Raw genomic sequence first — 505,244 nt, forward strand, 5'->3', positions numbered from 1 at the left:
TTCAGCCCAACAGGTGGCTGATGCTGAAAGTAACTCTGGTACCAGCTATGCAACATTTCAAAATTAGTAGCATTACCTGTTGAATGTGCAGAATCAGTTTCCTACTACAAGGCAGCAAGAAGCAAAGGTTGTAATTGACTAATTGGATGCCTACACTGTGCTTGCTGAGGTGTGAAAGCTGGACAGACTTCTCCTAGAAGATTAAATCCTTGGAGATTTGAGGATAAGTCAGAGAGATAAGCCGTTAGAGGCAGATGTTGAATATCTTATTAATCTATTTTGTGGAGTCTCTGGACAATTTTCATTTTATGTGAAAAAATTTTTTAAGAGGACGTATTTATCATTGTACCACAATTTTGGGAGCAGGCCATCCTATGTCCACCCAGAGGGAAATTAGTTTTAAAAAATTGTGGCATATCCATACAAGGAATACTATGTATCCATCACAAAAGATGATATAGCACTATATTAATTGAAGTGGGAGAACCCCCAAGACTTATATTTGACTTATATCAATTATATATATATAATACTATTTGTAAAAAAATTAGTTACATATTCTTATGAATATATAGAGTTCTAGAAGTAAGCTTAACAAAATTTGATGGTGATTGGCTCTAGGTAGTGAGACTAGATAATTTTTGGTTTCTTTTTCATACTTTCCTGTATTATTTAAATTTTTTACAAATTTTCTATAATGAACATGTTTTTATTTTTTATTTTTTTGTGTGAGAAAGATCAGCCCTGAGCTAACATCCGATGCCAATCCTCCTCTTTTTTTGCTGAGGAAGATTGGCCCTGGGCTAACATCCATGCCCAGCTTCCTCTACTTTATATGGGACGCTGCCGCAGCATGGCTTGACAAGCGGTGCGTGGGTGCGCACCGGGGATCTGGGCCTGTGAACCCCTGGCCGCCAAAGTGGAGCGCTCTCGCTTAACCACTGTGCCACTGGGCCGGCCCCATGAACATGTTTTATCTTTATGAAATATCTTTTTTAAAAATGGAAACTGACCAGAGAAGTTATAAATAATAATAATGGTAATAATAATAATAACAGCTTACTATGTGCCAGAAACTATGCTAAGTGTTTTCTATGCATTATCTGATTTAATTCTCACAACAACCCTATGGGATTACTATCCTGTTTTGCAATATTGAGCAAACTGAGACTTGAATAGTTTAAGTAAATTGCCCATAATCATAGGGTTAGTAAGTGGTGCGGCTAGGATTAAAGCCCAAATACCCTGGCTGCAGAGCTAGGGTCTCTCTGGTTCAATCTGCAGGGCAGTTGGATCTCTGGAGCTAACAGAGGAATTCACCAGCTTCTTAAACACAATCCACTTTCAACTCTACCAGTCATAACTCCAAGGCCATTTTCTCTTTTACATTTCCAGAAACAAGCACTAAATACCATAAAAATAACCAGTGCCAAAGTCACTACCAACTAGAGACAGAAAACTCTCTGTGGTATTCTGATGCATTGGCAGACCCAGTGAAGTATGCCTTCTAGTATTGGAGGGTACCCTGGAAGGGTACCCTCCTCTTGAATGTGGGCTGGCCCTTTGACTTACTTTAACCAATAGAGTATGATGAAAGCACCAGTTCTGGGCCTAAGTCTTAAGAAGGCCTAGTAGCTTCCACGTTTGCCCTTTTGGGAGCCCTGATCCAACATGTAAGAAGTCTGGCTACTCTGGTGGGGAGATTATGTGGAAAGGTCACATAGAGAGGGAGAGAATTTGAGACTACAGGGAGAGAGAGGCCCAGTCATTCCAGCTGAACCAGCTCCCTGCTGATGCTACCACCAACAGTAAGGCCAGCAGAAGAATGGCCAGGCTAATCCCAGCTCAGATTGTAGAACAGTGAGCAAATAAAATGGTGGTTGTTTTAAGCTTACATTTTGGGTTGGTTTGACACACAATAGATAATGAAAACACCTCCTCAGCTTTCCTTGAGCGACTACTGGTACACTCAGTTCTTCACAAAGCTGAGTCTCTATTCTTTACTCCCTCTCTCTCAATGTTATGGCAATAGTTTGCCAGAAGCTTCCACTTGTATTACTAGGACCTAGGCAAGCTTTTTAATAGAAAGAGATACCCGGGGTGGGGATGGGGGGGGGGAGGTCCAGAGGCTCACTTTAGCCCTAGTTTTGTTACTAGTTGTATGCCTTTTGAAAATCATTTACCTTTTTGTCTTAATTTTAAAATGGGGAGACTAATGCTCACTCTACTTACCAGAGGGGAAAAATTAGTATAACCGAGTTGAAGACAAAAATGAAATGCATTTAACAGAGCTTCCAGCTCAAGAAGCAGATGAGGAAATACAAAGAACGTGGACTGATGTCACCTGGGTGTTAAGATTTTGAACATATAATTTGATATTTCTGACCTCCAGTTCTTTCTCTATCTCTTCTACTCTTTTTTACCTCACAGGTTTATCTGTGATGATTAAATGAGGCATCGCTTGAGGAGAGAGCAGTTGCACAATAAACGCTAATTGCCAGCCATCAAATCCAAAGGTCCCCCCCATCCCCGCCATCCTCGTATTCCCCAACCAACTCCAGAGAGTGTGATTTAGTACGTCTGGACGAGGCCCAGAAAGCTGCATTTTTTTTTTTTTTTGGTAATCCACATTTCCAAAAAACCAGTTCCCTAGCAGATTTTAATACAGGTGACCTCACGCAAAGGACTCCACTTGCTCCCTCCGCACCTCCTCCCTCTGTCACAAGGAGTCCGCAAACTCCAGATATCGCGACAGTTTCTTCTTTCTTCAGAATCTGCCACAGGTCGCGCGAGAGTGGCTTGTCCAATCACGAGGCTGGATGGCTGGCCAAGATGGCGGCGCGCTGAGAGCGTAACATCTGCGTTTCTAGGCGCTTCGCGCTGCGGGTGGTTTAAGATTCTAGGGCTGTAGAGGCCCACTCCAGACTGGTCGTCTGGCAGGAACTTTGACCGTACAGGTGAGTAACTTAACCTCTCTCACGCAGGTTGCTAGTTCACTTAAGCCATGTATCACCCAGATCCCTCATTGTCGGGTTTTGGGCCCACGAGGTGTTGATTTCTGGGTTCACGGAGAGAGACCCTTTGGGTGGGTGGGCGTCTGTATATGCGCGCGCGCGGGAGTAGTGGTGGGGCAGGTGGGAGGAGTTGGCGAATAGATTGGAGACTAGTATTGAAGTAGGAAAGACCCCAGGGGCTGAGGTGGTTTAGAGAGATCCGAAACTGAGGCAGGAAGACAATTGAGTGGGTAAAATGAGGGTGTGGAAGAGATGGAGAACTGGCAGTGGCGGGACTAAAGGAAAAAGTGGGATTTATGAGGGAAGGCGACGAGAGAAAACGGGGATTGGAGTGGGAGGGATCTGTGCAGAAGGAATTCGAAGTTCTGAAAGTGGAGTTTAGGCTATTTTGTCTTAAGATAATTGGTAGTTGAAGAGGATTATTAAGGATCAGGAGAAACCAAGGAAACAGCAGCATGAAGATGGGAAAGATCAAAGAAAGGCGAAGAGTCAGCTTCAAGGATCTACTACTTTGGCTTTCTGGACTGATTCCGGTAACCCGGAAGGAAAAGCTCCAGCCCTAGGGCTGAGCCTTTTTGAGAGTCAAGATGGGGACTGTTTACCAAGAATGAGGGTGCTGTGTTTCTATGGCCTGGACGATGAAAAGAGTTCCAGCATGCCTTCAATCAACAAATACTTACTGAGTGCCCCAGGTCCTATTTTAGGCGCTGGAATATTGCAGTGAACAAGACAGACAAAATGTTTTCCCTCATGAAGCTTATTGGCAGGGCAGATTAAAAGAAATAAGTAAAATATGTGGAATGTCAGATGGGTAAGCTCTATATAGAAGACTGAAGCTAGTAAAGAGAACAAGGAGTGTGTTCACTCACTGCACTTTTAAGTGGAGGTACTCAGGAAAGGCATCAGTGAGAAGGTGACATTTAATCAAAGACCTAAACAAAGCTACGGGACCTTGTGTATCTTTCTGGGGGAAGAGCAGTTCGTGTAGACCAAACAGCAAGGTCAAAAGCTGTGAGACAGGAGTGTGCCAGACTTGATGGAGAAACAAGGAGGCCAGTGTGGGTAGAGCAGAATGAGCCAGGAAGAGAAAAGTAGATTAGGTTAGAGAGAAGTGGGGAGTGACAGTGCTGATGCCAGGTAAGAGTTGACACTTAGTTAAATTCTGAGAAATGGGATCGATTTAGCTAAGAACCCATTGCTTATATTAGGAGTTTGGTTGGCAAAGAAGTGGCTTTATTGACTCATTCTGCATCTGTTTTGACCAGAACGTTTGAGTAATGTAGGAAATGAATCTGCCATATCTGTAATTTAATTTGTTCCACATGTGTTCAGAGTGTCATGTGTGTACAGTGATGTCAGCTATGTAGTCTTTAGAACCTTTTTTTTGGGTGAGGAAGATTGGCCCTGAGCTAACATCTGTGCCAGTCTTCCTCTATTTTGTATGTGGGATGCCACCACAGCGTGGCTTGATGGAGCAGTGTGTGGGTCCGGGCCCAGGATCCAAACCCGTGAACCCCGGGCTGCTGAAGCGGAGCGGGTGAGCTTAACCACTACGCCACGGTGCCGGCCCCAGTCTTTAGAATCTTTTTTTTTTTTTTAAAGATTTTTTTTATTTATTTATTTTTCCCCCAAAGCCCCAGTAGATAGTTGTATGTCATAGCTGCACATCCTTCTAGTTGCTGTATGTGGGACGCGGTCTCAGCATGGCCGGAGAAGCAGCACGTCGGTGCGAGCCCGGGATCCGAACCCGGGTCGCCAGCACTGGAGCGCGCTCACTTAACCACCAAGCCACGGGGCCGGCCCCCAGTCTTTAGAATCTTAATGTGTTGCAGAGCCCTGGCATATCATTGTCTCTTGAAATTGCTTATAGAGTAGCTCTATTTTTCTGTTGCTTACCAGAATCACAAGAAAGAAAAGCATTTTCCTTTTTACTGTTTTCTTGGGGACTGACACCTATCCTAGTTTTATTCTTCCTTTTTTCCTAATGGTCTGTAAAGGGTATGTTAATGTTAGGGAATTAAAACTTTTATATACTGAGTTTCTGTGATAATGTGAGGGGCAAAAGGTGGTAATTTAGTGTGCTGAAAAACTTCCAAGTGACTTAATTCCCCCAAATTCTAAATTGTTCATTTACTCAACAAATGTGTATTGTATGCTAGTTGCTGGGGGGTACAATGAAGAATAAGAAGGATGTGGTTGCAGCCTGATGTCTGTGTGACAAATGTAAACTAAAGATCTCTGAAGGAGGGGCTGGCCCAGCGGCGTAGCGGTTAAGTTCAGGCATTCTGCTTTGGCAGCCTGGGGTTCTCTGGTTCAGTTCCCGGGCGTGGACCTAGGCACTGCTCATCAAGCCATGCTGAGGTGGTGTCCCACATAGAAGAACTAGAAGGACGTACAACTGGGATATACAACTATGTACTGGGGCTTTGGAGAGAAAAAAGGAAAAAAAAAAAAAAAGAGGAAGATTGGCAACAGATGTTAGCTCAGGCCCAAGCTGCCTCAAAAAAAAAAAAAAAAAAAAAAGATCTCTGAAGGAAAAGCCCAGAGTGCTTGGAAAGCATATAGAGTGGGCATCTGATTGGATGTGTGGTGTCAGAGAAAGCATACCTGAGAAAGTGATGCTTAGGGTATGATTTGAAGGACTAGTGGGCCTTCATGAGGTGAAGGGATGGTGGCGAGTGTAAGAATAGCAGATGGTAGGACCACCATGATGCAGCAGAGAAAATGAAAGAAGACCAGTATGTCTGGAGCATGGTGCAGGAAGGGGAAAGTGGCAACAAATGAGGTTGGAGGGATAGGCAGGGCCTAGATTATGTATAGCTTTAGGAGGCCACTGAAGGGATTTAGCAAGGAATGTTCAGATTCGCATGGATGGGGGGCTGGGGGGCGACGACAGACATGACACAGACAGTTGTCTGCTGGATGAAAAGTGGATTGCAAGGGCAAGAGTGGTTATAGAGAGATCAGTTAGAAGCTATTATAATAATCCAAGAAAGAGATGATAATGAACTGGGGTAGAGAGGTGGAGTTGTGAAGGGTGAAAAATGGATAGGGTCAAGTAATAATTAGGAGATAGAGACTATTCAGGACATGGCATGTTTGGGATGGGGGATGAGAGGCAAAGAAGGTTCTAAAGATTTCTGGATTGTGTGCCACAAGAAAGAGTGGTATCTTTCAGGGAAATAGGGAAGATTAGAAGAGGACTAGTTTGGGGTGGGTCGAAATGATTTAATTTTGGACATGTTGTGCATGGAGTACTTTTGAGCCATTCAAGTGAGAGGTCTGGTGGGCAGTTGGATGTTACTATTTGGAAAGGTGTGGGATGAAGACAATTCTTTTATGAAAATAGTTGTTAAATTTCCAGTCTCAAAAAAACCTTCTGAAATAGAGTGTTAACAGATTTGTTACTGTGTAAAGTTACATCTCTAACAAAGCTGCAAAGGAAAGGTGCTTGTTGCTAAGAGACTTTAATAGGGGATATGACTTGAGTGGGGAGGTCAGGGAAGGAAAGACCTGCCTGAAGAAGAGATGCTTCAACTGTGATCCTAAGGATGAGTAGGAATTCATCAGGTGAAGAGGGGAAGGAAAGAACATTATAGAAGAAAGGAGTAACCCGCATAAAGACCCTATTGCCAGAGTGGAGGGATAGGAAGAAGAACAAGGGAGGTGTCTTAAGCTGATGGTGAAAAAATAGATAAGGCCACACCATGCTGGGCCTTATGTGTATGCTAAAGTCATGGTTTTTGTTTTTATCCTAAGAGTAGGGTTTTGAGCAAGTGGGCATAGGAAGAGGACATAATGAGATTTGCGTTTAGAAATGAACACTGCAATGTGGAAAAAGGAATGGAGAGAATAAAAGTAGATTCAGGGAGACCAATTTAGAGGCTGTTCTAGCAGTCTAGGTAACTTGTGCTGGGCTGATACTGGTGGAGATAGGGAAAAATAGATGGATTTGAGAGGTATTTAGCAGGTAAAATCCACATGACTGTTGATTTCTTGGGATATAAGAGGGATAGAGAACTATCAGGTGTCTCCTAGGTTTCTGGCTTACATAGTACTGTTTAGATGAATGCTCATTATAAAAAAAGTGGAAAATACAAAATGATATGAAGAAGAAAATAAAAATCACCTACCACTCAGAGATATACGTTAAAATATTTTTTTAATTTCCAGCAACTTAAAAGTTTACTAAACCACTGCAATGGTTTTTTTCCACTTTTTATTTCTTGCTGTCAATGCGTTAACTTTTTTCCTCTTCGTAATCTGGAAGAAGACAAAATTATGTTTGTTTTCATTTGGTTTTGGCTACCTAGGAATGACAAGACAAATTTATATAAGAAGTTGGAAAAGAAGATATTTTTTGAAACTTTAGTGATTTTATGGTGAACTACCAAATATTTAATCCATGTAAGGCTACTGTAAAAGTTAACCTCTGACTATAAAATTCTTTGCCAGTGGATTATACTGCCTTTTGTCACTTTGATATTTTAGTTTCTAATTTTCTTCCCCTAGTTTAAAAAAAAAAAAGATTCATCATACGTTGTGTACGTTTTTTAAATTGCAGTAAGATATACATAGCATAAAATTTACTGTTTTAAACTTTTTTAAGTTTACTATTCGGTGGCATTAAGTATATTCACAATGTTATGCAACCATCACCGCTATCCATTCCTAGAAGTTTTTCTTCATTCTAAGCAGAAACCATATATTCATTAAATAATAACTCATCATTCCTCCCTCCCCTCAAGCTCTGGTAACCTCTATTCTACTCAGTCTGTATGAATTTGCCTATTGTTGGTACCTCATAAAAGTGGGATAATACAATATTTGTCCTTTTGAGTGGGTCTTATTTTCCTTAGCTAATGTTTTTAAGGTTCATCCATGTTGTAGCATGTATCAGAATTTCATTCCTTTTTATGGCTGAGTAATATTCACTAGTGTGTATATACCATGTTTTGTTTATCTCTTCCTCTGTTAATGGACACTTGGGTTGCTTCCACCTTTTGGCTCTTGTGAATAATGCTGCTTTGAGCATTGGTGTGCAAGTACGTGTGTGAATCCCTGCTTTCAGTTCTTTTGGGCATATACCTAGGAGTGGACTTGCTGGATTGTTTGGTAATTCTGTGTTTAACTTTTTAAAGAACCGCCAAACTGTTTTCCATGGCAGTTGTACCATTTCACATTCCCACCTGCAGTGCATGAGGGCTCCAGTTTCTTCACATCCTTGCCAACACTTGTTTTCTTTTTTGTTTGTTTGTTTTTGGTGAGGAAGATTAGCCCTGAGCTAATGTTTGCTGCCAATCCTCCTCTTTTTGCTGAGGAAGATTGGCCCTGAGCCAACATCTCTGTCCATCCTCCTCCACTTTTATATGTGGGGTGCCTGCCACAGCATGGCCTGATAAGCGGTGTGCAGGTCCGCGCCCGGGATCTGAGCCCGAGAACCCTGGGCCACCAAAGCAGAGTGTGCAAACCCAACCACCACACTGCTGTCTTTTCTTTTAATTTTTTAGTAATAGCCATCCTAATGGGTATGAAGTGATATCTTATTGTGGTTTTGATTTACATTTCCCTAATGACTAATAATGTTGAGCATCTTTTCATGTGCTTATTTGTTGTGTACATTTTAAAAATATAACTTCTACTTTCTCGATTGGTAAAGATGTGTTGGCTGTAACTATTTACTTGGCAACCACAGCTTTTCCCCATTAATGTTTTTTAAACTAAATATGCTGATTTTTTCCCTTTTTTTTCTTTTTAGAGATGGCTCTGAGTAAATCAATGCATGTAAGAAATAGATACAAGGACAAACCTCCTGACTTTGCATATCTGGCATCTAAATATCCAGATTTTAAGCAGCATGTTCAGGTAAATCTGAGTGGAAGAGTGAGGTAAGTAACAGATGAAGAATTCTTGATACTGTATTATTCTAGTGTAATCTGAATGGACACAATGTAGTGGAAAGCCTACTGGACTGACAGAAGACCTGAATACTAATCCTAGACGTTTCCTTAAACTTCTCATCTGACCTTGGACAAATCACTTAACTTCTCTGGGTTTCAGCTTTTTAATCTATAAAATGAGAGGATTGGACTGAATGCTGTTAAGTTTCCTTCTGGCTTAAAAAAAACCTCTTGATGTCCAAATTATTGCTTTAGACAATTATTGCAGAGATCCCAGAGTAACTGCAGAAACATGATTGTGCTCTAAAACTTGGTGACTGGTGAGAGTCTGAAGTCCTTATTTTAAGCGTGTGTTTATTTTGATGTGAGGTAGGAAAATGATAACTACGCCATCAAAACTGATTTCATAGATATTATTACTTAGGATGTCACTAAATTTAAGTTAAAAAGTTAATTACTAAAAATTAAGAAAATAATAGTATGAGTGCCTCAGGAAATGGCAAAGATTGTGATAATGGTATGATAATATCTGATGTGTGTGTTATACCCTTGAGAAGGAAATCTTTGACTGCATTCCTAAACTCTTTGGGAGTTACAGAGGAGATTAGAAATTCCAAGCCTTCCTGGGGAAAGGTGTGGTGATTTAACTATGGGGAGGAGGAGGAGCAGGATTTGTAGAGAAGAGGGAAGGTAAGGAATAATAAGACCATAGGGTTTGAGGCATTTTGCTGACCTCTTCCTTCCTCCTAGCCAGTCTCCTTATGGCTTTAGAAATGGAAGCCCTACAGTAGTACTTAACCTGGGGACCAAAATACCTAGAAATCATATAAAAGTGTTTTTTTTTTTTTTTTTTTTTTTTGCTGAGGAAGATTCGCCCTGAGCTAACATCTGTTGCCAATCTTCCTCTTTTTGCTTGAGGAAGAGTTGCCCTGAGCTAACATCTGTTGCCAATCTTCCTCTTTTTGTTTGAGGATGATTTGCCCTGAGCTAACATCTGTGCCAGTCTTCCTCTATTTTTTATGTGGGTCGCCGCTACAGCATGGCTGCCGACGATTGGTATAGGTCTGCACCTGGGATCCGAACCCGGGCTGCTGAAGTGGAGCGTGTCGAACTTAACCACTAGGCCATGGGGCCGACCCCAAAAGATTTTTTTTTTTTTAATTAATTAATTTATTTTTTGTGAGGAAGATCAGCCCTGAGCTAACATCCATGCCAATCCTCCTTTTTTTGCTGAGGAAGACTGGCCCTGGGCTAACATCGTGCCCATCTTCCTCCACTTGATGTGGGACGCCGCCACAGCATGGCCTGACAAGCGGTGTGTCAGTAGGCACCCAGGATCTGAACCCAGGCTGCTAGCTGTGGAGCACGCACACTTAACCGCTACGCCATGGGGCCGGCCCCCTCAAAAGATTTTTTAAAATATATTTACATTCATTTTTCTGGGAGATAATCCTTAGTTTATCAGATTCTCAAGGGGATCTGTGATGCACACGCACACACACCCTGCCCCTAGTATGCAAAGGTTAAGATCAAATGCCCTAGAACTGTGGTTTCCAAGCTTTTTTGTCTATTCCACTCAGTATAAAGTTGAGCAAAGCCCCATGTATGAATGCTTATACTACTTACTGTGTTACTGTATTAGGCATATTAGAAAACATACTTCAAAATAGAAATTAAAAATATACTTAAATAAGAGTTCTAATATTTTCTTTGTATTCTCTAAAGAATCATCTTTGGCACCTTACTTTGGAGATCAACCTAGAGAAATTGAATTGGTATTTCTCTTTGTTTAGATCATCCTTACCATTGTTCTCAGATCTTTGTTTCATAGTTATATATGTGGGGGTATTTCTTTATCCTAGTAGCTTTAGCACAGATACAGTTTGCTATTCTTTGTTTTCTCTCTATACCTATTATTGTACTTAATTGTTTAACAAATACCTATTGATTGACCGTTTTGTGCCAAGTTCTGGGAAAGACATAATAAACAAGAAAGGCATCGTCACTGCCATATTTGGAGTTTACACACTAGTGGGGGAAGTGGATAGATAAACAAGCAGTTAACCTTTCAGAGTGGCAGAATCTGTGGGGTGTACAGTGGAATCACATAGAAGGGAGACCTGACTCCCAATTTTGACATTTAGAGAGTCTTTTGAAACAGAAGTGGTGTCTTGGTTGTGTTCTGAAGAATGAGTAGGAGTTAGCCAGGTGGAAAGACAGATGTTAATAGGAAGAGGGAGCAGCATGTGCAAAGAGCACTGAGTAGTAGAGGAACTGGAAAAGTTGAACATGCCTGGGCCGGCCACGTGGCTTAGCGGTTAAGTGCGTGTGCTCCGCTGCTGGCGGCCCAGGTTCGGATCCCGGGCGCGCACCGACGCACCGCTTCTCTGGCCATGCTGAGGCCGCGTCCCACATACAGCAACTAGAAGGATGTGCAACTATGACATACAACTATCTACTGGGGCTTTGGGGGAAATAAATAAATTAATTAATTAATTAAAAAAAAAAAAGTTGAACATGCCTAGGATGTGGTGGACAAAAGACAGGAGATGAGGCTGGGGAGGATTATGCTTGCAGTACTCTATAATCCCTTATAAGGAGTTTGGAATTTATCTTAAGAACATGGTGTGGAGAGTTCTTGTATCTTCAGAGTTACCCATCCCCTTCCTCATCTGCTAAAGTTTTAAAGCAGGGGAATAACGTGTTCAGAATTGCGTTTCAACTGATGTGTTCTAGGAGCATTGTGGAGGATGGAGTGCAGTGAGAATTAAGGCTAGAGATTTGGAGAACTAAGTGGGAAATGGTTTCAGTAATCCAAATTAGACATATTGGTGGCCTAACTAGGTAGAGGCAGGAGGGATATAGATCACTGGGTGAATCTGAGAGAAATTCATGAATAGAATTAGCAGGACATGGTGGAAATTAAGTATGAGCCAAATATGGTGCTTGGGCTTCCAACTTAGCAGGAGGATAGATGGTAGTGCCCTTTACTGCAGTAGGGAACAAGGGGGAATGAGCTGGTTTGAGGGAGATGATACTTTCAGTTTTGAGCATGTTGAATCTGAGAAGTCTATGGGATATTCAAGTAGGATATTTTGTAGGCAATTGAAAATGGGAGTCTGAAGAGAGGGACACAGCAGTTCTGTGGGGGTGGTGTTAGTGAAGGCCTCGGGTCTTTGAACTGAATACTGAAGGATGAGTAGAAGTGGAGAAAGAATTCCAAGTATATAGAACAGAATTTCGTGAAACATATGGTAAGTTTGCAGAATAGCATGTAGATGGGGCTGAAGTGGGTTAGGGTAACAGCTTGGAGCATAACCAAAGATGAGACTGAAAGGAAAACAAAGAATAGGGTACAAAGAGCCTTTCATAGTATGCAAATCAGAATGGACTTGATTGCTCAGACATTGAGGAACCAGAGGAAGATTTTCAAGATGGTTAGGATTTTTAAGATGGTTTAAGATTTATATATTTTAAAAAAATCACTCAACAGACCAAACAGATCTGTTATTACAACATATCTGAATGGATTAAAGGTGTCTGGCAAATAGTAGATATTCAGTAAATATTTGTTGAATGCATGAGAATAATTCCTCTATAAAATCTAACTATATGCCATTTACAAATGGCATACCTAAAACAAAATTATAGGTAAATGAAAAATAAAAGGGTGGGCAAAAATATACTAGGCAAATGAGAGTTCTCTTCAAATCAAAAAAAGTAAAATAGAAGGCAAAAAAGCATCAAATTGGAAAAAGAGGACTGGTTTATGTTGATGAAAAAAATAATTTTCAATGAAGATTAAAAAAAAGATGACTTTTAGCATTTTGAAAAATATAACAGAAATATCTCTTAAAAAGCATTTAACATAATTTGGAGACATTTTTCTTTGTATTTCTAACCAAGTAGACAAAAATAAACAGAGCAGTTGTTACTGAGCCCTAAAGGACTGGTGACCCGCAAGTGGGTCCTTTTGCCTGGAGCCTGTCGCACAAATAAAGTGAGACCAGGTTCAAAATAGCAGAGCAGAAACTTGACTCATTGATCAATGAATGGAGGAGGCAGAGCTCGTACTCTAAAATACCTTCTCCCCGAAGGGAAGGTAAGCAAGGTTTTTATGGGATGTGAAGGGGGAGGTGTCTTTGTGTCATCGCTTGGAGAAGGGCCACTTGGGGCATGCGCAGATCTTCCCTTCTTGCACATTGCACCTTTTGCACACCTTTCCTTTTGTACATGGCACCCCATCGCCATGTTAGACTTTTCTGGTTTGGACTGGTTCTGCTGTTTGGCCATCTGGCATTGTTTTGCCTTGGTTCCTATAAGCGAGCACAACTTAAAGCATTAGACATGAAAAATGTTTTAGGGACTTCTCTGGGTGACCACAGTGACCTTGGGGACTTTCAGAGGATCCATAAATACTTTGAAGACAATTAGATAAGAATTCTTTTTTATGTGTGTTCTTTTTCTTCAGGAGATAGGGTTCAGAGCTTTAACCTATAATTTAGAACTTCACTTTATTTATTTATTTATTTTTATTTTTTATTTTTGTGAGGAAGATCAGCCCTGAGCTAACATCTATGCCAATCCTCCTCTTTTTGCTGAGGAAGACTGGCCCTGAGCTAACATCCGTGCCCATCTTCCTCCACTTTATATGGGACGCCGCCGCAGCATGGCCTGACAAGTGGTGTGTCTGTGCGTGCTCGGGATCTGAACCCAGGCCGCCAGCAGCGGAGCGCGCGCATTTAACCACTAGGCCACAGGGCCAGCCCCTAGAACTTCACTTTTAAAAGGGTCGTTGACCCAAAAAAAGTTAGGTACTGCTGATAGTCTAAGTAATCAATGAGTTTGATTTAATGATATATTTTGAACTTTTTAACCTATAAATATAAATGCACGTTCTTTTAAAATAACTTGCACAGGCTTCTGACACTAAGAAATAGACTGAGCTGGAACTCTCTCTGGCTCAGGGTCTACTGTTTCCCTTATTTATTAAGAGTTATAAATATTAGAAAGAAAAAGAATTATAATTTTACAGATGGCTTGATTATTGTCTACCTGAAAAAAAATATCAGAATCACCTAGAGAATATTCAAATAACAAGATTTCTGGATAAAATATACATATAAATATTTTAAATATATATATTAAAAAACATAAGAAAATTGATAGGTTTTCAAATACTAATTGGAAAATACAGTTGCAAGAAAAGATCCCATCCACAATAACAAAGGGTAATAGGGAGAAACTTGGCAAAGAAATATGTAAAGATCTATGTGGATAAAACAACAGAATTACCCTCAGGGGTCTGGGGGAAGACACTGAATCTAGGGATACACTGTGTTTCTGAATGGGGAGACTTGATATAATAAAAATGTCGATTCTTCCCCCAATCAAAATCCCTATAAGTTTTTTGGGACAGAAAGTGACATAATGTTTCTTTAGTTCAAATAAAAGATACTCAAGGCAAATGTTATAAATGGGTAGTGGAAAAGTAAAAGAGTGTAAACTTTCCCAGATAGGTAGTGGAAAGGTAAAAGAGTGTAAACTTTCCCAGATAGGTATTTAAACATATTGTAAAGTTAGAGTAGTCATGCACTGCACAACAACATTTTGGCCAACGATGGACCGCATGTACAATGGTGGTCCTGTAAGATTAGCACCATACAGCCTAGGTGTGTAGTAGGCTAGACCGTCTACGTTTGTGCAAGTACACTCTATGATGTTTGCACAACGATGAAATTGCCTAATGATGCATTTCTCAGAACATATCCCCATCATTAATTGATGCATGACTGTAATTAAAACGTTAGTATTGCAGTATTGCAATACTAGTATTGCAGCAAGAAAGGGCCATCACTTGTCCAACACAAAATGGCATTTGGAAACACACCTAATTCTAAACAGCAGAACAATTGCATGTGCACATTAAATAGTAGGATGATTCCTGCCTGTCATTCTACTCAATAATGTACCTCCCAGAGACAGGGTAAAGTGGGCAGGGTGAATCTTCCTTTCTTAATCAGTCTTGACTCCTGTGTGTTTCTCATAATGTGGATATCTCACAGTGCTATGAATGATTAAAGGGATTTTGCAGTGTAATTTTGACCATACTGGATTTTCACTTTATGTGCTTACTTTACAACCTGACTCCCAACTAAGATACCACCCCACCATGTAGACTATAGTGTAAAATAAGGGTAGCATTTCGGATTGTTAGGGGTAGGGGCAGACAATAATGGATTTTTTTTTTTCAATAATGGATATTTTTTTTCTTTTTTGGTGAGGAAGATTGGCTCTGAGTTAACATCTGTTGCCAATCCTCTTTTTGCTGAGGAAGATTGACCCAGAGCTAACACCTGTGCCCATCTTCCTCCATTTTGTTTAATGTTTCTATTTTTTTAAGTACTAGAAAAAAATATAAGTGAATGTCTGTATAACTTTGGGTGTAGAAATGGTCTTTCTAAGCATACTCTAAGGGTGGAATTCATAAAAGAAAAGATGGATGGATTCAGCTACATGAGAAGTAAAAACTCTGGGGCTGGCCCGGTGGTGCAAGCGGTTAAGTGCACGCGCTCCGCTGCGGCGGCCTGGGGTTCGCCGGTTCCGATCCCGGGCACACACCGACGCACCGCTTGGCAAGCCATGCTGTGGCGGCGTCCCATATAAAGTGGAGGAAGATGGGCATGGATGTTAGCCCAGGGCCAGTCTTCCTCAGCAAAAAAAGACGAGGATTGGCAGATGTTAGCACAGGGCTGATCTTCCTCACACAGAAAAAAAAAAGGTAAAAACTTCGTATCAGGAAATACTAAAAATAAAGATGACAACACGATATAAATATTTACAGCATATAGCAAAACATTAGTCTTAACGTAAGGAACTCTTAGAAGACAATAAGAAAAAGGCAAAAACTTTAATAGATAAGGTTAAGGATAAAAACAGGCAATTCACAAAAGAAGAAAGATAAATGGACCAAATTAGCAAAAATAAAATATACAATATCCATCAACGGCAAAAATGTTGTCAGGTGGGCATAGTAATAAAATGCTGGTAAGAATTGTAGCCTTGAAAGTTCTAAAAAGCATACTTAAGTGAAATAATGTATGTTTGAGGATGTTTATCCCAAGACTGTTTATAATGAGGAAAATTGGGAATAATCTCAATGTCCAATATGTAGGTTGTTACAGTGCAGTTCCATACAATGAAGTACCATGTAGCCTATGGAATGCATGTTGCAGATTATAAAACATGATAATTTTGTTTCATACTAAAATCAAAATATCTGTGCTGATATGCTGTGCATAGAAAGGGACTAAAAAGTTACGAGCTGTGATGTTCAAAGTGGTTGTTTTTGTAATAGGCAAAAGTAACTTAAAAATTTTCTGCAGGGAAAAACAAATTTTATGGAGGGATGAGAAGAGGGTGAGGCAAGCTTGAGGAGAGCCTCTTATTTCTTTAAAGATGGGAGCAATGTACGTTATTTATAGTTGGCAATACAGGAACTATACAGCGTATTTAGAAGGGATCTGTGATAGATGTAGGAGAGAGGAGATGTACTTTCTTTTTAGTGTAGATGAGCTAGCTACTCCTAGACATCATCCTCCTTCCTGCTTACTCAGGTAAGAGTTGTTGATGATTGCATTGTTAGAATGTTCTTTATTTATATAATGGCTTTTTATTTAATTCTGTGAGATGTATGAAAAAGAATGGCCAAAATAGAAACCCAGCTAATGATGGAAAAGGAATATCAGACAAAACATTAGATCTGAGATGGATTGAAATGTCATTTATTTGCTCAGTTCTTAAATGCTCTCTTAAGGGAAGCAGGGTATGGTACGGACAGCAGGGGTGCTTCTGAGTCGGTCACCCTAAGGACCAGTCTTGAGCGTTCCTCGTAACAGCTGTGAAGTTTTAGATAATTTTCTTAGCTTTACTGAGACTGAATTTCCTCTTCTAAAAAGGAGGGCTAAGGGGCTGGCCCAGTGGGGTGGCAGTTACGTTCACACACTCTGCTTCGGCAGCCCGGGGTTTGCAGGTTCGGATCCTGGGTGCAGACCAATGCGCCGCTTGTCAAGCCATGCTGTGGTGGCGTCCCATATAAAGTAGAGGAAGATGGGCACGGATGTTAGCCTAGGGCCAATCTTCCTTACAAAAAAAAAAAGAGGGCTAAAAGGACATACTTTGGATGGTTGTCATAAAGGTTAGCAATAATGCATGTAAAGTGACTGGCACATTGTAGACAGTAAATGGTAGATACTCTTGTTATTAAACGTGGTATAATTGGTATAATTAATAAAGTGGCAAGGATTGCTAGTGTGATCTCTCTCTTTTTCTTCCCTGCACTCGTCACTGCTTTGTTGTAATCATATCTGACCATTGCAATTAGATTTTAGTTTGTGCTTTTTCACAGTAACCAGCCCCGTAGGGACATCTTGCAATTTACTTGAGCCCTGTCAGTTGAGTTTGAATAGAATGTGACACTTAACTGATTTGTTTTTAAACCAAAGACCCAGCATTGAAGAGCTGTGTCATACTTTGTGACTCTACCATTTTTAGCACCTCACTGAAGATGTAATGAATAGAAACCAATGTTGGAGTATGATTGGGAGGCTTCAGCCTTTGTTACATCAGGTTCAGCCTCTACAGTGTTAGAATGATTGTTATTTGGGTCACGGAATCTATCTTGGCAAACTCCATCTATAATGGTAATACTGTATTCATCAGTAGCAGAGCAGGAGTCATTCTGGGGAAATTGGACATGAGCCTGTTGACAATAGGCTATTTTGTGAAGCTGGATGTGTTAAACAAAAAACAAAGACTAATGGAATAAATTGCTAATTTCCACGTGAGAGCTAATTTTAGTTCCTTTGCCTTCCTGTGATCTCAGAAATGAGAATGAAAAAAGATCTTGCCTGTTTTCAGGATTTTTGAACGTCCCAGGGTGCTAAAAGTGACCTGGATATTTAACTAGTGAAGACGGATGACTAGACTTTGCCCTACAAAAGGATTTCCAACACTCAGATTAGTGTCTGTATTTTCTTGGAAGTAAGAAAACAAGCACTCATTTTGCTAACAAAGTTTAAGAATCAGCTCTTCACTGATTTTTCAGTTCATTTTCTTCAATTAGACTAGCCTCTGCTTGATGTCTTTTACTTTTTGGTGATTAGGATGTAGTTCCTTATTAATCAATTGTGTGCTGTAGTCCATCAAAGTGAAAACATACGTATATTTTTTTGAATAACAAGAATTGTTTATATAAACAACAACTCTGTTTGAAGGCACTAAGAAAACATTAATTATATTGCTTTCTCTTGCTCTAAATGTTTCATGAAGCTGTGTAATTAATGCTCAAGCTGCAGTACTATCTTTTGGTGATTGTTGTCACCGTAGGAAATATCCCGGTTTGGTCTCCGGCAGAATTGGCCCCTTTCATGAAAAACAAGTACTCTGGGGCTGGCCCCGTGGCTTAGCGGTTAAGTGTGCGCGCTCTGCTGCTGGCAGCCCAGGTTCGGATCCCGGGCGCGCACCGACACACCGCTTCTCCGGCCGTGCTGAGGCCGCGTCCCACATACAGCAACTAGAAGGAAGTGCAACTATGACATACAACTATCTACTGGGGCTTTGGGGGAAAAAATAAATAAATAAAATTATAAAAAAAAAAACAAATACTCTGGTACGAAAGACCTGTTTTCTTTTTTTGAAAAAGGAATTGTTTTTTATTATACAATGAGATATTAGTAAAAATTACATAACTTTGTCAAAGTTAAATTATAGGTTAAATCCCTATAAGTCACTAATTAACAACTGTTTAATCTCCTCTCAGCAATGACTAATCCAACTCACATCAAAACAAATAATGTTTTGTTATTTTAGAGCACATTATAGAGCCCTTAATGAGAAAATTACAGAAACATAGCCTTCCTAACCACATTTATAGTGGTAATGTTGCATACATCAAAGAAAAAACCCACTGTCCTTCCACTCCCAAAGATCAAATTACTTTGCCTGTGTTCCTTTCTAAGCCCTTGTCCTTATGCTTATATGGCAATTTTTAAATTTTTATTTATTTATTTTTTGGTGAGGAAGATTAGCCCTGAGCTAACGTCTGTCGCCAGTCCTCCTCTTTTTGCTGAGGAAGACTGGCCCTGAGCTAACATCCATGCCCATCTTCCTCCACTTTATATGAGACGCTGCCACAGCATGGCTTGACAAGCTGTGCATCAGTGCGTGCCTGGGATCCGAACCCCGGGCTGCTGCAGCAGAGCGTGCACACTTAACCATTATGCCATCGGGCCGGCCCCAGCAATATATATATATATATCTCTATATTTTTTTTACTATATATGCATGCTTTTTAAAACTATATATACATACTTTTTTCCTTACCCCCACTTGACATTATATTATAAGCATTTCCATAGAGTTATAAAATGCTTACTGTTATGAAGGTGGTATTATGTAAAATGTATTCAAATAAACCAAAAATATGAGAATGAAAGTCCCACCGCTACTCATCTACCCACCATTTCCACATCCAGAGGTGGTTCTTACCCTTCCGAACTGTTTTCTGTGCAGATACGTGTGTACAGGGTGTTTTTTGTTTTGTTTTAGTTTTAGTTTTACTAGGATATGATTATAATGTACATATGTGCTTTTACTCAAAGTTGTGGGGTTTTTTTTTAGTTTAATATATCAAGGAGCCCTCTTTCTACCAGACTGTGTGGATCAGTTCAGTCTTACTCCTTTTAATGACTGCAGAGTATTCTCTTGTGTGGATGTATTATAGCTCATTCAGCCAACTCCCTGTTGATTACTTTTCTGTAATGCAAAACTTAAATTTATTTAACTGTTTCTCTTACTATTGGACTTATTTATTTAAGTTTCACTGAATTTAGGATAAGTCACTGGGCTTTGCTAGAAAATTGCAGTTCTCTTAACTGTACTTGGAAAGGTTAGAAAGGTATTTGGATGACTAGGTTTTTCTTGCCTGTCATTTGCTCTTTAGCTAGCATAGGGATCTGCATTTAAGAGATCAACTTGATTGATCAAGGTAGTTTCTTACTATTTTGCAAGTAGTATTTTAGGTTCTTTGGTTAATTTAAAGTTATCAGTAATGGTCATTTCTACTGTTCCAGGATCTTTGTTTTTGTATGATATTACTATCTATTTGCTTATTTGACCCATGGGGGTATTATAGTTAAAAAAAAAAAATTCTTAAACTCAGTCATAGATAGGTATGAGTTGGTGGAAAACACTACAAAAGACCATGGGTTTGTTTTTTGTTTCTGTTCAACAACCAATTATTATTATTACTATTACGCTTATTATATTCTAATTCAATTAAGTATTCCATCTGTGTTTTGGATCCCATACCCTCCCCTCATCTCAGGAACTTTACATAGTCCAGTATTCATTTTCTTAAATATTTAATCTCTCTCTTTGTCAACTAGCTTCTTCTATTTTGACTTTTTTAAAAATTGAGATATAATTCATATACTATAAAATCACCATTGTATTTTATTTTATTTTATTTTTTATCTTATTTTTTGTGAGGAACATCAGCCCTGAGCTAACATCCATGCTAATCCTCCTCTTTTTGCTGAGGAAGACCGGCTCTGAGCTAACATCTATTGCTAATCCTCCTCCTTTTTTTTTTTTCCCTTTTTCTCCCCAAAGCCGCAGTAGATAGTTGTATGTTATAGTTGCACATCCTGCTAGTTGCTGTATGTGGGACGCCGCCTCAGCATGGCCCGGCAAGTGGTGCGTCAGTGCACACCCGGGATCCAAACCCAGGCCGCTGGTAGTGGAGCACGTGCACTTAACCGCTAAGCCACGGGGCCGGCCCCTATCATAACTTATTAAAAATTCTAACCCATTCCATATAACTCAGTTGAGCAAGGTAGTGCTCAAAGAGAGTGAAACATTTTTGTACTTCATCTTTAAAAGTGGTGTGGAGTAGCCAAGTACCCCAAATTTCTTTGTAATTCCACTAATTTACAATAGAAGGTGCAGCCTGTCAGTGTGTGAGTTGTATAAGGCTTGCAGTTGTTTATTGCTGACATAGATTTTAAGAGTCGGGGAATTTCATATAAAATTGTGGGTTGCTGGTTTCATTTGAAAATTTTAGAGATCTGGCAAAACTGGGCTGGCAAACCCACTTGACGTTAATTACCTAGAACTAAACGGTGGTCATACCCTTTGAAATGGTCATTTATGTCATCTGGCATAGTGCTACTAAAAATGTGGCTGTTGAACTGGCTGCTCGGCCACAAACTATTTGTTATTGTCCACAGAAATAAGGACCTTACACCACATGTTTAGTTCAGCAGACATTTTCTTGGTTGCATGACTTTCTTCAGTGTGTTGATTTGCATTCCAGCACAAGCTCTATATCTTGTCAGGGACCGCCATTTTGAGTAGCACCTTGTAAATATTTGAATTTGCAATCCCTGATTTTCACAATTTACTTCAAAATGCCAGTGCAAAATAACATTCAGAAGTTGTAGGACAGTAATTATGTCAGTATGTACTGTTCTTAGGTAATACTGTTCATCAAGTTTATTTTATAAGGTATCTTGGTTATTAAGTTTCTTTGATAGAAAAATTCTGAAGTTTCTCATTTCAGATTTTAAGGCGTTTTTTTTTAAGGGTGGATTTTATTTTATTTTATTATTTTTTTTGTGAGGAAGATCAGCCCTGAGCTAATAATATCCGTGCTAATCCTGCTCTTTTTGCTGAGGAAGACTGGCTCTGAGCTAACATCTATTGCCAATCCTCCTCTTTTTCTTTTTTCCCCCAAAGCCCCAGTAGATAGTTGTATGTCATAGTTGCACATCCTTCTAGTTGCTGTATGTGGGACGCCACCTCAGCATGGCCGGAGAAGCGGTGCGTCGGTGCGTGCCCGGGATCTGAACCTGGGTCGCCGATAGCGGAGCGCGTGCACTTAACTGCTAAGCCACGGGGCCGGCCCTAAGGCTTTGAACATAAACATTATATTGGGATGTTTTCCTTTTGTGTATTTTAGCAATGTAGTTTAGAAACAGATTGGGCTACTGTTATAGAATAAAGAATGTGAATTTCTTTGAATGCCTTAGTGTGGTACTCAGATGTGAGCTTCTTTCCATGTGTAAAAATGGATTCTCAATTGCTCTGTCATTGAAGGAAATGGAGTTGGCCCGTCTTTTTCACACACTTGACTGATTTCACAGGAGTGAAATACAATGTTCTTGTTAGAATTAAAAATAAAGTCTTTATAGATTTAATACCTTTTTATTGCTACATCATTTATATTGTTAAAGCTGAGTTTGTACTGCTTTTAATTGAGGAAGAAATACAATCGTAGTGCAGGTCCTTTTTTTTTTTTAATGTGAAAATTGATTGAGGCAATTGCTGTGCGATTGAGTGAAGCCGAAATGTGTTCATGGTTGCTTGCCCATGGATTAACTCTTTTATCATCCCCCACAAATGACAGAATTAATATATATCTACTTCTGATGTCTAGGAATAGACTTAATACCCTTTTAAATAGGCTTAATATATTTTAATGAGACTTTTTAGTGCTAGTGTATATTTATACAATAAACTTCCACTTCCACTGTTTTATAGAAACTGGTTTTAGCTTTAAAAGATCACCAATCCCTACCTAAATGTAAAGTCAGTCACTTTTTTTTTTTTTGGTGAAGAGATCAACCCTGTGCTAACATCTGCCAATCCTCCTCTTTTTTTTTTTTTTTTTTGCTGAGGAAGACTGGCCCTGGGCTAACATCCGTGCCCATCTTCCTCTACTTTATATGGGGCACCACCACAGCATGGCCTGACAAGCGGTGCGTTGGTGCGCACCCAGGATCTGAACCTGCGAACCCCAGGCCGCCGAAGCAGAGCACGCACACTTAACCGCTTGTGCCACCGGGCCAGCCCCTAATTGTCATTCTTCTGTAAGAAGGAGCTGTCCCTTCTCCTGCATTTATTTATCCATTTGTATAAGTATGGACTTACTTATTCTTTTTTCCTTGGGCTATAATCCCTTGCTGACATTCTTCATTCAGGTTGTCCCAGATTTGGCCAATGGGAGCCCCTTCAAGCTGGTTCGTGGCCTTTTCTTTTTTTTTTTCCCTGCTGAGGAAGCTTAGCCCTGAGCTAACATCTCTGCCAGTCTTCTTCTATTTTGTATGTAGGTCACCACCACAGCATGGCTGACAAGTGGTGTGGGTCTGTGCCCGGGATCCGAACCTGTGAACCTGGGCTGCCAAAGCAGAGTGCGTGAAACTTTAACCACTAGGTCACAGGGCCAGCCTCTGGCCCCGTGTCCTTTTGATTTCTCCTCATCTTTCTTTGAGCCTATCTTATTTTCTAAAACGTTCCAGGCTCATCTTATACTTTCCCTGTTCCACATGGAACCACCATTTATCCAAGCAACTCTGATTCCTTTTGGTGGAGAGTGATATTTGGAAACCAAGATCTGGAATGCTAGGTGTGCTCATTGCTATGGGAGTGTCATTGCTTTTAGGCCCTTATTGTATCTCTTGAGATTCCGCTATAGCAATCCTCTTTCTGTTTGCTGTAGGTTATATTAAAGTTTCATTCTTAATCTCTTCCATTTTTTTCCCTATAAATTTATGCCCTGAAGCATTATTATTATTTTTTTTTTGTGAGGAAGATCAGCCCTGAGCTAACATCCATGCTAATCCTCCTCTTTTTGCTGAGGAAGACCGGCTCTGAGCTAACATCTATTGCCAATCCTCCTCCTTTTTTTCCCCCAAAGCCCCAGTAGATAGTTGTATGTTATAGTTGCAAAGCCTTCTAGTTGCTGTATGTGGGACGCAGCCTCAGTGTGGCTGGAGAAGCGGTGCGTCAGTGCGTGCCCGGGATCCGAACCTGGGCCGCCAGTGGCGGAGCACGCGCACTTAACCGCTGAGCCACGAGGCCGGCCCCCCTGAAGCATACTTTTTTTGTGTTTGTTTTCGTGAGGAAGATTGGCCCTGAGCTAACATCTGTGCCAGTCTTCCTCTATTTTTTGTATGTGGGATGCTGCCACAGCATGTCTTGATGAGTGGTGTGTAGGTCTGCACCTGGGATCCAAACCCGCAAACCCCGGGGCCGCCAAAGTGGAGCGTGCGAACTCAACCACTATGCCACAGGGCTGGTCTCCCCCCACCACCGAAGCATTCTTAAAGGTCACAAAAAATGGTTATTTTCAAGTACAGATTGCAGTTTTTGTATAGATAACAAACAAATCTATATTCCTGAAATCTAATCCTGCCCATCATCACTCTTTTCACAAGTTCTTTTACTTTGAAAGTTGTGTTTTTCTAAACAGTTGTTTGAAAGAGTAGATCATGTCATCTAATAATTGCTGGGTGTATATTCCTTAATATGTCTTCAATAATGTTCCTGCATGCATAGTATCATGCAGCAGAAGAATAAAGGATTTGTTATGGGGTCAGGCTGGAGGATGATGGAAATGTTTCCTGTTGTTTGGTTATTCTGTCTTCAGTAATTGTTTTGATTCTTCCATGTCTCCATAATTTGCTGTACAAATATTTAAGTTACTACCATTGTACTAGTGTGTAGTATTCTTCATAGAGCCATAAGATTTTACTTGGAGGACCCTTAGATTATTGTGTCCAATCCCTTAATTTTACAGTTGGAGAAACTGAGATCTAAGAACTGAAGTGACTTTAAGTCCATGGCTACTTGATTGCAGAACCAAGGTTAGAGTCCAGGTTTCTGAACTCCTATAGTAGAACATTTTTGCTATGGGTGATGGAGGACCTTGGGTCCATGGTACCTGCCTACAGTTTCCATGGTAGCCAGGTGGATAGAGCACTCTTCTTTCTGTCTTGGTACTCAAGCATCTGGGCATTGAGTTTTTCAAAATGATTGGTCATTTGATGAGCAAGAAAGGAACAGAAGAGAAGATGGGGCAGATCAGAAGTTGTTGAGGATGGCCAGCTGTCTGACCATACAACTTTAGGCCAGAATTCTGAGCAGACAGTTTCAAAGCTCTCCTTACCTTTCATAGTTCAGTTCCATCTGCTGGCTTTCTGCTCTGTCTTTTCATTACCCCATTTATAAATAAGATCTGTTGGTTTTCTTTTTAAGATTTTCAGCTTAGCAGCATTTTAACATCAAAATAGTTATATTGGTGCAAGTTTCTTAAAAAGTTAAACAAATATATCATAGAATCCATTCCTAAGTATCTACCCAAGAGAAATGAAAACACATCCATACAAAGACTTGTATGTGAATGGTTGTAGCAGCATTGTTCATAATAGCCAAAAAGTAGAAACAGTCCAACTGTCCATCAAGTGGCGAATGGATAAACAAACCACAAATGTGGTTATCCATATGATAAATAAACTACAACGTCATTATCCATACAATGGAATATTATTTGGCCATAAAAAGGAATGAGGTACTGATATGTGCTACACCATGGATGAACCTTGCAAGCATTGTGCTAAGTGAAAGAATCCAGATACAAAGACCACATATTACATGATTTCATTTGTATGAAATGTCCACAAAAGTCAAATCTATGGAGACAGAAGGTACATTAGTGGTTGCCTAGAGCTGAGGGTGGAAACGAGGAATGACTTGCAAATGGGCATGATGTTTCTTTTTTGGGGTGATTGAAGTGTTCTAAAATTGGATTGAGGTGATGGTTGCACAACTCCTAATATACAAAAAATTATTGAATTGTTTACTTACAGGTGACTTTTATAGTATGTAAAGTATACCTCAGTAAAGCTGCTAAAAATAGTTACATTTTAAATTTGATATCTGTAGTATTTGTTATTTTAAGTATCTTATCCTATTTTCATTATTAAACATTTTTTACTGCTTTCTTTCCATGTTTAAGTATGATTTTCAAAGAACGCTAATGTCAAATGATGTTAATGATAATAGTAAAAATAGCCAGCATTTATAAAATAGTTACTATGTACTGGACATTATGCTAAGTATGTTTCACAGATTATCTCACAGCAGCACTATAATATAGGTACCATTATCCCCATTTTACAGCTGGGGAGACAGTCTCATAGAGGTTAAAGAACTTGTCCAAAGTCACATAAGTAAGTAAAGAGATGATCAGGCGGGAATTGGAACAGAGGCATGCTTGTCTTCTATGCTCCCTGTATGAAAAATACAGTGGTTTCGGTGGAAATTTGTACTGCCTTTCATGTACTGTGACTGTGTTAAACACACAGTGTATGCCACTGTGCCAAGTGCTCTATATAGCTATTTATGTGTGATCTCCTAGGAAATTCAAATGGGTGTTTGGTATTGCCTGGCTGCCGTAGAGTTTTTACAGCTTAGCAAATCTTACTAATGAGTTTTACTTCTTTTTCTCCACTCCTCAGTCTTAATTTTAAAGATCCTGAAGCAGTCAGAGCTCTGACTTGTACTCTCCTGAGGGAAGATTTTGGACTTTCTATTGATATTCCGTTGGAGAGACTAATTCCCACAGTTCCCTTGAGACTCAACTATATTCATTGGGTGGAAGATCTGATTGGTCATCAGGATTCTGACAAAAGTACTCTCCGGAGAGGAATTGACATAGGTACGTGGTTTAAAATTCTTTTTTGGCTAAACATGTTTCATAAATTTTGCAAGGTCACATTCTTTGTAAACTTCTCTTCTGGGTCTTTCTTGCGTGAAAGAAGCTGCGGGTGGATATTATTGTTCTTATTTGCTACACTTGGGCTTTTTTGCCGTTGATTTCTCCTGAGAAGGGATTGTTAGCACCAAACGTAAGAGAAGTGCAGAAGGGAAGTGAAGCTCTTGTTTTCTTAGCTTTGCAGATTACCACCTTGATGCCTGTGTCTGTTGGGCATTATTTTTACTCTGAATTGTTTGGTATTAGTATAGTAGTCCCCATATTGGGATTTTGTGGTGATGGCTATTTAATAAAAGATCTTGTGGGCCTGAATAGTTTCAGGAATTTCTTGAGTGATTATTTGTAGAGGATAATTAATCCAAAATTAAAAGTAGGAAGAAAGTCATCAAGTTAAAGTAAGATATTCTCTTAATTGTAAACTTTTACAATGGAGAAGACTTTCAGTTTGGTTCATTTGGAAGAGTAAGTGGAGATACAGAAGGAAATGAAGCCAGGGTATGTTTTGCAATTATAAATGTATGTTTATCATAGCCAATGTTTTCATTTGCTAGGATTTAAAATTTGTTTTAATCCTTTGGCTTTTACTAGTCCTTCATGGGAAAAATGGAATTAAAAGCTCTGTAACTCTACTCCTAAATATAATATAGTTAATAGGAAACAATCTCTAGGTAGTAGTAAATGTTTAACTTTGACATTTGCATGCATTTCAGTCCTCATCATACACAACTTTTCAGCAGCATTTATCGACCCCTCCTTTAGCCTTTATTGCACTCTCCTCCGTTGGCTTCCATGACGCCAGACTCCTCTGCTTTTCCTCTTTCATTTCTAGTCATTCTTTTCCCCTTTTCAGGCTTACTTTCCTATATCTGGCCATTGAATGTTGAGCTCAGTCTTTAGCCCTTTTCTTTTTTTTTTTTTTTTTAAGATTTTATTTATTCAGTTTTTTCTCCCCAAAGCCCCAGTAGATAGTTGTATGTCATAGGTTCACATCCTTCTAGTTGCTGTACATGGGACTCGGCCTCGCGTTGCACGGAGAAGTGGTGCCTCGGGGCGCTCCCGGGATCCGAACCCGGGCCGCCAGCATCAGAGCGCGCGCACTTAACCGCTAAGCCACGGAGCCGGCCCTTTAGCCCTTTTCTTATGCAGCACCCTACCTCTAGGCAATTGCATCCACATCTATGACTTTATTTTTCACCTCCATACGAGTAACCTATAAATTTATGTATTCCTCCAACTTGGATTACTTTTCTTGAGCTCTAGTCCCATATGTTTCAGAAACTTGGATATCTCAGAAACATCTCAGACTTTGCCACATCCAAGACCAGACTCATATTCTTTTTTCCTGATCTTGGTCCTCTTCCTTTGTTTCTTACTTCAGTGAATCCACCACAATCCACCCTGTCACCCCTGATATTTACTTCTCCCCATTCTCATTGAGAATGTCTATCACCATTTCCTGTTGATTTTTCTTTCTCAAGTATTTCTTGTCATCTGCTTCTCTCCACTGCCACCATCCCAGTGCAAGTCTCCATCATCTCTCCTGGTCTACAGAATAGCTTCTCAGCTACTCTGTTCCATTCTGCAGAAAGTATGTATAAACCCATATCATCACATCTTTACCACTTTAATGGGTTCCTATTGCTTCTGTGATAAACACCCAAAACCTTGACTTGGCCTGTTAGAATTTCCATTGTCTGATCCCTGCCCTCTTCTGTAGGCCTCATCTTATGTGCTTCTCTTCCTTGCATTTGTCTTCAGTTCTTCTAATAAAGCATTATGACTCCAGGCCTTTGTACATATCCTTCCCTCTGCTGGGAACTTCCCCATCTTCACCTCGTTGATTCTTTTTTTTTTTTTTTTTTGTGAGGAAGATTAGCCCTGCGCTAACATCTGTTGCCAGTCCTCCTCTTTTTGCTGAGGAAGATTGGCCCTGGGCTAACATCCATGCCCATCTTCCTCTACTTTATACGGGATGCCACCACAGCGTGGCTTGACAAGTGGTGCATCCGTGCACGCCTGGGATCCGAACCCTGGGCCGCCGCAGCGGAGCGCACGCACTTAACTGCTACACCACTGGGCCGGCCCCTCATTAATTCTTATTTATACTGTAGTTGTCAACTCAAGCCTTATTTACCAGGAACATCTTCTCTGACCTTCCAGCATAAGACAAGTTCCTTGATTATGAGCTTTAGAAAACCATGTTTCTTCCTTCATGACATTTTTTTAGTTTTTAACTACACGTTCGCTTGTCTGATTAACTCATGTCTTTGTCTGCCACTAGGTTATAATCTCTGCCACTAGATTGTAAAGTGCAGAGCTTGTTCCTTTTTTGCTTACTATAATATCCCCAGGCCTAGCAAAGTTTCTGGCGCATAGTAGGTGTCCAGTAAATAACTTAATGAATGTTGATAGATAAATACATCATTCTTTCAACATTCAAAATTCTGACCACCCCACATGAGCTAAGCACTATGTAAAAATAATGGGATTTAACAAAAGATTCTGCCCTTTTATGTTCATGGCAGAAGATTGGCTATAGAAAGCTATTGGTTATAGAAAGCTTAAAAATGGGCTGGCCCCGTGGCTTAGCGGTTAAGTGCATGCGCTCCGCTGCTGGCAGGCCGGGTTCGGATCCTGGGCGCGCACCGATGCATTGCTTGTCAGGCCATGCTGTGACGGCGTCCCATATAAAGTGGAGGAAGATGGGCACGGATGTTAGCCCAGGGCCAGTCTTCCTCAGCAAAGAGAGAAGGATTGGCATGGATGTTAGCTCAGGGCTGATCTTCCTCACAAAAAAAAAAAAAAAAGCTTAAAAAGCTTGAGAGCCTATTTGGTGCTAATTTATTTTTATTATGCTCCAAACCTTCTAAAACAACACTTGGGGATATAGAAGTTTAATGGATTTTAGCTCTTCACAAGGGGCACTCTTGCTGAAATCACATTCGTTCTAATTAGGGTTTTATATAAATTCTTCCCCCAGACTCCATCAGTTTGCTCTAATTCTATGATTATACACTTTCCATTTTTATTTATCATTACAAGGATTATTGCCCGTTTTAAAATGTCTTTCAGCTTTCTGAGGGGATTAGGATGTCAGAATGCAAGTCTTTTGATCTTAAGAATTGAGAAACTCGGGCCGGCCCGGTGGCTTAGCGGTTAAGTGCACGCGCTCCGCTGCTGGCGGCCCGGGTTCGGATCCCGGGCGTGCACCGACGCACCGCTTCTCCGGCCATGCTGAGGCCGCGTCCCACATACAGCAACTGGTGGGATGTGCAGCTATGACATACAACTATCTGCTGGGGCTTTGGGGCAAAAATAAATAAATAAAATCTTTAAAAAAAAAAAAAAAAAGAATTGAGAAACTTGATTTTTTTGGCTGAGGACAGGTCTTGCTTTTACCAGTTTATTATCCTGGAGGTACCTGATTGTTGGGCAACTGAAAGAAAATGTACTTGTTTCTTTTTGCTTTTAAATGAAATTGAAGGGCCGGCCCCGTGGCTTAGCGGTTAAGTGCGCACGCTCCGCTGCTGGCGGCCCGGGTTCGGATCCCGGGCATGCATCGACGCACCGCTTCTCCGGCCATGCTGAGGCCGCGTCCCGCATGCAGCAACTAGAAGGATGTGCAGCTATGACATACAACTATCTACTGGGGCTTTGGGGGAAAAAATAAATAAATAAATAAAATTATAAAAAAAAAAAAATAAATGAAATTGAAGTGTGAAGAAAGAGGCAGCTGTGTGAGAACCAAGGGCCTGGATTTTTTTTTCCTGCATTGCTAAAAGTGCTACTTAAATTTCCTTATTCTGAGTGACTCTGGCTTACCAGAATGGCTAGCAGGGTCTAAATAATTGTGGCCTCAGAGAGGAGCTAAGTACCCTTTACCAACCCTTCCCTCACCATCTCACACATCCCCAAGGAGGTGTTTACCCAGTGGCATCAGGGCCGGGATGCTATTAGGTAAACATGATAGGAAGTGTAGCAATCGTTGTGACTGTCAAAGACTTAAATGTTCTGGCTGTCAGTTGTTGTCGTGTCTTTTACTATCCTGTTCATCCTGTTCAGAATACGTAGTGAAGAAGCAGTAAGATGAGCCTCAGTTCCCTGTGGGTTAGGAGTATCTCTAGCCTCCACCTCTTCCTGCCAAATCCTTAGAAGGCTAGATTGGCACCAAGATGTGGTCAGGGGGAAGCAGGCCTGGAGTGGCAGGTATAGGCTGACTGTACCTTCGGGAGGTACAGCCTTTGGGAGAAACTGGCTTTTTTTCTCTTGAGTATGCTCTTTAGAATCTTATTGGTCAGGATTAGTAAGTAGTTGTAAAAGCAGTATTTGTGGTTAGTGGTCCAATCCATGGATCGAGGTTCTACATACAAGTTTAGCATCAAACCCTGGTTGTCAGAGAGTGATTTTTGCCTGGAGCGTTTGCCTCTGGATATCTCCCTTGAAACTATGATAGGGCAAGCCAATGACTGATGTTTTGCATCTGGATCAAATGTCTTTCCATGTCTCCACCTCTAAGAAATTAATTTTCTCTTTAGTGTTTTTTCTTCTGGTTTCCTTCAAGTAACAATTTACAGATATGTGGGGAATTGGGCAGTTTAAGATCATAAAAATTTTATACTCTGTGTATTTTTTTCTGCTTTTGGGGAATGGGATGTACATTGATCTATTTTAAGATATTACTGTAGTGTTTTAACAGATAGCTTTGATTTATTTTAAGAAAATCAAGTTTTGTCTAAGATTTAAAATGAAGACTTTTTATAAAGTAAATTAAATTGAATTTTGACCATTTTCAGTTAATCAGTCATGTAGTCCTTGATCACCAGCGAATTATGCACACTTCATTTTACATACGATATACAAAAGAAGAGGACAGCAAGGTTTCTATGCTCTAGGAAATTTGAATCTAATTATGAGGTGAGACTAACATACATGCAATGACTCGATAACCCAGTAGCCACAGCGTGTATTTAATCAGGTACCAGCTTGTTCTTAAGGCTATATGAATTCTAAGAAGAGAAGCACTGTGTTTTTCTTGTTAGGCTCATTTCTCCCTCAGGTGTTTTCAATTTTCATTTTGCTAGGTACTGGGGCATCCTGCATCTATCCTTTACTTGGAACAACCTTAAATGGCTGGTATTTCCTTGCAACAGAAGTGGATGATATGTGTTTCAACTATGCAAAGAAAAATGTGGAACAGAATAACTTATCGGATCTTATAAAAGGTTAGCTCTACAGAATAAATATCCCTTTCAAGCTTATTAACCTTTCTGATTTAACATACCTAATTATCTTTTGCTTTAATATACAGACTTTGGTAATTTAAAAAAATCTGGTCCATTGTAATTGGGTTTGCTATTTTGTTATCCGAATTAACTCAGAAGAAATGTAGTAAATACAGTCGATCTTTGTAATTCCGTGGATTCTGTATTTGTGAATTTGCCTACTTGGGGTTATTTTTAACCTCAAAATCAATACTTGTGGTATTTTTGTGGTCATTCATAGACATGTGCAGAGCAGTAAAAAAATTTGAGTCACCCAATGTGCGTGTTCCCAGCTGAAGTTGCAGCGACGACGCTCTGCTGTCATTTCAACTCTCATGCTGTAAACAAATGTCCTTTTCATGATCTGTTTAGTGCCACATTTTTTGTGTTTTTTCATGGTGATTTTGCTGTTTAAAATGGTCTCTAAACATAGCGCTTAAGTGCTTTCTAGTGTTACTAAGTACAAGAAGGTTGTGATGTGCCTTACAGAGAAAATACATGTGTTAGATAAGCTTCATTCAAACATGAATTATAGTGCTCTTGGCTGTGAGTTCAATGTTCATGAATAGCAATATGTGTTAAATAAATAAAAAATATGTTTCTTTAAACAGAAACACACATAAAACAAGGTTATATATTGATTGGCTGACGACAGTGTTGTGACCAGAGGCTCATAGTTACCTAAGCCTATATTTGTAGGAGCTATTGGTTCAGTATTCACTAATTCAGTGTTTCTGGTGACTTTATAGAACATAACTCTTGTGAATAATGAGTATCAACTATATATGAAGTAACCGCATCAAGATGTTAAAAGGCTAAGAACCCTACTGTTGATTAAACTGTATCATCTTTTTTATTTCAGTGTGTGGAACTGTGCTACAAATAGTCAAATTGCCTTAGTGATCAGTTCCTTTCTCTTTTTGTGCTTATTGTATATATAAAGGGCTCTTCTTTTTTTTTTTTCATTAAAGGGACTTTATGTCTCTTTATGGAAGAAATAGGCTTTTATTACAAACACATCATTGTAAGGGGAGATACTAATATTGTTTATGTGTTTTTTATTTCTCCATTTCTGTATTACAAATTACTCTAAAATCTAGCAGTTTTAAACAATAAACATTTATTATCTCATAGTTTCTATGGGTCAGGAATTTGGGCATGGCCTAGCTGGGTGGTTCTGGTCCAGAGTCTTCCATGAGGTTGCAGTCATCTGAAGGATTGACTCGGGATAGAGATTTGCTTCCCAGATGGCTCACTTATGTGACTGTTGGCAGGAAGCCTTAGTTCATTGCTGTGTGGATCTCTCCTCAGGGCTTCTTGAGCATTCTTAGAGCATGTCAGCTGGCTTCTCCTAGAGCAGGTAATTCAAGAGATAGGACAAGGAGGAAGCCATATTGCTTTTTATGACCTAGCCTCAGAAGTGGCACCCTGTCACTTCCATCATATTCTATTCAATAAAAGCGAGTCACTGAGCAGCCTATACTCAAGGAGAGGGATATTAAACTTCACCTGAAGGGACTAGAGGTCCCTTCTGTAAAGGAATTTGGACACATTTGAAAACTACCACAGCATTAATAGTAGTTAACAGTTCCTATTTTTTCTCCTAGTGGTAAAAGTACCACAGAAGACACTCCTGATGGATGCTCTTAAAGAGGAATCTGAGATAATCTATGACTTTTGCATGTGCAACCCTCCCTTTTTTGCCAATCAGTTGGAAGCCAAGGTAAAATATCTTCTTTAAAGTAATTAAATATTTACTTAAGTTTTCCTTGTTTGCAAAGATGAGAGCAAAGAGCAACTTTTATCTTGTTTGGAAGCTGTATCAGGATGCCCTGGTATCAAGCATCTGAAAACCCAGTTCAGATTTTTTTTATTTGTTTGTTTGTTGAGGAGATCAGCCCTGTGCTAACATCTGCCAATCCTCTTCTTTTTTTACTGAGGAAGATTGGCCCTGGGCTAACATCTGTGCCCATCTTCCTCCACTTTATATGGGACGCTGCCACAGCATGGCTTGCCAAGCAGTGCGTCAGTGTGCGCCCGGGATCCGAACCGCTGAACCCCGGGCTGCTGCAGCAGAGTGCATGTGCTTAACTGCTTGCGCCACCGGGCCGGCCCCCCCCAATTCAGATTGACTTAACAACAAAGAAAGTTTATTGACTTACGTATCTGACAAATCCAGCGATAATATGGACTTCAGGAACAGCTTGATCAAGGAGTTCATAGTAGTATCAAGGCTGAGGCTGTGTTTTTCCAGGTTTCTTTTGGCTCTCACCTGGCCTTAGTTTTTATTCTCAGGCTGGTTTGCTTGTGGCAGAGTAATATTTGGGGAGGAGGAGAGGGTGGAGAGGGTGAGGAGAGAACTCTTTTCTTCTGAAAACCATTGAACATTTGGGTTTCTTCTGATTGGATCAACTTAAGTCACAGTCCACTCTTATATTGGGCTTATTGGCTTAGGGAGGAGATCACTGTTTTTACTGCCACCTGTCATTTGATAGTAAACAAATGTCCAATTTAGTCTTTCAACTTCTAATGGAAAATGTATTTGCTCAGGAATATGGAAAGAGAAACATTGGATGAAAACAACAACCTATTAAGAAACTCAATGCTATAAAATATTAATGACTTAACCTAAGTTTTCCTTCATCTGTTAAATTCCCTATTAATAGAAAGTGAAAACTGTTAATCAGAAGGAAATGAGGGGTTGTGTATGCTTACAACCTTGAGAGAATAAACTGTTTTAGAATCACTCAGATACCCTAGAGGTACCATTTACATGCTGTAAGTGTAAACCGTGGATTTTCCAAAGCGAACACTCCTGTAAACCAGCATCCAGATGAAGAAATAGAATATTACTAGCTCCAAAACTAAGTATCTTTTTATAACAGCTTTGTCGAGATGTAATTCACATACCATACAGTTCACCCACTTGAAGGGTAGAATTTAATTGTTTTTAGTATATTTACAGAGTTGTACAGCCATCACCACAGTCAATTTTAGAACATTTTCATCACCACCCCTAAAAGAATCCTATACCCATTAGCATTTACTCTCCATTTCCTTGCAGCCCCCTTAGTCCTAGGCAACCACAGTCTACTTTCTGTTTCTATGGATTTGCTGTTTTAGACATTTCATATAAATGGGATCATACAATAAATGGGCTTTTGTGACTGCCTTTTTCACTAAGCATAATATATTTTCAAGGTTCATCCATATTGTAGCATGGATCAATACTTCATTTCTTTTTATTGCTGAATAATATTCCATTGTATGGATATATCACTTTTTTTTGTGTGTGTGAGGAAGGCCAGCCCTGAGCTAACATCCATTGCCAGTCCTCCTCTTGTTGCTGAGGAAGACTGGCCCTGGGCTAACATCCATGCCCATCTTCCTCTACTTTATATGGGACATGGCCACAACATGGCTTGACAAGCAATGCATCGGTCCATGCCCGGGATTGAACCTGCAAACCCCTAGCCGCTGAAGCAGAGCTCGCGAACTTAACCACTGTGCCACCGGGCTGGCCCTGATATGTCACATTTTACTTATCCTTCATCAGTTGATGGACATTTGGGTTGTTTCCACTTTTTGGCTATTATAATAATTTGCTGTGAGCATTCTTGTACAAGTGTTTGTGTGGACATATGTTTTCATTTCTCTTGGGTATATGCCTAGGAGTGGAATTACTGGGTCATGTGGTCATTCTATGTTTAATTGTTTGAGACACTGCCAGACTGTTTTCCAAAGTGGCTGACCATTTTTCATTCCACCAGCAGCAGTGTATGAGGGTTCCAATTTCTCTACGTCCTTCTCAACACTTATTATTATCTGTCTTCTTGATTATAGCCATCCTAGTGGGTATGAAGTGGTATCTCACTGTGGTTTTGATGTGCATTTCCCTGATGGCTAATGGTATTGAACATCTTTTCATGTGCTTCTTGGCCATTTGTATATCTTCTTTGGAGAAATGTCTATTCAGATCCTTTGCCCATTTAAAAATTGTGTTATTTTTCTTTTTATTATTGTTGTAAGAATTCTTTTTGTATTCTAGACACAAGTCCCTTATTAGATATATTATTTGCAAACATTTTCTCCCATTCTGTCTTTTCACTTTCTGGATGGTGTCCTTTGCAACTCAAAAGTTTTTAATTTTGAGGAAGTCTGTTTTATCTATTTTTTTCTTTTGTTGCTTATGCTTTTGATGTCATAGCTAAGAAACCATTGCCTGATCCAAGGTCATGAAGATTTACTCATACATTTTCTTCTAAGAGTTTTAGCTTTTATATTTAGATCTTCGATCCATTTTCAGTTAATTTTTTAATATGGCATGAGGTAGGAGTGGATTAGATATTTAAATTTAAAAAGTGAGACCATAAAAGTACTAGAAGAAAACATTTATAAAGATTTATATAGTTTTTGGGTAGACTATTTTCTGTGCATGATACCAAGACGGAAAGCATAAAGAAAAAGTGATGGATTAGACTACGTTAAATGTAAAATTTTTCTATGTTTAATCACAGAGATGGAAGGTAGAAGACCCTGGGAAGGAATATTTGCATGAATGCAGTTGTTTAAAATGTAATATTGCAATGGCTATATGATTTTTAAATCCTAAATCTAGCATGATATTTGTAAACTGAAATTATGTCTAAGCATTCTTACTTAGAACTAGATTGCAGTCAAAGACTTCGTCTTAAGGTGTAAAAATTTTTCACCAGAGTTTTTTTGTTGTTGTTTAGGGAGTAAACTCTCGAAATCCTCGGAGGCCTCCACCTAGTTCTGTAAATACAGGAGGTATCACAGAGATCATGGCAGAAGGTGGTGAATTAGAGTTTGTTAAAAGGATCATCCATGACAGTTTACAACTTAAGAAAAGATTAAGGTAAGTTGGTTGTTCCAGTGTAGGAATGTTTCCCCCCCGTGTAATTCCAAAGGAACCATGTCACTTAGAGGAACCATAATCACAGTAGTCTGAAGAATAAACATATAAAAATTGAAAAGGTAGCAGATTCTACAGTCTGCAAAGACCCTGTTTCTGAGGATGCTCTCATGCCTTTAATTGATTTGTGTTTCCTGTAATCATCTATACCACATGGATAGAAAGGAGGAAAATACCATATGATTGTATTGCTCCCATTAGTATGGTACTATGATGGAACAAAACTGATTCAAATATGGCTTTTGATTAGAAAACAGGTGGGTTCAGATCTGTCCCATGAACCAGAATAAATTTGTTGCCTAGTCCTTGAAGCAATTTATGTTCTTGGAATCAGCCTCCCAAACAATGACAGATGTGAGGACTTTGAGCTGTCAAGAACTTAATGAAGGGAAACTGAGATCACTAACCATTTCCAGAGGAGAGTTAAGGCTATTCCTTTTTAACAGCTAATTTTGGACAACACACCTGTTGTTAAGCAGCGTAATTTACTCAAAAAGAGCTATTTGTCTCACTTGACTTCTCACCCTGCCAAGTGTTGTTGAAATGTTGGATAATGCTGTAGTTTAAAACTAAAAGGGCTTTCAATCCTAGGATTTAGCTTTGGGACATAGAGAAGATTATTTTAAAGATTTTATTTATTTATTTTTCCCCCCAAAGCCCCAGTCGATTGTTGTGTGTCATAGCTGCACATCCTTCTAGTTGCTGTATGTGGGACGCGGCCTCAGCATGGCCGGAGAAGCGGTGCGTCAGTGCGCACCCGGGATCTGAACCCAGGCCGCCAGCAGCGGAGCGCGCGCACTTAACCGCTAAGCCACGGGGCTGGCCCAAGGTTATTTTAAATTGTGGTAAAATACACATAACATAAAATTTACCATCTTAACAATTTTTAAAATGTACGCTTCAGTAGTGTTAAGTACATTTACATTGTTGTGCCACTGATCTCCAGAACTTTCGTATTGTATGGGCCGGCCCCATGGCTTAGCGGTTAAGTGCGTGCGCTCCGCTGCTGGTGGCCCGGGTGCGGATCCCAGGTGCGGATCCCAGGTGTGCGCTGACACACTGCTTCTCTGGCCATGCTGAGGCTGCGTCCCACATACAGCAACTAGAAGGATGTGCAGCTATGACATACAGCTATCTACTGGGGCTTTGGGGGAAAAAAATAAATATCCTTTAAAAAAAAAAAAAAAGAACTTTCGTATTGTAAAACTAAAACTCTATACCCATTAAACAACTCCCCATTCCCCTCTTCCTCCCAGTCCCTGACAAGCACCATTGTACTTTCTTACTCTATGAATTTGACTATTCTAGGTACCTTATGTAAGTGGAATCATGTATTATTTGTCTTTTTGTGGCTAGCTTCTTTCACTTAGCATTGTGTCCTCAATGTTCATTTATGTTATAGCATGTATCAGGATTTCCTTTCTTGTTAAGGCTGAATAATATTAATATTTCATTGTATGTGTATACCACATTTTGTGTGTTCATTCATCTGTTGGTAGACGCTTGGGTTGCTTCTATCTTTTGACTTTTGTGAATAATGTTACTATGAACATGGGTGTGCAAATGTCTCTTAAGACCTTGCTTTCAATTCTTTTGGGTATATACCCAGAATTGGAATTGCTAAATAGGGAAGTTTTTCTTTTTTCTTTTTCTTTCGGGTTTATAGGTGTTTAAAGCTGCTTATTTTAATAAAAGGCCAATTCCAAAATCAACAAATATCCTGATTTGTTAAATGTGAGTTTATTTAAATATTGTGGAAAGGAACTGGATTATTGAATGGTCTACCTCTCAGAAAATTTACACATCATTGAAGCCAAAGGTTAATCAATTTTTGCTTTAAATTGATTTCTTCAAAGACACATTAGGGTATGAAGAAGAAAGAGACTTAAGTTATACTGAGCATTGAGAAGAGTCTGAGTAAGTGAAATAAACTTAAAGTAACAGAACATTGAAACTCATGAAAACCAGTAACCAGAGCCTTGTGGCCATTTCAGTATTTGTTGGCTTTTGAGGGGACTGGAGCCAACCAGGAAAATGGAGAAGGTTGTTTTCAGGAGGCTTTTTAATCAGTAAACTTCTATTATTTCCAAAGTCTCATTTGAACTACAAAAATATGTTTTAAGGGAATACTATTCTAAGATAGAGAAATTGGTCAATATTCCAGGTGTGCCTGTACACACTATGGTAGCCCCTAAATTGAATGATAGGTGTATGTTTGCTAGGAAGGATAAATTGCTAAGGAGAATATCTCTGGAGAATTAATCATTTCAAGCGTGGTATCATAGATGGGAGACTTTACCCAGTTATGATTTATTTAAAAACAGTACAGCAGTCTTGTCTGCTCTGTTAGGACTCAGCCAGGTTGAGAGGGATGATAAAAAGCAAGGGAAGAAATGAAGTGATTTTTCTTGAAAAGAGAATAGACCAATGTTTTTTGAAAGGGTGCTCACAAATATTGTTTACAATTTCACATTGTGCTATGACAGCTTTCATTTGTACGTATCACCAGTTCATGCCCTCCTGCGTATTTTTATAGTTGACATAATGTTTATACCGCTGCGACTCTCAAACTTTAGAGTGCTATGAAAACTGCATGCTTTGAAGCTCAGAAAAATAAGGGATTAAAAACAAGTATTTTAATCCTACCATCTACTTCTTATCCCTCTCGAATGTTTTTCTTCCCGTTCCTGACAAAGTGCAGAAACTAAGCAGAATTTGTAAAATTATGGGGTGAAATAAGTTAAATTTGTTGGACTGATCTCAGTGATGGCACTCAAGATGCCTCACCTCCCTGTTACGATTCGTGCCTCACTTAAGTCACACTCAGCAGCAGTTGCAGTTTTGTTTTCTATCTTAGGGAAGATTGCAGCCGGGAGGCCCTTGGGAGGTAAAGGTATCTATACTCTTAGTTTTACAGATTAGAAACTTGAGACCCAGGTCTCCAGATTCTAGTCTAGTACTCTTTCCACCACCCCATGCAGCCTCTGCAGCCCAGCCTACCCCCAGACTTCTAAGTAGACACAGCCTTTCTACTGTTGATGAAGATTTACAGGTGCTTGTCATCCTTACCTTGCACTTTTTGTGCCTCTGACTTGAGCTTACTTAGTAGCATTTTCTTTTTTAGAGACTCACTCATCTGACCTTCTAAATAAATTGGCAGACTTTATCAGACTCCTCATGGCCTCAATTCTCCCTGGTCATTAGGTTTCTCATTGCTTATTAGGTCTATAGCTGATACCTGGTATGGCAATGATTTTATGATTTTCCCAGGAACCAGAGATCTATATCTTACAAAGTTCCAACTTAATACTGGTTTCACCCGTCTTCCCTCTTTGCTTTTTCCTTTCCATTCCCTACCCCCTGCCAGGTAGTGGATACTTCTTGGATTTGGGTGCAATCCATATTTGGTGATGGGGAATAAATTTAATTGTCTGGGCCCTTCGAATGTGATTCTTTGACTTAATCTTTTTTTTCTTTTTTTTGTGAGGAAGATCAGCCCTGAGCTAACATCCATGCTAATCCTCCTCTTTTTGCTGAGGAAGACTAGCTCTGAGCTAACATCTATTGCCAATTCTCCTCCTTTTTTTTTCCCCAAAGCCCCAGTAGATAGTTGTATGTCATAGTTGCACATCCTTCTAGTTGCTGTTTGTGGGATGCGGCCTCAGCATGGCTGGAGAAGCGGTGCGTCGGTGCGTGCCCGGGATCTGAACCCCGGCCGCCAGCAGCAGAGCGCACGCACTTAACCGCTAAGCCACGGGGCCAGCCCCTCTGTTTTGTTTTAAACTAGTGCTAGTATAATTATGTGGTGCTATGAGTGATGGTTGCAGGGAACAACTGTAGATTTTATAACTGAGCTTTTAGTTGATTCTCCAGCTGAAAGACTGACCAGTTCTATTACAAAGTTTGACTTGCCTTTATAAAAGGGTAAGCCACTTCATTTTCATTGTCTATAAGGTTGGGGTAATATCTTTTTGTGTGTGTGTGTGAGGAAGATTAGCTCTGGGAAGACTGGCCGTGGGCTAATATCTCTGCCATCTTCCTCTGCTTTATATGAGACGCCACCACAACATGGCTTGACAAGTGGTGCATTGATCACCTGTGAACCCTGGGCCGCCAAAGCCAAGAGCACAAACTTAACCACTGCACCACCGGGCCAGCCCAGGATAGTACCTTTTAAGGTTGTTCTGAGAATGAAGTGAAATTAACATGTTAATGTGGAGGTAGACTGTGAAGTGCTGTAAATGGTAGATATTATTACTATTATTTATAATCATGTTATCTCTTAAACTATATAACCACAATTACAGAAAGTTAGAAAATTGAGAAAACACTGATCCTAGCACTCTGACACAACTGTTAGCTTATTTTGGGTGCATTTCCAATCAGCCGCCCCTCTTTTATTCTCATGGTTGTAATTATAAATATAAAGAATTCTGTCTTCTGCTTTTATTTTTAACTTTACTTTTTTTTCATTCCTGTGTTTCTTTGTGGTTAATGGTATGCATAGCAGTAATTTTAAATAGCTTGACAACAGTCCATAATTAACTAATACCTTCTTATTGGACATTTCTTTTTTTCACTATTACAAAGAATGTACCACTTCTCTTATTTGTCACTAAACTACCATAGATAAGTCTATTGAAACTATTATTGTGGATAGCTGTTTTTGACCTCTGGTTTCGTCTTTGACTGGGACCCAAAGTAGGGCTACAAATCAATAAATGTTTTGCTGCAATGTACCAACTCACTACACAGATAGAGAAGAGAGAGATTTACTGGGGGTCAGATAGTATACTAGCTTGTTCTGTAGGTAGAACAGCATTGTTTAAATTAAAACTTGAAGGAGCATTTCTCAGTTGTGAGCTCCACTGGAGGCCGATGCTGGTATTTTGATTTTTTTTCTTCCTGCTAAGGTAGGAAGAAAGATAAGCAGCCTGAAAGATAAGGGGCTACTTTATTTATTTAAATTATTTTATTGAGCTCATATTGGTTTATAACTGTGTAATTTCAGGTGTACGTTATTACTTATCAGTTTCTGTATAGACTGCATCCTGCTCACCATCAATAGTCTCATTTTTATCCATCACCATACATATGTATCCCTTTCTCCTCGCCCCTGTTCCCCTTTGGTACCCGCTAATCTGTTCTCTTTATCCACGTGTTTATCTTCCACATATGAGTGAAATCATGCAGTGTTTGTTTTTCTCTGTCTGGCTTATTTCATTTAACATAATACCCTCAAGATCCATCCATGTTGTTGCAAATGGAACGATTTTGTCTTTTTTTTATGGGTGAGTAATATTCCGTTGTGTACATATACCACATCTTCTTTATCCATTCATCAGTAGATGGGCACTTGGGTTGCTTCCACGTCTTGGCTATTGTGAGTGATGCTGCAATAAACATAGGGGTGCATAAATCTCTTTGTATTGTTGATTTCAAGTTCTTTGAATAAATGCTCAGTAGTGGGATAGCTGGATCGTATGAAATATTTCTATCTTTAACTTTTTGAGAAATCTTCATACTGTTTTTCATAGTGGCTGCTCCAGTTTGCATTCCCACCAACAGTGTATGAAGGTTCCCTTTGTTCCACATCCTCTCCGACATTTGTTATTTTTTGTCTTGTTATAGCCGTTCTAACAGGTGTAAGGTGATATCTCGTAGTTTTGATTTGTACTTCCCTAATAATTAGTGATGTTGAATGTCTTTTCATGTGCCTGTTGGCCATCTGTATATCTTCTTTGGAAAAATGTCTGTTCATATCCTTTGCCCATTTTTTGATCGGGTTGTTTGTTTTTTAGTTGTTGAGTTATATGAGTTCTTTATATATTTTGGAAATTAACGTCTTATCAGATACATGATTTGCAGATATTTTCTCCCAGTTGGTGGGTTGTCTTTTTGTTTTGTTTATGGTTTCCTTTGCCAGTACCATGCTGTTTTGATTACTATTGCTTTGTAGTATATTTTGAAGTCAGGCATTTTGATGACTCCAGCTTTGTTCTTTTTTTTCAGGATTGCTTTGGTTCTTTGGGGTCTTTTGTTGTTCCATATAAATTTTAGGATTCTTTGTTCTATTTCCATGAAGAACATCATTGGGATTCTGATTAGGATTGCATTGAATCTGTAGATTGCTTTAAGTAATATGGACATTTTAACTATGTTTATTTTTCAAATCCCTGAGCATGGAATATCTTTCCATTTCTTTATGTCTCATATGATATCTTTTAATGAAATCTTATAATTTTCAGTGTATAGGTCTTTCACCTACTTGGTTAAATTTATTCCTAGATATTTTATTCTTTTTGTTGTGATTATAAATGGGATTGTATTCTTGACTTCTCTTTCTGCTAGTTTATTATTAGTGTATAACAATGCAACTGATTTTTTAAGTTGATTTTGTACCCTGCAACTTTGCTGTAGTTGTTGTTGATTATTTCTAATAGTTTTCTGGTGGATTCTTTAGGGTTTTCTATATATAGAATCATGTCGTTTGCAAACAGTGAGAGTTTTACTTCCTCCTTTCCGGTTTAGATCCCTTTTATTTCTTTTTGTTGCCTAATTGCTCTGGCCAAAACCTGCAGTACCATGTTGAATAGGAGTGGCAAGAGTGGGCACGCTTGTCTTGTTCCTGTTCTCAGAGGGATGGCTTTCAGTTTTTCACCATTAAGTATGATGTTGGCTGTGGGTTTGTCATATATGGCCTTTATTATGTTGAGGTACTTTCCTTCTGTACCCATTTTATTGAGATTTTTTAATCATAAATGGATATTGGATCTTGTTGAACGCTTTCTCTGCATGTGTTGAGATGATCATGCACTATTATTCTTCATTTCATTATTGTGGTGGATCACAATGATTGATTTCTGGATGTTGAATCATCCCTGCGTCCCTGGTATAAATCCCATTTGATCATGGTGTATGATCCTTTTAATGTATTGCTGTATTCGGTTTGTCAGTATTTTGTTGAGGATTTTTGCATCTGTGTTCATCAGCAATATTGGCCTGTAATTTTCCTTCTTTGTGTTGTCCTTGCTTGGTTTTAGGGTAATCAGGGTAGGGGAGTTGGCCTCATAGAATGAGTTAGGAAGCATTCCCTTGTCTTCAATTTTTTAGAATAGTTTGAGAAGGATAGGTATTAAATATTTTTTGAATGTTTAGTAGAATTCTCCAGAGAAGCCATCTGGTCCTGGACTTTTGTTTTTGGAAGGTTTTTGGTTGCTGTTTCTATCACTTTACTTGTGATTAGTCTATTCAGAGTCTCTATTTCTTCTTGATTCAGTTTTGGGAAGTTGTATGAGTCTAAGAATTTATCCATTTCTTCTAGGTTATCCAGTTTGTGGGCATATAGTTTTTCATAGTATTCTTTTGTAATCCTTTGTATTTCTCTGGTATCCCTTGTAATTTCTCATTTTTTATTTCTAATTTTATTTGTTTGAGCCTTCTCTCTTTTTTTCTTAGTGAGTCTGGCTAAGGGTTTGTCAGTTTTGTTTATCTTCTCAAAGAACCAGCTGTTAGTTTCATTGATCCTTTCTATTGTTTTTTATTTCATGTATTTCTGCTGTAATTTTTATTATTTCCTTCCTTCTGCTGAATTTTGGCTTTTTTTCTTTTTCTAGTTCTGTTAGGTGTAGTTTAAGATTACTTATTTGAGGATTTTCTTGTTTGTTGAGATAGGCCTGTATTGCTATAAATTTCCCTCTTAGTACTGCTTTTGCTGCATCCCATAAGAGTTGGTATGTTGTGTTTTCATTTTCATTTGTCTCCAAGTATTTTTTTTTTTTCTCCTTTGATTTCTTCATTGATCCAGTGGTTGGTCAGTAGCATGTGGTTTAGTCTTCACAGATTTGTGACTTTCCTAGCCTTTTTCTTGTAGTTGATTTCTAGTTTCATAGCATTGTGGTCAGAAAAGATGCTTGATATGATTTCAGTCTTCTTAAATCTGTTGAGGTTTGCCTTGTTTCCTAACGTATGGTCTCTCTTTGAGAATGTTCCATGAGTACTTGAGAAGAATGTGTATGCTGCTGTTTTTGGATGGAATGTTTTATATCTATCCATTAAGTCCATCTAGTCTAGTATTTCATTTAAGGCCAGTGTTTCCTTGTTAACTTTCTGTCTGGATGATCTATCCATTGATCTACTATGGTTGTGTTGTTGTCAATTTCTCCCTTTAGGACTGTTAATAGTTGTTTTATAAACTTTGGTGCTCCTGTGTTAGGTGCATATATATTCAAGTGTTATGTCCTCTTGGTGGAATGTCCTTGTTATCATTATATGCTGCCTCTCTTTGTCTCTCGTGTTTTATATCTTTTTTTGGTGTGTGTGTGTGTGTGAGGAGATCAGCCCTGTGCTAACATCTGCCAATTCTCCTCTTCTTTTGCTGAGCAAGACTGGCCCTGGGCTAACATCCATGCCCATCTTCCTCCACTTTGTATGGGAGGCCGTTACAGCATGGCTTGCCAAGCAGTGCGTCGCTGCACGCCTGGGATCTGAACTGGCAATCACCAGGCCACCGCAGCGGAGTGCACGCACTTAACTGCTTGCGCCACCAGGCCGGCCCCGATGTGTTTTATGTCTTGAAGTCTGCTTTGTTTGATGTGAGTATGGCAACACCTGCTTTCTTTCACTTGCCATTTGCTTGGAGTATTCTCTTCCATCCCTTCACTCTGAGCCTGTGTTTGTCTTTAGAGCTGAGATGTGTTTCCTGGAGGCAACATATTTTTGGGTTTTGTTTTTTAATCTGTCCAGCTACTTTGTGTCTTTGGTTGGAGAATTCAGTCCATTTACATTTACAGTGATTATTGCTATATGAGGGCTTAATACTGCCATTTTATCTCTTGTTTTCCAGTTGTTCTATATTTCCATTGTTTCTTTTCCCTTATATTTCTGACTGCCATTTCACTTTCATGGTTTTCTGTGATGGTTTTCTCAGTTTTATCTTTATTTGTGGTTTGTGGCTCTGCTCTGATTTTTTGTTTAGTGGTTACCATGAGGTTTATATAAAAGATCTCATAGATGAGATAGTCCATTTTCTGATAGCCTCTTAGCTCCATTAGCCTAAGCAGGTTTCACCCTAAGCAGGTTTCATCCCTTTCCTCTTCTCCTTCTGAGTTATTGTTGTCACAAATTATTCTGTTTTGTGTTGTGAGTTTATGACTAAATTGAAGTGTTTATAGTTATTTTTGATGCTTTCCTTCCCTTTATCTTTTATGTTATAGTTGTTTATTAACCTGTTCTGATACAGAACTACAATTTTCTGATTCTATCTGTCTATTTATCTCATTGCTCAAGGTTTTGTAAACCTTTGCTTTTTAGTTTCAGATGGGAGGGCTCCGTTCAACGTTACTTATAAGGCAGATCTAGTGGCAGTGAGCTCCTCGCATTTTGTTTATTTGGGAAAGCTTTTATTTCTCCATTGTGTCTGAAGGATAGTTTCACTGGATAGAGTATTCTTGGCTGAAAGTTTTTGTCTTTCAGTATTTTGAATATATCATTCCATTCTCTCCTAGCCTTTAAGGTTTCTGCTGAGAAATCCACCGAAAGCCTTGTAGGGGTTCCTTTGTCAGTTATTGCCTTCTGCCTTTCTGCCCTTAATGTTTCTTTGTCTTGACTTTTGACAGTTTTATAATATTATATTCCTTGGAGAAGGTCTTTTTTGCATTGATGTAATTAGGAGTTCTCTTGGCTTTATGTACTTGTAAGTCCAGTTCCTTCCCCAGGTTTGGAAAATTCTCAGCTATTATTTCTTTTTTCTTTTTTTTTTTTTTTTTTTGTGAGGAAGATCAGCCCTGAGCTGTGCTAATTCTCCTCTTTTTGCTAAGGAAGACCGGCTCTGAGCTAACATCTATTGCCAATCTTCCTCCTCCCCCCCCACCCCAAAGCCCCAGTAGATAGTTGTATGTCATAGTTGCACATCCTTCTAGTTGCTGTATGTGGGACGCAGCCTCAGCATGGCCGGAGAAGCGGTGCGTTGGTGCGCACCTAGGATCCGAACCCGGGCTGCCAGTAGCAGAGCACGCGCACTTAACCGCTAAGCCACCGGGCCGGCCCCTATTATTTCTTTGAATAAGCTCTGTACTCCTTTCTCCCTCTCTTCTCCCTCTGGAGTACCTATAATCTTTATGTTGCTTTTCCTAAATGAGTCAGATATTTCTTGAAGAATTTCTTCATTTTTTTAAAATCTAGGTCTCTCTTCTCCTCCACCTGAAACATTTCTATATTTCTATCCTCTAAATCACTAATTCTGTCCTCCATAACATCAGCTCTATTTTTTATGGTTTCTAGATTATTTTTTATCTCATTATTTGTGTTCTTTGTATCCAGAATTTCTGTTTGGTTTCTTTTTTAGAAAAAACATCTTCAGTCTCTGTGGTGAAGTATTCCTTCTGCTCATTAATTTTATTCCTGAGCTCATTGAAGTGTCTTTCTGAGTTTTCTTGTAACTTGTTGAGTTTCTTTGTGATGACTTTTTTCTTTTTTTTTGAGGAAGATTGGCCCTGGGCTAACATCTGCCAATCCTCCTCTTTTTGCTGAGAAAGACTGGCCCTGGGCTAACATCCATGCACGTCTTCCTCCACTTTATATGGGACCATGCCACAGCATGGCTTGACAAGCGGTGTGTTGGTGCGTGCCCAGGATCCAAACTGGCGAACCCCAGGCTGCCGCAGCGGAGTGTGCGCACTTAACTGCTTGTGCCATTGGGCCGGCCCCTTTATGATGACTATTTTGAATTCTCGGTCATTTAAATTGTAAATTTCTGTGACTTCAGGATTGGTTTCTGGAGACTTGTCACTTTCCTTCTTCTCTGAAGTGTTACTGTAGTTCTTCATGGTGTTTGATGAATTGATCCTTTGTCGGTGCATTTTTGGTAGTATCAGGTCACAGATTCTCCCTGCCACCACTGGAGTTGGGGGTAGGAGCTGTGTTTGCTGATCCTGCCCTGTCTGCTGGAAGTTGTGCTGGTAGCACTGCTCTGCATTTGCATGGGCTGGCCACAACCACTTGGCAGGTCACACACACACGTGGGGTCTCTGTGCTCTGCTGGCAGGTCACTCTTGTGCAGTTGGAGCCACTGCACTTGGCAGGGGACTGGCTGAGCTGCTGTGCTAAGTGGGAGAGGGGCAGAGTGTGGGCTGGCTCTGTGCTCATTGGTGGTTCAACTGAGCTGCTGCGCTTGGTGGGCAGGGCTCCTTCACAGGGGCTGAGCCACCACCACTTGGTGGAGAGCCTTCCCACGAGTGGGGCCACTGTGGCATGATGGGTGCTCCCACAGGCCGGGCTGCCACTCCTAAAGCATTGGTTTGGGGACCGTGCTGCCCCTGCCTCCTCTTAAAGTTTCAGCAGCAACTGTGAGAGGACTCACGATCTGGATTGCTGCCATTGGGGAAGGGGAGGGGTCTGCTCACCTAGTTCCATTGCTTCCTGGGGATCCAGTCCACCCACCTCAGCTGTATGGCTGCGTGGATCTCTCAGGTGTCCTGTTGTGCTGTGTAGGGAATCCTCTGTTGCTCAGTGGATGTCCGATTGGTTGTAACTTAGAGGGGAGAGGCAAAGGGACCAACTCACTCTGCCGTGATGCTGAGGTCACTGTCTGTCTACTTTTTTTTTTTTTTAAAGATTTTATTTATTTATTTTTTCCCCCCAAAGCCCCAGTAGATAGTTGTATGTCACAGCTGCACATCCATCCAGCTGCCGTATGTGGGACGCGGCCCCAGCGTGGCTGGAGAAGCGGTGCATCGGTGCGCGCCCAGGACCCGAACCCAGGCCGCCAGCAGCAGAGCGCACGCACTCAACTGCTAAGCCACGGGGCCGGCTCCTGTCTATTTTTTTTAATGAATTAGATTATGTGCATTTCATCACTTTAACTTAGATATCAAGTGTAGTTTAATTCCCTTTAAGGTTTGATATGGCAGAGTCTCATTGATTGGTGACTGTTCTAAAGTCTTAGGGAGAAAAAGTTGAATCCATTGGCTCATGCCATGAGTAGCTAGCTGTATCAACTTTTATGGCATTTCCATCTATAGTGGTAGTCACTAATTGGTTCAGCTTTAGGTGGTCAAAGAGCAAAGTTGTTAAAATCAACAAGCTGTGTATTTTTAGTACATCGGGCAGTATAAAAAGGAGTACCAAAGAATGAAAAGCTTTGGTCCCACTGCCTTGGAGAAGCTTGTTACAGTGTTTCTTGCACATGTAAAAGTGTATGTGGATAATTAAAATCACTTATTAATAAGAACACAGGCTAAAAGTTCATTTTTAGCCATGGAGATTTGGAATTTATGATAGTTTAAATGGCAAATTTTGAGACCAGGTGGACATAGGGCTGCTTTGGTCCGTATCTGGGGACATTTTAGTATGGTAATTTATTATAGGCAGCAAAGTGTTAGGTTCTACTACTTAGAGAAGCTTTTAGACTACGCTCATAGCTACTTACACCCCAAACCTCTGCTTCTATCTGTTTTTCTATGTTACACTTCTGTGTTATGGTTTTTTAAAAATTTTCTAGGGGCCGGCCCCATGGTGTAGCAGTTAAGTGCATGCACTCCGCTGCTGGCAGCCCGAGTTCAGATCCTGGGTGCGCACCGATGCACCGCTTGTCTGGCCATGCTGTGGCGGCGTCCCATGTAAAGTGGAGGAAGATGGGCATGGATGTTAGCCCGGAGCCAGTCTTCCTCAGCAAAAAGAGGAGGATTGGCATGGATGTTACCTCAGGGCTGATCTTCCTCACAAAAAAAAAAAAAAGTTTCTAAATAACCAGTCCCCACTAAAAAGAACCAGACCCCTTGGAGAAATGGGTGATTCCTGTGCTAGGTAAGGATGAGTATAAAATGAGCCTGGAATAGTTTATAATACCAAAAAAGTAAAGAGGTGCTCAAAAAATGCCATGTCAAAAGGACATAGGAACCAGCTCAAGCCAAATCTCAAACAATATGAGTTTCAGAATGAATAATGATGATAATGGATTATAACCCATTGAATAAAAATAAGCAAAGGAAATACATAAGAGTACTAGAGGAAAAGTTCTTCCTCACGGTAGAATCCAACTAATAAATGTAGAAGAAATAATAAAGTTAGAAAATCTACCATTTTGTAATCATTATAGTAATAATTGATTCATGGAAGAATCAGCTTTGGAAAATTTGAAGAGGAACGGGATATTTACGTAGTTTCAAAGTGTCTTCCCCGCAGATTACCTATAATATCAAAGAGAAATATGGTAACTTTACAGTAGAGAAACCTAGGGGATACCACCTTGACCAGGTGATCATCTCCTGATGTGAGGCACCTACAAGGACATAATAGCACCTCTGTGCTCTTCATGCCCAAAAATGTATAACCTAAATCTAACGATGAGGAAACTTCAGACAAACCAACTTGAGGGATTTTGTAAAACAATTCTTCAAAAATATTAAAGTCATGAAAGTAAAAGACTGAAGAACTGTTCCAGATTAAAAGAGACTAAAGAGACTTGACACAAATGAAATGCATGATCCTAGGTTGGATCTTTCATCAGGGGAGAAAATTGCCATGAAGGACATTATGGGGATAATTGGTGAAATTTGAATATGGACTGTGTTCCAAATAATAGTATTGTGTGAGTGTTAAATTTTCTCAATTTGATAATCTTTCTGTGGTTAAGAAAGAGAATGTTCTTGTTTTTAAAACATACATGCCAAAATATTTAGAGTTAAGGGGCATGATGATGTTTATATCTGACTCTCAAATGGTTTAGGAAAAAAACACATACAGAACAAGTAGGCAAATGGGGGAAAATGTTAATTGATGAATCTGGGTGAAGAGGATACTGGAATCATTTGTGTCATCTTGCAGCTCTTCCATATGTTTGAAATTATTTCAAAATAATTTTTCTTGAAATCTACTGTCTCAGAGGAATTACTAAAATGCTGTAATGAGTAGAGTGCTACTTTCATCATTAAAATAGAATAATGGGTTCAAAGTCTCTTGGGTAACTAGATCGTCCTTTTGTTCATTTTTTTTCTACTTGCAGTTTGATTAGTTGTCACGAGATACCTGGTGAGAGTAGTTAGGATCTAATGGATAGGCATTTTTTAAAGTGAAGCTAAAATAGAATTTTGAATATACCCAATTACTTCTTCTTTTTCTGTAAGAAATATAACTGAGGTAGAAAACAGTATATTGATGAGATTAAATCTTAAAAGATTTACAATACAGTATTCAGCTTGTAGCAAGGGTTAAAAGAAATATGAACTCTCCTAAGCCTATATTAAATACTAATGACATATTTAACTCTTACAAGGCTTATTTATCTAAATATTTGCTTTCCTTCATCTTCTGAGGGAATTCATAGTATCTTTTGTCTTTGTTCTGGGCCATTTCTTGCCTTCTGGTGACCCCCTGATCTAATCTGTTTAGGAGTGCTAATTTTAAAGGAAAGGTGTTTAATTAACCTATTTTATACTGTTACTATGTGACCACTAAGTGGTCTTAATTTCTTTTCTTACATGTGGTTCCTAACACACCAAAGGCTTTTAATTCCTGGTTAATGATTTCTCCATTCATACTGTCTTCTTAAAAGGAGCCTATCATTCTTATTCCAAACATTTTAAAACCACCAAATGAAATTGATTGATTATGCTGTAAATAAATTTACCCAGGTTTGTTTAAAGTGGTTTAGGCAGTACAATTGTTTCTTTGTATTTTCAAAGGGAAAAAGGATTGACTAAACAAAAATTGGGACAGTCACCTGTTATTGAACTCACAAACAATGAAATGAAATAAAATATTGGTTAATGCATGCTATTTCTAAAGCGATATAACAATTTTGTTATACTTTTGCAATTAATAAAATTTTCATTTATATTATTTAATATTAGGTTGAACCATATGAAATTGCCAGTCTTCAACAGTTTTTAACCTATAAAAATGGCTGTTTTATATAGTTTTAATCAAATGTGTGATTTTAGAGGCTCTTAAATTCACTTAGAATTTTAGTCACTTTAAAATTCACTTTCAGGGGCTGGCTCGGTGGCACAAGTGGTTAAGTGCGCGTGCTCTGCTGTGGTGGCCCGGGGTTCGCCGGTTCGGATCCTGGGTGCACACCGACGCACCGCTTGGCAAGCCATGCTGTGGTGGCATCCCATATAAAGTGGAGGAAGATGGGCACAGATGTTAGCCCAGGGCCAGTCTTCCTCAGCAAAAAAAGAGGAGGATTAGCAGATGTTAGCACAGGGCTGATCTTCCTCACCAAAAAAAAAAAAAAAAAATTCACCTTCATAGTAGCTGTTTTATGTATAAATAAAGTAAATATTGAATGCATCTGAAATTTCTCTTTGAACATAAGGCACGATTAGATGAATTCCAAATGAAATAGGAGTAATTATGATGCTGGAATATGTATTGCTAGTGTAACTAAGCTATGTTATAAAACACCAAGAAATATGCAAAAAAATTACTATATTGTTAACAATTCTTTATGTATATTTGAAGGTATAAGATAAATCTTATTTAGAAATTTATGTATTTAAATCAGTTTTATTGAGGTATAACTCGCATACAGCAAAATTCTCCAATTTTTCATGTACAATTTTGATGAGTTTCGACAAATGTGTACATTACCACAATCAAGATATCCAGCATTTCCATCACCATAAAAAGTTCCCTAGTGTCCCTTTTCAGTCTCTTCCCACCCTGTCCCAGCCTCTAGTGACCACTAATCATTCTGTCACAATAGTTTTGCCTATTCTAGACTTTCATATAAATAGAATCATACAGAATGTTTTCTTGTGTGTTTGGCATTGTATTGTAAATATTTTTAATTTTCTGTATGTTATGATTTTTTTTTCCCCGAAAGCCCCAGTAGATAGTTGTGTGTCATAGTTGCACATCCTTCTAGTTGCTGTATGTGGGACGCGGCCTCAGCGTGGCCGGAGAAGCGGTGCGTCGGTGCGCGCCCGGGATCCGAACCCAGGCCGCCAGTAGCGGAGCACGCACACTTAACCTCTAAGCCACGGGGCCGGCCCTGTTATGATGTTTTGACACCTGAAAAAACCTTTATCGGTAGAGAGAGACTGCCCTTTCCTGGGCTAGCCAGTGCTTAGAGATGGCAAAGGACCCAGCCTGAGCATGCCTTTGATATGCACCCTAACCAGTCCAGAACCATCCCTCCTCTATCTGGCCCTTACACCCCAGGAGGCAATATTCCTCTGTCCTAATCATCTCAGGGCCAGGTGCCAGGGAGCTAGGGACCACTCTATAGGCCAGAGCCCACTGAAATTATTCAAACTAGCTGATCTTAAACTGCTCACCCTGCTCCTTGCCTGTCCTGAGGAAACCCCAATAAAGGCTGTGGCCTAAACCTTCCCCTCACTCCTGTCATCTGCCTCCTGACCACCCTAACGTCCTTCCCATACGGCCCTACGTGGCAAGCCCTGCCTCCTGTCTCTAGGAGCTGAGTATAATAAAGTTTGTTTTTTCCCAAGCTTCTCCTCTGTCTCCTCCTACGGCTGCACCTGACTACTATCTCATACAAGAATACAAAACAGGCTTCTTTCATGTAGCATATCTATGCTTTGTATCAATAGTTTCTCCCTTTTTATTGCTAAGTAGTATGCTGTTATATGACTGTACCACAATATGTTAATCCATTCGCCAGTTGATGGACATTTGGGTCATTTCCAGGTTTTGGCTAGTATAGATAACACCGCTATGAACATTTGTATACAAGTCTTTGTGTGGACTTAAGTTTTCCTTTATCTTGATTAAATACCTAGGAGTAGGATTCCTGAGTCAAGTTGCCAGACTGTTTTCAAGTGGCTGTACTACTTTACATTCTCACCAGCAATTTATGAGAGTTCCGGTTGATGCCATTTGATATTGTCATTCTTTTAAAATTTATCCAGTCTGAGTATATAGTGTTATCTCCTTCTGGTTTTAAATTGCATATCCCTGATGACTAGTGATATGAAGCATCTTTGCATGTGCTTGTTGGTCATTCCTGTATTGCTCTCTTTTTTAAGAAAAGATAGACTATATTTCTTAGAGCATTTTTAGGTTCACAACAAAATTGGGCAGAAGTTACAGAGATTGCGCATAGACCCCTGGCCCCTACCCAAGCATAGCCTCCCCCATTATCAGTATCCCCCACCCTCAACAATTGTTGAGCCTACTTCAACACATCGTCGTCACTCAGCGTCAATAGTTTACCTTCAAGTTCACCCTTGATGGTGTACGTTCTGTGGGTTTGGACACATGCATATTTACATGTATCTGCCATTATGATATCACACATAATATTTCCACTGCTTTAAACATCCTTTGTGCTCCGCCTATTTACCCCTTTCCTCCAGCCTCTGATCTTTTTACTGTCTTCACATTTTGCCTTTTCCAGAATGCCATATAGTTGGAATCATACATAGCTTTTTTCAGATTGTCTTCTTTCACTTAGTAATATAAATTTGTTTCCTCCATGTCTTTTTTAAAATTTATTTATTTATTTATTTTTTCCCCCAAAGCCAGGAGATAGTTGTATGTCATAGCTGCACATCCTTCTAGTTGCTGTACGTGGGATGCAGCCTCAGCATGGCTGGAGAAGCGGTGCGTTGGTGCGCGCCGGGGATCCGAACCCGGGCCGCCAGCAGCGGAGCGTGTGCACTTAACCGCTAAGCCCCGGGGCCGGCCCTCCTCCATGTCTTTTCATGGCTTGATAGATCATTTCTTTTTAGTGCTGAATAATATTACATTGTATAAACCACAGTTTATTTATCTATTCATTACTGAAGGACATCTTAGTTGCTTCCAAATTTTGGCACTTATATGAATAAAGCTGCTTATAGACATCCATGTGCATTTTTTGGACATAAGTTTTCAGCCCCTTTGGGTAAATTCCAAGGAGTATGTTTGCTTGATCATATGGTAAGAGTATGTTTGGAAGACTGCCACACTGTCTTCCAAAATGGCTAGACCATTTTGCCTTTCCACTAGCAATGAATAAGCGTTCCTGTTGCTTGACATCGTTGCCAGCATTTGATGTTGTTGGTGTTCTGGATTTTGGCCATTCTAATAGGTATAGAGTGGTATCTCGTTGTTTTAATTTGCATTTCTTTGATGACATATGATATGGAGCATCTTTCCATATGCCTATTTGCTTTCTGTGTATCTTCTTTGGTGAGATATTTTATTAAGGTCTTTGGCCCATTTTTTTAATCAGGTTGGTTGTTTTCTAATTGTTGAGTTATAAGAGTTCTTTGTATATTTTGGATAACAGTCCTTTGTCAGATATGTGTTGTGCAAATATTTTCTCCCAGTCTGACTTGTCTTTTCTTTCCCCTGACATTATCTTTCTCAGAGCTTAGTGTTAAGTCCAGCTTACCACTTCCTTCTTTCATGGATCGTGCCTTCAATGTTAGCACCTAAAAAGTCATCACCAAAACCCAAGGTCGTCTAGATTTTCTCCTATATTATCTTCCAGGGGTTTTATAGTTTTGCATTTTATATTTAGGTCTATCATCCATTTTGAGTTAATTTTTGTGAATGATATAAGATTTGTATGTAGATTCGTTTTTTTGCTTGTGGATGTCCATTTTTCCAGCACCATTTGTTGAAAAGACTGTCTCTGCTCCATTTCATTTCTATTATTAGTAATTTGCATCCTCTGTCTTTTTTTCTTAGCCTGACTACAGGTTTATCAATTTTATTGATCTTTTCAAAGAACCAACTTTTGATTTCATTGATTTTTCTCTGTTGATTTCCTGCTTTCAATTTCACTGATTTCTGCTCTAAATTTATTTCTTCTTTTCTTCTGCTTGCTTTGGACTTAATTTGCTCTTCTTTTCTAGTTTCCCAAGATGGAAACTTAGGTGATTGATTTTAGGTCTTTTTCTGTAATGTATTCATTCAATGCTATAAATTTCCCTCTAAGCACTGCTTTCACTACACATATTTTAAGAAGTTGTGTTTTCATTTTTATTTAGTTCAAAATATTGTTTAATGTCTCTTGAGATTTCTTTGACCCATATGTTATTTAGAAGTGTGTTGTTTAAGCTCTAAGTATTTTGGGGTTTTCCAGCTGTTTTTCTGTTAGTGATTTCTAGTTTAATTCTGTTGTGGTCTGAGAGCACATATTGCATTGTATGATTTCTGTTCTGAAATTTCACATTTGTTAAGGTGTATTTTGTGGCCCAGAATATGGTCTATCGTGGTGAATATTCCATGTGAGCTTGAGAAGAATGTGTATTCTGCTATTGTTGGATGAGTAGTTTATAGATGTCAGTTATATCCAGCAGATTGATGGTAGTGTTGAGTTTAACTGTGTCCCTATTGATTTTCTGCCTGCTGAATCTGTTCATTCTGATAGAGGAGTGATGAAGTCTCCAACTCTAATAGTGGATTCATCCATTTCTCCTTGCAGTTCTATCAGTTTTTGCCTCAGGTGGTTTGACACTCTGTTGTTAGGTGCATACATGTTAAGGATTGTTATGTCTTCTTGGAGAATTGTCCCCTTTAGCGTTATGTAATGCCCCTCTTTATTGCTGATAACTTTCCTTGGTCTGAAGTCAGCTCTGTCTGAAATTAATATAGCTACTTTCTGCTTTCTTTTGATTAGTGTCAGCATAGTATATCTTTCTCCATCCATTTACTTTGCACGCGCACGCATGTGTGTGTGTGTGTGAGAGGAAGATTAGCCTTGAGCTAACACCTGTTGCCAGTCCTCCTCTTTTTTGCTGAGGAAGATTGGCCCTGGCCTAACATCCGTGCTCATCTTCCTCTACTTTATGGCCCTGGGCTAACATCCGTGCTCATCTTCCTCTACTTTATGTGGGACACCTGCCACAGCATGGCTTGATGAGTGGTGCATAGATCTGCACCAGGGATCTGAACCTGCAAACCCCGGGCTGCCAGAAGCAGAGCGTGGCGAACTTCACCACGCCAGCGGGCCGGCCCCTCTCCATCCATTTACTTTTAATCTATATGTGTCTTTATATTTATTTATTTTATTTTATTTTTAATTTTATTTATTTATTTTTCCCCCAAAGCCCCAGTAGCTAGTTGTATGTCACAGTTGCACATCCTTCTAGTTGCTGTATGTGGGACACGGCCTCAGCATGGCTGGAGAAGCAGTGCGTCGGTGCGTGCCCGGGATCCGAACCTGGGCCGCCAGCAGCGGAGCGCACGCACTTAACTGCTAAGCCACGGAGCCGGCCCTGTCTTTATATTTAAAGTGGGTTTCTTGTAGATAACATGTGATTGGGTTTTGTTTGTTGATCCACTCTGACAATCTCTTTTAATTTGTGCATTTAGACCATTGATATCAAAGTGATTCTTGATATACTTGGATGCATATCTACTATATTTGTTACTGTTTTCTATGTTGTTTTTTGTTTCTGTGCTTTGTCTTCCACTCTTTTCTGCCTTATTTGGTTTTAATTGAGTATTTTATATATTCCATTTTCTCTCCTTTATTAGCATATCTGTTATACTTTTTTAAACTTTTTTTAGTGGTTGCCCAAGAGCTTGCAACATATATTTACAGCTAATCCAAGTCTGTTTTCAAATAACACTATACCACTTCACGGTAGTGTGAATACCTTAATAATAACAAAATAATCTAATTCCTCCCTTGTGTCTTCTGTATCTTTGCTGTCATTCATTGCACATATACATGTGTATATAAGCATACATAATTTAGTACATTGTTGGTATTGTTACTTTGAACAAACTGTTATCCTTAGATCAATTAGGAATAAAAAAGTGTTTTTTTTTTTTTTTTTTTTACCTTCACTTATTTCTTCTCCTATGCTCTTCCTTTTTCATATAGATTTGAGTTTCTGACTTATATAATTTTTCTTCTTAGAACTTCTCTTAATATTCCTTGCAAGGCAGGTCAACTGGTAATTTTTCTTTGTCTGAGGAAGTGTTTATTTCTTCTTCACTTTTGAAGGATAATTTTGCAGGGTACAGAATTCTAGATGGGTGTTTTTTTTTCTCTCTCTCTCAACACTTTAAATATTTTACTCTACTTTCTTCTTGCTTGAATGGTTTCTTAAGAGAAGTTGGATGTAGTTCTTATCTTTGTTTCTCTATAGGTAAGGTGTTTTTCTTTTCCTATGGCTTCTTTCAGGGTTTTTTCTTTATTTCAATTTTCTATATTTTGAAAATCACATGCCTATGTGTAGTTTTTTTGGCATTTTTCTTGCTCATTGTTCTCTTAGCTTCCTGGATCTGTGGTTTTGTGTCTGACCTTAATTTGGAGGAAATTCTCAGTCATTATTATTTCTTCTGTTCTTTTCTGTCTTTCTTCTTTTCTTTCTTTTCCTTCTGGAATTCCCATTACACATGTTTTACACCTTTTGTAGTTGTTCCACAGTTCCTGGGTATTGTATTCTGTTTTTTTTTCTCCAGTGTTTTTTCTCTTTGTTTTTCAGTTTTGGCAGTTTCTGTTGGGATATCCTCAAGCTCAGAGATTCTCTCCTCAGCTGTGTCCAGTCTACTAATGAGCCCATCAAAGGCATTCTTCCTTTCCGTTACAGAGTTTTTGATCTCTAGTATTTCTTTTTGGTTCTTAGATTTTCCATCTCTCTGCTTACGTTGCCCATCTGTTCTTGCATGCTGTCTACTTTATGCATTAGAGCCCTTAGCATCTTTTTTTGTGTGTGTGTGAGGAAGATCAGCCCTGAGCTAACACCCATGCCAATCTTCCTCTTTTTCTGCTGAGGAAGAGTGGCCCTGGGCTAACATCCGTGCCCACCTTCCTCAACTTTATATGGGACGCCACCACAGCATGGCTTGACAAGCCATGTGTCAATGCGCGCCTGGGATCTGAACCTGGGCCGCCAACAGCGGAGCGCACGCGCTTAACCGCTACGCCATGGGGCCAGCCCCCCTTAGCATCTTAATCACAGTTGTTTTAAATTCCTGGTCTGATAACTCCAACGTCTTTGCCTGGTTTTGATACTTGCTCTGTCTCTTCAAACTGTGTTTTTTGCCTTTTAGTATGTCTTGTAATTTGTTTCTTGCTAGAAAGATGTTATGTGCTAGGTAAAAGGAACTTCTGTAAATAGGCCTTTAGTAATGTGGTGGTAAGGTGTGGGGGAGGGGAAGCATTCTATAGTCCTATGAGTAGGTCTCAATCTTCTAGTGAGCCTGTACCTCTGGATTGTGGACTTCATACACGCTTCTCAGATTTTCCCCCACTTTGGTGGGACAGGATGGCTAGTGTAGGTTAGAGTTGGATAATACCCTTCCTGTAGGTAAACTATACTCTGATAAAACCCCATCAAGTTAGGCTCTGGTTAACTAATTTCTCCTGAGGGCAGACCTTGTTAAGAAGAGAAGGATGCTCTGGCATATTTCAAAATGGTTCCTTCTTCTCTCCCCTTGCTGGAAGCACAAGGGAATTTTTCTCCCATATTCACTGTGAGAACCTGGTTAAGCTCCTGGAGGTGAAATTCACAAAAGTATGGGGGCCCTGGATGACTGGGTCCCCTGGAGTTTTTCTCTCTCAGACTTGTCAACGCTGAGTCTCCAGCAATTTGTCAGTTATGGTTCCGGTTTCCCTTCCTCAGCACTGGTTCCCTCGGAGGTTTTTGCTTGTGGGTTTCTGCTCTGGTAAGTTGTGATTCTTTCTGTTCACCTGTCAGTCTCTCCAATGTTAGAGGCAGTGGTTTGCCCTGTGAGTTGCTACGGTGATGGATCTAAGAAGAGTTGTTGATTTTGCAGGTTGTTCAGCTTTTTACTTGTTGTTAGGACAGAGTGATGACTTCCAGCTTCTTACATGTTGGACTAGAAACCAGAAGTCTCTATCTCTTTTTATCTGTTTATTAATCTTATTGAGTTGTAGGAGTTTTATATATATGCTGAATGCAAGTCTTTTATCAGATGTGTTTTGCAAATATTTTTTCCCAGTCCGTGGTTTGCCTTTTCATTTTTATAACCGCGTCTTTTGAAGAGCAAACCTTTGGTGCCGTTGTTAAAATCAACTGAGCATATAAGTGAGTCTATTTCTGGACTGTATTCCATTCTTTTGATCTTTATGTCTATATTTATGCCTTTACCATACTTTTTTGATTATTGTAACTTTATAATAAGTCTTGAAATCAGGTAGTGTAAGTCCTCCAATTTTGTTGTTCTTTTTCAAAATTTTTTTGGCTATTTGAGATATTTTGCATTTCCATATAAATTTTAGAATCATTCTGTCAATTTCTATGAAAAAGTCTACTGTGATTTTGGTTGGGATTGTGTTGAATTTATAGATCAAATTGGAAAGAAGTGATACCTTAACAGTGTTGAATCTTCCATTCCAACATGGTATATCTCTTGGTTTATTTAGATTTTAAAATTCTTTTAGCAGTGTTTCATAGTTTTCTTACACATATTATATTAACTTTATTCCTAAGTATTTTGTGTATTTTGATGCTATTGTAGTATTTTTAAATTTTAATTTCTAGTTGTGTATTGCTGCTATAAGGAAATATAGTTGATTTTATATTGAGCTTTTATCCTGTGAACTTGCTGAATTCATTTATTAATTCTAACAGCTTTTTCCTAGATTTTATAGTATTTTCTACATAGATGATCATGTCTTCTGTGAGTAAAGACAGTTTTCTTTCTTTCTTTTCAGTTCATATGCATTTTATTTTATCTTTTTCTCAGCTTATTTTACTGACTTAAAATCTCCAGTGGTACGATTTTGAATAGAAGTGGAGAGTGGACATCCTTGCCTCATTTCCAGTGTCAGGGGACTCCCATCATACTTGAGGCATTTTAAATGAGATTTAAAAGAACTATGATTCTCTTAACTGTTTTCTAGTCTAGTATGATTATTATACTCTGAGACTATATTTGTATGATTTTGATCCTTTAAAATTTTTCAAAGCTTGTTTTATGGCCCAGAAAGAATATGATGTCGAGGCCGGCCTGGTGGCACAAGCAGTTAAGTGTGCACACTCCGCTGCGGCGGCCCAGGGTTCGCCGGTTCGGATCCGGGCGCTCGCTGACTTGCCGCTTGTCAAGCTATGCTGTGGCGGCGTCCCATATAAAGTAGAGGAAGATGGGCATGGATGTTAGCCCAGGGCCAGTCTTCCTCAGCAAAAAAAAATAAAGAGGAGGATTGGCAGATGTTAGCTCAGGGCTGATCTTCCTCACGCACACACACACAAAATAATAAACAATACGATGTGTTTTGATGAATGTGCCATATGCACTTGAAAAGAAATGTGTTTTCTTCTGTGTTTTGGTTAGAGTTCTGCCTGAAGAACTTCCTTTAGCATTCCTTGTAATGCAGGTTGGTTGGTGATAAATGTTTTACTTCTTATTTTTTTTGAAAAATGTCTTTAATTTGCCTTCATTTTTGAAAGAATTTCAGAGTCAGGGCTTTTTCTTTCCGTGCTTTAAAGATTTATTCTGTTGTCTTCTGGCTTGTGTTCTTTTTTTTTTTAAGTTTTGTTTTGTTTTGCTTTGCTTGAGGAAGATTCACCCTGAGCTAACATCTGTGCCAATCTTCCTCTATTTTGTATGTGGGTCACCACCACAGCATGGCTGCCGATCAGTGGTATAGGTCAGTGCCCGGGAACTGACCCTGGGCTGCTAAAGTGGAATGTGCCGAACTTAACCACTAGGTCACAGGGCCAGCCCCTGGCGTGCATTATTTCTGATGAGAAGTCTGGTATTATTTATCTTTGTTCTTTTGAATAAAAAGTCTCTCTACCCCTTCCCTGCTTTAAAGATTCTCTCTTTATCTCTGATCTTCAGTAATTTGATTATGAGGTGCCTCCATACGGTTTTCTTTATGTTTCTTCTGTGTAGGGTTCATTGAACTTGTTGTGTATGTGTTTATGGTTTTTATCAATTTTGCAAAAATTTTGGCCTTTTTTTCACGTTTTTTGTCTCTCCTTCTCCTTTCTGAAATTCCAGTTGTATGTACTGCTTGATATTGTTAGAGTTTGAGTTCACAGGTCACTATTGCTGTGTATATTTCTTTCAGTTCCCCCCATCCCATATGCTTTATTTTGGATAATTTCTAGTGCTACATCTTCCAAATTCACAGATTTTTTCTTTTGCAGAGTCTAATATGCTATTAATCGCATCTAGTGAAGCTTTCATTTTAGATATTGTAATTTTCATGTCTAGAAGTTCCATTTGGGTAGTTTTTATATCTTCCCTCTTGCTCCTCATAGTGTCCGTGTTTTGTTATGGAGCATATTTCTTTTTTTAAAAATTGTTTTATTGAGTTCATAATGGTTTATAACATTGTGTAATTTCAGGTGTACATTATTATTTATCAGTTTCTGTATAGACTGCATCGAGTTCACCACGAGTAGTGTAATTTTTATCTGTCACCATACATATGTACCCCTTTACTCCTTTCTCCTTACCCCTTTCCCCTTTGTTACTCACTAATCTGTTCTCTTTATCCATGTGTTTGTTTATCTTCCACATATGAGTGAAATCATACAATGTTTGTCTTTCTCTGTCTGGCTTATTTCGCTCAACATAATACCCTCACGGTCCATCTATGTTGTTGCAAATGGGACGATTTTGTCTTTTTTTCATGGGTGAGTAGTATTCCATTGTGTACATATACCACATCTTTACCCATTTATCACTTGATGGGCACTTGGGTTGCTTCCACATCTTGGCTATTGTGAGTAATGCTGCAATGAACATAGGGGTGCATAAATCTCTTTGTATTGTTGATTTCAAGTTCTTTGAATAAATACCCAGTAGTAGGATTGCTGGATCATATGGTATTTCTATTTTTAATTTTTTGAGAAATCTCTGTACTGTTTTCCATAGTGGCTACACCAGTTTGCATTCCCACCAACAGTGTATGAAGGTTCCTTTTTCTCCACATCCTCTCCAACATTTGTTATTTTTTGTCTTGTTAATTCTGACAGGTGTAAGGTGATCTCATTGTAGTTTTGATTTATAGTGATGTTGAACATCTTTTCATGTGCTTGTTGGCCATCTGCATATCTTTGGAAAAATGTCTGTTCATGTCCTCTGCCCATTTTTTGATCAGGTTGTTTATTTTTTTGTTGTTGAGTTGTATGAGTTCTTTATATATTTTGGAAATTAACCCCTTGTCAGATATATGGTTTGCAAATATTTTCTCCCAGTTGGTGGGTTGTCTTTTGGTTTTGTTCATGGTTTCCTTTGCCTTGCAGAAGCTCTTTGTCTGATGTAGTCCCATTTGTTTTTTTCTTTTGTCTGCCATGCCTGAGTAGACATGATATTTAAAAAGATGCTGCTGAGACCAATGTCAAAGAGTGTACTGCCTATATTTTCTTCTAGGAGTTTTATGGTTTCAGGTCTTACATTCAAGTCTTTAATCCATTTTGAGTTAATTTTTGTGTATGGTGTAAGATAATGGTCTACTTTGATTCTTTCGCATGTGGCTGTCCAGTTTTCCCAACACCATTTATTGAAGAGACTTTCCTTTCTCCATTGTATGTTCTTGGCTCCTGTGTTGAAAATTAGCTGTCCAGAGATTTGTGGTTTTATTTCTGGGCTTTCAATTCTGTTCCATTGATCTGTGTGTCTGTTGTTGTCTCACTGCCATACTGTTTTGATTACTATTGCTTTGTAGTATATTTTGAAGTCAGGCATTTTGATGCGTCCAGCTTTGTTGTTTTTTCTCAGGATCGCTTTGGCTATTCATGGTCTTTCGTTGTTCCATATAAATTTTAGGATTCTTTTGTTCTATTCCCATGAAGAATGTCATTGGGATTGTACTGAGTCTATGGAGTGTATTTTTAATAGCTGTGTTAATGTCCTCATCTGCTAATTCTTTAATCTCTCTTATTTCTTGGTCTGTTTCTGATTGATTTTTTTATCCTGGTTGTGAGTCATTTTCTTGCCTCTTTTAATGTCTGGTAATTTTTTATTGGATGCTAGACATTGCAAATCTTATGTTTTGAGGTGCTGTGTTTAATTGTATTCTTTTAAAGAGTGTTGGACTTTCTTCTGAAGCTTACTTACGTTACTTGCGATCAATTTGAACCTTATGAGTCTTACTTTTAAGCTTCGTTAGGGTAAACATAGAACAACCTCTAGCTCTATTAGAAAGCAGTGTCCTTTCCAGGACTCTATTAAATGCCTCTTTTATTAACAAGGGCTTTCTGCTCTGGCTAGTAGAACCGCAAACTAGTGCCAGTTCTGTCTCAACTCCAGGATTTGTTCAGCTTACTGCTTCCTGGGAGTTCTTTCCCTAGCCTCATTGAGTTCCATGCCACACGTGCAGATGATTATTCTGCAAAATATTCCAGGAAACTCCTCTGCAGATGCCCAGAATTCTCTCTCTATGCTGCTCCTTTCTCTGTTGTATTTTGCTCTTCAAATCCTTACTGCCTCAGCCTCTCTGAACTCTAGCCTCTATCTCATCAATTCAGCAAGATTGTTGGGCTCTGTTTGAGTTTCTTTTCCCTGCATTGCAGCTTGGAAATTTCCTTCAGGCAGTAAGCTCTGGCACTTGTGTGGCTCACCTTATTTGTTTTTCTCTCTGAGATCATAGGTCTTCACTGCAGTTATCCAGTGTCTGAAAAACAATTGTTTCATGTATTTTGTCCAGTTTCCTAGTTGTTTATGGTGGAAGGGCAATTCCCATAGTAGTTAAACCTTCATAGGCTGAAGCAGAAGTCCTGTTTAAATTTTATACTTTGCAAACCTTTTAGAATAATTGGAAGAAATAAATTCTGTCCTTTCACCTTTTTTTTTTTTTTGATGAGGAATATTGGCCCTGAGCTGACATCTGTTGCCAATCTTCCCCTTTTTGCTGAGGAAGATTAGCCCTGAGCTTACATCTGTGCCCATCTTCCTCTATTTTGTACGTGGGATGCCACCACAGCATGGTTTGATGAGTGGTGTGTAGGTCTGCATCTGGGATCCGAACCTGGGAACCCCAGGCCGCCGAAGTGGAGCACGTGAACTTAACCACTACACCACTGGGCCGGCCTCAATCCTTTTACCTTTTAACTAGTTCACTCCATCTTCTCCACGCTCCCTCTTCTGGATTTGTATTTACTATGAAAGAAATTGATTTCATGTTCTGTTGAAACTCTAATGTAATATATATCCTTAAATTATTTGCATGTGAGGGCATCTCAAAATATAGGTTCATGTGGCCTCTCCGGTGGTGTAGTGGTTAAGTTGGCGTGCTCCGCTTTGGCGGCCCAGGGTTTGCAGTTTTGAATCCTGGGCACGGACCGACACACCATTCATCAGGCCACGCTGTGGCAGCATCGCATACACAAAAAAGAGGAAGATGGGCGCAGATGTTAGCTCAGGGCCAATCTCCCTCACCAAAAAAGAAGAAAAAGAAAAATTATGGGTTCACACTAGATTTTAAAATTTCTCTTTAAAGATTTTATTTATTTAATTTTTTCCCCCCAAAGCCCCAGTAGATAGTTGTATGTCATAGCTGCACATCCTTCTAGTTGCTGTATGTGGGACTCGGCCTCAGGATGGACGGAGAAGTGGTGCCTCGATGCGCACCCGGGATCCGAACCCGGGCCACCAGCATTGCAGCGCGCGCACTTAACCACCAAGCCACAGGGCCGGCCCTAAAATTTCTCTTAATATGGTGTAGGGGGGTGTTTATACTTTTTTTTAAATTGAGCTATAATTGACATACAACATATTAGTTTCAGGTATATATGTTTTTATTGTTATTTATTAACTAACTTCTGACCTAGAGCTAAATGGCCTTCATTCTGAGCATCGTAGATGAGACTCCTCTTTCACTCTCTTTCCAAATACATAGAGCCCTGAATCATTGGAGAGGCTAAGTGGGTTTTTGTGTTTTTTAAGTTGCTCTGGGCTTGTTTTTCTTCGCTGGATTTGTTCTTTGCCAAAATACATTATATACAATTCTTGTTATTGTCGCTTTTAACTTAATTCAATGTTTGTCTGCTACTGTTCTCATCTTGTTCACTTGAGTAATGCTTAATTTAAAAATGTAAGCAGTGTTTTACTTGTCTGATTTTTTTTTTCCTAGGTGGTATAGCTGTATGCTGGGAAAGAAATGCAGCCTTGCTCCTCTGAAGGAAGAACTTCGCATCCAAGGAGTAAGGCTTTGTCATTACTGTTCTAGTGTATCTCCTTTTTTTTTTTAAATTTTTTTGCTGGGAAAGATTCGCCCTGAGCTAACATCTGTTGCCAATCTTCCTCTCTTTTTTTTTTAACCCTCCCGAGAGCCCTAGTACGTAGTTGTATATTCTAGTTGTAAGTCCTTCTCATTCTGTGTGAGCTGCTGCCACAGCATGGCTCCTGACAGAGGAGTGGTGTGATTCCGCAGCTGGGAGCTGAACCCAGGCCGCTGAAGCGGAACTCACTGAAGTTTAACCACTAGGCCATCAGGGCTGGCTCTGTATCCACTTTTCTTTTTTTTTTTTTTTTAAAGATTTTATTTATTTATTTTTTTCCCCCCAAAGCCCCAGTAGATTGTTGTACGTCATAGTTGCACATCCTTCTAGTTGCTGTATGTGGGACGCAGCCTCAGCATGGCCGGAGAAGCGGTGCGTCGGTGCGCGCCCAGGATCCGAACCCAGGCCGCCAGCAGCGGAGCGCGCGCACTTAACCGCTAAGCCACGGGGCCGGCCCTGTATCCACTTTTGATGGTAGTTGGAGTATAGGATTTTCTTTTATACCTTGAAACTCTAAGTGTGGTTATTTTGTTTTATTTTTGCTTGTTTGTTTTTTAATTTTGTAATTTTGGGGCTAAAAGAGACTTTATATAAATAATTAAAATAATGCCTCCTTTAACAATTGTGACAGAGAAAAGGTGGGGAAAATAGGATAGGTAGAATAGCAGAGAGAAACTAAAAGTCAAAAAACCTGGTGTCTACCTATTACTGACCCTGCATCTGACTCCTTTATAATTGCGGAAACTGAAGGCTACATAGTAAGTTTAAGGGGCTTGTTCCAGGTCACGTCTAGTTATCAAAGAACAGCTAGATCCAGAACGATCCTCAGTCCAGTGTGCTTCCCACTATGGTGCAGTCCACATGAGTGCTGCCCCTTCTGTTTTGAAAAGCAGGTAGCAAATAAATATTCCCAGTTGATTGTGTTTTGGCATGAGTAAGCATGAGCAGGATGACTTTTCAGAGAAAGGGGTCAGATATGGCATCAGTGGTAGAAACCAAGCTTCTGATTTCTGGTTTCTCTCTGACATTCTACTCATCTTGTTTTCCCTACCACACCTTTTATTTTTTAAAATTGTAACAGCTGCAAAGTAGTTCCATTTTCTTTCCTAAAATCTGATGGGCAAAAGGGAGACTACACAGCTGTGTCTAGCCAGGCCTCGGTGAGTCTCTCTTTTAAAAAAGAAAACAAAAAACCGTTTGATTCATTTTACCAGTGATTCTCTGAAATCATGGTATTTCATGTGTTTTAGGTGTTTCATGTATTGGGACTTTCAAGCCAGAACTGTAAATTTTCTCTAATGTTTTATGGGAGGAAAAAACCCCATAACTTTGTTGAGAGATAATTTATTCATTGTTTATTAGGCAGCTGTGCATAATTGTTTTTGAATGGTAGTGTTTGTTAACTGATAAAAAGAAAGACCAACACATAATTTAACATGAGGCAGCAGCCAGAAACATTGGTAGAATGACTTTAATTTGATGAGATGCTATTTGTTGGTTTCAGGTTCCTAAAGTCACCTATACTGAATTCTGTCAAGGTCGGACAATGAGATGGGCTTTAGCTTGGAGTTTTTATGATGATGTAACAGTACCAGTAAGTAAAGACCTTGCTTCAGTTTCTCCAAATACCAGCACATGGTGGGTTTTAATAGGTCATAAATGAACTAAATCTGTACTGTCCTGTTTCCCTGAAGTTTGCCCCAAATGCTTGTATCATGTGGAGAGTGGTTGTAAACCAGACACAGTCCTGGAATGCTGACTCTGGTGACTGTGGAGCCTTTCTCTGTGGGTTTGTGCAACACAGTGATTCTTGCTCAACAAACATAAATGAATTGGAAATGCATCTTTTGTGAATTAAAAATTCAGGTATTGTAACCTGTTAGAAACACCTTGCGGGTATAATTATTCTGTTGGACATTCCTCAAGAAATGAAATTGAAGTCTGTTTATTTTCCTTTATCACTGCTGCTTTCCTAGAGTAGCTGTCTCCTGGGGTTCCTGGGTGAATATAGAAATTGCCATTTTGGGTTGCAGTCTTTGGGTGTGTAACACTTAGGATCTTCACTAGAATGATCCCCATCTTGGCTTTAAGATGAGCACTAGAATATTGATCAGTTTTGAAGCTGAGTGATCTGATGTTATCCTAGTCTTTCTGTTTTGTGTGTGCTTGAGCTTGAACATTTTCTGTAATAGAATGTTTTAAAAAATGATTTATTCCACAAACTTCTCTTTGTCCTCTCTGCTGCCTTACGTAAAGGAGAGAGGCTTATGAACTGGCTAGGAAGAATAATTTTTCTGGGCTGTACTGAGAGGTGGTAATAGTATACCATCTATTTGTTCTCACATTTCCTTCACAAGAGTAATTGACTTATTGTTGCCTGGAGCCTCCCGCCTTAAGTCTACGCACACGTTGCTTGGCGAGTGCTCCTTCTTCCCATAGTATTTGTGGAAGCCTACTACCTGGTCCTTCAGGACTCTAAACCCCTGTACATACAATATTCTTTTTCTGGGTGCTTCTCTCCCAAGGTCTTGGCTGCTCTTGGTCTCTAAAGTCATCTTAAATGTTGTTGTATCTATGAGCCTCTTTCCCTTCTCTCATAGGGCAGAGGAGTTAGAGACATGTGCAGAAGTACAAGGGGACAATTTGCAGATGGTTCTGAATACATGAGCTCAAATTTGAAACTGAGCCCATCCTTCCTGTGCTCTGCAGCTAGATGTGCTGCTGGGTTGAAATAAGTTTCCCAGTCAAGTTTGAATGGCCTGTCCAGTGGAAGCCTAGACTCGCCTCTGTACAATGCAATAGGGTATCTAGAGGTTAGTGTTTGAGATATTCACTAGTTAAAAAGATGTTTCTGCTTTTTTGACCTCCCTGAAGGGTTATCCTTTTGTTGTCTTCTAGAATACCAGGGCTTTCACACCAAATGGTTGAAATCATTAGTAGTACCCTAGGTTATCCCTGTGCAGACACTAACAGCTGCAAGAAAGTGGAACTGCACCTGTTTCCAAATGCTTTCTGTTTAACTTGCTTCCTACATTTGTTGGCAATGCAAGTGGAAGAGCTGATAATGAGCTCTGGCATTCTCCACGCCATCTCAGAGACGAGAGTCGCCCTTGCCCTCTTGGGTTAGTAGCTATTTCAGATCAGAGTATCAAAGAGCACTGTGTGTCTGTGTTAGCAAAATCAGCTTAATTTGAAAAGGAATCTTCTAAGCCTGCCTACCTCCCTCTCTGTCTTTTAGGCCATCCTTGAGCCCTGTTCATAGTTTTAGCCATCAAAGAATGCCTCTTGCTAAGGGCCTCAGGTTTCTCCCATGCAGTAGTGCTCATCCCTCCCTACCACTACCCCAGCCGAAAGCTGTTAATAATGAACTCCCAAGTGTTCCATTAGGTGCACTTAAACTGCTACAGGGAAAATGGCAATTTCTGATTTGTGGTAACCCAGCAACAGTTTCTTAGCAGTGGTTCCCTTGATCAGCAACTGCTTTCCCAGGGGTAACCCCAGAGCACTCATGAGGTGTTCAGTGGGCTGTCATCTTGGTTCTCCTTCCCTCTACCTGGACCTCTCCCCAACCTTTGGTTTTGAAATGCTCACCTGACTTTCTCCTTCTTGTTCCTGTTGTGGGTGGGGAGAGAGAAGGATGCTGCATTAGATGAGGAGAGGAAGCCAAGGACTAGAGCTAGTTAAAGCAGAAATATTGACCTACTTCCCCACCCCACCCCCATTCCTGCCTCTTTAGGGTAAATGTGCAAGTTACTATGGCAACTTCTGTTTTCACTTGTCTCAGGCCTACTAACTCCTTTCTATTGGTGCTGAATGCTAAAAAATTCTAATTCACTGCTGATTCAGGTGCCTACACTAAGCCCATTGCTCTTGTCTGGATTTATTTTAGCAACAAAAAGACAAGTTTTAGTGTTGATAGGATTTTTGTGAAGTCATTTCTGACTGATGATGACTATAAGGAAGCATCTTATAAGGACTGTTCTTGACAGAATTTTAACAAGCTGCTTAGAATGCCTCTTTGTCCCAGCTTCTCCTCTAACTGCTCAAGGTGTTATCCTAGCTTTGCTTTGCTTTGCTTTCAGAAGTTTGACACTTTTTAAAAGAAAAAGGAAAAATAATGTGGCTCTAGTAAGTTGTGCACTCTTGGTATGAGCATTGCCCAGGAACTATGGTTTTAAAAAATTATCCCCCTGCTTTTAAGATATTTCCTGAGACTTTCCTGTCTAGGGAGTAGTAACTAGAGGGCTTTTTGGAGAGCAGATGGAGGAAAGGGGTCAAATTAATTAGGTAGCCTTGCTAGTGTCAAGCTGGGGTCTCTTGACAGTACTCTACTTACTACTCCATAGGTTTTCAAACTAGTTCTAGGTAGATTAAGGATTCTGCGTAGGTGCCCCAGGGGATGATAGTTGGGGACAGGTGTCAGGTTGGCACTTTAGGCTTCAGTCTCATTATATCCAGAGCTGATCTGGTTTTGTCAATATTATGTATTGATTTTATTTCTTGTAAGGATTCTGCTGTTAAGAAGTGGTTTGAAAACCAGTACTAAACCAGGCTATACACTATGCTATAAAACAGATTTGATGTTTTAAACAAATTAGAGAGCTGACTTCTTGAGCAAAACCAAAGCTAGGGACCCTCTTTTTAGTTACAATCACGCGCCGTATAACTTTATCAACTTTAGACAGTTTCAATTGCCTTGATTCCGTTTCTGTTCAGATATAATTTTGTAAACTGTTTTTTAAAGAATTGAAATATACATGCTTTTATAAAAACATATCTGTTATACATTTATGTCTTAATGACTTATTTACCAGTGACCCAAATTCCCTACTGTGCTCACTCCCAATTACTAACCCCTCCATCTCTCAATATCCTACTGTGTACATGGTTGGTTTTGCCTGTTTGCCCTCTTTAGTATCTGCCTTCTTTCATGCAAATTATGTGTGTGGGATTCATCCATATTGTTGTGCAAAGGAGAGTTCATCCTTTGGAACAGTATTACTCTGTCGTATGAATATACTACAATTTATCCACTCTGCTATTTAGAGACATTTGAATTGTTTGCAGTGTGCAGGTATTATGAATAATGTTTCTGTGAACATTCTTGTACAGTAATTTTACATTTCAGTTGAGTATAAACCTAGGAGTGGAACTGCTGGGTCATGGGGAATGAGTAAGTTTAACCATAGTAAAGCTTCCTACAGGGGTTGTTTACACCCAGCAGTGTTGGATAGTATTAGCAGTTGCTCCACATCCTCACCAACACTTGATATTCTAACAGTTGTATTGTTGTGTTTCTAATTTGCATTTTTCTAATAACTAATGAAATTTAACATCTTTTTAGATATCTATTGACTATTTGGCTATGTTCTTTATGTCAAATGTCTGAAGCTCTTGCCTATTTTGCTACTAGATTTTCTGTCCTTTTTTTAAAAATTGATTTGTAGGCATTTTAAATATTTTCTGGAAATAGCCCCCCTTTAGTTGTGTATGTTACTAATATCATCTCCCAGACTATAGCTTTTGATGAACAAAACATTTGTAATTTTAATGTAGCCCAGTGTACCAGTCTTGTCAGTTGTGGTTAGTGTTTTTTGTGTCTTATTTAAGAAATCTTTCTTTACCTCAATCAAGGTCCTGAATATATTCTTCTATATTATTTTCTAGAAGCTTTATCATTTGATTTTTCACATTCAAAGAACTTTTTTTTTTTCTTTTTTATTATTATTTTTTTTGTGTGAGGAAGATCAGCCCTGAGCTAACATCCGTGTTAATCCTCCTCTTTTTGCTGAGGAAGACCGGCTCTGAGCTAACATCTACTGCCAATCCTCCTCCTTTTTTTTTCCCCAAAACCCCAGTAGGTAGTTGTATGTCATAGGTGCACATCCTTCTAGTTGCTGTATGTGGGACGCGGCCTCAGCATGGCCGGAGAAGCGGTGCATCGGTGCGTGCCTGGGATCTGAACCCCGGGCCGCCAGTAGTGGAGCGTGCGCACTTAACCGCTAAGCCACAGGGCTGGCCCTCAAACAACTTTTTAAGAAAACTTTTTATTATGGAAAATTTCAGATTTATAAAAAAACAGAAAGAATAGTTTAATGAATTCCCGTTTACCTGTCACCCACTTCAGCTATTGACAGTTCATGGCCATTCTTGTTCCATCTGTACTCCTGTGTACTCCTTTCCTCCTGCCCTCATTACGAAGCAAATCTCAAACAGTGTATTATTTCATCCATAACTATTTTCATATTTATCTCTATAAGGTAAAGCTTTTTTTAAAAAAATATAACCACCATATCATAATCACACCTAAAAAAAATTAACTAATTCCTTCATGTCAGCCAGTTGATCAAATTTTTATTGTCTCAAATGTTTTAAAGTTTGTCAAACTAGGGCCGGCCCTGTGGCTTGGTGGTTAAGTGCGCGCGCTGCGATGCTGGTGGCCCGGGTTCGGATCCCGGGTGTGCATCGAGGCACTACTTCTCTGTCCATCCTGAGGCCGAGTCCCACATACAGCAACTAAAAGGATGTGCAGCTATGACATACAACTATCTACTGGGGCTTTGGGGGGAAAAAAATAAAATAAATAAAATCTTTAAAAAAAAAAAAAAAAAAGTTTGTCAAACTAGAATCTTAATGTTTTATACATTGCAGTTGGTTGATATGTCCTTTAAATTGCTTTTTCTCTGTAGTATCCCCTCCTTCTCTCCTTCCCCTCTTCTCTCACTCCCTCCCTTTTAATTTGTTTGTTGAAGAAACTGGGATATTTGTCTTATTGAGTTTTTTACATCTGGACTTTTCTGAGTGAATCTGCATGGTGTTAACATGTTCCTTAGACCCTGTGTTTCCTGTAAATTGGTAGTTAGATCTAGAGGCTTGATCAGATACAGGCTTGATTTTGGGGAGGGGACGGGGCAGAGAGGGGCGAGACTGCTTTCTAGGAGGTGTTTGGTATACTTTCATCAGGAGGCACACAATGTTTAAATAGTTTTTTTTTTAATTAATTAATTTATTTCCCCCCCCCAAAGCCCCAGTAGATAGTTGTATGTCATAGCTGCACATCCTTCTAGTTGCTGTATGTGGGACGCGGCCTCAGCATGGCCGGAGAAGCAGTGCGTCGGTGCGCGCCTGGGATCCGAACCCGGGCCGCCAGCAGCGGAGCGCACACACTTAACAGCTAAGCCATGGACCGGCCCGAAAGGCACATAATGTTTGCTTGTGTCTTGTTGTAATGTGAGCAGTCATTGATGATCATTGCCTAGATCCATTAATTCATTTAGAGTTGCAAAATGTTACAGTTCTATCGTTCCTTCTTTATTTATTAGCTGAAGTACTTTCATAAAGAGAAACTTCCCCTTATCAATTATTTGGTTACCTTGAGGTACAGTTCCTCTGGTAAAGGTAGGATAAATGCTTGATTATTTTACTTTATTTTTCAGTTTTAAAAATAATGAGTTGGTGGTTCCCTAGCATCTCCCACAAATGACCAGAGAGAGTGGTTTGGGTTTTGTTTTTAGAGTGTTATGAACTCATGGGTTTATGCTTTCAGTATTTTTCAAGGTATTACATGTATTATCTTTATTGATGCACAGGTTGTGTCCCACCTTTGGCCATGGGGAGTTTATTCAACTTGACTCCTGAGTGCTCTTACCATGATCATTATAGTCTTTGGTCGCTTCCTTGCTTTCTAGTGTGACAAGTTGTTCCTGGCTCATTTTTCTTTCTGTCCCAGACCTGGAATCAGCCATTTCTCCAAGGACCTCTGGTTTATTTTAGTGGGAAATGGTATTTAGAGGTATTTATGGTCACTAAGTTGGTCATTGTTTCTAGGCTTTTTCAGTGGGTAAAGTTAGGAATTATTTTGTCTTTTTAAAGGTAAAATACATCCTAAATTCACGCTGATACTTTCTATTCATTTTCCACTTAACTTCATGAATTGTCCATCTGTATCTCCCATTCACAAATTCCATGCCAAAAATCTTAGTCCTCAACCATACTTATATAATTACTTATTTGTTTTGACCCACGATATATCACAACAGTCTCAAAATGAACATTACAATCAACAAAATGATTTGCAAAAATAGGTATTTTTTTCTTTTTTCATTTCTTTTGTCTTGGGGACTATCTCATGATGGATTCTAAAGTCATTTGGAATGTTTCCTCTTTGTGGATTTATGCCACCAAGTCCATACACAGTTAGGTTCATTTGTTTCATTTTGCTTTATATTTTTAGGAATTGCCCTTTTTTGTGTTAAATTTTGTTTTGTAATTGTAAAAGATATTTACATGGTTTCAAAATCAAATCTCAAAAAAAAAGTTATAGTCAGAAGTCTAGCTTCTTTCTCTTACCTTTTTTACCCTAATCCCTCACTTCTTCATAGATTACTATTTAAACGATTTTATAATTTATCCTTCCATTGTTTTTTTTTTTAAATATGAGGAAATACACATAAAGAGTTATAACCACCCCCTTCTTAGATAGGTAGCATTCTACATAAACTTTTCTTTCCTTTGCTTTTTCACTTTTACTGTTTTTACATATATCCTGGGGATGATTTCAGTTTTAAGCAGTAACCTGTCAGATTAAGATAATAGAAATGGGGGCCGGCCCGGTGGCTTAGCGGTTAAGTGCACGTGTGCCGCTTTGGCGGCCCGGGGTTCACAGGTTCAGATCCGGGGCACGCACTGACACACCGCTTGTTAAGCCATGCTGTGGTGGCGTCCCATATAACGTAGAGGAAGATGGGCACGGATGCTAGCCCAGGGTCAGTCTTCCTTAGCAAAAAGAGGACTGGCAACAGATGTTAGCTTGGGACTAATCTTCAAAAAAAAAATTAATTAATTAAAAAAGAAAAAACGATAATAGAAATGTCCGCTGCACTGTTCACAAGGAAGCTACACCCTTACTAAACAACAAAATATTCAGTCCACTTCATGGCAGCGTGAGAGAGTGGCTGTCCTTCCCAGCACACCTGCCGTCTGTATTCCAGCCAGGTGTCAGTGTTGGCCCCTTGGCTTTGTTTCTCCAAATAATGATGGCCTTTGCCGAATAACAGCTCACAGGTATTCTGCTTGTTCCTGAAGGACCTGGGGCAGTAGCCATCAGAGTGTGGTAGAGCAACAAAGACTCCAGTGCAGTGGCCAAGGGCACTCCTTTCCCCTCAAGACCATTCTAGAAGCTGCTTTGTCAAAACAAGGAGGCTGTGGCTTCATGCTCAGCAGATCTCTAGTGAATGACTCCCTTCTTTTCCTGCAGATGCTAGGGAGAACTTAATGATTTCATACAGGTTGTGGCTGCATTGGAAGTTTTTGTCTTAGCTATAGTTTTTTTTTTTTTTTTTTAAAGATTTTATTTATTTATTTTTTTCCCCCCAAAGCCCCAGTAGATAGTTGTATGTCACAGCTGCACATCCTTCTAGTTGCTGTATGTGGGACGCGGCCTCAGCATAGCCGGAGAAGTGGTGTGTCGGTGCGCGCCCGGGATCCGAACCCGGGCCGCCAGCAGCGGAGCGCGAGCACTTAACCGCTAAGCCACGGGGCCGGCGCTTAGCTATAGTTAACAGCAGAGCTTCGGCAGCGTAGCAGATGCTACACAGATTTGTGTCAAGTTATACCTAATTTGAAAGTCTCTTGACTGATTGCACCACTGAGATCTAGAAATTAAAGTAAGAGGATTTAGGAAATTTATAGACAGCCCTGCTAGGTAAAGCATATTTCAAAATTTAAAAACTGTTTTTGTCCAATTTATGGTTTCAATCTAATGTGTTTTTAACAGTGCAACAAAACAAGACTTGAAGCTCCTCCCCCTCTTGATTATTATTCATTGAGTCCTTGCAATTCAAAAGATACAAAACCTGTATCCTGTATGGGATTTACAACTCTGCACCAAACTTCTTTCACATTGTAGTTTCATCTGGGTAATATAGTAGTGCTTTTTCATTTTTTGCTGAGGAAGATTGGCCCTGAGCTAACATCTGTGCCAATCTTCCTCTATTTTGTATGTGGGTTGCCACCACAGCTTGGCTGCTGACAAGTGGCATAGGTCCACACCTGGGAACTGAACCCAAGTGTGCTGAACTTAACCACTAGGCCACAGGGCCAGCGTTTTCTAATCCAAAATCAGTTATAAATTCACCTTCTGGTTCTTTGCATTAAACTGAAATAGCCATTGTAAATGTTTGATTTTTTAATCACACTTTAAAATGTTGAATTATTTATGTTATCTTGCCTGCTAAACTAGATTATGACAGTTGATTGTAGCAGTCTTTAAATTATTATTTAAAATATTTGTGGTTTGAGATTACAACCATATTAGCAAAATCAGATCATTTTAGTTGGGGAAAAACAGACAGCTTCTGTTTACTAATGTTGTGTCAGAGTATAAAATTACCTACTACCAGGGACCCGTGGGGTTGAATTTAACTATTCATTTCTTAAGACCTGCTCTTGTAGTTTACTCTGGCCCTGCCTACTAAGAATTTCCCATACAAACAAGAGGAGGAGAGGAATGATTGCTATAAGCCAGGCTTAAGTTAGTCTTTAATCATTTAAAAACTTTTCTTGAGAATTTCTAGAGTATAAATTATCTGTCTCTTGAGTGCCTAGTTTCTATAATAGAGTGAAACTAAAACAATCCTGAGAATATGTTTGTGTGTGTGTGTATTAAAACAATTCAGTAAAACTCTTCAGATACCAGATTTGTTGACTGACCATTGTATATGGAAAACTGGGGCCAGGATGCAAGGTAAAGGAGCCATATTTGAGGTAGAGAAGTTTTCATTTTAGTCCTGGGATAACCGGGCAATAAATTGTCTATTTTGTTGTTTCTCACTCCCTCAGAACTTGGAAAGTGGATCCTTGATAGGGCTCTTGTTAGGTTTGGTGAGGATGCATTTTTCTCCTTTAAGTTCTAGAAGCGATGATGAGTCCATTTTGGAGAAAGAGTATTGCAGGCCGGCTCTACCTTGACAAATGAGAAGCACAGCAATATCTTCACTTTGGTGGTTGGTATTTATGAGCACAAATGATTACTGCTTCTGTCAGAAGAGATATGAGGTGCTGTTCTTTTAGGCATATTTGTAGATGACCTTTGGTGTGCTGGGTGGGCTGTCAGGGATGGCCCTGTTACAATGACCTCTCCATAGTATCAGCCTTGGGTGTTGGGACGTGGAATGGGGAATGTGATTCTTGTCTCCCTTCCTCCTCCTATACACTACCGTCTTTATTCCTCCCCAGCCTAATAAGCATATCTTAAGCTCTTTACTGCAAAGTGTTAGGCTCTCAGTAGACTGTAGAAATTATGTTTCTTATGCTGGGTGATTGAGTAATAGCAATACTACTGTCTTAATGTCAATGTGAATTTGTCTCATCTTGTCTGAAACATTAATTAAACAAGTTTAGACTCAGGGCTTAGAGTCCACTATTCATTTCTCAAGAGTAGGTTCTTACTCATACACACACCCTTTGTTTTTGGTCCTTTTCTTCTAAGCTTGTTTTCTAGTGTTCTTCAATTTCCATTTTTTATTAGTATATATTCAATATAAGGAGAAAATGTGGATTGTTTCTTAGAAATACCTTCTAAAAGTTTTCTAGCATAGAATAAACTGGCTGTTTTGTTGTGTATGTGTGGGGTATAGGGTTGCTGGTTAGTTCTCATAAGGCCCTACCCAGTCATTGGACCTTCCTGTGTGTGTCTGTGCACGTGTCTGTCGCTATTCCAGGTAGAAATGAAGGTAGCAGCAGCGCAGTTATCAGGGACTTCTTTTTGTAGGAAAAGATTTTCAAAGCTGACTTCAAAGGTGTTTTCCTTTTCTGAGCCTTTTTCCATATAATCCTCACCTGCTCATTTTGACCCTGATCTTAGAATTATCTTAATTTTTTAAAGTTTTGATAAATTTAGTCAACAAGCACAAGTTTGTCTCTTAAAATGAAGTGTCCATAATGTATCTGGTCTTAGCTAAGAGTCGTTTAAAAGAAAAAATTACTAAGTTTTTACTTTAAAGAAATTTTATTTTATTTATTTATTATTGAAGTATAGTTGACATACTAAAGAAATAAATTTTAAATACAGCAGTGTCATTTGGTTTTTAAAATGGAACTAGAGTCCCTCTAGTGGGTAGAGTGTTATTCACTTTCCAAGGTTGAAATAGAAAGATGGCAATCTTGAATTATGTGGAACCAGCTTTCAAGTGCACTGTTCTCGTAGGTGCTGGTCTTCCCTCTCCCCAGCTGATAGGCAGTGCTTAGCTAGCCACTGCTTCGCCCCAATGTTAGCCAAGATTCAGCAGTCTTCCTCTTCCGACCATGTGTTTCTACTGGCCCTGGTCATTCCTAGTATGTGATCTCGCAAGCTGTGGCTCACTGGGCGCTTTCTTTCAAGCCTCAGCAAGTACAAACTCAGAACACAGAAAAGTATAAAAAAGTATAAAAAGAACACAGTGCCCCCTAGGGTCATTGAGTTGCCATGAAAGAAATAATTGCACAGGCCTGTTTTGGGCACAACAGGTAGATTCAGGATATTTAGTAGTTGGAAGAGTTACAGACTGATAGCCAGACACAGGCAACATGGTATGGCAGAAAGAACCTGGTTCAAAACCTAACTTTGCAGTTATTAGCTTTGTGACCTTGATCTGGTTACATAGCCTCTCTGTATCTTAGTTTTCCTTTCTGTAAAATGGGGAGCGATAAACCTATTTTATAAGGTTAAGTATTAAAAATAAACATGCAAAAGCCTTTGTGTTTTCAGTGCTCTGTGTTTGATAGCAGAAGTCATGGAAATTTCCCTAGCTGAGTTCATTGTAATGCATAGGATTTAATTATTTGGATGACTTTCCCCTCTTCTCCCATGCCTTCTTTTTCTTTCAGTCCCCGCCAAGTAAGCGAAGAAAATTAGAGAAGCCAAGGAAACCCATTACATTTGTAGTGTTGGAGTCTGTGATGAAAGAATTATCCCTCAAAGCATCGTCTTTGGGCTCTGAGACAGTGGAAGGCATAGTAGTTGTGACGACATGGATTGAAAAAATTCTCACCGATCTGAAGGTACCTGGTTAAGCACACTGAAGAAGTACTGTTAATAATCTCTTTTTTTTAAAGGAGTTTTGAGAAAGGAAAGTAATTTCCTATAAAATTCTGTTTTTCCTCCAAATAGGTCCAGCATAAACGAGTTCCCTGTGGAAAGGAGGAAGTTAGCCTTTTCCTAACAGCTATAGAAAACTCCTGGATTCATATAAGGAGAAAGAAGAGAGAACGAGTGAGACAATTAAGAGAAGTTCCCCGAGCGCCTGAGGACGTCATCCAAGCCTTGGAAGAGAAAAAGTCCACCCCGAGAGAGTCTGGCAGTAGCCAGGATTTGGCCCAAAGCCCCCAGGAGAGTGCCCTGTGTGGGCCCGCTCTGGAGGAAGGCGAGTCTGCCACTGCTGAGGGCCATGGCCCAAACCAGGATTCGCCTTCCCAGGAAGAAAACTCAGAACCCGTGGAGGATGAAAGGAGCGAGAAAACAGGAGAGAGAGAGGTTTTAGAAAGTTGTAAAAGCTCTAGCAGTGGAGCCCAGGACCAAGAGGCTTCTGAGCAGCTCAGCAACCCAGTGTCTGAAAAAGGGGATCATCTCCAAGGAGTGGCTGGACAGTACCTGTTCAAGTGTTTGATAAACGTTAAGAAGGAGGTAGACGATGCCCTAGTTGAAATGCATTGGGTTGAGGGCCAGAACAGGGATTTGATGAACCAGCTTTGTACCTATATACGTAACCAAATTTTCAGGCTTGTTGCTAGTTAACTGCAAACTTCTTGCAGTTGGGAAAGTTCTGTAAAGCAGCTTGCTTTGGAGTGGCCTGTGGGGTGGCAAGAGGAATTCCATCATTGGCCCATTGGTCTATTATATGGATTGTCCTAAAAAACAGAAATAAATTAATCCATTTTTAAACACACACACACTCATCCCCCCTCCCCCCTTTTTTTTAAGTTATAGGGCATTGTAGTATGATAGTTCAGGAGGGAGAATTGTGGTTATCAGCACCAACAAAAAGCCATCAGTAAACTCATAAGGGATTTAAACCTGACTCCAACAAAAAGCCATCAGTAAACTCATAAGGGATTTAAACCTGACTCGAAGCTGATCACCTTAGCTTTAGACTGGTTCTCTGAGGCCAAAAGGATTATTTTTGGAGTCTGGTCTGGGTCAGAACTGAACAGAGCATCATGCTCTCTCTGTCACCCATGGCTGCGTCTTGAGGAGTGGTAGCTTTCTCACTCCCCATGTGGAGGCAGTACACCGGGGCACATAGGCCCTGTGGCTTCTTCTGGAGTCACCTTCAAGACCGAAGACTTTCTCTGGGTACATATGACTGATTACCCCTGTGTCAATCCTGAGAAAAGAACTGGCCTGATGGTAGGTGTGGGGGAGTCAAGGGGAGAGCTTAGTAATGCCAGCAAGAAGGGCTGATCTGGGGAGCACCTGGGAACATCACATTCCTAACTCATGTCTGTTTTGATGTTGCTTATTTCAGAAACAGAATTAGGTAAGCAAAACTCCCAGATGAGGCACAACAGAATGAAGCCATACCACTACCTCCAACCTGTTAAAAGTACTGTTTTGTAGCAGTTTCACTGGTGTATGATTTTTATTTATTTTGACATTTAAAGTGGAGCTTTGTTTTCTTTTTAATATGAGAGTATTCAGAATTGAAAACTGTCAATCCTGTTTGAATCTTGGGGTTGTGGAAGATATTTTCTTGGCTTTGAGTGGTTAAGCGATTGATTATAGAAATAAGAAATGGAGCAAGATAGTTATGTGCAGTAGGTTGCTTAAGAAAGTCTCATCTGTTGGCAGATAAGTTGTAGCTGATCAAATACTGCTTTTTGTGGGTTTCCTTGTAATCCCCTCTGTGCTTACCTGATAGCATTGGAGAATTCTGAGGCCAGGTAACCATGTTCTTAAAACATGTTTCTAATTGGAATGTCAGGGCTCAGCAGGAATGCCTCTGGAAAAGGAGTCTCTTTTTTTGTTCTCTTGGTGTCTCAGTTTCCCTCTACTTGACTTCCCTAGCTTGATTTTACACCAGTAGCTGAAGGTTCTATTTAGACGGGAATTTTGGAGTGTGGTGCCCGAGCTCCTTAACCATCTGCAAAGGAGACTGGGGCTGAGTAGTTAAGCCACGCTTTTGAAAGTTGGCTGTCGTTTAGGGCAGAAAACTGATGACCTTGGCAGATATTTTGGCAGCAGCTAGACCAGGGCCTCAGCAAAGATACAGGAAATGAAAATAGGACCATATTATACCTCCCTGTGGCGTTGGAGACAGAGCTGCAGAAGAGGACCTATTAACCAGTGTTCTTAATCTGGTCCATGGACTTATAGAGAATCTATAAACTTCCTGGATTATTTCCAAAACCTCTGTGAGCGTATGTGCATTTTTTTCCTGGAGAGAAGGGTCCCTGACTTAGAGGGCTCAGTAACCCACGGAGGATTGGGAACCATGATTCTAGTCCAGCCTCTCATTTGACAGGATGAGGAAACTGATGCCCAGGGTCACAAAGAGCCAAAATTCAATCCAGGGCCTTGGATTCCTCCCATCCAATAGTCTTCTCCTGTGCCTCCCACACCATCCCGCTGTACTTACCTCTGATGACACATTGGAATCATCATATGCTGGACCCAAACCTAGTTTCCATCTTGATAGAATTTTAAGATAATTGAGTTAGGTGGCAACTGTTCATTCAATAAATGGTCAATAAGTATTATTGTTGGCTTGTTTGTTTCATTTTAAAAGAGTAGCACATGCTCATAGATTTGGGAAAATGAAAGTAGAAAATAGCAACAGAATCACTCCTGTCTCAACCTTCTCAGACACAACCACTGTTGGTACTTTAGTGTTTCCTTCTAGTCTCTCTTTCTGTAGATGGGGTATGTGAGTGTGTGGGTTTAACTTGGGTTGAACTCATGCTGTGTATTCAGTTTTATATTGTGCTTTTTTTCATTTAATGTCTTCTAAGTATTTTTCTATATTATAACAGCATATTTATTTACACTCCTTGGCTGTTCAAAATGTATTTCAGGCACAGTATTAGGCTTTATTTAAGTCTAGTACTTAGAGATTCTGAGAGAATACTCTGTGTAACTGGAGACATAAAAGATGTGTCTTGTGTCTATATTGTTTCAGTGGCCCAGGTTTAAGGCTTGGTGTCATGGAGGAGGTTTTATAGGTGTGAAGTTAATGCTCTTAGAATTTAAGAAGTACATGATGAGAGAGCTTCCACACTAGAGCTGTTGAGTGCCTTCTTTGCATTTGGATGTCTTCATTTTCTTCTCTGAGAAGAATAGTTTATTTCTATCCAATGAGAGAACGTTGAAAATATTTTTAAAAGACATCTAAAAATTCTTTTAGTTATGCATATACTTTATAATTGTGTGATGTATGATAGCATACACCTCTGATATAGGTTATTGACCCATGTATCATAATATTGAGTGATATTTGCCTTAAGTGTGGGGAGGTGAAGTTCATGTTGATAGATTGGTATGGAATTAAATCTTTGTGGTATTATCTTAAATTCTGTTTTGGTCCCTGGCATTGGCTTCTGATCTCTTGATAACTAAAGTGAGAACACAGGCTGAACTTGTTTTCCAAGGGAGACTAAAGCTGCTTTTGTTCTTTGGAATCTGCTTTGCTTCCAACAGTTTGGTTCCTTTGCCCTGCATCCTTGCCCGACTCTTCACGCACCAGAGCATTGCTGCATGTCCTAGCAGGGTTGGCGTCTTGGGTGGAGGTTCAGCTAATCTTAAGGGTTCATGTTGATTACTTACAACTTTAATGTATATTTTTTAAAACATGAAACATCTCTTCTCTTGATGGGAGTCAAAGCTCATTATATGAGCACACCAGCTTTTAAGCTCTGACGAGTAATAAAACTGCAAGGTGTAGAAAAGATGCCACAGCCTGTGGAAGATTGGAGGCCTCTTAAAGGAAGGGAGTAGCCCCTCTCTCTTCCTGAAACCTCAGCATTTTCCTCCCTAGCCACACGGGGGCATCTTTAGCTCTTTTATCAGGTGCCTTAATGTCACTGTGGGAATGGATAAAATTGTGTCCTTGATATTTTCTTGGAGTATCCAGTTGCTACTCAGTTAAATATTTTTATGTAAACAAGTACGTTTTCACATAGATAAAATTTGAAAAATAAGAGTAGAAAGAAGAAAAAATGTACTACCCTATGGTCTTTTTATCTGGGCATAATCTTTTTATGTTTCTTGATGGTCCCAATTGACTATTTTTTCTTTTCTTTTCATCTGTCCTGCTACTCTAGAATATATCCAGGTTGGGTCATCTCTTTGGATCAACTTTTTATTGATATCTAGTTAATGGTGGTACTGAAGGATATGTTTAGTGATCTTAAATAGTCACTTTTCAAAAGCTGTGTATTCCAGGAAGAGTGATATAGACAGCTCTAAGAAAGAAGCTGTTTTCAATATTCTTTTGTCTTTTAATTCTTGTTTTGGTTTATCTGGTGGGCTGACTAGAATGCATGTAATGTGTTGTTTGTATTAAAAGTGGGCACAGTTGGTTCTGTATTGTGTATATTATATAGGTTAGTGGGCCTTCTTTCTCACAAGGGGTGTTTCTGTGTAGAAAATGTATATTACTAACCCTGGGATCTGTGTGGGCTCAAGGAGACGTTCTATCTACCCTTATTTTTATGGCGCAGGATCAGATGTTATGAGTGGCCACTCAACAGATCTGCGCATTAGCAGGATGCAAGTCCAGTTTGGAAAACTAAGGCGCCCTCTGGGAGAAGGAAAGTCTCAAAGGTACAGGAGTTTTACAGCCATCCAAGAGGTGCCCCTAGGAAAGGGACATGACCACGTCTTTTTTAGGGAAGTAGGAGCTCGGGAGATTTGGTTTGCTAAATGGCGCTAACCCCAGTGAAACCGAGAAGAGGCTTACTAGTGAGAATGGACTGGCTTCTGCCTCCTGGAGCAGGACATTGATCTTGAACCTTTCTAAGCACAAACCTCTTGGTGCTGGTGCCAGCATAGTATTAGAATATCCTGCATGGGGCTCACCCCACTAGCAGCAGGACCTCACACACATACCAGAGAGTTCCTGCTCTGCTCTGTGGAGACATTCAGATCCTCTGCTGTGACTCACCCAAATGACTAAAACAGCGGTTTATTTTTTTAATTGCTGGTTGGAACAGCTAATGCTCCCTTTTGGAGGCTGTGCTTTTACTCTGGGGAACTGTGTTGTGACTGAGTGAAGGCTTTGGCAGAATTGGCTTCTATATGATGTTCTCAAGAGGGCAAAGGATGTATAAATCCCAGATGCTTTTCCAGCCACCCTAGGGGAATGAAAAACAGAAGAGAGCACGGACCTCACGGTTCATCAGGCCTGGGTTTACGTTCCAGCTCCCCTTACAGGGTCAGTCAGTTTCACTAGGCCTTGGCTTCCTCATGCGAAAGATGAGGAGTTCTTGCTTCCGAGTTGTAGTTAAGTGAGAGAAGGACTGAAACACCTGGGAGGGTGCATAAACAAAGAGAAGGCTTCTCAACTTGCTCATCTCTTCTTCTTCTTTGAGTTTTCAATTTCTGGTCAGAAAATCTCCTACCAATAGACTCAAGTGAAAAAGCTGAGATCTTGAGTGTTTAACTGTAGGCGTAGAGTACCGCTTTTTGACCAAAAGCAAAATTCAAGCTTCCCTGTACTGGAGGGACAAACAAGGACCCAATATTGATTGGCCATCTTTTACATAAGTTGTCTCATTTAGTAATCCTGCCAAGTAGTGCGGTGTCCCTATGTGATAGCTTAAAGAAGTGGAAGCTCAGAGAGCGTAAGTGACTTGCCCTAAGGTTATTCACAGAGCTAAGTCAGAGTGGGGTTTGAACTCAGGTCCAAGTCTGGGATCTTGTACCAAATCTCAAGATCTGAAAGGAGCACTGCACTTGGGATGGAAATGGACCTCCAGGATCATTTGACCCACTTCTAGGGAAGGAGACTTCAAGTATATGACACAGGGAAGAGAGAAGAAGCATGTGTCTTTTAACCCGACTTCACCATTTAGCACTTTAAGGTAATATTATTTTCTAGCTTATGATCAATGAGCTTATAATTAGTTATTAATTTATGCTACCAAATCTTCAGAGAACTTTGTATTTGGCAGTAGCACAGATAATTAAGTAGTCAGTGAAACTGCAAAATAAAATGTCTAGTGCAAGCACATGTTGGATGAGAATCAATGTAAAATAAGTGATAATTAGGTAATGACTCTGACAATACTTAATTGTATAATAATGGAAGAAGGGTTTTATTTTTTAATATTTTAACAGGCAGCTCCAAATATTTCACTTACAGAACACAAAACTGATGTGCTTTTTGATCCTGCTGGAGAAGGTAGCAATTGTCAGAAAAACAGCAAGTCGTCTTCCCTAGGTAGGGTGAATGAACTCATGTCAATCCGGAGAAAAGAGAAGGCTGCCTGCCATCTGGTGGACCTATTCAGGGAGTGTGGCCCGAGAGTCTAGAAACTAGAGCCAGGGAATTCCCGGCTGGGGGACTTGGCCTGCTCAGCAGCCAGTCAGCCCCCAGGGAAATGGCAGCTTGTGCTACTGCTGTCCAAAAAGAGAGGGCTTTCGGGGAGCAGTGCTGAGCTGGACCCCCTCCTGCGGCAGTGGCTGAGGCTGGGGCCTGCTCCCATAGATTTGTGATTCCAGAGACTTGTTGTCTCTTGCTGGGAAGGGGGGATTCCCAGTCTGGTCTGACATAGGATCCTTCATTCAGATATGTTTGTCTCCGGATTCCTGCCTTCAAGGCCAAATGTGAGGCTTTATGGATCAGACTCTGGCCTGTGTTTCACTGAACTTTAGATGAGCACTAATAAGGGCTTTTTCATTCACAAAGGGAAGTATTTCATCATCTTGTGTACCAGGGGCTGGGCGAGAAGGAACAGAGCTCATACTCTGACTGAAAGGGTGAGCTTTTATTTAATTCCAGCTGGTTATTGCCATACAGAAATAGGTGCCCACTGTTGTTGGATTTTCTGATTTTTTGAGGGAAGCCAGAAATCCAGATTTATGAGAAACTGACAACTAATTCAATATTTTATAAAAACCTGGTAGACCATCAGTTTGTGACCTCTTCTACCACTGGCTGGTAGAACTGTCTAAATATTTGCTGCCTCCACTTTCCTAACTCTCATTTACTTCAGCTCCTGAAGTCTGGTTGCTGCCCACCCTCCTTTTTTCAAGTTTTCTCCTGTCAAAGGGAGAATCCCAAAGATTCTGTCCATGGTCCTTGTTTCCTCTTTCCTCCCACTTCTGGCTGACCTCATTACTCCCATGACTTCGCTTACTGCTCACCCATACATTCATCTTGCCCAAATCTAGACCTTTCCTGAACTTCCAACATCCACATACCTAGCCCACCTATTGGACATCTCTCCTGGGACCGTGGCTGTGTCAAACTCAACTTATTGTCTACACCTGCTTCTCTCCTATATTCTTGATCACCATCCCCTCAGCTGTCCAGATTAGAAATCGCTCCCAAATCCAGCCCAGCCTCTCCATCTGTGGTGCCACTGCCCTACTGCCGTTCCTCATCTCTCACCTGTACTGGAAGGGTAGCCTGAACCATTGCTGAGGAACTTCAGAGCTCAGCAGCAGAAAGAGCAGTTTTAGATAGGTTTGGGGAGGGGAAACGATAAAGAAAACTGCTTTGAGGGGTGAAACGGGAGAGCTTTTAGAAGATAAACTAGGATGGAAAGTAGACCCCTAGCAACAGGTCAAGTTAGTTGAGATCAAGAGATATGAGGCTCTTCCTGATAAAGCACAGGAGAACTTTTTTCCCCTTTAACTATTTCATTTTACAAAAGCAATGCATTTTCATTATAAGAAATTTAGAAAATAATGAATAAAAATTTATAATTCCACTAAAATGGAGTTATTTTACATTTTATCTTAGTATTTTTATATGCATATATATTTTTAAACAGCAAACGTGGGATCATATTGTATATTACTGTTTTATAATCTTTTTCATTTAACAGTATATTGTGATAAGTTTTCTCTGATTATAAAATTAATCTATGTGTCAGAAAACTTGTGAAAATAAAAATTACCAGTAATCACACTGCCCAAAGACAACGGCTGTTAATATTTTGGTTTATTGACAACTCTGCTTTCTTCAATGCCATATTGTGTTGCTTCACTAAACCAATTGTTCCTTGTTGGAAATTTAGATTTTCTGGTTTTCACTGTTGTAAATAATGCTTTAGTGAATATGTTTGTATAAAAATCTTTGTGTTTTCTTATTGTTTTAGGATAAATTTATATAAGAATTACTGAAGCAGAGGATCTGACTCTTTTAAAGGCTCTTCATATATATTGCCAGTTTGCTCACAAAACAGGTTGTGCTAGTTTAAGTTTCCACAAGTGCCTGTTTTTACCGCACCTTTGAAAGCACTAGAAGGCTAATTTTTAAAAATCCTTTATCAACTGACAGGAATATTTTCATTGTTTTAATTTTATTATGGTATTGGCAAGGTCAAGCATTTTCATATATTTATGCATATTTATGTTATATTATTTCATATATTTATTTTATAAAATTTAAATTATGTTCTATGTTCATTTTTCTATCCAAGTGTTCTTTTTGTTATTGAATTGCAAGGGCACATCTTGCCAATATTTCCCTCCGTTTTGTCATTTACCTTTTCCTTTTATTTATGGTGATTTTGTTTTGTTTATACAATTAGGAGCTTTTAGAGGGTTTATACAATCAAATCTGTCATACTGTTGCTTTATCTTTTATTTCTTTGCCTTTATGGGTAGAAACCTACTTTACCACCCTTGGAGCAGAAAAATGTTTGCCTCTATTTTATTATGGCTCTTTTGGGCAGTATTGTTTACATTTAACACTTGAATTTATGTTGGTGTGTGGTATGAGGTTTTAAGGACCTGTGTGTGACAAATGGTTCAGAGTTGTTCCAGAGCAACTCTTCTGAGAGATGACCAGTAAGCTCTAGCACTGCCATCTGAGGTGTCGGTGGGACAGGGACTCCAGCAGGCTGGGGGGCGGGGGTATATACTATCCCAGCCTCTAGCCTGGAAGTGGGGGGAGAGACAGAGGTTGGTATATGGCTCCCGGAGTGTCCCCAGCACTGCCCAGCACTCGCTATGGGCCCTGAGGCCTTGGCAAGGAATCTGGTTGTGGGCGTGGGTGCCCTGGATCTTGGTAGTCCAGTCAGTGACAAGCCACTGTTCTGGGCCTTACGTACTCCTCTGAGAGGGCATCAGTTACTAGCACAAGTAGCTGATCTCATGGGTTTTAAAGACTTGAACCTGCAGCCTTGCTTTTAGATGTAAGCTTGGATTGCTGTGACAGTAGACCTTAGTCCTTTCCGTGGGACACTGATTGCTTTCCGCTCTGCCCTGGGAGGGGCCTTCTCTGTCATCAAGATACCCCCACCCTCACTTGATCCATCTGGCTCTTGACTCACATTGCAAGACTCTGCCTCTCTCTCCTCATAACTTTGCCCAGTCTCCCTCCCATGACCTGAATTAATTTACTCTCATAAAGCCACCTCTTTTTTTCTTCAAAGGAATAACTGAAGTCCTCATCCTTTCCCGTGTGCCTTTCCACTTGGATCAGCTTCCTCCTTCCCAAGTCATCCACAGCCCCCATCTCTAGCTGCATAGCTTTGCTAGCCTCTTTGGTTTCTCAGGGAAGCTCAGCATGTGTGGCTCCTCCCTTTCTGCTTCTGAACTGCATTTCTTTCCTTATTACTCAGTGTCCACACCCAGGGCGGTTGCCTGGATAAAAATCTGCCCCTTTCCCCCAGTTACCTTTCCAGGCCAGACATAAGCACCCTGCGGAATGGCTATCTACCTAGGCCCAGTTAGAAGCATTTAATTCCTCAGAGTGGCCTGAGGCAGTACAGTGTCCTTTGAGGTTGTCTGGCCCCTGGATCCTAAGTCTGATTCTCTCCTTGCTTTCTCACTCATCTGCTAAGCTTCTTTATTGGGTACCACTAAGCAAAGTTAATGATTATTCCTCTCTTTAGCCAGAAGGGAAGAAGTTATCTCCCCATCATCAGCTTTTTCAGTGAGGTTTTCAAGGACTCTGGACCCAATTCCCCAGGCTGGGCCATCCCACACAGTCAGAGGAGAACCAGGCCACTTCTCATCCCAGCTGACACTAAGCAGCTTTGTGACCTTGGATAAGACGCCTTCTCTTGGGAGGTTGGACTAGGTGATCTCAACTCTTCCACCTGTGACATTGTGTGATGCAGTAAAGAGGGGAAAGTACACAAATGGGAGGGTGGAACTTAACTTGATTGTACCTGTTTTGTAGGTTCAGGAGAGGTCCTTTGACAACTTACTGGGAGTGGAGGAAGGTAGGTGAAGACTTGGGTGGAAACTTCAGCTCTGGGGAGTCCACTTGCTAATGACTGAATGAGTACCCTGTAGGATACACCTCTGTCAAAGCAATTCAAACTTGTGCTCATCATTCAGACTGGCCTCATCAGGAATCCAGTTTAGTTAGCTAACCTAGCCTTAAATTCACTTGATTTCTTCTTATCCCTTCTTAGAAAAATAAGATTATCTGGGAATCTAAGTTTGTAAAATGAGTATATCAGTACCTTTATGGGTCTTTGTGTAGTCGTATATGCCACATGGTGGTAGAGAGCAAAGCTGACCTTTTCTAGGTATTACTGTGAAGTTGAGTTCTGCTCTGTGATCTTTCACCCCACACTGACTTACGAAAGGTCACCTGATCTTGGCTACAAGGACACCTCGCCCAGTGCCTGGCACATGTTAGGCACACAATAAATATTTGTTAAGTGAATGTCATCTAGTGTGTCCCTAAGTGTACTAGCCTTCTGTCCCTTCCTCTTCATCTCATAGCTGACTTTCTCCATTTGGTCTTGTTTTAACTATGAGAGATGAAACACTCCCCAAAACCAGTTGCAAAAGTTGAGAAGTCAGGCCTGAAGGGTTAGGACATCTTCTGGGATGTAGTGAATACCTGTACTTTTGGCTTCACGCCCCTTCCTCATCTCATTACTTATACGTCATAGGGGTCAGGGAACTGATTTGCATAGCTCTTGGAGTTGTGTATATATGTAAAGCTTTGTTGAGGTGAATGGTGGCAGAATAGAAGACAGTCTCATTAGGGAATGTCTCTAGCTCAACATACTAAAAATTGAGGGGTTTGAACTGAGCTTTGGGGTGCACAAGACTTGAGAAAGACTGAAAATAGAAATCCTCTCATGAGAAAGCACACAATGATGGGTGGCCCAGCGTTCCTCCTGTCCCTAAGCACCTAGAAGCCACAAAGAAACTTTAGGAAGAACTTTTGGTTTGGATCATTCGCCAAACGTGCTAACCTTTCTGCTGAAACATCAAAAAGACTTCTTTTCTCTCTCCCTTGAATGAATACAACTATTGCCAGCTTCTACCCAAGTTCCACCCCCTTGGAAAAAGAAGCTGGGGCTAAAATGTTAAACAGCCCTCATATTCATTCCCTTCTCTTTTTATTCTCCCCACCCTACCCCATCGGTTTCTCCCATCCCCACTGTTCATTCCTCAACTGGGGAAACCTTGGTTGGTGAGAAATTCTGTTGGGCCGTTTTTAGGTTCGTGTAGGCAACAACAGGCCCAGAAAAAGCCTCCTTTCTAAACAGTTGCTTTTGCCTAACATCCCCTGGCTGCTGTCCCCACATGACCCAAATAAACAGATGATCATGTGAAGCCAGTAAGGCTGTTTTAAATAGCAAGATCTCCAGTAATCTCTGGAGCAGATGGGGTATTGGGAGCAAGAGAGAGGCTGGCACTTGAATCTGTGTCCACCCCACTTTTATCTCCTGCTTCCCCACCCTTGAAGGAAAAAGGGTCTTCAGAATACTTTTTGGGGCCAGCCAGGTAGTGTAGTGGTTAATTTCGCACGTTCTGCTTTGGTGGCCCGGGATTCCCTAGTTTGGATCCTGGGCGTGGCCCTACTCACCGCTCCTCAAGACATGCTGAGGCAGTGTCCCACATAGAAGAACTAGAAGGACCTACAACTAGGATATACAACTATGTACTGGGGCTTTGGAGAGAATAAAGAAAAGTAGGAAGATTGGCAACAGATGTTAGTTCAGGGCCAATCTTCCTTAAAAAAAAAAAAATACACTGCCTTTTAGATGGTTGCCTTCTTAATGTGATAGAGCTGGCCCCTGACAAGAAGAGTCAGAAAAACTTGACTTCAGCCTCTAGAAGAGACCAGGGATGTATGAGTGCCATGACACTTGAGGAAGGCAGAAGGGTACCGTTGGATGTAGCTATCTGAGCATCCTGGGCCACTGGGCAGAGTGGTACAGTGCTGACCTCAAACAAAATGAGAACTTGGTCAACAACATTATTTCAGGTCACTACTATATTTTATATATATATATATATATATGTATAGTTTAACACCCCCCCCACACACACACCCCTATATATTGCCTTTAAACTTCCCATTTACTTTGGTTGTGCAGTGGGCCAGGCTCGACCACACTTTTAGCAGGTGGCAGACACCTTAAAGGAAGCAATGTAGGGCCCGGCACAGATTCAGCCCTCCCAGGAAAAGGGCATTCATTGCGTGGAGAAGAACTGGGCTGTTGTGCTCTAACCCCCATTGCTTTCCAGCTTCACCATAAGCAAAGCCATTGGTGCCCCAGCATTTGGGTGTGTAATGGCCTCTCCATGCTCAGCTACACTTGCTGGGGCATTAATGTGCAAAGATCAGAGCCCTCTAGACTGGTGCTGGCAAACAACCTCCTTCTTCCTGTTCACTAGGTTCTTGATTTACAGGGTCTGTGCAGATTTTCTTTCCCTAGGATGCATTATGCCCTCAAAGGAAAGGAGCAAAGCCAGCAAGCATGCATTTGTACCAGCTTTCTATGCGTCTAGCTATCCTGGAGCTAGTCCCCCAAATAGGAACATACCCCCGAGGCCGCAGTGGGGATGGGATGAGATGGAATAGCGGGGTGGTGGGCCACTCAGCTATCCTCATAAAGGTTTGCCTTCTGGCTTTTTATGATGGTGAAGCCCAGGCCGCTGGATCCTGAACCCAATTGGCATTGTCCCCACTGAACGGTTAGCGAAGAAAGGAATCTGGGGCCAGGACTAAGCGGCTATAGGCCTGCTGTCATTGGGACAGCAGAGCTGGACATGCTCCAAGGTGCCCCAAATATGCCTTTGGCTGGCCTGTGCCTGTCACTACCAACTGCACCACTGGGGTTTGTGCGGCCTCCGCTAAAGAAGCAGAACAGCAGGGTTTCAGGTGAAGATTTTGGTGGCCTCCAATCATATGTTAAGTGTCAGACCCCCTCCCGTTTGGGCAGATTTATATTCCTCCATGCCTTTTCTTCTTATTGTGGGCCCTGCCCCAGAAGTGCCTTCAAAAGAGTCGTCCATGGGGTCAGGAATAAATGCTCCTCCCAGGGGCGAGGAGCAACTGGAATACTCGGAATACTGAGTGACCTTAGACAAATCCTTTCTCGTCTCTGGTCCTCTGTTTCCTTATCTGCAAAATGAGAGGATTTCGGCAAGCTGATCTCAAAGGTCTAACTTTCTGATTGTACCCCCTAGGCGCGCCCAAATACTAGCAGAAGAAGCCGCAGTGGGTAGCTCCAGCCCGGGGTCCCCGCCCTCGCGGCGAGCGCGGTGGAGGCCCCGCGCCCCGGCCCCGCCCCCGCGCCCCGCCCGCGGCCTCAGTCGCCCAGCCGCAGGGAGGGCGGGGCTTCCGCCCTCCACGTTGTTGTTCCCGATTTGGGTCACGCCCCCTTGGTCTGGGCTGTGGAGGCCTCGCCTTAACCGCCGCCGCCCCAGCCCTAGAGCAAAGGGTGGCCTTTAGGGTGACACAATTGGACTCTCCATCCACATCAGACACACGTGGACAAAGACAAGAGTTTAGGAGAAGGAAAGAGACAGATTTGGTTTTAAAGGAAGGGTGGTGAAAAGTAAAGGATAGGCCAGAGCACAACTGCGGAATTCCCTGTCAGCGTCCCACCCTCCGTTCACTCAGTGACCCCATCCGCACCCGCGAATGTGACCCTGCTAGACACTGGCCCTTTAAACAGAAGGCTGGCGGCGCGGGGTGTCCATGTGGAGCTGCTCCATGCCGTGTTGTCCTGCCCGCCCATTGGCCCGCGGCCCGGTGACGTCGCCTAATAGGATGCGAACGCACTGCGGGGGGAGGAACGGAGAAAAAATGCGGAATAGGATCGCCACTCCGCTCCTCCCGCCTGTTCTCGGGCAGCCTCCAGCCGACAGCTCCGCCCAGGGGCGGATCCCGGGGGAATTGCGATAGCCGGGTGGTTGCAGGAATTAGGTCACGTGTGGGTAGGGAGTGGAGACCCAGGGGTCAGGCCAGTCTCTACCATCCTAAGGTTTCCCTGACCTGGCATATCCTTATTTGAGCTAACTTAAGTCTTGAATTTTCCACCCTTCCTTCCTTCCAGCAGGACACATTTCGTTGTGAATGACCCAAACACGCAGCCGTTGCACAACTTGTGGCTTGCAACCGGGGCGGGGCGAGGCGGGAAAGCGGAAATGCAGGGCGCGAACCAAGCTCGAGCTTCTCCCACCCCCACCCAGGCCACGTGTGCGCGCGCGGTCTATAGGGGGCGGGCCAGCTCGTTCCGGACCCCGCCCCTCCCTTCGTGAGACGCCGCGGCCCTGCGGGCGGGGGCTCCGGTCCGGGCTTTGGCTGCGGCCCCGGTGTAGTAGCGGGGGCGGCGGCCGGGGGCAGCGCGGCTCCTTCCCTTGTTGTGTGTGTCGGTGCCTCCTCGCCATCTTGTTGCAAAGCCTTTTCTTGTCGGCGGGACTCCCGGGGCCCGCGGGGCGGGAGGCGTCAGAAGGGAGGGGGGGGGCAGGAGGGAGGCAGTGCCGCCTTTTTTTTTTTTGCATCAATTCTTTTTAATTTGCAAATTATATTTTGCAAATATTTTGGGAAACATTGATTTTTCTCCCTGTGCTCCCCCGTTCTTCTCTGCGGAGTGCGCTGCGCCGCCCAGCCCTGTCGCCCCCCGGAGGTGACCCCTCCCTCCTGCCTGCCCGCCAGCCTGACCTGTGCCCGGCTCGCGGGCCGCAGTCTCGGCCCCGGCGCGCCCCCGGCAGCTGTCGGCGCGATGAGCATAGAGACGCTACTGGAGGCGGCCCGCTTCCTGGAATGGCAAGCGCAGCAACAACAGAGAGCACGTGGTGAGCGGCCGGGCTGGGCCCCTGGGGCACCGGGAAAGGGGAGGCGAGCGACCCCGGTCCCCGAACGCACGCGAAACCATGGGCAGGACCCCCTCCTAAGCGGCCCGCGAAGACGGGCAGCGCAGGGCTCCGCGCAAGAGCCGCCGCCCGGGGAGGAGTGTTGTGGCCAGTGAAATTAATTAATGAATTCATTAACATGCAGCGAGGAACCTGGCTCCTGTGGGCGCCACCCCAGCTGCCTGCCACCCCTTGTGCATCTTTCGCGGGGGTCTTCTTTCCCGTGGGCCAGCGGTGCCCTGGGTAGCGCTGAGGATGTGTGAGCCGGGGGTGTGGGGTGAAGAATGGTGTTGCGTGGGGGTGGCAGACCCGCGTGTGCGTGCGTGTGTGCACGGGGGATGTGTGATGCGAGCCTCGAGGAAAGCGGATGAACGGACGTGTACACGGGGCGAGTGTATAGTGCACACGAGTGGGCGTGTGTGTAACGGAGTGGGGGGTGGGAATTACTCTACGCCGAGCAGCTCCCCGGCTTCCCTGGCCCTGTGGGGAGGGTGCGGGGGGCGCTCCCGGCAGAACTACGCGCCGCTTGGGGCGGAGGCGGCCTTTGCAGAATGAAATGACATCGCGTGTCTTATGATCCTGGCCAGCCCCGCCTGACCCCGCCTCCCAGACTGGGCTGGGTCCCGCGTCAAGGGTTTGGGCGAGAGCCGGGCTGATTGGGTGTCTGCAAAACGGTCTGCGGGTCGCTGGGGGCAGCCCCTGGGCCCCCCTTGCTGCGCCCCACTTTAGCCGGTGTGGAATGTGGCGTGTCTGCGCGTTCCAAACCCGCTCTCGGCTGGAATGTTGCGCGTGCCTGCGTTCCAAGCCCGTTGGTTACACCGGGTGGTGACGTGGATGGGCCCCGCCCCCGACCACGTGCACGGGGGACACTCCCGCTGGGGACGGAGCGGCTCGGCCCCTCCTCGCTGCCTCGCGCTTGGCCGGGGGCGGGGCCTGGGCGGGGCCGGCGAAGAGCCTTTCGCCGGGTTGGGCCCTGGCTCTGGCCGCTGGGCATCTCCCAGGGAGGGCTTTTGCCCTGCGAAGGAGGAGCCGAGCTCACCTGTCGGTTCTCCCTCCAACCTCCTGTTTTTGATACTGGGGCGAGGGAAACCCTCAGAATCGCAGAGCGACAGGACATTTAGAGCTTGCATATTCCCACTGACCCCCAAAACGTTCTTACCAGGACCTCCTGGCAACACCCCTGGCTTCATTGTGGAATGAACCAGGCTGAGAAGGGGCCAATTTTGGCGCTTCCTGGACAGAGGGGAGACGAAAATTTCAGATGCTCCTTATCCCCACACGCCCGTGTTAGTGTGGTCCCCAGCTTCAGAGTGCTGCAGAAATAGGGGCTGGGAGGAAAGACCTCCGTTTTGTGGACTGCTGCGAGGGCCTCAGCCCTGGATCGTTGTGTGCGCAGTAGTATCCGTAGACTCCTGTCTCCTCCAACCCAACCCTTCGGCCGGGTTGGTTGTGGTGGAGAGAGTGCTTCGCCCTCCTTTCCTTTCTTTCTGCCTATTGTTGCTTCAATGATGAGTCATGCAGGAGGTAGTAGTGTGTGTTGTGTGCGCGCGCGCGCGCGCCTGTAGCGTGTGCCGCCGCCGCGCTGGCTGGCGGGGGAAGCGGCAGCGGGCCAGGGGCGAGGAAGCGGCGGGTCCGTCGGCCTAGTCGGGTATAAAGGCCTCCCAAGGTCAAGATTCACTCGAAATATGTGAGACTGAGATGCTTGAGTTTTGCGGAACTGATGGGCTGGGACGTCAGCCCACGTGCCCCTCCCCCTTGCCTTCGGGATCCAGAGCAGGGTCAGGCGGTGGACAGTGCTGGTGGTGACCGTGAATGTCCTGCGTGCGGACCCAGCGACCTGGGGAGGAGGTGCACAAGATTTGGAGAGACTGAGTCACCTGCTGCCACCGTCAACACAATGCAATTCAGGAAGACCTATTGTGTCCCCACTGTGTACCAGGCACTGTGCTAGAGGTGAACAGGATTGACCCTGATGTTGCCCCAAGGGAACACTCACTTCATCCTCACTTTACCCGTAGGCTGGTTGGCCATATGAGGAAGGGGAGAAGACCCCCACTGTCATCTCTCCCACCTAAGTAAGTCCGGAGCTGAGCAGTAAGAAGTTCAGGGATAAGGTGTGCACTACCGTGAAGGAACCTGGGAAGGTTCTCTCCTAAGAAGTTGCAGAGCCCTGCTCCCTCCCTCAGGTGGTGAGAACTGGGGCAAGGAGCTGAGCTGAGGCCTAGGTTAGCTGCTGCCCAGTCACAGCTCCTTGTTGGTGGGGCAGGGGGTCTTAGGGGATGGATGGATCCTGGAAAGCCAGATCTACTCCAAAAACTCCAACAGATGGCTAGAGCTGGCCGCAGCAGTTTAATCTCCAGGATTCACTTTTTCTCCTTCTTGAGGTTCTGTCCTCTGGCTTGGGATGGGAATAATGGGAGAGAAGGGGGTGGTGTGTGACCCTGCTGACCAGAAGTGCTTTCCTGGGGTATGTACCCGATGAGCAGCTCTGAACAGGGGTCCTCTTGTCCATGCCCTGGCTCAACCTCAAGGGTCGGTTTCTGGTCCTACACAAGCCAGCTTACTCACACGATGAACCTGAGGGTGTGTGTGCACATGCATGTATGTGAGGGGAGGAGAAGAAAGGGCAAGGCATCCTGATGGTCGGCAGGAGGGCCTAGTCATTTCTAGCATCCAGGGGGGTGGCTTGTATGGGACCCTCCTCTATCTTGACTGGAGGCAGCTGGTGGGAGTGTCCACAGGCTCCTTACCTAGTCGCACCCTGGGCCTGCCTTACGTGCCAAGCTCCTGGTTAGCACGAAGGGGAGAATCTTCCTGAACATTTGGTGCCACCAGGTGTGAACTCCTTAGGCCCCAGCCCTGTACCAGCTGAGCCCCTGGGCCACAGTGGCTTGGGATGGCTGAAGGGAGCACAATGCCCATATTCTCCACTGTGTCCCCTGAATCACCCCAGAGGGGTCGTGCTCCATTCTCTGGGGGCAGAGCCCAGGGAAGGTGCCAAAGTGTGTGCATGTATGGGAGTGAGAGAGGGAGTGCACCCATGGGTGCAGAGAGCATTATTTTAAAGAGCCTAAACTCATCTTGCTCATGAGGGAGGTCCCCAAGTGACCACCAGCTTGCTTCCCCCACTTTGTTTCCTGGTCTTTCCAGGGCACGGGGACAGGGTCGCTGCTGGGTGGGGAATGAGTCAGAACCAGCGCCAGGAGGAGGCAGGAAGCTTTGGTGGGCGGGATGCCGCCTGGGGCATACCCTCCTCTTCACTACCAGTCAAGCTTTTTCGTGCTGATCCAGGTGTGATAGACCTTGGCCATTCACCTTGGTCCCTCCTGGCACCTGTGAGGCATACCTGCCTGGCTCTGGAAGAAAGAGGGTAGGTGAGAAGGTGGTTGCCACCTGGGTGAGCTTTGGAGTTGCTTTGAAATATGGGGAATATGATGTTTGCCTTCAATCTGGGTTCCCAGGGCACCTGTCCTTGGGGCCCTATCTGTCCCCCTGCTTATGGGAGAGTTGAACGCTTGCCCCAAGGCCAATGAAAATTTGAGTCCTGGATCAGTCAAAGGAATGGAGGTGGGGCTGTGTTGGGCCCTGAGCTCCTGGGCATTGTCTTGGGGAGGGGATGGGGGGAGGTGGGGATGGAGGGTGGCAACGGGGAGCAGACTGGGGATGTCCCAGGCTGGGCCTGAGGCGGCTCCCTAGCTGGAACTCAGCAGGCTTCTTTCCCAGTGTGGTCTGTGGGAAGCTGGAGCGCAGAGAGCTGGTTTTCTATGGGGCTATAACCTAAGCTAGTGCTGGCTGGAAAGGCCTGGGCGAGTAAGACCTCCCCTCATTGGAGCAGGCCTGCACCGGACTGGCAGCGTCCCTTCCTGAAGGGTGGGGGAGATACGGAAGAGGCCTGCGCTGCCCGCTCCAGCCCCTGAACTCAGGCTGCTGGGAAACCACTGAGTGCTTCCCCTCTCAGAACACTTCCCCCTCTACTTCCTCCTTGCTCTCCTCTGCGGGAGGAGGGCGCTCAGCTCAGAGCAGGCCTGGCTCACACTAGTTGTTGATTGGTCAAAGGGCCTTGAGGCCTCAGGTTTTCTGGGGCCCCTGAGCCCAAAAAACATGTCGGGGGTTGATGCCCTCCTCCCTCGGGGGCACTTAGCCAACCTCATACCCAGCCCCACCCCTTGTGGGGTGGCGTGTTTGGGGCGTGTCCACCTGCCAGTGCTGTCAGCTCTGTTAGTCAGCAGTGTGGCGAATCCGAGGCAGGGGGAGGGCTAGTTGACCAGACTGCTCCCTGGCCTGGGGGCTGCAGCGGCTCCCCAGGGCTCTGGCCCAGCCCTGTAGCCAGGGAACTGGAATGATGGGGCCTGGGAGAGGACGGGGCAGGTGGAGGTGGAGAGGGGCCCTCTCCCCTTCCCCTGTTCTCTGCCAGCTGCTGAGCAGGCCTCACCTTCCTGCAGGGCTTTCAGCAGAGACGCTGAACTGATGGTACGTGGTTGCCTGACCTCATGGCCCTTGTTCACCCCTGTTAAAAAGCCCAGCTTGGGCAGCGTGGCTTAGCAGTTGAGTGCGCGTGCTCTGCTACTGGCGGCCCAGGTTCGGATTCCGGGTGCGCACCAACGCACTGCTTCTCCGGCCATGCTGAGGCCGCATCCACATACAGCAACTAGAGGTTGTACAACTGACATACAACTATCTACTGGGGCTTTGGGGAAAAAAAAGGAGGAGGATTGGCAATAGATGTTAGCTCAGAGCCGGTCTTCCTCAGCAAAAAGAGAAAGATTAGCACGGATGTTAGCTCAGGGCTGATCTTCCTCACACACACACACAAAAAAAGCCCAGCTTTCCCTTCTGGCTGCCTCTTATCTTTCTAGTTTGTGCTGCTGGTGGTGGTGGTTGGGGAACAGGAGGGATTCTGGGGAAATTAGTTCTAGCATAACAAAGGGCAGAGAAGGACCAAGTGTGTTTTGTGTGGTCCCTCAGGAAACCAGAGGCATTGGGACCTAGCCTGGGAGTCCAGGGTCCTGGGCCTAGTTTCCTCATGTGTGAACTGAAGGTGATGTCCCTGCCCTGCCTGTGGTGTGGGGCTCTTGTGAGGATCCAGGCGTGTGTGTGTGTGTGGGTGGGTGTGTGGGTGGGTGTGTGTGTGGACACCTAGTGAGCATATGTTGGCACAGCAAGTACCGGGCACCCGCTGGGTGTCAGCAGACCGGGCTGGGTCTGGCTCCAGTTTTACCTGTGACTTGCTGTGTGACCCTCAACAAATCACTTTGCCTCTCTGAGCTAATTTAGCTCATCTGTGAAATGAAGGTACTGCCTGTCCTCCAGAAGGTACTTGGTAAATACTGTTGAAGGTCTTCCCCAAAAACTATGATCTGTCTGCTCCCCTCCATTCTCCTGTGGTGGCCTGGGAGGTCTTTTGTGGACTGGCCTCTGCCCACCTTATCTGTCACCCCGCTCCCTTCAGCCTTGTTGCTCCTGACCATGCCTGTTTATCCTCTGCCTAACTCCTCAACCTACAGGTTTGCCAGGCCTTCAGCATCCTCTCGGACAGCTCCTCTCCCCCAAGCCTGGACTGTTATCCCCTGTCATTTGTCCCTCCCTTCACCCCCCACACCCTGAGCTCCCCAAAGGCAGGGACCAGGTCTGTTTTATTTGTTCATCGCTGTGCCCCCAGCCCTTAGCCAGTGCCTGGCTGGGTGTGGATGGGTATTTGTGGTATGTCAGGCTGAGCAGGGCTGTCACTGAGCACTGACTGGGACAGGGTCAGAGGATGGGTTATGGTTGGAGGACAGGTGAAGCTGGGGCCAGGACTGTTGGCCCCACTGAGACATCCCTTGTGTTCTCTGCGTAGATGAGCAGGAGCGGCTTCGCTTGGAGCGGGAGCGGGAGCAGGAGCAGAAGAAGGCCAGCAGCCTGGCCAGGCTGGCCCATGCCCTGCCTGTGGAAGAACCCCGCATTGAGGCACCACCCCTGCCTCTGTCCCCCCCAGCACCCCCGCCAGCACCCCCACCCCCACTTGCCACCCCCACCCCACTGACTGTCATTCCTATTCCAGTAGTGACCAACTCCCCTCAGCCTCTGCCCCCACCACCACCACTGCCCCCCGCAGCCCAGCCTCTGCCCCTGGCACCTCGCCAGCCAGCTCTGGTTAGCACTCCTGGACTGAGCATTAAGGAGTCTGCCCCCCTGCCCACCAGGCCACAGGTGCCCACCCCTGCTCCCCTACTGCCGGACTCCAAGACCACTGTTCCGTCCACTGGCAGCCCCAAGCCTTTACAGCCCCTCCCCACACCTATCCTGACCATTGCACCACACCCTGGAGTCCAGCCCCAGCTGGCCTCCCAGCAGCCACCCCCACCCACTCTTGGGACGCTGAAGTTGGCACCAGCTGAAGAAGTCAAATCCAGCGAACAGAAGAAGAGGCCTGGGGGGTGAGTGAGGTGTGGCCGAGTCAGAGCTGGTGGGATGGACAGGAGAACTGCCCACCCCCTGGGCTATGTGTGCAAGAGAAAGTACCCTCCCAAGCCCAGCTTTCAGAGCCATACCCTACCTTCCCAACCTAGAAGCGCCCTCCTAGATTTGGACACATTCTCACTGTACCCCAGCCCCTCCCCACCCAGGAATGGGGAATGGCCATTGTCCTCTGTTGTTCTCAGGCTTGTGTGTTCTCTGACCCCCTCCACGCTTGGGGCTGATGGCATTTCCAGGCCTTTGGACAGGGTATTGGGTTATGGGCCTCTTGTGAGGGATGGGGTCAACTGGCTATTTCTCTGAGGCCCAGGAGCACTTCTGTCTCCTCACAGGTGGACAGGTGGGATGGAGAGTTAAAGGGGTTATGAATTATGAGCATACATGTGCCCTCCAGGGGATGTACGTGCCATGGCACAGGGCCAAAATCTCCCATTGGTGCTTTTATAGAGAGACAATGTCAGGGACAAAAAGCCTGTGGCATCTGGGGGATGGGGGCAGGGGGCAGGAAGGCTGCCTAATCGTGCTCTCCTCCCTGAGCCTCCTGTCTGTCTGGGTTTCAGGATCGGAACCAGAGAAGTCCACAACAAATTGGAGAAGAACAGGTGTGTGTGCGTGCCTGTGTGACTCTGGGCCCGCCCCGCCTGCTACGGGGACTGGTCCCACCCTTGGTCCTCAAGCTCTCCTGGGGCCTTCCCTCCCCGCCTCCAGCCCGTGCCCCCGCCCCCTGGCAGTGGCTGACCCGCGCTGCTACCTCTCCCCAGGAGGGCCCATCTGAAGGAATGCTTTGAGACCCTGAAGCGAAACATCCCCAACGTGGACGACAAGAAGACGTCGAATCTGAGCGTGCTGCGGACGGCGCTGCGGTACATCCAGGTATGGGGGAGGGAAGCTCGGCAGAGACGAGGCGGGCGGTGGCGGCGACCGCCGCAGAGCCAGCTTCCTCCCCGCTCCCGCCCGCCCTCCTCCCCTGGCAGCGGCCCCGCCCCGCCTTCGCCGGCTCCCCCGCCCTCCTCCACGCGGGCGCTGAGCACATGGCCCGGTGACGTCAGCGGGGCTCCCCGCCCGTAAAGGGGCGGGCGGACGGGCGCGCGTGCGCGGGCAGGGCTGCGGCGGCGGCGGCGGCGGCGGCGCTCCGGTCGGCCCACTCCCTCCCCTCCCCCGCCGGGCCGCCCCCGGAGTCTCGCCATCTGCCTGTCCCCCGCAGCTCGTTGTCAACCCGGCCCGCTCTACCGCCTGCTGCTGATAGCGCACCCGCGGGTGAGGAGGACCTAGAGCGGCCCCGGCGCCTCCACCCCGCCCGCAGTGCCTGGGCGGAACCCGGATTCGGCCCGAGAGTCTGTCGCCCTTGGCGGGGGGGGGCGGGGGGGGCCGAGGGCGAGGTGCGGTCCCCTGGGCGTGGCTCTTTCCACTCGGCGGCGCGCCGGTGAAGCCCCCTACTTCTACCCCAGAAGGATTCAGATCCTTCCAGTGAGCGCATTGAGGTGCCACGACGAGAGTTCGGGGGTTAAACTTCGGGGTTGGAGAAATGCGGCGGTCTGATTGGGTGACAAACAGCTCCAGGGTCACCGAACGTCTAAAAATTACCCTCTCTTTCCGTCAGGGTTTTAAAAAAAAAGCTTTTCCAAGGGGCCCTCCTGGTCGTGTGTCCCCGCCCCTTGAACACTGGCTCCGCTCTGCAGTACATGGCGGGCGCCCGCCAGATAAGACAGTTGCCATGACGGCCCAGTTTCGGTTTCCCTGGAAACCCGCGGAGGGTTCCGCGTGCCGGGAAGGAGGCTGTGGGGGCGGGGCGAGCGGCCACGCTCGGCTGCTGCTGCGGAGACGGAGTCGGAACGGAGCCGTTGGGCAGTGGGAGGCGCTTAGGGCTCCCTGCCGGCGGGGGCGGGGGGAGCCTCTGGGTCTCCCGGTCATGGCTCTCCGGAAGCTTGGGGGCTGGGCGGCGTCACGGCCCCGGCGGGAGGGGATGGCAAAGAGGGTCAAGCCCGCCTAGGAGCCAGCGAGGAGGCGCCAGCCCTCCTCCGGCCTCGACTGCGGGGTCACAGCCCTGAGGTAACCGGAGCCTGACTTGCTGGGGGGCGGAGGCGCTACCTCTCGACTGCTCCCAGCCGGCGGCTCCCTCCCTGCCTCCCGCGAACGCGCGCCCTTCCGCCCGCCTTCGGCGAGGGGGAGGGGCTGGCGCTTCTCCAGGTCGCTTCCCGGCACCGGGGAGGGGAGGGGCCGGGCCCGCGGATTGGCGGGGACGGGCGGGGGGCGGGGCTCCTGCGCGCGCGGAGGGAGGGTGCGGCCGGCGGGCAGTGACGCAGCAAAGCCGGGTCCGCGTGGGTGCGCGCGTGCTCCGGGCGGGGCGTGGCCTCGCGGCCAGAACGGCCCCGGAGGGGGTGGGGGAGGGTTCCCGGGAGGCTTATTTTTGGGATGTGTTTGCAGAACTTGGGCTTGAGTATAAGTTACTGGTCCTTCAGTCATATGCAATTATATGGCCGGGGAGCAAATGCCTGTCCAAATGCTGTGACATTTTCTTCAAATATCGGTTTCTTCTTATGTACTGCGATGAGGCTAACTGGAGAAAAAGAATAGTATCTTCGTCATAGGGATGTTAGGAGGATTGGTCCTCTATAAATATTAACTTATAGCAATTATTGGGAAGTAGGAAAGATGGAATGGCATGTTCCTCTTTATAGATACATACTTAGGGAGGGAGCCTTGCATGACGTTTGAATTTGAAAATAAATCAGAAATAGAGACCCAGTAGAACCAGTAGAGTCAGGACATGGGCCTGAGCTGAGTAGGAAGCAAGCTGGACCCTGGCTGTCCGTAAGAGATATTTGTCCTGGGGCTGGCAGTGGAAGCAGAAACAGTTGAAAACTTAAAGGCTCTCTATAAATCTTTAACTTCACTCACTCATTTATTGGTTCAGGTACTTTTGGAACACCCTTTGTCTGGTTCTGAGGATAAAGTGGGGAGGAAAGAAAAAAGTGTGTGTCTCTGTCCTCAGGTTTTGTCTTGCAGCAGATTATAAACAAACAAGACTAAGGACTATGCCATGTGAGTGTAATAGGGACCGGACACAGGATCTATTCTGGGGAGGTAGGGCAGTTGTTGCTGAGGAAGGGGCATTCAGGCTGAAACCTGAAGGTCTCAGGGTGACCAAGGCAAAGTGGAGGGCAGAGAGCCCAGCAAACAGCCCAAAGTTTCTCCAGCAGGATGAAGCAGGATGCATTTTTGGAAGTTAAAGATGGTGAGGAGGCTTGCCATGTAGAGATGGGGGGCAACAGGACCCTAGATGGGAGCTGAAAGGGAGGGAGTACGGGAGAGACCACATAGGGCGTGTAGACTGAGGGCTTTGGTTGTGTGCCAAGGCGCGGAGCTGTGGGAAGGCCGGAGCCCCCAGCCAGACCTAGAGTGGCTTGGAGGTAGTAAAGGCGTTAAGAAAGCCACAGTGAAGTGGACAGAAACAGGAAGAGGAGTAGGCAAGTATGAAACGGTGCATCCAGGTAGTCTTAGAAAGGAAATAGGTCTAAAATGAACTAATGTGGACTCAAGTTAGACCCTGGGAAAACTTTCCAGGGGCCTCTAGGCCTGTAGAAAACTGGGCTAGGTGAGAAGAGGAGGTTTTGGCCCCTGATATTCTCCCTCCTTGAGCCAGAAGTCGACCTTCCTTGCTAGGGAGTAGAGTTCAAGATGGCCGTTTCCAGCCCCTAGCAGCCAGGTTCGAGTCAGGGGTGCCTCACCACAGGCCGCATCATTGATGTGACCTCTTTTGATGTCATGTCCAGCACTGGCTTCTTGGGGTAGAGCCAGGTGAGAAACCAGACAGGTGTGTGCGCGTAAGGGGAGGGATCTCTCTGGCAGAAATATGGGGAGGAGCAGGTTAATCTCAAAGCCAGGATGATGGGGGGACTGTGTGTGGCCTGGGACTGGTGACAAGTGTAAAGCTACCAGGTTTCCGGCCAGTACAGAGCGTGGCTGTATCTGGGCTGTGTGTCGCAGGCATTAATGGTTTGAGGCATCTCTTAACCGGTGAGGTCAGAAATGCAGGGAGTTTGGGGCTGTAGGAGGGAGCATGGGAAAGTTGGTCCTAGTTGGTGTGTGGAGTTGAAGACGTTGCATGCTCAGGAGGGGCAGGTGAACAGTCAGGAAAGGCTGCTGGAAAACTGCCCGTAGGAAATGGGTAGGGGGAACTCAAGTCTAAAGAGTGACTGTGATTCTCCTGTGCTGAAGGGGAGAGGCAGGATAGAGGTGTGAACTCTCAGATCCTTCCCCTGGGGCTGAGGAAGACGTTGTGCATGGCTCTGGCCTGGCCTGGTAGGGTCAGGGGATACAGGCTAACTATAGAATGAACAGTCCTTGCCTTCGCTCACAGGGTTGGACAGGAACAGTGTGTGTTGAAGCGGAAAGACAAAACATAAGATGTTTAGTGGGTCACAGGAGCCAGTGCCTGATTTAGTACTATCTGACAGTCTCATTGAATGCTCAGGTGTGTGGTGCTGGTGCTCAGAAGGGCATGGGGTGGGGAAAGGCGGTGGGGGAGGTAGGGGCTCAGGTGTGGTTTTGGAGGATGAACAGATAAAACCTACAGGGGTGAGAAGGGGGATCTGAGTGTAAGCATCTGGACGGACAGCGCTTGGAGAGGAAAACTAAGACAAGCTGGGGAGTTTGGTGTGTGAAGAGCCAGTGGGCTGTGCACCTGGCTGTGACCAGCAAGCCTTGGAAGCCAGAAGCACAGGAGCAGGTCAGGTAAGGGACTCAGGAGGCAGCAGGGCAGCATTGTCCATGTTGTCTGGTGGACCCAGTGGTCATGACATGCCTGGGCCCAGGAGAAGCCGGCAACAAGGAGGCCTTCGAGACGTAGACGAGTTGGTTCAATAAAGTGTCAGAGTTGGGAGGTCATGGAGGACGGGAGAGACTTTTGGTGTGGAAGGGAGCTGAGAAATAGGACAAGAGCCGGCCTTTGGAGCTGCTAATAATAAGCCTCCTGCAGAGAGAAACTGGAGACCCTTCTGATAGGGCAGCAATGCCACAGTCTGGGAGGCGGGGCATCCAGCAACTACTTGAGGGGTCAACCTAAGTGGCGCAAGGTAGCCGGTGGCCCTGGAAGAGTTGAGGGAGGGATGACACTATGGATAAGGGAGCTCTTTCGTGGTGTTCTTAGGAAGGGGGTGGCATCAGTGTCGTGGGGGTGGCAGCAACCCTGGAACCTGTGGTGAGGGACAGAAGCTGCTCCAGGAGCGCTTGGTCTGAGTCAGTGGTGCTGTCCAGCACCCCAAGAGCCATTTCTCATTGCTGAGTGCAGCTCAGGTACTGGTGTGAAAGGAGGGGCACCTTCCAGGGCGTGGGCATTGTTCAGCAGCCTGGGGAGTCTGGAGAGCTACAGGCAGTATGAAAATAGAGTGCTGTGGAGAGGCGACACAGGTGGGTACCATGGGGGCCCAGGAGGTCAGAGAGGAGGTGCAGAGCCAGCAGCTACTGGGGACAAGATGGAGGCAGGTCAGGGAGATGAAACAGGCGGTCACAAAGTCTAGTGGGTCATCCTCCAAGGATATTGAAGTTAAGGAGACTAGTGAACGATGAAGTGGAGAGAAGGCCAGGATTGTTTGGGGTTCTTGGGGGAATAGGTTCCAAGGAGCATAGCTTGTGGTATCAGTGAGTGACAGAATGGTATGAATGGCGGTGGAGGCCTTGGGCACAACCTGAGAAGTCTGTGTTACCCTTTCTTTCCTTCTCTGCAGAATGGAGGGAGATGCTGCCAGGAGGGTGGATGGGGCAAGAGACGACGAAGCCCCTCAGGACAGAGTTGATGTGGGGATGGGGGAAGGGCTGACCTGGATCTGTCCTTTCTTTCAATGGCGCCTGCCTGAGAGCCTGCATTCCCCGGGATGCTGGGCCTCACTGGGCAGAGCCAGGACTGGGAGGCAGGTGTGGTCTCCAACAGCCACCATCAGCCTGGGCCCCCTGGTCACTGCAGACCTGCCGTGTGGGCCGGGTGATGTGGAGGCAGGTGTGGCTGTGGGGAGGTTTGTGGTACCATGGGCCCTGTGGCTGCTGCTCAGGGTATCCTGCTGTCCCTTGCCCTGTTCTCCAGTCCCTGAAGAGGAAGGAGAAGGAATATGAGCATGAGATGGAGCGGCTGGCCCGAGAGAAGATTGCCACGCAGCAGCGGCTGGCGGAGCTCAAGCACGAGCTGAGCCAGTGGATGGACGTGCTGGAGATCGACCGTGTGCTCCGGCAGACGGGCCAGCCCGAGGACGACCAGGCGTCCACCTCTACTGCCTCTGGTGAGCCCTGCCTGCCACCCACTCCATGTTGCCCCGCCCCTCAAATGACAGCTGCCTTGGCCAGACCTTTCTCTGCTGGAAAAGATGCCCCTCGTCCCAGCCTTATTATATCCCTAGACCCCAGGGACATCTACATCTCCAACTTGCTGTTTCCCAAGCCCTTCTCACCTGTCCCTGTGTCCCCCCACAGAGGGTGAGGACAACATAGACGAAGATATGGAGGAGGACCAGGCCAGCCTGGGGCCACCTAAGCTGAGCCATCGCCCCCACCCGGAGCTGCCGAAGCCACCACCCAGCACTACCCCCGTGCCTCTGCCTCCCCACCCACACTCCCACTCCCACCCTGTGGCCCTGTCTCCTGCCCACCTCCCTGGGCAGCAGCCACCACCACAGCAGAAGACACCTCTGCCAGCCCCTCCTCCCCCACCAGCTGCCCCTGCCCAGACGCTGGTGCCTGCTCCGGCCCACCTGGTGGCCGCAGCTGGGGGAGGCTCTACAGTCATCGCCCACACAGCCACCACCCACGCCTCAGTCATCCAGACTGTGAACCATGTTCTACAGGGTCCGGGTGGCAAGCACATCGCCCACATCGCCCCCTCGGCTCCCAGCCCTGCTGTGCAGCTGGCACCTGCCACACCCCCCATTGGCCACATCACAGTACACCCTGCCACCCTTAACCACGTGGCCCACCTTGGCTCCCAGCTGCCCCTGTACCCGCAGCCTGTGGCAGTGAGCCAGCCCGTGGCAGTGAGCCACATCGCCCATACTCTCTCGCACCAGCAAGTGAATGGCACAGCCGGGTTGGGGCCCCCAGCCACTGTCATGGCAAAGCCAGCTGTGGGGGCTCAGGTGGTGCACCACCCCCAGCTGGTGGGCCAGACAGTGCTCAACCCTGTGACCATGGTCACCATGCCCTCCTTCCCGGTCAGCACACTCAAGCTGGCTTGAGGATGAGGCCACTCAGAGGCCCCCAGTGGGGGCAGGGAGGGGGACCTGTCCCCCACTCTCCCACCCACCAGCTCCACACATTCCAGCCAGGCCCAGGCCCGCCCTGCCCACACCCACCCCCAGGCCTCCTAGGGGAAGTGGGTGCAGAGACTCTGAGCCAGGGGAGGGAGGGGCCACCCCAGGTAGCTGGGCGCAGGGCAGGGGGTTACCCCACTGCACTAGGACTTGATAAAGTGATGAGAGATGCTCTGGTGACCGTGCCGCCTGTGGGCCTGGTGCCAGCTCCAGTGCCGTCCCTGCCTCCCCACCTGTCCCTGAAACCAGTGCGATGTGGATGTGGTGTTCTCCAACTTTCCCCTACCCTGCCTGCCTCTCTGTGCTGCTGCTGCTATTGCTGTCTGGTGAAGTGGCTGAGCGCCTGGGCCCTCCCCTCCCGAGCCTCAGCCTTCTCTTCCCAGGCCTTTGGAGGGGAAAGAGGGAAGCAGAACTGAAGCAATTTGGCCCAGAAAGCTGAGGACTGTGGGGGCCCTGCTCTGAGTATAGGTGACAAATCTTAGGAAGTGGCTGGAGTCCCACCCAGACAGGTGGGTTCCCCAGCGTGGGGCTCTGGAACCCAGTTGCAATCACTGTGATTCGTCACAGCAGAAACTAGTTAACGATTCTCTGCCAACAGTAAGCAAAACCGAAGTTGTTGCCAAGCTCCCTGAGTCCGCCAGTCTTTGCCACTGGGCTCGTGACCTCACGAGAGCAGGCTGAGTGCGGGGGCAGGGCAGGAGGGGCTTGGCTGTGCCCATCCCCTCTTCCCCAGCCTGCATCTGGACTGAGGAGAAATGCTCTGGACCCCTGTCCCCATCCCTGGACATGGCTCTTGGCTTCCAGAAGGCAGAGAGGTGTGCTGTCTGGTGTTCACTCCCTTGGTTCCCTGCCCTCTGCTCAGGGCTGTGTACTCCCCTGAGGGACAGGTGCACCTGGGTGCCTCCTGCTGCCTGGGAGCATCTGGTCTGGGTTCCAGGATCCTGAAGCCACACTGTTGAGGCAATCAGGAAGTTAAAATCCAGCCCCTAACTCCTTCACAAACAGGCCCTGGGGACCAGTAGAGAGGGAGCAGGGCCCGATTACAGAGGAGGGCTGCGGCTTCTGCCCCAACTTCTGTCTCGAGTGTTATCTCTTTCTTTCCCCTGAACGTCCCCCTTTCTCTTGTGGGCTGTTCTGAGTGTACTCTGCTTGGTGGGGGCTGCTGTGTGCCACTGCCTTCCTCTGAGGAAAGGTCCTTAGTTGGGCCAAGTTCATGGCAGAGCTTGGGATGGGGAGGAGTGAGTGGGGGCCCTGTGTGTAGGGGATGCTGCTTTCCCTGCCTGTGTCTTGGCAGACTGCTTTGGCTTCTCTTTTTATGTAGGTATTTATTATAAGTGGCCTTGTGTCAGACACACTCAGTTACACGTGCACACTCCGCTCCCTGCCTGAACACACTCACCAATGGCCTTTCAGTGTGAGACGAGGATGCGAGTGTCCCTAAGTGTGAAGTTTGCATTGACAGGCTGGGAGTGGGGGAGTGTCCTGTGGGATACTGGGGAGGCTGGCAAAGGTCTTGAATAGATTTAGACACTTAAGAATTCCCTTTCAGTTCCTTCCTGGTGCTGGAAACCTCCCGGGGGACTGTTTTCTTCTCATTTGTCTCGCCTGTGGGTGGAGAAGGGGAAGGCCTATGGATGCCTCAGAGGCCTCTAGGAGGGAGGCCTGTAGCCACCCTAGGCAGAGCTCCCACCAAGCTTGCTGCCTCCCTGCGCCTGCAGCCACTGCCACCCGCCACCCTGGTTCTTGGGGGAGCCAGTTTCACTCTTCCCAGTGTGATTCCAATAGAAAAAGCAGAGAGACAGGCAGGCCTGGCACCCAGGGAACAGTCAGAGAAGCACTGGCAAACCCGCCCCTCCTCTCAGCTCTGTTCACCTCCCTGCATCCTGAGGCCATTCCAGAGATGAAACGGTTGTGTCAGCCAGTCGTCCCTCGGGCCTGCACAGATACCTCATCCGCCCGCCGCCCCTGCCCCTCCCAGCCCCCCATCAGTGGGGGCCTCTGAATCTAGTGCCGAATGACTATGTCCAGATTGGTGACGATGGGTGTTGTTTTGTTGTCGTTCGTGAACGCTGTGACGCTGTGTGCCCGAGAGGGCAGCTGCCGCCGCCCAGCCCTTCCTTGGGCATCTCCCCCGAGAGCTGTCAGGACCACATCTGTCTTCGCCTGTGGGACCTCCTGCCCCTCCCCTCCCTAGCCCTTCCAGCCTGGGGGACACGTATGCGCGTGCATACACACACACACATCTTACCTCTCATGCGTGTTTTACTTTTTGATGTTCAGAGTGACTCACTGGCTGGGAGTCTTTACCTCGAGGAGAGGGGGAGGTTGGTTCCTTGGGGGGCCAAAGAAGGGCAGGGAATGCCTGGAGAGGAATTGCGGGGTCACCATAACCCCTGCTGTCTCCAGGAACAGCTTCTTCCCCCATCCCAGGGTCCCACCCCCATCCCCCAAAGAGGTGGCCCTTGTTTACAGTGAGGACTCGGTCACTGTGTCTCCGTTTCCTGAAATATAAACCATAGCGACCCCAGACTGTAGAGATTTTTATGTGTTTGGATACATCTGCTGTGTGGGGGAAAAAAAAACTACAAAAACCCTAATTTTGTACATATTGTATTTTTACTATTGAACTGTATTCTAGTGGCTGTTCATGCTCCAAGACTTTAGGTATTGAGACATGAATACTATCCATGTAATAAGCACTTGCCTGGAATAAAATATAAAATTGAAATAAACCTGCACTGAAACCTGAGATGGAGCTGCCAGCCTGCAGCATCTGGGTCATTTTGTTGCAAAAGGAGGCAGAGACCTTTAGGGAAAGACACCTCCAGTGTCTTTTCCCTGTTGACGTTTGTGGGGAACAGGCCTCAAGTAGCTTCTGTGCTGGTCAATTTTAGAAAACGACTAGGGACCTTCCAGTTGTGATCCCAATGTTCAATCCTCAGGAAGCTCTGAGAACTGCAGTTCTGGTCTTCCTTATACTTTTGTAATACTTTATACTTCCTCAAACCATTTTTACAAACACTATCTTGTTTCATCTCTTAACAGCACAGTGAAGTAAATAAGAACCAGCCCTGTTCTGGCAGATAAGGAAACAGGTTTGAGGTAGCTGAGTGATTTGTTATGGTCACACACCTAGCCGGGGACTTGTGGAGCTGCAGTCAGATCTCTCAACTCTGCAGAGTCCCGTGTCCCCCCGCCCCCCTCCTTGAGCACGTGCCACCCTGCCCTGGGGCCTGTTGTAGAGTCAGGGATCCTGACCTCAAGAAAGTTCCAATGGGAAAAGGGGAGGATCTGTGCACAGAAGGGTGAGAGGCTTCCTGAGAGGGGATGTGCTTCTGGAGTTGTAGTTAGTTAGGTCATCTGGGGAGTCCATAGGCTGTCCTTTCAGGGAGAGGAACAAGAGGAGGAAGAGGTTGGAGGTCAGGGGTAAAAGAGCTATGTTCCAAACTGGGTCAGCAAATGTGGGCCTCCTGGAATACCTTTGTCCCTATAACTACATCTCTCCCCAGTTTACGGGAAGCCGGTCCTTTGGCAGGCTGTCTCAGGAGTGAGTTAGTGGGGAGGTGAGGGAGAATGAGTTAGCTGGGCCTAGCTATAGACCAGGCAGGCCACCTCATCTAATTCCCTGACACCTGCCCCTCTCCCAGCCCCAGCCAGGGGAACGGACTCAGCCTTTCTTCCTGGGGTGGGTCTGGGGATGCGAGGGGTTATTCTTAGGGACGGGAGTGGTGATCGAATGTCTTGGGGTCCCATTCTCTGAAGAAGAGCCAGCCTCCAGAAAGGCCAGATCCAGTGCCCCTCCCCATTGCCCCACAATCCCACTAGCCCCTTTCACTTGTGAGATGCTAGCTCCCTCTGCTGGTAGCTCCAGGAAGCGACAGGTCCCTTTCACTTTAGGGAAGGCCTAGGGTTAGGGTTACTATTTCCTGAGTGCCCAATGTCAGACACTGTGCCCAGCACTGGGGACAAAGATGAAGACACTACCCCTGGCAGTGACGTAGGTAGGTAGGCACTATATCATCTAAGGGCTATCACTGTATCTTAAGGGCAGGCAGAAACTCCCTTCTCTGCTCAGCTGGAGCTTGTAAAGAGAGGCCTGTGGTCAAGGTAAGAGAAAACAAAAATCCCAAGTAGGAATCCAGTGCTCCCATTTACCAGTTCCTGCTCTGTAAGAGAGAAAGACTCACTTCCAGGGTTGGAGGGTTCCCTGAAAATGGTGTTCATAGTGCCCTACTTGCACTTCCGGCTCCTGCTCTCCACACACACATTGTCCTTGGCAGACCCATCATTGTGGCTGTGGGATTCCCTCTGGTCTTAGAAGCCTAGCCAGGGACCTGGGGAGTGCCAGCACTTCTGGGTGGGGCAGGGAAGGAAGGGGTAGGTGTGTGAAGGAACCAGGCCATTTCCAGGCTAGTTTATCAGGGGCCTTTAGTAAACTTCTTTCAGGTGGAGTCATAGCACAGGGAATTCTGATGGTTCCAGGCAACACGATCAGCTAGGGGGTGGGTAGGTGTTCCCTTGAGGGGCTTATAAGGTTCCCTGGTCCCAGAGCTCCCTGGGTCAACTGGTTTCCTTGCCTGGACAGGTCTGAGTGAGTCGACAACAGGCCCTAATGCCCAGAAAGCTACACCAGACCACATGCTGGTGACTGGAGCCTCTACCTGGAGCCATGGATGATGGGGCAGTGGCCTTTTGGGGTGGGGAAAAGCAGGTGGGAACCTATTCTAGTCAGGCCCTTTCCCTGCCTCAACACGTCTGATCCCTCCTGATGTTCCCCCAACACCCCAGCCTGAAGCAGGCATCTCAAAGACAGTGCTCAGTGGGCAGGAGCCAAGGCCAGAGAGGCAGGGTCCTTCTCCACTGGCTGGAAGGGCGTGGTGGTCCTGCAGATTCCCAGTCAAGCTCCAGCTCATGACTATAGGCAGTCAGGAGGACAGGCAGGTGGGGGAAGGGGTGGGACAGGGACCTACACCCATCCAGAGGCTGGAGAGGCTACTGGTCAGTCTGAAATAGGACCGTTGGCTCTGGGGTGAGGTCCCCCCAAGGGCTCCCTCTGAGTACTTGGGGTCTGGCTATCACCCCCACCCCTGACCAGCCTACAGCCAAAGTCCCTCTCTCCTGGAAACTTTGGTTCTCTCTCTTCACCATCCTTGCCTTGTGGGGCTGGCCCCCTTTACCATTCGATTGTGGAGCTCACAGAATTCCCCAACACACAGTCACTCACTGTCCAGTGTCAGCCCACAAGCAGCCCCCAGAGCCTCAAGCATTGCCAAATGCTGTGTTTATTGGTCTGTTACACTGAAGAATATAGTTTCTGAGCCAAAAATCATATACACTCTGCTCCTCACAAAACCACTGAGTCACTAAGGCAGGCACACAATGGCCACCGTGCTTGGTGGAGGCCAAGGATTCATGGATGACGGGTGGGCAATGGGGCAGGCTGGCCCCCAAACAGGGGTGCAGTGCCCGGGGCAGAGGTGGGTTGGGGAGGCTGTGCTGGATGCAGAAGGGCTGCTGGGCCCTTTTTCATGTTTCCCAAATGCAGGAAGTCTCCAGACCTTAGTGACTGCTGGGCAGGCCCAGCCCCAGTGGCAGAATGGCCACCTGCCCCAGAGCCAAGCCTATCCTGCATGTGTGGAGGGGAGGGAAGGTACGGATGACAGAGAAAGCAGTGTGCCTGGGCCTGGGGTCAGGAGCTGGGCCCTTCCTAGCACCTCCATGAGGGAGGCTCCTCCCAGGGAGTTCCTAGCTCCCTAGGCCTCTCAGCATTCTGAGAAGCGTGTGGAAGGCAGAGCTAGCCTTGCTTCTCACCAGGGACAAAAAGGGGAGACCCAGGTAACCACCCCCACAGCCTGAGGGACTCAGCAGATGCCTGGGATAGGCAATGGGCTGCCCCCAAGCTCTGGGGCCCGTCCCTGAGAGGAGGCTGTGACAGGACTGCCTCCCTAAAGAATCACCCTGGGATTCCTTGAGAGCAAGTGCTCCCACCACATTCGAGATCATCCATCTGGTAAGTATCATTTATACACAGTTTGCAGGGATGCATCTAACGCATAAAGCAAGTACGGGGTGGCAGGAGTGAGACTGCAGACACACGCGGGTGCACTGTACGGACTGGGCGTGCGCGGGGTCACCCCAGGTGGCCAAAGGCGGTGGCAGTGCTGCTGAGGTGGGCTGTTCCCACCCAGGGCCCCCATCTTCTGACTGCCCCACAGTCTCAGGGGAGGGCCTGGAAGGTGGCCCAAGGTCTCCTGCGCCCAGGGCGCATGCCTGAACTGGCAGCAGTTCTGAACGCCCCAACTGGGGCTGCACGCACATGTGCTGGACCTGCAAAGGGATTCTCAGGAGAGCTACAGCAGAGTCCCCTTACCCCACATGACCCTTGCCAGGTAAGGCTTAGGCAACTACAGCCGTGCTAACTCTACAGGGCTCCAGGCTGACCTGGGAGAGGCCATGGGGAGCAGTCTAGGCTGAGGCTGCAGGGGGCAGTGGGGCTATTCCCAAGGCGTTTGAGTGGGGAGCAGAGTAGGTGTCCCCCAACGCAACCACTCCCTGAGGCCGATCCCTCCCATCCCAGCCCTGACCTGAAGGCATCCTGGCCCCTGACTTGCCCTGCAGGGCCAGCACTGCCCGGAGTCAGATCCCAGGCTCACAAGCACTTTGTTAGGAACACAGTTGGGCAGGCAGGGTCGGCTGGGGGTTGGGGCAGTCTTGGCTGCACCACCCCTGCATGCTCCCTGCAGGGGCCCAGGGGCCCAGGGGCCCGGAGCCCCGGCTCTGGCTGGCTGCTGCCTCCTGGCCACAGCCCTCACTTGTTCTCTATGAGCATCTGCACCTTGTGGACGAGGTCCCGGGCAATCCGCAGGATTTCCTGGGCGTCGTGACGCTCAGCCCGTTCTGGGGAAACATGGACAACAGTGGGGATGCCGGAGTGGAGGCAGCAGTCTGGGAGGAGCCCTGTGGCTGCCCACCCTGCTCCATTTCCACCTGCTGGACTCCTGACGTCTACTTACAGGCAACTCTCGGTATTTCTGAGAGTCCCTCCAACTCTGCTCAAGCCAAGAAAGGAGGCCCCCACACCCCTGCTGGGGTCAGCCAGGATGCTTGCACCAGTTCCTACCATTGAAGAACTTGATGATGTCGGTGAAGTCCATGTTGTTGTCACGGATAATCTCACGGTAGGCCTCCACCAGGGCCAGGGCGATGAACAGGACAAAGTGTTCCGATGAGATGTGCCGGGCTGCCCAGATCACCTCCCACACAGCAAACACATCCTCATACAGCAGCTCTGAGGACAGCAAGGGGCTAAGGCTGAGCCTGGCTGCCCACAGGCCTCTGGATGGAGCCATGTGTGGAGACAGAGCTCCAGGGGTCAAAATCATAGGATTCTCCCCATTACACAAAGCCCAGCCCAACGGAGAGGTTCCACGCCCTAGGCCAAACCCTTGCCCTTCTCCCTGGGAATTCCTGCACACTGGGCACTGGCAGACTCCACACCCGCACTCTTGTCAGCTAGAGCAGCTCTACTTTTATAGGCCTTGGTGCTTGGGAAGATTTGGCTTGAAAACAGTTCTGAAAACCATTGTGTCAGGGTGATTTTCAACCCTGGTGGCACTTTGGATTCACCTACGGAGCTTGAAAGTCATGGATGCCCAGGCAGCCCCACTTAGTAAGTCTGGGGCTGGATGGGGCCCAGGGCACTGGTGTGTCTAAAAAGCTGCCCAGGCGGTTCCAGTTAGAGCTGAGAACCACTGACTTTGGGGAAGAGGGATCTCCCGCAGCCCCTGACCCCAGCCCTACCATCCAACCTGCCTCCTACCTCTCTTAAAATCCAGCAGGAACCAGCGGTAACAGAAGTAGAAGTGGGTGTAGTCTCCGTTCTGATGCATCAGCTCAAACAGCTCTGAGTCCAGGATCTTGTGTGAGTGGAGAAAGGGAGCCGGACTGAACTGATGCTGCCTCTCCCGGCCGCCCCACCCTCCACCAGGCCCCTCTGCTGTGCCGCCCGGCTGCTGGGCAGCTGTACTCCAGTGCTCTCTCATCCCCTCGGGTGGAGACTGCACTCTACTGCCCTATCAGTCTCCCTGGGATGTACTTTTTGGAATTATACCATTTTCTGTGTTTGATTTCATCATCAACTGCATCACTCACCAGAACTTTCATGAGCACAAAGAGTCACATAGTGACATTGCTCCTCGATTTGTAACACTGAAGACAATGGTTTTTTTTAATGAAAGAATTAAGCTTATATGTAAAGGGCATTTTTGGAACGCTCTCTGGTCTCCTTGTGGATGATGGACAAGCCCAGCGGTGCCTGGTCACATGCCCACGGGCGGCTGCAGACCTCACCTGGATGAGGGAGCGCATGTTGGCAAAGTGGGTGTCCATGGCGCCCCCATTGGGGAAGTTCTGGCTCATCCTCTTCATGAGGTGGCTGAAACAGCTGTACGCCAGCTGATCTGAGGGGAGATGGGAGTGTGGCTGGCAGGGCAGGAGACCCCAATGCCTCACTTCACAGGGGGTGTCCTGTGGCCCAGAGGACAGGGCTGGCTTACATTCCCACCCTTCCAGACGTAGTGGTCTTCTTTTCCTTTCTCCAGCTTATGTCAGCCCAATCCCAATACCATTTTGGGAATACTCCCCACCACCCCTGCCCCCCCAGCCCTGTCCCTCACCATTGTCAAGGATGACCAGGAGAGGTGCCAGCAGGTCGCACATGCCCTGCACATAGCCCACGTCCAGGTGTTCCCACACGTAGCTGAAATGCCGGGGACACAGTCACTGTGGGTGTGCCCCATCCTCACCTCTCCCTGGGGATCCCTGGGCAGATAGCCCCTAGAGCAGCATGCTACCCAGAGGTCGGCCTTTCCACAACCCTAAAGCCCTAGGAGTACAATGGTGAACGCCACAGCCCCTGTCCTCCAGGCCCTCAGGAGTTCAGGGAAGGAGCCAATGAACAGGCCGTCACCACTTGGTATGCCGGGGTGAGGGAAATCAGCTAAGGCTTTCTGAAGAAGTATGGCCGAAGCTGGGTCTGAAGGACCTTTAAGAATGAAGGTGGGGTGGGGTGGGGTGGGGGGCATTGCAGGGAAAGTGTTCTAGACAGACGGAGCCGAGTGTGATGCAGTGCAGGGGAGAAGAGCAGGGCACCCATGGGACCTAACCATTCAGAGCAGGGTCCTTGCCCCCCACCCTGAGCCCTACCCCACAACAGCACCTGCACATGATGTCTCTGAGCCTCTCGAGGTTGGGGGGCGTGAAGTACCAGTAGTTGCGGTCACATCGCTGCACATCCTTGTCTATGCGGTGCAGATTTAAGGCCACGGTGTCCAGTAATTCTATCTGAAAGAGTGGAGGACCCTCAGGGGTGAGTTGGAGGCTGGAGGTGATGCCCACATAAAGGAATGCAGCAAAGGCAGGGAACCAAGGGACTCAGAGAACAGAATCCTCTGGGGATGCTGAAAAATAGGCTCAGTGTCCCCCTCCAGGATAATCAGGGCACCCCCACCTCCACCCACCAGCCTCTGTCCCCAAGCCTTGGGATGTCAGAAGGGCCCCTGGGGCCAGCTGAGAACAGTGCCTTGGGATCGTCCACATACAGTGTAGGCAGCAGCGCACACAGCCGCAAGCTCTTCCCCTGCCTCCAGCTCACTGGCCCGCGAGGTCTCCTGGTTGGGATCTTGGGGCTCGGAGAAAGCGTGGGCGGTAGGGACTGGCCCATCAGAGCCTTCTTCCCCACCACCATCCTCCTCCTCGAAGCCCACACTCTGCCCCTCATCTATGCTTGACTGGATGCCTGAGGCCACAGAGTAATTGCGAGAGGAAGGCAGTCCTGAGTCTGGAGAGTCAAACTCCACTGACTGCTGCTGTTCCACCATGGCGGTCCCCGGGGGCCCTGCTCCCGGTTCCTGCTCGGGCTCTGGTCTGGAATCTTCTGTGCCCGGGGGCCTTGGGGGCTCCAGGTCATCCACAGAGATAAACACCTGGTGAGGGTGAACAGAAAGTGGAGCTCACACCTGCACTCCAGCACCTTCCCTCGGCTCGCCATCTCCTTCCTGGGGTCAGAACAAGAGGGATGGAGAATTCTCCTCACATCCCCTACTCCCACCTCATGGCCTTTAACACTGCCTCCCCTGGGTGCCAAGCCTCCCTTCTGACCCAGCGGACCAGGTGGAGAGAAATCAGGCTCTGGGCAAACATGAAGACACCATCTTCAGCCCTACCCAGTCCCCCACCTCAGGCCTCTTCCTAGGGTATGAGAAAAAGTGTGAAGCACTCCAGGGCTTCCTGTGGCTGCTTGTGGGAAGAAGGGGAACCGGAGGCCTGGACACTCGATGGCCAGCGTGAGCTACGGGTAGTTCTACCACCTGAAGTCATGAGGCTGCCTCAGGTCAGGAGAGCTTTGTTAATGTCTCAGTGTGGCTGCTGGGCAGCCTGGGGGGACGGCAGCCCAGAGATGTTAGGAAAACAAGTTCTTCCTTATTTTCAGTACTGAATGTTCAGCAGAACAAGGCAGGAAACTTCTCTGGCAAGCACCTAATCAGTTATATTAGTTTCAGACAAGGTGAGAAGAGGTAAGAAGTGAAAGGAAACATTCTACTGATTGGAAACAGTCCATCACCCTGGACACGTCACAGGGAAAATAAGAAAGACATATACGGACCGTTTTCTTTTTCTTTTTCTATTTGGACTCTGGAAGGAAAGGGATACTAAAAGGAGTTTCCACTTTGGGCAAGAAGCATGAAGTGTTGGGTTAGCAGCAGGTAAGGCCACGATTCTATGGCAATCCAGAGCCTCAGAACAGTGCCAGCGAGGAAGGCCATTGCTGTCCATGAGCTAAGCAGGGGGGTGCTGGTACAGACTCAGGATTTTACCAAACACAAAGCCAGAGAGAAAGAGAATATGTTTACAAATAGGGGATTAAGGACAAAGCACATGGAGAGGAGAGTGTGCCTTACTAGTTATATTTCTTTAAGTCTTGCTCCAACTTGAGTTTTCTGTTAATATTAGTAAACATTTAGTAGACTAACAAGAATATACATGATCTAAAGAGGCAATTTTAAAGAAAAAACATAAGTTAATAAAAGAGCATCCTTAATCTGAAACTTCTTGTCAGTTCTGGTTGGGCCCAGCAGCCATGGTTCGGGACTTGCTATTCACCTAAAGGCAGGGCCAATGCCAGTAGAACTATGCAGGCTCTAAACTGATTCTGCACAGTCAGTTCTATAAGGTGATGGAAAACACCATGTGGGAGGGGAGATCTTGCCAGTAGATGCCAATGGAACCACTCTAAGTGCTCCCCTGGTCTCTGGCCAACAGCTCTTGGGAAGCCTCTACAATCAGAGGATAATCGAGCTGAGAGGAGACACTGAGACCCAGAGATGGGAAGAGAAGTTATTCTTCTCAGTAGTGGGCATGGGACTAGAACCTAGGGCCGCCTGTTCCTATCTGTAAGGTCTCTCTGTAAGGAGGGAGGGCTTTCCTAAATCACAATGAATGCATCTTTCCCTGCTGATCTATTAAAACAGAACACAATGTACTATCTCATTTTATTCCTGCAATACCCAGAGAAGGGGGCAGCAGGGGTATAATCATCCCATTTTTCAGTGGAAGAAAATGAGACACAGATACATTAAGCTATTCTCCCAGGGCTCCTGCCAGTGAGGACTAGAGGTCAGGCTGGTGCTCAGGACTCCCGCATATAAAATGCTGGCAGTCCCTGCCCCTGGCACCCCCAGGTCCCGTCTGGCTCACGTCATTGCTGATGGTGGAATCTCGGTGGATGAGGCGCTGCACGTGGCTGTCGATGCTGCTGCCTGAGGAGAACTTGGTGAGTGTCGCTGGGTGAGCCTCCCGCTCCCGCTGCCTCACCACCACCTCACAGGCCTTCCACTCCGCCAACACCTGCTGGTACCTCGCTGCCACTGCTGAGTCCACCTGTACTCAGACCACACCGTGACCATGGAGGGAGGGGTGCACCAGGCCCTCCTCTGTAGCTGTCCTCCTGGAACAGCTGAAGGCTAGGGTCAGGCCTAGGGGTAAGGACAGTGGGGCTGCTCTGCTAATATCTTCCTCTGCCACATTTCTTTCTGGCTGGGAAGGGGCTGAAGCTTCTGATAGGCCTGGCTCCCCATCTCCCTCTCTTCATGGGATCGGGCTCCCCTTACCTGCTCCATCTCCTTCTTGCTCATGCCAAACTTGTAGTGGCCAAGCAGAAAGGGCCAGACGTCCTTGCGGATCTCGTGCTCCACGCCTCCATAGTAAACTTGCCGTAGCAGCTCCAACTCTTTGTAGTTCTGAGGGACCCAGAGAGAAAGGACTGTGTAGCCCCTGCTGTCACTGCAGCCCAGCTGGGGGACCCCATCCCATGGAGAGCTGGGGCTGGGGACAGTGATTCAGTCACTCCGCTGAAGCCCAGCAAACCCTTCTTCGGGGTGTCACGTCCTCTTCACCCCAGATTACAACTGGATGAGATCTACTTCAACCCCCTTCCTTCTAGGGCAGGCAATGGAGCCCAGAGAGACAGAGATTTGCCCAAGGTTGCGGAGTAATGTGGAGAGCAGAATAGAACCAGTCCAGCCCCATCCCAATGAAACCCACAGGCCCAGCTGTCTGAGATCCTATCACGAAGTGAACCACTCCAAGGCCATCAGTCCCGGCCTGTCAACCATGACCCCTACTACATTTTATCTGAACGTCCATTTGGTCTATGGAAGCTGCTCCCAGAGCAAGCTGCTCTGCACCCATTGCTGTACCCGCAGCCCTTGACCCGGCCTCTGGCACCAGCCCCCGAGAGTGTGCACCTTTTCGTCCTTCTGATACTTGCTCCACACATCCTTGGTGAGGCCCCCTGAGGCCCCTGGGGGCCGGGCGGGTGAGATGATGTTGTGATGCACCAGCGCTGACAGGTGGGTCCGCACTGTGGACAGGTGGCGGCAGTACGCCAGCCCTGTGGGGCAGGGGGAGCCAGCAGGCTGCGACACGCGGTTCCCCGGGCTCCTGCCCCCGCCCCTCACAGCCCCACCTCACCCCACACTCACAGCCGTAGAAGGCCCGGGACACAATTTGCCTCTTCATGCTCTCACACAGTAGCCTGAGGGGCAACCTGTGGAAACAACCTGGCTCAGAAGGGAGGGGGCTGTGGCCCCTCTGGTGGGAGACAGTTGGGAAGGAAGGACATTCTGGCTTGGGGGCAGGTAAGGCGCTCGGAGTGGTGCAGGGAGCAGGATATACAGCCCAGGAGCACGTCAGTGGGCTCCCTGTCCCTGCCAGCCACTCTGGGTAGAGCTGCCAGGGGCCCAGCATGGCCCCCAACCACGCATGGAAACTTGGGCAACTAACTTCACTTCACATTAGTGCATCTTGGTTTTCTCCTGTGAAAATGGAGAGAACCATCTCAGGGTCATCAGAAATAACAGGTAAAAAATGAAGTAACAGGTAAAAGAGAGCAGCCAGCAAAAGCTTCAAGTGCTGGCACATGACCCTCACACAAACACCATTCACACACTGTTCCTGGCACATGGCAGATGCCCAGATCTGTTGCGTGTCCTCAGATGTACAGCCTGATGGAGGATCTATGTCCACACTGGGAAGGGGAGCTCACAAGTCCTGAGCACCTATCATGTGCCAGGCCCAGCTCTGGGTGCTCACGTGGGCTACAGACCTCATTTAGTCCTCACAGGTACCTTAGGAAGCAGGTAGTATCACCCCCATTTTACAGATAGGGAAACTGAGGCTTAGAAACATAGAAGCTCATAGAAACTCAGTAACTTGCCCAAGTCACACAGGTAGCAGAAGTGAAATTTGAACCCAGGTCTGTGCAATGTGAGGCCACCCTGTTAGGCAAGTGACACATGCATAAGGACAGACACATTCCCAGGGAGCTGGTGTTCTGGGCCCTCCCCACTCACCGGTCAGGGACACAGCTGCAGTGGCTGGGGGCTGCATATGGGGAGCTGCTGCTGGAGCAGGAGGGGCAAGAGGAGCCCTGGCTGCACAGGGGCTCCACGTGCCAGGCTGGCAGGCTGGGCCCAAAGCCCTGCATCTCGATCATGTCGCCAGCATCTGAGGGCAGGAAGGGGCCCATGGTCAGGGCTTGGCAGGCCTCCTCCTCCAAGCACCTTGCAGCATGTCCACCTCTGTGCCCAGGTGTGAGCTCTGAGCTATAGCGTGAAGTCACCCATTAGTGGGGAACCACAGGGGTGGTGCCTGCCTGGTCCAGAGCCCAGAGATGGAAACGGTGGAGAGGGAGGGTGCCTGACACTTCCCAGCCTCCACTCAGTCTTTCTGCATGTGATGAAACACTTTGACTGAGTCGTGGATGATTGAGTCTGTTCTCTCCATCTTGTTAACAGCAATGGAATAAACACTTGCTTTTCTAGAGGGAGGAGAAAGAAAGAGAAGAAACAAAAGCCTGAGCTCTCTAAATGCTGCCAGCTAGTGTGGCCTTCGAGGATTCAGCCTAGTCCTCTTGGGCAAACTCAGATTCGCAGGAAGGTGCCTGGAATGCTGCAAACTTTGAACCTTCCCGTGACAGGAGTCTCCACTGACCAAAGCCCCTGAGGGCCCTGAGCCACCTGTCCTGGCCCGCAGACCTCGCCTCTCTGAGGGTTCTAGACCTGGCGGCCAGTGGCTAAGGAGGAAGAGTGCTCCTTGTCCAGGCCAAATGCCCCTGCTGCCAGCTCGCGTGGGTTCTTCTTGAGTTCTCCATTCTCACTTAGCCTGACTGCACTCAGCACGGTGGCCGCCTACAAACACAGGTGAGCCGCAGGAAGGGCAAAATTCCCAGGGCTGCCAAGCCACTGTGGGGAGGGGGGTGGTGGCTGGGCGCGTGATTCCACCATCCAGAAGAATGTGCCCGGGTGCAGCCTCAGAAAACAGCTCCTTGGACACATCTACACCACCAGCAGACAGAGCCTTCTCAGCCAGCCCAGCTAGTCTAAATCAGAACTCAAAACCCTTGAGAGCCTCTAGGGCCCAAGTGGGGCAGGACATTGCTCACAGGGGACTCTGGCCAGTCCAGTGAGCCACAAAGATGAAGCACAGCGAAGGCAGCACGTGGAAGGACTAGGAGATGACACCAGGAGGGACAGAGAGTAAAGAAGAGTGAAGAAGAACAAGGAGACAGACTGTGTGTGTGAAGAGACTTCATTCAAGCAGTACTTTTTTCTGTGAATCTGGATCCTCGCCTGCTATGAGTCTAGAGCAGACCTAGGCCTGGGTTTTGCGGGAGCCAGACTCCAGCTCCGGGTGTGCCTTGGTGGGGAGGGCTGAGCCGAGCCCTCTCCAGTCCCCTCAGGGGCTGCCCCATCTTGGCCCCAGGGCTCTCTCCCCAGACCCACAGGTGGGATTTTTGTAGATATCTGGCCCTTCAGCTCCACCAGGAGGCAAATTAAGGGAACATACTTGGTGCGGCTCTGGGAGTGAGGGGTTGCAAGCCATGCCCGAGACTCTGGGAAGACGGAAGGGACAAATGCAGGTGGGGTGGGGCAGGAGCCCAGCTCATGCCCCTGCAGCAGGCAGGAGAGGTCAGTCGTGGGAGGCACCGGGGCGGGAGCAGCCCAGGCAGGCAGCAGGCAGCAGGTGGGCACGTGGCGGGGGTGACAGGTGCAGAGGGTGGGCACACAGGGAAACGAGCTCATGCCCAGAAAGCAGGGCCCAACCAAGGCAAGTCTCCTGGGTCAATGCTCTTCACCTTAATTCTCCAGGAAGGAGCTGAACCAGCCAGCCTTGACACTGCATCTCTGAACTAACCCAGTGCAGACAGCTGGAGCTCTGGAGTGACTGGGCAAGGGGCAGCAGGCTGGACAAGGGGTCTGCTGGGCCAGCTTTGACTCTGACTCTCTCCTCTGAGCATGAGGAAAGTTTGAAGCAAAACAATCAGGGTGGTTGAACCCCACAGCCCCTAAGACTCCGAGTGAAAGGTGCCTGGCCTGGAGCAGAATTAGAGTGAATAGCATCTCTGCTCTGTGGGGAGGCAGCAGGAAAAGGAGGGGACAGGGGGAAGGAGGAGAGTCTGGACACCCGCCACTTGGTTCACATGCGCAAGTCAAGCATGTTGCAGGCCTGAAAAGCAACAGCTAGCAGAACGGACTCCACAGTGTTGTCATTATGGACTGGAGTGGAGGGGCGGGCTCCCACAGCACCTTCCCAACCACTTGCTGTTCTGCTCATGCCTCTTCCCCTTTTTTCCCAAGTATTGGGGGCCCAGAGCCTGTATACTGGTTTGGTCTGGCCCCCAAGTTACCCAAGAGGATGCTCAGACAAGCCCTGAGGCTTCTGGATCCTGTGGGCCTAGAGGTTTCTCTGACCCTGGAGGCCTCAGCCCTAAGACTAGTCAGGGATGGACTTCCTATCGCCAAGTCTGCCAAGATAGGGGCTTTGCTGGGACCCCCCAGTCTCCAGCCTGACTACCAATTTGTGGGGTAAGAAGGGGCTCCCTGGCCCTCCTTGGACTTGGGCTTCCCACATATCAGCCCCAAGCCCAGGTTTGTAAGGAACCAGATGGCAGGCTGTGTGCAGGCAATAAACATCAGAATGAGGCTCCCCTGCAGGTCCTCCTGGAGGGGCTGGGAGGGAGGGAAGGCACAAGGGCAGGCATGTGGTGAGCAAGGGGGCAGCTGGCATGGTTGTGCTAGGTGTGTTCTAGGCCAGGGACTTGATTGCCAGGGACAAGGGAGACTCATTATTACTGGCTTGGTGGCTGGGCTCAAGAACCAGGCTCTTTGGCAGAACTTTGTGGAAGCATAAAGGAATGTTACATATTCTTAGACACCTCTGCAGGGGCAGGGAAAGCGGAGAAATTAATTCTGTGGCAAGGGAATGGGTGGGGATGGGGAAGTCCCCCTAAACTCCGAGAGAGCTGGCCTCAGCCCTTCCTGACCAATCTTCCCGTGAGCACACCAGCCTAGCCCTCGAGGGGCCCCTGGCTAATCACTCTCTCAAAAAGAGGGAGAGGTTCCCTCTCCACCAGCCTCGCTCTGTGCTAAGAAAGATGGGTGGTGAGCAAAGGAACAAACATTGAGGGGCAATGGGCACTGTGCTGTGCTGTTTACAATGAAGGGACTTCTGCAACCGTGGACTCAGGTCCGTGAGGGTGGGAACACACCTGTCTTATATCCTCGGCACAGATATTTCTAGATCTCATGCTCAAGCACCAGGTGGTACCTTCTGGAGCCCTCAGGCCTGCTGGGTAAACTGAACCCTGGGTCTCTTTCCATGGTAGTCCCAAACCCTCACCTGACCCACAGGACTCATTTGCATAAGCTGTCCAGCCCCTATCCCTGCCCAGGAAGGGCCTGGTACTTCTGTCCTGTTTCTGTTAAGTCAGGAGCCAGAGGCCCAGGACTCAGAGGCCAGTCTTCTCACCAACAGGAGAGAAAAAAAGAGACACTGTCTTGGGTTTGCCAGCATGACTCCTGGGAGTGGGAACAGGGCTTCAGAGAGCCACTTAGGTCCCCAAGAGGCAACCTGATAATCAGATCTTCTCACCAGTGCATCTTTTCCCTCTGAGGCATGAAGCTCTCTCCTTACAGACTCAATGGGGAGCCCAGAGCCACCTGCTGTTTGTACCATCCCCTCTTCTTACCAGCGCCTCCTTCTGCCCTCCCTGATCTGCCTCCTGATGGAAGGGAACCACCCTGGGTACAAGTCCCATAATGCCAACACTGCCGTTTGAGCCCCTGCGGTGGGTGGCAGGTGGGCCCAGGGGGTGAGGTTGGGGATGGGGGGAGTCAGGGAGAGGGGGAGGGATAAAAACCTTTCATCGGATTGGGAGCTGTGAGGTTCCGCGAGCAGATCATTGAGAGCATCGCGTGTAGTTTATCCTCCTCTTCCTCATCATCGTCCACCGAGGCAGCGCGGCTGGCCGCTAGGTGGTGGTAGTTAATAGTGACTGCTCAAAGAGAATAGCGAGAGAGGCAGAGGCATGAGGACCCTGCTCCCGGGCAGGAGGGACCGGACTCCCTCCTTATGGGGAGCAGACTGGAGTCTGGGTCATCTTGTAAGCCTGCAGGGCACAGAAAAGGGGAAGGGGGGACCTGAGAGTCTTTTGAAGATTTATTGGGGAAGAGTATGGAAGAAAATGAGGGGGCAGCAGCAGCTGCAGGGCTCCATTCTTTGCAGGAGGCCCTCTCTAGGAAGAACGGAAGAGAGAGAAGTGATGGGGGTAGTGAAAGACGGGACCAGTTGGTACAGACCAGCAGCTCAGGAGCTCCCCAGCCCTGGGCAAGGCTGGGCACGACTGCTGGCAGATAGATCCTGATCATTCTTCAGCTTGTGTCATGGTCAGGCTGGACCAAATCTGAAGATTACCCTAAATCCCTCCTTTCAGACTGTAAACCCAAACTTCTCCTCCAAGGGTTTCCCAGAGCTACTCTCTGAGAAGCCTGAGTCACGCGCTGGGTTTCAGGTCCTTAGTGCCCTGGCTTGCCCTCCAGGGAAGTGCGGTCCTTGAAGTGAAGTGACCAAAACTGGGAAATGCCAAGGCTTGAAGAGGGGAAGTGGAGACCGAATAATCTAAGCCGGGCAGCAGTCAGCGATTAAATACCAGGTTTGCAAACAGGTTCTGGTAAAAGACGTCTCTCCTAGTCAGGCAATCTGGGAGCAAAAGGGGAGCCCCCATGTCTTGTGCCCTCTAAGCCCCTTGGGGCCACTGTGCTATGGCTATGTGTTTGCAGTCTGGGTAATCTGGCAACTAATATGGAGACAACTTGTTGACAACTTACTGGCACAAGTTAGGCAATTTAGGGAGCAGGTTGTCTGGTTGGCAATAAATGCTCTGGACCGGCAAATTCCCTGACCTCATCCCAAAGGTCAGCAAGTCTGGCCCAGAGAAATCCATAGGGGGGAGCAGCAGCACTCCAACCAGAAAGGGCTCTCTGGCGTTGGCAGATACCTAGAGACAGGCCCCCTCAGGCCCAGGGGTGTGCATCCAGGCGGGGCAGGACCCACGAGAGCCAAGCCACCTTTCAGTCCCCTGGCCCCCAGAGTCCCCTGGGCAGCTGCAAGTCTCACCCTCTGCAGATGCACCCCCTACTCTAGCCAAAGCTCCTCTCATCACGAGCTGGTTTGAGGAGGGTTTGGCTCTAGGGGAGTCAGTAAACAGTTTGCACCATCCGTAAAGAAGCACTGATCCCACACCCAGGCTGCCTTGTGGAGGTCACGTGGCAGGCCGAGGAGAAATGGAGAGTTCTCCACCTTCTAGTTCTAGTCTTTCCACTTTTGTTTTTCCTGGGGCAGGGCATGAAAGGATGCCTAAGAGAATACCGTACAGTGACGCCTGGATCTGCTGAGCCAAGAGTCTTGGGGTGACAAGGTTGGGGGAAGACAGTGAAGTAGGAGAGAGGCAACTTTTCAGAGGGATGATTTGTGGGTAAAAGGTCCAGCTGAGGGGCTAAGTAATGAACCTCTCATCTGCACCTGGCCTGGTTGGTGGACCACCCCCACCACCACCACCCCTCCTGGGCGACGCTGCACTCCCCCACCTCCCTGAGCGTCTTTCTCTCCTCCTCCACGATGAAGTTTGGGACACTCACTGTGCTCGTGCCTGTGGCCAGGGTAAATGATCCGGAACACGTAGTCTGTGGCCCGCCCCATGCCCATCTCCTCCATGTCCACGGACCGCAGGCTGCTGCGCTTCCGTAGCTTGGGGAACACCTTCCCCTGTGGAGGGAGGGGTGGGTGGTCAGCCTGTCCAGGGCAGCGTCTGATCCAGGGTCCCACCCAAAGCTGTTCCTAGGAACTCTGTGTGGGGAAAGGGAGGGAGGTGGGCAGAGAACCCACCTCACATATCTCTTCATCCAGAGCCTCCCAAGCCCTGAGGTACCTTCCCCTGCTGGGTCCAGAGCGGGGGCTCTAGCTGTCCTCGAGGCAGAAGCCCATTCTCCAGGCAAGACAGAAAGGACAGCAGATGTCCTCCCTGTGGAAAGTGCAGCGGGGGCCTCTGGATGCCATCCTGGCTCACCAGTACGAGCGTGCCGCTGCTCTCTGGGGGGGTGAACGTGGGCGAGTGAGGCTGGGGCCTCCCTGAGACCTCTCAGCCATCACCATAGGCCAGTCGGCCAGGCCCCCAGGCTGGGTAGGAGCATGGGGACAATGGGAGGAGGACAAGAAGTCCATGCATGATGTGCAGCTGGGAGAAGGCAGTCTCTCTCCCCTCACCCCCGTGCCCAGGACAAGGAAGGCTCACTTTGCTGGTGGCAGTGGATGCAGACGATCTGACTGAAGGGCACAACCAGGGCATAGTCCCAGTAAACGCTAGAAGGGAACCAGATCAGTGTCACTGTATCCCAAGATCTGCCATCCCGCGTTCCTCATTTCCTGGCCCCAACACCCATGAAACTATCCTGAAATAGGATGGTCACAGTGAAGAAGTGACCTCTGGGCCCCGTGCTATCCTCATGGCACAGAGCCTGGCAGTCTCAGCTGCCTAGAGCTTGGCTCAGGCAAACCTTTCATGCCCAGGCCTGTCTTGATCTTAGAGAGCTTGGGAATCTCTCCAGGCAGACTCTCCCTGCAATTTTTGGCATCTGGATAAGCAGTGAGGCCTGCCTCCTGGAACAGGCTGGGTCTCTCCATCCCCCTGCCTGGGGTGCAAGACCCCACTCCCTTCCCTACCTCCTGGGAACGAGTCCCAAAGCCCCACCTCTTTTCCAGCTCGGAGTCCCCCAGAGTCCCGTTCATGAGCTGGTTGGGGGTCCACTTCAGAGTTAGGCTCTCTGCAGACTGGTGCAGGGAGAGGTAGCCAGGGACAGCCTCCATGTCCTCCTTCTGCAGGGAGGAGACACCAGACGACAGAGACGATGAGGGGCTGAGAGGCTCCCAGGGATGGACTATGGACAACGAGCTCCAGGTAGGAGCAGGAGGCCAAGCTAGGCCAGGCACGGGCTCCTGGACTGGGAGCTGGGCAGAAGCAGGGGAGAACACGAGCCATGCACAGATGTGGGCATCTTTCCCTGGCTGGCTTGGTGCCACTGGCTCTGTCCTGTTGGCTTCCTGGATGCCAGGTGCTCCAGCCATACCCAAGCTGGGCATTCACCCTGCCTGCTGGCTGCCATTCCTACCCCCGGATGACCTGGTTCTCAGCCAGAGCACATGCCAGTCTCGGCTCCTGCCAGCTCAAGGCTGGGCATGAGGCGTATGAAAGAGTGAAGTGGGGGGTGGGGCCCTTCTCCCCCTTCTCTCTGGTCAAGCCCCTGAGGAAAGGGATCGATGTGGCTGGAAGGTTCCAGTCCTGGGACCTTCAGAAGAGGGAGATGACGGGTGGGCATCAGGCTTTCCTACCGGCTGTACCAGCACGTTGTTCTTGCCATAGAGCAGCCGTGTCCTCGAGTTCTGGTGCAGGGACTCCACATACTCACGGGCACAGGCAGCCAGCCTGTCCTCTGCTGAGCTGCCACTTGAGTGCCGCTTTCGGATCTGCACAGCAAGTCACAGCTCAGCCCCCAGCCCTGGGAAATCGGCCTCGGGGGTTGAGAACCCTAAGCTTCCATGCAGACCCTCTCTAACTGACCCCAGGGGTCTGTCCTACTCCCAGTTTGCTCTCAGCCACGGACCAGCTGTGTGCTCCTGGCGTTGATACAAGTGCCAGTGTGGGGACACGGCTCTCCTGGGGTGGCCACTGCCGTGGGGCATCTCTAAAGCCCAGCCTGTGTTTGCAAGCAGCACAGAAGCCAGCTGCCCCTCCCTACAGGCCCACGGGCATAGCCTGGATGAACAAGAGGGCTGGGCAGAGGGACACCCACTCCTAGGGCGGGGCGCTTTGCAGGGGAGTCCTGGCGATTAGGGGGACCCCGGATACGGTGCCTCTGGACCAGCTCGTCAGCAGAGGGGTCAGTCCAGTAGTGATCGGCTGTCTTGAGCTTGGTGTACTCCAAGGCACAGGGTCCCACTGTGGAGACAGGGACAGCCAGCTCACGTGGTGCCCCCTCAGCACCTGCCCCTCCACCCCCACTGGCCCAGCACAGGCTCTCCGGCTCACCTAGAAGAGAGGCCAAGATGGGGCCAAACACAGGGTCTGCCAGTAACGCCTCCTTCTCGTAGTACTTGCTGCCAGGGGGAGAGAGACGGGGAACTCATTCCAGGGTGGTCAAGCCCACCATGTGGGAACGTCCCCACAAAGACCAAATCCATGCCAGTCACCAAGAAGAAATGAATCCACAAGGACTGAGCTTTGTGGGGTGCCTGGTGTGGTCTATGCTTTCAGAGTGCTACAGGGGGAGATGGGGCATGCCTACAGACTGTCATGGACAGTCCAGCATGCTGAGGGGTAGGCTGAAGGACTGTTCAGGAGGTGGGCCCCAGGGAGGGGCACTCACCTGCAGTTTTCCACCAGATACTGCACGACCCTGTCCAGCACTTTCTCAATGAGTGCTGTGCGTACCCATACGTGTTTGAAGGCCTGTGGGCTGAGGGCTGGGGCCTTCCCGCTGGCAGAGCCCTGTCTCCGCAGGGCCTCTTGGCTACCCCTTGAGGGTTTCCTGCAAAGACAGGGTGGGCTTCAGGAATGCAAGGGCCCAAGGGGTAAGTCCCGGACTGGTGGCGCTGGGAGCGGGGTTTGGTGCCACAAGACAAGAACCCAGAAGACTGGGCCGGCCCCGTGGCTTGGTGGTTAAGTGAGCGCGCTCCACTGCTGGCGACCCGGGTTCGGATCCCGGGCTCGCACCGACGCGCTGCTTCTCCGGCCATGCTGAGGCCGCGTCCCACATACAGCAACTAGAAGGATGTGCAGCTATGACACACAACTATCTACTGGGGCTTTGGGGGGAAAAAATAAATAAATAAAATCTTAAAAAAAAAAAAAAAAGAACCCAGAAGACTGACTTGAGATGGGGGCTGAAGGCAGGGGATAGGGCCTTATGCCCGAAAGAGGCCAACCCCCACCCTTAGGCTGGTCCCTCACTCAAGAGGCTCTGCAAGAAATGGGCCCAGGAAGCCAGCCTGGGATGCAGCAAATGCCAAGCGCAAAGAGCAGCAGGGAGGAAGGGGCTCAGCCCAGGGCTCACCTGCCCTCTACTTGTTGCTGCAGCTCCTGTACCTTGTGGCAAATCTCCCCAGCCACTGGGCACGTCTTCCCCACCTTGGTGAACAGGGCTGCCATCTTGTCACTGCGCAGGAAGCCGGCGGCACGGCGTCTCAGCTGATGCAGGAGGCAAGCCTCCACCGCACCTGGGCCACAAAGGGAAACAGCACCTGAGCCTGGGCAAGAGGCGGAAAGGGAGAGCACTCCTCTTCCTCATACCTATGGAGGGCAGAGGGGAAAGGGCAGGCCCTGACCCGTGCTAGGACTAGGGAGAGGGGTGTCATCTTAGGCAGGCCAGTGAGATATACCCTGACCTCCTTCCAAAATTCTCCCCATCCCCTGCTCCTGCCTAGGGTGGACCTGCGGGGGCTTTGACATGCCACGCTGTCCCTCTCCCTCTCCCTTACCAGGGTGTGTACACGCCTCCCATATGCGACATCACCCCTGGGGCCGTGAGGACCAAAGCTACCAGTTCCAGTTGGAATGGGTGGCTCCACCCCTGCCCAGGAGGGCAAGCATGGACAGCACCTACAGGACAGGGGACCAGGGAGCACACAGCCCAGCGGCCCTCCTGGAGAGCATGGATGATGTGATTGCTAAGGAACAGGGCTCTGGAGAAGGAGTTGAAGTATTGATGAAGCCATTGCAGAGATCAGGCCCGACAGTGGCCCGTGAACTAGTGATGAGCCTGTCAGCCAAGAGTGAGAGATTTCTATTTCCCATGCTCAGAGGGCTTCCCTTCACTCATTCCTGGTTTTAGGGGCTAGGGTTACTCTCTCCATCTGGATCCTGCTTACCACAGACAGACTCCACAGGAAGGAAAGAAAGGCTTATTGAGGGAGGGTAGGGAGGGGCCCTGGGCATATATAAACTCTAAAAATATCAGTGTGTATGGGCGTGGGGAGGAGGGGCTTGGCGACTATTGAGGCCAAGCTGACTGTTTTACAAGCGAGGGGGGAAAGGCCCAGAAAGGAGAAGGGGTTTGATCACAGAAACACAGAGGCAGAGCCAGCATTAGGATCCAGTGCCTTAAACCCTGGCAGAGCCCCTCTGACCTCCTCCAGGTGTGTTGGGGGGGTGTAGGTGGGAGGAGGTGCTCCTCTCACTTCACAGGTGCTCCTTTCACACAGAGAAAACAGTGCTGTGCTGGAGACCGGAAGTCAGGCAGAACAGCGTCTGAAAACTTGGGTAAGCGACTTAATGCTCTGAGCCTCCGACTGATCCTCTGTGAAATGGGGGATACTTCCTAGGACTGGTGTGAAACATTACACGAGACAAAGCATGGAAACCCCTCGCCCGGGGTCTGGCACGCAGGGGCACTTGATCCGTGTCGGTTCCTGGCTCCTTACCCCTTTTTCTCAAGCTCCTGTTCTACAGCTAACCTGTAAGGGCTGAGTTTTGCAAGACTCCTCTCCCTGCCAGGGAGAAGAGAAGACACATTGGAGACAGGAACACAGGCTGCCCCAGAGGGGGTGGAGATACCGTTCTCTTACAAACAGGGGAATCGAGGCCTCATCAAGTTTATTGTGACTAGTGTTGTTAGAATATGAAACCTGGACTTAGGAAATAACCACTGAAAACAGTTTCTCACCTGTTTTTTGCCTTCATTTGTAGTAACTGACAGGCAGTCACTGCTGTCCTGTAAGAGTTTTGTTTGGCCCTCTCTTGTACTGAAGTCAGGAAATTGGAGAGTCCCTGGGGCCAACCTGGACGCCAGCCAGCTTAGTGGGAGCATCGCAGGGGACCCCTCCCTCTCCTGGGAGCTCCCTGCTGGAGCTCTTCCCTGCTCAAGCCTCGGATGACTTTATTTTACCAGGCGCAGCCTTTCCTTCATGGCGTATTCACATGTCTGTGTGCACATGTGTACTCAGACAGACAGACCACATGTGTATGGGGCATGTGGGGGCATCTTTGCTTAAGTATCCACATACTCCCCTCCAAGACTATTTCCTTGGTTGGTCCCTGGAGATTTTGTATGGCCCTGGGGTATACAGGCAAGTGACACTTTTGTCCCAGTCTCTTGGTCCCAGGGCTGCTGCAGCTACAAGTCCACACCTGTAGGAAGGTGGTGACCATTTCCTGGGGTTGCACTCCTGATGCAGAGCAGGAGAGAAGCAGTGCTGAACAGGGCTAGAGTAGCAGCAGGTGGTGCCAGTCCTGCAGGGAATCATGTGCCTCGGTGATGTGACTAATTGCCGGGATAATGAGTCATTAGCCTTCCCACTTTCCCCAGGCAACTGCAAACGCAGCCAGGCTGGGGAATCTGGGAATGGCAGGCAGCTCCACTCCTGTCCCACTAGGCCTCACCCACCCTCCCAGGCAGCCCCTGAGCACAGGCATCGGGGTTCTCTGGGGTGAGTGGAGGCATTCCTCAGCAATTACTACAAGTAGGCAACACTGGGAGAAGCCCAAACAGCACACCCAGTCCCCCCTGCTCATCCCATGGCCCCTAAGTTCCTTTCTGTGAAATCCAGGCAAGGTGCCAGGTAATGCCTGGGGAAGGAGAGATCCCTCTCACCTCTCTACCTTCCAAGCAGAGTAAACGACCCTCTATGCCAGGTATTCTTAACCCAGTTCCCTGGGCTCCTTAGCCAGTGATTATTGAAACTACACTTGTCCTTCTCCATTCCCACAGGGCTGTCCCCCACAGAGAATCAGCACATGCAGTGAAAAATGTTATTGTGTGCAGTGTGTAGGCAAAATAATAATATAATAATAACATTAATAACAACTGAGAACTAATATCCTAAGAGGGTTTGTGGATGGGCTTCTGGGGCCCCAAGGACTCCCTGAAACGGCATACAAAATTGTTGGTATGCTCCAGCATGCTTAGGTGAGTGCTTTTCTGGATAGAAAATCCAAGGCTTTTAGCTTCTAAAAGGGCCACCTGACCCCAAAAACTTTAGAACCCCTGCTCTAAGGCTTTTGTTGAACAGAAACACAGACATTCCCACTGATCAAAACCCTGAGATGCAAATATAAAGACTCTCCTCCCTGCCCCTCACCAATATACAGTGACCACCACACAGAACCATCAGCAGAGCCATGGTTGCAGAGTCATCGGCAACAACGTCCAGCTCTCCTGCTGTCCTTGCTCCCCAGGAAGGGCCCCTCACACACTGTCAAGCACGCTTCCACAGGGAGAATTCTGCACAGAGGCCTGTGCCTCTTTTCCTCTCCTGACCGAAGGCCCAGAGCACCAGGCAGGAGACTCTAGGACTTTACTCCTCCTCCTGCCCCAGGAGGCCACCCTAACCCCATCCCCAGGGTGAAGGGCTATGGCGGGAGACGCCCATTATGCCTAAAGCGCTAAGTTAGCTGAACCCACCCTCCTCCTAACTAAGCTGTCTGGGCCCTGGTTCCCTAGCCATGAAGGCCTTAGGACCCCTTCCCAATGGCCCGGGCACCACCTGCAGCCCCTCTGGATGTACCAGAAGAGGGGTGAGACAGCCCTGACATCATTTGGCTCATTTCAAATGGGAAAAATGCATACTAATTAATAGAAATCAACACTGTTTTGGTCACTTGGGTGAATGAATCGAAACAGAAACAGAGACATGACTCCCCAAGCACGATCCTCTCACTCCCCACCCTATTCTTCTGGTGGCCTTTGGAGTTATGGTGCCAGATGCGCCCAGGGTACCCTTTCTACTTTGTCATCCCATCCCATTGACAGGAAGGCTCAGAGAACCACAACTCTGAGTGGACAGGAGTGGAACTAATTTAATTCTAGCACCTTGCTGAGGGCATCTCCCCAACCCCAAGAGGCCTGACACCATTTTCCCAGGGAAAAGCTGGGAAGTACAGGCCCAGACTAGCCCTGGGATTCTCCCTCACCAGCCTCTGACATGCCCTTAAAGTCTATTAAGTTATGGGACTTAACAAATGCTAAATGGGCTGGAGACCACAAGTGCTAATAGAATGTGAAAGGCCCTCCCCTCCCACAAACCCCTTCCACACTGATTTAACCATGCCAAGGAGTCCAATTTATTTTTATTTATTTATTTTTTTGTGAGGAAGATCAGCCCTGAGCTAACATCCATGCCAATCCTTTTTGCTGAGGAAGACCGGCTCCGAGCTAACATCTATTGCCAATCCTCCTCCTTTTTTTCCCCAAAGCCCCAGTAGATAGTTGCATGTCATAACGGCACATCCTTCTAGTTGCTGTATGTGGGACGCCGCCTCAGCATGGCCGGAGAAGTGGTGCGTCGGTGCGCGCCTAGAATCCGAACCCAGGCCGCCAGTAGCGGAGCGTGCGCACTTAACCGCTAAGCCACGGGGCCGGCCCCAAGAGTCCAATTTAGAATAGAGAAGACATTGGTAACTTAGAGATGGAAGGGACTTGGGAAGTTACTGAATCTTAGACCTTGCTGGAGGGAGGACTGATTGGTATCGCCCCATGGAGGCAATGTGGCACTATCTATCAACATTGCAAATAACCTGTGACCCAGGAACTCTTCTTCTGAGAATCTAGCCTACAGATATAACTGCAGAGTTACATAGTTATAACAGCAAAAGACTGGAAACCATCCACCTGTCCGTCAATAGGGGACAAGTTAAGTACATACGGTACATTCATACAGTAGAATATTATGCAACTGTGAAAAAGTATGAGGATGCTCTAGGAACTAATAATGGAAAGGTCTCCAAAAGCAAGATGCAGAACAGTATGATTGCATGATATCTTTTGATTACAAAAAGGGTGGTGTAAACAGATACAATTTTTTTATTAGTATAAAAAAACTCTGGAAGGATGCACAAAAAACAAAAGTGGAGGGCAAGTGGATGAGTAGGGGCAGGGAAAGGAGTGAGACTTTTCACTGTATACTTTTCATATAGTTTTAATTTTTGAACTAGGTGAATATATTACCAATTCAAAATAATAATAATAAAAGTAGGTGACCATCTAATCTGGAAACCACTATTCCATCATGAGATGATGCCAGAGACTCTCTCCAACCTGGGGGTGAATCAAAACTCACAAAACCCAGAAGAGCTGGGTCTGTCCATGGGCACCCCCTCCTTCCCTAGCTCCCTCAGCAAACAGGGTCTCCCAGTTGACCTGGCTCCCCACCTCGACAGGAGCATCTGGGCTCTGCCTAGAACAGCCATAGATGATATGAGCTAGGCAGGGAGCAGAGAAACAATTCAGTGGGCTGGGACAAGCTTACGTGCCTCAGGAGCCCACAACAATAGACTAAAGCCATGGCTGCCCAGGACACACAGCAGTGGTTGAGAAGGGTCCTCAATCAGCCAAGGGGGCCTCAGAAACAACCCTGGCTCTCACACGCATATCTATGTTTAAAGCTGTGCTCTGCAGCCAAGGGGCCTGGACAAGTCCAGCCTCCAGTTAGCTGGTAATAGGGGGACCCACTGAATGGCTTTCAGAGAACTAGGCCAGTTTGGCTGAGGTACAGGGACACAGCATCCAGAGTAAGCCCAGCCTGACACGAAGGCTAGGCCAAAGGCTCAGAGCCAGGAAGGGTTAGGAATGGGGGGAGTAGGTGTGGCAAGTGTCCCTTGCTCCACCACCACTGCCATCTGTGCAATGGGGGAGTTCAGCAGCAGCTGCCATAGAGAACCCAAGTGAGACAAGCGCTGGGTGGAGCAGCCAGCCACAGGTGGCCCCTTTTTGGTACTGGAGTTTTTGAGAACATTACTCAGAGCAGAATTTTTAAAAGCTGAATGCCTTGGATGGTGGAACCAAGACTCCAGGAGAGGAGCAGCCTCCCTGGAGATAAAGGAATGGGTGGGATAGGCAGCCTCTTTTTAAGTAGGAACTTCCTCCAATGGCTAACGAAGGAAGTTAATGTTTCGTCTGTACCGGATGAGGTGGGAAGAGCAAAGAGGCTAAGCCAGGCAGCATCCACCCTCTCCTCCCCACTTCCCTGGCCAGCTGTTTCCACCCAGGGATCTGTACCAGCTGCCTCCACTCGGAATAAGCATTTCTATGGTAACTAGGGTACGTTTTCTCTCAGCCTGCACTGGTGATACAGGCTGTTTGCTTCATCTTTGGGGGGGCATTCAGCTTTGTTCAACGTCCTAAAACAAGAAAGCACTACTCTGATATTCCAGAACCAAGGAGGTGAGAAAAATGAAATTCATACCACACATACCCATCTTCCTTGCCCACTGGGGATCCAGGGCAGGGCCTACATGCACAGTGCTCAGTGGCTTCCCAGGGAACCAGGCCAGTGCTGGCCTCACCAGCTTGGCAACGGACCCACTGTCCCCCAGAGTATATCTGGACACTGTGAGTCTACTGTTTGTTGACTGGAGCTGTCTCCATGAGGGCCAACTCCTCCTCAGTGCCTCACACCTCCAGGCTCCACTCTTAGGTAGACCTCATGAGTAGACCCATCCCTGGGCAGCACAGGCTTTGGAGCAAGACAGATGTGGGTTCAAACTCTGGCTCCTTTCTTTACTAGCTATTTGATTTTGTGCAAACCACTAAATTTCTCGGAGCTTCAGCTGCAATTGGGAAAAGAACAGCTCCCACTTCAATGGGTGCTGAGTGACTAAAAGCAACCACATATGCAGAGGTCCAAAATGCTCCTTGGTTACTGTCTGCACACTGAAAGTGATCATGAATGTTTGTGCCCTTCCTCTCTGCACTTGACCCCATGCCCTGCCTTCCCTCCGGTGCCTACAGATGACCTGGCTATGCTCCTCTCTAAGGCCACCCCTTCCACCTGCGCACTGGATTCCAGCCCCTTTCACCTCCCAAGGACATCGCTCTAGCAAACATGCTTTCTCTTTCCTCTATCTTTAATTTTTCCATATTAGATACTTCCCATTTGTACACAAACATTCTGCAATTTCTCTAGCTTAAAAAAATACCACCACCACCTCCTCCCTTGGCCCTACATCCTCACTCAGGTATTGAACCATTTGGCTGCTCCCCCTTATGTAAAATTTCTCAAGAAAGTTGTGTGTACTTGCTGTCTATCTCTTCCTCTTCCTATCCTCTCCTCCTCTTCTTCCTCCTCTTTTTAAAAACCATTTCATTATGGAAAATTCCAAATATATACAAAAGTAAAGAAGATGATATAATGAACCCCCATGTACCCATCACCCAACTTAAGCAATAATCGAGTCATGACCAATCCTGTTTCCGCTATACCACCTCTACCATCTTTTCCCTCATCCCTAGATTATTTTGAAGCAAATTTTAGATATCATATATTTTTATCTATAAATATTTCAATATGTATCTCTAAAAGATGACTTTTTTAGGGGGTCGGCCCTGTGGCTTAGCAGTTAAGTGCGCGCGCTCCACTACTGGCAGCCCAGGTTCGGATCCTGGGCGCGCACCAACACACCGCTTCTCCGGCCATGCTGGGGCCGCGTCCCACATACAGCAACTAGAAGGATGTGCAACCATGACATGCAACTATCTACTGGGGCTTTGGGGAAAAAAAGGAGGAGGATTGGCAATAGATGTTAGCTCAGAGCCGGTCTTCCTCAGCAAAAAGAGGAGGATTGGCATGGATGTTAGCTCAGGGCTGATCTTCCTCACATGCACATAAAAAAGTAAAAATAAAAGATGACTCTTTTAAAAACATGTACATAATACCTTTATTGCACCTACAAAATTAATAATAATTTCTCAATATTAACAAATTCCCTGATTGAGTTCTGGGAGTACAAATTTCTCTGATTGTCCAGACGCTCCAAGGAGGAAGTTCTAAGAGGCTTTATGGGGAAGGTTGTAAGATCACTTTCAAGAACAAAGTAGAATGTCACTGGTGGTGAGCATGGTAGTAACATTTATTGAGCACCCACTGCATACCTGGCTCCATGCTGTGTGCTTTACCTGCATCACCCTTTTAATCCTCACATCCACTTTCTGGGGTAGGTTCAGAGTTGCTGAATAACTGGTCATGGTCACACAGGTATGTGTACCCAGGTCTGTCGGACTGCAAAGTCTCCGCTATAGACCACCACCATATGCCCTCAGCCATGCCCCAAGACAAGCCGAGAGGAGCCAGTTCCCCAGAGGGCCTCCCCTCCTACTCAAGTCATTTCCGGATGGAAGGCAGAGGCCAGATGTCCTGGGAATGAGCTGTTCATTCAGTGCGGGTGGGAAGAAGAGAGAAGGAATCTTTTTCAGTGAAAAGAGACAGGCTAAAAACTGCCCGCGAGTCTTAATCTCAGAATGTGCTGAAATATCTCTGGCTGCAATATCCCAGGTGGGACACAATCCTTCCTTCCGTAGCACCTGCTTCTCTCCCAGCTCATTAGCATCTCCTTGCCATTCCCAGGAGGAGCTTACTGCAGCGACCTTCCCGGCTAATGAAAGCTGCTTAGCAATAGGAAGTGGGTTAATAAAGCCCTGATGTTGTTCCCAGACCCACAGACTCCACCCTCATCTCCATTACAGCTCATCCTCAGCCTGAAGCAACCCTCAGGTTGACCATCTGCGCAGGAGGGCAGGGAAGCTGGTGACTGAGGGGCAGGGCTGGCCCAGTCTGGCCTGGGCCCTGCCCCCAATACCTCCAGTGGGAGAGGAGACATTTAGGAGTCTGACGTAAATGTTCCTGCTCTGCCAGGCCAGGAACCTGTCTGTGGACCAGGAACCTCATAAACCTGCTCTGTCTACCAAAGGTTAAAATCCAACCTCAGCGCCCAATCAGAACACAGCAACCAGAAATACTGTGGAGGCAGACACTCCCAGACCTGAGCCAGAGGGGAGGGCAGGCCCAGAGAAACAGTGGCTTCTCCAGTGCTAATGAGTTGATGCCTAAATTACCTCAGACTCCTAGACAGGAAGAGAGCACTGTGCCCTCTAAAGCACATACACTACTACCACGAATGCAGAGTTCAAAGGTGAAACTTGGAACAATTTGCTGCTTAACCCTGACGTTGAAGGGCCCACAGCAAAAGTTAAAGCACCTTGCTCTCTGGGGGAGGGGATGGCAGGAGAGATCAGCCTACACCTGGGGGTTCAAGAAGCCACAGGGAAAACAGGAAGCATTAATTTCCTTCAGCAGTAAGTCTCCACATTAAAATAAAAGTTTCAAAGACCATATTATGGAGCAAAATGCAAACTTGACCTGACTTTTTAAGATAAAGAGGAGATATCAAAGAACCCTCCCCCACAGTGGTAGGTTTGGGCCCATTCTCCAACCCTACCCTCAGCCAGCGAGAGGAGCAGCCACACAGGTCCTGATCCTCCAGCTGGAGGGTTCGGAGGCGGCGGCCTCAGACAGCACCTCAGCCAGGCTCTGTGGTAGAACAGCACAGAAAGACCCCTCTCTGCCAGTGGGGTTTGCCAACAAAGCTTCCTCACGAGGTTTCCACCTGCGGGGCCTGACCAGCTTCTGGACAGATTGGTTTAGGAACAACCACAGCAAACACACAACAAATGCACATTTCTCCCCAGGCCTGGGAGTTTCACTTCTCCCTGTTGGTAAGGGGAGCATGGGTCTGGAGCAACTTTCCTGGGTTTGCCCAGGGCCAGGTTTTGATCCAGGGATTCTTCAGTTCTATTTCTTTTTTTTTTTTTTTTTAAAGATTTTATTTATTTTATTTTTTCCCCCCAAAGCCCCAGTAGATAGTTGTATGTCATAGCTGCACATCCTTCTAGTTGCTGTATGTGGGACTCGGCCTCAGGATGGACGGAGAAGTGGTGCCTCGATGCGTACCCGGGATCCGAACCCGGGCCACCAGCATTGCAGCGCGCGCACTTAACCACCAAGCCACAGGGCCGGCCCTTCAGTTCTATTTCTAAGGCTCTCCAGGAAGGTGCCGTTTCCAGTTCAAATGTCTGTATTCTAAGGAAGCTCAGAGAAGCTCATCTTGCCCAGGCCCTGCCCTCTTCAGTCAGCCCCGAGCCCTCCTCTGCCAAGAACAGAGGGGCCAGGGCAGAGCGGAGGGGCCCAGGACCCCCACACTCCCCAAAGCTCTAGGGAATGTGGTCACTCCACGGTTAATCTAGTCTCCACAGGCTTCACTCTGCGTCCAATCTCTCAGCACCTTCTCTGCACTCCCATTTTTCCCAGAACAAAGCTGAATTCTGGATGTGGCTAGGCCAGTTTAAGACTGGATTTACTTCAGACTAAAAATGCATTTCTGAACATTTTTCCGGGGGGTGAAGGAGACTGGCATATCAGAATCTCCAAAAGGCCAGAGGGGTGGAGTTTTCCATCAATACCTATCTATTTTTCCCTCTGCCTCCCCCCAGGAATCCCTAATTATGATTCCACTGTGTGATGCAGGTAAATGGCTGGCAGGCGGGAAAAAAGACTGATACTCACTGCTTTAAACCAACCTTATTTTGAGTCCAAATTGAGGTCTACCTCACCACTGAATACCAATTTTGACAAAGTGTAAGGATTCCTTTTCTGTGGGTCTCAGATGCCCCAGCTTGACTTAGTTTTATACTGCTGACAGCCCCTCCTGCTAACGCTCCCCTCAGTGACTGTGCATCAAGCCCAAGGCAGAGGCAGCAAAGTGGCAGAGGCCCGCAGACGCCTTTTGATCGGCCCACACATTTTTTTGTAATGGGAATTAGTTATCAGCATTTAAAAATTGGGAAATTTCATATCAAAACCCGGACTTCTGGCTTCTCTTAAAATAAAACAAAGGCCATGGCAAGCCTGGGTCGGCATTCCGGCAGGAGCTGAGTAGTGGCTGCCTCCTTCAAACAGGGCAAGTGCCATCCTGTTCATCCCAGTTCCCACCACTGCCTGCCGTCTCACACCCGGCCAGCTTCCCGTGTGGACCTTTCTCTTCTGACCCTGTGACATTTAAGTTTGCACTTGTGGACAAAGGCACCTCCTGAGATCAAGCAGAACAGCGCTCCTCTTGCTCCTGGGCTGACTTTAGAACCCTGGAGACTTGGGTCTATTTTATAGACCCTTGTTCTATTTCAGTAACTGAAACTGGCTGAAAGTAAAAGATGCATTCCTTTTGAGGATGATATCCCTGCCCACTGGAAGGAGCCTTGGGCTTCCAGGCAGGACAACAGCGAAAGCCCCACTGCTTCCTGGGGGGCCCCTGGACTGATCAGAGGAGAGCTGACAGCTTCTTCTCACCCTAATTGGCCTGAATGTGGGACACCCACAGCTTTTCTTTCTGCCTCTCTTCTCCCATTCCCCCATGGCCACCCATATGTGGCGACCATGCACAAGCTGTTTGCACGATTTTATTCTGTATTCTTTTTTTTGTGTGAGGAAGATCAGCCCTGAGCTAACATCCGTGCTAATCCTCCTCTTTTTTTGCTGAGGAAGACCGGCCCTGAGCTAACATCTATTGCCAATCCTCCTCCTTTTTTTTTTCCCCCCAAAGCCCCAGTAGATAGTTGTATGTCATAGCTACACATCCTTCTAGTTGCTGTATGTGGGACGCGGCCTCAGCACGGCCGGAGAAGCGGTGCGCAGGTACGCGCCCGGGATCCGAACCCAGGCCGCCAATAGCGGAGCACGCGCACTTAACCACTAAGCCACCGGGCCAGCCCTTATTCTGTTTTCTGTGCTTACTGTGTGTGCTCTGGACGAAGCCTAGCACTGAGCCATGCATAACTGGGCCACCAGCAGAGCCCTCCCGGTGACAAGGACAGAGAGTGGCTGACGTCAGGGGAACACAGCATAGGTGGAAAGGAGTAGAGTTCTAACATTCTTCAAAGCCACTTACTGCAAGACTAGTAGGCTTTTTACCTTAGCATAGGTTCTGCCCGAGAAAAGGCGAGATCCGATTGCTCCTTGTAAACCTGGGAATCATTACATCATCCCAAAGAACTGGGGAAATTAACTCAAAAGGGAAATTGTGGGAACTCAAATCCTGCAAACCTAGCTTCAGCCTCAACATCCAAAGGAGAAGGAAAGACAGACGTTTTCTTTTTTTTTTTTTTTTAAAGATTTTATTTATTCATTTTTTTCCCCCCAAAGCCCCAGTAGATAGTTGTATGTCATAGGTTCACATCCTTCTAGTTGCTGTACGTGGGACTCGGCCTCGGGTTGGACGGAGAAGTGGTGCCTTGGGGCGTGCCTGGGATCCGAACCCGGGCCGCCAGCATCAGAGCGCGCGCACTTAACCGCTAAGCCACGGAGCCGGCCCAAGACAGACGTTTTCTGAGCTCCTACAATGCTAGCAATGTTCACATGCACCATCTCAATCCCCACAAAAACTCCTTGAGGTGGGAATCACAAATCGAGGGTGACAAGAAGTTAAGAAACTTGTCCAAGATGACTTAAGAAGTAAGCAGAGCATCAGGATTCACTTGAATCCTCAGTCTGTCACTCAGGATCTGCTCACAGGCTGCCTCTCCCTGATCATCGTCTCTCACCTTTCTGCTTTATTTTCCTTCATAACTATTATCAAACCTGTTATTACAGGACATGTTTATGTATGCATTTGTTTTCTGTCTGTCACCCCATAGAATGTAAGCCCCTGGGGCAGAGACTCTGTCCGTTTTGCTACTGCTGTTTCCCCACCTGGAGAACAGTATCTGGCACCTGGTGGGCCCAGTATTTGTTGCTGGACTGAGAGAAAGGGCAGCTCTATCTGCCTCATCACACTACTGTCAAAAAGTGTCCCTTCCCTTATCTGCTCCTTTCATTCCTTCCTCTCAAAACACAATACACAACCTCCCTTCCACGAACCCCAAACACCAATCTCAGAGGTCAAGGAAAACAACATAGAGATGGCAAATGGCTCCTTGTCCCTTTAGAAAAGGAGTCGAAAGGAAGGTCAAATTCCTGGAAATCCAAGAAAACTCTGTTGTCTGTAGAGTTAGGCTTGCTCCTACAAAGACAAAAGTCTTCACCTTGACGAGGAACCTACGGTTTATTACCAACCTTCTCCTTCTAAGGTGGGAAGGCTTTGGCTACCCCTCCTACCCTACACTCATGCTATTTTGCAACCAATCAAGTGTTTGGAGAGTTGGGATGCTGGAGCAGCACAGGTGGCATTAATTAGAAAGTAGATGTGGCACAGAAAGCATCCAAAAAGCACAAACCATTCCCCAAAGTCAAAGCGAGGATAAACCAGAGCAGTGGTTCCCAAACCCGAATTACCCAGGGCAGTGGTTCTCAAAGTGTGGTCCCTGGACCAGCAGCACCAGCATGATTTGCGAACTTGTCAGAAACGCAAATTCTCAGGCCTACCTCAGACCTACTAGAATCAGAAATTCCAGGGTTGGGACCCAGGAATCAGAGTTTTAACAAGCCCTTCTGGTGACTCTGATGCACGCTAAAATTTGAGAACTACTGACCAAGAGAACTAAACATATATAGATTATTGGGCCCTGGAAATCCTCATTCACTAGATCTGAGATGGGGCCCAAGGCAATTTCGAAAGCTTCTGAGTTGATTCTGACTTGCAGCCAGATTTGAGAACTACTAAACCTGAGGACTCATCTTTTTCTGGCCCCAGGACAGTGTCCTCAGTTCTAAACCCACCTCCCACTATCGCCCAGTCACTCACTCACCACACAGAGCAATGATGTGGCTGCTATCTTCATGCACAAACTTCCTGGTGACAGCCTCCTCCATGATTTGCTTCACCTGAGGACAAATGGGCAGCACTGTTATTTAATTATTTATTTTTCTGTTCAAAGGCCTGTAGGCAAGTAAATAGCTTGGCTTTGCCCTCCTGGTCTGGGTTCAGATACTTTCAGAGTAGATGACAGGGATGGGAGGGGTTGGGAAGCAAAGCTTCTCCAGCACAGACAGCTCCAAGCATCTTGGAAAGGCAACCAGGAAAAAAAAAAACAACATAAACCCACCAACCAATCAATGCAGATGTTCCAGCCCAGGAAGAAGTGCCCTGCTGTGGAGAACAGGGATAGGATACTATTTGGTCATCTGTACTTAGCTGAAGAAGGGCTTCTGGGCAGATACACTGTGCTTTAAGGACAAATTGTCTCGGTACATGCTCTAGATAAACAACCTGCCCCTCTTTTTCTCCCTCCTCTCTGAGGTTAGGGGTAGGTCCATCCAGGCCTCAAGGACACTCTCTATATGCTTGCAAGCCCAGCCTTCTTCCTGTCTAGGTAAAACCCTGATGTTTTGGGTTCCTACCTGGATGTACAAGCTTCCAAATACCTTGTAAGGTGAACAGTCACATCTTTCTTTAAGAAAGCACTTTTTAAAAACAAAACTTTTTACTGATGTAAACATATAGAAAGAGTGTATATCATAATTATACAGTTAGATGAATTTTCACAAACTGAATATGCCTGTGAAACCAGCATCCAGATGAAGAAACACAATATGTGACCAGCACCCCAAAGTACCCCCAACCCTGTCCTGTTTCCTTTCAGCATTTCGGTAGTTTCCAATTTGAAGCTCTTATGAATAGTGCTGCTATGAACATTCTGGACATGTCTTTTGGTGAACACAGGTGCCCATTTCTTTGGATTTATACTTCTAGACAAGGAATTTCTGATGCATATAGTCTATTTACTAGGTTTTGCCAAACTGCTCTCCAAAGTGGTACCAATTTACACTCTCATTAGCAGTGTGTGAGGTTCTAGTTGCTACCCACTTAAGCCAAGCACTTTTGATGTCCTGGGGGAAGCTGCCAAGAGACAGATACTAATACTGGAGATTAAAGGGATGGATTACCTCAATACCAGTGTAAAATCTTACAGATAAAGTAACCCCGGGGCAGAGCTTGTCTTTGCCATTCTTTGGACAAGGCATGCAGTGCCCTGATGCTGCCCTTGCTCCCAAGGCCCTCACGTAGGACTGTAGTTTGGAGGACGGTAAAGTTTCTAAAGCCTGGGGAGGAAGAAGGAAGGACCAGGAGGCTCCTCCCTGCTGGAAACCGCTCATGGTTAGTGGTTAGGTAAAAGCGGATCAGATCGATCCTGCACTCTAAACTGTTAAAAGCTTCCTAGATTACTTCCCAAGGGGTGTTTGCATTAAACAGAGCATAACGTCACAGCTCAAAGACCTATAGGCATCTGAAGCAGGCTAGTGGGGCAGATTTTGGGGTCAGGAGAACCTATGGGTGCCTCTAGAATTATACCAGAGGTCCTTTGTGAAAGGCCAGCCTTGCCTACAACTACTTCCACTGTTTCTACTTGTTGGAGAGGAAAGGATATGTTTCTCTCTAAATCAAGTGCTGAAAGGGGAAGGGAACTAAGAGTTCAGAGCAAGTCAACCTTTGTCAGGTAGCATACATAGCTGTGGCATACTCTGGACATTTCTCATATTTGTTTAGCAATCATTCTTAGAGTAATACAGATAGCCTTCTAAGTACTGAAAAAAGAATCATTGTCATCTCAATCTTTCCTATCATCCTTGACCAACCCCAAATTTGGATCACATCAACAATCCTAGCACTGTTGGGGTATGCTTACTTCTTCGTTCTTGTTTATACTGTTCATATAAGTCTGTCACTAGACTGCTTGTTTCCTGAGGATAATCCCTGTGCTTTGAGATTTGAGATTTTTCTTTTCCATAGGGAGACCAGGGTTGGGTTTAAATGTTGATTCGATATACTCCTGGCCTAAAAAACTCTTTCTTGGCTGTTTCACAGCAAAAGCACAATGGAGCTTCTCACACAGCAGGAAAGGTGATGGCTTCAACCACTTCTTGCCAACAAGAGAGAAAAGAACAAATATTAGGGGACAGTAGCCAGGCCACAGTCAAGGCAGGAGAACCATCTAGAGCCTTCCAAGATTTTACGAGAACCCAGAGTCTTCTCTAATCCTGAAACTCTAGGAAGGGGTACAGGAATCAATATGGTAAACTTTTATATATGAGATAGATATTTTAGAGATGAAGAAATCAAGACTCAGAGGGATTAAGCAACTTATTCAAGGTCACACAGAGCTAGGTCCAGACTACTCCAAAGTTTATGCATTCCCACCAGACTTTGCAGTCTCCAAGATCAGCAGATTTATTTACCATAGTCATTGAGTGCCTACTGTGTGCCAGGCACTGGATAGAGAGTAGTGGACAAAACAGATGGGTTTCCTGCCTTCATCGAGTTTCCACATCTGGAGGATGACAGCCACAGAGGTGTGGGGGGGGGCGGGGAGGGAGTTCGTGGCTCCAAAGGCCTAATCTATTCTAATTCACTCTTCCGGTTTGAGCTCTCCAGCTCCCATATGGGGGTGAGTCATTCATATGGGCACCCCCTCCAATGAAACTGAAATAGGCTTTAGGATAGGGTCAAGGTAAAAGACACTAGTAGAGGGCACTCTTTTTCTCTGACATTAGGGGGGCCTCACTCAAAAGGGGAAAAAAAATCTGCGTCTTGAAAGCCATTCTCAAAAAACCCCTGGTGTCTGGGTAGAGAAGTGGGCGTGGAGGGAGAAGCAGTGAGGTGTGCAGCGAACCCTCCCGCAGCCGGGACTCAGTTCCCAGAAGAATACCGGAGGGGGGGGAGTGTAGGGCAAATGAAAGCTAAACCCCCAAATCACTCGTTTAGCACCGCAGGACGCCAGCGAGGGCCCCGCCCCCTCCCCAAGCGGCGCGGACAATGAATGGGCAGCCCTGGTTCTCTAGAAATCGCCGCCACCCCTCCCCCGACCTCGGTCTCCCAGCGCTGCTGCCGTCGCAGGGCGGGGAGCTGCGGGATCGCGGAGCAAACAAGCCTCGGAGCGCCGGCCTAGCCCCGCCGGCCGAGGGGAGCTGGCTGCCCCCTGATCCGAGGGAGGGCGGGGGCCGCAGCCAGTCCAGGACCCCGCCCCCGCCCGGGGGCCCACGAGCGCCCGCGCCCGGAGGTGGGCGCAGAGCTTCCCGTCTCCTGGGCCGCGCGCCCCGGGACGCGAGCCCCAGGGGGTCCTTGCCCGGACTTTACCTCCTTTTTCACGTTCCAGAGCAGTTTCTCTTTGACTGCGTCCTCTGCGCTGCCCATGGTGCGGCGGGTGGCGGCGAGGCGGCGCCGAGCGGCCCCCAAGCCCCCCGCACGCCCTCGCCGCCTCCGCGCCTCTCGGCTCAGTGCCCCACGCGCAAGGCGGAGCCCCCGCCCGCCGCACTCCCCGCCCGCCGCCGCCGCCGCAGCCACTGCCCGGTGCTCGGCTCCGCAGCCATTTTCCGAGCCCCGCACAGACGTCAGGCGGCTGGCCCGGCCCCTTCCCACAGCCGGGGGCGGGGGTTGGGGGGGGTGCGCTCAGCCACGGGGGGGATCGGGGCGGGGGGGAGGCTGCGCGCGCCTGGGGGCGGCGGGTCCCCGGGCGCACGCCACGCGGGCTGCTGTCATGGCAACGCGCCCGCTCCCGCCCCGAGGGCGCGAACTCGCATTGTGAGCGCCAGCAGCAGCCCTGCTCGGCGCTGGGTGGGGCCGGGAGCGCCCTGGACGCCGCGGCCGAGGGGAAAGTCGCTCGCGCAGGAGCTGGCCTCAATCCAGCTAGACGCCCCCTGATTTCCACCTGCTCGTTTTCCCGACGGGAACGGCCGGGGCCCTCTGCATCTCGAGTCTGGCCAACGGGAAGCCAGCGTTAGTCCCCTGGCTGAGAAAAGCCGGAACTCCATCGTTCCTCTAAGTCCCCCTGCCAGCTGGTCGCCCTCAGTTGCAAAGCTGGTGGGAAGAGGTTCTGCTGGCCCTGAGGGCTCGAGTGTCACGGCCAGCCCTCCCGCCCACCTAGGGTTCGCCACGTCGGGTCCGGCCCTTCTTGCTATGTGGGAGGTAGGGGCGCGAACGGGACCAGCGGGAACTCGTAACGGAGGACGTGAAGGGGAGAGAAGCGCCTTCCACACGATTCGCCTTGTAGACCTCGGCAGCCTCACACGAGAATTGAGGGAAAGGTTGCTCAAAGTGATAGAGAACACCTGCTGCTGCAAACTGAGGACTGCGTGCACAAATCTAGGAGAGAGGACGGGCTTAGCCCTCTTCTGCACGAATGGAGAATCTTCCATTCAACATCTTCCTAAGTGATGCAACTTGATAGCGCAAAAAATGAATATGCAGGGGAGCAAAACAGCCCTCCGGCAGCGAGAGCCCGAACCTCGAGTCTACAGTGGGCGTTTTAAAGCGCCCCCACCAAATACTGCCGCGTGGGAAAAGTTTACACCTCGGTTCTGCGGAGTCGCAGGCGCTGCGCTCTCAGACGTAGCTGGTAAGTATCCCCGCGAGAGGGCGCGGGAGCCCCGCCCCACCCCGGGGAGGGTCCGCCCCCCAAGGAGGAGACCGGAAGCCCTCGATCCGGCCCGGAAGTAGTGCTGACTTGGTACACGTGAGCGGCAGTATGGCGGCCCATCGCTCCGGCCCACTTAAGCAGCAGAATAAACCGCATAAAGGCGGGCGGCACCGGGGTCGGGGATCTGCGCAGCGGGACGGCAAAGGTGAGAAGCTAGGGTTGGAGGAAGGAGGGCTGTTTAGTCGATATTAACTGCTTTTTCCTCATGTCCAGACTGAGCTCCTACCTCCGGCCTGCACCCTGCGCTAAAGCTCTTTCTAAGGTGGGCGGACTGGGCTCCTCTTTCTTGATCTTCCTCTGAGGCCCAGCACAAGAGCCCTTTCTGATCTGCCCTCCAGGCCGTCTAGCGCTGAAAACCCTAAGCAAGAAGGTGAAAAAAGAGCTCAGCAGAGTAGATCAGAGGCATCGCGCCAGCCAGCTCCGAAAACAGAAGAAGGAGGCGGTGAGAGGAGCGGGGATTGGGGGATGGTGTGGCTTCACAACCGTTCTAGGCGGTTAATGCCTCGAACTAGAAAGTGTGGCCCCGGAAAGGGGCTTGGGATGGAGACTAATCCTAGAGCGTATGTCAGGCGTGCAAGTCTAGACTCGCGCTAGAGCATTCTTTGCCTTGGTCCGACCCCCCTGACATGCATATCGCCTTTTACAAGAGAGATGCTGGCTGCGAGGAGCATCCGTACCGTTGGAAATGCGATGCTGGAACGTAATACCGAAACATTGAGATGTTCTCTAATCCTTTGTACTCCCAGGTTCTGGCAGAGAAGAGACAGCTGGGCAGCAAGGATGGCTCACCTCATCAGGTACTGGTGGTGCCCCTGCACAACAGGATTTCTCTGACAGAGGCCTTTCGGCTGCTTCAGGATAGCGAGTCTGGAACAGTACACCTGAATAAATGGGGAAGCACCCATGGCTTTATGCTGTTATGCCCCCGCTTGAAACATCGGTGGTTTTTCACATCTGCAAGGCCAGGTTGGAGCATGCAACAATATTTTCTATCATTATGTTTTAAGTAGTAATATTTTTTGAGTATAATGTGCTGTTGCCAACCACCTCTTCCTACTGACTTTGTCTTCTTTCTCCAGGGGATCTGCACACTGTGTTAGACATGGCTAAAGTAGCTGATACCATCCTGTTTCTCCTTGATCCACTGGAAGGCTGGGACAGCACTGGGGATTACTGTCTTTCCTGCCTCTTTGCTCAAGGCCTTCCCACCTATAGTAAGTGAGTTGGGAGTATTGGAGGCCAGGAAAGGAAGTTAATTAGTGTTTATTGTGCACCTGTAGTTTGCCAGGCACTGTCTGTCACTTGATACAGGAATACAGCGGGTGGATTGTATTCAGCCGATGGTGGATTGTACATGTAGGCTTAAACTTGGTCCATTATTTACATATTACCTACTGAGGTGCCTTTTTATTTCTGGGCTGGCCTTTGCCCAGAGGAAGAAGAATATGAAGTTTGGTTTTACTGTGAAATTTCTTTAGGGTAGCTGAGCGTTGGTTTTCCCAGTGATCTCTGGCCTCACAACTGAACTGTTAGCTTGTTTGTGAACTGCAGGGGGCATTTTCATATAGTGAAGCAGCAGGTCAAGAAGCCCTTTCTCTTTTGCTTACAGCACTTGCTGTCCTGGGGGTTTCTGGCCTCCCACCGAAGAAACAAATAGATGCTAGAAAGAAGTTAAGTAAAGCAGTGGAGAAGCGCTTTCCTGATGACAAACTCCTCCTGTTAGACACTCAACAGGAGGCAGGAATGCTGCTCAGGCAGTTGGCTAACCAAAAGCAACGGCATCTTGCCTTTCGAGATCGGCGGGCCTACCTGCTTGCTCATGCTGCTGACTTTGTGCCTGGTGAAGAGAATAACTTGGTGGGCACCTTGAAAATCTCAGGCTATGTTCGTGGGCAGACTCTGAATGTAAATAGCTTGCTGCATATCGTTGGACATGGTGATTTCCAGATGAAACAGATAGATGCCCCTACGGACCCTTTCCCTTTAAATCCTAGAGTGATCAAATCTCAGAAGGACCCAGGCATGGCAATGGAGGTAAGATTGATGTCTTAAAGATTGTGAATTGTAGATAAGTGTGTAAGCTGGTGCAGGATGTGAACTAACTTGAGGAGACAGTAGTCTGCACACCTAGACTACTACTAGTCCCTGAAGGTGACTGCTAGTTTGAAGGCAGTAGTCTACAAATATGTTGATATATCACATATTTATCCAGCACTTTGTAGGTGCCTTGCACAGCAATTGGCTCTGAGTTTATAGAAGACACAAGATGCAGTCTCTTCCCTCGGACAACTTACTTAGGTCTGAAAAAAATGGCAAACACCTGTGGAATAAAGAATAAGAAAGTGTATTTGAGGTACAGACCTGCTGTGGAAGTTGAGAAAGTAGACAAGCAAGCTTCACAGGAGAGATCAGAGTTGAGCCAGGTCTTGGTAAGGGTGCATGTGATTTATGAGTTGGCGATGAAAGACTATCCTAGAAGATAGAGACAGTGTGAACCTAGACACAGTGATGGATCAGAGGGTTTCTTTGAACTCTGAAGAAATCAGCTTCATGGGAGTAAGATATGTAATAAACTGGTAGGAGTGGGACCAGATTATGAAAGGCTTCAAGAACGAAGCAGAGATATAGATTTCAAATGCTAGGAAATAGAACTATTTGAAAAATTTTGACAGGTTTGGCTTTCTGTTTCATTCTAGTTCATTCATCTTCTACTTGAGGACTATGTTATTTCTGGATCTTTCTGGTTACTATGTTAGAATTAGTAGATTTTTGGTTAATGTTTGACTGACCATCACCTGCTTTTGGTTATCAGATTTGTGCTATGGATGCTGTAGCTGATATGGAGGAAGACCTTAAGGTCCTAATGAAGGCAGACCCTGATAGACAAGAATCTTTGCAAACAGAGGTTATCCCAGATCCAATGGAGGGGGAACAGACCTGGCCCACTGAGGAGGAGCTGAATGAGGCAAATGGTTGGTATTGACAAACTTGTTTGTAATTCATCTGGCCTGGAATTATAGATTTTGTCTAGCTCCTCACAGTCAGGACCCTATAAGGAAGAGGGAGATGAAGATATATTTGGAAGTCTGTTAGCCCCAAATGCTGTGTGTTTGCGTTAAGCAACATACAGCATGAAGTGAAGTTTGTTATTTATTTATTTTTTCCCCCAAAGCCCCAGTAGATAGTTGTATGTCATAGCTGCACATCCTTCTAGTTGCTGTATGTGGGACGCGGCCTCAGCACGGCCAGAGAAGTGGTGCGTTGGTGCGCACCCGGGATCTGAACCCCGGGCCGCCAGTAGCAGAGCGCACGCACTTAACCGCCACAGGGCCGGCCCCTGAAGTGAAGTTTGGATGCAGCTTCACTCCATTTCTCGAATTACTTGTGTTATTGTTTTCTGATGAACAGTTAAACATCTTTGGGTTCATTGCAAGGTTTATTTAGCTGTGTAAGTATTGCTAGTTTTGAGGCAGCTGAATTAAATTTGGAAATAGTTTGTTCTAGTCATAGTGTGTACTAGATATTGGCAGCAATATCTAGTGTCTTGCCTAGATGAGAATACCTAGAGTAATAGGGGAACAGAGGTATATAATTTACTTAACTCATTTGGGTTTTATAGACTTCTTGAAGAAAAGTTCCAAGGTGGTAAAGAAGGTTCCCAAAGGAACGTCCAGTTACCAAGCTGAATGGATTTTGGATGAGGATGGTGAAAGTGGTGGGGAAGGAGATGAATATGATGATATAGAACATGAGGATTTTATGGAAGAGGAATCTCAGGTAAGGAAATGAGCCTTTAGGCCACTTCTGTGTACAGCCCTAAATGCAAGGCAAAGTGCAGTCCTGACTTTGAGAGGTGTGTGGTCAGTTTCTTAGAAATGACTTTGTAGTTGCTGGAAATGAGATTTATTTTATAACTGAGTCTCTATTAGAATTGCTATTGGGCACCCTTCAATAGCTCAGCTGGTAGAGCGGAAGACTATAGACTGGACTGGTGTAGACATCCTTAGGATTGATATTGGTTTGGACTAGCTGTCTAGTAAAGTTATTGTATTCTTAGCTTAATGGCCTTTAGGGTAGAGACAGGTGTGGGTTTCTCATGAAATTGTAATCTTTTATTCTACAGGATGAGAGTAGTGAAAAGGAAGAAGAGGAGGAATGTGAAACTATGACTATAGGAGAATCTGTGCGTGATGATCTGTATGATGAGAAAGTGGATGAAGAGGCAGAGGAAAAAATGTTGGAGAAATATAAACAAGAAAGAATGGAAGAGATGTTTCCAGATGAAGTAGATACCCCTCGTGACGTGGCTGCTAGAATTCGGTGAGTCAGCAAGTCTAAAATCAATCAATATATTTTTATTTAAAACTTAATGTGGCTCAGAACTATGTCAGTGTGATGCAAAAGAAGAAAAACACATTGTCCCTCCTCCTGAAGGGCTAACATTCTATATGGGAAGGTAAGACATACATATATACAGGAAACAGTAATATATAATCAAGTTGTAGACTGTGTGATGCAGACTAATACAGTACTTTGACTAATACAGTACTTTTTAACTAACACAATACAGTACTTTATCAAAGAGAAATAGTAAGGTTAAATTAGCAAATGCTTCCTATGAACTTATACTCAATTGAAAAACATAACATTTGGTGATTTTGGGGGAGTTTGGGTAGAACAGCAAGAATAAAAGCATGAAGATGTAGGTGATCATGTCTACTCTGGAGGTGAGTCTGACTAAAGCTAGAGTTTATTGTTGGATATTAGAGGTAAGGCTTTTATCAAGGACCTTGTTTGTGAGGTTAAAGAGTCACTCCCTGATAGGCACCAGGGAGCCACTTTAAATGCTTTGTTCTTTCTAAGTGAGAAGCTTGGGTTTGGTTCTGAAATACTGGTTATGAGCTGTTTTGGAGCGTGGTCTTGACTTAGGCTATTAGGTTATTTTGAGAGCGAGTGTTAAGAGTTCTTTAAAGCCTTAGCCATTTTAAATAGAGGCGCTTTTTTTTTTTTTTTTTTTTTGTGAGGAAGATCAGCCCTGAGCTAACATCTGCCAATCTTCCTCTTTTTTTTTTTTTTTTTTTTTTTTTTTTGCTGAGGAAGACTGGCCCTGGGCTAATATCCTTGCCCATCTTCCTCCACTTTATATCGGACGCCACCACAGCATGGCTTTACAAGCAGTGTATCAGTACGTGCCAGGATCCGAACTGGCGAACCCCGGGCCACCACAGCAGAGCACGTGCACTTAACCACTTGTGCCACTGGGCCAGCCCCAGCCTTAGCCATTTTAGAAATGATTTGAGTGAAAGGGTAAGTAGCACCATATAAATTTGACTATTAATTTATTTAAAATGTATATTCTAGATTTCAGAAATACAGAGGCCTCAAGAGCTTCCGGACATCTCCATGGGATCCTAAGGAAAACCTTCCTCAAGACTATGCTCGAATCTTTCAGTTTCAGAACTTTACTAGTACTAGGAGACGCATCTTTAAAGAGATTGAGGAAAAAGAGCTTGAAGGAGCTGAGGTATCTGCCTTCCTTTATCCATCCCTACAATTTGCTTTTGTTTGCCAAGGTGCCCCCTCCTTTACTCTTTCTGTTGACACGAATACCTTATTTAGTTTTGTGCTGCCCATAGCTGAGTTAGAGGAGCCACTGAGTCATTGACAAGAGTGATATTGGGAACAAAGAGGTATCGGAGATGTTTCTGAAAAAGTTTAATCTGGGTGGTTGAGGCATCTGTGAAAGGCAATTTTGAAGGGTGAGTGTTGACTTTAGGGTAGTATAAGAGTTTTAACGTATTTAGAGAAATGCTTCATCATTATTGAGACCTTAAGGGTAACTGTGTGATTGTTTTCTGCTTTCTTCTGCAGGTTGGCTGGTATGTCACACTTCATGTTTCTGAAGTACCTGTCTCAGTGGTTGAGTACGTCAAACGGGGAGCACCCTTGATTGCATTTTCTTTACTACCTCATGAACAGAAGGTCAGTCAGTGTCTTGTGGGAAATAGGGAGTTATGAAAATTTAAAACCAGTTTTGTCTGACAGTCTAAAATTTTGACTGACATTTTGCTCATTGGGATGCGAAAAATCTGCCTTTAGCATTAGGAATGAGAGGATGACAGAGAAGTCAATGATGGTTTTACCCAAAATGTCTGAACCTGTCTGAAGCATCTCAGTGATGCAGTCTCTGTGTGGTTCTGAGACTTCTCTGAGATAAGTATGTTTATCAGATAGATTTTAACCAAGGGTTGGCAGCCTTAAAAATAAAGAGCATTTATGCCAAGGTATAGATAGATCTCTTTTCTCTTGGTGGCCAGCAGTCATGTACGTTGGGGTGTAGGTGAGAGCTCTGGCATTTAATCAGTATAAGGATTGAGGAAGAAGGGGCTTTCATGAGTGTGGTTTTGAAGTGTGTGGTGAGTGAGTGACTTGAAGGCACTAACTTTGTGGCAGATGTTGAGTTCTTGCATATAGACATGGGAAGGTCAGCTAGTATAGAAGGGTATAAGAAAACTGAAAACCAGCCTATATTCAGCTTGAATGCTAGTTGTTGGTGGAGGTAAAAGAAGAATCTGTGTCTCATCATCTGCACTCCACCATAAATTAGCATTTTCAGTTCTTAGAGTGAATCTGAATCTTTTAGTTTGGTTTGCCTTCTTTCAGGTTTACCTGTTCTACTCCTAGATAGGAAGTTCTGTTTTTCTTACTTGGTCCCCAGATGTCAGTACTGAATATGGTGGTTAGCCGGCACCCTGGCAACACTGAACCTGTGAAAGCTAAAGAGGAGCTGATCTTCCACTGTGGGTTCAGGCGCTTCCGAGCCTCACCTTTGTTCTCTCAGCACACTGCAGGTAAGCAGTGGGGAAGCTTCTGGGTTCCTGTCTATCTTCTTGTCTTTTGTGGGGCTGTGACTTTTGGTCCGGGGGTGCAGAAAACCCAATTTCAAACTCAAGGTCTCTGGGTTAGAGGTATTTTCAGTACTCTGGCTGAGGAGCCAATGATGTTTGTATTCAAAATGTCTGAACCTGTCTGAAGCATCCCACTGATGCAACCTCTGTGTGGTGCTGAGGCTTCTCTGCCATGAGTATTTGTTCCAGAGTAGGTTTTTTTTGTTGTTGTTGTTGTTTATTTATTTATTTATTTATTTTATAATTTTATTTATTTATTTTTCCCCCCAAAGCCCCAGTAGATAGTTGTATGTTATAGTTGCACAACCTTCTAGTTGCTGTATGTGGGATGCAGCCTCAGCATGGCCGGAGAAGCGGTGCGTCGGCGTGCGCCCGGGATCGGAACCCGGGCCGCCAGCAGTGGAGTGTGCGCACTTAACCACTAAGCCACGGGGCTGGCCCCCAGAGTAGGTTTTGAATAGGAGTTGGTGGCTTTATAAAAATGGTGTGTCAAAGTGTGTAACCCTTGGCATCTGACGTGCAGTGTGGTAAAAGCTAGGGGTGGCCCACAGTGGGGTAAAGCAGAGGTGTGTGGCTTCTGAGATGTTGAGGCTGGATGAGAGTTTGGAAAGTGGAGACCAGGGACATTTTTGTGGCAAAAATGATTGTACTCCTACACATTAGGAGTGGGAAGATGTTTTGTACTAACTTGGGGCTTCTGAATATCACCTCCACACTCTCAGCAATGGCCGGAGGAAGATGATATATAATTTCTATTCTTACCAGCCATGCTAAGTGAGGGATTAACTTCTCTTTCCCTTAAAATATTTTATTTCCCTGTAACTTCAGTATTAAATGGGGGGAGGGGTTCACTAAAGGTAAAAATAGAAGCTCTAGATAGTCCTCAATATCAGAGGTCAGCAAAGTATGGCCCCTGGGCCAAATCTGTCCCACTACTTACTGTTGTTAAATGAAGTTTTGTTGGAACACAGTTGTGCTTTTTTTTTTTTTTTTTTTTAATGTCTGTGGCTGTTTTTGTGCTACAGTGACAGAGTTGAGTAGTTGGAACAGAGAGTGTATGGCCACAAAGTCTATAATATCTGTTATCTGGCCAATTATAGAAAATGTTTGTCAGTCCTCGCTCAAGACTAAGAGCTGTTGATTTAGTGGAGATATTCTCTATAAAGCACTGATTGTCAAATGAGGTAGGTTTGATGGGTATCAGAATCACCTGGAGAACTTTTTCAAACCCCAGATATAGTCCAAACGCTAAGATTCTGCCTCCAGGTGAAAAATCACTCTGACAGGATTGGGTTGTATCTTTCAGTTGTATTGAGGCAGGAAAATATTTTGAGAACTAGTAGGGTAAGGAGACACAAGTGCCTTAGGTTTAATAGTTGCAGTGATGCAGCTTTCACAGGCCTCTGGATTACCTATGGTTTCTCAAAATGTTTTGGTTTTTATTTTTTAATCCTTATTTTGGCAGCGGATAAACATAAATTTCAGAGATTCCTGACTGCTGATGTGGCCCTGGTGGTGACAGTATATGCCCCAATTACTTTTCCTCCTGCATCTGTGCTGCTTTTCAAACAGAATAGCAATGGTAAGTTGAGTTCAGAGGTGAGTAGACCTGTAGGTCCTTAATGGGTTTAACACTGTTTTCTGTATTTAGATTTCATACCATACCAAATGGTATGAAAAAGATAATGATGGTTTTCAAAATAGCCCTATCTCAGCCTTGCAGTGGGTCTAAGGCAGGAATGACAAATGGGGTTTTATCTTGCTTACAAACCTTAGCTAATCGGTAGAGGCTGCTCAGAGTGCTATATTTAGGATAGATTCTGGGGACAGGTTCAGCAGGAATATCATTTAATGATCTTTGCCATGGACCCAGGAGGGCAGCCTAGTACATCCCTATTTTAAGGTTTCACTAAGATCTTTCATAGGTCTTTAAATGGGCTGGAGCAATAAATGAAGGCTTTGGCCTGTAGACTCCTGAACAGCTGCTCTGCTTTTGCCCCTTAGGAATGCACAGTCTTATCGCCACAGGCCATCTATTGTCAGTGGATCCGGACAGAATGGTCATCAAGAGAGTTGTTCTGAGTGGTCATCCTTTCAAAATTTTTACTAAGATGGCAGTAGTACGCTACATGTTCTTCAATAGAGGTAGGTATGAAGGATGGGATCTGATTGCCTTTGTGGGGTGAAGGTTGAGTTTACATTTTGTGGGTAAATGTTTCATCTTGGTCTTCTATGTGTTTCATTCTAAGAGGATGTGCTGTGGTTTAAACCAGTGGAACTGAGGACAAAGTGGGGGCGCAGGGGACACATCAAGGAGCCTTTAGGTAAGAGAATGTGGGATTTGGGACCTTGCCTAGATTTCCCCAGTGCTACTAAATGACAATTGGTTTAGAAGACCACTGCTTTAAAATTTTCTATTTTAATTTGACCAGCTTGCTCTGTTTTCTTTCTAGGTACTCATGGCCACATGAAGTGCAGTTTTGATGGGAAGCTAAAATCTCAGGATACAGTACTGATGAACCTCTATAAACGAGTTTTCCCCAAATGGACTTATGATCCATATGTACCAGAACCAGTACCTTGGGTGAAAAGTGAGATTTCTTCAGGAGTGCCTGAAGCGGACATGGAATAATGGGTTCAGTGGGATTCTGTCTTATCGCTACTAGTTAGCACTCTAGGGATGGAAGCCTACAGGTTGTGAATGGGCAAAGTTTGTGTTTTCTATTTGAGCCTAGAGGGCTCCTGCTCTTTTTTGCTGAAGGCTTTTCTTGGCCTTGATAAGGTGTCTTCAGTTAAGTATGAATGTTTTTCTATTGCTGCTTAATCCAAAAAATTATTAAATCTTACTGAAATATCCACTCTCTGTTAGGATTTTGAAAGCTGTTTAAGAGGGGGAGATCGGAGGTTGACAGTGACTAGGAAACAAAATTTCCAATTGTCTAGAGACACTGAATCCCATCTCTTCATTTTGCATAAATTAAACAGAAACAGATTGATAAGGAGCTGGCCTTGCAGCCTGCTTCACCCAAGTTAGGGAGGTTATGTCTACATTTCCACCACTAAGCACAATACAAATGTTCTTTACTTCTGGGGAAACTGTTTGAAAATGCTGAGACAGCACAGCAGCCACTCCAACACCAGCTGTAGGTTCAATAAGCAGTTTCATCCTCTCCCATACCAGCTGGGTTGCATACTGTTGGTACAGAAGGAAGTAAGACTTAGTGAAATGGGAGAAGGGGAAAGAGCCTAGTTGGTTGGCCTTTAAAATTAAAGACCAGATGAGGATATACACTCAGCCTGAATTTTCTTAATTGCTATATGTATGTGCTTGCCAATGAAGGGCAGGGTTTTTTTTTATCCTAATTCTGCTTCTACTGTCAAGAGGGTTGTCTTAATACATCTAGGGCACCCTGCCACATGTCATAAAGTCATCTAGTCAAGTCCCCAGTGGGTGAGTTGCTACTAACAACAGAAGTTTCTTTTTTTTTTTTTTTTTTTTTTTTTTTTTTTTTTTTTTTAAAGATTTTATTTATTCAGTTTTTTCCCCCCAAAGCCCCAGTAGATAGTTGTATGTCATAGGTTCACATCCTTCTAGTTGCTGTACGTGGGACTCGGCCTCACGTTGGACGGAGAAGTGGTGCCTCAGGGCGCTCCCGGGATCCGAACCCGGGCCGCCAGCATCAGAGCGCGCGCACTTAACCGCTAAGCCACGGAGCCGGCCCAACAGAAGTTTCTTTTGCCTAAGAAGTTGCTCTGTTCTTTTATTTCCTTTCCCGTTGGAGCCTTACCTTAATTTCATCCTCTGTGACAGTGAAGACATCATCCACGAGGTCCCTTATAATAGGCCAGGTGTTTAAGCCAATGCTGGTTTTGACACCATCTGCTATGGTTTCTGGAGGATAGGGATTGGGGGTCAGTTCCCCTTTCAGTTTGGACTGGTAGCAGTCATCTGCATTCAAGGGTTCAGCAGCATATACCTTCACACTAGGTCTCAGAGCCTGGGAAGAGGAATATTAGACATCTTACAACTAGCCACAGCATTTTGCCTGCATGCCTGTAGTAAAATAGGTGGTACAGGTAACACATTGCCCAAGTAAAAGCCTTCCCTTTGATAGATATAATGAAAATATGACCTTCAGGCACTTTAAATTGTATGCCTTTACTGGCTTTCAGTTGCCTAGATCACATCTGGTTGTCCTGGTAACTGGGGAAAAGAGTAGCTCCGTACTTGGATAGTAGGTTGGTGAGATGGAATTCAGGGCGAGGGCTGTGAGCGTGCCACTCGTTGTAACTGCTTTTGTGCTGTAAAGTTGTCATGGATTAAGAAAAGGGTAGTGAGGCAGAGAAGGACCGTCCAGCTCAAGTGCCAAGGGATGATGGGAATGAATGGCAATTTGGGGGGAATGTTGAGCAAGTATCCACAATGTACTATGATGTAAAATAAAATACTCTATGCCTGAAGTGCAGAGTCCTCCAGAAGCTGTTTCTTACCTTGACTGTAATTGCTATTCCAGCAACCATTCCTCCTCCTCCTACAGGTACCACCAGTGCATCTACTAAGGGAACCTTGAGTGAAAAGAATATAAAGTATAATTAGGTCTGTTAATAACCAGTTTTAGGGGCTGGCCTGGTGGCGTAGTGGTTAAGTTCATGCGCTCTGCTTCGGCAGCCTAGGGTTCGCAGGTTCAGATCCCAGGCGTGGACCTACACACTGCTTATGAAGCCATGCTGTGGCAGCATCCCATGTATAACGTAGAGGAAGATGGGCACGGATGTTAGCCCAGGGCCAATCTTCCTCGGCAAAAAGAGGATTGGCTACAGATGTTAGCTCAATCTTCCTCACCAAAAAAAAAAGTAAATAACCAGTTTTATATGTACATATAAAATAATTGATTCTACAGCGAAACATCAGCTTTACCAGTAGCTAAACAAGACTAGGCTTTTACCTGGTTCAGCACTTCCATGGCAATTGTCCCTTGCCCAGCTATCACTGCAGGCTCCTGGTTGGGATGTACCATGATGCCTTCTGTTTCTTCCATAATTCTTTTTGTAACATTTTGTCTGGACTGAAAGAGTGCATTAATTTAGCTTACTTGATTTGTATTTAATAGAGTTCCCAACAAGTTAGAGTCAATCATTTAACACTTTATTGACCATCTACTTTTTTCAGACTTTGTTCAGGCACTTAGGATATAACTGAACTAAACAGTGTCTGTGCTCAAGGGAGTTATGTTTTAATATGGTGGGGAGGAGTGGGATATAAGTAAATATATGGTATGTCTAAGTGCTATGGAGAAAAATGAATTTATTTTATATATAGGGTGTTTAGGAAGGGCCTCTGGTAAAGTGGTATTTTAATAGATTTGAACAAGTCCTGTGGATCTCCAGAATATTTCAGGGATAAAGAGTAATAGCAAGTGCAAAGACTATGAAGTAAGAGTGCTTGGCCTCTTTCAGAAACTGCCAAGTTAGTGTGGTTGGCTTGGAGTGTTTGGGGGAAAGTAATAGTGGGAGATGGAGTCAGAAAGATAGGAATGGGCCAGTTCATCCAGGCCTTAGATGATTGTAAGAACTTTGGTTTCCATTGTGTATGAGATGGGAAACCATTGGAGGATTTTGAGCTGATGAGAGACAAGTTCTAACTTAATGGATGGCTCTGGTTGCTTTTTTGAAAACAGACTAGTGGGGCAAGAGTGGAAGCAGAGAGACCAGTTAGGAGGCTGCTGAATCTAGGTGAGAACTGATGTTGGTTTGGATTAGGGTGGTAGTGGTAGAGGCTGTTAGAAGTAGTTGGATTATAGAAATATTTTGAAAGTAGGACTAAGATTTGGAGGTGGGGTGTAAGAGAGTTATCAAAGATGACTCCAACAGTTTTTTGGGTAGCTAGGAGGATAAAAGTTGCCATTCACTGAGATGGGGAAGACTGGAAGAGGAACAGTATTGTGGGAGTAAGATCAGGAGTTTGGTTTTAGACATAGTGAGTTTGAGATACCTATTAAGACATCCAACTGGAAATATCAGGTAGCCTAGGATATACAAATTTGGGTTAAGGGCAAAGGTCAGGCCTGGAGTTAGAGTATAGGTGATAATTTTAAACAGACTAATGAGATCATCTGAGTGTGCGTAGCTAATGGAAAGGTTGGGCATGCTAACATTTAGAGATGAAGAGGAAACAATGGAGACGGAGAAGGAGCAGGCAATAAAGTAGGAAGAGAAGTTCAATTTGACAGTGAAAGCTGTTAAGGTACTGAACATTGCTCTCTTCCTTACCTCATCACTCTGTTCACTGTACACTATAGAGGCTCCATAGGCTTGTATTGCCAGTTTTTTACAGTTGGGAGCTGTTTGGGGCACCACAATATAAGCAGGAATCCCTGGGAGGGGGAAACAGGTTTAGTTAGTACGAATAAGGAGAAGTGAGGATAGAAAATTCTGTTCAGTTTGCTTGTAATCAGATACGGACTGGAGAATTTACTTCCCACAGCTATGACCAATCTCACTGAAAGTAAGGATGCTTTTCCATGCCTCTCTGATGATCCTACCCGGTACCCTGAGAAATTAATCAAGCACCTTCCAATTTGGCAGCATAGGCGAGAGCCTGGCCATGGTTTCCACTGCTGTGAGTAACAACAGCTTTGGGCTTCTCTTCTGAAGTGGCAGGAATCAAGCTTTTGATTGCATTAAGGGCACCACGAATCTGGAAAAGAGGGATGATGAATTCATGTATTTGATTAAAAGGTTTCTTTTCAAAAAACCAAACAGCTTTTCTAGATTTTCTCTTCCTAACACTGCACATCCAGTCCATCACTAAATCTTATTGATTCTAACTCCTAAATATCTCATGTGTGTCTTTGCCACTACCTTGATGAGGCTTCATTTCTCAACTTGTGTAATATCAAACTTCAATTGATCCTCTTTCAAGGATCATTCTCATCTAATATTTCCGCTAGATTATGAAAGTGATCTCTTAATAACAAATGTTACCTTTTTCATTGACTGCCTATTTTTGTAAGAAAAGTACAAATTCCCTACAAGTTACAGCCTTTCTGAAACACATTTACTGCCTCTATTATTGTTGTAGCCATCCTAAATTGCTTCTGGATTCCCTCTTACCAGTTTAGCTCACACTACTGTACTGCTGAGCATGCTGGTACCTCTACCTGTAGTTCTTTTCCCCCACTCCCTGATCTGGCTAAAAGCACTCACCCTGTAAAACTTGGGTCAAACATCACCTGGTTCAATTTCCTTGATCTACCAGGCAAAATTAGGCACTTTATTCTCTGTTCTTCCAAGGCAGTTTATAACTCTCTTACGACACTTCTCATCAACCTATTTGTTGTTTTGTTGAAAACCAGCTTGTTTTCCCCTGCAAGTGTGGATAATAGGGCAAGGCCTACTGTATATATGCCTAGTATAGTTAGTGAAAATAAATGCTTGATGTGTGATGAATGAAGAATAAACCATGGCAGAAGCAAAGGGCAAAAGAGAATGGGGTTTTTTGTTTTGTTTTGTTTTTTAAATATAAAAGCTCTCAGTTAATAGGCTGGGGAAAAGGTAGATTCTTGAAGTCCTAAAGCTATCACTTAGGTACTTTTTGTGTGTGTGTGAGGAAGATCAGCCCTAAGCTAACATCCATGCCAATCCTCTTTTTGCTGAGGAAGACCGGCTCTGAGCTAACATCTATTGCCAATCCTCCTCCTTTTTTCTTTTCCCCCAAAACCCCAGTAGATAGTTGTATGTCATAGTTGCACATCCTTCTTAGTTGCTGTATGTGGGACGCGGCCTCACCATGGCCGGAGAAGCGGTGCGTCGGTGTGCGCCCGGGATCCGAACCCAGGCCTCCAGTAGCGGAGTGCGCACACTTAACCGCTAAGCCACGGGGCCGGCCCTATCACTTAGGTACTAATGCCTATCTGGCACAGTACAAAGTGCAGCTTTCAGATTTTTACCTGGAAGGATCTTAAAGCTCAACTAATGGTCAGAAAATTCTGGTAATGAATCAATGCACAGAAAAGTCTATGCATAGGCAAGGCACTGACATATTTTGTAGAAAAAGATCTTATTATATGAGGGTTTAGCTTGGTTTAGATCTTTTATATTCATAATAAGTTATCAATGAATAGCAAGTTGACACAAAGTGAATGCTTAAATTTTGTTATATACAGGGTGATCACACTCGCTCATTTTGCCTTGCAACAGTCCAGGTTGATGTCTATTGTCTCAGTTTAATCATTAAACATTCCCCCTTTTATTCTCAAACATGTCCTAGTTTGGACAGTAAATTATATGATCACTCTAATTATAAGGAATTTTGAGATTGTGTAAAAGGGGCTCGTCAACACCAGAATGCGAAGTAACCAGGACTTGATCAAAGGAAAATTTCTACAACTCCTTCAGCTATAAAAAGACATTAATCTACCTACCCCACTGGGCGGTCAGGAAGATCAAATAAATTTGTATGTGAAAGGGGTTTGAAAAGATACATGATATACTATCAAAAGGCATTGTTACCTTAAAAGATCCAGTTTTCTGGAAGTGTTCACATTTGAAGAAAAGATTGCGCCCTGTTACTTGATTCAAAATGGAGCTTGTTAGCATTGGTGTAAGGTGGATAAAATCTCGAATGTTGATATGAGCTTTTTCAACATCAGCAAAGGAGATGCAGTACTGAGCACACATGGTTCTGAAACCCAGGAATAAGAAGTGGGTCAAGGCAAAGCCTGAGACAATGTGTTTAATGAAAAGATTTTGAAAATGCATAACAGACCCATAGAATGTATAACACCAAGAGTAAACCATAATGTAAACTATGGCCTTTGAGTGGTAATGATATGTCAATGTAGGTTCAGTTGTGACAAATGTACCACTCTGGTGGGGGATGATGATAATGGAGAAGGCTATGCATGTATTGGGGCAGGGGGCATATGGGAAATCTCTGTACCTTCCCATCAATTTTGCTGTGAACCTTAAACTGCTCTAAAAAAATAAAATCTTTAAAAAAAGGAAAATGCATAACACAGGAAAATAGACCTGGGGCTTGTGGTGTTAATGTGGGAACTGTCTCCATTATTGGGACTCCAGAATCTGTGCAGAGAAGGGAACTTGTCTTGAAGCTGAGTTTCTTAGTAAATACAAATTTTTCTCTGGTGAAGCTTTATAGGAAGTAACCGGTGGTGATTACGGAAGGTTTAAAGCTCACCTGTCACTTATACCATCCATCTCTTGGCAGCACTACCACTGGTCTCTACCTTTTCATCATTGTTGTGAAGCTTGAATGAACTGGATTCAAAAATCTAGAAATTTTTATTTTAAAAATTATTTAACAAGGAGAAAAAATTGCCTTCAATCCTATCATTTTAGTAAATTATGTTCATTTTCTATATTTCCCTCTGTTTTTTCGGTATACATACATTCTATGACAGTTAAAATCAAAGCAAACGTTTTGTTTATTCTTACTCCATTTGGCTCAGTTTCTTCAAAGTTTTTGTAATTATAATTTTCAATAACTGCATTATGCTTCCATTTTTCACTTTTTATTGTAGCATTGAAACATGAAGTTTCTTGGGGCCGGGCCGGTGGCTCAAGCGGTTAAGTGCACGTGCTCCACTGCGGCGGCCTGGGGTTCGCCAGTTCTTGCCCCACGCGCTGCTTGTCAAGCCATGCTGTGGCAGCATCCCACATAAAGTGGAGGAAGATGGGCACGGATGTTAGCCCAGGGCCAGTCTTCCTCAGCAAAAAAAGAGGAGGATTGGCAGATGTTAGCTCAGGGCTGATCTTCCTCACAAAAAACTAAAAAAAAAATAAACATGAAGTTTCTCATTATTTTTCCTTATTAACAAAAGTAACGCATGTTCAATAGAAAAACAGAATTTAATGTTTCCTCCCCAAGGACAATTGCTATCTAAGCTCTGGTGTTATATCTTTACAGGCCCACATATATATGCAGACCAAACTTTTTTGATAGGTTTCATAACTTGCTTTTTTCAGACAATATTATAAATATCTATGAATCTTTGCTTATCAATAGATATTATCCAACTTTTAAAATGGCTTAATAGTACTTCTTTTTAAAAATACCATAGTTTTACATAACTCCAGTGTTGAACATTTAGATTTTCTTTTTTGGGGGCGGGGAGCCATAATAAAGAATGATGTAATCAACAGCATTGTTGTAAGTTCTTTGTGTATCTCCATACATGCTTTGGGTAGATTCCTCCAAAAGGCATTTTGCATCAAAAGGCACACTTCTAAGACATTTGATACCCACAGCCAAACTGATCTCTAGAAGAGTTGTAGATTATATCAGTATACACTGCCAAAAGCAGTTTCCAAGGAATGCCCATTTTTCTTTACCATAAGGAATGCACATTTTCCTTTACCCTTGCTGCATCATTTTTATCTGTCACTTCAACGAAATATGTCTAGTAGTTTGAATTTACATTTAATTACTAGTGCTTGAAAACTTTTTCTATATATTTATTGGCCAACTTATTTTGTGAATCTTTAGCAAACCATTTACTGACTGAATCATCTTTTTCTTCTGAAATGCCATGTTTATCAAATATTAAATTTCTATTAATGCTTAGGGCTTTTCTGGACTTCACATTTTGTTCCATTGATCAGACTGCCAATTCCTTTTCCAGTTGTTCATTGTATTAATACATTCTTCCTTGATTACCTTTTCTAAAATTTATTGGCTTTTCTCACACATCAATTCTTCCACATTAACTTCAGAAATCCTTTATCAAGGTCGCCAGAAATTCCATTGTAAAATGTACAAATGAATTGGGGGCATAATTGACATTTAAAAATATTGAGTCTTCCCATCCACGAACATGGGTGTCTTTCAATTTAGTAGAGTCTTTTTGTTTTAGGTTTCCCAGTCAAGTTTTCATAGTTTGTGTCCTGTATAGATCTAATTAAATTTATGCCTAAGTACAATATATTTTCATTGCTTTTGAGATAAGGTATTTTTTTATGGGATTTTTAAATTGCTTACTGATGATGTAATGAAAGCTAATAATTTTTGTATATTTATCATGTAATAGGATACTTTACTGGATTATCTTGTTAGATCTAATAGTTTCATAGTTCATTCTCCAAACAATCATGCTACCTGCAAATAAAGATAATTTGTGTTTATCTTATAAATATACCTCTGCTATGTTTTTCAGTGCCACATAAATCTGAATTAATTTCAATAATTAATATTTTTTGGCAAAATCACCTAATTTAAAATTTCAAATTTATTAGTATAAAGTTGTACATATTAAGATTTCTAAGTATTCTTCATATCTATGGTATTCATTCATCATTTATTCATTCAATCAACAAATATTGAGCACCTTCTAAGTGTCAGATTCTGTTTGGCCTGGGGATATAGTGTTGGAAAAATAGACTTGTCCCTGCTCTCATAAAGTTTACAATATAGCGGAGAGATGTGTAATAAATAACCCAAAAATAAATATGTATTTATAAATATTGATAGGTGAAATTAAGGAAGTGTGTTATGACAGGATACTATAACGGGGGGCCTCATTTAGATCAGGGAAGGAGGTTAAGGCCTTCTATGGGGAAGTGAAATTTAAATTATGACCCATAAGATAAATGAGCAGAGTAGGGGGTGGGGAGTGTTTCAGGTACAGGGAATAATATGTGTGAAGGCTTTAAGGAGGAAGAGCTTGGCATATTCCAGGAACTAAAAGAAGGCTAATGTATCTGAAAATAGTAATCAAAGGGGAGTATAATAAGAGGTAAGGAAAGTGAAGTTGGCATAGTCTAGATCATAAGGGACCATGACTCATGGATTTTTTTCTTAAGAGCAATGGAATACCATTAGAGAATTCTGAGCAGGTAAGTGACATGTTAGAATTAATATTTTCAGAAGATCACTCCGGTTACATTGTAGTAAAATGAAAAGGAAAGAGATGAGTGGAATTAGGGGATCCAGCTAAGAAGTACTACAATTGTCCACATGAAAGACAACAGGGGCTTGGATGGCGAAAATGGTGGTAGAAAAAAATAATCATTCAAGATACATTTTTAGGGCTGGCCCCGTGGCTTAGCGGTGGAGTGTGCATGCTCCGCTGCTGGCGGCCCGGGTTCGGATACCCAGCGAGCACTGACCCACTGCTTCTCTGGCCATGCTGAGGCCGCGTCCCACATACAGCAACTAGAAGGATGTGCAGCTATGACATAGAACTACCTACTGGGGCTTTGGGGGAAAAAAATAAATAAATAAATAAAATTAAGATACATTTTGGAAAAACAAACCTGATTAAAAAATAGGCAAAGGACAGGGCTGGCCCAGTGGTGCAAGCCGTTAAGCGTGCGCGCTCCGCTGCGGCGGCCCGGGTTTGGCCGGTTGGGATCCCGGGTGTGCACCAACGCATCGCTTGGCAAGCCATGCTGTGGCAGCGTCCCATATAAAGTGGAGGAAGATGGGCACGGATGTTAGCCCAGGGCCAGTCTTCCTCAGCAAAAAGAGGAGGATTGGCAGATGTTAGCTCAGGGCCGATCCTCCTCAAAAAAAAAAAAAAAAGGCAAAGGACTTAAATAGATATTTCTCCAAAGAAGAAATACAAATGGCCAACAAGCACATGCAAAGATGCTCAACATCACTAATTAGGGACATGCAAATCAAAACTACAATGAGATACCACCTTACACCTATTAGGATGGCTACTATTAAAAAAACCAGAAAAACGGGCCAGCCCAGTGGGGCAGCGGTTAAGTTGCACACGCTCTGCTTCGGCAGCCCGGGGTTCGCAGGTTTGGATCCCAGGTGCGCACCGATGCACCACTTGTCAAGCCATGCTATGGCAGTGTCCCATGTAAAGTGGAGGAAGATGGGCACGGATATTAGCCCAGGGCCAATCTTCCTCAGCAAAAAGAGGAGGATTGGCATCAGATGTTAGCTCAGGGCTGATCTTCCTCACACACAAAAACAAACAAACAAAAAACCCAAAAAACAGAAAATAACAACAGTTGGCAAGGAATGGAGACACTGGAGCCATTGTACAGTGTTGGTGGAAATGTAAAATGGTACAACTGCTATGGAAAACAGTATGGTAGTTCCTAAAAAAATTACACTTAAAATTACCATATGATCCAGCAATTCCACTTCTGGGTATACACCCAAAAGAATTCAAAGAGGGTCTCAAAGATACATTTGTATATCCTTCATAGCAGCATTATTCACAATAGCCAAAAGGTGGAAGCAACCCATGTATCCATTCACACGTGGATAAACAAAATGTGGTATATACATACAATGGAATTTTTTTTTTTTTTTTTGGTGAGGAAGATCAGCCCTGAGCTAACATCCATGCTAATCTTCCTCTTTTTGCTGAGGAAGACCGGCTCTGAGCTAACATCTATTGCAAATCCTCCTCCTTTTCTTTTCCCCAAAGCCCCAGTAGATAGTTGTATGTCATAGTTGCACATCCTTCTAGTTGCTGTATGTGGGACGCAGCCTCAGCATGGCTGGAGAAGCGGTGCCTCGGTGTGCACCTGGGATCCAAACTCCGGGCCACCAGTAGCGGAGCATGCGCACTTAACCGCTAAGCCACGGGGCCGGCCCCATACAATGGAATTTAATTCAGTCTCTTTAGGAAGGAAATTCTGACACATGCTACAACATGGATGAATCTGGGGATATTATGCTAAGTGAAATAAGCCAGTCACAAAAAGAAAAATACTGTATGATTACACTTATGTGAGGTACCTATAGTAGCCTAATTCAGAAGGAAAATAGATGGTGGTTGTCAGAGCCTGAGGGGAGGAGGGAATGGGAAGGTGTTGTTTAATGGGTATAGTTTCAGTTTTGTAAGATGAGATCAGTTGCACAGCAATGTGAATGTATTTAACACTACTGAACTGTACACTTAAAAATGGTTATGAAAGTATATTTCATGTTATGTGTATTTTACTACAATTAAAAAAAACACACACAAACACAAAAGAGATACATTTTGGAGATTATAATTAGTTAGGTCCCTTGGTTGCCAGTAATAGAACCCCTATTTGAACTGGCTTAGGCACAAGATGGAGGTGATGAGATTTACTGGCTCATAGAATCCAAGGAAGAATTGAACCATGGGAAGGGCAGGAATATGGAGCTTCAGGAACAACTGGAATCAGAGATTTGAGATTTTCCAGGATTCTCTCATTGTTTCTCACCTCTGCTGCTTTCTGCACGTTGGCTTCACTCTTTTTCATTGCAGACCAGCTGGTTCCACATAGTAGGACATGTGGCTGCTGACAGCGCCTGTGTTTTTCACATTTTATGGCTTCCACACTGGAGAGGGATTTTCTTTCTTTCTTAGTTTAGTTAAAAAATTCTGGGTAAGGACTGATTGGACCATCTGGGCCAAGGACCAATGGCCAAGAGAGTGTGGTCATTTAAGACAAATACTATGCAACAGTCAGAAATAGTCACAGATATATGAAAAATAAACAGAATGATTTTTTTTTTGTGAGGAAGATCAGCCCTGAGCTAACATCCGTGCCAATCCTCCTCTTTTTTGCTGAGGAAGACTGGCCCTGGGCTAACATCTGTGTCCATCTTCCTCCATATGGGACGCTGCCACAGCATGGCCTGACAGGAGGTGCATTGGTGAGCGCCTGGGATCCGAACCCTGGCCGCCAGCAGGGGAGTACGCGCACTTAACTGCTACGCCACGGGGTTGGCCCCCAGAAAGATTTCTATAACATGGCATCAGTTATGTACATTAAAACACACATGCATAAAACAATACTATATACTATTCAAAGATACACCTATATCCAAGGACATATATCAAACACATTAGAGTGGCTACCTAAGGGAGGAAGGAAGGAACATGAGTGGGAATTGGAATGAAGGGAAAAAAAATGAGAACAGTCTTGTTGATGATAATGTGCACCAGATAGTATGAGTGCCTCAAATCTCTGCACCTGAGGGAAAAACAGGAGCAAACAGAGGGAGTGAGGGAGGAAAGAAAAAAAGGAGAGAGAAAGGACTTCTGAGTGAGAGTGAAGGGGAGTTTTCAAGAGAAAAGGAAGGGGAGAATATTGAGGTGATGAATTCCATTGATGCCCACTACTGAGACAGAAGAGACATATCCTGATATTGGATTGAATGTGGGGAGTGAGGGACATGGAGGCATCAAGGATAACTCTTGGCTTTTGAATTAGATGGTGGTATATATATATATATTTTTTTTTTTGCAAGGCGATCAGCCCTGTGCTAACATCTGCCAATCCTCCTCTTTTTTTGCTGAGGAAGACTGGCCCTGGGCTAACATCTGTGCCTGTCGTCCTCTACTTTATATGGGACGCCACCACAGCATGGCTTGCCAAGCAGTGCGTCCGTGTGCGCCCGGGATCCGAACCGGCGAACCCCAGGCCACTGCAGCGGAGCGCGTGCACTTAACTGCTTGCGCCACCAGGCCGGCCCCGATGGTGGTATATTTATTGAGAAATAAGACTGGCAAAGAAAAAAATACTTTAGGGGAAATTCAGAGATTTGCTGAGCTAAGTTCCAATTATTTATGAGACATCCAAGAGGATTTTTTTTCTTATTTGGGTTTGTTTTTTTATTTTTGCCAGAAATGTGTCTATTTTATTTCTGAAGAATGAGCTCTTCAATTTATTTATCAAGTACCGTTCCTTTGCTCTTATTAATTTCTGATTTTATCTTTATTTCTTCCTTCCATTTTCATTTTCTACCCTGCTGAATGCTTAGCGTATTAATCGTCATTCTTTTTTTTTTTTTTTTTTAAGATTTTATTTATTCATTTTTTTCCCCCCAAAGCCCCAGTAGACAGTTGTATGTCATAGGTTCACATCCTTCTAGTTGCTGTACGTGGGACTCGGCCTCGCGTTGGACGGAGAAGTGGTGCCTTGGGGCGTGCCCGGGATCCGAACCCGGGCCGCCAGCATCAGAGCGCGCGCACTTAACCGCTAAGCCATGGAGCCGGCCCAATCGTCATTCTTTTAAAATTAATGATAAAAGCACTTAAGGGTACAAATTTTCCTCTGAGTATTGCTTTAATGATACATCATAGGTTTTGTTATGCAATATCTTCATTAGTCTTTTTTGTGTGTGTGTGTGAGGAAGATCAGCCCTGAGCTAACACCTGCCAATCCTCCTCTTTTTGCTGAGGAAGACTGGCCCTGGGCTAACATCTGTGCCTATCTTCCTCCACTTTATATGGGACGCCGCCACAGCATGGCTTGACAAGCAGTGCATCGGTGCACGCCAGGGATCCAAACTGGGGAACCCCCGGCCACCGCAGCTGAGCGCACACATTTAACCGCTTGCGCCACCAGGCTGGCCCCTTCATTAACCTTAATTTCTAAAGAATCCACAATTTCAGGTTTGTTTACTTTTTTGAGCCATGAGTTACCTAAAATTGATGTTTTTTTATTAAGATTTTATTTATTCAGTTTTTTCCCCCCAAAGCCCCAGTAGATAGTTGTATGTCATAGGTTCACATCCTTCTAGTTGCTGTACGTGGGACTCGGCCTCACGTTGGACGGAGAAGTGGTGCCTCGGGGCGCTCCCGGGATCCGAACCCGGGCCGCCAGCATCAGAGCGCGCGCACTTAACCGCCAAGCCACGGAGCCCGCCCTAAAATTGATGTTTTAAAAAAACCTCCAAGTAGTTAGAATTTTTTGTTTATTTTTTTAATAATTTTATTTATTTTTTTTCCCCCAAAGCCCCAGTAGATAGTTGTATGTCATAGCTGCACATCCTTCTAGTTGCTGTATGTGGGATGCAGCCTCAGCATGGCCGGAGAAGCGCTGCGTCCGTTTGCACCTGGATTCGAACCCGGGCGGCCAGCAGCGGAGCCTGCCCACTTAACCGCTAAGCCACGGGGCCGGCCCATAGAATTTTTTGTTTAATATGTGGTTATTCATTTCTAGTTTTACTACTTTGTGCCCAGCAGCTGTGACCTGTACAAATTTTGTTTTTAGAAATTGAATTCCTCCCTCTCCCATTATCCAAATTTGCTTGTTTTTTGGATTACTCACATAATGTGACCAAATCCCTACTGTAAGAATTTAAAACATTGCAGAAATACAAAGACTTTTCACTCTCTACCATTAAATCTTCTCTTTTTGGGGGGGCCAGCCTGGCGGCATAGTGGTTGAGTTCATGCACTCCACTTCAGTGGCCCAGGGTTCACGGGTTTGGATCCTGGGCACAGACCTGCACACTGCTCATCAGGCCATGCTGTGGCAGCATCCCACATAGAAAATGAAGGAAAATCGGCACAGATGTTAGTTTACGGCCAATCTTCCTCACCACAAAAAAAGATCTCTTTTTCACAAAGATAATCACTTTAAAAAGTTTGGTATGTATTCTTCCACACTTTTTTTATGTATTTATATAGAAATTTACATATGCAATAAATGGTTTTGCTGCACTTAGATAGAACCATACTCTATATATTATTCTGCAACTGGCTTTTTATTTTTTTATTTTTACTTTTTTGTGAGGAAGATCAGCCCTGAGCTAACATCCATGCCAATCCTCTTTTTGCTGAGGAAGACCTGCCCTGAGCCAACATCTATTGCCAATCCTCCTCCTTTTTTTTTTCCCCCCAAAGTCCCAGCAGACAGTTGCATGTCATAGTTGCACATCCTTCCAGCTGCTGTACGTGGGACGCCACCTCAGCATGGCCGGACAAGCAGCGTGTTGGTGTGCGCCTGGGATCCGAACCCAGGCCGCCAGTAGCGGAGCGCGCACACTCAACCGCCAAGCCATGGGGCTGGCCCCTGCAACTGGCTTTAAAAAAAAAAATTAACAATATATCTTGAAGACTGTTCCATGTCAACATATTTTAATTCTTTAAACTCAGAAGCTTTCATTGTGATACAAAGTCTAAATATGGCTCTCTTTTCATTTATTTTTACCTGGTATTTCATGAACGCTTTAAAACTGAGGGTTGAATTTAAGCCTTAAATTCAAATTTTTCGATCAACTTAGTAAATTTTCTTCTATTATTTTTTTGATTATTGCTCCTCCTCAGTAAGTTCTGTTATCACTTTCTGGAACTCGTATTTGATTATTAGTTCTCTGGATCCATTCTCCATGTCTTCTATTGTTATCTCTCATAGTTTTTATCTAGTATATTTTCCCTCTGAGTTCTGATAAATTTTTTTTGAGCTGGGTTAACTTTTGGCGAATCTCATCTGCAGTTCACTGACGCTGTTGCAATAAGTTGGCAATCTCGTTTTTCCTCTATAAGCCAAGTTTTCTTCAGATTATTTTTCCATCTTTTTTTAAAAAAATTAATGCAACGTCCTCTCCAACTTCAATGTGAAAACGAATTAGTTTTTAACATTTCTTCCTACTTCTTTCACATCTCTTTTAAAGATTGTCATTTGCTCTGACCACTCAAATTACTCCCCTTCTTTTGAACCACTCAATCTTTTCACGCATCTATTGACTTCCTCCATCTGCTTAACCTTCTGGTGGCGAAGTGTCTGTCACATAAGAGAAACTGAATGAGTTCTGTCAGAGATTGTTCAAAGCTTTTAGGTCCAGTCTGAGGAATAATTCTTAATTATTCTTTGATGGTGTAGAGGTCCAAAAGACTGTGTGGGATTGGGAAGGAGCAAGAGGAGGAGGGAAATAGCCTTGGGGGAGGGAGTTTCACCACAGTTCTGAACGAGGGCTCACGAACAAGAAGTTAAAGTACCAGTCTTCTGATCCAGTTACATTGTAAAGATGGAAAAAAAAAAATCAACCTGAGATCCAGGGAAGTCAAGTAATTTTTCCAAGAATCTACAGTGATACAGAAATCCCCAAATCGACTTATAATACCTCCTGATTTACTTCCACACAACTCCTTCCCTCAGCAAGAGCCAATTATACTGGATTTCTTTTTTAAACGTCAGGAGGCGTGGAGATGTAGTCTGCCATAAAAGAAAAGACTTTGATACTCTGGTACTTAACAACCGTGTCACCCTGGGCAATTTACTACGGTTCTCTGGGATTCAGGTTCCTCATTTAAAAAAAAAAAAAATGGGGATAATAATAACTACTCTGACAAGATCTTCAAGGTCCCAAAGTAAAAGCCTGGGGCACTAGTCCCGGTCTGCGGCGGGAGACCCTGGCCTAAGGTGACTGGAGGAGGCCGGACTGTGGGGGTCTCCGTCAACCGAGCCCCAGACCAGCACCAGTGTCCTCGATGGCCACCACAGCAGCAACAGCAGCCACCGCCACGAACGCCAGCCTCGCCTGGCCTGGCTCGGCCTAGCCTCACCTCACCTCACACGCGCCGCGCCTCCAACTCCAGCCTCAGCTCACCTTCCCGACCACACCTCTGCGCACGCGCGGCGCCCGCCTCCCCCGCCCGGGCTCGCGCTCCGGCTCTTCCCCTCTCAAGCGGCCGAACGTGCGTTCAGCGCTGTTCCTCCCAGTGCGGCCACCGTCGTTTGGGGAGGAGGACGGGAGGGGGCGGGGAAAAGGGTGGGAGGTGGGCGAGCGCGCGCGTTGCCCGTCCGTCGTGGTTTCCTGGCTGCGCGCGGCGGTGGCGGAGAAGCTGCAGCTGTAGTAGCAGTCCCGAAGATGGCGGAGGGGTTGGAGCGTGTCCGGATCTCCGCGTCGGAGCTGCGGGGTATCCTGGCCACTCTGGCTCCGCAGGCCGGGAGCAGAGGTGAGTCGCGCCGCCCAGCTCCTGGGCCGGGCCTGCCCGCCCCGCCTCCCTCTCCTCCTCTGCCTCCTCCCCGCTCGGTCCGCTGCGCTCCGGAGCCCCCGCCCCTTCCCCCAACAGTGGGGGCGGGGGCCGAGGGCGGTCCCCTAGCCTCTCTCCCAACCCGAGGGCGGGTGTGGGGTCGGGCTCAGTCAGCTTTTGGCCCCGAGAGCTCAGCCTGAGTTCCTGCTTCTCCCCCCTTTCTGCCAACGAAGGTGACTGTTCCCTGTTGCCTTAGCCCTCTCAGACCAGCCCGTGGATTCCCAGCCTTCGGGAGACGCGGAAAGGAGTGGGCGCTGGGCTCTGGTGGAGGCCCCCGGTGTGTATCGTTCCCAGAGGAATCGTTCTCAGGCCTGCCCCGTCGTCTCCTTAGCGTTGGAGAGAAGGAACTGGGGAAATTGAGGAGAAAGATTTAACAGCTTGGGACTTCCTTGCTGAACTTTTTTTCCCCAAGGCAGGCTTCTGAAGGCTGCGCCTCTGGAGGGATCCAGGACTTTAGAGGGCTGACTCTACCCTCGTTTGGCCTTGGCATGTGTGGGAGCAGTGTTTATCAGAGAGAGTGCTCAACTTGCAAGTTGAAGTCTCCAGCCACACCAGGAAAGCTCCAAGGAAGAGTCTGGTGTCTCATCTCTCCTTCGTTAGGCTGTGGAGTTGTGTAGAATGGTAGCTATGCTTCTGCAGGCTTGTGGCCCAAGTCTGTGTAATTGGTTTTCGTCAGTCGAATTGGATTTTTCAGGTTGTTTTCTCTCTGCTCTGGAAAGTAGTAGCAGCTCTTCTCCCTCTGTCCCCTTCACCTAAGTTACAAAGGCTGCTGAGGGTGAGCTGTTCATACTTGAAGTAGTTTTTCAAACTTCGGAAAATATTGAAGTGGCATCTTAAACTTCAGGGTTGTTTTTGTTTCTGTTTTGTTACACTCATGGGTGTAAATCCTGGAGCATATGATCCTTGTTAGGGGCTTGTTTGCATTGGTGTTTCCAGAAAAATACTCGGATTTTATATAGCTTTCCATTTTGAGTACTCTATAATCTCACTAATTCCTGTCAGTTTCCCACTGAAATGTTTAATGGCTATTTGTGAGTAGTCTCTCCCCTTAATAGATAAAGGTAACAGATATAAAAAATAGATACTTGCCTATCTGTCACTCAGTAAGTACACGGAGCCTGGAGAGTGGTTCCCAAAGTCCTGTGCTCTTATTCTTGAGTGCCCCAGTCCTTGGTATTTTGACAGCATGTCACAATACTTCCATCATCTTCCAGGGAAAGCTCACTTATGGAACTTTTTCCTTCTCATAGTCCATCATCATAATAGCAGTTCGTCTCAGTATTCTAATGATGATAGTCAGAGAAGTTTTCCTTGGAATGACTCTGCTGGCTGCTCTTAGAGAGTTGGTGAGCATGAGTGGAGTTGAAGAATGTGAAAGGAATTGGTTCCTGTTTGCTTCAACAGGAGGTGTGTGATTGGGTAATTGGTATCCTAAAGAAGATTGTCCTGGCCAAGTTCAGAGACTGGAGTTGCAAATTTTTTCTCCAGAGATGTGCAGAACCGTGGATTGTTATGCGTACTGCTCTTTTTCTCCTTTATTTTTCTTCCCTGCTAGTATATTAAAAGGACTTAGCCACCCTGGAAAAACATTAGAGGCAGGAGAAGGAAAAGTTAAGATGGATCCAAGGGCTCTTTAGCACAGAACAGTCTAGTGCTGAAACGATTAAAGATCTTTTATTCTGAAAATGATAAGGTAGTTTGGGGTCTTGAGTATCTGAATATGACTTGGGTAACACAAGAGAGTATGATTTTTTTCCCCTGTTTCCCTAACCCAAGAGTAGGTAGCTCCAACACAGTTAAGTTCTTACCTTTGCCAGTTGCTGAACAAGTACTGTAAACCTAGTAGAATTTCTGCTTCTGCAAAATTTTTTTCCTTGTCTACCAATATTAGCATTTCGATGTGTAATTCTTAACTTTTGTTAGTTTACCAGAATGACAATTTTTTTTTCTTCGCTCCTCCTTTATTCTTTCCTTCCACCCTTTCCTCCTCAACACTTTCTTCAACATCACAGAAAATATGAAGGAGCCCAGGCAGCGCAAAGATAACAGGCGCCCAGATCTGGAAATCTATAAACCTGGCCTTTCTCGACTAAGGAACAAACCTAAAATCAAGGAACCCTCTGGGAATGATCAATTTAAGGATGAAATTGTTAATGACAGAGATTCTTCTGCTGTTGGAAGTGGTACACAGCTCACTAAAGATGTCTGTAAAGAACTGCACAACCAACAGCACAATGGTCCTTTAGACCCAGAAAATATTCGGGCACAGGAATCCTTTCCAAGGACTGCTGGACAAGAGGATCGAAGTCTAAGAATTATCAAGAGAACAAAGAAACCTGATATGCAGATCTATCAGCCTGGAAGGCGTTTGCACACTGTTACCAAAGAATCTAGCCGGGTGGATGAGGAAGAAATCCTCAACCAGGTAGAACAACTGAGAGTAGAGGAAGATGAGTCTAGGGGAAATGTGAAAGAGGAGGTTTTGAATAAACCAGACAAAGATGAGGCAGAAAAGAGCCTAAATGGTGACAGACTAAGGGCTGCAAAGGGAGAAAAAGGAAAGAGGGTTGATAAAGGGGAGGGGATGAAGAAAGTCAGTGATGACCCAGCACAAGGGAAGTCAGGTTCTGCCAAGCGCTACTCTCGCTCAGACAAACGAAGGAACCGCTACCGCACTTGCAGTACCAGCTCAGCTGGCAGCAACAACAGTGCTGAGGGGGCTGGCCTGACTGATAATGGATGTCGCCGCCGCCGCCAAGATCGAACCAAGGAGAGGCCACGACTGAAGAAGCAAGTATCTATGTCCTCAACTGACTCCTTAGATGAGGACAGAATTGATGAGCCTGATGGGCCCAGGAGGTGCTCAGAAAGGAAAAAACATTTAGATAGAAGCTGGTCTGGCCGTGGAGAGGGAGAGCAGAAAAGCAGTGGTAAAGAAAATCGAGGCACTCTTCGTGTTACTTTTGATGCAGAAACCATGAACAAAGATTCTTGCATGCTGAGGTCAGCCAGGGAGGATGTGGATAGGATAAAGCCTGACAAAGGCTTGAGCAGTGGGGGCAAAGGCTGTGAGAAGCAGGAGTCCAAAAACCTGAAACAAGAACTTCGGGGTCGTGGCCGTGGCATTCTGATTCTGCCTGCCCATACCACCCTATCTGTCAATTCAGCCAGTTCTCCAGAGTCTACACCTTTGGGACCTCGGCTTTTATTTGGATCTGGTAGTAAGGGATCTCGGAGTTGGGGCCGAGGAGGCACCACTCGACGATTGTGGGACCCAAACAATCCTGATCAGAAACCTGCTCTAAAAAACCAGACACCCCAGCTACATTTCTTGGACACTGATGATGAAGTCAGCCCAACATCTTGGGGTGACTCACGCCAGGCCCAAGCATCTTACTATAAGTTTCAAAACTCTGACAACCCCTATTATTACCCCCGGACACCAGGCCCTGCCTCCCAGTATCCTTATACCGGCTATAGCCCTCTGCAGTACCCCGTGGGCCCTACGAATGGTGTGTACCCAGGGCCTTACTACCCAGGCTACCCGACTCCATCAGGACAGTATGTTTGTAGTCCTCTCCCTGCCAGCACCATGAGTCCTGAGGAGATGGAGCAGCACATGAGGAACATGCAGCAACAGGAGCTACATAGGCTTCTCCGGGTAGCTGACAACCAGGAACTGCAGCTCAGCAACCTGCTTTCCAGGGATCGCATCAGTCCTGAGGGCCTGGAGAAGATGGCTCAGCTCAGGTATGGTGTGTTCCATCCTGGCTACAGGGAAATGGAGATAAACTGGAGGTGTATAGGCTCCTGTGGCTGAGGAAGGTAGAAATCTTTTAGGCAAGCCATTGGGTGTTATCTCTCTTTCACATTGATTTTTATAAGGGAGGGGCAGTTGGAAAAAAAAAAAACAGAAAATTTTGTTTCTAGTCTTAGAAATGATTATGCTTCCCACTTTAAGAAAAAAAAGTTATCTTTAAGAGAGCATGGAATCTGGAAACGGAAAAGGAAAGACTTTCCAGAATGCCAAGAAATGAACAACATATAACTTGTGGTGAAGATCTTATTTCAGCTGTTAAATTTAGGTGGAGGCATATGGGGAAAAACTACTTTCCTAGACATAACCGTCTTTAGAATGACATTCTGCTGTGCAGAATGGAAACTAGAGTGAGTACTATACCTGGTGGCATTTTGAATTTCCTGCCAAGGAAGGTGTTTAATTTGCTGGAAGCTCAAATCTTGGGTCTAGCCTTTCCTGTGGTGTATTTGGAGCTAGAAGTTGCATGTATTTTATTCCAGAGCTGAACTGCTGCAGCTATATGAGCGCTGTATTCTATTAGATATTGAGTTCTCTGATAATCAGAATGTGGATCAGATCCTGTGGAAGAATGCTTTCTATCAGGTGATTGAGAAGTTCAGGCAGCTTCTCAAGGATCCGAATGTTGAGAACCCAGAACTGTTTCGGAACAGACTTTTGGAGCTGTTGGATGAGGTAAACCATCATCTTTTTGTCTTCAGGATAAAGGCTTCAGCATCCTGTAGTTGTGCTGGGTTTTTACCACCTGAAATACTATGTTTGAAAACAGAACATTGACAAAAAACTGTATATTCTTTTCTTAGATTTAGGCCTATCCTACCTCTCTTGCTTCCTTGGGACCATAACTTACTGGCAGTTGGAGTTAGTCTCGAGCTTCTTAGCTTTCTGAATATCTTGGCCTGGAGGAGGGAGAAGGGAGAGGGGAAGAAGAGGGAGAGAGCCAGTGTGTGTGTGTTCGTTCATTCGCGTTCATATCTTTAAAACCATGGAGAGGTTTATGCTATGAATTTGTCTTGTGCTTAGTTGGTGGCCACTAAATACAGTATATGCCTCCTTTTACATTGGGTGCCTGAGCATTAGCAGAACTGTGAAAGGGTCACTTGCCCCCATTTCTGGTGGGTAGATTGGATCAGAACAGGCTGATTTCAGCTGTTTCTTATTTTTTCTCTTTATAGGGTAGTGACTTCTTTGATAGTTTGCTTCAGAAGCTGCAGGTTACTTACAAGTTCAAACTGGAGGACTACATGGATGGTCTTGCCATTCGCAGCAAGCCATTACGCAAGACAGTAAGCTAACTTCTTTATCTTAAATTCATTCATTCATTTATCTAGTGTTAGTTATGTGTTAGGTACTGTGCTGGTTGTTGAGGATACAAGAATGAAAGAGAATAGTCCAGTGGGGGAACAGACTGATTAAAACAACAATTATAATGTAATGTCATAAGTACCATGCTGATGGTATATAAAGAGTGTTAAAGGGGCATAGAGAGAAGTAGATCTGACTTTTTAAAAAATTTTTTAAACAGTTTTATTTATTTATTTTTTTGTGAGGAAGATCAGCCCTGAGCTAACATCCATGCTAATCCTCCTCTTTTTGCTGAGGAAGACCGGCTCTGAGCTAACATCTATTGCCAACCCTTCTCCTTTTTTTTTCCCCAAAGCCCCAGTAGATAGTTGTATGTCATAGTTACACACCCTTCTAGTTGCTGTATGTGGGACGAGGCCTCAGCATGGCCGGCGAAGCAGTGTGTCGGTGCGTGCCCGGGATCTGAACCCCGGGCCGCCAGTAGCGGGGCGCACGCACTTAACTGCTAAGCCACAGGGCCGGCCCCGAAGTAGATCTGATTTAGACTGATGGGGTGAAGGAAGGCTTCTCAGAGTCAAGGTGAGTCTTAAAACATGACTAAGAGTGGAAGGGGCACTTTTGATACAGGGCACAGCAAGAGAGATAACCAGGCCTTGTTGGAAAAGTGCAACAAGTTCAGTGTGCTGGTGTCTGTAATGTGGAGTTGGGCTGTTGTAGGAGGTAAAGCTAATGAAGTAGGAACGGATAGCTCATAAACTCTTATATGCTACCTGAAGAGTTTGGGTTTTATTCTGAAAGCAGTGAAGAGCCATTGGTTGATTTTCAGCAAATGGATAGCAGATTTGTTCTTAGAATGAGTCCCTCAGGCAAATGGATGAGTTTGGGCAAGAGTGGAGGTAGGAGAGTCAGATTGTGGGCCTGAATTAAGGTAGAGGTAGTGGAGGTAGAAAAGAAGAGACAGATTAGAAAGACATAAGGGAAGTAGAATTGATTTGCTGGCTGATTTGATGTGGTTGATGAGATTGAAGGAGTCTAGATCATCTCCTAGTTTGTGGCCTAGGAGAGTGACTGGGAAGGAATAGGTTAGTTCAGTTTTGGATATGCTTAGGTGGAGGAACTTGAAAATGAACAAATGAATATTCTGATCTAGCTAGAGTTCAGGAGAAAGAGCTGGGCGGGTGATATAGATTTAAGAGTCATCAGTGTATAGGTGGTGGTTGAAGCAGAGTTGGGATGCTGGGAAGGCTGGCCAGAGAGCAGGGGATCATTTTCAAGGTGGTGGTGAGTAAAATTGTCAAATGCTATAGAATTATTAAATGTTAAGATTACTAAAAAGTGTCCATTGGATTGGATGACCTTATCCTGAGTTATTTTAGTTGGAGAGGGTGGAAGCCAGATTGTAGTGAATGAGTAGAGCAGTAGATATACTGAGAGAGTAACATGGACCTTGCTTTTAAGAATCTTGGCTGTGAAGACAAGAAGGGAAGATAGTAGTTAAAAGAGAATGTAATGTCAAGAGAAGTTTGTTTTTAAGCAGGGAGAGACTTGAGCATATTTATATGTTGAGAGGAAGGGGCCAGGCGAAAGGAAGAGGTTAAAGATTCATTATAGAAAGGAGTGTGATTTATGGAGCATAGAGTTCCTTTTGCCTTTTTGCTCCTTCTGATGAATTGCTATGCAAAAGCTCTATTACTAATCAACAAGTATTTATTGAGTCCCTCCTACATGCCAGGTGTCATTCTAAGCACACACAATTCAGTGTGGAACAAGAAGCCATCATCCCAGCTCTCAGAGTTTAGAGTTTGATTAGGGGTGAGTGCAGATTTTGGATTAGTAATTGCAGATGCAATGACTCTTCAAAGGATGTGTGGAGGTATACTGTAAAGGGGCTTGGAAGATCATAGAAGACTGAGGGAAGTCACAATTAAGCAGAGGCTGAAGACCTGAGACGTTAGCCAGGTGAAGGTGTAGGTGAGGATTCAAGAACTACAACGTTCGAGGGAGAGGGAACAATATATGTGAAGGTCCTGAAGTGGGAAAGAGTGTGGTGTGTAGGGGAACAGAGGAAAGTCTAGTGTCACTGAGGCACGGAGAGTGAGGGGGAAATGGTGCAGAAGAGGCGAGCAGAGGCTGGGTCATCTAGGACTTCATTCTGAGGATAGTGGAGAGCCTTTGACAGAATTTGACTTTTTTTTTTTGCCCGCATCAAGATGGCAAAATGGCTGCGAAACATAACCAGTTTTCTTGGTGCTTTATCACTTCAATACTGACTGAATACTTGGCATTCATTCATAGAGAGAATGTGTGAAATAATCAGGACTCTGAAGGTATATGACATAGTAATATATAACTATAACTTTGCTGAGGCACACATTTGAATTAAGTGCTAGGAAGCTGATGTGCAGTAGCTAGTTATTTAGCTAGTGAATGAGCCTTCCTTGAGGGGTCAGTGTCTACATCTCCATGAAACTGTGTTCTTTATTCAGTGACATGGTAATTTCTTATGTGTGGGATGGAGTGGAATTATGTGTTATGAAGTGATGTGCCTTAGGGAGATTTTTTGGTTGGGCACATGTCTTGGGATAGTTAAGGGTCTCCTCTGTTGTTTTCTCACAGAGTGACCGATGCCAAGCCCATCAGTGAGAAAACATATATATAGTAGTACTGCACAGTCTCTGGCACTATTATTGATTTAGGGAATTATTGTTTTGCAAAGGGAACATAATGCAGTATTATAGTGCAGTGATAGTAACAATTTGAGGAGAGGAAGACTATAATGATGGCAGACAAAGAACAGAGTAAACAATTGTCTTAATATTTGTATATCACTTTGTAATTTGTAAAGTATTTTCACAATTTATGATTTGTAAAGTATTTTTACACTTATTCCCTGCAGTTAGCCTATAGACTAGGTATTTTTACATTCAGATGAAGAAACTGAGTCCCAAAGAGTCCCAGAGACCTATTTGAGATCACACAACTATAGCAGAGAGACTCAGATCTCCTGACTCGTAGTTTCAGAGTGTTTTCTTCCATTTGCCTGGGACTTGACATAAGAATGACCCCTTCTCACTTCTCCCACTTTTTCTCAGTAAGTTTTGCATCACATTGTTGGCTGTTTTTTGCCTTTCAAGGTTAGGCTGAAAACTTTTTACTTTTTGAGTGTTGAGGACTACTAGTACCTTATTAATGCTGCCCTGTCATTATGACCCCATCCCCGTCCTTTGGGATTGAAGTTAGAGTTTCTTGGGTATGCTACTAACTGATTGTTTTTCCTGAAGGTAAAATATGCTTTGATCAGTGCCCAACGATGTATGATTTGCCAAGGAGATATTGCTAGGTATCGGGAGCAAGCCAATGATACAGCAAACTACGGGAAAGCACGCAGGTACTTTTGCCTATTGTTATGGCTTCTCTTCACTGTGTGGCTTTAAGTTAAGCCCTATTAAGAGCAGTGGGCTACGTGAGCTGCCTCCTGTACGGAATGTCCTACAGGTGTTGCTGTTGGTCCCTGTAGTCTTGCTTTACCACTCCAGGGTTACGTTTTAACACTCCAGTTTACGTCTTAAGTAGAAAGGCTATCAGACAATGAATTGCGAAAACGTTGATACGGAGCTAGCATTTTTTTACTGTTTTCTATTCCAGTTGGTACCTGAAGGCCCAGCACATTGCTCCCAAGAATGGGCGCCCCTATAACCAGTTGGCTCTGCTGGCAGTGTATACGGTAAGAAATCCTGTGGACAGGGAAAGTGCCTTGCATGTGGAATCTTAGAAATATGGGTTTTGGGCCGGCCCCGTGGCTTAGCGGTTAAGTGTTCGCGCTCCGCTGCTGGCGGCCCGGGTTCGGATCCCGGATGCGCACTGATGCACTCTTCTCCAGCCATGCTGAGGCCGCGTCCCACATGCAGCAACTAGAAGGATGTGCAGCTATGACATACATCTACTGGGGCTTTGGGGGGAAAATAAATAAATAAATATTAAAAAAAAAAAAAAAAAGAAATATGGGTTTTGATGGCGTCAGCTCCTAGAGCTAGATTTCATCTGAACACTGTAACCCAAAGAACATCTCCTTCTGCCTCCCATCCTCAAACTCCTTTTGTTACTGTTACTTTCAGAGGTAAGTTTTCAGGGATCCCTCACTTCAGTTGAATCTGTACTTCATCCACTTGCCGCTGTACTTAAGTTCCTAGAGGAGTGCTCATACTCCAGCCAAACACCATTGTTTGTTTTTGACCAAGGCTTCTGCTCTGAATCTTGTCTTGCTTCCCTTTCCTCTTCTGTTGGACTAACTTACTCATTTCCAGAAGGAAAATAAGGCTCCCTTTACCTCTCCCCGTTAAAGTCCTAAGCCAGCTCTAAGTACTCAGATATGTGCTTCTTTTCCCCAGATCATTCCCTTATTCCTCTTAGCTTTTCACGTAAGGAGCTTCCTTAGCAGAAGCACAGTAAGTTCCAAATTGTACCTTTCTAGATCTTACCAAACTCCTCTAAATGTGATTCTAACAGAAAGCCTTGGGAGCTGACAGAGCCCTTAGTGAAGAAGCTGAAATGAAGGGGGAAGGGTGGGGGCCAATGGTAGGTACCAAAGATTTAAATATAAGAAGCAACTAACATGCTCATTAGCAAGGAGTTTTTTTTTGTTTTTTGTTTTTTTTTTTTGTGAGGAAGATCAGCCCTGAACTAACATCTGCCAATCCTCTTCTTTTTGCTGAGGAAGACTGGCTCTGAGCTAACATCTATTGCCAGTCCTCCTCCTTTTTTTTTTTTCCCCCAAAGCCCTGGTAGATAGTTGTATGTCATAGTTGTACATCCTTCTTAGTTGCTGTATGTGGCACACGGCCTCAGCATGGCCAGAGAAGCGGTGCGTCGGTGTGTGCCCAGGATCCGAACCCGGGCTGCCAGTGGCAGAGCGCCGCACTTAACCGCTAAGCCATGGGGCCGGCCCTGTGATGTGTGTTTGAGATTTTTTTTCACCCCTCTTTGTGGCTTTATTTTTCTCTCTTCTTATCCATCTTCTGTTTTTCCTTTTTTCTCATTTCTTATCTCCTCTTCATAACATAAAATTAACCATTAGTTATTTGTACAATTCACTGGCATTTAGTACATTAACAATATTGTGTAACCATCAGCTCTATCTAGTTCCAAGACATTTTCATCACCCTGGAAAGAAACCTCATACCCATTACTCCCTCTTCCTATTAACTAAAGTCCGTAGTTTACATTGGGGTTCACCTTTACTGTCGTACATTCAGTGGGTTTGCACAAATGTATAGTGACATGTATCCACCATTATAGTGTCACACAGAATAGGTTCACTGCCCTAAAAATACCCTGTGCTCCACACTCCACTGTTCATCCCTCCTCCCTCCCCCAAACCTCTAGCAATAACGTATATATACATATATATATATATATATATATATTTTTTTTGGCATGGAAGATCAGCCCTGAGCTAACATCCCTTGCTAGTCTTCCTCTTTTTGCTGAGGAAGATTAGCCCTGAGCTAACATCTATGCCCATCCTCCTCTATTTTGTATATGGTATGCCGCCACAACATGGCTTGATGAGCGGTGTGTAAATCCGTGCCTGGGATCCGAACCTGTGAACCCTGGGCCGCTGAAGCGGAGTGAGCGAACTTCACCATCATGCCACTGGGCCGGCCCCAATATATTTTTTTATTGTATAACTGATGTTTTTACTGTCTCTATAGTTTCGCCTTTTCCAGAATGTCATATGGTTTGAACCATACAGTACGTAGTAGTTTTCAGATTGGCTTCTTTCAATTAGCAGTATACGTTTAGGGTTATTTTTGTGGCTTGGTAGCTCTTTTCTTTTTATTGTTGCATAATATTCCATTGTGTGGTTGTAGCACAGTTTGTTTATCCATTCCCCTATTGAAGGACGTCTTGGTTGCTTCCAAGTTTTGGCAATTATGAATAAAAATGCTGTAAACGTTTTCGTGCAGGTTTTTGTGTGGACGTGTTTTCAACTCATTTGGGTAAATACCAAGGAATGTGATTACTGGATTGTATAGTAAGAGTATATCTAGTTTTGGAAGAAACTGTCAGTTTCTTCCAAAGTGGCTGTACCATTTTGCATTCCTACCAGTAATGGATGAGAGTTCCTATTGTTGTGTTTCCTCATCAGCATTTGGTGTTGTCAGTGTTCTGGATTGTGGTCATTCTAATAGGTGTGTAGTGATATCTCATTTCAATTTGCAATTTTCTAATGACATATGATGTGGAACATCTTTTCAAATGCTTATTTTCCATCTATATATCTTCCTTAGTCTGTTTAGATCTTTTGCCCATTTTTAACTTGGGTTGTTTGTTTTCTTTTTGAGTTTTAAGAGTTCATTGTATATTTCGGATACCAGTCCTTTATCAGATATGTGTTTTGAAAATATTTTCTCTCAGTCTGTGGCTTGTCTTTTCATTTTTTCATAGCAGTCTTTTACAGAGCAGAAGTTTTTAATTTTAATGAAATCCAGCTTATCAACTTTTTCTTTTATGGATCATACTTTGGATGTCATATCTAAGAAGTCATTGCCAAGCTCAAAGTTTCCTAGATTTATTCCTGTATTATCTTCTAGGAGTTGTATAGTTTTGCATTTTACATTTAGGTCTATGATCCATTTTGAGTTAATTTTTGTGAAAGATGTAAGGTTTGTATATAGATTCATTGTTTTGAATGTGGATGTCCAGTGTTGCAACACCATTTGTTGAAAAGCCTATCCTTTCTCCATTGAATTGCCTTTCCTCCGTTGTCACACATCAGCTGACTGTATTTGTGTGGGTCTATTTCTGGGCTCTCTATTCTGTTCCTTTGATCTATTTGTCTATTCTTTGGCCAGTACCACACTGTCTTGGTTACTGTAGCTTTATAGTAAGTCTTGAAGTTGGGTAGTGTCAGTCTTCCAACTTTATTCTTCTCCTTCATTATTGTATAGGCTATTCTGGATCTTTTGCCTTTCCATATAAACTTTAGAATCAGCTTATTGATATCTACAAATCTAGTGAGTGTGCAGTGGTATCTTGTGGTTTTGATTTGCATTTCCCTAACGACTAATGTTGAGCATCTTTTCGTATGCTTATTGGTCATTTGGAGAAGTGTCTATTCAAGTCCTTTGCCCATTTTTTAGAAAATTTTAAAAAATGTTTTTCATTGTAAAATACACGTAAATGAAATTTATCACCTTACCCATTTTTAAGTGTACTGTTGAGTAGTGTTAAGTACATTCACATTTTTGTGCAGCTAGTCTTCAGAACTCTCTTCATCTTGCAGAACTGACACTCTATACCCATTATACAGCAACTCCTCATTCTTCCCTCCCTCCAGCCACTGGCAGCCACCCTTCTACTTGCTGTCTCTATGAATTTGTCTGCTCCAGGTACCTAATATAAGTGGAATCATATACTCTTAGTCTTTTTGTGAGTGGCTTATTTCACTTAGCATTGTATCCTCAAGGTTCATCTATGTAACAGCTTGTGTCAGGATTTCCTCTTTCTTAAGGCTGAATAATACTCACTTGTATGTTTATACCACATCTTGTTTATCCATTCATCTTTCCACGGACACTTCCACCTTTGGCCATTATGAATGGTGCTGCTGTGAACGTGAGTGTACAAAATACTTTTCAGGACCTTGCTTTCAATTCTTTGGGTATATACCCAGAAGTGGAATTGCTGGATCATATGGTAATTCTGTTTTCAATTTTTGGAGGAACTACCATACTGGTAGCTGTGCCGTTTTAAATTTCCAGCAGCAGTACACAAGGGTTCCAGTTTTTCCACATCCTTGCCAACACTTATTTTCTGTTTCCTTGGTTGTTTATTTTATAGTAGCCAACCTAATTGATGTGAAGTGGTATGGCAATTTGGTTTTGACTTGTATTTCCCTAATGAATAGTGATCTTTTCATGTGCTTGTTGGCCATCTGTATATCTTTGGAGAAATGTGTATTTAAGTACTTTGAGTATTTTTAAATTGGGTTCTCTTTTTTGTTGAGATATAGGAGTTCTTTATATATTCTGATCCTTCTCGGATATATGATTTGCGAATATTTTCTCCCATTCTATGAGTTGTCTTTCACTTTCTTGATAGTATCCTTTGATGCACAAAAGTTTTTAGTTTTATGAACTCCAATTTATCTGTCTTTTTTGTTACTTGTACTTTAGTGTCATAGCTATGAAACTGTTACCAAATTCAAAGTTAAGAGTATTTATCCCCATGATTTCTTCTAAGAGTTTTTATAGTTTTAGCTCTTATATTTAGGTCTTTGATCCATTTTTGGTTATGTTTTGTATGTGGTATGAAGTAAGGGTCCAACTTCGTTCTTTTGCATGTGGATATCCAATTCTTCCAGCACCATTTGTTGAAGAGACTGTTCTTTCCTCATTGAGTAGTCTTGCACCCTTGTTGAAAATCAGTTGATGTATAGGTTTATTTCTGGGCTCTCAGTCATCTCCCATTGATCCATATGTCTACCCTTATGCCAGTAGCACATTGTTTTAATAACTGTGGCTTTGTGGTAAGTTTTGAAATTGGGATATGTGAGTCTTTTAACTTTGTTCTTCTTTTTCAGGATTGTTTTGGCTATTTGGGGTTCCTTGCAATTCAATATGGATTTTAGGATTGACTTTTTCCTTTCTGCAAAAACAGTCATTGAGATTTTGATAAGGATTGTGTTGAATCTGTAGATTCCTTTGGAGAGTTTTACATCTTTATAGTATTAAGTCTTCTACTCTGCAAACACAGGATGTTTTCCATTTATTTAGGTCTTCTTTAATTTCTTTCAGAAATGTTTTGTAGTTTTTAGTGTGTAAGTTTTGCATTTCCTTGGTTAAATTTATTCCTAAGTATGTCATTCTTTCTGATGCTATTGTTAAGTGGAATTATCTTGATTTCTTTTTCAGATTGTTCATTACTATTGTATAGAAATACAACTAATTTTTTAGTGATCTTGTATCTTGATACTTTGCTGAATTCCCTCAGTTGCTTTTTGCCATTCTAATTAAATTGGTATATTTTTCTTTCATGGACCTCTGACCTAAATTAGTACTCCTTTCAAGTTCTTTTCCTCTGTCCCTCTTTTTCTGTCTCCCTCTTATCCCAGTTGCCTTTTTTTTTTTTTTCCTGCTGGGAAAGATTTGCTCTGAGCTAACATCTGTTGCCAGTCTTCCTCTTTCTTTTTTTTTCCTCCCCAAAGCCCCAGTACATAGTTGTATATTCTAGTTGTAAGTCCTTCTAGTTCTTTTATGTGAGCTGCCACCACAGCATGGCTACTGACAGACGAGAGGTGTAGTTCCGCGCCCGGGAACCGAACCTGGGCTGCTGAAGCAGAGTGCGCCAAACCTTAACTGCTAGGCCATCAGAGCTGGCTCTTCTAGTTATCTTTTTTGTTGTTGTTGTTTTTTTGTTGAGGAAGATTAGCCCTGAGCTAATACCTGTTGCCAATCCTCCTCTTTTTGCTGAGGAAGATTGGCCCTGGGCTAACATCTGTGCCCATCTTCCTCTACTTTATATGTGGGTTGCCTGCCACAGCATGGCTTGATAAGTGGTGTGTAGGTCCATGCCTGGGATCTGGGCAGCCAAAGTAGAGCACGTGAACTTAACCACTACACCACCAAGCTGGCCCCTTTCCTAGTTGTCTTTTAACATCACTTTCTCAACTTTTCTGTCTCCTTTTATCAGTCATTCAGTGAACCTCAAGTATTTATTGAGAACATGCCTATGCACAGTGCTTTGCCAGGTGCTGTGAGTGATAAATATGTGATATGGTTCTGCCCTGAAAAAAACTTTATTGAGAAGACAAGTTAAGTATACAGACAGTGATACAAATTAGACTTGATGACATATGATGCAATTGATTGTTAGATGCACTATTATTTTCTGTACCACTAAGAAAGAAAAATGTGAATTAAAATAAGACACAATGGTAGATATTGATTGTAAGTTGTATCTCAATTTCAGAGATGTTAAAATGTGAAAAAAATCATTGTAGAATTGATAAAATACAGTCTAAAATCAAGTGTGTGGCATAGGCAGAGATTAGTAGTGTGGACAGGCAGAGATTAGTTAAGCTCCCACTTAACTGACTGTAAAAGTGTGCCAGATACTCTGTTAAACTCTATGTATTATATGAATTTTAATATTTCCAGGAGCATATGTGTGTAAATATCTCCATTTTACAAATAAGGAAACCTCTCTAGATTGACTTGCTTAGGGTTATACCTAATAAATGGCAGGACCAAATTCAGACTCAGGCAGTTGACCTTAGAATGCACCTTTAAGCCAGCTAGGTGAATACAAGATACGAGTTTTGAAGAATGAGTAGATGCTGGGGAGAGAGAGAATGCATCTAGTATTTTAGATGCATTTTGAGACAGTTATGTAGAAAAAGGTAAAAATGTATATGAAGTTGAAGAGATAGGCTTTTTGACATTCTTTCCCCCTTTGTTTCAGTGTTTTTCTTTTTCCTTCTTTCTGACCTTCTCCCTTTCTTTTACTTCTTTTCCCTGTTAATTGGTCTTTAAAAAAAAATTTTTTTTTTTTTGAGGAAGATTGGCACTGTGCTAACATCTGTTGCCAATCTTCCTCTTTTTTCTTTTTTTCTCTCCCAAGCCCCAGTATATAGTTGTGTATCATAGTTGTAGGGTTGTAAGTTCTTCTGTGTGGGATGCCGCCTCAGCATAGCTTGATGAGCAGTGAGTAGATCCGCACCCAGGATCCAAACCGGCGAACCCTGGGCCGCTGAAGCGGAACAGACAGCTTAACCGTTACACCACTGGGCTGGCTCCTGTTAATTGGTCTTAAAGTGGACTTCAAATATTTATTTGCTGAATTCATTGGATTATAGTTTATTTTTCCCTTTTCTCAGCAGAGTCAGTATGGTACAGTGAAAACATGAATTTAGGAACCAGACAGACCTAGGTTCAAGTACTGGCTTAGCCAGGATTTGGTTTTGAGAACTTGTTGGGCAAATTATGTAGTAATCTTCCTGAGCTCCCATTTCCTCATCTTTGAAATGGGAATAAGAATACCTATGGGGCAGTGTCCTTAGGTTTAGAGATAATATCTATGAAGTGCTGATCACTTGCCTCAATGTTATGCTTAATGAGTTGCCATTGTTACTTATAATTTTTAAAAATAATAAATAATTAATAAGTGAGTTTAACATTTTCTTTCTCTAAAAGCAAAACATAATTGGCTTTTATGTTTTATGAGGCTCTTTATTCTCTTCTCCCCCTTATGAGTACTTGGCTCTTAGAGTACCTCTGCATGTAAGATAAGTACTGTGCAAGAAGAGATCTCTGATGTAGTTCCCATGGCTTCTCCCGTGTATAGCATTCTGATTTTCTTATTGGACTTACTCACAGCTTGGGGCACAGGTTGGGAGAGATAGTAGGGTTTCCTGGGTCAGCTGACTCAGGCTGGAGTCAGGAAGAGAATTGTTTGACTCAGTGTCTCTGGCCTCTTTCTGCAGAGGAGGAAGCTTGATGCTGTGTATTACTATATGCGCAGTTTAGCTGCCAGCAACCCTATCCTGACTGCCAAGGAGAGTCTCATGAGCTTGTTTGAAGAAACCAAACGAAAGGTGAGTGGGGATATAGGGGGAATCATTCCTTCCTAGAAGAATGTATTTCTCTTAGTGCCTCTGTGTCCTCAAGAGGCCGCATCAGGCAGTGCTGATAGGGAGTCAGTCAGTCCCTGTGCAGAGCCAAACTCATTTTTAGGAGAGCTCTCCAGGGCCCTTGGATGTACATGTTCCACAGCATCTAGTTTAGAGAATTAGTAACCTTTATGAGACAAAGCAGATGATACTCTGCTACTTTGGAATGATGGAGAAGTCTTTACTTTTTATAGTCCTTGGGCAACAAACTCAGGTGAGGTGAATGCCTCTCTTTTTTAGCTGAATCCCAGGAGAGTCTAAGCTTGTGTGTGTGTTTGTTGTATAGGCAGAACAGATGGAAAAGAAGCAACACGAGGAATTGGAACTGAGCCCTGACAAATGGCGGAAAGGAAAGAAGTCTACTTTCAGGCATGTTGGAGATGACACTACTCGACTGGAGATCTGGATTCATCCATCCCATCCGCGGTCCTCCCAGGGCACTGAGTCTGGGAAGGATTCTGAGCAGGAAAATGGGCTGGGTAGCCTGAGCCCCAGTGATGTAAGTTCCTGAGGGTGCTGTAATGAGCAAGACTAGCTAAGTAAGCATGGATGCCCTGGTACGTGCAACTATGAGGCACTGCCCAGGCATTTTCCACTAATCACAAGGAAGACAAATCACTTCAGGCTCCCTGATGTCCTCATCCATCTCCTCCACCTACACTTCCTTTATCTTTATGCGCTTCCCCCTTTCACCACCATGTGGCACTGTAGAATGTAGTAAAGGTAATTTTTCTAAATGAAGATTTACTTAGTATAGGATAAGAATTTTTTGCTGCTTTGGTTTCAGAGTAACCAATATGATGCTTTAGGATTCTGTGTGCAATTTTGTGAAGCTAGGGAGAGAGAGCATAGTAGTTGGAAAACTGCAAATGGCTGGTTCATCGTGCCTTGAGAGTAAATTCGTAGTGGAGTGGGGTGGTGGGATGAGCTAGAACCTGATCTCAGAGGGTCATGCAATAAGTAATTTGACCTTTATCCTGAAGGTAGTAGGGAGCAATTGAATGCTTTATTTAAATAGGGAAATAACATGTCAGATATACGTTTTAGAAATGTAACTCTGGCTCCTTTGTGAAAAGTTTGCAGAAGAGTAAGACTAGAAATAAGAACAGTAGGAGGGTGCTACAGTAATCCAAGTAAGATGTGAAAAGGACCCAAACCAGGAAATGGCTTTGGAGGTGGGGAGAAATGAACAGATATGAGGTATATTAATGAGGTGTAGAATCCAACAGACTTGATTAGATATGAAGAGCTGAGAGAGAAGAGGAAGTCAAAAGTGACACCTACCTAGGTGTTTCTGGCTTGGAAACTGGGTGGATGATGGTGCATTTCTTGAATTAGGGAATAAAAATGGAGTTGGTTTTAGGAGAAAAATGATGAGTTTAGTTTTGGACATTTTGGAATTTCTGTATGACAGTGAAGTGGAGATATTTAGAGGCTAACAGATATCTGAAGCTGAGGAGAGTGGTCTCAACTAGAGATGAAGATATTTGAAGGCATCCTCTTATAGATGGTAATGAAGTTATGAGAGTTGATTCAGTCACTTGAGGAAAACACATAGAATGATAAATAGGTTGAAGAGCTAAGAAGGAAAGGTGTTAGATGGCAGGAAGAGGTCCTTGCAGAGGATGGGAAGGGAGTAGGATCCAGATCACAAGTGAAGGGGTTAGCCTGAAAGAGGTTGAGAGATCCCTCTTCTTATGCTTGAGGGAAAGGAGGAACAGATAATTGGGGAATGCAGGTAAGTTTGGGGGTTTTCTAGAGGAAAATGAGGGAGGGCCTTTTTTTTTTTTTTTTTTGTGAGGAAGATCAGCCCTGAGCTAACATCCATGCTAATCCTCCTCTTTTTGCTGAGGAAGACCGGCTCTGAGCTAACATCTATTGCCAATCCTCCTCCTTTTTTCTCCCCAAAGCCCCAGCAGATAGTTGTATGTCATAGTTGCACATCCTTCTAGTTGCTGTATGTGGGACGTGGCCTCAGTGTGGCCAGAGAAGCAGTGCGTCGGTGCGTGCCCGGGATCCGAACCTGGGCCGCCAGTAGCAGAGCGCGCGCACTTAACCGCTAAGCCCCGGGGCCAGCCCTAGGGAGGGCCTTTTTGATGTTTTCTATTTTCTCTTTGAAGTTGAAGGCATGATTGTGTGCTAAGAATGAGTCAAAAGTGGTGGGATAGAAGGACTTGTGCTTTGGGGTTTAATGTAAAATTTCCATTTATCTTCCTATATTCTTCTTAGTCTTTAGCTGTTTTCTGGATGACTTTGAAAGCAGTCATTGCTTATAAACAAAACTACCAACGTCTTATGTGCCATGGTGTGCATGGGGCCCCAACTTGTCAAGGTGCTTCAGAGGAGTTGTTGCCATGGTAGAGTCCCTCACTGCTGCCCTCTTCTACTTTGGATATTACAGCCTATTTGGAAGTAAATTGGAAGCCTATTTGAATAAGAGATAAATTGTTCTATTGCATTAGCTGCACAGTGCAACTACCTTTAAATTAAAGCAACAATTTGAGAAAGGATTTTATGGCTTTCTCTGACCATGGTCTCAAGGTTGAAGAGTATCCCTCATAAAGGTTATAACTAATCTTTTATAGCTCTCCCTTTCCCATTAGGTGTTTTATTTATTTTTTTAAGTAATATGTTTTATAAGTATGTTTTTATTCTTATCTGTGTCTCAGAGAAGTCATTTTCAGCATGTGAGCTGTCATTTGACCCATTAAATTTTATTTATTATTTTATTTTTAATTATACAAATAATATGTGCTATACTTTTAGTAAAAAATTCATGTAATTACAGATGTATGTAGAGTAAAATGTGGAAATTTGTTTTCTAAACTATTCGTGAGGCTGTTTATAATATTTTCAGCCTATACATCATCCTTGGGTAATTACTTCCCTTAATTTTTTCTCTAAATTTACGTCTATGAGTTTAGCCTTTTAATTGTAGACTACCAACACTTGAGGAAGAAGTCTGTAGTTTCATAGGCTTCATTTATCCAGTCAGGAACCGCATTGCCTTTTTTACCTGCTTTCTCAGGCTCATGATAGCTTCCCATATTCTTTTCTTTCTTATAGTAGGCCCAAGAACTCAGCTTGCTTTTTCTGTTTCTTGGAACACATAGTTGATGAGAACTGGGGATTTATTCACAGACATTTGAGTGATTAGGCATTGGGGATACAGAGATGAAAACAACCAAAAATGATCTTTAATCTCAGGAAGCACTCAGTCACGTCAGGAAGACAGAAACGTAAATATATGATTATAATGTAGTGTGCTAAGTGCTCTGATAAAGGCAAGCATGAGAGGCTGTGGGAGCACACAGAGCACCTAATCTGGTCATAGTCAGGGAAGGCTGGGATCAGGAGGCACGTTGCAGCTGAAGGATGATGTAAAGACATTTGCACTCCAAGGCGTGAAAGCTTGAAAGAGGCGTGAAGGCTTAGGGAACTGCAAGTAGTTCAATATGGCTGGAGGCTAGGATGTGAGAAGTACACTTGCTAGAGACTGTCATCTTTTACCCCTTCCTTTTCTGTACCCCACATCCAGTCAGCACCAAGTGCTGTTGAATCTACCTCCTAAGCATAATTTGAATCTATCCACTTTTCTCTATTTCCACTACCACTATCCTAGTCCAAGCTCTCATCATTTCAGTAATCCACAGACTATTGAAAGAAGTTCTTAGTCATCTTTCCACATTTATTCCGGGTCCTCCTTAGGCTTTTCTTTTTAGACAGTAACCCAAATGAGCTTCCGGGTACACATTTCTGATCATGTCACTTTTCTACTTGAAAGTCTTCAGTTGTTCCTTTTTGCTCTGTTGCCAGTCTTCCTCTTTTTTCCTTTTTCTCTCCAAAGCCCCAGTACATAGTTGTGTAGCATAGTTGTAGAGTTGTAGCTCTTCTATATGGGACACTGCCTCAGCATGGCTTGATGCGCGGTGAATAGGTCCGCACCCAGGATCCAAACCGGTGAAACTCAGGCTGCCAAAGCGGAATGCACAAACTTAACCGCTACATGACTGGCCGGCCCCTGGGCCCTGCTACTTCTAACCTTGTCTTATGCCTCTCTTCCCCCTTTTGTAGTTGTTCTTCAGCCGCCCTGGCTTCTTCCTTGAAAGGCGCAAGCTCTTTTCGGGCCCTTTGGCTGTTGCATATTCTCTTTGCCCTGCAATACTCTTCTCTCTTGATCAGTCCCGTTCTTACTTTTCCTTAAATTCTCAGCCTAAATATCAGTTCCCTTTTCCAGGGAAGCTTTTCCTGACCCCCAAACCTGGCTGTTTCCCCTTTGTAATACCACATTTCTAATTAAATAATTTTAGGTGCAGTTTTGTTGTAGGTGGTGAAGGTCTCTCCCTTGCTAGATTCAAGGCTCTGTGAGAGTGGGGTCCATATCTAGTTGTTCACTGCTTTATCCCTAGTACCTTCATATAGAACATTCTAAATAAATCTTAGTTGAGTATGTAAATGAGGGGAGGAACAGTGAAGGATGACGCTGGAGAAGATAGGAGGGGCCAGATCCTTCATAAATATCAAGAAGTTTGGATATCAAGTATTGAGGATTTTAAGCAGGGGATGACATAATCAGATTATGTAATAATGATCACTCTTTTCAGTACTTCTGGTATTGGAACAAATTTATTTGTTTTATAAAGGGAATTTTAAAAATTGCAGAAGTTGGGCTGGCCCCGTGGCTTAGTGGTTAAGTGCGCGCGCTCCGCCGCTGGCGGCCCGGGTTCGGATCCCGGGCGCGCACCAACACACCACTTATCCGGCCATGCTGAGGCCGCGTCCCACATACAGCAACTAGAAGGATGTGCAGCTATGACATACAACTATCTACTGGGGCTTTGGGGGGAAAAAAATAAATAAATAAAATTATAAAAAAAAAAAATTGCGGAAGTAATACCAATTCGTTGTTCCTAAGTCAAACAAAAATGTACATAAAGTTTAAAGTGAGTGTCACTGGTATTTACTATTAACTGTTTGATGGAGGTCCTTCCAGACTTTTTTCTTTTTTTTTTTTTTTTTTTGTGAGGGAGATCAGCCCTGAGCTAGCATCTGTGCTAATCCTCCTCTTTTTCCTAGGAAGACCAGCTCTGAGCTAACATCTATTGCAAATCCTCCTCCTTTTTTTCTTCCCCAAAGCCCCAGTAGATAGTTGTATGTCATAGTTGCACATCCTTCTAGGTGCCCTATGTGGGACGCGGCCTCAGCATGGCCGGAGAAGCGGTGCATCGGTGCACGCCCGGGATATGAACCCGGGCCACCAGTAGCAGAGCGTGCGCACTTAACCGCTAAGCCACCAGGCTGGCCTGAGACTTTTTTCTAAGTGTGTACGTATACACACATACCTGTAGACACATGAAATGTATTTTTTAACAAAAATGGGATTTTTCTATATATGCTAATCTTCAGTTTGCTTTTTTAAATCATCAATTGCACATACAGTCAGTTCCTTTATAATGTAACAGTTAACATTAGTAAAAATCACTGTGCTATGCAAAATTGCACAATAAAAACCACAGAGCTTATGGGGAAAATGGAGTTGGGGCACAACACTCAAAAACTTCCTCAGTGACATATTAAAAAAAAGATATGAACTGAGTAAAACAGTTGTACAATTTTATATATGTTCATTGGTTAAGAAATACATAAGTACTATCTTGAAAAAGACATGAAGGTTGCTTGTAGAAGTGGGCTTCAGAAGGATTACAGCTTGTGAGTTATTGTGAAGTGGTAGAAGGAGGGTTATTTGAAATTGGATGGACAGGTGTAACACCAGATGTGGATAGGTGTGGCTCATAACATTTGAGTTCACTTGGTGAACTGCGGTAGCTGGTAGATGTTTGGGGTGTGTGCGTGTGTGTGTTTTGTGTATTCCTGTGCAGCTCGGTTTAGCTAGGTGGAGTTTTATGTGTTCACCTGGTGTTTCTTGTGAACAAAATCACACATAAGCAAACACAAGATTTTTGCTATGCTCAAATTGTTCCCTAGTATATTGATCACTGGAACAAATTCACATTTTCAAAACAAGTGTTATAGCAGAACTGACTCTATTTCTGCTTGTTTGTGAATCTTTCATTAGTATGGCTGCATGGTATTTCATTATAAAGATGTGTGTCATTTATTTAACTCATCTGTTTTATTTAAATATTTGCTGTGCATTTCTTGTTCATTATAATTGTCCTTTTTGGGTGATTAGCCTTAATAGGAATTGTTTCTTTGGCAACTCCTAGAGAGTTTCTAGCACAAACTGCTGAAATTCAGATCTATGAATAAGAAACAGAAAATTTGGCTTCAGGTGGTTGTTAGTAATAGTAATGATAGTAAAGTCTCAACTAGTTCTCTCTCTGCCAAGCATGGGCTTTGGATCTCTCTCTGAGTGGCTGCAGGAGGTTAGCTTGTGGGTTGTTGGTTTTCAGCCTTGAGATGTGGTTTGGGTTGAGCATGCAACCTGGGGAGGGACTGCCAACCTCAACTGTAAGTGGCATCCGCTTAAACTATTGAGACTCACATTTAAACTCTCCCTGCCAGCTAGTCCACCCTGCCAGCTAGTCCACTCAAATTCAATGTAACCTGGGTTCTAAGCATTCTTTATTAGTGGATGTACCTTTTGCTATGCCTTGCCTCCCTTTGGAAATCAGAAAAGGGTGCTGCTTAGCAAATGAGTTGTTGCTGATAGTCAATAGGTTAATTAAGGATATTAAATTATAGCATCAGAAATAATTTTCACACTGAAAGGCAAGGGTCTCTGATGCAACTGCTGAGGATTTTCTCAGACCTGATTGCTCTGTTATCAGTATCTTCAATAGAATGTAACGTGTGTGTCTGCTGGGGAAGAATGAGCAAATGAGAGTAGGAGCTGTTGATAGATGTTTGTATCTCAAATTTTAGTTCTTGTGTTCTGGTATGATTTGGTTTGCCATTCCCAGCATTTTCCCCAATCGATCGTGACTGTTGTACCTACAAGATGCTTCATGCTGTGTGTAGAAAATATGTCTTTAGACAAATGAAATGTCATTGTGTATTTGGCGAAGTTCTTGCCAAACCTTCCTTCTCTTTGGTCCCTCTGAATGTGTTTTGGGGTTCAGACTGAACTGCACCTCAGCAGCTCCCAATACCCATTATGTGGCTTTTCTTTATTTGAATCTCTTATATCTTATTTCACCCCCCAAGTGATATTATTTGCTTTGGTCTTTTTCCTTTTGCTCCTCTTCCTTCTGTCCCATTCTGTTATTTATTTTATTTCTTTGCATAGTGTCTTTTTTCAGGGCATAGTGTCTTTGTTCAGGTCCGGTATTTAATGCAGTTACCCATGAGTTTTTGGAGTAGAAGGCTGTGTTCTGGGTCTAGTGCTTGACCAGACTAAGGTTTAGTTTACGTGTCCTACTGTGCCAGCTTTGCACTAGGATTGTGAAGATGAATATGATATTGTTATTTCCTCAAAGAGCTTAGAGTCTAGTGCATGGGTCAGCAAGCTTTTTCTGTAAAAGGCTGGATAGTAAATATTTTAGTTTTTGCAGGCCATGTGGTCTGTGTTACAACTGCTCAGCTCTGCTCTTGTGGCGCTAAAGTAGCCATAGACAGTATGTAAATGAATGAGTATGGCTGTGTTCTGGTAAAACTTTGTTTACAAAGACAAGTGGCAGGCTAGATTTGGCCTGTGGGCCTAGTTTGCCAGCCTCTGGTCCAGTGGAAGGAATGGCTACATAAAAAATGTTTCAGTATACAGTTGATTATTGTTATTTGTGGTAGTTATGTTCTGTAAAGTTGCCATAGACACTGAATTAGCGAATACTGAACCATTGTTCCTAAGGAAAATACAGGGTTAGGTTCCTGTGAGCTCTGACTACAAGATTTTCATGAGTTGATCAATCCGTAACCTTGTTTTATGTATGTTTCTGTTTAAAGACAACTTATTTAATATATATTGTTGACTCGTTAACATTGAATTCATGGCCAACAGCGTTATAACTCATGCCCAAACAAAACTTATCTAACACACGTATTTTCTCCTTAAGGCACATCACAGCCTTTTTATGCTTAGGAACACTAGACAGCATTTCAGCACTACACTTGGGGACCATTTTAATCAGTGAAATCACCAACAAAAATGTGAAAAATATGGCACTAAATAGACCACAAAAAGGACACTTTGTTTAAAGTATGAGAACTTGAACAAGAAGGCAGAGGGTCACCTTGTTCGACCTCAGCTGGGAGTGTGTGTATTGGGTAACTCAGATTTTTTTACCACTCTGTGTATGTCCACGAATGATTGCGGAAGCACCATGAATATTGATTTTGGTACTACTAATAAGTTTTAGCGAGTAAATGAGTTCACAAATATGAAATCCACAAATAATGAGGACCAACCATATTGTGGTAAATGTTATGAGAGACATATGCGTTGGGTACTATGGAAGCACAGAGAAGGACACTTGGTCCAATCCTGGTGGAGGCTTGGGTTGTGGTAAAGAAAAGGAGAGCGAATTTGGAAGGTTTCTTGGAAAAGTTAACCAGGCAGAGCAAGAAGAGAGTATTGCAAGTGGAAGGAACAGCTTGAGCAAAGACAGAGGAGGTGTGACACAGCAGAGGGTTTGCAGGTTATCTAAATATGTAGTAATTTGGAGGATAATGTGAGAAAGTTGGAATGGGAGAGGGACTGAGTAGGATCTCATTTGGTGCTGTGGTATGCCTGGGTGGTGGTCAGTATAATATACTTCTGGATTCTGGAAATAATAATTTGTTTCTGGAATTTCTTGTTGTTTACTTGTCATGTCTGCATTGTTAATTCAACAAACGCAGTTGTATTCCGTTCATTAAATTTGGTAGGGTGAAAGTTGAATTTTTTGCCCTGCAGTTTGCTAATTAAAATTTAACGGCTACTCCTTTAGACAGTGTTTTAGGCAATCTGAACTCAAACATGCAGAAGATACTAGTGTCTCTCTGTGTTTTGGTTATTTGAGGAAGTTGCCGATGGCTTCGGTTAAGTAGAGCAAAGCTTTTTTGTTTACATCTTGATATTTTTATTGCTTTTAAAAATTTACAAAGCCAGTGCATGCTTATTGTAAAAAATTTGGAAGTGCAGATAAACAATATGTTTTTACCATCTAGAGATAACCACTATTAATATCTTAGGGTATGCTCTTCCTGCATGTTTATGTAGGGCACAGCATTGAGATTGGAAATGTCTAATGCCCATTATCCTGGGAAATCAGAAGAGAAAAATCCATGCCTGATTATTAACCCAAAATCTGATTGGAAAAGTGGTATTCTAATTTCTTAGGTCGACACAGTTACCCATATCTTGCTGTTTATCAAAGTAGCACAATTAGAGTGACACTATAATGTTCTCTTGTGCCTAAAGAGAAACTTCTCAAGCCACATGAATAAGGAAGAGTAAGTTCAAAAAAGGTTAGACATCTAATAGGACTGATTATTGTGTTGAAAGAGTAAGTCTGAAAGGGTCCACTTCATAAGGAAGCATTGTGAGCTAGTGATAAATTGAGGCGTGAGGGATTAATTTGAGCCTCCTTGGCCATAGAAGGTTTGTGACTTTGTTTGGAAACCTGAGTTCTTTTTTTTTTTTTTTTTTTTTTTGAGGAAGATTAGCCCTGAGCTAACATCTGTGCCCATCTTCCTCTATTTTGTATATGGGATGCTGCCACAGATGGCTTGATGTGTGGCGTGTAGGTCCATGCCCGGGATTCGGTCCTGTGAACCCCAGGCCGCCAAAGCGGAGCACATGAACTTAACTGCTATGCCACTGGGCCGGCCCCGGAAACCTGAGTTCTTGTTGGCGAAGTTTCTAGGCAGTAATGTTGGGTTGGTTTCTAGGTCAATGGAAATAGAGATTGAAAGATCTAGTGGAGGAGTGATTGCCATTTTTAATATTTTAATCAGAGAAATATTTTTGAATAGGTAATACATGATGTGTGTATATATGTATATGATTGTCTCCCTTTTCTTAGGTTATTAGTGGCTTATCATACACTGTTATTCACATTTTTTTTTTTTTTCCTATTACTATTGAACTTGGGAGATCCTTCCATGAGTGATTGCTTGCAAGTCCATTGTATCTCTCTAGAGGCTGGCACCTTGATAGCTTTCATTAATTTTGTCCAGCATCTTAGTGCAGAGGTTAACAGCTTGGGCTTTGGGAAGTCCTAAGTTCAAGTCCTAGTTTTACAGTTATCATCTGTGAGACTTGGGTCATGTTCCGTAACCTGGCTGAGTTTCAGTTTCCTCGTCTGTAAGATGGTGATAATGATAGACTAAATGAGATAATGCATGTAAAGAACGAGTGGCATATTGTAACTTCTCAAATGGTGGTGGTGGTAGTCATTATTTACATACTTAGATCTTTGTTATAATGATCTTTTACTTTATTGGGTTTATTTTTAACTGTCTCTAACCAAAGTGAACAATGAGGCTTGATAATTCACAGACAGTCCACTGTCTAAATGCAGACCTGTTTTGTTTGACCTAAAGAGCTTTATTTAATAATGAAAAATTTCAAACACATATGAAAGAAAATAATATAATGAACCCCCATATACCTGTCACCCATATTCAACACTTATCAAGATTTTTCCACATTTGTTTCAGCTTTCTCTCCTCTCTGCCCTGTTGAAGTATTTTAAAGCAAACCTTAGATATCACATCACTGCATTCCTACATATTTCACTTCCATACACACCTTTTAAAAAATAATGGACATCTTCTTACATACCACAATGCCATTGCCATGTCTATCCTTGGCATCATTCAGTATCTGATCCATAGCTTAATTTTCCAGGTTATCTAATACTTCTTACAGTTGGGTTCTTCAGATCAAGATTGTTTTGTCTCCTAAGTCTCTTTTAATCAAAAATGTAAAATACATTACAAATAGCCCTGCCTTCGCTTTTAAAAATTTTCTTCATGTGGGGCTGGCCCGGTTGCGCAAGTGGTTAAGTGCTCGCGCTCTGCTGCGGTGGCCCGGGGTTCGTCAGTTCAGATCCCAGGCACGCACCGATGCACCGCTTGTCAAGCCATGCTGTGGCGACGTCCCATGTGGAGTGGAGGAGGATGGGCATGGATGTTAGCCCAGGGCCAGTCTTCCTCAGCAAAAAGAGGAGGATTGGCAGATGTTAGCTCAGGGCCGATCTTCCTCAGGAAAAAAAAAATTTTTTTTTCTTCGTGTCATTAGCTTGTTAAAGAAGCAGGTCACTTGTCCTGTAGAATTCCCACATTCTGGATTTGTCTGTTTCCTGTGGTGGTGTTTAACCTGTCCCTCCATCCCCCATATTCCTGTAAATGAGAGTTAGCTCTAGAAACCTGATTAGATTCAGGTTCAGCCTTTTTGGCAAGAGTACTTCGTAGGTGGTGCTGTATGCCTCTTTTTTTTTTTTGAAGTATAGTTGACATACCATATTATATTACTTTCAGGTGTACAACACAGTGATTCGGCATCTATATACATTACAAAATGATGACCACAACAAGTCCGGTAACCATCTGTCCCCGTGCAGAGTTATTACAATATTAGCTGTGTGCCTCATTTTGCACTGCATTAGGAGGCATCTGATTGTTTCACTTTTAGTGATGCTAAGACTAATCAGATAGTTCAGGTGGTACAGATAGTGGATTTTTGTTGATTTTATTTTAAAATTTGAGCCAGTTGCCAGCTAATTCACAAAAAAATCAAGATCTGGCAACAGTTTGCCAGAGCCAAGTAGCAGCTACCCCTTTTTAATGGGCTTGTGTTCTCTAGTTTGCCACTTGCCCCTGCAACTCTCCTGTACTCACACATTGCTCACTTGCATCAGCTACCTCACCTATATAGGTATTTGATTTTGTGATTGTGCTTTAAAAGTGCCACCAAAGTGGATTATTGCAATTCAGGTTTTTAAGAGGTATTTAAATTGTTTCTCAAGGATTCTGTTTAAGATTGGCAAGTCCTGGGGCTGGCCCCGTGGTGTCGTGGTTAAGTATGTGCACTCTGCTTTGGCGACCCGGGTTTCGCAGGTTTGGATCCCGAGTGCAGACCTGCACACCTCTCATCAAACCATGCTGTGGCAGCATCCCACATACAAAGTAGAGGAAGATTGGCACGGATGTTAGCTCAGTGACAATCTTCCTCACAAAAAACAAAAACAAAAACAAAGCAAACAAACAAAAAGAGATTGGCAAGTCCCCCACACAGGCCTGACTTTGAGAACAGGGAAGTGTCTTAATCATTGGGCCTTAGATGTTTTGCTGGCATTCATGCGACATTGTCATTGGTGTTGACCCAGAAACTAGTTAGCATAATGTCCTGCTACCGGGTTGACTTACTCTTTGTCTGCTGTCCAGCAGTGAAGCTAACGAATCTGAAGGTATCACTTCTGTTTCCTAATGAAATGTGTACCTGTGGGACTTGAGGCCTACATACAGAGCTCTGGGACAGCTTCTTTCCTCAACATCCTGTTGCAACCAAGCTTGGTGAAAAGTGAGAAGTTAAGCTACCTAAGCATGTGAACTGAAAATCTTCATGCTATTTTCTAGTAAAGTCTGCATGCCACCCACCAAACCATTGGTTAGAAATAAACTTTTCTTGTCTCTAGTAATTTTCCCTATCCTCAGGCTTTTTTGTAGTTACCTGAACTCTCTGGCAGAGTGAGACCCTTGTTTCCCTGGGTTTGGGAATCATAGTTTCTGTCTGAAATTTTGCATGCTGCCCCTGCCTGAATCTCTGTGTCTGTGTTTGCATGGTTGTTTTTCTTTCAAGGCTCTATTATAAGTTGAGAATGGTGATTTTCTTTCTGACTCTGAATACATGGCTCTATGAGGCTGAGTAGTATATATTTTTTTCTTGCATTTAATTAAGAATCCAGCAAAGTAAACATTGGCCAACAAAGGAGCACAGGTTCACTGTGGGAAAGCTAGATCAGGTGGCCTGTAATACAGAGCTTTCACATGCTCAACTTTTTATATTTGCTTGAAGGCTTTTTTTTTTTTAAAGTGTGTTATGCAGGTGGCATTTCCTTCAGACCTGCCATTTGTCTTGCTTTTCAATGCCCCTTGCATAATTTGTGCACCTGAGCTGCTGCTGCCACCATTATGCTGAAGAGAAAGCTGTGATGTGTGGGTGGTACACATCTAATGCCTTCACCTTCCCCTCACTCCCCCAACCCCATGAACACAACTGTAGGTCAGAGCATGGTTTTAGAAGGCCTGCTTCCTCAGGCAGGATGCCTTGTATTGGAGTGAGTTCCAATTCCTGGAGTTGTATCATGAACCTTTAGGTTGGCAATTCCAGAACTAGTGCCATTATGAAGCGCGAAAAAGCTTTTGGCCTGGTTTTCTCTGGATACCATGAGCATTGATTTAATCTACAGTGATAGAGAAGAATTGAGTCTCTGTGCTAGTAGGTAAATGTTTTACCTGTGGCAACTCGATTATTTCATTGCCCTGTAATTATATCATCATAGCGGAGAAAGTTAGCTTAAGTTTTTGGCCTCGTGAGTATATACTAAGATTCCATATCTGTAAGGTGGGTACCATGTAGGTTTTCAGGGTTGCTGTGGGGATTGTATTAACTTCATGTCATTTGTATAGCCCTTTACTTTTGTAAAGTAGTTTGCAGTATGTACCTTATGTTATACTCTTCCACTCTGGAAGCTGTTTGAAAGTGTTCTTCTGTGAACTGAGATTTTGCAACATGTGATGAGAAGAGTTCATAAAAGCCTCTTTCTGTAGGAAGAGGCTACAGATTGGCTCTCTTTTTCTTAGGCCATGAGAAGCAGCTGGTGAGATTACTCTTAAAAGTAGTCAGAACCAGGCCTGGGTTTTTCAGATATTGATAATGTGAAGTGTGCTGTGAGGAGCAGCCCCTAACAGGTAAGGACTGGGGCTGCTTGCCTGTGTCACTGCTGGACTCTTGGGCTATGTCTTTGTCTCTTTGTGGTTGGCAGTGAGTGGAAGTTTCTCAAAGCACATTGGCTCTACCTACAAACCCTTAACGCCCCGTATGACCTCGGTCACCAAACCACTTCAGGGCTTTATTTTTATCCTAGCCGTTTCGTTTCAAGATGTGAGGTTGGTTTCTTTCCTCTAACAGAGCAAAGTTCTCTGGGGGAAGAAACAGAGTGCCAGGGTGCAGTTGAGGCTGGTTAAACACCAAAACCACACTCTTCGTCTTTCTGGGCTTGAGACGTGACATAAGCCATGCTGCAAACACCAGCTTCCACACTGTGAAGAAACCTTGTCAGATACTCACTTCATTTATTTTTCTGTGTTTGTTTTGTTTGTATTTTTAGACAAGTAAAATGTGGAGGAAGAAGAGGTGTACCTGCCCATTCTGCTTTAGCTAAAAATCTAATTCTAAGAATGGACACTTTCTTAAAATCCATTATTTCCCAGCTTAAGGTTTTTCATCTTCCCCAAGGGTGTTGATGAGAACTCTCACAACTCACCAGGTCTCAGGAAACCGGATTACCAACATATCCTGTTCGCGTGCATGTGTGTATTCTGTGTTACCCACAGGCCACTTTCCACCCCACGTGACCTTTAGTTACCATCCGGAAAGTCAGGACCCAGATACCAGTCAGAATTTCCAGGCTTTGGTTTGGTTTAGACATTTTAGAAAATGTTAACATTAGTAATTTTAAAGAGACTTTGAGTGGCACGCAAAGTGAATAGGAAGCAGTATATCCTGGAGAGAGGAGAAGGGCAATGCCTGTGCTCTTTCCAGTAATGTGTTTGAAAATGAATATTCAGAAGAAAGCTTGTGACTGAAATGCATAGGGGAGTAGAAGGAGAGATGAGAGAAATATTAATTGATTAGAAGTCAAATACTTGCATTTGTATTGTACAGTAATACATTACTGCATTGTTTAGAATTGTAGTATACATTATTAAAGTTGTTTATAACACACTCCATCACATTTTATTTTAATCAGCATCTCTTAGTGTAAACAGACTGTAATGAGTCAGGTAATGCTCTAGAACATGAGTAGATAAAAGACTGCCAGTGGCCTACAAGCTAAGAATAGTTTACTACATTTTTACGTAAGGAGTTGTTTAAAAAGAAGAACATGTGACGGAGATGTATGTGACCGACAAGGCCTAAACTATTTACTCTCGGACCTTTTACTGAAAACATTTGCCCATCACTGCTCTAGAAGCTGGAAAGGGTGAAGGCAGTTAAAGCAGAGGTCCTTCATTTAGGACATCGATTGTTGATGGGGTGCTGTTGCCTTTTGGGAGTACAGTTCTTCATTTTGTGGGCCTGTCACTGCAGGGTGTTTAGCATTCCTGGTCCCACCCACCACATGCCAACAGTGGCCCGGAGACTACGTTTCCAAGCCCTCCCTGGGAGGGTTGGTATTATTCTGGTTGAGAACCACAGATTTAGGAGCTTGATGAGATCAAAAACACCTTGTTAAAGTTTCCTTCTTCATTTCCTCTCAGTCAGAGAAACAGACTTGGGATTTGGCTCTTCATGGCATAGGGATCAACCATAGTGAGAGAGAATTCAAGTAAGTAGTGGAATAGGGAGAGTTTTCAGTAGAGTAGAATAAAAAGATTTTTAAGGAGGCCATTTAATGAGTGTGTTTGTTGCTTGTTCATCCTTCAAGAATTGTTGAGATCGATGTATGATTTATGAAAGGTTTGTTTTGATATTGCCCGTGCTTTGAAAAGCATGTTGCTCTCTACGTGAGAGGAAGAGTGGCCATCTTTGGCCTTAATGTCCAGATGATTTTGAGATCTGTGGGAATCCATGTGGTGTATTTGAGAGACTTGTTCAAAGCCAATGTAAAGATGTAGTTTTGGCATCTCGTGAATAACCTGATAATCTAGACTTAAGCCAGAACTCTGGGGTTAGAGAATTTTCCAGCCTGGGAGAGTTGACTGAGAAAAGTCCTCCTTTGGCTCTGTTCCAAGTTAGACAAGCGAGCAATCAGCTGCTGAGTTCCAGCCAACTTGAATGTATGTGGGGGTGTACTATAAATTGTCCCTTAGGGTCCAGCTCCTAGTCTGTGAAGAGCCTTCCAAGTAAGAATGAGACCCTTACACTGGATCCTTGTCAATCTGCAGCTGCATTAGGAAGGAGTAGAGTAGTGAGGTGATGTTACCGTGGGAGCAGCTCACTTTATATAGTAACATACTGCCTGTTGTGTGGGGTAAGAGACTGTATAGACCTTTTGTTTTCCTCATTTTGCCTTTCTTACTAATTTCCTATATTGGTTTTTATTTCTGACCATATTCTTGGGGAGATGTATCCATAGTTCTGTCATTCTGCAATCCCTCGCTACTCTAAAAGGTTCCAGAATTTCATCTGTCTACTCTGTTTTCACTGTCTTGGATGTGATGTTTGGGCTAAGATAGAGAATATGAAATAGTTGTTTTCTTGGCTCGTGCTTTTCCCCCAGTCGGCAGACTGTTTGTTGGCTCCAGGGGGAAACTCCAGGTTTTTCCCCTCTTGGAAGCCTTTCACTTTACTCATAAATATTTAATATTGAAGTTACTGCTCAGTTTTATTTTCCTGAGTATTCGTGTATAGACTCTCTAGACCAGAAGGAACTTAAAATATTATCGAGACTCTTTCTGATGCTTGAGTCCCTATAAAATGTATTTAGCCTACCTTTTTATTTTTAAGAGCTTCAGTGATTTTTCCAGTTGTTTATCTTCCGTCTGTCCACTGATCTAAAAATTTATTAAATGTCTACTGTGGGAATCACTGGGCATCTCTCCTACTATTGTTCTTTCCATGTTATTCATGCCTAGAACCATCAAGAGCTGTGTACCTAGGTGACATGTTGGTCCTTAGTAGCGTTGGCTTTGACTGAATTCTACTTGGAAGTAAGGTCATCAGCCTATAGTCAGACAAATTAATAATAAAGAGTTTCTTTGTGGAAACTCATGGGAGAAATTTCTGCTTCTAGTATCAGAGATAGTTGTGCTGTGTGGTTTTTTGTTTTTTAACCTCATGCACATTTATGAATTTGTTGTTTAGAATAATTCTCTATTTTAATTGTTCCAGAGGTTAGAGCTGACCCTATAACTTCCTTTATTAAATGTGCAGGACTTCCTGGCATGCATTTTGTGTCCTGTCCTGACTACTGATGACCTCCAATCTTTTTTTCTTTGGCTCCTCTTTCTTGTTTTTAATTTATTTTATCTTGCAGTATAGTATATACCTGTGTACATTGCCTTAAATAACTGGCTTCACAGTTTTATATGGACATTTTTCTCTTTTCTCTTGCTTATTCAGTTGTAAAACCTCTTTCTCAGGTCAGCAAGTCATCTCTGAGGGGATCAAGGTTTTCCCTGTCCCCATTCAGGTCATTCCCATAAATATTTAGTGAGTACCTTTATATGTTAATCATGATTTTAGGCATTGCACATAGAAAGGTCAGTGATATTGATCCTTCCCTCACAGATACAGTCTAATAGGAAAAATGGATATGTAAATAAATACTTGCAGTACAGTGTTACAAGTATAATAATAGAACTGTGTACACTGTACAGAGGTAATAGGAGAAAGAGATTAACTTGTGATGAACAGGGAAAGCTTCATAGAAAGGTGATTTATCCTTAATTTTGAAGGATGAAAGAAGTTCTTTAGGTAGATGTGGGTAGCAAACTTTTCTGGCAGAAGGAGCAACATGGATAAAAACGTGGTGAGGTTAGAAACTGCAAGTGGGTGCTTCTGAGATTCGTAGCCAAGAGTCTATCGTTAGAATATCTTCAGCCATGGTGCAGAATCCACAGTGATGCTGTCTAATCAGTCAGCTGGAACTGAAGATTCATCACAAAGTAGATACTTCTGGGCTTTTAATTTGGCCCAAGCTTAGAAGTGGATCCTTCAAATAGTTTTTCTCTGCTTTATTTTATGCATTAGCAGAGGTTGAGTCATCCTAAAATCATGCCTTCCATCATTCTGGGAAGCTTTCTGAGCCAAGTGCAGCTTGGCTTAGGAATAAATTATGCTTTGTGTTGTAACCATTGGCAATAAGTCCTATTCTTGTCCTTCACACGCACAGTAGGACTGCAAATACTGAAGCATATGGGAAAGAGGAGTTGGGATAATACCCTCTGTGGATTTGCATTTTTCTGGGGTGTTTCTTTCTTGGTAAAGATGCTAAAACCTTATTCTATCTAATGAGATTTTGAACTGACTTGTGCCACAAATCTCCGAGATGCTAGGTCCTAATTTGTAAAGCAAACTATGTGTAAGTCAGTTGACATTCTCTCTAAGGAATTTCTTTGGCAGATTTCCTTCAGACTTCTGGACAGATCTGTAAAACAGTATGGCTTTTAAAACACTTTGAAGTGACGTGTATCAAAAGGTTAAACAAGGCACTAATAGATGCCCTTGGTGCCCCTGAGAAGCTGTCTCTTGTGGCTAATGCAGGAATCAGATCTTCTGGATTACATTCCTAAATTTCTTTTATTTCCATGAATACATTTCTTAATCTCTTTTCCTTGTTTCTACATCTGTAAAATAGGGATATAGTTTACACCATCAACAGATCTGGTTTTTAACACCAGTGTAGCTTTCTGTACCTAGGTAGAGCCCCAAACTTTTAGCGCAGTTGCCCTCATCTCTACCCACCTCAGAATTAGAATCTCAGTGGGAGTTAACACATATGAGGCAAAAGGCTATGGAATAAAGGCTTTTTGTGGAATAGCAGAAAAGATTGTGGTAATTAAAAAAAAAACTTTATTACAGTATAATATACATACAGAAAAGTGCGCATATCACAGCCATACAAACTAAGCATACTTGTGTAACCAGAAGAGTAATTGGTTTTTGACTTGTGTCACTTTCGTTCTTTTCTTCTCTTTTAACTCTAAACTCAAATTTTTCTTATGCATTTAATAGTAACAGTGGCAGAGATAGAGCACTGTAAATAAGTTAGCAAGAAGTTAATGCTCATGATTTCCCTGCTTTTTGGTATGCCTAAGATTGATTTTCATTGTTGAGAGAGGATAAGGAGAATGAAGAGGAGAATTGGATCAAAGAGCTTTGAAGGTGTTTGCTATGTCTTTTGAACTAGATATTTTGGGTCTGGGAACCAGTACAGAAAAGATAAAACTGACAAAAAACTAGATGGAAGCAGGCTTTGCCTCCAGTCACAGTGAAACTGAGTCTGTCACCAAAAGTGCTGTGGTTTTCGGTCTTGATTTTGAACTATCTGGCTGTTGGGGAAAAGTGACATCATGGCCTTGCCTGCTCTTGGAGAAGTTTGGGTCCAGCTGGGATTGGAATCTCAGAAGTTCTTTGTTGCCATGTTTATAGCCTTGTCTTTGGTGTCCAGGTAAATGCCAGGCTGTACCAGGTCATGTTGTTGTCTGTGTAACCCATTTTTATTCTAACAGTTTTCTTCTCTTTCTGCTGCTAGCTGCCAGTGAGGTAGAGGTGCCTCTGTTGATAAAGAACAGATACAGAAGTTCATATCCAAACCTGAATAACCATTTTTAACTTGAAACACTTTTCCTTGGAGTTGATGCGCCAGAATCCTTCCCTTATTTGGTGCCTTGCTTAAATCTGAAGCTCGCATGAGATTGCCAGAACTCCCTGTATGCTGGTTATTTGCTTTTTGGTGCCCACAGCGGAGTGGTTTGTGAAACCTTCTTTGTGACCACATCTTTCTTAAACTGAAGCTTCGTTCTCCTTTGGTTCTTAGATTAGTTCTTGCTCCTCCCTTTCCTGAGAGAGTCAGGGGTTTTCCTGTATTGTGGTAGGTGGGTAGACAGGAGGGTATGTTTTCAGATATTTTTTCTGGACTATGCACAGTCTCTCGATGATAGTGTGTGAATGCACATACATTCTTTGACTCTTGAAAAACTATTTCCTTATTAATCAGGCAGATTGGATTTATCTAGAAAAATGTTAGGGTTTTTATTTTATTAGTTTTATTACTGCTGTTTTACTGTTATGGAAAACACCCCTTTTATTCACTTTTCTCACTTTTCTCTTTTCTCTCTTCTGACTGGCATTAAACTAGAGTGCAGTTGTTAAGTGCTTCCACAGCCTTGCATGATATGATCTAGACTGGAAGTATCTACTTCCCTTAATCTGCAAGACTTCTCAGTTGGTTTGGCCTAGTGGTCTCAGTGAAGGTGGGTTTTTGCTTGGGGTTACATTAGCTTTTGGCCCTTATAAACATCCTCAGTGTCTTTCTTGGTTCTGCCAAAAAAGGTTTCCTTTTTTTTTTTTTGTGAGGAGATCAGCCCTGTGCTAACATCCGCCAATCCTCCTCTTTTTTTGCCGAGGAAGACGGCCCTGGGCTAACATCCGTGCCCATCCTCCTCCGCTTAAATGGGACGCCGCCACAGCATGGCTTGCCAAAGCAGTGCGTCGGTGCGCGCCCGGGATCCGAACCAGTGAACCCCGGGCCGCCGCAGCGGAGCGCGCACCCAACCGCTTGTACCACCGGGCCGGCCCCAGGTTTCCTTTTTTAAAGGTGAAAGATTAAGAGCTCAGACTCTGGAGCCAGACTGCCTTGGGTTGACCTCTGTGCTCAGTTTCCTCATCTGTAGCATAGAAATAATAATAGTACTTACCTCACAGTATTGTTTTAAGGTGAAATGAGTTAATAGACACACGGTGCTTAGAATAGTGCCTTACAGCACTATAGAAGGTACTATAGAAGTTTTGACTATTATTAAGGTGGTCGAGTATTACACACTTGTTTTGTTCAGCTGGGAAAACTTGAGCTCTTAATGTCTGAATTGTATCTGGGTAGCTTGGGGTACTTTTAACTTACAAAGCACAGAGCCAGCTCTGTAAATTAAACCTGTCCTTAGTTGGGGGCTGCCCCTAAGCTTCTGAAAGGTTCAGTCCAGTAGTTAAAATTAGGTGTTAGGCCACACTCCCCACACTGTGTGGATTAGATAGCTGGGCAGAAAAGTAGAATGCTGGATAGATTCTTCCAATCATTTGCTCCCATTGGCTGAGCCTTATTTGTGCTTCAGAGTGTGGCTTTTGCTCCTACCATATGGCAAGCCAGAAATTATAAAAGTATGGGTATTGTAATCTTTGGAGCCAACTCTCTCACATTTATCTGTCTGTCTACCCACCCATCCATCACTATTGATAATTCCTATATCCCGTGATATAGGAATGAATCATTCGCTAAAGGACATTACAATCTAGAGCTGTGCTCACCAATTTGGTAGCCACTAGCTATATATGGCTATTTAAATTAATTAAAATAAAATTAAAAATTCAGTTCCTCAGTCACACAAGCCACTTTTCAAATACTCATTACCCACAGGCTGGTGGCTACTGTATTGATCACTGAAGATAAGGAACATTTCCATCATCATGGAAAAGTTCTGTGGACAGAGCTGGTCTAAAGACAGACACGTATGTATAGCATTTAGATGTACTTTGATACTCAATATCACAGAGGTATATGAAATATTCTGAGCCTGGAAGATAAGGTATCAGGCTCAACCTGGAGGTAGACTAGAGGGTTGGGAGAGGTTTAAGCAAGGAAGAGTAGGACTTTATTAGATGTAGAAAGGGGTGCATAAGAAGGCATTAGACGGAGATTGGGCATAGCAGCAGAAAGAACGTGGTGAATTTAGGGCACCACGAACAATTCTTTGCACCTGAAGGGTAAGCTGTATGAGCAAGGATGGAGGCAGGAGGAGCAGCCGAAGATTAGCTTAGAAAGGCTGTTTGTTCACCAAATATTTATCGGTTACCTTCTGTGAGCCCACTGGGGACAAAGTATGCAAAGTTCTTGCTCTCATGGTATGTGTGTGTATATGTGTGTAAAAATGGATTATAAGTGCTATAAAAACAGGATAAACCAGAGCAGTGGTTCTCAAACTTTGCTGCACATACAGCAAAGTTTGTGTATTGTATCCTAGTACAGTAACTAGGATAGCTTTTAAAAATCCCGATGCCCAGGTCTCACCGCCATGCCAGTTAAATCAGAATGTCTGGAGATGGAAGCCAGGCATCCATATTTTTAAAAGATTTGCAGGCAATTCCAATGTGTCGTAAAGTTTGGGAACTACTGAGCTAGAGAGGAAATATACAAGCCCCACAATGGGAGCATGCTTGGCACATTGAGGGAACAGGAGACGACAGGAGTGGAGAATGATTATTACGTAGGCCTTTTGTAAACCATTGTAAGGACTTGGACTTTTATTCTGATGTTACTTGTGGGCTCTTCTTGTCCAGTCTCTTGGGCTGGAATATAGCAGATGGAACTAATATTACACAGGATCAGAATCCTTAAATCCTGATAGAACTGTTTTCCTTTGAACACCTTTGTCTGGGTTTTCCAAATTACCCTCCAAAAAGAGATAGATTTAAATTAGTGATGAGTATGTTATTTCCCTACAGCATTAAATTAGTACCGCACTATTTTTCTTGTGAACTTTTTGTGTGTATTACCTGGGTGAATACTACACTATCAAATCTATATATTTTAGTAAGTTCTTCAACAGTCACTTATAGAATATATACTAAGTACCAAACACCATTCTAGGCCATTTAAAAATATTGAAAAGAAATATAGTAAGAATATCCAAATTATCTCTAAAAATGAAATCAGTGTTTCCTTTAGTTTGAGTCTTTTTCTAAAGACTCATACTTGGTTCTGGGCCACTGCTGGGGTCTGTACATTGCGTTACTTAGAACTAGAACCACTGGGAGTTAGGGACAGGGATCATGATTGTCTGAGTATGGAATGATCATTTCCTTTATCTTCCCTCTCTTCTCTGTCTCCCTTGCCACTGGATGATTGCAGCAGCTTCTTAACTGGTCTCCTGGCCTCTACATGTTTGACCCTGCCCAACCCCCCAAAAAAAAAAAAAAACACTAAAATTTCTAAACAGTAGCCAGAATGTCCTTTTAAAAATGTGGTTCGCTCATGGCACTTCCCTGCTCAGAACCCTTTAATGGCTTTGATTAAGATCAAACTGCTTAACCAAGACTTCTACAACTTGGCCTGGCCTATTTCTCCAGCCTTCCTCATGTAGAATCACTCACCTAGCCATGCCAGTCTACCATGCGCCATTCTTGGGACCATCACACATGTTGTTCCCTTTGCGTATGACACATAGGCGTGACTCCCTGCTCCTTCCAAAACCAACTGATTAATTTACTCAACTCTGAGGTTTCAACTCAAGGGTCTCTTCCTCTGAGATCTCTGATGCTCTTGCTGTGGAAATAGTACTTTATATTGTGTGAGGATATGTTATATTATATCCTCAATCATAGTACTTCATATTGTGTCACCCACAGAGCAGGGATTATCTCTGCCTTGTTCATAGTTCGTGCACAGTATCATGTATGTAGAAAGTGGCAAGTAACTTTTTGTTGAATGAATAAATGAATAGGTGGACAGAGTGTGAGAAGGACCTCACCATCCTTACACTCTGTCAACTCATTCATTTGTATGCTGGGTTTGAGCTTGTGTACTTGCCTTTAGAGAATTACTTTCTTGTTCACCACCTGATCACCGAATGGGGCTTCAGCCGTTTCCTCTTCTCTCTCACTTTGTGCAGTACAGACACAGGGTGTCCCAGATCCCCTACTTTTTGGATAGATGGGCATGAGAGTTCCCAGGCACTGAGAGAGATGAGTCAGAAAGAAGAGTCATTCCGAAAGTAACCTAGTCAGAGCAACAGTATTGCCCTTTGGCTGAACTTTCTCGCTTTCTCTTTATACCTTAAGATGCTAAACTGGTGGCACTTTTGAGCTAGTTGCTGTAGATTGTCAGACCATAGTACAGGGATTCATAACCCTTAAGCTGTCACTTTCTCTTGATTAGGGATGTTTTGGGAAACGTCCAGGGTCCCTCTGGCCTAAGTGAAATCTTTATTGGGCTTGGGTGTGTTCTGTTTCCATCCGGTCGCTTAGCCCCATAGTGGCTTCGAAGGTGGAAACGTGGAGAGTCCCATTTATATTTCTCTGTAGCCTTTGGGGTGTTTGAGTTCAAAAGCTTTGAGAGCAGCAGTCCTTTGGCATTTGGTGTTTTTGTGCTATCATATAACAGGATGGTGTTGGTTAGAAGCTGGCAAGAAAGGTTAGATTTAGTTAGAAGCATACATTTGTGGGCTTTTAGAATTAGAAGGAACACTGTAGATTGGTCATTCTCCAGAGGTGGTAGGAGGTAGGTAGTTATCAGAATATCCTGGGAGGTGGGGGTTCTTTTAAACCACACTCCTCTTTACCTCTCAGCCCATGAGAACCATTGCTGTTTCCAGCATATGTGTGTAGTAGCCCTCAAGTGTTGCGCAGGTAGAAAATTTTTGAGATACCAGTGTTATAGATGATCCAACAAGGGATTAGCTAATTTTTTCTATAAAGGGCCAGATAGTAAATATTTTAGGCTTTTGGGCCATACACTCCCTGCTGGAGCTACTCAGCTCTCCCTTTGTAGGGGGAAAGCAGCCACAGACAATATGTAAACCAACAAGTATGGCTGTGTTTCAGTAGAACTTTATTTATGGATGCTGAAATTTAAATTTCATATAATTTTCATGTGTCATGAAATATTCTTTTGATTTTTTTTCAACCATTAAAAAATTTAAAAACCATTCTTAGATCATGGGCCATACAAAAAATAGGTGGCAGGCTAGATTTGACCCTTGAGCCATAGTTTGCTGACCCATGATCTAGCCCGGTGGTTCCCAAATCTGACTCTCTCTCAGAATTCCCTGGAGACCTTTTAAAAATGCTGATTTGCAATGTCCTTCTCCCTCCCTGAGGATTCTGATTCTGTAGGACTGGGGAATCTGTATTTTTTACAAAAAGCTCTTCTTGTGATGCACATACACTTCAGGGTTATGGAATGACTGATACTGATCTCACTCAACCTTCTCATTTTATAGTTGAAGGAACAGCCTTAGAAAGTTGATGTGACTTGCTGATAGTTACATAGCAAATGAATGGCATAACCAAAATTTGGACCCACGTCTTCAACTCTAAGATCAGTAGTCTTTGTTCATACCATTCTGTCCTACTCCTTCCCCCCAATAAACAAATGAGCAATAAATACAGAATAGTCACAAATTTGTGATTCCTTCTTTTCTTTATACCTAGTGCCAGTTTCCCTCCTGGGTTTTCTGGAGCTGACTACTGATTTGGCATTTAGCCCAATTTCTCTTGGGTCTGCTGGCTTTGAGTAGGAGAGATAATGAAGTAATAGCAAGTAAATTGCTTTAATGTAAGACTTTTTTTAGGCAGCACTGAGCTGCAGTGTGAGAGTGAGAGCCGTTGTTTGAAGGCGTGCATTACTTGGAAGAGGTGGTTTTAAGAGGCACGTTTTACGCTTGAATTCACATGGCTCAGATCCAGCCGTCTAAGTGGGCCATCTCTATGTGGTACTTGTGCTTAATTAGAGCTAATTGAGCTGTCATCCTGCCCAGAACAGTTCAGGGGTGGAGCAACTAAAGGTGAGGAGTAATCACCATCTCATCCCTGCTGTACCTCAGCCTCGGTGTGGCTCTTTGGTCCATGTGTAAGGGATTTACGGTCTGATTTTGATTCGCCCTGTCTTCCTACAAGGCATGTGAACCATGGTACTTGGCTTGCCTGTATTTCTTTCTTTCTTTATATCCTGGAAAGAAGAATACTGAAAGTCCTAATGAATAATTTTTATCACTACTAAATGATTATTGCATTACTGACTTACTGATAGGTTTCCATCTTTTGTGTGCCAGGCCCCCGCTTCCTCACTTTCTTATTATCTCCTTGGATCTCACCTCCTGCAAAGATTTTCCCTGGCTGAGGAATAGTGACAGTATAGGAAACACAGTGCCTCCCAGCACCCAAAACCTTAGATTTTGGAGCATAAATGGGGAGGTGGCAAGTTGGCATTTGGTTATTTGTTTATCTTTTGTTCTTGGACTACAAGTTCCTTGGGTTTGGGGACTCCGTCTTGTTGGTTTGCTCTTGATTGTGCCTGGCATGGGAGCACAGGGATGAAGATGGACAGTATCACCTCTGTGCTCACATTCTCCTCCACCCTGTGATCTCAGTGCTTTAGGGAGACTATAAATAGGCTTTGATTGCATGCTCTGGAGGTCCTGGACATTTCCTAACAGGTACCATTGAAATTTGGTCTCCACCTGTGTTGTCTCATATCTAAGAGGAGAGAGCCCCTTAAAACACAAAGTTTTTTCTAATACTTAATATATAAAGTAGAGACATTCCAGATGGATAAATTAGAGAATGATAACTTATGCTTTTCCAAATGCTTTAATAATGCACGTTGGAATTCCTTTTAATACTGAGTACTCTCACTATCCTTAAAATGATTCACTTTTCAGAAATTCACTTTTCCACACAGCTATTCAGAAGCCGGGGTAACTATTTAGGAATTGAAATTGGGCATATTTCAGAATCTTCTCTTGTGTTGTATTGCTGCCTCTGAGCAGCTTCTTTCTCCTTCCTTGCTCCACAGTTCACAAAGCACTTAGGCAGTTCTGAGTGATAATTACCAGAGCTTGCATAAAACGTTTACTCCACAGAATGCTTTATATTATTTCATTTTATCCTTTTACCTCTGAGTTAAGTAATGTCAGTGGTGGAAATTTCATTTTACAGTTGAGGAACAACCCAAACCATTTTACTCATTCATCCCATAGTTAATGGCAGGATAGACTTTATTGAGAGTGTCCAGAGACCTACCCATCCAACTACTGCCGTAACTGTCTCTTTGGGTCATTGCTTTTAGATGGTGCAGAAGGCTCATGAGTCCATAGTGAGTTGGTTTTGGACTTGAAATAAAGAGCCAGGAGCCCTTTAATAATTCTAACACTGTCTCTCACTGTCTCTCTACACCTGAGAGCATTTTTAGTTTCTGGTGAACAGTATAAATGCATGAGGAAGATCTGGAGGCAGATGTCTCACCGTTCAAGGAGTAACATTTCTTTCCCTACTTGAGTGAGACCAACTGAGTGTATTCTTAAGAATCAAAAAGTTGCAAAAATGGAAGCCAGTTCATGGTGATGTGTTGGAGAGGGAGAAAGCTCAGATTACGACTTTTCTTACCGTGGACTTGATATCAGTTAAGTTTTCCAGAAGTTTTGCCTCAGTACTGCCGATTTCATGTTGTTATGTGCAATGTTGCTTAGGCCCATTTTGATCAGTGTGTAACAAATCTTCCTCAGTATAACATGCCTTGTTGCTTAGGCTCATATTGATCAATGTGTAACAAATCTACTTCCTCAATATAACATGTCTTACCTCTCTCTAGAATGCATCTACATTTTTAGCTCCTTTCCTACTTGAAGTATTGTTGGTGACAATGAAGAGAAACTATGTTTAGGGTGACAGATACTTCCAGACTAAAAATAAAGCAATGGTTCTCACTAAGCAAGGTCAGGGAGAATGTATGTATAGTTTGAAAAAGTTCCCTAAGATTCCCTTCACTCGCACTAGTTGAAAAACAGTGCATTGAAATCCACTTTCCACTAGATACAGTTAAAGTGCGATAATGGCAAGTGTGAATTCATTAAGTGGGCTTCATCTACTACCCTAAGGGAAGGATCTTTGGGAAGTAAAGATAGAACCACAATATTAAAAAACCTCTTGGTGCTCTCATTTTACTCCAGAAGGTATTGTGGGCCACACAGTGTGAGTTTCCTATCTAATTGGTAAGGAAAACTTAAAACTGAACTGCATTTGGTTGCTGTTATTCCCTCATCAGCCGTTCATGAATAAGCTCACCAGTTCCATTCCTAAAATAGAGGCAGTTTTAAGGGAAGGAGAACTGTTTTGGTATCAGAAGACCTGGGTTCAGGTTCTAACTCTGCCATTTACGGGTTTAAATTGCTTAAATTTCTGAGCTGCCTTGGGGGTGGTGATTGGCTTGAATGAGATGGGTTAGTATCGTTCTGTTCCTACTGAAGTATGCTGTATGTGTAAATATAACCAGCTTTAAAGAAGTCCTCCTGGTTATGGATGAGTTAACCAGTTTATGTTTGACAGCTGTGGGAAAAGGAATAATTGAGTTAAAATAGGAATAAAGGGAGAATATATATTTTTGCCTTTTAATTTTGAAATAATTTCATACCTGTAGGAAAGTTGTAAGAATAATACAAAGAAGTCCCATATGTCCTTCACCTGGATCCTCTAGTTGTTAACATTTTACCACTTGGTTTATCATTCATTGGGAGAGAATGTTCAGCCAACACTTGAGTGTTAACAACATGTCAAGCATGCTTTTATTTGCCTTATCTCGTGCACCAACCCATTAACATATAGGTACTGTTACCTCCATTGTGTAGAAAGAGAAGCTTAGGGAGGTTAGATCAGTGGCCTGAGATCCCACAGCAGGTAAGTGGCAGATGTTTTTCACCACCTACCTCTATTAGTAGATCTAGAGACTTGCATTCTGGCCCAGGTTTTGCCGCTAACAGTGGTACAGTCATGTATCGCTTAACGATGGAGTGCTTTCTGAGAATGAGTCGTTAGGCGATTTCCTTGTTGTGCAAACATCATAGAATGTACTTACACAAACCTAGATGGTACAGCCTACTACGCACCTAGGCTATGTGGTACTAATCTCATGGGACCACCATTCGTATATGCGGTCTGTCGTTGACCAAAACGACGTTGTGCAGCACATGGCTGTATAACCATTGGCAATTTATTTTGCAGCAGTTCCTCATCTTGCCCTTCTATTCGTGGAACCCCTGGCCCTGACTCACCTTGCTGTAGAGACAGGTTACCTTCAATGAAGTATCCTGAGCTTTTTAACTACGTAAATCAGTATTTGATCTAGTATTGCTGATTAAATGTAATTTGTTTAAGCAAAAATAAAGACTGAAGCTTGTATGCAGAGTTTGCTGTTGAAGTCATTGGTGAGGTGAGAATGCACTCCTTTTCCCACACCTAGCTTCCATATGAAGTAGATGGAACTGCCATAATTTGATTGGTGTTCTGTTTTGCAAGGGGATAAACCAGAATAGTTTCCCCTCATAGGTAGAGTCTCCAGGGGTGCTAGACTGTTCCTTGCCCTTAACCACCCCCTTGAGATTCTTGACCCCTCTTCCTGTCTGGCTGCAAGGCCCTGAGCATATTGCTTCTAGAAGACCAGGGAAGATGACAACAAGATTAGGTCTGTAGATTATGTCCACTTTCTTTAGAGGTGAATTTTTTTCCCTGCCCTTGTTTTGCTCAGAGGAATCTCTCTCCTTGGTTTTGGTAGAAGTAGATTTTCTAGAACCTTAAGCTGAGATAGTAAATTTGATGGCTCATGGGCCAGATGTGGCAAATGTGTGTTTTTGACTTGCCTAATGTTTCAGCCAACATTTAAAAACCAGAGGATTTGGGGCCGGCCCCGTGCCTTAGAGGTTGAGTGCTCGCGCTCCGCTGCTGGCGGCCCAGGTTCGATCCCGGGCGCGCACCGACGCCCCGCTTGTCCGGCCATGCTGAGGCTGCGTCCCACATACAGCAACTAGAAGGATGTGCAGCTATGACATACAACTATCTACTGGGGCTTTGGGGGGAAGAAATAAATAAATAAAATTATAAAAGTAAATAAATAAATAAAAACCAGAGGATTTCACATAAAAACCCAGCTTTCAGCTTTTCTTTTTTTTTTTTTTTTTTTTTTTTTTTTAAGATTTTATTTATTCAGTTTTTCCCCCCAAAGCCCCAGTAGACAGTTGTATGTCATAGGTTCACATCCTTCTAGTTGCTGCATGTGGGACTCGGCCTCACGTTGGACGGAGAAGTGGCGCCTCGGGGCGCACCCGGGATCCGAACCCGGGCCGCCAGCATCAGAGCGCGCGCACTTAACCGCTAAGCCACGGAGCCGGCCCTCAGCTTTTCTTTAAAAGAAAAAAAGGGAAAGAAACGATAATACTGGGCCCACAAAGAGCAGAACGGGAGAGGAATAGCCATAGATTGCTACGGTCCCCACCAGCCTGTTTCATACCTGGCCCCTGTAGACACTTGAATTTTCAACTCCAGACTAGAACTTGAACTTTAGTTTTAAAAGCCAGAGAAGTACAGTTTGATGAGCTAGTTAGTGGTGGGTTGGTTACATTACCCTTGGTTACCAAAGAAGAGTCCTGCTTTCTTGGGTAGGTAGAAAAATAGCTCATGAGTAAGATTTGGCACTTACCCAAGATCAGTATTATTCCTGTCCTTGTCAGTGCTTGATTTCCATCATTATGGGGCCAGCGTGGCTCCTAGATCTGAGAGAGCTGCAGGCATCTTTCTATCTGGCTTGGTTCGGATTCGGTGCTTCATTCCCTACACACAGGCACTGGTGCCAGCAGAGGGTGCTGTCTGCTCACTGAGCCTGCTGTCATTTTGGCTCAGCTGAGCAGCAACTGTTGGGCATGTGCCCTGGGTCTGTGTGAGAGTTTGGGCATGTCCATTTGATTCCCATCCCTAGTGCCCACCCCTTAGACCCTGGCCAGGTTATTGTGTCACTAGGGACTCTGTTCAGTAACAGGAAACTGGGGAAAGTTTAATTGTTTTCTCCTCTCTCTTTTTCCCATGCAGCTGAACAAAAGGTTCATCCTCAGTTTTCTCCATGCCCATGGGAAGCTGTTTACCCGGATTGGGTAAGTGTGCAGGATGTTTATTTTATTTTCCTACATTACAAGTCATTTTGGAATTTAATATTGTTAGCAACTAGACTGTGTTTGTAACTGAGGGCACAGGGTGTGAATTCTTAGAGGCCTCCACCTTCTCTTCTCTTCCCTTCACTCACTCTCCTACTGTGCTCGTGAAGTTTGGAGATGTTACTCTCCATCCCTCTGTCTCTTCTTTCTCTACCTTCATTAAAACCCCCTTTTACACACAGCCTTTCCCCAACCCCCACCCCTAATCCCTCTGGGTTTCTCTTTCCTCTGCCTTCCGGTTCAGCCCCTAGTGAGCTCCTCAAGGAAGTTATGCTCAATCCCTGGGTGCAGCTGCCAGGGGTTATCCTTGGGGAGAATACTGTCCACTAATTTCCCTTAAAGAGAAGAGTAACATTTTCTTTCCTCCAACATTTTCTCTTCCTTCTGAACCATACCCCTTCCTTCTTTGCCCAGGTTCCTACACAATATTGCTAATCTCAGTAAATGCTAAGACTTTTCTATGGTTTCACCATCCACCATGGATTTACATATAAGTCTCAGGGAAGGTAGTGTGTGCAAAACCCTGTTACTTCACCCTTTAAATCCCTGGAAAGACATCAAGTTTTGAGTATTCCTTTGGTGGACCAGAGTTTTTCCTAACTGTAAAACTAGTGATCCTAAAGCCTAACTGATGCCTGCATACCAGAGCAGATGTGTGCTGAGTGCCTCTTCAGTCTAGGAGAGGAATAGGTGGTAGTGCTCTCAGACAGGTCTTCTACTGCATTTTAATATTTTCTGAGTTGGAGGTTTTATTGTGAGCTACCCTTTGAGGTGATTTGCTTTGAATTGTAGATCCCCCAGTTGTCAATGTTTCCCTTTCACTTTCTGTCATAACCTTGTAAGTTTATCTGTAATGCTGTAGAAGGTTTCCTTAGTGCGAGAAGCTGAAAGGCTTTGTCCTGCTTGAAGAAACACTGTTCCATGAATGGTGAATTAGAAAGGGTGCTTATTACATATTCACTTGTCATCAGTGTGGGCAAGAATGACAGTGATGGCCATCACAAGAGTAGTCTTGATTTTGGAATGACTTGGGAAACTTGGAGTAGTGCCAATAGATGTATCTGTATTAGTAGAAATAGATGTCAAGTGATTCACTTAGGAAAAGTCAACTAAGTGCATCTGTAGCTCCCTCTGCCCCGTGTAAGCTCTCCTCTGGCAGGTGTTTTTGCCTACACTGTTGTATCCCTAGTGACTGACACATCATGGGTGCTCAGTAAATATTTGTTGTATGAATGAGTGAATCATCACAAGAAATGGATAGATTGTGAAAGACTGGAGAGAAGGATCTAGTATTCTGGTAGGTTGTAGTAGACCCAGGCCAATCATTAGTAAGTAATGTAAAGCTGCAGTTACAAGGTGTGCAGGATGATATCAATATCCTTTCATAAAATGACACATCATAGCAGGAAATACTGTTGTGCTGCACTTAAAATCGGTGTTATGGTTCGTATCTCTGTCTTTTTTAGTTCTCATTTTAAAAATCTTTCGTTACTACCTTTCTTTTTTTTTTTTTTTAATTTTTATTTATTTATTTTTCCCCCAAAGCCCCAGTAGATAGTTGTATGTCATAGCTGCACATCCTTCTAGTTGCTGTATGTGGGATGCAGCCTCAGCATGGCCAGAGAAGCGGTGCGTCGGTGCGCACCCGGGATCCGAACCCGGGCTGCCAGCATCGGAGCGCACGCACTTAACCGCTAAGCCACGGGGCCGGCCCTCGTTACTACCTTTCCACTCAGTATTTTCTCTCCTTTTTTCCTTTTCCTGTGTTTGTTCTTTAAATTTTCGTATATCATGTTGTTCTAAGTCAGGGTTTCTCAACTGTACTATTGATATTTTGATTTATAATTCTTTATTGTAGGGGGCTGTCCTGTGCGTTGTAGTATGTTTAATAGCATCCCTGGCTTCTACCCACTGCATGTCCATAGCCTCCCTTCCCCTCTCCCCTCTTTTGACAACTAAAAATGTCTCCAGACATTGCCAGATGTTCCCTGGAGGCAAAATTGCTCCTGGTTGAGAACTACTACTCTAGGTATTTCTTAGCTCTGTTGCAGACCTTTGGGACTAAAGAAGTTATAAATCTTGGTCCAGAATGTAGGAATATTTAGGATATATTTTTATCAGGTTAGGCATTAGTTAGAACCTTATTTTTCCCCCTTTTAAAATTCTCATATTTAGATACATATATTTTGGAGGAAGCTTGGGAAAGAACCACAATAATGATTAAAAAGCTAGAAAATGATTTCTGAGAGGAAAAATTAATCTTAAAAATTAAGGTAAAAAAAGATTTATTTAGAGACAGCTGTGGGGTACCCTGTGTTTAAATATAAGAGTCATAACCAGATCGTTTTGATTTCTATGGGACATCAGCAAGAGAAAATAGGCTTATGTTGCAGCTGGAGAGATTTGGGTTAGGTGTAAGAAAATTTCAGAGGGAAAGTGTTCAGGAATTTTCTTCCCTGGAAGCCTTTAAAAAAGAATAGATTATCTTCATTTGTCAGAGGTGGTTTGCTGTGGTCCAGATTATTTTTCAGGATCTCTTCCATTTCCGCATATAACATATTCTGTTGGCGAAAAGATAGGGCCAGTCTAGTTTCACCTTCGTAAAAAATGAGTTATAGTGGTATCCACATGAGGAAAACGTATGTAAATTCTAGGCACTCCAGCCCCTCAATTAGTATTTCTCTTATGCTCTCCTGGAAGTAAAAGAGAATTGAGCCCCGTATTTGTTCTGGAAGGCAGAAATAGCAATAACTTTTCTATTGGGAAAAAAAAAGTACACAAGTCTGTAAGACTAGAAAAGCAGTGAGCCCAAGCCACACACAACAACATGGACTGTTGCCTAATTACGAAGATGTGAAATGTGGGAGGTGTTGAAAACAAATTAAGAGTGAGGAGATTGTAATGGGGAGCAGCTGAAGACACATCCACTGTCCCGCCTGCCTTTTTTTTTTTTGTGAGGAAGATCAGCCCTGAGCTAACATCCATGCTAATCCTCCTCTTTTTGCTGAGGAAGACTGGCTCTGAGCTAACATCCATTGCCTAATCCTCCTCCTTCCCCCCCCCCAAAGCCCCCCAGTAGATAGTTACACGTCATAGTTGCACATCCTTCTAGTTGCTGTATGTGGGACAGGGCCTCAGCATGGCTGGAGAAGCGGTGCATCGGTGCACACCCAGGATCTGAACCCGGGCTGCCAATAGCGGAGCGCGCGGACTTAACCGCCAAGCCACGGGGCCGGCCCCCCACCTGCCTTTTGAGAAAAGCCCCAGCGTTGCTCTCCCAATCTTTGTCTTCTCTGTGCCTGGTGTTCCAAATTGCATCAGTATAGGCTTGAATGCTTACTATGTGCAACACAGGTCTCCTAATTCTCAGCATCCAGTGAAAAAGAGGTTCGGAGTGTTAGATGGAATCAAGTGCCAAAAAGAGTTTATTTTTCACCAGTGACTAGTTACAGGACCTCGAGAGTGAACAAGTCAAAGCCTCTGTGGGCTTCACTTTCTTTATCAGTAGTTTAAATAGATGATCTCCAAGGTCCATTCCAGTCCTTGTGTTCTGTAGCACTATGATTTTTTCCTCTTGTTTCTACCGTGTCACATGGCTTTGTTGTTTTGTTTGTTTGTTTGTTTTTGCTACTGGGTTGCTCCTATCTTGTTCAGTTTTTAAAAATTAAGAAGCTGAGAAAAGTTAGGAAGCGTGATTCTTTTCTGCGGAAAATGTAGTCTAGCCCAGCTGTGTTCCTCAGCATCTCAGAGGTTAGGTCCTGCCTCGTTAGTCACTGTCTGAGTCACTCCCGGGTTTAGGTCCCAGTGTTGTCTGAAAGATTGGTTTTTTGAAACTGCCATTCAAATGAGACAAGATGTCTCTAGAGATCATGTCAGAAAACAGTCACTTAAGTCAGCGAAACACATATCCTGAAAATGATTGTGTCTTCTGCAGTGTTAAAGGGTAGGGACAGAATCCTCTCGGGCTCAGGAAGAGGAATCAGTCAGGGGTGCCGTATGGCTCCTGACAGACACTTGCTTTCCTGGTGAGAGGCAGATCAGACCTGCGCTTGGACTCCACTGAGAGAAGTTGGGAAGCCGGCAGTCTGTAGACTTTTGATTTGTGACGAATAGAATAATTTTGCTTCCCATTATTGCCTTGGTTAAAGTTACTACTTTAGTTTTTACTTGCTTGCCTAGTCATGCTATTTGCAAAGCTTCAAGTTCTCTTGGAATGCAAAGACTGATATGTTTATTTTGGACTTTGAATTGTTAAAAATATAATGTTTGTGTCTTGATTTATTTTTAAAATTATAAATGTTTCATATACAAAAACCAGAAGTATTCATTGTAGGGAAAATCTTTTTACTGTATACAGTGCTCATTGTAAAATATTTAGAAAACCCAGAAAAAAGAAGAACCAAAAAAATTACCTATAGTCTCACTATCCAGAGAGAACTATCCACCGTTAACACTTGGTGTATATTTTTATCTTTTTTTCTATACATCACACACACACATGCTTACTTATTTTTTTTACAAGTATATATAAAAAGGGATCACTTTAAACTACTTTAAAACTGTTTTCATTTACTATATGTTAAAATTTATCCCACATGATTAAAAAATCTAATAAAACTTTTAAAAAATAAAATTTATTTACATGGATGTGCCATCTGAATCATCTGCTTTTGTTGGGCATTCTAGGCTGCTTCTAATTTTTTGCTCTCATAAATTACCATCTTTTTATGCTTTCTCTCCTCTTCCTCTACTGCTACTGCTGCTGCTTCTTTTTGGCTAAAACTTTTACAATTATTACATGAGTAGTATACAGAATCTCCTTATAAAAATATAACATTACAGCTAAGGCTAAAATTTCTTTCAACTCTCCCACAACCCCTGTGCCCTCTAAAGAGATAACCTTAGACATCAGGTTATGTAGTCTTCCAGACCTTTTTACTGCATTTACATACTTATATATGTATCCATAAAAACCATATTTTATTTTGTGTTTAGAAAAACATAAGTTGTATACTGTCATTATCTCACTTGTAGTATAGCTTTCATTCTGTAATATGGGATGGAGAAAAGAGAGAGACATGAAACTACTTACAGGTAGTTTGAGGCCAAAATCAGCATTTTAGGTACAAAATTGGGAACCAGAAACCCCGTTATTGAGCTCTGAGGAAGAATCTTTTATCTGTGCATCCCTCCGTTATTGCCCAGCAAAGCTGATTTTGTCTGAGTAGATCCATCTTGCCTCATATCTTGGGATTGAAGTTACTCTAACTTATATCCTTATGCATTTGATTTTTTTCTTTTGTTTTAATCATCTTGAACTATTTGAAAGGCAAAGGGAGAATTCTTTTTAAAACTTTTTCAAAAAAAGATGTGGACATTTGGCCTTGTGCTCATTTGAGACTTCAGTCTGACCTAAGGAGTGTTAATGGGTCTGTTTCAATTCCTATCCTGGGGAAGAGGCTTCCTCAGACACAGCTTTGAAGCAAGACTGTCCCACGTGACACTTCTGTCATGTCGTTCTGTGCTGGCTCTCTACCGCCTTTCAACACGGAGACACATGGCTCTGAAACTTGCCCAGTGTGGCTGCTTTTCAAGCAGAGTGAACTCTGCTGTTCTTGTAATGAGAAGTGCTAGCCCCCCTCCCCACCTCCGACCAGAAAGAGTGCTGCACAGTGTCAGGATTTAAAATGAAACCTTTGTTATAGCCCACGGGGAAAAATGGATCCAATCCAGCCTCAAACATATCACTCTGCCATTCCAAACCTACCAAGGGTTTTAATGGTTCTGAAACTTTTTAGAGGAAAAAAAAAAAGAGGGTTTTTTGGGGTTGTTTTTTGTAATTTTTTGTTTTTTTTAGAGGGGGCACTTGAAATGGCATGTGGAGGAAAAAAGCAAATGCATGGCATGTTTTGTGCCAATGAAAATGAGGACAGCTCAGCAGAGAAAGGAACTGGAATATAAACTGTAATTGACCCATAGCTGTGGCATGGTCACAGAAGTCCAATAATAGGAGTTGCCATCCAAGGGCAAGATTACGAAGATGCCAGAAAGCTCTGGAGTTTTCTAATGTGGGAAAGGTACTGTTTACCAGGGAAAGGGCCAAGGTTCAGGTGAAACTAGAAGCACCTTTTTCTAGGACTTGAAACGGCTTTGTATCTTTTGAGGATTCCCTTCCCTGTGGCTTTCCAGAAGCGATTTATTAATCTGGCCTGGAGCCGTTCCTCACCCCACCACCTAGTGTACCACAAGCAGTTTGTTTGTTTGGGGGGGATGGATAAAAGATACTTTGCTGACCACGAATTGTTCAGCGTGGCCCTAAGGCCCATGTGCCTGGTTTCTCTCTCTAACACCAAGTTTGAATTTTCTTTTTATTTCTGAGGACTTCAGCTGTGGTTAGTTCCTGTTGCCAGAGGAGCTCCAGGCATGCACCACTGTTTGGGATCTAGTGGCTGCATTTGGCAAGCAGTGGTTTGAATGACCTCTCTTTAGGAGCCCTAGGTCACTGGCTGGATTTCTACCTCCCTACATGACAGGCTCTTCCTGTATTGGGAGTGGCAGTTGACCAGGGTATTATATTTCCGCTGACCTGAAAACATACAGACCCTGATGTGCGGAGGCTTGTGAGAGGGAGCAGGACAGCAACACAGGAAAGACTGAAACAGATGATTACGGCCCTAAGTCTAGGGATTCTTCAAGGGGAAATTTGGGATCCTTAGGTGGAGCAATTAGTGTGATAGACTCTAAGAAGACAGCAGCAGAACTATGTCTGGTTTCCCGAAGTAAAGCCTTGAGTAAAGAATCTTTAGATTCATGAACCTCTTTTTATAGAATACAGTTTTCATACCAGAGAGTTTGGGGAATATGTAGGTCTTAGAGCTTAAAGGAAATTTGTTCGCTATTTAGAAAAACCGACTCTTTCAGAGAGAAATTTTGATTTCAGCTTGAATCCAGTTATTGCCAGGGGTTAGGAAATAGCATACCAAAGCATAATAACTCATAGCGATTTATCCAAAAATTGAATTGTTTCCATCTCTGAACTCTGAACACTTCTTTCTCTTAAATTTGTTCACAACCTTAGGATATCAGGAAGCTTTGTGCAAGTAGCAAAGAAATGTCCTAGGCATCAGTTATCTGCTTTCTGGGAGAGAGAAATAGAGAAGGAGAGAGAGAGAGGGAGGGAGGGAGAGTATGTGTATGTGTGTGTCTGTGCGTGCGCGCACGCCTGTGCACCAACTGCTCTTGGGGATGTGCCTCACTGATGGACTGGCTGTATTTGTAGGATGGAGACGTTCCCTGCAGTGGCTGAGAAAGTCCTCAAGGAGTTCCAGGTGCTGCTGCAGCATAGTCCCTCTCCTATTGGAAGTACCCGCATGCTGCAGCTTATGACCATCAACATGTTTGCTGTACACAACTCCCAGTTGAAAGGTAAGGAACGTCTAGTTTCTTTATCTATGAGATAAAGATTAATCTAGTTTCTTTCCTATGTTATCATACCACTGCACCCCACCCATAACACACACATACAACCTTCCCCGCCATTGCCTCTCAGACCTTTAATTTACTCTTTGAAATCTGTATGACTCTCTGTATGCTTGGGTGGGATGGAAGGAAGGAATCATGGGTATAGAGCTTAATTTGCAAACCCAGAGATGCTGTTGCACATCTGGCCATGCTAAAGGCAGCAGGAAGGCCTCTTGGAGGCTGTAGACCCAGAGCCTCTCCCAGGGGAGAAGCATTGCTGAAATGTTTCATTGCAGAGACCATACGCTTGGCAGGGATTGGGAATAGCTGTTTCTGGACTCATGTACCCTGTTTGTTCAATATGGAAAAGTCTAGTTCCCTATGGGATATCCCTTGTGGGAGCCTGCCAGGGAGTAAGAACAGAGAATTGATGAGCTTTGGTGACTCAAATCTGGAAGCACAAAAATCACCAGGCCCAGAATTTGTCTAATATAGCAGTGTGCATTCTGAAATGCTTTTCTGAACACCGGCGATTTTTGGTGCAAGGGTGGGGGTGGAGGAGGGGCTGATTGGCAGGATTTTTAAATGTTCTGATGACCAGGTCACAGTTGAAGATCTCTTCCCTTCCGTGCACCCCAGTTAGGTAAGGATGATGTGGTTTGACTTGATGGAAATATGTAGCATGGAGGTGACATTATTTTGTGTGTTTATTTGCAAGGACGATTTGGTCCATGCTGCCAAAGAATCATTTCGGAGCATTGACGGAGAGTGTTTGGTCTCAGGGCTGGAAGGCTATTATCTGAAATGCCAAGAAGTGGGAATTACCCCAAAGAGACACTGTTGTAAAATAGACCTGGCGTTTCTGGACAGAGTGTCGCTAGTTCCCTTGTTGCACCTTTTCTTAGTGCTTTCTCTCACTCTGAAGTTGGTTTATTTCCCTTCCCATTTGTATTTGGGGGTTATGCCTCAGCTTGCTGATGGGTGGGGGACATTTCTCCCTTGATGAGTGAGTATGTCACGCTTTCCCTTGAAACTTGGCTCCTTCTGGGACTCTGCAAGGTCCTCTGCTAGTCTGCCTGGGTTTTCAATCACATCTGAATCCTAGAGGTTTTTCTCCTCTCATGTTGCCTGCTACAGCATTTAGAATTCCCAGCAGGTGAGATGCAGAGGCTTAGGTGCCATTTTGAACTTGGCTAGTTATTCCTGAGAACAGCTCTGAGGAAGCAAGGAGTCCTGAGGGGCAGTGATGATTTCCAGGAAGGAGGAAATAAGGTTTGTGAAGTGCTGTCATGGTGAGGCTGTGAAGTCCAAAGGGGAGGGAGATTGATTCCTTCATCGTTACTCTGCTGGTTTTGCTACCAAGGGGGAAGCTCACCGGACTCAGGAAATGGGGCCTCCTGAGGTGCCCTCCTGTTCATTTTCCTGCCTCCCTCTAACAACAATGCACACAGTTGAGTGAGCTGCCTGTCACAGAGCTGCAGCCTCTGCCAAGGTATTGTTCCAGCATCAAGTGACCTGTGGTCTCAGGAGGTGTGAATGCAAAGGACCTGCAGCTCTTGCCTGTGAAGCATCTGTTGTCAGCAGCTTCTGCTCCATGGAAAGGAATACCTTGGCCTTTTCATAGGCCACCAGTGAGTCCTTTTCTTGTAGCTGTTGTTAAATAAAAGTTAAGAAAACACAGGTGAAAGGAAGGTGAGATGGTGAGAACAGAGAAAGAAGGAAATAGGTGGTTCCCCCATTGGAGCCAGGATACTTTTTCTAGGATTCGTTTCCATGGTTGGTCATAATGAAGACCCGCTTGCCAGGAAGGACATGTCAAAGCCTGTGCTTGAGACCCTACTGCTCCTTTCTGTCCTTGTCCTGATGCTTACCTCCATGAGGCAGCTGGGGCCAAGAGGAGTATGAGTTGAGATGGTCAAAAGCTCCAAGGGTGTTTCAGGAAAAAACAGCCTGGGCCACAGGATGTAACACTCAACTAGGACAGAGAGCTCTGTGGACGTGCTGCCAAGTACCCGGTGTGCAGCTGAGGCGGCCGTCCAGACCCCACTGTGTGGGCTGCCATTGGGAGAGGGGTGAGCAGAGCACTCAGCGGGGCTGGTTGGTGGGAAGATGCACTTTTCCATTTCCCAGCACATGAGTCATCTTCTCTCGGCCCCTGTGCTGTGCTTGCACGGACAGTGGCAAGAAGGGGGTGTTGTGGCTGAGTAGCAGCATCTGTGCCGGGGGTGGAGAGGGAAGGGGGTTGGGGAGAGGGTAAAGATTTAAATCCTTCACTAATCAGCAGCAGTTTGAATCACATTTTTATGAGTAAGGAAGTGATAAATCAGCCCTGAGTGTTCAGCCCCCAAGTCCCGTCAGCCGATGCCCTTCTAAAGGCTTCTCTCCAGGCCAGTCTGGTTGCTGTCAGAGTCGCCACCCAGCTGAGGGACCCTGGCTGTCTGAAACCAGGAAGCAAGAGCCTGATGCTGCCTGGCCCTCCCAGGTGCTTGGGGTCTTTGGTGATTTGGCAGTCACTGCAAGTTACAGAACATCTGGGCCATCATTTTTCTTTCCATTCCTTCTTGGCCGTGTTGTTTTGGGTGGGTGTTAGCGTTTGTCAGTTTCTGGACTCTGGAGGAGGAACGGTTCAGCCTGAAGCAGAGGTGATCTGTGGCCCCCAAGGCAGTCGAGATCTTTTCAGTCTGTGCCTAGGCCTTTCCTGTAGATGTGGTATCTAAGGAGTATGATTTGGAGAGCAACAGGGATGTCTTTACGAAAAAGTATGTCCTTTGCTGATGCCTCTAATTCATTTTTTTTGCGTTCAGTGCTACCCTTGTATAACTGTGCTCTTTTCAAAACACTAAGAGTCCACGGGTGGAAATGATACTAACACTTTAATGTGATTACTTTTCATATGTACTTTCCTTGTGGTCAAGAGAGACATAGAACTGTTTAAAAGCTTTGGACACCTCACAAGGCGAAATGGAGGGGAAAAACTTAGATGGTGATGAGGGAAAGGCATCTTCTCCCTTTTCCTAGGTTATAGTTTTCCCTGGAGCTCAGGGAGCAGAGATTGAGAGGTCAGATTTGCCCCCCTTCCCACAGGGGAAATTAAGTAGAGTTATGCCACATCATTTAACCAACGAAACTTGCAGGTCTCAGCAGTGATCTTAAAACTCATGGGTTCAGGGCTATTAGTAGGGAGACCTTTATCTCCTCTCATGTGGGCTCTATGCAAAAATCCTACTTCAGTGGGACTACAGAGAGTTTAGAATCCTAATACTCTATGCTGAAGTGGCTGGAGACAGATAAATTTAAGAGATGTTTGGGGGCCCTTAGCCTGGTAGTTATTAGGCACTCAGTAAGTAGTATTGAATGCATGGATGAAGAAGGCCACAGTTCTGGGCAAGCCAGCTCGCATTAAACAGTGTGTTCCTTACCTGGCCTGTGTCCAGAATTGTCCTTTGGCGAGTGACGGGTGGTGGTGAGATAGGTGGTTCCCAGAGTGATGTCACAGTTGGTAATCTCTCTACGGCATTCCCGAGCCTGAAGGGAGAAATGGGGCCTTCTCTGCATGCCTCAGCATTTAACACTTCAGTAGCCATCTGATTGGCTGACGTGATGCTGGAGGGTAAAGCGTTGATGTAAACCACAAGCACTCCAAGAATTTTAATTTTTTGAAAATTCTGTAATTTAAGGAAATAAAACTCTCGTTTCTTGAAGAGGAATAATTGAAGCAACATTTGTGGTAGGGCATCACTGAAACCCCTTTGCATCCCCCATCTGTGCCCAATTTGCTCCAATCTAGCTTTTTTTTTTTTTTTTTTCCTTTCCCTTTTTTGCTCCCCCTCTTGCTCTCTTTTTAAAAAATGTTTTATAATTCCTGGAATCAAAACCATCTCAGGCACACACTGTTTTATTTTACTGTGTTATTGGATTCTACTTCCTATAAATCATTGGATGTTATTCATTGGCCACCACTGGAATAACTTCCCTTTTCTGTGCCCTGGCCCCCTTTTCCTCCTCCTTTTCCTCCTTTACCAGTTCACAGTCAGAGTAGGTCTCCATTTCAGCCTTGCAGAAAAGCCCTGGTGGCAGCAAGAGGGCACCCAAGAGACACTTCTTGTGTGTGCCGGTGGTGCTCCCTGCTCTTAGGGAACATTTAGGGGCTGGGATTGAGGTAGGGCCAGACTGGCATTCCTTTCACTATCATTTATGCTTGCTTTTATGGTTTGTTAGTAATCCTGAACTGCAGGGGGTAGAGACAGTGCCACGTGTACGCCTCCAGAGAGAGAGAGAATCATAGCTGTCTATATGGGACCAGTAGAGCTCAACCCAGATGTGTGGGATGCTTGAGATGGGGACCTCACTCCTTCATGCCATTGTTGTGTATGCAGGTTGACTCTCGTTGAGAAGTTCGATTCACAACCAAAATTTCTTTTGTCTTCCAGCATACAATTACCTTAGAGACCTTCAGTAAAGCAGTTTGCTCCTCTGTGGCAGTTCACTTCTGTCTGAGTCTCTTACCCAAGCAAAATGTATGAAATGCCTAATCCTCTGCTTGTCAGAACAGTTGTACAGGAAATCCACCTTTCATAAGGGGTTAGGGTTGAGTTTAGCTGTGTAAACTGTCCCTCTCATTCCTCCTTGTATATCTCTGGTGGTAGAAGCCCTTGGGCTTTTTCTCCTTAAGGATCTGTGGGTAGATTTCTACAGGTAGTCAGCACTGCCTGACCTTCATTTTCAGGACTGCTGTTTAGAGTAAGTTAACAAAGAAGAAAGGGTAAATTAACAAAGAAAGAGCCAGCCTGGCCAACAAATTTTGTGAGAAATAGATTCACAGTCGGAAGAGGCTGGGCTTTAAGAAGGCAGGCCGGAGGAGGATGCATCCTTCAGCTATGCCCTCTATCCCTCTGGGGGAGATATAACTATCAACAGGCTGCTTAGCATAGACTTCTTCCCTCAGAATTCCCTGGAAAAGAAGAAAAAGTTAAAGAAGTGAATGTGTCAAGGGACCTTCTTGTTTTCCTGACTCTGAATTCGAGGGTCCTTGTTGTTTTCAGAATGAATCTGTTACTTAATGCTGGGGGAGGAGAAGTAACTATGAAAAGCTAAACAAATGAGAAATTCAGTCATATGAATAAAGTTAAGCCTCTTATCATGTTGGTTGCATAAATGATTTCTGTTTTTGCCCAAGGTGACAGTGTGGTTTGGTGTCCATGGCTGCCTTGGTGTGAGTGCAGAAGTGCAGTATCCCATCGTTGCCCAGTAGTTAACGTGGGCTCAATACCTCGTCTCTGTTGCCATTTTATTGTCTTATCAATTTGATTTTTTTGCTCCAGGATGGACTTACACTGAAAGGGAGACATTACTGGGGGGAATGTTGGCAGCAGGACTCTCAGCTGCCTTTTCCAAGCTCTCTTTAAGCTTTTCCTGAGGAGTAAAATTATAAATGTGTAGATTACAGGGGTCTCAGGCCAGATATGTACTGTTTGTTGAATATACAGGGGAAGCAGATGTGTTCTGGCGATGAGGGGTAGGGGGAGTAAGTTGCACTTTGGACCCTAACCACCTAAATATTAGTCTGGGGAAGAATTGTAGCTTTCAGAGGCAGTGGCCAATAATGACAACAACAGGACAACACTGTGATAATACCTGATGACATTTTATAGTTGCTACACATGTATTCTTATTTGATTTCTCCTGTCAGCCGTCTGAAATGGGTGGGACAGATATTTTGTGTCCTATTTTATAGATGATGAGAATCAATATCAGAAAGGTTAAGTAACTTAAGCAAGGTTGCACAGCTAGTAAATTGCACCCAGATCTCAAGTGTCCAGCCTTCTGTGTCAGAAGACACAAAAACTTCTCTGGACTTAATTGAGACAGCTAAACAATGCAAGCAATTCTCCCTGTCCTGTGTCGTCCCGTGCCCCGCCCCCGGCAAATCTGAGCAGCTGCAGTTCTTTGCTGAAGAAAATGATCCTTGAATCTGATTTGAGATTAGACGAGGAACAGAAGTAGAAATGAGGGAGTTGGGGGAATCAGAATTCTCCCAACTTGCTTGAGGCTCAAGTGGGGCCAGAGGTAATAAGCTGGCAGAAGGATATGGTTTGGGCAAATCAAGGTTGTCTGGGGTCCGTATTTACTGTTGTCACAGGTGAGGGGGAATCTCCCTCTCACCATGGAAAGCATTGTTCATGACCAATTGGTAAAAGAAGTGTTCAGTCTTTCTCTTGCTTTAGGATATGTAGTGTCTCTTTAAAAAAAAGGATTTTTTAGGAACGTTATTTCTTATTTTCACCATCATTTCTAGTATCCCTCTTGCTTTAAAAAAAAGGGGGGGCGCTTTTCACATGCCCTTCTTAGCACAGATGAGCCTGTGAATCTTTTTATTTTGGACTGGGGGGAAGGTGGATGTATCATTCACACGGAAAAGAGTATGAGTGTGTAAACCCTTGAAAGACCGATAAAGTGAGTACACGTGTAACCACCAGCCAGGTTAAGAAATAGAATATTGTCAGTACCTCAGAAGCTCCCTGTGTGTTTCATCCCCATTGTAGCTCCCCTTCGCCCTTACAAGTAATTATCATCCTGACCTGTGGACTGCATTCCTTTGCTTTTCTTTATAGTGGTATCATCTAAGTATATACCCCTAAACAAAATAGTTTGGTTTTGCTTGCATATAAATGGAATCCTGCTGATCATATTATTTATATTCTTTTCTCTCTGGCTTATTTTGTTCCATGTAATGTTTGTGAGTTCTGTCCATGTTGATGTGTGTAGTTGTAGTTCATTCATTTTCATTGGTATAATACTCATTCGTTTATTGCAGTTTATCCATTCTTCTGTTTATGGACATTTGAGTTATTTTCTCTTTGGGACTGTTATGAGCATTGAGTCTGTTGACAGTTGCTGTAATTATTGGTATATTTGGATTTATAGATTTCATCTTATTTTTTAAAAATCAGTTTTATTGAGGTAAAGTTTACATAAAATAAAGTGCACCCATTTTAAGTGTGCATTTCAATGAGTTTGACCAATTTATATACCCAAGTAACTAATCATCATCACAATCAAGATATAGAACATTTTCATCATCTCAAGAAGTTCTCTTTGTACCCATGCCAGTTGATCTCCATCCCTGACCCTCACCCCAGTAAACCACTGATCCACTTTCTGTCACCATACATTGGATGTGTCTTTTCTAGACTTTCACATAAATGGAATCATACAGTGTGTACCCTTTAGTATCTGGCTTCTTTTGCTCAGTGGTAATGTTCTTTTTTTTTTTTTTTTAAGATTTTATTTATTTATTTATTTTCCCCCCAAAGCCCCAGTAGATAGTTGTATGTTATAGCTGCACATCCTTCTAGTTGCTGTATGCGGGACGCGGCCTCAGCATGGCCAGAGAAGCGGCGCGTCGGTGCACACCTGGGATCCGAACCCGGGTCGCCAGCAGCGGAGCGCGCACACTTAACCGCTAAGCCGCGGGGCCAGCCGTCAGTGGTAATGTTCTGAGGTTTATTCATGTTGTTACACGTGTCAGTGTTTCATTCCTTTGTATTGCTGAATAGGATTCTGTTGTATGGATATACTGCAGTTTTGTTTATCTAGTTACGTGTTGATGAACATTTGGGTTGTTTCTCTTTTGGGGCTATTATGAATAAAACTGCCATGCACATTTGTATGTAAGTCTGTTCGAATATGAACATATTTTCATCTCTGTTGGGTAAATACCTAGGATTGGATTTCCTGGGTCATACGGTAAGTGTATGTTTAACTTTATAAGAAACTGGTAAACTGTTTTGCAAAGCGGTTGAACCATTTTACATTTCCTCCAACAGTTGTGAGAGTTCCAGTTTCTTCGCATCCTTGCTAATAACATTTGGTATCGTCAGTCTTTTTACTTTAGCTGTTCTAGTGGATGTGCAGCACTATTTCATTTTGGTTTTAATTTGTTTTTCCCCAATGACTAAGAATGATGAGTGACTTTTCATGTGCTTATTTGCCATTTGTATATCTTCTTTGGTAAGTGTCTGTTAAAAGTCTTGGGCCCATTTTTAAAATCAAGTTGTTTTTATTATTAAGAGTTTTTTTATATAGTCTGAATATAAACCCTTTATCAAATATATATTTTGCAAATATTTTCTCCCAATGCTTTCCCATTCTCCTACCTATTTTGTTTCTTTTTTTCTCCTTTCTTTCTTTTGGAATTTTTTTTCCATTCCTTCTCCCCCTCTCTGCACTGGTTTCCTTTTTGTGGTTACCGTAGGAATTAAAGCATGCCAAAAGTCAAAAGTTATTCAGCATTTTCACTCTCCTTCTAAATAATACAGGGACCATGGAACACTTAAATTCTATTCATTCTCTTTCCAGTTTATCTTCCCAATTTATATGCGACTGTTGTCATGTATTTTATTCTTTTTTCCTTTTAAACCCTATAAGACAAATTATTGTTTTTATTTTTTATTTGTTTTCATTGTTATTATTTTGACAGTAAATGTTTGTTTAGACTCATCTGTATATTTACTACTTACTTTTCATTCCTTTTTGTATTTCGGACCCTCTGCCTGGGATCATTTTCTTTCTGCCTGAAGTATATTCTTTAGAATTTATTTAGTGAAATTCTTCTGATGACAGCTTTTTCAGTTTTTATCTGTCTGAAAAAGGCTTTATTTTCCCTATTCCTAAATGATCTGTATTCACTGGTAATAGAACTTTAGGTTAATAGTTATTTTCCTTTGCATTTAAGATATTTTACCATCTCTGGGCTTTCACTGTTGCTGATTAAAAGTCAGCTATCAGTCTAATCATTTCTCTTTTAAAAATAACCTGGAGACAGCCCAGTGGTGTAGTAGTTGGATTCGCACGCTCCGCTTCGGCAGCCCAGGGTATGCAGGTTTGGATCCTGGGCAGGGACCTACGCACTGCTCGTCAAGCCATGCTGTGGCAGATGTCCCTCATAAAATAGAGGAAGATGGGCACAGATGTTAGCTCAGGACCAATCTTCCTCAGCAAAAAGAGGAGGATTGGCAACAGATATTAGCTCAGGGCTAATCTTCATCACCAAAAATAATCATCATCATCATCATCTCTCTCTCTCTCTCTGGGTGCTTTCCAGGCCTTTTTTTTTTTTTTTAACTCTTTGATGTTCTGCAGTTTTAATGATTTGTCTAGGTTTAGATTTGTTTTTTATTTTTCCTGCTAGAGATTTCTTGGGCTTCATGTGTCTGTGAGTTGATTTCGGCAGTTTTGGAATATTCTTAGCATTCTTTTTTTTTTTTTTTTTTGGTGTGAAAGAGTCGCCCTGAGCTAACATCTGTTGCCAGTCGTCCTCTACGTTGTTTGTGGGATGCCGCCACAGCATGGCTTGATGAGCAGTGTGAACGTCTGCACCCGGGATCCAAACCTGTGAACCCCAGGCTGCTGAAGTGGAGCATGAGAACTTAACCACTACACCACTGGGCTGGCCCTCTAAGCATTCCTTTTTTAAATATGACATCTGCCCATGCTTTCTCTTCTCCTTCTGTGACTCTGATTAGACATACGTTAGACCTTCCTCTGTCTTTAATGTCTCTTAATCCTCTTTTTCATTTTTCTGACTCTCATTTTTTATGCTACCTTCCAGATAATTTCCTTAGCTCTGTCTTTCAGTTCACTGAATCTTTACTTAGCTATATCTAATCTGCTAAATATGCACCACTGAGTTTTTTATTTCACTTAAATATTTTTATTTCCAGGTATTTTTTTTTTCAAATCTGCTTGTTCTTGATAGTTTCTTCTTCCCTAAACATATTGTGAGCTTGTCTTTTATTTCTTTAAAATATATTAAACGTGGTTATTTTGGAGACTATATGATAAAAGTGTTCTTTTAGGTGAGTTTCTGCTAATCTCTTGTGTCTGCTGGTTGTTGCTCATGTGCCTTGTTAACTGTGTAATTTAAATTTTTTTCTGTAATCTTCTTATAATCTGTGGGATTTCAGTAGTGGGAATTCTTGGAGACCTGGGGTGAAAATGGGGAAAGTGTTTGAGTTTGCTTTTGTCCACAGCCTGGTGTGGGCAGTCTAAAGTAATCACTCTAAATTAAAATATCTGCTTGACCGTTTTCAGACCACCCAGGTAATGTGAATTCAGGCTGCCACACCTCTGTGAGGGCTAGTGTATAGTCCATATTTTCAGTGCAATATTTTTTTTCTCTTGTAGTCAGCCCCAGGGGGTTTACATAGTCAGTTTTCCAGCTATCTTCTCAAGGAGCTGAGGGTTATTTCTTATACTTTGGATGTAGCTCTGTGGGATCCCAGCTTGATGGCAGAGATCTTGAGCATTATGTTCGCTATACCAATGAAGGCTTGGAAACCAAAGCTCAAGTTCATCAGGTAGCAAACGTTCTTAGGGTAAAGGCTGGCTATATTCCACACTGACATCTCTGGTTTTCCATCTGTACTCAGTCCCTGACCAGAGGATTCCTTTTCAATTTACTAGCTCATTAATGCTTTCTAAAAAGATTTTTTGTGTGTGTGTGTGAGGAGATCAGCCCTGTACTAACATCTGCCAATCCTCCTCTTTTTTTGCTAAGAAAGACCAGCCCTGGGCTAACATCCGTACCCATCTTTCTCCACTTTATATGGGACGCCACCACAGCATGGCTTGCCAAGCGGTGCGTTGGTGCGCACCCGGGATCTGAACCGGCCAACCCCGGGCTGCTGCAGCGGAGCGCGTGCACTTAACCGCTTGCACCACCGGGCCGGCCCCTAAAAAGATTTTTAAAATACTTTTTCCAGGATAATTAGGTCTAGGTACCTAGTCTGCCTGCCATATTACTAGAGGAAATGCTGTGATTCTTTTTTTCTTTTTACTGCCAGACTTGAGCATTCTTTTAGCAATGCCTGTGAGCAGTGTGACTGGGGCACCCGTTTCTAGGGTGGCAAGGGCATGTAGGCGGCTCTTTCAAAGAGTAGCTCCTTTTCCATCCTACAGCCTAGTAGGCAGATGGTGTTATTGAGCTCACATTTTTAAATTTTTCCAAGAGGTGTTCAAGGTATAGACTGCTTAGAGGACTGATTGGGTGGAGAAGAAAGGTAAAGGGAGTTGGGAGGGAGGCCTGCAGCTGAAATGATAGAAGCCATTTCTTACTAAAAGGATATGAGCTAGAGATCTGGAAAAGAGTGCTCTCTAGTTTCAGCCACATTACATGACATATCTGGTGAGCTCTGTTGGCCCACAGAATCCTGTCCATTAGTCAGGGTGCTCTGTGCTTTTGTTCTTTATTACTGCTGTTCTTAGAGCTGCTTGGTTTGCTTGTTATGTCTCAGTTTTCTTTTTAGAAGGCAGATTGTCATATATTTAGAAATTTATTTACTGTAATTAGAGTTTTCTGGCTTCTTTAGTTCCCTCCTCAGATATAATACTCCCATCTTGAAGCTTATTTCAGAAAATGCCCGTGTGATCTCTTGCCCCAAGTGCCAACAGCAGATGCAGCAATTGACACGCTGCAGGGAATTTCCAACTGCTGGGCAGGTTTTTGAAATCCAGACACGTGCTGTTCACACTTTGGCTTCTGAAGCAAGCAAGGATCAGCAGTTGAAAGAGGGGAGGGGCTGGCAGGAGACTGGAGGGAGAAGGATCTTATAACGCCTGCCCAGGGCTTAAGGCTGTGTCAGCTTTCTTCATCCCTTCTCCAGCTGGCGTTGGCAGGGTAGAGTAAATCACTGTAGAGCAGTTATGAGCCAAACTCACTGGGGGCTTCTTTGAGGCACACCTGTGACGTCATCCTGTTATCACTGCTTGTTCCGCATAACCTCTTTTCACCTCTCCCATGAGAGAGGGTGATGCCCAGAACTCATGACAAGGCAATGAGCAGAGAGAAATGTTTGGTAATCATTACTTTGAGATGCCTGCTAAGGACACAATTGCAGACCATTGACACATTCTTCAAGATTCCACATTGGAAGAGAAAAACCTCTTTGCAAACATGGTCTGAATACCCCTTGTGAATAAAACTTCTGTTTATACATGAAGAGAAAGACAATCTGGAAAGACTTGAAACTCCTAAGTAGTCTCTCTTGTTCCGCTGTCTCCCTCTCTCCAAACACACACACACACACACACACTCCACTCTGCCTTTCTGTATGGAACTCCTCCTACACACACACACACACACACTCCACTCTGCTGTCTGCCTCCCTCCAAACACACACACACACACACACTCCACTCTGCCTTCCTATATGGAACTCCTCCTACACACACACACACACACACACACACACACACACACTCTCTCTCTCTCTCTCTCTCTCTCTCTCTCTCTCTCTCTCTCTCCCTCCCTCCCTCCCTCCCTCTCTCCCTCCCTCCCTCTCTCACTCCCTCTCTCTCTCCCTCCCTCTCTCCCTCCCTCTCTCCCTCCCTCTCTCCCTCCCTCTCTCCCTCCCTCTCTCCCTCCCTCCCTCCCTCTCCCTCTCTCTCTCTCTCTCCCCCCACTCTGCCTTCCTATATGGAACTCCTCCTCCTCCCCACCCTCCACATTGCCTCTCTGACCTCATTCACTACTGTTCTTCCCTGGTATACTTACTCTGCTTCAGCCACACTGGCCTTCTTTCTTCCTCCTTTGGGCCTTTGCATTAGCAGTCTTCTCTACTTGGAACCCTCTTCCTCCAGCTATCTGCGTTGCAAATAACCTCACCTCCTATAAGTCTGCTTAAATGTTACCTCCATGAGGCCCACCCTGACTATCCTATCAACACTGCCACACTCCCACCCTGTACTCCTCGTCTCCCCATCCTGCTCTACTTTCTTTTTTCGTAACGCTTACTTTCTAAATATTAGATAACTTATTTTTTGTGCGGTTTTTTCCCCCCTACTGCTCCTCTCCAAGATCCTTGACTTGATTTATTCACTGATGTATCGTGGGCATCTAGAACAGTGCCTTGTGTGCTCTAAGTTCTCAACTGAGTTCAAGTCAAGAATAAAGTTTGTGGGGGCCGGCCCCATGGCGTAGCGGTTAAGTGCACATGCTCTGCTGCTGGCGGCCCCGGTTTGGATCCCGGGCACGCACCAACACACCGCTTGTCAGGCCATGCTGTGGCGGTGTCCCATATAAAGTAGAGGAAGATGGGCACAGATGTTAGCCTAGGGCCAATCTTCCTCAGCAAAAAGAGGAGGATTAGCATGGATGTTAGCTCAGGGCTGATCTTCCTCAAAAAAAAAAAAAAAAAAAGGCGGGGCAAATTTGGGCCGGCCCCGTGACTTAGTGGTTAAGTGCGCACGCTCCGCTGCTGGCGGCCTGGGTTCGGATCCCAGGCGTGCACCGACGCACCGCTTCTCTGGCCGTGCTGAGGCCGTGTCCCACATACAGCAACTAGAAGGATGTACAACTATGACATACAACTATCTACTGGGGCTTTGGGGAAAAATAAATAAATAAAAATTATAAAAAAAAAAAAGAATAAAGTTTGTCACACAAGTATTCGGGACAATGAAGATTGAACGGCAAGGTCAGGGGCATCTGTTATCAGGGTCATTGCTCATAATCTTACTGTCTTTCCTTGGTTTTTGCTCAGGTGGCATTTCTGAAAATATAATTACCAAATGCATGTTTTGTTTGTATCCTGACATTAAATTAAAATACATTAAATGTGTCTTGGTATTTACTGTTAATCCTGGAGTCAATGTCTTCAGGGTGTGGAAAGCAAAATTTCTTTGAGAACAGCAGAAGTTCTGTCCTTTCTGGTCTCTTAAATCTTTCATTTATTCTGTCATTTCTTCCTGACTATAAATATTCTTTTATTTCTCCTTCTCTATTCATTACCATATTTTTACTCTCACCTTACTAGAGCAACTCTGTCCTGTTTATGTAAACTAAATGATTTTTTTAAAAAGATTTAACGTTTTGGATTTTGTTAAGAGTATTAAAAAAAATAAGAAAAAAGGTGGAAACCACCTGTAAACCAACTTCCCAGCAGTGACATTCCTTCCTATATATATGTATGAATATTCAAGGTTTATTTATGAATAGTCAAGGTTTATTTACACAGTTGAAAGGATACTGAATATAAAATGTTTGATTCTACTGTTTTCACTTACTGTAGGTATTCAGTTATAAAAGTCTTTGTAAACATGTTTAATGGCTGAATAATGTTCTCATATAAATATGTTAACTTTCATTTAATCATTGCCCTGTTTTCGGACACTTTTTTCCACTTTTCCAGTATTATAAATAATGCTGTAATTAACATTTCTGTACATGAAACCTCTGTCTGCATTTCATATTGTTTTATTAGAATATATTTTTAGAAGCTTAGTTTTTAGATTAAAGGGTTTGAAGTGTTTTAATGCTTCTGATACATGATACTGGATTACTTTCTTAAGAAGTTATGCCAGCTTACGCTCTCAGCAGTGTTTGAGAATGCCCAGCTACCACCTCGTGCTAGCATTGAGTATTTTTAATGTTTTATAGTCCTTGGCACAATGTAGGCATCATATATTTGTTCAATAAATGATAGAAGAAAATCTATCTTTTTTTTTTAAATAGACTTTATTTTTTAGGCAAGTTTTAGGTTCATAGCAAAATTGAGTGGAAAGTACAGAGAATTCCTGCATTGTCTCCTACCCCCAAAGGTGCACAACCTCCCCCACTATCAACATCTGGAACCAGAATGGTACAGTTGTTACAATTGATGAGCCTATATTGACACATCATTATCACCTAGAGTCCATAGTTTACATTAAGGTTCACTTTTGGTGTTGCACATACTTTGGGTTTTGACAAATGTATAATGACATGACGTCCACCATTATAGTATCATACAGAATAGTTTTGTTGCCCTACAACTCATCTGTGCTTTGCCTATTCATCCTCCCCCCTCCCCAACCCTTGGCAACCACTGATCTTTTTACTGTCTCCATAGTTTTGCCTTTTCCAGAATGTCATACAGTTGAAATCATACAGTATGTAGCCTGTTCATATTGGCTGCTTTTACTTAGTAATATACACTTAAGGTTTTTCTATGTCTTTTCATGGCATGATAGCTCATTTCTTTTTAGCACTGAATAATATTCCATTGTCTGAATATACTACAGTTTATTTATCGGTTACGTACTGCAGGACATCTTGGTTGCTTCTGAGTTTTGGCAGTTATGAATAAAGCTGCTATAAACATCTGTGTGCAGGTTTTTGTGTGGACCTAAGTTTTCAACTCATTTGGGTAAATACCAAGGAGTGTGATTGCTAGATCATATGGTAAGATTATGTTTAGTTTTATAAGAAACTGCCAAACTGTCTTCCAACCTATCTTATTTTAAATGGCATTTCCTTGATTATTGTTGAGAATGGACATTTCTTCCTGAGTTTTAGCTATTTTTACTTCTGTGTAGTCTTGTTCTCTGCTCATTTTTCTATTCCAGCCTAGTATCTTTTGTGTCAATTTATTTGGGCTTTACAGATAGTAAATATAGTAAGTCCTTTCTATATTCATTGGTAATTTTCTTATTTATATTTGATTTTTAAATATGTTTATGGTTTTTTAATGTACAAAAATTTTAAAAATTTATATGGTTAGAAATGTCAGTCTTTTTCGTTTGTAATTTATCCGTTGCTCTTAAACTTAAAAAGGTCTTTCCACTAGAGAAGTTTTTAATGGCAAATATTTTTTCGTTTCCATCAGCTGGAGGGAATTCTAACGCCGTTTGTTAGGTAATTTCATTCAGTTGGTAAGAGACGTGAGGAGCCCCACATTCTTTTTTTTTTTTTAAAGATTTTATTTATTTTTTTCCCTCAAAGCCCCAGTAGATAGTTGTATGTCATAGCTGCACATCCTTCTAGTTGCTGTATGTGGGACGCGGCCTGAGCATGGCAGGAGAAGCGGCGCCTGCGCGCCCAGGATCCGAACCCGGGCCGCCAGCAGCGGAGTGCTCGCACTTAACCGCTAAGCCACGGGGCCGGCCCCCACATTCTTAATTTAATACTACGACAACGTGTTGTGAGAGCAGATCTTTTTGCATCAGGTATAAACGTTCCAGCCAGCAGATCAGCCCATTTTTATACATTACTTTGAGTCAGGTAAGGTTGGAGTCATCCTGGCCTGCACTGTCAGGATCAGACCTTTCACCTCACCTCACCTTGGGTGAAAACTTGCCACTGTGAATAGCTCAAGCTTGGTGAGTAGTCGTGTTGTCCTGCCATTTCAAGGAGGAAAGAATATGGTTGCCTTTTGTGGCTCTCCTACTTTTCACTAAGGAATGAATCATCTGTGCATAACAGAATGTTACTGAGGAAGTACATCTTTATTTTGGAGTAAAAGCTCTTGAAGTGGGCCGGCCTCGTGGCTTGGCGGTTAAGTGCGTGCGCTCCGCTGCTGGCGGCCCGGGTTCGGATCCCGGGATCGCACCGACGCACCGCTTCTCTGGCCATGCTGAGGCCGCGTCCGACGTACAGCAACTGGAAGGATGTGCAGCTATGACAGACAACTATCTACTGGGGCGTTGGGGGAAAAATAAATAAATAAAATCTTCAAAAAAAAAAAAAAAGCTCTTAAACTAAACCATCTTTTGAGCTAAACAGCAAGAGAGTAAGGCTGTGCCAGTGGGGACCCACAAGCCAGCAGTACATGGGACCATACTCAGCCAGAGACATTTGGATACAGGTGTTTCCCATATCTCTGATGGCCCTTTTCATTGATTAGTCTTGCCTTTGGAAGCACTGTGGAAGGTGTACTGAGGGCAACATTTCTGCTGAGTGAGTCATTGTACTTGACTGTTTTGGGTTCAGGGATATACAGAAAGAGGGTAGAGGATAATGAGATATCTTTGAAATTTCTTTGCTTTAAGGAACTCAGAGAGAGGTATAGGGTTGGAACAGATGTATTCTGCCCAGTATGGGGAGTCAGGTCATGATGTTTCTCTTTTCTGGGTGATTGACTCTTGGGAGTGAGGTCAGCTGCCAAAAAATGTGATTTCTCCTTTCCCTGAAGGCCATGTGGTCTCATGGATATGAGTGTTGCGATCACATTTTTATAAAATAATACATATTATACATACATTCATTAAAAAAAGACTAATGGAGGGCCGGCCCTGTGGCTTGGTGGTTAAGTGCGCGCGCTGTGATGCTGGTGGCCCGGGTTCGGATCCCGGGTGCGCATCAAGGCACCGCTTCTCCGTTCATCCTGAGGCCGAGTCCCACATACAGCAACTGGAAGGATGTGCAGCTACGACATACAACTATCCACTGGGGCTTTGGGGGGAAAAAATAAAATAAATAAAATCTTTAAAAAAAAAAAAAAAAAAAAGACTAATGGATATATATCAAAACTTCATCATGATTCTCCAGGATGGTGGAATTATGGGTGTTCTTCATTTTCTTCTTGTTTTCTCTGTATTTTTGTAGTTTTCTGTAATGAACACAATATTTTTGTAATAAGAAACGTATTTTTAGAAATTGTAATGACAGAAAAATATGAAGTTAGATAAAACTAGGTTTTAATTCTGATTATTTGCTGTATCATGCAATTTTACTTACCCACTTCTAAATCTGTTTCTACATCTAATACCTTGTGCATAGAAGACATTTAATAAATATTTGTTGAATGAAACCTTCTTTCCATAGTATATTTGCCACTGATGGCCAGTATTTCTCTCCTTCCCTTAAGGGAAGATTCTGTTTCCTCTCTTGAACTTGAATTTCAGACAAAGCAACTTTGGTTTTGAGGGTTTACCAACTGTTTTGTTTTGTTTTCTTTTGACATTGCTGATTCTTCTAAGTCTCCTCTTTCATTCCAGAAGAACCAACAACCTGATAGACCAACTAGAGAATATTCAGCTATTCTAGAAAATGCAATTATTTTAGCTTCGTAAAATGCATAGATCCTTCAGCTGGAGTTTATACTCCATAAGGACAAGAGACTGTATGATATTTTATCAAATCCCTAACAGTGTTCAAGGCTGACTTCAAAATTAGGTACTTAATGATTGATTGATTGATTGGTTGATTATCAGGGTCTGGGGCTTGTATAAAATGGCATATAAGAAGTTAACAAACTGTTAATTTAAAAAAAATTATTGTCTTTCTTGCAGCTAAGTAATTATGCCTGGTAAAATGTTAATGTGTTTAAAAAAATTCTTTTAAGACTGCCTTATGCAAGCTCCATGATGATAGAGCCATCAGAAACCTTTTGAGATGGTAATGCTACAGTAGACTGCTTTGAGAAACTAGGATTAAAATCTTAGACATACTTTTCCCCCCTCTTTTCTTAGCCCCAAACTATGGGGGCCTCTCTCTCCCTCTGAAGACAATAGGAAGCCAAATTTTTAAAGAAATTCCTTGGGCCGGCCTGGTGGCGCAAGCGGTTAAGTGCCCGCGCTCTGCTGTGGTAGCCGGGGGGTCGCTGGTTCGGATCCCAGGCGCGCACCGACGCACCGCTTGGCAACCCATGCTGTGGCCGCGTCCCATATAAAGTGGAGGAAGATGGGCACGGATGTTAGCCCAGGGCCAGTCTTCCTCAGCAAAAAAAGAGGAGGATTGGCAGATGTTAGCACAGGGCTGATCTCACACAAAAAAAAATAATAATAAAATAAAGAAATTCCTATTAATTAACTAATGTTCTTTAGCCCATGGATGCTCCTTTCCAAGGGAGACTGAAGCAGCTCATTCAGCCATTGTGGTCCCTGCTGTCAGAGTTTTGCCCTTGCTTTGAGGCCCTTAAAGGCAAAGAGAGTCCTTTTGGGAAGTGATGGAAAGGCCTCCACATATGTGTGCTATTTCTTTAAAAGTAAGTCTAGCGGAAGTGATGCTGTAGGGAACATCTGCACTTGGGGCTGAGTGGAGAGAGTGAGATGCTCTGCAGCTGGTGTAAGGCCCTGGCAGGCTGAGGCGCTGCTGTCTATTGGGGTTTACTTCTGTCTACATTGAAACATAGCTTGGGAGGGGGTTGGTGGCCTGCTGCCAGCCTCAGTTAGCTTGCCCTTCTCTTTCCTCTTTCCTCCTCACCCCCCACCCCAACTCCCCTCCCTCATGCTTTAAAGTCACATTTCCAGGCCAGACGTAGAATTAATCTCTGGGCACTTCACATTGCTGGCAGCTGAAAGCAGGATGTGGGATCTTTTTTTTTTCTCTTTCTCTCTTTCTGCGTCTTGGCTGACTTTTTTACCTCTCGAAGAATTTGGAAGGCCGTGAGATCCCCCCCCTCCCCAGTACTGTGGAGTTTTTCAGCACGCTGATCACCCTGCTGCGGCTTCACCCTAATAGACTTCATATGTTGATGCAGTTGACATCAGTATCAAACTATTTTACATGTGATCTGGTGTATTTCCTGAGGAAATCTGCAAGATATTTATTAAGAACTAATAAAATAAACCTCTCCATGAGTTTTTAGGTAGTTTTCAATTTTTCATGTCTCTCTCGTTTCCTCTTATCAATGAGTTGCTATTTTCTCTCTCTACTCTGACCATCGCAAAAGGAAACAAAAATAAATGTTTTAAACTGTTCCTGAAGGGACAGAGAGAATAGTTCTGCCGTGATGTATCAGCCGTGGCTGTATTTTTAGTGCAGCATTGTAGAAACTAAAAATATCCTGTTATAGTGGATCCTTTTTATAGGTCTGTGTGTGTGTGTGTGTGTGTGTGTGTGTGTGTGTGTTTATAATGTTGTGCGCACAAGTGCTTTTGTGCATCAGCAGCCACTCTTCCTATTACAGCTGGACTCCATTAGTCCTTGAAAATTAATGTAATCCCAGTTAAGAAAAAAATTAATTACTCTACCAGAGCTGCATTTTATCCAAAGCTAGTGTTAGCTCCCTAGCTGGCAGCTTAGTTTGAGAGGCTCCAGGGGCCCATGGAGTTGTGGCTTTGGTATCACAGCATTTGCTGCTGTGTTTTTCCCGTAGAGAGCATTCCTCGGTTCTTTAGGGTTAGACGTGTGGCATGCGGAGAGTGACTGCAGACCCCTCTGCCTCAGTGAAATACCATGTTCCAGTCTGGTCATCCCCAAAAGGAGTGTCTGCCACAGGTTTAACTCACCTGTCATAGCAGGTTTTCTTATCAGGATTCTTTAAAAAAGAGATTCTTTGGCAGTGGTTGATTTTTAGTGTTCTCTGGAGCAGAAATACTGTTTATCAAAGTCCAAGAGATGCATGAGATTTGCCTAAGAGGATTCTTCGTGGACAATGAAGAATGACAGTCACATTTTATCCTTACTTTTTTGTCTAAGGTTGGACTAGTTTGTTTAATACTCTGGTGTATTAACTTTATTATAAATGAGTGTGTCAGAGTTGACTGCTGGTTTCTAGTCAGACTTCTCAGCACCAGCCCTGGATGAGGGGCTGACTGGCTCAGAGTATGAATAACGTTTCCAGCTTTGTAATCAGTGTTCTGGGATGAGGTGCCGGGCACAGCCCAGAAGTTGTTGCAGTCTGCCTCGCCTTCATGGTACAACTCTTGTGCAATTCCCTGCGTTTGTTGTTGTTTTGTTTGTTTTTCCTCTTTGGGGGCCTAGATTGGGGTGGAAAGATAGAATGGGATAGGTGGGAAGGATGGTTGTTTGTTTCCTTACTGGTCAGACTCTCCAGACTCTCTGCTGAGAGTCCAGCCAGGATCCATCTGTCTTGGACTGCAGTTCTCTTTTTCTGCTGAGCTGGGGCGTGGGCAGAATAGGCCTGTGTAACTCGTGACAGGCCTCCCAAAATGCCATGATGGCATGGATCCTCACGGTGCTGTTCAGAACAAAAACAGGATTCGTGCCCTTTTGTTTCTTTTGGGGTATGGGCTCTGAGGCTTGTGTGTGGACCTCATGTTCTTTCCTACTGGTGACTCTGCGTCCTCCACCGATCCTCTCCCCGTCATCCCTTAGCTGACAGCTGGTTGAGCCCTTGGCTTCCTATACTTGATCCCCAGGCAGTGTAGTTCAGTAAAAGTAGTAATTAGGTTTTTTACAAATTTATTTTATTAGTGAAGAGAGTTGGTAGGTAATGGGCTGTAATTCTAACACATCCAGTTTGGAGATTAATAAAAAGTTTAAAAAGAGCAGTTTTACCAGAGGCAGTGGGCCTGTTATTTCGAGTTTTCAGCTGAGCCGAAATCAGAGCAGCGTGGGACCCAAGGCGGACTGTGCTGCTGGGAGGATGCAGAGCCACGTTCCTTGTTGTTACATTCTGTGCAGTGCCCGTCCTTGAGGGTGTTTTACGCTGGCATTGGAAAAAAGGAAACCTTGTTTTCCAAGAACTCTGCTCTCTCTCAGCTTGATAAGCATTTAAAAATAAAAGCTGCACAATTGAAATTGGCAGTGCATCCTCATTCTTTTGTCTCTCTGTTTATTTTTTTCCCTCATCCCTCAACATGTGTGCTACAGCCCATGGTTATTACACCCTCAAGAATGATGGCCTGGAACTCAGCAAACTTGCACCAAGGTCTGCCCGCCCTCCACTCTGCTGTTTGAAGCTGGCTGAGGCATCAGGGCCTAGCACTGAGAGCCCTGGTGGATCAGCCTCAACAGCTCCATCTGTGGCACATTCCCTTTTCCCCTGAAGCTGCTGCCTGGAATTTTTAGCTTCTCCAGAATCCTGATTGTCAGCTCAATCTTTCTTGTTAGTTTTTGCAGTTAACTTAATTGATTTGTTTACCTCTCCACTGGAGGAGCTCAAAAAGAAAGTGCTTTGGCACTAATCAAGAGCAGTCCTGGCTTTTTAAAAAGATTCTTCTGAGCTAAAATTTTATAATATTGACCCAGGGAGAAGAAAATCTACTATGGCTTCAGCTAGGGTAACGGTAAGTCCTGATTTGCCCAGGGATAGACCCTGTTTATGAATTATTAATAGCATACCCTTCACAAGTATCCCAGTGTAGGAGATAAGTTTTAACATCACCTTAGCTCAGATGAATTTAGCAAAAAATAAAACAAAAACAAAAACCTACTCAACTACAAACTGTTAATTCTTTGTCTAGAAATGTAATGGCTTTGTAAGTCAATGCCAAACCCTGCCCTAAGCATTGCATGCAGATTCCACTGGAGTCATGCACATGTGACCTCAGAAAGAATTGCTATCTCTCTGGCTCTGTGAGTGAGGACTGGCCTTCCTGCTTGAGTAGGTCTTGGTAAAGCCAACTTTGAAACACCATGTCACTTGTTTTAGCATTTCTGGTTGTCATTGCCTAGTTGGTTGAGTCAGAACCTGGAGTTAGTTTTTGGTGGGGTGTGGTTTCAGGTTTGCAGACTTCCTGGTTGATGCCTGTGAAGAGTTGGTGCCTGATGTAACTGAATAGGGTGTTACTTCAGGTTAGTAGTCCTTGTTTTTGCTTGGCTGGTTGGGCTGAACCTGGTATTACTGTTTTCCAAAGAATATTTTTGGTTTGAACACTGAAGGTCAGCAGTTCGCAAGTACCGAACTTAAAGCCAACTCTGTGGTTTGTCTTGTGCCACTGGGCCAGCAGCACTGCAGCCCTGATCGATTGATCTACAACAATATGAGACCACGAACAGCAACTGCCAGACAAAACTCCATCTCACCCCATTTCCCTGTCCAACCTGTCTCTCTGCCCAGATCCCCTTTCTTTTTCCCTGTATGTCTGTCTTGCTCTTGGTTATGTATTTCACTTTTTTGGGTCTATCTTTTTCCATCTCCCTGTCTCTTTCCATAACAGTTTTTAATAATGTTTTAGTTAGTTCCAGCCTTTTCCCTGAATGGATCCCATTGGAAAATGCATTTGAAAGGAAACAGTTATACACTTCCCTTCCTTTGAAACTCTGTTGGCACCTTTTCCAGTGCAGTAAACCGTACAACATGTATTTTCAAAGTTTCCAAACACAGACATGCTGGCGTTAAATTTATGAAAAAATATTTTATTCAGCTTTATGGTAACTATGACTCTCAGAGATGCTGATCAGATTTGAAATTGGTGCTGACTTTTGAACTCCAACAGGTTTTCAGATGTCTGCAGGAAATATAGCCACACTGGCTCTTGGGAAGTCTGCAGTGTTTTGTGCTTTGGCCTTTAATTGCAGGTTGGGCTGGAGGAGTTGGGGCAAGAGATGTAGATGTGGGGATCCCCCAGCCACACCCACAAGAAAACAGGGAAAGTCAGTGAGTCATTGAAGAATATCACATAGCTGTGTTGGGCACAGGAGCAGAAGGTAAATTCCTTCTCTTCACAGAAGGTAAATTCTTTCTGTTTAGCCAAGGACTGGAGCTCAAATAACACCTGTCTGTGTGGTATGTTACTTACTTCCGGGTACCATGGCTAAGAAAAGTTTATTTGTATTCAAAGCAATGATCATGTTGCTACTGTTATATGAGTGATTATCTCACTTCTCCTTTTTTCTATCTAAGGTCTGATGCAAAAAAAAAAAAAAGGTACTTATGTTAGAATCATTTCTATCTGTTTGAACGTCTGTGGGTTTGACTGAGGTTTGAATTTGGTCCATAAGGACAGTGGTCCTTCTCAAGGATCCCAGCTGTTTGTTCAGAAGATCCCTGGGAATGCTTTTGAAAGAAGCCTTTCAGAAAGGGGTTTCTTCCAAATTGCTCAAGCAGCTGAACTCTGTCTTGGCTCACTTAGGTTTATGTCCTTTGCCGTTTCAGCTTTTCTTTGCTTACCAGCCTGGCAGTAGGTCTGCTTCAGGGCATTCCGATAGATTCTGTGTCTGCCATCATAGGACAGAAGCTGCTGAAGACAACCCAACAAAAGCTGAGCATTCTGCAGGCGATGTGTCCCACTCATTCAGTTAACAAGGGTTTGTTAAGTATCCGTTGTGTGTCTCATTCTTCTTAGCTTTTTTGGTAGTGTTTGCCTTTGTTACTACAGACTTTCCAGAAATGCTTCCAGTGATCCTAACTGTATTCTCGCTGCCCCTCTCTTCCTCTCCGCCTGTTTCTTGGATCTTCCCTTTCTCATCCAGTATCCTAAATATCAGCACTTACTAAAGATATTACCTTGGCCTTCCTCTCTTCAGTCTTTCCCCTTTGATGTATTGTAAAATCTCATGGTTTTAACCGTCACCTCTCTGTGGATCGCTCCCAAATCTCTTTCCTGCCTAGATCTTTTTCCTGAGCTTTAGCCCACATTTCTAACTTCTTGTTGGATATTTTCACCTGGAATCTCAAGCTTATTAAAAATTGACTCATCGTATTTCTCAAGTCAATTTGCAAGTCAGGTTCCCCAGGAAGCAAACTCTTCAGATGGAGGTTTGCAGCCCCCAGGAAGTTGGTTGGGGAATGCTCTCAGGGTCAATACCTGAGGGGATGGGAAGGAAGCAAGATGGGGCAGAGGGAGAAATTAAACTGCACTGCAGCTGTAAAATAGACCTTAGCCAGTCCTACAAGGAGCTCTAGAACTGGGCTAAACCTTCAGAATAGTCCCAAATTGGGCCAGAGGGGCTGTATCTTTATACCCCTTCCTGCCCTCCATCAACCAGTGAATGGATGTGAGTTACCCTCTCAGGATGGGGGAATGACACTGGGGAGATGCTTTTCTTCAGCTGAGAGCAAGTCTGGGAGAGGGATCGGCTGAGATCTGCCCCTGTCAACACTCAGCAGTAGGGAGATCGAGTGCTTTAGTCCTGGAGGGGGTCTGGGCACTGCACCAAATGATCTACTGCCCCACCAGAACTGTTCCACTTATGTGCAATATTTCTGTTATTGGTACCAGTGTCCTCGATACACTCAGGCTGTCTCAGCCTCACTGCTTCTATTTTTAAGTTGAGATATAATTTACATAAAACAATAATGTACAGATTTTAAACGTTCAGTTTGATGAGTTTTGACAAATGCCAACCTCACTTTTTATGCTTTTTTTTTCTTTACCCTGTATGCTAGGAGTCTTTGAAAATAACAAGAGCCATCTTGAAATAGCTTAAACAAGAAAGGAAATGTGTTGCAAGGAACTTGAGGACAAGGATATAGCCAGGCCTGCAGAAGGGATTGGAACCAGGAAAGCCCTTTTTTGCTGCTCTGCTTTTTTCTGCATATTGCTTGCCTGTCTGCCCCCTCCTCTTCCTAGCACATAGTAAGGGTTCAGTAAATAGCAACTTTAATTATTATATCGTTTTGATATACATGTATTTTTACAGAGTTATCTCACCCTTTTTTAAAATTTTTTTTAAATTTTTTTTTGCGAGGACGATCAGCCCTGAGCTAACATCCGTGCTAATCCTCCGCTTTTTGCTGAGGAAGACCTGCTCTGAGCTAACATCTATTGCCAATCCTCCTCCTTTTCTTCCCCAAAGCCCCAGTAAATAGTTGTATGTCATAGCTGCACATCCTTCTAGTTGCTGTATGTGGGACATGGCCTCAGCATGGCTGGAGAAGCGGTGTGTTGGTGCGCGCCCGGGATCCGAACCCGGGCCGCCAGCAGCAGAGCGCACGCACTTAACCGCTAAGCCACGGGGCCGGCCCTATCTCACCCTTTTTAATGGCTATCTCTTCCACTGTATGTCCCATGATTTGTTCAAGTAATCCTGTATTCATGGACATTTAGGTTATTTACAGGCTTTTCCTGTCCAAACTGTGTAGCAGTGAATTTCCTCATTCTTATCATTTCACACATTATTTTTACCTCTGAAGTTATTTTTCACTTTCTTCTTTGATTTATAGTTAACTACATGCGTGAATCCTATTAGACTTCAGCTCCTTGAGGGTCTAGTTCATGTCTGATTCGTCTTTGAAAGCTAAATGCCTAGCACAGGGCCTTGCATTTAGTAGCTGCTTAGTAAATGCTGACTGTGTGAATAAGGAAATGAATTGATCCAGCTCTAAGTGAGGTACGACTCAGAACAGATCAACTCTGATTACCAGGCACTGTGGTAAGCGCTTGGGATTTACTGGAGTCTGCAATGTAGACCCTGCCCTAGTGGGATTTCCAGCCTAGTGGGGGAAGCTTGATGGGTTGTAAATCTTGTACTGGGGCAGCTTTGAGCCACATGTCTGCTGCATGTTATGGATAGAAATACTTCAAGTCTAGAGGAAGGAGGCCTATCAGGCAGCACAATATGGGTGTAATATATGTTGGGTCTTGAAGGAAGGACTTAGATAATGGAGAGGAAAGAGGTGGGCTTTGGAGAGTGGGGGTGGGACAATGTCCATTCAGGACCACAGGGGCGGGTTTTCTATTTCTTCTTTGCTGTTGTCATTCACTATGTTTTGGTGTGGGCCCTTTTTAAGAAGCAAGGCAGTGCTCTATAAATACATGTTAGGTCTTTTGAACCAGGCAGAAGCAGGTCAGTTCTGTCCTCAAATGGAGGAAATCTCACCAAGAAAATGAAGTTGAACTGGTGCTTAAAAACTGTTTGGCAGGGGGTGCTAATCCCAGAGTTATAGAGCTTTGTTCTCTGTACCATGTTCAAATATAAATTTGGCTTTTAAATCTCTTTGCTGTACAGCATGCTGCTGTACTTTTTATTTTAGAAATATCCCCAAAATGTACATAAATTGAATTTTACAGTTTAGACCATTTCCCTTTCATATCTATACATCTATGTTTATATATGTATATGTTTAATAGCATATATCTTTTAATATATCATTTGGTTTTTTTAAGACAAGAATATTTTATAGTGTATGTCACTTTCTCATTTACCTGGGGTTTTTCTTTAACGTTTTAGAATACTTCAGTCTAGTCATCAGCTGTGTATAGCACTTGCACCTGGGTTTCTTTGACCCTTAGTCTCTCTGTCCATACTGAATGTTGGATATACAAATGCATCAGACGTCAAGGATCTCTCTGCTTAAAGAAACCCTTCATGGAGCCTTTGAAATAAGAATTATCATCTCCTAATTTATTATTATTTTAACTTAGTTTTGAAGATTTTCTTAAAGCAAAATGATATACCTATCAGTGCTATATAAAATATTCCTATACCTATGTTTTTGAAAAAATGTTCTTAGATTATGGTACATATGTGTTTTGTCTTACCATACAGATTACTTTAGGATAATATTTCTTGGGTATCTTTTAACAGTATGTAGTATAAGGCCATGTGTTACAATGACCTTCTCAAGATTATTGTTTGTTTTTTTCACACAATATCCTTTGCATAGAGTCCATGTTAAAAAAAATTATTTTAGAGCTGAGTGCTGAGAAAAGATTTGTTTTTCCTGAGGAACTGAGATACTTATTCCTTTCCAATAATGACAACGATACAATTGTTGGTGTTTCCTTTTTTGCTTTGACTGCCAGGAAAATCGGAGGCAAATTTTAAGTTCATTCATGGCAGACTGTTAACCCACATAATTGACATATTTGTATTTTCTTTTTTCTTGGTCCTGATTTTCTACATCTACTTTAATGTTATTTCATTATAGGTGATTTTGCCTTAAGTTGTCACAAATCTTTTGTGGAATAGATGTAAAAGAATAAATATAAACAAAAAGATTTAAATCTAGTTTAAAACAATATATATAAGTTTCAATAAGTATTGTTGACAAACTGACTAGTCAGCCAACTAACTACAAATTTGGAAGGGCTGTTATTAAAGGGGCTATCCTTTCCAGAGCTTCTAAGTCAAGGGTTTAGCTGATGCTCAGTGAGTTTCTAGTCACCTTCATTGAGTGCTCTCTTTCTCGCTTTCACTTTTGGCGTAATTGCTTTATTTAGCTATTATTCTGCTGACCTCTTTTCTGCATTAAAACTACATGTTCCACAGTGGGTGGGGTTGGATGAAGTCATTACTTACTGGATCTAGTTTGGGCATTGATCTTGGATTGTAAAGCTTTGAGAACTTTTTAGGGTGAGTTGCTGGAGCAGAGCCAGATGAATGTGCAGATCTGGATATTCATGAGGAATCCACCCAAGAATTATGTCTTATCTTTGGCCTCATTTTTCAGTCCTGACTCCTCAAGACTTGTTTGATGGCTCTGATCTTTGCCTTCTGGAAGCTTCTCAGGAGTCCAAGAGATCCTTCCTATCCTGGGTACCTCTCTGCCCTACCTATCTCAGAACTGTTTTATTTTTGGCATTGTTTGCAAACTCTGTCAAACTCTTTTAAAAATCCTTCAGGAAGCCATAAAACCAAAAGAAATTGAGTTAATCTGTTAAAATGGAAGCTGAGCACTTCTCTCTGCCCCTCTGCCGGCCATATCAAAGGCATTTTCTCTGAATCAGGATGTCCGCAGGCATTATCTCTCATTAACTTTTACTTTAGGCCTAAAATGCTCCTGAAGCTTCATACCAGCAAAGGCGGGTTTCAAGCTGTTTGTCTGAATCAGCTGCCAAATCTCTGCCTGCTCTATCAGAAGGGATGTAGCTGTATTAATTCCTTCTCACTGTTGCAGCTAAAGCTTCCTTCTAGGTTTACTAATGGGCATGCCTCTTAGGAAGCCTCTTTCACGTCTGTTCTCCACCACAACCTTAAATAACTTTTGACACAAGACGTCCCAAATCTGCTGATGGAATTCTATAGGAACTTACCTGCCTGATGTAATTAAGAAGCTTCTACTCTTTTTTTACTCCTCCTTTGCTTCCCCCAAATATTGGGAGAAGAGGCAAGCTTTCCAAAACTTCTTGCAGGCAGTGTAGAAGCAGAAACTCTCTCCTTCAAGATCTACGTACAACTCTTCCAAATGAGATGGTGGAATGGCAGGCCCTCTTCTGCTGGGCCCCATTCCTGAGGGGCTTGGCTGGTGCCAGTATGCCATTCTGCTGGCAGCAGCTCTGCTTGCCCCAGAGGGGATGTGTTTTTGAATAACCCTGGAATCAGACAGGAAATTCTCAGTGACAAAAATATCAATCCTGAGACACAACTAACGTGCAAATGGCCAGTGTGTGTCTTGACTGGTGATTGATTGATTGATTGATTCCTTCCTTCCTCCCCCACCCCCCTCCCTCCCTCCCTTCCTGCTACCCTTCCTCCCTTCTTCCCTCCCTCCCTCCTTTTTTCCCAAGAAATCTATAGGAGTACTGTTTCTAAAATTGCATAAGTATTTCCTGGAAAAAGCTAAGCATTCGTTTAGAAGTGTTTTCATTTTTCCTTTTAGAGAATAGAAATGGTTCACTGTCTGTCTTGCCAAGATGTATTGATAGAGCCCCCAGGACATTTCTTGGCCCTAGAGCTCCATATAAAGGAGGAGGGAAAGCCAAGCTGTCCTCTGGAGAGGGCCTAGCACTTCTGGAGATCATTTTCTCACCTTCTGAAGGTAGCAGTTGTGTTGTAATGCTATAAAGAGCTTTGGAATCAACCAGATCAAGGATTTGAATTCTCCACTCAACCATTTATCAGCTGTGTGACCTTGATGAAGAGAGTTAACTTATCCTTTCTGAGGCTTTGTTTCCTTGTCTATGAAGTGGGAGTGTCACTGCCAGTTTGCAGTTTTTCTGAGTGTCACATTAGGTGTGATATGTCTTAGGAACCCAGTAGATGTCCAGTTTTCTTTATCAGATCAGCCTCTGAGTTATGAACTCTTAAAATCTGAAATGATGAGTCAGACTAATAGCCTTTAAAATGTCATTCTTCTATTTTTAAATCTTTTTAACAGTTTTATTGAGATATAATTGATGTATTTTAGACTACACATATTTAAAGTGTACAATTTGATGAATTTTGACATATGTATACGTTTGTGAAACCGTCACCACAATTGAGATAGTGAACATATCCTTCACCCACAAAAGTTTCCTTGTGCCCCTTTGTAATCCATTCTTCCCTAACCCTCCCAATTCCCAGGCAACCACTGATCTGCTTTCTGGCCCTGTAGATTAGTTTGCATTTTCTAGAGTTCGACAGTATATCCTCTCTTTTTTTTTTTTTTTTTTTTGGCCTGTCTTCTTTGTTTGTCTCCACATAACAATTTTGACATTCATCCATGTTTTTAAGTGATTCAGTAGTTTTTTCCTTTTTGTTGCTAAATAATCTTCTATTGTATGGATATAACACAATTTATTTATCCATTCCCTTGTTGATGGACATTGGTTTTTTTCCAGTTTGGGGCTGTTATGAATAAAACTGCTTTGAACATTCAAGTATAGGTCTTTGTGTAGATAAATACTTTCATTTCTCTTAGGTAAATACCTGGGAGTGGTATAGCTGGGTCATTTGGTAGATGTGTGTTTTAACTTTTTAAGAAACTTCCCAACTGTTTTCCAAAGTGGTTGTATCATTTTGTATTCCCAAAGCAGTGTGTGAGAAGAGTTCCAGTTACTCCATATCCACACCAACACTTGTTATTCTCTATCTTTTAAATTATAGCCATGCTAGTGGGTGTGGAGTTGTATTTGTGGTTTTGATTTCCCTAATGATTAGTGATGTTGAGTATCTTATTCTGAATACATGTTGAACGTGTACTTATTTGCCATCCATATATCGTCTTTGCTCATTTTTTTATTTAAGTTGAAAGACTTCTTTATGTGTTCTAGATATGAGTCCTTTGTCAGATATATATTTTACAAATATTTTCTCCCAGTAAGAAAATTTTCTCTGTGGCTTCTCTTTTCATTTTTGTCTTTTGAAGAGCAAGTGTCTATTTTAATGAAGTCTATTTTTTTTAGTTTGATCTTCACAGATTTATTGGTAAAGGGGCAGTTTAACATAGTATTGCAGCTAATGCTGCCAATTTAAAAAAAAACTGCTTAATATTCATCTGATTAATGGTTCAAAGCAATGCAGCACTGAAAATGCATAAGCAATTTCATTTATGAAGAAAACAGTGCTAAGGCTCATGTTTTAAGCAGCTTTTTCCCCCTGGCTGCCCTTGTTTAAAGAATACACATACCATTGGTTTGAGATTTATACCTTTACTTATTTTTTGAGCAGCAAGAACATGTTTAAACAGCTCACTTAGCTTCTGCAATTCGTTCTTGTCATCTTTCTTCACTTTCTCATCACCTTCACTTTATGCTGCTTGACATGGATTTTACTGATCTGATGAGTCATAGCCTTGATGATGAAGTTCTCTTGCTTTACTCCATATTCTTTAGACAGAAGTTCTGTCTTCAGTGAACTTTCCCTTCTTTTTTTCTTATTTTTCTTTTGGTTGCCGCTAGCAATTTCTTGCTCAGTCCAGATAAGGAGCCACACACCTGGCATCTCTAGCAGCTCAGGCCAGACAGCACAAGATGAGAACAAGGGGCTGCAGCATCTGTGTGGAATAATCAACTAATTGAGAAAATGTCCCCAAAATGTCTAAGTAGCCTTTTTCTACGTAAAGGAGAAAAGCTTCTAGAATGATATGTCAGATCTTTTTGGGTTTTATTTGTTTATTTTTATTTGTTTACTTATTTTAAACCTATTTTGAAATAATTATAGATTCACAAGAAGTTCAAAAAAAATGTACAGAGAGGTCCTGTGCACCCTTCCATCCCTCCTTCCCTAATGTTAGCATCTTGCATAACTTTAGTGCAATATCAACACCATGAAATTCACGTTGGTACAATCCACCGACTTTATTCAGATTCCACCAGTTATACATGCACTTGTTTGTGTTTGTGTGTGTGCATAGTTCTGTGCAATTTTATCACACAGGTAGCTTCATGTAACTACTACCACAATGAAGATGCAGAACTATTCTGTCCCTACAAAGCTCCCTCATGCTGCCTCTTTAGAACCATCCCAGGCACCCTTCATCACCAAATCCTAAGCCCTGTTTTCCATCTCTATAATTACATTATTTCAAGAATATTATATAAATGGGATCATACAGTATGTAACCTTTTGAAATTGGCTTTTTTTCAGTCAGCATAATTCCCTGACCATCTATCCAAGTTGTTGCATATAGCAGTAGTTCTTTCCTTTTTATAGCTAAGTAGTATTCCATAGTATGGCTGTTCCAGAGTTTATTTAACCATTGACCCATTAAAGGGCTTTTGGGTTGTTTTCAGTGTTAGGCTATTATGAATAAAGCTTCTGTGAACATTTGTGTACAGGTTTTTGTGCAAACATAAATTTTCATTTCTCTCAGATAAATGTCCACGAGTATAATTGCTGGGTCATATCATAAGTGCATTTTTAGTTTTAGAAGAAACCATCAAACTGTTTTCCAGGATGGCTGTGCTGTTTTACATTCCCATCAGCAGTGTATGTGTGATCCAATTTCTCCACATCCTCACTAGCTTTTTGGTGTTACTATTTTTTATTTTAGTCATTCTGTTAGATGTTTAGTGATATCTTATTGTAGTTTTAATTTTAATTTCCCTGATGGCTAATGATAGTGAATGTCTTTTCATTTGCTTATAGTTCATCTATATATCTTTTTGATGAAATGTCTATTCATATCTTCTGCCCATTTTCTAATTGGATTGTTTCTTACTGTTGAGTTTTGAGAGTTTTTTATATAGTCTAGATACTAGTCCTTCATAAGATGTGTAGTTTGCAAATATATTTTCCCAGTCTGTAATTTGCCTTTTCATCCTCTTACAGAGTCTTTTGCAGAGCAAAAGTTTTTAATTTTTATGAGGTCTAGTATATCAATTTTCCTTTTATAGATTGTGCTTTTGGTATCAAGTCTAAGAACTCTTTGCTTTGTCCTAGGTCCTAAAGATTTTCTTCTATTATTTTCTTTAAAGTTTTATAGTCTTACATTTTATATCTAAGTCTTTGATCCATTTTCAGTTAATTTTTGTATAAAGTGTGAGACTTAGGTGAAGGTTCATTTTTTTTGCCTATGGATATCTAATTGCTCCAGCACCATTTGTTGAAAGGCTGTCCTTCTTTCTTTTACTTAATATTGGGAAGAATGATTCCTCCCACTTTGTTGTTCTTTTTCAAAATTGTTTTAACTATTCTAGGTCCTTTGCCTTTCCATATAAACTTTAGAATAAGCTCATCTTTGTCTACAAAAAACTTTGCTGAGATTTTGGTACTAACTGCATTAAACCTATAGATCTATGTGGGGAGAATTGACACTTCTACAATGTTGAGTCTTCCAATCCATGAACATGGTTAAGTCTCTCCAGTTATTTAGGCCTTCCTTGATTTCTTTCATCAGCATTTTGTAAGTTTCAGCGTAGATATCCTATACATATTTTGTTAGATTTATACTTCAGTATTTCATTTTCTTTGGCATTATTATAAATGGTATTGTGTTTTTAATTTCAGATATCAACTATGTTGATATCTCAGAGCTTTTTGTGCAGAACTGTGGTTGGAGTAGTGAGAGATTTTCATGTTCATAGCAAAGGAGAGAGGAGCAGTAGGAGTTTGAAGCTTGAATTGCAGGCATTTGAAAACCAGGTATGGAAACAGTGTGGGTACAAGAGCAGACAGACTTGGAGTCAAATCCCAGCTCTGACATTTACTGGCTTGGCGACCCTGGGCAAGTCATTTAACTTTTCTGAGCCTGTTTCTTCAACTGTCAGAAAGGGAGAATAATACCTCCTCTGCAAATCTTTTGTAAAGCTTTGAGATAATATATATAAATGCTCTATGTCTAACACGGGTCTTAATATATCTTAATTAGTATTTCTGGCCACAGTGGAATCATGTTGTTTATCGTTAGGATCTACAAATGAGAGAGGCAAGTGTACCTATTACGAGCAGCAGACGTTTCTTGAACCCCTTCATGGTGCTAATTTTCAAGGATGTGAAGTCTGGACATAGCTCTTGTCCTCAAGGGGCTTATAATTTTGTTGGGGAAACATGTTACATGTATAAAAATTCCAGGACAAGGTATCACTTGGTAAGTTCCAAATGCATGGGGCAGACAGTAGGTGCATCAAAGAACTTTCTCTTCCTGGGTTTTGTTTGCCCTTTTGTACCCTGTTCAGTGAGGTGGCTTCTGGATGTTGTTGATGAGAGAACATGTGGGAGTGGGAGGGGATGTGTACAGATTTAGGGGAAGGGAGTCATGTGGGAATATGTAATTAATTTTTATACTTTCCCCAGTAAACCATCGACCCTTTTTATGATGTCATGAGGGATTCCTTAATTTTGCAGCTGCTTCCTGATTACGTCAGAGAGGAGCCTCTCACCCCACAACCTGGAGCTGCACTCATACAAGAATTGGAAACAAATGAAGTGCTGAATATCTAATGGCTTCCACAGGGAGAGCCAGTTCAGACTTCCCAGGCCTCCTTATGCAAGGTCTTCCTCAAGTATTTCTGACCCCCTGAAGTGTCTTTGTTCTGGAAAGACAGGACTGGCCTAGAGCCAAGGAGGTGAGAGTCTGGGGACTCCTTGATGCATACCTCCCTCTCTCCAGGTGTTCTGCAATCCCAAATTTCTGCCCCTTTCCTGGATCTCGTTTGGTGGGTGTTATCGTTCTTGAGGTCTCAGGATCCTCTCAAACCTGCCGAGATTATCAGTGTGAGTCCCTGACCTGCTCCAGTTCATCCTTTCCTTCCCACATCGTCTCCACCTTCTCTTGATTTTCTTTCTATAGCATTTCTCACTTCTGGCCCTCCTTTCCAGTCCCTCCTCCACTTCTCTTGCAGGAAAGATGTTATGTTTATTTGACATTATAAAGTTTATGAAGTACTCTGCATATAATTTCTCTTAATTCAAACAAGTTCATGCCCTCTTAGCTTCCCAACTGGTCTCCCTCCCTGTTACCTTTTTCCAGCTACCCTAATCTGTCCTAAAAGCTTTAACTAGATTAATCTTCATAAAATACTCCCCTCTGCTTCGTTCAGAAACCTTGAGCGAGTGCCTTCCTCACTGCCTTTCAAGTCAAGTCTGTGTTCTTTGCTGTGGCATCGCACGCCCTGTGCTTTGTGGGCCCCATTACACAGCAGGCCGAGTACAGTACTTGACGTCTGGGAACATGCCCGTGTGTCCCTACCTACATGCCTCCTTAGTACTCGCATTCCCTCCTTCGTCTTGCAAATTCCATCTTGTTTATCTTTTGCAGTCCTGCTCAGAAGTGCTCTCTTCCATGAAACCTTCTCTGATATACACTAGCTGGAAGTGATTTCCTTACTCTCTGGTGACAGAAATCATCTTACTTCCATCTTCCTTATGGCATGTATTACGTTCTCTTAAACTATAGTTATTTGAGTATCTATATATTCTTCTTGTCTTCCTCATTAGATTATCATCTTTTTTTTTTCTCCCAAAGCCCCAGTAGATAGTTGTATGTCATAGTTGCACATCCTTCTAGTTGCTGTATGTGCGATGCGGCCTCAGCATGGCCAGAGAAGCGGTGCGTTGGTGCGTGCCCAGGATCCGAACCCAGGCCGCCGGTGCGGAGCGTGTGCACTTAACCGCTAAGCCATGGGGCTGGCCCAGATTATCATCTTCTCCTGGAAAGGATCCTATTTTCTTTTATATCCTCCACAATTGGGCACCCAAATAAATATTTTTGGAATTAATGCGAGAATTCACTTTGTCAAAAGGTTGAGATTTCTTTTGCCCCCACGTCTACCCACTGAAAGAAGTCAGAGTTCTATGGTGCTAGAAAATCTAAAGGGAACAGCAAGCATGACAGTAAGGGCTCTTATGGAGAAGGCATTACTTTACACGTTCCTGTGTTTTGTCTTGGCTGTACTCTGTTCGGGGATATGTCATGGCTTGCCTTGCATCCTGTCAGCCTGTATTCTGCCATTGTGCACTAATAATTTGCTTGGGTGTATTGGTGCCTGATTTTTCTGACTCATTCATTCTGCTCCTCAGGGAATAAAATGATGCCTTGATGGCATGGACATCTCTGCCTTTGCTCTGAGAATTTGTCTGGTTCCTATGTAATGACTGCCTCCTCCACCTCCTCTTCAGCCAGCAACTGCCACAGGGAACTCTGTGGCTCAAACGGCAGCAGTTGAAAGATGCTCTCACTGCCCACTTCCTGTAGACTAGGAGGTTCTGGTGGGCTGCTCAGGAACTGTGCCAGGCCTGTGTCTGACTGGTGACTGACTCATGAGAAAAGCAGTCTTATGTCTGAAAGATAAGAGCCAACAAATCACCTCCAGGTGGTATTAGTTTGGAGGTGACTGACCGTTCATTTCCTGGCTTGAGGAAGAGCTGGTGGGGAGGGAATAAGTGAATAAATGGTCTTGCCTGTGTTTTTCTCCAGCTGTTAGTGAAGCAGCCAAGCAAATAGTTGGTTCTCTCTGCTGAAATGGCTAGTGGACCCCGCTGCCCTCTGAATCCCTTCTGCTGCTGTCAGAGTATCAGACTTATGTGTCATCCATCCTGTGTCTTCCTTTCATTACTCTTCTCATCCTCTTGCCAGGAAGCTGGCTGTGTACACCAGGGGAACTCTGCTTGTTCCATTGCTGCCACATTTTTCTGTGACCAGCCAAACCTCATCCCTACTGATACTGGTTTCCTCCCCATCTCTCTCTGACCCAGGAGTTGATCAGAAGTGATGGTTATGAACCACTGTCCCTTGGCTGGGCTTAGAGGGTCCAGGCAGGTGGGCCTGCCTCTCCTCCCCTCCTCTTCCCTCTCTACCCCTCCTCCCTCTATCCCATTTCCTGCAGGAGGATGCTTTGCCATCCTGGAGCCGTCAAGCACAGCTTTGCTTTGGCAGCACCGTCGCGCACACACTGGTGGGAGAGGGGACGTGTTTATCACTTTTCCTGGAGATTATCTGTTTAAGCACTTCTCTGACAGTTACAATAACAAGGGCAGTGTGTTGTGTTTCCCAGCAGAAGGACACTTGCTGTTGAAAGATGTATAGCACTAATTAGAAATACATAACATCCGGCCACATGGCAGCCTTCTCCCGGCCGCTCCATTTCCTGATTTCATACGACTTTGACGACAGTTGGTTTATGTTTTCCATGAATATGTTCTCAGAAAAATGAGAAAGTCTCCCTGCTACATAGGAGCGAGAAGAATATTTCTGCCTGAGCAGGTATTTGGCCACAGGAACAGTGGGAGCTGTGGTCACCTGCCCATCTGAGAGCATGTGGGAAGGGACAGAACCAAGTTCAAACCTCAGGTGACTTTCTTGGTAAGAAATATTTCTGTCTGACTTTCTTAGCCAAAACCACCCCCCTAAACCCTTGAGCAAAGCCTGCTTTTGGAAAGAAGGGGAAAGGCTGTTTCACAATGTTAATGAGTTCCTCAGCTCATGTCAGGCTCCTGCTACCTGACACAAAGCCAGAGGAACCCAGGCAAATACCAAGGCAAACAATGCTTTTTCCTTCCCCACCCCACATCACTTATTGGCCTGGACCAGTGCAACTCTAGGGATATATATGGGCATTCATCAGCTAGGGCCAGTTTCCTAGGTCTAGCCCCAAAGTGGGTGGACTCTGGAATCTAAATGCTGTTTTCCTGCTTGTATAAGAGCTAATACTCCTCAAGGAGTGGCGTCTTATGGCTTCTAGCCCACAGAAGCCTAAGTGAGATGAAGAGCATCCCATGAAGATACCATATCACTTAACATATTTCTTGCCATGGTTACTTGGATAGATAACTATTTTTTTCACCTGGCTGAAGTGTCCTAAGGTTGCAGAGACCGTGTTTTATTTGTAGCTGTGTTCTCCACAATACCCAGCATTGAGCACATTGTAGATGTTCAGTATGTGCTTGTGGTACCGTTGAGCCTTGGAGACAAGCAGGCCTTCCAGAAAGTACTCCATATGAAGTGATCAGTCAGAAAGCTGACTGACACCCAGGTGTTCTGACCCCCAGATAGCTGTGATATCACTGCCTGCTTGATCAGAGCAGAAAAACTTACTGGTTTGTACCTCCCCATCAGTTGGACCAGACACCCAGCAGGGAGTGCTGTATCAGGCCCTTCCTGGGGTGGGGTGTGTGTGTTTAAAGCGTTGAAGTGACATAACTATGGCCAAGAACAGAGCACTCTTGAAGCTGCCTTTCAGCTGCTGCTCTGAGAGGTAGTTCAGCCCTTCTAGACCTACAGCAAAGAGTCTCCTATTATTGCTACCCTGCCTGGTCCCCAGACCTTATTGCAGGAGGCTTAAAAAGGATCCCACTGCTGGCCCCGTGACCTAGTGGTTAAGTTCTGCACTCTCCGTTTTGGTGGCCCAGGTTTGGTTCCTGGGTGTGGACTTATACCACTTGTCAGCGGCCGTGCTGTGGCGGCAACCCACATACAAAATAGAGGAAACATGGCACAGATGTTAGCTCAGGGTGAATCTTCCTCAAGCAAAAGGAGGAAGATTGGCAACAGATGTTAGCTCAGGGCAAATCTTCCTCAGCAAAAAACAAAAAACAAACAAAAAAAATGAGCCCACCTGGACTCCCCAGAGACTATAAGTGTCATTGTTCTTAAGCAGTTCATTCTCTGCCTTGAGCCCTAGCCCCCACTTTAAATTCTGAGAGATAGTCTAGCCTGAGATTGCCGTTTGTGTAAATAGAAATGGGCTTGGTGAAAGTAATCTCTCTCTGCCCCATCTTACCCTTGTCCAGGCTAATTGAGAGTGTCTTATTGTAGCCTTGGGCTTCTTGAAATACCAGTCTCTTGAAGCTAAATCACCCCCCTCCGTCCCTTCTAAGGGCCTTCTGTGTGCAAGTAACTTCTGCCTAAGATGCCCAGTTGATGAGAGGACACTAATGTATACTCAATGTGTCAACTACCAGGATGTGGCCTCCACTTGTCTTATCCAGCTTCCTCTGTTCTGGACTTACTCCTCCATTCCAGGCTTTGTTGCTGATTAGAGGCAGGCTGCTGGCAGTGCTTGGCAGGAGTTGGGGCTGAGCTGGGGTGGTACAGACAGTGCTGCTGCCTATAGGAAGGGGTGGGGTAGAGGGGAAAAGTTGGCAACTTTTCTTGGGATGGCTTACACACATCTTCCCCTTCTCTACTTTCCATCTTCCCGCTTGGTTCTTAGATGCTTGTTTTCTGTCTCTCTAACAGAGGTTTAGGCCCTTACCAGAAGAAGAATGAGAGTGGTGATCTATTCTAATCCCATGGATTGTTACCACTTCCTTACTGCCTGCCACAGTTGAGTTGGAAAGTTAGAGGGTGACATTTGGGACCAGTGGGCATCTGGAAGGATGGTGGGAAAGCCACAATAGAAGAATTGCTACATTGATGCTACTCGTATATTGGGACCTTCTATGCAGCAGCCTGCTCCTTCTCCCTCCCCTGGCTTTCTAAAGTGGTTTAGGGCTGGCTTCGTATACTGCAGTTGTGTTTGCTCCTGTGGTGAAGACAGTTAGGAATAACTGTGGTTGTGTAGCATCTCCTGAAGTAAAGACTTCAGTTAGGCCCCATTGACAAGACGAGTGTCAGTGAGGAGAGAGCGCTCCCCCTTGGCTGTGGAGGTTAAAATGTAGGCAGGGACAGAGATCAAACATGTGGCTAATTATCCTTTTAACACTTGGAGATTCTGAGAATTCTCCTGTATTATAGAGGGAATTAACAGATTTGCTGCTGCCAGAGCGAGTGAGCCTGGCCCCTGATTCCATCTCCTGTGTGTATTGGGTGTCTCCTCCTCTGAGGCTGCAGGTTGGACTGCTGCCTTTTGTTTGTCACCAATTCCTCTCAAGTCTGGAGAAGTGGCTATCAGGGAGGGCCACTTACAAGGAGTAGGTACAAGCAGCAGTTTGGGAGTGTATATGTAGCTCCCACCAAATAGTAGCTCTGGCCACCGCTGAGGTGGCTCCTTTCACTGACCTGCAGCCAGAAGGAAGTTAGCTAGGCTGAAAAGTGAGGGATACAGGGTGCTAGTATTGGGAGCTAGATTTAGTTTTTAGCCTTGGGGGAAAGAATTTGTGAAAATAAACACTAACATTAAGTGCTTATTGTGTGCCATGCAGCGTCCTAAAAGTAACTCATTCAGTGAAATAGGTTAAAGTGTTGGATGTGTTGTTTTAGGAGGAGGAACGTAGAGGAGGTAAGAATGGAACCAAAAGTTGGTGATTCAAGAAGATAACTTTTACATTTGTATTTTTCTGATCTTAAGTGGTGATTGTACTCCTGTCTATACGTTAGAGAGACTGATAATTAAACATGGGTTTTTGTTACTGTAGCCTCACGTTATCAGTAGCCAGCTGAAGGTAGAGAACCTGCAGCTCTGGCTGAAACTGCCCACCTTGGGATAACTGGTGCTGGGGCAGTGATGTGATGCAGAATTTACACAATTGATCCCTATAGTAATGTTATCGAGGACTTACCCATATGCCAAGCATCATGGTAAATGCTCCATGTGCATTGTTTTATTTAGCCTCACAACTGCTTTTTGAGAGAGGGAATATTACTACTCCCAGTCTTAGATGAGGAAGAGGAGCTTAGTGATGTGGACCAAGGATGTGCACCTAGTAAGGGAGGGAAGAGTAGCCCTTGGCCCCAAGGGTACTGATGGAGTTTCATTTGCCTCTCCTCAGACTGCTTCTCAGAGGAGTGTCGCTCGGTGATCCAGGAGCAAGCTGCAGCCCTGGGTTTGGCCATGTTTGCTCTCCTGGTGCAGCGCTGCACCTACTTACTTAAGGAGTCTGCCAAAGGTAAGCAGATGAGGGGCCCCCGACTGGTGGGCTTTCCAGCTGCCTGGACCCTGTGCAGACAAGCTCAGAATGCCCCACTGCTGTCTCGGTGTCTTCTCCTTCTGCTCTCCATTCTTCCTCTTCCCAACATCCCATCATCCTTTTGCCCACCTAACTAGTCCTAATTCCTTTTGCAGTCTGATTACCTCTGTGGCCCTTTTTTCTCCTTTAGTAGTTAGGATTTTCACTGTACCTATGAGCTGCCGCGTGTTTCTGCAACTTTAAAAAACCAGAAAAGTGAGTTTCCCCTTTTGTTCATAATTGATGTTTGGGGTTTCTGCCTCTATCTGTGTGTCCCTCTTTGTCTGGTACCTGATGAGTGCTATAACCACTGTGGACCAGTCATCTTGGGAGACTCACTGGACCAGTTGAGCAGTGTCCTGTATCCTTTAAGGCTGTCCTTAGAATTCCAAGCCTGGTTGCTGAGCTGTGTAAGGCAGGGCTAAAGGTTGTACTTTTCTTTCAGCTCCTGGATCAGTATTGGTGAGGAGTGAGGCCCCTCTGTTGTCTCCCTGCCACATCAGCTTTGTAAATGTCTCCAGCCTCTGGGGCTACCTTTTTTTGGAGGGAGGGAGGAGGTAACCTTCTATTTTGAAACAATTTCAAATTTATAGAAAAGTTGCAAGAATAATACAAAAAACTTTTACATACCCTTCACCCAGATTCCCCAGTTGTTAACATTTGACCATATTTGCTTTCAGTTCTCTCTTTCCCTACACGCACATATACTTACGCTTATTATTATTTTTCTTCTGAACCATTTGATTGTAAGTTGTGGACGTGGTAGCCCTTTACCCCCAAATACTTGACTGTGTATTTCCTAATAACAAGGACATTCTCTTACTTGACGGTATAGTTATCAAAATCAGGAAACCACCATTGATAATAGTGCTATTATTTAATCTACAGACCTTATTCAGTTTGTACCAATTGTCCTTTTTTTTTTTTTTTAAAGATTTTTTATTTATTTTTTTGCCCCCAAAGCCCCAGTAGATAGTTGTATGTCATAGGTTCACACCCTTCTAGTTGCTGTATGTGGGACTCGGCCTCAGGATGGACAGAGAAGTGGTGCCTCGATGCGCACCCGGGATCCGAACCCGGGCCGCCAGCATCGCAGCGCGCGCACTTAACCACCAAGCCACAGGGCCGGCCCACCAATTGTCCTTTAAAAAGTTTTTTTTCCTGGTTTAGGATCCACTCCAGGATCACATGTTGCATTTAGATGTCGTGTCTCTTTAGTCTCCTTCAGTCTGAAATGGTTTGTCTTTCTTTGTCCTTCATGACCTTGACATTTTTGAAGTATACAGGCCCTTTATTTTGTAGAATGTCACACAATTTGGGTTTCTCTGATATTTCCTCGTGATCAAATTCAGGTTATGCGGTGTGGGCAGGAACTCTGGTGCCATCCCAGTACTGTGCTGAAGGAACGCTGAAAGCGGGGGGCTAGAGGCCAGATTAGCAACTTCAGCCACAGGTGGAGCATGAAGAGCTGTCTACAGGGGCAGACCCAGTGCACTGCTTCTCTCTTTGTCCTGCTTTTCAGAATCCTCTTAGGTGCTGGCACTTGTCCTTCGCTTCTGGGCCCAGCTTTCCTGTGGGTTTGGTCTCCCTTCCCTAAGAGCTTGCTGCCGTCCCAGCGCCCAGGCCTCACTCGGGGGCCACAGCAGACATAGGCAGTTCTCACCCTTTGCCTCTGCAGCTCAGCTGTCTTCTCCTGAGGACGAGGATGACCAAGATGACATCAAGGTGTCTTCCTTCGTCCCAGACCTGAAGGAACTGCTCCCCAGCGTGAAAGTCTGGTCAGACTGGATGCTCGGCTACCCGGACACCTGGAATCCTCCACCCACATCCCTGGATCTTCCCTCACGGTGAGTCAGGCCACTCATTCCTTCAGCGCTGCTGGCCTTGGCCCACCTATGTTCCCACAACTCCCCTCCTAGTCCTCTTCTTTGTGTCCTCCCACCCACAGCCCACTTGTTTCTCTCTTCCCTCCTTGTTTGAACTTTGGTTTTTCCCTTCCTTGAACACCTTCCTTGTTCCCTGATGTTTCAGGCTATTTTTACCTATTCTCTGGTCTATTCCTCCTCCTCTCTCAGTCTCTCTTTTTCTCTTACTCCGTAGCTTGCTCTGTTTTGTTTGTCCTTGCTGTTGCTCTCTCATTCTCACTCATATTGTTCATACTCACTGTCTCTGGAGCTGCCTCTTTTTTTTTGGGGGGGAGGAAGATCAGCCGTGAGCTAACGTCCATGCCAATCCTCCTCTTTTTGCTGAGGAAGACTGGCCCTGAGCTAACATCTGTGCCCGTCTTCCTCCACTTTACATGGGACGCCACCACAGCATGGCCTGACAAGCGGTGCTGCATCGGTGCGCGCCCAGGATCCGAACCCGGGCCGCCAGCAATGGAGCGCGCGCACTTAACCGCTGTGCCACAGGGCCGGCACCTGCAGCTGCCTCTTGAGTCTGAGTATGTGTTGATGTGTGTGTAAGAGACTTTGTCTCTTTCTCTCCCTTGTAGTTTATCTCCGTGCATCTTTCAGGCTCTCTCTTGCTGCTTCTTGTGCTGTTTTACTCACTCTGTCTCCTTGCCTTCCTCTCACAACATTGTAGTGTGTAGGAGTGGTGAGTGCATGCACCTCTCTCTTCCATTCACTTCGTTCTCTGTCTCCTCATCACACCCTGCCCCCGTCTCCTGGTCTCTGTGGGTCAATGTGGTATCTGTCAGTTTGGGGTGTGTTGGTCTGCGGAGTATGCGTGTCTGCCTGGGTATGTATATGTAAATCTGTTTGTGTGTTCGAATGACTTTTTTCTTTTTTTAAATTGTGATAAAATTTGCCATCTTAACCATTTTTAAGTGTACAATTCAGTGTCTTGTTACATTCACATTGTTGTGCAGCCATGTATGGCTGTTTCTTGTGTCCAGGTCTGTGTGTGGGTTGTATCTCTGTGTGTACCTGTTTGGGTCTGGTTGTCTATGTATGTCTGAATGTCTGTGTCTGAGTGTGAGGGTCTGTATGTGCTGTCTCTGGAGATTTGTCTATCTAAGGGTCTTTTGGTGTGTCTGTGCATGTATGTGTCCATGTTGTGTCTGTGTGCTGTGTCTGTATCTGTGTCTGCGTCTCTGTCTATCCTTGGGTATGTGGGTCTCTTTGCTGGGTTCATGTGCCCCATGAGAGGTCTGTTTCGTCGTGTATCTATGTCTCCATGTCTTTGTGTCCATATCTGTGTCTGTGTCTGATTTTGGGTCCATATCAGTCCATGTCTGCTTTGGTCCTGTCCATGTCTCCGTGTGTGTGACTGTGTCCTGTGGGAGTGTGTTTGTATATGTTCCTGCAAGTCTGTGTCCAAGACTGCCTGAGTCCATGATTGACTGTATCTGTCTCTCTCTGTGTCAGTCTGGGTCTCTCTGTTGGAGGGGGTGGTGTATGTGGGTCTGCCTGTATCCACCTGCCTCTGCCTGTCTCGCCTGTGTCTCCCTGCCTGCCTCTGCCTGTCCCTCCTGCGTGTCTCTGCCTGTTTTGGCTTGTCTCTGCCTGCCTGCCACTGTCTGTCTCTTTGCTTCCCTCTGTTTGTCTGCCTCTGCTATCTGTGTGTGTCTATATCAAGGGTCAGCAAACTATGATCCATGAGCTAAGAACAGTTTACATTTTTAAATGGTTGAAAAAAATCAAAAGACTGATATTCCATGACTCGTGAAAATTATATGAAAGTCAAATTTCAGTGTCCATAAAGTTGTATTGGAACACAGCCATGCTTATTTGTTTACACTTTGTCCATGGCTGCTTTCACACTGCAACAGCAGAGTTGAGTAGTTGCGACAGAGACTGTATGGTCTGTAAAGCTTAAAATATTTATCGTCTAGTCCATTTCAGAAAAAGTTTGCCGACTCCTGATCTATATCCATATTCCCATGTGTCCCATTCTTTGTGTTAGTGTCACTGTGTATTTGTTCGTGTTTATACAATAGTGTCTTAATGTATGTGCACATAGGTGCCTATCTCTGGTCAACTCTGTTGACTGGCCATCTCTCTCCCTCCCTCTCCCTTTCTGTCTCTCTTCCTATCGCTACCTCTCTCTTGGTTTCTCTGTCTCCCTCTTTCTCTGCCTCTCCATTTCTCCCTTCCCTCTCCCTTTCTCCCTGCTGCCCTCCCTCCCTCCCGCATTCTCTGTATTGTGGTCTCTGTGAGGTGTAGTGCACTCAGAGCTCCTTCAGGCTCTGTGTTGGGTGTATATATGTGTGTTTGGGAACGAGCATTCATACCCAGCATCTCATCTTTCTTCTCCAGTGCTTTTCTCTGGGAGGGGGAAAATACTAGATGATAGAATATAGAGACATAGGCTCCTGCCAACAGCACTTCTAGGAAGTGGGCAGGGGTGCTTCTCTGGGCTGGGGGCCAGCCATGTGAGTCTCCTGGACTCATGGGTGACCCACAGATGGAAGGCTGTAGCAGAAATTTCTGACCACCAGTTATTGATCTCTCTGTGTGGACTGTGTAGTCTGACTCCTTCCTCCCTTTCCTGCCTCAAATTTCTTTCTTGTTCCTCACCCCAGGAAGCACCCCTGGACTGTTAAGCCCTCTCTCCTCATGCTCTCCCAGCTCTAGCTCTCTAACTGTGTGAGTGATGCTCCCAGCATCAAAGAGTTCTCTGCATCCTTCCTGTGAACCCTCCTAGGTTTCCAAAGTGTACTCTAGGCTGAGGAGTCATGAGCCAGGGTTGAGCCATGAACTGGGAAGTTGGGGCCACACAAAGGAACTGAGGGATCTGCTGGCAAAGGAGCAGTTGTTTCCCAGCAGTGTTCCCCGAAGAGTTAATGTGTACAGCCTCAAACTTTTCAGGCTGTTAATCTATACTGCCGACTAGGCAATTTGCAATTTTGGAAAGAAACTGCAAGGAAGGGCTCAGCTTTCCAAGTATCTGAAGCCACTGCTTCTGAGCAAGCACAAGGGTCACTGGGTGTTCCTCCCTTCCTCTTGAAAGGTGACGAGGCAGACCGTCTGTCCCTGGAGCTTGGGCCTTCCCTGCGTCACCTCACCTCACAACCACAGGTACCTGAGATATGGTCCACCCAGCCCCTGTTCACCAGTATCCTGGGCCATCAGGCCTATTAACTGTCTTCTGCGACCCATCTCCCTTCATCCCTCCTCCCTCTTTTGCTCCTTTTGGCTTTTGTTTGGCTGAGGAAATGGAACACTCAGACAGGAAGTGCTGGGCCTCATTTGCTTGAGGTGCTGAGTCTGTTTTCTCTTTGGATGCTGCAGCAGATGGCCCGTTGCCGGCTTATGCGAGCTGCTGCCCATCTTTGGGCAAGGGCTCAATCTGCAGCTGGGCACGTGGTCCAAACTACAGCCATCCCTAGCTGAACTTCACCTCCAAGGCTGCAGAGAGGCATAGCGGGTTGGGACACTTGAATCAAATTTGCTTAGTCTTTTCAGACTTTTCTTCACAGCGAGAGTAAATCTGGCCAAATAATATATTGAATCTGATTGCCCAGTAAACAAGTTTCTGTAGCTGTGGGCACCACTTACTCTCTGATGAATCTAGGTTAGAGAAGTTAGTGAAGTAGAGAATAGAGTCCCCTTCTGCACTCTCTCTCTGTAATCAGGATCGGCAGCTGGTTGTCTTTGGAATGCAAGTTTAAGCATAAAGGAGGGGCTTTGCAGTCCTGGGGCCTGACCACAAGGCATGGTGGTTTGAGGGCTGGTGCCACTGTTAGAACAAACCTGGACTGACCACTGCTGAGGGTAGTCCCACCTCGTAGCCTTGAGATCCAAGCACTGGAAAAGTGGAATAAGAATTTACCTTCCTCTTGTCTAGTTTCTCATATAGCTGTCTAACACTCACTGAGTAAATACTATGATTGAGAGATTGGCAAGGTTGGTGGTTCTACAGGTTTCAAAGTTGCATCTTATGCCCACTGATCTCACATGCTGTGGAGCCTTTTCTTTTAAGGAAGGCCATGGGGAATAACATACTCCAGGTATTTCTGTAGATGTCAGAACAGTAATCCCTCTGACACTCTTAAGGTCCTTGTGCTGATCTTCCTTGTGGAGGGTTTAGGAAAGCTCTCAAGAGAGTAGGAGGGAAATGGCTTCCACTTAACACCTCTCCTTTGCATGCTTTCATTGGTCTTTGCCTGCATTTGTTCTCTGCAAAGACAAATTCTTCATTGATCCTAAGATAAGGGCGACGAGATAGCCTACATTTCAATTTTCTTCTCCTCCAGAAACCCCCACTCCCAAATTGTCTCCCTGACACATTTAGACCCTTATTTAATCTTGCTCTCTTCTTTCTCTCCTGGTCTTTGGTTTTGTTACTTTCTTTCCTTGTACAGTTAGAGACTCATTTCGAAGCATCCTCCACTTGCCTAGGGGAATTCCAAAGCTCATCATTAGTCTCCTTGGTTCTCTCCTATTTGCCCATATTCCTCTTCTTTCTGGTCATATCTACTTTTCCTAGGCAGTGGACACTTAGGCACATATGGAACACTTAGGATGTTGATGACAGAACATTATTGACACTGCCGAGTGATAAGGGCAGTATTTCAGGGCCATTTGTGCCTTCCTACACAGTGGCACTTAATGGGTATGTGTGCTGGAGTCAGCATGTAAGTAGATCGACTTCCCATTTGTACCTGTTAGGAGTTGTAATAGGATGGCCTTATATCCCAGGAGATTTCGGTACAGAGGATTGTAGCCGAGTGTGGAAAGTTGCCTTGGGCCACTGTAAAAGACAGTGTAGAGTGCTTTGGTCTATTTAGAACAGACCACAGTGTTTGGAGGGGCTGTCTCCTTGTAGGAGGTGGAGGGAGGAGTGGGAGCACAGTTTCTGCGCCAGGCTTCTTGTTAGAAGGGAGAGGCAGCTGCTCCCCACTTTACCAAGTGAGCATAAGGAAAGTTGTAAATGTCAGGTGATGGAGAGGAGCAGAGCAACAGGCGTCCATGAACCTAAGCATGGTGACCCCTTGCATCCCAGGACCTTTGGTAAGGCTTGGGCAGTGGGACAACCTACCTCATTTCGTAGTCTCTGCTGAAGCCAAATCTTCCCTCATCTTGATCTCTAGTTCTCAGTAAGTGAAAGAGTCAGGGGACTTTGAGAACATCCAAACCTAGCCCAGCTGTGGCAGTTGGTTTATTGCTTTCAGCTGGTACTTGAACCCAGGTCCTGGTCTTGGAGGCTTTCCCAGGTTTAATCCCCAGAGCTTTCTCTGCAGCTGTATGACACTGCGCTGACCCCAAATGAGGATAGGAAAATAGAACCAGTGCCAAGCCAGAGTCTCTTTTTCATTTGGAGTCTGGCTGTCTGCCCATGACCAGGGTTACATAATGGGAAACATAGCTGGGGCTCTGGAGAGCCCGCGTTTCACCAGGCTGCCCAGACCTTCGCATTCTGATGCTATATATCTTCCTAATTGTAGCTCGGATGCATTTATCACACTGTTGGATTGGAGTACTGTAAAAAAAAAAAAAAAAAAAAACTCTAGAAATTCCTGGACTTGCTGCTTTTCCATAGCTTGTCTTGTATAGTCTACATAGCATGCTGGAAAAGGCTTGTAGGGAGCCCTCTGAGGTACTGTCACATAGGGAGACATAGGGATATATAGGGAGTATCCAGTGAGCTAATTTCCTCAGGGAACCTACATGTGTTGACCCTGTAGATGAGATAGAAACTCTTGAGTTAAAAAACAGCTCGTTCACTTAACCCTCGTAGGGCAGCTCTGAAATAAGAAATAATCACAAGTCTAATCGGCACCCCTTCAAGGACGCTTAATACGTCTTCCCAAAAGGGCATTTTAGGAGGTCACTAAGTAATAGTCCATCAGCACTTCCCTGAAGGAAGTGGTGGTGACTGTGGGAAGCCCCTTTGCTGCCCTGGCTCCCCACCCAGTCTCCCTGGCTCCGGGTTGGGGCGTCAGCACTACAGCCTGGCACCAGGGGGTTCCTCTTCCTCCAAGTGCTGAGTGTGGGGCACACGTGATCTCTCCCACGGCAGGAGTCTCTGTCCCCTTGCCACTCCTCCCACAGGACTCCTTGTGAGAGGAAGGGGTGTTGGCCTAAGGCTCCAGTCTGACCCCAGCAGGGTACAGCAGCTGACCCCAGGGAGAGTACTTTCCAGCTCTGGGCTGAGGTTATTTGGGTCCAGTGTGTGCTAAACTAAGAAGACGTGTTGGAGTGGTTACAGCTAAAAATTTAGAGAGGCAGGAACCGTGAGAATCCGCACCAGGGAGGCCGCTGAGGGCTCCACTCATGCCGTGGAGATGTCAAGGTCCCTTGGGGCTGCTCTTTCCCAAACACACAATGCTGATGGGTTTAACACACCACAGTGATGTGACAGAGGCTATACATATGAATGTAGCTTGGGAGAACTGCAATCAAATAAGGCACTGACCTAGATAGAGGTTAAGGGAGGCACAGTAGAGGTGTGCCAGTACTTGAGAAATCCTGGAATGAGGTTACCGTGACCTGCTGTCGGCCATAGGGCTCCAGCTGCACTGCTTAGAACACAGAGAAGTTTATGTTCTTGGAGTAGTGCAGTGTGACTGAGCTTCAGAATTTGATTTTCCCTCTTGGGCAGAATTAATTTAAGTTGGGCACTCTCCCAAGAGCCCAAGTTGACTTGTTTGTATAAACTAGAAAGGCAGAAGGGGGATCATCTTTAACTGAGTCTTGTATTCTTTCGTGGTCACCTAATAAACAGCTGTTATTCTTGGAGGATGGTATCTTGCTGCCCATGTCTTAACTCCTAGAACAGTGGTCTCTGACACCTTTGTCTCCTCATTGTATCATGGTGGCATCTGGAAGATACACTGTAGTTCCTAAATCTCAGAGAGAGAGCTGCATAGATTTCCCCCATCTCCACCCCCATACCAGGGCCTGTTGAGCTACCTAGTACAGATACCAGAACCAGATCTTCAGCCCACGAAAACAGATCTGGCATGACATTTGGCTTTCTAGGGGCTTATTACTAAGCAGTTTTAAGCCCAGGTACTGTTCTTTTAACTACCAGACTTGTTGGATTCAAGTCCATTTCTGCTATTAGCTGCTCACCTCCTGCAGTTTTCTCCAGTTGGGTGGGAAGTTCTCCAGGGCTACAGTGGTCTTATGTTGGCCATTAAACCTTATGTAGAGAGTTGTGGGCTAGAATATAATGGTCCATAGGCAAACAAGTTTTAAAAAGAGGATATTTGCATATCTTAAGAGCATTTCTCTTGTTCTCGCCTTTTGTCTTTCTCCTTTGTGTCTGTAGTCCGTGGGCTTTCTCTTTTTCAGCTTCCTTCTGCCTAGTTTCTGTGCCATCTTGGCTATATTTCTAGAGCTCCTCACCCCAGGAACCAAAAGACCCCACTCATTTCCCATCTGTACTACTTCTCTGATCTTCCATAGCTCTGAAACACAATGCAGGGCTTCTTCTCACTCAACTCTTTCCGGGTTTGTTCTGCAGCTGTGGAGTTTGAATGTTAGTGTTTAAACAAGCTGGTATTACACAGGAAATGGCCACCTCCACAGGCCCCTGCAGGCTTGTAACATGGGGTCATTGTACTTGATATTAATCACCAGTCAGCCTGTTCCCCCAGTAAAAATATGAAGGGGTGTGTGAGGGCTCAGTCCTCCTTAGACTTGCCAGAAGGATGGCCTGAGCCCTGGTCTGGCCTTAGCACTCCACTCTCCAGACTGTCTTCCTCCCTTGGTCCTGCCCCAGATGGAGCTTGCAGAAAAGTTCCTACCTGACCTCTTCCTATAAAGCTGGCAGATGTGTCTTTCTTTCTGAGTTCTAGGAGGGAGATAGATTGTTGTGGTATAACTTGCCTCACATATTTCACACCTTAATCTTTCAGAGCATGTTATAGTTGAATAACATCTTGTATGAGAAAACTCCAAAGTTGTAGAAACACAGAAACCCACTGGTCCACCTGAGACCAAGGCTTCTCAGTTCCTTGGACTGAAGCTGCTTTTCTAATGCTGTTTGTAGAACTAACCCCAGCCTGAAGGGTTAATCTGATTCCCCAAGTCAATATCCCCCCAACAACCAGCCAAGAGTGTGTGTTGGTTCATTTCTGTGAAATGTGTTTCCCCAGTCACCTGGGCTGGCCTGGGCTGCATTGTATCGGCCAGCAGCTGCACTGCACTCAAACTGACAGCTACATTAAACCTTGGAATTCTGAGGCAATAAAAAGTAAATTAACTCTTATTTTTTTCCTTTCCTGGTGGAGTAAGTGAATGCATGTCTGTGGGGAAGTTAGTGAGCCTTGGTCCTGAGTGCATACCTCTAACTAGCCACTGCTGGTTTGTCCCAGGCTAGGATCTGGTGTTCAGACTTGAGCCAGGGGTCTGCTTTCCTGGTGTGTGGTGTGTTCTATGGGGTTGGGCCACTGGGTTACCTTGCAACTGCTGATCCCTGCTCACTAATCACATGACAGCTGCGAGAGGCTCCCTTGCTACCATTCTGAGAGCCAATAACAGACTCATTGGGCGCAGTTTTGTATTCTCTGGCTGCTTTGTGTCTGCTTGGTGAAGAATGCACCCTAACTTGAGTGGGATTTTGTGGGCTCTGGGAGCTTCCCCAAATATGAGTTGGGACCAGAACAAGCCAAAGAGACTTGCCCGAGCCCCATAGCACTCTAGAGGGTCCATTTAGAACCAAAGGTGGTTTGAGATTGTCTGAAAAACCTTTTGGGAAGTAATTTCCCAAGCATTTCTAGAAGATTGGGAGCTCTTTAAAGCTCCTCATGGCCACTAGAATTTGACTTTGGGCTACTTGGCCCAGGCCAACCTTGAATCCTTTGAATCCAAGGGCTGCTGTGGGGTGAAGGTTGGAAGGCACTCCTAGCTGGGATAAGGAACTAGAGCAGGAAGAAGCTAAGCTTTTCCCTTTCTAGTCAGACAAGAAACCCTATGTTCACCCCTGGAACTGACCTCTCAGCCTAGAAGCCTAATTGGGGTACGCTGAGGTGATATTGCCCGGGTTCCAGGAATTACCTCATCCTTTTGCATTTAGCTTAACTTGAATTCAGGCATCTCACCTAGTTTTTCAAAGTGCCTCTTCCTTTTCATATTAGTTTCCTGACATTCCACTCTTCCCTGCCTTCTGTGGAGAGTCACCACATGGCCCATGGGTACCTGGGTAGTTGTGTTCATGTCTGTGGTGCTCAGTGAGAGAGGAGATAACGGATGATGAAATGTGACGTGATCTTAGGCAATCCCACTGAGATACCAGAAGAAAGCAGCTACTCAGAATCAGAGTTCAAACACAAGACCGGTCTGAATGGATCAGGGCAGAAATGATCTTTCATTGAAGCATTTTGTGTATTCCCTTGGTTCTGCTCAGTCTAGCTTGACCCTTGGGCCACTTTATATTTCTGAGTTGGGAACTCAGGACACTTCCTATGTCTTTTGGCACCAGCTGCTGTCTTACAAATCAACACTGGGGTAGGAACTCTCATCCACTTCATTTCTGCAGTGAATCTTAAGGTTTTGCCACAAGGTGGGTGGTAATGGGCAAAAGGCAGATGTGGGCAGGGGTCCCTACTGGTGGCCAGCAATCTCTGGGAGGAGTCAGTCTTGGTTTATCTGAGCCTTAGGGGACAGGGGAGCATGATAATGAGAACCACATGGTACCACATATTTCTTAGTCTTGGATCCAAGATGGTAGGGGTGGGAGGATGAGAGAGGGATGTGGGGCCTCCCACTGTGGCAGCCGTGGGTAATTTTCTGCTGCCTCTCCCTGGCTGGAGATGCTACTGCCCACACCCTGCACCCCCAACTACGTTCTAAAGCAGCCTTGACCTGCACAGCACCAACCAAGGCCCCCAAGCCAAGAATTCAGCTGGGAGACTTTTCACCTTCTTCCTTCTCACTGTCGTCTTTCCTGTTTATTTTCCAAATTGCTGCTCTGCAGCCGAGCAATGCCTCTTGGCTGGAGCTCACCAGTGCTGTGGGATCAGACTCAGGCAGTGGGCTCAAGTGGCCAACAGGGCACTGGGGGAGGAAGTGGGGAACTGGAAGAGCCTCCCTGTGCGTCTCCCATGGGCAGCGCTAACCTCGGAGGCGGCCCTGAGCAGCCCTATCACATCCGGTGCTTGTCTCTGCAGCCGGGACCGGAGGATAAACTATCAGAGCTGTGGGGCAGTGCATCATTCCTCTTATTATTTTCTTCTCTGCAGATGGGGTCGTGGAAAGTTCAGTTCCTTTTAACCCTCGAAGTTCTGTTTATTCTACAGCTGGTAGCCTGAATGCCGCGTTTCCCATTACATCACAAAGGGGCTCAGGCAGATCTCTGCACAGAAACGTGTTGCAACTGTTTATTTTTTTCCATATTTAAACATTTCTGACAGCCAAACCGGCTGAGCCAAAAGATGGAGCTTTGTGAATGAGTCTCGTTGTCGGTGTCTGTGCAAAGAGAGGCTTTAGGAAACTCTCATCCCTCCGGTGATTCTTCCCAAACATGTTCTTTTTCCTGGTCAAAGCCTGTGAAGCAAGTTACTTCTGCAGTACATGTGTGTTGATTATGTGCTGTTGTGTGATTAATGGGGCTATGTTCCGCCGGGTTCCCAGGACACTCTTGAAAACAAGATGTTTCATTTCATTACCTTTTCCTAGTGCAGTGATTACAGTAAATAAACCAGTACAGGCTCCTTCCACCTGGAGCCAGTCAGGGAGTCCCCTCACCTCTACTCCACTTTCTCCCCCAGCATCACCTTCAGTGACATGTCCCTTGAATGCCCTCCTTTCTGCCATCCCCCAAAGGTTTTTTGGTCCAAGGCCCCTCCGTAGCAGATTTGGCTCGTGTACATAACTCCTCTGGGAAGATTCCAGGATGTAGCTCATTCATGTATACTTTGCTTCTTGCCTCTTGCCACTCCACCTCTTGAACCTAATCGTAAAGCTTTTCTTTGTAACTCTCTTATGTGTCTCACTCCTTTTGGAGTACAACTTAGCATCCATAGGTTACTGCCTGTTCCAGACTCCCTGGTTAGTTGGTCCTCTGGAGAAGAAAGCCAAGTCTGTAGAGCTGGCAGGCCCTGGATCTGACCACAGTTTGGCTATTGGAGCTACGTCCTAGGCAAGCAAAAAGAAAGCTGTAAGGATCCTTAGCACCCACCAAAACAGGGATCTGAATCTCAGTAGATTTTTAACAAATGATGGTGACAGAGAAATGAAACTTCTTTTTATAATTCTGTCCTGGAGTCTGAACTGGCAGAGCCAGACTTTGCATTTCCAAGGTTTCTTCTCAGGTTCAGTGAGGACCTGGAGGTAGGCAATTAGGATTGACCGGCCATCTCAGTTTGCCCAGGCCTGAGGGGTTTCTAGGGACCTGGGGCTTTCCCTGCTAAAACTGGGACAGTCTCAGGCAAACCAGACCAGTTGGTTACCCTATATCTAACCTTTCACAAGTCAAGGATTAAGGAGAGGGAGTGGGAAGGCCAAGACAGCACTGATACTGGTTCATCTGCTGAACTGCATGGGAAGCTTTACCTTCCTGGGAGGATCTTGACAGGCCGGGAATGAGGTTTTTGTTGGGTGTGTGTTTGATTGTTTTCTTGCTTGTATATAGAAAGAGATTTCTTTTCTTTCTTTTTTTTTTTTTTTTTTTAGATTTTATTTATTTATTATTTTTTTCCCCTTAAAGCCCCAGTAGATAGTTGTATGTCATAGCTGCACATCCTTCTAGTTGCTGTATGTGGGACGCGGCCTCAGCATGGCCGGAGAAGCGGTGCGTCAGTGCGCGCCCAGGATCCGAACCCCGGCCACCAGCAGCGGAGTGCAAGCACTTAACCGCTAAGCCACGGGGCGGGCCCTAGAAAGAGATTTCTAAAATATTGTAAGAGGCAAAAAAACCACGTGACTCTGTGGTGTGACTGGCCCCTCTAGGGCTGTGCAAGAGGAGGGGAGATTGGTGCTATGTTGCTGTCTGTGTGGCATATACTTGGTTGGACAGGAGTGGGGAAATTCTGGGAGTTGCCTCAGGCACTGGGTATCTAGAGTGTTAGAGTAAGTGTCTCAGGCACACTGTCTGGAAAGGTGACAGGGCCTGCATTAGGCAACTGATTTTCTAAATTCTTCTTTCTCTCTGGTTAGGATTAAAAACTCACCCTAATCAGTTTCAAATTTGCATATATGGACACACACCCACAGATTGCTACCATGGGTGCCATTTTGTATCCTAGCTTTTTGGGTAAGATTTCCTGGCAGATACCAGTAGTAGACAACATTTGCCACAAGTACCTCCCAGCTCACAAGTGCTTAGAATACTTTTAACTGGTTCCTCTTAAGAGCTGCTCTTCTTTTCTTACCTTATTTTCACAGGGTTGCTGTGGATGTGTGGTCGATGCTGGCTGATTTCTGTAACATATTGACTGCGGTGAATCAGTCTGAGGTGCCCCTATACAAGGACCCGGACGATGACCTCACCCTTCTTATCCTGGAAGAGGATCGACTTCTCTCGGGCTTTGTCCCCTTGCTGGCTGCCCCTCAGGACCCCTGCTACGTGGAGAAAACCTCGGATAAGGTCAGCCCTGGGCCAAACATGCCTCCCCATTCACCCCTCCTCTTAATTCTCCAGACTTTTTTATTCTTGGGAAGTTTTCTGTGCAAACGGAACATGATTAAGTCATTGAAGGGTGTTAAGGGAAAATATCGACCTTTTAGCCGCTGACATCCAGCTCTGTGTCCTGAAAAAAAGCCCTCTCGACTTCCTTTGGTGTGTGTGTGTGCTCGCTGGCATGTTGTATATACGATCATTTCCTCACTTGTTTAAATAGTGCAGCTTGTGTTGGCAGTGCTCTCACTCAGCTCCAAATGGTTTGCATCATGCTTAAAGCACCCTCCTTCCTCCCCCTTTTCCTTCTTCCCCCCAGCCACAAAACTCTGCACTAGGAAAACAGCCAGGGCTTTTTCCCTTCTCTAAGGAGGAGAGTGATAAATAGGTGACTAGAGAGAAGCAGACATGATGTGTTAACTTACAAAAAAAGCTTTTAGGAATATGAAGCATTCCCCACTGCCTGGTTTCTATTTTTCTTCCTCTAAGGACTGTGTTTTAACCTGAACTTTTTTCTTGTCTGTCTGTTTATAGAAAACAAGGTTCATTGCCTGTTGCCCTGATGGGGACTGTGGCACTCTTAGTCTCTGCTTAACAGTTGGGTCTTCAGCCGGGTGTGAAGAATAGGCAGTCCATTCTGATTCACATTCCTGTGTAGCGGTTGCTAGACTGGGGAAGTAGCACCCACAGGTCCCAGTAGCACCCTGGGAGCAGAGTCTCCTGTGCTGAGCAAGACTGTGACCTCTTTGCAGAGTTGTTAGCATCACATCCCCTGGGAGAGAGGCATTTGAGGAAGAGTCCGCAAATGACTTCTTAGGAGGAAGTCTTTTGACTTAAATGAAGTATGTATAGAGATGTAGGTAGATGCTTTTTTAAAAAAAAGTCAGATAGTAAAAACTAAATTCCACACATAAACTGCAGATCTAAGAGATTTTATATTGAATCTAAAAATTTAACTTGTTCTTAGTAGAAAAGAGTATATGTTCATTGTAGACAAGTAAAAAAGAAGAAAAATTTATTCACAATCCCTCTACCCAGAGGTAACATCACTGTTATTTTTGCTAAGCATGTATAATCGTATTCAACTTCTAGTATACACATACATGCACGCACTTTTTTTTAACAAAACTGGGGGGTCATATCATACATACTATTTGTAATCCGCTTTTTTCACTTAATTTTTTTTTTGTGAGGAAGATTGGCCGTGAGCTGACATCTATTCCAGTCGTCCTCTTTTTGCTTGAGAAAGATTGTGCCTGAGCTAACATCTATGCCAATCTTCCTCAATTTTTTTTTTAATTGTGAAATTTTTGTTGTACATTATTGTTTATCAGTCACCATATAAGTGCATCCCTCCACCCCTTGTGCCCACCCCCCATCCCCCTAGCCCCTGGTAACCACCAGACAGTTCTGTCTGTGCGTGTGTTGGTTTATCTTCCACATATGAGTGAAATCATGCCCTGTTTGTCTTTCTCTTTCTGGCTTATTTCACTTAACATAATACCCTCCAGGTCCATCCATGTTGTTGCAAATGGGACGATTTTGTCTTTCTTTATGGCTGAGTAGCATTCCATGGTATATGTATACCACATCTTCTTTATCCAATCATCAGTCGAGGGACACTTGGGTTGCTTCCATGTCTTGGCTATAGTGAATAATGTTGCGATGAACATAGGGGTGCATAAGCCTCTTTGGATTGTTGATTTCAGGTTCGTTGGGTAGATACCCAGTAGTGGGATAGCTGAATCATAAGGTATTTCTATTTTTAATTTTTTGAGGAATCTCCATAATGTTTTCCACAGAGGCTGCACCGGTTTGCATTCCCACCAGCAGTGGATTAGGGTTCCCCTTTCTCCACAGCCTCTCCAGCATTTGTTGCTTTTTGCCTTGGTGATTATAGCCATTCTGACAGGTGTAAGGTGATATCTTAGTGTGGTTTTGATTTGCATTCCTCAATTTTTTATGTGGGATGCTGCCACAGCATGGCTTGACGAGTGGTGTGTAGGTCCATGCCTGGAATCTGAACCCGCAAATCCCAGGCCACAGAAGCGGAGTGTGCAAACCCAACAGCTATGCCACCAGGCCAGCCCCTCAGTTAATATTTTTAATGTATTCTTATATGGAATCATTTTTGATGATCACTTAGTATTCTTTCATATGCCAAGATTTCTTTAACCAGTCTTTGCTTTATTGAACCAAGGAACTGTTCCCAATTTTTGTGCTACTATAAACAGTAAGGTGGTTCCTTACAGCAAAATTTTTGCATATATTCCCTTTGGTTAAATTTCTGTAAGTAGATAAAGGTTCTAGACATTGACATATCAAAAACCCATACTCTTTGGATGCTTTTACTGGGTAATGGATCTTGGGAATGTGAGAACCTCTGTCTCCCAAGAGGAATACTCATTTTATGTTTTCCAATGAAAAGTTGGAATGAAATCCTGCTTTTCTAGTCTTGGAAGGGGATAATAATGGGGAGTGGTAGTATGTGAGGTGGAAGACAGCTAATACAAAGTTTATACTTTGTGGAAGGTGTTCAGTTAGAAGAGTTGGAAGAGAAACTGGATAATGATGGCTTGGGCCAGGGGATCCTAGTCCTGTTCTGTGATCACAAGGTGGGTGCTTCTGGGGGTTGGCTGTTGGGTTATCTGGCTTTTAATGCAGAGCAAGGAAGAAGTCCTAACCAGCTTCAGACTTTCTAAGCCCTATATTCTCATCAGCTCTCCCAGCTTTAGTGTCAGTATATGATACATGTATATGATACAGTATATAATATAATACAATACATGATGTTGCCAGAGAAGAACACAGAGCCAGCAGTCCATGCCCTCAGCCTCTGATAGTGAGTCATAGGATACCCGGGCCGTTGCAGCTCATTGAGACTAAGGTAGGTCTCTGCTTTAAGGACTGTGAAATAGGTATGGCAAGCATAACATCTCCAAACCCAAATTGCTGAATTTCTCTCCCCCAAACCTGGTCTTTTTTCAGTCTTCCCATCTTGGTAAATGGCAACTTTGACTTTTGGGTTGTTCTTGTCAAAATTCTTGGGGTTATTCTTGGCTCCTCTCTTTCTCTCACACCTCCATATCTAATCCATCAGCATATCATGTCTTCTTCACCTTCAAAATAAATACAGATATAACTCTTTCTTACCACTACACCCTAGTTTGATTCATTGAAATGTCTTCTAACTGGTTTCTCTAGTTCCTCCGTCTTCCTACTCCCCAGTCTATTTTCAGGACAGCAACTGGAATGATCTTTTTAAAACTTCAATAAGATCATGTCACTTCTCTGTTCAAAGCCTTCTGATGGCTGCTCCTCTCACTTAGAGTAAAAGCCAAAGTAAATGACAGCCTACAATGACCTCAGTGATCTGATACCACCTTCATCCCTTAACTCTCTGACCTTAGGTCCTCCTGCTCTCCTCGTACCCAGTATGCTTTAGTCACATTGACATCCTTTCTGTTCCTCAACAGAGGAGTCAAACACTCCTGCCTAAGGGTCTTTGCACTTGCTTTCCTCCTAACCTGGAACACTCTGTCCTCAGTGTGTGTGTGGCTCTCTCACTCCCTTCTAAATGTCACCTTGTTAGAGAGGTGTTTCCTAGCTACCCTACATAAGATGTTACCTGCCTTCCTTTTCCTTTTACTCTGCTTTATTCTCCATGGTAGGGAAAATAACATCTCTTGAGTATCAAGCATGTATCAGTCCCTGGACTAGGTACTTCCATACAGTATTTCATTAAGTTCTAACAGTAGGTTAGAACTTAGGTTCTAACCTGCCAAGTAGGTATTATTAGTACTTTCTTTTTTTTTTTTTTTTTTTAAAGATTTTATTTATTCAGTTTTTCCCCCCAAAGCCCCAGTAGATAGTTGTATGTCATAGGTTCACATCCTTCTAGTTGCTGTACGTGGGACTCGGCCTCACGTTGGACGGAGAAGTGGTGCCTCGGGGCGCGCCCAGGATCCGAACCCGGGCCGCCAGCATCAGAGCGCACGCACTTAACCGCTAAGCCACGGAGCCGGCCCAAGTACTTTCATTTTTTTTTTTTTTTTGTGAGGAGATCAGCCCTGTGCTAACATCTGCCAATCCTCCTCTTTTTTTTGATGAGGAAGACTGGCCCTGGGCTAACATCCGTGCCCATCTTCCTCTACTTTATATGGGACGCCACAGCATGGCTTGCCAAGCAGTGCATCAGTGCACTCCCGGGATCTGAACCGGCGAACCCTGGGCCGCCGCAGCAGAGTGCGTGCACTTAACTGCTTGCACCACCGGGCTGGCCCCAGTACCTTCATTTTTCAAAAGAGGTGACTGAGGCTTAAGAGAAGAGTAAAGAGTGATGATAAACTCATATGGATCATCTCCGTGGCTGACCTAAAAGATTAATATGTATGTGTCAGAGGGAATCTTTAGGAACTCTTGACCTTTTAGAAATCTGAAAAAGGTAGACATTTTCTCCAGCTTCAGGTGTTCACTACTAAGAATTGTAAAGTATCTCAAGGACTTGTCAGTAGCAGCAACATGAGCAGTTTCATTGCTGGTCGAGATCAGTCACATGTTTGGTCCAGCCTCGATGATCCTTCAACAGATATTTACTGAGCATGTCTACATTACGCTGTCTTACACACACAACATGAGAGATCCAGACATATAAGGCAAACATCCTTCTAGTTGGGGAGGCAGATTGTGGCATATACAAAGATGTGAGAAGCAACATAAGTTAATTTGTACCTATAATTAAGAAGGAACTCTTGAAATTTTGTTGAGCTGGCAGTATCCCAATGAAGGCATTGCTTAAGGAGCACTGATTTGACATATCATTGTATTTCCCAAGCATGTTCTATGGAACTCTAGTTTTATAGGTTCTTTTTTTTTTTTTACAATGTGGTTGACTTTATTTTTTTATTTTTATTTATTTTTTAATTTTTTGTTTATTGCAGTAACATTGGTTTATAACATTGTATAAATTTCAGGTGTACATCATTATACTTCTATTTCCGCGTAGATTACATCATGTTCACCTCCCAAATACTAATTACAACCTATCACCACACACATGTGCCGAATTATCTCTTTCGCCCTCCTCCCTCCACCCTTCCCCTCTGGTAACCACCAATCCAATCTCTGTCTCTATGTGTTTGTTTGTTGTTGTTATTATCTATTACTTAATGAGGGAAATCATACGGTATTTGACCTTCTCCCTCTGACTTATTTCACTTTGCATACTACCCTCAGTGTCCATCCATGTTGTCACACATGGCTGGATTTCATCGTTTCTTATGGCTGAGTAGTATTCCATTGTGTATATATCCCACATCTTCTTTATCCATTCGTCCCTTGATGGGCACTTAGGTTGCTTCCAAGTCTTGGCTATTGTTAATAATGCTGCAGTGAACACAGGGGTGCATGTATCTTTATGCATTGGTGTTTTCAAGTTCTTTGGATAAATACCCAGCAGTGGAATAGCTGGATCATATGGTAGTTCTATCCTTAATTTTTTGAGGAATCTCCATACTGTTTTCCATAGTGGCTGCACTCCCACCAGCAGTGTATGAGAGTTCCCTTTTCTCCACATCCTCTCCAACACATGTTGTTTCCTGTTAGTTTTATAGGTTCTTAATTGTTGGGTAAAAAAAGTTTCATGATCATATAAGTTAGGGTAAAGCAATTTTTTTTTTTTTTTTAAAGATTTTATTTATTCATTTTTTTCCCCCCAAAGCCCCAGTAGACAGTTGTATGTCATAGGTTCACATCCTTCTAGTTGCTGTACGTGGGACTCGGCCTCGCGTTGGACGGAGAAGTGGTGCCTTGGGGCGTGCCCGGGATCCGAACCCGGGCCGCCAGCATCAGAGCGCACGCACTTAACCGCTAAGCCACGGAGCCGGCCCAGGGTAAAGCAATTTTAAACAGGACCCATTACTACAAGACTTCTTCGAACTTTTAATATAGTACACAAGAAGGATAGCATTTGCAGTCTTTCCCAAACTTGCTTCACCTTTGATCTTTTTGGTTTACTGAACACCTTGCAGGATTAGTATTCTGCCTAAGATAAACAAACCACAGTAGAAAATCCAGGTATGGGATGAGCAAGAGGTGAGAAAACAGGTTGCTATTGGGACTATCCAGAAGTAAGATAAAGAGTACAGATTAGGGTAAAAGCATAGAGTGGAGCTGATTCCATTTTGAGAGAAACATCACAGATGTCGAAACCAATTAGAACAAACCAGGCAAAAGAAAGTGATCTCAGATTCATTGAGTGGGTGCTGGGCACCTCAAGTCAGAGGTTAAGTAGCTTACCCAAGGTCTTATAGCTAGTAAGGAAATGTAAGATTAGAACCTTTGTATGACTTGAGAACCTCATGTTCTGATGAATGATTTGATGGCTGGGATTTGCTTCAAAGTAATCTGGGGAGGGAGGTAGATAGGAGTATACATGAAAAAAAAAACTAAAAAGCCAAATATTGATCCTTATTAAATCTGAATAATGGGTACATTGAGTTCATTCTGCTTTTGTATATGTATGAATTTTCTATGATAACTAGTTTTAAAAGGAGTAAGAAATAGCCATCCTGAAAGCAAAACAAATAAAACTATGTCCTCCCTGCTGCGTTATAGTGCATAAGTGATTGAAAAAGTAATCGAACCATACTAATAATAAAGTTAAGCTCTCGTATTCACTAATCATGTTCCAGACCCTGTGCTAAGCTCTTTACGTGCATTTTCTCATTGAAACCCCATCAGTCCTGTAGGCAGATAGAAGTGAGGAAAAGGAAACTGTTTTAGGAGAAAGATGTTGAGTTCATGTTGTACTTTAGTCAATATTAAAAAAGCTTAATTATCATCTTCAAAATATATGCATGTGACTGTATAGCTATAGGCGGTAGTAAACAAGGATCTATTTAGTGACAGGCCCTGTCTTTCTTAGATTCTAAAGCTCTAGGTATTTAATGGGTACCAGAGCATTTATGTCATAAGTAGATGTAAGCAGTCCTCATTCTGGCATCCCCAGGTAGGTTAATCTGTGTGATCTTCTTTGTCTTCCTCACCGTATTGTCTGACCAAGAACTAAGTGAAGAACTTCCCAACAAGCTAATGCCGGGGCCACTCTTTGGCTTAGTTAGGGAGTAAATTATAAGTCACGTTATAAGGTCGTGTTATAAGTCGCACATTACGTCCCATTCATTCTTACAGTCATCTTTGCTTTCTGTCGATGTAGGATCCCAGAAAACTTTGTCATTAATAAAATATGTAGTCGAGCTTAAACATGAAGCTTAATTTTTGTCCACCTTTTGAAACTGCTGGCTTGTCGGCTTGTTTATTTGTTAAATGACATTTTTGGCATGTTGTTTGTTGTACATATACCAAAAAATGTTTTAACTAGAAAATACAGAAAAGCACAAGAGGGGCCGGCCCGGTGGCTTAGTGGTTAAGTGCGCGCGCTCCGCTACTGGCGGCCCTGGTTTGCATCCCGGGCGTGCACCGACGCACTGCTTCTCTGGCCATGCTGAGGCTGCGTCCCACATACAGCAACTAGAAGGATGTGCAGCTATGACATGCAACTATCTACTGGGGCTTTGGGGAAAAAGAAAAAAAAGGAAGAGGATTGGCAGTGGATGTTAGCTCAGAGCCAGTCTTCCTCAGCAAAAAGAGGAGGATTAGCATGTATGTTAGCTCAGGGCTGATCTTCCTCACAAAAAAAAAGGTATTTAAAAAAAAAGAAAAGCACAAGAAAGTAAAAATCACCTACAAACTACCACCTAAAATTAACTAGTATTAATAGTTTAATATATGTCCTTCCAGTCTTTTTCCCTCCACGCTTATATGTGTGTACTACTTCTTTTCCTTTCCTAAAATTGGGACCATACTGTATATGCTTTGTTCTTATTTTGTTTTTATATAAAACTCTTGTTTTATATATCTAATTTGGGGGAAAATGTTGTCTTTGTTGTTTGGTGGACTGAAAAATATTTATTTTAAGTGTTATCAGTGACTGATTTTTTGAAAAACATACTCGATCCTCCATTCTCAAAGTATCAACATCAAGAATGAAAAAAAACAATTGACTATCCCATATTTAAGATGTGTAAGTTAGCACTGCTTTAAATACGTTATTTTCTTTGTCATGAAATTGCATTTTGTTGTTTCTAAATTTACAATCATTACTTAGAACGGATTTTATATTAGAGTTTTGAAGTGCTTAGCATGAGTCTTTTTATTCTATGGCTTTCCCATTCTTATGTTTTTTACTTTGATTCATCTGTTATTCAAATGCAACAACATGAGGAATTTTTTTCAGCAAAGATGACATGGATGCTTTTTAAAAATTAAAATGGGGGCCGGCTCCGTGGCTTAGCAGTTAAGTGTGCGCGCTCTGATGCTGGCGGCCCGGGTTCGGATCCCGGGCACGCCCCAAGGCACCACTTCTCCGTCCAACGCGAGGCCGAGTCCCACGTACAGCAACTAGAAGGATGTGAACCTATGACATACAACTATCTACTGGGGCTTTGGCGGGAAAAAATGAATAAATAAAATCTTTAAAAAAATAAATAAATAAATAAAAATTAAAATGACTTTTGTAAAATACAGTAGTAATACACATACTCATGCAAAAGAATCAAACAATTCACAAAAATATATAAAGTCAAAAGCCAGCCTCCAGCAATAGCTGCTATTAACAATTTGATATTTATCTTTTTTTTTCTTTTTTTTTTTGTGAGGAAGATCAGCCCTGAGCTAACATCCATACCAGTCCTCCTCTTTTTGCTGAGGAAGACTGGCCCTGAGCTAACATCCATGCCTATCTTCCTCCACTTTATGTGGGACACCGCCACAGGATGGCATGACAAGCAGTGTGTCGGTGCGCACCCAGGATCCGAACCCAGGCCGCCAGCAGCAGAGCGCACACACTTAACTGGTACGCCACAGGGCCGACCCCCTGATATTTATCTTTTTAGACCACTTCTATGCCCGTTGAAACATATTTATACACCTTTATACATATATGATCAAAATGATAGTGTAGCATACATTCTCTTCCTTACTTTGCTCTTTTCATTAAACAATATATCAAGGACGTTCTTCATGACTACTTTTCGAACATTTGAGATTGAAATTGTTCTTATTTTGCCATTGCACATGAATGGCAACTTAGCTTAGGCCAACTTTTTCTCCCCCCCCTTAAACTGTGGATATTATTCCATTGCATTAATGGTTAGGAAAAATTGGAGAAAAGTCTGATAATTTCTAAGTAAACTTTTTTTTTTCATCCTGCATGAGCAACTTACAACTTCTTTTAATCTTGCATTTCAAATTGTATGAGGATTTGTTTATTTTGTTTTATTTTTTTTTTAGATTTTATTTATTTTTCCCCCCCAAAGCCCCAGTAGGTAGTTGTATGTCATAGCTGCACATCCTTCTAGCTGCTGTATGTGGGACGTGGCCTCAGCATGGCCGGAGAAGCGGTGCGTCGGTGTGCGCCCGGGATCGGAACCCAGGCTGCCAGCAGCGGAGTGCGCGCACTTAACCGCTAAGCCGCGGGGCCGGCCCGCGGATTTGTTTAGATGTTGGGCTTTTGTCCTTTAATTTTTCATGGTATCTAATGAGCTTTTTAATATGCAGATCCAGTTCTGTCTTTGGACCAGAAAAGTTTTCATCTCTTACGTCCTTTGCCAGTGTTCTATTCGTTCTAGTCTTTTCTTCAATAATTTCTATTCTCCTAATATATTGGATCTCCATTCTTGGCCCTCTAGATCTCTTTTTCTGTCATCATTTTAATGCCCTTTTGCTTTGCCTCTGCATTCTTGGAGGGCTTCTTAAGTTTATCCTCTCTGTAATTGATTCAGATTTTTCTAGTGCTGATTCTACTCTTTACTGCTTCTAATTTTTTTTTTTTTTTTTTATTTTCCCACCAAAGCCCCAGTAGATAGTTGTATGTCATAGCTGCACATCCTTCTAGTTGCTGTATGTGGCATGCGGCCTCAGCATGGCCGGAGAAGCGGTGCGTCGATGCGCGCCCAGGATCCGAACCCGGGCCGCCAGCAGCAGAGCGCACGCACTTAACCGCTAAGCCACCAGGCTGGCCCCTAATTTGGTTTTTAAGTCTGCTATTGCATTATTTGTTCCCTTACATTATTTCCCTATTTTATCCTGTAACCTTTATATTTTTGCCTGCCTTTTATCCAGGTCCCTTTAATCTGTCTTTGCTTTATCATTCATCTTTTAGCATACTTCACAGAGTCTATGATTTTAAAAATTCACTTGTTAGAATAAAGCAGATATTATCTTCTTCTTCATCTAACTTTTTTCCCCCCAGATATGCTTTGTTTCTCTGTCCCTTTGTGTGCTAATGTTCTCCCTTTTTTATGTTGCATACTCTTTTCATAGGCCTCAACTTGGATTTCTATAGTCTCGTTCTGGCCGTTTATATTTCTTGGAACAAAGAAAGGTTTATTCAGGTCTGATGTTTGCTCCGAAACAGGTTAGGTAGATTCTCACTGGATGCCTTCTTTTTCTACAAATATTATTTAGAATCCTCTTCTCAAGTCTGAAGCTGGTTGATACAAGGTTGTATTACCAAGTCACGACTTTGAAGGGAGTGGGGAGGAGGCCAGGTGGTATGTAATCTCAATACATGAATTTATTTTCTACATTTTCTGTTCTGTATATAGTGAAGTTACTATACCAGAGCTAGTTTTTTGTACCCAGTCCCTGTTTCACATAAATGGTATGCCAATTTCTCACCTCATTCCTGGAGCTGTGGCCTACCATGTCAAGAAGAAATTCCACCCTCTGGCCACTTCCCATTTAGTATGGTAGTTTACCTTGGGCCTCTCTCAACTGCTGATTGTGAGTGGTACTGATTTGTAGCAATGAAAAAGCTTCCAAGTGGTGTTTTCCATCTATCCCAAGTCCTCACACTTTGTGGTAGGTGGAATAATGGCCCCCCAAAGATGGTCCACATCTTAATCCCCAAAACCTGTTAAGTATATTATGTTACAAGGCAAAAGGGTCTCTCACATCTCTGTAGATGTGATGAAGTAAGGATCTTGAGATGGGAAGATGATCCTAGATTATCCTGGTGGGCTTAATATAATCACAAAGGTCCTTTTTTTTTTTGTGAGAAAGATCAGCCTTGAGCTAACATCCATGCTAATCCTTCTCTTTTTACTGAGGAAGACTGGCTCTGAGCTAACATCTATTGCCAATCCTCCTCCTTTTTATTCCCCAAAGCCCCAGTAGATGGTTGTACGTCATAGTTGCACATCCTTCTAGTTGCTGTATGTGGGACGCGACCTCAGCATGGCCAGAGAAACGGTGCGTCGGTGCACACCCGGGTCGCCAGTAGCAGAGCACGCACACTTAACTGCTAAGCCACAGGGCCGGCCCCACAAAGGTTCTTATAAGGAGGCAGGAGTGTCAGAGTCAGAAAAAGGAGATGTGATGATGGAACCAGAGATCACAGAGAGAGAGATTTGGAGGTGATATGCTGCTGGCCTTGAAGGTAGAGGAAGGGACCATGAGCCAAGCAATGCAGGTGTCCTCTAAATGCCTCCATAGAGCCTCCAAAAAGAACACAGCCCTGTCAACATCTTGATTTTAGGACTTCTGGCCTCCAGAACTAGAAGATAATAAATTATATTGTTTTAAGCCATTAAATTTTTGGTAATTTGTTGCAGCAGCAATAGGAAACTAATACATCCTTTCAAACTGGAGAATTTTGCCAGGCTCTTCATTGTTTACTTCTCCTGCTCCTTTCTTTTTCTTTTTTACTCTTTTTAATTATGAAATATACATATGGAAATGCATAAAACAAAAAGACTCATCACAAAGTGAGCAACTGTATAACCACCAAGCAGGTCAAGAAATAGAATGAGACCAGAGTGATTAATTACCAGTTCTATTCAGCTTATGTTGGAGATCCTAGCCAGTACAGTAAGACAAGAAAAGGAATCAATGGGCCGGCCCCGTGGCTTAGCAGTTAAGTGCGCCCGCTCTGCTACTGGCGGCCCGGGTTCAGATCCCAGGCACTCACCGACGCACCGCTTCTCCAGCCATGCTGAGGCCACGTCCCACATACAGCAACTAGAAGGATGTGCAGCTATGACACACAACTATGTACTGGGGCTTTGGGGGAAAAATAAATAAATGAATGAATGAATGAATGAATGAATAAATAAATAAAAAGGAAAAAAAAGAAAAGGAATCAAGTATTAAAAAGATGATTGGAGGGGCCAGCCCTGTTGCGCAGTGGTTAAGTTCTGCTTTGGCGGCCCGGGTTTGCAGGTTCGGATCCTCCTCAGCAAAAAAAAAAAAAAAAGATGATTGGAAAGGAAAAAAATAATAAAGCTATCTTTATTTTCAAATAATGTGATACATACCTAGAAAATCCAAAGGAAAATAAGAATAAAGTGATACATACCTAGAAATTCCAAAGGAAAATGAGAATAAATTATTAGAATTAATAGGTAAATTTAGGAAAGTTGCTGGATATAAAATCAGTATACAAAAATCAATTCCATAGCTACACACTAACATCAAACAAAATGAAATTTTTTTAAAGTTGCTTTCTTAGGAAGAGAAACTGTGAATTGGTTCTTAATGACCTGCTTTCAGCTACCCTCTATCCATCTGGCAGTAATTCTTTATGGTTTATGGCAGACGGACGGCATTTTCCCATTTAATAGCTGTTAACTATCTGCTGTGCATCAGGCACTATTCTAGATACCACAGCCATAGCAGTGAACACAGTAGACAAAGGAGGCATCATGGAACGTGGAGGATATACTCTGTGTGTTCAGTCTGGTCACTTCAGTTGGGATATTGGAAGTAGAGTTATTTAACTCGGAAGTCTATGCTTTTTAAGTTTCTCTATTATGAAAATAATCTTTCTTTTTATAAAAAAATAGATGTTCACTTTAGAAATACTAGAAAAATGAAGATTAGCAATAAGGAAAATCAAAGTTTTTTGGTCCTTCTATCCTGGTTGGATAGATGGACGGACAGACAGACATGTGAAGTTTTTTGCTTTTTACCAAAAATAGAATCAAACTGTATATACTGTTTTGTAATCTACTTTGTTGCCTTAACTATGAATATGTCTTGAATATATTTCCATGTTCCCCTATAACATGAATTTTAATGGCTGCATTATATTAACTTATATGGACATACTGTGATACTTGTTTAGTCCTCAATCTTTATAAGTGTTTTTTTTTAATTTTATTTATTTATTTTTTTCCCCCAAAGCCCCAGTACATAGTTGTACATCATAGTTGCACATCCTTCTAGTTGCTGTATGTGGGACGTGGCCTCAGCATGGCTGGAGAAACGGTGCGTCGGTGCGTGCCTGGAATCCGAACCTGGGCCGCCAGCAGCAGAGCGCACGCAGTTAACCACTAAGCCACCAGGCCGGCCCAGTCCTCAATCTTGAGACATTTTAGGAAGTTACTGACTTTTCAGTTTTAGAAATGATGCCATCTCAGGCAACCTTATACAGAAATCTTTACCTATATCTTTCATAGTTCATGAGGTAAATTTTCAAAGTGGAGTTACTAGTCAAAGAGGGTATGCAAATTTTTAAGACTTTTGGTAGATAATGCCAAATTGCCCTCCAAAAAAGGTTATAGCCATTTAAAATGCAGAATATGGGGGGCTGGCCCCGTGGCATAGTGGTTAAGTGCACGTGCTCCGCTGCTGGCGGCTTGGGTTTGGATCCCGGGCACGCACCAAGGCACCGCTTGTCAGGCCATGCTGTGGCAGGCGTCCCACATATAAAGTGGAGGAAGATAGGCACAGATGTTAGCCCAGGGCCAGTCTTCTCAACAAAAAGAGGAGGATTGGCATGAATGTTAGCTCAGGGCTGATTTTCCTCACCAAAAAAAAAAGACAATAAATATGGGCCATAATGAAAAATAAAATTGAAATTGGTAAGAGATGGGCCGGCCCCGTGGCTTAGCGGTTAAGTGCGCGCGCTCCACTGCTGGCGGCCCGGGTTCGATCCTGGGCGCGCACCAACACACCGCTTCTCCGGCCATGCTGAGGCCACGTCCCACATACAGCAACTAGAAGGACATGCAACTATGACGTAGAACTATCTACTGGGGCTTTGGGGGAAAAAATAAATAAAGTTATAAAAAAAAAAAAATTATGAAATTGGTAAGAGGAAGATGTACAATACTTAGAGAAACAACTTAACTATTGAGGTGAACTTCTCCCTCAGTCCTTCCTATCCCACCCTTTTTAATTTTGTTTATAAATATAATCCCTCATATCCATGAAAGAATATGTATTATATTTTTAATTCATAATTTTAAATATCTGAAAAAAATAATCTTTATTTACAGTTGATACCTTTACTTTTATTAATCAACTTATTGGTATATAATTTATATACAATAAAATCATACTTTTGAATGTATTGATCTATGTATATTCCTGTATAAGGACCACCTCAATTAAGTTGTAGAGTATTTCCGTCTCCCGAAAATGTTTCTGAGTACCCCTTTGCAGTTAATTTCCCCAATCCCACTCCCTGCACCAGGCAACCACTGATCTACTTATTTTTATTATAGATTTGTCTTGCCTATTCTACAATTTCATATAAATGGAATCATACAGTATGTACTTTTATGTCTTTGTTCTTTCACTCAACATAATATCTATGAGATGCATCCATGTTGTTATGTTTTCCCAGTGGTTCTTTCCCTTTTATTGATGAGTAGTATTCCATCGTATGGGTATATCACGTTCTGTCTATTCATTCACTTGATGATGGACGTTTGGTTTATTTTTATTTCTTGGCTAGTATGAATAAAGATGCTGTGAACGTTAATGTACAGGTCTTTTTGTGGACATATGTTTTCATTTCTCTGAGGTAAATAGCTAGAAGTAGAATTGCTCAGTTAAATGATAAGTATATATCTAACTTTAAAGAAACTACCAAACTATTTTCCAAAGTGATCACACCATGTTATACTCCCATTAGCAACATATGAGAGTTCCAGTTGCTTCACATCCTTGCCAGCACTTGGTATTTCTAGTCTTTATAATTTAAGCCATTCTAGTAAATGTGAAGTGGTATCATTTTAGTTTTAATTGTCACTTCCCTAATTAATGATGAGCATCGTTTCATGTGTTTATGAGCAATTCATATATCCTCATTTGGGAAGTGTCCAAATCTGTGGCCCGTTTTTAAAAATTGAGATATTGGGCCAGCCTCGTGGCTTAGCGGTTAAGTGCGTGCACTCCGCTGCTGGCGGCCCAGGTTCAGATCCCTCGCGCACACCGACGCGCTGCTTCTGCGGCCATGCTGAGGCCATGTCCTGCATGCAGCAACTGGAAGGATGTCCAGCTATGACATACAACTATCTACTGGGGCTTTGGGGGGAAAATAAATAAATAAATAAAATTAAAAAATAAAAATAAAAATAAATAAAAATTGAGATATTGATTTTTTTAATAGAGTTGTAAAAGTTCTTTGAATATTCTGGACACAAATCCTCCTTAGATATACGTCCTGTGAATATTTTCTTGCAGTATGTGGCTGGCTTTTTTTTTTTAACCAGAATCTTGAAGAGCAAAAGTTTTTAGTTTTGATGAAGTTTAGTTTTTCAAAATTTCCTTTTATGATTAATGCCTTTTCTGTTTTAAGAAATCTTTGCTTTTGTCCTCTTAACTATACTCTTTAAAATTTTCTTTCCCCAGAAGTTGTTCTAGGGCTAACAATTTGCATCCTTAACTTTTCAGAATATATTTAGGGTCAGTATTGTACCTCTTTACACTTCACACCTTATGCTTCCTTTTCCCTGCTTCACACTTCACAAATGTAATAACCTTAAAACAGTAAAATCCCATTTACCCGTTCCCTCTTATTTTGTGTAGTTGTCTTCTCTTATACTTTTCACATGTTATAAACCCTACCCTACGTGTTATTTGTATTTATACAGTTAGTTGTCTTTTAAGTAAATTACAAACAAAAAGAAAACATAGACTTTTATGTTTATCCACTTATTTACTGGTGCTCTTCATTCTTTTCAGTATATCCAAGTTTCCATCTGGTATCATTTCTCTTGAGCCTACATGACATAAGCAGGTTGGCTGGTGAGAAATTCCCATAGCCTTTGTTTATATAAAAGTTTCTTTTTTTTTTTTTTTTTCCTTTTTATCTGTGGTTTTAAAGATTTTTTTTTTTCCCCTGGGTATAGAATTCTGGATTGAAGTTTTTTTCTTTCACTGTCTTCAAGATGTGGTTCTATTATTACCTGGCACCCATTGTTTCCTCATGAGAAATCAGCATTCTTCTGCCTCTCTATGTAATGTATCTTTTGGGGGGGGGTGCTGCTTTGAATATTTTCTTTTTATCTTTGGTTTTGAGTAGTTTGATTGAGATATGCATAAGTGTGGTTCTTTTTACATTTATCCTGCTTGATGTTCACTGATCTTCTTGGATCTGTAAGTTGGTGTTTTTCACCAAATTTGGGGTGTCTTTCAGACATTATTCTTTTTTTTTTGTGAGGAAGATCAGCCCTGAGCTAACATCCATGCCAATCCTCCTCTTTGTGCTGAGGAAGACTGGCCCTGGGCTAACATCCGTGCCCGTCTTCCTCCACTTTATATGGGATGCTGCCGCAGCATGGCCTGACAAGCAGTGTGTTGGTGCATGCCCAGGATCTGAACCCAGGCCACCAGCAGTGGAGCGCGTGCACTTAACCACTACACCACGGGGCCGGCCCGAGACATTGTTCTTTTTTTTTGCCCCAATTACCCTCTCTTCTCTTTCTGGAATTCCAATCGTGTGTATGTTAGACATTTTGATATAGTTCCACACATTTGTGAGGCTCCATTTATGTTGAGTGTTTTTTCTCTCTAGTCTTCAGATCACTTAGTTTCTGTTGATCTGTCTTCAAGCTCACTGACTCTTTCTTCTGCCATTTCCAGTATACTGTTAAACTTATCCAGTGAACTTTTTCATTATTTTGCTTTTCAGTTTAAGACTTTGTACTTGGTTCTTTTTTACGATTTACTTTTCTCTGCTGACATTTCCTGTTTGTTTACTCATTAAAACAATATTTTCTTTTAATTCTTTGAACATCCTTCCCATTAATATTTTGGACATATTTATAATAGCTGCTTTAAAGTCTTTGCCTGCCAGTTCCAACATCTGGGCCGTCTCACATTTGATTTCTGTTGAATATGGATTGCATTTTCCTGTTTCTTTGTGTCTAGTGATTTTTGTTTAAAATCACTGGACATTGTGGATAATTTGTTAGAGAGATTCTGGATCTTGTTACCTTCCTCTGGAGAGTATTGTTTTTATATTTTAACAGGCAGTTAAATTATGCTTGATCATCTTGAACTTGTGTAGGCTTGGTTTTTACACACTATTAGTGCAGCTGTGTAGAAACATAGGATGTTTCCTGAGCCCCAGTAACTTGGCAGTAGTCAACCTCCAAACCCTGTCTCCCCTGTGGATTTTATTTTAGGCTGGGTTTTAGGATCTATTAATGCAGATTTATATTAGGTTTAACTCTAGGGTGTGGTCTCTCTGAAACCTCACATGGTTGCCAAGGGGTCTTAACAAGGTGTTAAGATCTCTTCACTCTGTCAGTTTTGGAGCTCCAGCTCCCCCATCCCTAAGCAGTGCTCTTTCCCCAGCACTGCTGGACCTCTAATATCTCTCTGTTCCACGTAGCAGCTGCCATCTGGTAAGCCTCTGGTGGTCTTGACCTGCATATGTACAGTCCAGCCTTCACCTCCTTATTCACTGAGGATTCTCACATATACTTCATGCCCTTCCTTTGCACAACTTCTTCCTATCCATTTCCTTACTTACAGATTCCAGCCACTCCAGCTACCTCAAATTCTGTTCTCTGCCTCTTCAGCTCAGTAGGACCACCATAGTTTCCTTGGGATTCAGCTTTCTGTGTTAGGGTTGGAAAATTATGCCCAAGCACAGGACTGAGTGATCACAGGCTCATTTCATGAGTTTCTCTTCTCTCAGGGATCACAGTCTTACACTGCCTGTTGTCCACTGCCTAAAAACACTTGTCTCATATATTTTATAGCTGTTTATGGTGGGAGGACTAGTCCAGTACCAGCTACTCCATCATGGTCAGAAACAGAAGGTAGACTGTCTTTACTTTTTAATTACAAAAGTAATCCACACTTTCTCTGTCTATTTAAAATAATATAGAACTATAGAAAATAAGAGTACAAGTCCCTCCCTTCCAAAGATGATTGCTATTAACAGTTTGGTAACCATCCTTCCAGACATACATACACAGAGTATTAATTTGTCTAATAAAATAAAAATGCGTGCTCTGTATACATTACCTTTTTTGCCTGATATATTTTGGAATTGTTTCTAAATTGGTACATATAAATCTACACCATTCTTTTTCAGGTTACATCATATTCCATTGCATAGATATAATTTATCCATCTTTTAGGTGGTATTTAGTTATGTCCAATTTTTATTATTACAAACAGTGGTGAAGTGAACTTCCTTGTACTTAAATCTTTGTATACTTATAGGACTATTTCTGTAGAATAGAATCCTACAAGTAGAATTGTTGCCAAAAGATATGTTCAGGGGCTGGCCTGCTGGCCTGGTGATTAAGTTCATGCGCTCTGCTTTGGGGGCCTGGGGTTTGTGGGTTCAGATCCCAGGTGCAGACCTACACACCGCTCATCAAGCCATGCTGTGACAGCGTCCCACATACAAAATAAAGGAAGACTGACACAGGTGTTAGCTCAGCGACAATCCTTCCTCAAGCAAAAAGAGGAAGATTGGCAACAGATGTTAGCTCAGGGCCAGTCTTCCTCACCAAAAAAAAAAAAGGTATGTTCAATATTTTGACAAATACTGTCAAAAATGATCATACCAATTTACATTCCCATTGACAGTAAATGAGTGTCTGGTTTTTTATACTCTCACTAATACTGTGTGTTATTATCAGTATTTTCATTTCTGCTAATCTTCTGCGTTAAAAACATTTATCTCACTTTAACTTGCATTTATTTACTAGTAAAATAAAGAATCTTTCTGTTAATTTATTGTTTGTTTATATTTCTTCCTCTCTGACTTACATATTTATGGCCTTGGCCTTTTTTTTTTTTTTTTTTGCTGAGGAGGATTTGCCCTGAGCTGACATCCACTGCCAATCTTCCTCTTTTTGTGTGTGAGCCACCACCACTGCATGGCCACTGACGGATGAGTAGTGTAGGACTGAACCCAGGCCACCAAAGCAGAGCGCGCCAAACTTAACCACTGGGCCACTTGCCCATTTTTATATTGTTATTTATTATTATTATTGATATGTAGATGTTCGTTATACACTGTAGATAGTTTCATTTTCTATGTTACAAATATTTTCTCTTGGTTTGTAGCTTGTTTTATAATCTTATTTATATTTTTTACAACGTACAACTTAACATTTTTATAGTCAAATTTGCCTTTTCCTGTATGACCTCCGTATTTTCTTGTCATGCTTTCTTCATCTTTGCACACACCTATTATTGTTCTTGGTGATTTTTTAACTTGATTTCTCTGAAAAGAAAGATTTGTGATTAACAAGATGTTCTGTGATTTACCCAGGCTTCTCCTGGAATTTTGGCTATAAAGTAGAGACTGCCACTTTTTTTTTTTTTTTCTTTATCCCCAAAGCCCCAGTAGATAGTTGTATGTCATAGTTGCACATCCTTCTAGTTGCTGTATGTGGGACGCAGCCTCAGCATGGCCGGAGAAGCAGTGCATCAGTGCACGCCCGGGATCCAAACACGGGCCGCCAACAGCAGAGCGCGCCGCACTTAACCGCTAAGCCACGGGGCCGGCCCGGGACTGCCACTTTTAAGTGCTCCAGATATTCCAGAATTGCAGTCATTTGGAACACAGGCTTTTGAAGGTTTGATGTTTTTGTGGACAGTTTTTTGTGATATCATTATTGTCGGTGACAGAAAAAATGAATCTTTAGCTGCCTGAGAGTAAATCCAAATGTTTTTTTAATTACTAGTAAACTCAGAAATAACTAGGTGAAATAATGTAAAACCTTATTTGTAGTGAATGCTTATCTAGCAGTAGACTTTTTTTTTGCTCGTGCATACAGCCCCCTCTAAAGTGAAGAAGAGAAAAATGAGAAACTTCTTAATTCTTGAGTGCAGTGGAAAACGTGGTTTGCATATGTACAGCAAAAAGCTTTAGAAGGTTGGAATTGCACAACGAGTGTAAGTTGAGCAATTGCTTAACAAGGCATACACACTGGGGGGTGTCCTTTGCTCTTGTGCAATTAGGGAACTCCAGAGCTGCCTGAATAGGGGATTTCCTTTTATTTCTTACATGCCATTTTAAAAATTCACTTTTTCTCCTCTTTTCTTCTTTTCAGTGTTCATTCTTCTTTTTTGTTCCCTTGAATTCTTACTTATTTGTGATTTTCTTTTTTTTTTTTAAGGGAAGAGATAAGTTAGCCAGACATCCACATGTCCCCACCTCTGTGTCTGTGATTGGAAATGAACCTGGGCCAGGTTCTCCAGATGGTGGGAGGATGGTTGCTGATGGTTTAAGGATTTCTAGTTCAGCTTCTTCTCATAATTGCAATATTCAGCTGGTTCTGAGTGCTTGAAATATGGGTTACTAATCAGCCAGCATTCCCTGATTTCTTAGTACTAAAATTTTGCAGACTTTGTAATGAGTTTTCTGAGGTTTTTGCCTATTTTGCTTTTAATGGCGACTGACACCTAATGAAGATCAACTGCAGACTTGACTAGAAAGTAAAGCCAAACTTGAAGCTGAAAGCGTAGGAGCCAATCAGTAAGAGCCAGAGCTATACAGTGCTTTTTTCTCTCTTGGCAAAAGAAAAGTCCTTGTTTTCTCCCTTCTTGCCTTTAGCCTGCTCAGGCACACTCATGTTAGATGGTACTTAGTAAGCATGATTCTGATTCTCGTCCCTTTACCTTTGTGTTGAGGGTACTGGAATCTCTTTGCTCTTGACTTTGCTCTGTTCCAGAGAAAGAGGAGAGTTAGTTGGGTCAGAGTGCCAGAAAAGCAGAAGTTAAGTATGTGGATTTCATAGCTGCATATATGAGTGTTTGTGGGGCAGGGAACTTCTAATGGAAAACATTTGTGTTGCATCGAAAACAGAGCGAGGCCTGGTTAGAGTCTGTCTGCTCTGTCTGTCAGTCTGTTCCCTACCAGCACTAGTCATTGTTCTCCTGGGAGTCTCAGGCGTATTGTGGTTTCTTCTGCTCTTGCTATCCCCTAATCTTGCCAGAATTTGTGTGTCATGGGTGGCCCCATTTGCAGTTTGGAATAAGAGTGCAAGGGTGGTGACTAATGGCTTTGAAGGCAGTCAAGCCTACATATTAACTTGGCGATCCTTTTTAGAGTGAGCCTGAGGAGAGGGAAAGGTCCCCAGCATAGACAGTGGGAGAAGCATGCTTAGACGCATACAGACGCTTTTTTAGTCCCTTCTTTTACTGCTAGCAAAGCACAAACCAGAAGAACGGAGACCAGAGGCAAAGGCTTGCTGTTTGGGCTTGCCATTCATTTGTAAATGCTCCTAAGGGATGCACCTGGGTGCCCAAGCTTGTCTCTGACAGGCTGATGTCAATCAGGTTGTATGGCTGGATCCCCTTTGGGAAATACAGAAGAGAAAGTGCTAATTTCCCTGAGGATAGTGTCACTCCAAGATATGAGGGACCTGTAACTTGAGCTGTTTCTTTTTTTCCTCTCCAGACCCTCTGAAATTCACATTTTTTTCATCATTTTAAAAAAAGGAAAGAGAGAAAGAAAACAATAAAAAAGGAGCAGCTCAGAGTTTTCTGGGTCCCCAAGAAGGTACTTCACCAATGTGGTTTTCCCATTTTCAGGTTTTTGGCTGGTGAATAAGATTGAGCAGAAATGCTCCTTCCCCTGATAACAATACATTCAGATGCAGGATCAGGAGCGTGTGGATTAAAACCAGACGGTGGATGATGAATATTGTTGCTTATAGAGGTAGACATGGCAGCTTCCTCCATTTAAATGAAAAAGCCCTTTCTCTGCATTTGTATGTATGCATATGCTTGCATGCTTGTGCTCTTGGAAGGTGGATCTAAGAGTTTCTAACTTAGTTACAGTTTCCAAGTACCATTTCCTTCCTCTTGCTTGAAGTACCCAAGAAGTACTAGAAGGATTAAGCTGTGAAGCAGAGGTGTGGAGATAAGCCACTCAGATAAGAGTGGGAATATGCTTTCTTTTTCAAGCTAACTGCTTTCACAGCTTTCCAGGTACTGCTGTAATACACATCTTTATCCACTCCACCTTCTCGCTCCCTATAGTCCTGTGACCTCATTATAAGAGGTATAATTTTTCTTTCAAAATATTGTACCTTTGAAGGTACCCATGCCCGTCATTTCATTATTAGATAATAATGATATTAAAAGGAACTTTATTATTACAGTTATACTTGTTTTTTGACCTCACTAACTGACAACATGACATGAGATTTCTTAGAGAATACTTTTAGTTAGAGCTTCACGGGTATTTGTTTATTATTTTTCAAAATATGTTTCAGGATTTATTTTTATTAGGTTCTGTGCACATTAACCCATTCAGGCCAGGAGGCCTCCGGTTAGCCTAGGCCTCTGATTTCCCCCGTGATTTTTAAACTTGCATACACTTTGCCCTTTGTAGAAACAGAGACCTGTGCCCAAATGAAACAGGAAATGAAAGGGGGAGGAGGAAAACCAGGCTCGGACTTGGTATCTTTCTATCTGCATAAAGAAGATTGCATTGTCTCTGCAACAGTGAAAAGTTTTGGGGACAAAGAATATAAAGTTCCTTTTATTCCAACAGCAGTATGGGTCTATTTTAATTTTGCCTCCAATTTCAAGGTGCAAGTGGACTCTGTCAGCCTCGTCACACTCTAGCTGTATGCATTCCCAGTTATCCCCAATCACAGAATGAATTGATGTTCCTCCAGTTCATCCCCTTACCCAGACACCAAGATTTATTTGTTTGTTTACATACATTAAAATCCACTCTTTGTTACACAGTTTTGACAAACATTCAGTCATGTAACCATCACCACAATTAAGCTATGGAGCATTTCCGTCACTCCAAAAAACTTCCTCAGGCAACCAACCCCTCCCCCCATCCTTGGCAACCTCTTTTCTGTTTTCTGCCCCTATGACTTTACCTTTTCCAGAATGTTATATAAGTAAAACCATATAGTAATTAGCTTTTTGAGTCTGGCCTCATTCACATAGCATAATGCATTTGAGATTCATCCATGTTGTTGCCCATGTCAGTAATTCATTCTTTTTTGTTGCAGAGTAGTATTCCATTGTTTGTATATACCACAATTTGTTTATCCATTCACAGGTTGATGACCATTTGGGTTGTTTGCAGTTTTGGGTGATTATGTTATGGATAGAACTAGTACAAACATTCATATGTAGCTTTTTATGTGAACTTAAGTTTTCATTTCTCTTGGTAAATACCTAGAAATGAATGGATGGGTTATTTGGTAAGTGTATGTTTAAGTTTGTTGGAAACTGCTGAATTGTTTTCCGTAGTGGCTGTACCATCTTGCGTTCCCACCAGCAGTGTATGAGAATTGCCAGCACTTGGTACTGCAGTTTTGTTTTTTAAGTCATTCTTATAGGTATCTCTTTTTTTTTTTTTTTTTTTTTTTAAAGATTTTATTTATTCATTTTTTTTCCCCCCAAAGCCCCAGTAGATAGTTGTATGCCATAGGTTCACATCCTTCTAGTTGCTGTACGTGGGACTCGGCCTCACGTTGGACGGAGAAGTGGTGCCTCGGGGCGCGCCCGGGATCCGAACCCGGGCCGCCAGCATCAGAGCGCGCGCACTTAACCGCTAAGCCACGGAGCCGGCCCTCTTATAGGTATCTCATTGCAGTTTTAATTTGCATTTCTGTAGTGGCTAATGATGTTGAGCATCTTTTTATGGGTTTGCCATTTGTATAACTTTGGTGAAGTGTCTTCAAATCTTTTCCCTATTTTTAAATTGGATTGCTTGTTTTCTTACTAAGTTTGGAGAAGTCTTTATATGTTCTGGATGCAAGTCCTTTGTCAGATATATATGTGTTGCAAATATTTTCTCTCAGTCTGTGGCTTCTGTTTTTCACTTCAGAGACTAAGTTTTGAGTGATTAAATGCTGAGAGCTAGAGGTTTCAGGCTCTCTTAGTAGAGGAAAGTAAGGAAATTGAGACCTTAGTCAGCAGAAAGATATGAGGACCACCCCTTTTGAAGTTGTTTATTTAAAATAAAAGAGAGGGAAGAGGGGTGGGCCAAGATTGAGTTGTGCAGACAGATGTCTTAAGCTTTTTTAAATTCGTCTCTCTCTCCTGTCCCCACCTATGATGTGGATTCTGGGCTCTTACCTTCATCTGGGTTCTTCAGTTTCTGCCATCACTCCAAACTGTTTGAGGCCTGTCCAGCTCTGCAAACTCCAGTGGAATACCCGACAGGGCAGGTCAGCTTGTTGCCCAGAGTATATTCCAGACTGAAGTCGTTTTTGATAAGTAATCATTCCCAAGCCCTAAAGTGATAGCCTCCAAGGAGTCACCCACTTTGAAGAGCTGCTTTCATCTCCAGCTGGACTCTTTTCCAAACAAGCATTGGCAGAGCCTAGTCAGGGCTCTGCCACACAAGGTTCTGCCGTGAGGAACAAATTGGCAGCAACAGGCAGCCCCCTGAGGCAGTGGAATTCAGTTCTCAGAACATACATTAAATGTGGATGAGATGTTTATTTATCATGGGACTCTTTCATGTTGCATGGAATTCTTTCCACAGGGCACCCACTTAAGTCCTGCCCAAATGGACAAAAGTCAAGAAAAGGTAGTATGTGGAATCTTGTCACTTTTTAATTGCTGAGACTCTTAAGGTAGTTTTTGTTGTTGTTGTTGTTTTTGTGAGAAAGATTGGCCCTGAGCTAACATCTGTTGCCAATCCTCCTCCTTTTGGTTGAGGAAGATTGTCCCTAAGCTAACATCTGTGCCTGTCTTCCTCTATTTTGTATGTGGGATGCCACCACAGCATGGCTAGATGAGCGGTGTGTAGGTCCGCACCTGGGGTCTGAACCCGTGAACCACGGGCCACCAAAGCAAAGTGTGAGAACTTAACCACTACGCCACTGGGCCGGCCCTAAGGTGTTTTTTTTTTTTAAACAGCTTTTGCCACTGGCTAGACACTAGCAGAATTTCTTTTCTTTCTGCACATGACATGGATCACTAACACTGCATGTGATCGTCCGAGGAGGCCTGCTTTAGTCCTAGAGATCTGTCCATTTCTCCAGGATAACGCATTCTAGTCAAGGCTCTCTGGCTTCTGACCCCAGTAGGAGTGATGTGTACAGAGAAGAATTTCTGACCCTTCCCTAAAATTTCAGTTATTTGAATGCCTTTTTGTAAACAAAGCGTCTTTTAGGCAGGCTTAAAACTTTTCTTTTTATGCTCATGTAGGTAGAAATTTCCCACTTTATTAAAGACAAATAAATTCAATTAAAGATAAAACTATAATGTGGAATAATAGTTCAGGCTTTAAATACAAAGGGAGGGTTTAAAAACAAGTTCTGCAATAAATCTACAAGTATGGAATCTAAGGGAAATGATCCCATCTGGAAAACTGTACCAGTGGTGCCGTGGCTGTTTTGTGGAGCAGTGCAGATCGTGGAGTGAAAAAAGACCCTGCAGTCTTGAGAGATGACAGGCTCCTTAATTGATGTCCATTTCAGCTGGTGCTGTGCCAGCTTATGTTGGCCCCAGTCCAGCGTTCCTGTAATTTGGGAGCCAGGTGTGAAGCATTTTTGTTCCATCTTGTTCACTAGCATCTACAGAAGCCTCATGCATCTCACTTGAGGCAGCAGAACTCTGTAGGAAACAGATGTACAGGTAGAGGTGGAAGGAAGTGTCACAGCTGGGTTATGGATATTGGGAAAAAAAAAAAATCCTCCCTCACACTCAAGTGAGATCTGGGCTTGAGAGTTGGGGGTAAGTATTTCACAGCCTCAGTATAAGGTGTGACTACCAAGTACCTTAATTACTCTGATACTCATTTGTGATTTCTTAAAAGATGTCTTATTACTTTAGAGTTAGACTTCATATAAGTAGAGATCTCTAATGATTTTCCTTCTGTGTAACTCTGGGAACAGCAAGTGCAATATAAAGAACATCTCAAGATGGCCATCAGAATTGGGTCTGATTACTTTCATAGCATCTAAGACTTAACCTTCTGAGAGATTAGCTACCTTTGACTAGGAAGGAACATAACTGTGTTTTTGGGGGGATCTTGATGAAGCCACTGGAAGACACTAACATCATCTGTCCAGTGCATTGATATTAGGCCCTTGATGCTCAAGAGTATGGATGCAGTTAGCCCAGGAAGACATTCTTCCCAGAATCCAACCTGTATTCTTTCTAGCCCTCAGGCTAAACTGAACATTAAAGAACAGGCAGTTCTGCATTTCAAGATTACAGAACTTGAGCAGCATCCTCCCTGTGGGAACATTAAGGTCTGTGGACATAGGACTTAAGTGTTGGAATTGGTGCTTTACCACTGGCTTAGATTTTTATATATAGGCAAGTTTTAGCCTTCTAAAACTAAGAGTCAACTCTGTTTCCTGGAGGGCCCAACCCTTAAGCAGACAACTGAAGGAATGCTTTTTTATCCCTTGCTTTAACTCAGAATCTCACCCAGACAGAGCTGAGGGTAGTTTTTGGCCTTGAGAATCAGACCATAAAGTCAAGGAGTAACTACAGGCCTGCCTAGGTTACTTTTTGCTCTAAATGTGCCAGGGTCACAGGGCAGCCCTTGGTTCACTGATAGGTTTAGTCTGTTCTTCCTTATGTTGTCTATATGAGAAGCTGGAAAATGCCAGCTTCTCGTATGTTTCAAGAGGATGAGGAGCTAGGAAGGGTAGTTTTCTGCTAATTAAAGTCTTATTCTTTAAAACAGGCTCATTCTGTGTCTTAAAACTGTAATTGTTAAAATATGCATAATATGAAAATTTATGATTTTTAAGTCTAAAGTTCTCTGGCATTAAATATATTCACATTGTTTTGCAACCATCACCACCACCCATTTCCAGGACTTTTTCATCTTCCCCAGCTGAAACTCTGCACCCATTAAACACTAGGTCCCCATTTCTTCCCTCCCCCTAGTCTCTGCCAAGCACCGTTTTATTTCCTGTCTCTGAATTTGACCACTCTACGAACCTCATGTAAGTGGAATCATAGAATATTTGTCTTTTAATGTCTGGCTTATTTTATTTAGCATAACATCTTCAAGGTTCATCCTGCTGTAGTATGTGTCAAAATTTCCTTCCTTTTTAAGGCTGAATAATATTCCATTGTATATATACACCACCTTTTGTTTATCCATTCATCCATGGATGGACACTTGAGTCACTTCCACCTTTTGGCTGTTGTAAATAATGCTGCTATGAACATGGGTGTACAAATATCTGTTCAAGTCCATGTTTTTACATCTTTTGGTGTGTACCCAGAAGTGGAATTGCTGGATCATATGGTAATTCTGTGTTTAATTTTTTTGAGGAATTGGCATACCGCTTTCCACAATGGCTGTACTATTTTACATTCCCATTAGCAATGCACAAGGGTTCCAATTTCTCTACATCTTCACCAAAAGTTGTTATTTTCAGTTTTTTTGAAAAACAGCCATCCTGATAGGTGTGAAGTGATAACTCATTGAGGTTTTGATTTGCATTTCTGTAATGACTAATGATGTTGAGCATCTTTACATGTGTTTATTTATTGTATACATTTAAAATATGTAATTTCTGCTTTCTCACTTGATTGGCCTTGGGATGCCTGAGCATTAACTTTTTCTCTTTGAGGCAAAGGAAGGCAGGGTGGAATGTCAGATGTAGGCTCTGATCCCAACTCTATTAAAGGCTGGTTGTGTTGCCTTGGACAATTTATATAGCCTCTCTGAGCTTCTGTCTCTTCTTCAGTAAAACCAGGAAAATTATAACTGCCCTATCCAACTCAAACAGCTGTTCAGAGGGTAAAAGGAGATCAAGTCTGGGAAAGTACTTTGTAAAGATTTTATAAAAGTGGAGAAATGTGTGTTCAAATAGTCTGCCTGTTTTAAAAATTGGATTGTCATTTATTGTTGAGTTGTAGGAGTTCTTTATATATTCTGCATAAAAGTCCATTATCAGATATATGATTTGCAAATATTTTCTCCCGTTCTATAGATTGACTGTTTTTGCACTTTCTTGAAATTTTTTAATTTTGATGAAATCCAATTTATCTATTTTTTCTTTTGTTATTTGTAGTTTGGTGTTGTAAAGACCTTTTTTTTCCTTTTGCTGAGGAAGATTTGCCCAGAGTTAACATCTGTTGCCAATCTTCCTCTTTTTTTGCTTGAGCTGGATTAACCCTGAGCTAACATCTGTCGCCAGTCCTCCTCGTTTTGCTGGACTAACATCCGTGTCTATCTTCCTGAACTTTTTATATGTGGGACGCCTGCCCCAGCATGGCCGAACAAGCGGTGTGCAGGTCCACACCCAGGATCTGGGCCTGTGAAACCTGGGCTGCCGAAGCGGAGCGTGCAAACTTAATCACTGCGCCACTGGACCAGCCCCATAGGCCCCACTCTTTGGTTTGATGTCTCCCAGAAGAGAAAAATCTGGTTCTTTAGCATGTATTTCACCCTACCCCCCTTTGGGAGGTGTTCCTGCCTGTTCTTGAACCACTTCTCCATTGTTAGGGTACCTCTGTAGTTGCACCCAATGCCCTGGGAACATCTCCCCTTTCAGACTTTAACAGACTTCACCTACATAGTTATCTTATTTTAATGTGATTTTTGTCTTCTTATGTTTGAAACGTAGAAGAGGAGCTGGCTTGTTCTGTTGCTGGCCTTGAGCCAGATGTCATAACTTCAAGCAGTGCCACGCTACATATCTCCAGCAGTTTGAAATGGAGAGCAGAGTTAGAGATAAGATCAGCAGCTTTAGGTGATGGCATTGTTTCAAATAAACCATGCATGACCCAAAGCTTCCACTTCAAATGGGGAATGAAATTGCTTCATCCTTTGACAGCTTGCTCCATGAAAGAAATTTATCTTCACTTAATTGCTTTAGATCCCAAGAGTCTACATTCAGTAATTTCTAGAGATAATTATATCAGATTTTTAAAATATGTGACTGTGAACGTGAATATGCAACTGCAGTGGACAGGAAGGGAGAGCAGTGGGGGACCAAAGGTCCTGCTGAACTTGCTGGTACGTTTCTGTTCTCATTCTTGGAGTCTTCTTGAGTCCTAGACCACTAACTCTCTGAATCTGCTTATTGAGATGCAGGGTCCTTGATATAACCCTGCGCTGCTAGGGTTAAACCATCTTGTCTACTATTCATGTAGCTGGGTAGCATTTTGCTCCATCTTCTGAAGCTGGGAGGGGTCAGGCTGGCTAGCTGACTTCCGGCTGCATGTCTTCATCTAGTCCGGCTGGGCACAGTCTGTCTGCACTGTGGGCCAGAGCCACTGGGGGTTCCGGTCAGTGGCAGCTGAAAAGCAGCAAACTTGTTGATTTTAAAACATGACTATTTAGATGTTAGGGATAAACTTCCTGTAGATGGGGACAGGCTCCTTAATCTAGGCATGTTTGAATTTCCAGGCCTCCTTTCCCTGGCCTTTATATTTGAAACAGTCTAAAGCTTCCACTCTGTCGTTTTCACTAATCTCAACTACTACCTGCCTTTATCCCACATTTTTTCTCTCATATCTGAAACTCCAGGTGTTTTCTTCCCCCACCCCCTACTAAATAACTGTATTTCCATGTTGTGATATAGCAACCCCTAGAAAGACCGGAGTTATTTTCTGAGTATGCCCACAGATCTCCTGGGTTGTCTCTCACCTCTTTCTGCTTGCATTTGCTTTTAAGACTACACACTGAACATTAGAGTGGGAGCTCTTGAAACTCCTCTCTTACAGACAACCCCAGGTATCTAATGTGGTGCTGCAGATCTCATGAGGGCTTGATAAGTACTTCCTGTGTGAGTACAAGCCAGTGGGGCGTAGCTGGATGACATGGTTTATGGGCACTCCTGCCCTAAAGACAAGGGAGATCTGACTTGGGGGTCTAAGGGACTTTTGGATTCTATTCTAAGATCAGTGAATACCTGAGCCAACATAGGAGGAGGAGACTGCCAGAATCAAGGTGGTCCAACTCAAGAAAGAATCTGTAAAGTCAGAGATTTCCATTTCCCATCAGGGTCTGTCCAGGCCAGTCCCATGGAGCCTTCTGCTCACAGGGGTCATTCTCCAGGTGTCCTTTGTCTCTCCTCACTTAATCAAGGTCAGCCATACTCCTCAGATCCCTCGGAAGGGAATATTGCCTTTTCTTTTAAACTCTTCCTGAAGAAACCTGACAGATATAGTGAATAAGCCAATTTGCATTTGAAAAAGGTCATACTGGTTTGCCTTAAGGGAAATCTGCAGCAAGTACCGTCAGATCATTTCTTGGATTCACATCAAGGAGTTTTTGAATTACACTTTTGCTCACATCTAGAACACAAGCACCTGACTAGCAGCCTGGAGGGGTCAATCAGGGTCTGGATGTGTGTCAATCAGGGTCAGGATGTTTTTTCTGATGTGTGTCTTTGGAGCTATTATCACCACCTCTGGTACCCTCTTCTTCTAGAGCTTTTTCTCTGTCCTGCTTATCAGCCTGATAGTAGACACCTAAGAGAAGTTGCCTAGTCCTGAGCTGAAATACATAGATCTTAGAAATGTCTAAGGTTGTCCAGGCAGATGGAGCAGGCCAGTAAATTGTTGATCACTCGTCCTTCGTGGGATTGGGTTAGCATTGTTGAGAGGTATCTGTCCTTCATTAGGAGTTAAATCACCTGCAGTATTACTTTAACCAACCTCCCATCCCCCAGCACGAAGATACTAATTCCTCAAGTTGACAGATTGCTTATTTTGAGAGCTTTATTTACTATACCAAGCTTTCCATGGTCAGTAACCTTGGCTTCAGGCCATTTCTTTTAGTTTGATCTTCTCCTAGGAGCAGAACTTGCCTATTTCTCCTCCTGTTTTATTTAATTAAAAGAACATACTAGACTTATATTGGATACATAAGGACTTATCGAGAAGGATAATTGAACTTCTAATGTCTTTAGACCAAAAAGCCAAAAAAGGATCTGGCCTTTTCAGGGAATTAATCATCTGTGGTGCGTGTTTTGGTGGATTCCATGAATCCAGTTATTCTGGTGTGTTCAGTAAAGCTTTGCCCTAAGGATGTCTGTCTCACTCAGGACTGTGTGTGTGTAAGTGTGTATTTGGAAAAAAATCTGTCTATTCCTCTGGAAATAAGATAACTCAAATCTCAGATAGGGAAATGGGGACTCCCCAAGGATTTAGGGCCATATCAGGAGTAAGCTAAGAGAAAGCATTTTAGCATAGGTATTGACAAGTAGAACTGATCAAATAGAATGAGGAAATAATGCACAATTTACCTTTCTTCCTAGAGCTCACTCTGTATGCTGCAGTGTCCAGTAACAGTAGCCACTAGCCATGTGTGTCTATTTAAATTAATTAAAATTAAAGTTTAAAATTCACTTCTTCAGTCACACTAGCCATATTTCAAGTGGTTAATAGCCACATGTGACTAATGTCTACCATATTGTCAAGAGTAGGTATAGAAAACTTCTATCATTGCTAGAAGTTCTGTTGGACAGTTCTGCTTTGTGGTCAAGAAGTATGACTTGATTATTTATGTTGGAGGTAATGACAGGAAGAATGTAGAGAGGGAACACGTTGGGATTTGAAGGGAAGAGTCTCTGAGAATGAATCAGGATCAGAGATAGTGGATTCCAAGGAGTGGAAAATTACGAGATTCCTACCAAGATAATTTAGTAGTGTAGTTAGCAGGATTCAGGATACAAGGTATTATCTCACCAAGGGAATTAATTTTCATAATCTTCTCTAAGAAATTTTTCTACTCTTAAAAGCACAATGTCTTTTCTTAGACTCTTTTTCTAATCCTTTTCTTAGTCTTTATCTTTGTGCCCCCCATCATTATCACCTGCTTTTCCTTTCTGAGTGTCTCTGTTGTTTTTATTGATAAAACTTACATCAGCATTCTGCTAGTGTTGTTACAATGTGTTACTTCACTTAATTCCCACAACAACTTTATGAGGTATTATCCACATTTCACAGGTAAGAAAACTAGGAAAGACTGATTTATCTGAGATCATATAATAATAATAGGCCAGAACCCAGATATATTAGTAAGTATTAAGTTTGAGGGAATATGAACCACAACTACAGAGGCCTCAACACATGAGGTTTTATTCTCTAACATCCGAGTTCAGAAATAGGCAGTCCAAGGCCAGTGTGAGGATTCCACAAGTTGGCAGACACTGAAGCCTCTTCCAGCTTCCTACTACAACATCCTAGGATGTGGCCCCATCCAGTAGGCCGCATAATGGAGGAAGAGGACAGAAAGGGTCCCCCTCACACTTTTAAAAAGACTTCTTTGAGGTTTTACGTAACACTTCTACTTACATCTCAGTCACATGACTAGCTGCAGAGAAGGTTGAAATTAATAGTCATCTATACATAGTCTATATATACATCTATATAGTCATCAGGCAGAAATTTACCCAGCTGAAAATCAAAATTATTTTGCTAAAGAGGAGAAGATTGGTTATTGGGAGGTAACTGGCAATCTCTGCCCCTACAGGCATTTTGATTTTTGGTCTAGTGCTTTCCCACTGTTAAATGTTGTTGTCTCTGCTTCATTAGCTAGTGATTTAGTCATCCAGGCCTCCAGGGCTAGCAGTTTTTCCAAAGAATTAAACATAAGTTTTCTCTCTCTCCGAGATAATTACAATAAAAGCCTCCGTTTACCGAGGACTTTCTATGTCTTAGGTATTATCATAAGAGCTTTACATGTGTTAAAACATTTAACCCTCGTAACAACCCTGTGAGGTAGGTATCATTATTAGCCTCCATTTTATATTTAAGAAAATGAGGTACAGAACTGTTAAGTGACTTGCCCAGAGTTACACGGATAGTAAATGGCAGAGTCAGAATTCAAGCCCAAGAAGTCTAGGTCCAGAGCCCATCCTCTGAACCACTGTTACTCTATAGGGCCTCATAGGGAAGTGCTGTAATTGCCTAAAGGTTGATGGTGGCCTTCACCACGGCCCAGGGGAAGAACCTTTCCAGACACCTCCCTATAGGCATGCCATTCTCTTCCTCAGGATTATTCAGAAGCTGTCTTAAAAGCAATATATTTGATGTGTCTTCTTATTTTTCACTCCCTATTCCCTTTCTTCTTCTGTCCATCTCCCAAACTTGAGGCTGGGAAAAGAGATTAAGTGACATGCTTTAGGTTTTTAGAAAGTTCATATCCTGGAACTCATGTTGGAACTTGCATGAGAAGATTGTGCTAGGTAATTAATTAGCTATCTGTAGAGAATCCAGAAGTTCAAAGTTTCTATATCTTGTTAATAGAAATTTTGTTTCCAAATATAATTTTTTTATTTTCTCTTCACTGCCATTCCCCCTGTTCCGATATTCTAGTTCTAGCTGTGGCTGGTAAGAGCACCACCCATTTATTATTCCATGTCTCTTCCCCATGGACAGCTCAGAGATTGGTGCTTGAACTTGCAGTCGGTATGTAGCCTGGGCTTCTCTGCAAGGGTTAGATGTCTCCCCTTAACTTACTCTGGTAGCCTTGACTTCTAGCATTCATTTAACATTAGATGTTTATTGAGCACTTACTATTTGCCAGGCACTATTCACAATGCTAGGAATTCTATGGTGAGTGAGACAGACACAGTCTCTTACCTCGTGGACCTTATGTTCTAGTTAAAGGAGATAGGCAGTAAACAAGTAAATAAGTAAGCAAAATAAATTCAGCTTGTGTTAAATACTATGAAGGAAATAATATGGGGCAGTTTCATAAGAGACTAACTGTAGGAGTTGATTTAGTCAGTCACATAACCTTATTCCAGCACCTACTACTTGGAGCTACAATCTTACTTACCACTCTTAAAGTAGAAAGACTGACAGGGAATGGTGGTCATAAATGGAGGCTGAACTTTACCCTTGTGTAAATTAGAATTGTCTTGGTAACTTATCCTGATCTCTACCCAGTTGTGTGGGATTTTTTTTAAAGAAATGATTCTTATGTAAAGAAAAATAGACTAGTTAACAAACACCCTGGGTACATTCCCACCCAGCTTTAAAAGAAATAATACATTGGACCGGCCCTGTGGCTTAGCGGTTAAGTGCGTGCGCTCCGCTACTGGCGGCCCGGGTTCAGATCCCGGGCGCGCACCGACACACTGATTCTCCGGCCATGCTGAGGCCACGTCCCACATGCAGCAACTAGAAGGATGTGCAACTATGACATACAACTATCTACTGGGGCTTTGGAGGAAAAAAAGGAGGAGGATTGGCAATAGATGTTAGCTCAGAGCCGGTCTTCCTCAGCAAAAAGAGGAGGATTAGCATGGATGTCAGCTCAGGGCTGATCTTCCTCACAAAAAAAAAAAAAAAAGATTTTGTCATTTGATCTTTTCTTTTTTTAACCACTTTGTTGTTAGGTTAAAATGTTACCAAGAAGAATTTCAGTTCAACTTGAAAAAAAAAAAGAAAAAATCTTATCCAACTTGAGGTCCCAAGGAATATATACCAACATTTTTTTCTTCTAAAAGTTTCATTTTACTTTACATTTACAACTGTCTGGAATTTATTTTGTAAATCAGATCTCCCAATATATGAGTCAGTTTCTTAGTTTTCTATTCTGTTCTGTTGATCCGTTGGGCCAGTCAGTACTACCATTCTGGTTTATAAGTCTTTAAAATTAGTGGGGTAAATCTCCCCACCTTCTTATTGTTTTATAGAAATGTCTTCACTCTTTCTAGTCTTTCTTTCAGATGAGATCAACTTTTCTAATTCTACCAAAAACTCTGTAGGGCTTTTGTTTGCAATTGTACTGAATTCAAGGATTAATTTGGGGAGAATTGCCATATTTACAATATTGGGCCTTCCCATCCATGGTGATGATATACTGTTAATTTATTCAGGTCTTCTTTAATGCCCTTTGAGGCTGTTTTTTAATCTTTTCCGTAAAACCCTTGCACAACTTTTGCTAAATTGAATATTGTATTTTCATTTTATTTATTTATTTATTTTCCCCCAAAGCCCCAGTAGATAGTTGTACATCATAGTTGCACATCCTTCTAGTTGCTGTATGTGGGATGCGGCCTCAGCATGGCCAGAGAAACGGTGCGTCGGTGCGCGCCCGGGATCCGAACCTGGGCTGCTAGCAGCGGAGTACGCGCACTTAACCGCTAAGCCACGGGGCCGGCCCCGAATATTGTATTTTCTAGTTGACTATCAATAGTATAAATATGAGTATTATTTTTTCTGTTGACCTTCTATCTACCAACCCTACTATCAGTTCTAATAATAGTGGCCATAAGAACAGAAATCCTTACTTTGTTTCTGACTTTAATGTCAATGCTCTAAAGTTGTGTCATTAGATCTGCTATTTGCTATAGATTTCTAGTAAATATCTTTTATCAGATTAAGGATATTCCTTTGTATTCCTGGTTTGCTGAGGTTGTTTTTATTCATAAATAATTTTAATCATAAATAAATGAGGGTTGAATTTTATTAAATATTTTTTTCTTCATCTGTTGGTGATCATGTAACCTTTCTTCTTTCACCTGTTAATTGTTAATATCGGGATATACATTAATAAATTTCTAATGCAGAACTATCATTTCCTTCTTAAAATAGCTCAATGTGTTCTTATCTTTACTCTGCCACCCCCAAAATGAACATATTCTTGACCATACTTGTTTCATGGGAGATACAGCTTATTTTTCATTTATCTTGTTAAATGTTTTTTTTTTGCTGCCTGCATGCCATTTATTCTTTCTGTATAGGTTATTGGAGCACCAGCTATGTGTTTTATACCATTCATTGTGCTAGGGGAATACAGAAGAAGAAACTTGGAATCAAATCTGAGTATGCTACACTAAAAGGACAATGTTACCTTAAAGGAGAGTTGTGGGAAATAAATTTTAAAAGTATAAAAAAATACTTTGTATTTTTTTTTTTTTTTACAGATTTTATTTATTTACTTTCCCCCCAAAGCCCCAGTAGATAGTTGTATGTCGTAGCTGCACATCCTTCTAGTTGCTGTATGTGGGACGCGGCCTCAGCATGGCCGGAGAAGCGGTGCGTCGGTGCGCGCCCGGGATCCGAACCCGGGCCGCCAGCAGCGGAGCGCGCGCACTTAACCGCTAAGCCACGGGGCCAGCCCCTGTATTTTTTAAAAATATTTTTTATATAGGGGGCCGGCCAGGTAGTGTAGCAGTTAAGCACGCACGCGCTCGGGTACAGCGGCCCAGGGTTCGCAGGTTCGGATCCCGGGCGTGCACCGAAGCACCGCTTGTCAAGCCATGCTGTGGTGGCGTCCCATATAAAATGGAGGAAGATGGGCACGGATGTTAGCCCAGAGCCAATCTTCCTCAGCAAAAAGAGCAGGATGGTGACGGTTGTTAGCTCAGAGCTAGTCTTCCTCACAAAATATATATATACACACATATTTTTATATAAAAAATAAAATGTTTGGGAATGACCTGACAGAATTGGAGATATAGAGGACTAGTCTGGTGGTAATATTTAGGAGAGGAGAAACAGTAAAAGCAAGAGACCAGTTAGAGAGCAATGTGGTATCTAAGATTGTGGTGATGAGACTCTAGCTCAGACTAGCAATAGCAGTAACGAAAAGGAAATGACAGGTGTGAGAGCAGCATTACATTATCAAGTATGACTTGATATTTGTTTAAATAGAAATAAGATAAAGGAAGAATTTAATATCTTTACAAAGTTTTGAGGCTAAATAACTAGAAAATTTGAGCGACTGTTGATTAAAATGGGAGAGTTGGAAAAGGAAGCCTTAGGGGATACGACATGTTTGAGACTGGAAACTCCTAAGGAGATGATGACCCCTCTGTATAGCCTCCAGGATAGTATCATAATGCAGTCCAGTGAATGCTTTTTGGAGATGTCAGTGTTCGTGAGAATGACAAAACCCTCTCAGAGGTAGTGTGGTGTAGAGGTAGAAAGAACACAAAATTCAAAACCAGCAGTTTGAATCCCAGCCCCAATTATAAAACTTGGGGCTTTAATTTTTATACCTAAGAAAAAGGAAGGCTGCCGCCACCCAGTCAGTTGTTTTGAATATTAAATGAAATAGCACTTGTGAAATAATAATATAAGAGGGTTTGCAATGGTTAGAGAGGCTATTAGAATAGCAGATGGGCAGGATAGTGGTGCACTGGAATAAAGGATAAAGCAGCTAGAGGCAGCATATAGGATAGCTCTGCTGAAAGCAGGATCGGATGGTCTTTAATATAGCTCTAGAGCAGTGCTGTCCAATAGGACTTTCTGCAATGATGAAAATGTTCTACTCTGCACTGTCCAGTATGGTACTACTAGCTACATGTAGCTATCGAGCACTTGAAATGTGGCTGGTACATCTGAGGAAATGATTGTTAAAATTTCTTTTAAATTGTGGTAAAATATACATAATGTAAAATTTACCATTTTAACCATTTTTTAAGTGTACAATTCAGTAGCATTAAGTACATTCACAGTGTTGTACAGTCATCACCACTATCCATTTCCAGAACTTTTTCATCATTCCAAACAGAAACTCTATCCATTAAACAAAAACTCCCTGTTCTCCCCTCTCCCAGCCTCTGGTACCCTCTAGTCTACTTTCTTTCTCTATGAATTTGCCTATTCAAGGTACCTCATATAAGTGGAATCATAGAATATTTGTCCTTTTGTGTCTGGCTTATTTCACTTAGCTTAATGTTTTTAGAGTTCATCCATGTTGTAGCCTGTATCAGAGTTTAGTTCCTGTTTATGGCTGAATAATATTCCAGTGTATGTACAGTCAGGCACTGCATAATGACATTTTGGTGAATGACAGACAGCATATACAACAGTATTCCCACAAGATTAGGACCATATAGCCTAGGTGTGTAGTAGGCTAGACCATCTAGGTTAGTGTAAGTATGTTCTATGGTATTCGAACAATGGCAAAGTCACCTAACAATGCATTTCTCAGAACGTAGCTCCGTTAAGCAACACATGAGTGTATATACCACATTTTGTTTCTTCATTTGTCTATTGGTGGACACTTGGGTTGCTTCCACCTTTTGGCTGTTGGGAATAGTGCTGCTATGAACATTGTGGTGTACATAGTGGTGTACAAGTATATGTTTGAGTCCCTGCTTTCAGTTCTTTTAGGTATAAACCTAAGAGTGGAATTGCTAAATCATATGGTAATTCTGTGTTTAACTTTTTTTTTTTACTCTGTGTGTGTGTGTGTGTGTGTGTGTGTGTGTGTGTGTGAGGAAGATTGGCCCTGAGACAACATCTGTGCCCATCTTCCTCTATTTTATATATGGGATGCCACCACAGCATGGCCTGATGAGCAGTGTGTAGGTCCGCACCTGGGATCCGAACCTGCAAATCCCAGGCCGCTGAAGTGGAGCACGTGAACTTAACCACTATGCCACTGGGCCGGCCCCATGTGTTTAACTTTTTGAGGAACCACCAAACTATTTTCCACAGCAGCTGCACCGTTTTACATTCCCACTAGCAGTGCAAAAGGGTTCCAATTTCTCTTCATCCTCATTGTTTTCTGGTTTTGTTGATAATAGCCAACCTAATGGGTGTGAAGTGGTATCTTATAGTTTGGGTTTGCATTTCCCTAATAACTAATGATATGCCTCTTTTCTTTGGAGAAAGAGGATTTGTGAATCAGGTTGTTTGTTTTTTTGTTGTTGAGTTGTAGGAGTTCTCTATATTCTTGATATCAAACCCTTAGCAGATATATGATCTGCAAATATTTTCTCCCGTTCGGTGAGTTGTCTTTTCACTCTCTTGATAGTGTCCTTTGATGTATGAATGTTTTTGATTTTGATAAGTCTGTTTTATTTTTTATTTTGTTGCCTATGCTTTTGGTGTCAGATCTAAGAATTCATTGCCAAATCCAATGTCATCAAGATTTCCCCCTGTGTTTTCTTCTAAGAGTTTTAGTTTTAGCTCTTACATTTAGGGCTTTGATCCATTTTGAGTTAATTTTTGTATATGTTGTGAGGTAAAGGTCCAACTTCATTCTTTTGCTTGGGAATATCCAGCTTTACCAACACCGTTTGTTGAAGACTGTCCTTTTGCCATTGAATGGTCTTGGCACCCTTGTCAAAAATCAATTGACCATATGTGTGAAGGTTTATTTCTGGGCTCTCTATTCTGTTCTATTAATCTGTATGTCCTTATGCTAGTACCACTCTGTTTTTTTTGTTTTTTAGGGTTTTTTCCAATTATTTTATTGAGGTTGTAATGGTTTATAACATTGGGTACTTTCAGGTGTGCATTATTGTTTATCAGTTTCTGTATAGACTGCGTTGTGCTCACCACCAATAGTCTAATTTTTATCCATCACCATACATATGTGCCCCTTTACCCCTTTCACCCTCCCCTCAACCCCCTTACCCTCTGGTAACCACTAATCTGTTCTCTTTATCCGTGTGTTTGTTTATCTTCCACATATGAGTGAAATCACGCGGTGTTTGTCTTTCTCTGTCTGGCTTATTTCCCTTAACATCATACCCTCAAGGGCCATCCATGTTGTTGCAAATGGGACGACTTTGTCATTTTTTATGGCTGAGTAGTATTCCATTGTGTATATATATGTACCACATCTTCTTTATCCGTTCGTTAATTGATGGGCGCTTGGGTTGCTTGCACGTCTTGGCTATTGTGAATAATGCTGCAGTGAACATAGGGATGCATAAATCTCTTTGAATTGTTGATTTCAAGTTCTTTGGGTAAATACCGAATAGTGGGATAGCTGAATTGTATGTTATTTCTATTTTTAATTTTTTGAGAAATCTCCTTACTGTTTATCATAGTGGCTGCACTAGTTTACATTCCCACAAGCAGTGTATGAGGGTTCCCTTTTCTTCACATCCTCTCCAGCATTTGTTATTTTTTGTCTTGTTAATTATAGCCATTCTAACAGGTGTAAGGTGCTGTCTCATTGTAGTTTTGATTTGTGTTTCCCTAATAATTAGTGATGTTGAACATATTTTCATGTACCTGTTGGCCATTTGTATATCTTCTTTGGAAAAATGTCTATTCATAACCTCTGTCCATTTTTTGATCGGGTTGTTTGTTTTTTGTTGTTAAGTTTTATGAGTTCTTTATATATTTGGAAATTAACCCCTTGTTGGATATATGGTTTGCAAATATTTTCTCCCAGTTGGTGGGTTGTTTTTTCATTTTGTTCCTGTTTCCTTTGCCTTGCAGAAGCTTTTTAGTCTGATGTAGTCCCATTTGTTTATTTTTTCTTTTATTTCCCATGCCTGAGTGGACATGGTATTCGAAAAGATGCTGCCAAGACCGATGTCAAAGAGTGTCTTCTAGGAGTTTTATGGTTTCAGGTCTTACATTCAAGTCTTTAATCCATTTTGAGTTAATTTTTGTGTATGGTATAAGATAATGGTCTACTTTCATTCTTTTCCACATGGCTTTCCAGTTTTCCCAGCGCCATTTATTGAAGAGACTTTCCTTTCTCCATTGTATGTTCTTGGCTCCTGTGTTGAAGATTAGCTGTCCATAGATGTGTGGTTTTATTTCTGGGCTTTCAGTTCTGTTCCATTGATCTGTGTGTTTGTTTTTGTGCCAGTACCACACTGTTTTGATTACTGTAGCTTTGTAGTAAGTTTTCAAATTGGGAAATGTGAGTCCTCCAACATTTGTTCTTCTTTTTCAAGATTGCTTTGGCTATGTGGAGTCCCTTGAGATTCCATATGAATTTTAGGCTCTCTTCTGTTTCTGCAAAAAACGCCATTGAATTTTGATGGGGATTGCATTGAATTGGTAGATCACTTTGGGTAGTATTGTCATCTTAACAATATTAAGTCTTTTAATCCATGAACATGGGGTGTCATTCTATGTATTGGAACTGAATTTTTAATTATATTTAATTTTAGATAATTTAAAGTTTAAATAGCTACATGTGGCTAATGGCTACTGTATTGGACAGCATAGCCCTAGAGAATCATCCTCAGATTTTCGTTCCTTTATATAAGACGTTGGACTGTGGTGACATCTGCAGAGGCCTCGTAGTACCTGAATCATCATTGGTCTCAGGATGACTGCACCATATGGAAAGCACAGTTAGAGAGGCCTGCCTACAGGAGGGTTTAGGTCCCTCCAGGTGATCTCTTTCTCTTGGAGATATGAGATAGCTACAAGTCATGTAGCACTAGACCCTATCTCCTTCTCTGTTTTCCTTTTGGAAATGTCTGGCTTCCTCCAGAACCAAAGAGAACCTATTGCTTTCAAGAAATTAGCAAAAGACAGACTCTGCCTCTGGAAGAAATGGACCTCCCTCTGCCTCTTCCTGTTTCCATATAAGCAGAGATGATGATACCCAAAATGGGGCAAGTATTTTAAAAGAAATCGCCTCTCTAAATGAAGATGGTGATTATTTTGAAGTATTTATACCTTTTTCACCACTCTGATGCTGTTCTCATAGGAATAACAACAAAAAGTGCCTTTAGGTGCCAATAATTTTTGTACTCCCAATTCCATTTTCCTTAAGGGTCAAGAGATCCCTACACATCAGAAACAAAAAATAAAGGATGAACATTATAATTAATTAAACTGGGAAACTTCCTTTCCATGTTCATTCTCTCTTTCCTGCCAGATAAGAAGTAATGTAGGATGCAAAAGAGCTGTGTCCTTGGGGCTGTTCACAACAGTCTCCCTGCTTCCCCCTCCCTAGCATCTCTCTAAGGACTCCCTAGGGAGATCTGCATATCTTCTCAGAATAAACAGGAAAACTTAATAAATAAAATTGGGAGTCTAGAGCATTGAGGCTATCAGACACAGCTCTCCAGGAAGAAGATGCCTTTGGCCTTGGACAGCCAGGAGCTTTGTGGTGTTTTATATAAACATCTGTTATGACTCTCCTGCAGAGGAGCCCTCCAGTCAACTTCCAGAGCAGAAATGGAACTTGTATGTCTTGGCCTGGCCATGACCACTCTACATCAGTCTCTCTTAAAAAGAGGCTGGAACATCGCTTGTGTATTCAGAATTGGACCAGCTCAGCAGCTACCCAGTTCTCTAAAAAGGATTTGTCTACCTTACTGCCCTATAGCCTACGCCCCACCCTCATTCTCACCTCTCTCCTGTATATAGGTAACTTCTTTATTATAGCATTAGAGTTTTCCCACACTAGAGTTGATCTGTCACCAGTCTACCAAGATGCCTGTGCTAACCACTTGGGTGTTCTGGTGTCAGAACTTAGAAGTGTCCCAACTGTCCCACCCAGGCTCCTCAGCTCTCCTCTTTCTCTCCTGGGTTATTGTGCTGGAATGATATTCCTCTTGAATTTCAGTGTGTGCATTCTTATTGGGTGGAGCCTTGAGCTGTTCACAGGAGTACTGGTAATGTCTGGCCTTCAGTGCTGCCAAAGGCAAAAAGCTGGCCTCTCCTCGGTTTAAAGCACATAGTTGGATTGCTGGAGCAGTGTTAGATGGAGGGTGGGGTCAGCAAATACCACTCTCTTCCTACTATGTTTTCAGGAAATGATTATAAAGTAGCTATAAGTGTAAATGAAGTCAAAAGAATGGATTGGCATTCCCCCTCTCCCCCACAAAAAAACCAGAAAAACAGATGAACACACATACTCCTACACTCCTCCTTTAGGCTCCATCCCAGATCCACACCCTTATTGTTCTGCTGGTCTTAACTTTGGTACTATTTCAGAGCAAAGAACCATTGTTAAACTGTCTCTGTTCTCTTCCCTAGAAGAGAACTCAGCCATAGTCTGCTGAATGAGAGCTGAACTTTCCCTTTAGGCAAACTGTGAGTTCCACTTCTCTGTCTCTCCCCTCCAAGAGGAGTGTGGGCAGAGGCATATAGAGGGGAGGAATAACCAGTGCCAAGATTTAATCCCTCAATTAGGGAATGGGGTTTTCAGAACTAGTAGTAAAATTGTTTACAAAGACAGTTGTCAATGAAAGGAGTCTCTGTGCCATCAACACACCTCTGTTCCTTTCTTCCAGCTGCCTCTTTCCTTTGTACAGCCCTTTCCCCTGGTACCTCCATGGGGTTTAAGCCATATTGCTCTTATGAATCTTGTCTGGAGTCTCCTAAAGTGGCAGATTTTGCTTGTAGAGCACAGCATCCCTGGGTCTGCCCCTCCCTTCTCAGCAGCTGTTTGCCGCTGACTGAGGTGGCGACTGAGCCTGTGTGTGGCCAGAGTCAAAGATGAGCCTCCCACCCAGGTCTGGGGAAGCCCTCAGCCAGTGTGGTTCCTGTGGCAGCAGCCAAACGCGCCAGAGCTCCTCATACCTTCAGGGCTGTGGTATAACAGCCAGCTTTATGCGGTGGCATTGTTTAGTGTTGGTTGACTTGACTTCTCTGTCCCCACCCTCTGTGTTTAAGGGAATCTGGCCATCTCCCAGAAGAGAAGAAGCTGGCATTTGCAGAGTGGCTTTCTGCCACCTCTCTTGTATAGGAGCCAGGACCACCTTCCATCTCTGCCTTCTTACCCGTGTGGTAAAGGCAAAGGGTTCCTCTGTGCTCAGCCTCCCGTTGTGGGGTTTCAAGTTGCCTAAGATCAGGACGCAGCTATCTGCCAGGTTATCTGCCCAGATAAACATTTATTGTTTACAGGGACATCTTTCAGCTGCTCTGGCTGATCCCACTGGTGAGATCTTCTAGTTTCTTGAGGTTTTAAGCCAGTATGTGGGGCTGACATCCAGACACAGAACTGCTGGATCTTGAGAGGCTCTAAGTGACCAGCTGCTTCTAACTTAGCTTAGCCATTGCCCCCTCCCTACCCAGTGCTAGAGCCGAATTTTTATCTCACTTCCCAGTCCTGCCTCCTGGGTATTGAAACTGCCTCTACATTTTCAACATTTAGCCTTTAGAATTTGGGGATTTATATAAGAGCCAATGTTATGACACAAGCAGCTGAAGACTTCTTTTAGGTGGCAAAACCAGCATTCTGACACTTACCATGTTTTTCTTAATAGCTAGTGAGACAGCCGTTTAGTAAAGGCAACAAGGATAAAGACAGATTTTCTTTTTTTAATCCAAATAGCCATGTCCACTGCATCCAAATGTACATTGTCTTTTTATTTTTTAGTGATATAATTGATTTCCAGTGTTTTATTATACTGCAAAGTTGAAAGAATTTTACAGTGAGCTCACTTATCCTCATCTAGATTCTTTTTCATTTTACTATACTTGCTTTATCATGTATCTTTCCATCTCTGTCTCCATCCATCATCAGTTTCTTTTTGATCTCAGTCATTAATACATTGACTGTATTAATGATAAATTATATCTGATAAATATATACATGCATATATATCATTAACCTAGAGTTCAGTATTTGTTTATGGCTTTTTCTTTTGAGAAATGCCAGCAATGAAATGAAATGAAATGGACAAATATTAACTGTACCCTTGAGATTCCTCTGTGTTACATTTATCAGCAGTTTATTCTTTTTTATTGCTGAGTAGTGTTCCATTTTATTATGTCACGGTTTCTCTATCTTCCAGTTGATGGGTTGATGGACATCTAGGCTATTTCCAGTTTGGAGCTATTATGAATAAAGTTGGTATGAATACTTGTACACAGTTCTTTTTGTGGACATGTGTTTTCTTCTGGCTTGGTGCCTCAGATTGGAACTGCTGAGTCATAGGGTAGACGTATGTTTTTTATCGGAGACTGCTAACTTTTTTCCAAAGGTGACTGCACCATATTACACTCTAATAATGTATGAGAGTTCCAGTTGCTCCACATCCTCATTGGTTGGGGGTTGAGGTGTGATATATCATTTTGGTTTTAATTTGCATTTGCCTAATGACTAATATGCAAGTTGCATACTTTTTCATGTTCTTTTTTTTGTTGTTGTTGTGAGGAAGATCAGCCCTGAGCTAACATCCATGCTAATCCTCCTCTTTTTGCTGAGGAAGACCGGCTCTGAGCTAACATCTATTGCCAATCCTCCTCTTTTTTTTTTTCCCCCAAAGCCCCAGTAGATAGGTGTATGTCGTAGTTGCACATCCTTCTAGTTGCTGTACGTGGGACACGGCCTCAGCATGGCCGGAGAAGCGGTGCGTCGGTGCGCGCCCGGATCCGAACCCAGGCCGCCAGTATCGGAGCACGCGCACTTAACCACTAAGCCATGGGGCCAGCCCCTTTTTCATGTTCTTACTGGCCATTTGTAAATCTTCTTTGTGAAGGGTCTGTTCAGATCTTTTGCCCATTTTCTTTAATTGAGTTGTCTTCTTGTTATTGACTTATAAGATTTCTCTATGTATTCTGGATACAAGTACTTTGTCACATATATGTTTTGTGAATATTTTCACTCAGTCCATGGCTTGCCTGTTTATTTTCTTAACATTACCTTGGTGAGCAGAAGTTTTTAATTTTGATGAAATCTAATTTATCATGTTTTTCTTTTATGGTTGTCACTTTATGAGAGCTAAAAAACCGAAGTCATGCTCTCTCCCCTCCCCCTGTCCCTCCACAGTTTTCCCTATTATTTTTCTTTTTTAAACAGTTTTATTTATTTATTTTTTTTTTTGTGAGGAAGATCGGCCCTGAGCTAACATCCATGCTAATCCTCCTCTTTTTGCTGAGGAAGACTGGCTCTGAGCTAACATCTATTGCCAATCCTCCTCCTTTTTTTTTTCCCCCAAAGCCCCAGTAGATAGTTGTATGTCATAGTTGCACATCCTTCTAGTTGCTGTATGTGGGATGCAGCCTCAGCATGGCCAGAGAAGCAGTGCATTGGTGCGCGCCCGGGATCCGAACCCGGGCCACCAGTAGCGGAGCGTGCGCACTTAACCACTAAGCCACAGGGCCGGCCCAGTTTTCCCTATTATTAATTTCTTGCCCTAGGTGGTATATTTGTTACAACTGATGAGTGAATATTGATACATTATTATTAACTGAAGTCCATCGTTTACATCAGTGTTCTCTTTTTGTGTTGTGTAGTTCTGTTGGTTTTGACAAATGTATAATGACGTGTATTATTACAGTATCATACAGAATTGTTTCACTAAAAATACCTTGTGCTCCACCTATTCATCAGTCTCTCATCTTCTCTAGCCCCTTGCAACCACTGATCTTATCACTATCTCTGTAATTTTGCCTTTTCCAGAATGTCATATAGTTGGAATCATATGGTAGGTAGCATTTCAGATTGGCTTCTTTCACTTAGCAGTATGCATTTAGGGTTATTTTTGTGGCTTGACAGCCCATTGCTTTTTATTGCTGAATAATGTTCCGTTGAATGGATGTACACAGTTTGTTTATCCATTCACCTATTGAAGGACATCTTGGTTGCTTCCAAGTTTTAGCAATTATGAATAAAGCTTCTATAAACATTTGTGTGCAGATTTTTGCGTGGACATAAGTTTTCAATGCATTTGGGTAAATATCAATAACTGCAATTGCTAGATCATATGGTAAGACTATGTTTAGCTTTGTAAGAAAGTGCCAAGCTGCCTTCAAAGTGGCTGTACCATTTTGCATTCTTACTAGCAGTAAATGAAAGTTCCTGTTGCTTCACATTCTCACTAGCATTTGGTGTTGTCTGTGTTTTGGATTTTAGCCATTCTAATAGGTATATAGTGGTATCTCATTGTTGTTTTAATTTGTAATTCCTTAATGACTTATGATATTGAGCATCTTTTCATGTGCTTATTTGCCATCTGTATGTCTAGTTCAGTGAGGTATCTGTTCTGGTCTTTTGCCCATTGTTTAATTGGGTTGTTTGTTTTCTTTTCTTTTTTTTTTTTTTTTTAAAAGATTTTATTTATTCATTTTTTTCCCCCCAAAGCCGCAGTAGATAGTTGTATGTCATAGGTTCACATCCTTCTAGTTGCTGTACGTGGGACTCGGCCTCGCGTTGGACGGAGAAGTGGTGCCTCGGGGCGCGCCCGGGATCCGAACCCGGGCCGCCAGCATCAGAGCGCGCGCACTTAACCGCTAAGCCACAGAGCCGGCCCAGGTTGTTTGTTTTCTAATTGTTAAGTTTTAAGAGTCACTGATTGATTTTTTTTTTAATGTTTATTTATTTATTTATTGTGTGTGTGTGTGTGAGGAAGATCAGCCCTGAGCTAACATCCATGCCAATCCTCCCCTTTTTGCTGAGGAAGACTGGCCCGGAGCTAACATCCGTGCCCATCTTCCTCCACTTTATATGGGACACCGCCACAGCATGGCTTGACAAGCGATGCTTCGGTGCACACTTAGGATCCGAACCCATGCCACCAGCAGTGGAGCATGCGCACTTAACCGCTACACCACAGGCACGGCCCCCCACTGATTGATTTTTAAATGTTAACCTTGCATTGCTTGAATAAACCCTATTTGCTGTATTGGATTTGCTAGTATTTTGGTAAGGATCTTTGCATCTGCGTTCATGAGAGACGTTTATAATTTTGTTGTTGTTGTTATATCTTGTCAGGTTTTGGCATTAGAGGTATGGCCTCTAATGCCATACCTCGTTAAATGACTTGGGAAGTGTAACGTCCTCCTCCATTTTTCTGAAAGAGTTTGTGTAATATTGGTATTAAGTCTTCCTTATATATTTGATAGAATTTACTGGTAAAACCATCTTGGCCTAGGGTTTCTGTGGGAAACTTTTTGATAATGAATTCAATTTATTTAATATGTGTAGTTATTCATATTTTCTGTTTTATCTTGTATCTATGTGGATAAACTGTAACTTTTAGGAATTTGTTCATTTTGTCTAAGTTGTCCAACTTTGTTGACACAAAAAAGCTTGTTGTTCATAATAATTCCTTACTATCATTTTGATATCTGTAGGATTTCTAGTGACGTATGGATTATTTAGAAGTGTGTTTAATTTCCACATATTTGGGATATTTGGATATCTTATTGTTATAGATTCCTGATTTAATTCCATTGTGATGAGGGAGCATATTCTGCATTATTTCAGTCCTTTTAAATGTATTGAGATATGGCTTACCACATGTCTATCTTGAAGAACAGACTGTATGTACTGGAAAAGAATGTAGTGGTTGGGTGTAGCATTTTATAAATATCTGTTAGGTTAAAGTGATTGATAGTGTTATTCAGGTCCTTTATGTCTTTACTAATATTTTGTCTAGGAACTTACTTGGTCATACTGGAAGCAGAATTCCTGCACTGGCTAACTTAGGAATTTGTACACATTTGTGTTAGCGCTGTTTCTATGACTTAGAGTTTTGGGACCTCTGCTTTTTGGATCCATGACACGTTCTTTTGAATATCCTTAAGGATGGCAAATCTTTAGACTTTAAGGCTAGCTTTGATTTTTTTTTTTTTTTAAATAGCCAGAACAACACTTGGGGTCAAGAACAGTAAATATATTTTCCAGTGAACAATAAATACAGAGAGCAAGTTGTTATTCCTTTTTAAGGTCAATAATAAAATGAGTTTTTGAAATAATGAGAACTACCACTATAACTAATAAACTGATTTTGAAAATGTTTAAAAGAGGAATTCTCAGGCACTTTTGAGCATTGACATTTGTATATCTTAGTGAATTACCTTCTCCTGTTCTTTGCCCATTTTTTATTGAAATATTTTTCACTTATTATTTTTTGAAAAGGCCTTTCTAGCAAGAGTTGTAACCCTTTTTCAATCATTTATGTTGAAAATATTTTGTACAGTTGTCACTTACCCTCCATTATCTACAGAATTTTCTGAAATGCAGAGATTTAAAATTTTGTGTAGTTGAATCTTTCCATTTTCCCTTTATGAAATTTGTTTTTATGCTTAGAAAAGTCTTCCTAACATCAAATCAGATGAATAATCATTTTCTCATTATTTTACTTTTTGACAAATATATATATATATTTTTTTTTTTTGTGAGGAAGATCAGCCCTGAGCTAACATCCATGCTAATCCTCCTCTTTTTGCTGAGGAAGACCCGCTCTGAGCTAACATCTATTGCCAATCCTCCTCCTTTTTTTCCCCAAAGCCCTAGTAGATAGTTGTATTTCATAGTTGCACATCCTTCTAGTTGCTGTACGTGGGACACGGCCTCAGCATGGCCGGAGAAGCGGTGCATTGGTGCGCGCCCAGGATCCGAACCTGGGCCGCCAGTAGCGGAGCGCGCGCACTTAACCGCTAAGCCACCAGGCCGGCCCCGACAAATATTATTATTAAAACTTTTTTTTTTTTTTGGTAGGAAGATTGGACCTAAGCTAACGCCTGTTGCCAATCTTCCTCTTTTTGCTGAGGAAGATTGGCCCTGAGCTAACATCTGTGCCCATCTTCCTCTATTTTGTATGCAGGACGCCTCCACAGCATGGTTTGATGAGCAGCATGTTCATCAAATCCCAGGTTCGTCCGCACCTTGGATTCGAACCTGCAAACCCCGGGCCACCAAAGCAGAGCACGCAAACTTAACCACTATGCCACCGGGCTGGCCCCTTATTAAAACTTTTATCTGGTATTTATTTTGCTGAATGAGATGAGGTAAAGATTTTTTTTTTTTTTTAAAGATTTTATTTATTTATTTATTTTGCCCCCAAAGCCCCAGTAGATAGTTGCATGTCATAGCTGCACATCCTTCTAGTTGCTGTATATGGGATGCGGCCTCAGCATGGCCGGAGAAGCGGTGCGTCAGTGCGCGCCCGGGATCCGAACCCAGGCCACCAGCAGCAGAGCACGCGCACTTAACCGCTAAGCCACGGGGCCGGCCCTGAGGTAAAGATTTAACTTAATTTTTTCGAAATAGTTTACAAATGGTCTTAGCATTATTTATTGAATAATTTATTCTGCCCCTATTTAACTAAAAGCTAACTTTATCATATACTAGATATATGTGTACACTATACTAGAATCTAGTATAGATAGATACAGATGCATACTAGCCTCTGTTTCTGGGCTTTTAATTTTTTTATGTTTGTCTATTCTTGGAACATAATTTTACTGTTTTAGTTACTGTAGCTTTATAATGTTTTAATACCAGTGATGTGAGTTTACACGTACCCCTTTATTGTATTGCAATATATCTGTGACTTTTCTCACCTACTTGTACTTTATGCAAACTTCAGAATAATTTTAAGTCCCTTTAACTCCCTCTCTCCCCCAAAAAAATTCTCATGGTATGTTTTAAATTGAGGTATAATTGACATATAACATATTGGTTTCAGGTGTTATAATATAATGATTCGATGTATGTATATATTGCAAAATGATCACAATAGGTCTAATTAACATTCATCACCACACATAGTTACAAATTTTTTTTCTTGTGATGAGAACTTTTAAGATCTACTCTCTTAGCAACTTTCAAATATACAGTAAAAAATACGGGGTGCTTCATGAATTTGCGTGTCATCCTTGAGCAGGGACCACGCTAATCTTCTCTGTATTGTTCCAATTTTAGTATATGTGCTGCTGAAGCAAGCACTCCTTATGGTATTTTGATTGGAATTGCACTCACTTTAAAAATTTCTTTGAAGGGCTGGCCTGGTGGCGTAGCAGTTAAGTGCATGCACTCCACTTTGGTGGCCCGGGGTTCACGGGTTCGGATCCTGGGTGCACACCGACGCACCGCTTGTCAAGCCATGCTGTGGCAGGCATCCCCCGTATAAAGTAGAGGAAGATGGGTGTGGATGTTAGCTCAGGGCCAATCTTCCTCAGCAAAAAGAGGAGGATTGATAGCAGATGTTAGCTCAGGGCTAATCGTCCTCACACACACACAAAAAATTTCTTTGAAAAAATTTTGACATTGTTATAAGATTTTCCTGTTAGAACAAAGAATTCTCTGCATATCAGTTCTTTTTTTATCTCTCACATTTTTTTCCTTAATTTTTTTGCTATAATGAATGGGATATTTTTCCATTACACCTTCTAAATAGTACTTGGGAAAAGCTAACTTATTTATATCCGGCCATCACATCAAACTCTTATTAATTTTATTTTTTTTAGCTGATAACTTTGGATTTTCAAAGTATATTCACCTCAAATAATAACAATATTATCTCTTTTTCAGTCTTATTTTCTGATTTCTACCTCATTGCCTTGACTGCAACTTTTAGAAATGTTAAATAATATGTTGATAGTCAGAATTATTTTCTTGTTTTTTATTTTAATAGGTATACTTTAGTATTTTAACATTTGCACAATGTTTCTTTTGTTTTAAAAGACATAGTACTTAGCATATTAAGGAAGTGTCTTTCTATTTTTAATTTACTGAGTCTTTACTCAGAAAGTTTGCTGAAGTTTCATCTATTAAAATAATCAGTTAGGCCGGCCCTGTGGCTTGGTGGTTGGGTGAGCGCGCTCCACTGCTGGCGACCCGGGTTCGGATCCCGGGCTCGCACCGACGCGCTGCTTCTCCGGCCATGCTGAGGCCGCGTCCCACATACAGCAACTAGAAGGATGTGCAGCTATGACACACAACTATCTACTGGGGCTTTGGGGGGAAAAAATAAATAAGTAAAATCTTTAAAAAAAATAAAATAAAATAAAATAAAATAAAATAATCAGTTATTTCTTTTTTTTATTTATATGATGTGTTAATATATTTTCTAAACTTGACCTTTTCTTACTGAGATAAACCCTATTTGGACTCAGTATTTTAATAAACTGCTAAATTTGATTTGCTGTTATTTTGCTTAGGATATTTACATCCATTTTCATAGTGGGCCTAGCTGCTCTTTTCTGTCTTTGCTATTTTTTCTTTGGATATTTGAGTATTAGAGTGTGCTGACTTTATAAAAACAAATGGGAAGCAGCCTCTCTCTTTCTGTGACCTGGAAAGTGTATATTACTTGCAGAGTCATTCTTGACTCTTTCTCTCATACTCTGCCTTCAGTCTCTCAGCAGTCCTGTCACTCTACCTTTGAAATATATACAGAATCCAGCCATTTACCCATTTCCACTATCACCACCCTAGTCCAGTACGTTACTTGCTCTTGCTTCGACTGTTACAGTAGGCTTGTGATGATCTTTGCCCCGCTTCAATCTAGTCTCAGCACAGCAGCCAGAGTCATCTAAGATATAAATTGGATTACTTGACACCATTGCTCCAAGCCCCTCCAGAGGATTCCTGTCTCACTCAGAAAAAAATATCAAGCCCTGAGCAGAGCTTACTTCCTTTCTGACCTCATCCCCTACCACTCTTCCTCTGCACTTATTCTTCACTGGCCAAACTGGCCTACTCATTCTTTAGTCATGCCAAACAGCTCATGACTCTGGGCATTTGCACTTCTCTTCTGCCACATTCACTATTACTCCACTGCACAGTTTACTCTTTAATGCCCTTCAGATCCCTATTCAGGAGTCAATCTTATCAGACAGTTCTTTACTCCTGATCTATAGAAATGACCACTCTACCCCAGGTACCCTCTGTCCCCTTTCTGGACTTTATTTTTCTTCTTAGCACTTACCATCACCTGACAGTTGGTTTTTGTTTTTGCTTTGCTTATTTATTGTCCCCCACTATAATGTAAAAACTTTGTTTTTATTTACTGTATTAATCCCCAGTGCTTAGAACAGTTTTTGGAGAATAGACCTCCTCCTCGTACCACTAATAAATATTTATTGACTGGATACGTGAATGACTGAAGGAACTTACCTATAAAGGCATCTCAGCCAATAGTAGTTTCGGAAAGAAAAACTTTGACGCCTCCTTTTTCTATTTCTTCCTGTATTATTGGTCTTCTCTGGTTTTTAGTTCTTGTGTCAAATTTTTTGGCAGAATTATTGAGATATAACAAACACATATAATAAATAATTCACCAATGTTAAGTGTTCAATTGGTTGAGTTTTGACAAAAATATACAGTAGTGTAAACACCACCACAATCATAGTATGGAACATCTCCATCACTTCTTCTGTTAATTTTGTTATATTATCCAGAAAATCATTCATTTCTCTAAAACCTTCACATTTTTTAATCTCTTAAATAACTAAAAATTAAGGATATATTATTATGTCCACTTTCCATTCCTAATTTTATTTGTATATTCTCTGATTTCTTTCTTAAATTAGTTAGCAATATACATTTTTTAGTTTTCAAAAACTAGCTCTTATATTTGTCTTATAATTTTTTAATTTTTATTTTTATCTTTATTTTCTTTTATTTTTCTTAGACTTGTTTTGTTCTTCTAATTCTGTTGAATCTTCTGTGTTCATTTGTTTTTGATTAGTTTGCTTAAAAGCTTTATGGCTTTCAATATGCCATTACTAATACTTTGGCCACATTCTAATCCATTTTGATTTTTTTCTCTTTCATTCTAAAGTTATTTGGGAGAGTTTTGTTTTCTTAAAGGGATTTCTTACACTTTTGTTATTAATCTCTACTTTGGGATACTTTTTTTTTTTTTTTTAAAGATTTTATTTATTCATTTTTTCCCCCCAAAGCCCCAGTAGATAGTTGTATGTCGTAGGTTCACATCCTTCTAGTTGCTGTACGCGGGACTCGGCCTCGGGTTGGACGGAGATGTGGTGCCTCGGGGCGCGCCCGGGATCCGAACCCGGGCCGCCAGCATCAGAGCGCGCGCACTTAACCGCTAAGCCACGGAGCCGGCCCTACTTTGGGATACTTTTAAAAAATTTCTATGACCTAATACTTAACCCTTTTTTTAAAAAGTTTTGTGGATTTTGAGAAGAATGTATTTTTGTAGCATACAAAATTCAACATATAGCTATTGAATCATCATTATTAATTATACTATTCTAGTTGTCTGTATTATTTTTACCTGCTTGTTATGTTAAAAAGTGAAAGTGGTATTAGTCTGCCACTACAATTGTGTTTTTGTCAGTTTCTTCTTGTATTTCGAAGGTTTTTGCTTTCTGTTATGTTCATTTCAATTCATTCTTGTATTGAATCACACTTCGGTTTTTTTGTTTTGTTTTGGTGTTTTTTTGCCTATTCCCCCCCCACCACCTTTTAATTAAATCTCATTGTTTTAGATGTGTCTCTTCTAAACTGTATTTACACATTGCATTTTTAAAAAAATTTTTATTGAGGTGAAATTCATATAACGTATAAAATTAACCATTTAAAGTGAACGATTCAGTGGCATTTAGAACTTTCACAATGTTGTGCAACCACCACCTCTATACTCTTTGCATTTTAATTCTACTCATTTGTCTTTAATTTTTAAAATAAAATATTTTTCTCTGCTTATCAGATAGAAGAATTAAACAGGATAGAACAGTCTCTCATTTTAGTTAGGATTATGTTCAGCTACAAGAAACAGAAAATCCCAAAATAACAATAACTTAAATAAGATAGAAATAGATTTCCCTCCCAAATGGAAGAAGTCCAAAGGTTTTCTAGTTTGGCACTTCGTGGTGTCATGGACTGAAGTTCTTCCTGTTCTGTTGCTCTGCTGTACATGTCTTTCATTTCCAAGGACCCCTCAAAGTCTAAGATGGCTATTGGAAAGCCAGCCATTTCATCTGCATACAAGCCTGTGGGCAGTAGAAACAGTTAAAGAAGGAATGCAATTTTTAAAAAATTTTTAGGGCCGGCCCCGTGGCTTAGCGGTTGGGTGCGCGTGCTCCGCTGCTGGCAGCCCCGGTTCAGATCCCGGGCGCGCACCGACGCACCGCTTCTCCGGCTACGCTGAGGCAGTGTCCCACATACAGCAACTAGAAGGATGTGCAGCTGTGACATACAACTATCTACTGGGGCTTTGGGGGGAAAATAAATAAATAAATAAATAAAATCTGTATTAAAAAAAAAATTTTTTTTTAAAGACACCTCTACCTTTAAGGACCTATCCTGGGAGTTCATGCACACTTTTGCCTACATTCTATTGGCCAGAACTGAGTCACATGGCCAAACCTAGCTGCAGTGTAGACTGGGAAATATTTTTATTCTAGGCAGCCATTTGCACAGCTAAAAAATTAAAGTTCTTACAGAAGAAGAGAAAGAGAACAGATAATGGGAAACAGCTAGCAGTTTCTGCCGCACCTCCCATGCATAAATGTGGGACTTCCTACTTCCTCCTTCTCTCACCACTCCTCCAATTTCTTTGTTTTTATAGATATCAGTGAGATTTTAGATAATAGTAGCTATTTATTAAAGGCTTACAATGTGCCAGTATTTAATCTTCACAACAACCCTACCTGGGGTAAGTACTGTTATTACCCCCATTTTACAGATAAAGAAATTGAGACCCAGAAAGATTAAGCACTTTACCTAAGGTCACACATCCAGTAATTCAAACCCGTGCTGTAGTGTTCAGATTAACCATTATACACTGTCAATCCTGTTATCATTAAATATTTTTACACTGTCTGTACATCGTGTATCATTTTTTTGAAGAATAATTTTTGACTGTTTCAGAATCCTATTAACATCACTTATATAGAATTAAATACCTTGTACTCTTTTTGCTTTTTGCCATTTGTTTTTTAATACAATTTATCTATTTTTATTCTTAGGTTTTGTTTTTTGTTGATTTTTTGTTTTTTACTTTTTACTGTTGAAATTTTCAAACATACAAGAAAAAGTAGAGAATAATATAATGAATCACTGTGTAGCTTGAACAGTTATCAACATTTTGCCAATATTTTTTTTCAATCATTCTCCTTGTCCTCCTCCCAAATTTTTGTTCTTGAAGGTTTTAAATCAAATCCCATTCATCATACTGAAAATACTACAGAGATATCTCTAATTTGTAAGGCTTTTTTCTCTAGCATAATCTTCATAACATTATTATACATATCAAAGTTAATAATTTGTAATATCATATAGTCCATTTTCAAATTCTCCAAATTATCTCAAAAATGCCGTTTCTCAATGGGTTCATCTGAATTAAGATCTGAGCATGCGCCATACTTTGTATGTGGTTGATATGTTTCTTACGGCTCTTTGAATGTATAACAGTATATCGGGCAGTCTATACTTGTTCATATTGAGAGCTTAGTTGAGTCTCTGTTAAGATTTTCAGGTGCAGGTAAAGGGAAAAGAGAAACATGATTTACACTGCTGGTGTTAAACTCTCCTAGAGGAGTGTAGAAAGGAAACTATAGCTAGAGATAGTCATGGCAAGGAGCTAAATCCTCTGTTTGCTGTAGTAGACCAAGTTTCTCAACTTAGTGTTCTTATTCTAGGGTTTTTGCCACTTTTGGATGCCAGCCTCAGCTTAGTCTTTCTTCTGCCTCATGTGGCCACCTGCACCAACTGTAAGCCAGCAACTGCTAAGTTTCTTCTGACACCCTGGTGGGATCCACTTGTGCCCTTCCAAGCGTACCACAGCTCACCTTGGCACTTGTCTTAGTTGCTCCAAGATAAAGGCATTGGTGGGGTACTGCTGCTAAGGTCTCTTCTCCATGCTTATCAAGCAGGCAAAAGTTGAACATCAGTTGTCCTTTTCCTCATTCCAGTCCCATCTGCAGTTTGTCTTGCAGAAAATTCCTCATAGTTTCTGGTGTGTGGTTGCCTGGTACTGATATATGCTTTCTTAACTCTTTTCCCCAGTCATTTCAGTGGAAAACTGGAAGGGTGGACAAAATAGCTAGAAGCATGTACTTAAAGCCATTCCAATTACAAGTCAGTGCTAATGTTTTAAAAATTAGTTTCTAGCCTTCCAAGTTGAATACTTTGAAAGTCATTGTTCATTTTATTAAGGTGAGTGTTGTTCCTAAAATGTGCTTGCATGGATTTATATGTGTGTGACTTGTTACTTCATAACAAGTAACTCTGCTACTCTCCTGTAAAACTCAGGAAGGAACAATCCAGTGATTCATGTAGATGCCCCTTAAGTCTTTCTGTGTTCGGTCTCAACACTGCAGCTTGGTATCTCCTCCACCTAAATATGAGTAGAACCATAGCCCCAAGGCTCAGTAAGCTGCATTGAGAAAGAGGAAGACAATGACAGACAGCCAGAATGGGGTAGGAGTGGTTGTTTTGAAACTCATGAGTTTCAGATGATCTACCTGTATGCCTTTATTTGATAAAAATGCCACATGGCTCTCTTGCCAGCTGGATAAGAAAAACTGACCCTGAGGTTATGGATGACCCAGAAGTTTGTGCCTTGTGGGGCCAGAACCCTTTTTCAAGCTAGCTTATTGAAGACCCAGCTGGGGAGCAGGGACTGTTTCCTATATTCTTTGTAACTCTAGTGTTGGTTATAATTCTCAGGAATTAGTAAATAAATAAGAGTACACATTTAGAAGTTTGGGGCTCATTGCACCTGGCTTTTTTTGTTTATTTGTTTTGCTTTTAATGTAGCTATAGTATGTAGATTTACTAAGTTTTATACTTTATTCCCTAGTGGAAAAAACACAGAAATTTTTAATTTTTACATTGTAATTCAAATATAAGAACTTGGAACAGACCCTTTAGTGATATTTTTTGAAGAGGAAAGCAGTAGTAGGAAATTTAACTAGGAATACCATAAGCTTCAATTGTAAAGATATCTCCTTTCTCCAAGAATTAGGCCTGATCAGCGTTCAGACCCACTAATATGGAGTGGAAGGGAATAAATCACAACTAACAACCTTGGCACTTCTATAAGAAATTTAAATAACAGGCAGACATATAGAGATTCGTAAATATGTGCTTGGTGCCAGCTAAACCACAAAGAAGATACTGCATTTGTGGTCCAGGGAAGTTAAATATTTGTGGTCAACTTAAAATTCAACATAAAACTCGCATCTGTAGTGGAAACTATCCAGCAACTGCACAGAGGGCGTGCAAGCTGCATAAACTCTCAGAGGCCTCTCCTCTCACCCGGCTGGGCTAGCAGAGCCTCTTCTCCTTCCTTCACACTACATAGCTGGCAAGCCCTTCTAGGAGAGAAGGGGCTCCCTGGCTCCAGTTACCTACCCAAGAAGCCCTCTCTAAAGTCTTCTCTGCTTTGCAGTTCACCCCTTTAGTCTGATCAAATGGCACTTTATCCAGGAGCCTTTCCCTGTCCTTCTTACATAAAATAGCAATACTCTCCCCCACCCTGTTACTCTCTGTCCCTCTTACCCTACCTTATTTTTTCATAGTACTTCCCACTCCTTGCCCTCTATTTATTTGCTTATTTGTTTCTCAGTCCCAGAAGAAAGTTAAGCTCCATGACAGCAGGAACATTGTTTTATTGACTGCTGTGTTCCTAGTATATTGAATAAAGCCTGCCACACATAGCAGGTGCTTAATAAATATTTATTGAATGAATTCAGTGGAATACCTTAAAATGTTTTGGGAAGTACAGTCTGGGAAGCAAAGAGTTACACCCTGCCCCCTGGAATTAGGGTACTGTTACACAGTAGAACCTCAGGCAGCAAGATCAGCCTGAAATACCTCAAATATTCTACTTTCTGTTCCGTGGTAGCATATGGTCCCTGGCAGGGAGACTGGCACTTGCAGACAATGCCTAAACCTTCAGATGTACAAGGCGCCTCTTGCTTTAACACTTGGGTTACACATAGAGATGGAATTAACACGGTTTAATTTTCACAGTAGAACAATGTTGCAATGTTTGTTTCTGGCCTTCACATTTGTTGAAGACCCTCCTGACCGTCAGTTGCCCTGGTGTCAGTTGCCCTGGTGTGGGAGCTCTTTCTGGGCAGCACACAGACGGGAGCACCCACATATACTTTTCACATTCTTTTTTGACATGTAAATATAGTCCCTCTTGCCCAGCCTTTTGTCATTTGAGACCCTGCCTGGTTGAGAGGTCTGTGGTTGCTGACCACTCCCAGGCCTGTTGGACTTGATGATGGCTGATGGACTTGACTGATGAACAGGGTTTTTCTCCTATCTGCTTTTCTTTGCTGCCTTTGCTAGGTCTTTCAGTCCTCCTAAGACAGAGAAATTCTGTTGCAATCAACACATTAGGTTTTCTGGATCTGTTCCAGAACCTTATTGTTGATGATCTCTAACATTTGGTATGAAATGTGCTTCATAAATGATGTTGATGATCTCTTAAGACATGCTGTTAAGTTAAAAAAAAAAAAAAAAGGCAAAGTGCATCACCATTTATATAAATATATTTATAAAAGGTACAGGGAGAGCCCATAGTGAATCATATGTGGCAGCATATGCTTAAACATCTCTGAAGGACACACCAGAAACTGGCAACAGGGCTGGGAAACAGAGGGTCTAGAAACCCGAGGTGGGAAGATTTTTGTTTTTAAAATCCAGCCTTTTGTACTGTTTGTCTGTCTGTTTGTATCATATGCCATGTGTTTAAACAACACATTGCTAAGCAGCTTCAGTTTGGCCTGATGCTTGAAGCCAAGGTGCCACCATATCTTCAGTGCTTCCTAGAAGGGATGCTCTCATTGAACTTCTTTTTTACTTTGTCAGCAGCAAGAGTGGCTTTAGCCTAAATAACAGAATTCAGTGACAACTTTCACTCTGTGTTGTCAATTTTAAAAAGTTTAGGCTGTATGTAGGCTTCCCTAGTACAGGCTGGTACAGAAATTTTGTCTCTCTTTCTGTCTTATCAGTATGAAGCACTGAAACTATACTTCAAAGTAATTTATAATTGTTTGCATGTCTTTCTATGTATGTGCTTCAGAAGTAGAGTAGGCAGCATTCATAATTACTGGCTTGCTGTCTCTAAGCCTGTTCTTAGTCTAATGACTTGGAAAGATTAAGTGAAGAATCATAAATATATTCTAACAGCAGCTTTTTGGTCTCTTTTTCAAATCCTGTGAGAATATACTGCATAGACTTGGTGATCAGGAATGGATCGGATGAGATACCATCAACTCTAATGCCATTTTGCCAGAAAAATACCTCTCTCTCATCTAGATAAAAGTCATAGTCTTCATTATGCTCTGTTCTGGTCATAAGAAAACTCCATATAAGTTATTTATTTTGTCTGGGCTTGAATTTACTCTCTGTAAAATGGGGATGACAGTAGTCCCTTCGTAAGATTTCAGTAAGGATTAAATGAGTGAAAATACCTAGATTTTAAAAATAAAAGTCTCTCTCAATATATGTGTTCTTCACAGTGAGTGGAGGGGACGGTTAAGAAGACTCCAAAGAAACGACCAGTGACAATCCAGTCCTACGCTAGATTCCCATATATCTTCCCAGATCATCCTACAGTTTCTGTTGCTGTTTTCTGTAATTGACAGGGATTCCCTCAGATACCCCACCATCTCCATTGTCTACCCTTTCAGCTGTTGCTATTATCTTGTGGCTTTGAATGTAGAAAACTTGTTAGATTGACATTTTAGGCTTAGATTCAGGCCCAGCAAGAAATTAGGCAGGATTCAGATAGTTTTTCAGAAGGCAAGGCAGGTGTACTTAAAGTTATATTATCCTAGGATTCTCCTATAATGGGAACTTTCAAGTGAGGGTTTGTGGGCCCTTGAAAGAGAACAGCAAAGGACCACTTTGGAAATAAAATCATGCTGTCCTGGGCATTCCAGCACTTCCAATGCTGGCCTCCTTTCGGTACCATTCCTTTCTGCAGTCCCACCCCACCCTCAGCCCTGGTGTATAATCCCACAAACATGCCACCTGCCTTCTGTCTCTCTCTGGCCTCATCCTTTGGCTGCTCAGTTTATTTTTTCCACATCCTCACTCTCTTCCAGTTCCAAGCTAAATAACCCTCACAGATGGCTTGTTCCATCAGAGCTGTTTAAGAACACAGGACAGTGAACTGGGGTCCTGAAGGAGCTGCCAAAGCCTGAGGCTGCCCTTCTTAGAGAGGCCCAACACAAGTTTGTCATCAGCTCCCTAGAAGTCCACGGACAGTGAGCAGAAAGGCTGGCAGGTTGGGTGGTGGAATGTCTCTTTAACACTCTAATCCTCTCACAGCTAGCAACTAGTTCTCACTTAGATTTACAAGTCAGAACCTGGAGCCGGATACATTGCATACTCCGTTTTCCACAGAAGACAGAGCACTTTGTAGTTGGCGTTTCTCCCCCACTTTTTTATAGCATGGAAACCCAACAGGAAATGGCACTCCCATTTGTGTTTTGGATCGTGGTTTGAGTCCTTATTGAACCTCTTTGTGAACTCCTAGAGAGGTCTAGATCCCTGCCCTGCCTGACCTGAAGGGCAGTATTCCCAGCTGTCAGCACATCCTTGGGAAGAGGGTGAACTTCAGACGCCTATTAGAAATCCTGCAGATGAGAGAAGACCCAGAATTTCACTCTTTCTTTCCTGTCAGCAAGGACATGTAAGTTTCCTGTCTGCCTTGTCATCAGCTTTGGAACACTTTTCTCTTACATCCCCCCCATGTATGCATGGGTCTGAAAGCTTCTGCCCCCATTCATTATCCCAGCACCCTCCTTCCCTCTGTCATAATCAGATGGGTCTGATTAATTTTGCCCTCATGACAAGATGGCCTTTTCCTTGTCCTCACAGTTATTCTTGTGAGACTTAAAGACCTCTCTGGTCATGGTCTCCTTCTGTTTCTCTTCCTTCTCTCTCTTCCGTCTCTAACTATAGCCTTTGTAAATAGATTCCTCTGAGGTCACTGAGGACGGGCAGTATGTGCCATTTGCCACTATAGGAATCTCTTTTCCCTAAGTAAGCAGAGTTCCCTTGAGAAACCCCCCTCCCTTCCTCCATTAAAAGCCATGTGGGCAGCTTATCTACTTGAACTCGGGCATAACGGGGCAGGGAACAATGGCATGTGTGGAGTGGTCTGGCCAGACAAAGGGAAGTTAACTCTCAGCCAGACAGAGTGGACAGTTGAAGAAGCTTCCCCTGGAAAGAACAAAGAAAAGAAGGAAAGAGAAAATTCTGTGGCAGGAAAGTGCTCTCTGAGAACTCAGTCAGAAATCAGCATCTCCTCCCTAAGCTTGGTCTTTCTACTCAGAAGTAAGCTATTGTTCTTTCTCTTCTCCTCCTTCATATCTTGCTCCAAGATCAAGAGTTGCCAGATGAACAGCACATCCTGTTGCTTGCACAGTAAAAGTTTCTTGAATTGGTGAATTTGTGGAATTCACAGGTGGAAAGGGAGAGCTTTGATTTACTTTGTCTTGTCCACATGCTCTCTAATGGACTTTCCTCTTTACAGTACATCCAGAGTTCAAGACTGTGTAACGCAGAGAACTTTCTGGGGACACTCATATATAGATCTTAACTTGGCATCCAGCGGTGGCTAGTTTCCCATATTCATTCAGCTCATCAACTGATCAGCTGAGGTCTTGCCCATACTGTGTCCAGGGAAGTGAAGTGAATTGGAATGATAGAACTCCTCTTAGGGCAGGTACTCTGAGAAACTTTTAATTTCAGTATCTCTGTTCTTGCCTTAGCTTAGCCAAGCACCCATTTGGTTTGTGTTCATCTAAATGCAAATTCATCAGAACTGTTTATTTTTTCCCAGGGGCAAGCCTTTGGGCTGCTGGTGGGGGGGGGATGTGACCTTTAGTGAAAAGGACTTGAAGTAGGTCCCTTTCTCCAAAAATACCATCACCTTCCTAAGAGGCTACCAAAGAATAATGGACTGAGCACAGACTTGGGAGTAAGACAGATCTGGGTTTAAATCCCAGCTTCACCACTTACTAGAAGTTTGTTTCCTCTGAGCTCGAGTTTCCTCTTCCTCTTTCTATCTCACAGGATTACTGTGATAATCAAATGAAATAACATAATGCCTAGCAACCATCAGTCACCCCTTCATCTCCACCACAGCTTTCCCAGTAAAATGGGATATTTCAGGCACCGAGAAGCTGTGACCATTGAAAGCTGCAGAGGAAGTAAAATGCTGACTTGTTCTACTTGCCCCTACCCTGAACCTCCTTAATGGGCTTCTTGCGTGCTCATGAGTTTTTGTTTCTAGAACATGCCCTGTCCTGAGTTTGTTGAGTATTCTTTTTCACTTGTGAGGACTTCTTTCATGATCAATACCCAGGGGCTTTAGAATGTCTGGGTGGTGGTCCTCCTAGAAGGCAAGCCTGTTTCCTCTGTGCTGCCATAGAGGTGTTGCCGGCAGACTGATCTCCAGAGACCATTCCTTACCTCTTTGCACCTTGGCTTTTCTTAAAGGGCCCTTCCTGGCTTCATATCTGGTGAGAAGTTAGCCAAAAAGCTTGTCCTCAGCCTCCTATGGGATTCACAGGTTTGGCTTGTACCCTCCGAGTGACCTGGAGGGAGCTACCAGTGGTCGGAGATGGCCATGGGAAAGAAACAGCTCACAAAAAGAGCACGGTGCATGAGCCAGCTGCTCCCCACTGCCTGCTGGAGCAAGCTCAGTGAGGCCGCTGACAAGAGTCTTCAGAACACTAAACAGGTGATTAAAACATCAGTATAAGTCTTTCCAAACCTCACAGAAAGCCAAAAACTTAGTTTGGACACCAACAGAAATTTTCCGCTCTGGAGCTTTATAAACTGGCCTGCTGTTTCTTCCTCTGCTCTGTGGCCAGAGGGGAGCTCTGTGCTAATGATTCCATAAAACCCTCCAAGTCTTCCGGAGTGGCTTATCATATGAGAAGAACCTATACCACCTTTTTCCATCAGGAGTTATCTCCAGCCCCTCACTGTTATTTCAGATTCTGAATTGTGAGCCCTTCCATAAAGGCCAAGACCAGCTTTTGGCACTGTCCCCTGTGACAGAGCTGAGCTCCAGGATCAGGGTCAGGGGCAGAACTGTCTTTCCTCTCCTCCTTTCCAAGATGACTGCCCAGAATCATAGAAACCTTTAAGAATGGAAAAAGACCTTCAGAATCATCTGCATTTTGCAAAGAAGGTTAAGTAACTTGCCCAAGTTAGGAGAGCATGAAGTGAACTTTCCTCTAGACCCTACTTTCCCCAGACCTGTGGCATGTCAGCTGCCCGGGAGAAGTGCACCCTGCCCAGAAGGATTTCTTCATGAAATCAGCAACGAGAGACTGCCCCTTTGAATTTCTGTACTAGATCAGATCTTTCCGCTTCTGAGGGTTGTGAAAGTTTCTGCCCAAAGCACAGGTAAATGGTCTGGATCCACTGAGAGCTGTGGGCAGTTGGAACACTGATTTAAGAGCAGAGGCACATTCCAGCTTCTCTACTTATTAGCTGTATAACCTTGAGCAAGTTACCTAACTTCAGTGTGCCCTTGATTTCCTCATCTGTAAAACTGAGATAATGACACTACCCACTTCACGGGTTTGTTGTGGGGATTGGATGAGTTGGTGCACGTAAAGCATCTGGCACAGTGCCTGGCGTGTAGCCGCCATTCACTAAGTGTTACTCGTAGCTGTCAAGGGTGAGTGAAGCACATAGCAGGCTTTGTTCTATGCCTTAGAAGGCCCAGTGGTGCTCTCCCAGGACGCAGCTCTAGTAGGTGGCAGGAAGATTGGACTCAGAAGTCATTGCATCTGGCTTCAGATCTCATTTAACTTACTTGAGTTTCAGTTTCTTCATCTCTGTTATTGTTAACTGAATGTAATAGTAACTGCTTCATAGGGTGCTGAGGATTTTCTAGATCCTAAAAGTGCCATGAAAAATATATAAGGTATTATTTTTGCACCTTAGCTAACGTAGACTTGCATTTTGAAGAATTGACTAAAATTGTGACCTTCACCTATCCTTCCAGCATTTAAAGCAGTGATTCTTAAATTTCGGTGTTCATAAGTACCTGGAACACTTGTTTAAAGTGCACATTCCAGGGCCGGCCTGGTGGCATGGTGGTTAAAGTTCACACACTCAGCTTTGGCGGCCCAGGGTTCGCAGGTTCAGATCCCAGGCGCAGACCTACACACCATCAAGCCATGCTGTGGCGGTGTCCCACATACAAAATAGAGGAAGATTGGCACAGATGTTAGCTCAGGGCCAATCTTCCTCACCAAAATAAATAAATAAAGTGCACATTCCAAGGCCCTATCCCCAGAAATACTAATTCATTTAGTCCAAAGTGGAGCCCAGCAATCTGCATTTTTAACAAGCTCACTATGTAATTCTGATGCAGGTGGTTTTAAAAAATGCTTTTTAGTGTTCAGAGGTGAAGAAAAGGGAACTAATATTTATTGAGTTTCTTCTATACCAGGCATTTTCCTTACTTATACCTTATCTCAAACTATGGATAGATTTTAGTTAGTTAGCTTTAGTTAACAAAGTTTATCTTGTCTCCAACTATGAGGGATTGCTACCTTTGAGATTCAGCACTCTAGGTGTAGGACCTGAAAATGCAACTTAAAGTGACCTCATACCTCAGCCCTAATCTCAGAGGATTTCTGTATACCATATTTTTAATTTGCTGTTTTGAGATATAGTTGTAATTTTTTCTCAGAGCATGACATCAGTGCTTTGAAGAGCCTAAGTATCACCTCTTGCTGAGGTGTGTGGTACCTTGCCCTGGGGCAACAGCCTCCAGTTAAGGCAAGGTGAGCCGTGCCCAGAGCTTGGCTTCTTGTGGTATCTTATTTCAAATTAGAAACTCTTTAGGTGGCCTGTCAAAAGAGAGCACGTACCTAGCCCATATTGAGCCCAAACCTCCATGGGGAGCACCACCCAAAGCAGAAAGTATCATCTCTGAGTCTGTCCAGGGTGTCTGTGTTGCACAACATGAGGAGCATGATTCACATAGTATACAGTGTGGCTGGCACCCTCTACATGATCATGATGTCCTTTAGAATTGTCCTAAAGTCTTAAGGCTGCTATCTCCTCCTATGCTCAGTCATCCATGTTGTCCAGGCACCCATTGTGTACATTAGATGCTGCAGATAGATTTTTCTTTAAATACGCAGACACACACACACGCGCACACACACACACACACGCCTACCCTCAAGAATCTTCTTTAGGAGAGAAAACAGGACAGAATAGTGGGAGAAAGATATTGAGAAGCATAAACAAATCAACAGATCAAATTTATGGATGTCATGAACTTGTGAGGGAATACATTCTCAGATGACAAATTTAGGATCCAAAGAGAACTTGATGATAGGCTACCATGAAAGAAGTTTAACACAATGAAATCAAATAAGAATAAATGTAAAATCCTACCTTGTCCATTAAGTTAGCTGCACATAGCAAGCGGTGTGCAGCAGGGTACTAAATAATAGAGTTTCTTACAGCATGGGGAGACCTCAGTGAAGGAATGTTATAAAAGGGAATAGTGAGTGGAGGGCTTGCACTCAGGGGGGAGATATTATTTAGCCACATATGTGAAAACAGTTTGGGGATTTGTTGATTAAAAGCTTACAATGTGTCATTAGTGCAAGGTGAACAACAAAACTAACGCTGTTTTGGCCTGTTCATAGAATTGAGGTATCCAGAATGGAACAAGGAAGAGATGTTCTGCCCTGTTCTCTGCTTCCACATCACATGTGGGCACTCACTCTAGGAGACACATGAGTCTTAGTGAAAGAATAAGCAGGATGTTGAGGAGACAGTTGAAGTGAGGAACAGTTGAAGGAAGTGGGACTGTTTAGCCTAGAGAAGGTATAACACAGCAGACTTCAAATAATTTGAGGCCAGTCAGGTAGAAGCAGAATTATAGTTTTTTTATGTGGCCCCAGAGAACGGAATTAGAAGCACTGGGAGGCAGATTTAGGCTTAAAAGGAATAGACATTTCTACCAATTAGAAAAGTCCAAAAATGGAATGGGTTTCCTAGCAGGAAACAAACTTTCTTGTAGATTCAAAACATAACAGACCTCTCATAGAGCATGGTGGACTGGACGTTAACAGGAAAAAAAATCTGTTACATAGGTAATAATAAAAATTACTTGTATGTTTCTTAAACATTAAGTAATGATGCTTTTAAAAGCTTCCCCATAGTCTTAAATCCTCTCCACCTGAAATCTTCAAGAAAGGGTTGGATCACTGGGAGATGATATAGAGGACGTTCTAGTGTGGCTCTGAATGATCAGTAACTCACTTTGTGGCATATAAGTTACACAGATGTTGAGGGCTGCTAATGAGGTCGGACATGAATGAAGTATAGGCCTAGCCCATAGGTGATAAAGGGCAACTGTGGACTTAGAAGAGGTTAGTATCAGGTTACTAGGGAATCCCTCTCTGGACCGAAAGTCCTGTGAAGTCAAGGACTGCATGTACCTTGTTCCCTCTTGTGTGCCCAGGATGTCTAGCATAGTCCCTGTCACATAGTAGGGCCTTAGGAAAAATTTGTGGACAATGGGATAGCAGGCTGGACAAAGGCTTTTTGAAAAGAAAGACTTTTTATCAAACTTAAGGAAGGTGAGGGAATGAATTGATTGCCTAAAGGTAAAGTCACTATAGGTTGGGGGAACAATCTGTAGAATTTCAGAGGTGTGAGAGGGAGCAAATGGCATGCAGGGGAATATCGAAACAGGGTTGCCTGGGGCCTGGAGTTGAGGATTAGAGAATAATAGCAAGAAGTGAGAATGGTGATATACTGTGGGGAGGGGTGGGTGGTAGAGAGCTTGCACAGATCATGGAAAGCATTGAGAGAGATTGAGGTTTCATCTCACAGCAAGGCTGAGCCCGAGGGAGTTCTCCCTCCTGACTTCCTCAGGACCCTCAGCCTAAAAGGGATAAAGGAGCAGTGTACCAGGTCTCTCTACAAGGAGGGAAGAGGAATGAGAATTCTGCCCTCCTGAGTGCTGTAGGTAATCGTGGGAAGAGGGGGGAGAATTTATTTTTCTCTTGAGACAGGGAGTCTTGGATGTACCTGATCTGAATGTGACACACCCCTCCCCGGAGCAGGGACTTTGCTTTGTTCTCTACTGAATCCTCAGGGTCTAGAACAGTACCTAGTGCACACAGTAGGCACTTAGTAAGTATTTGTTAAATTGAATGTTGACTAAATGTGTTGAATGTTGCAGATATCTCAGAAAGGGCACTCTCCCCCCAGACACATGAAATAAATAAAACTGGGAACAAATTTGGTGAAGGAGCCTGAACACAAACCTAAGAGGTGGCCTCCTGACACTAGCTGTCTAGAAAGCAAGTAGGAATGTGGCTCAGAGTGACTAGAGCCCAAGATACAGTGCTCCTGGCCCAGAACTAACTGGCAGTGTAGAAACAGACTGCGTGTGGATGTTTGCAGACTGAGACAGACGGGAGGACTTTCATCCCCAGGGGCTGAGCTTGTAGCCTCCCCTGCTGGTTCAGTAAGTGAGGGCCCCAGCGCCTGTGTTCCAGGTTTCAGACCAGCTGAAGCCAGCTAGACCTGAAAGGCTTGTGTTGGCAGTGCCAGTATCCGCCCCAACCTCTGCCAATGTGGGTGGCTGCTTTCAGAGCACTCTGCAGGGGAAGCGGATTGGACTGCAGCCCGAGCTACTGCTGCCTATAGTTTGCTCTCTGCAACACACTCACTGTTGAGAATGCACCTTGCTTGTGCAGCTGGAGCTCAGAGCTCTAGAAGAGAATTCTTTCCATAAGGGAACAGTTCAAGAAGAATATGCTGTGCTCTGCCCAGGAGAGCCCAAACTCCTATCTGGCGTTGTTGAGAATTCCAAGCTCAGGAAATTCAGGTGGATAGAAAATGCCACATTGGGAATTTTTTCGTCATTTCTCTTGTATTGAAAGACGTGGAGCAAGGATCCAGCTGGGTCTGGTTTAAGGAGGATACTATTAACAAAGGCAAAGCCACCACCCACACCCCAGTATGAAGCGACCAGATGGGCAAGGCAATTGTGATGTTTGCTACAGGATTTTACTTCTGATGTGTGCATTAGTGGCACGCTTGTCCTAAAGCCCAGGCCCTTGGGGCGTCTCTAAAGTCCTGTAGAATGCATGCCTATGGTTAGGTCCAGGAATCTTTTTGGAGAATAGAAAGAGGAACAGCTGGAGAGAGGCTGGGCCTTCCCTCCACCAAGTGGTCTGCCCAGCAGCCTGGATCCAGCACCTTAGCTCTGAATAAAACATTTCAGCAGCTTCAACAGCCAGGTGAGCATTCCAGGGCCTCTTCTCTCAGCCCTAGGCTGTGTGCCAGCCCCATGCTTCCTTCCTTACCTCTGAGTCTGGCTTCCACACATCTCAGCGATGTTAGGCAGAGTGCCCCTCCCACCTCTGAGCAGAGTGAGGCAGCAAGGAAGAAAAAAAAATAACAGCCACTCATTTATTGAGCGCTTACTGGGCTCAGGCACCTTGCTAAATATTTGCATTGCATTGCATTGCATTGATAGGCATTTTCTCTTTTAAACCCCACAAACAACTTGAGCAGAGGCTCAGAGATGTTAAGTAACTTGTCTAAGGACACACAGCTAGGAAGTGGCAGTTAAGACTTGAACTCAGGTTTCTCCGACTATGAAGCCCAGGCTCTTGACCAACCCCCTGTATTGCTTCGACTTGTCTCTTCTCAGAATGGACCAGTTTTTCCTGCTGTACTTGCATTCTCACTGCCAGTGTATGCTCTACAACTCCTCTGTTCTCCCGACTCTCCCTCCAGTGTGAAGTGTGAACGTAGTCTCCCTCTCAGTAGCCAAGTACATGTACCTTTTAGAATCTTCAATAAAACTATTGGAATAGTTTTATTCTCCACACGCATACACCCCAGCCCAGTCTTCCCACTGAACCCTTTGCCAGTTCCCACCTACCCCTCTCTAGGAGATTTAAGGCCAGCGCGTGCATATGCACACACAGTGGATATGGGTGGGGCAAGCAGGCTGTCATACCACTCTGAACGGGCATCTGTGATTTGCCAGCTGATTGGTAATGGGCCACGTTGCCTCCACTAAGAAGAAAACACAGCTCTTTGGACCAGACACGTGGAATGGTGTGGCTGCTATGGTTTGGCCAGTGATGTTAGCATTTCATCTTGTGACCCATTGACCCCTCAGCTAGCACAGACCAACCATAGGACCAGGGAGGGCTGGGTCTGGACATTTGGATCAAAAGTGACTGAGGGAGAAGCCTTTGCTTAGCTGCCTTGCATAGAAATGAGGTCCTGCTGCATCAGGGGTAGGGAGAGAGTGAAATGCTGACTGAGTTGATCCCCTTGGACAGTATGCCCAGGGGTTGTCAGGATATGCATCTGGAACAAAGACCCATGCCTTTTCTCCCTCGGTCCCCTTTGTCATTCAGTTCTTCCTTTCTCTCCCCTCTGACACATGACCCTCTCTCTCAATTCAATACCAGTTTGTTCTTATTCAGATAGGCTGCGAATGTCTGTCTCTCCATCATAAGCTACTGCCTCTGTCTTCAGAGAGGTTGTGCATCCTTGCGGCGGCTTCCCTCCTGCCTCTGGAGTCTGCTCCCTGCCTAGAAGCCCCTCCCCCTAGGAATGTGAATGAACCATTTCCTCTGTCCTCCCAGCTCTGGAGGATTCCCTGTGTCTCAGCTTTTTTTGGCAGACCTCTTCTCAGGTTGACCCACCCTTGGCCACTACAGAATTGTCCTACCCACCCTTCAGTCTCCTGTGAGGGTGAGTCGTGCATTGCTAGAGGCTTCCAGTTTGTGTAAACATTTTAGTCTGAGTTCAGTTTCTTGTAGCCAATCCTGTAGGCTTGGCTCATTAAAGATGATAATTAACCCATTGCTAATTGACCTCAGAAGCCAGCCAAGCAGCCTGTATTTTACCAGCCTTGGTGGTGGATTTGTAGGCTATTTTAAGATTTCTTTATAATCTCAGCAAGACTTCACTTTCCTGTCTGCATCTTATTTGCTCTAAGGACATTCTGTAAAATTAACAAGCTATAAAGTTTGATTGAAGGTTTCAACAAATGTGAGAATAATTGGCTCCATTTAGAGAAACAAGAAAAACAACCTGTAAACTTGCGTTTGTAGGGGAAAACCCGTGTGATTTTTCTCTCTAACCAGAGGAACAGTAGCAAGCAGGACATTTTAAGACCAGAAAAAATAGAACTGGCTGGTAGTGCAAGTTTAAATTCTGATTCTCCTAAACCAAAAGTTTAGAAAAAGAAATTTTGCAAAATCTAACCAGCCACTGTAGTGCCTGCGCCTTCCAGGGGACCTGTTTGGAGAAAACAGGGACCCAGTAAAGATGGAGTGAGCCCCTCATTCCCTAGAGCTTGCATCCAGATGCCTGGTTCAGGTCTCTGACCCTTCCTCCTGTTCTCTGGCTAGATTGGGAGTTTTCTCCCTTCCCCATGGCTGCTATGAAGTGGTAAATCTTACAGCTCAGAGTATATCAGTCTGTGGTACCTGGTGCTCAGTTCCTTTTCTCTCTCTCACCCTCCCCCACCTTGCATAAGACAGCTTAGATCTCTTTTTTCTGTTCCTTCCTGGGCATCTCTGCCCAGGCTGGGCTTGTCCCTTGCTGAATGGCTGTGGCGAGTTTTCAGAGAACTCCATTCTTTGCTCATCCACTGCCCCACCTAAGATACCCCAGACCGGTAACTCAGTCTGCCTTCCCTCTTCTCTCAACCTAGAGGTTTCTTTCTGCTTTCCTCAAGACCTAACCTTCCGCTTAGCTGCAGCGTTTACTTACCCCGTGCATGCTCACATTATCTCTCTCTAAGGAACTGAGCCTGGGACAGGACAGGCTCCTGTATCGCCTTGCCACATCTCACTTTCAGTTTTCCTTTCTGCTTGGTTCTTTGCGTGTGGACCTGAGCCGGGTGATAGCTGGAGCCCTGAAGCTAGAGGTTTCAGTTCCCACTGGCGGGGCACGCTGCCTCAAATGGTCTTCAGGGGAAGGGAAAGGGGCTTTCTCTGAGTGCTTTTCTTTCAACTCTTCCCAGACCTAAAGCCTCAGTTTTCTTTTCAAAGCTGAGTGGAATGATTTGTGTGAGACATTCTGTCGATTAACTTTGGAGTTCCTGATAATCTCCTCCACAGTGAGCCTCCCTCCAGAAGGGCCATGACTGCTACTAAGAAGGTGCTGGGTCCCAGGTTCCCCTGGGTATTTCCTAGCCAGAGGCTCTTTTACCCACCTCTAGCCCCAGTCAAGCCCAGCCTGTTAACAGCCAGGAAGGAGGCCCCTCCTGCCCGGCTCTCTCTCCTCTAGAGAATCTAGAGTTTGCCCAGAGCTACAATATACATACCATTTACATTCTCTGTTTTTCATTGATATAGAATGGAAAAATGTACTCATGAACAGAGCTATTGTGGGGATTATGTCATAGACTTCATCTGGACTCCCTCCTCTCCAAGCAGGGAGCCTAGCTTTAACCCCTCTCCTACCAGGGAATCCTCGTTGGCCAAAGATCATCTCGGAGTTGGCTCTTGGTGGGTGCTTTGAAGGGCTTCTTTCGTCATGATGTCCCTTATTAACCATATTTAAACTTTCTTTTTCCCCCAACTCAAGTGCTGGAGGCTTTGTCTACAGGAGAATATTCCCAAAAGCCTCCTGTAGAACTCCAGGGTCAAGAGAACTGTGGTCCTCACCCTGCTAGGCTCGTTTCTCCTACCTTAAAGCAGAACACTTTAGCCGACAGGCCAGCAGGCTAGAGACAGAAGTTTTCTCTGTGTCCCTGAGCAAGCTCTAGACTTTGTACCTCTCAGTTCCCCCATCTACTAAATAGCTAGAACCCGTTTCTCCCACAGTGTACTTTGGAAACCTAAGGAGACTGTACAGCCTTGGCTGTTCTCCCTGCTAGGTTGGATTACAAAGGAAGAGAGGACACTCTTCCAAACGACTGGATGACTTTTCTCTCTCCAAACAGGTAGAATCCTTTTCAGGTCTCTTAGCACCAGCTCAGAGACCCCACTGGATCAAAGCCCTTTTGAGAATCAGCCAGGAGTGCCCTTGCCCTAGGGGGGTACTAATGACCAAAGCAGACAAAATCCCCAAGGAAACCAGGTGCCTTCTAAACAGGTGAAAATGAAAATGGGGGTGGGGCACTGCTTTTTGCTTTTGTGTCCCTGTGAATGACAATTCCCACTGATCCTCTAAGGATGTGCTACAGGCAGGCTCAGGATGTCTGCATCCCTGGGTCCCGCTGTGCCCTGGAAATTCCCGTCTCCAGAAGTCCCACGTCCACACATGTGGCCTTTCTCCCTCTTGGCGAGGAATCACACTTTCTTCCTGAGCTGTTCAGCATGCCACCCAGCCCATGCTCTAACAGCAGGAATTCTCCTGCCTGCCTGTCAGCACACACACACCCGTGGGCGCACACTTCTGGGCAGATTTCTGCTGCACACTCAGCAGGAGTGCCAGCATACCTCTCACCATCCAGGTGATGCCAAGGACTATGGCAAACTTTTTCTCTGTCCTCCTCTCACCCCTTAACCCCCACCTCCTCTCCATTCAGTGGTAGCAGCCTCACACCAAAAAGGAAAGTCCTGGACCCATTACATAATTCTCCATAGTGCATGCAGTAGCTGGGGCATAAGGTCAGAGGTCATAGTGGGGTCAGGTGGCTGACACACACTGTAACGACAAGGTGGTTAAAATTAGACCACAGAGAGGAAACTGGCAGTCTTGTGGAAATGCAGAAGTTTCCTCTGCAAGTGAGAGGCTGGGGATGTAGGGAGGCCACTGTGCGTGCTGCTTGCCAGGCTATTACTCATTTCAGCTCTGTTCTTTAATGCCTTTTAGCCCCTGCTTCTGTATTTCTAGCCTTCCTCATCACATGTTTGAATACACGCGATGGAACCCATGGTTACCTGCCCTGGCCCAAGGAAAGCTTCCTTCCTCCTTCAAGGAGGTAAGCCCAGGACCAGGCACCCAAAGCTCAAGACGTCTGTCCTCTCCTAAGCCTTTTCTGGGTAGCTGAGCACATGTTAGATCAGCCTCTCAGGTGGAGGTGGTTGAGGTACTTAGCCTGAGATTCAGGCCTGTAATGCTACCAGGACGATTGGTGAGGGTGAGCAGGGGCCACTCTGAGGCAGGGAGAGTATTAGGTTTGTCGGGGAGAGGTGGCAGAGGATGGAGTCATGGAGCACACAGTTGACTGCTGTGTGCTGCACTTGTCCTGCCAGCCAGCTGGCCGAGTGGTGCTCATTTCCACAGTGTCCTAGAGGACATGGATCATGCCTGCCTCCTCTGTTTCCCAGCTTGGTGGTACCCAGCCAAGCTTCCCTGTGCCTGTCAGTCCTTACTGTGAGCCTCCTGTGTGCCCTGCTTGTCCTTAGCACCCCTGGCCAGAGAAGTATGAAAAGTATGAGATGTAGTCCTTGCCACCAGTGGGGTTATCGTCCAGGTGAGGGAGATAACAAATGCACCTGTAAAACAATGAGCAAACAAAGACAGTCTCCAAATTAGTACTTTACTATGTGAATCAGACATAGAAGTCCCTTTCACATTATGGAATGGGAGGCATTAAGGTGGGGGGGACACTCAGTATGGACTAGAGTCAATGATGATGAAGGGGCTGCCACCCTGTGGCATATCTGGCTACTGGAGTGTGTTTCCCTACGTGGACTGGCCTTCACCAGCTTCTGGCCTCCATATCAAGCAGGGCCCCTCCCCTCCCTTGGTAAGTACCCTGCCAGTAGGGAGGAGAGGACCCCAGAGGCCAGAGATGAAGAGAAGGGCGTGAGAAGTTGCAAGCAAAGCAGATGAGTTTGCAGGTGAGGGCATGTGTGTGTGGTCTCCCAGGAGAAGGACCCCAGACAGGGTGACTGTGGAAACTTCATCTGAGACATTTACAAATTTGACGATTGCTCAAGATATTGAATTTCATTTCAGCTAAATCAGCCCCAGCTTCTCTGACAGCACTGGCTTATGTGCTGATGTGGCCACATGGGAGCAGAATGGCGTGAACCCCTAGAGGAGCAGAACTTTGGTGAAACACCCCCCACCTGCTTTGCCTGTCTCCCTTCTCCTGACAACAATTTCCTGCCTGACCCCAGTCTCTTGAGCATGAGAAGCTCTTAGGTGGGGCAGGAACCTGTCAGGGGAAGCCTGAAATGATCTGGCTGAAATGAAACAGCCAAGAAAGCCCTCATCATTCATTTTGCACTCAGGCTGAAAGTTCTCCTTTTGGGAGTCTGGAGAGAGAGGAGCTGGGAAAAGAATGGAGAGTGGCAGTGAGGGGTACTAGACAGCTATATTCTGTGGAAGCCAGTGTTTTGCACTCCACCCTTCCTTCTATCAGTCAGATACCAAACTCAGAAGAGTTTAATTTATTCTTTTTTTATATCAGGACTTCAGTAAAAGAAAGGCAAAATCCCAGAGGGTGCCTTTCATTGGTCCTGGTGTTGTCTGCTACCCCAGAGATGCTCTAAGGAGAGACAGTGGTGGCTTTCTTGCTTTAGAAGATCTTGGGCCGGGGCCGGCCCCGTGGCTTAGCGGTTAAGTGCGCGCACTCCGCTACTGGTGGCCCAGGTTCGGATCCCAGGCGCGCACCGACGCACCACTTCTCCGGCCATGCTGAGGCCACAATCCCACATACAGCAACTAGAAGGATGTGCAACTATGACATACAAGTATCTACTGGGGCTTTGGGGAAAAAAAAGGAGAAGGATTGGCAATAGATGTTAGCTCAGAGCCAGTCTTCCTCAGCAAAAAGAGGAGGATTAGCATGGATGTTAGCTCAGGGCTGATCTTCCTCACAAAAAAAAAAAAAAAAGATCTTGGTCCTCAACCCACCCTGACCCTGGCTCACCATCTCACACACGTACACACTCCCACTCACTCACTCTGCCCCACTTGCCCAGCAACTTCGACACATTTCTCTTGTGCCCCTCAGCCAACAAACAGTGTCTCTCATCTTCATCTTCCCTTTCAGAAAATGCTGTTTTTCTTCTCTCCCTCTCATCCCCTAGGTTATTGCAGCCGACTGCAAAAGGGTCACAGTGCTGAAGTATTTTCTGGAAGCCCTTTGTGGACAAGAGGAGCCTCTGCTGGCATTCAAGGGTGGAAAATATGTGTCAGTGGCACCCGTCCCAGACACCATGGGAAAGGAAATGGGAAGCCAAGAGGGAAAACAACTGGAAGATGAGGTACTATGCGGGAAGAGCCCGCTGTGGCAGAGGGAAGGCTCCCCTCCCCCTACAGTCTTACTCTGCCCGTGGCTTCAGCTTCTATCCCTAGTTATTTATAACCACTCAGAGCAGTGTCAGTGTTAACATGACCAGCCAACTTCTCAAGACTGCACTCTGTTGGTGCCCCTTCCTGCCAGTCCCACCCCATTGCCTCCATTTCACTCTGCTACGAGTTCCAGATGCTTCTTTTTAATGTTGCATTAGAGGAGAAGGGAGGGAAAGAAAGAGTTTAATAATGTGCAGCTCTGGAGGCTTAGGAAAGGGAGTTGGGGGGGTGGTTAGGGTTCAGGCTGAGGATCAAGTTTATAGATGTGTGGAGCTCAGTGCAGAACAGGCCTGAACTCCAGCCTCCAGCACACGTACAGGAAGAGCTGACATTGCTGGCCCCGTGTGGAAAATCACCCCCTCCCCCGGCCTTCCCTCCCTCCCTCGCTCCCTCCCTCCCTCCTGCACATCCTGATGTGATTAAGGAATTCTCCTCTTGTTTGTTTGCCCTTGGTTGTTCCTGTAGCACTTGCTCCACTCCAGACCGTGTGTATGTGTGTGTGCGCGCACGAGCTTGTGTGCCCACCCCTGCCAAACCCCGCTGGCAGTTGCCCTGCCATGCGTATATGTATCTTCCTGGGGGTGATTGCTGTCATGGGTCTGTATGTTCCGGGTTTGTGTGTCAGTTTAAGTCGAATACTTCTGCCAGCTTCCCTGCTGTCCAGGTTCTGAGTAAATGTGAGTGTGTGATGGTGTCGGCACATATATGCATTTAATATCACTGCCAGCTGCCCTGCTGTGTGTCTGGGTGTAGATAACTCTGTCTGGGTGTGTGTGCACACACAGCTCACTTTTGCCTGATGGTTGACTCTTTCCTCCTTGTTACCCAGAGTATTAAAGACAGAGGAGACTTAGGTGGGAAGGAACGTGGGACTTAAGGAAGGGACGGAAGCGATTCTAGCCAGAGGCCAGGTCACCCGTAGGCCAACACAGTCATTTGGCCCGCAGCAGTCTCAAGCGCCTGGTGGAGCAGGGTGGGGTGCAGGGATGAAATCAGCAACAGGCCAGGGAAGCCAGATGTCAGCTGGAAGCTGTCGTTTGTGATCTGAAGCAGTGATAGAGTGGCCACCTTTGATTCAGAGTCTTCAGAGCAGCAAAGTCTTGGACTAGCTTCATTAGAATAGCTAGAGAACCCCACCCCACCCCTGAGGACACAGGGCTCAGCTTCCAGGACAGAGGTGGTTCCAGGGGTAAAGCTGAGCCCATGATTCCACACTCTCTAGATGAAACCTGGGCAGGAATAACGGGAAAGAATGAGCTGTCAGTGTGGGAGGAGACAGTGGGTTGCTAAAGCCATTGGGGTGTCCAGGCTTCAGGCAGGACAGAGCAGTGCCACCCAGGCCCTGGGCACTGTGTAGGGAAGTGTGGGTAGGGTAGCACCTCAGTTAGCATCTCACCCACGCTTTAAGGCTGAAGCAGGGAGTGAAAGGTAAGCAAGGCTAGTTCTCCAGGATTGCTCTAAAAGATGTCCTCTGTCCAGTTACCAATACCTCTGCAATACCAAATCCAGTTAGACAAGTGAGGCCCAGAGAGAGGGGCACAGTGTAAAAGCCAAGGAGGGGCTCCTCCACTCTAACAAGGAGCAGACCAGCTCTCCAGTTCCAGATCTTGGCTGTGCCACACTCTCTCTCTCCTTCTAGGGCTTATTGACCAGGCGAAGGTTGTGACCCACACCACGCTGCCCACTTCTTCCTTTTCCCACGAGCCTCCTGGGTTCCTTTATGTTAGTGGCCCCTGGGAAACCCTACTTACCCTGGTCTGTGTAATTTCATAACCCTGTACTTCCTCGTTTGCTGTGAGAGCTGAGCAAACCTCAGACAAGCCTCACTGACCCTCTTTTGACCTCAGTCAAGCTCAGTCCAAGCCCCGTGATAACCCTGTGTATCCCTAATCAGAGCAGGCAGAGGCAGTGTTCCCCTACTGGCCAGTCAGGCATCTTATTACACTCACTCTGGTCCAGGTTAACCCCAGGAACAAGGAAGTAAATGTGTAGAGTGAGTCTTCCTCCTTCACATGCCTGGGCCTCTCTGAAAGTGAACCCTGTGACACTATAGCCTGTGGGTTGTCAGATGAGTGGTGACTACAGACAGCACCCCAGACCCCTGAGACCTCTTAAGATAGTGGTAGTTCTGGCTCCATCTTGAGATCTCATCTCTGCCCAGACTGAAGTCTTAAGTGACTTTAGTCACTAAAGCTGATTGAGAGAGAAAGGGAGAGATATTTCTTCAAACATCATTCTTCATGAACAGAACAGAGTCCAGTTCCCTAGGGATGCTACCACCTGTCTTCCCACCCCTAGATTCTGCTCCCAAGACAAAGCATCACCTACCCACCCACACACTTTACCAACCACTTTCAGCCAAGAGAATCCGTCAGATGTCATCTTGAGATGGACAGTTAGAGGAGAGAGCAGTCTCTACTGAACAGATCCCAGGTGGGCCTGTGAGAGGCCTGGCGAAGCTGAGCCACTAAGGGCTGGGTCTGAGCTTACTGTTTGGGTTCAGGACCCCGACCCTGTGCTGCTTTGTATTATTGGTAAGAGCACAGACTTTGGACTCACGAGGGTTTGAATCTCTGCTCTGCCACTTACTAGCTTCGTGACCTTGAGCAAGTTGTTTAACTTTCTCAACCTCAGTTTGTTAATTTATAAAATAGGGATGATAACATCTACTTCACAGGCTGTTGTGAATATTAAATAAGTTAATACATGAGAAATGCTTAGCTCAGGACCTGGCCAATAGTAAGCACTCAGTAAATGGTAGTTGTTATTGTCATAATCATTGTTGTGATTACCATCTAGTTAGAAACACAGGAATCTTCTCTTACTAAATCACTCCCTATTACCCATGCTAACCCTGTCCCTCAAAGGAAGCTCTCTCGGGCAGCTGCATGTTCTCTACTGACCAAGGCCAAAAGTGAGAGAGTGAGAAATGGAGCCTGGGACCACCCGGGGAGTGGTAGCTTCTGAGAGCTGAGGCTGCAAGCAGGGAGGTGCCATCCCTGGGGAAGGCTCCACCAGCCTGGCAGGAGACTCCTCAAGCTAGCCAGCCATCCCCTAGCCTGCTAGGAGGGCAGCTGAGCAAGGTCATGTCACGTGAATTCCTATAATGGGGCCCAGCAGCCCCCACACCGCCAGGCTGTAGTCTTAAAAAGAAACCAGGGCAAAGTCTGCTGAGCTACAGCATCTGCTCTCTGACGCTGTCTGGGGCAAGGGAGCTTCCATGCCTAACTCCCAGCTTTTGGCCAGAATTGATTCCTCTCAGATCATTAACGTGAATTAGATTTAAATTGGGTGGTTTAACTTGCTCTATTGTTTTCCCCTTTGGTGATTTCAAAATGAAAATAGGCCCAAAGTTTGACTTTGGGAGTGTGTGCAAAGGAGAATGAAGAGCTATGAGTATAAGCATGGAAGTATATGTGTGTGTGTGAGTGACTTGTGGTGTGGATCTATGATTCTATAAAGAGGAAAGAGTCCCAGAGTGCAAAAGGGAGCAACTGGCAGGAGGAGGGAGTGACAGCTTCTCTCTATCCCCTCTCTGCCTGAGTGGAGGGAAGCACACACCTTGGAGCCCTTTGCAGGGAATGGTCTGAATAAGATGGAGGGGGTGGGGTGCTGGGAAGACAGAAGGGTGAGTCTGGTAAGTGCTGTGGGCTCACAGTCTCCTCTCTCCCCTGTCCTGCTCCACCACCCAAAGGAGGAGGACGTGGTGATTGAAGACTTCGAGGAAGATTCAGAGGCTGAAGGCAGCGGGGGTGAGGATGACATCAGGGAGCTTCGGGCCAAGAAGCTGGCTCTGGCCAGGAAGATAGCTGAGCAGCAGCGTCGCCAAGAAAAGATCCAGGTGGGGCCTGCCTGGGGAGGGTGGTTCCTATCAGGGTGGTGGCTATATAGGGCATGAGGGGGAGGTGAGCAGGGATAGGGATGAGTAGGACCCTCTCAGGAAGTCTTACAGTGTCCTGTCTGGTTCCACCGGTCTGTTTTCTTTCTCTGTCACTAAATTCTGGTAGCACATTTGGAGCCCTGAAGTCTCCCTCCTCTTGGGCTGCCAGAAGGGTCAGGTTCTTCTCAGAGAATCTGACGAAAGCTTCTCCCCGACTGATGATCTATGAATACACACCACACATACACGATCTTTCATACAATTTCAGGGGTTTCAGAGTTCCCCTGAACCTTATCCAGATACTGCTGGAGAGGTCATGGATTCTCTGTTGAGAACACCTGTTCTCGGGTGGAGAGGATGTCATTGCCACAGTCTTCTTATCTGGATTCCCATATAATGGCCGAGCCCTTCTGGACAGGATACTCTGAACCCTCCCAGAGAGAAACTATTCAGTCTCCACACAAGGATTCCTCCACCATCAGCCCTTTCATGGACCCATACCTTCACTTCCAGTAAGTTTTTCTTTGTGGCTCTCCCAGGTCTGTCCTCTTGCATTATAAGCTCACTTCCTCTTACCTAGGGCACAGGGCAGACAGGAAAGAGCCAGTCATGCTCCCCTCTTTAAGACTAACTGTATGCATGGGAAAGCATCAGGTCTGTTTAGGAATGTCTGTTTCAACCCTCTCTTTAGCTGCCCCTCGCCTTTGGCCTAGGGCTTAGCGCATGTGGTCAGGCAGACCTGATCACAGTCTGGGCTCCACCACTTACTAGCTTTGTGACTTTGGGCAAATTGTGTAACTCCTCAGAGCCTGTTTCCTCATCTGTAAAATGAAAGGGGTAACAGCACCTACCTCGTAGAATTGCTGTGAGGCCTGCAGTAGCCAGTGCATGTGAAGTGCTTAGCACAATGCATGGCACACAGTATGTGCTCCATAAATGATCAGTGTCCTCTGATATTAGTCTAATCACCCATCAGACAGAGCCCCGCCCTGGGAAGGGGAATGAATCCCAGTTGGGATCCATCATTCCTTAGACATATTCATGTCCCCCTGCCTTTTGGAATCAAGTGTGTGATACCATCTGCGAGGGTCATCGATCGTGGTGTGGCTGCCCCCTCAGCCCTTCCGTGGTCTGTGTGTAAATCTCTGTTGTGGCCCTCAGAGCAACTTCATCTTCAAGCTGTCTTTCTTCCTATCCTGTGGCTCTTTTCTTCCTCACCATCAGTCTTCTCAAAAGTTCTCTCTCTACTCACCACCTCCGTTTCTTGGCTCTCAACGGAGCAGTTATAGAAACTTGTATCAGAAGTCACCAAGTACTTGTCTTTATCAAGTCTCAGTCACCATCACAGTTGACTTCCCTGTAGCTTTGGACCCTGAAGCCACCGACCTCCAGCCTCACTTTAGCACAAGTGGACCCTTGTCTTCTCTCTCTGTTGACCACACCATCCTCCTAGGCTTTCTCACTACCATTCTTTTCTTAGTCTCCTACTTCCTTTCTGTTACTTCTTAGTCTCATCATGCAGAATTGGCACTCAGCAAACATTTGTTCAGTGACTTAATAGATGGTAGCAACTAGAGCATCATCTTAAATTCCTCACTGGCTTTTAACCCCTCATATCTGATTTCTTATCAAATCCTATCTGATAGTTCACTCATTTATTCTCTTCTTTCCTCTCTTTTGCCACTACTGCTATTCTAGTCCAGGTACTGACTTGGATTGTAGCAGTCAAGACTCCTGCATTGCACAATTCCAGGGAGTGCCATTTACTTTGTAGTCTGTGAATGGCACCTTCTGGAGTTGTATGATACACAGTCTGCATGCTGAGCTCACTGCCTCCAATGCATCTTACGTGTTTTCATCATTCTCTTCCCAAAAGAGCCACTCCCTTGCTCAGAAATCATCAGTGCCTTTGGTTGGCTAGTAAAATAAAGTCTAATTCCTTATTATGGCATATGAGGCTTTCTTGTCTGTTCCCAGTCTGTTTTTCCAACCTCTGCTCCCAACCCCCGTGACCCCTTACTAGCTATATGACATTGGGAAAATTATTTAACTTCTTTGAGCCTGTTTCCTCATCTATAAAATGAAAGTGGTAATGGCACCTACCTCAGAAAGACAGTGCATGTAAAGTGCCTGGCCAAACAGTAAGGCCAGGGGCCGGCCCCACGGCGTAGCAGTTAAGTGCGCGTGCTCTGCTGCCGGCGGCCCGGGTTCGGATCCCAGGCACGCGCTGACACGCCACTTGTCAGGTCATGCTGTGGCAGCGTCCCACATAAAGTGGAGGAAGATGGGCACAGATGTTAGCCCAGGGCCAGTCTTCCTTAGCAAAAAGAGGAGGATTGGCATGGATGTTAGCTCAGGGCTGATCTTCCTCACAAAAAAAACAAACACCAACGCCCTCCTGCCTGGACAACACTAACCTTCCTCACTGTCCCCAGATATGCTCTGCCCTTTTGCACTCTCAAGTCTTTGTTCATGCTGTTCCCTCAAACCAGAGTACTCTTTTTCTGCTCTACATTTCCTGTTACCTGTTGAAATTGTATTCTTCCTTCAATCCCCAGATGAAACTCTGTCTCCCCAGTGAAGCCTTCTCTGATTCCTCCTAGGAGGAATTCATCTCTCTATGCTCAGTGTTCCTGGGGCACTGATTTATACTTCATTTGTGTGAGGCTTATATCATGTCTCATATTACACTTATTTCTAGACTTGTGCCCCCTGCTGTACTGTGAACTCCTCGGAATCAGGTACCGTGTCTTCAGCTCAGTTTAGTAAGTGGTGGTGAGCATCTACTGTGCTAGTGGTGAGGGAACACAGGAATGAACCAAAAAAGTCCCATCCCAGAGTATACAGTGGAGTGGAGAAGCCAGTGGTTTGAAGTGTAAGTGAGCATTGTTAACAAAAGGGAAGTACTGGATGCTGTGGGAGCACATGCCACGGGGACATGGCCTTGTCTAGAGTGCTCTGTTCAGCTTGGCCTCTCTAGTGACAGGCAATACCTTATACAAATAGGAGGTTTCTATGCAACTTGACTTCTGGTACCCATGGCTGCCCCTGTCCAGGAAGCCTGTTCTCCCTGTCAGCTCCTTCAGAGCAAGCTGGTCAGGCCCAGGCACTGAGGGCCTGCTCTGGGCTGGCCGGGGCTCAGGTTGCTATGGCCCCTTTAAGAACAGGCCCCACATGCACTGCTGCTGGCGGCCCTGCCTCCCGTCAGCCTTCTTCCTCCAGCCTCACAGCCACAGGAGGATTTCTCAGCAGAGGAAAAATTCCCCCCTTCCCCTCTCCCCCGCCCCTTTTAATGCCCGGGGCCCTTCACTTCCATAATTCTTCATTTTCCAGCCTTGAACGTAAGCCAGACACATCTGTCTGGCCATATGCGTGAACCCTGGAGTCTGTGCCGAGGTGGCTGTAAAACAGGGCCGGTGAAGGCCCTTCTGGGAGAGCACACACATGTGTGTGCCCTCGGGCCATTGGCTCCCTGCCCAGAACCACGGGGCTGCAGCGCTCCAAACCCATGTTAACCTTTTCTTATTTTTCCTCTTTTTGTTTAATTTAAGGGGGGAAAATCCCAAGGAAAAGGTATAAATTGTCCTGGGAGTGGGGGAGAGGCTCCTAGCTGGAGAGGCCATTATTGTTGGCAGGTACGTGGGTCACACTAATACAATAAGGAAGAGAGGAACATCGAGTGAATTAAGATCGGAGAGATGGGCTGTAAATTACACTGCTCTGAACTCCATCAGTCTCCAAGGGTGTTAACCGAGAGGTGTAAGGCAAGTCCCCAGCTCCCAGCGCCTTTTACAGATGCAGCAAAACAGGAACCACACATGTTTGGGGAAGGGGATATGAAGATGGGGTTGAAAAAAATCCTCCTGGCCCCCATGATGGCTATAAAGTCCAACTGAGATCTGGGGCTGTAGCCACACCCCCACTTCCCTGCTCCCACCTAGACCCCTGGCCTAAGCTCATCTGTAGGGGTGGGGGAGGTGAGGCCTGGCCTCCCTCTGCAGCCTGTCCCTCCCTGCTTCCAGCGTTGCGCAGAGACTGGTGAGCGGGGCCGACTGGAGGTCAGAAAAGGGGTGTGAGCAGCTCTCCGGCCTGTGCAGCTGGAGCCGCGACGCCCAGGCAGGCCCCTGGAAGCTGGGGGGCCAAGTCCACCTACCCAGGGCTTTAAGGCCACGCTCTCTGGCTCAGGCCATGCTTTGCCTGTTGCCTGACATAGCTCTTCATATTGGTTTGCTTCTGCCCACCTTGCTGCTTTCTGCCGAGTTCTTTTCCTTCTCATTGCTGTTCTTGGGAGGTGTCCAGAGATCAGAGCAGGGTACATGGTTTGTCTGGGAAATTGATCAGAAGTGTTTCATTCCTAACCAGGCCTCCAGGGCAAAGCAGTCACTGAAAATCCTCCTCGAGGCATGAGGTGTGGCCTCTTGGCACCTCATACTGGCCCTGGCCCTGTGAATCCCCCGCCTCCTTTCTGCCTCCACGAGGCTTTGCTGTGATTTGTGCTGCTGTCGGGTGGGGTCAGGTTTCCTGAGCAGTTGCAAACATCCCACCTGAAACATAACAGGCTCTTCCTCTGGCCACAGCTATTGTTTCCCTCTGCATTATGGCTACAGTCTTGCTCTGTAGCCAGCAATGACATGTGTTCTGAAAATAACTTTGCTCCCCTGTCCCCTTCCCGCCCACCCACCCTCCTGAAGATGCAGTCACTCCTTTGTGACGGCCCCAGGAGTCTCACTCTAAATATAGCTGCAGTCCATTCACACTGCCACCCAGCTGGGGGGGGGGGGGGGCTGTGGAACAATGGGGCATGCACAGAGCCCCCCACACCTGTATGGAATCTAGCGGAAGGCAGACACTCAACCCTGGCTCCTAGCTGTCGGAGGCAGGGTGTGAGGCAGCGTACTACCAGGCCAGGGGCACGTTCACGCCAGGGCAGGAAAGCACATCAGCCTTCAGAGCCCGGCAGCCGCCCTCCCCACTCGAGCCCGTTCCAGAGCCTGTTCCAGCTTCTTCACAAACCGTGGTAGGCCTCCGGTTGGCTCCAGCCGCTCTCGCCTCCTTTGGCTCCAGCAGCATCCACAGGGTCCTGTCCTCCTACAGGATGGTCGGGCTGTTGGCTGAAACAGCTTTAGGCTGCTGCTTGGAGCAAACTCAGAGGTGTCGTGCTTAGCCCTGCCTCTCCCTCTCCATCAGGAAAGGGCACACTTCTTGCGCATTCTCAGGACAAGAGTTATCAAATAAAATTGTCAGATTATCTTTAAAGTGCCCTTCAGCTCTGAGATTCTGTGATGTAGCTCATTGAGCTCCTATGATATATCAAACTCTCTGCTGGGTATTGTAAAAGAAACTACAAAAAAAGAAGGCAGTTCTCCTTGAGCCCCTTACAGTCTAGTTTGAAAATAAGATCAGTCCTCATAAAACAAGAAGTAGCAGCAAACAATTCATCATAATTATAACTTTAAAAAAGAAAGCAAGCCTATGTTAAGCTGTGACATCCAGGGAAGGGGTCCTCAGCAGAAACTCTCCCAAGAGCAACCCACCCCAAATGGAGATGCTAACTGTACTGCACCCAGGGGAGGCTGGTGGCTCTGCCTGCTCTCTATAGCAAATGCAATATCTGCTCCCTTTGGTTTCTGCCAGTCAAGAAGGAACTACCTGCCTGCACTATTAGTGGTTATCTCACCAACTATTCCTATTTTTTATTTCATTTCTATTTTTCCATTTTTAAAAAATACCTCTACATAGTTAAAGAAAAAAACAAGGGTACCATGAGTCTTATAATAGAAATCAACAGTCCTCTGCCTCACCACTCCCCATCTCCAGCTCTGCGCCCTAGTGGTCTCCCCAGATATTTACCCTCATGGATATATAGAAGATGAAAAATGGAGTTGGGCAGGAAGAAAGGAAACTGACATTTGTTGTTACTAATGTATTAGGCACTGTGCTAGATACTTTCACATATGTGCAAGGTGAGCATGGAAATTTACTGTGTTATAAAATTTTTCATTTCTAGTGAAGACATTGCTCTGGCGAGAGAGGCCTGGGGATAAATGATTCCATCACCCTGTAAAGGGAAGGAAGCTCTACTCCCTTTGGAGCCCTAAGCAGAAGGAAGACCTAAGAAGGCCTTCTCTTGATCTGGCTCTGCTTCATTGTCTAGGTTCTTCAAGTTCCACAACTTCTGTGTGAACTAATTGCATTACCTATATTTGTAATGCTCAGCGTTTTAATCTTCAATGGGTCAGCACCCCCAAATCATCACCACTGTCTAGAAGAAGGAACTTAACCTGTAAAAGAGCCTTTCCTGGGGACCCAAGCCTGTTAGCTTCCTTGTCAGATATTATTGTGGATTCTCTTTCCCGGCTCCCCACCAGCTTGCTCAAGGATGCTCCCATACTTCGGAGAAAGTTGGTTACTTGGCACCTTCCAGAAATAGAATTAAGTTCTTTTTCTCTTCCACACTTTATGACAACTTGGTCCTTATTGCCTTTGGTCTGACTCAAAGTGTCCATGCTTTCCTTTGGTCCCCAGTTCACTCTCCAAGGACCACTGTGGCCCAGCATTAGTGGCAGTAAGAAGGGTTCCTATGGAACTCTCCTTCCAGGTCAGCACACTTGACTCCAGGCCAGGGCCAGTCTGTCTGAATCACAGCATTCCAATTGCGCCCCCCTCACCCCCACCAGAGGCTTCTGTAGCTTTTTACTCATACAAACAAAAATAAATCTCACTACCGGCCTCTGAACTCCGCAGCAGCATGCTTCCCCCTTCTCCCCAAGCGTCCCATGGCTGTGAGTGGGGACTTGGCACTCTCCCCACCGACATCACTTTTTCACTCCCTGCGCATCCTGTGTCCTTCTCTCACCGTGCGACCCAGAGATCGGAATGGGACGTGACGGCCGGCACAGGCGCCGTGCACAGCTGCCAGGAATCTGACGGGTAAAATCTGGAAAAGTTGGGAGGGCAAACGCTAAACACACACACACACACACAGCGCCACTCAGAGAGGGCCGGAAACACAGACACCCACAGCAGAGGGCCGGCGGACTCCCGAGCCTTCCTCAGTCTGCCATTCTTTTGAAGGGGACTGGGCCAGTCTAGTGACTCAAGTATGACCCCTCCAGAAGCCCACTGGTACCCCAGGAGAAGAGGGAGCAGCTTCGTTTAATCTCCTGAGACTCCGTGAGGGCATGTGGGGAACAGGAAGCAGTTCTGTGGTGACTCACTGGGCAGAGCCAGGTTAAGGGAAGTTGTCTGCGGGCGTCCCTGGGACCGGATGATGGCAGCACAACTCCGACCACCCTCATACAGCTTGACCCCACCACACCCCTGGGGAACGAACAAGGCTGCCACCTCCCTGAGACGCTGTGGCCTCTGTTCACCTTTCTGGGCCTGAGCCAGAGCTCAGAGAATTCAGACAGTTAGAGCTTCACTGGACCCTACTCCTAGATTTTTCTTCCATTCTGTCATCAGAACACACAAGTAGGCTCAGTTAGCCCCCAGCCTCCCTTGGCCACCTGGCCTAAAGGCCCTCCTGCCCACTGGCAGCTCTAAAGGTAGGATGGTACAAGGTCTTAGGAGCTCATTCTTCACACAGGGTAAAAAGTGACAGCCAATTCCACTTCCTTAGAGTCAAACCAGGGCTAGAGTGTCATTTCTGGAGGCAGGAAAACTGAGATGTGAAAGGAGTCTCGGTGGGGTGGTGGCAGAGATGCAGTGCTCAGTTAGGGCCCTGAACCCCTGTCCTCCCCCCAGCCGGTGGCATTGCTTGTCCTATTCCTTCTTTCCCAGAAAGACAGAGATTTGGGGGCCTGTGATAGAAGAAAAATGTTCCTGGCAGTGGAAAAGCTGGATAGAGAACACCAAGACCTGGGAAAATGAGGAACAGGAATGCTGATGCTCCCTCTGTGTGAGGAGAAAGAGTAGTGAGTTGTTAACTGAACCTGAGTAGGGACCGTTTCCTGTTCTTACAAAATGCCCGAGCCATTACACAATGTTATATGTCCATTATATCTCAATAAAAAACAAATTTTAGAAAAATGCTGAGGCCAAGTTTGGTGAAATGTGTGTCACCTTCTAGTTGGCAGCCCCATGGGGAGGGACAGTGACCCAAATCCCCTGGGAGGGTGGCCAGCAGCCATGGTACTTCCCCCAAATGAGGTGAGAGCAATAGGAAGACTTCAGCAGACTGGGCCTCTCAGCCACATTTCTCATGCCTGCCAGCGTCCTGTGGCCTGTGCCTTACACCAGCTGTGGTGGCAGTGGCAGCAACAACTTACTCATAGGGAGAGGTCCCCGGCAGGTCACAGAGAAGCCACCCCCAGCATTCAGAGGCATGCCCTTTCAGTTTTACTGTTGTTGCCAGTGAAACCTGAGCACCTTCCTCACTGACTGTTAGTGGCCAGGGCCCAGCACTGTGGGCCCCATCTCAGTTGGCACGCACATCTGCTCCACTTCCCCTGTGCCTGTGTCCCTGCAAGTTGGTGTGTGGCAGAAGGCCATGAGAAGGCGTGACAAGGCTGGGACCTGCTCGCCTGGCCCCTGCCAGGTTTGCGTTGGTGCCTTCAGCTCCATAAACAGGGAAGACACTGTCTGGGCAGATGCCAACAAATCAGTTTGCTTCTTGGCCGTGGTCCCCAGAAGAGGAAGCAGCACAATAGTGACCATGTTCTGGAATGACAGACATACCCAGAGCCTATCTCAAAGGACCACTGCCACACAAGGTTCTGTCAGACTTTGGAAAATTGGGCTTTCACAGATGTGCGTGGAGCTTCCCTGAAAGAGGTGAACATGTGTAAGACTAACAGGCACTAGGCCACGTGCTTTCTGAGGTGTGGTGCACAGACCACTGGTGCTGCATGAGGTAGTTTTTTAGTGATGCACCGGAGACACTGACTTTTTATTATGGCAATTTAGCTTGCACTAGTAAACAGGACTAGGCTGTCAAACCCTTGATTCCATAGATATCTTTGCTTAAGAAGAGACTAAGTAAAAAAGACTGAATTGACCTAAGTCAATTTAAAGAAAAACATCAAGTAAATAATAGTATAGATTGTACAGAGTTGTGGTAAAGGAGCACCAATGGAACATAAAAGACTAACGTTTAGGAAACACTGTGCTGGTCGGCTGGGGGAAGGGGGTGGCAATCTCATCAGTCTGGGTGTTGCTCTTTGCAGACATGTGAGTTGGATCCTGATCCATCACACTGTATGGACTCCAGCTGCTGCGGGAGACTTTGGTATTATTAGTTGCCAGCATCCCTTTTTATGTATAGCCACTTTTTTTTTTTTTTTTTTTTTTTTGGTGAGGAAGATCAGCCCTAAGCTAACATCCAATGCCAATCCTCCTCTTTTTTGGCCGAGAAAGATTGCCCCTAGGCTAACATCCGTGCCCATCTTCCTCTCTGAGTTTAGCCTTTGAGTTTAACTTTTTCTTAAACTACATGATGAAAAAAGTTGAAATAACAAATTCTGTTTGGGATATATATATGAAGTGTTTGGTTGAGAAGTATTCCTCTATATGCTGCCTAGATAATGTACATGAAACCGCTTTCATATCCAAGGAACCTAACTCTCGTTGATTTTTAGCCCAAGGTCTTATTTTCAGAGACCTGTTATTTTTAATATCATCAGGGCCCTTCCCCAGTGCTAGACAGGGTTTTAGTCACGCCCCATTCCCTGGGCCATTTGGTCTGTGTTGATTTTCATCACAGTGCTTTGCCCAGCCTTTGGGCCTGTCCCTCAGGCCTGACAGGGGCTTGCTGTTCCTCTGGAGGGGGAAGAGGTTCAGGAGGCAGGATGCTGACACACTGTGGAGTCAGGGCCCTGGCTCACCCACCCGCTTGCCTGCTCATTCTCTGGCTCACTCACCGTCTGTGTCCCTGTAGGCTGTCCTGGAGGACCACAGTCAGATGAGGCAGATGGAGCTCGAGATCAGACCCTTGTTCCTCGTACCAGACACCAACGGCTTCATTGACCACCTGGCCAGTCTGGCACGGCTGCTGGAGAGCAGGAAGTACATCCTGGTGGTGCCCCTCATCGGTGAGTCAGGCCAGAGCAGCCCTGCACGTGCGCAGCAGCCCCCTCTACACAGATGCCCCACGGCCCTGGGGCCAGGCAGGCAGAGCCCTGCTGTGTGTGTAAGACAGGATTTGCAGGGAAGTAGGGAATGCGTGGGGCAAGGAAAATTGTTTAATAATCAAAGCAGTTCAAATTATTATGGCTGATCCATGGCTTAAACTGCTGAGCAAATGGACTCCTGTGTCCCAGCAACCAGAGGCTGCATGAGCCCAGCCCTTGTTTTTATCCTTATAAAGCTTGCAGTAAAACAGCAAAGCTGGTTCCCGTTATTGGTAAACACTCAGCCCTGGCAGATAACGGCAGTGCTGCTGGGTGGTCTGGCAGGGAGGCTGGGAGGATTTTGAAGTGGTTAGATGCCTTTGGTCTGATTGTCTTGTAGCTTTTCATGATCATTTTGTTGGTTCGAGGTAGCATTCTTCTGGCCAGTGTCACCCTAAGGCCAGGCTGACAGAAACCCTCTAGAGCAAGCCCTTGGCTCATGCCTGTGGATTCCTGCCACTTGGGCCCTTACCAGTGTCTGGTCATTGGTGCTGGTGCAGGGTCAGCATCTCAGGACCCAGCTAGCTTGCTTCCACCCTCAGGCCAGAGGAGCCCAGCTGGGCTGTCTCCAGGGGACTGTCTAGGTATCCTTAGTTCTTGGACCTCTGTGGTGGGTCAGCCTCAGGATAGGTTTTGGGCTCTGGGCTCCTGTCTCATATAGCTGATACAGCTAATATAGCTGATGGCTATCTGGAGGGAGAGGGTCTGAGAGATGATTGGGAAGCCCAGGCTTTTTAACATCCCCTTCTCAGCAGCCACTTGGAGCAACTTCGGGAGCCCTGTCCTCTGGAAAAACTGCCAGACTGGCAGTCTGCCTGCCAAGCCACCTCTGACATCCATGCCAAGATGTTCCATTGGGCTTTCCCTCCCAGTCCCAAGTGTCTTAGTGCCAGATGAGGGTGGAAACAAAGGGCAGGAAACATCCGCCCCTGCAGAGGCTATAGAACCCTGGGGGGTTGTGGGAAACACGTTAGCGCCACCTGAGAATGTTGGCACTGAAGCAGCCCTCGTCCCGCCTCCACCCTCCCTGTCTTCCTTCCCCCTCCCCATGTGGCCTGGCCAGAACCTCTTAAACCCAGGCCCTTAGACCTAAAGGAAGGTTTTCTGTTCTTCAAAAGTAGAGCAGCTTCTCTCCCCAAGGCAGAGCAGCAAGCCCGTCAAGTTGTTCCGGCTTCCCCTCTCCCCTCACTGGGTCCTGGGGTGGGGCAGCTTTCAGGGTAATACGTCTCTGTGCTTTCCTACCCAGGAGACTTTCAGGGGGAAGAAAGTCAATTGGTCAATTTTTTGCTAGATGGTCAGGAAATGGTATGACTGAAAGAGGTTGCTGACATCTCAGGAGCCCTCTAGGACTTGGAAGGAGCCTCACACACCATCCCAGACTAGCAGGGTTCTTGGTCTCCAACACTGATTGTGCCCCTGCTGTGTGCTCAGTGTCCTTGTTCCTGGGGGATCCAGTGAAAGGCAGAGCTGCAGCCCTTGGCCTTGAGGAGCTTATGGTGCAGTGAGGAAAGTCAGATTTGGTGGGGAGGGAGCAAGTATATGAGAAAACCCAGAAGAGAGGATACATGCAGAATAAATAGACCCCAGGGGCATTGGGAAATGATAACTCTGTTACAGCAGCCCAGGCCAGCCTCTTTGAACCTTCTTCAGCTAGGCAGGGCCCTGGACTCTCAGGGGCTGTTGAGGGGACTCCTATTCAGTGAGGCTTCCTCAGTGGACTTTTGCCCTGTGCCCAGAACACAAAGAGTTAAGCTGACAGCTTTTCCTGCTTGTTTCTTTGTGCTCTTTAACCTGCTGGTGCTCCTTCGGCCTGACCCCAGCATCGAAAAGCCCCGCCTGGTGCAGAAGCACAAACAAGCTTCCCCTTTGAAGCCTGTTTAGTTTGGAAGCAGGAAAGCAGATTTTGGGATGGAATACCAGTTTTTAGTGTTTGATGTTCTGTTTGCTGGACCATACACCCATCCACCACTACTCCCCAACCTCAGCCATACATTGTGGGGACACTGCAGCCTCAGGTTGCTGAAAGCATGGGCATCGTGTGTGTGTGCGCGCGCGCGTGTGTGTGTGTGTATTCCCACATGGGCCTTTCCAGAAAGTGTCTCTGAATACCCAGACAGTGAGTGCCAGGCTCACCATGGAACAGCATGCTCATGCCGACTCCCCAAGCCATGAATCATTGTACTGAGGAGAGGCCTCAGACCCCAAACTCTCCCTGAGCCCCCAAGGAGTGCATATTTCCCACTTGACCTCAGGCTTTTGGCTGGAATTTTGGAAAGAATCTTCACCAGAAAATGAAGCCGTGTCCCAGACGCAGAGGCAGGCAGACAGGCGCGCGCACGGACACACACACACAGACACACACACACACACACACATACACACACACACACACGTGCAGTATCAGAGGAGGTAGATGTGCCAAGGGCATGGTTTTGGGGAATACCAAGGCCCTTGCAAGTGAGGCTGTGACTGCTGTTTCCCACTTGGTGACCTCCCTGCACTCTTCCAGGGTTTGGGTTATAGAACTTTACCCTTCTTGGACTGCTGTGGTTCGGTGCCCAAGTGGATAAAGAAGAGTGCCTCTTTCCCTTTAGCTGCTACGTACCCTTCCCTCTCCTGAGGGACCCTTTCAATTTGATCCTATAACTAAGGAATGCAATAGAGGGGCCAGGTTTCTTCCTCTGAATATGGCAGCTCCAGAAAATCCCTGTAAGTTCCTCCTAGGAGGAGGGCGGGGCCCAGGGGAAGAGGCAGAACGGGGATAGAGCACTGTGGAAAGTCTGGGATACTTCTTGCCCCCCAAGGTCCCCTAGTTTCACTGGAAGACTTCCATGGGGTAGGATGGCTTCTGTGGCCTGGGAAGGGACTGGCTGGGAAAGTGAGGCCTAGGGTAAAGGCAGACATAATTGCTGATTGCTGAGGCTGATACCTTGTGGGACTGTGTCTCATCAGTGATCAATGAGCTGGACGGCCTGGCCAAGGGGCAGGAGACAGACCACCGGGCTGGGGGCTATGCCCGTGTGGTGCAGGAAAAGGCCCGGAAGTCTATCGAGTTCCTCGAGCGGCGATTTGAGAGTCGGGACACTTGCCTACGGGCTCTGACCAGCCGTGGCAATGAGCTGGAATCCATCGCCTTCCGCAGTGAGGACATCACTGGCCAGCTGGTGAGACCCCCAGCAGAAAGGCAAAGCCCACAGCCAGCCTTCAGAACAGGGTCTTCAGGAGGGAGGGGCTACAGGAAGGTCAGTCAGCCTGGGCAGCTGAGGGGACAGCCACCATCGAGGCCCAGAGGGAGAATTCCTTGCCCTCTAGATCACTCTTGACACAGTTGGACCCAGCCAAGCAGGATCAGGGTGTGTATGGGAGGGACTCTGGGATGTTACACTCCCCAGGACCCCAGAGGCAGAGGATACTTGTGCCTCCTCCACATGGCGCCCCCTCCTGTTCAGTGGCACTTCTCACACTGTCTTCCTCCAGGGTAACAATGATGACCTGATCCTCTCCTGCTGCCTCCACTACTGCAAAGACAAGGCTAAGGACTTCATGCCCACCAACAAAGGTACAGCTTTGCCTCTGCCTTGGGAACATCCATCCCGCACCCTACCTCGTCCTACAATCCTCAGCCCTAGGGAAGGGTCCCTTCACTGACTCCAGCCTGGGAAGTTTGAAGAATCAGGGGTCAGGCCTGATATAAGCCTGAGGTCAGCCCAGTTTCCTGCCCTCATGGAAGTGAGACTTCCCTGTCACAGCTCTCCCACCCCCAGGTGGACCCTGGGCCAACTAGAGATGGGCCTAGCCCAGGAAGCCAGGCTCTAGGCAGTGAGCTTTCCCACTTGGTGTGTATCCATTTCCTTTCTTGGGTCCTCACTGAGTTCTCTGACAGCAAGAATGTCTTTATGATTCAGTGTAGCTTATTCTGGCCATGGGCTCCTGAGCCCAGCCCTCTGCAGCACTGAGAAGACAGTCCCCAGTGGTCCCTGGGGCCCACCTCCCTTTTCTTGGCCCTGCTCACCCTCTCAGTTCATCCCTGAATGTTTACTCCTGTCAGGCCGAGGGTGGAGGTACTTCCCCAGCAAGTAATGGGCTTTTTCTTCCTGTCTCTATGGCTGTGCACTTGTAGCACTTTGGAGGCAGGTGAGAGCTTGAGGACTGAGCCCTCAGCCCAGTTTTCAAGACCTTTTGGTGAGCAGAATCCCTTCTTTGGACCAAAGGCCTACCTTGGGGCTCTCTTCCAGGTTCTTGAACACCTCACCCTCAACCCAGAACTGTCTTTCCTGCACAGCCTCAGAGTCAGCAAGGCTTGGGGGTTTCTACTCCTGACTCCCGGGAGGCTGACATTTCTTCTTTTGGAAGGAATTCCTAGGACTTCCTAGCTCAGTGTCATCTGCAGAGCTGATAACTCTCACCATTTGGTTTCTGTCTACGTATATGTGTTTCTTGTCGTTTATTTTTGTCGTTGTTGCCCATCTCTCGTCTTTGCTCGTTTTCCTAGCCCTGGCTTCCAGGCTGGTCTGGGCATGGTCTTCTCTCCTGCTGTTCTTCCCACCCATGGCACTGAAGCCCTCACTCCTGTCTAAGTCTCTGTACCAGGGCTAGCAACAAGCCCACAGTTGCTGTTCTTCAGAGGGGTCCTGCCACGTGGCTTGCACATCCTGTCCCATAGAGTCAGATCTGGAGCATTCCAGTGGTACAAAGGAGTCCTGGCTGAGCCAAACAGAGGGGCCTGGGCTCTGCTCCGAGGCAGCTTCCTAGAGGGGCACCTTCTGAGGGAGAGGTAGGCAGGATTGCAGAAGGCCTTGTTGGGAAGTGTGGTTCAGATACTGCTGTGGCCCCACCCAGCTTCAGAGCTGTTTCTTTCTTAGCAGAAACACATCTTGGCTTTGGCCCTACTAGTCTCCCCACCCCCACTTCACCCCAAACAGCCTACAGGAACCCATTGCCATCCTGGGGACCGCCCCTATCAGAATTACATCAGCAACGGCTGGTGTAATCAAACCCCATTTGTCAGTGTGAATTCTTAGCAGATTAACTTGTCAGATTCACAGAGAAACCGTCACCAAATGTTTATGTGTAAACGATGTTGAATTTTAAAATCATGTGGATTATGGCGGATGGGGCCTGACAAGATGACAGTCTCTGGTTTCTAACAAAGTGAAGTTACCAGTGTCAAAACAGAGGATGTTTATTGTTAAAAATGTCTCAAAGTATCCACAGAAACCCCTGCAGACCCCTGCCAGCAATGCTGGGCCTTGGTTGGCTGACCTAAGGCCTGGGACTCTCCTAGTGTGAGTCCCAGGGCAGGAATGGTGGGGCTGCGGACAGACCAGGCAGCCAGCTGGGAGCCCCACACAGCACCACCCGACACCACCCCACCCCACCCCACACACCCCAGAGGGGCCAGGCCGAGGCAGTTGAGCGATCTCAGAGCATCCCCTCTACCCAGGGCTGCCTTCCTCTCCTTTTCTGCCCACCACAGCCTGTCACCTTCCATCACACCCTCCTTCCACCTCTCCCCTTCTGTCACCACCATCAGCCCCATGAGCCTTTCCCTCCCTCGTCCCCCAAACTCCTCCCAAGGCTGACAGCCAGTTCTCAGCCTCCCTGCCTGGAGCTGGCAATCCTGAGACCACTCAAATCTGACATGGACATTTGTAGTCCCCCCAGCCCTGCCAGCCCCCGCAGTCAGTAAGCCCCACAGGAGGTTTCCTGTGCCTCACTGTGTCTGCTGGACCCCCATCAGGAAACACCCAACCTGGAGCTGAGGAGAGGACCTGCCACTGGAGGGGCTTTACCAGGGGTGGGGATGTCACTCGTTTGAGTACTTGGCCCCAGTTTAAATTCTCCCTGCTACATTAAAAGGTTAGAGAATTAGGAGAAGAGACTGGGCAGAAGACATCCTGCTAAAAAAGTCATCTGAAAAGAATGAGGCTCTCTGTTTGTGCTGATATAGAAAGATCTTTAAAATACATAAAATTTGAATAAAGTAAGTATGGCTAGTGATTGTAATATTGTAGGAAAAAAATGCTTATATAACAAGTATATATACTTGTAAATGGGCCTAAGGAAATCTGGAAGCATACATAGATCTACCCCTGGGGAACAAGACAGAACATGGAGGGAGAGAACTGGGAGGACAATGTCCTTTTCCCTTACCTTTTCCTTTTTCCTTGTCTGTACTGTTAGAGGTTTTCACCATATGCATGAATTACTTTTATTTAATAGAGGAAATCCTTTGGCTATACTCAGGGCCATGTTGGCATGGCTCTGCCTGGGACCCTTGCCCTCCTCTCCTCAGAGCTCCCATGAGCTGACCCCTCTCCTCACATCCGGGAGCCCTGGATACACTTTGTATTCCATCTTGAGTTTTCTACCTCTTAATACCCAAAGCATCAACTGCTGGTCTTGGAGGGAGAGGACGTGCAAAAAGAGAGGGGTATTGTGAGTCCAGGACCAGCCATGCGGTCGGAAGGAGTAGAAGGGAAGGGGCTCTTCTGCCTCAGTTCAGAGTCCTGGGAAGAGGGGTCTGTGGAGGCTGGTGGCTTGGGCAGCTCTCTGGGCATGAAGCAGCACAGTTCTATGTTGGAGGCGGGGCTCCTGGCGGGGGAGCCTGGCCCTCTCTAAGCCAGTAGGGCTGGGGCTCCCTCAGCTGATTGTCTGCGTCAGGGAAAGCACTTGTGAAAGGGCCAAGAGATGGCTGGCCTTGACCCCCCAGGACCAAATTTCCCTCCAGAGAGAGGGGAGGCAGCCAGTGCCTCTGCCTACTGCCCTTGGTGAAGTCCTTCGCCTCTCTCATGCCAACAGAGGAACCAATCCGGCTCCTGCGGGAGGTGGTGCTGTTGACAGATGACCGGAACCTGCGTGTGAAGGCGCTGACAAGGAATGTGCCCGTGCGGGACATCCCCGCCTTCCTCACGTGGGCCCAGGTGGGCTGAGGGGGCTTCACTGGGGCCCACCCCCGTGGAACCGTTCCTGAGAGGCCACCAGGTGCCCAGTGTAGCACAGAAGATACCTACGTGCCTGAGCCACCAATCCACCCAGACAATAAACCATCCTCTTCCAACCCACACCGTGGCCATGCTGTGGGGGAGCTGCTCCTCACAGAGCCCCTCCCAAGGGTCGGGCAGAAGCTGCTGGGACCCTCCTGGGCTGCCAAGATTTAGCAGGGAGGTGGCTGACTGCAGTGACAGCAGGTCGGCGAGCCAGATAGGCCGCCCACGCTCTCAGCCTTTCTCCCTCCCCCTGTCTGGTTCAAGGGCTGGGGGAAGGCCTTCTGAGCCCCGGGACTCAGCCACTTTCTCAGCAGGAGATGGGGCAGGGGGTTTAGAATTTCTATCAGATGCAGGTGAAATAATGGATCCCTTTAGTGTTCTTCAGAACCCCTGTCCTGAATGTGTCCAAGAGGCTTTGGTCATGCCATGAAGAGAGTGCCCGGAGTTTGTCTCTCTCCCTGAGGCCTGGATTCCCCGTGGACCCAAATTGGGTTTTGGACACCATGTCCTGAACAGCAGCCCTAGGCCCCACCTCTTCTACCCCACCCCAACACACACACACACACACACCGCTGCTCTTCCTCTTGCCCTATCAACCTGGGTCCATTGCACTTTGCCACTTGTTCTCCCCTTGGATGGTCATGGGTCTAGAGAGAAGGGAAGGGGCATCTAGTCTCAGGCCCATGCTTCCTGAGCGGCCTTTGCCTGCTCCCTCTCCCCTCATAGGCCTTCCTTTTGCTCTAGTTCCCCACTTCACGAAATTTCCTCAGGCTCTTCTCAGTTCTCCCCTCCCCTCTCCTCTCCCTCTCCTCCCTGTCTCCTTCCTGAATCATCCCCTTCACCCTCCTTCCCTTTATAGTTGACCCCTCTCACCTCCCTGGTCCCCTCAGTTGCCTCGCCTCAGTTCCCCCATGGGGGCTTTCACTCCGAATCTTCCTCCTCTGGTACCTGTGACAGGAACCTAAAAAAGCATTTCTGCCCCTGACCTTCTTTGCCAGGCCCCTGTGCTCTGAGAAACTTCCAGGTTTGTACAGCCCAGCCTGAGGATAGCCTGAAGTTTGTACCCTATTTCTAGCTTTGCCCTGGAAGAACTTGACACAGGGGCCCTTTGGCGTTGGAGTTTTTTTGTTGCCTCTTTAGCTGGCACTCGCGTTCTCAGCCTCAGGGGGCTCTCTAGTGGGAATGGGTTCTCCCAACCCAGGGACAGGGATGAAGGAGAGTTAGGGGAAGACGGGGTTCTGAGGAGGAGCCAGGCATAAATTTTGATGGGACCAGTAGGGGAATCCCCCAGAGCCCCCTCTGACTTGATAGCTTTCCCAGAGGATGGGAGCAAGGCTGTGCCCTCCCTGAGGCCCAAGATTATGCCAGAAGGAGGGGGACTGTGCAGGAGAGCCACGGCCAGTAGTTTGGGGGTATGAGTCCCCCAGGGCCTCAGAAGACCAGGCTTTTTTGGGTACAGGGGCCCCAGCCTCTCTGTTGAGATCCTCTCCCCTGGATGACGGCCGATGACTGGGTGGGTGGGAGACCCATCTCTGCTTTCTGTCCCATTTGCAGCACTGGTTTTGTTTCCTTAATAAATTTTTAGTTATGAAACATACCTGACCTCTTGCTGATCTGTCTCTGGGACTGGGGAGGGAAGACGGTCCAAGCCTCTGCACCTGTATAAGGGCACGTGTCTGCCCCCTCCACCCACCCTGGTGCAGCCCACCCAGGTCCTTGTGCAGGGTGGAGGAGAGCAGCAGGGTCCGGGGTCCTTGGTTACTGCTTTATTGCTGTTTGGTTCGAGTATAGAAAATGGAAGCGGCTCTGGAAGAGCCTGTGTACAAGGTAGGAAATATACAAACGAGGAGGAGGGAGCTAAAGAGACCACGTTCCAGCCCAGCCCAGCCCAGCCTGGGCTCTGGGTGGGGGGCCGCCCGGGGCGCATGCAATAAATATGGTCCGGGGCCCCAGGGAAGGGGGGACACCACGGGAGTGGGAGACTGGGTAGGCCAGGGCTGTCTCAGCCCTCTGACTCCAGAGGGAGGGAAGGGTTGGCCCTGGGGCTAGTGCCACTTGTGCAAAATGAGGAACTTCACATTATCAGTCCCGGGGTGGGCGGGAGCCGGGGGCAGGGGGCCCTCCGGCCGGCTCAGTCCCCTCCCCGCTCCCCAACTCTGCCCAACGTTCCGACCCCAGCGGGGAGATTCACAGTGAGAATGGGTGTGGTCGCAAGGGCCGGAGGTAGGGCTGGGAGCGCCCCAACAGTGACACCCCTCCCCCCAAGAGCAGCACGGAGCCGAGGAGGGGGCCAACAAACCACAGGAAGAGGCGGAGAGGGGCCGGGGGTCTCCTTTGGTCAAAGCTGATATCAAAAATATAAATCTCCCTTCCCCCATCCCACCCCCGTCCCGGGGTTTTCCCCTCACCCCCACCCCCAGGCTAAGGCACAAAGCAGTGAGGCCAGGTGAGGCCGCAGAGAGGTGGGGTCGCCGCCACTGCGGCGACGCTGCCGCTGCTACTACAGTTGTCCGGGCGCGGTGTGCCTGCTCGCTGCCGCCGCCGCTTCCCTGGGGGCGCGGGTCGGGCCACGCGGTAGCGACGAGGCGGGCCGGCGAGAGGCGCTCTAGGTGGGCGAGAACCGGTCGATGGTCCGGCCGTCGGGTCCGGCAGCCAGGTGCGCTCCCTGGCTCAGCACCTCGGCCGCCTTGTCTGGGCTGAGGCCCAGCTCTGCGGTGAACTTAGCCAGCGGGTAGAGGCTCTCGAGCGCCACCTTGGGGTCGTGCAGGAAGTGCGTGGTCTGCGCCAACAGCTCTGCCGCGGCCGCCTTGTCCTGCTGCTTCAGGCTCAGCTGTTCAGCCGTGAGGCGGGCCACGGCAAAGACGCCCTCGGGGAAGTCGAGCTTGCCCTTGCCATCGGGGCCGGGGACGCCAGGTAGCCCCCCCAGACCCGCCAGCGCACTGGCTGCGCCGGCCGCGCCCCCCACGGCGTGCATCTTCATGTGGCTGATGAGGTTGCGTTGCTGTGCGAACTTGCCGCCGCACACCTGGCACTCGTAGGGCTTCTCCCCCGAGTGGATGCGCATGTGCTCTGTGAGGCGGTACTGGCGCGTGAAGCGCATGCCGCACGCGTCGCACGCGAAGGGCTTGAGGCCCAAGTGGCTGCGCATGTGGCGCGTCATGGTCCCGCGCTGTGTGAACTTCTTCCCACAAATGGTGCATGGATAGGGCCGGGTCAGCCAGTGTGTCTTCTCGTGCTGCCGCAGCGTGGCCGGGTCCTTGTAGCTCTTGTCGCACGACGCGCAGCGGTATGGCCGCAGCAGCTCGCCTAGGCCGCCCGGGGCGCCAGCGACCTTGTCCCCACCGCCTCCAAAAGGGGGCCCTAGGCCGGCAGCCCCGGCAGCTACTTCAGCCGCCTCGGCCCTGCCATACAGCGCCTCCTCCTCCTCCACGTGAGCCTCCACGTGCGCATTCAGCTGCTCCGAGCTGGGGAAGCCCTTGCCGCACGGGATGCACACGTACAGGTTGTCACCGAAGCTCTCAGGCTCGCCGTAAGCCAAGTGCGGGCATGGGTAGCCCTCGAGGTGGCCGCCGGGCGGGCTGGGATCCTCGCTGCTGCCCGTCTCCTCGCTACTGCTCTTGTAGTCGTCGCCGTCGCCGCCCGCGCCAGGCCCGTCCAAGCCGCCCGGGTAGCGCGGCGGCGGCCCCAGGCCTAGCGGGGGCCCCCCAGGCGAGGCGGCCGGGTCCCCGCCGCGCTCCTCGCAGCGCTCGCCGGGGGAGCCGCGCTCCCGGCCCAGCTCGTCACCGTAGCTGCCCAGGCCTGGCTCATGCTTCATCCAGCGGTAGAGGAGGCTGGGCCCGTCGGGGCGGCCGGGGGGCTCGGGTCCCGGGCTGGCGCCGCCGCCACGGAACGGGTCCGGAGGCGGGACGGCCTCCTCCAGCTTCTGGAAGGGCAGCGGCGGCAGCGGCGGCAGTGCCAGCGGCGGCTCCTTGTAGGCTGCGGGGCCGGCGCTGGGAGGGCTGTCTGGGCGCGGGGGCAGTTCGCGTTCGCCCGGCGGCCGCTCGGAAGGCGCGGAGCCCGGCGGGCTTTTCTTGGACAGGTCCAGGCCGCAGAGCGGTGAGCAGCGGCGCTCCGGGGCGCAGAGGGCAGCGGCCGGGCCGGGGCCTGAGGCGTACAGCTCGGCGCAGTGCGTGTTCACGGCGGCTTCGGGGCCCGACGGCGGCTCGGCGGCGGGCGGCGGCGGCGGCCCGGCTGGGGACGAGTAGCAGGCCTGGATGACGGGTGTGGCGGCCCTTAGGCCCCGGCCCGGCCGCCCGTAGGGTGCATAGCCGCCACCACCGCCGCCGCCGCCCCGCAGGTGGCAGTACTTGCCGTGGCGCTTGAGGCGCTTCTTGCACAGCGCCACGAGGTCGGGGATCTGCAGGTAGCTGGCAGCGGCCAGCACGGCGCCCAGGCTCGGCTCGGCCCCCGGGGCCACGGCCGCCGCCGCCGCCTCTGCGCCATCAGCCAGGCGTCCGGTGTAGATGAAGTCCAGCACCAGGCGGAACACGGCCGGGCTCACCATGTCATGGTCCAGGTTGAGCAGGTTGTCGTGCACCACCAGGGACTTGAGGTAGGCGCTGCTGGCCGCCAGCACGTTCTTGTGCGCGCGGAAGAGGGCGTTCTGCACCACGATGATCACGTCGCACAAGAAGCCCTTGGTGCGCTGGTTGTTGAGCTGCAGCAGCAGCTGCCTCGAGTGGCCGGGCGCCTCCATCGTGTCCAGCATCGTCTGCCCAGCACAATCTCCTGCGGGGACACACACCAGCTGGGTCAGAGCCGCAGGGAGCCCTTGCTGCCTGGACCCAGCCCGGTGCTTCTCCCCTCCACTTCCCCTTCCCCTCGGCTAGGCCGGGGCATCAGCACCGCGGCCTGGGCACTGGCGGAGGATCGGCAGCCTCCGAGTGTGGGAGCCTGGGCGGGCCGGCTGGCCCAGAAGGAGCAGGAGAGTGGCTAGTGGAGAGAAGGCCGGGCGGGCCTGCACCTTTGGGCCCGGATGCCGCCCGGCAGACAGGCTGGCTTGTGGGGGCTTCCGAGGAAAAAACTGTTCGGGCGAAGTGACCCTTTCGGAGACAGTTACCCGATTTGAGGAAAATGTCCGCTTCAGGAAAAGTCATTCAGGGCCGAGAAGTTTGCCTAAGTGGGATGTAAGGGAGTCGAGTAAAAAGCACCTCCCGCCTCGGGAGAAGTTGCCCCAGCTGGGGGAAGTGATCCGGAGGAGGGGAGCGCGGTGCCCGCCGTGGCGCCGCCCTGGCCGGGTCTGTCAGGCCCTCATTTGGGGCCCGGGCGGCAGCCGCGGCGCGGGGAGAGGAGGCAGCGGCTGCCTTGCTGGGCAGAGCTCGAAGGCCGGGCCCCGGCGCGGGGAGGGCGTTATATCGGGGCAGGAGGCTGAGGCAGGAAGCAGGTGGGGGGGAGGGGGGAGCCACGCAGTTCCCAGGGGAGGGAGGGGGCAGCGCCCCGGGCGGGCACGGCGCGCAGCCGGCTGCGGCCCTGACCCCGGCCTGCGCCCCACCCGCGTCCCGGCCCCGGGCCTCGGCCTCTGCTCTGCATTCGCGGGTCCGGCGCCTCCCTCCCCAGCTCCCCTCGGCCCCTTCTCCACGGGAACTCCGCCGTCCCAAACTTGGGGAAAAGTTTCCCAACTTCAGACAGGCCAGGAGGAGCGCGCCAGCCCCGGTCCCTCGGCTCCCAGCTTTTCCTCTCGGCCCCCAATTTCGGCAGCCAGGCGGTCGCAGGGCCTGAGCCGATCCCTGAGCTCCCCGGCCCGCCCGCTCGCCCGCCCGACCCTGTTCCCCGCCTGGCCCGCAGGGCCTCGCGGCCCGTTACCTGCGGCCGCAGCCCGACCGGGCTTCCCTCCCCGAGGCGGTGGCAGTCCTAGCCAGGGCCCCACCCGCCCCGCTGCCAGGCGCCGAGCTGTGCCAGGGCAGCGCCCCTGCCAGCCCCGCCCGCCAGCTCCCCTTCCCTTCCCCTAGCCTCTTCAGCCCATGTGCGGGCAGAGCCGGCCCCGGGCCACTGACCCCGCCGTGAACCCGGCGCAGAGCAGCGGCCCAGAGGTCCTGAGTCCTCTAGGGGCGACACCCCGAGCCCTGAAAGCCAGCCGCGTTGGGGCGCCCGCGCCGGAGGATGCGCCCGAGGCGGCCAGGGCGCGAGGACCGGGCTCTCCGGGTCCTCTGTCCCTCCTGGTCCCCAGCCCCAGGACCCACCTGGGGGGCATGTCGGAAGCCCCGGGCCCGGCTGCCAGCGGATCCAGGGGGGACGTGGCTGCGCTGCGCTGCCCTCCGCCCGCCGGGCCCCCGGTCGGTCTGTCTTGCTGGTCCGTCCTCCCCGCGTCCTGGTCGCGTCTCAGCCCCGCCGCGCTTTCCGCACACTCTTATCTGGAGCTGCCCGGTCCGGGGGGCGCTGCTGCAGCTATGGCGCCACCTCGCGGCCGCGAAGGGCTTTGCGCGGCACAGCCGCGACCTCCCTCCCGCGTACCTGAATTGGAGGCTCGTAGTTGCGGAGCTGGACCTGGGAGGGGGGCCTATTCGCAGGTTCACTCCCCCAGATGTGCCCACTTGGGGACCCAGGCCCCGGACCTGCGAGTCCCACAAACCCTGGGGTTTTGAGCTGAACGCTCCCATTTACATATTTCTATTCAGAGAAGTCCTGCCTGCAAGGAGGGGACTCTGGTGACAGTAGATGGTGGGAAGGAGGTTACGGAAATCCTAAGGGAGAAGAAGGTAGACAAGATCTTAGGGGACTCTCCTTAGACATTCCTAGATGGAACTGTCCATTTGTACCCACCACCCCAACACATCCCCCCTCACTCAGCCACATGGGTTAGGTATGCACAGAATAAACACGTTTGCACCCAGACCGTCTCCAGGCATTGACACCTGCGGGCACGCCTGTTTGCACAGAACACACCTGCCCCCTTCCGGAGTCCAAGCCCTGGCTTTCTGGGACATTCCGGGGGCTGCCACGTAGGACTCTCCGTGGACCTGGGCAGACGTGGTACCCAAACAGCCCGCCCTGAACTTGCAGGTCTCTGGAAGGACCCCAGGATATTCGACAGGGAATGGCTGGACAGCGCCTCTTGGGGGTCCCGCAGAAGCGACCCCAGCCCCCAGATTCCCCGTGTGAGCCGTTCCGAGGGACATGCCTGGGCCACCTCGTCTGCAACCCACCGACGCGAGAGAAACGTGACAGGAGGGCCTGCAGCCCGGGATCCCCCGCAAGGTCCCGCACCCCCACGTAAAGGCCGGGTTCTTGCAAGTGACGCCCCTTCTCGGAGGGAGGGGACCCCGCACTGGCGATCGGACACTCGCACGGCTACTCCGGAAGTGTCAGCGCCCGGCCCCGCCGCTGCAACGCGCCTGTAGAGAGCGCGGGGTCGCCGCAGCCCACGCTCCGCCTCCTCCTCGCACCTCCTGACCCCCGCCCACACGTGGGGGGTGGGAGTGGGTCCCCGAGAACGCCTGCGGCTTCTGATTGGCTGCTCCTCCCTCAGCCGCCGCGCGCGAGAGGCTGGGGCTCAGTTACCATAGTAACCGATGAGGTTCGCCCAGATCGCGTCTCTCCAAGGCCTTGAAGAGCTTAGCAACTAGCAGGGCGGCGGGGCAGGTGGGGGCCGCGCTCGCCGCCCCGCTGCGGTCCTCCGCCCCCACGCCCCCGCCAGAGGTAGTGGCTGAGTCATTCATTGAGGGGCTGCCAGCGCAGCCACTCGCGGTCGCTGACAGACACCAAGGTCTCAGGCGCCCCCCAGAGGCTCACTTTCCTCCGCAGGCGACTTCATGGCCTTGGGGCCAGGCGGCGGTTCCTGGTCCCCGCGGGACCTTCTGACTCCCCTCGTGTCTGGAGTCTGCCCTCACCCTGTTTCTACTACGTGTTCTGGATCCGTCTTATCCCAGTCCTCTCCTCTGTCTCCCCACGGTCTCCTCACTAGAGAAGTAGTGAGGTTCCAAGAATGAAAATTGTGGGCTCCGGGGCTGCCGGCCTCTAGGAGAGACGGACCCCCACATCTTGGCGGAGGGACATGTGGTGCGTTGAGGTGGAAAAATGTATGGAGTGCTGGGGGGAGACTAGAAGGCTCCTCAGAAGAAGCGCTCTTAGAGCCAGGCTTTGATGGATGAATAGGAGTTCTTCCCCCAGGCAGGAAGGCATTCCTTGGAGATGAGAACCACTGGGACAAAGACTGGATACAAAAAAAAAATGGGAACTCTAGGAGGCCAGATCCCAAAGTGTGCATGACCTCTCTGACCCCATTTCTGCTGTAGTCTTTCATCCTCTTGATGGGGCCAGATCCTAGCCCCACAAGGAGCCCCTCAGCCCCACGTCTCTTTTGTGCAGTTGAGTCTGTCCACTGTGAACCTACCCTAGGGTCTGCTGTGCCCACTGTCTTTGTTTTTCTTCAACACTCTCCCCAAGTTAACTCACTGCCCCAGCCCCTACCCTCAAGCTGTCCTTACATCTGTATGGGAGGGTCTCACAGAACTTCCTCCAGCCTAGCTGCCCTCCTATGGACCTCTCCCTTCTTCAACCTTTGACCTTTCCCTCCTTCCCTAGTTCCACCTGCCCTGGCTGGTGCTGACCCCTCCTCACCCCAGTCCAGCTCCTCAATCTGCACACTCTCCCCCTTCCCCATTTGGAGACTTCCTCAATTGATGGAGCTAGGCTAAGCCAGGGTCGTTCATTTCCCTGCTCCTGTCCAGGGGAACTCTGACTACATGGTGTGGGCCCTTCCTGCCAGTTGTGATCTCCAAGAACTGTAACTCCTCCAGGAAGTGGTCTCTGCCCCGCCACCCCCTGGAGACCCCACTCTGCCAAGCTGCTGAGCCTTTGGTCTCCTTCACTCATTATCATCCTTATATGAGCTCTGCCAATTCCCATTATTCCACAAATGGGTCCTAAACGCGGTCTGCTTCGTGCTAGGCTCTGAAAATGGCACTGCCAACCTGTCCTCCTCCCCTCCACTTGATGAGGCTGCCTCTTCCTCTCGCCCCCTTCTCCTGCCACCTTTTTCCCAACTGTCCCATAGAGGACCCCCTTGTTCATTTCTGGGGAGTCCAAGCCACCTCCTCAACTTTTCTGCCTTCCTTTGGGACTCCAACTTCTGACTGGTACCTGGACCCCCATTGGGCCTTCCCTCCCAGGCCCAGCCTCCTCCTACAAAGCCTTCCGGGACCCCTGGGCTCCCCCACTCTTCTTCCCCATCTCCCCGACGCCACATCTCTAGATGCTGCCGTAGGCCCCTCCGCGGGTCCAGCTTCCTCTCCTGCCCCCCGCAGTGGCCCTGCTGTATAACGCCGCTGCGGGGCATCTTGTGACTTCACAGAGCGGTCGGGTCCAGGAAGTGAGGAATGGGAATGGGGGCTACCTGGTGAGGACCTCTGAAAGGCGGGCGAGATGGGGTTGCGCCCCTAGGTGTCCCAGAGTGAATAAACATGTAACGGCCCCGGCCGCCCTCCCGGCATCCCAGCACTATCCTTCCGCCGGCCCCCAGCCCGCAGTTCCGGAAAGTTAACCCCTGGTAGACCGGCACAGGGGGCGCGGGCTCCCCCTCCCCGTTCCTGCTTCCGTGCGCCCTCTTCCCCCTCTCAGCCCCCTGTCGCCTCGGTCCCCACCACCCTCCCTCCTCGCCTCACCACTATAAATAGCCCCTCTTCCCGTTTCCTAAATTCCCTGCTGACGTCGGCAGCGCGTCAGTGTGTAGGAGCCGCGGCCGCATGAATGAGCCGCCGCACGAGTACTACGCGCTCCTATAAAAGCCGCCGCGCCAGCCGGGCTGCGGGAGGCGAGCGGGCGCGGGCGCGGGCGCGGGCGCGACGCGGCTCGACAGGTAAGCGGGAATGACCGACCGACGGGAGACAGATGGACCGATGCACGGACACGGACAGGAGGGCAAGGAGGAGACCAGCAAGCAGCAGGTTGGAGGGCCTCTACGGGGCTGGGGTTGGGGACAGGGTGGGGGCCGAGGGTCCCCTCGCAGCTGGTGGAGCCGGGCCGGAGGCGTACACGGAACTCCGTGCAGCACCTGCCCGCTCCTGGATGGAGACGCAGCCACTTCGGAGGAGCATCGAACAGAGGACGGACCCCAGAGTCCCCGCGGCTTTTCCTGGCGCTCCTGCGCCATTCTCCCAAGAAAGTGGGGCGAAGGTGCTGGCGCCCCCTCCTCCTCCTCCCCGCAGCACGGTGACTCAGCCTCGCTGCCCCTGGCCGGCTGAGCGGGGGCCCCGGCCAGGGACAGACGCCCACCTTCCCGCCACCCGGGCCGCAGCTCTCTCGGGACTCCCGCCCCGCATTCAGCCGGGGCGCCCCCTCCCCACCCTGTCCCGTCGGGCTGGTCCCTCAGCGCCTCCGACTTCCCGCCTCTGCGCGAGGAGCTGTCCTCTCAGGACCAGGCGGGGGCGGGGCCTCGGCCCGACGGCCCCGCCCCACCCCCACCGACGCCCCCCCCGCCCTGGCGCCGGAAGTGCCTCTCCGCAGGGACATCTTTGACGTCACAGGGCTTTGACGTCAAGGGCCGCGTGCCTGTCCGCGAGCGCTGGGGCGGAGAAGGGCGGGAGACGCGGGGGAGGAAGAGCAGCAGCGCCCCCAGCTGCGGGCGACAGAGGCACTCCCGCCCGGGCAGCGCGCCGGCACCTTGGCTCTAGACTGCTTACTGCCCGGGCCGCCCTCAGTAACAGTCTCCAGTCACGGCCACCGACGCCTGGCCCCGCCCCAGGACCGCGGACCCGGCCGCCTGCCGCGCCCCCGGCCCCTCTGTCCCCGGGGTCTCCCAGTCCCGCGCTCGCTGCCCACGCCGCCGCTGTCCGCGGTGCTGATCTAGCTCAGGCGCCGCCATCGGGTCGTCCTGTTGCTGGTCCCCAGGGGCTGAGGGGGGCGGCCGGCCCACAGGCACATCGCACAGCCCCCGAGCAGTCCCGCGCCCGGTCCCCGCCGCGCGCGCCGCCCCCCGCCCGCGCCGCCACCGCCCCCCACCACCCCGCGGTCCTGACGTCAGCCTGACTGGAGCTGCCGCGATGCCGTCAGTAGTGCGCGCCCCGCCCCCGCGTCTCCAGGGCAACCGTGGCTTTCGATTGTTACTGTGGGAACCGGAGGTAACAGTCTACAGCCATGGTCGCCCCGCAGCACGCCCACGCGCCGCGCCGCGCATTGCCAGCCCGGTATGGGGGTGACCTGGAGCAGGAGGAAGCGGGGGCGGGGAGTGAAGGTCCGACGGCTCTGCGGGGGTGGCGGGAGGTGCGGCGCAGAGAGGCGGGCTACTCCTGGGTTTGACTGCCGCGCGTCTACCCAGGCAGAGAAGGAAGCACCGTCTGCGGAGTATGTCTGACCCTCCGACTCAGTGACCGTCCTGTCCTCCTAGCTACGGTATTGCAGCCAGGGGATGGTGAGAGAAGGGGTAGTTCTGGGATTTGGGTTCTTTTTATCTCCTCGGTGGGAGGGAGGCTGCTGGGACCTGGAGACAAGAAAAAAATGTTGTTTGCCTCCTGGGGATTGAAGGGGGTAGATGGTGGAAAGTTTTTCTAAATACGCCACAACCTCATTCTTCCAGGAAACCCCTTTAGTAGGCAGAGGGCGAAGAGTAACGCTTGAACCCGTTTCCTGATGGAGTCCCAGCCTCCCTTCATTCCTTTCCCAACTCTTTCTCCCTCTGAGCCATGTAGGATGATAAGAAGGGTCCCCAACCCTCAGGAAGCCAGTGGGCTTGTAGTTTAACCTGGTCCCTCAACTGCTGTCTGAACATATCCGCATCCTCACCTCAGTCTATCTCGAAGAGGTGCCGGATTCCAATTTGAGACATTGTCTCTATTTGACAGTGTCTCAAATTAGCCCTAAAGAGGGGGAGTGAATATCAGAGGGGCTGAAGTCTTGTTGTGCCAGTGAAGTGTGAACAATGACCTCTTCAAAAACATTGTCTATGTCACCTGCCACCGCCAACATCACCTACTGCAGGAGCTGACTGTTGGGCTGTTGGGCGCAGGACTTCCCTAGGGACAGTGTTGAGAATGGTTAATGCAACCCAGCCCTGCCACCCATTAATCCAGTTTGTCTTTACATCTCCATATCCCCTCCTTTTCTAAATTACTTCTAAGACAGTTGGTGCTGGTTTCACAACTAATCAACGCCCACATGCTGCCTTCCTCCCACCCAAGGACCCTGAGATCTTAGATTAAAATGCTCTTGATTCTGGAACCCTGTGGACATCTGTGGGCAGATCATAGTGTGTGCAGGTGGGAGTAGTGCACTGGGAAGCAGGAGGTCCAACTTGGCTTCATCATCAGCTGGTTGTTATTTAAGGAGCCATGTTGTTTCTGAGCCTTCTGTAAAATGAGATGATAATCCCTCCTTTTTGGCAGGCCTGTTTGAGGATCAAATAGGATCATGTAAGTAAAAACCTTTGAAAACCGCAGAGTCCTATTTCCATCGCAAGTATTCTATTAGGCTACTATGTCTTTGTGAGGGGGTGGTGGTGTTGGGAAGACCCTAGCTTTGGACACTTAGGCAGAATGAAGAGGGGAGGGGGGCACATCTCTCTAAGCAGAAGCTCTGGGACCGGGGCTGTTGAGGGTTTCTTTGCCAAGGGACTCTCTCTCCCAAGAGCTTTAGGAATCGAAGGTGGATTGAGAGGTAGAAAAGAGAAATGGTAGGGCTATTCTGAAAAGAAGAGACCAAGTCTTTTGCAGTATGAACCCCTCTGGAGAAGGTGGTCAGAGGGGGAAAAAAACCAGAGGACCGACTGTACAAGGTTAGGGTTTTTTAGTATCTTGGAAATCATTTAGTGCACCCCATCCCCAACCTGTTTTATGGCTTAGGAAGGTGATGCCCAGACAGGCTATACAGCCCAACGGTAGTGAGTGGTGGCCTCTCTGCTCATCTTCTGTGGTGCAGCAGAGAAAACAATGCCTAATAAAGGTCAAGAATGCAAGTTCTTGGATTTGAATCCAACTTTGGGTAAGTTACTTAGCCCCTTTGTGTCTGTTTCCTCAGTTGTAAAATTAGGTTAATAATAGTATCTACTCATGAAGTTGTGAGATTAAATTAGGCAACTCTAAAACGTCTGCTTACCACAATGTCTGCCATAGCTAGCACTCAATAAATGATATTCCTTTCTATCCTCTGGATCTTATTTTCCTTAGTTATAAATTGAAAATGTTACATCAATGATTCTTTTTTTTTTTTTGGTGAGGAAGATCAGCCCTGAGCTAACATCCATGCTAATCCTCCTCTTTTTGCTGAGGAAGACCGGCTCTGAGCTAACATCCATTGCCAATCCTCCTCCTTTGTTTCCCCAAAGCCCCCCAGTAGATAGTTGTACATCATAGTTGCACATCCTTCTAGTTGCTGTATGTGGGACGCGGCCTCAGCATGGCCGGAGAAGCTGTGCATTGGTGAGCGCCTGGGATCCGAACCCGGGCCGCCAGCAGCGGAGCTCGTGCACTTAACTGCCAAGCCACAGGGCCGGCCCACATCAATGATTCTTAACTGGAGAGCTTGCTTCCCCTCCCTAGTGGAGTGCATGAGAATCACATGGGGGCTTTTTTCAAATAACATATTTACCAGAGACTTACATTCTACTCTCTAAGGCAGTGGTTTTCAAATATTACATTGCATGGGAATGAGCAGGGACAGTTTCTCAAAATGCAGATTCCTGGGTCCCAGTGATTGACTCAGTAGGTCTGGACTTGGCCTCAGGAATCCAAATTTTAACATGATCCTCATGCAACTAGTCAGTAGAATCTGTGTGTGCGCGGGGCACAGGGGGTGAGGCATAACCCCCTAAGATTCTCCAGAGTTCCTGGAGGGCATAATGGCAGGTGACATATCTCTTGTTGGGAACCAGTGGACCATATGATCTGTTTCCTTCTAGCATGGACATTTTGTGATTCTCAGGAGGAATTCTCCTCACCCCAAGCATGAACTCTTCTGCTCTACCTACTACTGCTCTGCTCTACCCTCACTCTTCTAACTTGAAGCCCTGGCTTAACATTCCCCAAACTACCTTCCCCTCTCTCCTTTAATCCTCACGGTAATCTCAAGTGGCAGCAGCTGTGTATGTAAATCATCACCATTTTCAGGTAATCTCAAGTGGCAGCAGCTGTGTATGTAAATCATCACCATTTTCACCTCTCGAGACCTTGCTAAAGGGGGCAGCCTATGACTGCCATAAGGGCACATGAGCCCTGAACTGCAGATCTACTGTGTTCCATTAGGAACTGCTTATTTCTAGAGAAGCCAGGAATCTGAATTTTTGTGTGAAATTCCTAGAATTTTAAATTCCATAAATCCAATTTTTCTAGAATTCTATGGGCCAAATCCAACAGGTGTGTAGGAGTAATTCAGTCCATTTCAGAGTCTCCTCCTTTTGCCAAGGAAGGAATCCCTTTACACCACCAAGAGCAAGGTAGAGGCAGACCGTAGCAAGGAGGAACTTTCCCCGCACCCCCATTTTCTGCTGTAAAGGTTCTAAACCCAGTACATTGGGTCTGTCTGGGCAGGTAATTCCAGCTTTTCTGTCTTGGACAGCTGCTATCTGTAGTGAACTCAGAATTTCGGGTAATTTAAGGGATATTAGGCTGATTGTTTCCAAATGGCCTGGAGTATCTGTGCCACATCCCCTAGTTCTAATTCCTGCTCAATTGCTAAACTTCCTGGGGGCAACCATGCTTGAAGGCTAGACAGGGCCTGTTGTAATCTTCCAGAAAAGGAACAAGCTGGTGAGCCTGCAGAAGCAGGGCTGAAGTCAGAGAGCAGGGCCGGCAGCAGGAGGGGGCAAATAGGGGAAATGGCTAAAGTGGGCAGTGTTTAGAGTGCCTGGAACAACTCACTGCACTCCCAACCAGATGGGCTGCTTAGGCCTCAGCTGTGATCACTACAGAGTAGCATCAATCTAAAAAACTCTGCAAATGGGGTCAAGTTTGGAAAAAGGTTTCTTCCGTGCTGTCTTTGGCCTCCATCCAAGGTCTAGCACCATCCTACCCTTCAAGCTCATAGTACAGAAGGGCTAAGGCAGTTATGGAGGAGAAAGCAGAGAACACAAGAAACTAGGATTTGACAGAAGGCCAGCACACAACTCTCAGGGATCAGGATGGAGGAAGCCTAAACTCAATGTGGCCCAGGCAGAGCCTTGCCAGGTGGTATCTTGCCAACACTTGTCAGATGTAAATTCTTCCCTGATTCAGTCACCACGGCCTCCTTTCCTTCAGCTTGGGACTCAAAACTTGTACCAAAAATGTGCGCGTGTAAATGTGTGCACGTTCATAACTGCAAACTCCTCCCTGCTTGGTGCTGCCCTGGAGGCTGTGTGGATGGCCAGGAATCCCTGTGTATACCAGGAAAAAGATGCTCAAAATCCAAATAACCACTTTATTGTGTGGCAGTCACAGTAGTGCCAGCCTCTGCTTTTCCCATGTCACCTTCAACTCATCTAATGCTCCACTGGCCTTTTTCATGTTTGAGTATCAGATGCCAAGGTCAAAGTCCATTAAGGCCTCCTGCTCCCCTTTTTCTTGATTGCAGATCTGGGCTTATAAAATGTGGGTCTTAAGAATTGATATTTGTCTCCTAATTGGTGATGGTGAAGAGCACTAACAGCAGTAGAGGTCTCAAGGTAGGGGAAAGGTCAGGGAGTATAGAGGCTGCCCCAAGGTCATGTGTCCCCACTGGGGTGGGGATAGGGGGATGTAGGGGCAGAGCATTTGTTGATCTTTCCCTCTCCAAACTGGTCTAAGAACTTGAGGTAGGCCTGGCGCTGAGGCGCAGCTGCTGGAATGAAGTGGCCACCAGAGTGGGTGAGGGTGATGGCTCCAGTGAATCGGCTAGCCAGTTGCACACTTTCCTGAGAGGGGATGACACGGTCAGTGTCCCCGAAAACATGGAGTGAAGGCAGTGACAAGGGGCCTAGCACGATGGATTCCTTGAGGCCAAGGCCCCGGGGACAGAAACCAGATACCAGGATGATAAACCGTGGCAAGGGGAAGCGGGGATCGCCGGCTTGGCCCAGGGCGCACACAACGGCTGCGAGCGCGGCCCCCTGGCTGAAACCAAGGAGCCCATCAAAAGGCCCCAGCTTGTTCAGTGCCTGTGCCACCGTTCCCAGGGCTTCCTCCAGACCTCTGCACAACGTGGGCTCTTTCAGTGCGGAGAACACGTCTGCCTCCTGTTCTGAAAACCACCAGCCTCGTGGCTGCTCCTCCGGAGGGCAGGGCCCTACAGCGATACGGAGAGAGGATGGAGTTAGGACACGGAGAAACCCAGGGGGAAAAAGATGAGAAAGGGAGGCAGGGTTTGCGAATGACAGACAAAGAGGGAAAGAGAGGCGGCTGAGGAGAGAAGCAAGTCTGGGGGAAATGAGATGGGGAAGAGACTGGCATGGAGAGAGCGGAGGACAGATCACGGTAGAAGCATGGAGGCTGGGATGGAAGCGATGAAGGGTATAGGCAGAATGAAGTGGGGGGGTGGGAAGATTGTGGGGCGGATACAGGTTGGGGGTATACTGAAGGGTGGCACGGGGGCGAGGCAGGACAGAGAAGACTCGGAGTGCATTTCCGGGGCAGGGCTCGTCTCACCGGAGTCCGGCCCGGCGCGCTGGGGGCCCGCTGCGTCCGCGACTGGGTGCGGGCCGCTGAGGCACACGAGCTCGGCGCGGCCCCGCAGCGCCTTCCTCAGCGCTCCCGTCTTCTCGCGGAAGCCCCGCTCGCTCTGCCGGAAGCCCGCCAGACACAACACCCGCAGAGGCTGCTGCGCGGCCATAACGCGGAGCAGGGCGCCACAGGGACCGGAAACGGTCCTTCCCCGAGCGGAAGTTGGCTACCACGAGGGGGGGCATGGCCACATGCCGACACCACCCTGAAGGCGGGCCTCGGAGCGAGCGGACTTTCCCATGACAACGGGGAGGGGTGAGGCGCGGCCAGAGCAGGGGCGGATACCTGAGACCCAGGAGTGTCTCAAGGAGCGAGCCGCGCCGCCTTTTCGTCTCTGCAGCTGCAACCCTCGCAGGCCGCGGCGGAAGAGGGGTCCGTGGGCCCCTTCTGCATCTGAAGTCGCAGGCTTTGGTCAGGGTCCCGTTTCTGCGACGTCCTCCACCCCGCTCCCGTGCATTTCCCGTAGCGACCGCAGGGCGGCGGCCTCGGCTCGCGTCGCCAGGAAGGCGGCCAGTGCCAAGGCCGCGCCCAGAGGCGGCCTCCCCTCCCTCTTGGAGTCCCCACCTACCTTGCCCAGCGCCGGCAGGCCCTGGGCCTGGGGAGCCCGGTCTTGTCCGTGGTTCACCGTCCACGGTCCCAAGGAGCTGCCCGCGTAGAAGTCCATGGGGTAGGGCTGCTGCCAGGAAATGTCCCTCAGGGCCACAGCCGCCTAGGGGAGGAAAACTGGACAGTAACATTTGCCAACATTTTTCTGCGCAGGATTATTTAATTCAATCCTCAGAAGGGCCTACGAAGGTCCTATTATCCCCATACCACAGAAAAGAAATGTGAGGCTCGGAGAGGTTAAGGGACTTGCCCAAGGCCACAAGTGGCTCAGCTGTCACTAAGTGCTGCCCACTTACCCCACTCCACTTCAGATCCCTCCCTTAAGAGAACCAGGTGCAAAGCCCATTCTCTCCTAGGGATTTTCAAAACTTGGTGTTAGTGTTACCTCATAGGGTGTCAGCAGGGGCTTAGGGAAGGCTGTGCCCCAGTCAATTGAGAGGCGTGGACATGCCACCTGCACCCACCTAGGAAGGGAAGTCAGGTTAGACCCAAGGGAGGTTCTCCCCCTCTCTTGGGCAGCATGCTGAAAAACATGACTGTGTCCCCAACACACCCAATGCATGCTCATTATTAACTCTAAAGTAAAGACATCACCTACTGCTGTTTAGGATAACACTACAATGTTGCTTGTTTTCTCCTGTTTCCTCTACTGACGGTGAGCTGTCTGAGGGTAGGGCCTGGGCAGCTCATTTGTGACAGTATCCCCAGAATCAAATTTAGTGCCTGGGACAGTGCAGGTGTCAACTACTCCTCCAACTCATCTCACACAGAACGACTATGATGTTGCGGTTGCCAGTGAGTCCCCGAGCCAGACAAAGTAGGTAGGACCCATAGCCAAGGGTAGCCCCTGCTGGATGAGTGCTCTGTAAACAATAAAACTTCATGACCGTAGAAGCAATTCCCATTGACTCCAGCCTTCAATATGCGTCGGGCCGGACCCAGATTCTAAGCTTCTTTAGCCAGAGTCATAGCTAAAGATGGGGAAACTTACACATCCACCTCAGGAAGTAGGCTAAGCTTGCTGGGGAAGATCTCAGAGAGCAGCAGCCTCACGAAGGGAAGTCCCAAAGTTCGGAGCCGAGATTCCAAGTGCTGTTGGGAAAGGGAAGCAGAGGTGGAGTCACCATGATCAAGCAGCCAAGATGAAATCCCTTAGCCTACTAATTTTCCCAGCTGTGTTTCCAGTCAATCCCCTCCTCCAGAGGCCATGCCAAGCCCTCTGACCTCCAGAATCTTGGGGCTGCCCTGGCGGCCCAAAGTACCCAGGATAAGGCCCCAGGATTTAGCTGAGCGGGCAGTCGCTATGGCTTCTTGGCGGTTGGCCTGCATGCGCTGGTGGTCATAGTGTTCTCTGGACAGGATTTTGCTGTATGGGTCGTATCTGGAAAAGGAGGAGTTGTCAGGGTCTGGTGACGGCCACTCACAGGAATGTGCTGTACACACAGCTCCCTGACTCAGCCCCTTGGTCTCCTGAACCTTCAGGTTCCATGCAGGTAATTAAGAACAGAGGTTGTTGTTGGGATGATCAGTCCCACAGCTGGAGCAGGCAAGAGCGGGAGAGGGTTTTAGGATCTTGGTGTGAATCCCAGGGGATGGGTGGGTAATGTGCAGCAGCAGCCCTAGGTCTGATACTCAGATTCGGGACCCAAGTGCCTCAGATCCTTAGGGCTGGAGCTGTTAAGTGGCCAGGGAATGGGAAAGTTTCAGCTGATTGAGGGCCTCAGTGGTAGGGAATCCCACCCCCTCCCCAGCTGGTTAGCCCAGCTCAGCCCATACCGGTAAGCAGGGACATTGGGGTTGGCAATCATGACAGACTCCAGATGGAAGCGGCCATCTCCAAGATATCTGCAGGGGGTAGAAGGGGGGTGATCAGTGTGGGATGGGGCAGCAAAAGAATCAGGCACTGGCTTGGAGATCCAGAGGACTGAGTTCTTGGCTGGCTGTGCTGCTGACACTGTGTGAACTGGGACAAGTCATCACTTCACCTCCTGAGGCCTTGATTTTCTTACATGTAAAATAAGGAGTTTGAATTGGATGACCATAAAGCCCCTCTAGTTAGGTTTGCAGAATCTAAGCACTGCCCCATCCCAGCCTTCTGGGGGAAGAGTAAAGGGGCAGCAAAGGCCATGGTGAGGCCAGTCGGGGCTCTAGAGACGCTAACTTGGAGGTGGGGGGACAGACTCTCCCTCAACTGGCTCAATATAGAGGTGGGAAGTAGTGTTCAGGGTGTCATCTATGTTGTACATGAGGTTTCAGGGTATACACTGGCTACTCTCTGCCCAAACTAGCTCTTGGGTCCAGTTACTGAGTTGTAACAACAGCTGCTGTTTATTGGACTTGTGCCTTCTGTGCACCAGGCCTGGGCTAAGCAACTGACGTGTATGACTTCACTCAATCCTATCAAATAATCCTCAAGCTACTATAGTATCCCCATTTTACAAAAGACATAACTGAGATTCCGGCATGCTAAGAAACTTGCCCAAATTCACACAGCTATTAAGCAGCATATCTGGGAATTAACTCCAGGCTTGACCACCAGGCTGTACTGAGCATGCCCTAGGAGACGCTGTCCCTAACAGTACCTTCCCAGGCTACAGAGGCCAGAACATGGAAGACAATCTGCCACGGCAGCTCCTTCTGTCTTGGAGATCACAATGAATTTTGATGAATGGCCAACACTCAGGGTGTCCCTCCCACCAAGACACACCTTGAAGCCCCCAAGGGTAGGCATCTACGAACTCGGAGTTATGCAGGTACAGGCACAGGGGGAGTGCCCCTTGGGAGCAGGGCTGCCAGGTCTGGACTGGGGAAGGCCCTGTCTAGAGGCAGGGGTGTCCTGTGTGGGTGCAGCAAGGCCTGTGGGACCAGCATCCACAGCCCCAGAGGTGGGGCTGAGTCAGGGGAGTGCCCCTCCCTCCTTCCTTGCCATTAGCTGGGAGCAGGGCTTCTCTCCCCAGTCCCAGCCGGGGGAGCTGTCGGCTCTGAGGCTGGCTGCATTCACACAACATTAAGCATTTCCATTACCTAAAATAATTAGGCGGCAGGAGACACGCTGCTCCTGCTTGTTAGCTGTCCGGATGCTAAATTAATGGGGCTGCAGCCTGGGCGTGCCCATCCATCTTCTCCAATTATATTTCCACCATTTCTAGCCCGCCCTCATCCCCCCACCACGCCCTCTGATTCCTACCCCTCCTGGGCATAGCCTTCTGGATGGTGGAGACAGAGACAGGAAACCTGAAACCCTATTTGGTCCCCACGTTGCAGGGTGACCTTGAGCAAATAGTTAAGGAGCTTTACACTCAGTTTCCTTCCCTGTATGATCAACCTCACGCTCCTTCCTAGGGTACATTTCCTGTGTCTCTATGACTGGGCCCCCATTTTTCACTTACACAACAGCCTCCACCTCTTTGGGCAGGCGAGGGGATGTGCAGCCCAGAATCTCCCCAGGGGACAGGGGCTTGCACTGTGGGACACTCACACGATACTCAGCTTTCAGCTCCTGGGCAGCTGCCTGTAGGGATAATGAGGGAAGGAAAGCAAGTGGATGGGGAGGGAGAGCCAGGGCCAGAGGATCAGCTTGGAGCACCTGACATAGGGACCCAGAAACAGCCTGGAGACCGGTTGCTGTCTGTTCACTCACCTGCAAGGTTGACACAAATTGAATGGTGCTGACCAAGGCAAGGGCGCTGGCTGGGGCAAAGGTGAGGCGGATAGAGTCCAGTAGGTGGGTGGTGTCTATCCGGATGTCCACAAAGACGTACAGCACCCGGAAGTCTTGGGCCGAGGTGTCCATGGGAACTGGGAGGAGGGAAGAGTTCAGGAGACTTTGTTTTGGAAGGCAGGAGGGGCAGATGGCCTTGCCCAGGGCCTAGGTCTCTGAGCAGCCAGGACCAGTGGTTTCAGCCTGGGGGTAGAAGGGGAGGAGGAGGGGGTCATAGGCCCCTTAGAAGCTCCTTCTCTGTCACTCAGCCGGGGGCCCAGCCTGCTCTACCACCAACAGCCTTTCAAACACCTGCATCTGGGACAGCAGCATGGTTTCCAAGGCAACCAAATCTAAAGGAAAGATCCACCTGTGGAGCAGGAAGGCCGAGGCCATCCCAGAAACTGGGAGGGACCTCATGCCTGCAAGCAGGACAAGAAGGTACTGTGATGGAGATTAGCATGCCGTCCCTCAGCCCTGCCAGCCCTGTCAGGGTCCTGGCCCACCATACCCAGACAGCTGTGGCCATAGTGCACCAGGAAGTCAGCTCCCAGGGCCCTTGCAGTAAAGTCATCCACACAGCAAGCCCCGTAGGTCACATCACCCATCACCATCACTTCGGCCTCTGTGAACCTGTGGGTGTGGGGAAGGGTGAGGAACAGTGGGACAGTGACACAAGGAGTGAGGTGGGAGAGAGACTTAACCCTGTGGAGGTATCTCAGGGCCCAGCTCCTCTCTCCCTACCTCTCCCAGTCCCTTGGGTTGGCAGCTGCCACTTCTGCCAACAAAGAGTAGGAGGGGCACAGCTGCTACCTCCCCCAGCCCTGGCAGCAACTCCTGGAACTGTAGCTGTATGAGGATGGTCTCTCTAGTACCCTGGTTCCTCTGCCCAGGCTCAGACTGCAAGAGGGACCCCCAAGCCTCAGCCTGGCATACATAGGGTCAAACACAGACCTCCAATGCCCTGAGTCATCCCACCTGGAGCAATGAGCACGTACACACATGCAAAGGCACCCACTCCCACGCCCTGGCACTGTGGTGTGCGTGGGCATGCATGTGTGGATACATGCAGCCTCTCTGTCGCCCAGACCCCCTGCTACCTCCCCACCCTTAGTCAGGGCCCTCTGTGCCCAAGATGGGGGGACCCATGCACAGCTCCCCCACAGCACATGGCACTGCCCACACACCTCATGCGTCAGGAAGAGTAGGCTCTGGCCAGCACATTGCCATGGGATCTGCTGCCAGGCCTGAATCATAGGGGACGGGGGTGGGTGGGGGAAGACCCCGCACCCCCTGAACTCACCGCAGGAATGGAGCCGGAGAACCAGCTCTTCCCTGAGAGAACCACCCCTAGGGCATGAAGCCTGGCTCAGCGACTGGGGTCTCCCCATTCCTCTCCTGGGGGTGTGGTGGGTAAAACTGAGCTGCTGCCAGTCAGGAGGGGGCCCTCCTCCTCCCACTTCCCCAAATCAAGCAGTGCACAGAAGCAGATTATTCAGCTCCTTAGAATGCAGCCCAGGCGTCTGAGTCAGCTGGAGCACTTAATTTTTTATAGATTAAAATGTATGCAAATTGGCCCGCGCCCCAGAGAGCATCCCTAAGGGGCAAGAGGGTGGGAGCAGGGAAGTGTGTCTGTGGCAGCAGCAGGATGAGGAGCAGGGTGGGGGGAGGGCAGCAGCAGGGAAGTGGGAGGTTCCCATCACGAGATGACCTCCCCTTTATTCACCCTCCCTGTTCCCGTGCTTGTTCCAGATGGCTGAGCACTCACCCCCCCCCCCCAAGGATGGCTCATTGTATTGAAGAAACTTAGAGGAGGGAGGTAGAGGAATGAATACCATCTCCTAGGCACTTCTTCCTCTGCCAAGCCCCTCATTGTCCTGCTTCTCCAAATGTGCCAGAAAAGTTTTTCCTTAGCCAGACGCTGCGCTGACCACTCCGCCCATTCCAGGGTCAGGTCTGAGGATTCTTAGGTTCCTCCTCAGGCCCCACCACCTGCTCTGGGCCCAGCTTTGAAGATACTAGAATTGATTCATTCCTCTCTCCCAAATATTTTAAGGGAGGGGAGATTTATTTTATTTTTTTGTGAGGAAGATCCGCCCTGAGCTAACATCTGCCAATCCTCCTCTTTTTGCTGAGGAAGACTAGCTGTGGGCTAACATCCATGCCCATCTTCCTCTACTTTATATGGGACGCCGCCACAGCATGGCTTGACAAGCGGTGCGTCGGTGCGCACCTGGGATCCAAACTGGCGAACCCCGGGCTGCCGCAGCGGAGCACGGGCACTTAACCGCTTGCGCCACTGGGCCGGCTGCAAGGGAGGGGAGATTTATACAGACAAGCAAGGAACTCAGCAGGCTGGGAGTTTAGTTTTGTTTTTTTTCCCTTTGTGTGTGTATAGCTGTGGGAAGGCAGACGGTAAGGCAGAGGTCCAGAAGGACAAAAATGATGCCACCAGGCAGAGCTATAATGGGCATGGGGAAGCCTTCCTCTCCGGTGCCCCAAGCCTCACCTTTCCAAGATATCCACAATGGTGCAGGCGAAGAGGAGGAGGCCTTCAGGCATTTGCAAGGCCACTGCAAGACAAGAGCAGAGACATGAAAGCAGAGGGCTAGGAAAAGGATGGCATGGGGACACTGCCCCTGGCTAGCCCAGGCAACCTCTCCACCCCTACCCCAGCTCAAAGCTTGGGGCTCACCCTTCTTGGCCTGGGCCTGTTGGATTCTCCAGATGGTCTTGGGGATCTCAAAGTTATAGTTGGAGGGCAGGACTTGGATGGCCGCCTGCAGCTGGGGATTGTTCAGGATCTCAGGGGGGATCTGATTGGCCAAGCGGCCCCGAGGGGCTCGACCTAGAACAAATGCAAGGCCAGAGTCAGTGCCTGGCCTAAACCACAGCCAGATCCAGTTGAGCTGTTAACTCCACCCAAATTTAAGGCCCAGATCCCAGATGCCAGGGGGTTTGGCCCAGCCTTCTTCCCCACTGAGTTCATCCTGAAGCTGGAAAGACAACCCATTAAGCCAAGAAGAAATCCACATAATTAGTATCCATGTTGTGAGATTATTGGAAATCAAAGACTTGAGCCCATGAATGGGATATGGCTCACCCTTTATCTCAGGAGAGTAGAGGTGACACCAGGGGACTGAACCGAGGCGCAAATGGAAAAAAAGTCCACACAACTGCTCCTTGATAGAGAACAACCCTGAGGAAAACCCAAGAGGCTAGCCAGCCCAACCAGTCTGGGGAAATGTCCCTCTCCCCCAGCCCCTGAGAATACCTTGAAGTTCTGAGATCCTAGATATGAGAGCTATAAGCAAACTATTAGTAATAAGTACCTATTTAGTAATTAGTACTTACTAGTAATAAGTACTAATTTAAACAACCACCTTCCTTACACAAGTCCCACTGACCATGTCTACACTGGTTAATTCCTGCACTCTTCCCTCTCCTCATTTAAAAAGGAAATAAACGCCATACATTTAATTGACTTAACAAGTTCCCTAGTCCCATTGTTCCACCCCACCTCCTTCCCCAGGAAGGATGGAAGGAACACACTCTAGTTAGGACTGTGAGCAAACAGGTAAGGAAAAGTAAGAGGCTAGTAGTCTAGTGGGGGTAAGTGCAGGTATACAAATAATTACAACTCCCTGATGAAAGGAGAAAACATTGCAGCCCTTTAGCAAACCTGCAGCCCTTAATCTGCATCCTACTCCCCACAATTCAGCTTAGCTCAACCTCCAGTTACCTCTTTAGGAGACACATAGTTCGGGAATGTGACGAAGCAAGAAATTAATTTATTCCACGAATATTTATTCAGCTTGCACTATGTGCCAGAATTTCTGCTAGGGCCCCTCACTACATAGGAGGGATCCTCCCAGACCTAACTTTTCATCCTCTGTGTCTGGGGGAGGTGGATAGGTGGTGGTTGTGATGGTGCAGTGGAGAACTAGCATGACAGGTTGGGACCCTGAGGCCAGGTTTGAATGTTACCACTGCTATGGTTTTTGTTCAGTTGTTTCAAAGGAACAACCAGCCCACTGTCCCTCACAGAAGCTCCTCTGACAGGCCCAAGTCGCTTGCGGTCCCTGAGGTGTGGGAGCTGCTAGTCTTAGCAGCTCAATTTGTCCCAAGGGCCAGTAGGCATCTCCTCCTTTATCACGTGGCTATGATCTTCTGTTTACATCCGTATCCCCAAGAAGACTGTGAGATCCCCGAGGGCAGGGCTGTAGTATAGTTCCTGCACCTAGCACAGGCCTGGCATTCAGTGGGCGCTCAGTAAGTGCCTGGTGAAACCATGTGCCTCTTTCCTGAAAGCATTCGCTGAGGGCCCACTTGTGGAATGCTCGCAGCAGCGCCCCTGGCTCCTTCCCTCCTCGTCGGGTCCGTCTTATCCGTGAGTCTTCATGCGTCTGGCTACTGGCTAGGGCCGGGGGGCAGCGTTTCCGGCTTGAAGACTACAAGGTCCTGAGAGGAGCTGCTCCCGATTGCGCCCTAAGGCTGCAAAAGAAAGACCGGTTCCCCCGGGCTCCAGTGACAGCCGCCCGGAGCGAGTGACAGCGGGACCTCTGGGTCTGGCGGAGAAAGGCGCCGCCACCGTTAAAGGGGGCTGGACCTGTCCCTGACTTGGGGGCCCTACCCCGAGATCCGAGGTCCGGAGGCCGCAGCGCTATGGCACCCACCTCTGCCAGGGCCGTTTCGGCCTCGGGCCTCCGCCGCCTCAGAGGCAACCAGCGCCGCCATCACCGGCCTGCCCACGTGGGGACCAAAAAGACAGCGCTAGAAGAACGCGGAGAGCCCAGACATTGCAATCGATCGCCGATTGGCCAGCGCGGGGCGGAGATTTGCTGGGCGGGGACAGTGAAGGAGAAGATAGGGGCGGGACTGTAATGGGCCCCATCTCAGCCGGGAAGGTCGCGACACTTGCGAGCCGCTAGTGGTCCCCAACCACCGCGGTTGCGCTCTCTCGGCGACCCTGTCCCCTCCTTCTCTCCTGGCCGGCCCGAACCTGGTACTCCCGGACCAGTACTCCCCTGTTTGCCAGAATTCTGAGGGCCGAGTCTCGTGAGTGGGGAAGCCACTAGGTCTTCCGTGAGCTCTCCCCGCCCGCCCCACCCCGTCCCCGTCTCCATCTCCCCTCTTGGTAAGCAGTGGACGTCGTGTCGGTGGGGCCACATTCCCTACCTCGGAGGACCCCACTGCCAGGACAGGACAGAACTCAGCGCCCACCAGCTCAATTCCAAGTTGAGTCTTGGTGCCCGCAGCACCGGGATGCCCTTATCACCTTTAGAAATGACGGTGTAGAAGGTTCACATATGAAAAACTGCTCCCAGGGGAAGGTTTGGAGTCTGAGGGTGATTTCCTGGGAGGGTGGGGCAGTCAAAGACTCGGATTGCCCAGACCTTCTGGATTCTGGCTAACGTTTGCCCTGCCTCTGCTGCCCCTCAGGCCTACATAGCCTTTCTCCTGATCAGTGGCCTGAGCTTCTGGGATCCCAAAGAAAAGGCAGAGCAGCCAGTGAGACAGCCTTGACCTTTGGAAGAGCAGAGTCCCTGCAGGACTGGCCTTCAGTAAGGTCTGCCCTTATAGCAATGGTACCCCAAGGCTGTTTCCCCACCCAGCCCTCTGGCACCATCTTCCTCTCTCTGTGGTGGTGATGTGAGCACAGCTGGCCCTTTAAGGCAGCTCTGTGGCCTCGGGCTCCCCTGGAGGCCCTCCCTGCTTGGAAACTCCTAATTAAGGTGCTGGGAGAAGTGAAAAACAAGCAGCCAGGGATAGGCCCTGCCTGGGAGGCCGCCCAGAGAGGAGGGATGGCAGGGCAGGCTGGGAGTGAGCAGCCAAGGGGAGGACCAGAAGGGGTCAGTTCTCTGCCTTTCAGGCCACTGACTGATGCTCTCAGGATAATCGCAGCTTTGGACAAGGCTGTGGTCAACACGGGTCCCTGGAACATCCCACTCACCTTAATAAGAGTCCAGCCTGGACTTTCCTATTTATCCCAGGTTCTCTGGATCCCCAGGGTGCAGGATCCCAATTCCAGGGATCCCCTGAGTCCAGCCCCTCCCCCTTCAGGACCCTAAGGCCTAGCCTGTGGGCAGCTTTAGCTCCTGCTGCAGCTGTAAGTTCCAAGGGGGAAAGATTGGCTCCAGCAGAGCAGTGGCTTCTCCCTAGCAGGCACCCCGCCCCTTGGGGCCTTTCCCTAGGCAGAGGTGGGGCTTGTTGTTGCTGGAAGGCCTCCATCCTCTTATCACATTGCCCTGCAGCCTCTGTGCTGAATGAGCTGCCTTGGCCCCAATTAGGAAACCAGGTGATGTCCAGGAAAACTAGACATCAAGGACAGATGTGAGCATGTCCCCCAAGACCCTGCAGTGCAAGACATTGGAGGCTGCCATTCAACATGGGCAGAGAACACCTCCATCTGTCTGTGGGGGTCTCCCTGCTTGAGTTACTCAGCAGTCTGAGTAATTACTGCCTGACAAGAAGGCGGGCACAGTGCACCCCCACATTACACCACGACACCCGCCTACAGTCACCCCCACCCCCTGGCTGGACTCCAAAGCAGCACCCAGCCCTCCTGAGGCCTGAAATAACTCCGCTTCTCACACTCACGCCCAGCTCCAGCCAACTTTGCCTAAGATGCTAAAGTTTGTGGGGCAGGGGGTCATGGGGAGGCGGCTTGGGGAGGTAGAAGGAGGATTAACATACCGATTCAGGCCCACACTTGGGCACTGATCTACTGTGTGGCATTGAGCAAATTATTCAACCTCCCTGGGCCTCAGTTTACTTATGGAGGGCCTCTGCAGCTCTTAGTGTCATCGAGTTTGGCTTTAGTGTCTGCCTGTCAGCGCTCAGGCAGGGTGTGGGGTCAACCTGGTTGAGGCTAAGAGAAAAAATACCTTACCTATTGTTCCTACCCCACAATGGACCAATTGTCTTAATCTTCAGAACAAGGGTACTTTCTCACTTCCAAGCATTTACACATTCTATCTCACTTGGAGTGGCCTTTCCCTTCTCAGCCTGATGAACTCAGCCTTCAAGACCCAACCCAAATGGCACCTCTTCTGTGGAGCCTTCCCTGATGGTCCTTCACCCCTTTACAGAGCCCCGTCCCACACTTTGTATCTCCTGTTACATTCTAAGGTGGGTTTCTTCCCCGATTATACCATGAGCTTCTGGAAGGCCAAGCCTATATCATTAGCTCAAACCTGGAGCCTCAGTGTCATTGAATGCATCTATGAGAGAATGCATGATATTGGCCTTCTTTTTCACCTTCCTGTCATGCCAAGTTTTTCTCCAAGGAATCACACGATTCATTCTCTCACTTCAACTAGATCTCTGCTTAGATGTCACCTGCTCAGAGCAGCTTTCCCTGACCCTCTCACATCAGTTCCAGAACAATACCCTGCTTGCTTTTCTTCCCAGCACGGTCTCATCTGGACTTTCCCCATTTGGTCCCTATTAGATTGTAAACTCCACAAAAGCAGGGACCTTGTCTTTTTCATTGGCTGAATCCCCAGGAATAGTAGTGGCCCACACGTGGTAGACCCTTAATAAATGTGTGTTGAATAAGTGACAGTCCACTCTTTTTCCTCTCCCAGGACCCCTCTTATCCCAGGCCAGTAGGGGGTGCTGGCCTCCACCCAGGAGCTCCTGCCTGAACCTTCTCTACGCTCAGCCCAACTGGCCCCCTGCGGGACCTGCTTTCTAGGCGGTGCCTCCCCCATTTTCCACGAAGCCCCGTGGGGGGGTCTGTGTAGACCCAGGGCGATCAGAGTCCCCCGCTAGGCCGAGATAGCCCACCTGAGCCCCACATTCGTCCTTCCCTCTCTCTAGGATTTGCGATTGGGTCTCCCCGAATGCTTGCTGCGAGGTCTAGACCAGCCTAGGGGCGCGCCACACCTCCACTCAAAAGAATAGTGTCCTAGGACGCGGGATGGGAGGCGGCTGGGTCCACTAGAGCTGTCCTGGGCAGGGAGGAGCCGTCGAGCCTCCGAGGAGGAAGCGGAGCCGGCGGGAGAGGAGATGGGCAAGGGTGCGGACTTGTGATGGGGGAACTCTGGGCGGCGATCCTCCCCAGCCGGTCGGCAGAGCGCACGCTTCCAGCCGCCTCTCTCGGTGACCTCCAGCCGCGAAGGGCGAGCGGGCGGGGGTTGGGCTGCGGGTGCGAGCTCCGGGAAGCCCACGGGGCCCGGGAGGGGCTTTCGAGTGGACCGACGACCGGTCCGGGGGCTGGGGCAGGTACTTGGACGCACGCGGGCCGAGGATTGTCCCCGGGGGCGGGGGCAGCGAAAACACCTTAGGAGGCGGCGCCACGCGGCTGAACGCCGCTGCCCTGGGAATAGGACTGCGCTCGGCACCGCGAGCTGAGAGCACTTTCATAAATTTTGTATGGGAGGCGCTCCGTGAGCGGGGGCGGGGAGCGGAGCGAGAAGGAGGGAGCTAGGGAGGGAAGGAGGGAGGGAGGAGGAGAGGTGAGGGAAGCCGGGGGGAGGAGGAAGGGAGGCGCCCCGCTCCGCGGATCGCTCGGTCCTGCAAACGCGCGCCGGGCGCTTTCCCCGGAGCTCGGCGGTGCGTGCGAGCGCCCTTTAAGCAGCAGCCTTGGCGGCGGCGGCCCGAGGGGGCGAAGAGGAGGGGGCCGCGGCCGGGGGGCGGCGTCCCCCCTCAAAATCGCCTGCAAAGTGCTCGGGGCTGCAGAACCAGGCCGCCGGCTCCGCGGAGCAAGCCGCTCGCCCCGGGGCTGAGAGCGCGCGGGGGTCTGTCGGGCAGCGCCGCGGTTGCTGGTGGGCGCCGGTGCCCTCGGCGCGGGGCTCGGGCTCACCATGCCCCTGCGGGGCCAGGCCGCCGGGCACAAGCGGATCCCGGGCTTGCCCCCGCCTCGACGCGCTCGGATTAGCTGCAGCCGGCGCCCAAGAATTTGAATCTGAACCCCGGGAGGGAGTGCGTCTAGGCCGACCTCGGAGTGGCAGCCCCGCGGCCAACATGCTTCGCAAAGGTGAGTTGGAGCCGCAGGGGCAAGTTGGAGTTGGATGCGCACCATGCGGAGCCGCGAGCCCGGGAGCCGCCCGAGAGTTGCCCGGCGCCGGGGCTCCGGGTCCGGCAAGCAGCCGCTGGTGGGCTGGCGGGCTTTGCGGGGACGCACCTGCCGAGGGGTTGCTGCTGGAGCTCAGCCCCCGTCGGTGGCCGGTTGCGAGACAGGGGATTTGCTCCATGGATCAAGCGGCCAGGCCTAGGGTTCTGGTTCGGCGAGGTCATTTCGGGACCACAGTGAGCTGCCGGTGATAGAAGGGGAGCCGGCCTCCTGGGACCTTTGCTTTGCCATTATAAAGTTTTGCACTTGCAGGCTCTATCCCCTGCGCGGGCACATGCCGCCAGCTTCAGCCGCTTTGGCGGGGCCGGATCCAACCCGCGCTCCAGTGCAGCCAGGGGCCAGTCACCGCGCGGCCCCGGCGCTCACTGCGCGCCCTAGCTTCCCAGACGGGGCCTGGACGCAGGCACCTTCCCTGCTTTGGTCCCCAGGGACGGGCTCTGGGCATCCAGCGGCCGAGGGCTGGTGGCTAGCGCCTGATGTCCGGTTCTTCAAACTTTCCTTACGCCTGTAGCGGAGGGATGAGAAGGCAGAGGCCGTGCCGGCAGCGTGCGCGGCCCGTACCAGGCTCAACTTGAAGAGAGCTGGCTCCGCGACCACCTCACCACGACCCCCCCCCCCCCCCCCCCGGCAGCCCGGCCCATTGCCGAAAGCTGCAAAGTTGGCGCGGGCGCTGGGGAAGTCCCGCCGCGCCCCCACGTGGCTGCCGCGCGGGGAGCGGTCCCCAGGGCCCAAGGAGGGCAGGTGACCACGTCGTGAGTCTGCGGGCTCCGCTACCCGCTGCCCTGGCCTCGGCGTCTACCTCTCCCCTCCCAGGTCCGGGCGGGCTGCGGCGCCCCGCCGGAACCCCCTCGTCTTTGGCCCCGGCCGGGCGGCCGGCGAGCTGCGGCGCCTGCAGCTGGTTGTCGGGGCCCTGCGGGAGCCGGCTGAGGCGGGAGCTCAGGTAGCGGAGGGGCCTGATCCCCGCGCTCGGCGCTCCAGCCTTAATCCGCCCATGTTTCCATGGCAACAGACCGAGGTGTCGTAAGCACAGGATTCTGACCTCACAGTAGGATGGGGAAGGAGAAAACGGGCAGGGGGAGGTGGCAGAGGAGGGGAAAGCGAAGCCCTGAGATGGGCGGAGAGGAGCAGATCTGGAGGTGATGGAAGATACCCCATAAGCAGACTGGACAGGTGGGTGAAGAAACCACACCTTCGCTGGGAGCAGTAAAGGCTGTGTGGTGGTCCCGGCTCGCTCAGGCCGACCGAGGTTCCTTGGTTGCCCCATCGTGTCAGTAGTCACAAACTTATGTGTGACTTGTGCCTCCACATGGGTCAGTACAGGGCAGGGAAACGCTGACTGGCTTTCACTGTGGTGTGGGAAGTCTCTGCGGCTGTTTGGAGAAACGGTCACTGATAGACTCCAGTTCCTTTTCCCTGCAGAAAGGGACTAAAAGTCCTCTCAGCAACCAGCGGTGCTGGCCCGTGTGTCTCTGCCCAGAGAGGGTGCTTTTTGCAGAGCTGAGCACAGGCCCAGGTCTGAGAAGCTTGGGCCTGGAGCATGCAAACTTGCCCCCATGGGGAAGGCTTCCCAGGCAGTTTTAAAAGGCTGCCATCTCTGGGCTGCAGGTCTGTGATGGAGATAATAGAGAGAAACTGACATCTCATTTCCCTTTTGGTCTTTTGTCTTTTGGCAGTTTACGGTTAAAAATGAGCCACGAAGCAACCCACACATTTTATATATGGTTTAGGTGCCCAGGGAGGCTTGAGCAGCCTCCAGGAGCCTTTCTCTCCCATCCTTGCTAGCCAGAGGCCCGGCTCCAGATTAGCTCAGTGCATTGTGGGGGCCACTGCCTGGGGGAGGCTCTCTTACCTTGCTCAAGAGGTGGCCACTGGAGGCTTGGCGGTCACGTGTATTTGCCACTTGGGCTATTTTTCCCTTCCTGCATGGCTTGGTTGGTGGGAGAGGTTCTAAAAGAGGTTTCCACCTGAATTGGCCCGAGGGAAACAGAGCAGCCCTTTGCTGGGCTGGGCTCGGCTGGGGTGGCCTGGAGCCTGCTGCTGGGACATTGTGTGGGCGAAGGACTTTTGTTTTGGTCCTTTTCTGGGCAATTTTCTCTCTCTGCCCATGATCCCGATCCCTAGGACTTTCTTTTGCACACACATACAGGACACTCAGCTTCTCTGTGTGGATTCTAGGTGTGTGCCCAGAGCCAAAGGAATGCCTGAGGCTAATGCCAAGGGAGGTGGCCATCCGAGTGTCTGCTTCTTGAGTTGTTCCCAAAGGCTCTAAGCAAAAATGTTGCAGGATGGGTTCAGATAGTTGTTGCAGTTTCCGTTTGTCAGATGCAGAGCCCTGCATGGCATCCTGGCCCTGAGGGAGTTTCATAGTTTAATTATGATTTGGAAAAGGGTTTGAAAGATGAAGAAAGAGTAGCCCTCCCTAGATCCTGGGGGGAGAGGGGAAGGGGAAGAACCCCTTACTTTCCCGCAAAGGGTAAGGCTCGTGGTTTTGACAATGGAGTGCTTTGTGGAGTAAGGAGGCTCAGTGGTCTGAAGCCCAAGAGGACTAAGAAGGCGGGAGTAGGCAGTGGACCATGAGGGTCGTCTTTCTGATTTCTGGTTGTCCTATTACAGTGAGCGGGGTGCTGTCCCCTGGCAGGACATTATAGGAACTGGCAATGCTGCCTTGCATCTCTTAATGAGCAGACTCTACTAGCCACAGCCTCACCTCTGAACCAGAACAGCCCCGAGTCCTTGGTGGGTCTTGCTGCTGACAGTGCTGGTAGCTGAAGGCCTCTGCAGCTGCCCTGCCTGCTCGTCCATCTCCTAGCCTGCTCCAGCAGAACCAGGGATATAAAAAGCAAGCCTCTGGACAGAGATGAGAGGCAAGCAGGCAAGCGAGGCCCGGAGCCACCCAGCATCATCCAGGAAGGAAGGGCAGCCTGCTGGGGGGTTTGCTTTGCCAGAAGTGGCCTGCTTAAGGTCAGGATCTATGGTTTTAATTTTTAGAGCTGTAAAAACAGAATGCAAAACAACAGCCTCTGGGCTAATACAGAAGCTTTCCGTAAAGTTTTTGTCTTGTTAAGCAAGGAAATAGAGTGCCAAATAGGCTTTGTTAAGTGGCAGTCTAATTAATAATTTAAAATCTTGTAGCTGTCTTTCATTAGAATTTATCTGTACATCAACCACAAAATCAGTCAAACACACTCATTTATAAGTTAATGCCATCCCTGAATAATTCAGCAAGAGCTAGATTAAGGCCTGCAATCCAGTAACGATGCATTTTGGTTTCCATAGCCAGATGGGCTGGCCTGGTGGCTGGATTGGGTCTCCTATATGGGAAGAAGAGAAAACAGAGGGAGGAAGGGACCATGGGGTTGTCAGGTGCCTGGTTGACTTGAATCCAAAGGTTCCCTAGGTAATCTGAGAGTCTCCATGTGGCCAGGTGTGAGCAGGCTCCATCTCTTGGAGCTACTGGTAACGTGGCCCTCTTTAGCTCCCATGACCAGGGCAGGAGAAGAGAGTTCCATGGACAGCCAAGACACTCTTCTTTCTGCTGTGGAGGAAGTGTAGAGGGGAAATACAAGAGCCCTGCTGGAGAGAGTTGAGATATGAGGTTTTGTAGCCCAGATCCAGTGCAGAAGTAGAATTTCAGTCTTCCCAGCCCAGTTCTGTCCCACTGAAGGAATGCAGCCTGGTGGAACCAGTGTCACCAAAACAGCTCCTTTAATTGGGAGCTTCTGGATTTCTTCTTACCTTAAAGCTCCTGGTCCTTACGCCAAAAAAGAAAGGCGAAGAGGAGGAATTTTAGGGGAGTACCAGGACGCCCCAACAGAGGGAGAGGCAGAGTGAGTTGCTAAATAAAGCCCATGAATTCATTTTCTCACCAGTAGCCAGAATAAAAGCGAGGAAAGCAGTGCACTGTTCCCCTTGCGAGCTCAGACAACGTGGAGAATATGTTTTGGTTCGGTTGCTGTCATGCCAACACGGGCCGATTCCTTACTGCAGTTTTTAGGTCCACTTTCTACAGGGATACTGTTCAGGACCCAAACTCCCAGCCCGGCCACACTGGCTCCTCCACTGCAGGAACGCATCCCAGAGTTTTCGGTCTGTTTCAGGCCGCCAACCCTGAGCCTTCTGGAGGGTTAAACGGCTCTGTTTATGGAGACCAGGTGGATAACTGGAGCAGACAGTAGACTTGACGCCAGGAGAGGTTCCTGGCCAAGTTTGAAAAGAGGAAGTCTTGTTAGGAAAAGGAAAAGGCAGGTGAAAGTGTGAGTGTTTGCCCCCTGACTGTGGCAGAGTTGACAGCAGATGAGACCAAGGAGGGAGGCTTGTGGGGTGAATCCAACACCAAGCTCTGGCCACGTCTTTGGAGTCAGGACCTGAAAAAGGACAGAGCAGCAGTTCACTTGCTGGAGATGAGAAGGAGGGGGCAGGCATCGTGAAGGATGTCAAGAACGGATCTGTTTGTTACCATCTGCAGTGAAGTAGTGGTTAAGGTTAAAGCAGAGAGTAGATGACAGGGAGGGAACAGATGGCTGACGAAGCAAAATAGCTGGCAAAATGGGAACAGAGCCTCCAGGGACGGCAGAAGGCAGGACCTCCACGCACAGTGCCGGAAGCAGCCCTTTCCTCGGGGTGCACTGGCCAGGCCACCTTGAGTAAAAGTGAGTCAGAGAGAGGAGTGGGGCAGGGACCCCAGGGTGAGGGCTTCCTCAAGGCCTGGGAGAAGACCTAGGGAGACGTCAGCTCCAAGGCTAGGGGGCCCAGGAGCAGGGACCTCCTTAGATGTCATTGAATTGGGGAGAGGAGACACGGCTGACTTGGTGTCCATCCCTAGAACAAGGTGAAGCCACCTCAGGTCTCAGCATGCCTGGCTGAGCCTGCTGGGAGGAAGTATGGATGCTGGCTGGAAGCAGGGGCAGCAGGGAATGGACCATTCTTCCCAACTTGCCATGGATCCACTTACGCCAGTCCCTGTCCACGTGCTACGATAGCTGCTTATAAATACTGAGGAGCTGGCTAAGTGTACTCCGTGCCTTCTCTCATGTGATCTCCCCCACCACCCTGCGAGATCAGCCTGTGCTTGTCCCTCTATACAGATAAGGAAACTGAGGTGCAGACAAATGAAGTCCCTTGCCCAGGGTCATCCAGTGGCACATTGTTGAGTCAGGATGTAATCCCACCATGCTCTTTCCTTTGCTCTCTTCACCTCTAAGCTCCACTGTCTCACATGCCCATCTGCCTTGATTTATATGACAGTTGTTTTGCAGGGTGCTGGGCACTGCTGAATCATGTGTATCTGGCTACAGAGCTCCCTGGTAGTTCCCATGCACTCCCTTTCTGGTGTTCCTCCAGGAGCATCTCTGGCTGGGACCTGGGACTTCTGGGACCCTGAGCTGCTGTCTCGCGTGTCCTCATCTGCCCTGCCCCTCTTTGTGTCTGGGCAGACATACCCCTCACCTACTGTCTCCTGCTCTGGTTTCTTTATCGCAGACGGAGATTGAGACAGTGGGCCAGCTCTATCCTGCCTGCTTTCATGCCCTTGAGAAAGGCCAGGTCCTGGTTTATTTGGGGGCTGGGCCCTCCCCATAGGTTTCTCTCCCTGGCTCCCCTTCCAGGCTGACCTGGTGGACTTGCAGACACAGCCACACCCCAGACTGGTCAGTGGTTGGCTGGGGGCAACAGCCCCAGCACACACCAGCCCAGGTGGGTGGCAGTTGGCAGGCTGGATGAGACAGGCCCCTCCACCTGTACCTGCCCTTTCTCCCCTGGAGTGCTCCCTCACTTCTGTGGGGCATTCTATGGCCCAGCCCTTGCGTGTTAGCTGGATGGTAACTGCAGAACTCAGAGTTGTCCTCCAGAAAGGGCATCTTCTGCCCGCTTCCAGCCATGGTCGAGTTCCAGAGGGGCCAATTCTTCCTGTAGTTTGGAAAAGAAAGATAAAGTAAGGCAGACAGTCTAGCTGATCTCGGGGTGTAGAAGAGCAGACTCCCACCTCTGAGCAAGGAGCTCCCTTCCACTGCGGTGAGGCGGGGTGTCTATCTAACAGATACGGCAGGTAGGTAACTCAGAGCCTATGATTACTGTCTAATCAGTCAGCGAAGTTGGGATCCGAAACCACAAACAGCCCCTGCTATCTGATTCAGAAGAGTCACTCTGGAGGCCTCTGTGCTGGCACAGCAAGAGGGTTGGCACAATACAGTGTGTATCTGTGTGTGTGTGTGTGTGTGTGTGTGTGTGTGTGTGTGGGCAGAAACACACCTGGTGAGCATGCAACAGGCTCCAGGAGTGTGCGTGCCAGAGATCCGCTGTTGCAGTGTGGAGCACCCCAAGGACATGAGCCTACACCAGCACCCACACCCTGGGTCCGCTAGCATGGCTTTGGCGCCATGGACGGCAGGTTGGTGAGCCACTCTGTGGGGGACCCATAGGAGTGGGCAGGCCAGCGCTATGTGCACCACATGTCGGGAACAAAGCTTGGTGAGCGGGGGTGTGGCTTGCCCAAGCAGGGGTGGGTGGGCACGACTCATCACATGTCTAACGGGACAGACCACTGCAGCCCCCAGAGATGGGGCCTCTTGGCAGCTTTCTGGGCTGATTCCCAAGGGCAGTGGCTCCGTGGTTGGGGTGGGTCTGCAGGAAATTGAGCGAAAGTCTTCCCCAAGTCAGGTGAAAAGCTGGGCTCCCAACTCTCAGCCCACTGAGGTGGCATGAAAGTTTGCTTCTGTCTCCAAAATTATCCTAGCAGAGTTTACCATCGCTCTCTGGGCATCTGAGCCAACACATAGGGAAGGGGGCCTTTACATATGCTCATCGAGAGAGATTCACGAGGCCCTAGGGGGAAGATTGGCATTCTTCTTACAATGATTTATTTACAGGGCGATTAGATGATGGGGATGTGGAGGCTAAGGTGCCTCCATTAGTGAGAAGCACACAAGGCAGGAAGCCTTGCTCTGCATTTGACATTTAGTGGGGCAACTCCTACCAGGGAGCTGCTTTTTCTTTTAGAAGGTTTTGCCTTTAATGTTCTATTCATGGGCTTATCTGAGCAGGCTGGGAGAAGGAAGCAACATGTGGGCGGTGGGCTTCGGGGCTGAGGCCAGCCAGCCTTGGGGGAGGCAGGGTCCAGGGAGGTCAGTGGCCGGTGTGGAGCAGCCTGGGCAGGCCGGATGGTGGAGGAAAGCGCTCTGCTCCTCCTGCCTCGTTGGCATGTGCTGCATGCGGCATGCCGCGTGGTGTTTACTCTCCTGTCTGTCTCTGTCTTCGCTGGCCGCCAGGCTGTGCCTCTGACAGCAGCCCTGTGTGACCCCGGCCTTGGCCTGGCCACAGCCCTTTTCCTCCTAGGGACTGTGGGGCTGTGGGAAGAACACCAGAGTTGGAGTCCCAGGGCTGCATTGGGTTCGTCTCTGTGGCTGACTCACTAGTGCCCTGGGCACGTTTCCTCCTCTCTGGGTCTCAGTTTCCCCATCAGTAATATGACTAGATTGATGGTTTTTCAGATGTCTTTCAGTAGTAGAACAGTTTCTTCAAATGATATCCAGTGTCAGAGCCCAGAATATAAAACAGATAAGCGCAGGTGGCCCTGGCAGAGCGGGGGTAAGGGGCCTCCTCCTCTGGCCTCACTGCCACCCTGGCAGCCCCTCCAGTTTGGAGACTGGGGAATCCCCTGTGGTCCCTCCTAGCAAGACAGTGCGCGCAGGAATGCCCCGGGGTGTGCTGTGTGCTGTGTGCATGCAAAGGACACTGCACTGTTGGCAGGGCCTGGGGCTGGAGCTCTCTCTTCTGCAGTGGGGGTGGGTTGTTTGCTCCTCTCGTTTTGGACCTGTTGTGACCACTTAGCTCTCGGGGAGGAGTCATCTACCCTTAGAGTCTCCTTGCCCTCACCTGCCTCTCACTCCTCAACCTGGACTTCCTGCTGTCTCCTCTGTCACTCCACTGTCACTGCTCTGGCTTGATGTTGACCTTACCAGACATTTTCCTTGTCTCACTCGACCTTCTGGTGGCATTTGACTCTGTCGCCATCGTTCCCCTTGGCTGCCCTGGTCTTTCTCCTACTTCTGTGGCTGCTCCTTCTCAGCCTTCTTGGCCAGCCTCACCACCTCTTGCCATCCCTTGAAGGTGGCGCCTCCCCAGGCATTGCCCTGGGCTCTCTCTCACTCCACACTCAGCTCTGGGGGCTTCAGCATGCTCATGGCTGCAGTGCCCATTTGCTGACTCCCCCCACGTCCCATCTCCAGCCGAGATGTTGCTTCTCATGTCCAGAGCCATCCGTCTAGCTGAGTCCCCAGATGCCTCCACTGGCAACCACACGGGTCCTTCAAATCTGGCTTGTCTAAAACTGTGCTCCTGCTTCTACCCTGAGCTCACGGAAGACTCACTCCTTCCCCATTCCCCCATCTTGGTTTCGGCATCCCAGGGACTCTCAGCCCAAGAACCGGACCCACGGATGACCCCCCTCACCCCACTCCTCCCCATTAGTCCGTTGTGAAGTGCTGCCCGTTCTCCCTGGATGTCCTTCACACCTCCTCCTCTCCCCGCCTCCACCCTGGCCCAGGCCTCCATCTGCTCCCTGGCAGTATCAGCACCCTCCCTGCCTCTACTCTTTATTTTTTTTATTTTTTTTAATTTTTCCCCCCAAAGCCCCAGTAGATAGTTGTATGTCATAGCTACACATCCTTCTAGTTGCTGTATGTGGGACGCGGCCTCAGCATGGCCGGAGAAGCAGTGTGTTGGTGAGCGCCCGGGATCTGAACCCAGGCCGCCAGCAGCGGAGCGCACACACTTAACCGCTAAGCCACGGGGCCGGCACCCCCGCCTCTACTCTTGCTTTCGCCCAATCCAGGCTTTACATCGTGGCCAGATTCTGCAATGCCACATGATCTCATCCCTCCTTTGCTTCAAAACCTTCAGTGATTCCTTTTTCTTCAGGGCATTGTCCAGACTTCACAGCGTGGTGGTCAGGTCCTTCCTCCTTGCCCCACCTGCAGCTCCACCGTCTCCTCTCCCACTTTGAACTCTTGAGGTCTAAGTCTAATGAACTTCTCTCAATTCTTTGACTGAATCCTGTTCTCTCTCATTTCTAAGGATTTGCACAAGCAGCTCATACTGCCTAGAACAGTCTTTGCTGCCTCTTCCCCTTCACTCCTGTCCTTCAGGACTCAACTTACACATCACTTCCTCTGGGAAATCTTGCACCTCCCTAGACTGGGGGAGGGGTGCTGGATGTCCCATAATACCCTCTACTTCCCGGTCATCGTACTCAACCTATTTTGCTGCCATTACTTTTTTATTATCTGCCTTCCTCACTGATTGGTGAGTTCCATGAGGAGACTGGTTACTCTTTAAACCCTGCGCCTCCACATCCACTCTCCACCCTTCACCCTGCTCTCTGTCCCAGGAGGTGGACCTGTGCAACTTCAATCATGGGCTCCCATGCCCTCTTGCTTCCAGATGGGTTCAACCAATGGTGAGTGTCGATGGGCTCTCCGTATCCCTGCACCTTCACCCAAAGGTCCTCCCAGAAGTACAGCCTGAGACAAGGATTCAAGTACAAGCCGTTTATTTGGGAGGCATCCTAGGAAATGCCAGTAGGCGAGTGGGGAAGGGAGACAGAGAAGGGAAAAAGCCAGTGATGGGCACATTGAGCAAGTTACCGCTGTGAGTAACCAGAACTTAGTCCCACTGGGGAACTTGGGGATGCAGCCTGGAACACGCACCTCAAAGTTATCTCACCCAAAGGGGAGAAAGCTGGGGTGTTTATACACAACTCCCATCCCTCATTGGCTGAGTATTGTTCCTGGGGAAGAATTAATTCCCTGGCACTTTTGGCCTGCTCTATGGATGAGCAAAGCCAGCTCCACTGCTAGAGAAAGCCCTCAGGCAAAGAAAGGCAGACTCTGGCACTTGGGAGTCAGGCTGGTATGTGCTGAAATGGTAAAAGCAGGGGATGCAGGCAGGCCCTCACCGCATATGCTACACAGCTCCTGCCAGCGGATCTCAGCAGCTCTGTCTCCAGGTTCAGTAAGAGCTCTCTCCCATCACTCAGCCTGGGGGTGGTGGTGGTAAAGGACATTATCTCTTGGGGTTTCCCTACCCCCTATTCTCACTTTTATTATGTACTCCTCAAATTACTCAATCTCAGAGTGCGTTTTGTTTCCTACCAGGACCCAACTAAAGCAGCATCCTGTATAAAATAAAATATAGTACATAGTGACATTGGGTAAATAGTGTTGACTCAATAACTGATGTCGTATCTTTCTGAGTTGATTGGAAATGTTGATTGAATGATTGTACACATAAGTTGGAACCCTAGAAACTTAGTACTAAAACCTAATTTTTAAATTGTTCTGTAACTGTAAGAAAAATTAAATCGTGATAACCTAGGGCTTAAAAAAAAGAAAGAAACTTAGTACCAGGAACCAGGAGGAAACAGATTTTTTTCTCTTTTTAGTGAGGATGTAGAAAGGAGTCTCGCAGTTTTTTCTGTGCAATGCCTCCTTAAAAGCAGAAAAGGCAGGTCACGGTAGCCCCCAGTTACAGATGCGGACACTGAGGCTCAGAGAGGCTACATAACTCGTCTAGGGCACAGTGCTGCTGCCACCTCACCCCAGCCCAGCTCTGTTCCTCCATGGGCCCAAGAAGTTGGGAGGCAGAAAACTGGCCGACAGGACCACAGATGATGTCCAGCAGGGCAGGAGCTCTGTTGGGAAAAGAAACAGCACTCTCATTCGGAAAAGTTTAGGGTTGTACTTGGCAGATTTTTATGGAACAAAATTTTCACTCTTGATTCCGTGGCAAATGAAAACCTCTCGTGGACACTTTGGGCTTCAGAGATCTGAAATGTTTAAATGAGGCTGGACTGAACACGAGGAGACGAAATTGCCGGGTGAAGCTGAGCTCAGGTGGTGCCGGGGTGAGAAGATTCTGCCTCTTTTGTCTTCTCTCCCATCTGTGAGAATGACTTGTCACTTTGAACTGCTTCCTCTCCTCGCAGGGCGGGCTCCCGTGTGGCTGCCTGGGCCTGCGGTTGAAACAGAACTCTCTGAGCAGAGGGAGAGAGGCTGGGGCGGTTCACAGGGCCGCTCTCGGGAGAACGCCAAAGGGGAAATTTTACCACCAAATCGTGCTGCGGCCATTGGGCCCAGGGCTGCCTCCAGGTAGCTGTGGTTATCATCTTCCTGTAATTGGCCCACTGCCCCTGGTGGGCTGGTATTTCTACCTTCGAAGGACAAATTTGGTTTTAGGGATTCGAGGTAGCTCATTGGAAATGGATTATTGCAAGGAGATGCGTGACCTGGACTCCAGAAGCCTCCAGAAAAGGGGGTGACTGTGGGAAGTGGCAGCCTTTCTGTGGTCCCTCTCATGGCCTCTCCTTCCACCCAGCCCAGCTGCTCCTGCACCTGCCCCACTGTGTGCACCCATGACTTCTCACCTTGCACAAGGCCCAAAATGGCCACCCAGGCCTGCTTGCTCTTCAGGACAGCCTTTCACCCCCTCCTCCCATCGCTGATTGCCCCACTTTGTTGGTATTCCCAGCTGCATTTCCCAGAAGGAAGATCCAGTTGAGCTAGCCATGTTTTTTCCATGTCAGACCATGTTATAGATCACGGTCACCTATGGATTGTCTATTCATGGATGAGCTGGCCACCTTTTATCCTGTCAGCCAAGAGGGCTATGGGCGGGCTCTCTCCATTTGACAAACATTGAAGAACTATTGAGTGCCTGCCTTCTGCTGGCTTGGCCCTGAGGATGAAGCAATGAATAAAAAACAAGTCCCCTGTTCTTGTGGAGCTTACATTCTGGTGGGGAGAACAGATAACAAATGACTAACTATATTTTGTCAGGTGGGGTAGGTGCTTAGAAGAAAATTAACTAGAGAGCCGTTATTTTAGAGAGATTGGCTGGGAAGTCTTTCTGATAAGGTGACATTTGAACAGAGGCCTAAGTGAAGTGAGGGACGGCTCTCTGCAGCTATCAGAGCTGCTTCTGCTTGGGAAGAGCTCGCCAGACAGTGAGAACAGCATGTGCAAAGGCCCTGAGGCGGGAGTGTGCTTGATACAATGGCTGGCTGCCTCTGGGGCTGGGGCTGTGGGCAGAGCAGGCATTCTGAGGTACAGCCCATGGAGTAGTTTCAAGTTCTTTTGGAGAGGGCCAGAGCTTGGGGTCAGCCCCAAGTCCATCAGCCACTTGCCTGGGGGAGGAGCCAAAGAACAGACCAAAGCAACACTGTGGTGGGATGGGGGAGGGGGAAGGGAGTGGTGGGTCTGGAGGCCCCCCTTCCCATTGGGGTCAGGCACCTCTCCTCTTCTGCTGTTAATGTGGCCCAGGCTGCAGCCTGAATACAAGGTCAGAGATCAGTTCCCACACGCCATTTCTTTTTACTCGAAAGCATGAAACTTAGTTCTGTGTACGGTCTTGTCTTTTTCACCCACTGCCTCGTTTATACATCAGCCTTTTCTCCCCAGAATAAATTTTTCGAACTTCTCAAATAGTGCATACACATGGCAGAAAACATTGGAAAACTACAGATTGGCAAAAAGAAGAAAATCACTATAATCTCACAACCCAAAGAGTGGGAAAGCTCATCTCTCTCAGGGCATCTGGTGCATTCGGTGCATCTTTCTACGCTGCTTTCCCACATTCATGCAAATGTGCCCTGTCTTGTTGAATTAACTGTACATCTCAAACACCTTTCTAGTTGGTAATTCTAAACCTGTTTGAATGGCTGCAAATATCCGTCGTATGACTGCCAGTCCCCTCAGGTGTACACGGAGGCTGTTTCCAGCTTTTTGCTGTTAGAGACCATGCCACAGCCAACACCTGTGGACACACCCGGCCCACGTGCTATGTGGGCTTCTGGGCGGGGGCAGGAGAGAAGGGTGAGAGGTCAAGGCCTTCACAGGGAGCCGGCTAGGTGGAAGCGATCGTGGGAGCTCGGTGACACCCCTTACATAGGTGGGTTTGAGACTACCCCCAGCAGCAGCCAGACAGACCCGAAGCCTCCTTGTTATTTGGAGAGGAGGAGGGTGTGTGTGTGTTGGGACCGTGAACATGGCCTAGGTCTCCAGTGAAGCAGGCTGCGGGTGCACCAGAGGGGGAAGATGTACAAAGGCATTTGTTTTCCTTGGGGCTGGGGTGGCTTGTGGCATCAAACACTCCTGAGGATGGAGTATGAGGAAGAGCATGCTTCTGATTTGGACCAGGGCATTTGTGTGATTTTGACAGATTTGTAGGCTCCTTGGTGCTAGAAGGGACCTTATAGCTCAGTTGAGAAAACTGCAGCCCAGGGAGCTGCAGTGGCTCTTCCAACATCACGCAGCATTAGGAGCAGTCAGCTGATGTATTCCGTAGGATGTCCAAGGCACGCTGGCTGGTCACATTGGTAACAGGCCCCTTCTCTGTCCAGGACCCCATCCCCATCCTCTCCCTGCACCTCTCCCCCAGCGGAGCCCACATCAGTGGCCTTTCTAGCTGTGCTAGTGGCTGTCCTTACCCGGTGGAGGCTTTCGCCCACACGAGGAGAGGGTCTGGTAGGGAGGGCTCGTTCCAGGGGTCAGTGGCCAAGCCTTTCACCTCCAAGTGGGTTGGTTAAGTGTGCAAGATCTGGCCAGACCCAGGTTCAAGTCCTGGGAATGACCTTGTTTCTCTGAACTTGAGTTTCTCTGAATTTGAGTTTCTCCATCTGTAAAACGGGGCTAATAATATAATAGGAGTACATGTTTTGTAGGGTTATGAAGATTAAATGAGCTGATGCTGATAAAGTTCTTGCACTTTACTGTGACCCAGAACAGGAGCTCAGTGAATGCTACCCTCAATATTAGTGGTAATGGTGGTAACTTCCTGTGCCCTCCTTCCTGCAGGCCAGACCTGACTGCCTTATGTAGTGTTGCCTCTCCATGTCCAGGGCTGAGTCCAGGGGAGTGGTCAGACTGAGTCAGGCCAGCCCTGGCCAGGGGCAGGAGTCTCAGGACCAGAGCGGATGGGTCTCCTTGGGCAGAGGCGAGGAGGAGGACTGGCTCTGTCCTGACGCTCTGCCCCTTCCACCCAGGGCCAGGGTGTCCCATAAGGCAATGTGGGGGGAGCAGTGGAAAGCATCCCCAAGTGGTTTTCACTGGCTTAGAAAAGTGAGATGAAGTTGAAGGCCTCCCCAGAAAACTGGCTCATCCACCAACCGCTGGCCCACAGCTCTGACCTCTACTCAGCTGCCTCATCCTTCTCTCCAGAACAGTCTCTCCCTGATCAGAAAGGAAAACCCAGTGCCTCTGTCTCTTGGCCTGTGAAACGGACACTGCTTCTTGCCTGGTTCCTCTCAAACTCATTTCTGGTCTGCTCGGGTTTTCCTGCTGCCTCCATTTATGGAGCGAAGCAGGCGAGAGCAAGGTCTGTGGAGCTAGACAGGTGGGACTCAGGGCCCTGTTCTGCCACTTACCAGCTGCCTGACCTTGGGCAACTGCTTTCATTCTTTAGGCCTCAGTTTTGTCATCTGAAAAGCGGGAGAAATGCCACCTTCCTCTTGGGGTTCTGCGAATTTGTGACAAAATGGATGTAAAGTGCCTTCCTGGCATGTAGCAAAGCCTCAGTGAGTTGTTGGTGCTGTTCTGTCTTCATCATCCTTATCTATTATTCAACAGCCATGTACCAACCTACCGAGGCCTACTGTGTGCCAAGCTCTGTGGGGACTCCAAGTACCAAAATGAATGCCACAGCCCTTTTCTCAGTGGCCCTGCCTCCCCAGCTTTTTCCTTATTGTAGATTGCTGCTTTGCTCGAGGCCCCACTTTGCCCTGTTACAAGATCCACTACAAAAGAGGCTTGAGTGTTACCTGCCTGCAGGACCCTTGCAGGAGGCCTCCGCATCTTTGCACCAAGTTGACGACCTGCCCCCTTTTCGACAGGCTGATACAATCATGGGAGGAGAAGGGTGTGTCCAGGGATCTGGCAATGGCCCTGGGAGAAGCCCTCAGAAGCCTGGGGCAAGAGCTGTCACCTCCCCTAAGGAGGAAGGGGGAATGGATCATCACTCCCTTGAAAAGAGCAGCGACCTGGGGATGGCTTTACTGGTGGAGGGTTTGTCCTGAGAGAGCAGCGGGGACAGAGAAACAGCTGGGGATACATGCCCGCTGCGGGCCCAGCCTGTGCAGCCCAAAAGGGGGACACAGACCCTTCCCGCCCCACCCCCATCCTCCTCTGAGATGCCGTCTGGGCTCCTCCCTGTACCTGGGGTCCGAGGCTCCCTGGCCGCAGGCTCTGCTCGCCTCTCTAGTGCCCAGCTCTTCTGCCCCGCTGGGAACTGGCCAGGGCGTTTGTACTAACAAGCTAGCCACATTACAATCTCAACAGAATTAACAAAAAAAAGAGATAGAGAAAAGGGAAAGAAAAGAAATAGTCCTTGCACAAATGCTGCTGCAGAGTCTGCCAGGACCTAAGATCTGGTACTATCTATTTTTTAATAATTGAGGGTAATAAATATGTATTTCTTTCTCCTCACCCCCTTATCCTCCGCAGCTTGTCAGCTCCCTGCGTCTCTCCTCTGATCAGACCAAGTCTTCCCCAAGCAAAAAAAAAAAATCCTTTAAGCAAAAGGGATTAAAGCCTTGAAAGTAGGTCTGCCTGAGCTCTCCCCCACCCCCTCCCTTCCCTTTCCCCAGGGTTGGTGGAGAGAGGCCCCTCAGGGGAGCTAGGGACAGGGGTGGGAGGGGGCTGGCCTGATCTATCCAGTCCCTGTGGGGGCCTCAGGAGTGGAGGTCCTCCCTCCCTGCGGCCATCCAGTTCTGGTTCCGGGCTCACCTGGGGGAGGCAGCCCAGCCCAGCGAGCCCAGCCCTCCATTGGCCCCTGAGGGGAGGCTAACCTGAGAGCCAGGGTCCCCCAGTCCCCCACAATACAGGACATAGGAAGGAGGGCTTTGGTCTCAGACAGTCACAGCTTGGCTTTGCAACCTGGCTTGTGCTTCAGGGGCCTTGTTGCTGACCTTGGAGTAAGCACCTGAACCTCAGTTTCTCCATCTGTAAAATGGGAATATAGACTACCTACCTCACAGAGCATCAGATAAACTAAAGATAGCCCGGTGCCAGGCACATGGTAAATACAAAATAAATGAAATAAACAATAATAAATTATTGTTATTTAAATCCAGTTCTTCTAAGACATAGAGGGCAGTCTGTAACTTCCTCATCCCGTGGCCTCCACAGATCCTAAGGGCCTGTCAGGCACACCTCTTTTTCATGCCACGTTCCCAACACCCTGTGAAGAGGAGGTTGAACCTGGGGCTAGGTGGTGGGGTTAGGAGCCTTACCCAAGGTTGGTGGACCAGTAGGTGATGGAACTGGAACTCAAAGTAGGACTGGCATCCCTCCCCCACTTCCTGTCCTGACACCCTTCCCTCCATCCCACAAGACTTCCTAACAGGGCACCCCATATCCCCGACTCTGGGCCCAGGAACCAACCCAGGGAAGGCATGGCTTGGCCAGGAAGGGAGTGCCCAGGGCAGTCGTGGCCGCTGCTTGGCAGCCTCGCCTCCCCCGCTGCTCCCGGCAGCTGCCAGCCTCTGCAGTTCTGCTGAGGCAGCAGCCCTGACCCAAATGGGCCTCCCTCCCTCTGAGGTGGGCACATGCATGCAGGGCTGGCTGCAGGTGGCCGGCCCTGTGCCCCTGCACCCACCCAGGCCCAGAGCCCCTGCCCTGTCCCAGCGGTCAGTGCCTGGCCACATGGCCTCTAGGGCCCTGCTGCCCACCCCTGAGGACAGACCTGCCCTGGCTGCTCTGGGCCCGAGGCGGGAGAGGAGAGGCACGGCCATGAGGCCGGAGGGCAGGAAAAGCAGGGAGGGAGGTGGCTATTTATAGCCGGCTTTGCTTTTGTTCCTTTTCCAGCAATGCTTCTCTTTAAATAGGAGCAGGGCTGGAGGCTGCAGCTCTTCCCCAGCCGCCTGTAGTCACTGCGCATGCGTGTGTGTGTGTGTGTGTGTGTGTGTGTGTGTGTGTGTGTGTGTAAGGGGACACACATGTCTAGGGATGGGGTGGGGGTGGACACTTAAGTGCACATGTGCAGGGATGGGATGAGGGGATGGTCAGCTCTGTGTGCTTGTGTACACCGACATGTACGAGGGGAGATGGGTGTTCTTTGTGTGCGAATGTGTGTGTGCCAGCATATACACATACATGTATAGGGATGGTGCAGTTCTTAGTGTGTGTGTGTGTGTTTATATTAGTGGGCACACACATGACAGTGGGTGGGGTAGCCCCTTCTTAGTTGATGTGTGTGTGTACGTGGGCATATGTACACAAACATATGTCGGGTGGGCAAGTATGTGTGTGCCTCCACGTGTAGACTGTGACAGGAGTAGCTCTGTAGGGTGAGTGTAATGGGGTTGTTGGAGTCGCCCCTGCTGTGTGTGTGAGCACGTGTCACAGTGTACATGCCAGTAGAGGGACTGGACGGGCGTGGCAGCTCTTACTGTGCGTATACCAGACTTTGCACCCCCTGAGGGCAGGGGCCCTGTCTATCCTGTACGCTGCCCCCCACAGCACCTGTGCCCTGGGCCGGTGGATGGATGACAAGGGGTGGTGAGTGTGTGTGCCCGTGTAGAAGGACTCCAGGGTCCTCTCTGGCTGCCAGAGGATCATCCAACCCGCCGGCCCAGCGGGCGTTTTCAGAGCACTCCCAGAGCCCCTGCTCCTGTCCCTTTGAGGCGGAGACCGCTCGCGTTTCCGTTTCTCCGTTTCTCTACCCGCCGAGGCCCGCCAGGCGGGTGGGCAGAGCGGACCAGGGCGTTGGCGCCGTGCCTTCTTGGGTAGAAAAGCGCGAGCAGATGTGGGGCAGGCCTGGTGAGGAAGCGCCCGGGCTTTGGGGGCGGCCCTGCGTGCCGCCGAATCTGGCCCCGCATCCATCCTCCTGTGCCTCGATGTCCCGTCTGTAAAATGCGAGAGTGGAGCCCTCTCAGGGCTGCTGTCGGGATCAGATGAGGTCGCACTAGTGAGATCGCACAGCTGGGGTCGCCGGGAGGCCCGACGGGCGGGAGGGAGCGGGGTGAGCAGAGGCCATCAGCGTGCTAACCCAGATCTGTCAGCGCGCCCCGCGCGGCCGCAGAGGTCCCGGCCCGGGAGGGCTTGGCCCGGGGCGCTCTCAGGCCCGGCCCGCCGGGGAGAGGCTCGAGGGGCACCGCGCCTGGGCACCGCCCTCGCCCCTGGGCCCGGCGCCCTCGCCGACAGCTCCGGATCGATGCGACAGCCCTCCCCGCCCCTCCCCCAAAGGCCAAACAAAACATAGTAAATATTTAATCTGGGCCAGGGAGCCAAGGAGGCCTCCCCGCCCCCTCTGCAGCCGTCTGGCTCCTCTGCCAGCCCCGGCAGCTCTCCTCGGTAATGAGGCCGGAGCGGCAGGATCGATCGCGGCCCGGGCGGGGTGGGGGTGGGGGCCTTCGCCCTCGGGTGGCATCGCTGTCTGCCCCCAGGCCCCAGACCCGAGAGGCCCGGAGCGGACCTGCGCCCTCGCTTTTCCAAGGCCTGAGAGGAGCACACCGCCCTGGCTCCCCCAGCTCCCCGTCCCTGCCCACTCCCATCTTAGAGGCCTTGTGTGAGCCTGGGGCGTGGGCAGGGGGTCGGAGCTGAGGAGGCAGCCTGGGGGAAGGAGACCGTGAAACTGGGGGGACATCCCAGTCCCCGCTGATGCCTGACCTCCAAGGCCTGGTGGCCCAAAGCCGGCCCGGTGAGGCCTGGGTGGAGCAGGAGCGGCCAGGGAGTCTGGTAGAGAGGGGCCGGCAAGATACTTCTATGGTGCTGTACTGCAGGCCTCCTGGGCATTGCCCTGCACCTGGAGGGTGATGACATCCTTGCTGCTCATTCATTCATACAGCAGATAATTATTGAGCACCTACTATTTGCCTGTCATAGGCTGCCAGCAAGGAGACACACAAGGCGCGGCCTGCAGAGAGATTACATTCCAAAGGAGGAAACAGTTAATAAGGAAACACATAAGATGATTTCAGATGGTGGTTGAATTTAGTGTAGAGAGTAAACTGTAATGTCATGTTGTGCTTGGCAGGGGGAGAGGAGCAGCATTAGCTAGGGTGGTCAGGGAGCTGAACCATGAGGATTGGTTGGGGCAAAAGCATCCCAGGCAGTTTAGGGCAAGTGCAAAGGCCCAGAGGCAGGAAGGAGATCTGTGTTCTAGGACTGGGAAGAAGGCCTGGAGGGCTGGAGTATAGTGAGTTGGGGAAAAGTAGGCAGTGCAGATCCCGTAGGGTTGTGTAGGCTACGGGAGGAGTTTGGATTATATTCTAAGTGCAGTGTGAAGGCATTAGAGGTTTTAAGCAAAGGAATGGCATGATCTGATTCACATTTTTAAAAGCTTCCGCTGGCTGCAGTTCGGAGAATAGAAGGTAGGGAGTTAAGGGTGGAGGTAGGGAGGCCAAGTTGAGTGGGGAGAGTGCAGTGGTGTACAGGAGGGCGGCTGGTGCCCTGCCTGGCTTGAATAATAACCGTGAAGTAGCCATTTAGGCTTCTACAGCTGGTAGGGCGCCCCAGCAGCCAGAACAGCCTGCTCCTGGGCTCCTGGCTCACAAAGTCCCATGGGGCCTGAGCAGAGGCCGAGACCCGGGGTTGCCCCTGTCCTATTTCTCCGACCCAGATTCCACAGTGGGCAGCCCAGTAAGCTTTTTTAGGAGCATTAGAAAATGTTGACATGTTTTTTGAAACAATTTCAGATCTGATATCTCCAGCAGATTGAGTTTGTAACCAGCTTTATTGTTTAAGCCTGCTGGGATTTCATCAAAGGCGTCTGCTGTTTACCCAGAACCATTTCATTGGAGAAAACAGCAAACAGACCTGCATTTCTATCTGATTTCACTTTTTCCCTTTTCTCGTGAATTTAAGTGTTTGTGGAAAGCAAGGCTGATAAGGCAGAGCAGCCAGGCTCAAACCCCGAGGAGAGGGGCTTAGAAGGGTCTCAGCTGAGGTTTGTTAACAGCAGAGGCAAGTTAGGGGTGGCTGGCCGCCGCTGCTCCAGGGGACGGGGAGGCACTCCTGGCCAGCAGCTAGCCCTCCAAAGGGGGATGGGGGTGAGGGGAGGTGGAGGGCTGCAGTCCACCCCTCCCCCCCCCGCCCCCGGCCAAGATCTCTAGGCCATCTCATGGTGTCTGTTGTCTTTACCAGTTTCCAGACCATTTCAGACACTGGCAACAGTAAAAGACTGCACATCAGCTCCCACTTGGAAAACAGTGGTGACCCAACCTCGGGTTCAGTGAGACAGACCCACGGTTTCCTGGGAAAAGGCCGAGTGAGGAAACAGATCAAGAGGCAAACGGAAGCCAGATCATGGAAGTGCCAGGAGAATTGCCTTCCGGCCCCTCCTCTGCCAGCACTTGGGACGGGGCCGCCTCTCCTGCCAGCAGCCTGAGCCAGGGCCAGAGCAGGGACTCTTGTCACAGGCTCAGCGCTCCCTCTGCCTCCCTAAGGAATCTACACTAGCGTTATCACCACCCGCCTAATAGGATCCGGTGCCTTTAAGCAGGCCTGTTGACCCAGCAAATGTTTTAGCCCAATAGGGGAAACGCTGGCTCTGCAGCCTATCAGGAGAAGCTGTTCTGAGAAATTTGGGTTAATGTGCCTTGTGCAGTTGCTTGAGCGACAGCTAGTTACATGTACAGGTTGCTTGGCATACAGGCCGTCTTTTACCGGTTGTACATTAGACCCACTTATTAGGTCAATCGATTTGAACCAATTAACAAGAGGATAAGGACTTGTTTGTCTTTAACTGACTGTTGCTCTTGCAGCAAGCCATCTGAGAGGGATGATACAGATACCTAGGGGTTTTTTTCAGGGCTGAGTGCCAGGCATAACCATTGTGTTCTACTGCCTTCTGGCAGAGGGTGCTTCCATCCACAGTAAGAGTCAGCCCCCTCATCCCTGGGATGAGCCTACAAGGAGGAGAGTGAGGAAAGGCCAAAGGTTGTGTCCTCACAGAGCCAATTCTAGGCCCTCCTGCTTGCAGAGGCTCCCCTCCCCCTGCCTGCCTTTCACAGACACATAGTTAGGGCTCAGTGTGCTGCTGGGGCCTCAATGACTCATTCTGTCCCTGTGGGCTCAGGGCATGGTCCCAGGCTTCCTGTGAGATCAGAGGAGCTGCATTCTCCAGATAACCGGGCCTGCAACCGAGGGCCTTGGGAATATTTGCTGCCGTCTGTGGAGGGCGTACATCATCTCATCCAATCTTTAGAAGCCCCTTCCTGACCGCCTCTCCCCTGCACCCAAATAGGTGTTATCCCCTTTCTAGACAAGGAAACTGAGGCTCCGTAGGAGGCAGCAGAGCCCACCTGTACTGTCCGAGCGATTTGAACACAGCCATGGCTGCCCTGGAGTCTGGGGTCTTTTCACTTGGCTACACTGCCTGCAGCCTTCTTGTAGGTTAGGTGGGGCCAGGGGCTTCTTCCAAATTGTGGATTTGGGAGGAACAAGCTCATGAGCCGGCAGAGAGAAGATGGGGTGGGCCCTTCAGCATTTTTCTGGCCTGGGAATATCTGGGGACGAGGCTGAGGAAATTCAGACCGCAGGCAGTGTTTGCCCTGCTCTTGGCCTAGGAGGGGCCAAGTTGGTCTCCAGCTGGGAACGTTGGTGGGTCCTTTGTAACAATGTGGGCATGGGCACAGGGGAGACACTGCTCTCTGCTCTCTGAGGCATCCCACCTTCCACCCAGAATCCATGGGCTCCTTTCTCAGTATCCCCGTAAAAGATAGAAAGGAGACCACTCCATCCTCCCAAATTCTTGCCCACCACTCTCCTCTCAATACCTTATCCTCATATCCAGTATCTATGAATTCCACTTGGCACACACTTCTCAGAGGCAGTAAAATCTGCTTTTACTCCAGAGACTGGGAAATGTGATCTGCAGAGTGGGACCAGGGAGCAGCAAGGCAGATTTTCCCGAAAAGAAGTTTTGAAAATGACTGTCCCAAGGAATGAGCTGGTTCAAAGTAGTCGTGGTGGGGTCGGGGGCTATGCTTTTACTCCAGTTCTGCTGTGCTGGCTCAAAACAGTTGACAAGTTCTTGGGAAGTTGCTTCAGGTCTCACAGCATTTTCCTCTTAATAGCCTCGGCAGTGGCGAATGCTTGACATTTGGGGGTGGGTTTGATTTTCTGGAAAAGGCCAAAAGTAATTTGAAGCTGTGTGTTGTGAATAAAGAAGATGAGCAATTTGCAGAATGTGGTTTGTTTTGTTGTTGGGAGTTTTAGGTTAAAAAAAGGTGGGACTAGGCTGGCCCCGTGGCTTGGTGGTTGGGTGCACGTGCTCCGCTACTGGCGGCCCAGGTTCGGATCCCGGGTGTGCACCGACATACCGCTTCTGCGGCCATGCTGAGGCCGCGTCCCACATACAGCAACTAAGAAGGATGTGCAGCTATGACATACAACTATCTACTGGGGCTTTGGGGAAAAAAGAAAGGAGGAGGATTAGCAATAGATGTTGGCTCAGAGCTGGTCTTCCTCAGCAAGAAGAGGAGGATTAACATGGATGTTAGCTCAGGGCTGATCGTCCTCACAAAAAAAAAAAAAAAAAAAGGCGGAACTGGAGAATTGAGCCTGTTTTCTCACAAGGAAGTCCCAGAAGTGTTTCAAGTGATGGCAGCACCTTGAAATGGGGGGCTTGGCTTTAGGGGTGACCACTTTGACAGAAGGGCAGGGGAAGGGAACGGATGCTTTATTGAGCTGCTGCTGTGTGCCAGGCTCTTTACATACATTATCTCAATGGCCTGAAATCATTTTTGGAATAAGGCCGGTCTATAAAAAAAGTCATAAATAATCCATTATCTTCCTTACTGCTCAATTAATTCTATTAGAACAAGTTCTTAGCCCATTTCACAGGTGAGGAAATTAAGATTCAAGGAGGTTAAATGACTTCCCAAGGCCAGAGAGCTTGTAAGTGTCAGGGCCAGGATTGGCCCCCAAACTCGAGGCTAATTCTTTTTGGGTGTGTAGGTTCTGATGTACCTACCCCACTTCTCATTGCCCCCAACAGCAAACATTGTTTCACTGTGTCACGGTGACATCATTTGGGCTGCATTCACCACTTAAAAAAGACAGCAGGTCATAAAGGAGTCATGTGCCAGGGTGAAATGCTGACTGTGTTCGGTGGCAGACGTCGTCAGCAAGCATCAGGGGACGCGTGGGTGACAATGGCAAGGCATGAAGTATGGTGTTTATTAGGTGCTGGCAAAGGCCTGGGAGTTCTAGACGCCAGGCGGCGATAAGTGGGAACTGCCTGTCTCAGCTTTCGCCTGGCTCCACATGCTGAGCAGGCTCCCAGTTTGGTGCCTTTGAATCAGCTGGACTCTTGGACAGACCAACCCTGAGAGCTTTCCTGGCCACTGGCAAGACAGGGCTCCCTCTGAATAATAATAATACCAATGATATCACATGCTGATGGAGCACCCGTTATGTGCCTGGCAATGTGCTAAATGCCTTACCGTTAAGCTTTGATCTCTCTAAATACTCTTAGCCCCTGACTGGAGGGGTCTATATAGTCTTAGCTCCCAACTGGGTCCCCAGCCACACAGATTGGCTCCCTCTGAATCCAGACAGGGACTCTTTCCCCACATACAGTCCAAACCCTTGCTGTGATCATGTGGCCATGTGTGAGTGAGGGAACTGGGAGCCTGTGTGTGCAAGGAAGGAGGGCAGTTTGAGGCTCAGCACACACCTTCTCCTCCCCTGGAGAGACAACTTCAACTGGACTTCTCAGCCACAATCCCAGCCACAGCTATCTAAATATAGCAATTCTACTTCCAGGAATTTATCTTACTGATACCTTTGCACCTGTGGGCAGAAATGCACATGCAGGAGCATGCATATTATCCTTGCTAGTGATAATAGAAACTGGAAACAACCTAAATGTCCATCAGTGGGGGAGTGATTGGGTAGATTACAACACCCTCATATAATGGGATTCTGCGATCCGAAGAATGGATGACTCTGTGTGTGCTGATATGGGATGGATGCCAAGATGTCTTGCTAAGTGAAAACGCTGTGGTAATATACTGCACTACCATTTGGGTTTTAAAAAGAAAGATATACTCGTACGTGATAGAAATTTTCTGGAAAGACACAAAAGAAACTGTTAACAGTGGGACGCCTCTGAAGAAAGATACTGGGGACTGGAGGTCTGGGAGAGGAAAGGAGACATATTTTTCATTGTATACCCTTTTGTGTTTTTTGAAAAAAAATTTTCTTTACTATGTGCATGCATTATCTTTTTGATTAAAAAGAAAGTGGGGGAAGGTTTAAAAAAAAACAAATTCCCAAGCTTTATCTGGCTTCTCATTGTACTTTTTCTTCCCTGTCTGCAGCCAGGTCCTGACTCACAGGCCATTTCTCAAGCTCCTCTTCCTTGGCCCCAGACCATCCCCACCCTTCCCCAAGGCATCCATTACCGCCTCTTACAGATACTTAAAACCTACGTTTTTGCCTTGAAATACAAATAACTCTAATCTGGAGAGAAGGCTGAGCTTCACTGCACTTACAGAACAGACAGAAATCGGCTGGCGCTGAGATGCTCGATAAATGTTTGCTGAATCGAATTGAATCTGTGACTCAGTTGGTTACACCGAGCAAGGTACTAATTGGCCAAGGTCAGACCTCCCAATTCCACACAGGCTGGCTCTCTCTGAATCCAGAGAGGGGCTCTGTCCCTGCATGCAGAACAAATCCCTGCTCCGATGTGGCCACAAGTCACAAGGGAGCCTGGGTTGGGGGTGGGGGGTGGGGCTGCATGTGCAAGAGAGGAGGGCAAGTGCGGGGCTTGGTGCCCACCGTCTCATCTCCTGGAGACACAACTCAGAGCCAATTGTGTGATAGACAGGAAGACCCAGCTCTAGAAAGATTCTGACTCAGACGAGCATCTGTAGTAGGTTCCAAAAGCTCCATGATGACTTTTTTTTTTTTTAATATTAGCTAGTTTGATTTTATTCCAAGAACTTTCTTTTTTTTTTTTTTAAAGATTTTATTTATTTTATTTTTTCCCCCCAAAGCCCCAGTAGATAGTTGTATGTCATAGCTGCACATCCTTCTAGTTGCTGTATGTGGGACTCGGCCTCAGGATGGACGGAGAAGTGGTGCCTCGATGCGCACCTGGGATCTGAACCCGGGCCACCAGCATCGCAGCGCGCGCACTTAACCACCAAGCCACAGGGCCGGCCCCCAAGAACTTTCTAATAGAGATATAAAAGATGGAATTCTCTGCCAAACATGACAGTGAATTGCCTGCTGTTGTATGTATTCAACCATAGGCTGGAAGACAACCATTTAGCAGGTCTTTTGTAGGAGAAATTAAAGCATGAGGTAGTTGGTTATTTCCATAAGGTATATTTTTTATTTATTTTACATTATACATAACATAAAATTTACCCTTTTAACCATTTTTTAAGTGTACGTTTCTGTGACATTAAGTACAGTCACATTGGTGTGCAACCCATGATGACCATTTTTAATGGTACCGCTAGCACACTGTTAAAAGGTAGAGAAAGCCTGAGAAATGCCTCTCCGTGGCCGCTGATTTCTGCCTAAGGAGGGCATCCTTGCTCAGACTTGGCCTGTGTTCCACTTAGATCTTCCAGATACTAGCTTCTGGAGCCTCCACCCAGGTGGATTCCTTCTCTGGTCTCTGAAATCATGCACAGGCATTGGCAGTCCAGTAGAACATGGGTAGTGGTCATGGAAACCTCTAGAAACAGAGACATAGGTAGTATAGTGTGGTATCATTTTTCCTACTACAGTCATGCATCGCTTAACGACTGGGATACATTCAAAGAAATGTGTCATTAGGTGATTTCGCTGTTGTGCGAACATCATAGACTGTACTTACACAAACCTAGATGGTCTAGCCTACTACACACCCAGGCTATATGGTACTAATCTTATGGGACCACCGTTGTATATGTGGTCTGTCGTTGACCGAAATGTCGTTATGGGGTGTTTGACTATATTTCTTTCTTCTTTTTTTTTTTTTTTTTTTAAAGATTTTATTTATTTTGGCCGGCCCTGCGGCTTGGTGGTTAAGTGCGCGCGCTGCGATGCTGGTGGCCCGGGTTCGGATCCCCGGTGCGCATCGAGGCACCACTTCTCCGTCCATCCTGAGGCCGAGTCCCGCATACAGCAACTAGGAGGATGTGCAGCTACGACACACAACTATCCACTGGGGCTTTGGGGGGGAAAATAAAATAAATAATAATAAATAAAATAAAATAAATAAAATCTTTAAAAAAAAAAAAAAAAGATTTTATTTATTTTATTTTCCCCCCCAAAGCCCCAGTGGATAGTTGTGTGTCGTAGCTGCACATCCTCCTAGTTGCTGTATGCGGGACTCGGCCTCAGGATGGACGGAGAAGTGGTGCCTCGATGCGCACCGGGGATCCGAACCCGGGCCACCAGCATCGCAGCGCGCGCACTTAACCACCAAGCCGCAGGGCCGGCCCATATTTCTTTCTTCTTGTCTCAGAAATTCACTAGCCTGGAGGAAGGAGAGAGTGGGTATCTCTTGCCCCTGACCACTTTCTCATTCTCAAAATGAAATCCCTTCAGTGGTTCTCTGGCCTCAGCCAGTGTGTGATGTCCTGGCTCCTTTCTCGAGGCTGTGATCCAGCAGCTGGCCACAGGCTCCAGGACTCCTCCAGCTCACTCACAGTGAGACTTCTTGTCCGCGTAAGGGTTATTTGATGAGGAAGCGTTTGCCCGCAAGCACAGTGAGTCAGAAAGTTTGATGTGCCTTCCCAAAAAAAAGCATCTGTAATCTTTGGCCACATTAATAGAAGTGTCCAAATCTAGGACAGTGAGGGACCTGCTTTGCTCTCTGCTGAGCACTCACTGAGTCATCCTCTCCCTCGGCATCATCCACCAGTCCAGTCTATCTACACATTGCTTAAATTCATTCCTTTTCTCCATTTCCTCTGTCTCTACCATCTTAAACCAAGGTCCCGCATCTCTCGCTTGGACCATTGCAGTAGCCTCCTGATTGGTGCTCTAGCTTCTTGTCTCCAGGCTCCACTCTGCAGACAGATGATGTTAGGGAACACGATCTGATCATATCACTTTGATTGCTTAAAATCCTTCAGTGGCTTCCCACAGCTCTGGGAATAGAGGCCCTGGTTTTTAACAGGGCTTTCAAGGTCTAGTGTGAACTGGCCCTTGCCTCCCCTCTGACCTTGCCTCGCACCACTTGCCCTTTATGCTGACTGATTTTCTGTTCCTCACATGTGCCGATCTCCCTCCATGTCAGGGTCCTCACACAAGCGGGTTGTGCTTCCTGTAATGTTGTCCCCACCTCACCCCCCTCACCTGGATAATTCCTTCTCCTCCTTTGGAGCTCAGCTCAAATGACACTTACTGGGCCGGCTCCGTGGCTTAGCGGTTAGGTGCGCGCACTCTGATGCTGGCGGCCCGGGTTCGGATCCCGGGCACGCCCCAAGGCACCACTTCTCCGTCCAACCCGAGGCCGAGTCCCACGTACAGCAACTAGAAGGATGTGAACCTACGACATACAACTATCTACTGGGGCTTTGGGGGGAAAAAATGAATAAATAAAATCTTTAAAAAAAAAAAATGACACTTACTTAGGAAGTGGTCCTAAGCCCCCCAGACTGCATCAAGTCCCCCAGTTATAGGTACTTAACAGCATTCAGCACTCGTTGATTCATTCATTGAGCAAACATTGAGACACCAGCTGAGTGCCAGGCACCTGGGTGCTGAGGACACAGTGGTGAGCAAGACAGGTGCAGCCCCTGCTCTCATGGAGCTCACACTCCAGGGGGGTCATGAACAAGAAAGCACTGGCAGGGCCGATGAGGACGAGAGAGGTGAGGGCAGAAAGAGTGAGAGGTAGCTTTTGGGATAAGGTGGTCAAGGAAGCCTTGCAAGGAGGTGACATTGTTCAGAGACCTGGATGAGATAAGGGAGCGAGCATATGGATGCTGGGCCAAGAGAGGAACTGGGCTGAGGAACTAACCATTGAAAAGCCCCTGGGAGGGAGTGTGCTGGAACAGCAAGTTGGCCCCCAGGAGGCTGGGGTACAGGGATGGGGGCAAGGGAGGTGGCAGTGTGGTCAGATCATGCAGGGCCTTGTAGACCATGATGAGGTCACTGAATTTTATTCTTAGTGTGATGGGGAGCCGTAAGAGGGCCTGGTTTACATTTTTAAAGGATTCACATTTATGGAAGATTGCCCTGACTGCCATGTGGGGAAGGGACTCTGGGGAAGAGGACAGAGAAGTTAGGAGACACTGCAGTGCCCCAGAGGAGAGCGGCCACCTGGACTAGCATGGTGTCTAGAAGTTGAATGGCTGTGTCAATTAATTATTTAGTGCTGTAATTAGTCAGGCATGTCTCTGGACTGTGTGCTGCATGAGGACAGGATTATGTCTGCTTATCTACTTTGTATCCCCAGCTCTCACCACATGCCTGGCACATGGTAAGGCCTCAGTAAACACCTGTTGAATGATTGTGGACTATGAATGAAGATGCTAAAAAACCGGGTCATGTTAGGACCTCCTAAAGGAACCGTGTGATTTCTTGCCATGAAGAGGAGATTTGGGGAACTGTCTTTAGATGCATAGAGGTGTTAAACTTAGAGGCTCCAGGGTGTTACCTGGAAGTTACCTGGAAGACTCCAGGAAGAGTTCAGTGAGGCTTGGCCTGGAACCCCAATGCCGCCTAAGGGAGGCGTCAAACAGTGGAGATGTAATGATCTCTTGTCAGAGATTGGGGGATCCTGCGATGAAAGTATACATGTGCAGGCATGTCTGTGAACTCACACACTTATGCATTGCAGGCAAGCGTGTGCACCATGGATCTTCTAGCCCTGAGATCACACTGCTTCAGAGCTAGAAGGACTCTTAGAAATGGTCATGCCTGGTGACCTGAGGTTTGGGAGTCTGGTTGCAAATGACAGAAACCCAAAAGTTGGCACAAAAGAGGAATCTCCTAGGCTCATGAAACAAAAAGGTTCATCTGCAGGTGCAACTTGATTACAGTGTCACCAGAACTTGGTTTCTTCTTCTTAGCTTCTTGGTGTGGCTTCCCCTGAGTTGGAATCATGCTCAGAGGCTCAGCAGCTCCAAGGTCACACCCTCCTCCTCCTAGAAAGAGAGAGCTTCTCTTCCCCCAACACTTTGAACAAAAATTGTGGGCCTGATGTCATCCGCCCAAATTCAGCCCGGAACCAGAAGTCTGGGAGTATGTGTTGCTGATCCTCCCCATGCCCACCTTGAGCTGGATACAAGCCCCCCCCGAAGGTGGGGGCTAGGGTCAGCTCATCAAAGCACATGGGTGGAGAGCTGGGGAGGACCAGTTCTCCCAAAAGAAAATCAGGGAACTGTGTCCAGAAGGAGAGGAACATGTCGCGAGTGGCCAGAATCCCACATGAGTTATAGACTACAGTGGTTTGCTAAGACTTTTCTCTTTCTCATACCTGACTGTGTACTCAGGACCCCATTTGTCCTTCTAGTCACCATGGCAGCCCCTGAGACACCCCACTTATCTTGTCCAACCCCCTTACTTTGCAGATGAGTAGGCTGGGGCTTAGCAACTTTCTCAAGGTCACACAGCTCAGTCATAGTGGAGTCAGGACTGGCGCCCAGGCCTTGGGGCCTGGCAGCGTCACCTGGGGGGCAGAGCCTGAATCTGAGGTCAGCCTGCTGGATTTGAATCCTGGCTCTGCCATTTGTTAGCTGTGGCACTGTGTTCATTCCCTAGGGCTGTCATAACAAATTGCCACAAATTTAGTGGCTTAAAACAGCAGAAATTTATTCTCACAGTTCTGGAGGCCAGAAGTCTGAAATCAAGGCGTTGGCAAGGCTGTGCTCCCTCTGAAGGCTCTGAGGGACAATCTGTTCCTTGCCACTCCCAGCTTCTGGTGGTGGTTGGTATTGCTTGTGGCTGCTCCAATCTCAGCCTCTATCTTCACAAGTCTTCTCTCCTCTCTGTGTTCTCCTCTTCTGTCTCTTATAAAGACATTTGTCATTAGATTTAGGGCCCATCGGGGTAATCTAGGATGATCTCATCTCAAGATCCTTAACTTAGTTACATCTGCAAAGACCGTTTTTCCAAATGAGCTTGCATTCACAGGTTCCAGGGATTGGGATGTGGACATATATTTTTGGAGGCCACCATTCAGTCCATTCCAAGGGCCTTAAGCAAGTTACTTAACCTCTTCGAACCTCCATTTGTTGTCTGTGAAGTGGGGATGATAATAATACCTACTTCATAGGGTTGTCATGAGGATTAACATGAGATAATCCTCGTTGAGTCCTTCGCAGAGTGCTGGGCGCTTAGTAAGTGCTCAGTAAATGTTACTTATTATTATTCAGATCCAGCCTGGTCTTCCTGTGGCCTTCTCCAAAGTGGCTTTCTTCACAGATAGCTTTAGCCTGCCTCAGCTAGTAGTAGTAGAGACAAGATAGGTAGTTGGTGTTTTGGTGGAGACAGATCTGCCGAGGTTAAACCGAGCGTCTTCCTGCTTGCTCCTCAGCTGGGGCCTGTCCTGTTGTCCTGGCAGGCCCAGTTCTGAGGCCTGCAGCTGAGAGGCGGGGTAGCCGGAGGAGGTCTCCTGCCAATCAACCTCTTACCCTGGCTCTGGGAGGCCAGCCTCAGCCTCAGCCTCGGAACCCTATGATTTAGAGTGATGAAATGTAAATTGCAGAGATTCCACGCTTCCCCTATGGCTGAGATCCCATCAGCATCTCATTCTCCTTTCCTGGGGCTCCTCCAGGTCTCATTTGGTGGAATCTGTCGGCAGAGCACCTCCTCGGCGACCACAACGGCTTGCCTCCTACATCTATCACACCTGCACTGTGACAATGTAATTTTTATCTCTGGTTGTTTATTTCTCAGATGGAACTACTTGTAAATTCCAAGAAGAAAATATATCCCTGTGTGTGACAGAACCAGCCCAGGGCGATTAATCTGGGCTTTTAAGCTGGGAATGCAAACCTGGTTGATGCTCTTCTGTGCCTAAGTGTCCAGTAATCAACCACGGCCATAAATTGTCCCCCAACGAAGCAGTGGCCCCAGGAGGGGTGGGCTCAGTAGGATTTGATCCAACTGGATGGGAATGGGGTCATTTCCCATCTGCCAGGCGGCTAGCAGGCCCTAGGGACAGAGAGTGGGAGACAGGTGGCTTGAGGCCAAGAGGCACAAGAGGTGGAGGGAAAGACCCATATTTCAAGGCCAAGGTGACAGTGGACGTGAGAAGAAGGAGGAGACCAAGGGTGTCGGTGTAGGCCACGGTAAAAGCATAAGCTTGTGCAACTCAACAGACCCAGGGTCAAATCCGAGCCCCCCACTTACCATATACCTTCGGGGATTTCCTTTACCCCTCATCCTGACAGAGGGGTTTCTCGATCTGTAAAATGGAGCAAAGAATATTTGCTCCAGGGGCCGGCCGGGTGGCATAGTGGTTAAGTTCGTGTGCTCTGCTTTGGTGGTCCAGGGTTCGTAGGTTTGGATCCTGGGTGTGGACCTACACACCGCTCATCAAGCCATCCCACATACAAAAAATAGAGGCAGATTGGCACAGATGTTAGCTCAGCGACAATCTTCCTCAAGCAAAAAGAGAAAGATTGGCAAAAGATGTTAGCTCAGGGCCAACTTTCCTCACCAAAATAAATAAATAAATAAAAGAATATTTGCCCCATAGGGTAGTTGAGGGAATTAAGTGAGCAATGTATGAAAAATGCTTCTTGGGGACGGCCCGGTGGCGCAAGCGGTTAAGTGCACGCGCTCCACTGCGGCGGCCCGGGGTTCACCGGTTCGGATCCCGGGTGCGCACCGACGCACCGCTTGGCAAGCCATGCTGTGGCAGCATCCCATATAAAGTGGAAGAAGATGGGCATAGATGTTAGCCCAGGGCCAGTCTTCCTCAGCAAAAAAAAAGAGGAGGATTGGCAGATGTTAGCACAGGGCTGATCTTCCTCACAAAAAAAAAAAAAAAGAAAAATGCTTTTTGCATGGAATGGGTGTTTTTTTTTTTTCCCCAAAGGCCTGGGGGCAGTGCTCAGGCCTGCAGAAGATGAAAGTGGCAGAAATAATCAGAATTCTAGAGTTGGAAGGAATTTAGAGAACACCTAATGCAAAGCCCCAGTGGAGGTCTGGAGAAATGAGGAGACTCAGAAGCTGGGATGGAACCCAGTCTCCCGACTGACTGTCAACCGTTGTACATTGTCACATCACACTGCCTCCACAGCAGGGGCCGCGACCTGAGCTTCTTCAACTCCTACAGGGCCAACCAAGGGCTTCAGGCACCCACAACCCCCTAAGACGATATGCACTTTTCCGTGTGTGGGTGCATTTTAGTGCATCCAGGGCTTTCATCAGATTCTCAAAAGGGGCCCCATTCAAAATGATTAAAAACTTTTTTTCGACTACATGATACTGTGACTAAATGGAGGGTGAAGGGAGGGGGCCAGCCCACCCCTCCCACCTGCATTTGTTGCATACACGCCCTCGATCATGATTAAGATCTGATTGGGATCCTTGGCTCAGGGCCCCTGCCAACGCTTCTCAGTCTAGCCTGGTTCTTGCTCTTCTTCCCCAGGAAATCCACCTAACATGTGCCAGCTGGGACCAGGGTGTGGACAGAGGGAGTTTGCAGATTTGGGCATTCTGGGCCAGATCCAGATTTCATGGAGCCTAAAGCTTATACAGTTTGGGGGCCCCTCATAGAAAAGGGTAAGAAGTCATGAATACAGAATTAGATGCAAGGCCTTGGGAGGCACCATGGATGATCTGTTAGCATCCCTGTCAATCGGCCTCCACTGGTGTCATTACTGGACAAGTGTCCTGGGGAGAATGTGGGTCTCAGCATAGCTCACCCACTGAATGGCCTCCCAGGGCCTGTTGCCCCCCAAGAGGTATTTGTCCAGTTTTCTGGTTGCTACCCTACTGGGTGCAGAGATAGAAGCATGGAAAGACCAGCCTGCCTTCAGGGAGCTTGCAGCAAAGGAAGACCCCGTTTACTGGTAAACAATGACCTGTCTGCCATTGCCCCTCCCCTGCTTTCACTTTGCTACCTGCTGAGCCACCCCTTTCCTCAGTCCCCCAGCTCAGCAAGTTGCTCGGCCTCCCTCACTCCACTTTCAGGGTTACCCAGCAGGCTGGAGATATGGGGGAGCCCTGCAGTCTACCTCTGTGCAGGGAGAGGAGAGGGCTGCCTGCAGGGCATCCGAGAAGGGGTCCCGGGGTTTGTGGCACTGCCCTTTCTCACAGTTTCTGTTGAGACGAGCAGAGTGTGACGCATGTCCAGGCCCTGGTTTGGGGCAGGTCCATTGGAAGATGGAGGGTTGGGGGCATAGACGCTGTGGACTACCTCCATCCCTGCCTTACTCATTCAGCTAGTATTTGTTGGGTATCTGCTGTGCGGCATGCACTGCACTGGGGAGATGATGGAGAGAAAGACGCTGCTGTGAGCAAGAGGCTGACCACAGAGGACCTGGATATGGCTGCTGCTCTGCCACTTTCTACTGTGGGTGTTGTGGCAGCCTCTGAACCTCTTTGAGCTTCAAGTTTGTCATCTAGAAAATGGATAATAACACCTACCTTGCTGGGGTGTGGAGAAGGTTGGCGATTTCACACATGTAGGGCCGAGCACAGTGGCAGCCCCGTGGTCAGCGCTTGTGAAGTCTCACTTACTGTTATTATTTTGGAAGAGCCAGCCCTGCCCCTTGGAGTTTACACCCTTTCCTCTCTAGCATCCTGGGGAGTCACCTTCTCTGCTGGGTCCTAGAGCTTCCTGGGAGAAGAGTGGTCAAGGCTGGGACATGGACAGAGCTCCCGGAGCAATGCCTTGGGCAGCATTGGTCACATCAGGCTAGAGGCAGGCCGAACTGGCAGGGGGCAGTGACTCTTGCAGGGCTGGGTCAGGATGGGCAGATGAGACAGCTGCAGGGATGAGGGAGGGACAGCCCTCCCCCTACCCCATTTCCCTAAAGTCACTGGAGAGACAGAGGTGAGCCAAGGGAAGTACCAGGGTGGAGTCAGCTTCCTTTCTAGGCCTCATAAGAGAACAGTTTCTGGCTAGTACCCCAGGCAGGTGACTCCCAGGAAGCTGCTGGCCTCTTGCTGCCCACTATGACCAGAGCCATTCCCTGGAGGGGTCACAAGGGGCTCATCTGGAGCACTTTGTCCCATCAGTGCCTCCTTGCCTTTCCTGCCCAGTGTGGCTCCAGGAAGCAGTCTGGAGCCGGAGACAGGGGCCAGTTCTGGCCCCTTGGGAAGCCCTGCCACAGTTCCAATAAGGATTTAAACAGGTTGCTGAGCAGGCCTGCTAATTAATCTTTTGTTTTTGTTTATTTTTATTTTTTTACTATAAAAGTAATACATGCCATCTGTGGAAAATTTGAAAAGTGGAGAAAACTATAAAGAAGAAGGGAGGAAAGCACAAACACCAAAGCAGAGTCAAGCACAACTGTAAACATGTTAATATGTTGGCTTTCCACCGAAAAGCAGAAGCTTTTAAAAACCGCATGTAAACGTCAATGTCAAAGGCTGCCTGGGATTCCATGGAATTAGTCTTTTTAAGAAAACACATCTGAGCCCAGTGGATTTGGAGCGCAGGGACTTGGCAGCACCCCCAGGCTGGGGAGTGTGGGGCAAAGTCTGGGTCTTCAGCCCCTGGGGTTCCGTGAGGCTTCCAGGAGCCGCCCAGAGGCTGGGTGGGGTTTCCTCCTCCACAGACTTCCCGGCAGGAGCGCCCGCCTGAGCACCTGCCTGGCGGCAGTGTAAGGCAGCGAAGGGTAGAGGATGGAAGGAAGGGGCGAGGGAGGCGCTCTCTAAAGAGAAGGGCTGCCCCACCCAGCAAGGGGCTGGAGTCGACTGCAAGTGGCTGCTGCTTCCTCCGTTTCTTTCCTGGAGGAGTGTGTGTGTGTGTGTGTGTGTGTGTGTGTGTGTGTGTGTGTGTGTATGGCTGCCTTAGGGAGGGAAGTCCTTAGTGCAGGCTGATGAGGACCCCATGGAGACTACTACCTTAGAGGGAGAGAGAAAAGGCAAGGCCAGGAGAGGGTGGAGTGAGTCAGTCGGAAACCTGAGTGCCCCCACCACCACCCCCTCACTCAGCGCCTCTTGAGGATGCTTGTAAATGGTGCCAGGAGGCAGCAAATGCAGCGGCCTCACCTTCTGCTGGCTGGATGTGGCCACCACATGGGGAGCAGGGTAGCCCACCGTCCTTCACTGGGCCCCACTCTTTGAGGCCACCTGCACAGGTTACTGGATGGGGGGGTGGAACACCATGTGCTCTGGGTGGGAATCCCCCCAGCAACTCTGTGACTTGTGCCCCTTGGCAACAGCTCCTATGCCCTAATGGAACTGTTTCTTTTTCTGAAATTCATTGAGGGCTAAGAATTTGCAAGGCACCGTGCTCAGTGTTCTGTGTTATTATTACCTGACTTAATCTGCACAGCAGCCCTAAAAGTGGGTCCTGTTTTTTTCCCCATTTATAGATGAGCAAACTGAGAGGTTACATGACTCGCTCAAGGTTACACAGCCTGTGAGTCACAGGCTAGAATCCAAATGCAGGCCTAATTCCAGCCAGCCCCCTGAGCCTCTATTCCTGGCTGCTAGTGCTGGGAAGCCGGCCGCAGAACCCACCTGGATGCTTCCTCCTGGGTGTCTATTGCGGGTGTCCACCAAATCCCTCCTCTCAGGGCTTCTGCTCCATTAGCACCTTCTCTGGGGACAGAAAGAAGTATATTTATGTGCCAAAGGACAGTCCAGATCCCAGAGAGGGAGGCGCCACCGGTCCCCATTCTTGTATTTCTCTGAAATGCTGGGTTTGGGCTGGAGTGGGATAGAGGGCCCGGGACGGCTCGCGCTGGGTCAGGGCACTTGGCCACTGATTCCGAAGCCGGTGACCTAACACCGGCTAGAGACAGCAGTGGAGGCAGGAGCAGGGGTGCCAGGGCCAGGCAGCCGCCCAAACCCCGATCCCCAGAGGCAATGGCGGTTCCTCCCAGTCGGAGGGGGCAGAAGGAGGGGCAGCGGTTGGGTGCCGGGACGCCAGCGGATGCGGGATGCGGCTACGGCTGCGGCTGCGGCTGCGGCTGCCGGCCCGCGCCCCCCGCCAGCTGCCACCTCGGCGGGCCCGGCGGGCGCTGGTTGGCTACCTGGGAGCGCCGCTCGCCCTATCACACACCTGCACGGTTGCCAGGCAACTGGAACTGAGTTGTAACACCTCGGCGGCGAGAGCCAGGATGGTGTGTTTGTTTCTTGGCTGCTCCAAGTCTCTCCTTAGAAGTTGTAGAAGGATGGCATTTGGTTTTCCTCTTCAAAGAGACCACACCTCACACACTCCCCCGTCCCCAACCCTCAGCCCAGCGACTCGCCCCCAAATTCCCGACGCCGCCGTGGTTCACTCCTGGGGCTCGGGCCCTGGAGGGAGGCAGGCAGGCAAGGGGCCTCAGGCGGCTCTTCACCGCGCCCTCATTTGGGGAAAATCATCCTCAGGGGAGCTGGGGACTTCCGCCTGAGACGGGAAGGTGGAGTCAGGGAGGACCCTAAAGGTGGGGAAGGGCAGGCTCCAAGGTCACTAGCCTCTGAACAATCTTGGGATCGCTGTGGGGTGGGTGTGGGGCAGGGCTTGGGCCTGGCTTCTGGCTTTATACACAGGTTATTGTCTGGTGTTCCCCACACTTCGGTCTCTGCCTCACACCTTTCCAGTGTCTCACCCATCTGTGCGCCATCAGCACTATGTTTTCACTTCTTTTTTCTTCTGTATATTGACCCACTTTCGCTTAAATAAATGTATTTAAAAAAGAAACTTGATAACACTTCTGTAAATCGAGATAGTATCATTTGCCATAAATAGAAAGTAACTGCAGAAATAAATACAAAGAAACAAAACGTTATTAAATTTTAGTACATGGAGTCTGATCTGGGAGGGCCATAATGATAACAAAATAACTGCTTATTAAGCATTACTCTGGGGGCCGGCCCCGTGGCTTAGCGGTTAAGTGCGCGTGCTCTGCTACTGGCGACCCGGGTTCGGATCCCGGGCGCTCACCGACGCACCGCTTCTCCGGCCATGCTGAGGCCGCGTCCCACATACAGCAACTAGAAGGATGTGCAGCTATGACATACAACTATCTACTGGGGCTTTGGGGGAAAAATAAATAAATAAAATTATAAAAAAAAAAAAAAAAAAAAGCATCACTCTGTGCCAGGAACTAGCTAAACGTTTTACATGGATTAGCTCATTTGATCTGGTATCATTAACGTTCCTGTTTCACAGATGGAGAAACTGAGGTTCAGAGAAGCTAAGGGCTTTGGCCAAGGGGCTCATAGACACTAAATAATGAGTTAAGATTCAAAGCTGAGTCCCATCAAAAGGCTGGACTTTCAGCCGTGGCCTGTGCTGTCTCTCTGCATGGTGACACCGCTGGCTCTTTCCCCTGGTGGCTGAGTGGTAGCCCTTTCCAGGATTGGGGCAATGATTTGAGCCCCAGCTGGAGTGGTTTTTTTGCCTGACCTCAGGGAATATGCCAGGTGCTCTTACAGATACATCACATATTCTCCCAACAGCCCTGTGAAATGTCTCATTTGACAGCTCAGGGGACTGAGGCTCAGGGAGGCCAAACCACCTGCCCAAAGTCACACTGGTGCTGAGTGGCAGGGCCAGGATGTGAGTCCTGTCTTCCTCTGCAGCACCGACTCTATCTTGCACCTCTTTGTAGCTCACTCAACCTCATGCCAAAAGAGGAATCTTGAATTCTCAGCAAACCTTACAGCAGAACTGAGCTTTCTCCCTCTCACAGGGAATCAAATCTCCACCTGGGGAAAGTGGGCATTTGTCGAAACCAGCCTGGACCGTGGATAGACACCCCCTCAGAGCCCAGTCTGATCTCTGGGACCGTGGCCTTCCTTGAGTGAGTGTAGACCCCTGGGCCTCCCCACACTTCAGCAAGACTCCTCCACCAGTGGGCAGGGAAGTTTGTTTGGCTTTCTTATGTGCTTTTCTGGAAACATAGTCCATCATCCCCTATCAAAATGAGCTACTGCATCTCTCACTCCAGAGCTGGCTCGTTCTTACCTGGAAGAGAAAGAACAAGGGAGCCTTTGGAGAGGGAGGAAAATCATATGTTATTTTTAAAAGGCATTTTGAGTGAGTGCTGAATAGAGTTCAGGAAAATTGCCTTAAAGACCTGCTCTCCGCGGGGTTAGTGTTTCTCGTGGCTCCCAAGTATTTGGAAACTTAATCGCACATTTGTATGGGCTACTGTTTTTATTTCTTTCTGGTCTCAGAGGTGGGCTTTGAAGATTGTGTTCTCTCTGTAATGGTTTTCTTTATCTCAAATAAATTTCGCACACCTGCAAGGTAGAACTGCTTGAAAGAAACTGTGGCAGAATTGGCTCTCGATTGAATAAATCTGCAAATGGAGCAGGGTTCGGTGAGATGATGTGGCGTTAGCTCGCCAAGCCTCCTGTCCCAGGGTGCAGCCTAATCCTGCCCTCCCAAGGGCTGGGCTCTCTGCTGGTGAACTGCAGAGCCTCAGCCCACACCTTTGCTGAAACCCTTTCTCTACCTTAAGCTGGAAGCCAGTCTATGTGGGGGAGACCCATTTCTGTGTGGGTGTCTGGGGCCTTTTAGGCCAAGATGTAATAAGAGGCTTTTAGGTTAATTGTAGAACCACAGCTCCCCTCTGCTGGGGACTTCCTTGAACCTCTTGGTGCCATATCTTCCCCAAGAACTAGAAGGTCCATTTTGGAGTCAGAACTGTGTAGTGAGCAAGGTAGGGGTTAGACCACAATGCTTGGTGTTGACAGGGGTGCTGATACTCAGGGCATTGGGGGTCCCCAGACTTGTGCGCAGCTCCCTCTGGGTCTCTTTGGCTTCCACTCCATGGAAATATGGTAGTGGAAGGGCTGAAAGCTTGGCCTTTGGAGGCAGGCAAGCCTGAGTTTGAATGCAGGCTCTGCCACTTTCCAGCTGGTGAAGGTGCTGGGGAATTCCACTTGCTGTCCCCCACTCCCCCATGCCTGGAGACTGACCTGCATGTCAACACCTGTGGGCTCCTGCCCTCTGGCTCCAGGTTCAGTCAATGGGAGGCACTGGCAGGCCATCAGAGCGGGGGAGGAGAGAGGTTGTCGGGTCTTGATTCCCCTTCCCTACAAGCTGGCTTCATCTCTGACCGAAGGTCTCAGCTCCTATCAAGGGGCCCTCTCCACACAGCTTCTCTCTTCTGGGTTCTGATTTCCAGTCCCTTCCCTCTCCCCTTCAGGCCTAGGGGTGGTGACACTCATGGTTTCTTGCCTGTTATTTGCTATCCCTGCCCACACCTTTGTCAATTGTCCCTTTATTAAACTGTTCTGAAAATACCTAATGACATCTGACTGACACAGTGGTCCTGAGCAAGTCATTTACCTCTCGGAGCTTTGGTTCCCTCACCTGTAGAATCAATTTTATTATTGAACAGTTTGCTTGTGTGGTTGTAGTGAGTGCAAAGTGCTTGACAGTAACTTTAACCCTCAGGCTGGCCGTGAGGGGCAGGGGCCAGCCTGAGGGACAGAAATGGTGGGGGGGACTGGTCAGTCACCTCTGTCCTTGGGCCGATGGCAGTCTTACACTGCTCTCTGCTTTCTGTCTGTGAGTCAGGCTCTGCTGACCGGTGGCACCAGAAGAGCAGAATCGCGTGAGACTGAAGAAGTGGGTCTTCTTTTGTCCTGTGATCTCCCATAGAAGCTGTTCATCCGACCGATGTGTACACATTCTTTTTCGTCTTTATTTATTGTTATCAGGAAACAAAGCAGCCACAAATTAATGCAACATAATGTCCCCTGAGAATGCAAAAGAAAGAAACGTGATACCAGATATTTCTGCTGGAGCGGCCAGGTTGGGGTGGGATCCTGGGCTTTGTTCTGAAACTGCATTTCAGCTGCTGCTTCTCTGCGTAAAGGAGACATGTCCAGTTCCAGCCAGCCCCTCTGGCCTGGTCCACTCTGCAGTCTCGTTCAATCTTTGGGTTTGAGGATCCAGGAACCAAAAGGATAACAGAGACAATGGGCCTGGGGATGAGTTAGTGTTTATGTGCCTGTCTAGGGAGGTGAGAAAGACACAGAAGATGGGTCTCTGCGCCCAAGGTGATCGCGGCTAAGTTGGGAAGCTAGCATTTACTCAGGAAATGATGAGAGCCTCAAGCAGGAGAGCGAATAAGCAGGCACTAGTCTGGGGCAGACTGTCAGGGAAAGCTCCAGGGAGAAGGAGCCTTGACCTTCGGATGAAGACAGAGGGGGAAGAGGGCATTTCAGGGGAGGGACCACGGCGAGAAGGGTCGGGGTGGCCAGCTGAAGGGAGCAATATGTGTGGTCTGGGAGTGGCCAAAAATCCTGGGGCGGGGAGCATGGGGTGGGTCCGGCTTATTCAGGGTCTTGAAGCCAGGTAGGGTACCCAGATCAGGAAGTGGGACTTTGGGAGCCCTAGAGAAGGAATTCTTTTTTTTTTAATTTTATTTATTTATTTATTTCCCCCTAAAGCCCCAGTAGATAGTTGTATGTCATAGCTGCACATCCTTCTAGTTGCTGTATGTGGGACGCCGCCTCAACAAGGCCGGAGAAACGGTGTGTCGGTGCGCGCCCGGGATCCGAACCCGGGCCGCCAGCAGCGGAGCACGTGCACTTAACCACTAAGCCACGGGGCCGGCCCAAGAGAAGGAATTCTTAAGCTGGGGTTCACAGACGGACTTCAGAGCATCCTGGACCCTTCTAAGTTGTGGTGCAGTGGTTGGGCATGTATGGGCCTTACAGTCAGACCTGCCTGCTCTGAGTCCCAGTGCCACTTTCTAGTTATTCCTTAACCTTTCTGAGCCTCATCTATAAAATGGAACTAAATGCGAGGTAGTATCTACCTCGCAACATGTTTGGGGTAATAAGTCGGGTAATGGATTTGCTGCGTGTGCACCGTCACTGGCACATGGTAAAGATCTCAGTAAAGGGCAGCCGTCATTAATATGCTGCAGAATTGTGAGTGACTATACAGAGGCGTGCTTCTCTAGGGAGAGGGTCTCCTACGGCTTTCATGAGATTCCCTAAGGGGTCCCTGATTCAAGAAATGTTAAGCACCACTTACTGCTTGAGAGGTTTAAAAATAGAGGAGTGTGAAGCAGCAGAGAGCTTTTATGTGTTTATGTGAACGAAAAATGTTGGCGTGGGCCTGGGGGCAGGGCAGCCAGTGTGAAGCCTTTCTGTCTATCCATTGGGCCCACCATCCATCCATCCATTCACTTGGTCATCCAGTGTTGCTGAGTGCTGACTCAGGCAGGCCCCCTGCTAGATGCCAAGGGCCCAGAGATCCGGAACAGCGTCAATGGGAGGGAGGGTGCGTGGTAGCCAGTCTCCAAAGATGGCCTCCGAGGCTCCTGCTATTTGTGTCCTTGTGAGGGTCCCCTTCCTACATGGAATCTGGGCTAGGCCTGCAACTTGATTTAACCAGTGTTTGCAGTGGAAGTGAGGCAGTGCCGGTTCCAGTCCCACGCCTGACGAAGGTTGGGAACCTCTTTTTTGTTGTTTTGGGAGATCTGAGACACTGTGTAAGAAGTCCGACTACCCTGCTAGAGAGATCACGTGCAGAGTGCACATTGAAGGGAGGAACCCGGAGACCACATGGGGAGGGAAAGAGGCTCAGGTGTCCCAGCATCTTAGTTCAGTGCCCGGATGACCCCAGCATCTGCCACCATCTGACTGCAGCCACATGAGAAACCCCAAGTGAGAACAACTGAAGAACCATCCCGTGGAGCCCGTTTCCCCACAGAGCCACGAAGTCATGAAAGAAATGGTGCTGTTTTAAGTCTTCATGATTGCAGTGGTCTGTTACACGTGTGGAAATAAATGGAGACCAACCAAATGAGAAGGGGTAAAGGCCATTTACCCAGAGCTTGCTTTACCAACGAAGTCAGCCACCATCTCACCGTGTTGGGCAGAGAGTCAGAGGCAGGCTGAGGAGTGGGAAGGCTTTCGAGTGGAGAAAGGGAGGGCTCAGGTGTGCCCTGACCGCAGGCCGTTGGCAGGGGAAGCTGGAGGCGGGCTAACCAGAAGCAGGGCGTCATATGTCATTGGTTAGGGGAACGTATTTTGTTTTCTCTGGTTGGCCCCAAGTCAGAAGTGGAGACAAAAATTAGGGAAGCTAATCAAGTCCTGGCCGTTTGGGGCTGATTGTCACAGGAGTTACCGTTTGGCTTCCTGGACTGTTTGCTAGCGATGTGGTCTGATTTCCTCCAAGTCTGACTTGTAGATAGAAGGCTGGGTTCTTGGGATGGTTCCTGTAGACAACGGGATGGTTTCTGGACTGGTTGCTGAGATTGGGGGTCAGAGTTCTATTTTTATATTGGTCTGGCATTGCCTGTTGGTATATTCAGTCTCTCACATAACAATAGATACCTACGTGCAAACTGACAATTATGAAGCCATGTTGAATGAACAGAGTGGTCTAGGTAAGCCCAAAGCAAGGAGAATCCCCCTTAGCCTGTGCCAATTTTGAAGAACTGGTGAGAATTAGCAGGCAGATGAGGGAAGGAGGGCATCTCAGGTAGATGGGCAGTTGAGCCAAGATAGGGACTGGAAACCGTTGGATTTGGGTACAGCAGGGAGTTTGTGCATGAGGAGGTAGAATCCTAGGTGCAGGGGCTTTGAAGAGAGTGAGCCGGGAGAGGAAGTGGGCCTATCGCACGTGGGGACAGACCTTTCCAGCAGTTTGCTGACAGAGGAGAGAGGAGGTAGCCACAGGGAGATTTTGGTTGGGCGGGGTTTGCTGTTCAATGAGAGAGACTTGAGCGAGGCTCTGGACAGAGAGGGAGCAGTCAATAGCAGAGGCGGGGAACTGAAGATTTGGAGGGAGGGGGCACACCAGAACAGACCCGGAGGCAGCTGTCAGAAACCACGGCCCTGGGCGGAATCAGGCTGCAGGTGGAGTTGGGTTGGCCCACAGTGTTTTGTTTTTTGTTGAATTTGCTGTCAACAAATTGCATGTAAAAATCCTGATTTCCAGCCTCTGGCAAAATCAAAAGACCTGATAAGGCAGGGCCCCGCTCCTGGAAAGACAGCTGTGGCTGGAGTCTGGGGCCCTCTGAGGGGCCTGGTTTCTGGGTTGCCTCCTGCCCCATCCTACCTGCCCATCTCACCCTTCCTGTTTCCTACGTAGCCCCTGTAGGCATTTGAATTAAAACCTTGGGGTGAGGAGAGGTGAGAGGACAGGACCAGAGCCAGCCTCAGGCAGAAGGCCTGATGGGTGAGGATGCTGAGAAGTTGAGGGGTCAGGCCAGGAGGCCAAGGGTAGGGATTGAAGGAGAGAGGGGAAGGTTTGGAAAGGCCTCCACGGGGAATGGGAGAGGAAGCTTGAAGGTGGCATAGAATAATGCTGGGGCAGGCACAGTGCTGGGACCAGCTAAGATTGTGAACCAGAGACCTGCAGTGGTTTCTGGGGGACAGACCAGGGGCTAGAGGGAGAGAAGGGGCAAAGGAGCCTGCTCTGTCCTCCAGGAGCTTCCAAGTCAGTGTCCCTTGGCTCTCTTGGTGGGTGGGGACCGTCCCTGAGACTTGGGGCCACACAGACAGGGCCCCAGAAGACAGAGCCTGCGCTCCACCATCCCAGGGACTCTCCCAGGCTGGGAACACGCTGGGAAGCTCCACTTGGCACAGGCAAGGAATCAGTCGGGGCGGGGGGAGGCCTGTGTTGAGAAGTTGGAATGTTCCTGAGATTCCGGATCAGAACCCTCTCCCATCCCTGTGGCAGGTGCTCAGGAAACACATTTCCTACACACACCCCTCCCCCTAAGCTGTCCTCCCTTTGAAGTCTCTTCTCTCTGTCCCTCTGTGGCCTCAGGGCCAGTTCTGTCAGTCATCCAGGGTGGGCTTGCTCCTGACTGGGGAGGGGGTCGCATCCCAGAGCCTCCCCAGGTAACAGCTGTCAACTCACACCTCAAGATGAAAACAGCCCCGTCCGCACCCTCTCTGGGAACGCTCTCCTCCCAGTCTTACTGGGAATCGTGTGTGGCTTGGACACATGTCACTGTATCATGTAGAGCTGGAATGTAATTAGGCGATGTTGGGGAAAATTCCATCTGTCTCCTGGGAATACTGGAATAATGAGCCATCACAGAGGACCGCGGAGGCTGTGGGGGGCTGCTGACCGGAGCCAAAGGCTCGGATTTCATTAGCTCTGAGGTGCTCCCAATTTGTTCCCCATCCTGGCTGCCTAAACGAGCTGCCCGATCTTGAGCAGGAAGCGGAGCTTTAGTGGAGAGCCTAAAAGGGTGCCCTAGGCTTTCAAGCAGGGAAGGCAAGCAAGTCATCCCTTTCGGGGGTGGGGGAAGACAGAAGCTGAGGTCTTCCACAGTGGGTGTGTGGCCATTTGATAAACGGAGCCCAGGTGAAGGTGGAAAATCCTTAGGCAAAGGAGCCAGACTTGCTGAAGAGTGGGCTGGATGTGTGGCTGGCAGGGCTGAGGGCAGGAGGGCCCCTCCCAGGAGACCCAGATGGGGGCAGAGGATTTCGCCAGGAGAGCAAACTGGGAGAGGCCCTGGGCTGACTCTGCCCTGAGCTAACTCCCCTCTGCACCCTTGAGGGTCAGCCAGACCCACTCAGAAGTGCTCCCCACCCGCGTTCCTCCTCCACGGTGAATGTGCTGGGTGTCCCTTCAGAGGGCTCCTCGGGGACACTGGAGAAGAAACAACAGTGAGACCAGTCATGCCCCAGCCTGGCCTGCCCAGCAGACCCATTATAGCCCCTCCCTCTCCATCAGGCCCCTGGCTTATCCCCTCATCGTGCCATCCACAGCTCCCTGTCGCAGCAAGGACATGTTACCCTGGGCAGCCTCCTACCACCCCATCCCCCTCCCCTCCCCAGGCAGGAGCCTCCAGTGGGCTTCTTCAGTCCCATTCTAGACATTCTTTCGCTAACCACCCAGATCGTCTTCTGGTGGGACATCGTCAGTGATTCTTGGCGTTAGAGCCCACACCCCCAGAGGCACCTGGCTTTCTTTGCTCCTTCTCTTGACTCTCTCCTTTCTTCTGTCTCCCTTTATTTCTTCCTCTTCTCTCTTTCTCCCTCTCCTCTTTACCTTCTCAGGTCTGTGGCATTTTAGGTTGGGGATCTGCTACGCCAACTTTCCCAGATAGTTCTGTGTGCTCTCTACTCAGAGCTGCCTCCTGGGGCTCTCGAATTCTTGGGCACTGCCCTGTCACTGCCCCTTCTCCCCAGGGGCCACAGGGAGCTGTCTGTGGGCCTGCCACCCCTATGAGAGCATGAGCCACTCTAAGACAGCCACCAGGTCTGTCCTGCCCATAGCTTCGTCCCCACAGGCGCTGCCTGTGCAGCGCCTGACACCAGGTAGGTGCTCAACCTTTGACAGCAAAGTCCTTCCTTCGCTTTCCACTCTAGGCCACACCCCTTCCGGGGAGTGGGGGCTGCCTCCAGGCCACGCCCCTCCTGGGAGCTGTCTCCAGTACCTTTCTGGGCACATCCTTCCTTCTATGGAGAAGTCACTGGTCTTCCAGCTGTGCTCAATTAGGGGCGCCCACTGAGTAAGTGTCTGGTTTCCTTCAAGCACTACCACCGTTTGGAGAGTGCAGCTCTGGCCCTCTTCCTGTTGGTCCCCTCCCTAAAGGGCAAGGAGTCCATGGGCCAAGGAGACATGCCCACCCGGAGCCTGTGCCCATCACTCAAGACCTGTTCTGCCCAGTAGAAGTGTGGGCCATATGTACTTGGAATTTCCTAGTAGCCCCATTAAAAAAGTAAAAAGCAAAAGGTGAAATTAATTTTAAAATATTTTTATTTAACGCAATATATTCAAAATACTACCTTTTCAACATGTCATCAATATAGCAAGCATTGTTTTTTGTACTAAATCTTTGAAATAGTCACATTTCAAGTGTTCAGCGGCCCCATGTGGGTAGTGGCTACTGTCCGGACAGCACAGCTCTAGACCATGCTTTAGGTATTTGCAACCTCAGAATTCTCTGCTCAAATGGTCCCAGCCTGTTTCCAGGGCCTCTTCCCCATTAGGACTCCTAAGGGTGGATTACACCCAGGAGCTTGAGGGGCAAGAAGGGCTAAGAGCCAGGCTTGCCTCCAAGGAGGGGGCAAATTCCTCATGGATTTGTTTTACTTCTTAGCTCAAAATCCTCTCTGATCCTAGAGGCAGGGGTGATAGAAGCTATAGGGCACCGAGGGACAGAGGAGGCTGGGCACAGCCCGGGAGCAGCAGGGGGCCCTTGAGGTAGTAGGAGGCTGGGATCCAGCAGAGGCAGCCTGGACAGGCCCGGCTGGCAGAGGGGAGAGAGGGTGGGGGCACCACAGTCCACAGACAGGTTAATGGCTCCTGCCTTGTGCACAATTGAATTTGCCCTCCTGAGCCTCCTGGCTTTGGGGAAGGGCCTCCCTCCTGGGAGCTCTGTTGGACTCCCAGAGCCACAGGGCCTGGGTCAGCTGGGCCTGATTCAATCAGGAGAAATGAAGGATGCAGAGCTCACAGATAGCTGAGTGCCCAGAGGGGCTGGCGGCTCAGCTCAGAAAGCTAAGGCCAGGGAGGGCCCGCGTGGGGTCCCCAGGTCCATCCTAGCTCTACCTCCCTCCTAGGAGCCCCCATCCTCAAAACACAGTTGACAGTTGTCTATACTATACATCATCATCTCCTCCCACCTTCCCATCTCTTAAAGGTGGTTGATGATGACTCAAAATCAGGAAACTTGGAACCAGTCTGTTTTCCTTTGTATCTGTGGGGGTGTCCAGCACGTGCTAGCACCAGGGTGGGGAGAGAAGAAGCAAATGAAAAAAACTCCACCTTTTCTGTCCTCTTGGTAGTTTACATCTTGTATCAAACCCAGCTCCTGGACATATATCGTGTCTCCTCTCCATGGAGGCTGGGGAAGCAATTAGGAGACAAATGGCCAACTAGAGGAAAAGACATCATAGGACTCCGAACTGGACGTGCTGTCTCTTGCCTCCAGGCCTTTGACCATGCAGTTCTGTCCTACCCGAAGGCCCTCCCTCTTCCCCCTTGAATGCCAGCTGAGCTTCTACTCCCCCTTGGAGGCTGCCTTCCCTCTGTGACTCCTCCACTCCCTGGCAGCACTGCTTGCTTCCTCCCTTATCCATGTTTCTACAGCATTGTAGATGGCTCCATCACGGTGCTGCTAATAGTGCACTTGTTCGCTCAATCTGCAAATAATTGTTGAGCGCCTCCTAGGTGTCTGGCACTGTCCTGGGGGCTGGGGACATCACAGGGAACAAGCAGAGAAGGGGAAAGACAATAACCATGTAAACAAATAATTAAACAAGATGCTTTCAGAGAGTGTTAAATGCTAAGAGGGAAATAGAGCAGGCTACTTATGTAATCAAGAGTGATTGGGGCGGGGGTGGGAGGATTGGGGGGTATCTGCTTTAGAGCGAGGTGATGTTTGAGCCAAAGCCTGAATGCTAAGAAGAAGGTGGTCTTGCAAGGGCCTGGGGCAGAGTGGTTCATACAGGAACAGTCAGTGATAAAACTCCAAGGCAAATATATCATTTCATTTGTACGAAAAGTCCAGAATAGGCAAATCCACAGAGACAGAAAGCAGATTAATGGTTGCCAGGGGTGGGAGGGGTGGAGAGGAAGAATAAGAAGTGACTGCTAATGGGTATGGGGTTTCTCATCCCCATTCCCATAATGGGATGATGGAAATGTTCTAGAACTAGATAGTGGTGATGGTTGCACGACATCATGAATGTAGTAAATGCCACTGAATTGTATGCTTTAAAATGGTTAAATGGTCCCTTTTATGTTATGTGTATCTTACCATACTACAAAACAAAACTGTCAAGGCGAGAATGAGCTTGCTGTGGTCTAGGAACAGAAAGGCCAGTGTGGCTAGTGAGGGGTAGAATGGTACAAGATGGGGCTGGTGAGGTGATGGGGCTGGTGAGGTGATGGGGCCGGTCATGAGGACGCTGTGGGTTGGTAAGGAGTTTGCATTTTATTCTGGTACAATAGGAAGCCACTGGAAGGTTTCCAGCAAGAAAGTAACATGATAGCACTTACTGTTTTTGCAGATGGTTGTGGCTGTGGTGTGGGCTGTGGGTGGTGATGGCCTGAAATAAAAGTAGGCAGAACAGAGAGGGAGGCCGTTGCAGTGGTCCAGGGGAGAGATGATGGCAACCTGGGACAGGGTGCAGGCAGTGGGGATGGAGCGATGTGGACAGATTTGGGATATATTTTGAAAGTAGAACCAACGAGACTTGATGGATTAAAGGGAAAGAGAATGAAGGAAAGGGAGGAATATAGAATGATGTCTGCATTTTCAGCTCGAGCAACCAAAAGGATGGAGTTGTCATTTTCTGAGATAGGGAAGCCTATGTGGGGACACCTTTAGGGGACATTGAGTTCGAGCTGCTTGTTAGACATCCCCATCGCAATATCAGGCGCGCGCTTGGGTGGGCTGGTCGAGAGTTCAGGACCGAGACACACGTCTGATCTTCATCCTCGTGGAGGTGGTATTTAAACCCGGGGCCTGGGTGAGCTCGCCTGGGGATAGGTGTGGCTATGAGAGGGAGAAGCTCCAAGGGCTGAGCCCTGGGGAATCAGGATATGTAGAGATCAGGCAGAGGAGGAGCCACCAGCAGAGCAGACCAAGGAGAGCAGCCAGCAAGGTAGGAGAAAAAACGGCAGAGCCTTATCTCTGAAGAGAAGAAAGTGTTTCTGGAAAGGAGGGCCGACTGTATCCAGTGCTGCTAAGAGAGTGAGTAGACGAGGACAAGGAAGTCACTATTGGATTTAACAATATTATTAGAGGTCACCTCTCTCGGAGTCTGAGCACCCAGCACATAGTAGCTGCTTACTAAAAGGTTGGAGGACTTGAACTGATCATGTTGTGCACTGTGCCATAGATGGCCCACCCACTGGGCCACCCAGGAGCCATTGCTAGGGAGAGGCTGGGGGAGCCTAAAGGAGCGCAGGACTCCGGTTCGCCCACTGGCACATTCTGAGAGGGCCTTCCCTCTGCTTCTTTTCCCTTTTTCCTCTCGGAGGTGATTCATATTTCAACATATTCCAGCTGAAAATGGATCAGATTTTGAGCAGGTGGTAAGTCAGCACACGGAAATTTGATATATTTTGACTAATGCAGTTTGAAATTTGAAAACTGCACACAATTTTATTCAAGATCCATTTTTATACCAACTCATTATTGGGGGAAAAAGGCAAGATTTCAGGTTTCTGGGGGAGGACGTGTGAACCTAGGCCTGTCACCACCAAGCCCGGCTAAGCAGGCTTGACCTGGCTAGTCGGCCGGTGTGCTGCCTGCTGCCCACTGCCGCCTCACATTCCTGCTGGAAATGCTTTCTTTAGCAACAGCTTTCAAGTATACCCCTGGGGTTACTAGTCCAATTTAATCTGACCTTCAGCCCCACCTCTGTCACACCAACTCCAGCAAATCCCTGGGGCTGGCACTTAAGACAAGTTTTGTGATACAGACAATGGTATTACACAGAATTTTCACTTCCTTCCCCATCTGCCTTGTCCATGTCCCAGCCTCATGAGTGTGAAGCACAAGGAAAGGAAATAAATAATGAAGACAGGGGAGGACTGGAGTTATTGGCAACGGAGCAAGGACACAGCTCATGGGAGGTGGGGGAGCTGTCTGTTGGGGTACTGGCGGGGGAGAGTCTGGGAGAGGGTCTCTGAGAGGCGGCAGTGGCCTCAGAGGAGGGAGAGCTCGTTCCTGTGGTTGGACACTAGATCAATCTTGGTTTGAGTCCTGGCTCCACCATCTTGGGCAAATCACCACACTTCATTGAGCTTTGTTTTTCTCAGCTATAAAATAGGGATATGAATACCTTCCTAATAATTTTGGAGGGAACATTCAATGAGTGTATGTGGATGCCCCCAGTATGGGTAGGTCTGACTTCCCCACCCAGAGACCTCCTCCTCTCCATGTGAGGCACACTGCTCTTGTCTCTTTCGAGTAGCTCAGTCTACGTGGGAAGGCAAAAGAGGAAAGGGTTGCGTCTCTGAAAGCCCCCATGGTTGGTGATTTTCTGAGTGTAGAACTTAAGGCTTTATGGGCTAAACTTTCTGGAAGGTGACTTGTCATTGTGCGTCAAGAGGACTTGGACGCAATGAATATCTGATTTAGGGAAAGAATGAGAAATTTAAACAAAGCTTTATGCATAAAGATGTTCATTCCAACATTATTTAGTGTTAATTTAACTGACTCTTAAAACAATCAATATGCACATTCACATGGTAATAAATCAGAAGTTCCTGACAGGTATACAGTGAAGTCCCCACACCCCAGTCCCCAAGCTCCCAGCAGCTCCCAGGAGGCAACTAATATTACCAATTTTGCCATGATAATTTATAACAATGAAAAATGAGAAACAATCTAGATGCTCTACAGATAAATTATGGTCTGTCCCTACAGTGGGGTACTCTGCAGTCTCTAAAAATTATTCCTGTTACTGCACCTTTCTTCTGTTACTTAACTGTATGTTTTCTCTGGCCTCAAGCCCTCAGCATATGCTGTTCCCTCTGCCTGGAGCCACCCACCCCCACAGTGGAGTCCTTCTAATCTTCAAACTCTCCCAGCCTTCCCACCCCCACCGACTAGGGGAGCCCCCACGGTTCTCAAAGCTACCTGGATATCTCTCTCTGTCCTCTTCCTCACAGGGTGCGATTATATGTGGATGTGGCCATGTGATGACTGTTTCCTCATCAGACTGTGCTCTCCTGGAGGGTGGGCTCACTGCCTGCTGGCTCCCCACGGCTGCCTCAGTGCAGAACCTCACGATGGAGGCACTTGGAGAGCTGCTGAATGAATGAACGGTCTAAGTTAAGCAGAAAACACAGGATACAGAGCTGCGTATATAGCATGATACCAATTTTATTGCTTTAAATAAAATTTTTATTTAAATTTTATATATCCTATATAAAGGGAGGAAGTATTGAAAGAAAGTACAGCAAGGCACTGTCGATGGTTGTCAAGGGTAATGGGATCATGGTGATTTTTCTTCCTTTTTACTTCTCTACTTTTCACATTTTCCACAATTGATAAGTATTATTTTAAAATTAAAATAAATGGTGAAGAGTGACTTTAAAGAAAAACCTTATGGCAGATAATAGTTTGGGGACCATACCGGGAAGCCCGTGCCAAGTGTTACCTGGGCTGAAGCTCCCGACTCGGGGTCAGAGGCTGGCATGTGCTGGTGGCTGGACAGATGTGGGTCCCCGGAGAAAGTGCAGGGCTCAGGCCAGCAGGGAGGAGGAACAAGTTAAGGCCTGGGACCTGAAATTCTCAACTAGACTCTGCAGGTTGTCTTTTTTTTTTTTTTTTTTTTTGCGTGATTTATTTCTTTTATTAAATAGGAACTGCATGCATCAAAATGTAGTATGTATAAGATATAGAGAATAAGAAAATTAACATCCCCAAGCCCACCGCTCAGTTGAAGACCCAGAACACCGCAGATATATTTGAAGCTTTCCCTGCAGGTGTCTTAAGCGGTCAGTCAGGAGAGATTCTGCAGAGGGGTCAAAAGAGAAAGGTCTGTGAGGCGAGGCCTGAAATGCGTGGTAAACTCATTTAACCTCTTAGGCATGAGGCACCTACCCTGGGGTCCTCTGGCTGCTAAAACTTACTGTATCTCTGCATTTACCCACAATAAGGTCACTATGGCTAGCTAACTAAAGCACCTGGTTTCTTGCTTTTGGCTAGAATTACATCAGCTAAATCATTCATTCATTCACTCACCAGACATGCATGGTTGAGCTCTAGGTACCGGGCACCAACTGGACACCCCAGCAGTTCCGCATCTCTGGTGGTGGAGGCAGGTGGCTTTAAGAGAGTGGTGGGTGCTGTGAGAGGAGGCAGCACTGAGGAGGTGGAGGGTCTAACCCAGAAGGAAGGTCTGGGGAGGCTTCCTGGAGCAGGTCCTATCTGAGCTGAGTCATGCAGTTACCGGGTACATAAGGTAGACTTTGGTTGTAAGCAAGAGAAATCTGGTCTGTCTGACTAAGCAAAAGAGGAACTCATTGGAAGCTCTGTTAGTTAGGACACCTGGGGCTGTAAGTAATTAAAAACCTAACTCAAAATAGCTAAAACAAGAAGAGGACTTATTATGTCATAGACCAAGCAGTTTGCAGATCCCAGGATTGGTTGACTCACTGGTTCAGTAAGGTCATTATGGATCAGGTTCTCTCCATCTTTTTGCTCTGTAGTCCTCACCAAGCTGGCTTTGGCCTTTAGGCTGGTCCCCTTATTGTTGAAAGACCATGTGTCATCACCATGCGTTTCATCCTCACCCAACCACACTCTGAGGCAGGAAAGGAGAACATCCCTTCCTTGTGTCCCTTTTCAAGAGGAAGACAGGCCGGCCCCGTGGCTTGGTGGTTAAGTGAGCGCACTCCACTGCTGGAGACCCGGGTTCGGATCCCGGGCTCGCACCGACGCACCGCTTCTCCGGCCATGCTGAGGCCGCGTCCCACATGCAGCAGCTAGAGGGATGTGCAGCTATGACACACAACTATCTACTGGGGCTTTGGGGGGAAAAAAATAAATAAATAAAATCTTTGGGCCGGCCCTGTGGCTTGGTGGTTAAGTGTGTGCGGTGCGATGCTGGTGGCCCGGGTTCGGATCCCGGATGCGCATCGAGGCACCACTTCTCCGTCCATCCTGAGGCCGAGTCCCACATACAGCAACTAGAAGGATGTGCAGCTATGACATACAACTATCTACTGGGGCTTTGGGGGGAAAAAAATAAAATAAATAAAATCTTTAAAAAAAAAAAAAAAAAGAGGAAGACAAATTTTCCCAGAAGTCCCTCAGCAGACTCTCCTTGTGTCTCATTGGTCAGAATAGAGTCACATGCTCCTGTCTAAACCAATCATTGACAATGGAGTAGACTAATAAAGACCCACTCCCTAGGCTGGGGAGGAGCCCAGCTCCTCTAAAGCACGTGGCTGCCTGAGAGCTGAAGGAAATTTGTATCCTGATAGCTGTGAAGAGGGGTGTTGGGTGGACCTCTGCAGAAAGAAAACGGGACCCAAAGGGGAAGCTGAGCAGCCCAGCTCTGGGGAGGGCAAGAACCAGGCTGGCTCTGGGGCTCTTGGTCTAAAGAACTTCGAGGGCAATGTCCTCAGGATGGCCCCACCAGGGTGAAAGAGCTCCAGCCAAGTCACTCTGCTTCAGGTTCAGGTTCAGATTCCTGGGGGAGAGTCTAATGGCTGAGCCTGGCCGCTGACTGATAGCCCTGCCTCCTGAATCACCTGCAATGGGGGAGCGGGTGGTCCCCCAGAGGGCACTTGGGGAGCTGCTCCCATAAGAAGGCAGGGAGGAGGGAGTGAGAAGCCCCTGAGCTGAGATGAGTAGGGGCGAGTGGGAATGGCGGTGGGGGGCCAGGGCCAGACCACGGATGGGCTTGTAAGCCACGCTCAGCTGGAGGGACCTCACATCCGTGAGGATTCTTATTTGCAACCAACAGACACCAGCCTTGACTAATTAAATTAAAAAACAGATTCATTTAGGGGCTGGCCCTGTGGCTGAGTGGTTAAAGTTCTGTGCGCTCCGCTTTGGGGCGGGGGGGGGGGGGGGGGGGGGCCGAGTTCACAGGTTCAGATCCTGGGTGCGGACCTGCTCCACTCGTCAGCCATGCTGTGGAGGCGTCCCACATGCAAAGTGGAGGAAGATTGGCACAGATGTTAGCTCAGGGCTAATCTTCCTCAAGGGAAAAAAGAGGCAGATTGCCAGCGGATGTTAGCTCAGGGCAAATCTTCCTCACCAAAAAAAAAAAAAAGCAGATCCATTTAAAGGATATTGGGTAATTCCCAGAATCTCCTAGAGGGTTGGGGGCTTCACAGGCAAGTGCAATGCCCCAAATGAAAGCAAAGTCACCCCCAGCTTGTACCTCCAATGTTCCCCCCACAGCCGCTGCCCACGTTGGCTCTGCCACTGCTGCCATCCTTGCAAGCATGGATCCTGCTTGGCCCTGCTTATTTCCATCACTAACTCCCAGTTCAGAGTCTGGGGTAGGTGTGTTGAGTGGCAGAGGCTATGGGTCTTGCCCAAGCTGCAAGGGAGGCTGGGAAAATGAGGACTTGACCCTTTTGGCTTCTACTGAGAGGGAAGGGCTCATTTACATAAACTGGGAGATCTCCCAAATACAGGAAGAGGGTTTAGCAGCTGGGTGGCCTAAAAGAGTGACAGATGCCACAGCTTACTATCCTGAAGGCATTTGGGGAAGACTGTCAGCTCGTGGAAGACGGGAACTTGGTCTTTTGTCCCTGGAGCGTTCCTGGCATGGTACCTGGCCCAGAGGAAGGGGTGGAGTCAGTATTTGCTGAGCTAATGCACTGTGATTAGGGCAGTGATGTGAGCAGACTTAATTGGAGGGGGCCAAATAGCCCCAATCGTCCAACAAGAGGTAAGGAGAACTTGGGCAGAGGCTGGGGTGTGCGCATGGGAAACCTGTGTTTGCAAACACCTTCTACTTCTTCATCCCCCGCAAACCTCTCTTGTGACTAGGGTAGCTTTTTCTCACCATGTGGAATGCCTGTTTCATTCTGTCTTCTTTCTCCCCAAACTCCCACCCTCTCCCCTACCTTCACTCTCAGCTGGTGACCCCCTCTTACTTCATGGAGCAGAGAGAAGCCCTTGGAGGCTGACTCCATCATCTTCTCATCTGCATGTACCATCTTCCCTCCTCTTACAGCACAGGTGTTCCTTTGGAGCTCTGGATGTCTGTTTCTTTGGCCCTTTCACTCTCAGTGCATCAGTTTTTCTCTCTCTCCTCCAGAATCATGCTCATGAGCACGCAAACAGACTCTAGTTCCTCCCATCTTGAAAAACAAACTCCCTGGACCCTGCGCCCCTCCAGGTCCTGCCCTGTTTCTCTGCCCCGTTCACAGCGAAATTTCCTGACCGAGTGGCCTCACAAATACTGCTCCCTGATTCCCCTGGGAGTATTATTCCCCATCCTGTTGATGACAGCTGGGCCATGTTACTGACTTTGACCAATGAAACGTGAGCAGGAGTGACATGTGTCACTTGAAACGAAAGCCAGTTGGCCATGTCCCTTATCCCTCTGGTGGAGGGTGCTTTCTTGACCCGGGTCCCTGAGCAGAGCCTCAGCTGTCCTGCATGAGCGAGAAACCAGCCTTTGTTGTTGCGAGCCACTGAGATTCTGGGGTCCCTTGTTATGTCAGCATGCCCTAGCCCGTCCTGATCGATACAGTGCCCTCTCCCCTTCCTCAGCTCCCAGTAACTCTTCATCCCACTCCAGTATGCCTTCTGCCCCCACCTTTCTACCAGAAACAAACTTTCCAGCCTCACCAATTAACTCCATGTTGCCAAATCGACTGGACACTTCTCTGTCCTCATGTCAACTTCTCGGAAGCCCTCATCACGGCTGATTCCTCCTTCCTTCTTGAAACACTCTTGGCATCCATCACACACACTTCCTGGCTTTCCTCTGACCTCATTGGCCATTCCTTCTCCTTCAGAATTGTTGTGTTGCCAGAGGCCTCAGTCTTGTGTCTTCTCTCTTGAATCCCATGCTGACCTCATCCATCCCACGGATTTAAGTACCGTCTCCATGCCGATGACTCCCCAGTGTGCTTCTCACCTCTGGGCTCCAGTTTTGTACATCCGGCTGCCACCAACTAAACATCTCTATAAGGCTTCCCAGACTGTGTATGTCCTAAACTGAGCCCTTGTTGGCCCTTACCCCTGTTTTCCTAGGCTCCTCCAGTCTCTCTGTACCCTCATCCTCTCAGAGCCACCCCATGGACCTTCCACCCCATCTCCCTTGCACTGGTGCACCTGTATGTCCTGTCAGTTCTACATCCCAGACATTTCTCAATCTGTCCACTGCTCTCTGTCTCCATGGCCCCTACTCCTCTGGACCCCGACCCATAACAGCCACCATCTCACCATAACAGCCTCAGGCCTCCTTGCCTCCCCTTTTGCTCCCCCTCAATCCATGTTCCACTAGCAGCCCCCCAAATCCGATCATGTCGCTCCTACTTCAGGCTCTTTTGTGGCTTCTTGCCACACCCAGAATTAGATCCAAACTTTTTACTGAGGCTTTTAAGGCCCTACAAGGCCTGCCTCCTGCCTTTCTGACCACATCTCTGCCCCTCTCCCCTCGTCTACAGCAAGTTCGGTCCTGTCCTGGGGCCTCTACACCTGCTGTTCCCTCTGCCTGCAAGACCGTTCCTCAGCTCCTTCTTATCCTTTAGGTTTCAACTCATTTCTCAGGGAGGCCCTCTGTGAGCACACAAGCTGAGGTCAGTCCCTCCATTTGTCTCAATCTTAACCCCCTCCCGTGTCGCCTGTCCCTACCACGCTTTGTCACTCTGGGCTTGTCTGTCTGGTTCCTTTGTTTAGTCGTCTCCTCCCTAGAATGTAGGATCTGTGAGGGAAGAAGCCATGTCTTACTGTCGCAGCACCAACCGTGCAGCTGTTTATCCTCACATGAATAAAGGAGTTGGGGGACAGATTCAGAATGGGGTGACTAATACCCCAGATGCGACTTCTGAGTGCCTTTCACTGACAGCAAGGAAGGGGTGGCCGTTCTGAGGACTAGGAACAAGGGGTCTTGGCAGAGAGTTCTGTGCCTGCTTCTCAAAGCCTGAGTCCCATCTCCTGTTTTGTGTCACCCAATGCCAGAACTTTCAGAATTTGGTAGATCCCCACCCACTCCCTCTCCCTCACACCCCCTCAGGGACCCCCAGGCAGGCATCTCAACAGACACTTGCCCTGAGGACTGTCCCACCCCTGCAGAGGTTCCCCTGCCACAGCCCAGGTTCTGGGGCCCTCAAACTGAGGAGAAAATTTGAGTAACATAGGACACGTTTTATGAGCCCCAGGGGGGCTTCACAAGGTGAAGGTAGAGCCTATGTGCCCTGTGCTTCCTGCAGAGAGCTGGCGGCTCCAGGTAAAGATGGATGGACTGGGAGAGAGGACAGAGTAGAGAAGTCAAGACCCTGTCCCCACCTGCTGTGCCCTGGGGGCAGCCAAGGCTTGGCAGCGAACTTGAACCTGGGGTTGAGCCCTGACTCGCTATCCCATCAGTCAGGTCCCTGTACCAGGCCCCTAGGATCTGGGAGCACCAGGGCGGTTGGGGTGAAGGCCAGGGTCTGCTGGGGGTTGGGGAGATCCCTGAGGGGGCAGGCAGCAGCTCCCTTTGATAACAGTATCAGCAGCAGCAACACAATCATCACGCTTGGGAGCACCTCCCCTGCATCCCACCCTGGGCTAGAGGTCAGGGGCACAGCCTCACTGAGAGCTTCCAATACCCAATAAGGCAAGTGGTCTGACTCTCAGCTCCTGGCCTAGGAAACTGAGGCCTCAGAGGTTTAGTGACCTGTCTGAGGTTGCCCAGCTGAAATGTGTTCCCAGTGGGGCTGGTCCTAAGCCCAGGCAGTACCTCCGTACAGAGCTGCCTGTGCCAGCCTTTAGCCACCCCCAACACACACACACGGACCCCCGCCGCGAGGAGGGCTAGACAAGGAAAGGCAGAGGATAGGGGAGCCCGAGGTTGCTCCAGCAAGGCCCCCTGAGAGCTTGGCAGCCCAATTAGCTCTGTGTTCCCCGCCAGGCCTGCTCTGGGGACTAGCCGCAGCTGATGAAAGCTGAAAGGTTGTTTCAATAAGGGGCCGCCTGCTTCCCAGCTGAGAGTGATCCTGGTGTGCTGGAGGGACCTGGAGTGGGTACACAATTCAGCGTGTCAGGAGGAGAGCGGGAGCTGAAGGCAAAGCCGGAGTGAGCACGGAGATAACACGGGGTATCACAGGCCGGGGCGTGCGCTCTGCTTGGAGGAGGGCCCTGCCCGCTCTCCGGGATGGAGTTCAGGAATGCTGCAGGATGAAAGGGCCGGCTGCCAGCCCCCTCCGTGGTCTCCAGAGACCAGCGTGTGCTTACGTATGCACACGTGTACTCAGATACGTGCATGCACGTGCACACACGGCCACGTCACACACACAGATAAACACACACAGATGTGCACAGATCCACGTGCACACATGCACACACAGGCTCCGCCTAGGCCCAGGCCTGCCTCCCGGGCCTCAGGCACTGGGCCTGAGGTGTGGGTGTCCTGGAGAACACTCATGCTTCCTGCCTACCTGTTTGTCCCCTCCCCTCCTGTGCCCAGAGGGTGTTTTGGCGGGGTGGGGGGAGCACAGTCTTGGCCCTCAGATAGGGTGACTAACATGTCCTGGTTTGTTTGGGACTTTCCGGTTTTAGCACTACAAGTCCTGCATCCCTAGAAATCCCTGAGTCCCAGGCAAACCTGTGCTGTCACCCTGCCCCAGAGCTCTCCTCGCTCCTGTCACCTCTGCGATGGACAAGGGGCCCTGGGGAGAGAGCCAAGGCTGAGTCTGCTCTCACTCCAGAGGCCTCAGTACTAATAAGAACCACTATGCTTACTGAGCACCTACTATGAGCCAGGCCCTGGGCCTAGGGTTTTCTTCTGGAGCACCTACTGTATGCCAGGCACCATTCTAGGCCCTGGGGGTACGGCAGGGAATACACCAGACAAAATCACTGTCCTTGTGGAGCTGACACTCAGTGGGGGGAGAGAGAAAATAAGCAAGATAAATAAAAACATGCTATAATTTATTAGAAGAGGACGAATGGGGCCGGCCCTGTGGCTTAGTGGTTAAGTGCGCGCGCTCCGCTGCTGGCGGCCCGGGTTCGGATCCCGGGCGCGCACCGCCGCACCGCTTCTCCGGCCATGCTGAGGCCGCGTCCCACATATAGCAACTGGAGGGTTGTGCAGCTATGACATACAACTATCTGCTGGGGCTTTGGGGGGAAAATAAATAAATAAAATCTTTAAAAAAAAAAAAAAAGAAGAGGACGAATGTTATGGGGAAAGGAAGAACAGAGAAGGGGCCCATTTGAAACAGGCAGCTGGGGAAGGCCTCACGGAGAAGGGGGCGGGGGAGAGACCTGAATCTGGTGAGGGCAGGAGCCCTGGGATATCCTGGGAAGTGCTCCAGGCAGAGGGAACAGCACTGCAAAAGGCTGGAGGCAGGACCACCCAGCATATGAAAGAACAGCAAGAGTGAGGCTGGGGGAGAAGGAGAGGGGGAGAAGGAGGGGAGGAAGTGCCAGGCGGGCCTTTGAACCCTGGTGAGGACTTGGAGAGTTCTTAGTGAGTGCGCTGGGAACCACAGAGGGTGTGAGCAGAGCAGCCACATGCTCTGACTCGCTTTCGCTGCTGTGTTAGCCTAGATGTCGGGGCCGGGGTGGGAGCACGGGGACCACTCAGGAGGCTGTTGCGGCAGTCCAGGTGAGAGAAGATGGTTGCCCAGACTGGGGCGGTGGCCATGAGAAGTGGATGGATTCTGGATAAGTTCTGAGGTTGAGCCGACAGGATTTCTGACGGATTGGGTGTGAGGTGAGAGAGAGGAGTTGACAGGACTCCGAGGTTCTTGGCCTGAGCAGCCAGAATGAAGGAGCCACCTTCACCTGAGATGGCGAAGATGCAGGTGCAGGGGGCAGCAGCTCAACTTTGGACGGCTTGCATTTGACAGATGGAGGTGTGGAGGAGGCAGGTGGATACAGCACTTGCAGACAGAGAGGGCCAGGTGGAGCTTTAAATGATTGTACCCATTTCACAGGTGAGGAAAATGAGGCTCACACAAGCAAGGGGACACACTTGTTAAATCGGGGAGCTGGGACCCAGGTCTCTCTGGCTTCAAAGCCTGTGCTTGTCCCACTGCCCTGTGCCATGCGACAGGGAGCTGCCGGCAGTCCTACCCAACGCCCCATGTCCAGCAGTGGGGGCCGAGGAGGGAAACCCAGCTCTGCCCTGGCTGGCTTCCTTGTCTCAAGGGCTGGGCCAGGCTAGGGCGGGGTGGGGGTGGGGGAGGCTCACCAGGAAGTGGCCTGTGCTTGGTTGCAGCTCGGAGGGACAGTGCCAAGTGGTCTGAGGCGCCACTAGCTCTGTAAGCACAGCCCGCCTGGCCTGAGGCCGTTATCTGACCAGCAGAGCCATTTGGTTAGCATCGATTGGCTTAGACAGGAGCATCTGGCAAGGCTGGGTCAGAGTAGGGGGTTGGGGGAGCTCGGCCTTGTGCAAGGGGAGGGCAGCTGCAGAGCCAGAAGGCTTGACCACAGGGGTGGCCAATCTCTGAGCCACAGAGAGTCCCATGGACCTGCCCAGGGGCCCACAAGGATGCCAGTCTATCACTCTGTCCCTGCGCAGCTGTAGGGAGAGGCAGCCACCTCGGTGCCGACGGCCGACAGGTGCCAGACTCAGGTCAGGGTCAGGTCCAAGACCCTGGGGCCAGGGAGGCCTGACCAGCCCTCAGATGAGGCTGCCCTGCCCACACAGCGTGGAGCTCCCCTGAGAAGTCAGTGGGGTGAGGCCTGCTCCACCGCCCTGCTCACCAGCTGTGTGGCCTTGGCTAACTGCTTCCCTCTCTGTCCCTCGCTTCCTCCCCTGTGAAATGATGTGACACCCACGGGGGTGTGGTGAGGATTGCATGTAAAGAACCTGGTATATGCTTAGGGCTGGGTCCTCCTTGGTGAGTTTCCTTCCTTCTGCCAGGGGCAGGGAAGCTGCCCGGCTCCTGCCAAACTGGCCATCTGGCCTGGGACTGTGCTGGCCAGGGCCCTGTCAGTGCTGGTCCCAGTGGGGAGCTCCCTGGCCTCCCCCCACCCAGCTGAGCTGGTGTTACTGCCTCTTTGGGAGTTCTGGCTAATTAGAGGCTGAGAGGGGCTGGGGTAAGATGGAGAGCTGCCACCTGCTTCCGCTTTGCACATGCTGTGCCCTGTGCCTGGAATGCCCTTCCCATCCACCCCACCAGGTCCAGCCCCTGTGCGATTGTCATTAAGCACATCTTATGAATGGGCTGCTGAGTGGACTGGGTGAGGTTCTTGCCTAGGGGTGAGGGGTTTGGGGTTTGCACAAAGGAGGATGTGTAAACAATACCAGCTTTCCTTTTCTGCACATCCTCTGTGCTGGCAGGGGAGCAGAGGGGTTCATGGAGGAGGTGGCACAGGGGCGGTAGGGGCCTTCCCTGAGCTTCCCCCCGACACGCACATACCCCTAGGTGCCTACTCTGGGCCCAGCACCTGGCCGGACTGCCTGGTACTGTGAGACCCCCTTATCTGCTAGTGAACCTGTGAGTTCCTCCCTGGGCCCCTCCCTGCCCTGGCACCTTGGACACTCCAGGACTCCAGCGGCAAGTGTGGAATGGGGGAAGGAGCAAATGAGGCTACGGAGACACGGGTGACGTGTGGGAGGCCGGGAGGTTTGGGAGTAACCGAGCGGTCAGTTGGGTGCGTGCCGCTGGAGGAGGAGGAGGAGGAGAGGCTGAGCAGAAGGAGAGCCTGAGGAAGAGGGGAAGAGCCCCCTCAGGCAGAGCAACCCCTGCCCCACCCAGGAGGGGGCGAAGAGGCTGATGGGAAGGGGTACAAGGCTCCGTGGAGCCTTGGATCCTTGCTAATTTGCAATCTTAAAATGCACAGCGAAGGCACCGGCCTCATTGTTAGTACATTAATCAGCGATCAGCGGGTCGGGGCTCCCATGGGCCACACGGAGGGGGCATAGGAGGAGCTGCAGCAACGCAGAGCCAGCCTCCCTGGGAAGAAACTCAGCAGGGTGACGATCCAGGGCCAGGGTGTGCCAGGGGCTGGTGGGATTGGCTGGGAGGGCTGGTCCAGGACCTTAGAGGTGGGACCAGTTTCCAAGGTGGAGAAGCAGACTCAGCTGACACCCACCCCAGTGCCCAAGGGGAGGGGCAGGGGTAGCTGCAAGGGCAGCTTCCCTGGCCTGGTTCCCTGGCATCCAGGCAGTACTGAAGGATGGAGAGCAGCTCCAAGCGTTGGCTGGGGTCCCTGCCTCCCCTGGGCCTCTGTCAGAGGAAGGGCACGTGGCTCCTGCCCTGGGTCCCACCTTCACTCCACCCCCTGTTAACTGACCCCTCCCACCTGCCGAAGTGTGTTCACATGTCAGCTGCTAAGCGCACGCCTAGATTTTTGGGCAGTTGGCTTTTTCACCCAAGCTGGGGTCTTTGCCCATTTTCCCCTGTGCCCCAACATCCCCTGGGGGCTCCTGTCTGAGAGAGGGGTGCTGCTCTCCACAGGGCTCCTTGCTTCTCTGGGGACCATTTCAGAGAACCCCATCTCGAGGCCTCAGAGAGACAGAGCCACAACAGCATGCAGAAGGGCTGTCTGCCCTCACCCCTGGTCGGGGCAGGAGAACCCCCTGCCCCACCACCACCACACAGGGTAGTTCTGAGGATCAGGGGGACGCAAGCAGAAGCACTTCATAAACTCCATAAGCTGCGTAAATGTCGAGTGGTATCAGCGCTGAGCCTGCCACACTCCCCTCAGGCCCCACGGTGAGCGTCTCTCTGCTGCCAGACTTAAGGGAAGGAAAGGCCTTTGTCTTGGCAAGACCCCTGGGGGGGTCTGGTGTGGCACTTGTCCCACAAGCACAGGTTTGTGGCCATGGCTCTGTTCCCTTCAGCACAGTGAGCACTGTGAATGCCCTTAAGCTAAGAGGGGCGCCCTGGGCTCCCTAGAGTGGCGGGGTGGCTGCCTCCCTGAGGCAGGGCTCCTGGGAGACAGCAGCCCTGGCAGGGGTGAGGGTGCTAGCTGAGAGAGGGGAGAGGGAGTGGTGGGCTCAGTGGAAGGTTGGGCCCTCCTCCCAGCCCTGGGCGTTGGAGGCTCAAGGCAGCGGGAATGCTTCCCGAGAGTCAGCTGGGGTTTGGGGTCCAGGCTCCTATCCCCTCACACTCCTGCCTCCCTCTGCGGGGCTAGGGCCCCCTGGCCAGACCAAGGTGGGCAATGGGGGTCTGGAGGTCAGACCCGAGCCTCCATGTGGGGAGCGCTGGCGTAGCTCCCTGGCTATGTGGGGAATGCTGGCATAGCAGTCATCCCCTACAGAGGGGAAACTGAGACTTAGGAGGCACCAGCCTCTGGCCTGCAGGCTGTCCAGCAGTCTCAATGACTGAAGGCACTGCAGGGGCAGCATAGAGTGTGGCCCGGCCCAGAAAAGGTCCTCACAGCTGCACTGCCACCACTACTGAGGTCATAATTGCTCTGAAATCGGAACTGAACCCAATTATGCAAAAACCAAATTATGTGCGATGATTTTTATGTGTTGGAAATGTTCGGTCGAAGCTGGGTGATTACAGGGGGACAGGAAGCAGCTGCCACTCTCTGGGAGCCCATAACTCCCAACAGCTGGGAGCTGTCACTTATTTACGACACCATTTCTGCCAGGAGCGAGAGGGTGGCAGTGGTGGCAATGCCTGCCTGAACTTGGGCGGGCGGCTGGGGCAGCGGCAGGCCTGGGAGCCCTGCCGGGTGGCCGGTGTGAGGCTGGGAGCCAGGCGGCTGCGAGTGGCCGGAGGGTTGGCTGTCTTATTCTACATGCTCTGGGCACAGCTGGCAGAGTCAGAATCAGCTGAGCTGCCCCAGGCGCCTGGCTCTCCCAAGAGGCCTGGCTGGCCAAGCTGGCAGGGAAGGAGCAGGAGGCCAACCCAGGCAGTGACAAGATGGCTGCCTGGCTCTGCGGGGTGGAGGTTGACAGGCCTGGAGCCTGTCCCCTGGACACCGATGTGCCTGCCAGGCTGCCTGGGGCAGCTGCAACCCTGGAAAAAGGCAGGTAATGACAATCGTCCATAATGAGGCTGGTCTGATAATGAGCATGGGGCTATTATCCGACCACAGGCTGGACACATCCGAAAATAAATTATTTTAAGGATCCATTAACGAATGCCTAATTAATGCCCAATTAGAGGGAAGCTACAGAGGAAATGCTCCGGACAGTCTCGAGGCAAGGCTGGTTTGCAGCCACAGCCTGGGAGCCCCAGCGAGGAGGCGGGGACAGGGGAGGGGCCGGAAGGTGGACCTGAATGAGGGGCAGCCTCACTCTGGCAGCTTCATGGGCCCCAGAGCCTGTCAGCCCTGCTGCCTCCCCAGTCCTCACACACGTGTCCTCCCAGTACATCCTCACAGCTCCGCAAGGGACGACTAGCGCTGTTTAAAAAAGAGGAAACTGAGACACAGAGGAGGGTTGCATATTTGAGGACACGGAAGGTGCTATAAGTGAGACATCTTTCTAGATGCTCTTGGTGTCATGCATGCATACTTTGCTTGTTATTTGGAAAATTTTAAATAAAAAGACTCCTCAGGACTCCATAGGAGATATTTACTTTGTTAGACAGGAGTCTGCACCACTATCTGTTCACACAGATACTGACAACTAAGTGGCAGAGCTGGGACAGGAACTGGAGGCTGGCTGCTGTGTCCAGGGTTGTGACCCCTACCCCAACAGGGCAGACAGAGCCTGAAGGGGCAGGGCCCAGCAGCTCTGGGGTGCAGCTAGAGAGTTTTATGTGTGGGGCTAAGGAAGTATGAGGGAGCAGAGCCTTCATGCCAAGCTCACCTCATGGCTCAGGCTGGGGCTAGAACCCCCAGCAGAGGTGGGCGCCAGGGTGTAGGGAGCAGTATCTAGCCGCAGATGGGGCCTGGCGTGGGCCTGACCTGCCTTCCTCCCTTCCACCCGGAGCCAGGCCTTCAGGAGTCTACCATCCCAGACTGCTGAGCACAGCAGACAAGGACAGAGCCCCAGCCGGCCATCGAGTGTCTCGTGCCCATCCCCGCCCTGCCACCCTGTCCGTCTCTCGCCTCCTAGGGCAGCCCCTGACCTGGCTGTGCTCTCTCTCCTGCCAGGGTGCTGTGTGGAACTGCTACTTCTGCTGCTGGCCGGGGAGCTGCCCCTGGGTGGCGGCTGCCCGCGGGACTGTGTGTGCTACCCGGCACCCATGACGGTCAGCTGCCAGGCTCACAACTTCGATGCCATCCCTGAGGGCATCCCGGAGGACAGCGAGCGCATCTTCCTGCAGAACAACCGCATCACCCTCCTCCAGCGGGGCCACTTCAGCCCCGCTATGGTCACCCTGTGGATCTACTCCAACAACATCACCTTCATTGACCCCAGAACCTTTGAGGGCTTCGTGCACCTGGAGGAGCTGGACCTTGGCGACAACCGGCAGCTGCGGACGCTGGCACCTGAGACCTTCCAGGGTCTGGTGAAGCTCCATGCCCTCTACCTCTATAAGTGTGGGCTCAGCGCCCTGCCGGCGGGCATCTTCGGTGGCTTGCACAGCCTGCAGTACCTCTACCTGCAGGACAACCACATTGAGTACCTCCAGGATGACATCTTTGTGGACCTGGTCAACCTCAGCCACCTGTTTCTCCATGGCAACAAGCTGTGGAGCCTGGGCCAGGATACCTTCCGGGGATTGGTGAACCTGGACCGGCTGCTGCTGCATGAGAACCAGCTGCAGTGGGTCCACCACAAGGCTTTCCACGACCTTCGCAGGCTGACCACCCTCTTCCTCTTCAACAACAGTCTCACTGAGCTGCAGGGCGACTGCCTGGCACCCCTGGGGGCCCTGGAGTTCCTCCGGCTCAACGGGAACGCCTGGGACTGTGGCTGCCGGGCGCGCTCCCTGTGGGAATGGCTGCGGAGGTTCCGAGGCTCCAGCTCCGCCGTCCCCTGCGTGTCCCCCGAGCTGCGGCGTGGCCAGGACCTGAAGCTGCTGAGGGCCGAGGACTTCCGGAACTGCACAGGGCCAGCGTCCCCGCACCAGATCAAGTCGCACACGCTCACCACCACTGACAGGGCTGCCCGCAAGGAACACCACCCACCCCACGGCCCCGCCAGGGACAAGGGCCACGCACATGGCCGTCTGCCCGGCTCCCGGCTGGGCCACAAGAAGCCGGGAAAGAACTGCACCAGCCACAGGAACCGCAACCAGGTCTCGAAGGCCGGCGCCGGGAAGCAGGCCCACGAGCTGCAGGACTACGCCCCCGACTACCAGCACAAGTTCAGCTTTGACATCATGCCCACGGCACGGCCCAAGAGGAAGGGCAAGTGTGCCCGCAGGACCCCCATCCGTGCCCCCAGTGGGGTGCAGCAGGCCTCCTCAGGCAGTTCCCTGGGGGCATCGCTCCTGGCCTGGATACTGGGGCTGGCAGTCACTCTCCGCTGAGGACTCAAGGAGCCAGCACCCAGCACTGCCACATGTCCACCAAGGAACAGAATTTCTTTTCTTTTTTTAACAAGTGGAGGATCTGCTGGGTTTCAGGCAAAGGCTGGTAGAGGCTTTGGCTGCTGTCTGGGCCCTGCCCGGTGGATTATAAACCCAAAGTGTACAGCCCCAAGCAGGAGGGAATTAGCGCATCTCACCCAGCGTCCCAGCCAGCCCCCGCCGAGCACCCACGGACAGCACCCATCCAGCAAGGCGGTTCAAGTGCGAAAAGTGAATCCTTCCTTAGCAGCCATGGGACAGTGCCCCACGGGAGCCAGGCTATGTGGAATCTTGGTCATCTGGAGAGGTCTGAGGGCCCCCACCACTCCCGGAGGAAGCAGGACCCAGAGGAGAACAGACGAGGCTCCCCCAAGGGGCTGGGCCGACCAGCCGTCTGGGAGCACATGAGCAGGTGGTATTTTGGCTCTTGCTTGAGGCCACTTAGTCAACCTGCGCTGAATCTAGCCGTTTGCCACCTTCAGTCCCTCCCTTGGGGGTAACGCCTCTCATTCCTGATGTCTCAGGCAACCCTGGCAGACCCAGGCCCAGCTGCTGGGCTCCAAGAACCAACTACCAAAGGAAAGATCATCAGAGGCTGAAATTGAGAACTTCATCCTGTTCCATGAGGTTCTCAGAGGAGGTGCAGTTTTCTAACTACGTCCACTTATATATATATATACACTCTCTACATATATATATACACAAATGCACAGGTCCCCCGCCCCGCTCCCTTACAAAACTGTATGTCTTCTCATGTTTGTAAACTATATGGAAAACTATATCTGATGAACTAAGGATTGTATTGGTGATTCCTAGCAAGAAAAGAGTTATAGGATTTTTGTCTAGAATCTCAACCTGGCAACAATAGTCCCCATGTAACCTGGGCTTGCCAGGGCCTGGGGCAAAGGGTCAGTGGGGAGGGTCAGGGAGAAGGGGAGGCAGCAAGAATCACTTCAGGGGACCAATATTCTTAGCTATTTAGAGCATCACCATGTTTTAATATGCAACCCAAGCCTGTCTGCCGCCCCAGAGCACCCCATCACCCCCACTATGGTAGCTGTTGGCGTCAGGGTGAGAAGTGAGAAGCTTGTTGGATGTCAGGGAGCCAGGCCCTGGGGACGGGCTGGATGGAGAAGGTGAAGGAAGGGGCTTTGGGTCTTTTAAGCTGACGGGCAAGGAGGCATCCACAGTGTTAGTCCAATGGGCTGGGCAGTGTCGTCAGCCTAGGGTTTTGCCAGCGATGGTCTGGACAGGCCAGGGAGACTCTGGGCATGAGCCCAGGCCTCCAGCATGGCTCAGCTGCTGAATTTTTCCTTGAGGCTCTTTGATGGGCATCCCAGTGAGGGCCTTATGTAGGGTGGCAGGAGAGAAAGCGTCAGGTGGCCTTAGCAGAAGGGGAACAAAAAGGGAATTTTCAAGAACCATCTCAGGCACTTCTGCATTACGGAGGCCCTGTACCCTCCTGGCTCTTATGAAGATGCCCGGGGATGGGCAGAGGTCACGGGGCCAGACTCAGGGTCAGGAGCAGGGATGTGCAGGGAATGGAGCAGGCAAGCCCAGACAGGGAACAGGGTCTCCGGTCAAGGTTGGCCATGCTGCTGGCCAGGGCCCTGGGCGAGCATAATCTCCTTTGCGCTTTGCACAAACCTGAATTCCCCACCAGAGAGGATGTATGTGAGGAGCAAGAAACACTGAATCCAATTAAGAGAGAAAAATAATAATTAAAAAAATTTCTCTTGGACAAGTACCCGGTTTCTCATTTCCTAACCCCGCATTCCTAAAGGGGTGGCAGATCCCCGGCTTTTGTTGGGTGGGCGAGCCTGGCCGGGCACAGCTTTGAGAACACGGCACATTTGTTGGCAGGAGAAGCCATAGGGGGCAGGGGCACGCTGACTCACAGGGACTCTCGTGCACACACACACACACACGCACACACACACACACACACACACTTGTTCTCCGTTCGATGGTTCTTCCCTCGCCGGCACAGAATATGACTCACTTCCCACACTCTGGCTGCGCTGGGGCGGCACTCTCTCTGTGTCTCTCCCCAGAGCAGGCTGGTCCTGGATCCTTCTCGGCCTGTTCCCAAGAACCTACTGAGCTGTTGATTTTGGGGGTGCTCAGAGATGGCTGGAAGGGAACTGCTAGTTCCTGGGGCACAGAGGGGTTTCCAGGAGGCCAGGGACGGACCCAGACAGCAGTGGACAGGGTCCTGAGGCTGCACATGCCTCTTTGGCTTCGAGGAAAGGAGAGCATTCCTCACGAAGAGGGAGGAGGGCTGTTTTCAGGCCTGGACAAATCCTCCTCTGGACGAGGCTTGAAACATGCACTGAAGGGAGCCCGACGATGGCAGAACAAATCATCTTTGGCCTGTGGTTGCTCCCTGATGGTCCGCCTGTTCTTACCCAGGCCAGTGCCAGGGCCTGGCTGTCCCTTAGAACCAGAGGATGTTGTTATGTTGTTGATTTCATTTCCAACTTTAGACAGCAAAGCCCTCAGTGGGAAAATCAAGAGTCCAAGCACTTTATTAAATTTTTTTAAAAAAAGACTTAGTAAGTCCTGTAATATGGAAGTGGAATGTCAGCACAAGAAATGCTAATGTTTTATAAATGATCTGCTTCTGTCGAACGCAGCATAGTCTCTGGTTGCCGACTGTTATTAGAGGCAAGACAGAGGGGCCCAGGACGCTAGGTGTATTTTTAGCAGCTTTCTCCTCTAGGAGGTAGAGAGAATAAAAGCAGCTCTATTGTGGATGACATCACTTGTCACTCAGCAGCCCGTATGCTACGCAGTTACAATGACACCATTGCCCAATACATCAGAGCAAGTTGACAAGTCCGGGACTAAGCAAAGGCCCCTCTACTCACCAGACTCACCACTCTCCTTGGAGGTACAGGGCAGGGAAGTGTGGGTTCCTGCCCCTGGGAATCCTGAGGCCACCCCTCCTTTGTTCCTGACGGGGCCAGCCCCTCTGCCATCCTCGCTCAGCAGGTTCCCTAGGCCCCAGGAAGGAGCCATCTCCTCTTCTCCCTCTCTCCCCTCTGGCCATCTAGCCCTCTATTCTAGGGGGTGGCCTTTGGCAGGAGTTGGGTGGCCACTGGTGGCCTCAGAGTCTCTCCACACAAGCTCCTCCCATGACGCCAGAGCTTGGCTGGCTCCCTACCCTTCATTCAACAAATGCTGATCACGGGCCTACATGCGCCAGCCACTGGCCCAGGCTCTGGGGACATAAAAGTGGGAAGACGTGGCTCTCCTATAAGGAGCTCAGACCCTAGATCTGGAAACAAGTATGGGATTGATGAAACCAGTGTGGGATTGGTGCCCCTGTTAGCGCCCCCCTACAATGAGAAACTCAGCTGCGGTGGGGGCAGTCAGGAAGGGTTTCCAGGAGAAGATGACCCTCCATTGGCTCTCACAGGATGAGGAAGCAGGCAGAGAAAGAGCATAGGGAGTATTCCAGGCAGAGGGCTGGAGGCATGCAATAGCACTGCGTTTGGGGTGTCAGCAAAGATCTTCGAGTTGAGGACTGGGAACACTTTTTGGGGAGGTGTGGGAGGCGAGCCTGGCAAGGGGAAGACCCCGGGGGGATCCTACTCAGGGACTTGGACTCGACTCTGGGAGTGGAGGCATGGCCCCCCCACTTGGGGTCCTCTTTCCTACCCTACTCCCCCAGCCTCTAAACACGTGGTCCCCACCCGTGGCACACTTGCCAATGTTCCTCAACAGTGGGTTTCATCATCGCAACTTGCTTCTTTTGCTCAGCCAGATCCTTTCCTAGTGCCAGCAAGCTGGAACGCTCTCTGGAAATCTGCCTGGGCCGGAGGCCCGTTCCCAGACACCTGCTGCTTCTGAGCTCGGAAAGTATCCCGTAACCGTTTTGTCTCCCGCGCTCCCTCCTTTCCCCTCCACACAGGGCTCAGCCCTCAGCCCCTCTCCTTGCTTCCAAGCACAGCTGCCCAGATACCCCCTCGGCCACCTCCACGTGTACTGCTCTGGGTGCCCATCAGCCATCCCCAGAACCCCCCAACTATCTCCCACCTTTCTTTCCTGCGAGGGGGCTGTTTGTTACCAAGGAGCCAAGAATCCCATTTAGCAAATGTTTACTCCTCACCTAACTAATCACCCAGCACTCCACCACCATAGCAAAGGGGGCTCCAGAAGGCCTATTGGGTGGTTTGAGGGCCCTGGGTGGGATGGGCAGGAAGGCTTCTTGGAGGATGAGCTTCAGGGCCTGGGGTCAGAGAGAACCTGTTTGCTGGGAGGGCTCCCTGGAGCCGACTGGGGGCCTCAGGGCCTCAGGAGCTCCCAGCAAATCCTCCCTCATATTCTCACCAACCCCTCAAGCTGTCCCCACCAGTCCCTGGCCAGACCCACCTCGAGGACCCAGCTCCTCACAGCGCTACTCGACACTGACCCAGAGACTGCCAGCCTTTCTCTGTGCACATTCTTTGATTGACCGGGGGCGAGTGCACATTTTGATGCGGTCCCGGCCAACCTCTACTGTTAAGCCTACTGCCCTGCTGCGGCCACATTCTGGCTCATCTCCTCCCAGTCTGGCTCTCTGGCCTCACCTTCCACTAAGTAGGAGTTCAGCCCATCAGCCATTACTCCATCCTGTGTCACCAATTCCCCCGCTATCAGCTCGTAATGGGCCAATTTTCTTTTACCTTCTGTCTACTTGGAAAATATCTCAAGAACCTTTGATTGTGCATTAAAATATCCTTTACAATTCTCTGCTCGATATCTCTCTCTGCTCCACTAATTGTCCCTTTTAACTCACTGCGCTCTCAGTATAGATCTCCTGGTCTCCCCCTTTGCAGGCTGTTAATAAATACAAGCTCTAAAAAAATATACATAAACATCTATTGTTGGCTAAATAACTCACTGCACAATCAAAAAACCAGGAGAAAAGGGAGGCTCGGCGTGATGCATGCCCACTTCTGCTCTCTCAGTCTGTCTCTTTTAGGAGGGCCGCTGAAATCAGGCTAGTTTATGGCCCTAGAGAGTCCACTAGGTGAAGGGACCGAGGATGCCCCAGGGGAGAAAGAGAAGAGAGTAGCTGTGGGGCTGTGTTGACAGGACTCCCTCCAAGAGCCACGAGGGAGGGGTGAGAACAAAGGAGACCCCTGTGCAGGGAGCAGTGGCTAATTCAAGTGGCATTTCAGCGGGCTGGTCCACAAGGCTCCTTATCTCCAAAAGAAGTGGGTCAGCCTCCTCCAAGATACGGCGCCAGCCTGCACTGATGTGGCCTGCCCCCCGTCTCTCTCCTTTCAGCTCTCATTTCTCATTAGAGCTGTTAGTTTCTAAGCACTGGGAGGGTAGGGAAGGCTGTGCCTTTTTGTCACCGATTTCTGTGTGGCAGTATGCACACTAATGGCATGCCGCCTGAACAGCAGGATTTGACATTGCTGCTGCAAAATGTGCTTGGGTCACAGTGCTTCCCAAATTGGCTGAGGCTCCACACCACCCCCTCCTCCTTCACCCAGGCATCTCGGGGGACCCCTGCCAGCCACAGCTTCTGCTGCTCCCTCTCAGGGCCTCAGAAAAGAGAGAGGAAGTGAGAGATGTATTAAACTCCTCAATCTCTGTAAGTACCATTTCCCAGGAGACAGACTGGAAGGAAGAAGGAAGCACAAGTGCTGAGGATCTAAACATGTGGGAGGCCTCGGAGGCAACCTGCTCCACATCACCCACCCCACCAGCTTCAGGGACAGTTATGGGCAAGACAGTGATGCCCTCTGATTGGCAGTTGACCGGAGATTGAGATGTGGCAGCATCCAAACAGCCACTCACCACTCCAGCCAGAGAGAGATTTGAGGATAATTACTAAAGAGAATTTTCAAGGGCCGGCCCAGTGGCGTAGCAGTTAAGTTCCCGCGCTCTGCTTCGGCGGCCCGGGGTTTGCGGGTTCAGATCCCGGGCGCAGACGTATGCACTGCTTATCAAGCCACGCTGTGGCAGGCGTCCCACATAAAGTAGAGGAAGATGGGCACAGATGTTAGCCCAGGGCCAATCTTCCTCAGCAAAAAGAGGCGGATTGGCAACAGATGTTAGATCAGGGATAATCTTCCTAACCAAAAAAAAAAAAAGAAAATTTTCTTTTTTTTTTAAGATTTTATTTATTCATTTTTTCCCCCCAAAGCCCCAGCAGATAGCTGTATGTCGTAGGTTCACATCCTTCTAGTCGCTGTACGCGGGACTCGGCCTCGGGTTGGACGGAGATGTGGTGCCTCGGGGCGCGCCCGGGATCCGAACCCGGGCCGCCAGCATCAGAGCGCGCGCACTTAACCGCCAAGCCACGGAGCCGGCCCAAAGAAAATTTTCTCAGTGATGAGGAGCCAGCGGGGCAAACCACAGAGGGAAACTCGGTGGGGGATGGGGTCAGGCGTGGACTGGATGGGCAAGGTGGAGTCTTTGCGAGACCCCAAAGGGCACACATACAGTGTCACTTGGAAAGAGAAAGCACAGCCCTATGGGACAGTCATGTAGCCAAAGAGTCAGAGGCAAGGAAAGATGCAGACAGACAGATAGACAGACAGAAGAGCACAATAGGGAGAGAGCCATTTTGCACACATGTGCACACACACATCACTCAGGCACCACGTGCTGTCACTGTCCATCATGCAGCTGACTGTGGGACATTCATGCAGTCCACAGATTTGATCGCCCACCGTGTGTGTGGCCCTGGCCAGGCCCTGGGACATGATGAAGAAGAGTGCCCATCCCCACGGAGCCTATCTTCCAGCCGAGAGCAGCTCCCTTTACTCGATTACAAGGGGGGTCGGGAGAGGGCAGAGGGCTCTGTGAGGGTGGGAGGAGGCCTGTCCTCCCCACACACTGGTGACCTCCACCAGGGACAGTGCGGGTGTGTGATGAGAGGTCTGAGCCTTGGGCCGAGGCATTTCCCACTGAGCCTTGACCCTGTTTGTCCGGCTCCCAGTGCTGTGAGGTCCTGAAGAAACCTGGAGCCCTCCCGTTGGGCGTGTGCCTCTCAGCTCCCGAGCTCTCAGCCAGCTGGGCTGCAATGACACTCTCCCCCCACGCTCGCGGCCACAGGGGTTTCCAAGGTGTTTTTATTCTTTTTTTTTTTTTTAAGATTTTATTTATTTATTTCCCCCCCAAAGCCCCAGTAGATAGTTGTATGTCATAGCTGCACATCCTTCTAGTTGCTGTATGTGGGACGCGGCCTCAGCATGGGCGGAGAAGCGGTGTGTTGTTGCGCGCCCGGAATCCGAACCCGGGCTCCCAGCAGCGGAGTGCGCGCACTTAACCGCTAAGCCACGGGGCCGGCCCTGTTTTTATTCTTTATTCCAGCATCTGAGCCTCAGAGGCACCAAGGTCCCTGACCCCTCATCTCGCCTGCCACCTGGAGAGTCTCTCACTGTTTTATCTGTGGCATTTAAAGTGCCGCCAAGCGTCTGGCACTTTGCAAGTCTAAGGTACAGGCTCTTCTGCATTTCCACACCGACCTCCTTTCTAGGAGCCACCCCCAGGCTCTCCTCTTCGCCTGTGCCTCTGCCAGCCATCACCAGCGTCCGTGAGGAAAGATGCTCAGACCCATCCGGGGTAGGTCCCATTTTGCTCTCAGCCCGATGCCCACAGAGGGGAGGCTGGGAGGAGACTGGGTATTGGGGTTAGAAGTTGCTGTAGGCACAGATGCTGTGAACTCGTGCCTCCAAGCTCCCTCAATCCCAGACCTGTCCTGCTGCCGTCCTTCCCCATCTCGTCCTGTAACCCCGCAGATGGAAGTCCCTCCTGGCCTCACAGGCGATGCAGGCAAGGGAAGTTCTACCTGCAGTCACTCCTGCTGCCTTACTAGCTCCTCTCTCCTCCCCACCAACCTCACGCTGAGCCCAGTGCTGGCCACAGCCTCCGCAGTGGCCACAGTCAGAAGCTGCTTCCTCTGGCCCACTCCCCCTTGGCCTTCTGGCTCAGAAACGGCTTCATTTCTCAGAGCCGCTGACCCACTTCAGTCCCTGAGACAGGCTCCAGCCGGGCCACGGCCCTGTCTCCTTGCAGATCTTTCCTCTTCATCCATTTCCCCTTCTAAGGCCAGTGACAAGTGAAAATGAAAAGAAACTTAGAATTGGGTGTATTTCAGGTTTTTAAAGCCCTCTCATAGATACAACCTCCTAACTAACTGGGGAGAGTTGCTTATAATCGCCATTCTACAGATGAAGAAATGGGCCTCCTACTTATTCAAACCCATGCTTCTGAGTCCCAGGCTGGGCTCTTCCCCACACAACCCTGCGCTTCCTTCCCCGAGCAGAAGAGATCCCACACTTTGGGCCGTCCCAGGCTCAGGCTGTTGTGAGCAGAGACCTCCATCCCACACAACCCGTGGCTAAGAGTGGGACCACCCCGTGGGACCCAACTCTTCCTTCCCACCTCCAGGAATTTCAAGCTCAGAAGAAGAGATTTGCAAAAGCCCTGGAGAGGAAGTCAGAAGATCCATCTTCCTGCCCTTCCTAGAGGTTTTCTCTGCTCGCCTGACCCCTTAAACTTTCCCAAACTAGGTCACAGAGGTCGCCAACCTGGTGACTGAAGGAGCTGGCAGAGCCCCTGTTCTCTGTCTTCCTTCCCACCAAGAACAGAGGTGCAATAGCAGAAAATTCCCATGCTGGCCAGGGCTGTTTGTCCAGTTTCTTGACCGCTGTAGCTGGGTCCTCGCTTCTGAAAAGACCCCACACAAAGTGCAACAGACTCCAATAGTGAGGGCAGAGAAAGAAGACTCGGCCCCACGGTCCTTCCTCCTACAGGGCACCATGGGGGAATTCCTCCCACCATGTGAAAGAGAGACAGTGGGCAAAGGAGGCCTTGAAGTTGACAATCAGGCCTGCAAGAACCACATGGGGGTTCCTGTGTACAAGCATAAAGTGGGCACCTTCCCAGCTGCCCCCCTCAAGTGGCTGTGTTTTTCACAACTTTTTCTGCATCAAGCATTTTTGATAACCGATTTTTGGCCTCACTTTAGAGCTTTTTGTGAACCTTGGGACTGCTCTGGGAATTTATCTTTTCATTGTTTTTGTTCATTTGGAAAGTGAACTTAAAATCGTCATAATAATTTTCAGGCAAATATGTCTGCTTTGCTTGTTTGGAATATTTTCATGAATTTTTAAATTTTTTTTCCAATTTTAAATTGTCTAATAGCAAATTGGCTAAAAAAATGAACAGGCAACAACCACTAGTTCATGTATTAATTTATCCTAGGTGATAACTTTTCACAATTTTTCTTAGTAAAATCTTTTCCTTTTTTAAAAACCTTTTTATTTAGAAATAATTATAGGTTCACAGGAAGTGACCCCCCCCCAAAAAAAAGGCCCAGGGAGGTCCCATATACCTTCCATCCAGTTTTCCTCAATTGTAAAAACTTCATAACTTCACGTTATCTTGCCTTTTCAATTCTAAATTTATTTTCAGTTAATGATATTTACCTATTTAAGTAGAGTTTTCTTACATTTAAACAACTTTGATAAGGAAAAAATAAAGATTCTGACAGGAACAAAGATATGAATGGTCACATTTTTCCTGAGTATTTCTGAACGAAATATTAGGATTTTAAGAGTAAATTTATCATTGGACTGAGAAATGAAAGATGAGATGTATTTGCCCAGATTCAAGGTTCTTAACCAGGGTCCATGCCAGGGCCGGGGGGATGAGAGAGGAGTGTGCCCATAACCCTCCTGGAATTTCACGCAAGGCCTTCTGGGAATTTGCAGGTTTCTAGAGAGAGCTTTTCATCAGATCCTGGACAAGGTTAAGAACTACTGGTCTCACGCTCACTAACACATCTCCAGGTAATCCTCGGTATTCCTGCAGCTCCCCACCCTGACCCACAGGTGGCGCTCTGCCTGTGGGATGACATCATGGGCCGTAAGGGCAACATGGCGGGAAACGCTGCGAAGGCTCCACGGTGGAGGAAATAGTCCTTCTTGACCAATTTGTCCTTTCAACCCATTTGGCTCTCACCAAATTGTCCACTTCCCCACTCTCTCACATGAGGGACCTGGGGGTGAAAAGAGGACGGAGACGCGACCGGAAGAAGATGGCGACAGTATGTTAAACCTGGGCTTTCTGCTTCCTGTTCATTCCAAAAGCTGTGGCCACTGGCAGAGCAAAGCTTGCAGGGAACAGCGGTTTCCAGACACCAGTTTCAAGACCAAGGGAGCCTGCGATTGCGATTTTACCAATTTGCAATGCTTTTCATTAAGCTAAATTTATTCAATCTAAAGATAATCCTTTTTTCTGAAATCGTGACCTTGTTTGGGGTTGGGAGAGGGAAAAGCATGTTCTAAAAAGATCTTTCTTTTGTGAACGAATGGTATTGGTGCAGAGGAGCTCAATGTCTCTAGCTGGCCAAATAAAATGTTGACCAACCCAGGTCTGCCCTTCAAAGTCTTTCTGGAATTTTACTGTTCTGGGGAATCCTAAAACTTTGGGAATGGTGGTTTTGGAGGAGTCGGACAGTGCCGTCCTTGCCTTATACCCTCCTGGCCCCAACCCCACCTCACTCAGGCCAAGGGGCCTGAGCACCTGTGCCAGCCTCTTTGCACAGCCTCCTTCCTCTTTATTACCTGCTTCTCCGTTATTTGCAGACAATTATCTGCAATAATTAACCAATTACCCTTAAAGACAATTACACTCTTCCATCAGCAAACATTGATGTTCTTTTCTTGGGTCTTTTAATGAAGCCGATATTAAGGAGACACTTTACTTCCATAAAGCCAAATGGTTCCTTCTGAGGAGGGTTTGGATTCAATGTTAAAGTTTTAAAATCTTAACTAGGGGCTGGGGGCTGATGGTCAGGGTAGAAAAGGTGTTGGGAGGACTTATTCTCTCTTGAAACAAGAGGAGCAGCTCTACAAGGTAAGATGCCCAGGGGACCTGGGACAGTGTGCGCACACCCTCACCGAGCTAATGAGAGCTAAAAGTGCCAATGCGATGAGCTCAGCCCCGCAGGTGAAATCATTCAGAAGTGCCGCCCTCAGCTCTGTGCCAGCCTCTCACTGACCACAGCTTCCATCTCTCCCCAGCCACCTCTGGGGACCCCCAGAGCTAATAGCTTGAGGGAGCTTGATTGAAATGTGCTCCTCACCCTTGGCTACTCATAAAAGCTTTATCCTGGGCAAAGCCTGACCCAGAATGGATGGAAGCATCTCCCAAGTCAGGAGGCCAGAGGTGCCAGCCGAGGCAGGATCCAGGCTCACAGAGAGAACTCCATTACAGCTGTTGTATTAAAAAGAATGGGAGGGGGGGAGCTGCAGTTTTATCTCCTCGAAAGTAACCCTCTCTTTATGGTTTGGGCCCTACCTGGTGGCTATTTGTACTTGACTCGTGGTGGGCAAGACAACAGCAAGATGCATTTTCTTTCAAAGTTAGAAGGAAAAAGCCCCTAAAATCTGCTCCTGCTGGGTTTATAAAGAGCTGTTTTCTTCCCGAGCTCTATGGCATGGTGGCTTTAATCTGAAATTTCTTTTTAATCATAGCAGGAGTCCCAATTAGCGTGTTGGGTAATCTTTCAAGTAGAACTGGGAGTTCTGTGACCACAGAGAGCAGAGGAAATATGACGTGTGAAGCCCCCAAGGAACAGGGCAGAGAGGGCAGAGCTGGCGGGCTGTGCACACATGTGTCTGAATAAACATGTATTTGCAGGCTGGCCTCCCACTCACAGAGTGCGGCCCTCGGTACAGGAACCCCAACCCTGCCCGTCCACGAGCCAGTGTGCAAACACACGGTACAGGTGCACATACCTCTTCTCCCCCCTAAGAATACGGGGGAGACTAAGCTCCATTTGCAAGGCAGCAGGCAAAGACTTTGGGGCGTCCCTCTGCTCTCCGTGAGAGGGGCCGCAGCCCCGACTCAGCTGGCACCAGGGCCCAGCTCCGATCTGGAACTGCCAGTGACCTAATTTCCTTTGTTGTTGTTTTTGGAAGTGCTGATGTTAATGCAGAATTCAGCAGAGAGGCTGAGTGAGAAAAAAAGAGAAAGAGAAGGGGGGAGGAGAAGAAGAGAGAGAATGAAGGGGAGGGATGCAAAGCGGGGGGTGGCGGGTGGCGGGAGCACGTCAGACAGCTGTCACGGTGGCAGGTACCTGCAACAGTATTAAACATACTGTTATGTCCCCACAGGGCCTGCCCAGTATAGCTGGCATCAGTCTGGGCCCTGTGGCTTCAGGCTAAGCAAACAGGGACGAGGCTTCTTACAGCTTCCTCTCCTACTGGGGAACACTCCAGGGGAGGAGGTGGTGCCCTGGCAGGCATGCCCAGATGTGCCTTCCCTCGGAGAAGGAGCCACGCACTCGCCCGGGTGCTTGGAGGTGCTGGGTTTGCATCCATCTGCTGCGCCATCAGTGAGACACCGAGCCGCAGCCACCCTGACGTGTGGGACTTGGTGGAGGCTCTGCCCACGTGCTGGGGCTGGAGGAAATTGGTCTTTAGGGACACGGAAGGCAGTTTCCTCTGTTCATCTGCTCCTTGGTAACGCACATGACAGAGCTCTGCTGGCAACTCGCCTGCTCTTGCCTTCCATTCTCAGGCGCCCGAGGAGAGCTGCAGGGTTTGGGGTGAAGAGACCCTGGCTGGTCCAATGCAAGGCAGCAGAACTGCAGAGGACTATTCCAACACGCTGAATCCCTTCCTTCTTCACTGCCTGACTTTCTCATCCTACGGGCAGGGTTGACCTCCAGACCTGGGATGACAAAGACTCATGCACTTTCCACTCACTTGCAAACCCCGGCTGCTGCTCCACTGTCAGCACGGGCTGCTGAGCAGAACCCACGGCTGAAGCATCTGGCTACTTCTCCTGTGCTGAGCCCTTCCCCATGACACTTGGTCAACAGATTCTTAATGAGAAAACAATTTCAGAGCCACATTTTCATGAAACCTAAGGCCATAAGCCACACAATTCCACATATACAAGGCATCTCCCCTTCCAAAATTTTTATCCGTGTGCTGAAGGGACTCCATTCAGGTGGGGCTGGGGGCTGGAGTGGGTCAGATCCTCCTGCTCTCTTTCTCCCTTGGCCCCTTTGCCCCCAGACAAGCATGACACATCATTAAAGTCATTCTTTCCTGCTCCATAAGCCCATACATCTCCTAGGTAAAGAAGTATACAGAGGAGACAAAGCCCTCCTATGCTGAAATTAGCCCCCGAAAAATAGGTTACCTGACAATTACTTGCTTCTAAGTGGAGCATGATCTAGTGGTGGAAGCACTGGGACTGCCGCCTTCTACTCCCAACTTACTGCCTCTTAACCTCTCTCAGTCCCTTGGTTTAGAGAAGGGATAATAATTCTCTCCACCTCCCGCCCTCAGTGGGCTGGTGGAAGGCGTAATGAATCAACGTCTGAGGCACTCTGAAGAGGCCAGGTTCAGGACGCCTTGTAAGTACACAGCATCACCAGCCACCTCTCGAATCAACACTGAGCTGATTTATTTACTTCCCGAGAAAGAGACAACAATCATCGTATTTACACTTCATGCAGCAGCTTCCTGCATCTCCCTCCAGCACCCCTCCCTCTGCTACTGCTAAGGACTCCATTAAAGATGCTGCCTTTCTGAGAAGAGACCTCCCCTCTCCCAGCATCTCTCTGGCCTTACAGATCCCAACCCTCTCCCCCACATCACAATCCGGTGCCACAAAATGCGCCGCCCCACTGTACACGTGAGGCCACAGTGTGTCCAGGGGCAGGGTGAGGAAGTGGATTCCACGGGAAAAGAGGCTTCCTTGGAAGTCAAACGCTGCCAATAATTAAGACGCGAAGCAGAGGTGCGTGAAAGGTACACGGGTGTTGTTTAAATGTTGCATCATTTAAAGAGTGCCCTGGTGCTGCTTGAGTGCCTCGTGACCACGCAGGGCCGCAGACCGGCAGCAACCGGGCTGGCACAGGTACTCCACCCCGCTGAGAAGTGGGGTGGGTCCTGATGCACCTTTTGGCTGTGCTGTTGAGGGTAACATTTGATTTTTCCCTTCCTATCTGACTTTTGACAGTTCCCTTCATTTTCAGCAGCATTCAGTGCTTGGTGCTTTCACACAGACAGAAAAGTATTTTAAAAAGAAAGAAAGAGAGAAAAAGGTTTGAAAGGTTCTTCTTAGTCCTGAGAATTAGAAAGGCCGCTGCTCCTCAGACATCTGAGCCTGGCTGAGAGAATCCACGACGGCCAGAATGTTTGACATTCTGTAGCGACAGGTCCAACGCAAGAGCTCCTTGGGTATCGCCTGCCAGGAGACAGGGCAAATGTATCCTCTCTCTTCAGAGCACAGCCCAGGGACTGATTCCCCAACACTGATGTGTGAAGGAGACGTCAACAGAGGTCCCCTAAAGAATGATGTCTCTATTTCCATGCTAATCCTGGTCTGCACAGAGAAGAAACGCGTCTTTCTGAAAAGCAGGACGGGCCATCATAGCTCAAAGAAGCACACCCAGTGGTTCTGGTGTTCTCCCAGGAGAAAGCAGGGGGCTAGGGCGGACGCTGCGGTGGGTGGGATGGGATATCCCAGCCTTCCCACCCCTTCCGCGTGGTCTGCCTCCAGACCCCTCACAGGCTGATCTGCAGCTGCTGGAAAACAGCGCTGGCTCAAGCTTGTCTCCAAAGGAATGTCACTGCAGGGCCTTCCAGCTTATCTCTCTGGTGCTTTCGAGATCAAAACCCCAAAACTCCTTAACTAAAAACTTTGCAGAGGAAACAATAACCACTGAGGTGCAGAATGTGGTGCCAACTCTCTCATTAAAGTGTCTTTCAACATGAAAACTCACTGCCAGTGACCATGGGCACTTGGCTGCTGCCAGTTCAGAATAAGATGCTGAAGAAAGGAGAGGGAAACAGCCACGTCCAGGTCAAAACAGATTAAATTTACAGCTGGCGGACTGTGGCTGAAAGCTGTTTATTGCATGCTTGCTGCTACTTTTTTTATTTTTAGGTGATTTTTGAAAATGTTCTTCCTATGGATGGTGTGCCTCTTTGCATGGGGCACGGGCCTGGTTCCCATGGCCCCGTGTTCTTTCATGCTGTGGCTCAGACATCATTAAGCAATAAACCCCCAGCCACTGAGAATATGACACAATTGTAGCTGGTGTGGGAGAAAGCAGACACCAGGAAGCATTTGGGGAGAGAGAAGAGGGAGTCCTGAGCCGAGGAGCCTGAGAGAACAACCCCAGGAGCGAGGGATCCCAGTTGTTCATGGAACACAATGGAAACTTGAGTGAGCCCATGCTTCCCCTCACTGACCCTGAAAGAGCACGGGAGAGTATTCAAGATGGCAGAACAGCAGCTGCATTAGTTTCCTAGGGCTGCCGAAATAAATGACCACAAACTGAGTAGCTAAAAACAACAGAATTTTTTTCTCTCCAGTTCTGGAGGCCAGAAGTCTGAAATCAAGGGGTCAATAGGGTTGTTTCCTCCTGGAGGCTCTGAGAGAGAATCTGTTCCACGCCTCTCTCAGTTTCTGGTAGCTGCCAGCAATCCTTGGTGTTCATTGACTTGTAGAAGCATCACTCCAATCTCTGCTGCTGTTTTCACATCACCTTCTCCTCTGTGTATCCTCTCTCCTTCTCTTCTCTTCTAAGGACACTTGTCATTGGATTTAGGGTCCATCTTAATTCAGGATGATCTCATCTCAGGATCCTCGACATAATTACATCTGCAAAGACCTTCTTTCCAAATAAGGTCACATTTGCAGGTTCTGTTAGACATATCTTTTGGAGAGCCACCATTCAACCTACTATGATAGCCAAAGCCATTTGGAGAACAGCTCCCAGGGCAAAGCTTTCTCTCTAGGATTAGTCCACCTCCCTCTGGACCTTCTGCTCACCAGTGGGAGTTTCCCAGCAGCCCTTGGGGCACCTGTGATTTTGGCTCTGTGATATCCAGCCTTTCCTCAAAGCCAAGCAACACCTTTCAAAACCATTTCCCCTCCTCACCGTGTCACTCAGCCTGAGAACCTTCTCTCTGAGGCTGTTTCTAAGATGGCAGGCCACAGCAGAGCATCTTGCCTACAGGAATCCTAGGGAACCAAAAGGAAAGTATGAATCCAAACACTGAAGCCACAATGTTCCTCTTCATGTCTGTCCTCACCAGAAGCACTGAGTTGCAAGGGCCAAGCGCAGGGCTCCTCTCCATCAGGGGCTTTGCAGATGTTTACCAGCCTTTTCTTAATAGAAAAGGGATGGAATCTCATTATATTCTTTTTTTTCTTTAATTTTATTTATTGATTTTTTTCCCCCAAAGGCCCAGTAGATAGTTGTATGTCATAGCTGCACATCCTTCTAGTTGCTGTATGTGGGACACGGCCTCAGCATGGCCGGAGAAGCAGTGCGTCAGTGCGCGCCCGGGATCCGAACCTGGGCCGCCAGCAGCAGAATGTGCGCACTTAACCACTAAGCCACGGGGCCGGCCCTCATTATATTCTAAAATGATCTATTATGTCACTGGTCAGTTCTGATAATTAGAAAACACTTGCTTCGATTGAGTCAAAACTGAACTACCTCTAATGCTGTCCACTCACTGTCCCAGATTTGCCTTCAGGAGCGCTAGAAATGAAAGTCATCACCAGTCTCCCAGAAGCTACCTCATTCTAATCAATTGAGAGGATGAAAATATCCCCCCAGACGTATGTGGGCCCTGGAAGCTGGGCCAGGCCGACCAAAGGAATTTCCGCAAGCGTGGAGAGCATCCATCGCTGTAATCTTTGAATTTAGCCCACTATATGCTAGGTGCTTTATATATATATTTCTAATCCTCACAACAGGCCTGAAAGCATGCATTATTACCATCCATGTTTTACACATGAGGGAATGGATTTGGAGGTCAGGAAAGTGGAAGATGTGGGATTCGAACCCAGATCTGTCTGACCACAGAGTCCTCATATTGTGTTCCCCCACTCCACACTGCCTCCCTCATGTGTGAAGGAACACTCCATTCCCCATGCCTGGGGGCCAGAAAGTAGGGAAAGGATGAACATCCTCAAAGGAGGGTGAGGATGAAGCAGAAACTCCAATTTCACATCTAAACCAAGCAATAACGTTTTATTTCAATTTCCCTGAACATATAGTTCAGTTACACTAGGTTAAAAAAAAAAAAAAAGCACAATGGTGCTTGAGAAATGTCAAGTATTACATTTCAGTGGACGTGTACAGAACAATCAAAATGTTGAACATCCCCAAACAGATACAGACCTTCACCAGTCTCTTCCAGAGGTACATCACTGAGGTTTGAAAAGAGCAGCTCATGTTTCCAGCCCAGCTGATTTTTCTAGAGTATTAGCTTCATACTTCCAAACTCGGGTTCACCCAGAGGAGAAAATACAGTAATTATTATCCCTTGCACATTGATGGAATGTTTTATGCTTTCTCTTTCTCGCAAATCACTGCATTTGATCCTCACTTCTGCCCTATGGCGGGGGTGGGGGACGCAGACATTACCCTCATGCAGAGATAAGGACTTCAGGAGGTGGAGTGGGCGCCTAATGCAGAGTCCAAGGGGAAAGGCAGGATAGTAATCAGGTTCCCTCTTTCTCTACTATCCTCCTTGCAGACAACGCACTGTCCCTTTGCAAGCTTCAGAGTCCCAGAAAAGATGTGACAATTCAAGATCCCACCAAAGAGTTGGGTTGGGAGGAGGAAAGACGAGAGAGGAAGAGGACAAACCATGACAAGACCCGGGAAGAGGAGCTGTGGTTGCTAAAGCCGTGGTGGGGTCAAGTCAGAGACTTGATTGCAGATTCTGCTAGGGACACAGAAGGTGAGCAAGAAGAGCCAGACTCCTTCAAGCAGATGGGACCAGAAGTCTTTTGAAATTAAACATTCTTCCCACTTGGAAGACCTTTTCCTTGGGACCATGAGCTTGCCCTCAGCCATGACAATGCTGGCCCCAGAGAGATCTGGAAGGCTGACAGCAACTAGTCCCCTCTGGTGTGCCTGTGGGCCAGGAGAGATCTTAGATGCAGGTGCTTCTCTGAGGTCATATTGTCTAATGAATTAATGTTAACAGCTAAACAGCAAAAGAAAGGGCACTGAACTTTACTCTGCTACCACTTTGCTTCTAAGCGAATACTTTGGGGATTGCCTCACTCAGTCGTCAAATGCCAGTAGTTCCACTGAACGACAGGTTGATGGCAGCCGACAGGCCTTCAGAATACATGAGAGGACCCATCTTTCCTTCAGAGGGTCAGACTGGTCTTTGCCTTATGCAAAACCCCCAGGACACAGAAAAGCTGAACAGTCACACTTCAAAAAATTCTGTTGGCTTAATAATTCCCACCCAGAAGGGCACTGGCTCCTGCAGCAATGGACCCCTAGAACTTGGCCCTTCCCCCCATGGCCTGGGAGAAACCTCCCTGCAGAAGAATTCCCCGTAGCCCACGCTTCTATTTTGGGGGGCCTCTCTGACCCTGTACATGGAAAAAGGAAGAGTTGAGCTTTACATGGTCATTTTTGTTACAGTAATGAAAGCCTTGAAATGATCACAAAAGAAAAATAGGAAAATATGCCTCCTAAAAAGAGCTGAGGCAAATTATTATAGCAACTGAATCCTAAAAGGAATTTTCAAGTAAAAATATGGCTCATGTGAAGTTGTTATGGCAACTGACATTTAAAAGTAACTGGATTTGGGCAAGTTTCTTCCTCCACCCTCTCTGCAAAGTCTTGCAGGAACTTCATGCTAAAATTATGCTTTAATTTTAATTATCCAAATAGGTCGTAAATATAGCTTATTCCCAAATCCTTACAATTTCTATTCTGCAAGCAGCTGATCTGCTAATGAGAAAATATTTCCACAAAAACCCACTTACCATTAAAAAATCCTATCCAATATTTTTGTAATATAATTTATCAATTTAAACACATTGCATAATGTGATATTCTGTAGCATTCCATTAAAATGATAAATAGCAGTGGGGGAAAAAAAAACAAAGAGATTAAACATATTGCAAGCAGTGTAACTGTATTTAAATAACCCAGGCCACTATGGAGGAAAACACACTGTTCCCTTCCTCAAATACAGTCTAAACTCAGCCTCCTATCCCTGACTGTAAGGGTATTAATAGACAGAGGAAGGGGTGCAATAAGAAATGACGGGCAACTTCAGAAGAAATAAAATTTCTATTAGGCTTTTTTATATTACATCAAAGCCATTCATATGTTTTAATCTGGGGAGAGAAAAAGCAACTACTTGGGGTTTGTGCCTGGGGGCCGCCTCTGTGTATTGAACCAGACAGTTTGCATAATGAACAATTTTCGTTCAATCAGCATCTCAGCATAGATAGCTCCCACTCAAAGGTCCTAGGCACTGGCTCATAGTTTTTATTCTCCCAGCTCCCCCTGCCGGAGAAACACCACCTAACGGGGAGAAAAGGATGCAGACCCCCCTTTCCAACCCATGGAGTACGCTAAATTCAGGTCCATCAAGTTAGAGATCTAACTGTAACACCCTCTCCTCAAGCCAAAAGGTCCTTTATAAAATATGGGAGGGCACCTCCTTTAACACCTCCTGTAGGAGGCAAGAAGGCTCCAGGGGTTGTGGCATGAAAACCTTTGCCCTTTCCACTATTTAATGAATTAGGGATCTTAGAAATTTCTGTTTGCATTCTGGGCCAAACATTGGGGAGACAGAAGTTGCTGGAAGGTAGTTTGCCCAGAATGAACTAGTGGACATGGTCACCGGTTTAAAACACCACATGTCGTTCCTACTTGGCTAATCATCTTTCACGTTTCCCAGCCATCCAGGTCTTCATAAGATAAAAAGAAAAAAAAAAAAAGCTACCCAAATGGAATTGCATTTTCATGCACAATGGAAAACTTAAAAGCTGAACAAATCGTTTTGAAAAACCTGGCACAGACGACATTGGCTTGGAGGAAGGAAAGTTCTGGGCGAGCTAGCTGCGCCAGGACTCAGGGCTGCGGCCTAATCCCCCTTTATCCGAGGGTTTAGAGCGGCTCCCGCCGCCGCTGCTCTCGCCGAAGCCGCAGAACGGCTATGCTCCACCTGGCTCCAGCCCGAGAGGCCGTGCCGGCTACTTTGCCGTGGGGAGGCCGCGCCGGGAAGGGAGTGGTTTGAAGCTGTGTGAAACTGTTTTCGAAAACCTGGGATGATCATTTAAATGTTTAAAATATGCACATGGTAATTCAAAACTAATTACCCTGAGCACATTTGAAACAGTTATGCCGTCGTCTTTGGATCCTGCCTACTGGTTGTGCGCCACAGCTCACTCTGGTGTTTCTATAAACTGCTCCAGCAATTTTAAGTTCCAGGCTAAATTAGGCAGCCGCAGGCCCTGCCTCCTCGCGCCCCTGGTTGGTGGAGAGACCCCTGTCCTGACTTCCAGGAAAGGAGGCTGCGCCCCATTTCCCAGGAGAGCCATTTGTCATGGTCATGTAGTTCTGGCTGCTGAATCACTGCTCTCATAGCTGTACATAATTGTCATTTCCATTACATATTTAATTTATGTTAAAACAACCTCTCTCCCCACCTATGCCCTTTCTCCTCGTCCCTCCTCATTTCTCCTTCTTCTGCCTCAGCATGTGGCCCCCATTTCCTAATTCACTCAGGCCCATCAAAAAGTTGCCTTGACGATCATATCCCAGGTGATTACTTCTCCATTTGTGAGGGAGAAAATGTCCCTCACAAATTTTCAGGCAGGCAAAGGGGCTGTAAGGTGGCCATATCCACCAGCTCTCTTGAGAACAGGACTGAAGTGGGCCAACCTGAATGAAGAGCAGCCACTGCTGAGCACACACATGCCACACGCATGTGCATACACACACGCCATACACGTGCCTCATACACGGAGCAAACCCTGCCTCCAGACTGGACTAATTAGACCTAGGCAGATCCTGAAGTAAATTCATTCCCCCATTTTCCAGAACAAAATGAGTTCTCTTCCTTTGGGGGCACTAAAACAGCATGCCAGCAGCTAAGGGTGATGCTGTGGCCAAAATAACTTCCACTTCCTGAGTTGATCCAAGGGGACTGACCTCGGGCTGCGGAGCTGGAACTGGAAGAGGCACAATTCTAGAGTCAAGAAATTAGCCCTGGCTTATAAATATGCTGCCGGAAACAGGAGAGTGACGGCCAGCTTCTTCTTAGTGCTTTGAAGATGCAGTGGCAGGTTTTAGAGGTTCAGGAATACGAAACTGGGTTAGATTCCCACAGCCGGCTGAAGGCTGATAGAGTGATATTACCAGGTTTAACTAGAGTCATTAAGAGACTCTTCATTATCCCCACACCACTGCCACTAAAGTTATCACATGAGCCATAATGCAAGAGAGAATTTTCATTCCATCAACAAGAGAGGGAGCCAGTCTATCTTTGTCCAAAGAAAATGAGCAGCCCAGCATGAAGCTTGTGAGGAATTGAGTGTACAACACTCCAATAACATCCCCTGCAGGATTTCCACAGCTATTTAGTTGGCGAAGCAGAGCAGGCTGCACTGGAGCAATCTTCCTGTGTACCTGCCTTGCCAGAGCACCAGCTCCAGGAGCGACTGAAAGGTCAATTAAAGACAAAGGACACTCGCTGAGACTTGCATGCTAAAGGGCTTAGGTATTAAGCGCCAAACAAATCAAGGTCCAGGCCATACTACTGATGTTCAGCGATCTCATTTATTTTTCTACCAAGATCTACCACTTGAACCAAGCTAATTTCCTTGGTATCACCTGCACCCGGTTTACTTTCTCCTACTCCCGTGCCTACACAGCGTGCCATTCCCTCAGCTTGAAATGGACTTCTCTTTTCTCCCTGCCAATCCCTTTTTCTCACCTTTACAATTTCAACTCACAAGTTTTGTGGCTGCCTCTACCAGACTCTGTTCCCTCCTCTCCACTGACTCCTTTCCCACCCCACACGCTCAATCTGCTCTGTATTACTTCACTTGTTTATAAAAAGTGTTCTTCCATCTTGTGGGCCTTCCCCTCACAGACTAACATTTAGAGAGAGGGGACCAAGTCATATTTCCTTTGCATTTCTTGTGGCATCTAAAATAGGGTTTTCACATTAGAGACCCCCACGCTAGATATACTGACTGACCTAGGAGTTTTACAGCTGGAGCTAGAAGACCCATAAGAAGACCCAGCACAGCCCACACACTGAGCAAAAATTGCACCCCCCATTCAGACGTTCCTGGCATCCTATAACTTGCCCAAAGCCAGATTTATTGCTCCCACTGTAAATTGTGTCTTCTCTAAGCCTCCCTTAAAAGCTACCACTTGGCAGAAGATCAAGTTAGAAGTGCAGGATAGCAGGTGATGGCGAGGGTAGGAGGGGGTGGGGAGGGCGGGGTGGAGCAAATAATTGAAGCTCCGAGAACAACCAGCTCAATATTTAACCTAACTGGTAATTTGCTGTGACAATTATGCCACGAACAGAACACTACTACTATGCAAGAACGTTGCTCTCTAATTAAGAGGGCTCTGCTTTTCCTAGCCACCCGCACTTTAATAACACACACAAAATGAGACTTGGCTCCAGGCGCTAAAGGTTCTATTAGGAGGCATGTGCAGCACACGGCTATGGCATGCACATCCGCCCGTGAGTGATGCTGCCCGGGTAAAACTGCTAACACCTTCAATTCTCCCTCAGATGGAGAAGGGAAGAGAGCCGTTCAGGCCTCTCATAACACGAGACCCTTGTGACTGACAGGCATCTTCCCTGAAAGCCTGTGCATGCCTCTACTGCAAATTGACACGCTTTCCCACAGCACCGCTCTCCAGCCAGGAAGGCTCGGCGTGGGTTTGATCCTTCAAGAGTAACTTTAATAAGGATTTTCATAAGAATAAAAGTCCATGGAAATGAATCTTCCTCTTAAAGATGGAGAGCAAGACAGGAACAGGGACACACACACACACACACACACACACACACACTCTAACGGCTGGTGGAAAGACAAAAGAATATTATTAAAATCATAGCTATAAAGAAGGATGTTGCCATCTTCTAAATTGACTGCTAGATTCATGGAATGTGGCTAAGCAAGACGAAGTGTTTTCTGCTTAATTAGTGGCTCCTTTATGGAAGGTTGCTGCCTGGAGAGAACCCATTAAAGGAGGAGAGCTCATTTACAGGGATGTACCTTCTGAAGCTATTCACATTTTAAATAAATAGTGGAGAAGGAAATTGGTGGTGGTGGTGGGAGTAGGGGTGCTATGGAGGCAGAAAAGCTTCTACAAAAGACAAGCTTTGCATTCCAAGCCTGAGTGCTGGGGAGATCAGCTTTCCTAGGCAAACCTATAAGCTTCTAAAATTTTAGGCCAATATAAATGACCTCTGTACCATGGCTGACTGAAGATATAAATAAACCTCAACATGAACAGCAGTGTCAACTGTGAGAGGAGAGATGAGAGTCCAATTGGGGCTTATTTTTAAAAGGTCCTGGTTGTTCTGACTCCGTTTCAGGGTAGGGTATTCATGAGCACAAAGCTGCCGCTCCCTGCCGCGAGCTCGCCTGCTTTACAGGCACCAGCCCCTAGGTTACCTAACCATCGACAGGAAGCTGCACCACACATAAGTTAAATATAGGCTGAGTTATCTGCATTTTACAAGCACCAAGAATGTTATCTGAGGAAGCTGTCATTTTTAATGACAGCACAAACTTCCAATTACCAACTGGGGAATACACTAGGGAGCAGGTACAATTTTATAAGAATGGCTCACAATTATTAAAAGTTTACATGATTACTCTTCAATTGGATATGAATATTTCTCACGAGGCAGGTGGGATTTTTACTCAAGGCTGAAAAAAAGGGGTTTTCTTGAAAATTATGCATTTTGAGATTTATCAATAGCTAAGAAGTAGGGGTGCAAGGTGACAGCCATTAAGAGCCTGGCAAAGCTGAAAGCCTGTAAAAATGGCCAGGTGGTGGTTGGTTCAAAGTCTCGTGTACACCCACAAGTTCCCTGGCAAGTCACAAACTTATGACAAGCCCAATGCAAGAGTTAGGGGTCTGGCAATACATAATCCTGGTAAGTCCTCTTAGACCACCCATGGTCAAACTTCATTCACACCAGGAACCCAGTTTCCTTTGGTGCCATCCACCTAACTTTCATGGCATCTACATAGCTTCATCTGTCAGTGGTAAATACAGAAGGCAGGCCTATTAGCAGGGGTTGTTTGAGTTCTTCCATATAGATCAGATAGCCCCTGACCTAAATGAAGGCTACAATTTGTGTCTCAAATCTTTCAATTCTTTGTGAAATCTTTCCTGATGACTCCAGTCTCCAGCGATCTCTCCACTTACCGAATTTTAATTTGACTTGTGATATTACTACTTAGCCCCAAGCCTTGCTCCAAATAGACCACAGTTCTTGGGGACAAGCCATCTGAATTTAGAATCACCTAGGAAGGTAGAACAGGCCATCAGTGAAGACCAGTGATATGCACTTTTCTCAACGACTTAACAAAACCACCATCATCAATGTAATTAAAAGATTTAATAATCATTAACTAAGAGCTTTAGATAAAAAATCAGGTTGATTTATAAAGCAAGTCAAACGTGTTCTCAAGAGGGCATTTCTGCCACAATAGCAGAAAACAAGAGGATTTAGGCCTCTTCATAGCCACAACCCTGCCTGAGGTAGGGTAGGATGTATGTACTGATGTGTCTGATGGCTCTGCAGCCTTTCCCCTCTCCTCCCTACATTAATCTACCTGCTTTTCCTCCAGAGGATTCTAGGGCCTGCTCAAATTACCTGCCAGCCCTTGATGGTAGACAGGGTTAGAGGAGTTATCACTCGGACTAAAGCGAAGGAAAAACAATCAAAGATCCTCAAGGAACAAGGGAAGAAGGCATACATTTTCAGTGCCACAAAGCATAAATGTTCCTGCCCATCAAAAGCTCAGTTTAGGATAACAATTAGAGAGTGTAAGCATCCAGCAAAAGTGAATTGGCTCGATAAATTTACACATCCACATAGCCAAAAACCAATTAAAATTATGCAGATCTATTTTTATTGAAAAAGAAGATATCCATCCTATATGGCTAGGAGAGAATTACAGAATGGTATGATAGTGTAGTCCCATTTTTAATTACAACTATATACGCATATATGCACAGAAAGAAGTAGCCAGCTATTCGAGTGGTTATTGCTGACCAGTGGGATTATGGGTAATTTTTTCTTATCTGCAGGTTATTTTTTTACAATGAACATGGATTACTTGTGTAAGAAATCATCACTGGTCCAATTAGTCCCCATTCCTTTCCTTTTTCTCCTTAACAGACATTAACAATACTTAACATCAGCCTAACAATAAAATATACTCACTCAGTAAAAGCATTTATAAAAGCTAGAACTCGGGGCTGGCCCCGCGGTGTAGCGGTTAAGTGCGCACACTCTGCTGCTGGCGGCCCAGGCTCAGATCCCGGGTGCGCACCAACGCACTGCTTGTCAGGCCATGCTGTGGTGGCGTCCCATATAAAGTGGAGGAAGATGGGCACGGATGTTAGCCCAGGGCCAGTCTTCCTCAGCAAGAAAAAGAGGATTGGCATGGATGTTAGCTCAGAGCTGATCTTCCTCAAAAAAAAATAAATAAATAAAAGCCAGAATTCCACCAAGATTGGATTATAAAACTAAGAGCTAACAAACCACATAAAAAGGTGGGGACAGGCAGGGAGAAATCCTCTTTGAGATAAGGAAACAGTCAATTTGCTAGAGGTAGTGGCCTTCTAACAAGTGAAAAGACTGAACGACCTGTTTCATTTTTTATAAATAAAACTTCAGAAACCATATTGCCAAACACACACAAGCAACATAAACCTTTATATACTGGGCTGCCAAATGTTACTTTTAGACAGTATATTAATTATGTAGTCAATAACTATGGGTTTCATTAGTGTATTAAATACCATGATCAATATTATTCATACTTTCGAAGACAGGCCACTCAGGAAAAAAAAGTGCGGGACGGGGAAAATTTTGACCCTGCAGTTCAAAAAAGTCAGAACAGCACACTGGAGATTAGCAAGGCTTTAATGGAAAGCATAAAACACTGAAAATATGGACAGAAATCAGATTATTACCATTTTATTTTTTTTCCTGCCTCCTTCACAATGAGACTGGAGGGAATCCAAGAACCATTTAAAATAGAGGTGAAATGATTCGATTTTTTTCCTAATTGCCTAACGCTGATGTCACGTGTACGCAAAATAAACACTGATCTCCAAGTGAAAGATGAGACATAGAAAAACATGAACAGCCTTTCGAGGTAAACTATATCCAAGAGAATTCGAAGAACTGTGGGCCAGAATCTATTTAGGCAACCCTCAGGGACCTGAATCTCTTAAAAGCCTAACAGTGGAGCCAATTTCTGATGCTCCTCTACTGGTGATCTGATTTTTAGTAGGGAAATCTGCTAAACATACCCCCTCAAGGGAGGGAGCCACCCTCCCCGAGCGCACCCCTGTGGATTCATGGATTTCTAATCACATCCATGTCGATGTGCTGGTTGCATCACGTGGGTATTGAGAACTCGTGGTGACTGGTACAATGGTGAGACGCATCACAGTAACGCCGCCAGTCAGTCCTCTTCCCGGGATAGACAGACATGTTGTGGGGAGAAGGGAATGCTGGTAGTGGATATAAAAGACTGCTTACTGTACTGAAAGCTAGATTAGTGCTTCCAACCCACAATTTGTCAATCCAGAATAGTGTTGAAGACTGTAATTTTCTAGTCAGTGCTTTATAAGCCAAGGTCAGACAGAGAAAAGCTTCCATAACAATCGCTGAGGCCTCAGCTAGAGAATCAAGTGCAGTCCTATGACCATCTTCTGAGACTAGAATGTGTCCAATTAGTGGGCCTGAAAAAAAGACCCTCTATGTCTGTTGTGAGGAATGGGAGCCGTCCTGTGTAGAGCTGGCTGGTTCCTCCTGAAAGAGGACAGCTAAGGATGAAAAGGACGGGATACCATCCCTCTAGAGCTCCACACAGGGCCTCCGTACGCTGCATCTGCACAAATTAAAAACCAGGTCCTTCTGCTGCAGACTGACTGCAACACTGCCTAGACACTTGGAGAGAGATGTGCAGCAAATGCCAAGCGGGGGATTGCAGCAACCGGATAGATAATTAATATGATTAGGAACACACAGAGCAAGCATGCTCTTGCTGACTGAAAAGCCCAGTAGCATAATTACTGTTTTCTTACTAGCTCACTGTCTGTAC

General features: G+C 46.5%; 10 protein-coding genes and 3 non-coding genes across 26 annotated transcripts; 7 read left to right on the forward strand and 6 right to left on the reverse strand.

Moving 5' to 3' along the window:
• Positions 1-2,852: 2,852 nt before the first annotated feature.
• On the forward strand, positions 2,853-87,492 carry METTL16 (methyltransferase 16, RNA N6-adenosine). Its single transcript, XM_087440637.1, has 10 exons — positions 2,853-2,957; positions 8,775-8,902; positions 26,275-26,474; positions 31,613-31,753; positions 33,400-33,515; positions 36,529-36,671; positions 65,692-65,761; positions 67,344-67,433; positions 78,704-78,877; positions 78,987-87,492. The coding sequence occupies exons 2-10, from the start codon at positions 8,775-8,777 to the stop codon at positions 79,608-79,610; spliced, it is 1,686 nt and encodes a 561-aa protein (XP_087296763.1). The 5' UTR covers positions 2,853-2,957; the 3' UTR covers positions 79,611-87,492.
• A 6,023-nt stretch (positions 87,493-93,515) lies between these two features.
• MNT (MAX network transcriptional repressor) lies at positions 93,516-110,603 on the forward strand. The gene is made up of 6 exons (XM_004433293.3): positions 93,516-94,046; positions 99,940-100,519; positions 101,120-101,161; positions 101,321-101,432; positions 106,639-106,831; positions 107,022-110,603. Exons 1-6 carry the CDS (start codon positions 93,974-93,976, stop codon positions 107,777-107,779), a joined length of 1,758 nt encoding a protein of 585 aa, XP_004433350.1. The 5' UTR covers positions 93,516-93,973; the 3' UTR covers positions 107,780-110,603.
• Positions 110,604-113,118: 2,515 nt separating this feature from the next.
• On the reverse strand, positions 113,119-147,765 carry SGSM2 (small G protein signaling modulator 2). 6 transcript variants are annotated; one of them, XM_087440638.1, is made up of 24 exons: positions 147,633-147,764; positions 144,307-144,382; positions 130,858-131,020; positions 130,171-130,332; positions 129,834-129,901; positions 129,598-129,743; positions 129,137-129,271; positions 128,499-128,623; positions 128,043-128,110; positions 127,680-127,840; positions 127,390-127,516; positions 122,067-122,231; positions 121,765-121,918; positions 120,895-120,959; positions 120,658-120,803; positions 120,022-120,150; positions 119,609-119,791; positions 117,454-117,837; positions 117,072-117,196; positions 116,530-116,612; positions 116,204-116,313; positions 115,674-115,770; positions 114,975-115,142; positions 113,119-114,751 (listed from the first exon to the last, which is right to left on the reverse strand). In XM_087440638.1, the coding sequence occupies exons 1-24, from the start codon at positions 147,687-147,689 to the stop codon at positions 114,663-114,665; spliced, it is 3,186 nt and encodes a 1,061-aa protein (XP_087296764.1). In that variant the 5' UTR covers positions 147,690-147,764; the 3' UTR covers positions 113,119-114,662. The 6 variants fall into 6 exon arrangements, with proteins under 6 accessions (XP_087296764.1, XP_004433351.1, XP_087296767.1 ...); XM_004433294.3 differs by lacking the exon at positions 122,067-122,231 and adding an exon at positions 125,613-125,747; XM_087440641.1 differs by lacking the exon at positions 119,609-119,791 and having other exon boundaries at positions 147,633-147,765.
• A 912-nt stretch (positions 147,766-148,677) lies between these two features.
• Positions 148,678-158,735, forward strand: TSR1 (TSR1 ribosome maturation factor). 2 transcript variants are annotated; one of them, XM_087440644.1, is made up of 15 exons: positions 148,678-148,890; positions 149,310-149,413; positions 149,718-149,937; positions 150,051-150,185; positions 150,581-151,005; positions 151,784-151,943; positions 152,591-152,748; positions 153,095-153,291; positions 154,333-154,495; positions 154,843-154,953; positions 155,690-155,822; positions 157,345-157,461; positions 157,884-158,024; positions 158,129-158,203; positions 158,333-158,735. In XM_087440644.1, the coding sequence occupies exons 1-15, from the start codon at positions 148,731-148,733 to the stop codon at positions 158,509-158,511; spliced, it is 2,478 nt and encodes an 825-aa protein (XP_087296770.1). In that variant the 5' UTR covers positions 148,678-148,730; the 3' UTR covers positions 158,512-158,735. The 2 variants fall into 2 exon arrangements, with proteins under 2 accessions (XP_087296770.1, XP_004433354.1); XM_004433297.2 differs by lacking the exon at positions 148,678-148,890 and adding an exon at positions 148,974-149,116.
• Positions 155,091-155,185, forward strand: LOC147914921 (small nucleolar RNA SNORD91 family). The gene has a single exon (XR_015554826.1). It is a non-coding gene; the product is annotated as a small nucleolar RNA SNORD91 family (small nucleolar RNA).
• On the forward strand, positions 155,958-156,052 carry LOC147914922 (small nucleolar RNA SNORD91 family). The gene has a single exon (XR_015554827.1). It is a non-coding gene; the product is annotated as a small nucleolar RNA SNORD91 family (small nucleolar RNA).
• On the reverse strand, positions 156,982-164,569 carry SRR (serine racemase). The gene is made up of 7 exons (XM_014789698.2): positions 164,391-164,569; positions 162,450-162,576; positions 162,150-162,253; positions 160,826-160,945; positions 160,371-160,445; positions 159,668-159,877; positions 156,982-159,072 (listed from the first exon to the last, which is right to left on the reverse strand). The coding sequence occupies exons 1-7, from the start codon at positions 164,556-164,558 to the stop codon at positions 158,857-158,859; spliced, it is 1,020 nt and encodes a 339-aa protein (XP_014645184.2). The 5' UTR covers positions 164,559-164,569; the 3' UTR covers positions 156,982-158,856.
• A 10,788-nt stretch (positions 164,570-175,357) lies between these two features.
• On the forward strand, positions 175,358-383,654 carry SMG6 (SMG6 nonsense mediated mRNA decay factor). 4 transcript variants are annotated; one of them, XM_004433296.3, is made up of 19 exons: positions 175,358-175,531; positions 177,622-179,359; positions 179,909-180,101; positions 180,602-180,712; positions 184,013-184,119; positions 184,377-184,455; positions 192,217-192,327; positions 192,689-192,901; positions 222,857-222,918; positions 230,258-230,403; positions 270,563-270,679; positions 272,418-272,586; positions 285,019-285,220; positions 360,815-360,991; positions 364,774-364,920; positions 374,837-374,990; positions 378,021-378,232; positions 378,546-378,627; positions 381,870-383,654. In XM_004433296.3, exons 1-19 carry the CDS (start codon positions 175,444-175,446, stop codon positions 381,998-382,000), a joined length of 4,239 nt encoding a protein of 1,412 aa, XP_004433353.1. In that variant the 5' UTR covers positions 175,358-175,443; the 3' UTR covers positions 382,001-383,654. The 4 variants fall into 4 exon arrangements, with proteins under 4 accessions (XP_004433353.1, XP_087296769.1, XP_087296768.1 ...); XM_087440642.1 differs by lacking the exon at positions 175,358-175,531 and adding an exon at positions 175,726-175,886; XM_014789692.2 differs by lacking the exon at positions 175,358-175,531 and adding an exon at positions 175,893-177,016.
• LOC147914923 (U6 spliceosomal RNA) lies at positions 335,680-335,786 on the reverse strand. The gene has a single exon (XR_015554829.1). It is a non-coding gene; the product is annotated as a U6 spliceosomal RNA (small nuclear RNA).
• An 809-nt stretch (positions 383,655-384,463) lies between the features above and the next one.
• Positions 384,464-388,394, reverse strand: HIC1 (HIC ZBTB transcriptional repressor 1). Its single transcript, XM_004433301.3, has 2 exons — positions 388,276-388,394; positions 384,464-386,824 (listed from the first exon to the last, which is right to left on the reverse strand). The coding sequence occupies exon 2, from the start codon at positions 386,802-386,804 to the stop codon at positions 384,663-384,665; it is 2,142 nt and encodes a 713-aa protein (XP_004433358.1). The 5' UTR covers positions 386,805-386,824; positions 388,276-388,394; the 3' UTR covers positions 384,464-384,662.
• Positions 388,395-397,403: 9,009 nt separating this feature from the next.
• OVCA2 (OVCA2 serine hydrolase domain containing) lies at positions 397,404-398,965 on the reverse strand. Its single transcript, XM_004433448.3, has 2 exons — positions 398,620-398,965; positions 397,404-398,260 (listed from the first exon to the last, which is right to left on the reverse strand). Exons 1-2 carry the CDS (start codon positions 398,801-398,803, stop codon positions 397,701-397,703), a joined length of 744 nt encoding a protein of 247 aa, XP_004433505.1. The 5' UTR covers positions 398,804-398,965; the 3' UTR covers positions 397,404-397,700.
• Positions 398,115-407,753, reverse strand: DPH1 (diphthamide biosynthesis 1). 5 transcript variants are annotated; one of them, XM_087440648.1, is made up of 13 exons: positions 407,677-407,749; positions 405,696-405,848; positions 405,510-405,573; positions 403,512-403,633; positions 402,941-403,098; positions 402,690-402,811; positions 401,077-401,145; positions 400,525-400,681; positions 400,292-400,392; positions 399,686-399,764; positions 399,263-399,403; positions 398,980-399,087; positions 398,115-398,260 (listed from the first exon to the last, which is right to left on the reverse strand). In XM_087440648.1, exons 1-12 carry the CDS (start codon positions 407,735-407,737, stop codon positions 398,998-399,000), a joined length of 1,317 nt encoding a protein of 438 aa, XP_087296774.1. In that variant the 5' UTR covers positions 407,738-407,749; the 3' UTR covers positions 398,115-398,260; positions 398,980-398,997. The 5 variants fall into 5 exon arrangements, with proteins under 5 accessions (XP_087296774.1, XP_087296773.1, XP_087296772.1 ...); XM_087440647.1 differs by lacking the exon at positions 407,677-407,749 and adding an exon at positions 406,988-407,165; XM_087440646.1 differs by lacking the exon at positions 407,677-407,749 and adding an exon at positions 406,743-407,165.
• A 3,816-nt stretch (positions 407,754-411,569) lies between these two features.
• Positions 411,570-483,000, forward strand: RTN4RL1 (reticulon 4 receptor like 1). The gene is made up of 2 exons (XM_014789703.2): positions 411,570-411,983; positions 476,734-483,000. Exons 1-2 carry the CDS (start codon positions 411,971-411,973, stop codon positions 478,056-478,058), a joined length of 1,338 nt encoding a protein of 445 aa, XP_014645189.1. The 5' UTR covers positions 411,570-411,970; the 3' UTR covers positions 478,059-483,000.
• The last annotated feature ends 22,244 nt before the right edge of the window (positions 483,001-505,244 follow it).

The sequence above is a fragment of the Ceratotherium simum genome, chromosome 16, assembly GCF_057802395.1.
Source record: "Ceratotherium simum simum isolate JZ-2026a chromosome 16, ASM5780239v1, whole genome shotgun sequence".
NCBI classification, from domain to species: domain Eukaryota; kingdom Metazoa; phylum Chordata; class Mammalia; order Perissodactyla; family Rhinocerotidae; genus Ceratotherium; species Ceratotherium simum.

What these genes read in the sequence shown, in the direction of transcription:
- METTL16 (XM_087440637.1), top strand. Translation starts at nt 8,775, where the DNA reads ATGGCTCTGAGTAAATCAATGCATGTAAGAAATAGATACAAGGACAAA. An exon ending in AATCTGAGTGGAAGAGTGAG is followed by an intron (nt 8,903 to 26,274) that starts GTAAGTAACAGA and finishes TCCACTCCTCAG; the next exon opens with TCTTAATTTTAAAGATCCTG. An exon ending in AAGAACTTCGCATCCAAGGA is followed by an intron (nt 65,762 to 67,343) that starts GTAAGGCTTTGT and finishes TGTTGGTTTCAG; the next exon opens with GTTCCTAAAGTCACCTATAC.
- MNT (XM_004433293.3), top strand. Translation starts at nt 93,974, where the DNA reads ATGAGCATAGAGACGCTACTGGAGGCGGCCCGCTTCCTGGAATGGCAA. An exon ending in GCAACAACAGAGAGCACGTG is followed by an intron (nt 94,047 to 99,939) that starts GTGAGCGGCCGG and finishes TTCTCTGCGTAG; the next exon opens with ATGAGCAGGAGCGGCTTCGC. An exon ending in GTCCACCTCTACTGCCTCTG is followed by an intron (nt 106,832 to 107,021) that starts GTGAGCCCTGCC and finishes GTCCCCCCACAG; the next exon opens with AGGGTGAGGACAACATAGAC.
- SGSM2 (XM_087440638.1), bottom strand. Translation starts at nt 147,689, where the DNA reads ATGGGCAGCGCAGAGGACGCAGTCAAAGAGAAACTGCTCTGGAACGTG. An exon ending in TGTGCGCTGCTGCCTACACT is followed by an intron (nt 117,197 to 117,453) that starts GTATGTGGACGA and finishes CCACTCTTTCAG; the next exon opens with ATAGAATTACTGGACACCGT. An exon ending in CTCAGAGACATCATGTGCAG is followed by an intron (nt 116,613 to 117,071) that starts GTGCTGTTGTGG and finishes CCGGCATTTCAG; the next exon opens with CTACGTGTGGGAACACCTGG.
- TSR1 (XM_087440644.1), top strand. Translation starts at nt 148,731, where the DNA reads ATGAATATGCAGGGGAGCAAAACAGCCCTCCGGCAGCGAGAGCCCGAA. An exon ending in GAAAACAGAAGAAGGAGGCG is followed by an intron (nt 149,414 to 149,717) that starts GTGAGAGGAGCG and finishes TTGTACTCCCAG; the next exon opens with GTTCTGGCAGAGAAGAGACA. An exon ending in TACTACCTCATGAACAGAAG is followed by an intron (nt 154,954 to 155,689) that starts GTCAGTCAGTGT and finishes CTTGGTCCCCAG; the next exon opens with ATGTCAGTACTGAATATGGT.
- SRR (XM_014789698.2), bottom strand. Translation starts at nt 164,558, where the DNA reads ATGTGTGCTCAGTACTGCATCTCCTTTGCTGATGTTGAAAAAGCTCAT. An exon ending in ACAGTGAACAGAGTGATGAG is followed by an intron (nt 160,946 to 162,149) that starts GTAAGGAAGAGA and finishes GCACTCTTTCAG; the next exon opens with TCCAGACAAAATGTTACAAA. An exon ending in TCACAGAGGATGAAATTAAG is followed by an intron (nt 159,073 to 159,667) that starts GTAAGGCTCCAA and finishes CTGTACCAACAG; the next exon opens with TATGCAACCCAGCTGGTATG.
- SMG6 (XM_014789692.2), top strand. Translation starts at nt 176,896, where the DNA reads ATGATGATAGTCAGAGAAGTTTTCCTTGGAATGACTCTGCTGGCTGCT. An exon ending in CCTGTTTGCTTCAACAGGAG is followed by an intron (nt 177,017 to 177,621) that starts GTGTGTGATTGG and finishes TCAACATCACAG; the next exon opens with AAAATATGAAGGAGCCCAGG. An exon ending in GAAAACAACTGGAAGATGAG is followed by an intron (nt 360,992 to 364,773) that starts GTACTATGCGGG and finishes CACCACCCAAAG; the next exon opens with GAGGAGGACGTGGTGATTGA.
- HIC1 (XM_004433301.3), bottom strand. Translation starts at nt 386,804, where the DNA reads ATGCTGGACACGATGGAGGCGCCCGGCCACTCGAGGCAGCTGCTGCTG.
- OVCA2 (XM_004433448.3), bottom strand. Translation starts at nt 398,803, where the DNA reads ATGGCCGCGCAGCAGCCTCTGCGGGTGTTGTGTCTGGCGGGCTTCCGG. An exon ending in GCGCGCCGGGCCGGACTCCG is followed by an intron (nt 398,261 to 398,619) that starts GTGAGACGAGCC and finishes GTATCGCTGTAG; the next exon opens with GGCCCTGCCCTCCGGAGGAG.
- DPH1 (XM_014789701.2), bottom strand. Translation starts at nt 407,737, where the DNA reads ATGGCGGCGCTGGTTGCCTCTGAGGCGGCGGAGGCCCGAGGCCGAAAC. An exon ending in CTATGGCCACAGCTGTCTGG is followed by an intron (nt 403,099 to 403,511) that starts GTATGGTGGGCC and finishes CCCTCCTCCCAG; the next exon opens with TTCCCATGGACACCTCGGCC. An exon ending in CCCAATGTCCCTGCTTACCG is followed by an intron (nt 400,682 to 401,076) that starts GTATGGGCTGAG and finishes CTCCTTTTCCAG; the next exon opens with ATACGACCCATACAGCAAAA.